General features: G+C 46.9%; 1 protein-coding gene and 1 long non-coding RNA gene across 13 annotated transcripts; both read right to left on the minus strand.

Moving 5' to 3' along the window:
* Positions 1–8,121: 8,121 nt before the first annotated feature.
* DLG1 (discs large MAGUK scaffold protein 1) lies at positions 8,122–368,473 on the minus strand. 12 transcript variants are annotated; one of them, XM_075938326.2, is made up of 25 exons: positions 368,041–368,472; positions 367,455–367,586; positions 334,485–334,651; positions 267,554–267,718; positions 242,176–242,274; positions 227,838–227,891; positions 202,509–202,559; positions 188,579–188,703; positions 176,068–176,237; positions 175,209–175,348; positions 162,457–162,601; positions 154,444–154,570; positions 144,198–144,354; positions 135,948–136,050; positions 104,649–104,763; positions 92,991–93,167; positions 90,650–90,719; positions 70,215–70,311; positions 62,576–62,617; positions 45,576–45,626; positions 39,140–39,241; positions 38,148–38,320; positions 35,666–35,775; positions 19,144–19,235; positions 8,122–9,960 (listed from the first exon to the last, which is right to left on the minus strand). In XM_075938326.2, the coding sequence occupies exons 1-25, from the start codon at positions 368,057–368,059 to the stop codon at positions 9,854–9,856; spliced, it is 2,790 nt and encodes a 929-aa protein (XP_075794441.1). In that variant the 5' UTR covers positions 368,060–368,472; the 3' UTR covers positions 8,122–9,853. The 12 variants fall into 12 exon arrangements, with proteins under 12 accessions (XP_075794441.1, XP_075794439.1, XP_075794443.1 ...); XM_075938324.2 differs by having other exon boundaries at positions 70,215–70,314; positions 368,041–368,471; XM_075938328.2 differs by lacking the exon at positions 70,215–70,311 and adding an exon at positions 69,416–69,449 and having other exon boundaries at positions 368,041–368,470.
* A 16,946-nt stretch (positions 368,474–385,419) lies between these two features.
* LOC149523837 (uncharacterized) lies at positions 385,420–391,441 on the minus strand. The gene is made up of 2 exons (XR_016350325.1): positions 391,308–391,441; positions 385,420–391,259 (listed from the first exon to the last, which is right to left on the minus strand). It is a non-coding gene; the product is annotated as an uncharacterized LOC149523837 (long non-coding RNA).
* Positions 391,442–483,189: the final 91,748 nt, after the last annotated feature.

Below are 483,189 nucleotides of genomic sequence, written 5' to 3' on the forward strand. Positions count from 1 at the left end.
CGTGGGCAGGTGGCTTGGCAGGCCCACTCTGGCCAGCAAATTGTATCTTGCCCACCCCTGGTCTAGTCTGTAGCTCACTGGTTAGTATATGCTCCAGAGACATGGCAAATCCTTATTCAACTCCTTTCTTCTCAGGTGGAAGGGAACTTGAACTGGGATTCTCCCACATCCAGGTGAGCACCCTAACCACTGGATTAAAATTATTCCTCCCCTAGGCTTCTTGCAAAAACAGCATAGGTGCCTAATTCTAAGAGCAGGGTTAACAACTGGGAAACCCAAGCAAATGGAGCAGCCCAGTTTTAGGTGCCAAACTGCCCAAGCAGTACAGGGTTTAGGACAACTCTTACCTTGGCATCTCTCATTGGCTGGGCTAGGCAGGGTGCCACTTAACATATTGGCTTGTGTGAATCCCACTCTCAGCCAATACCTCACCCCCTTCATTGCATAGAGTGCCCTGGTGCCTAACTCAAACCTCATGAATCAAGTTATTTTCTAGCTGCCTAAATATTTTTGTGAATATAATCCAGTGTTGCTACCATCTGATTAAGAATAAACACAACTAATAAACAAAATTTAGCACAAGTAAGACGTCTTTAAGCACCCTGTAGGTAGGTGGCACGTGATGTGCTGAAGAAACGTCCCATGTAATAGCAAATTGATTAAGAAAATTAGAAGAGAATTCTCTCTCCTTTCTGCAAGATGATTATAGAAAGAATCTAATTCACTATGAAATTGCATAGAATGTTATCCAGTTAATCAATATTGATATAACCCTTCAGAGTTGTGCTGTCAACAACAAGAGGAGCTGGGTTTGGAGGGTTCCTTGTGAATGCTTAAATACCATCTGCTCAACCTGCTACTCAGAAACCTGGGAACTAGCTGTACTACCTGTTGCTCCCTAGATAGCAATACTTCCCCACTTGCATACACTGATTCCACAGGACTTAAACTTTATGAAAGGGGGATGACACTGAACTTGAGAGGGCCGGCAGTCATTAATTTAAACACACTCCCTGCCCTTCCCCAGGAGTAGGTTACAACCTACATCTTTTTCTTGAAGTTGAGTGGGGCTGGTACATTCTAGTCACTTTCCTCTTCTCTTCCTCATAGTTTGTTATACTGGGTTGGTGGAGTCCAAGGATTCTAGCAAGTCAGTGCAGTCTGCAGCTTTACCATCGAAGGCGATTTCAGCTCTGTTGTGTAGGGAAGCCCACATAGGTAATTCAGTGTCACCCATTCCTTCAAAGCCACCTCTGCACCATCCAATGGCTTGTAAGGCACAAAATTTGTATCTGCATCTGTAAAAATGAGCTGTAGATAGCCACATCTGAGGATATAGTGGAGAGCTGCAAATTTGCAGAGTTGTATACTCATCACAGGCTACTTCATAGTTTTGGGGTAAAACCTGTTTTGGAGTGCTGGTCTCCCTTCTCAGGGGCAGACTCTTGGTTGCATAGGGAGATTGGGGGGAAGCCGGGCTCAGCCACTGCTCTGGGTTCCAGTCCAGGGACCCTACGGCAGTGGCAACAGGCAAGGTTATTGCCACTCCCAATCTGGCAGCTTTTCCTTGGGCTGCTTCCCCAAATGAGCCCTCCCAGCACCTTTCCTCTAGTTCCTGCGCCTCAGTCCTCAGCTCTTACACACACCACTCTGTCAGCCGACGGTCAGGGCAGAGAGAGAGAGAGAGAGAGAGAGAGAGAGAGAAGGTTTAATGTCTGTGTCTTTACCACTAGGACCGGGGTCCCGTTGCGGAGGGCAGCCAACAGGCTGACAGACGCCCCAGAGTTTACAAGGAGAGCTTACTACATCTCAGATTTCAGCTGCTAGGATACAGGATCCCTTCGCAGCGGGCACTCTAGGGAAGACTGAGAGATGCCCCAATGGATCTGTCCCCTGGGAGGGACACGAACCAAAACGCCCCAGCTCTTCCTATTCCTGTCCCTTATGACTGGCTGAAGTTCTTTTAAATTGTGCTTGGTTCTGTTACAGCAACTGAAGGAGTCAGGTTAAAGCTTAAACAGTTACAGGTTTATTAAAGAAGCCTATAAATCATATGGTTACAATGGCTACTGCTCTATTTCTTAACTGCTAGCAAATATAGATCTTAAAAACGGTTACAAAGAAAATATAGAAAATAGAAATAATGGTACCAAGTGACAGCTTAATCTTTAAAGAGCTCTAAATCTATGTGTACACTTAAGACAAAGGGCACATCCAAGTACAATTTTTACCCCCTTCTGTACCTCTCGACTCCAGTGGGTCAAGCCAGGGCCGGTCCCTCAATTCCTAGGAAAGACGAATACGAGGTGAGCATCCCAGTGGAACCTCGGGAGGTCAAACACCTAACCCAATGAACAGATAGATGGTAGATTGACACTCAGAGTAAGTGTGCTGCTGGACCCATCTTTATACCCATAGGGGCCCGTATCCTCTTTCTTATCTAAGATGCCAAATTGTACTGGTCTGTCTTTGTGGCGCCAGTTCTTACAAGGGAGTTGTGAACTTAATTTACACTTGTAAGAGAGAGAACTAAATTGGAAGTACTGGGCATTCTTTTCTCAGTGGGAGAGTCCTCTCCCAGGGACGACTGTGTGTGATCGTATCAACATAGGTGCTAGCCAGGGCAGTTCTCGCAGCCTCGAGGTCAGCTTATTGCCTTAATCGCTCTTTTCTCATATCTATGTTTTCAGCTTCTCAGGATCAGATGAGCCAGCATAGACTATGCTGATTTTATTGCTCCTTCTCTGTCCTGTATGCTTCAGGAACCTCAGAGAGGCAAATAACATGTGTGTGTGTGTCTGTCTACACACACTTCCTCCTTTCAGCCCTTCACTTTTTCCTTCCCCCTTCCTTGCCTGGGCAGAACCTTTTAAAGCAGCTCCATAGGGCTTAATTGGCTGCAGGGGTCTAATTTGCCTGTAGCTTCCAGCAGGCTCTAATTGTCCCCAGGTGCCTACATGATAATGCTGCACTAGGCTTGGCTCTGTTAACTCCAGAAAGAGAACGTTGGTCACCCAAGCCACAGCATGCCTTTCCTCCATTAGTGTGTGCCAGCCAGCTGGTCTGGGTCTGTCACAACTCTTATCCACAAAAACAGGCTATGAGCATCCACATCTGTGGAAGCAGATACTGGCGGATATAAAGCACAATCTGCGGATTTGCAAGGCTCTTCCTGTTCTTAGCATCACATTAGCCACATTATATTAACTTCAGGTGGAATAAATAGGCCAAAGGTGTTTACATAACCTGTTATGGTCCAACACTAATGTGTATTAAGTAGTTTTGGGGTTTGGTAAACCAAAACCTCAGCCTGCTAAGTACCAGGCAAATATACCATTAAATGTTTTTTAAAAAATTAATAATAAAAATTTAAGATATTACAGCACTAAAGATTACATGTCCCCCCCGTCCCCCCGGTTTCTTTTCTTTAGCTAGAGAGTTTTTAGAAGAAAAAAACCCTACCTTTGTTAACAGCCTCTTCCATGTAGTCAAACACGGCAATACGTATCTTTTGCATAAAAGATAAGAAGTTATTGGAGATAGGCTGGAGATGTTGTTACTTTTGTTGGTAAAGGCTGAGCTCATTTCATTTTAGATGGTGTTTGGGATTTAGATGGAGCCAGAAGAGGTACTCTGGCCTGGTCAGGATGACAAAGGCTTAGGGTCCCAGGAACTGGTGGTGGAGGTAGCCATTATGATGAAGCTCACATCAGTAGCCAATTTTTCTCCCCAAAGTATCTTTTTTCAAGGACTCAGAGAAAGTGGTGAGTGGACCCATCCCCTTGCTATTTTGTTCATCCGTTAGCCCTAGTTTCTGACACCAATTTTGACACACTGATTTCTGATTCCACATACTTTTCTTGTTTACCAGACAATCTTAAACACAGACCTTGCATTATGTAACAGGGGCTTTTTGTGAGGACTAATTCAGTCTGTCTCTCTTCATACTTTTTCCCATTAACATTTGTTAGCACATGTTATGACAGCTAATGAACTTTCACTTTTTGAACAGTTGAACTCACAATTAGGACACATTCATGAACCTAATTATCACACCAGCACTCTGAACCAGATGTGTTGGTGGGTAAATCAGAGTGAGCACTGATGCCATCCTCATCAGTCCTCTCCCTACTCCACCTGATACCTCACTCCAGGCATGTTTGATGTAGCTCCTGTGTCCATTTATCTCCTCCCCCAAAAAAACTTTCACAAGAACATAACGGAACTAGAAGAGGCCCCATACTTTCACAATGCACATAGAGCCTCTTCCACTCATAGTCTCTTGCTTGTCAACAGATGCTGGCAGAGCTCACTCTCAAATGGAGTTCTCAGGCAGCTCTCAGGCACTCTTCTCCCTGTTCACTTACAGGTGTCAACAGTGAAGTCCCTGCTCCAGGCCATTTGGCACCAGCACATTTTCAGTAGAATTGCTAGACATGGAAGTGTAGCTACGTGGGGCCTGATGAGTTTTTCCAATGGTTACTTACCTTTGCTCTTAATATTCTTTGGCTTCTTTCTAGTCTGGATTTATCTGGGCTCAACTTTCAGTCACTGGATCTTGTTAGCCATTTGTTGACTAGATTATTGTTCAGGAAATGAGTTCTAGGATGTGTTTGAGACCCCCTTCAACCTTCAGGAATAAGAAATAATGTGAATAGAAACTGCTCCCCATAAGCTCTGATATGTCTCCTTGATAGACCCTACCTGGAGGAGAGCTTGCATCTCTTGGGCCAATAAAACATGCTTGTGAGAAGAGGCTTGGGGAAAGAGGATGGGAGGGAGGGAAGGATGGAAATAAACTGGAATGTGTAACCTTCTACCACCACTCTCAGCACCCAGCAGCAGAGATGACTGGTCAGGCAGGATGCAGGAGCCACATGATCCACCCAGCCTGGGGAAGGGCTGGGATAACCCCCCTCCAACCCAGGCCCCACCTCTCCTTGCCCTGCTCTATTACTCTTTTCCCCCTTGCTTCTTCCCCCAAACAAGGCAGCCCAGGGGAGTAGTGGGGCTGGCGGGCTGATGCCAGCAGCAGGAGTCCATCCCCTCCCGGTACTCACTGACAGAGGCGGGAGAAGCAGAACAAGGAAGCCGCAAGCTTGCTTTGCTCCCACTGTCTGTGTCACTCTGTTTCTTGCCGGGGAAAAGTTTTTCCATTAAAAGCATTTGCGGAAAAGCGTCCGTGCCCATCTAGACGCGGTTTTGCACAAGAAAGCCCCGATCGCCATTTTTGCCATCGGGGTTTTTTTGTGCAAAACAGTTTTTAGCTGTCTACACTGGCCCTCTTGCGCAAAAACATTTCCGGAAAAGGGCTTTTGCCCGAACGGAAACATCAAAGCATTTGCGCAAGAAGCACTGATTTCGGACAGTAGAACGTCAGTGCTTTTGTGCAAAATCAAGCGGCCAGTGTAGACAGCTGGCAAGTTTTTGCGCAAAAGCAAGTGCTTTTGCGCAAAGACTTGCCAGTCTAGATGCAGTTCTGGAGTGTAGCATTGGAAGAGCAAAGCACGATGAGGTTGCCTTACTCCGCTTCCCCTGCTGCTGCTAGTATGTGTGGGGGCTGGACCCCTGCTGCAGGTGCCAGCATTCCCCACCCCTGCTTGTCCATTGTTGGCTGTTGGCCAGCTCCTACTGTGGATTGCATGTGAGGCACATGACTCCTCATGCCCCCACATGTGCCATCTCTGCCTAGCAGTCTGACGTGAGGAGGGACCACGTGGGCTGAAGTGGGACAGATGATTTAAAAACAAACGGGTGGATAGTTCTCCATCAATGGCTATTAGCCAGGATGGGTAGGAATGGTGCCCTCTGTTTCTCTGGAAGTGGGAGACAGGGGAGGGATCACATGAGGATTCCCTGTTGTGATCTCTCCCTCTGGGGCAACTGGTATTGGCTACTGTCGACAGACAGGATATGGGGCTAGATGGACCTTTAGTCTGACCCAGTATGGCCATTCTTATGGTTCAGTAAGTTGTATAATATCCTCAGACACCCCATCAAAAGTTCTAATTGGAGCCTCCTGCGTAACTGGCTGAAGTGGGTGTGGATGGATGTCTGCATTTATTACCCCAATTTCACTTAATCAACTCCTTCCACTGCAATAGAGTAGGGAATAGGACTGGTTGTCGAGGCCTGAAGTGTTTCCTTGAAGGCGCATGAGCATATAGACTTAGTGACTTGAGAATCAGAGGGGTAGCGTGTTAGTCTGGATCTGCAAAAGCGACAAGGAGTCCTGTGGCACTTTATAGACTAACAGATGTATTGGAGCATAAGCTTTCGTGGGCAAACATCCATTTCGTTAGATGCAAGAACAAGAAGCAATGGGCTTAAACTGCAGCAAGGGAGGTTTAGTTTCTAGCCTTTGCCCACGAAAGCTTATGCTCCAATACATCTGTTAGTCTATAAGGTGCCACAGGACTAGTTGTCGCTAGTGACTTGAGAGTGGCTCTGGAATCCTTTAGGCCATAAAGCTTTGCATCTGTTTGCTCAGAATGAAGTATCTTCAAACAGAATCTTGGATGGATTGCTGGACCTCTGTTGGTAGACCTGAAGACTGGAGCCATAAACACATGCGTTAGGGATGTTAAAATGCGTGTAATTAAGTAACTGTGTAAGCACCGCAAATTTTGTATGTAACCGTGAACATTAACCTATGAGTCCATGCTCATCATTTAACTGTGTACACATTTGCATTTTCACATCCCTAATCTGCACATGAACACTGTGGACAAAAATCTAACAGTGTGAGAAGTGCCAGCTAGCTATATACAAGTACGCTATAAACAGTCCAAACTGAGAAATTAAAGCACTGTGCTAGGGAACTGAGGGAAAAGAACTAAGCTAAGACCACAGAGTAAATCTTCGTCTGCCACTGGCACTTCCATTGCTAGAACTCCCATTGCTTCAGGGTGTAAAAAAAGCACCCCCAAATGACAAAAGGTTTAGAAGAGAAAAGTGCCATTATGGACAGTGCTTCCTAAGCAGGAGTCACACTCCTGGCTACAAAGATATTGATCCCAGTGACAAAGATAAACACAACATACCTTACAAGGTGCAACTGCCTACTGGATCAGGCCGTCTATGAAAGTGCACACAAAACATAGCCTAAGAGTTCGCAGTTGGTAAGAAGGAACTGAGATGGTGCCAGGCCCCTTATAAGCATATGGTAACAAAGGGTGCTCAAGCTGGCCCAATGGCTACTACTGAGGGAAAATTTCTCCAGCAACTGTGTACATGGTGCTCAGGCATCTAACATGGATGGATACGAGCAAGCACTCAAAGAGATGTGAACAAGTGAGAAGGAAAAGGATTGTATCCTGCCTGACAAACAAATGGGAGAAAAGATTCATGAAATTAAATCAAGTACCCCTATCCTTTCAAAACGCCTCAGCAAAAACAAGAGAACATATGCCACTCAGGATGAGTAAAGAAAAAGCAGATTAAAAAAAACACACACACAAAGGAAAAGTCAGTAAGAGACAAAAGCTATTTTCTTTTCTAAGAAAAACATATAATGTAAAAGCCCCACTAAGAGACACTTTAAAAGTGACTAGTGGTGGGGTTTTTTTTTTTTGAAGGAGGTTCTCAATAATTAAGATATGTAAACCAAGATACTTAAAATTACTGAGCATCTAAACGTCTCACCCTGCACCCAAAATTGCTTGTCATTTCTTAAAACGTAGGCAGTAGTGTTTTCAGAGCTTTAAACAGAAGGCTTTTTTACTTTTGGTTCTTGTTGGAATCTGATGACATTCTCAGAATATTTTATACTTCCAGCAAAAGGCAGAGAAACCCATAAAAACACACCAAAATCATTTTCTTTACTAATCCAGTACACAGCCAAGATGGATTTTTTCCACAATAGGCTGTACATGGACAGATTCCCAAATCTACCAGTATTCTGCAGTCCTTTGTTATTTCACACATGCTTATTGCTTGCCCCAACATTTAACCTGCATTTAACTACAGTGAACTTCATGGATCAAAATACTAGTTTTTCAATATCCCTCCATCACATCATTGCTCATTATTTACTGTCCCTGCCAATTTATCATTTGCAAACTTAATTTTCTTAATTCTACATAATTGTATTTTAGATGATTTAATTAAAGACTCACAAAATATGTTGTACAATAAACTTTATTAGCTGTTCTCCTCTTTCTGACAAATGGAATGGATAATATTTAGAGTTCTTTTTAAAACACAGGTAATGTGGCTGGGAAATGGCAAAGAGGCTGTCAGAAGCACTTTTTTTAATGAACAACTGATTCCAAATGAACCACGAGCAGGCACCAAGCAATGTTATTAATAACTGGAAAATGTTTTATTATTGATGCTAGTTCTGTATTGCAGACATGTATTTGTAATTGCTCACCTCAGAGGCCCGTGTCTCCAGTACCAAGATGCCATGGAAGAAATGACACAGGTGCAGTCTAAGATGTACATAAAAACTGACCATCGACTCTGAAATCTCCCATTCATTAAACTATGCACATCACATGGAAGTAAAAAAAGACAACCATCTGAAACTGTTTGTAGAAAAGAGAACTTGCCCATATTTATTCTCAGAGCTAATATCTCCCAGATGTGTTATTCAGCCACCACACCCCTTTTCATTTCATACGATTAAAGAAAATAAATTCCATTTTTTATTTATTCTCAAAAAACAAAAAAGAAAAGTTAGGAGTAGGTGGGAAAAGAAAAAATATTTTATATGTATGTGCAACTATGTAAAGAAAATAATTCCCATAGTTACAAAGTTTAAAGTTTTATAACAAAATAGGCAGTTATTATGGATAAAATATTAAAATTTGACACCCTAAAGAACACACACATTCAAACTACAAATCTGACATATCACCTTAATGATCATCCCTCACTGCAAATGTTTTGTTTTACTGCCAATGAAAATTTGCATATTCCTTTGTAAAATGCAAGCTTCTCTAGCACCGTAACTTTTTCTACTCAGAAAAGAGTGATGGCCATTATCTATAAACAACATTTGTAAGACACTGTAAATAGTGCTGCATGAGTAAGATTAAAAACATTAAATATTCTTTATTCCTAGTAATTGTATATGCAAAAATGAATAAAAATAGACTATAAGAATATCATTATGAAATTTTGAAAATGAATATCCCTTCTGAATTAATGAAAGTTAATTAATACATTAATTTGGAAAATAAAGTTACATTAACTGCCCGTAAAGAAAAATATTTGCTGTGACTATAGAAAGTCAACCTGCAAATTAAAACTTAAAATTAAATTCCTTGACCAACCCATGCTATTAAAATTAAGCGTGCAAAATTGCTCACAATTTACATAATTGGGTAAGATGATTTCTCTTTCATATGTTATGAAATTTTAAAAGAATGTATATAAAGCTTTTCCGAAAATCTCTGAAAGTTACATTCCCTTAAACATTAAGGAATTTTACCATATAATTCCTCACCTCTACCCTTAATAGCTGGTCAAGCCATTTGATCTTCATGTTGGAAAAGTGTATGTGCGCGCGCGCACACACACACACACACACACACACACACACACGGCTCGACAATCTATGTAATCTACTCGTCCATGGCGAGTAGATTACAACCCAGAAGAGCTGGGTTCGGGTGATCTGCGCATGCGCAGATTGCCAGATAGCGCGGCTGGAGAGGAGGGCTCGCTGCGGCTCGGCGAGCCGTGTGTCTGTGTGTGTGTTAATTATAGGAACTGCAAAATGAGATGTTTAGTGCATTTTCCCACATTGGAAAGAGCCAGAAGCAGGCTCCAATGAAAGGGGTTACAAGTTGTCACATGAGTAGATGATGTCAGCTAGAAAAATGAAAAACAAAAATCTCTTGATTTTTCATAATTTTTCCTTTGCTGGTATCCAGATATAAGGCCCAGACTGTTCTTCTATGATCTGTTTCACATGGTTGTATATCTCTTCCAGTGTGTCTCCTTGGACAATAGCTGCAAAACAAGTCAGAAGTGTTTTATTAGTAACTTTCATGCAAAAATTCTCAGCTCCCTTCCCAGGGTGAGGATTTAACCAGACTGGACAGGGAATGGACAACAGGATAAAACGGTTACTTACTTCTGTACCTGTTGCTCTTCAAGGTGTGTTGCTCATGTCCATTCCATGTAGGTGTGTGCGTGCGCAGTGTATGCACGCGGTGTCAGACTTTTTTCCCTTATCAGCACCCGTCGGGCCAGCAGGGGAGCCGCCTGGAGTAGAGCCAGTATATTGGCCAATATATACCCCTGCTGCTCCTCTACCCCCTTGGTTCCTTCTTGAAGAAAGGGAGGCGGGCAGGATTTGGACTGGACATGAGCAACACATCTCGAAGAACAATAGCTACCAGGTAAGTAACCGTTTTTCTTCTTCGAGTGCTTGCTCACATCCATTCTATGCAGGTGACTCTAAAGCAGAAACCCTAGGAGGCAGGGTTGGAATTCTAACCTTCAACTGAGCAGAGGACAGCCCTACCCAGGACTGCATCTTCCCTAGCCTGGTGAGCCAGTGCATAATGACTGGTAAAAGTGTGGATCAAAGACCATGTGGTGGCCCTGCAGATGTCCAGGATTGGGACTTGAGCCATGAAGGCTGTGGAGGAGGCTTGGACCGTAGGGGAGTAGGCCATGATGGGAGGAGCTGGTACTCCAGCCAGCCGATAGCACTCCGCTTCCATTTAGCCAGATAGGTGGCCCTGGTGGAAGGTTTCCTACTATGCAGCAAGACTTCCTGTAATTCACAAGGAGATCTTCTGTGCAGACTGGCTGCCCCTTTAGCTGTTCTGCAGTTCCTACAAATTGCTGTGGAGACCTATGGAAGGGCTTTGTTCTTTCTAAACAAAAGGCTAAGGCTCTCCTAATATCTAATGTGTGTAGTGCCTGTTCTTTGCCTGAAGTATGGGGCTTTGGGTAAAAAAATGGGAGAAAAATGTTCTGACACATATGAAAGTGACACCCCATTTTTGGAAGGCGTGGTGGGGGCGTAACTGGACCTTGTCCTTGAAGAATACTGAATATGGGGGGGGTCTGATGTGAGATCCCTCAGTTTGAACATGTACCTGGCTTATGTGATAGCCACCAAAAGGACACCTTCTAGGAGAGGTGCAGTAGTGAACACGTTGCCAGGGGCTCGAAAGGGAGCCCCATGAGCCTGAACAGCACTAAGTTTAGATCCTACAGGGGGATAGGCTGACACACATGCAGGTAAAGTCTGTCCAAACCCCGTAAAAATCTCTGGACCACGGGATGTGTGAAGAGCATCGTGTCCCTAGAGCCCGGGTGAAAGGCGGAAATAGCCGCCAGGTGAACCCTGATAGGACAGCCCCTGGGCCCTGAGGTCAAAGAGGCAGTCCAGAACCAGTGGGACCAAGGTGTCCATGAGGGAGGTACCCTTCTGAGCAGCCCAAATGGAGAAGCGCTTCCATTTAGCCAGATAGGTGGCCCTAGTGGAAGGTTTCCTACTATGCAGCAGGACTTCCTGCACCCACTCCAAGCACTGGAGCTCTGCTGCTGTCAGCCATGGAGCTTCCAGGCCATTAGGTGGAAGGACCGTAGGTTCGGGTGGCAAAGCCTGCCAAAGTCCTGAGTTACGAAATCTGAGTGCGGGAGGGTGGGAGGGGGAGAAGCAATCGACTTCTCGCATTACATGTTTAGCAGGGATGTGAACCAATGTTGTCTGGGACAAACTGGCACTATGAGAATGAGGGCGGCCCTGAATTCCCTCACTTTCAGAAGCACCTTGTGCACCAGAGGAAATGGGGGGAATGCGTAAAGCAAGCCCTTGGGCCAGGGGATAAGGAGCGTGTCTCCCAGAGACCCCCTGGCACATCCCCATGAGGGAGCAGAACCTGGAGCACTTCCTGTTCTGCCATGTTGCAAAAAGGACTAGGAAGGGAAACCCTGAGGGACCATTTGTGGCAGGCTCAGCTGGGCCGCCAGAGTGTCTGGGATTCAAGGGGGACAGGATGCAACTGGGTTAACATCCACCCCGGTGCAGAGTTCCTAGAGCCGGAGGACTTCCTGGCACAGGGAGGAGAACACGCCTCACCCTGCCTGTTGTGTTGTCAGACAGGATGAGGATTGTCCTGCCCGAGGCAGGGAAGGAAGGCCTGGCATGTGAGGCCAACAGCCCACTAGCACCTGGATGGAGGACAAGACCCGCGCAAGCCAGTCATCAAGGTAGGGGAATACTTGGACCTCTTGCTTCCTTAGAAAGGCTGCCACTATGGCCATTTCGTGGAAACTCAGGGAGCCGTAGAAAGCCCAAAGGGGAGGGCTGTAAATTGGTAACAGTCTGGGCCAACCGTAAAATGCAGAAATCTTCTGTGATGGGATGTGATCAAAATGTGGAAGTAAGCGTCCTTCAGACTGAGAGCAGCATACCAGTCTCCAAGGCTGAGGGAGGGAATGATTGATGCCAGTGTCACCATCTTGAACTTGGCTTTGGCGATGAAGGCTTTTAAGCCCCTGAGGTCTATGATGGGCCAGAACACCCCCCCCTTCTCTTTGGGCACAAGGAAGTACCACGAGTAGAACCTCTTGCCCCGAATTACTGAGGGACCACTTCGGCGGTTCCCAGTCTTAGGAGCTGTTGCACCTCCTCCCAGAGGAAATGCTAGTGAGAGGAATCCCTGAAGAGGGACGGGGTAAGAGGGAGGTGAGAGGAAGGAGATGGCATATCCCTATCCCAACTGTCTCTAGGACCCAACTGTAAGAGATGATGGATTCCCATGCCCAGTAAAAAGGGAATAGACCATCTAAAAACTAGGGAGGTGAGGCTAGTATGCTGTCCCCTGGCACACCCTCAAAACCCTTGACATGTGCCCTGGGACATGTTAGAGGGGCTCGCACTTGGTCTGATGAGAGGCGGGAGCGATGCCTACTATTTCTCCTGCTACCATTTCTGCCCTTATGGTAGGAGAAATCCTGATGGGCTCCCTGTTGGGGAGGCCTAGGGGCATTTTTGCCCAAGAGGGAGTGCCTCTGAGGGGCAGGCGTGTGGATCCCTAGGGTTTTTAGGGTGGCTCAGGTGTCCTTAAGGCCGTGCAGATGATGGTCAGAACAGGAAGATGCCTTCGAAAGGGAGGTCTTGGATAGTGGTTTGGAGCTCTGGAGGTACTCCAGACACCCACAGCCAAGAGTTACAGTGCATTACTAGGCTCATGGCCATGGTGCAAGCTGCCGTGTCCGCGGAATCCAGGGCCACCTGGAGGACCGCTAGGGATATTACTCTGCCCTCTTCTAAGAGGGACTTGAATTTGGGGGGGGGGGGTGTCTTGTGGGAGCAGCTCAATGAATTTGTCCATTGCAGCCAAGGTGTTGTAAGCATAGTGACTCAGCATCACCTGCTGATTTGCTATGTGGAGCTGAAGGCCCCTGGAGGATACGCCTTCCTGCCCAACAGATCAGCCTTCTTGGCATCCCTGTTCTTGGGTGTTGCGCCCGGCTGTTCCTGCCTTTCCCCTTGGTTAGCTGCCTGAACCACTAGGGATCCCGGAGGGGGATGAGATAAGAGATTCTCATTCCCTTCTTGCAGGTCAAAATAATGGCACTCAGCCTTTTTATCGGTAGGCAGAATGGAGGCCAGGGTCTGCCACAGTGTCTTTGTGATCTTTGTCATGGTTTTGTTCACTGGAAGGGTCACCCTGGCAGGCACATTGGCTTGTAGAATATCGACAGTTGGATCCGAGTCGTCTGACACCTTTTCAGCCTGTACCCCCAGATTCTGCATCAGGTGATGGAGAAGGTCCTGGTGCAACCTTGAGTCCAGGGAGGCCATAGATGGCAGCACGCATTCATGAGCCTTGTCAGGGTATGAAGAAGACGACCCCTTGAGGCCTGTCACCTCCATTGCGGGCCTGCGAGGGGGCCTGGGAGACCACAGAGGATGCCAGCATGTGGGGCAGTGATGAGGATGGCCTCCTTTGACCAAGAGTCTGGGCAAAGGCTGCCCCGGGGCAGGAACTGGCCCAATGTTGGGGAGCAGGTCAGTGAGGTTGCCGATGGAGGGGCCTGGGCCCAGAGACTTCAGACTCCTGGCTCTGGTGATATGCCCAGGGGGTCCTGACTAGAAGCCTTCCACTGGGGTGGCCAGAACTGCTGTGCCAGCTGCACCAGGGTCGGTTGTGAGTCTCAGAACTGTTGCTGGTGTCCAGAGTACCCCAGCATGCTATGGTGCTGGCATTAGGACCTGTGCCTTGACTTTGACCTAGAGCCGTGTGATAATGCGGTGGACTACACCTCCAAATTGGTTGAATATTTGGAGGTTGACCAGGGCGGTACCGTAGTTGTTGCAGTTGGTGACCTATGCCCAGGAGCGTGTCGAACCATAGACTCCAGCTTTCCTTGGTGCCAGGGAGGCGGCATCATCAAATGCAACAGTGCTGGCCTGCTTGCCACTGAGGATGGGGCACATACACCGCCAGTGCCACACGTGCGTCCTGGCTCAGTGCCAGAGTTGGTACCAGTGGTACTGCTGCAGCAGGTGCCGAAGTCGAGGTCAATAGCACTGGGGTGGAGTGATGGTGGACCCTCACGTCAGGTGCCAGAGCTGGTGGTGCCATGGATGTGGCCCTGTGCCCCTGAGCTTGATGCTCTTTTGGCAGGCCCGGGGATGAGTTTGGGGATGAGGTAAGCTCAATGAGGTCCCTCACAGCCTCAAAATTGTCTGGCGTCGAGGGCTCTGGAAGGTCCTCTACCAGGCTTGAGTCCTGACACAGGCTGGAAAAGTGCCAACCTGACCTCGATGGTCCAGGTGCCAATCATGCTGGTGAAACGTGACCCTCCACCCCCTCGAGGGCTCACTAACAGCACGTACCTCAACGGCGACCTGCCCCGGCTAGGTCTCCATATCTTCTATGCTACTAGAGCCGGCTGGTGCCAAGGCCTACGTGGCTCTGGAGAGGCTCGTGAATGGCTTGGTGCCTCCTGCACTGAAGCCGGTGCTCTGTGGGTTGTTGGTACTGGCTCCGGTGCCGGGTGGAAAGCCGCTTCCATGAATATGATCTTCTCATTCTTGCTTGGTCTGTGGCTTAAAAGCCTTACAGATCTTTCAGGCCTCCGACAGATGGGCTTCCCTGAGGCATTTAAGGCAGGCTTCTTTAGGGTCCTGGGGGTCTCTGCAGGGCATAGGCTTCTGGCACTTAATGCAGGGCTTGAAGCCTTTGGCCCAGGCATGCACGCCAGGGAGCTCTGCACATTAACAGCCACTTAAACTATTCACAACTGAGATACGAACTAACACTAACAAACAACAGAACTACCGACAGGTCAGAACTGCTGGGAGCACTTGCTAAGCAAGAACTGAGCAGATTCCAAAGACTGTCCGGAGCGGACAGGAGGAACTGAGGGTGGTGGAGGGCCAGCAGCAGCGTATATTGACCGATATAGCAGCTCCACTCTCCAGGGGGCTCCCCTGCTGGCCCAACAGGTACTGCTAAGGGAAAAAAAACCCTCCCAATGACAAATGTACGCAGTGCCCACACACCTACACAGAATGGACATGAGCAATCACTTGAAGAACCACCTGGTTTATTGTGAGTAAAAGGTGTTAAAGTCTGTTCAGAGGCATAGGGCTTCCCCAAGGCCTTGAATTGGTCAGTGTACACTGTATAGCGTTCTGGGATCAGGAAGGCATTCTTACACACCATAGACTGGCATGTGCAGCTTTGTTACCTATTTTGTTTTTGTTTTGTTGGGTTTTGTTTTGTTTGTTTGCCTTCCTCAGATACCTCTGAGGGTTAGTTTGGGTTGATCTGTTATTTTCTGGTTTTCTTTTTTTGTTTTCTTCTTGTCCCACCTTTTGTGTAATTATCCAGGACAGGAGCTTAAAACAGCAGGGCTAGTTAATAATCCTAATGCAGACAAATAAATCTTTGAGATCAGTTACAAGTGAAATGGTGGTGTGGGCTTCTATGTAATGTAGAATGAGGAACTACTCATCTAGATCATGAACAAGGAAAGGAAAAATAGGTCATCTGGTGGATTCTGGTTGCTAGCAGTGTCCATCATTTGGGATTGAAGGATGGGGCTAACCAATGCTATTTCTCTAATCCTCTACTTCTGATGCTTGCTTTAAAAACAGTTAATAAAGTTGCAATCTACACTAAAAAACAACGAGGAGTCCTACGGCACCTTAAAGACTAAGATTTACTTGACATAAGGTTTTGAGGTTTTGCGAGTAAAAAAAACCAAACACATTTTCAGTTGCATCTGTCGAAGTGGGTTTTACCCACGAAAGTTTATGCCCAAATAAATCTGTTAATCTTTAAGGTGCCAGAGGACACACCTCATTGGTTTCGCAGATACAGACTAACATGACTGCCCCTGTGAGATTAATCTACACTCAGACCTTATCTACTGTATATATTGTCACTAGGGATAGAGAAGCACTATAAATGAACTGAGGTGGGTGTGTTCTGACTCAAATTAGATTAAACTATGGTCTGATGTGACTCAGGACTAGATAGAGTTCTTAAAACACTTTGGATTGAAATGACAGGAATCTTGACTACAGCTTCATCTTAATTGTGGTCTTCACCTCCAGGGCTGAGAACCCACGTAGTAGAGTTCAACAGGAAAAAAAAAAGTATAGTGCTGCCATTTGTGGCAGGACACTGTATTCCAACATGTGTGTTAATACACACATTACTACCAGGACTATTACTGAACCATGATTACTTGCTAATTGCCTCTTATTCCACTTCCTAGCTCTTAAAACATTTTAAATCTATGACAGCATTTTACATTACATAGTAATGAAGCTTAATGGCTGCTCTAATTCAATATACCACTAAAGCTCAGATGGTTCTTATTAATTTTACATGGTCTAGCCTGACCTTTGGTCTGTTCCAGTATGGCCGCTCTTATGATTACAAAGTTATGCCTTCTTTGTAAGCACAAAGACAAATACCACTAGCAAAAAATATATTCATCCTTTTTTTTCTGTTACTTAGCAAAAATATTTGATGAACAGTCACTATTCAGAGCATCCCCTGTCAATATGGTGTCATAGGAACCATACTGGTTTAAAATTCCTTGTGATACTTGTACACAACTCATTGTACATGATAGGTAGTATTCCTGGATAATAGCTAAAAGTACCTATCAGGATCGAATGTTTTATGCAAGACAATATATAACCACATAGGCAGGGCTCGACAAATCTGTGTATCAACTCGCCATGGGCGAGTAGATTTCAGCCGGTTGCCCCGTTCACCGGCGGCGTGCGCATGCGCAATGCGGATCTGGCGCATACGCGGTGCAGGGCTGGCAAGTGGATTTCACTGTGGTTTGTCGAGCCCTGCACATAGGAATACATGGTCCTGCCCCAAAGAGTAGTATTGCACGTTCTTTCTGATTGTTTGTTTTATGAGTTTTCAGTTTAGGGGTTGAGTCATAGTACGCAGTTATGGAAAAAACACGCTATTGTGAATCCCTCCCTCGGATAGTATGGGATTCTGGATTCTATTTTTAGAACCACCTTCTATTATAAAAACATATTTTTGTTTTTTTTGTGGGGGAAGGGGGAGACATTCTAAAATCTCCATTGTTTGCAGCCAGGCTTTGATATCTGACAAGGGGAAAGTCCTTAGGCTAGAAAAACACTTTTTCCCCTTTGCTCCTTGAAATTCCATTCAGGTTGAGCTGAGTGACCAGCAAGGCAAACTAAACACTGAACTCACACACTCTAAAAAACCACTCACGCCACTGCCAAAGCAGCAGTCTCTCTCACTGGGATCTGGTGACACAACCGGGTAGAGTATATGACAGCAGGGAGACAGGAAAGACCCTCTCCCCATACTCCTGGATCCTGGCACATGGATCCTTACCTCCCAGGGCAGCATGTGGGGGGAAGAGTTCCCCTATATCTGAGATGGAGCGGGAAACATTCGGACTGGGTTTCCTCAAATCTCTTGGATCTAGCATCCTATCCACTGACCAGCAGCTATGAACTTAAACACTTCTAAATCTGCAAGACTGGATTACTTGCACCCATGAACATTAAAAGAATTGACAAGAAGAAATTTCTGAATGATTAAGCTTGATTTTAAGCAAATCGTGAAACAATGGAAAAAAGCTCCAATGTTCTGCAGCTCCTAGGTGTGAGCTGGATTGGGGGGCCTAGTCCCTCTGTGTGTGAGGTTCTGGATGGGTGCTACTCCTCTGCATAGTAGCCAGGATCGGTGGAAAGTGGGAACGGCACAATGGTCTCCCTCATCCCAGGCAAGGGTGCTAACCATTGGGCTAAACGTTATAAGGTGGATCAGCCACCACTTCCATATTCTCTTTCATTTTGAATGGGATCCAGTCCTGTAGGTGACCTTTGAGCATGGCTACGGAATTAGGCCAGTCGTGTAAGTGGCTGAATGCCCATCTTTCCCTGGTTTGTGAATCATTTGAGGGATGAGGTGGGAGGCAGTGGGGTGCATGCTCAAAGGCACAACCACTGTAGGGCAGCATCTAACACCTTCTCTTTACTGCTACACAACGTATGCCTTATATTTAGGTGAGCTGTCCTGAACAGATGCTACCTACTCTTGACTATTGCCCAGTGGTGGGCAATAATTTTTTTGCCAGGTGCCACTTTAAAATTTTTTTGCCCGGGCCACACTGGAAGGGACAGAGCCTCAAGCGGAAGGGGCAGGGCCAGGATATTTCCCTGCTTCTCCACCCACAGATCATGATTGGTCCGGGGCTGGGGAGCGCCTTTGCCCTCCCTGAAGGTTTCCCATGCACACCCATGCCCCTGGCGATGCGAGGAGACTTTGCGTGCTCCCCCTTCTACCTTAATTTCCTGGTTTTCAGAGCTTTAGCCACCCTTCACTTTCTGGAAAGGCATGAGATGCCAGTGAGTAACCTTTATGTTAAAATTCTCAGGCTTTCCAGTTTCAACAACTAGTAAAACAGGAAAAGTTCTCATGCTCTCACCAGCTGAAGTAAAGAAGAAATTGTCTCTCCGTTAAAAAATGAATTGATACAAATATTTTTTAAATAAGTACAGTGCAGTCTGATGATTTTTACATGTTCTAAAACATTCATCATAGGCCAGTTATGGAGACAAAGTACATAACTGAAGTATATGGGCAGAGTCAGGTACGACAATCCCACTCTTTGAAGAGAACCGTAATGAGGGATACAAACCTGTGAAATGTTCCGTAAATTCTTGCTCCAGTTTCATGGCTCTCTCAAAGGTCTTTCTGGCTTGCTCCTCTGTTAAACGTTTGTTCATTTCCCTGCGATGAAATATATTATGAAAAAATAAGTAGTTACCAAATACTGCTGAGTCTTTTGAAACAGGATTATTAAACTGCCTCCTGAATATTAATCTTAGGAAAAAAAGTAGTCTCCTCCTGTTCCTGAATCTATGATTTATAAAACTCTTGAAGGGAGCCTGAAGTCAAAGGCTACAATGGGAGTGCAGTAGATTGGCTTGCCATTTCTTGGCATCTGGCAAAGACACTGGGGTTAACAATGAAATCCACTAAGCAACCTCAATATAAAATTATAGGTTACATTCCATACCTGTAACTGGAAGTTCTTTGAGATGCATGGCCTTTGTCTACATTGCACATGTGAGCATGTATGTACACCATGCACCTTGAGTCCGCAAATTCTAACAAGCAATATCCATTTTGCATACGTGTAGGATCTCGCTTTGTGTTCCAGCCAGCACGTGTAATGCATGATGCCGAAGATTCACATGGTAGTCTGGTGGGCACTGACAGGATAAGATAGAGGTCCTGTTGAGGTATAAGCTTGGGGACCTACAAAGGTCCTTCATTAAATTAACCACTGTAGGGTAAGTAAGTGAAAATGGAGCACCTGTCTACTGGAGGAAGAAAGGCACCGACTGTTGCAAGACGGACCTTAGTGAGCTAATGAAGAAATCCATGTTATTTAAATAATAGTAGATAATCTAAAATGACTGGGATACCAGCAGAGTTTGAGGAACACTGATTATGTTGAGCCTAAAAAAATAGAAAAATGTTTCCTTTAGGTTGGTAGCAGTTCCTAGTTGAGTCTTTCTAACTGTGAATAAGAATGGCTTGGACAGCTGTTGAGCAAGAGAGTTCTAAATGCTCATCCAAACACAAGGTCATGAGGTAAAATGGGTCTGGATTGGGATGTCGGATTTAGCTCCCTTATCAAGTAAAGAGAGATGGATAATGATAGATTTTAGCAGTCTCAGAAGTTTATTTAGGCCAGTCCTGGGCAAAATACAGCCCATGGGCTGGATCCAGCCTGCCAAGCCACTGGATCTGGCCCGCAGAGGCAGTGGGGAGCCCCAGACAGGCTCTTCTGCTTGCCCCGCACTGCAGGGCTCCATTTCTGTTTGAAAATTAGAGGGGAGGGGGGAAGTTTCAGGAGCTGCCTCCTTCCCAGCACAATCCCATTGGCTGGTTTCTGGCCAGAAACCAGCCAATGTGAGCTGCTTGTTGGAATAACAGGCATTAAAAAAGAACCACGCCCCCTCACCTCCACTCAGTTATTCAACGAAGCACATGGCCAGGCAAGCAGACAGGCTGGCTGGGAAAGGTTTTAAGCACTGCAAGCCTTAGCTCTTCAGGCAGGCAGGCTAGTTTGGCAGCTGAGAGGTAAGTCTCTTGGCCACAGCCTGTTTCTGGCACCCTACCCCTTTATTTCCCCAACCCTCTGTCCCCCCCCAACATACCCCAACCATCTGTCCCCATCTTACTCCCATACTCCCTCCCAGATCTGGTATCCCCGTCTCCTGCCCCAGACCACACCACCCTCCTACCCTAGGTCACATCCCAAACCCCTGCAGTCCAGTGCCCTTCCCTATGTCACAACTGCCTCCTTCACCCAAACTCCCTCCCAGACTCCGCACCCCAATCCCTTACCCAAGCTCCCTTCTGCACTGAACCTCCATCCCAGACTCTGCATCTCCTCCATTAATATCATGGTAGAATGCATCCCTCAACCACTTTCCAAAATCTTGGATTGGCTCCCTGTCAAAAATTATTGCCCATACTTAATGTAGGCTGACTACTCACAAAACTATCTGTCCTTGATTCATTTATTGCAGGCTATGTTTATTTCATCCCCATTTTTATACTGGGATAGTGTTTGTGTGTCCCATTCTTTACTGTACCCATACTGTTTACATATATTAATCCTTTAGGATTTCCTGTCCATCTATCAACAGCAATTATAATTGGCACATATGCATTACTACAGAAAATCCTTGACATTTGCAGTATTCTGAATTCCTTTTTCCACTAATGTGATCCAGATAAATGTGCTTTTTAACAATTCTGATTACTCCCCCTGCTTTACCTTTTGTATTTACTGTATTATATATATGAGTTTGGTACCATATATGCTGCATTTCAATTGTGTTCCCACATCCATCGCAAATGGCTAAATTCGTGAATACTGAGAGCAGAGGCTTCTTGCCCGCTGTGGTGAGCTCTCTGCAGCTCCAAACTCACTGCAGCAATCTGTCTAGATAGGCCTGGGTTCAAGTTCCATGGTGGGACTAAGACTTGGACTTTTCAGTTAGAAAAGAGGAGACTAAGGGGGATATGATAGAGGTCTATAAAATCATGACTGGTAGGGAAAAAGTGAATAAGGAAAAGTTATTTACTTATTCCCACAATATAAGAACTAAGAGTCACCAAATGAAATTTATAGGCAGTGGTTTGAGCATTGGCCTGCTAAAGCCAGGGTTGTGAGTTCAATCCTTGAGGGGGCCATTTAGGGATCTGAGGAAATCTGTCAGGGATGGTACTTGGTCTTGCTGTGAAGGCAAGGGACTGGACTCGATGACCTTTCAGGTCCCTTCCAGTTCCATGAGATAGGTATACCTCCATTAAAAAAAAAAAAAGGTTTAAAACAGACAAAAGGAAGTTCTTCTTCACTCAGTGCACAGTCAACCTGTGGAACTCCTTGTCAGAAGATGCGGTAAAGACTAGGACTTTAACAGGATTAAAAAAAGAGCTGGGTACATTCAGGCAGATTAGGTCCATCAATGGCTATTAGCCAGGATGGGTAGGAATGGAATCCCTAGCCTCTGTTTGACTGGAAATGGGTGACAGAAGAGGGATCACGTGAGGATTACCTGTTGTGTTCACTCCCTCTGGGGCATCTGGCATTGACCACTGTTGGAAGACAGGATACTGGGTTAGATGGACCTTTGGTCTGACCCAGTACGGCCATTCTTATAGTCTTATGTTAAGGGACCCACCCGTCATGTCAAGGGAGAAGACTGTGGCCCTGCACTGGGGGACAGATGGTGGAAATGGCCACCAGATGCACCTTAAGAGAGGAGTGTGCCAAATCTGGGTTCTGCAAATAAAGCAGGTAAAGACCGACTGGATTAGGGCCTTTGTCAGGGAGATGCCACAGACCACTGCCCAACGTACCAATCTTGACCATTTGGCAGTGTAGCTTTGATTAGAAAAACGTTTCCTTCTCTCAAGGAGGAACTGGCAAACGCTCTCCAAGCAGGACTATTCTTTTGGATTCAGCCTTGCGGTATACACGTTGTGAGGTGCAGAGATGTGAGGTAGGGGTGGAAGGGACGACTGTGCTCTTGGGACAAGAGGTCTGGTTGGAACAGCAGCCGCCACAGGAGGAGCACTGCAAGGCTCAACAGGGTCCTGAACCAGTGTTGACAGAGCCATGCTGGAGCTATCATAATGACCATGGCCTTATCCTTTTTGATCTTCTATAGGACCTTGCTGATGAATGGAAATGGGGGAAATGAACAAAGCATATTCCCTGCCCAGGATCAGAGGATAGCCTCTGAGAGGGAGCATGCACCCAGGCCCTGACTGGAACAAAACAGGGAGCAGCAGCAGTTCTGCCTGATTGTGAACAGGTTCACTTGGGGAGTGCCCCACCTCCAGAAGACTGTGTGGGTGACCTCCGCATGCAGTAGCCACTCATGGTGAGAAGAGAAGTCTATGCTCAAAAGGTCTGCAAGAGAGTTCAGGGATCCTTGGAGGTGATAAGGCCCCGGATTGATATCACGCACAATACAGGTATTCCATAGTGCGATGGCCCTAGGCTCTTTCCTGTCTGTTGATATAAAGCATCAAGCTGCTTGTATGTGAGGACTCTATCTTCCCTCTTAGGTGGGGGTGGAAGGCCTTGCACATGAGACACGCTGTCTTGAGTTCTTTGACATTAATGTGCAGGCCCATCTCTTCTGGGGATCACCTGCCTTAGGACCTGGTGTCCTCTAGATGGGCTCTCCAGTTGAGGTCTGATGCATTCAGTATCAGCTGGACAGCAGGAGGGCAGCTCTGAAATGGGACTCTGTGCAGCACAATCCCCAGAACTGTCCACTGTTGATGGGAGGTAAGTATGAGATCGTTCAGTCTCTGGATTGTGAGAAGACCAATGCCAGCTACATTTTCAGGGGATGCATGTGGAATCTGGCATGACGGATGACCTAAGTGCATGCCACCATGTTCTGTCTGTCATAACTGGGATCTGGGAGACACTCACAGTGAATTCTGTCAGTGTCTTGAAACCGTCCCGGGGAGGGATGCTCTGGAGATCTCGGTGTCCAGTACTGCCCCACTGCACTCTATTCTCTGTGCTGGTACTAACATGGACATTTTGTTATTCACCAGCAGGCTTAGGGTGCTGCACATGGACAGGAGGAGTGCAATATGGCTCCATACCCGGGACCTGAAGCTGTCCTTGACCAACTCATCATTGAGGTATGGAAATATTTGGACACCTAAGGTAAGCTGCTACCACCAACATGCACTTGGTGAAAACCCTTGGAGTTGTTGAGTGGCCAAATAGGATAGCTACAAACTGTTAGTGCTCCTCACCTACCATGAAGTGGAGGAAGTGCCTGTAGCTCTTGAAAATGGAGATGTGGAAGTACATGTCCTGAAGGTCAAGGGCAGCATACCAGATTTAGAGATTCAAGGAGGGGATGCTCGAGGAAAGGGAAACCATACGGTAGTAGGTAAAGTACCGGGAGTAGAAACCCTTGTTCTTGAACTCCACTGGGACAACCTGCACTGCCCCCAAGCAAAGGAGTTGATGGGCTTCTGTTCAAGAACTTGTTCATGAGAAAGGACCCTGTAGAGGGATGGGAGTGGGCAAGTAGGAGTGGAATAAAGTAACTGGAGGGTGTAACTCCTGGAGATGATGTTGAGAATCCAGAGAGAGTGAACGCAACAGATAATGGATGCCCATACTGGGAAAAAATGAGGAAGTCAGTTGGAGAAGGGGAGGGAGACTGGATCGATCATGCAGACTGGTAGTAGTCCTTGAACGCTCCATCAAAATGAGCTCTAGATAGCCTACTTGCCCTTGAACTATTCTGGCTATGGGGCTGGTTCAGGTTGCCAGGAGTGCTTCTTTTAGGGTGTGAACGATTTATGAGAACACTCTTGGTGGTGTTGGTTCTCCTGTGTGGGGTCTGCTGTGGTTTACACTTGGTGCAGATGGGTCAGGACATACAGGCCAAACATCTTCAGTGTTGTTTGAGAATCCTTCAGACTGTAAAGTTTAACATCAAACTGCTCCGCAAAAAAGGCCTTGCCATAGAAGAGAAGATCCTGTAGTGAGTTCTGGGTCTTGGTTGACAGGCCAGACAGAAGACGACATGACACCGCACATGAACACTGCCAAGGCCATCGTCCAACCGGCTGTGTCCACAACACCTGAGATTGCTTAGAGAGCTGCTCTGGCTGCTGCCATATCTTTCTCTAGGAGCACTTCAAAGTCTTTCTATCTGTCACTGGAACAGAGGTTTTGAACCTGGACATATTCCGCCACAAGTTGAAGTTGTACCTCCCCACGAATGTTTGGTACTCTGCTACTCTCAGCTGACAACTGGAGAACAAATACATTTTTCAACCAGAGAGGTTCAATCTACAAAAGTCTTTATTTTGGGGGGGAGGAAGGAGGGGGAGTCACTGAAGAGTCCCTGTCATGTTCCTGTGGTTTGGAGCCTTCACCACCAAAGAGTTTTGGGCTGGGTGGGAGTATAGGTACCTGTGACCCTTGGCGGGGATGAAATACTTTCATTCTGTCTGTTAAGAGACAGAAGTCAGGGAGGATGGAGTTTGCCACAGTACTTGCGATATGCATGCCACTGCATCATGGAGTGGCAGTGCCACTTTGGCTGGCACTGTAGCTGATTCTTCATTGAACAGAGTATCAGAGGGCTTCACTAGCTCTTCTACCCTCAAGTTGGGATTGGAAGCCACTCACTTCAGCAGTACTTGGAGGGCCTTGGCGTTCTCCTGTGGGATGGAAGAGGCCATGATCACCTTGTGTGGGTATAAGAAGGAAGAAGGTTATGCATCCAATGCCCTGCCCAGCACCTCTTCCTGGACCTGGGAAAGACCAACCATGCTAACCCCTCAAGGACTATCGGACTGGATTTCAAGACACGGGCTCATGGCATAGCTCACTAATGTGGGAGTACAGACCCTTGGAGGTACATGCTCTGCTCACTGAATGACAGCATCAGCACTGAGGATCTGTAAGCCCTTTGCACTGTTGGGACGTCACCTCTTCTTGTAGGGCTGAAGCAGACCCTGCAACTGAGGGCTCTGCACAGGGTCGAGAGCTGAGTGTTTGACCAAAACCCTGGCTACCAACTTGGTCATGGGAGATGGGTAAGCAAGGCTCCAGGGAGGCCAGCGGTACCATGGCGCCAGCCATGACCCTGGTGCTACTACACTGGCTGTGGTGCCATTGGTGCTGGAGGTCTCAACAGGAGGAGTTGGTCTGGCACTGGTAGGAAGCCCTGGACTGAAGATGGGCTAAACTCCATGTGCCCACCACTTGGCCACCAGGAGATTGTAGAGGTGTGTCAGGAGCGGCACTGAGCCTGAGACTGCAAGTCTATTATCAAGGATCTGGATTCCCTCTGAGCCCAGCTGTTCCTGGAGCAACTGTGGATGGCAGATCTGTGGTGTCCTGTGGCCAGCAATCTATGCCTAGCACTTCTCCACTGGTGTTGAGATCATGACATGGAATGTGAAGTGAAATGCAACTGATGCCCATATCTGGCTGACAACTGGGAAGAGGGCTCCTTTGAAGGGGGCCGTGCCGCTCATATGAGCTGACGTCCCAACAGTGCCAAGGGCTTACGGATCCTCAGTGCTGATGTTGTCATTCAGTGAGCAGAGCATGTGCCTCCAAGTGTCTGTACTTGCGCATTAGTGAGCTATGCCATGAGCCCCTTTGTCTTGAAATGCAGTCCGATAGTCCTGGGGGTGGTGGTTAGCATGTTTGGTCTTTCCCAGGTCCAGCGATCGTGGGCCAGTGTGTGGAGCCTGGATCTTTCCCTCTGTGGAGTCTGGTGCCAATGCAAAGGAGAGCCTACCATGCCAAGTGCAGGTTTGCCACTGGAACATTGAGTTATGCAGGCCTGGGATGCTGGTACCAGCACACGCAGTATCTCATTTGCAGCCTGCAAGGCTTCCAGTGTGGAGGGCACCTGAATGAGACAGATTTCTGCTCATGTTTAGGGAGGTAGGGGTGGAGTGGGCGGGTGGGGGAAAGGGCTCTACTTGCCCCACAAGCTCGACAGAGACTGGATGCTGCCCAATCTGGTCTGTGCTCATCTGCTGACTTGACACCTTCTTTCCAAGATGGGGATGAGAAGCCCCTTGATGTCCTCCTTAACTTCTTCATTAGGGCAACAAAGTGGTGCTGATCGATGGATGGTGCTGCCAGGGCACTACGCACTGAGCTCTTGGTGGCTGACTCCAATTGGTGTGCTGGGGTTAGGGCTGACTACATTAGGAAGGCGCAAAAGCTGAATGTCCTGCTCCTCCTCAGACCTAGGCTTAAAGGACCTGCAAATCTTGCAGATGTTGCTGACGTGCTTCCTCAAGGCAACACAGGCAACTTGTATGCAGGTCGCTGAATGGTACAGTCCATTTGAAAGAATAACAAGGTTTAAACCCCAAGGACCAGGGCATGTCCCAATCTAACTCAAAGTCACAAAGGCAACCAGCTACTCTATTACTACAGGTAAATTAACTATGGAGAAAGACTAACAACGAGGAGAAGACAAAAGTCAAAGCTGGACCAGAGCTGTTCTAATGTGTTGTCATTGGTGACAAAAAGTAAGTGAGGGAAGGGGGGGTAGTATACAGCATCCCTTATACCATCCCAGGGAGAGACCACTCCAGGAGCTGCTGGAGGTGCTCTCCTATGAGTACTGCTAGACTGTGTCCACATTGACACCCTTTTCTGGAAAAGGGATGCTAATGAGACTAGTCGGAATTGCAAATGCTGCGGGGGATTTAAATATCCCCCGCGGCATTTGCATGAACATGGCTGCCGCTTTTTTCCGGTTCGGGGCTTTGCCGGAGAAAAGCGCCAGTCTAGATGGGATCTTTCGGAAAAGAAAGCCTTTTCCGGAAGATCCCTTATTCCTGATTTTAAGAGCAATTTGGGTTATGAATTCTTTAGCTCTTCAAGTGATATTTGGAGACAGCTGGCTACCCACTTTATAAAGGTCTTGAAATTGCCAGAAATAATCATCCATGGATGGTGGTGGAAGAATGACCACCTCATCTGGAGATGAAGCGATAAGAATCTGAGGGGTGCTTTCTTTATTTACTCTAGTCTCCTGTTTCTTGAATGTCTCCTTATGTTGTGGTCCTAGTTGGGAATGAGAAGACTGAACATCTCTTGCAACCCAATGGCTACGTCTAGACTGCATTCCTCTGCTGACAGAGGGATGCAAATCAAGCACTTCTGAAGTGCAAATGAGCCTGGGATTTAAATATCCCGGGCTTAATTTGCATACTCACATTCTGACGCTGTGCCGATCAGGCTCAGTGTCAAAAGTGAAAGTAAAGTTAGCTGTGGTTCTGCCAACAGCGGGGGCTTTTTTGGCAGATCCTGTACTCCTCAAAAAATGGGAGTTCAGTTTCAGGCCGTGGAAAGGAACACCCGATAACATATTTTTGGGGTTGCGCCACCACACTAATGAGTTCCTGACATGTTTGGGAAAAGAGACTGTCTTGTGTGTGCTCTGGATACCTGGCGCATATACAGTGAGTACCCAATGTTGACGGCACCGTAGGTAGAGTCTCGCGTGAGGCACAGCATAAACAGTGGCAACCACATGTCCCAGCAATTGTAGCCAGGTAAGTATAGGGGTTTTGGGAGTAGCCGATAAGGTGTGGGCTAGGTCTTGGATGGTATGAAACCTGCGTAGGGGTAGGTATGCTCTTGCAGTTATTGAATCCAGTCTCTCTGCAATGAATTCCAGAGACTGGCACGGTGTTAGGGAAGATTTTGCGAGATTGATAATAAGCCTTAGGTCTTCAAACCCTGCCCTGGTTGTGTTGACCGCCGACATAGCCTTCTCTAAGGTGGGAGCCTTCAGTAGACAATCGTCTAAACAGGGGAAGATTGTGATGCTGAGACGTCGAAGGTAGTCAATGATGACCGCTAGGGTCATGGAAAATACTCTCGGCACTGCCAAGAGCCCGAAAGGTAACCCTCTGTATTGGTAGTGTTCCATGCCCACTATAAATCGGAGGAACCTCCTGTGGGCTGGGTGTATCGTTACGTGAAAGTAGCGTCTTGCAAGTTGAGGGAGGCGAACCAATCCTCTTGGTCAAGAGCTGGAATGATTGAGGCTAACGTGACCATTTTAAATTTGTGTTTTCGAAGGTGGTGGTTGAGCCGGCGCAGGTCCAAGATAGGCCTCTAGCCCCCAGACTTCTGTACCGGGGGAAGTACTGGGAATAGAAACCTTTCTGCTGGAATTGATCTGGTACCTTCTCCGCTGCCATGATGGTAAGGAGGCGTGAGACCTCTTGGTGCAGAAGAGGCTTGTGAGAGGGGAACCTGAAGAGGAACGGGGAAGGTGGGGTGGGAGGAGGCAGTGTAGTGAAAGGGATGGTGTAGCCCGATGTGATAATTTCTCGGACCCAATGATCGGTGGTTATGGCGAACCAGCGCAGGTGATATGGCCTCAACCGGTGATGGAATAAACTCTCTACATCATGTGGAGCCTCTGTTAGGGGGATGGCGTTCAGTCCCTTGACTGACACGTCAAACCTGCTGCCGGGCGTGTTGTTGATTGGGGGCTTTGCTGGACTGCTGGTGATGTTTTTGTGGGCGTTTCCTGTCTCGACTGTTTGTATGGCCTACAGCAGGATGCGGCATAAGAGAATGGTTTGTTTATTGTAGGGCGTATATCTCCTTCGTCTATACGGCAGCGTGTACATTCCCAGAGTTCTCAATGTAGTGCGAGAATTCTTGCCCAAGTGGAAGACTTGATCCATATTTTGGGCGAAGAGCAACTGACGGTCAAAAGGTAAGTCCTCTACCTTTGATTGTAAGTCTTTTGAAACTGACGCTAGCTGAAGCCAGAATGCGCGGTGCATGACCACCAATGTGGCTGTGGTTCGCGCCACTGTTGGCAATGTCGAGGGCGATCTGAAACGCTGTACAGCCCTCCTGGACAACTGCTTTTAGGATATGTCTCTTGGTGTCAGGTAAGTGCTCCAATAGAGCAACTAGTTTGGTATAGTTGTCGAAGTTGTGGTTGACAAGGAGAGCTGCGTAATTAGCCATCCTCAGCGTAGCTGTGGCAGACGAATAAACTTTTCTGCACAAAATGTCCAGGCATTTGGTATCTTTGTCATTGCTGGCATTTTTGCCCTATGGAGTTTTCGATCTCTGTTGTGTGGCGTCCATGACAATGGAATTGGGCTGGGGGTGTGTAAATAAAAACTCTGTGCCCTTAAAAGAAACAAAGTATTTTTTATCTGGCCATTTGTTAGTTGGAAGTGTAGAGGCTGGGGTTTGCCAGATGTCATTAGGGATTTCCAGTATGGTCTCATCAAAGGAAAGTGCTAGTTTGGATTTTTGGGACGGCTGTAGGTTTTTCAGCAGGCGATGTTGTTTTTGTGCTACATCCGTGGTCTGGACCTCCTGAAACTGAGCAACTCTTTTTAAAAGCTCCTGGAATTGCTTGTAGTCATCTGCTGGGGAAGAAGCCCCCTGGAACACTGCGTCACCAGGTGAAGATGATGACTGGTCGATAGAAGAATCTAAGTGGTGTTGCTCATAGTCAGAAGGCAGGTTCTTATCCCGCTCTTGTTGGCTAGAGGTCGAGGGCGCCTCTTCTGTGGGTGTCAGTGGAGCCGTACGAGGAGGCGGGTTGTCCTGGGCGGGATGATGTGGGGACAGGGGGTGCCTGTATCTCAGTGATCTAGATCGAGAATAATCTGCACTATGCGAGCATGGATGCTTGTGATAAATAGTAATTGTAGTGTTGCTTGTGATGATATGTGTGAGGGAATACCTGCTTGTACTCCTGTAATGGTGGGAATACACCGAAGGTGTTGGGGACCTCAGCGAGGCTGACCTCACTGTTTAGTATGAGGGCGATCGGGAGTGGTGAGCACGATAATAGTGTTGAGGCGTCGGGGATCGCCATGGTGATCTGAGGTATTGTTTTCTGGATGAAATGTAATGCAGAACATGTTGTCGGCTTCCAGAGCGAGACTAAGTTGGTGAAGGAGGCTCCGGAGAAAAAACAGCTGGATCCGGGCTAGGGGAGGGCGTGCGGACATGTTTAGCTTTTCGCTGTGCCTTCGTAGGTATTGGTGAGATAAGCACAGGAGGTGGAGCTATGTGCTGTGGGCTGGTTGGTACGGAGACAACATAGCCTGGTTCCGATGTATTTGTTGGTTCGGACGGTGCCGTTGGCATCAGTAATGACGATGTCGATGCTGTGGATGTCTCCGGTGCCGGCTGCGCCGCCGGCAAGGTGTTGAGGCTGTCAGCACCGTTGGTGCCGAGGCCACCAGCCTTGTGTTAGCATGCCTCCTTGGTGCCGTTGCCGACTCTGGCCATGGTGCCGCCTGCACCATCGGTGCTGGGTCATTGACTGCGTCGGGGCTTGGAGTCTATGTGCTTCGGCCCTTGTTTGCCTTGCCGCCGTCATGCCTGGGCGGCTGTAGAGGGGTGGAATGGCCGCCCTCTGAGCCGGAAGCAGAAGAAACCCTCTGGGAGCCATTTTGGGGACAGCCTAGCTCTGTCCCCTCACCTGACCGGAAGTCAAAGGCCGGGGCTAGGACTATAAGAAGGCTGCCTGGGAGCTCAGTCAGAAGCCAGCCTCCGAGGGAGCCAGAGGCCTGGCTGGAGCTCCTGCCTGGGGAGGCTAAGACCCGGGGTAGGCCGCCCTCAGCCACCTTCCCAGAGGCCGGCCAGAGACTCCCTGCCCAGGCTACTAAGGCCTGGCCTGGCCTGCCAGCTGAACCACTCGCGGACCCAGAGGACGGGACCGCACCGCTGGACCAGCTGGACCCCCGGTGGGTACGGGAACGCCGGGCTGGACAAGCCCCATGGGACACTACAAAGCTCCGACCTCTTAACCCCTGGATTGGGCCGCCGGCCCCTGTGGAGACGACGTGGGCCTCAACTCCCCGACAGGCCGCTGAGGCTACAGGTACTGGGGAAGGGGGGGGAGACGAGGAGTGGCCCAGGGGGTAGCATGGGCTGAGGACAGCCCTAGGCCAGCAAGTTGCAGGCTGGAGCCCCTGCTGAGCCCGTAGCAGCTGAACGGCTGCATCCAGGGCCCCTGGGCCGGGGCGCAGTGGAGTGGGTGGGCCTGCGCCCCCTGCCACCTACTAACCGGGTGGCAGTCTCCCACCCCCCTTGCCACTGCGACAGCTGCACTGCTGGCCCCGCTCTTGAACTAGGAGCTCCTACAGACATGTGGGTTTGTTTGCGGCCCCGCCTTGCGTTGGGGCCTGGCCAGCAGTTGCTGCCCTGCCCTGCTCGAGGGCCTGGGCATCCGTATAAGGGTTTTGGCACCCGGCCAGCACCCGGATCGGACCTTTTAAAGGGCCAGGACTCAGACTACTCTAAGGCACGGTAGGGCCATAGGACGGACTAGCCATCCAGTGTACCAAGGCGGAGGATCCGCCTCCTAAAGGCCGGCTGGCCTACAACGAACCATCCCCCGGAAGGGGGAAAAAGCTCAGGCTATTGTGGACATTGCCGGAGGGCAGTGTCCCGAAGAGACCGCGCCACCTGCCGGCAGATATAATTCCCCGAGCAGACGGCAGGGGCGCTGTGGTGGAGCGGGAACCCCGCTACAGCGGCATACCCGAGGTGCCAGATCTATCTTCCGCACTTGTACTTCTGGTAGGTGCAGAGATCCTTTTAACAGACGAGATAGAGTGAGATTTGCACACCACAGGAGTCTTGTCAGCCGATGAGTCTGTGGTTGGTGGCTGTATTGCTCTATTAAAGAAAAGCATTTTGAGCCGCATTTCTCTGTCTCACCTGGCTCGGGTGGTTAACTTAGTGCAGTGAGTGCACTTTTGAGGGATTTGACCCTCTCCGAGGCACCTGATGCAGAGCGAGTGACCATCAAACGCAGGCATTGCGTCTCGGCATGTTGTGCACTTTTTAAACCTGGGGGACCCAGGCATGATGGCAATTGTCCTGTCTCTGTTTGAGAATATTTCACTTTCTTTCTTTAGGTACTTTTTCTCTCTCACTTCCTTCTTTCTTTTCTTCTTTCTTTCTTTGACCAAAACAGGAACAAACAGGAAAAAATATATATTTTTAAACTAGTACTGAACGGTAAGAACTATAACTAACGAGAAAGGCTACGCACAACAACTGGGCTAACGAATAAACTAGTTTTTTTCTGTTTTCCTTTTCTCCTCAGAATGGAGGAGGAGCTTGTCTGGACTCCGTCTGTGGCTATGGATGGTTAGGAGGAACTGGAGGGGCCGGACTGCACTCCGCAAAAGGGTGTCAACGGCGCGAGGCATCAAGCGCGCATGCGTGGTCCGGCAGAGCTACTGCTGATGAAAAATCTCCAACCTGCAGCGCTGGGACGAGCCCGACACCTTCAGCGGAGCACCCACGGGGACACTACTCGACAAAGGAAAACTAGATTCTTGATACAGAGATGTGTTTGATATACACACGCAGTGGAAATTCCAGTTCATTCACCATTGATAAGTCTTTTGAGTATCTAAATGACACTGAGTGGAGGACCAAGGACCAAGACGGCATGTGGTAGCAAATTAAGCAGACAGTACCATAATCTTAGAGCATACCAAAGTTATGTACCGATAGTGTTTGATGCTTTGATTGAAATGGTATAGAGGGTCCTAACTGGGGAGAGACCCATTAGAAGCAGCCTTAACTTCATTTTCAGGATCTTGCTTGCTTTGGATTTAAGGGCCAAACAAAATTTAAACTTGTGGAAGACAGACTATGAGGCAGCACTCACAGAAAGTGTCCATCACTACCTGACACAGCCTCCTGGAAAAAAAAAAAAAGAGGCAACATTAGAATCCTGGAAAGCCAGGCATATCCTGCCAGGAAAGTGAAATTCTCTAGTGGAGAAAGAGGAACAAAGTAAATCCTCTCACTACTTATCTACTTACTAGCTAGCTAACAACTCTCTCATATTAACTAATACTAAACTATAAAGATGTTAGCAAAGGCATGATCAAGGTAGGCACGCAAGGGCTTCATCTCAGGTGGAGATGGCTGAGAAGGAACAAAGGGCAGTTCACCTGTGCAGGCCTATGTAGCCTATAAAGTTTACAAAACTGAATTCATCAGTGGTGTGCAGCACAAGGATGTACAGGAGACATGTGTAGGCCAAATTGATTCTGTTAACAGAAAAATCTCCAAACAAGGGCTCAAGAAGTGCATGCACACCTTCAAATGACTGAGGTGGAGCACCCCTAGATACATTATTCAAAGAAAAGATGGTTCCTGTCTCACTGAATTAGTCTCATTCTTCTTTGTGGCAATGCTCCAGGAAGGATCAGGTCAGAAAAGGGAGGGCGACTGGGAGAAAGAAAGACCCTTCAGTGATGTGTAAAAAAATGCCCATATAGTGTGGTATTTGGGGTGTTTTGATAAAAGGGATCAACAATTCTGATGTATTCCAAGAGACTGCTGTTGTATGGTCTTTCAAGAGACAGACCTGTGCTGTCAGATGGAACCAGCAAATGTCAGTCTTCATGATTAGGAGTCAGCGCCCCCAATAGAACTGGTGGATCCTTTTTCTTTTGCATTTTACGCTCCTGCCTGGGGTTTTTCAATGTAGGTAAGCTTAAGGAGCTACATGCAAAGGCTCACCTGACCTGGTGAACAGACTTGGGTGGGGATCTGTTCTTGGGATTGTGAAAGTGCAGCTAGTTTCGACAGAAGCATTGTAGAAGTCATCCTCGGGCACAACAGCAGTAGTCCCTGCTTCCAAATTTGTACTTGCTGGGATGCTGTTTGTCTCTTGGGGCCAATGTAGAGTGCAAGTACCCTTGGTCCATATCAGAATGTGGTGTCAGCCTTTCCCACAGGGTGTTTTTTGAGTTTCAGCTCATGAACTCTGTGTGTTTGCTGAGGAAATAAATGACAGATGCTGAACTTGGCAAATATCCAAATGGCGGTGTAGGAGAAAGAAAGAGCTTGAAGAAATAGGCCGTGTCAAAGCCGATGTTTGCCTGAAAGTCAGTGTCTCGGCACTAGAACTGTTAGCATTGATAAAAGCCCATGAAATATGTAAATACATTCCATCAAGACAGTAGAGGGACACCCAGCTAAGTACATGATAAAATATTTTGAAACAAGCGTGAAAGCATAACAATGCGTAGTGACAGCTTTGGAGGAAAATACAAGGGTAGGTACCAAACATGTCATTAATGTGTAAGATGATTCATGTGGTATGTATACTTGATTGTTCATTTCTGTCTATAGATATTGCGGTATCTCAACTTAATTCTTTGACCGGCCTAGGGAGTGACAGTGAAATTCATATTGCATCCATTGTCTCGGGTACAAATATGTAGGCGCTCGGAGGCCATCTGGCTACCGACACTTATTAATGTACTTCATTTAACAATAAACCTGACTCAGGTACCTTCATATCTTATCTGAGTTTGTGGTCTTTGGGGGCTCTTGTGAAGTCTATTATGCTAGCTATCTGTACAGAGCTGGCATGATATACTGAGGGAGCATATGAAAATGCACACAGATGAACGTTTATCATCATTGATGGAGCAGGAGACATGTCAGGACGCCACACCAGTGAATCCTGAATTTACTGTATCGCTGTCCTGTACTACAGGTGGAATCAGTTTTTGTGTTTGATGCTCATGGTAAAGGAGCAAGGGCCAGAGAAATACTTCTTGAAACACAGGAAAGCAGGCATAGTCCCAGACCCTGAGGAGGGACTCCTTAGTACAGATAAAGAACAAATATATTAATCATATTATACTAAGTAAAACTATATATTATATCTATTTATAGGCTATAATGAGAAAATGAGAAATCTGCGGATGCAGGGATTCCAACTCAGGTCATGCAGCTGTATGAAGGAATTATGGGAGGATTTGTCTTGCATTGCCTCCTATTCCCTCAGTTTGAAGCATGATGAGAACTACTGTGCATGTTCGGGCCAATGGATGCTGCTTGTTAGAATTTCCAGTCTCTGGCGGATGGCAAGCGCAATGAGTACCAGAGACCAAGAATCAAAGATCCACTCTGCCTTACACACATAGAAAGTTACACACATAAAGCAATGACATGTTTCAAAAGTGAGTTTTATACCATCTTTCAAATCATTTATAGCTTCCCCCTCCCCCCCAAAAACCCTTCACGGTCTTTGAAACAATTGATCATAAGGTATACTGTTTCTACTCACATGATGTTTTCCTCTGATTTGGGTTTAATAAAAATGGAGATTGGGTACAGCTGGGCAATCTGCAACCTCTTGATCGCATTGCCAGACACATCAAGAATGCAGTGTTTTCCCTAAAGCAGAAAAGGGCGAGGGGAGAGGGAAAAGAGTGAAGTCCTCGAGTCACACATGTGCGCACTACATGCTATTTAGAAGTGAAAGCTGGGTCCCAAAGAAGTCAAGTGGGAGTTTTGCACACATATCAACTGTCAGGATTTCACCACCCTAAGTTTTCAGTTGCTCTCAACATATATATATATATATATTTCTAAGAATGTGTCATTATTTCAAACAAAACTCCAGCATTCAGAGTTGTGTTAGCCTTAACTAGACTTTAATTAAATATGGTTGATAATACTTCTATTCCTGGAAGTAATACTGGCCTAGCTTTTTTCACATACCTTTCACATATACTTGCAATGTTAGTAGTTCAAGAAATAATTATGCCTTTTAACTTTGGTTGGGGATTTTCTTCTCTCAGTTTTAAATGTACTAGAGAGCTGCACACTTTGTTCCATCAACGCACACTAGGCTTAGCGAATAGCACATACCAGGTACTCCTTGCATTTTTCCCCACAAACTCCATAGGTGTCACCTGCCCTTTCCCCAACACTCTTGTGATAACTGGTCCTAACATTTACCCAAATTGTATGTTCAACTATGAAAAGTGCACGGAACTTCATGAGATGTCACATAATAACTTGTAATAACAAATGTTGATGGGAAAGAGTACACAAGGGATGCAGAAACACTGAATTAGTTCAAACAAAAAGTCCTATCAATAAGGCAATACGGACTATGTTGAGTTCATTCCTGTTTAAAAAAAAAAGACAACAATGTAGGACTGGAAATTAATGAGTCTAAAGTAATGTAATTAGGCTTAATTGGTGGTCAAAAGGGTGGCCTATTCCATCTATAACTCCTTTTAGGAGTCCTTAAGGAAGGAGACTTTTGGGCAAAAAAAAAAAAAAAAAAAAAAATGGTTACTAAAGCAACTTTCATCATTATGTCTGCCACCCCCTTTCCTGGAGCCCAAATCTTCTTTATATAAATCCTGAGAGTAGTCTTGCCAGACCAGGCATAAGAGAGGTAGCCAGATGACTTCACCACCTCTCTAGGTAACCCATTCCAGATGTTGTGAAGACCAGGACTTTAACATGGCTCAAAAAGGAACTAGACAGATTCATGGAGGTGAGGTCCATCAATGGCTATGAGCCAGGATGGGTAGGAATGGTGTCCCTAGTCTCTGTTTGCCAGAGGCTGGAAATAGATAACAGGAGAGGGATCACTTGATGATTACTTGTTCTGTTCACTCCCTCTGGGGCATCTGACATTGGCCACTGCTGGAAGACATGATACTGGGCTATATGGACCTTTGGTCTGATCCAGAATGGCTGTTCTTATGTTTTACCAGCCGCCTAGTGAAATAATTAATTTTTAAGGCCAGAAAAGGCCATTCAATTACCTAGTTTGACCCATGTAACACAAGTGAGAGAGTGCTGTTTGGTATTTATTGCAGATGAATTATGAAGTGTTCAGAGTGTGTCACTGATAGTGCTGTAAGCACTTCCATTCACTGCCTCTCTATCAGAGGCAGCAACCCCCAGTACCAGCCAGTCCCCTTCCCCTAGCACTGTCTCTGCAGTGCAGGGGGTGGGGGGAAGAGACAGAGCTGTAGTGGTCCCAGATAACCCTGCTGCGGCTTTGCTCTTTAAATGTAGTATTTAAAATGCAGAGCTGCAGTAGAAAGTGCCCCCTCCCTATCGACTAATTGAAAACTCAATTAGCTAATTAACTGTTACTAGTTCCTAGTTCATAGTAGGACTATGGCAGAACTTATCTGTTTAAATTTGAAGGTGGAAAGGAAGTCAGGAGTCTTTCCCCTTAAAGATGGTGATGCACTAAATGGGTTACTTGGGGACGTGGTGGAATCTCCATACCTAGAGGTTTTTAAGTCCCATCTTGACAAAGCCATGGCTGGCATGATTTAGATGGGATTGGACTCAATCTTCTGAGGTCTCTTCCAACCCTATGATTCAATGAACCTCTTATTTCCATTCTTTTACCATTTTGGGTGGACGAGGTATATCCTGAGGTAACATTAACTATCATTAAATGCACTTTGTGTTTGTGAATAGATTACATCTTAGTAATATGAGATGTCACTATATCACTCTGATGTGTTAAATCCCTGCAAGAGAAAAATGTTTTTTTTCCTGTGAGAAGGAGCAAGACTCTTCTGTACATTATAGTAATAAAAAAGTGGACAGAACTGGTTGTGTATATAAATTACACTATTCTTATTCTCCGTTTATAATTCTACATATTTACTCTATTTATTAGGCATATTCAGAGGATCATGGAATATAAATGAGGCCCTATTAATATAGCTGTGGTACTTAAATCAATTCAGTAAATAGAAGTCAAACACAAGCTCAGGATTTACCTTTTCTGCTACTTCCCGTACTGACTGGACACTTGTTCCATAAAGGTGATTGTTATACTGGCCAGCCTCAATGAATCTGTGATCCTGAATATCCTTCTCCATCTGCTCTCGAGAGGTGACAAAGTGGTAATCCCGTCCATCGACCTCATAATCTCGTTTTGGTCTGGTAGTATCTTTAAAAAGTAAAGAGCTATTTAAGCAGAAAGTTACAACTTTCACCACAAATTAGATGTTGTCTACAATACTTAAGAGGCAAATGTTTCCATCTTTAGCGTAAAATTGTTAAATGAGCAATGGATTCACATTTAACACTTAAATAATCATAGGAGGTAAAGACATATAACAATCCAAAAATTACTGATTTTAACACAGAGTTCATAGTATTGGGGGACTAGTTGAGTAGTTGACTACCTGATAAGCATAGGCTTTTTGGGTAGTTGAGTGACTACTCAACTACTCTTCCCCGCCACTCACTGCCTCTCTATCAGAGGCAGCAACCCCCAGCACCAGCCAGTCGCCTCCCCCCAGCACTGTCTCTGCAGTGCAGGGAGTGGGGAGGAGATAGAGCTGTATTGGTCCCAGATAACCCCGCTGTGGCTTTGCACTTTAAATGTAGTATTTAAAATGCAGAGCTGCAGTAGCAAGTGCCCCCCTTATCGACTATTAGGTCCATAAAAGGCTATTAGCCAGGGGATAAAATGGTGTCCTTGGCCTCTGTTTTTCAGAGGCTGGAGAGAGATGGCAGGAGACAAATCGCTTGATCATTGTCTTTGGTCCACCCCCTCTGGGGCACCTGGTGCTGGCCACTGTCGGTAGACAGGATACTGGGCTAGAAGGACCTTTGGTCTGACCCAGTACGGCCGTTCTTATGTTCTTATGACTAATCGAGAACTCAATTAGCTAATTAACTGTTACTTAAGATTCCTAGTTCATAGTAGGACTATGGCAGAACTTCTCTGTTTAAATTTGCTCAAGTATTTGCTGGGACTTACGTGGAACACATGATCCAAATTTATCTGGAAATTCTGAGATTAAATCATCATTTATTCTGTCTTTCATGGGTCCCAAAACAATCACTGGCCGAGTATAACTGACTGTGAAAGATAGATAATATTTCTTCATTAGAGTATGATCATTAAAACACCTTCAACGTTTCACCAAACAAGAATTATTATTATTGACACGACATTAAGATACAGTTAAAACAGACAAAACGTATTCCAGGTGGGAGAAATTATTGAAGGTTGTAAGTCAATCTGTAATGAGCTGCTACGTGCTCCACGTCTTTGAAAAATTCATCATTTATTTACATGCTAAAGTCATCAAGATTTTCAAAAGATCTCATCATCCAACAATTCCAGTATTGAATTTCAATATAGTTACTATAGTTTGAGACTTGCTATTCTGAGAACAATGGTAGCTGCAGAATGCAGAGTCTAACAGACATTGCAACTGCATGCATTATCTTTGGGGACCAAATAGTATTGCATGTAGGAATGATTTATATATGCAACTCTGGAGTGGCAGGGAGAGTTGCTACAGCTTTACCTAGAATTATTGCCAGTGGTAGGTGATTAAAGTGAATCACTAAGGTCTTAAATACCTCCACAGAGGTACCATTTCCTGGAGAGGCTTGCATACACTGGTTCAAACTCTATTTTGCAGAGACCAAAAGATAAAGAAAGAGTTTTGGATATATATAAAACACAGATTTAAATTGAATCAGTGCCTTCTTTCTATCTAGCAACAGACAGGACCTTCCTGTCCAAAGGCCACATTGCCTGCAGAAGGCTTGAAAAGACTTTAGTGTACTAGGACCAATCAAGAGAGATGGGGAAACCTCTTGTAAGCTTTTAGCATATGTATCAGAACCTTTACAAAAAAAATCTAATAATTTTACCCCAAGGTACTTGCTTAGAAAGAGCCGTGTAGTAACTTGTAACTGCTGGCAGTGTTCTCACGGCCCTGCCAGAAAGAGAAATCAAGCACAGATGCTGGCCTATAGGCAAAGTGGCTTTCTGGGCATAGTGTGAGACAGGGAGGTGTGCAGCCTTAAAACCCACAGTTAGAGGGGAGAGAAGAGGTTACTCATCTATGCAGAAACTAACATTCTTTGAGATGAGTGTCCCTGTGGGTGTTCCACTCAGGTCAAGGTGCGTCCCAATGCCTTTGAGCAGCAGTGCATCCCCTGCTCCATGCACGCGCTTTGCCTGCCTGCCGAGCTGTCAGAGTATAAACAGCACGCGCACGGTCCAGGCTTCTCAGTTCCTTCTCTACAATGGACAAATGTCATAGCCGAAGTAGAGGGGAGGAGGGTGAGTAGTGGAGCACCCACAGGGACACTCATCTCAAAAAATGTCAGTTACTGCATAGGTGAGTAACCTCCTTTTCTCCTTCGAGAGATGTCCCTGTGGGTGCTCCACTTAGGTGACTATAAGCAGTGTCCCTTAGGACGGTAGGGACTTTGGATTAGGCTGGAAGGCTGCAGACAACACACCTCTGCCCAGTCTGCTGTCAGCTGCAGTGTCCTGTAAGAGGGCATAGTGTCGTGCGAATGTGAGATCCAATGCCCATGTGGCTGCTTTGCATATGTCAACAAGGGGAATGCTGCATAGGAAGGCTGTAGACGTGGAGATGGAATGTGTAGAATGCGCTCTTTTGGAGTCAGGAGTCTGGACTTGTTAGAACTGGTAGCACAAGCATATGCCGTCAGTTATCCATTTAGATAACCTCTGCTTGGAGATAGCATTTCCCTGAGATCATGACACGGTGGAGACAAAGAGCTTAGGAGTCTTTATGAATGGTTTAGTTCTATGTAGATAGAATGATAGCGCCCTGCCCACGTGTAGTGTGTGCAAGGCAGATTCAAACCATTGGCATGTGGTTTCGGGAAGAATGTTGGTAAGTGAATGGGTTTGTTTAGATGGAAGGAAGAAAGTACTTTGGGTAGAAATTTAGGGTGTGTGCGAAGCATGACTTTATCTCGAAGGAAGGTGGTAGATGGAGGGTCTGCCACAAGTGCTCTGAGTTCTCCCACCCTTCTGGCAAAGGCGATTGAGACCAGGAATGCTGTTTTCATGGAGAGGGGTAAGAAAGAGCATGTGGTCAAAGGCTGAAAGGGTTTATGCATGAGTGCATTAACGACAAGATGTAGATCCCAAGGATGTTTTGATGGTCTGATATAGGGGTATTATGCTTGGATGCCCTTCATAAATCTTTTGGTGATTGGATATACAAATACGGTGGCATTATCTACCTTTTTGTGGAATGCGATGATGGCAGCGAGATGGACCTTGATGGAGTTAGTAGAGAGGCCTGTGGATTTAAGTTCCAGTAAATAATCAAGGATTGAGTGGAGAGGCGCAGAGGTTGGGAAGGTAGGTTTTTGCGTGCACCAAGCAACATACCTTTTCCATTTTTGGAGGTCAGTGTCCTGCTGTGCAGGAGGACTGTGCATACTGGTTCTGAGCACACTAGCTCTTCATGTGAGAACCACTGAGTAGCCAGGCTCTGAGCTGGAGACAGTCTAGGTTGGGGTGAAGAATCTGGCCACTGTGTTGAGACAGGAGATAGGACTGAAGTGGGAGGATTGATTGACATGCCCATCAGGAAGGGATATCATGGTTGCCTGGGCCACGCTGGTGCTATTAAAATGACATGTGAATTATCTGTTCTGATCTTCTGTATTACCCTGTTGAGAATGGGTATAGGTGGGAAGGCGTAAAAACATCTGTTGGTCCAGGGGAGCAAAAAGGTATCCCCTCTGGAGTGGGATCCTAGGCCAGCTCTGGAACAGAACTCTGGGAATTTTTTGTTATGGGCTGTTGTGAATAGGTCGAGTTGGGGAAACGCCCAGCATTGGAAAATGGTGTGTAGGATGGAACTGTCCAACTCCCACTTGTGTTGTATAGGGAAGCAACGACTGAGTTTGTCCTCGGTGGCGTTTTGGATGCCATGTGGCGGATAGGGTGACGTGTTTTAGGAACCAATTCCAGAGTTTCATGGCCTCCATGCAGAGAGAGTGGGAACAAGCTCCACGCTGCCAGTTCACGTAGAACAAGCATGCTACATTGTGTGTCATGATCCTTATATTGCGGCCTCTCATGACAGGGAGGAAGTGGAGGCTGGTGTAGGGTATAGCTCTGAGCTCAAGGAGGTTGATATGCAGGGTTGTTTCGGAAGTGGACCATAGTTCCAGTGTTGTGATTTCTCCTATGTGTGCTCTCCATCCTGTGAGGGATGCATCTGTTGTGATGGTGATTGTGGGGGGTTCTTGTTGAAATGGAACCCCTTCGCATATGTGTAGTGGGATGGTTCACTACAGTAGTGAGTCTTTGACTGCAGAAGGCATTGTGAGGTACTTGAGGAGCCTGAGCCATTTTGGTTTGTATACCAAAGCTAGCCACGTTTGAAGGCATCTCATGGGTAGGCGGGCATTGGGGATGACAACGGTGGAGGCTGCTATGTGTCCCAGTAGCTGGAGGCTGATGCGAGTGATGTGTATGAGACTGCAGATTGCTCTGAATCTTTCCTGTGGCAGTGAGGCTCGGCCAGTAGTGGAGTCGAGACAGGTGCCTATGAAGTGGATTTTTTGGGTAGGTGTTAATGTTGACTTGTCTCTTGTTTATTTGAAGGTCCAACTTTTGGAAGCACGGCATCGTCATTGATGTTGCATGAAGAGCGTGAGAATGGGTTGGAGACTTCAGCAGACAATCGTCCAGATATGGGAAAATTATCAGGTCCTGCTTCCTTAAATATGCTGTTACCACTGCAAGTAGCACTGTGGATGATTAATATGCTGTACTCTGTAGTGTTCCCAGTTACTCCAGTATGGCAGGGAATGGTATAGGTGATGCCAGCCAGGGATGGGCATACCACGGGTATTGCAAGCAGCTGTATTTTGCCAGTGTGGGTCCCTATACTTAGGTAGGTAATAGGGTTGAGAAAGGTCGTTGTTCTCCAAGTCATCTTTCTTCCCACTAGAAAGGTGGAGAGGGGTCGCAGCAGACTGGCAGCATTGTGCTTGTGGCTCTGGTGAAATATCCCCCTCCAAAACAGGAGACCCTGGAGAGGGGAAGACAGTGAGATCAGCTGCACTGTCGAACTGGGGCTGAGAAAAACCAAACTTCAGTGTGTGTTCTGGTGCAGAGAGGGACTGCGGTGCCGTGCTGAGGTGAGCATGCAATGTGCCATGGAAGCGGAGGAGTGTGCCGGTGCCGGTGTGAGTCACAGCTGTTTGTTGCTGCCCTGCTGAATAGGCAGGCAGCCTCCACAGCTTCAAAGGCTCAAGCGGAGTAGCAGGTTCCAAAGGAAGTGCCGCTTCTGCTGCTTGAATAGATTGTTGCAAGCCTGAGGATGGCACCAAGGTCACTGAGGGGCCCCTGGGTGCACTCAAAGGGATGGGCAGCTGAAAGCCCTTTGCTTCAGCACCTTGTAAAGTGGCTGCCGACTTACGGTTGGTACCGGAGATGCCTGCAGAGTCAAAAGTGCTCAGCCGCGGAATGGCTGACATTGACGAGACTGAAAGTCTGTGCTTCTTTCCCTGCCTGGGGAAGCGCAGGAAGCAGGTCTTTTCCTGGACTTGATAGTTTTTTTGCTGAGAATCTGCAAAGTTTTGTCCAGGGTCCAATGCATGTCTGAGGGAGTCCTGGAGCAATGACAGCTTCAGACGCAGCTCTCTGTCCTTCTGAGCGCGCACTTTTAATTTTTGACAGTGAGAACATTTTTGGGGGACGAGGGACTCCCCCAAACATCTGACACACTGAGAATGGCCATCAGAGACAGGGATGGCTTCTTTACAAGAGGAAAACCTCTTGTAACCGGGAGAGCTTGTCATGTTGAAAGGGAGGGGTTTTGTTTGTTTTTTTAAATAAACAGGAAGAACAAAGATACTAATTAACTATCTATATGTTAACTGAAACTAAGTAGCTATATAACTATGTGTAACTAAGAAATTATGCCTGAGGTGGGCAGCGTGACTGCTGTACCCTGTCTCTGGCCCAGGACAATAGAGAAAGAACTGAGGAGCCCGGACCATGCGTGTGCTATTTACACTCTGATAGCTTGTCAGGCAGGCAAAGTGCGTGCACGGCCTGCGGGGGTGGGGGGAGGAGGAGAGTGCACTGCTGAGAAAATCTCCTATCAAAGGAGCTGGGACGCACCTTGACCTGAGCAGAGCTCCCACAGGGATGTATCCCGAAGGAGGTGTAATGGCTGAGAGTTAAAACCTTAAGCAGGTTTCCTTGAGGGACCATGGAGGGGGAATTCAGATACAGTTTACTTTGAAACTGTGACACGGAGCATGAGGTTGATCCAGAGAAATCTCAGTTCTCCAGAAGTCTCCCCGCCCCCATGGCCTCTCCCTAAAAACCTCTAAGGAGGAGGATAATTCTTTCAAATGCAAATGCTTTATCTTGCAAATGCTTTATAACTTTAAATGGACTCTTTATTTCTGATGTACTTTATAAATGCTATTGTAATTATCTGCCACACATTTAGACTATTCTGAACAGACATCCTTTTTACTTTCAAATTCCAAAAATGTGGTATAGATTCTAACCACTTTGTAACCACTCAGTGTCTTGAAAAATCAGTCAAAAAATCTAAAGCTATTGCACAAGGATCAGAAGGTTGGCAAAGAATGAAATGGTTGCATATAAAATAACTTAAAAATAATAAAAAGCTGAGCAGGAATTTTGGCCAATTCAAAACTAACTGTTATCCCATTAAGTTTTACAACATTTTGACCCCATTTTTTCCAGACACATTTTGGAAGCAAAGCTGCCTCATTTCCAAAAATTCAAATTGTTAATATTGAAAAAAAAAATCACTATGTGATTAAGCTAATGAAAGTGATCATGGAAAAATCCTGCAGTGAGGGTGGGGGATATTTAGAGTAGGAACAAATCAGCTTCTTCCCTAAAAATTTTCAGTCAAAATATTTCAAACCAAAAAGTTTAAAAATATTTAAATGTTTTGTGGAAAACTTTGAAAAATGGTCAAATTCAGTGAAAAATATTTTAGCAGCTCTAGCTGGCAATTCAAACAGATCAATAATTTAATAACATACTAAGTTTTTGTTGCTCTGGAATGGGGAAATGGAATTAGAACAGAAAGGAAGATACCGAGAGTATTAAAGAACACGTAATCAAGCTCTAAGATCTGACAGAATTCAAATTCAGATAAAATTCTTAAAAATAAATTTTCTCTGTATAAAATCAATGGTATACAGATATTACTAGGGACTTGTACTAATTAACAAACATTAGTATTGGTGCATTACAATATTATTGCAGTATATATATTATAACTCATAAACTATGTAACAGCTGTTTGGGATGCTAAGTGTAATGCTCGTGTCTAGGGAAACATGACACATTTTGATATCACAATACATGTATTTTTAAAAATGTAACAGGTTCCACAAACCTTCTTGTTGATTGACTGGTTCATAAGACAAGACATATTCTTCTTGGCCACCTAAAAATGTAAATGTTTGTAAGGAACTTTGATAACATGGTGAGTAATTATTGTTCTAAGAAACTGGCATACATGTAAAAAATGTAGTCCTTTAATTAAAAAAAATGCAATCAGACAGTCCTCAACAAAATATATACCATATATAATACTGACGAAGAAACTTCTCAATGTTCACAAAGGCAAGCCAAACAAAAATTTCATAAAAGAAAGGGCATATCTGTTTTATTAAAAACATAAAGTGTAAAAACCTTATTTACAGCATGAAGTTTTTTTTTTTTATGGAAAATGTTAGCATGTTTAATGTATTTCAAGCATGAGATAAAGAGTAATAAATGCTCATATATGTTTTACTGAAAACAATGTATGCATGCTGTCGTTCACTGCTTGGGGCAGATGCACTTGTATTGAGATCCTTTATATACTAGATAGAAAATCTATAGTCTACATGTTGGCTGATTTTATATTTAAATAAAAAAGACCCCAAACTTGTATATGACTGTCTTAATCTATTGCATAAGCTTTTCCATAAACTGATATTTAGCCAAAATATTTTATATAGTACAGTCTAAGGATGTTAAATTGCAGTTAATAGTCTAGTCGAGTAGTCGATGGAATTTCCCTCGATTACTCGATAGGCACTTCGGCATTTCTCCTTTGAAATGTACAAGATCCCACACTGGGGCTCTTGTACATTTCAACAGAGGAATGCGGAACTCTGCATGCAGCCTGGGGCCAGCAGGAAATCCCACTGACTCTGGGCTGCACGCGGTGTACCAGCTTTGAAACACGCAAAAGTCCCCAGCAGGGGCTCTTATGCAATTCAAACTGGCAGCACAGTATGGAGCCTGGGTTCAGCAGGGGACTCAAGAGACCCCGCTGACTCCAGGCTCCATGCTACACTGCCAATTTAAAATGCCATGTGGAGCCCAGCCAGTGCGGCATTTCTGCAAACCCAGGATCAGCTGGTGTCATAACCATGAGGGATGGGCAGCAGCCTGGGGACTAAGGGGTTAACTGTGCCTAGCTAGGTAGCAGTCAGCCAACAGAAATGCAGACAGGGATTTCAAACTGAGACAAAGGAATTTTTGGCTTCTCCCTCCTTTGTCTCTGGGGCAGTTGACTCTCCAGATACTGAGGGGGAAAGACAACATGCCCCTCTCCAAGAAAATACTTTTTACCATCTGTAAAGAGGGCAAAGTCTAGATAAATCCGTTACGTTTTATTGTTTTATGGTTTGGGAATGCGAATCTGATGTCTGTGCATTTAGAAATGGCGTTTCCTCTCTTTCGTAACTAAGTTCTGTTCCCATGGGAAAATTCCCCATGAGTTTATTTATTGGTAGCTTTTACCATCTAGCCAATCCAACTATGCCTGTAACAGGAGTATTGTTGTGATAGTATAAGTTCTTTCTTTTTTATTAACCTGGTATTGGTTAATTTTTGTGTCCTGGTTTTACTTTAGGGCTGAGATTTCCCAAGTGATATCTTCCCTGGTTTTCTTACTATTACTTGGGTGGTGGCAGCAGATTTCTTTATCCCCAAAATCTAGGTTTTTAGGGTTTTTGGGGGAAGTTTTATACCAAAGCCCGGTGAGATAAGATTTTGGGGGTTCATTTGCGGGCCACCACTCCTGCATTCATCGTGCTAGAGAGGGGAAATCAGCCTTGACAGGTGGGGAGTCCCCAGCTGATCCCGGATCCTGGGGAAATGCCGTGCAAAACCCGCAGTCAGCTGGGGACTCCCCAGCTGATCCTGGGTTCCGCTGAAATGCCGTGTGGCATTTCCCCAGAACCCAGGGTCAGCTGGAGACTCCCCAGCCGATCCCTGGATTGCAGAAATGTCGCACTGGAGTCCGAGATCAGTTGGGCAGTCCCCAGCTGATCCCTGGCTCCACGTGTGGCCCTGTTGCTTTAAAGTACTGCCTCTCCCTCTCCCCACTTTGCTGCTTCTATCTGATAGAGTAGCAAGGGGGGAGGGGAAGGAATTGACTAGTCAACTATCTGATAAGCATTTGCTTAACAATAGTCGACTAGTCCTTAACATCCCAAGTATAGTCCTTAAGACATTTTTACACTGTATGTACAAAATAATGCTTACATTTTATTTATGACAAAGGAATTTTATATGTAAACTTGGAAAAGACATAAATACTGAGACTGTTCTCAGCTCCAGAAAGCACATCAGCAGTGAATGATATTAAAACATCACTTAATATTCAGCTTCAATGGCTTGAAGTTTTTTAAATGTCAAATGTAAGTTTCTGAAATGTACTTCAGCTGCCATCAGTGCAGTCTTACAAAGTTTAGTATTCAATATGATGAAAATCTCTAACAATAAGATTTTATTAATGTCTATTTTTCACATCAACTAATTGACAAACTACAAAATTAAAAAGCTAACAATTCAGTTTATAAATTAATTATTCTTTAAACAAGATGGCCTTTTGAATATTCAACTAATACAACCAATAACTTGCTTGGCTAATTTTGGAAAAATTAATGGACGTTCACCATACTCATTCATGGGTGATAAGTTACCCTAATGCTGCTACAATGCAGCTGTATAGCAATGGATGGCATCTGAAGGTCTTTCTAAATTCATATATTGCTATAAATGCTCCTCACCCTTTTTATTTCAAAGCAAGGAACATGCCTTAAAAAGACAACAAAGTCTGTAATATCAGAGGAAATGGACATGACGTACTTCTCTCTGTAGGTTCTTCAAGATGTGTGGTCCCATCTCTGTTCCACACATGGGTATGTATGTGCAGTAGGCACCTGAGTCTGGAAATTCTAGCAAGCAGGGTCCATTGGTTCACACATGTGCAGCAGTAGCTGCCCTGCATTTTTCTAGTAAAGATATGTCTCAGAAAGATGCCGTGGAGTTTGCTTGTGCTCTGGTGCGATGAGCTCTCACTAAGGCACTACATAGGGTGTCAAGCAGATGGGGGCAAAGTCTAAAAAATTAACCCCACATTTTCTGAAATTTTACCAAATAGCATCAGAGCATCAGCTTTCAATGCCTACTAAAACAGCAATTCTTCTGCAGATGGAAGTTTCCTGTTCTGTGCAGTGGGAGTGAGAGTAGAATCTGCATTGGAATGGAAGCTGTGTCTGTGTGGGGGTAGAGCTTAGCGGCTGAGGGTGCAGAATAGGATGGTGGAAGATTCCTGTAGAGCAGTGGTTCCGAACTGGGGATCCGCAGACCCGTTGGGGTCCACGAGAGTATTGCAGGGGGTCCGTGAAAAAAAAAAGATAAATAAAAATGATCACAGAAAATAAATTTTAAATAAATTGCTAAGTTACAAATCAATTATTATTTTAAATTTTAAATTAAATATCTTCCAATAATGTTATTAACTGCAGTCCGAAAAACCATGATGTGGCACATTTCTATGATGAAACAATCACGACAGTTAGAAGCATGCAAATGTTAGCCATACATTCAACATGGATCTGTGGCTGAAATCAGACTCGCTGGAGAGAAAGGAGACTGATGAGCAGAGTGAAGCATCCCCAAGTGGAATGTCTAATCAAACAGACATAAGTCAATGAAAAGTGAGAAAATACTCTGCTGACTATTAGAATTGCAGCTAGAAATGGCTTTGATGGGGGTCCGCAAATGGTTTGGGGGGTTATTGGGGGTCCGCACTAGCGAAAAGGTTGGGAACCACTGCTATAGAGGGATGATGTTGGGATAGACAGCCTGGAGGTTGGGACATGGGTTTAGAGGCTGTAGTCAGATAGGTCAAGAGGAGTAGAGGACAGGCTTCAATAGATGTAATCTTGAGGCTCAAATTATTGGGAAGGATTGGCAGTTTTCTGCAGCATCCCCCTACTCCAGGGTAGCACCCTCTCATGGTCGGCCTGGTGCTGCTAACTCAGGCATTAACTAGGAGATGGCAAAAGACCCAGGCTATGTCTAGACTGCAGGCTTCTTTTGAAAGAGCCTCTTTCGAAAGATCGCGTCTAGACTGCAGGTGGATCTTTCGAAAGAAAAATCCGCTTTTTCGAAAGAGAGCACCCAGCGAGTCTGGATGCTCTCTTTCGAAGACGGCCTCTTTACATTGAAGAACGCCTTCTTTCGAAAGAGGAACTTTCGAAAGAAGGCGTTCTTCCTCGTAAATTGAGGTTTACCGCCATCGAAAGAAAAGCCGCGTTCTTTCGAAATAATTTTGAAAGAACGCGGCTTGAGTCTGGACGCAGGGGAAGTTTTTTCGGAAAAAGGCTACTTTTCCCGAAAAACCCCCTTGAGTCTGGACACGGCCCCAGGGTGGAGCCCGCACAGGCTGTGCAGTAAAAATGGCCTAGCAATGATAACACTTGTCCTTAGGCAATCACCACAGCACTCCTTTCCCAGAACCAGCACCTCTATAGCCAGCTCCAAGTCCTCACACTACCACTCCTCTTGGGACAGCATGCAAAAAACCCTAGAAAGCCAGCACCACCCTAGCTGCCCATCAGTAGTAGTAAACCCTCCACCACTGCTGTTCTGTGTGGACAGGGAAAGGAGACTTGCCCTTTCAGCACCACCTTGCCTCTGAAGTCGCAGCACTAGCAGCCTGGGGACATGAGTCATGAAGACTGAGAGAGGACATAATAGCAGTTTTCAGATATCCAAAAGGGAGTTACGAGGAGGAGGGGGAGAAATTGTTGTCCTTGGCCTCTGTGGATAGGACAAGAAACAATGGGATTAAACTGCAGCAAGGGAGGCTTAGGTTGGACATTAGGAAAAACTTCCTACCTGTCAGAGGGGTTTAAACACTGGAATAAATTGACTAGGGAGGTAGTGGAATCCCCATCACTGGAAATATTTAAGAGCAGGTTAGACAGGCATCTATCAGGAATGATATAGACCATGAGGGCAGGGGACTGGACTCAATGACCTCTCTCGGTCCCTTCCAGTTCTAGTGTTCTATGATTCTAAGTAGTAAATGGTGGGTCTGCCATGAGCAGGGCTCGACAAATTATGGAAAACCCTACTTGCCAGACAAAAAAAGGGACTCGCCACCCTCCCCCCCAAATAGTGTTTTTTAATGGCATACATTCCTAATAAGAGTAAGAACAGTAATTACTAACATGTTATTAATAAATATCACCCAAGTTATTAATAAATATCTTATAAACCTCTACCTTTTTCCTCTGCTGCCATGTTTCCTCCCCTTGCTCCATCAGCTCCCCTGGGGCCTGCTGCCCTCCAACCCCTCAACCTCCTCTGCTGTCCTGACTCCTGCCCTTCTCACTGCCCTCAGCCTTCCTGAGACCTGCCCCCCTCCACCCGCCCTTCTCTCCCCCCTGTGCTCACTCTTCCAGTAGCCCCACTCTGATCAAGTGATCTACCCCTCCTTATTCTCTCTCCTAACACCTCCCTCTACACTCCTGCCCTGCCTCTCTCCTCTGGTGCTGGTCCCTCCCCTGCAGGGTCTGCCCTTCTGCTTCACCCCCAGAATCCCCTGGCACCTGCACCCTCCTGGTGCCTCCCCCTCTGCCCCTGCCCCCTTTTTCCCTGATGCCCACCCCCTCACCACCCTCTGCCCCTGTTCCCCTCATGCCCCTGTGCCCTCACACATGCCTTGCTCCATCCCTGCCTTCCTCATGCCCACCCCTTCTTTCAAGCCTTCTCCCAGTACCTCCCCCTCTTCCCTCTAGCCCCCAGTACCCTTACCCTCTCCTCTCCCAGCATCACCCTGTCCCCCCCCCCGCCTTTTTCCATATTGTCTGCATTTGGCCCCTTGGGATTTGTGTCTCCTGCACCCCTGTCCCTTGGTGCCTTCCCCTTTCTTCTTCTTCTCCTGACCTCCTGCCCTCCCCTCTGCACTAGCCCCTTCCCCATATTTTTCCCCTCCCCTTCTCACAACCCAGCCGGGCCCCTTCCCCTTCCCCTCCCCCAGGGCCAGCTCTAGCTTTTTTGCTGCCCCAAGCAAAACATTTTATCCCCCCCCCCCTTTTTGTTGTCTTTTACATGTTTGCATTTTGCAATGGGTTTTGTTGTTTGTTTTGTTTTCATTTTTGTCCCGGCATTTTAGCCCTATAAATAGCAAATAGCATTTTCATTCATTTTTTTCAATAAAGGCAAAGGTGCTTCAAGTGAACTCCTCCTTTCACTGGCTGCTGGGTCACAGCAGCCTTTTCCCTGCCCTGTCCAGCCCCTCCCTATGGACAAGCACCCCTCACTCCAGACCCACAGGGGGTGCAGGGACAGCACAGAGCCAGAGGGGTGCAGGGAACAGTGGGGAGGGGGGTGTACAGGAGTGGCGCGGGGAACGGGAGGCATAGAGCCAGAGGGACGCAGGGACGGGGGGGGGGCAAGAGTGCGGGGTGTGGTAGAGGCACGGGGAATGGGACACGGGGAACGGGAGGGGCAGAGGGATCGGGGTCTAGGGGCAGTGCAGGGAACGGGCAGCACAGAGCTGGGGGGGCAGGGATCGGGGGAGCAGGGTGCGGGGTGCAAGAGTGGTGCAGAGCCAGAGAGTCGCAGGGAAGAGGGAGAGCAGGGGGTCCGGGGTGCAGGGGAGGCATGGGGAATGGGCGGCATGGAGACAAAGGGGCGCGGGTGGGCGCAGCGAGCCGGTCGGTCGACAGGGAGCGGTCTCTCGTGGATGAGTGGGCTGGGGCCGTGGCAGGACTGGAGCCGGTGGGGCAGGGCCTGGCTGCGCCATGTGCCGCAGCCAGCTTCTGGGGACACGCGGCCAGAGCTGAGCTGCTGCGGCCCTTTAAAATGGGGGGGCCACATCACGCCAGCATTCTGGCGTCTGCTGGCATCCTGCCCTCTGGCTTGCGCCGGAGCTTCACGCAGGCAGTCCGGTGGCAAGAATCGCCGCACTTCCCTCTTCTCGGCAGTACTCTGCTCCTCCACCGGCCGGCGGATCGGATGGGGCTGCGCCGCCCATAGTGAGGGCTTCGGCAAGCCCATCACAACGGCCCACCAGGGCAGTCTGCCCCTGCACTTGCCAGCTGGTAAAATCTACTCGCCGTGGGCGAGTGTATTTGTCGAGCTCTGGCCATGAGTGTTCCCAGATCATTTGCCCTTCAGGTTCACGTGATGGGAAATAGGAAGGCAACTTTCACCAAGTAAAAGGACATAGAACTGGCGGCTAATACTACAAAAAGAGTTAGATGAGAGAGGATGTTGAGAGACCACTGAAATTCTGGCCTTACCAATTGTAGAAAGGAGCTTGTAAATCCTAAAAGGAATCTAGCTACCGTGGGATAAGTGAAAACAGCATGATCCCCAATAGGAGGAGGAACAGCAATGATTGCTACCAGAATGGACCATAGCTAACTGACAAAACGACCTGACAGCTTAAACAAGTACATATCTAGGTCAGCAGAGATCCCAGCAGACTCTGGAGATAACTTGTGTTGTCAAGACCAAGAGGAGAAAAGTTTCCAATTGGATTAATAGCATGTTCTAGTCAAATCCTTCCTGCTGAGAATGGACTGAATCCCTATTGAGCACGAATGCTGTACATCTGATGTCCATTCAAACAACACTGTGTTGCACAAACAACTCAAACAACTTTGAGTTGCACTGGTATGGGGTTGAAATGCCTTAACGCAGGGATCATAGAATCCTAGGGTTGGAAGAGACCTCAGGAGGTCATTCAGTCCAGTTCCCTGAGCAAAGCAGGACCAACACTAATTAAATCATCCCAGGAAGGGCTTTGTAAAGCCGGGAATTAAAAACATCTAGGGATGGAGAACAAGAAGTCCGGTGGCACCTTATAGACTAACAAGATTTATTGGAGCATAAGCTTTTGTGGGCTTTACAAAGGACTTCACGTTGTTTATGCAGATTCAGACTAACACGGCTACCCCTCTGATAGGGATGGAGATCCCAACATCTCCCTAGGTAACTCATTCCAGTACTTTACCACCCTCCTAGTGAAATAGTTTTTCCTAATATCCAACCTGGACCTCTCCCACTGTAACATGAGACCATTGCTCCTTGTTCTGCCGTCACCAGTGAGAACATCCTTTCTGGAACCTCCCTTCAGGAAGTTGAAGACTTCTATCAAATCCCCCCTCACTCCTCTCTTCTGCCGACTAAATAAGCCCAAATCCCTCAGCCTCTCCTCGTAGGTCACGTGCTCCAGCCCCCTAGTCATTTTGGTTGCCCTCTACTGGACACTCTCCAATGTGTCCACATCATTTCTATAGTGGGGAAGGAGGGTCCAGAACAGGATGCAGTACTCCAGATGTAGCCTCACCAATGCCAAATACAGGGGAATAACAACTTATCTAGATCTGCTGGAAATGTTCCTCCTCATGCACCCTAATATGCCATTAGCCTTCTTGGCTACAAGGGCACACTGTTGACTCATATCTAGCTTCTCATCCACTGTAACCCCCAGGTCCTTTTCTGCTGAACTGCTACTTAGCCAGTCAGTCCCCAGCCTGTAACACTGCTTGGGATTCTTCCATCCCAAGTGCAGGACTCTGCACTTGTCCTTGTTGAACCTCCTCAGATTTCTTTTGGCCCAATCCTCCAATTTGTCTAAGTCACTGTGGACCCATCCCTATCCTCCAATTATCTACCTCTCCCCCTAGATTAGTGTCATCCGCAGACTTCCTGAGAGTGCAATCCATCCCTTCATCCAGGTCATTAATAAAGATTTTGAATAAAACCAGCCCTAGAACTGATCCTTGGGACACTTCGCTTGAAAACGACCACCAGCCAAACACTAAGCCATTGATCACTACCCACTGAGCCCGACATTCTAGCCAGCTTTCCAGCCACCTTACAGTCCATTTATACAATTCATACTTCCTTAACTTGCTGGCAAGAATATTGTGAAAAATAGTATCAAAAGCTTTGCTGAAGTCAAAGTATATCACATTCACCAACTTCCCCATGTTCACTGAGCCAGTTACCTCAACACAAAAGCTAATCAGATGGGTCAGGCATGACTTGCCCTTGGTGAATCCATGTTGACTATTCCTGATTACTTCCTCCTCTTCCAAGTGCTTTATAATCACATCTTTGATGATTCCCACCATGATTTTTCCAGGGACTGAGGTGAGGTAGAGTGGGCTACAGTTCCCTGGATTGTCCTTTTTTAAAGATGGGCACTACATTTGCCTTTTTCTAATCACCTGGGACTTTTCTAATCTCCATGAGTTTTCAAAGATAATGGCCAAAGGCTCTGAAATGACATCTGTCAACTCCCTCAGTACCTTAGGGTGCATTAAATCCAGACCCATGGATTTGTATACGTCTGGCTTCTCTAGCCAGGGTCCAGAGAAGAGCAGCAAGAATGATTAAAGGTCTAGAGAACATGAGCTATGAAGGAAGACTGAAAGAATTGGGTTTGTTTAGTTTAGAAAAGAGAAGACTGACGGGGGACATGATAGCCGTTTTCAGGTATCTAAAAGGGTGTCATAAGGAGGAGGAAGAAAACTTGTTCATCTTGGCTCCTGAGGATAGAACAAGAAGAAATGGGCTTACACTGCAGCAAGGGTTTAGGCTAGACATTAGGAAAAAGTTCCTAACTGTCAGGGTAGTCAAACACTGGAATAAATTGCCCAGGGAGGTTGTGGAATCCCCATCTCTGGAGATATTTAAGAGTAGGTTAGATAAATGTCTATCAGGGATGGTCTAGACAGTATTTGGTCCTGCCATGGGGGCAGGGGACTGGACTCGATGACCTCTCGAGGTCCCTTCCAGTCCTAGTATTCTATGATTCTAATCCTGTACTTTCTCCTAGGGCTGCCCACTTCCTTTCCACACTGTGTTGCCTAGTGCAGTAGTATGGGAGCTGACCTTGTCTGTGACGACAGAGGCAAAAAAAAAAAGCATTTAGTACTTCAGCTTTTCCCACATAATTTGTCTCTAGGTAACCTCCCTCATCCAGTAAAGGTCCCACACACTCCCTACTCAGTCTCTTATTGCTAACATGCCTGTAGAAACCTTTCTTGTTACCCTTCAGATCCCTTGCTACCAATTGCACTTTTACCTTCCTGATTACTCTCCTGCATTCTCAAGCAATATATTTATACTGCTCCCTGGTCGTCTGTCCAAGCTTCCACTTCTTGTAAGCGTCCTTTTTGTGTTTAAACTCACCAAGGATTTCAAGGTCACCAAGGACCTCGCTGCTAAGCTGGTCACCTACCACATTTACATTTCTTACTGTGCATCAGGATGGTTTGTTCCTGTGCTTTCAATAAGGCTTTTTAAAAATACTGCCAGTTCTCCTGGACTCCTTTCCCCCTCAGGTTAGCATGCGAGGGGATCCTGCCCATCAGTTTCCTGAGGGAGTCTAAGTCTGATTTTCTGAAGCTCAGGGTGTGTATTTTGCTGCTCTCCTTTCTTCCTTTTGTCAGGATCTTGAAATCTACCATCTCAATCACTGCTTCCCAAGTTGCCACCCACGTCTACTTCCCCTACCAGTTCTTCCCTGTATGTGAGCAGCAGGTCAAGCTGTGAATGACCTTTGGTTGGTTCCTCCAGCACTTGTACCAGGAAGTTATCCCCAACCTTCTCCAAAAACTTCCTGGGTTGTCTGTGTACAGCTGTGTATAGCAATCTACAGTATGGCACGTGAGATGATTTTCATTGGGATGTGGGCAGGAGCTCAGCCCTGCCCCACACTGTGCCATGCAGCATCGAGCCTGCATTGCTACTAGAGCCTCACAGCTGGCCAGCGCAGGCAGGTAGTTCAGCTGATTGTTGGGGGGCAGGGCACTGCCTTGCTGAGCAAGAAGCTGCTGAAGCAGTGGTCACTTTTGAAACACAAGATCACTTTTTGAATTTATGTGCAATCCAAATCTACCTCAAACCCAAATATCCTTTCCCCACCTCCTTTGTGCCCCTTCTCCGAGGCCCCGCCCCTGCTCACTCCATCCTCCCCCATGATTCTGGGATGCATTCACAGGAATGTTGTGAGCAAGACACTAGAAGTCATTCTTCTACTCTACTCTGTACTGATCAATGATGTAGATATTGGGATAGAGAGTACGCTTATTAAGTTTGCAGATGATACCCTAGATCCCTTTCCGCCATGCTCCTTCCTAGACAGTCGCTTCCCATCTTGTATGTATGGAACTGATTGTTCCTTCCTAAGTGGAGCACTTTGCATTTCTCTTTATTAAACCGCATCCTGTTTACCTCTGACCATTTCTCTAACTTGCTAAGGTCATTTTGAATTATGTCCCTATCCTCCAAAGAAGTTGCAACCCCACCCAGTTTGGTATCATCTGCAAACTTAATAAGCGTACTCTCTATCCCAATATCTACATCATTGATGAAGATATTGAACAGTACGGGTCCCAAAACAGACCCTTGAGGAACTCCACTTGTTAACCCTTTCCAGCAGGATTTAGAAACGTTAACAACAACTCTCTGACTACGGTTATCCAGCCAATTATGCACCCACCTTATCGTGGCCCTATCTAAGTTATATTTGCCTAGTTTATCAATAAGAATATCATGCGAGACCGTATCAAATGCCTTACTAAAGTCTAGGTATATGACATCCACCGCTTCTCCCTTATCCACAAGGCTCGTTATCTTATCAAAGAAAGCTATCAGATTAGTTTGGCATGACTTGTTCTTCACAAACCCATGCTGGCTATTCCTTATCACTTTATTACCTTCCAAGTGTTTGCATAGGATTTCCTTAATTACCTGCTCCATTATCTTCCCTGGGACAGACGTTAAACTGACCGGTCTATAGTTTCCTGGGTTGTTCTTATTCCCCTTTTTATAGATGGGCACAATATTTGCCCTTTTCCAGTCTTCTGGAATCTCCCCTGTCTGCCATGATTTTTCAAAGATCATAGCTAAAGGCTCAGATACCTCCTCTATCAGCTCCTTGAGTATCCTGGGTTGCATTTCATCAGGACCTGGTGACTTGCTGACATCTAACTTTCCTAAGTGACTTTTAACTTGTTCTTTGTGTATCCTATCTTCTAAACTTACCCTCTCTCTGCTTGTATTCACTACGTTAGGCACACCTCCAGACTTCTCGGTGAAGACCGAAACAAAGAAGTCATTGAGCATCTCCGCCATTTCCAAGTTTCCTGTTACTGCTTCTCCCTCCTCACTAAGCAGTGGGCCTACCCTGTCCTTGGTCTTCCTCTTGCTTTTAATGTATTTATAAAAAGTCTTCTTGTTTCCCTTTATGCCTGTAGCTAGTTTGATCTCATTTTGTGCCTTTGCCTTTCTAATCTTGCCCCTGCATTCCCGTGTTGCTTGCCTATATTCATCCTTTGTTAGTTGTCCTAGTTTCCATTTTTTATATGACTCCTTTTTTATTTTGAGATCGTGCAAGATCTCCTTGTTAAGCCAAGCTGGTCTTTTGCCATATTTTCTATCTTTCCTACACAGCGGAATTGTTTGCTTTTGGGCCCTTAACAACGTCCCTTTGAAATACTTCCAACTCTCCTCAGTTGTTTTTCCCTTCAGTCTTGCTTCCCATGGGACCTTACCTACAAGTTCTCTGAGCTTATCAAAATCTGCCTTCCTGAAATCCATTACCTCAATTGTGCTGGTCTCCCTTCTACCTTTCCTTAAGATCATGAACTCTATTATTTCGTGATCACTGTCCCCTATACTGTCTTCCACTTTCAAGTTCTCAACTAGTTCCTCCCTATTTGTTAATACCAAATCCAGAACAGCTTCTCCTCTGGTAGCTTTTTCAACCTTCTGAAACAGAAAGTTGTCTCCAATGCAGTCCAGAAACTTATTGGATAGCCTGTGCCTCGCTGTGTTAGTTTCCCAACATATGTCTGGATAGTTGAAGTCCCCCATCACCACCAAATCTTGGGCTTTGGATAGTTTTGTTAATTGTTTAAAAAAGGCCTCATCCACCTCTTCCACCTGGCTAGGTGGCCTGTAGTAGACTCCTAGCATGATATCACCCTCGTTTTTTACCCCTTTTAGCTTAACCCAGAGACTCTCTACACAGCTATCTCCTACATTCATCTCCACTTCAGTCCAAGTGTGTACATTTTTAATATACAAGGCAACCCCTCCTCCCTTTTTTCCCCTGTCTGTCCTTCCTGAGCAAGCTGTACCCTTCCATACCAACATTCCAATCATGCGTCCCATCCCACCAGGTTTCAAGAAGCAATGGGCTTAAATTGCAGAATGGGAGGTTTAGGTTGGACATTAGGAAAAATGTCCTACCTGTTAGGGTGGTACAGAATAAATTGCCTAGGGAGGTTATGGAATCTCCATCATTGGAGGTATTTGAGAGCATGTTAGACAGAAATCTAGCAGGGATGATCTAATTCAGGGCTACTCAACACAGCCCTCGGCCTGTTTGTGGCCCACAGTGCGATTTGGGTTTACGCGGGGCTCAACATGCAGCTCGCAGGTGGGATCCTTTGAACATGGCCTCCACTGGGAACACACTCCACAATGGTGAGTCAATATAATGCTCTTCTGTTGATATGTGTTTTAGAAGTTAAATTCCTAGACAGTCATTTCTCATTAAAAGTGTTATCATATGGGTAGAAACTTGGTAAATATTGCATTTTATTAATATCTGCAGAACTGACTTAAATGGGGCTTACATGTTATGTAGTCTTGCCTTAATCTTCGTATTCATGCCCATCAGGCTGAAATAAGGTATTTGCATATATTTGCGTGTACATGCAACCACACTTAAGTTGCGGCCCTCGGCATGTGCTGTGAGTATCACTGTGGCCCCCAGAGCTTCTAAAGTTGAGTAGCCCTGGTCTAGATGGTGCTTGGTCCTGTTGTGACAGCAGAGGACTGGACTTGATGACCTCTTAAGGTCCCTTCTAGTTCTAGTATTCTATGATTTTAGAGTGGGAGGAACCAATGTTATTGGGTACCAGCAGTCTCTTGGAAAAAAAATATTTGGAAGGAGATGGGAAATTCCAATTGCTTCTTGGATCTCTGATCAGGCTTGCTCCCCTTTTGGGTGTGGAGGGAAGCCTCATCAGGAGTGACAGGCACCCGTTTTACTGGCAACATCAGTGTCAGGGCATTCGTTATAGACATCTTGGGGCTAGAAGGATGGTTTTTTGGGGGTAGGGATGTCTCTTATGAAGAGCTGGACCTGACAGCAAGACAAACCGTGCACAGGGCAAAGCAAAGACACCGTCCCATGAGGTGACAGTTTTGGCCCTCCTTGGTATCTGTGTGTGTGTCCCCCCCGAGGAGGGTACCAGTGGATCAAAGTCATCCACAGATCTAGTGTTTGGGGGTTCCTGCATGGAGGATGTTGGAGCCACTGAATGGGAACCAAGCACTAAAATCACAAAAATATGCATTGTGTATACTGCTCTTTACGTTTGTAGGATGAAGCCAAGCCAGAATCAATAACAAATTTCTTCTTTCTTGCCTTTCCTCCTTGGGCAGAAGATTAATATGGGCCTAATTGCTTTGAACCCACATGTGAGGGCTCACTGACTTAGAGACAGAAAGGAAGCCTCTCAGAAGTTATATGGACAGAAATATGATTATGTTCACGTCCCCATCTCTTGTGAGAGGTGTTAGGAATTTTTGCCTCTATTCTGGAGCTTGTGCTGTGAGGGGCACTACTCATTGTCTGAGGCTGCTGTATAGGGTGGATGTGGGGTGTTTCCCCAGCTTGAATCTGAATGGGGTTTCATAGCTGCTCCATGAAGTGATTCTGCAGAGCTCTTATCCCTCCCAAGTTCAGGGGGCGGGAGAGAATGACAGATGCTGCACTTTGTGGCAATATCCCAAGGCAATAAAAGCAGTACCAGTGGTCATATTTGATGGAAAAGGTATGAGGACAAGGGAGACAATTCTTGAACCCTGGAACTATGGGCATAATCCCTTTTCAGAAAGAAAAGCATTTTAGAGTGTGGAGTAACTAAAACTAATGGTGTAAACTTAACTACTAAACTATTGTATTACAGTTTCACAAAAGAGGAAGATTGAATTGGACATGGAATTCCAATTCAGGTCATGTGGCACTAATGAGAAACAGAAGAGATGTTGATCTGCACTGCCCCTTTATGTCTTAGTTTAGAGCACAAGGAGATTTACTGCATATTTCTGGACCAATGGACACTGCTTGCTTGAACTTCTGGACTCAAGTGCATAGACACACACATATGGAATACACATAGGGACCATCACTTGAACTGTCTTATTTTAGACTATTTACTTTGTGGTCCAAGGATATTATAGCAATAGATGAATGCACATCAATTTATAGATGAAATTATGAAACGTTACAAATTAAGACAAGAACCATGCAACTTGGATAACTGAACATCTCAAAAAGTAACTCATGCAATGGATTTAGAGAAAGACAGTATATACTTTCAGAACCTCTTTTAGGCTAGAGAGAGAAACAAAGTCACTCAACTAGCTATTCAGCTACGAGGGACTCCATCTAATAAGCAATCAAATACTTTTTAAAAGAAGTCACTTTGCTATAAAGTCAAAATTAATTAAGCAAAACAATAAACAGACAGCAACAGCAATTATAAGCAACTTATTGGTTGAGAGCAAAAAGTATATATTGTCAATATTGTTGAACACTTTAGAAAAATAGATATTAATAAAATGGACCTTTTGAACAACCATACTCATCTGTTATCAAGATAACTTTCATTTTAGACAGCAGTAAGAAGAAATTAAAAAAGTAATTTTAATAAAATCATTGCTTAAAATTACACATTTTGTCAAGTCCACAAAACATTTATAATATGCATAGATAGTGTTTTTGCCAAAGAAGAATAAAACCCACACATAACGAACCATCTACCATAAGGACAAAATAGAAGCACTGATGAGTAACTAGAAAACTTAAGAAAACAGCAGCTTCCAAAGGATATTGTTAGGTTAAAATAACTCCAGTTTTTAAAGTATAAGCATGTGATTAACATTACCAATTACTAATGAGTTAATTTTTCTTCATCCTTGCTGTTTGTATTATGTGTTACTCTGTTTCTACAATACAAAGACTTGTGTCACTTTTTGTTAATAGTTTCTTTTCAAATTCATTCAAGGGTACAGCAATATCCCTTGACTTGGCAGCATCTATGAAAAGGATGCAAACCTTCCAAACTCATGTATCTGTTATTGACCCATTCCCTTATCTTTCTGTACAAACTCTGGCAATAATAGTTCCTAAAATACCTTTCCAGAATTTATAGTTGTCAGAGAACAGTTTCATCTATCAGTTCTACTGTACCCTGCAAACCACTGTTTGGGACGCTGTTGTGCCTGCTTGGAGTATTAGTAATTTTGTTGGGGGCATCTATCCACATGAAATAAACTGCAGGATTAAAGCCTGGAACAGCATTTACTTTGTACAGCACATAGAAGAATGGGGCCATAAATCCTATTATATAAATGCTATTATAATAAAAATAATAATACCTAAAAACTCAGTCTAGTCTTTAAAATGCATCATGCAATGAGAATGACACAGTGCAGGGACTTTATTCAACAACATTAATTCTGGTGCTAAGTCCTAGTCAGCTTTTGAGGACAACTCTAAATAAACAGCCATATTTGACAAAACTACTAAATAAAAACTGAAAACAAAACAAAACACTGACTCACTTTCCTTAAAGATATTTACCGATCACACTTGGAAAAAAAAAAAAAAAAAGAATATTTCACATATATCAGCTAACAGTGTGAGCACAAAACTTACTAAAGGTTTGTCTATTGGAGAAAGTTGTATCAGTTTAACCAAGGGTGAACATTTTAAACTGATATAGTTAAACGAGTGCATAAGATCAAGTGGACCCTCAGACTTCAATTTAACCATGTTGATTTTGATTCAATTTAAGTTTATTGTTAAGTCATAAGCATAATACAAACACAAAATCTCAGCAATTCATCTGAGCTGATAAATGCAGATTTCAATAGCAGCTGATTAGAAGTTCTTATTTTATTTATCAAATAAATATCTGGAAAAAATACTAAGACAAATCCAAACTTAAAGACAATAAGAAAGTTGAAAATAAAGAAGGAACTTATAACACTTACGGTAACTACTTTCACTATCGCTGGCATTAGAGGTTACATGTTCTGAAATTGCAACACAATGGAAAAATAAGGGAAAAAACACTAAATGACACGGGGTTCAAAAGAAAAACTGAAAAATAATCATGATGAAAGATAATGCTGACATTGATAAAGGATAAAATACCAATAAATATTGCATATACAAGTTTTAAGGAATTTATGGTAGCTCATCATTTAGCTCCACTTTACACAAAAAGAACTGTAATAAAAATTAAACATTTTTCACATAAAAATGAGACTATGAAAAAAAAATGAATCCATATTTCATGCACAGTACTGCAATCCTTGTGCTTTTACCTCATGGGGAAATTTTGTAGTGCAAGAGCTGGAGAACTTAATATTTAGAGACCTGCATACGTATACACAAAAATGAGCCACGGATCTCCGCATCATAAAAATGAGCTGTGGATATTTCTATCCATTCTGCGGATGTGAATACCCACAGATATCTGCAAATTTGCTGGGCTCTATGCATTTTTAAGATAGGTTATTGTCCAAGTTTGTTACTAATGCACGATGTACTCTAGAGACATATCACTCATCTGCATGGAGGCTAGCAACTGAAAATAATGAAATGTACACTTTTGAATGCATCTGATGCAGTAGGTTTTACCCACAGAAGCTTATATCCAAATCAATCTGTCAGTCTTAAAAATGCCACAGGACTCCACATTGTGTTTTCAAAAGATATGCTGAGTATAGTAATTAGTTCAGTAACAGAAATTTAATTTTTTATTATAAGTTAATTAATCATTTATAATTTCTCTGAGGTGCACTGCAGAATTAAGATCTACTTTGTTTTCTGGTTTGCTTTTCAAAACTGAACAGTCTTGTGCTGAGTATCAATATGGATCTCTTGCCTTTCACATTAATAACCAATCCATTTTATGGGTTACCTTAATTAAAAATGTGTTGCATTGTTCATGTTAATTAAAAATTACTGATTTACTAGATTTGAAAGTTTCTATGTTACATATTGTTTAAAAATGAATAGACTTTGCTTTCCATTTTTAGAGACTTATACACAGCAACAGTTTAGTAACACAGCTGAACTACTGAAGTATTTAACTGACGTTTAGATGAATATTTACTTTTATTTTGTTTACAACTTTTGCATTTACTTATTATTACAATATTAAAATGCTTGAAGGTTAGAGAACACAAAATATATGTAAATCAGCATTTGATTCACTTTCGGACTAAAGCAGCAGAAGAAAGTTTATAGGGGTAGGCTTTTTCTCTGTTCCCTTTGTTCTGTCTTAAAGATCACAATGCACACTTTAATAAGATTTTTTTCAGTCTCTTTGAAGCTCAACTTCTCATTTTGCTTGATCCTACAGTGAATTACTAAGCCTGGACTTCTGATACCAAAAGTTTGTTGTCTTTGGGTACGTCTACACAGCAGGGCTTAACTCAAAATAAGCTATGGAAATTGAGCTACGTCAATTGCATAGATTATTTTGAAACAGCTGATTTCAAAATTGGGAGCATCTACACATCCCTTATTTCAAAATAGAGTACTCTCCTTCTGACTTCCCTTACTCCTCATACATTGAGAATTACAAGAGTCAAAGTAAGAAGCCCTTAGTTTGACAATATGTTGACATTATTTTGAAATATCTGCCTGCTGAGTAGACGCGGACTAAATCATTTTGAAATAATGCTATTTATTTCAAAATAAAATTGCTGTGTAGACGTACTCTTAGAGAGTATTTCACTATTTTTGCATGATAGAAACAGAATATTAGAAAGAAAAGATGGGCAAGACAGTATTTTACAGAGAGACAGACAAACATTTGGTCCAACACAAGATACTACTTCCCTCAAATTGTGTGTCTAATATCCTGGGACAAACACAGGTACAACCACATTGCAGAAATAGAATATGAAATGTCCAAGTATTTGTGTATGCTTACATGGACATATTTCATGTTAGCAGTTAGTAGAAAGTGCCTATATTAGAGCACAAAGAGTGTGTGTGTGTGTGTGTGTGTGTGTGTGTGTGTGTGTGTGTGTGTGTAAGAGACTAAAGTGAGTGTGTGAGAGATGAATTTCTAACTATAGTGTGTGAAAGAACTGCATCCTGTGGAAGAGACAGCAAGCAGTATGCAACTTGGGATACACCATTTCACCAGTTTGTTAGACTAATCAGCAGTGTATGCAATGTAGTTGTAGTTATGTTGACCCCAGGATATTAGAGAGAAGATGGGTGAAGTAATATATTTTTTTGAACTAATTTATCGGTGAGAGAGACTAGTGCCTGAGCTTTCACAGGGCTCAAGAAGGGCTCTGTGCAGGGGTGAAAGTAAGTGAACAGACTTACTGGTACACTGAGGTCCTCCTGGGCAAGGTGTGAGAGTGGCCCAGTGCCCCCAGAATGGGCAGGGCAGGGGACCAGACTTACCCAGCCAGTCCTTGATGCTGGCTGTTTAGGTGGCAGGAGCCCCAGGGCTGCAACAGCAGCAGCCAGGAGCCCTGGGCTTTGGCTGGCAGTAGTGGTGGTCGAGAGCCCCAGCTCCATTTAAATCACCAGGCCTAGCAGCCCTGTCAATAGTGTCTGGCAGTGCTTCTGTGGTACTGCTGCTGGATTTTTCCAGGAGGCATACAGCTAGAGGGAGGAGCAAAGAGGAGCAAAAGGGGAAGCACTTTAACGCTGGCCATAAAGGGGCCAGTACCGGTACACCACCTCGGTGTAAGCTCAAGAACTTGTCTCTCTCACCAGAGAAGTTGGCCCAATAAAAGGCATTAACTTTATGTCCTTCGTCTCTCTAATAACCAGCAGTGTGATACTTTAGCAATGGGCATGAGTTGTAAAGGTATAGGAGAGCAGGGCTTACTATCAGCTATGAAAAGAGGAGATGCAAATAGCAGACTGCTGCCAAGAGCTTTTTGAAACTGTGAAAGCTTTCAAGAAATCCAGTGGGGCTGCTGTGACCCAAGAACCTTTTAATGTCAACTGACAATGGGGTGCAGAAGAGTACAAGTAACTCCTGATTCTGGTATGCCCTTTCTGGTTAACTGAATAATGTCATTTTAGCTCTTAAATGAAAGTTGGCGTCACACTGGTCATCAATATCACTGTGAAAAGTATGTATATGTACTATGTAAGGTGTTCTTTATATGTATTAGAAAATTATGCTCTTAAAGTTAAAAACAGTTCACCAGAAGGTGACAATAACATTCCTCCAGACATGAGGTAAGAAATCTCTCTCTCTCAATTGGGATGTAAATGAAGTCTTTTAAGCTAACACCTTGGATGCCTATTTACAAACAAATTCAAATGTAAACAGAGAAAGGAAATCACCATAAAGGAGCGCACAAAAAAAATAATCCATTGGGGTTTATTTTTTTGAGGAGTACAGGATCTTTCGAAAAAGGCTTTTCTTTTCGAACGAACCGCGTCTAGACCGAGGTTTCGCTTTCGAAATAGCTTTTATAAAAAAAACGCCGTGACATGATTATGCAAATGAAGCACAGGAAATTCAAATCCTGGCTTCATTTGCAATTTCGATATGTCTAATTTACATCCCTCTTTCAAAAGAGGGATGTAGTTTAGATGTACCCACAGATTTCCCCAGCTGCCAGTATACACATACACTCTCTGTCTCTCTCTCATGCACACACCCGTACACACAGGGTTTCTTTTCCACCCCTCACCTTCCCCCTGCCCGTCTACCCCATCTCTGCAGAACAGGACAGGGGGCACAGGGCTGGGAGCAGGCCAGCTGCTGGCAGCTACTGTAGTCTCAGCCTTATGGTGAGTGGCTTAAAGAGACAGAAGCAGTCTCTCAGAATTCTCCAGCAGCTAGCACAAACACCAATGTCTCTGGCGCACACACCTTCTAACGTATACTTGTGGTGGTAGTGCTGTTATTACTACTTCTGGGTACTTCCTGCTACATGTATATATTCTCTGCAATTTTATTCTTTCAAAAGTGCTGTTATTTTAGTTTGATTGGTCTATTCATTTCATATGTTTAAATTTAATTCTTTGAACAGTGAGTTCTAAAATACATGACCTTCCCTGCTGGAGTAATTATCCCTTTGGCAACTTTTAAAATACATATATCTAGGTTTTTCTGTTTCTATTACCACACATATGAATATATTAACACAATATTGATGCACATCATAAAATTCATTCTGCACATGGATGGAAAAAATTAATTGGTATGAGTTTGTTTTTTATTTAATTATTTTTTCCAATATCCTTATTCACTCTCATCTGAATAATAAAGTCTTTGACTTTTTTCTTGTTTTCATGGTAAGTGTATGTAAGTGCTGTGTGTTAAGCAAAAAGCTGGTCTTGAGAATATCTGGTCTAGTACATAAATGTTTAGTGCATAAAGGTGTGGACACAGGGAATGCTCCAAGTATTAAGGGAGAGTCAGGAGTACGGAGGCTTGGAAAATAGTGCTTGTGCTGCCAGAAGCTCTTCATTTCAGGAAGTGGTTCCAGAGCAAGCACAACCAAGACTTCTTCTGTTATGAGAAGGAGTAAGTAATACTTTGCTATTCACTTTCTCTACACCATGAATCATTTTACAGCCTTCTATTATATACCTCCGCACACCTTAGAGTCTCTTCTAAACTGAACAGTTCCAGCTCAACTAAACAGTTTTCTCCTCATATAGAGGCTTTTTCATATTCCAAAGTATTTTTGTTACTCTTCTCTGTAGTTTATCCAATTCTAATGTTCTCTTTTTGGAAATAGGGCAACCAGAACTGCAAACAGCATTCAGAGTGGGCATACCATGGATTTATATAGTGGTGTTAATATATTTTCTGCCTTATTATCTATCCCTTTCCTAATGGTTCTTAACATTCTGGTAGCTTTTTTGACTGCTGCTTAACATTGAGCAGATGTTTTCAAAGAACTACCCATAAGGACACCAAGATCCTTTTCTTGAGTGCTAATAGCTGTTTTAGACGCCATCAGTGGGGATTATGTTTTCCAGTGGGCATTACTTTGCATTTATTAACATTGAATTTAATCTGCCATTTTGTTGACTGGTCACCCAGTTCAGTGAGATCCTTTGTAACCTCACAATCAGTTTTGGACTTAACTAACTTGAGTCACAGTACCATCTGCAAACTTTACCACGTCACTATTTACCTCCTTTTTCAGATCATTTTTTAATATATTGAACAGCGCTGGTTACTGTACAGATTCATAGGGGACCCCACCATATACTAGGGATGTGAAAGTGTAACTGTGTACATGGTTAACTGATGATGAGCCTGGGCTTACTGTTACATGCAGGCTCCCGGTATGTGAAGGGAGCCGGCTTAAAAGCTGGCTCCCTTAATGCACCAGCTCCCGAGGAGCTGCCTGTCCCCTTCCCCAGCACTGGCACTTGTGTGTCAGAGCCAGCAGAGCAGGGGGCAGGTGGGAGCAGGTACAAGTGGGGAGCCACCTTTAACTTTTAAATTTTCAGTGATTACACGGTTACTTAAATGCATTTTAACACCCCTATTATGTACCTCCTCCAACTGTGAGAGTTCAACGTTACTGATCCATGAAAAGATCTTTCCTCTTTCCCGATGACCGCTTACTTTGCTTAAAGTCTACGTTATCATCTAATAAACCATCTTGTTAATCTTTAAAGTGCTACATAGTCCTATATTTTATATCCACTGGATCACCCTCATTCACATGTTTGTTGATCCCCTCAAAGAATAGGTTAATAGAATTTATTTGTAGCCTCAGAGCCTTTCCAACTCAGAAGTCTGAGATAATTTGTGTATCTTGATCACCAATATTTTAAAATTAAGCTAGTAAACTTTAATTTTATCCACAAATTCTATCCTTTGCTGGATCATCATGTTAGTGGTGCCTGAACACGTGAATCAGGGCTACTCAACGTGCGGCCTGTGGGACGGTTTGGGTTTACATGGGGCTCTACATGCAGCCCAGGCGGGGTGAACAGTTAAAGATGCAAGCGGATGGGCTGGCTGGAACAGATGTGTACAGGGTATGAGCATTTTTAACGCCCCGGGAGGAGATGCTGGGAGTGCTTTGTATTCATGCCCATCAGTGTGAAAGAAGCTATTTGCATATATATGCAACCACACTTAAGTTGTGGCCCTCAGCATGTGCTGAAAGTATCATTGTGGGCCCCAGGGCTTCTAAAGTTGAGTAGCCCTGACATAGACAACTATACATAGAGGTCAACTTTTTACTTGAGTAACTATTGGTAAGGTTTAAAACTTATTGGAATTTAAATTACAAAGCAAAATTATAACATGGGCATTACTTATCCAGAACTGCTTATCTAGCATCCCCAGTATTAATATTTTTCATGAAATAAAACAGATAAAGCTTTGTATGAACTGCTGCTAATTTTAAAATACATTTAGCAATAGCAGCCACTGAAACAGAATATCCTACACTAAAGATTAAAAGAAACAAAGCAAATAAACATTATTGCAATGGCGTGGATCATAGTTGTAGAACACTGTATTTTTTAAAAAAATGAAAGGTATAGGTAATATAAGAATGACACACTAGAAAACATGCACTAACTAGTTCAGAGACAGCAGCCATTATCTGTGGCATACAGAACAGGAGGCTAAGCTTCTCAACTAAAAATAAAATGTGACTGTCACCTGAATTAAATGAAGTAGAAAGATATTAAAAGATAAAACCCAAGAACATTACAAATTAATAAAATTCTATTCAAGTGTGAAATAATTAACCTCCTCATATCAGCAGAGCAATATCACCAGTCTCAAAATGGATTGATAAAAGTTAATTTTGCAGATGGAGGTTAAATATAACTTGGGAGTTTTTATCACTTACTCAGGCCTTTTGATCCCATGTCGTCAGGGATCTCCTGTAGAGTAGTCCCCAGAGGGCAAGCAATAAAAAGATAATCACAAAAGAAAAATAACTGTCAGTAATGTATAAAACTGGCGCTACGATAAGAGACAGTTTCAAGAACATTACAGGGAATGATAGTTCTACGGAAATTTCAGTCAGCTCCTAGCAGCTGAAGTATTATCAGTGGTGCAAAAGGCAGGGGGGCAGCTTATGGTATGCAAAGATTTGAACAATTGACTTTATTTTTATTATAAATATAAAATTTGTTTCAAAGATGCTTCCATCAGGGGAAAAAAGTAATAAATAATTAAAAGGAAACACCCTAAAAATGAAGACAGTGTTAAAATGAAAGGTTAGAACAGAAGAAATTTCAAAAAACCAGTCTAAAGTGCCTGGTATATAGTTAATGTATAATCCAAGTAACAGTTTTATAACTGTGCACTCTTTTTATGAAGTTACGGACACAGAATATTATGATGAGAGTAACAGAACTTAGTTATCACCTTCAATTGCACACACAGTTATTATCCCACAGTCCCATCCAGTTCATCATGAATAAGGCTGCTCTTGGAGTCCAAGAACAGTTAGGATGCACTGTAAAAGCACATGAATCAATATACTGATTTAAAAGATTGTTTTGTCATTCACATTGAGTTCTATTAACCTGTTGCAGCTCTTGAAACTGTCTCCAAGGTAACACCCTACTACAAGCTAGCAGGCCTTTTGGGGTGTGTGTGTGTGTGTGTGTGTGTTTCTCCATTGGATTCCACATACTTACGGTCAATATCACTGGTTTCTTGCTCACTCTGGTCCTTGTTCTTGTAGAAGGGAAATTTTCGGGAAAAGAGGTTCTTTTTACGCTTGTCATTGAATGACTGCTGAAGAAGAAAAGGAGGGGCAAAACAAAGGATGTCTAATGTGTGTGTGTACAGAAGCCCAGCCCCAGCAGCTTTGTGGAAGCTGACTCCTATAACCACATGATGCAGTTTGTATTTTCATTTAACATCATCACCCCAGCTCATCAGAAATAGAGTGGACTTTAGGTTTTGCTCAAACCCTCCATGTTTTGCATGTTAACTAGTGAGAGAATTGGAAAACTGGTGTCCATGATTTATCATCTGTGGCCTTATGCTTCATAAGTCAGAACCTTTGTGAAGAGAAAAATAAGAGCTAGTAGGCTAATAAACCATCAAAAGTAAATTGCATTTGATTAGCAGAATGGAGGAAGTCTCAGATATCAGATAATACAGGGGGAACAGGTACTACCAGCATTATCTGCTTCCAAAATCACAACTAACTACTTGAATGACATCTAATGTAAATGAAACCAACATAATTAAATGCTGATATTATACCTATTTCCCTGAAAAACAGTGATGAAAAGTAACAATTTTACAAAAAACAAAAGCTTTGCCTACTTAAAACATTCCATCCTCAGTTTAAAAAAAAACTCTGACATTTGCTTAGTTCTTCTGCATCAGCAAATCCTTATAAATTCATGGCAAGAAATGGACATTGCAGTGGGAAAGTTCACATCCCAGGGCCAAGGTCCATTATTAACACTTGCTTGTTTCGTTTAGCTTGTGAACAACATTGTGGGGAGGAGCCATAGAGGGGGACTGACATTTTAGAAATCAGACATTACAATGCACAGAATGGTATCCAGAAAGAATTAGGAATTCTGGTTGCTGAATAAAGTGTACAGATCAGATGCTTTAGTCTGATTCAGCGAGAGTATTTTTATAATTTATTTTCCCACTGGAGAGCAAGTTATTATTATAATCCTATGCTGCTTTACAAATAAGATGAATATACATCTTTATGTACACTATCTGTGAAAGATAGTACCACAAATTTAATTATAGTTGGTGATGTCCACTGCTGAAAATATTATAAAAGCTTCCCATTTTTAAAACATATTTTTATTCTAGAATGTGACTATACTAAAATGGAATTGTCCTAACTGTGCAAAACTGGTCTCTATCATTAAAAGACTTCTTTAATAAGCAGTCAGTCAGTTTCACCCTGACATCCCTAATGAAGGCTGTGGATTTGCGCAAGTCTCATTGTGTGCTTCATCTGGCCTGCAAAATTTCTGTTACTGGTGATGATGCAAAAAGAATGGCTGAGTTTTCAAAGTTTATTACTAAATTAAAAATACATGATATGGAAATTGTGCCAGAAGCATGGAGCAACACACTACCATTTCTAAAGAGCCATGTTTCAAAGTACATTCTTCAAAAGAAACTACTGGTTTTCAGTTCATGTATAAGGATTCCATTAACAGTTATTTCTAGAATCTACAGCATAACTGCAATATGCTGTCCATCATATTTTATCCAATTTGATCATACTCTTCCTTAATCACAACATGGGTCCTGATGCAGGTAAGCCTTATTGGAAGAAACACAAACTGCTTTCTCTTCCCTACTACTACTTCATGTGAAAGGAGATATTGTAGCAAATAAAGGATAAGGCAGCGCTGTGTTCCTTTGACTAGCTGTGCACTTTTTCAGGGCTAGTGAACAATCAGCACAATGATAAGCTTGTCATTTATTCAGTGAATGCCTGCAGTGTATCATGTAAATTGCTCACTCCTACAGTGGTCACAGCTTTTCCAGCCATCTGCTTTAACAGACTTATTCAACAATGTCAGATGCTGGAGGAATCACTGCTGTTAAAAATAATGAATTTGGTAATTTAAATATTATCAGGTGCAAAAAAAGGGCATATGGCACCAGCAGTGCCCAATAAGGCCTGTCACGGAAGGTAGAGTTCTGGGGAAAAAACAGCATGAAGAATAGTAAGCAGGAAGTTCACAAAATCTCTTAATGAGTTGGCATCAGCAGGTAGCAAACCTGGTATTCAACTGTGAGGATCATCTTGACATATGGGCACAAGAAAAGAGTTGCCTGTTCTCATAACTGGTGTTCTTCGAGATGTGTTGTTCATGCCCATTCCAATTCATGTGTATGCATGCTGCATGCATGAACATTAGAAACTTTTCCCTTAGGGTAAGCTGTGGAGCACCCTAGAGTGGTGCTGTTATATCAGCACGTATATATCACTACTGACCCTACCATTCCTCATTTCCTTCTTGCCAGCTACTCCGACAAAGGGGAAGGAGGGTGGGATTGGAATGGACATGAACACCACATATCCTGAAGAACACCAGTACGAGAACAGGTAACGGTCTTTTCTTCTTTGATTGTTCACATCGATTCTAATTCAGGTGTCTCCCAAGTTGCTACCCCACAGAGGTGGAGTCAGCATTTGGAATCACAGACTGCAGGACTGCTCTACCAACTGTTGCGTCCTCCCTGGAGGACTGATCAATTGCATAATGGGCTGTGAACATGTGACTCAAAGACTAAGTAGCTGCCCTGCAGATTTCCTGCAAGGGAACCTGTGCCACAAAGGCCACAGATGAAGGTTAGGCCCTGGATGAGTGGCCTGCGACTGGCGGGAGAGGAACCCCAGCTAGGTCATAGCAGGTGCTTATGCACCGCACTATCCAGGTAGAGATGCACTGTGTGGATACCAGGTTCCCCTTCATATGCTCCGCGGTTGCCACAAACAGCTGTGTGGGTCTCCTAAATGACCTAGTGCTGTCTATGGAGAAGGCTAAAGCAATCCTTACATCTAATGTATGCAATACCCCCTGTCTATCACTAGAATGAGGTTTAGGATAAAAAACTGGAAGGAAGACCAGTTGTGACAGGTGGAATTGGGAGACCATTTTTTGCAGGAAAGCTGGGTGTAGCCTAAGCTGTACTCTGTACTTGTGGAAAACTGTGCATGGTGGTTCTAAGGATAGGGTCCTTAACTCAGACACTCGTCTTGCTGGTGTGACAGCTACCAGGAAAGCTACCTTCATAGACAGATGTAGCAAAGAGCACAGCCATCTGTTTGTAGGGTGGACCAAAAAGTTTATTGAGTACCATGGTTCATGTCTCAAGCAGGTACAGGAGGATGACAATACTGGTACAACCTGTACAACCCCTTTCTGAACCACGCCAGCATGGGGTGGCTGAATAGGGAATGCTGGGAACAACCTGGGTGAAAGGTGGATAAAGCCACTAAATGAACTTTGACTGAGGAGGGCACCAGCCCCTGTGATCACAGATACAACAGGTACTCCAATACTACCAGGATAGGTACCTGCCCTGGGGACACATTCTACTCCTTGCACTAGCTGGAAAACCATTTCCATTTGGCCAAATATGCCACTCTGGTAGAGGGCTTTCTACTGCCCAATAGGACCTGCTATACCTGGGCCAAGCACTGAAGCTCTAACGAATCAAACCATCCAGCTTTCATGCTATCAGATGGAGTGAGCGCAGATCTGGTTGCTTGATGCATCCCTAATACTGCGTCAGGAGGTCTGGCAGGAGAGGAAACAGTATTGGCGTTTCCATCAACAAGTTGAGTAGGGTGGAGAACCAGTGTTGGCACAGACATGCTGGTGCCAACATGATTAGATGAGCCCTGTCCCTTTGGCTTTCACAAGGACCCGATGTACTAGGGGAATCGGGAGGAAATGCATATAAGAGGTGCCTCCCCCCAGTAGAGAGCTAATGTGTCTCCTATGGATACTAAAACAAAAGACAGGACTATGCAGCACTTTAAAGACTTACAAGATGGTTTATTAGCTGATGAGCTTTCGTAGGCCAGACCCACTATACTAGATAGGGATTCTGGACTGAACAAAGGCTAGGTCTTTTTTTGTTTTTGGGGAGACAAACAAGTCTAGGCAGGGAGTCCTCCACTTGCAGAAGATTGATTTCATCATGTCTTCCCTGACCAACCACTCATGGACCATAAAGGTCCTGCTGAGTGCATCTGCCAATGTGTTTTGCAGTCCTTGGAGATACCAGGCTTCAAGGTGAATTCTGTGTTTCACACAGTAGTGCCATAGCCTCTATGTCTTGTTGCATAGGTGAGATGACCTTGCACCCCCTTGTTTGCGGTCATATTGTCCATACACACCAATATGTACTGGCCCTGCATCCAGCATGCCAATCTGACCTCTCTCAGTTACTTCACATTGAGGTGAAGGCTCATGCCCATGGGTGACCAGAGTCCTTGCGTCCTGAGGTTATCCAGATGGGCTCCCCACCCCAGGTCCAATGTGTCTGTCACCAGTCAGAGTGAGGGTTGTAGTTCTTCAGGGAGGGCCAGTCAGGATTTAATGCCGAGGTGTCCTCACAGGTCTCTGGTCTGTGGAGAATAACCAGAAAGCTGCTTGCGTGTGCGCTCAGTGATGTGTCGCGTCGACTTGTGCACTTAGTCTCCACAGCTGACCACAAAAGAGCCCCAAAGACCACAAAGCAGATAAGGATCGAAGGTGCCAGGCCAGGTTTATTGTAGAGCGAAGTACAGTCATAGTTGCCAGTAGATTCTGTTGAACCACTTGCCACAATGGAATGACTCAATCAGTGGGAGGTCCCACTGCTCCCTAGGCCATTCAAAGGCTGTCCCCCAAGACACCACCTTATATACAGGTACAACAAGTCACACCTCACTGCTGATGTATCAGGGTGCCATTCTCTGATGCTACTTAGATACCACCCATCACCCTGTACCTCATGGTTTGATTAGATATCTCTAGCCATCATTCTGCCATTTTAGACCCTTTCTGGGACCTGAGTCTGTATCTGAGACGAGTGGGTACCAAGGTCTTTTTTAATGAGCTAGTGATATCATGTGCTTTCCACTTATGACCAGTACCAATTATTGTTCTGCAGTCAGTACCTAGCATCAATTAGTGTTTTGTGCTTTCAGCTCTGTTCGTGCCAAGTTCTGTGAGCTGGGGCCTGCCTCTTGCTCACAGCTTAGCTTTGCTTTATGTTAGCCCTCTTTTGTTCATTGTTAACTAGGCCTCAGACCAGGCCTGTGCTGCATGGGCTTATGTTTTAGGCCCTCATCTTACTACAAACTGCACTCCCTCTAATAGATTGCAAAAGTCCATCCACCACCTGAGAGACTCTAATGCCTTCTGGGGAATGGATATTACCATGCCCAAGTTGTGATGCACAGGTACATACACTAAAGCAAGCCACCGTGAAGGGGGTCTTAGATGTAGACGAGTGTACCCGATCATATAACAACATGATGTCATGTGGCCTATAAGCCTGAGGCACATCGCTGTGGCAGTGATAGGATACCACGTGAGGGAGTCTACAATGTCATGAATGCTGTAGGCCCTTGATTCTGGCAACAGTGTCTTTCCTCGTATTACCTCTAATATCATTAACTCACAGACACTTACCTTCCTTTCCCCCCCCCCCCCCGCATCCCCCTTCTGTTCTGAAATGTGATTCGTCCTTTTCATATGTGTTCATTTTTTTTAATTGTATCCCTGGGTATATATGGTTGTGACTATTTTCTTCCACTATTTGATCTGAGGAAGTGGGTCTGGCCCACGAAAGCTCATCACCTAATAAACCATCTTGTTAGTCTTTAAAGTGCTACATAGTCCTGCATTTTGCTTCAGCTACACCAGACTAACACGGCTACATTTCTATTACTTTCCTCGTATTGAGTCTAATGTTGCCCCTATGAATTCTATACTCTACACCGGGCTTAACATCAACTTCTTGAGGTTGAGGAGAATACCCAGTGTTACAAACAGCACTAGGGTGAGGTCTTTGTGGGTCAGGAGCTGAGACCTGGTGTGCGCTTTTATCAGCCAATTGTCCAGGTAAGGGAATACTTGCACTCCCCTATTTTGGAGGAAGGCCACTGCCATACATTTGGTAAACACTCGCGGGGCCAAGGAAAGGCCAAAGGGTAGCACTGCAAATTGGTAGTGCCCTCCCGCTATTGTAAATCCAGACAGGGACTTATAGTGGGTAAGGCTAGGGTGGCCAACCCATTAAAGGCAAAGAGCCACAATAGTTGGGGATATAGCACAAAGAGACAGCGGAAAAAAAGCTGTTGAGAAAACAAACAAACCAAAACATGCTGCTGCCCCTTTAAACACAACTCCGGTGGCTTTTTGGCCACATCAGGCACCATTTTGGTTTGCTGCACAAGGAAATGGGGACCATTTCCAAGGGTGCAGGGGTGACTTCGCGAGTCATGGGGGAGGCTTCATGAGCTGCATTTGAAGGGGGAAAGAGCCGCATGTGGCTCAGAAGCTGTGGTGACCATCCTGAACTTCATTTTCCACATATATCGATTGAGGTTCCTTAGCTCTAAGATAGGTCTTAGGCTGCCTTTTGCTTTTGGGACAAGGAAGTAGTGAGAATAAAAACCCTTGCCCCTGACATTCTGAGGGAGTTCATGAATCACACCTGCCTTGAGGAGCAATTCAACCTCTTGTTTTAGGAGATGCTCATGAGAGGGGTCCCGGAAGAGGAATGGGGAAGGGGGATTGTGAGGTGGTGGAAAAGCAAACTGCAGGGAGTATCCCATTCCAACCACGTGGAGGAACCAACAATCTAACGTAACATTGGCCCACGCACAGTAGTGGTGGGATAATCTGACTAAAAAGAGGGGAACAGATCCTATAGGTCTGGTGCTCTGCTCTTTGGCACACCTTCAAAAGGCCTGCTTGGGGCCTGGGGGAGGCTTGGAGCAGTTATTCCCCTGGTTATTCTGCTGTGAGGTGGTTCTCCTCCTGTTTTTGTTTCTATTGTGCCTGCACTGCTGCTCTTTGGCGCTGTCTGGGCACAAACCTTTGCTGGGAAGGTTGAGGGTGGAAGGAGCACCTTTGGGATGCTGGGGTATGCATCTCCCCAGGGATCTCATGGTTGCCTGAGAGTCCTTGAGGGAATTCAGCTTACTGTCAGTCTGCTCTGAGAATAGGCTATTGCCCTCAAATGGAAGATCCTGTAATGTAGACTGGACTTCTGGGGCAGACCCAAGGCCTGAAGCCATGCACAGCAGTGCAGCGATACCCCTGTCAAGAGAGTTTGTATCTCTGAGTCCGTGAAATCTAGGGCTGCCTGAAAGGAAGTTCAAGTTATTGTGAAGCCCTCTTCCAGCATGCCACCGAACTCCTGCCTATCATTGCGGGGCAACCTCTCCTTAAACTTTGTTAAAGTGTCCCACGACTTGAAGGCGTACCTGCTAAGGATCACCTGCTGATTCGCGATCCTTAGCTACAGACCCCCTGTCAAGTAACTATATTGCCAAACAGGTCAGTCTTTTTGGCCTCCTTTGATTTGGGGCCTGCGACCTTCTGGCCTTGTCTTTCCATCTCGTTGACTGTCAAGACCACAATCGATGAGGGGTGAGTGTGAGTATAAAAACTCATAACCTTTAGGTGGAATAAAGTACCTTCTCTCAACACCTTTAGCTGCCAGAGGGATAGTGGATGGGGGTCTACCATAGGGTCATGTAATTCGACTATTTTCTTTATGATTGGCAGAGCCACCCTGGATGACTCTTCATGTGCAAGGATGTCCACCATTGGGTCCTTGGGTTCCTGTATCTCCTCTACCAGAAGATTCATGTTCTGCGCCACCCCACGCAGCAACTCTTGATATGACCTGTGGTCCATGGGTGGAGTCCCAGACATAGAGATGCCTGCCATTGCTTCATCTGGGGAGAACAATAAATAGGCTTGGGTTTGGGCAGTGTCCTCGGGGCCCACCTGATGGCCTTTCCCCGGTGGCTTCTCCTTAGCTTCTGGGGGTGGACTGTGCCCTCTAGGTGGACAAGACTCCACTGCAGATGGTGTGCTCAAGCGGCACCTGTCCCGAAGAGAACAGGATCTGTGACTTGTGGACACTATCGACCAAGGAGTGCCCTGGGACTTGTGGTAAGCCCATGAGGTTCAGAAGGGCCGCTGTGCAGGCAGTGGCCAATGCAGTTGCCACTGTGCTGGCAGGTCCTTTGTACTGCATCGAGACAGGCTGCGTCGAGACCCGGTCGATACCAAGTCTGACTCTGATTCAGAATGGGACAGCCACAGTGGTGCTGACTATGTTGGTGCCAGGACCTTGTCTGGGACCCAGATCAGTGCCTCGGAGGCTTGGAAGGGGAGCGGCACCTCGGACTTCTAGACCGTGACCTCAATCTGGAGACTGATCTCTGTGTCGAGCATTGATCCCTCCGTGCCAGTCTAGCGCTTGGTGCTGGACTCTCTTGCCGTGCTGGCAGTGGAGGACATTGCGCCAGCTATAGGGGAAACTCCGAGGAGGAAAACCTGTCTCAGTTTCATTCCGTGGACTGTGGTCAACAGACCATGGCCAGCTTTCCCCTTGAGCAGTGTGGTCCTGACGGTTTGTTGTGCACCATGGATGCCTTGGCCTCTGAGATTTCTATCAGGTCTCTGGCCACTTCAAAGGTGTCCAGCAAAGGGGAGTTCAAGACCTGCACCAAGCTCATGTCTCTCAGTGTATGGTCATGTGCTGGACTCGATGGTGCCAGTTTCGGGGCCAGAGTTGACAGCATGTCCTGGACCTCCTGCACCGGGGATTTTCTCCGGTCATGGTCCAGTGTTTGACCACAGTTCGCAAGCTGTGCAAACTTTAAAGCCTGAGGCGTTAGGTATGCCCTGGCACCACAGGAGGCTGAATGCTTGGGCATTCGCCTACTGTCCTTTTATTTGCTTGAAGAGCTTTATCACGGGGAAAACATAGCAAAGACCAGGGAAAAACGAGAGCTACCACTAGGAACTAGGCACTTGCTAAGCAAGAGCTAGCTACAGTTCCAACGTCACCATGGATGGTAAGGGCAGGGGAAGGAGGGCAGAGTCAGCAGTAGTATATATGCACTGATATAGTGGTACCACTCTAGGGTTTACACCGCCGACTCTACAGGAATTGCTAGGGGAAAAGTTTCCAACATTTATGCATGTGGCACACGTACTCCTGAATTGGAATAGATGTGAACAAACACTCAAAGAAGAATTGGCATCTAACCAATCATATGCCTGCATCAACTACAGATAGTATAGGCAGGGTTCTGGGTTCTGGTCCTCCCGAACTTCTGCACCTAAGGTGATGGCACGAAGTCATGGCTACTTAAGTACAGAGCTCCATCAATCATTCTTAAATTGAAATTAACCCTGGATCTAACAACCACATACAATTTATTTTATCTAGTGAATCAGGATTACTATGCTGAAGGCTTTTGGAAGGCAGCTAAGAATTGCCTCTCAGGGATTATCACATTTTACAGAATAGATGGAAAATATGAGATGCCTTTACCACAGATTTCCATATATGAAGATCTCTCATGACAATTGCAACTACAGCATGAGGACAAAAGGTTACCATGAAGCATAAGTTAAATAAAATGTTTCAACTTCAAAAGAACACTATGGAAAGATGTGACAAAGAATGTTGCTGCAATCCACATGAAGCAAAAAGATTTAGCTCCTTTAGCTATTTTTGTTTATTAGAATAATGTAACAGTGCTTTTAACTAATTTTTTTATTTGATTACTTCTACAGAAAACTTTATTATATTAAAACCATTTCACAATAATTTCATATACTGCATGTATAATGGTCAGAGTCAGTTCCACTGCAAAATAAATAATAATAATGTACTGATTTAAACAAAACATTAGCCAAAAGATGATTTTTAATAAAAATATCATTTTAAAGGCTAGAAAGAATTGCTTATTAGTTGTAGACACTTTAATTTTATAAATATTTAATAGATCATTGCAAAATCTGGACAGATTACACAATAATTTGTTAAAAACAGAAGCAGCACAAGCAAAATGAGATAAATGTGTATATTAAAAGAATAAATAAGAAAAAATGATAATCATGCAAGCTCCAGTCTTTCAGTTTTCCTTACATAGAACCCTTTCAGTAAGAATTGTCAATACATGATATTTGAAAGTGCCAAAGTAGAAGAATATAATATATATGCGAAATACTGCAGGTAGGTATCTTCATATAGTTACTTCCAGGGAAAAACCTATATGACCAATTACTGAATGGTACTAAGGGTACTTGAAAGAGAAACTGAAACATTAAAATTTGCAGCTGAAGCAAAAGATTATGAACAGCTTAAGAATGATGAGTGCTTGGAACAGGAAAATGTTATTATAAAGAAAGAAATGCAGTTCTCTATCAATGGCAAGCGTAGTTTGTTTTTCCACTCAGTATTTCATGCATATTTTCGGTGCTTCCTTAGTACACAGTGACTGTGTACAAACTTTGTTGTAGTCAACATAAAAGATGATTTATTACACAGTTAATTCAGTTAACTGCTTAGAATTTTATGATAAATTACAAAACATGCATTTACCTTTCTCAAGGTATATACTGTATGGTAATATTTTACAAAATTATTTTCATTTAATGAAAACATTCTCTACAAATATTTAAATGTCTAAGAATGTTTCTTTTGTGACTTTCACTGGTTGAGGACTTCAGTTACAAGTAATATGTGAAAAACTTGAAGAGTAACGTAAGTAAGAGTAATCTTTATCATTGTAAAAAAATTGCTTAGTTATAAAATGTTAAAAGTCACAAAATTATAGTAAATTCAAATTAACTATAAAATTACTATATAATTTAAAATAAAAATTATAAAATTTACTATAAAATCATAGTAAATTCAATGCAGTTGGCATGGTATAATATTCAAATGGCAATATGAATATTTTTCAATTCAGTCCAATATGTAATTTTTCCTGTACAAACTAAAAAAACCACATAAACAATACTAACTTTGGCCATCAGAAAGTAACTAAAGGTATTTTTTCCTTCTAATACATGATGGTCAAAACTACACAAACATACTTTGCATTTTACCATTATTACAACTAATTAAAACTTTCAGTATGTACCATGGAGATAGCATACATTATTTGGTAAACAGGTACCCAAACAGGGTTTAAACTCCTGTGGTAAAAATCCTTATTAAACAAAGTTCTTTTGAGGTTGCTCAGTTGAAGAGATGCCTACCAGTACACCAAGCTATCTTAAGGGACACAGTACCTGTTAACAGGAACCATGTAATAAAAGAAAGCATACGTTGGTCCAACAAAAGATAAATGCTATTTTATCAGAACTATGTATGCATAATCTTATTACCTTGTCTTTTTAATTTGATTCTCAAAATTTATAAAATTCATACTAAGTAAACACAATTAAAAATAAATCTTTGGGATCTTTAGCAGTAGCCTACTCTGGATATATTGTATTAGCTCTCTTTGCTTTTAAAATGATTATAAATAAAACTATACTTATTTCCAAAGAATTTTGAAATATATTTTGGCTAACATGTCAACACGTTTGTAATTTAGATAAGGTCTTAAACGGAAAATGTATTTCATCTCTGCTTATTAAGTTACAGAAGATCTGGAAACACCTGCTACTATTCCTATGCTAAGGGGTTTGATCTGTCTGTAAAACTGAAGCAATTCAGGAAAGATGTAGACAAATTGGAGAAAGTCCAGAGAAGAGCAACAAAAATGATTAAAATTCTAGAAAATATGATCTATGAGGGAAGAATGAAAAGGTTGGGTTAATTTAGTCTTAAGAGGAGAAGACTGAATGGGGCCATAACAACACTTTTTATGTACATAAAAGTTGTTACAAGAGGAAGGGAGAAAAACTGGTTAACTACCTTTGGGTATGTCTACACTACAGCGCTAATTCGAACTAACTTAGTTCGAATTAATTAATTAATTCGAACTAACGCATCCAGACTAAAAAACTAGTCCGAATTAACGTTTTACTAATTCGAACTAGCATGTCCACACAGAGTGGACCCTGAACCGGGGTTAAGGATGGCCGGAAGCAGTGCCGGCAGGGCATCAGATGAGGACTTAGAGCGTGGAGCTGCTGTCTCAGGCTAGCCGAGGGCTGTACTTAAAAGGACCCGACCCCCACCCCAGACAGACAGTTTTCAGGGGTGTCCCGCTTGCAAAGCAGTCCTGGCTTGGATTGCCCGGAGTACCCACATGGGCACATCACAGCACTCGGTCATCAGACTGGCTGCACTTGCCGCAGGCTGCCATCTGGGGAGGGGGGCAATTCGGGGGCTGCAGGAGAGCTTCCACCCCCAGAAGCCCGCAGAGCCAGCCCAGTCCTCCCCATCGGGGGCTCATACCACATTCTTCCCTCACCTCCTTCCACTTACCCCTCCCTAGCTCCCCTTCCTGATGTACAAAATAAAGGACAATTGTGTTCAAAAATAGAATCTCTTTATTGAACAAAACTGGGGGAGACTGGGAAAAGGAGGTGGGAGAGGGGAAGAGAGAGGGTGGGAGAGGGGAGGGCAACTAAAATGATCAGGGGTTTGGAACAGGTCCCATATGAAGAGAGGCTAAAGAGACTGGGACTTTTCAGCTTAGAAAAGAGGAGACTGAGGGGGGGATATGATAGAGGTCTATAAAAGCATGAGTGGGGTGGAGAGGGTGCATACAGAAAAGTTCTTCATTAGTTCCCATAATAGAAGGACTAGAGGATACCAAAGGAAAGGAATGGGTAGCAGGCTTCAAACTAATAACAAAGTTGTTCTTCACAAAGCAAATAGTCAACCTGTGGAACTCCTTGCTGCAGGAGGCTGTGAAGGCTAGAACTAGAACAGAGTTTAAAGAGAAGTGAGAAATTCATGGAGGCTGGGTCCATGGAGTGCTGTTAGCCAGGGGGTAGAAATGGTGTCCCTGGCCTCTGTTTGTGGAAGGCTGGAGATGGATGGCACGAGACAAATGGCTTGGTCATTGTTTTGGTCCATCCCCTCCAGGGTCCCTAGCGTTGGCCGCTGTTGACAGAGAGGCTACTGGGCTAGATGGACCTTTGGTCTGACCCAGTACGGCCATTCTAAGCTCAGGGCTCAGGGTCGGGGGTCTCAGTGGACCACCTTGATTTTCATGCAAACCTGCTCCTGGGTGGCCAGGCTGGCAGCTCTCCTGCCCTAGACGGCCGCTTTCCTGTGCCTAGTGTGGAGGTCGTGGACAAGGTCCACGATGTCTGCACTGGACCAGGCGGGTGCCCGCCTCTTGCGGTCCTGGGCAAGCTCCCGGGAGCCGCCAGCCTGGTCCCGGGAAGAGGGGGAGGGCTGGGGGGCATCGGGTGGCTGGCTCGAGCCGTGCCAGGTGCAGGTTCTGCTGGCTGGGTGCTAGCAGGCTTGCACCTGGCACGGGCACTGTAGCCAGACCGTGGCCCTTTAAGAGGTCTGGGGCCGGGAGACGGGCAATAGAGTTTCCCTGGTGTTGGCCAGAGTGGCCACCAGGGAAACCTGGGGAGGGCTAGCCTTCCACTAGTTTGAATTAAGGGGCTACACACCCCTTAAATCGAACTAGTAAGTTCGAACTAGGCTTAGTCCTCGTAGAATGAGGTTTACCTAGTTCGAACTAAGCGCTCCGCTAGTTCGAATTAAGTTCGAACTAGTGGAGCGCTAGTGTAGCGCCTATCAAAGTTAATTCGAACTAACGTCCGTTAGTTCAAATTAACTTTGTAGTGTACACATACCCTTTTAATAGCTGTTGTTCTTTGAGATGTATTGTTCATGTTCCTTCCATTCTAGGTGTATGTGTACTCATGTGAACAGTTGGAGAATTTTGCCTTAGCAGTATCTGTAGGGTCAGACATGGCGCCGTCTTGAGTACCACACTCATGTATTGGTATATGTAATGGGGCCCTGCAATCCCGCACTAAAACCCCCTCAGCAAAAGCCCTATTCAGGCGGCGGGGAAGCGCGCACTGGCATTGTGCCGGGTGTATCCACGCTGCAGACCAGCTGACAGCCTCAGGCGCGGCGGCAGCGGCATGGACGCTGCAGGAGGGGCGGAGCCAGCTGGTGACGTCAAGATGACGTTCCCCTCTGGCGCCGGGCGCGGCGGGAGTTTTAAACACCGTCCTAGGCTGTGTGAGGGAGAAGGGGGTTTGGAGGAAGACAAACGGCAGGGGATTGGAGCCTTCGTCCCCGGAGGATGGGGAACATTGCAGACACCCGAGAAGCAACACAGTCCAGAAGGTCATCCGGAGTGATGAGTGGCTGGCCCACGGAGGGCCGGGTAAGCCAGCAGCAGGGAAAGGAAGACAGCACGGAGAGTAAGTAACCCAGGGCGGGGCCATGTAAAAACCTTGCAGATTGCCAGGTTTTGGCAGGACACCCCTGTCAGCTGGACCTGGACCGAAACCGGTCCGTGTCCTTTAGGGCCCTGGGCTGGGGCCCGGAAATGAGGGTGGGGCCAGGCCCCCTTCTCCCCCTCTCGGAGCAGCCAAGAAAGAAATGCCCAAGAAAGCAACCAAGGGGCGTTTTAGACTTGTGCCACCGCGAGCCAGCGGGAAAAGCACGTCATGGGGGCGACGATAAGGGCGCGGAACAAGGGGGCACCAGACTATCCCGCCCACGCTCGGACGCCCCGAACTATCCGTGGAAGGGGTAAAGCCTAGGCTGTGTGGGCACTGTCGGAGGACAGTGGCCCGAATCAAATAGCGCCGCCGCCGTCAGAGCCAATTCCCCAAAGTCGACGACGGGTGATGCTATAGGGAGAGTCGGAATCCCTACAGTATGTCAGGCATTGTCAGCCCTGCTCCCTCTCAGTTCCTTTTTGCTGGCAACTCTGACAGAGGGGCAGGAGGGGGGGTAATGAAATGGACATGAGCAACATCTCAAAGAACAAGTTATGAAAGATAGGTAGCCATTTTTTCTTCATTTGCTTGCTCGTGTTGATTCTATTCTAACTGGCTCATAAATGATGTCCCTGGAGGTGGGCTCAGAGTTCAAAGGTGTGTGACTTGTAACACCACCCTCCTGTGAATGTATGGATGGACAGCCGGGTGGGGGCCCTGCAGATATCAGAAATTGGGTCAGGAAGGTTGCTGATGAAGCTTGTGCTCTGATTGAGTGGATAGTTCTGATCACTGGCGCAGGCACCTTTTTCTGATCATAGAGATATCAGATGCAGACAGTGATCCAAGAATAAATGCTCTGGGTGGATCTTAGTTAATCTTTCATCCTCTTTGCCATTGTGTTGAATTGCCAAATAGCTTGGCCCTATCGATGTAGAAGACTAGCTCTCTCCTGACATCCAGGTAGAGCAAGCTGTGCACCTCCTCGGACTTAAGAGGCTTTGGGCAGAACACAGGCAAGAACTGATCCTGGCTTGTGTGAAACTGCAAAACCACCTTGGGCAGGAAAGACAGATGTGGTCACAACTGGACCTTGTTGGTGAAGAACACAGAGTGGCTTTGATGCAACTGCCCTAATCTCAGAGACCCTTTGAGCAGAGGTCATTGCCACTATGAATAACATCTTCCAGGAGAGCAGAAGAAAGGAACAGGGCATCATGGCCTCAAATGGAGTGTTCATGAGCTAGGTGAGCATCAGATTCAAGTCCCATGGAGGAACTGGGCCCTGGACTTGGAAACAGAGCCTCTCCAGAACTTTTAAGAACTGTACCATCATGCTATGAGTGAACACTGCCCTGCCCTGGAACAGAGGGCGAAAGGCTGGTATAGTGGCCAAGTGGACCTTAACTTACCAAAGGGTTGACCTTGGAGCTTGAGATTCATAAGGTAATCCAGAATCAGCTGCAGAGAGGCTTGCTCAGGCCTAACCTCTTGGACTGTGACTCAACATATGAATCATTTCCATGTGGCTACGTAGGTCATTCTAGTGGCAATCTGTAACGGTGAACTGGTGACCTGGGCAGATGTGGAGACTCAGGGCATGGCAACAAAAGGGTCTGCGCCTCAGCTTCAGAGGACAGTGCTACTTCTTGCCTTCTGGGCAATCTTCATGGTTGGATTGCTATAGTAGGGAACTTTAGAAAGATCCATCACTGCATGTGGTGCCAGCTGCAGTGGGAGAGTCTTTTGCTCTCTTGGCACTGAGAGCTGAGCCATCAGTCTGGGTCACCTACCACTCCTCGGAGACGGTGATGAATCCTTTAATACAGAAATCATCATCATCAACATCCATGGGCTCAACTCCCATTGGTGTCCGATGCCTCCCTCAGTATTTCCTTCCAGCTTCCCCTGTTCAGTGCAGGGTGGCTTAGTTTCTTTACATTAGCTCCACACCAATATATTATATCATTTACCCATTATCTGTGGGGTCTGCCTCTCCTATTCGGACCATCTATTACGCCAAATACCAACGGCTTAACTTTTCACTCATTGTTCATTCTGCAGATATGTCCGAATAGCTGTAACTTCCGTTGTATAACCTTCTGAAGTAGGTTCTCTTTCGGCTGTATCTTCCTATATATTTCCTCCTTGGTGACCTTCTGCATGCATCCTATTCTCAGGAGCTTCCTATAACAACTCCTCTCGAATGCCAATATCCTTCTCTTAGAATCTTTCGTTATTACCCAAGTCTCACATCTGCACAACATGCTGCTAAATACACACGTTTTCAAGTTGCTCAGCTTCATTCCTAAGCTAATCACTTTACTTTTCCAGATCTTATCCATTGCCTTCAAACTCACTCTTGCTTTCTCTATTCTAGTCGCTATTTCCTTCTTACAGTTTAGATCATACGTCATGTTGCTCCCCAAATACATTAAACTTCTCTACATTCTCTAGTTGGATCCCATCTACACTGATCTTCCTTCCTATTTCCTTATCTCCAAATACCATTGTCTTCGTTTCATCAATATTCATAATCAGTCCATACTGCTTCCCTTCCTCATTTAGCACCTGCACCATTCTCGCTAGCTTCTCTTCATCTTCCTCGATGATAACTATATCATCCGCAAACCTCAAGTTGTTAATTCTCATCCCGTGCACCGATATCCCTTCTACCTCTTCCTTGATCTTGTCCATCGCTCTCTCTAGGTGTGTGATGAAGATACACGTGATATCGGATCTCCTTGTCTCATTCTAAACCAACTTCCCAACTCTCCGCATGTTCACAACGCTGCCTCAGCATTATCGTTGATATCGTTCAACAACCATATCAGTCTGCTATCCACTCCATATGACTCCAACACCACCCAAGTCACTTTCTGATCTATACTGTCAAATGCAACGAGGTAAGGAAAGTGGCCAGAATGGATAAGGCGAATTGATTAGAGGAGAAGTGTGAAGATATAGAGAGGTATTACAATGAGTGTAAGATCAGGGAGGTGTATAAAATGATTAGGAATATTAATAGGAAGTGGCAGCTGAAGCAGATGGCAATCAAAGACGAGAATGATAAGGTGCTCATGGAGAAGGTTGTGCAGTGATGGACGAGATATTGTACTGATCTGTGCAAAGCACAGTTGGACCTGAGTGTCTCAGAGAGACTGATAGAAGAACTGAAAGAGATATCACCACCGAGCATAGAGAGAGAAACTGATATTTTGAAGGAGAAAGTAGAAAGAGCAGTGAAACGACTAAAGAACAACAAGAGCCCTGGAAATGATAAGAGCATGGGAGAGATGATCAAATATGGTGGAGAAAGTATGATTCAGGAAACACACCGACTATGTAATATAGAGTAGAAAGAAGGGAAGGCACCTAAGGAATGGACAAGATCTGTGCTAGTGACAATACACAAGAAAGGAAGCGCATTGGAGTGCAAAAACTACAGAACGATTGCCTGAACGAGTCATCTAGGCAAGGTGCTGATGATGATACTGACGGAGAGACTGAGATCACAGACAGAAGAACATCTGGCGAATGAGCAAGCGGGATTCAGGAAAGACAGAAGTACCATACAGCAGATATTGGCACTAAGATTGATAGCGGAGAAAGCTTGGCAAAAGAACAAGAACATCTACAATTGCTTCGTTGATTTTCAGAAGGCATTTGATAGTAATACAGGAGTGGGGAACCTTTTTTGGGTTGGGGGCTGCTGACCCACAGAAAAATCAGGAGGAGGCCACAAAAGTGAGAAGGAAAAAAAACCTCACTGAGGCAGCCACCGACTGAAAAGGAGACACACATTCTCTACGTTACCCTTGCAAACCAGAGCCTGGGAGGGGAGGCAGAGGGAGGAGGCTAGTAGATTGTGTGTGCTCCAGCCCGGTTAAGAATGGCAGGGGCTGGCAGCACCAGTGGGGACTCCCCAATGCAGGGTGTGTGTGTGTGGGGGGGGGGGGGAATCCCCAAACCTCAGGGGACAGATCCAGGCAAGCAAGGAGCTGCATCCACTCCCCAGGCCTTAGGTGTCCCATCCCTGCCTTATATGATCTCTTTGGGGGGCGGGAGGGGGCGTCCCCTTGCAGCTCCAGTGTGGCCAAGTGGTCTGATCAGGATCCTTTGCCCAGTGTCCCTTGATCTGACTTGTTCAGTGCTGAGTCTTGGGCACCAGTGATGAGTATTGGCACTGGGAAGAGCCCAGGAGTGTATTATATACCGCAGGGTGTGGTGTTTGGCTGGCCTGGCTCCAGAGTTGGGCAAAGAGTATCTTCCATGAGGAGGGCCCTCAATTGAATGTTGCATTCGTTCTGTGTCTTGGGATGAAAGTTCTGACAGGTGCAACACTTTTCTTTAATGTAAGTTTTCCTCAGGCACTTGAGCAGGGCATAAAACCAACAGATGGGGGCATACCCCACCTGGGGCAAAGTTCTCACCAGGACCCTGACTAACTACAGTAGTGAACAGCTACTTACTCTCTCATCTGCTAGAAAAACCAACTATTTATAGCTGGAGCATGAAGTTTGAAGAGTAAGAAAAAACCAAAGGTAACGACCATGGGCACTAAGAAGGAACTGCGGGCTGATGATGCCTGAGATACTGATGCATGAGCGTGGCACTCAAGGGGGCACCACAGCGAGCCTGATGGATAATGCAAAGGTAAAAGTCTCCAACAACTATTCAAGTGGGTGTGCACACGTCAGGATGGTCTAGATCAGAAAGGGACAAAATACACCCTGTAGTCCACATCGGGCCCGCCAGACCCTTCTGTCTGGCCCTGAGCTCCTACTCAGGGAGTCTATCCCTGGTGCCTCCAGCACCTGGGCAGGTCATTTGCTGCGGCACAGCTGGGAGCTCTGACTGGGCTGCATAGCTGTAGCACCACCTAATCTGGTGCTCTTGGTGGCGTGGCTACAGGTTTGGCTAGGCAGCATAGTCAGTGAGCTGGGGTGGTTCTGGGGGGGCAATTAGGAGTGAGGAGCAGGCAGGCTGGATAGGGGAGAGGTACTGGGGAGACTGGGAGCAAGTGACTGAGAGCAGGTGAGGTTGAATAGGGGGTTCGGGTCCCCAGGAGGCGCGAGGGGGGGGGGGAATCAGATAGGAAGTGGGGACTGGGTCACAGTTGGCTGTTTGGAGAGGCACAGCCTCCCCCAACCTTCCCTACTTCATACAATTTCAGAACCCCGATGAGGCTCTCAGGACAAAAAGTTTGCCCACCCCAGGTCTAGATAATACTTAGTACTGCCATGAGTGCAGAGGATTCAACTGGATGACATCTTGTGGTCCCTTCCAGTTTTAGAATTCTATGAATCACTCGGGGCTCAAAATGATCAAAATCATTGCAGAATATAGAATCATAGAATAATAGGACTGGAAGGGACCTCAAGAGGTCATCGAGTCCAGCCCCCCGCCCTCAAGGCAGGACCAATATAATTGTTCTAAATTTTGAAAAAAAAGGTTAGACTATGTTAAAAACAGTAATAATGGATTTTTCCTGAGATTATTTTGGAAGGCTATGTATTCCAATTCTTTTTCGGGTCATTTGTAATAATTTGGTGAAATATTACCTCTGTCTTAATATTTGCCATTTTCCCTCTAAAACAGCAGTTTTTGAAATGCACCAGCTACCCTTCAATTTCTGATGAACCAATAACAAAAGCTGTAGGTTAACACTTAACTGACAATGAGAATCTCTCTCACACATCCCTTAATTGACTTATGTAGGTTAATTATCATCAGACATACCTAATGACAAAAATGGTTTAAAGGTCTTAACTATTAAAAAAATACTGTAGAGAGTAGCCCCTTTTTAAGATAAAGGAACAAAGTCACTCTCTCTCCCCAAGAACATAATTATGATTGTGATCCACCTTAAAGACCCATAGCTTTCAAATACTACACTATTTTTGGCATCAATTTATCACCATATAGGACCATTTATGTTTATGGCGTTCTCTGTATATTATACTATTGACAGTAACATTCACTCCTAACCTAGTTTTTCAGACACATATGGGAACACTGTGGCAAAACTGTCTGAGTTGTTTATAAAATTACCATTTGTTAAATTGCAAATTTTAGAATAAACTTACTGTCTAATGGACATTTTCAATTTTTAGCATTAAATAAGGAAAGTTAAATCCACATACATAAGCTATTTAAACATGTTACTATCCATGTTAATGAACAATGTAATTAACATTTCATAAACTTACCACTTTATCTCCTCTCATTTTGGAATTAAATTTCACTGTCTTTAAGCGGGCTCTTTCTTTCTTCTCAACTCTGCAAGAAAAATGCAAAAGGGAAAAATGTTACTCTCTCAACAAGATCCTTATACTGCCATACTTAATGCTATAAAAACGACAGCTATCATTCTACAAATCTGTTGAAGATGTGCTGGCAGCATGATAGCATGAGGTGTGCACACATACATATTGTCAGTCTATACAGGACAATATACATTTTAATTCTCAAACAGCAGGGATCCAGTAAGGATGAATTAAAATGTTTCGGTATGAGGCCACAGCTTTGTCATTATTCCTTAGTTTAAACCAAAGCAAATCTTAAGGCACTCCATCCATTATCCTGTCCACTATACTGCCTCTAGCAGTACCCAGCACCAGATTGGTGCCAGAAACCTCACAACAGGATATGTAAAATAATCTGCCACTTGCATTAGATTTTCTAATCCTTTAATTTAATATGGTTTTAAAACCAGAAGGCTTAGATTTAATACCTCTTCCAAAATCTATGTTAGCATCTATTAAAACAACTTTGGATATTCTTTTTATTCACATAAAAGTCAAATGTATTTTGTACCTGTATTTTGCGTGGCAGTCATAATTTACAGATTATAATAATTGTTTAATTACAGATGTGTGCTACAGAATGTTCTCTCATTCTGTAAATAAACCAGAAAATAGAATGAAGAAACAAGTGTCATCTGCAGCCACAAAACATTGCACATGAATCATCAGTAAGCTTTGATCTGTGCACCCTGACATCTCCAGTCCAGGTCTCTAGCACTTCACCTACCGGAATAATTTCTAATTTAAATTTAATTCAGCTATCAGAGGAGGGAGGACTTGATACACAGCTTCCTAGCGGGTCACAAATGCCTGGGAGACAGCATAGCATATTACACAGCATAAATCTTGGTTTTAGCTTTGGCTCTGGGAGAAGCTAGTGCGTTAATGGTCAGATATAAAATAATCTAAAAACCAGTTTGTCTTAAGAGAGAAGATTTGAGTCTACTATGTCAGGCACCTCTTGTGAAATCTTGGCCATATGGGTGCCTATGGGAATTTTGCCACAGACCTCAATATGGACAGGATTTTCATCGTTGGGTTCTACTCCTGACTGCCCACAGCAAATCTATATAGTCTCTCTAAATGAGATGACACAATTGCTTTCTAGGGTTGTATTTCATGGTCTAGGGAAATAAGATGATGAATGAGGTGCATGAGGAAGGAAAAAAAAACAAAACAAAAAACCATCAACAGAGATTTTAAACCCATGGGCACCTGTTTCCCATCTCAATGAACTTTCCTGCAGACATCTCTTTCCTGTCTAAAGTGGAGATGTTATATCATCACTGCTAAATATAGAAAATTCAGCTTGATTTTTTTCCTGTTATTAAAAAAAATTCAAACTCATGTCACTGATAAATACCTTCAATATAAAGTATGTTATATTATTCAGCACACAACAGACAACATGTGGGGTGATTCATAGAGATCAAAGCAATAGATTTTTTGCAAAGGATATCTTCTCCTCCTCCCCAGCCCCCAAAAACAAATCCCATGAAAAACTCTGAAAAAGGGTCATTTTAGAATTACTATTTTTCTGTATCATCCCAATTTTCATCAAACCACCATGAAACATTAAAATAGTACACAAAGTTTACTATGTATGTTTTATTGTTTGGGTCATTTTATTGAGATTTTCACAAAATAAAGGATTAAAGCCTCTGTTAAATTGAAAACTTCGGACTCAGCTAACTCTGGAGTCATGACAAACAACTCCATAAGAAACAGTATTGTACCTTTTCTTCTTAATTTGTAGATGTGAAAGCAGATAAGGGAAACGAAGCATGATTAAACCCTTTTTTAATGGAGGCAAAGAGATTAAAATGACATTCCCTAAGTAAGAGCTGGGAATGGGATCCAGGTCTCCTTGTCTTCAGCCATGAGCTCTAACCCCTAGGGTGCAAATGCCTGTTGCTAATAAACAGGGCTCGCCGAACTGTGGCGAGGCTCGCTCGCCAGCCACGCTGTCCGGCAATCTGCGCATGCGCAGATCGCCTGAACCTGGCTCTTCCGAGTTGCAATCTACTCGCCACAGGTGAGTAGATTGTATTATTTGTCGAGCCCTGCTAATAAATAATAATCTAATAATCTAGTGCGGATTAGCATACTTTTCTAGTTTCTCATAAAAACACTTTGGTGGAATGGCTGACAATTAAATTGAGAGAACACAGTACTTGATTGGGCATGAATACAACCATATTTTAATGGCAAAGATCTCAAACTGAACAAAGATCATTAAATATACCTCCGTTTGCTTGGAATCACTCCAGTTTCATCACTTTCTCCTTCTGGTGTCACCTGCCGTGCTTGCCACCACTCATCATCAGAAGCATTGATGACATGGAGGATATCGCCAAATTTGAAGTTCAGTCCCTGACTAGGAAGGCCACTGTCTTTAGTCTTGTCGTAGTCAAAGAGAGCTCTAAATTTAGAAGAAAATAATTAAGTGTAGAGGACTAGAAGGAGCAAAACAAATCACTCAGAGTCAATTTTAAAATATTTTTTTGTGTTTTTTTTTTGTATTTTTAACAACAGAGAACTACTGAATAATTTTATTTTTTTTCCTAACTGCAAAATGATTGGTTGGTACTATACTGAGTCATAGTACTTGATCTCAAAGAAGTCAAAGTTGATAAAGACAGAAGCGCTAACAATATCCTGCACAGACTGAACAAGTTTTGTGTGACAATGAGTAGTCCTGTGTAGGGATGTTATAGTGTAACACACCATGTACTGATGAGTTAATGTTCTCGGTTACATGCAGGCTCCCAGTGTACGCAAAGGCAAAGTTGGCTACTGACACGCACCAGCTCATGGGGAGCTGACTACCACCTTGCATATAACTACTGAAATGTTCAGCAATTATATGGTTACTTAAATGCTTTTTAACAGCCCATGTCCTGTGACACCTTAGAGTCTAACAAAAATATATAGGATCGTGGGCTTTTATGGGTAAATCCCAATTCACTCATCTGAAGAAGTGGATTTTACCCACGAAAGTTCATGATCCTATATATTTTTGTCAGTCTCCAAGGATACGTCTACACAGCAGGGCAAAACTCAAATTAAGCTACACAACTTGAGCAACATCAATTGCGTAGCTGAAGTCAAAATAGCTTAATTCAGCTTTTGGCACTAAGCAGGAAGTCGAAGGAAGAACACTCTTTCTTCAACTTCCCTTACTCCTCCTGAAATGAGGGTTACAGGAGTTGGAGTAAGAAGTCCTCCAGCTCAAAATTATTTCAAAATAATGGCTTGTAGAAGCGCTCTTTGTTATTTCTGAATAACATTAGTTATTCCAAAGTAACGCTGCGTAGTCATAGCCTAAGGAGTTACAACTCATAACTCCGGTCATCTGAAGAAGTGGGCTGTGCCCACGAAAGCTCATGATCCCATCTACATGTTTTGTTCATCTATAAAGTGCTACCAGACCATTTGTTGTTTTTTCTCACATATTCTGTTCTTTGGAAGCAGCCAATTTGCAAGTACTATGAGTGGTCAATGGATCAGACACTACACTCCAAGGAGAAGCTCAGACAGTCTGAGGGTTGGAGTGTGTGTACTGCTACCCTGTAGAGACACAGCGGGGCTTGTGTGGCCTAGTGGGAGTGCTCATTTTGCCAATGGTGGGTGGAGTTGGGGAGCTGAACCCTAGCGGGCATTGACAAGGCTGAACACAGTAAGGGCAGACATTAAGAAGGTGCTTCACAACTGTAGGTACCCCAGGGAAACAATCATGTAAATTGGTGAGAATGTTCATTATTCCTGATTTCCACACTGAATTTTTCTAGCTTCAGCTTCCAACCACTGAATCACAGAATATCTTTTTCTGCTACATCAAAGAGTCATACTTACCACATTGCATTTTCCACTGGTTATCTACCGTGACTCAAGTCCTTTTCATAGTCACTGTTTATAAAGGTATGGTCCCATAAGTGTGACCTATATTCTTCAATCCTGGAGGTATAATTCTGCATTTGACTTTGTTAAAAGGCATGTTCTTCCAATAATCCCACCTCAGTAAGTGATCCAGGTTAGTCTGTATAATGATTTGGCCCCTTTATTATTTACCACTCTACCCATATTTTTATCTTCTATACATTTTACCAGCACTGATTTTGCATTTTCTTCTAGAATGCTGATAAAAATATTGAATATCATTGGGCCAAGAACAGATACCTCCAGGATCCTACCACAAACATTCTCACTGGATGACTCCATTTTTAATTATTTTATCAAGTATCAGAGGGGTAGCCGTGTTAGTCTGAATTTGCAAAAGCGGCAAGGAGTCCTGTGGCACCTTATAGACTAACTGAAGTATAGGAGCATAAGCTTTCGTGGGCAAAGACCCACATGCATCTAACGAAGTGGGTCTTTGCCCACGAAAGCTTATGCTCCTACACTTCAGTTAGTCTATAAGGTGTCACAGGACTCCTCACCGCTAATTACTTTATGAACTCAAACAAATTAAAAATCTATGTAATATGCCAACATTGATTTTGTTTGATGTTTGATGTTTGAATGTTTTATATATTTTAAATATGTATACAAATACAAATACAAAGCCAAATTCCTTACAGAAGTATATTATATCCAAGTGACCTTTAACAACCAAATCAGTGACATCAAACACTATAACATTTGAAGTGCACTTTCCATAAAACCATGCTGATTGGCAGTGGCATTAATAATACTATCTTTTAAATCTGTACTGACAGCATACCATAGCAGCCTTCCCATGATTTGGCCCAAGACTGAAGGCAGGTTATCTAGACCAAAAGTTTCTTGGATCATTTTCTGTTTCATAGTCTTAAAATTAAATTACCCCTATTCCATTATATACCTCCTAAAATGAATGATTCATTTTATTTGTACTTTGATGTGAATACTTTAATGCAAGATGAAAAAATAATGAATACATAAAAGTTCCAGTTAGAAAATTATGTTCAACACTACCAGCATTTCCTTTAACTTCTAAGCTTTAGCTTTATTATACAATTGTAGCAGCATTGAGCTGGTCTTACTCCACATGGTCATTGTCCAAGGAGATAACAGGATTAAAGAGGAGTAACATATCAAGGAGACAAAAGCAGAAAACAACAAAAACCTTTCAACTATAATTATGCACTGCTTTAACCTAATAAATGGTTAGGCCAATTATTCTGAATAATCAAAATACCATTGTTCTGTCAAGGATGGGGTAAGGGCGGAACAATTTTATTTAAATAAATACAAGGAAATAATGGAAAAAAACATATGCAAAATGTTCTAAGCATTCTAATAATTAACCTGACAACATAAGGACAACACAGCAAACATTAACAAATCCCACAGCAACAATAAACTATCAATGACGGATAAATCAGACAACTAGTACATAAGAACTAAGCAGCAGCATTTTTCTATCCATCCTTTGCATCTGAGAACATACCATCAATTTTACCCCAAATCCCTACAGAACAGACATCCTGGAAGATTATCAAGACTATTTCAGCCTAAGGACTAACAGTCTATTTACAAAAACAAACATAGAATGCATCTTTCTGTTTCACCACACATTATTCAAGAACTTAAGACAGCATCAGAAATGGCAACTGACATTCTTCCAATTCTAAGTTTATAGAAACTTTAGACCGACATACAAGCTTTCAATTGTAAAGTGTATATTGGATAAATGCAAGTGGATGGTGTTAGTTTTCTTAAATAACCATATCCTCTATCTAGTACAGGGGTGGGCAAACAACAGACCACAGGCCAGATCTGGTCTGTCAGGGTTAGTCCCTGACTGGCCCCCTCACTGCTGTATTTACTTACACCTCTGCAGGTACAAGGTATCACAGCTCCCAATGGCCATGGATCACCGTTCCCAGCCAATGGGAGCTGCGATCACCCTGACCTGCGTTGAGCAGGTAAACATAGCAGAAGTAGCCCACCAGGAGCTAACTCTGATGATCCAGCGGGGTTGTATTGCTCACCACAATCTAGTGCCATTCCTTTAAACTATTGCAAGTTACCTTTCCTTAAGGATTACTTCTTTTATGCTATTTTTGCTCAACAGAATAATGAGTGGAAGCCTATTTCTGAGCCCTGCCTTAGCCATGAGAAAGTGACTATAATGCCTTCTCTCATTAAATGGGAATCTAACCTATCCTTAGGGACTATATGGGTAGACCCAATTATGCGAGGACATGTGAGGTGCTCTGCTTTATTTTATTTTATTTTTTTCCAGGGCTTTTTGCTGTAGGCTGGCATGCTAAGCAGCAGGCAGCCAGGCATGTTAAAGGGGCCAGCTGGCAGTGCACTCCCTCACAAGTCTGGGACTACTCCAACTCTGAAGTCCCTCCTCCCCCAGGCACCATTTAGGGAGAGCAGGAAGGCTGAAGCCCCCGCTCCATAGGAAGGAATATAGGGCACATCCATGCATACCACTCAATCCTTTAATACCAGGATCTCCACCCCCAGATTTATTATTTCTCTTTACTATTTCAAAGTTGTAGCTTTTCTTACCTCTCTGAAATGTAACCACTGTCTAGTCTCATTCAAGTATGCTGTAGACGAGTGGTTTTCAACCTTTTTTCTTTTGCAGACCCCTAAAATTTTTTGAATGGAAGTGCAGATCCTTACTGAAATCTTAGCCATAGTTTATGGACTACCAGTGGTCCATGGACCACAGGTTGAAAACCACTGCTGTAAACAAACTTGCATTTTTAATGGTAACTAAGCTTTTCCTTTCCTAAGGCTGATGGATAAGTAGTGTAATACAAGCTAATGTGACTGTGGTAAAAACTTGTCTATTTGTATGGGAACCCATGTATCAACACTTATACAGTCAATCAGAAATACAAAACAACCTTAGTCGACTAGTCGTTCACAACCTTAGCAGCAGCCTTATCTGTCTCTATTCTCCAATAATCTCTTTTGTTAATCAAGCATTGATAAGACCCATCTGAATTTTAATGGTATTAAATAGACTATTAAAAATAATAATTCTGCAGTCAATATCAAGACATACTTAATTGGTAACTGATACAGTTACACCGGTCACAATCAAAAACACATACCATCAATCCACAATAACCCTTAGTAAGGATGCAGAAACATGGAATAATTGATGGAAATAAATTATTTTAAATAAAAATCACTAAAACAACTTCAAAAACAAATTAGTTCTGGCTTTTTTCTAAAGTGAAAAGTTTGACTTATGTAACTCCTTTTTTCCTCCCTGGGTTACTCGGGAGCAGGTCACACTCATGCGTACCTGGGCGCCTGATGTTTCTACCATAAAAGGAGATCCTGAGTACCTCAATGGTGATGATATTTAGCTGGCGATTCCTTATCCACCCCATTGCTGCAGTCCCTGGCACCTAAAGAATATGCAATGGCGGTGCCTCCACCTGGCTGGCCCAGTACACACTCAATGGTGCGCCTTGGGAGCCTCCAGGAATAAAATTATTCCAGCAATAATCTGGATCTAACTCCAGGACAACAATTATAAATAATATACATCTAATTGATTAAATTAGAATAACATATCTTTACTTAACAATTTAAAAAAAACAGGGTTTAACAGATTAAAAGTGAATAAAATCAATTAAAGTAACAGAAATAAATGGAACTTATCTATCTGGCATTTGCACTGCTACCATTTATCCCACCCCAAAGTGTGTACTCCTCTGGATTCAGAGTCCCAGACACTTGCTGTGTGGGTGCACTTGAAGATCTGTAGCTGGAGTAGAGAAAGCACTGTGCAGGTCCTGTGTGTGTTAGTCAAAGCTGTAAAGCCAGCTGCAAAATCCCGCAGTCACAAGCACAGCCAGAGTCTCTCCCCTCTAGGGCAATCAGCAGTCAATGAAGCAGCCTGCCAGATCCAAACCCCACAGGCTCCCAGTCCCAGGCTGTAGCTGCAACACAACAGCTCCTGGACTGGACAAAAGCTTGTCCACTGCAGCCTGGCTCCTCTCCCCCAGAACGGAGACCCTCTTACTATCCCAAAATGCTTGGACGAGCCCTGCTTCCTCCTTTTTCCTCAGGGGCTCATGGGAGTTCCAGTCTCTAGGGCTAGTCTGCAGCACAAAGAATCCTCCCAGAAGTCCAGAAAGAGGCCCCTTTAGTAAGGAGACTACAGTTAAATTAAAAAATCTGTTGCAATTGCCACTGGTTAAGACATACACAGAGGCCAATGGCAAGCCTTGAATGGTTCAACTTGAGAACTCGTTTTATCACATTTTTCTCAACATTTTTTGCAATTAGTTGAAACTCTAATGCACCTTCAGATCATGTCAGTTTTGGCTAAATTTTGCTGGAAGCCAGGTAGACTTTCATTGGAAATCTACCTGGCTTCTTTCTAGCTGATTTGCCCAGCTCCTTAGCTGTACGGAAGGTTAGGCTTCCAGACTTGTAACTCCTCGCAGCATTACTAGATTCTCCTGCTTGCAGCTGTCTAGGTTTTCAGGCTCCCCAATTCTGGGGTGCCCTGTTGGGTTAACAGAATTGGAGCTGGAGTTTCCAGGATCCCTGTCTCTTGGGTAGTCCAACCAGGCGGACTATTGTGGAGCTTGGGCACGCAGCAGAGCTGGGAGGAGAATGATAATTCTGATTCAGGAGAAGTCCAATTTTTTATTCTAAACTGGAACTAAACTACATTTTGAGAACTTGGGAAATTCTCAGTGAAATGGAATTACTGTCTCCAGACAGTTCTAGTCAGTATCATGGAGAAATGTATCTTCTAGAGCTCACAGCCAAAGCTAAAAGCTCAGCTTCAATCATTTATAAATAATTACTTGCATAAGTTAAATGTAAACTACATAAGTAAATAAACTTATGACAGATATTGAGGCACAACATAAGTGACAAAACCCATTTTGAAAAAGTGTGTGTATGAACATAAGCAGGTTTTATTCTATGTAGTGCTATAGGTAACCCAGCAAAAGAAAAATATTTAGAACTTATTGGGCTTAGCTGCACGATGAAGGCTGAATAATACATCTTGGAATTATGATAAGAAACATATTAGAAGGATAACCATGTTATTCAGTACAGACTTGTCCTTAGAATTTAGGACGTTAATATGAACAAAGAACAAGATTAATTTTGTATTTAGGGCAAGTCTAATTGCAAAAAAGTTAATCCTATACAACAAGAAGCTAGCTATACATATCAAAATAATAGACTGATATATAAGGCCAAAGTGATATAGCTACTCTGGAAAATAATACAATTTTAAATATGGGGGGGAAAGATACCCAAAAGTCCATATCTGGTCTTGTTTCTTGACAATGCAGGGTTAAATATATAATTACAAATAATAATTATCATTAGTGAAAAATATTCCATTATTATGGTAAGTCTATTCAATCTATATTCTATTTTGCTCATATACACATACTTCATCACTCCATTTTTTTTCTGTTTTATAGTTCAATTTTTTCATCTTCATCCTGTAATATTATCATCACCACACATTTATCATAATCATACATTTACAGTACTCAGTGGTTTACAAATTTACTAGTAACACAGTAATTAAAAATAGCAGTTGCTTGGATCCCTATTCCTTAAGTGTTGCTATCCTGCAATTTCCACTAATTCTTTTAATTATTTTTGTAAATATTATCACATTCTACCAAACTAAGGCCAGATCTACACTGTGTTATACCAGTATAAGGGCGAAGGTAGGAGTAGGGAGGTTACATTACTGTATACAGTTCCAGTGATCACAATTCAAAATTGATGTTGATAAATTGGAAAGCCACAAGAATGATTAAAGGATTTAAAAAAATGCTTTGCTATGAAAGAGAAGAGGAGCATAATCCATTTAGATTAAAGAAAAAGTTGGAGGGTGACTTGATCAGATATATAATCATCTTAGGGGGAAGAAATTTTATAATGAAGGGTTCCTCAGTCTATCAGACAAAGGTATTGTAGGATCGGATGTCTGGAAGTGGAATCTAGATAAATTCAGACTAGAAATAATTTGTCCTCTCTTAAAAATATGCAAGTTAACAACTTGAACAATTTACCAAGGGTAATAGTGGATTTTCCATAACTGTTAAGTCAAGATTGGATGCTTTTCTAATGGTATCCTTTAGTTCAAACTAGGGATGTAAGCAACTAGTCGGCCACCCTATTAGTTGGGTCAACTGGTTGCTTCTCCCCCATTTGCTGCTTCTGGCTTAAAAGCTGGTTCCCCCCAGCACCATCTCCGTAGTTGGAGGGAGGAGGTGAGGAAGGGGGGAGAGAGGAAGAGGCGCAGTGGGAAACAGCATGAAAAGAAACTGAAGCAGTCCCCACTCATGCCAGTCTGACTGCTGTGTGTCTCTGCCTTTTACATGTAAGCAATGCACTTCAAAGGCAGAGGCAGTGCAGCGGGAACCCGGGGCAAGCGGGAACTGAAGCAGGTCCCACTCGCCCCAGGTTCCCCACTGTGCCTCTGTCTTTTAAGTGTAGTAAGAGCTGCGGGCGACGCTTACTACACTTAAAAGGTAGAGGTGTAGTCAGGATAGCGAGAGCTCTGCCCCACACTTTATTGAGTAATCTATGAAAATTCCATCGATTACTGATTAGCTGATTAATTGATATTTAACATCCCTAGTTCAAATAGTAATTAATTTAGGAAAGTCATATATAAGCATGTGTTTTGCAGGTCAGGCTATATGATGAAAATGGCCTTAATATGTAGGAACCTATGAACATAGAGGGCTTTTGAACACATGGGAAAGTGTTGTTCTGCTGCAAGATGGTGGGGAAAAACAGACACGGATGATAGGAGTCCTTGCAGAAGGTCTGGAGATGTACTCTACAAAGGCTTCATCTGCAGCATTGCTGAAGCAGAGATATGCTGTCTGGGAGACTTGACAGGCCCAAGATTTCATGGAGTCATCAGAAACTTTTTCCCCATCCAAGAACAACAGAGCATACATGGCAATAATCTGTGAATGGGTTCTCCGAAGACGGAGAAAGAAGATTTATTTTCTCAAACATTTATTTTCTGAATCCACGCATCAAACCTCGGTGCCAACTCTGCCCACATATCTACACCACCGACACCATCACAGGAGCTAACCAGATCAGCCACACCATCACTAGTTCATTCACCTGCACATCTACCAATGTAATATATGCCATCATATGCCAGCAATGCCCCTCTGCTATGTACATTGGCCAAACTGGACAGTCCCTACGTAAAAGAATAGACGGACACAAATCAGATATTAGGAATAGAAATATAAAAAAACCTGTAGGAGAACACTTCAATCTCCCTGGACACAGAGTAGCAGATTTAAAAGTAGCCATCCTGCAGCAAAAAAACTTCAAGACCAGACTTCAAAGAGAAACTGCTGAGCTACAGTTCATCTGCAAATTTGACACCATCATTTTAGGATTAAACAAAGACTGTGAATGGCTAGCCAACTACAAAAGCAGTTTCTCCTCTCTTGGTATTCAGCTGCTAGAAGTGGGCCTCACCCTCCCTGACTGAATTAACCTCGTTATCTCTAGCCTTATTCTGGCCTGCATATTTATACCTGCCTCTGGAAATTTCCACTACATGAATCTGATGAAGTGGGTCTTTGCCCATGAAAGCTTATGCTCCAATACATGTGTTAGTCTATAAGGTGCCACAGGACTCCTTGTCGCTTTTGCAGATCCAAACTAACACAGCTACCCCTCTGATACTTTTCTGAGACAGTTCAGTGACACAGGTGTCCTGGAATGAAAAATTACTCTCTCATTTATCAAAATAAATGAATTGGAATATAAATATTCTACTTGTATTTCAGTGTATAGTATTCATAGCAGTATAAACAAATAATTGTCTGTATGAAATTTTAGTTTATACTGACTTCGCTAGTTCTCTTTACATAGCCTGGTGTAAAACTAAGCAAATATTTGCCTAGTAGATGAGTTGATGTACCCCCAGAAGACCTCTCCATACCCCCAGAAGTACACATACACCTGGTTGAGAATCACTGCTCTAAAAGGACTATCCTCTCATAAGAATATGATTGGATAAAGAGAGAAGCATTTAGTGAAGAACTGTGAAGGATGAACTAGACAGAAGGAAGGGCTGGGCTATGGTTCGTACCACAAAATAGAAAAGGAGCAGTTAGAATAAAACTAACATTTTCTAAGTTAGGCTTAATTATCTAATGTTGAACAGGTTGGATCTCCTTCGTCTTGCATCATTTGGACCTGACCAGTTCCAGATGAGGGATTTTGCTGGACCAGGGAAGGTCATTTCTGGGACCATCCCTGTCAGTGCCCCCTCAAGCCAGACTCTCTACCAGCCTCTCAGCTGGCTTTTCTCTGCTGCTGGCTCCTCTGTGTGCAGGGTTCTGGCTCCACCATGGCAGCCCTGCCGCTGGCATGTACAGCCCCACTGCAGGGCTCCATGCCTGTGGGGTATAGGGTCCAGTTGCACTGCTGGGTGACAAGCCCCGCTTGAGCTTCAGCCTTGCTGGGCAGGGCTGCTAGGCTTTTTGCTGAACTGCTGGGCAGTCCACTCCCAGGTTCTGGGTCCTGCTGCCAGGCAGCCCCAAGGTCAGGCTCCTGGCCCCATGATGCAGCCATGCTGCCTCCCAGTCCCACCAGGCAGCTGGGTCACTTGGCAGTATCGGGCCTGCTGCCTCCTGGTCTCTCTGGGCAGTTTCGCTGCTGGGCTCCAGCCCTGCTGCCTCCCACCCCCCTAGCCTCTGTAGTGTTGGCACCAGGCAGTGACCCTATGGCGGGGCTTCCGGTTTTGCTGTCAGAGGGCAGCCCCGCTACTGGGCATTAGCCCTGCTGCAGGCCTCCCAGCCAATAGCCCTCCACCGAGACTCTCTCCTCTCCTGGGTGGTCCTGCTTGACTAGGGATGTTGCTGGACCAGCAAGGCCCGGTTAAGAGAAGCTCAACCAGTAATAGTTCAGCCTTGCAAAAGAGTGAAGAAATTTTGCCAGTAAAAACATAAAATGTACTTGCCTCCCCTTTATAGTCATGATTGATGATAATGACAAACAATATATTTTTTCGCCTATTTAAAAGTAAATTGCCCTGAGCAACAAGAAATTTGCTGTACTAATCCAATATTGATTTATTACCCCTTACAAAATGAACAGGTCAAAAAAGTCTAATTTGTTTTTAGCACAAGCTTTTATATCTAAATTCTGCAATGTGCATGTCACAGTTTATCAAACTGCTATCAAAGTTTAGCTGCATATTAATAAACCTGCATTTCAGCACAATCCCCACACATTTAGTAATAATTTGAAACACTTTTTCATGGTTCCATTTTGTTTTTTGCATTTTTTTGTTTTTCCTATTCCAGATAGTTATCTTTATTGAAGATATTTGAGCTCACTACTTTCAGTGCACTGGCTTCTTATCCTTATGAATAATCATGGAGAATTAAACATTTCTCAGTACAAACAAGACATAATTGAATCAGGATTAAGGAACTATGTTACACGAAAAGTGATTTGGAATGAATTTGTATTCACATAGAATTACAAGGAAAACTGTATTTTCAAAATATTTTCAACTTCACTTATTCAAGATAAATTGTTTGCTTGATATCAGTGTAAGAGTCCACACATTTAAGCCAGCCTGGACTACCTGAATACAACTGCCAAAATATTTAAGATAAATAGTGAAATTATGCTTTTCCCCCTCCCCCCCGTCTCGGTAAACAGCTGAAAAGGTAAAGACTATTGTAGTTTTGCGAAGTAAAAAAATTTGCTTGATATATATGATTACTTTTTTAGCAAGTATATTTTATTTTCTGCAAATGAAATCTCACTGAAGCCATTGTAAATCTGCATTTTGTTCAATTTCATCACATCTAAATAGAACAGTATGCACACTTGAATTCAGAAGAAAAAGTATTTAAGCTTAAAGACATAAGAGAAATTTGGGGAGGAAGATGCTTACCTAACATATAGGGACCTCTTCTGGCTGGTCCGCAGAGATCCTGATCCTGAGCTAATGCTACTGTTCATCATCTGCTCCCGTAAGTCATGTATTTTAGCTTCAAAACGACTATATTCTGTAACAAGGGGAAAAATACAGAATCATTTATTTCCCCCAAATATCAGCAATCATTTGGTAAGACGTTGCAAGCTTGATAAAACAAAGATTCATTTTTGTTAAATTTTAAAATATAATTAAACTTCTGAATAAGTAACTAAAATGATACATTAACTACTAGCAGTTTTGTGCTATGAAACAGTTACACATTAGTTAAAATATGAAAAGAAATAACGAAAAACATCTTTTCAATAAGAAACATATTTATGCTTTTCTAATGTCTTGTGATTTCATCAGTTTAATAGAATTTGGATTCTAGAATTCAGAAAGAAAGCAAATGCAAATAGTTCACATAAAGATTACGTGGGTGATTTAAATGCATACTAGCTCACTGTAATGTATGTGGAATTTTTGCCATAAAGACAACTGTTTTTACTTAAAATAATTAACTATGTTAAATACAAAAATCACTTTTGCATTAACCAAAAAGAAATGTTTAATTAATCCAGATAAAGTTTATCCCATAAGCAAAAGAAAACCTCAAATTGTATTATCAAGACTACTGAATAAAAGATTCTCTTTTAACCTAATAAAAGATCTGTGTTATAAATATGAAATCACTATTTTAAAAAGGTAGGTCTGAAATGAAAACAACACTGGATAGGTATTATATGGACTTACTATATTCTGTATAAAGCATTCACCAGAAGTGAGCAATATAAAGAACACATTTCTTAAAGTAATGTTCAAGAAGGAAATAACAACTTAAAAGACAAGGAAAAAATTGTCTAGGAATTTTGCTACAAATTCTTGATCCACTTGTAATCTGTATTACAAACACAAACTCCATTTATATAATTATGCACAATGCTAATCCTACTATAAACGGATTGTGTTCTTAAGCAGCACTGTGTGTCAATATAACTGTGCTAAATGCACTTGATTTTACCTACAAATAGAGACAAAAACAACAGTCCTCTTCACTATTAACATCAGCTTTTGAAGTGCTGTACTTACACATTATCGGCATAACATGTCCAGACAAAACAAAGCAATTTTTCTTTCAGTTGACTAGTCTGAATTTCACTATCTGCAGATCACTTTGAAACCTTTTCTGATAAAAAGAAATGTTCCACAGCAACACTGTGTACCTTGCCTGAAACACCACGTGACTTAAGATTAAGGCAAGTCTACAGAGGGAGAGCAATTACATGTTGCTGGAACAGTCATTTAACTGATTTTTTTTTTAACTTCTCCCCTTCACTCTCCTCCCATATCACAATGGAAATCAAATTTGCCCTACGAAATAAGAATAATAAAGAACATTTCCCCAATGTGGACAGTGCAAACTTTTCTCCCCCCCCCCAAAACAGTGTTTCTTCAACACAAGTGGGCTGTGCCCACGAATGCTCATGATACCATCTACATATTTTGTTAGTCTTTAAAGTGCTACCAGACTATTTGTTGTTTTTTAAGTTTATTAAATGTTATGTGAATGATCTCATTAAAAGTCTACAGAATTTTTTTTTCAGAGCATTAATGTTTACAGAAATACAGTCATAAATAATCAAGGTATTTAGTGTAATTATAGACAGGAGAAAAATAATAATAACCAGGCAACTTGGAATATTTTGATGGAGAAAATTCACTGGCTTTTTCTTAGTAACACTAACCTGCCCAGGCACTCTCTGTGCAAATCTCTTCCTCCGCTGTACACCTTTTTCCTTTCCCTCTGTATGGCCTGTCTATTTAGAAGGCAAGTTCTTTGTGATACTCTCTTATATGCACAACAGGGCTCCAATCATTAGAGCATTTAGTCATAATTAATAAAAATAAATATTTCGATAAAATTATAGTCTCCTTTTACAAAATGAGAAAGATACATAATCCTCAGTTTCAAACTAAAATTCATTTGGTGTTAAATCATCATCTTAAACAGGATGAGTCAGACACAAAAGATCTTTACAATTAATGGTTTTAAATGCTTTTGATAGTTTGATTCTATCAATATGAATACTGTTCATAAAAAAATGCTCCCTATTGATTTTAAAGCATATAATCTCTCAATTTATAAATGTATTTTTTCCTTGAGTTGGTCTTTGCTAAATTGGATTTGTTTTATAGTTTATAAGAGAAACAGCAGCCAATAGAAATCAGTGAATTTTTCAGAGTAAGGATAATCCCAGGATTAGGGCATTAGTCTAGGACTTTGGAAATACGGTTTAACTTCCTCTTTTACCACGGACTTCCTGTATGACTGTGGGCCAGTCACATGGTCATTCTGTGCCCCACTCCCCATCCATAAAATGGGAATAATTCTATTTCATATAGACCTTTAAAATGCTCTCATGACTGTATAAACCTACAAAAATTCATAAGAGAAGTGTACTCTACTATAAAGTCAGATACTGAAATCCTGCCATATTAATAATGCATTAGGAAAAATAAAAATAATCTGATTTAGATAAATGACTTCAATAGAACCATATTACACATGACATCTGATATACATTTATTGTTTGACAAGTAGGGCTGTCAATTAATGGCAATTAATACCTGATACTTGCATAAACTCTGGCCAAGTACAGAGGCAACAACTGTGGGGGGTCCTGACAGTGTCCCATCAGGTGTAGTAACGAAACCCATCTCTAGAGGGCAGGGAGTGGATAGGATAGGAGAGGAGAAAGCAAGTGACTCCCATCCTGTTTCCAATGAAGAGGTAGGAATCCTGCCCTCATTGTGCCTCACTGTCCCCAGCCGGGCTTTCACTCTGGGAACTGCTCCCTCCCCTCTCTCCCACTGCCCCCAGCTGACCCCTTGCTCTGGCACGGTTTAACAATGCAATAAAAACTGCAATTAATAAACTAAGTAAAATGCTGACCCTTGGCAGTGACATTGTGTCTGCTAGCAAAAAGGAAATTATCAGGTAAGAAATCTTCCATTCTGCAGCCCAGAGTCTACAGCAATTCTGAAATGTATGGGACGGACCAGTTGTGAAAAACAGTAAGAAGGGACAGAAAAGTGACAATGAATAGGAAAGATTCCTTTTCTTCCTTCCCTTTTTAAACTACTCAAGTAGAAAGTTTGTGTCTGAACCATTGCCTAAAGGACATCTCTGCAGAGACTTAAAGTGTACTTTATAGTAACTGAAAGAGATATTAGTGACCATGTGACTGTTCTCTAGATCTTTGCAGTGGAAGTGCATATCCTTTTGGCTCATGTGATTACCATGACTACTGTAAAAATCAGCTTGATTCTTTCTGGTGCACTGGAGGTCTTGTATACCTCAAATGATGAATCATCTGACCCACCTAGTATGTGATAGCTGTGATACGCCAAGTCTTTGGCACTTCAGCATGAAAATGCTGTAGCTAGGAAGCTGACAGTTATCTATCTAGATGGTAACTTGTTCTTCAAGGTGTAAGGGTTTGCGATGGGGTGGACCAAGCCCAAAAGCACTGCTGGAGGATTGAGGTCTTGGCACACCCTGCTCCAGGAAGAGAGCAGTAGAGAAGACTTCCAAGCAACCTGAAATGGCAATGTGAGAGGCAGCCAATCAAGGCCTGGTAGGTCACTATAAAAAAAAGCAGCTGGGCCAGAGCCAGGCAGCTTGTCTTTGGAATCCAAATATGCATACTGGGTCTCTAGCTGACTGAGACAGTTGCAGCACCATGGACATTTTGTTGTGGAGAGTTTAGTGCAGACTGGACTGTAGACCATAGCGACTACTGAAGACCAGGACTTAGCTGACAGGAAGAGCTGCAGAACCCAGGATAATGTGCTGCTGGGACTTTTGAAACAAAGAGTGCAGGCACATGTACCTGGCCAGGTGAGTGTGACCTCGCTACAGGGTGGATATCTATTCCACCCTGGGAGACAGACCCATAGTCTCCTATAGACAACCACCTAACCTCAAGATGATTCTTACCAACAACCACAGGACATACCACACTAATACCAACCCTGGTACCTTCCCTTGCAACAAACCCCGTTGCCAGCTTTGTCCACATATTCATTCTGCTGATACCATTATTGGACCTAACCAAGTGAGTTATAAGATCAAGAACATATATTCCTGCGCATCCAGAAATATAATTTATGCAGTCATGTGCCGAAAGTGTCCGTCTGCTATGTACATTGGACAAACGTCTCAGACACTTTGCCAAAGGATCAATGCCCACAAAACAGATATCAGACAAGATCACAAAGAAAAAACAGTTTCTTGTCATTTTAACCAGAAAGGACACTCTCTCAATGACTTAACCACCTGCATTCTGCTACAAAGACCTTTTACATCTGCACTTGAAAGGGAATCCTCTGAACTGTCATTCATGTTAAAATTCGACACTCTCCGAGAAGGAATGAACAAACACTCAAACTATCTTACCCATTACCAAGATAGCTTCCCCAATTATCACCTCTAATACCGTTAACTCACAAACATCCCACTCTCCCCACCTCTAATATCAATTCACAGACCCCTACCTTCCTTCCTCCCCCCCCCCCCCGCATTCCCCTCCTGTTCTGAAATGTGATTTGTCCTTTTCATATGTGTTCATTTTTTTTAATTGTATCCTTTGGTATATATGGTTGTGACTATTTTCTTCCACTATTTGATCTGAGGAAGTGGGTCTGGCCCACGAAAGCTCATCATCTAAGAAACCATCTTGTTAGTCTTTAAAGTGCTACATTGTCCTGCTTTTTATTCCATTCAGGTATTTGCCTGCCCAATGCACTGAAGCTTCCTAGCAGTACCTGCAGGGATAGAACTAGCACATTCTGACCCTTAGCTCCCATCTTGGCTCCTGAGGGGCAGCACTGCCCTGGCCTCTCTCAATTCCTTAGCAACAACTGTTAAGAGTTAACGCTCTACTGTAAAAGGAACAGAGGGTCATTATGGAATACACATATTTGTCAAGTCTCAAAGAACAAGTGCAAGTAGGGATCCATCTTTTTTCTTCGAGTGGTTGCAAATGCATTTCTCTGAGCTGATTCATGAGCCATCTAAATATGAGTTGAGGCTGATTATTTACTTAAAAAACAACTGCAGAACTGCCTTCACAAAGTTTTCATCTGACCTACACATAGTAATAACCACATAGTGCTTGGTAATAGTACGTGCAGAAGACCATGTACATAGCCTGCAAATGTGCAATACTGAATCATCACTGAGAATGTTGTCAGTGTTATCTGCACCCTCATTAAATGTACATAAGCTGTAGGGACATATGATATAAGATACAACATATGACATTGCAATGCAGGAAATTATCCATCTGGAAATCATCTGTGCAAAAACTGCTCTGACTCTTGCATTCAATCCACATAAGCATCACCTCTACACCCCAATACAACCATATTGGTCGTGGGAAACCATCATTGGTGAGCAACCAAGCATTTGTCTCCATCCCTGAGGAATGTGTGCCAGTGATGAGAGTCACTGTGAAATCCATTCATGTTCACGCTTTTATGTAGCTAATCAATCTCTTCTTCTGTTTACCTCTTCTTCTCTTTCTTTATACTAGCCCTTGGAGGATGATCTTGGATAGACCAGATTATATTATTACATGGCCGTACCACTTCAGCTTGCGCTTCACAGACATCAGGAGGTCTTCATGTGACCCAGCACATTGAATGATGATGTTGTGGACCTCTTCATTCATGACGTGGTCAAAGGAGGAGATGCCCAGGATTTATGGAAGTATCTCATCTCTACGACCTGTATTTTCCATTCAATTTCGGCTGTAATTAAAAAAACAAACAAACAAAAAAAACCCCAGAGATGACCAGTGCATGCAACACTTTCAGTTTGTGGTCTAGAGAGATGTTCTTGTTCCTAAAGACTGGCTTTAGCTTTGCCATTCCTGCTGCAGCAGTTTTGCCAGAAAAATTTCTGCCTTGGATCCTTCATCAGTGAGGACTGTCCCCAAATACTTGAACTGTTTCACTGTTTCCAACAACCCTTTTCCACTGACAGTGATATGTAAGCTCATTCTGTTACATTTGTTCACCATTAGCTTGGGTTATTCTGCATTGATTTCTAGGTCATATTTTGTGGAGATTTGACCCAACCATTTCACAAGGTTGGCAATTTAATCTTCGCTACCTTCCAGGCCGTCAATGTTACCTGCGAACCAAAAAGAATTAAGATTGTTCACCCCTCAATGCTGACTGTGCATGTGTGATCTTTTAGGGCATTAGTCTCTATGTGCTCCAAACAGAGGTTGAACAATGTGAGCAAAAGAAGATGGCTTTGCCAGACTCCAACAGTGGTATGAAATGCCTCACCAATTGTGACACTGATGAGAACTACACTGTTGATCTTGGTATATAATTATTTAATAGTAAGAATAAGTTTACGGCCAACATGGTACTACTTAATGATTGCCAAGAGAGCTTAGAATCATATCCTAGAATACTAGAACTGGAAGGGACCTCGAGAGGTCATCAAGTCCAGTCCCCTGCCCTCATGGCAGGACCCAATACTGTCTAGACCATCCTTGATAGACATTTATCAATCCTGCTATTAAATATCTCCAGAGATGGAGTTTCCACAACCTCCCCATGCAATTTATTCTAGTGTTTAACCACCCTGACAGGCAGGAACTTGTTCCTAATGTCCAACCTAAACCTTCCCTTGCTGCAGTTTAAGCCCATTGCTTCTTGTTCTATCCTCAGAGGCCAGGAAGAACAATTTTTCTCCGCCTTGCTGTGACACCATTTTAGATACCTGAAAACCACTATCATGTCCCCTCTCAATCTTCTCTTTTCCAAGCTAAACAAGCCCAATTCTTTCAGTCTTCTTTCATAGGTCATGTTCTCTAGACTTTTAATCATTCCTGTTGCTCTTCTCTGGATCTTCTCCAATTTCTCCACATCTTTCTTGAAATGTGGTGTCCAGAACTGGACACAATATTCCAACTGAGGCCTAATCAGCGCAGAGTAGAGCGGAAGAATGACTTCTCGTGTTTTGCTCACAACACACCTGTTAATGCATCCTAGAACCCTGTTTGCTTTTTTTGCAACAGCGTCACACTGTTGGCTCATATTTAGCTCGTGGTCCACTATGACCCCTACATTCCTTTCTGCCATACTACTTCCTAGACCAGTGGTCTCCAACCTTTTTATACCCAAGATCACTTTTTAAATGACAGACCAAGCCAAGATCTACTGCCCCACCCCTTCCTTGAAGCCCTGCCCTCTCTATGCTCCTCCTCTCCATCACTTGCTATCCCCAATCCTTATACTGCTACTTAAAAAAAAACAAAATTCCCACCATTCCTCGCAGCTACTCACCTGTGCTGTTGCTCGGTGAGTAGCTGCTCCTCAAATGAGGAAATCTAATGTAAATGTACTGCGCAGGCACGCAGTTCAGAGAGGGCTCAAGAGCTACTCTTAGCGCCTCCGAGATCTACCAGTAGATCGCAATCTACTGGTTGATGACCACGGTCCTAGACAGTCGCTTCCCATTCTGTATGTGTGACATGGATTGTTCCTTCCTAAGTGGAGCCCTTTGCATTTGTCCTTATTAAACTTCATCCTGTTTGCCTCAGACCATTTCCCCAATTTGTCCAAATCATTTTGAATTATGACCCTATCCCCTCCAAAGCTGTTGCAACCCCTCCACAGCAAACTGCAAAGAGCTTCAAAAGGATCTCACAAAACTGGGTGAGGGGGGAAAAAAATGGGAAATGAATTTTAATGTAATAATGCCTATTGGAAAACAATCCCAACAATATGTAACAAAATGATGGGGTCTAAATTAGAAGAAACCACTGAAGACTGAGATCTGGGAGTCATTGTGAATAGTTTTCTGAATACATCCACTCAATGTACAGTGGCAGTAAAAAAAGCAAATAGAATGTTGGGAATCATTAAAAAGGAGATCGAGAATAAGAAAGAGAACATTATTGCCTCTATATAAATCCATGATATGCTCACATCTTGAATACTGTGTGCCAATGTGATAACCTTATCTCAAAAAAGGTATCTTGGTACTGGAACAAAAATCATTAGGTGTATGGAACGGCTGCCATATGTGAAGAGATTAATAAGACTGGGACTTTTCAGTTTGGAAAAGAGATGATTAAAGGGGAGGATATGATAGAAGTCTATAAAATCATGACTGGTATGGAGAAAGTAAATAAAGAAAAGTTATATACTCCTTTCCATAACATCAGAACTAGGGATCACCAAATGAAATTAATAGGCAGCAAGTCTGAAAGACACAAAAGGAAGTATTTCTTCATACAACACACAGTTAACCTGTGGAACTCCCTGCCAGAGGATGTTGTGAGGACCAAGACTTTTAACAGGGTTCAAAAAAGAACTAGATAAATTCATGAAGGATAAGTTCACCAATAGCTATTTTCCAAGACAGACAGGGCTGGTGTCCTTAGCCTTGGTTTGTTTGGGAATCACAGAATTATAGAATGCTAGAACTGGAAGGGACCTGAAGAGGTCATGATGTCCAGTCTCCTGCCCTTATAGCAGGACCAAGCACTTCTAGACAATCCCTGACAGAAGTCTATCTAACCTGCTATTAAATATCTCCACAGATGGAGATTCTATACCCTCCTTAGGCAATTTATTCCAGTGCTTAACCACCCTGACAGTTTGGAAATTTTCCCTCGTGTCCAACCTAAACCTCCCTTGCTGCAATTTTAGCCCATTGCTGCTTCTCCTATTATCAGAGGCCAAGGACAACAATTTTTCCTCCCTCCTCCTTGTGACACCCTTTTAAATACTTGAAAACTGCTATCATGTCCCCTATCAGTCTTCTCTTTTCTAAACTAAACAAGCCCAATTCTTTCAGTCTTCCCTCATAGCTCATGTTCTCCAGACCTTTAATCATTCTTGTTGCTCTTCTCTGGACCGTCTCAAATTTCTCCACATCTGACTGGTCTGTAGTTTTCTGGGTTGTTCTTATTTCTCTTTTTATAGATGGGCACTGTATTTGCCCTTTCCTAGTCTTCTGTAATCTCTTGTCTTCCATGATTTTTCAAAGATGATAGGTAAATGCTCAGATACCTCTTCTATCAGCCCCTTAAGTGTTCTAGGATGCATTTCATCAGGATCTAGTGACTGACAGACACAGGGTGATAGAGGATTGATTATTTGATGGTTGATGATCATTTGATAGCTGTAATTCTGGTGGAGGACAACCAAAGGAAACATGTGGAACACGTTGCTCTGAACCTCCCAATGCTGTAGGGTAGTGGTCTCCAAACTTTTTACATCAATATCACTTTCTGAATTAAAGGGAAATCCAGGTTCTACCTCACGCCTTCCCCAAATCCCTGCCACCCTCTCTCAGTCCTGCCTACTACTTGTTCTCTTCCACCCTCACTCTCTTTCACTGGGCTGGAGCAGAGGGTTGGGGTTTCGGAGGGGGTGCAGGCTCTGGACTGGGGCAGAGGGATTCGGGTGCAGGAGGGAGTGAGGGCTACCACCAAATTAATGTAAGAGATAACTATAAATGTCACACATAGATGAGACCAATTAGCACACATGAAAGCTGAAAAACACACTTACTGAGATTATAATGATGTTACGGCTATATTTTCACTATACAGCTTTTAATGACAAAGCAGTGTTGATCTAGCAACAGGGCTCTAAGTCCTGTAAATACTGTCTGTTGGCATTTTTGATGAAAAAAATATGTCTACTCCCCGTGAGCAGCTTTCAATTTGTTGGCAGGGGAGCGATCCTCCTGACAAAACAATTTACACTTGCACTTGCCATGGAAGTAGAGACGATAATTCAATGTGATTGTTAAGCATCCATGAACAACAAAAGTTCTCTCATTCAATTTCAAGTGTAGGCTAAGCTCATGTGCACAATACACAACTGTGTAAATAAAGCTGTGCTGCTAAAAGCTATGCAGAGAAGCTGTTGTTGGCCCCCAATGATCAGGGTTAGCTTTGTAAGCGCTGTTCATACCTGCACTCTCGTCGGCAAAACTTTTGTCTTTGGGGGATGTGTGTGTATTTTAACACGACTGAAAGCCAAAAATTGTGTCATTCCATTGCCAGTGTAGACAAATTCTCAGTCATTAGAAAGGCTGGGCCATTAGGTTCAAATCAGACAAGAATGGCATTTGCATATTCTAAGGAGTAGTTTCTATAGCACCTTCAGTTTGAAATGGAGATGAGAAATCTGTTCAATGCTAAAATGAACAATAACAGCTGTACACTTGTGTTTATTACACATTTTTATAATGGCATTTACACTTTGTTAAAGGCCAAAGCACATGCATAAATAAGGAGACTAACAAAAAAAGAAAATTTAGAAAATGAAGTTTGAAAAGGTTAAAAACAGTAATACTTTATATCTTTGTCTGACAGGACTATTTTTAACAGAACCCAGTCAAGTACCTTTCAAATCTGTCTCACCAATTGACTCATCTGGAACATGGATGTAATAGTGTAGTTGATTAACTGATAAGCAAAAGCATATAGGTTAATACTATAGACTACATGCATTTCACCTCCCTCCTCTCCCCCCCCCCCCCCAGTAATTTATTTTAGCAGGCTAGCCAGGAGTCTGGCTCAGTCCTTGCTTGCAATGGGTCCGGATCTACCCCTGCTGCGGCTCTGCATTTAATGTGTATTAGGAGCCAGGTGGACCGGCAGCCTGGCTCATTTTTGGCTCATGCCAGGTCCAGGAGCTCAGACCCTCCCTAGACAGGGGTTGCTGCCACTCCACTCTGCTGCCAATCTATCAGAGGCAGCAGCACAGGGTGTCAGGCAACTCACTGAGAAGAATTCATGAAGTTATTCGACTATTCAATTAATCAATATTTAACATCCCTAATCTGCAATACTCAAAAACGAACAGAACCACGTATAATAAACAGAACAATGGGAGACTGCATCATTTTAGAGACTGTTTCAGTTAATGAATGTCAGTCTTTCCATCTAGTTTTAAAAGTTAAAAATTAACAGTTTGTTGTGTGGTTCCAATTATTTTAGATTCAAGGGAAACCAGAACACTCCAGAGAGACTTAACCACTTTCTTACTTATTACACGCTTTAAGCAGTCAATATAGTTGTTTACGTTTTACAAGCCTTAAAAACTATGACTATACAATTTAAACCTTAAATACTATATATTCTAAAGCAATTAATACAGCACAAAGCATTGCAAAAGCAATTAATAGAAGATCTACCATAATACAATAATTAAGCCTACTTCACTTACATTTCACCTGTATGCTACCTACAGTACCAGGCAGGAGGTCATTTCTACCCATCGGAATACCATGCACTGATGTAGCCAGTATGAAAGGCCTATTTATTTCTAGTTACCACGAGCAGGACCCGTGGGTCAATCCTGCTCACTCCCTTCTATCGATTCTTCTTACTAAGCCCATTTTATAGTAAAGTGAGATTTGGTCGTTCTAATAATATTTACCAGTTGATTATGTATCATATAGGATACCTAAAATTCTCAATGCCCTATTTGGGGTATATCCTACTACTCAGGATGTTGCAAAAAATTACATGCATAGTTGACCTTTTTACGGCTGCATCTGAAATTTGTACTAATCACAAACAGAAGTACCAGTACAAGATTGCTTGTCAAGTGTTCTTGATGTGGTCTCACCGTACTGCTTAATCTGCATTGTTGTGCAAAACATTCCCTGCCTCTCAAAGGATCTCCCTTGGCCTTGCCTGCGTGCTTGTGTGCACCAGACTTGAGAAAGGCCTGGGTTTCCTTTTTAGAGACACGCACTGTGGTTAAGGTAGACATCCTCATTTACTGTCAAGGGAAGGCCATCCAGGCTCCCCTAATACTCTCCCTCTCGATCAAGTCAAATCTGCAGCGATAAAACATTTGGTCAGGAATATACCAACTTAACTGGTCTTTAATACGAGCCACACGAGAAACCATTTGCCGAGTACAGAGATCCAGAGCCAGCCATAAAAGCATCAACACTACTCTAAGTATACATATTAATACTACAGGGTGGGTTAAAACACTTTAAAGCGCATTAGCTGTGAGTAAATAACCTGAAGTCAGTGACATTAAATCATTCAATGTACAAATACTTGTATCTATTTAATTTTGCTAAAGCACCATTGCCTTTGTGCTGCTTTGATTAGAGTCTCAAGGAGTATATGTAAAATGTTTCAGAGCACCTGTACGTGAAGCAATCCTAGGAAATCCACACATGAATCAAATACTGATTTTCAGAGAACAAGATTCAGTTGTTTCTTTTAACTACAGGTTGAACCTCCCTGGCCCAGCACCCTCAGGAGCAGAATAGTTCCAAACAAGGGAATTTGCCAGACAAGGGGAGGTCAGCCTTTGGGTCTCTCCTGGGGCTTACCTCCTATCTGCTGCCCTAGGAGAACCCAGAGGCCTGACCTCCTCCAGCTCACATGCCTGGCTCTTCTGCTCCAAGGGCTCTGCTCTTGGGGTTCCTTAGCCCCATGTGCTGGTGTTGACAACAATGGCAGCTGCCCCCAGGGTTCCCTGGCCCCACACGACAGTGACAACACCGGCAGCTGCTCCCGGAGTTTCCCAGTTCTACGTGTCAGTGGTGACAACAGCGGCAGCTGCTCCAGGAGTTTGCAGGCCCCAGGTCACTGGACATGCAGGCTGGCACTGTCCAGACAGCTCCACTCCCAGCTGCCCTCAACCTCTGTGACTGGGGCTCTCAGGTCTAGCAACATCTGTGGTCCTACTAGACTACAGATGCTGCCAGAGCAGAGAGTCCCAGATGAGAGAGGTTCAACTTGTACATACATAGGACAACGCCTGGACCAAATTTCAAAGGCAATAGTATTTTTTTTAAAACGTGCATATGTGTACACACAGAAACTGTAAAACCCAACATAATAGAGCTACTGCCCAATAAAATATAATTCCCAATAATAATAAATCTTCCATTACATGAAGCATTTGACAAGGTAAGGTAGACATAAAACATACACAGTTAATTATTTTAAATGATCATGAAATATAGCACAGATTGTACTTCTCTCAAACACTGCTCACCAAAATACAGACATCAGAATTGAATGCCATGCCCTTCTGGATATTATGTGATAATTGTATCTAATACTGCAGGGGGAGGGGAGGGGAGGGGAGGGGAGTATCTGGATTCAGAGACACCTAAAAACCTAGAACTAGAAGGACCTGAAGAGGTCATTAAATCCAGTCCCCTGCCCTCATGGCAGGACTAAACACTGTCTACATCATCCCTCACAGGTGTCTGTCCAACCTGCTCTTCAATATCTCAACAGATGGAGATTCCACAACCTCCCTGGGCAATTTATTCCAGTGTTTAACCACCCTGACAGGTAGGAAGCTTTTCCTAATGTCCAACCTAAACCTCCCTAGCTGTAATTTAAGCCCATTGCTTCTCCTCAGAGGCCAAGGAAAACAATTCTTCTCCTTCCTCCTTGTAACACTTTTTTAGTATTACTAATAATATTTTACTAGTAATTACTAATACCTCCTTGTAATACTTTTTAGTATTTAGTATTCACTAGCAACATTGTTGATTGAATCTATCAGTGGTTTTGAGTACACATTTAAACTCAACTCTGAATATATTTTGCACCTAATACAGAGAGATGAAAAATCTGAGAGAGAAATGTTGTCCAGCTATGTGAATAAAACATTTTAAAATGCAGTTTTACAATACAACACCTTCTAGTCTCCTCTCCATCACTGCGATCCATCTTCTCTTAATCCCACTCTGATCCATCAAGCACCTAAGAACTTTCAAGTAATGAGATCACTTAATCTTATTTTCTCTTTTAGAAATGAGGTCGATGTGTTCAGCAGAACTGCAAACAGAAACACTTTAATATGAACATTCTTGCTATTGGGTAGTATAGGCAGAGAGTGAGAACTAGGAGTGACTGATTGGTATCATTGTTTTCAGATACCTGCAATGGCAGAGAAATGATTAAATGAGTTATACTTGGATAATCCTGACAAGTGACCCAAGCTAACAATTAAAATGAACTGATATGTTAGAAGTCTCATGCTGCCAAAATGAAAAGATGTTTGGAATTTCTAAATATTACAATTTCTGCATCAGAACAGAGGAGCATTCTCTATTAGACCTCATCCTGATAGATGAGGAGGAACTGGTCACAGAACTAAAAATTAATGGTTGCTTTGGTGCAGAAAATCAGGATTTTTATCACATTTATAATGTGTAACATAACGATGTCCAGACCAGTAAAATACACACACACATACACGCGCGATGTTCTGAAATGACAGATTTCACAAAACTTAAAACAAGGAGCAGGCAAATCAGCTGGAAGGAAGAATATAATCAGAAAAATATGAAAGATAATAGGGAATTGTTTAAGAACACTTTACTGGATGCCTGAGGAGCTCACTGGACCATTCACACTAATTTTCAATAAGTCTTAGAACAATATGGACGTTCTAGAAGACTTAAAGAATGCCAAATTTTTAAAACAGTAAATGGTCTAACTCAGGTAATTATAGGCCTGTCAGTACGATATGAATCCCAGAAATGAAAACAGAGTGACTGACATGAGACTCTGCTAATATAGATTTAAAGGAGGATAATATAATCATTCCCAATTAACATGGGAATATGGAAAATAGATCCTGTCAAACTAGTCTGATATATTTTTTCAGTAAGATTGCAATGTAGTTGATAAAGGTAATAGTGTTGATGTAATAAACTAATAAACTATAATGCATCTGACTGGATACACCATGACATTTTTAATTAAAAAATAAAACAGTATAAAATTAACATGTGTGACAAAGCTCTTCCTCTGCCTTCATGGTTCCTGCACTTTCAGGCAGATTACTTGCCTCAGAAGCTCTCAGCAGCCCTCAATTTAGACAACAGCTTTATTTTGCTGAGCTACTCTCATTACTGGCCAGCACAGGAAAACGAAGGATCCTCCAAGTGATAGAGGGTAGGACAAACCCTTGTACCAAAGCCAGTCTCTTTCTAATACAGGTTGGACCTCCCTGCTCCAGTACTCTCGGGACCTGACTGGTCCCGAGTGAGGCATTTTGTCAGATCAAGGGAGGTAATTTCTGGATCCCTGCCACCAGCCCCCTGTCCCAGCCCGCTGGTTTCCTGGGTGGCTCCCCACCTCCTGCTGGCCCCGCTGCCCTGCCAATCCTGCTGAGCAGCCGCATGTGCTGCGCTGGGGCTCCAGGACCCAAGGGCAACTGCATGTGCCAAGCTGGGGCTCCAGGACATGCTGGGCAGTTGCATGTCATGGTTCCCTGTCCCACCAAGCTACTGTGGATCCCAGCCCCACCGGGCAGCCCTGCTGCTATGGTCTGGGCAGCTCTGACATTAGCACACTGCGGCCAGCCCACTGCCCTGCTGGTTCCATGGATGTTGCCAGACCAGAGAATCACGGTTAAGAGAGTTTCAACCTGTACTGAAACAGGGAGTTGGTGAGGGAACCTGGGCCCACCTTCTACTCCGGGATCTAGCCCAGAAACCCTGTGATAGCAGTTGTCTGTGATGTCTGGTAACAGTTGTATGACAGCTACAAATCCCTGGGATACTTCTCTATAGCCCTCCCAGCACCTTCCTTACCACAGGTTCTTCCCTCCTAGCACCTGCTTGCACTTTCTCCTCCCAGACTCTTCTCAACACTTTCTCTCATCAGTTCCTTCTTCACAAACACTGAATAACTGAAGAGAAGCTCTTCTTAACCAGTCTCAACTGATTGTTAATTGATCCCAGGCATTCAGACTAGTCTGACTCACTTGACTCTGGAAACCACCTAATTGGTTCCAGGTGCTTAATTGCCCTAATTGATTCTGGCAAGATCCTGCTGGTGCTGGACTAGCCCTTGTTAGGTTATCCTGGAAACAGAGACTTACTCAACCTAGGACTAATACTCTTCCCTTTTACCACTCTTCTGTACCCCTCTATTCAGACCCTGTCACACATGGCACACATTAAATGAATTAAAAGCTGGACCTGATTAGTTTCAAAATGTAATTATAAGCAGGGAATCATCAAGTGTGTGTGTTTGTGGTGGGGTCTTGCACAGATCAATTCTTGGCCCGATACTATTTAAGATTTTTATCAATAACCATGAAGAAAACATAAAATAACCACTGTTAAAATTTGCAGAGGACATAACATTTGGGAAATAGTAAATAATAACAAAGACAGGTTGCTGACACTGATCCATCCGGGTTGCTTGGTAAGCTGAGCATAAGTAAACACCACCACACACACACTTCAGTATGGCTAAATATGTATGTTTAGGAACTAAGAACATAGGCCATACTCATACCCATTTTCAATCCCATGCTCTCCTGATGAACTTTGATGGAGGATAGCGCTAAACCCGAATGTTGTAGATGTAGGACATAATTGAGGATACGCTAGATGGGAAGAGAAAACCGATCGAGATTATTAGCTGAGCACCAGGAGTGGAAGTGACGCCATTTGTGAAGGTAGGTTGCTCATGTGGAGTCTCTTCTACTGTGCTGATGTTTGACCACCTGGGAACAGATAATTTCTGTTTGTTGGAACCAGATAGTAGTCAGGCCATAAGGTGCAGGCGGTCGATCTGTGGATGGGTCACACTCTCTAGCTACTGTATCAAGAGGTCATGTCATTCGGGTAAGTGGTATGGGGGGGCATATGGACATCTGGAAGAGGAACAGGAACCACGTCTGATGGGGCCAGAAGGGGGCTACAAGTATTACCATGGCATCGTCTCTGAATATTTTCTCCAAGATCATCAGAATCAGTGGAATTGGAGGAAAAGTGTACAGCAGGTGATGACTCCAATCTAATAGGAAGGCATCTGTGAGCTCTTGATCCAAGGCCTGCTCTGGAGCCGGCTGATGTATCAGACTGTTATGTTGTTGGTGAGAATTTGAATGATGCGACCTTCATCGTTATCTGAATGGAAGGCTGCAGTTGATGAAACGCAACTCCCGTCATTAGGTTTCGTGATTTCGTCCACCAGCGTAGGGACATTTGAATGTGAGACGGTGGAGTTACTATTTTGTGGATGCTGTGTTTTGCGGGCACAAATACAGTTGCCAGCCAGTGTTGTAGACTTCTGAAATGAAGCCGTGCATGAGGAACAATGAAGGTAGTAGCGGCCATGTGGCCTAGTAGCCGTAGACAGTTGTGTGCCAAGACAGCTGGAGCTTTGTCGAGTACGTTCGCTAGGTCTTGGATTGCCTGGAATCTTTCTAGTGGTAGGTACACCCTCGCCACAAGGGAATCGAGGATTGCTCCTATGAACTTTATGCTTTGTGTTGGATTTAATGTTGATTTTTGCTCATTCACTATGAGGCCGAGGGAGTCAAATGTTCCTCTGACCACAGATACCATCTGCGGTATTGGTGCATCGCAGCTTAGATCAAACAATCGTCCAGATAAGGAAATGACAACTCTCAGATGGTGGAGATGTGCTACAATGACAGCCAGAGTTTTTGAAAAAACTATGGGAGCTGAAGCGAGACCGAGGAGTAAAACCTGATAGTGGAAATGTTCGTTGTTTATTACGAAGCACAGAAATTGTCTGTGTGCCGGATGTACAGTGATGTGAAAATAAGCATCCTGTAGGTCGAGGGCAGCAAACAAATCATTGTTGTCTAGAGATGGAATTATTTTAGTAAGAATCACCATCTGGAAACGCTGTTTCCGAAGGTAATGATTCAACCAGCTTAGATCGAAGATGGGTCTCCAATCCCCCCATTTTTTTTTGTGTTAGGAAGTAGCACGAACAGAACCCTCTTCCTTTGAGCTCATCCGGGACCCTCTCTATTGCCCCAATGGCAAGAATGTGATAGGCTTCCCATTGTAAAAGGTCCTTGTGAGATGGGTCCCTGAAAAGGGACGGGGTTGGTGGAGCAGTGGGAGGAAGAGAAGTAAAGGGGATGGTGAATCCTGTCCTTATGAACTCCAATACCTATTTGATGGATGATATTCCGGCCCGGTGGTGGTAATAGGGCCGTAGATGATGGTGAAATATGGAATTGGTGCTTTCAGTGTTTATAACAGCGATTGGTGTATGCGTGCCCTCGACAAAGAAGTCAAACTTGCTATTTGGAGTTCGGTGGGTTGGTTGCCCGAGATGGTTGGGGGCGCCATTGTAGCGGATGCTGCTTGGGGCGCACTTGATCAAAGAGGAAGTTGAACCATCGTTACTACACCACGTGAGTAACTTCCTCTTCTTCTTCGAGTGGTCCCCGTGGGTGCTCCACTCTAGGTGACTGAATAGCAGTGGCCGGAAAGCGCTCCGGGTCAATTAACTTTTGCAGGCGATAAGACTGTTGAAGCTACCGCATAGTCCACAGCCCAGTGTTGCACTATAGCAGTGGTCCCCAACGTTTTGGGGCTGCGGGGGCCTGGGGGCGGGGCCGCTCACGCTCTGCACATACGGGGGCGGGGCCGCTCACAGGCCACGTGACTGGGGGCGGGGCCAAGCATGTGCCGCACGCCCGAGGTTGGCGCCGGCATGTGCCGTGATCCCGGGCAGGGGCTGCCCAGGTTCCACGCGGGGACGGGGCCGCGCCCCAGGGGACGGGGCCAGGGCCGGCGGGGGTCAGGGCCGGCACCTGCCGCATGCCCGGGGGCAGGGCCAGCCCAGATTGCCCCGCGGGCACACGTAAAGGGCCCGGCGGGCGCCATGGCGCCCACGGGCACCAGGTTGGGGACCACGGCACTATAGTGTACTGTCTCATGAATTAAGCACTGGAAGTCCATGTGGCTGCCCTACAAATATGTGCTAGTGGAACCCCCCTGGCGAAGGCCATGGTGGTTGCAACCACTCTAGCGGAGTGCGCTCGTGGTTGAGAAGACGGGTCTGTCTCAAATTGAGTGGCACGTGGTTATGCACAGAATAATAAGCTTGGCGATGCGTTGACTGGAAAGCACGGTACCTTTGGACTGCTGTGCCGTTGATACCAAGAGCCTGTCTGTTCGCCTCCATTGACAGGTTCTGTCTATGTAAAAGGAAAGAGCCCGGTGTACATCGAGCGTATGGAGGAAGGCATCCTTATTTGACGCATGCAGCTTAGGGTAAAACGACGGAAGGACAATAGGCTCGCTGATGTGAAACGACAAGCAGACCTTGGTGCTGGGTGTAGTCGCAATATCACAGAGTCTTTCGAGAAAGAAGTGAAAGAGGGGTTTGCCATTAGAGCCCCCAGCTCGCTGACTCTGCGTGCTGATGTAATTGCAAGTAAGAAAGCGGTCTTCATCGTTAACATCTGGAGGGGCACTGAAGCTAGAAGCTCAAAGGGAGGATACATAATGGTATCCAGCACTAAATCAAGGTTCCAGGACAGTGGAGGTAGTCTTCGAGGTAGACTTAGATTCATAAGGCCTTTGAGGAACCATTTAGTGGTCAGGTGAGAAAACACCAAGAAGCCCTTTATGGGGTAATGGAAAGCACTAATGGCTGCCAGATGTACCGTCAGGGACGACAGTGATTCGAATTCTGCAAATGAAGAATGTATTCGAGGATTTGGTGTAAAGGAGAAGACAAAGGTTGGACATTATTATGGAGGCACCAGAGAGAGTATCTGTGCCATTTAGCCAGGTAGGTATTGCATGTGAATGCCTTTCTGCTGTGTATCAGTACTGACTTGACCTGCTCTGAACCAAGGTTTTCATCTTGTCCAAGCCAGTCAGCAGCCATGCTGTTAGGTGTAATGCTTCTATCCTGGGGTGCATGAGAGAGCCTTGCTCTTGAGAAAGGAGATCTCGGCAAAGAGGTAGAGGCCAGGGTGGCCGTAGAGACATTCTGTGCAAAAACGGATACCATGCTTGCCTGGGCCAAGCTGGAGCTATTAAGATTACAGTTGCTGCTTCCGTTCTGATTTTCTCCAACATCCTAGGGATGAGGACTGTTGGGGGGAATGCGTACAGGAGTGACTTTCTCCAAGTAGTTAGCAATGCATCGCCGAGAGAGCCTTTGCCGATCCCTGCCCTGGAGCAAAAGAGGCGACACTTCTTGTTGCTGGTTGTTGCAAACAGATCCACTAGGGGTGTTCCCCATGTGCGGAAAATCGTTTGTAATACTTCCACTCTTACTTCCCACTCGTGGTCTATGGGAAAATGCCTGCTGAGAGAGTCGGCAGTTACATTGACTGCACCAGGTAAGTAGGATGCTGTTATGGTGATGTTATTCTGTATGCACCAATTCCAACACCATACCGCTTCGGTGCATAGGGAGTGTGATCTTGCTCCTCCCTGCTTGTTTATATACTACATGGCCGCTACGTTGTCTGTCAACACCCTGACTGTCCTGCCTTTTAAGTGCAGGAGGAAATGCTTGCATGCCAGAAAGATCGCTCGCAGCTCTAGTTGGTTGATGTGAAGACATCTCTTGTTGTGAAACCATTGGACCTGTATGCGTTCTTCGCCCATGTGAGCCCCCCAGCTGATGAGCGAGGCATCTGACGTTATCTGAACAGATGGGTTTGCTCGATGGAACGGTACTCCCATCATGATGTTCGATGCGTTCGTCCACCAGTGCAGGGACATATGCACATGAGATGGAGGAGATAATAGTTTGTGAATGTCGTGCTTTGCGGGAGCATATACAGTTGCCAGCCAGTGCTGTAGGTTTCTCAAATGGAGTTGTGCATGAGGGACGACGAAAGTAGCGGCAGCTATGTGGCCCAGCAGACGAAGGCAGGTATGGACCGAGACTGCTGGGGTCTTCAGTGAGCTGACTAGGTCTTTGATTGCCCAGAATCTGTCTATGGGTAGATATGCTTTTGATGTATGGGAATCCAGAATTGCCCCTATGAACTTTATGTTTTGTGTTGGAGTCAGCGTCGACTTTTGTTCGTTCAATATCAGTCCGAGGGAGTTGAACGTTTGTCTGACAATGGTAACCATGTGCATCGTTTCTTGTTGTGATGCATACTTTATTAAACAGTCGTCCAGGTAAGGAAATATGACCACTCGAAGACGGCGAAGGTGAGTGGCAACGACAGCGAGGATCTTCGAAAATACTATTGGAGCCAAAGCTAGCCCGAACGGAAGGACTCTATACTGGAAATGCTCGTTGTTTATGACAAAGCGCAGGAATCGTCTGTGCGCAGGGTGTATGGCTATGTGGAAATAGGCACCTTGTAGGTCAAGGGCAGCAAACCAATCGTTATTGTCCAGAACTAGAATGATTGTGAAGACAGTTACCATTTTGAATATCTGTTTTCGAAGGTGATGATTTAACTGGCGTAGATCGAGAATGGGTCTCCAACCCCGTTTTCTTCAGTGTTAGGAAGTAATGCGAATAAAACCCTCTTCCTTTGAACCAATCTGGGACCTTTTCAATCACTCCGATGGATAAAAGGCGACAGGCTTCTTGTCGCAGGAGGTCCTTGTGAGAAGGGTCCGTGACAAGGGATGGGGTTGGTGAGGTGGTAGGGGGAAGAGATGTGAAAGGAATGGTGAATCCTTACCTTATCACCTCCAATACCCATTTGTCTGAAGTTATTGCGACCCATTGGTGGTAATAGGGTCGCAGCCAGTGATGAAATATGGGATTGGTGCCTGCAACAGCAACTGAAATATTCATCATGCCCTTGACAGGCTTGCTGCTTACGTGTCACTGTTCCGTGTTCCGTGTTGCTCACCCCTAGGTGGCTGAGGACATCTGCGCTGTGGCCTCTGCTTGGGGCGATTTTGGTCAAATGGACGGTTTTGTTGCCTACGAAATTGGTAATCATAACGTCTTTAATATGGAAAGTAGCATCTACACTGCAAAGGTGGAACACGTAGGGTGGCATGTGTGTCTTTCCCGGTGTCAAGTATCAGAGGGGTAGCCGTGTTAGTCTGAATCTGCAAAAGCGACGAGGAGTCCTGTGGCACCTTATAGACTAACTGAAGTGTAGGAGCATAAGCTTTCGTGGGCATGCATCTGACGAAGTGGATCTTTGCCCACGAAAGCTTATGCTCCTACACTTCAGTTAGTCTATAAGGTGCCACAGGACTCCTCGTCGCTTTCCCGGTGTGGAGCACGTCTTTTCTGTGAACAGCTTAATCCTGTCGAATGGAAGAATCTTCAACTTTGGGTTGAAGTTCTTTGGGCACAGCCGCTGTGGTGAGTCATGAAGATCTTCTCATGGACACTGCTGTTGCCACTGCTCATGCTGCTGTGTCAGTGACATCTATAGTTATCTGCAGACCCGCCCTGGAACATGCATAACCTTCGTGTAATATTGCCCGCAGGAGCACCTTATAAGTTCCAGAAATTCTTTGTGCAATTTCCGTTAGCTTTGCGATATTATTGAAGCTATGGTTTAAAAGAACCGCCGCATAATTTGCAATACAGAGGAGCAGCGTGGTGGACGACTACACTTTTTGCCCAAATATGTCCAGTTTTTTTGCATCCTTGTCTGTCATCGTATTTTTTATCTGCGGGTTTTTCTCGGCTCGCTTTGATGTTGGGGTATAGGAGGCCAGTGTATGCCAGATTTCCGCAGCTGAGTCTAAAATCGCCTCATCTAGCGGATTGTTATCTAGGGTGCAAGTTCTTTAACAACTTATATTGCTTCGCTTTCACCTCCGCTAGCTGAACCTCCTGCGATTGTGCCACCCTCTTGAAGAGATCCTGAAATTCCCAGACATTATCCGGGGGTGAAGAATCTCCAGCAAAAACCACGTCATCAGGAGAAGACGATGTAATGTCCTCCGGGGAAACAGCATGTGGGTGATCGTCGGTGTCCAAGATCTGCCCCTTTTCCGATTCATAAAGAATTGGCACTGAGGGGGCGTCTGGAGGGGGTCTCGGGGATTGCATCCTCTGTTGGGTGGGAGCAGGTGGTGAGTGCTGTGAGTAATAAGATGAACGGCAGCAACACGAGTGGGAATGAGAGAGCAATCTGCCATTCACCTCAGAAGCGTGGTAACTCCCATGATAACGATAGGCATATTCAGGAGACGATCTCCTGGAGGAATATCTGCTCCCATGTCTACTATGATAGGATTTGGGAGGAGAATAACTCGGAGAACGAGATCTGCGTGTAGAGGCTCGTCTGTACCTATAGGAATGGCGAGACCTCAACCGTCACCACGGGGACTGTGGAGCATGTCCGTATGTAGACGAATAAACCCTTCTCTCTGAGGAGCGGTGTGGAGATGGGGAAGGTTCCGCAGAGAACACTGGCGAAGGAGATATTGAGTGGATCCTAGGGATCGACTTACAAGCTGCTTTTGTGGGAACTGATGCTGCAGAATGAGTGAGAGCAGATGGGAGATCTCCTGCTGTGCTGCTATGGTCCTCTTCCCCCGAGAAGAAATGTGAAGCCGGGGAAGGTGGAGAGACTCTTTGCTGCCCTGGTGCTGGTGCAGGAATGGGGTGGGAGTGAGCTCACGGTGCTGAGCACGACTGCTTGCTCGGCACCAGGTGTGATGTGGAACGGTTGCCTGCCAATGGTGCCGACAGCAACGTCAGTACCGCATCAGTGTCCCAAAGACAGCTGTCCTGCTAATGCTGCTGCCTTTTGTCTGGCACGGTTACTGAGGGCTCTGATGGTGCCGCTTGCGGTGCCAGAAAACTGGTCCCCCTCGGTACCATCTCCAGTGCCGATTCAGCCGCCTCCTGCAGTTCTGGGCGCGGCGCAGTCTCCAGCGGCTGCGGTGGTGGCAATCGTGGTGCCAAGCTCCTATGCGCTGAAGGCGTCACACTCTGCCTGTGCCCCATATGGGGAGGAGAGAATGGTGGCTGCTCTGATGCCGTACGCATTGGTGGCTCAGCTGTTCCTGGCACAGCGCGTGAAACTGACTTGGCTGTCTGCCGGCCAATCCCCGATGTACCCAGTTTGTCTCCTTGGCTTACGCAAGACAGGGGAACCGTGGGTAGGGAGCAGGCGGGGAGGCTCTTTTCTTCTTCACCACCAATGCCCCGGGGGATAATGCCTTCCTCTTTAGAGGCTCAACTGACTCCTGCTGAGAGGCTTGTAGTGGCTGAAGAGCCCTATCACACAAAAGAAGTTTGAGTCGCATGTCCCTATCCCTGCATGCTCTAGGAGTCAACTTGGAGCAATGAATACACTTTTGCGGGACATGCGACTCCCCGAGGCAACGAATGCAAGTGGCGTGACCATCGGATGCCGGCATTGCCTCCTTACACTGAGAATACCGCTTTAATCCCGGTAAACCAGGCATGCTGACTGAAACTGATACACAGAACTAACTACTGACGAAATAACCTAAGGAGAACGATCTTTTTTGTTTGTTTATTTAACAGAAACACTATCTACCTAATAACAAGAAACTAATTAACTCAGAGAGATTTAACTATTTACAATGTTTCTTCACAGAATGGCTAGGAAGCTGAGGAGAGATCGCAGAGCTCCGCCAGCAACCGAGGACGGTTGAGAGGAACTGGCGGGGGGGCCGGACCGCGCAAGTTAGAAAGGGCGCGAACGCCGCGTGCTGCTGCACGCATGTGCAGTCTGGCCGAACACGGCTGTGAAATCTTCCAACCAGCGGCGCTGGGATGGATCCGACACCTAGAGTGGAGCACCCACGGAGACCACTCGAAGAAGAATAGATGGTTCTGTTGTCTACGGAATTGATAGTCATACCATCTTTGATATGGGAAAGATCATCTACGCCGGAATGAAGAAACATACATCCCAAGTGTGCGTAAGGTGGTCCGTGAGTCTTTGCCTGTGTGGAGGACCTCGTCAGTTTTTTTCTGCGAATAATTTAAGCTTGTCGAAGGGAAGATCCTCCACATTAGCTTGCAAATCCCTGGGTGTACCCACTGACGCTAACCATGAAGCCCTTCTCACAGATACTGCAGTTGCTACATATTGTGCTGCCATGTCAGCCACGTCCATAGCAATCTGAAGGGCTGCCCTTGAACATGTGTGACCTTCTTGTTCTATCGCCCGTAATAGTACCTTATCGGACTCTGATATCCTCTGTGCCATATCTGTTAGTTTAGCGATGGTGTCAAAACTATGATTTGACAGCAGGGTGGCATAGTTCGCGATACGGAGGAGAAGCATGGAGGATGAATACACCTTCCGACCAAACATGTCAAGTTTCTTTGCATCCTTATCCGCTCCCATGCTTTTTACCTGCGGATTTTTGGTTCTTTGTAGGGCCATGTCCACCACCAGTGAATTCGGTTGGAGGTGGATGAAGAGGAATTCTAAGCCCTTTGATGGTATGAAGTATCTTTTCTCTGCTCACTTTGAGGTTGGTGTGGTCGATGCCGCAGTATGCCAGATTTCTGTAGCTGATTCCAAAATCGCCTCATCAATTGGGAGAGCAACTTTGGATTGCTGTCTTGGGTACAGATTCTTTAACAGCTTGTAGTGCTTAGTTTGTACCTCTGCCAGTTGTACGTCCTGTGATCCCGACACCCTTTTTAAAAGATCCTGAAATTCTCGCACATCATCTGGAGGTGTAGCATCCCCCACAAAGATGGCTTCATCAGGGGAGGATGAGGAGAGATCAGCCGGGGGAGCGTTGTGTGGCTGATCATCAGTGTCCAAAATCTGCCCTTCTTCTGGCTCAGATTATTGTGCTGGAAGTGAAGGGGCGCTCTGAGGAGGCCTTGGTGATAGGGCCTTCTGTTGGGTATGAACTGGTAGTGAATGCTGTCTGCTGGAGGATAAGTGACAGCAACATGACTGGGAGTGAGAGTGTGATCTGCCATGCCTATAGGAAGTATGATAACTTCCATAATAGCAATCGGAATATTCCGGGGACGATCTCCTGGAAAATTATCCCATGCCTGCTTTGATAGAATCTAGAGGGAGAACGGCTTGGAGAATGAGATCTGTGGGGTGAGACCCAATGTGAAGAATGCCTGTACACATAAGTGTAACGAGATCTCAACTACCTCAGTATCGAGAGTTGGCCTGGACTTGAGGTCTCCTGTCTGGCGAGTGGTGCGGCGGGGGTGATGGGGACGGTGCTGGTGAGAACACCAGTGATGGAGAAAGTGAAAGGATTCTTGGTACTGACTTTCTGGCCGATGCTTATCTTTTTCTTTGAGGATGTAAGGAGAAGAAGCTCACTCAGAGCGTGAACGGTTAGGAGGAACTGGTGGGTGCCAGACCACACACGCTCAGAGACGGCGTGAACAGCATGAGATGCCTGCCGCGCATGTGTGGTCTGGCTGGATTACTACTGACGAATCTCTGATCTGTGGTGCCGGGATGAGCCTGACACCTACAGTGGAGCACCCATGGGGACACTACTCGAAGAAGGAGCCGTCTACAAAGTGCTTTTTGTGCAAAAACCTCTTCCACAAAAGGGATCCGAGGAGGAAATACAAATGAGAGTGCAACATATGCAAAGGAGCGCTCCATTTGCATTTCCTCTTGTGGCAGAGGATTGTAGAATAGATGTAGCCATGGAAATGAATAGTCTGAAAGAAGAGCTTAATTAATCTCCCTAGCCATACTCATCTCCCGTCTTGGAGTAGGTAGAGAGGCCTCAGACCCTCTCAGAGAAGCAGGGACACATCTGTTCCTGCCTCATTCACACAGGCAGGAACAGGGAGAGTGGAAAGAGACTCCAACCCTGTCTCTCACATGCAGGCCTTCCCCTACCGAGGCCATTCTTACCTCCTTTCTCTTCTCCCCTTTCTTCTTTGTGTTTGATGGTCTTCCTGTGACCCCCAATCCTTACCCTGAGATATGGAGCTGTGGAGACATTTCCTGTCACCACACATTCTGGCCCAGACAAGAAGAGTGGAAGATGGAGCTTCAAATGAGAGGGGAAAATGTATGTCTGACAGCGGACTTAAACCTACATCTCCCCCCACTCTCTCTACCATCCATACCCATGTCCCTGGCTCCTTATCCCTCCCCTTCTACAACACTGCCACAGTCCTCCAGCTACTGAATCCTGTTCCTCTACCACCTATCCCTTTCCTGAAGCAACAAGTTTCTTTCCTTCTAGTCAATTTTTCCCCTACCCACATATCGTCTCACCACAGAATCTCTTCCCTCACTTATTCCCTAGCTGGCAACAAAATAATTATAAGTTATACAAATCAGGAAATGCAATGAACAGCACACGCCCAAAGGTACGTGTATGAGGCACCCACCCATAGGACGAAATGACTCAATGACTTGCTTTCCTTTCATCACACCCAACTGCATTGGTCAGGAAATGGTGAAGACACGATTCTACTCTCTCCTAGATTTTTTTCAGCTTCATGCTGTTTAAATAACACCAGTTTCTTCAACAAAACTTCTAAAGGACAACCAGTCCACATGTGGATTTTACAACACTTGAAACATCGCTCAAACCACAAATTTTGGCCTCAGGTTAAAACCTGCAGCTGGGTTGGGAATCAGGAGGGCACACCACAAAAAATTCCCCATCCCCAGGTCATTGATGCCAACACACACACTCCTATTTCTCCCACTTACTAGGGATGTAAAAAACTGTTTAATTAGTTAAACCAATTTAACATTACAGTTAGTGAATTAACCCAATAAATGGAAGATAGGCAGGGGGGCTGCAGCCCGCCCGCCATGGCCAGGCTGGAGCGGCCTCCCTGCCATGGAAAGAGGGGTGCTCTGTCTGGGCTGCTCCAGTCTCTGCTGCTTAACCTTAACCCAGCTACGGTACAGGAGATCATATATTCTTGGGGGTTTCCTGTACCAGCATGCAGGGGGTAGGGTGTGGTGGGGGCCGGGAGCCATGGGAAACTCACAACAGCTGCTGGGAGCTATGGTAAGTTCCCTGGCTCCGAGCAGCTGTGGGGAGTTTGCCACAGCTTCCATCCCCCTGCGTGAATTCAGGAGCTACTAGGATCTCACTGGGGGCGGAGTGGGAAGGGGGGAGCAAAAGCTCCCAGATTCGTGAATTTTGCCATTCACGGTGATGCCAAGAACGCATCCCAACATGAATGTCAATGGTTTCCTGTAATCAGGGTAGTCTCTCTCTCTCCTCTCCCAACCAGGAGAAGTGACACCCCAAATTCCCCTCCCCTCGTATCCCCACCAGCCACTCATTTCCTTTCTCCCTCCCTACTCTGACTGGCTCCTCTGTCCCCAACATAGAGCTGCTGTAACTGAAGGAGAGGTGTCTCTCCTGTAGCCAGGCAGCTCTGTGCTGGGCTTATGAAGCAGTTGCACTGCCACACAGCTTAGCAGGGACCTTGGTTGAAAAGGGATACTGGCAATGTCCAGTCAGCACAGTAATCAGCCTCCACTCCTAGGGGCGGGAAGAGCAGAGGCAGCTACTGTTGGAGTCTAGAGGTGTGGCTCTGCTTTGGAGCTGCAGCTTTTCCTGACCCTCAGCCTGACAAAGAGAACTAGCTCCCAGACATGGCTACAAAGTAGATACTGACACAGTGTGTGTGTGTGTGTGTGCGCGCGCGTGTGGTCTACGGGAAAGCGTCTGCTTAGGGAGTCGGCAATGACATTGGCTATGCCAGGTAAGTAGGATGCTGCTATGGTGATATTGTTCTTTATGCACCAGTTCCAGCACCATACCGCTTCTGTACATAGGGAACGTAACCTTGCTCTGCCTTGTCTGTTTAGATAATACATCGCCGCCACGTTGTCCGTGAGCACTCTGACGGTCTTGCCTCTCAGGTGAGAGAGGAAATGCTTGCATGCCAGGAATATGGCACGCAACTCCAGTCTGTTGATATGTAGACGCCTCCCGGCAGGAGACCAACAACCCTGTATGCTTTCGTCACCCATGTGCGCACCCCATCCAATGAGGGAGGCGTCCGATGTCAGCTGTACTGATGGAATCAGTCTGTGGAAAGGCATTTCTGTCAAAATGTTTGATGCCTTGGTCCACCAGCGCAGAGACATGTGAACGTGGAGCGGAGGAGAAACTTGCTTGTGAATGTCGTGTCTTCCCGGAACATACACAGTTGACAGCCAGTGTTGCAGGTTTCTGAGGTGGAGGCGTGCGTGGGGAACGACAAACATGGCTGCAGCCATGTGGCCCAGGAGACGCAGACAGGTATGAACTGAGACTACTGGGCCGTTGCTGAGTAGACTGACCTAGTCCTTTATTGCCTGGAATCTGTTCTTTGGTAGATAGGCTCTTGCCATCCTTGAGTCGAGAACTGCCCCTATGAACTGTACGCTTTGCATTGGAGTGAAGGTCGATTTCGACTCGTTTACAATCAATCCAAGAGAGTCAAACGCTCGTCTGACCGTTGTGACCATGAGGGACGTTTGTTCCTGAGACGCACCTTTTATCAAACAGTCGTCCAGATAAGGGAAAATGATGACTCGCAGTTGCCGGAGGTGTGCAGCAATGACAGCAAGGGTCTTTGAAAATACCCATGGAGCAGAAGCCAGTCCGAATGGGAGGACACAATATTGGAAATGCTCGTCCTTTATGACAAAATGTAGGAATCATCTGTGCGCAGGATGTATTGCTATATGAAAATAAGCGTCCTGTAGGTCGAGGGCCGTGAACCAATCGTTGTTGTCCAGAGCTGGGATGATCATAGTGAGCGTCACCATTCTGAATCGCTGTTTTCGAAGGTAGCGATTCAAATGATAATCACACTCAGGGGATGATCTCCTTGATGAGTATCTGCTCCCATGCCTGCTCCGATATGATCTGGGAGGAGAGTACATTGGAGAGCGAGATCTATGTGGAGATACACGACCATATCTATATGAATGACTGGAGCAGGAGTGCCTACGAGAATTGCCATATGCAGAGGTATAAGCCCCCCTGTCTGAATGGAAAGCAGCTGGGGAAGGTTCAGGCGAGAAACATGGTGAAGGCAACATGAAATGATTTCTAGGAGCTGATTTCCTTGCTGCCTTAGTAGGAACAGCTACCCGGGGCTCCGGTGCAGCTGTCAGGTCTCCTGCTGAGTTGCTATGGTTTCCCTCAGCACACGCCCGCTGAGTGTGTAGTGGAGGCAGAGAGGCTGTCTGTGATCTTGGTGCAGATGACTGGGAGGATTGAGCAGCTCTTGGCACCGAGCGAATGACCTCACGTGGCACCCGGAGTGCTCTGGGGGAATTGCCCTCTGGTGGTGCCGGCTGCCCTGCCTGCCCTGCCAGCACCGTTTCTGCGGCGCGGTGAGCCATGGTCTCCCGGTGCCGCTGCTCGCTCCTGTGGAGGGGTAGGGGGTGCACTCAGAGGTGCAGACTCCGGTGCCGCTCCTGACTCGTCCCGCTGCTGTGGGGATGGTTCCGTCTCAGGAGGCATCGTTGGTGGCATTAGTGTTTCGGCTAGCTTATCCCCTCCGAAGGAGTTCTGGCTCGCGTATGTTCCCTATAAGCAGGGGAAGCTGGTGAAGGAGCCGAAGCCATTCTTAGCTGATCCTGCCACTGACCGGGAAACTGATTTGAACACAGGTCGACTGCCTACTGCCGCTGTGCCCGGCTTGTCCTGACTCACCCGCGGCAGGGGGGGAGCGGGTGGGAGAAGCCTTTTTCTTTTTGTTTTAGGCACTCTCGGTGATACTACTCTTCTCTCTGGAGCAGGTAATTGCTCCTGGGGTGAAGACTGCATAGGCTAAAGAGCCTTATCGCACAGAAGTAACTTGAGATGGAGATCTCTGTCTCTACGCGCTTGAGGGGTTAATTTTCAAGCAATGAGCGCATTTTTGGAGTACATGAATTTCCTCCAAACAACGGGCACAGACTGCATGCCTGTCTGAGGCTGGCATAGCCTCTTTGCACTGGGAACACCGTTTTTTTAAAAACTAACTAATCAACAGGAAAAAACTAACTGGAGATTAACTTTTTTACAACTTCGACAGTATTGCTCTGCGTTTGAGGAGAGATCGCAAAGCTCCACCAGCAACTGAGGACGGTCGAGAAGAACTGGTGAGGGGGCCGGTTTGCACTCGTGATCAAAGGCACGGAAGCCGCACGCTGCAGGGGGCATGCACAGACCGGCCGAAGATGGCTCTGAAATCTTCCGACCAGCGGCACCGGGATGGACCTGAAACTTAGAGTGGCGCACCCACGGGGCCACTCGAAGAAAAATTTTGAAATGAATTACCAAAATAATTGAAATTGATATGATTATATTGTGTTATTTTGACAAATAACATATGCAGAATTTTAAAATACTATGCACATAATTTTTAACATTTTGATGCAGAATTCCTTCAGCAGTAATATATTAATTATAAGTACATTATTTTCTCTCCTTCCCCCAAAGCAGGTACAAGTTTTCTTGTAGAATCTTGACATCCATAGAAAGTTAATTTTTAAAACTGTCATACTATACAGGTGTAATATGAATAAGAACAATTCTCTTGCCTTCAGGACGGTATTGTGCAACAATAGTTACTGCTTGGCCTGCATTCTTCAAGGCTGCTGCTGCTTGTTCATGAGTCGCAGCTTTAAGGTCTATACCATTTACCTACAAACAAAATGTAAAAGTCTCTTATCAGAGTAAACAATCATGTTACTATACATTTATGACAAAACATAGTTTTAATATAAATGTAGATAAAAATTCATATGAAGTAACCTATTTTTTCACAGAAACAATTATTTGACTTATTCCAATTTTGTTTTTTTTACAAATCAGATATTAAATATTACTGAATAAGATATTGAAATCCAAGGTATATGTGCCCATTTTTCATACGTAACCATCCATTAAGTAATGTATAAATAATCACAAAATTTAAATGCATTTTTCAGACCTAAAAAAAATTATGAAAATGTACAGTATTTTTTCACTTTCTCTCCAGAATTACTTAAAAAAAAAGCCACGTCACCCAATTTTAATTACTGTAGTCCAAACACAGTATCAGCCTCCCCCAAATTTTTCCCAAGCAAAAAAGAATCATCCAAACCATCCAAAGTATTCTCTAATACTCTGTACTGAAACAGAGCAATTATTAAATATACCATCATATTGTGCGGCAACAGCAAAGGTGGGGAAGAGGAGGTTACTAACTACAGCAGTAACTGATGTTCTTTGAGATGAGTGCGCCACTGCCAAGCCACTGATCAGAGATTTTAAAGCAGTGTCCCTGGCGCTATGCATGCACATGTCTGCGGCTGCACACTCCCAGATGGCAGGCATCATGCATGTTCGAGCCCCTCCCATCCCCCAGTTCCTTCTCTACACCGGAATGATGCCAGTGAGGCCAGAATTCTGAAATAGAGAGGAGGAAAGGGAGGGTAGTGAAGCACCCATGGGGACACTCATCTCGAAGAATATAAGTTACTGCTAAGGTAAGCCATCTCCTTTTCTTTGAGAGAGATATCCCCATGGGTGCGCCACATTAGGTCACTACAAAGCTATTCCGGATTAAGGAGGTAAGGACTTCGAATGTGGCAGAAATGCGGAGGAACGGACTGCCTTAACAGATTTCAGGTTCGAGAGAGGTCCCTGCGTAAGCACATAGTGCTTTATAAATGTGTGGTCTAACAACCACGTAGCAACTGCACATGTCTCTTATGGGTACTTTGCGGAGGAATGCTATTGAGGTAGACATGGCGCTGGTGGAATGTGGCCTTAGGTTGTCTGGAGGGACCACTTCCAATTGGGAGTAACAGAGCTTAATAAAGTCAGAAATCCAGTGGGAGTCTTTGTGATGAGAGGGCCTGGCCCTTATTGTGGTTAACTATTGACATGAAGAGTCTCGGAGATGTTCAAATTGGTCTAGTTTGTTACAGGTAGAAATAGAGTACTCTGCACAGGTCAAGGGTGTGCATTTACATCTCAAATGAGTTGGCATGTGGTTTAGGAAAAATGGTAGGAAGGTTTGTCGTCTGATTGAGATGGAAGGGAAGGTTACTCACCCTGTGCCGTAACTGGAGTTCTTCCAGTTGTTTGTCCCCAGGGGTGCTCCACCTTTATGTGCACCAGTGCTGCTGCGCCCACCAGTTGGATATTCTTGGTAGCAGTGCCCCCTGGCTGGCTCTGGAGCAAGGTGCCTGGAGTGTGTAATGCGCATGTGCAGCCAGCTGGCTCCTCAGTTCTTCTCTGATACAGACCCCAAACAGAATCTGAAGCAGAGGGGAGGAGGGTGGGTGGTGGAGCACGTGCCCCATGGGCACTCCACCTTTAGGTGACTACAGAACAGTATCAGTGCTTGGAGGTGGGAACTTCGGAAGGCTTGTTTCTCCTACTGAAAGTACTGTATGGCTGAATCAAGTGTGAGTGTCTGCATATGACTGGATGGCATAGTGATGAGTAAAAGTGTGAGCAGAAGCCCATGTGACTGCTCTGCAGATCTCATCTGTGGGGATACTGCAGAGGAATGCTGTGGGGGTGGCCACTGCCCTCTTAGAATGGGCACACACAAACAAGGGAGGCTGTTTGTTGAATATGGCATAAGCCATCCTTATACAGTCTGAAATTCACTTGGAGAGTCTCTGGTTAGAGATCGGATGTCCCTAAGATCTTTATGTGGAGGAGATGGACAAGTAAGGTGTTTTGCGGAACGGGCGTGTTCATTGAAGATAGAAGGCCACTGCCCTACAGATATCAAGGGTATGGAGAGCCCGTTCCCTGTCATTGCTATGAGGCTTGAGGAAGAAGATAGTTAAGTAAATCGGTTCCTTACAGTGGAACGAGGTAAGTACTTTGGGAAGGAATTTAGGATGGGTCTGTAGGACCGCCTTGTCTTTGTGGAAGACCATATAAGGTGGGTCGGTCATAAGTGCTCCCAGCTCTCCCACTCTTCATGCTGAGGTAATAGCCACGAGGAAGGCCACTTTCATGGATAGATAGAGAAGGGAACATGTAGCTAGTGGTTCAAATGATTTGCCCATTAATGCCCTTAGCACGAGATTAAGGTCCCATGCAGGTACTGGTTCTTAAGTTGGTAGGAATGTATTGTGTAGGCCCTGAAAAAAACTCTTGATTGATGGATGAGTGAAAATGGAATGGTCCTGAATAGGCGGGTGGAATGCAGATATGGCTGCGAGATGGACCCTGATAGAGCTGAGGGATAGACCGGATTTGTGAAGGTATAGTAGATAGGTGAGTATGAGTGGGATTTCCGTCTGCGTAGGAGTGAAGCATCGAGACGAGCACCAGCTAGTGAACTGTTGCCATTTCTGGGTGTAGGTTTTCCTTGTTGAGTGTAGGTCTGCAGCTGTTCTAATTTTGCCCCTGTATAGTTTGAACTTCTGGAGGACACCGGATCGCTGTTGTGGTTAATCAGCAAGGAGCCATGCATGCTGATGAAGATACTCGATGGCAGGGTGCCAAATCTTCCTGTTCTCTTGCATGAGCAGTGACAGAACAGGAGGGAAGTGGTGAGGGGGATGCCTGGCCATGTGTAGAAGAGCTGGATACCAAGTCTGTCTGGGCCACCATGGTGCTAGCAGTATTACTTTGGCTCTGTCCTGTTTTATTTTGAGTATCACTCTCTGGATGAGAGGGATTGGTGGAAACGCGTATGCTAGAGGCGCGACCCATCTGATGCTGAAAGCATCCCCCAGAGATCCCGGGCCCAATCTTGCTCTGGAGCAATATTGAGTGCACTTTGAGTTTCTGAGTGTGGCAAAAAAGGTCTAGCATAGGAAACCCCCATCTGCGGAACAGATGATTGATGGCCGACCTGTTGATCTTCTGCTGGTGATTGAGAGAGAAGTTTCTGCTGAGGTCATCTGCTAACACATTGTCCCTGCCTGGGATATATGTGGCTATAATGTGGATATGACGAGGGATGCACCATTTCCATAACTGAATTGCCTCCCCACAGAGGTGCTAAGAATGGACACCCCTGCTTATGGATGGATTTCAGGAAGGCAGATTTTATTAAATTCAGAGAGCTGGTAGGTAAGGTTCCATGGGAAGTAAGATTAAGAGGAAAAACAACTGAAGAGAGTTGGCAGTTTTTCAAAGGAACTTTATTAAGGGCCCGAAGGCAAACTATTCCACTACGCAGGAAAGATAGAAAATATGGCAAAAGACCACTTTGGCAGGAGATCTTGCATGATCTCAAAATCAAAAAGGAGTCCATATAAAAAGTGGAAACTAGGGCAAATTACAAAGGATGACTATAAGCAAACAATACAGGAATGCAGGGGCAAGATTAGAAAGGCAAAGGCACAAAACGAGCTCCAACTATCTAGAGTCATAAAGGGTAATGAGAAGACATTCTATAAATATATTAGAAGCAAGACGAAGACAAGAACAGGTTAGGTCCATTGTCCAGTAATAGGGAACTTGTACATGGCAGAGGTGCTTAATGATTTCTTTGTTTCGGTCTTCACCAAGAACTCTGATGATGAAGAAATGCCTAACATAGCGAATGCTAGTGGGAATAGGGTAGGTTTAGAAGATAAAATAAAAAAAAAAGAACAAGTTAAAAATTACTTAGACAATGTAGATGTCTGAAAGGCATCCTAGAACACTCAAGAAGCTGATAGAGGAGGTATCTGAGTCTTTACCTATCATCTTTGAAAAATCATGGAAGACGGGAGAGATTCCAGAAGACTGGAAAAGGGAAAATATAGTGCCCATCTATAGAAAGGGAAATTACAACAACCCAGGAAACTACAGACCAGTCAGTTTAACTTCTGAGCCAGGAAAGATAATGGAGCAAGTAATTAAGGAATTGATCTGCAAATATCTGGAAGAAAATAAGGTGATAGGTAAAAGCCAGCATGGATTTGGAAAGAACAAATCATCTCCAAACAATCTGATAGCTTTCTTTGATAGGCTAACAAGTCTTGCGGATAAGGGAGAAGCGGTAGACTTGATATATCTAGACTTCATTAAGGCATTTGATACCATCTCACATGATCTTCTTATCAGTAAAATAGAGGAATACAACTTAGATGGGGCTACTATAAGGTGGGCGCATAACTGGTTGGATAAGGGTTCTCAGGGAGTAGTTATTAATGGTTCACAATCCTGCTGGAAGGGCATAACGTGGGCTTCTGCAGGGGTCTATTTTGGGACAGTTCTGTTCAATATTGTCATCAACAATTTAGATATTAGCATAGACAGTATGCTTATTAATTTTGCATATAATACTCAGCTGGGAGGGGTTGCAACTGCTTTGGAGGATAGGGTCATAATGCAAAATGTTCTGGACAAACTGGAGAAATGGTCTGAGGTAAACAGGATGAAATTTAATAAGGACAAATGTAAAGTACTCCACTTAAGAAGGAATAATCAGTTTCACACATACAGAATGGGAAGTGACTGTCTACGAAGGAGTCTTGCAGAAAGGGATCTAGGGGTCATAGTGTACCACAAGGTAAATGAGTCAATAGTGTAATGCAGTTGCAAAAAAGGCAAACATGATTGTGGGATGCATTAACAGGAGTCAAGTATCAGAGAGGTAGCCGTGTTAGTCTGAATCTGCAAAAGCGGCGAGGAGTCCTGTGGCACCTTATCGACTAACTGAAGTGTTGGAGCATAAGCTTTCATGTGCAAAGACCCACTTCGTCAGATGCATGTGACAAAGTGGGTCTTTGCCCACGAAAGCTTATGCTCCAACACTTCAGTTAGTCTATAAGGTGCCACAAGACTCCTTGCCACATTAACAGGAGTGTTGTGAGCAAGACATGAGAAGTCATTCTTCCGCTCTACTCTGTGTTGAGTAGGCCTCAACTAGTCCAGTTCTGGGTACCACATTTCAAGAAAGATGTGGAGAACTTGGAGAAGATCCAGAGAAGAGCAATGAGAATGATAGCTCATGTTCGCTAAACCTTCTATGAGGGATGACTGAAAAAATTGGGTTTGTTTAGTTTAGAAAAGAGAAGACTGAGAGGGGACATGATAGCGGTTTTCAGGTATCTAAAAGGGTGTCAACAAGTAAGAGGGAAGGAAATTGTTCTCCTTGGCCTCTGATGGGCTTAAACTGCAGCAAGGGGGGTTTAGGATGAACATTAGGGAAAAACTTCCTACCTGCCAGGGTGGTTAAACACTGAAATAAATTGCCTAGGGAAGCCACAGAATCTCCATCTCTGGAGATATTTAAGAGCAAGTTGGACAGACATCTATTAAGGATGGTCTAGACGGTGCTTGGTCCTGCCATGAGGGCAAGGGACTGGACTCGATGACCCTTCAAGGTCCCTTCCAGTTCTAGTCTTCTATGATTCTTATAATATGAAGGTGATGTGTCACAAATGGCATCCATATCGGTTCACATAACTCATTCTGCTCGGGGTGGGAAAAAATAAAGGGAACACTGTCCTGAACTCCAGAGGTATGCGAAAGTCCTGAGCCTCCATTTCTCTCCCTCCCCTCCAGTCCAGGGAAGTATAGCCCCGACTGATTTTTTCATGTGGGTCACTGTCCCATGACAGAAAAAGGTTCCCCATTGCTGAGCTCAGGGGGATCCTAAGAGGAGGAAATGTACTGCTTTTTAGTGAGCCATTTTATTGGGCATCTAGAGCATTTTGACTGACTTGGAGGTAGCTGTAGCCAGCTTTCTTCTGGCAGATGGAACATTATCAATGATTGAGTGGTAGGCTGTTTTACTAACATTTGTTAAGATCCATTTTGGGGAGCTGGTGCCTGAGATCTCCTCAAAGACTAGGTTCACACTGGCTTTGTCATGCTTTCTGGGGCGTCTCCTAAATCTCATGTTCATAACACGGCCATTTTTGGAGCACTACTGCTAGGCCTCTCCACCTTCAGAAATATCCGATTCTCCAGCAAGCAAGCATGGCTTGGTTATAGAGACCTGTGCTGAAGTTTGTCAAAAGTTTCAGTCTCTCTCTTCTTTCATATTTATATGACCCACAATGCTGGAGCCTTGCAATCTTTAATGGCTCATCCCGACATCTCCATAAGGCAGGGGAGAACCATTATTCCCAGGTTACAGATAGGGAATGAGGGCACTAAAGGTATGCCTCTTACACTCAACCTCAGTCTGGGGGACCCAGGCTTGTGGACTTGGTGTTTCCATTTCCATGCTTGAGCATTCCCATTGTGTCATAAATCTGGGTTTACAATTATTGGATCCTGATCTCACAGCTATGATCATGTGTCCATACTGTAGCATACATCTTGTGCTGGACCTGCCTCTATACTGCAAAACAACAGGGCTTTTACCTGAGTAAAAACAAGAATTGGGCTCTGATCCATCCCACCCAGAAAGGTCCTTGAACCAAAGTTAGGAATGCTTACTGACCCACAGACCTCTACACAGGGATAAAATGCTCATTGCACATCCATGACTGGCCCAGGAGCTTGGGGAGCTTCCACCCTCACAGAACTACAGAGCTCAGGCTATAGTCCCAATGTCTACACAGTGATTTTTCACGCCTGCAAACGCAAGTTGGCTGACTGAGCCAGCTGCAGATTTTCTATACCCATGTAGACATAGCCTAAGTGACTTGCTAACGGTCACTCAGGAAGTCTGCGGCAGAGCACAGAACAATTCATGACTCCAAAGTTCTAAACTACTGCCCTAACGGCTGCACAATCCTCCTTCTCTGCTTACCCACAGAGCAGGCCCACTTGTATGACCTATACACTCACCAATTTTAGTTTTATTAATAAAAATTGACTTCCTCCTAATTTTAAACATAGTATTCTCCAGCCCAAGTAAGATGATATTAGTGTAGGGTTAAATTCTCTGAGACGCCATGTTGGGCATGGGTGCCATGTTGTGAGTACAAACAACAACTAAGATTCAATTTTGGCTGCCCTTCTTCTCCCTCCTTTTCCCGCCCTTTTCTGTGTTTTGGTGGGAAACCTAATGTCAGGGAAGTAAGTTTGCCCAGTAACAGCAGACACGTGATCATAAACTGCTCTGTGACAGCAGGTTATTTAAGGGCTGCCTCAGGCGCTCCTTGGGGCTGCCCATCTGAGTTGAAGAGTCAGGAGTCATTCAGACAGGTATGCCAGTACCACACATTGTAGGTGGCAAAATACTCTTATGCAAGGAGTGAACATCCATCTGTCACTCCTCTCCAGTCAGGACTCACTCACACCCACAACAGCGCAGGGAAAAGGGGTTTAGCCAAAGGAGAATCCAGCTCTTCTGATCCTGCTGTTCCAGACATCTGAGACCGAGTCTGAAATCAAGGCACCGCTGTGAGGGTCCCACAGCTGTGAAAGATGGTACAGTCCCTGTGACATTCCTCCGGGTTACCTGGGTCCTTACCTATTACTTACCTTGAGTTGCAGTCAAGCTACTTTTGTTCTATTCCATGTACGGGGGTTCTGTTTTGTTCTACTTAAGAGTTATACTTCTCTTGTTTGAAACTATTTAATAAACCTTGTTAATTTACCTCAACTGTCTATCCTAGTCCTTGGGGAAGGCCTAATAGCTCCCAATGACAGAAGTGGGTTTGGGGACGGGCCTGAAAGTTAGTTCAGATTAAGATCAATAGTTTTCTGGCTAAGATCAGGGTTACTTCATCAATTGTGGGGTGCATTACACTACATGCCCCCAAAATGTCTGCCCTTTAAATTAGGTCTATACATCAGATAACATGAAACAGAATACTTACTCCTTTTCTCACATTCACGAAATTAGCCCAATCAGTTCACTAGGTTCCCTTGAAATGTGTTATATAAACCATCAAAGTAAAACAGACTGAGGAGGAGGAAATAATTAAATTGAATCCTACCGAAATTATACGGTCTCCTTTCCTGAGCTCACCACTCAGATCAGCAGGCCCTCCTGCAAGAATGAAAGAGATGAAAATTCCTTCTCCATCTTCGCCGCCCACGATGTTGAAGCCAAGCCCTGTTGATCCACGATGTAGAACAACTTTTCTAGGTTCTCTAAAAGACAGAAGGGAATGATAAGATTATAAACACTAATCATGAATAATATTGTTTATTAAAACAACCTTTCTAAGAAAAAAAATTGCTGAAGATTTTCAGAAAGCACACCTCTCATCATAAGAATCCATGCATTTCTTTTCTTGAATGCACAGGTAAAAATACCCATCTGTTATACTCATACACTCATATTAGTTTTTACCATGCAGTGTATATAATTGTTGACTTTTTAACAACTATTTATTAACATATTATATGAATTCCAAATTTCACATAATCCTACATTTCTATTTGCCACTACACTATCAATTATTACATTTATTTTTGTAGTGCCTAGGAGCTTAAGTCACGCATCAGGGTCCCACTGTGCTAAGCACTATACAAACACAACAGAAAGAGGATCTCTGCCTCAAGGAGCTTACAATTTGTAAGACAAGAGCTAACATGTAGATTAAAAAAGGGAATCAACAATTCATCTTGATAAGCAGAGGGCACTAATGTAGTAAGTGAAGCCAGACAGTCCTACTTCAAATATATGCTTAACTGTGGGAAACTGGATTAAAAAAATATGAAATGCTCCAATCACCTATAAGAAATGTCAATGGGAAAGGCACAGAAGAGATACAAAAGAATTATGCCCAACAAAAAGGCTTGTAGTTGTAACTCAGTGACTGTGTTAATATCATGTCTGGTAAATGAGAAGAGTGTGTGACCTGAGACTAAAGTATCAGAGTTGGTTAGAATTAGGGATAGTGGTAGACTATGAGGGGATGGACCATTCCCCCAATCATACCCTTTCAGGGTCTTTTAAAAAAGAAACATCAGGGGAAACAATAAACAAGCAGCTGTCTAGAAGACAGGTGAACTGGAAGATGCAATCTTTACCATCTATTGGGACCCCACAAGGGACCTGTCACTGTCACACCCTCACTTTCCTGATCTTGAGAAACGTGCTGACCAGAATAAGATAGAAAGAGGAATCCCTAACATCATCAACAGCTTAATTGGTTATGGCTCAGTCCCAACCACCACTTGGAATGTGAGACTTAGGTTACTGCTGTCACCTTCTATGTCCCACATAATTTTCCATCGTCTTATTTCTTCTCTTTCCGGTTGCTCTTTTCCCTTCTGTGTAATAAAAGTCTGGCTTAGCTGGCTAAAACTACATATTTTGTAACACTGTGACCTGCAAGGTAGCTAAAGGCAAATGCCTAAAAAGTCTGAAGTTGGTACAAATTTACCATGTCTCGGGGAGACTGGTAAGAGGATGTGCTGCGTCTGTGTTTTTCCAATAGCAAGGATGCAAGTAAATGTCACCACCAAAGCCAGAAGCTGGATTTTCTATTTTTTGCTGTTCTTTTCTGTCACCAATTGTGTATGTTTGCCTTATTTGTCTTTAAGAAAGCATGTCTGGATTTTAACAGCAGCTCTAACTGACCATCTCAACTAATCTCTCTCTCCACCAAAAGAACAGTTATTTCTGACCTTTAAAAGTCATATAAATGACTATCAAATGTGTGGGTGGAGGGGTCAGAATCCTTATGAAAACTTGGTACAGCTAAAGGGAAAGAAAAGAAGGAATGTTGTTAAAATGAAAGTTTTAGTTAATAATTTATATTTCAGATACCTTAACAGTTATTCCTTCTTTTTCTGTATCTTTGATAAAAGGTTAAAAATGTAATGGTGTGATTTTCAAAGACTTAAGCAGGCCAACGCCTCTGTACTTGAAGCCTTTCACTGTGTTCAACTTTTTAGGGTTATATTCTGAAAGGCCATGTTAACACTTTTGACCCTCTGTGCCCAGTTATTCCAAGAAAATTAATGCAACAGCACATCACTCTTCCCCATTCTTTATTTCACATCTACTCCTCTCTGTTGACTTTTTTAAAAGTAATAGAGAGGTAGCCATGTTAGTCTGATCTTGGTAAAACAAAAGGAAAAAAAATTATGTACCACTTTAAAGACTAACGAGATAGTTTATTAGATGATGAGCTTTCGTGCAGGCAGACCCACTTCTTCAGATCATATTCTGAATGTGAATTGAAAGTCCTTTTTAAATACTCCTTCTGTCTTTGGATTAGTGCTCTTCCTTTTCTAATACTCTAAATGTTCTCTCCCCCCACAAATCCACTTTCTGTTTAGCCTTTCCATCCTGGCTGATTCTGCTCCCGATCTTGTGCCCCTCCTTTGTTATCTACTTACTCTGACATCACCAAGAAGTAGCATAGCATAGCATAGGTACAGTACTGGAAAAAGACAATTCTCTGTTCCATAATTGATGTTCTTTGAGATGTGATGCTCATGTCCATTCAGCATAGCTGAGCGTGCCTGCCACATGTACTGGTACCAGCAACCACAGGACATACCACACTAATACCAACCCCGGTACCTTCCCTTGCAACAAACCCCGTTGCCAGCTTTGTCCACATATTCACTCTGCTGATACCATTATTGGACCTAACCAAGTGAGTTATAAGATCAAGAACACATATTCCTGCACATCCAGAAATATAAGTTATGCTATCATATGCCGAAAGTGTCCATCTGCTATGTACATTGGACAAACATCTCAGACACTTCGCCAAAGGATCAATGACCACAAAACATATATTAGACAGGATCACAAAGAAAAAACAGTTTCTTGCCATTTCAACCAGAAGGGACATTATCTCAACGACTTGATTACCTGCATCCTGCTTCAAAGGCCTTTTAAGACTACACTTGAAAGAGAATCCTCTGAACTGTCATTCATGCTTAAATTTGACACTTTACGCCTAAGTTTGAATAAAGACTCTAATTATCCTACCCATTACAAAGATAGCTTCTCCAATTATCACCTCTAATATCATTAGCTCACAGATATTTACCTCCCCCCCACCCCCTTCTGTTCTGAAATTTGATTTGTCCTTTTCATTTTTTTAAATTGTATCCTTTGGTATATATGATTGTGACAATTTTCTTCCACTATTTGATCTGAGGAAGTGGGTCTGGCCCACGAAAGCTCATCACCTAATAAACCATCTTGTTAGTCTTTAAAGTGCTACATAGTCCTGTTTTTTGTTTCCCTAAGCAGTACCTTTAGGGGCCAGGGTCCCAGCACCCCATGGAGTGGCGTATATATGCCATGATATACAGGTCACTCACTGGCCCCTCATCCTCAGTTCCTTCTTGCAGGAACTCTGACAAAGGAGAAGAGAATGGGAAGTTGAATGGACATGAGCAACACACCTTGAAGATCACCAGTTACAGAACAGATAACTTTCTTTTCTTATTCAGGTGCTTGCTCATGTCCATAGGTAACTGCAAGCAGTCTGCAGAGGTGGGTAGGATTAAGGACATGCAGACTGCAGCAAGGTCCCACCAAATGCAGCATCCTCCTTATCTTGCTGCGTGATGGCATAGCATGACATGAAAGTAGGGACTGATGGTCATGTCGCTGCTCAGCAGATATCCTGGATCAGGACATGGGTGAGAAAGGCTTGCGAAGAAGCTTGAGCTCTGATGGAGTGGGCCCTGATCAACGCTACCAGTGTGCATGTGACACTAGGCTCATGAGAGTGCCAAGCTAGTGCTGGTGGCCAGGTTGCCATGATGAGAATCAGTTGCCCAGTCCCTCTTTACTTTCTACAGGACTCTGCCAACGAGGGGAAACTGAGGGAAGGCGGAGAGGAGGCCCTGTGACCACTGAAACAGGAAGGCACATGGCAGGGAGCCCCTCTCAAGACCAAACCAGGAGCAAGATCGGATGCACTACATCACCTGGTTGCCCACGAGGAGCTGGGGGCAATCAGGAAGCATGAGATTCTCCAGCTACCAAATAAGTTGGGGTTGAACCGGAAATCCTCAGGATGGTCCATGAGCACCATTGAGCATGCCACTGTGACTGAGGTCGTGGTATTCCCTGCAATGGCATCTTAAAGTAGGAAGGGTGGGGAGGGGGGTTCTGGAGTGGCCTAGGGCCGTGGTCACCAACCAGTAGATCGCGATCTACCGGTAGATCTCAGGGGCTCTAAGAGTAGCTCTTGAGCCCTCTCTGAACTGAGCACCTGCGCAGTACATTTACATTAGATTTCCTCATGTAATGTAGGCGGGGCTTCAAGGAAGGGGCGGGGCAGTAGATCTTCACCTGTTCTGAGACTTAAAAAGTGATCTTGAGTGTAAAAAGGTTGGAGACCACTGGCCTAGGGGATAGGGCACTGGCCTAAGGAGCAGTGCCACAGAGAGCTGTGCAGAGGTCTGTGCCGGAGGGATGGAGGCCGAATCTGAAACACCACCTCAGGACCAAATGCTGCCCGACGCCCATGATGAGGATTGTGAGAGGCGGCTTCCTCAGAATCAGGACTCTACGACCAACACAGACCTCAGCGATCGGGAACATCGTATGTCCCTGTGAGGACTGTGGTGCTCAGAGGATCTACCGCTTATATGTGAGGACCAGTGTCATGGAAGTGAACACAGGTGCTATGAGGAGGATCGAGAGCAATTGGATGAGCCAAAACGGCTAGAGAAACATACCCAGGTTGACATTGCAAGTAAGGGGATTGATTCTCCCCTCAAAGCCACTAGTCTGGGAGCACATGATCTGTGGGTCTGCATACTGACTCCAGTGATGTGGGAGATATCACATCCTGCCCTGGTCTCTCCCTCCCAGACCTTTGTGGGCTTCGAGGCTCTCTCTTCTCAGACTGAGAAGGGGAGCAGGACCTCAGCAAACAAGAGCCAAATGGGAGCTTCCTTCTAGGGGGACCAGCATGGAAGGGACATGGACCTACAGAGCTGTGCATGGTGACCGGGCAGAGGAGCTTGCTGCCATGTGGGCCTTCTCCTGCTGCCTTCCCCACTTGTCTTCACGAGGGAACTTATCCTGCCCAGCTTCCTCAGGCATTTCACTGGAGCCAGTGGTGACGAATGGTGCTGAGCCATTGACACAGAGGACACTGCACACCAACACATTGGTCCTTGGTTCCGAGTCCAACTGCTGGTCTTGTGGCGCTAGTGTGGAATCCCTCAGTAACACCCACAGCCAAATTCCCCTTTCTTTAATAGTTCTAGGCCAGAAGGACCTTCAGAGGTGACACTTCTCCAATACGTGTCCTTCATCCAGACAACTACGGCTATCAGCATGTGGCTTGCATGTGGCACAGGCTTTGGAGCCAGGAGAGCGAGGCATGCCCCGTTCCCCAAGGTGAGGTCTCTAAGATGAATCCAAACACTAACAGAACGATTCAGAAGTTTCAGAGGGGAAGCCGTATTAATCTGTAACTGGAAAAGCTTAAAAACAATGAATAGTTCTGCAGCACTTTAGACACTAACAAAAAATGTAGATGGTACCATGAGCTTTTGTGGGCAAAACCCACTTCTTCAGATACTTAACTAATCTCAGAGGGTATGTCTACACTACAAAGTTAGTTCGAACTAACGGACGTTAGTTCGAACTAACTTTAATAGGTGCTACACTAGCGCTCCGCTAGTTCGAATTTGAATCGAACTAGCGGAGCGCTTAGTTCGAACTAGGTAAACCTCATTTTACGAGGACTAACGCCTAGTTCGAACTAGCTAGTTCGAACTAAGGGCTGTGTAGCCCTTTAGTTCGAACTAGTGGGAGGCTAGCCCTCCCCAGGTTTCCCTGGTGGCCACTCTGGCCAACACCAGGGAAACTCTATGCCCCCCTCCCGGCCCCGGACCCCTTAAAGGGGCACGGGCTGGCTACGGTGCCCGTGCCAGGTGCAAGCCTGCCAGCACCCAGCTAGCAGACCCTGCACCTGGCACGGCACAGAGCCACCCACCCGATGCCCCCCAGCCCACCCCCTCTTGCCGGGACCAGGCTGGCGGCTCCCGGGAGTTTGCCCTGGACCGCAAGAGGCGGGCACCTTCCTGGGCTAGTGCGGACATCGTGGACCTCGTCCACGATCTCCGCACTAGGCACAGGAAAGTGGCCGTCTAGGGCAGGAGAGCTGCCAGCCTGGCCACCCAGGACCAGGTGTGCATGAAAATCAAGGGGGTCCACTGAGACCCCCGACACTGAGCCCTGAGCTTACAATGGCCGTCCTGGGTCAGACCAAAGGTCCATCTAGCCCAGTAGCCTGTCTGCCAACAGCGGCCAACCCTAGGGACCCTGGAGGGGATGGACCGAAGACAATGACCAAGCCATTTGTCTCGTGCCATCCCTCTCCAGCCTTCCACAAACTTTGGGCAGGGACACCACTCCTACCCTCTGGCTAATAGGACTCCATGGACCCAACCTCCATCACTTTATCTCACTTCCCTTTAAACTCTGTTCTAGTTCTAGCCTTCACAGCCTCCTGCAGCAAGGAGTTCCACAGGTTAACTATTTGCTTTGTCAAGAAGAACAACTTTCTCTTACTAGTTTCAAGCCTGCTACCCATTCCTTTCCTTTGGTGTCCTCTAGTCCTTCTTTATGGGAACTCAGGAAGAACTTTTCTGAATGCACCCTCTCCACCCAACCCCTGCTTTTAGAGACCTCTATCCTGTCCCCCCTCCGTCTCCTCTTTTCTAAGCTGAACAGTCCCAGTCTCTGTAGCCTCTCTTCATCTGGGACCTGTTCCCAACCCCTGATCATGTTAGTTGCCCTCCCCTCTCCCAGCCTTTCTCTTCCCCTCTCCCACCTCCTTTTCCCAGTCTCCCCCAGTTTTTTTTCAATAAAGACAGAGTCAATGTTGGAAGAAACGTTATCTTTATTTTGTACATCAATAAGAAGGGGGGCTAAGGAAGGGTAAGTGGAAGGAGGTGAGGGAGGAATGGGGTACGAGCCCCCGATGGGGAGGACTGGGCTGGCTCTGCGGGCTTCTGGGGGTGGAAGTTCTCCTGCAGCCCCCCAATTACTCCCTCTCCCCAGATGGCAGCCTGCGGCAAGTGCAGCTGGGCTGATGGCCGAGTGGTGTGATGTGCCCAGTGTGGGCACTCAGGGCACTCCAAGCCAGAACTTCTTTGCAAGCGGGGCACCCCTTAGAACTGTGTGTCCGGGATGGGGGTCGGGACCCTTTAAGCGCAGCCCTCGGCTAGCCTGAGACAGCATCTCCATGCTCTAAGTCCTCCTTTTATGCCCTGCCGGCACTGCTTCCGGCCATCCTTAAGCCCTGTACAGAGTCCACTCAATGTGGACTTGCTAGTTCGAACTAGCAAAACGCTAGTTCGAACTAGTTTTTAGTTCTAGACGCGTTAGTTCGAGCTTAGTTCGAATTAACTAATTCGAACTAAGTTAGTTCGAACTAGCGCTGTAGTGTAGACGTACCCAGAGGGGTAGCCATATTAGTCTGAAAAGTAAAAAAACAAGTGGTCCTGTAACATCTTAGAGACCAACAAATATAAAGAGAGTATTGTTGGGGCGGTGCCTCCTGTTCATTATGCTCGCCAACCCCCGTCTCTGAGGGTAGGCAGCCCCAGCCTACCCCTTCCCCTCCCCCAGTCGCCAAGTCCAGGCCAGCCCTGGCTCTCCCCATCCCCACACTGCCCACCCCCTCCCCGCCTTTGCATTCCTACATCCTCGTCACCCACACCATCCCCCTCTTACTGCACTGCACATCCCCACATGCCCTCCTTCCTTCTTCCCTACCCCTCCCACGAATTTGCCGAGCTGCATGCCCCTTTCCCCCAAGGAGCACTAGTGGGCTGGGCAGCACAGTCCTGGCCACTGCAGCAAGACCACATCCCATCCTCACCCCAGCCTTTCCACACCGGCCTGTTGGGAAACCTTTGCTCTGTGGCGAGCCTAGGGGGCCCAGAGTGCAGAACAGCCACCACGGAGAGCTGGGAAAACGGCCGGGGTGCAAGACCTGCCCAGCTTGTGGCAGGCCCAAGAGAGCATGCCTGAGCCCGGACTTACAGAACAAAGATGTGCAGCAGGCGTGTGGGCTGGGCAGGTTTGGTGCAGGGCTCAGAGGCAGGTGGATGCTGAGGAAGCACATGGGGATGGAGCTCCTGAGAGAGTGTGCCTGAGCCCAGACCACACAGAGCAAAGCTACACGTGGGCTGGGCAAGCTGGTGGCAGGTCCAAGAGGCAGGCAGATACTGCTCCAGGGAGCACGCAAAGACTGAGCTCCTGGGAAAGCACGCCTGATCAAGGGGCCTGGCCTGGGTCACCAGCACATGCTAGAGCTGCTTGCTTGAGGGGAGACCTGCCGCATGACCCTCAAGTGCTGTGGCTGGGCAGGCTGGGGGTGGGGCACAGAGGCAGGAAGACACTGGGATGGAACCACCAACCCACAATTTCATGGAGTGGTCACATGGTCAGGGCTCCTGGGGACGCAAAATGACATGATGACATCACTCTGTCCTCCCGCAGGACAAGTTTTGTATATATAGAGAGATGAGCTTTTCTGGGAACAACCCACTTCTCATCTGAAGAGGTGGCTTGAGCCCAAGAAAGCTCATGACAATATATATATATATATATTTGTTCATTTCTGAAGCGCTACACGACCACTTGTTTTTTTTTATGGTATGTAACTACTGAAGATAACAATCTACAACAAAATAGGTAAGGGGAACACTAGCTACAGCTAAGGCTGGAGCATGCTGTTCCTAGCACTGTCACCGGCGGCAAGAAGGAACTGAGGAGGGCGGAGTTGGAAAGTGCCCTATATAGCATAGTTATGCATTCCACTCCAGGGAGCGTGGGGACCCTGGCCTCTCTGGGTACTACAGGAGGCCCCCGGTTCGCAACAGCCTGAGTTCCAAACCCCTGCACTTACAACCATTTTTGAAAGTGCAGAAGGGGCCGAAAACACCCGACTTACATCCTCAGCCCACATTTACAACAGCGCCTATCATAAATGAGGGTTCAAGTTACGATGCTCCCCCGAACCAATCACATCGCAAGTCAGGGGCCTCATGTACTTAGGAAAATCTTCCAGCGCCAATGCATGTGGCAGGCACACACATCCATGTTGAATGGACATGAGCAAGCACTCGAAGAAGAAAGAACTTGCAGAATTGTATTCTTCTGGCTATGTCACAATCCCTCTGCATGACCTAAGACAGTTTTTCTTCATCTACAAAATGTGGAGCTAATCCTTATTTGCAAGATACACAGAGATCCTGAGAGAGAAGATACTAAGAGGTAAATACTGATTATACACCTCTCCTGTTTTACTAAATGTTAAACAATATCCATTGCTTTCTACTGAAAATGACTCAGCTGATCTATTCAGTATCCATGAAGCAGCATGAAGAACAGCGGGATCAAATAATGGTGCATAAATGTGATGGAATGGACATTAAGGGACTATGGGGATTTGACCCTAATTACCACCACTTCTGTCAGGGAAATGTGGAATATCCCAGAAGGCAGTGTGCTAAACAGTGGAGCAGGCTACACTAATTTGCCTATATAATGCAGAGTGTCTTTTGCTGTGAGACTGCATTGCACTGGAAAGGCAACCACATGTGTGCACACTGTAGCAAAACTGAAACATTGGCGGCAGTATGCCAGCACAAATGCCATCAGCAAAACTTTCTAGTGTAGTCATGGTATTAGTTTTACTGCTGTCAATGGATTCAGTAGCAAAGCAATGGAGAATTTCAACTGAACACAAGAAATTTAACAACAGGTGAGAAACACCTGTCAAGGATGGTCTAGGAATACTTGGTCCAGCTTGAGTGCATGGCCTCTGGAAGTCCCTTCCAGTCCCATAGATCCATGACTGTATGGATTTTTTAAAATATTTAAGTGGAAAATCTGCAGTACATTCAAATGATCACTAGAGTGCACTAAATAACTACTCTTGGAACATTCATGTGTCTTTGAAGACTTCCATTTAAATCAGCAGCTGGTAATAATTGTCACAGGGGGTCACTTGATGAAATTTGGTACACGGTCAAGGGATGGCTCCACAGTATCTGATCCAGTTTTAGAGTAGGCAACCTTATATACCTTACGCTGAATGCAGTCTGTATGGCCTCAACCCTACCAGGATTAATGCAACTAGAATAAATCAACAAAACAGTTTTTAGGTCTTACAGAAATAATCACTAATATTAAAATATTTTTTAGATTTATATTGATTTATTGAAATAGCACACACTGACATCTTGATCATTTTACACACAATTGGATTATCCACACTTTACCTGGTAATCTCTTCATCTCCAATCATTTCCTTGGGAATTGGGGAATATCTTCCTGGTGATGATGGTGGCAAAGATTGTCCCAAGTAGCTAGCTGGACTCATATGGTTATCCACTGGCTGAGAATAAGCTTAAAATAAAAGACAAGTGTTTAAGTGATTTAAAAACATGAAAAAGTATCTGTGGAGCTGTAAAACATAAGAACAGCTATACTGGGTCAGACCAAAGGTCCATCTAGCCCAGTAGCCTGTCTTCCGATAGTTGCCAGTGCCCAGAGGGGTTGGACTGAAGACAATGATCAAGCAATTTGTCTCCCGCCATCCATCTCTAGCCTTTGACAAATAGACACCAGGGACACCATTCCTTATCCCCTGGCTAATATCCTTTTATGGACCTAACCTCCATGAATCGTATCTAGCTCTTTTTAAAACTCTGTTATAGTTCTAGCCTTCACAGTCTCCTCTGGCAAGGAGTTCCACAGGCTGACTGTGCGCTGTGTAAAGAAGAACTTTCTTTTTATTAGTTTTAAACCTGCTACCCCCTTAATTTCATTTGTGTCCTCTAGTTCTTGTATTATGGAACAAGTAAATAACTTTTCTTTATTCACCCTCTCCACACCACTCATGATTTTATATACCTTAATCGTATCCACCCTCAGTCTCCTCTTTTCTAAACTGAAAAGTCCCAGACTCTTTAGCCTCTCCTCATATGGGACCCGTTCCAAACCCCTCATCATTTTAGTTGCCCTTTTCTGAACCTTTTCTAATGCCAAAATATCTTTTTTGAGGTGAGGAGACCACATCTATATTCAAGATGTGGGAGTATCATAGTTTTATATAGGGGCAGTAAGATATTCTTCATCTTATTTTCTATTCCTTTTTAAATAATTCCTAACATCCTATTTGTTTTTTTTTACTGCCGCTGCACACTGCATGGATGTTTTCAGAGAACTATCCACGATAATTCCAAGATCTCTTTCTTGATTAGTTCTCTTTCCTGATTAATTGTGGCTAAATTAGTCCCCATCATATTGTATGTATAGTTGGAGTTATTTTTTCCAATGTGCATTACTTTACACTTATCCACATTACATTTCATTTGCCATTTTGTTGCCCAATCACTCAGTTTGGTGAGATCTTCACAGTCTGCTTTTGTCTTGACTATTTGCCACCTCACTGCTTACCCCTTTCTCTAGATCATTTAAGAATAAGTTGAATAGGATTGGTCCTAGGACTGACCCTTGGGGGACACCACTAGTTACCTCTCTCCATTCAGGAAAGTTTACCATTTATTCCTATAGTTTGTTTCCTGTCTTTTAACCAGTTCTCAATCCATGAAAGGACCTTCCCTCTTATCCCATGGCCATGTAATATACACAAGAGCCTTTGGTGAGAGACCTTGTCAAAGGCTTTCTAGAAAGCTAAGATCTACTGGATCCCACTTGTCCACGTTTGTTAACCCGTTCAAAGAACTCTAATACAGCAGTTCTCAAACTTTTTGGGCTCCGGAGTCCTTTACATGCGTAAAAATTTATGTAGAGCCCCAGCGGCCCACTGACTGTATGTGTTGTTCCTATCGATGTTTCCAGTTTGTCAACCTCACGGAGCCTCTAGAGATGTCTCGTGGAGCCCTGGCGTTCTGCGGAGCACAGTTTGAGAAACACTGCTCTAATGGATTAGTAAGACATGATTTCCCTTTACAGAAATCATGTTGACTTTTGCCCAACAAATTATGTTCTTCTACGTTTATTCTAACAATTTTATTCTTTACTATTGTTTCAACTATTGTATTACAGGGGGTTATTTTAAAAAGATTGTATGTTTCTCTTAAGTCTCATAAGTATTTAAAAAGGATCAAAATAAGATACTGTGCCAGCTAAGCAGATTAAGGCAAATTTCCCATCCTACCTCATCATATATGTAAATCAGTAAGTAATATGAGTGTTAATTTGCTTGACTATAACTGAAAATAAATCTTTATGTATTTATTTGTTAAAGAACCAAGAATTGGAAATAACAGGTGCCAGGGAGGACAGGAATTACCTTTTCTTGACTACCCAAACAATTTCATTGAATCTAAAATGGAAAGGAAACTTGTCCTGGTAGCAGTGTAAAGGTGTGGAGATTTAGGATCACTTGTGCTGCAGGCTATCGCCAGTTTCCCACTTGTTTAGTACACAGATTCAGAGCATCCTGGGCCCACCTGCCGAACCTGATTCCCAGAACTCAACAAAAGCATGGTATCCTGCACAGCCACTGCAGGAGGCAATTCCCAGCTGTTCTGCAAGTGCCACTGCATCTCTACAAACCCAGCTGCCTTCTCTGGTGAAGCTGTTGCCATCTTCACAAGAAAAGGAAAGGGAATTAGTTCAACTCCTGATCTCTGTGGGACTGGGAGTACCAATCCCATATTCATTTATGTCCATTGTGTGACAATCTCACCCATGCTGCCAGAACCTGCTGCCATATATTGATAGATTCATAGATTAAGGTGTGAAGAGACTATTATGATCATCTTAGGGTTTTTTGTTTGTTTTTATTTTTATCTATTCTGACTTCCAGCCTCGCACAGGCCAGAGACTCTCATGCTGCCATTCCTCTATCAATCACAAAAACCATAAAATCTCATTCTGCTAAGTAAGAGATGCAAGTTAAGGAACTCCATAGTAGCATTCTCTGAAATGCTTCCATCTCCATATCTATGGCCAGATAAAGAGAAGTGGGTGAGTCTCAATGCATAGATGAAATAATGGTGAAGTGAGGAGGGGTTTAGATTGATAAGGAATCGGGGAACCTTTTGGGAAAGAGGGAGTCTATACAGGAAGGATGGGCTTCACTTAAATCAAAATGGAACCAGATTGCTGGCACTCAAAATTAGAAAGTTTTTAAATTAAGGGCTGGGAGAACAATCAACATGTCTAAAGGAGCATGTGTTTTGACTAGAGGCATCCCCTGAGAGAGGAACTATTACTGGAGACTCTCTATGTCATAGGAAGGAAAAGAGGATGGAACATAAAATACGGGCAGGATCTGATGAGAAACAGTCGATTGAGAGTCCCATTCAACTACAGCATCTAATGGCAGACAGCTAAAAGGTACCTGTTTTTAAGTGTTATATACCAGTGTTCCTCAACATTTTTTCATAAAGTACCCACTTTAAAAAAAAAGTTTCCAATAATCCGGCACCTTTAGAACCCAGAGGGTGCCAGATTATCAGATATGCCGGACTGTCGGAAGGTGGGGCAGGGAAGACCGGGGGAGGGGGGCGGGGGGCAGCGCTGTGGGATCAACCTGGCAGCACCTCAGCTGCTCTGCCCCAGGCGTCCCCAAGTCAGCCGCTGCTGAAACTGACCAGTGGCTGACTCGGGGAAGCCCGGGGCAGAGCAGCTCCAATTGTCTAGCTGCCTGGAGCACTTCTGGGTTCCAGGTGGTGCCGGACTATCAGAGTGCCGGACCACTGGATGCTGGACAACTGGAGTTTTAGAGTGTGTGTGTGTGTGTGTGTGTGTGTGTGTGTGTGTGTGTGTGTGTGTAAGTAGCCCCATACCTACAGTTTTCAGAAACACAATTTTTTTGTACCATTGCAACACATTGGTTTAAACAACTGAATCACAGCCAGGCAGGCAATGAAATTTTTGGGTGTAAAAAGTACAAAAATAATAAGGCGCTGTAAAACTTAAAACAAAAATTCAGTTTTCTCCAAATTTCAGTTGTGTTGATGTACCCCCCAGACTTCTCTCAAGTACCCCTAAGGGTACTCATACCACTGGTTTAGAAATACTGTTATATACAAATGCTAGAAGTCTAAAGAATTAGATACGAGAACTGAAGTGCCTCAGATTCAGTGAGAATATTGATATTTAAAGCACCATAAACTTGGTGGAATGAGGATAATCAATAGAACACAGCAGAGTACAAAATATATTGGAAGAACAGAGTAGATCATGCTGGTAGGGGAGTTGCAGTATGTGAAAGAAAGATTAAAATCAAATGAAAAAAATCTTAAATGAAGCAAACTGTTCCACAGAATCTCTATGAATAGTAACTCTAGCTCATTAACTGAATAATACTGGGCCAAAACCAGATCTCAGAATGATTATAACAGAAACATGATGATTCCCCATTTACAATTACTTTTCTACATCTGTTAATTAACCAGTTTTTAGTCAATTTCATCATTATACAGCCTTTGTTTAATTCTTTACTGATGACACTGGGTATCAGCCTTCCCATGATTTTCCAGGGGACTGAGATCAAACTATCTGGTCTACACTAAGTAGATACTAGAAGTAGATATGTTGGAGGGCAGGGATAGGGTCCAGTGTGATCTAGACAAATTGGAGGATTGGACCAAAAGAAATCTGAGGAGGTTCAACAAGGACAAGTGCAGAGTCCTGCCCTTAGGATGGAAGAACATCAAGCATTGTCACAGGCTGGGGACCAACTGGCTAAGTAGCAGTTCAGCAGAAAAGGACCTGGGGGTTACAGTGGATGAAAAGCTGGATATGAGTCAACAGGGTGCCCTTGTAGCCAAGAAGGCGAATAGCATATTAGGATGCATTAGCAGGAGCATTGCCAGCAGATCTAGAACAGTTATTATTCCCTTATATTTTGCATTGGTGAGGCCACATCTGGAGTAGTGTGTCCAGTTCCAGGCCCCCCACCACAGAAAGGGGGGCTGGAGCACATGACCTACGAAGACAGGCTGAGGGATTTGGGCTTATTTCATCTGCAGAAGAGAGGAGTGAGGGGGGATTTAAAAGCAGACTTCAACTTCCTGAAGAGAGGTTTTCCTGGAAAAAATTTTGAAGGAGAAAGTAGTTAGAGACATTGAGGCTAATGGCAATTGGGACAAATTACAACATGGTTTTACAAAAGGTAGATCGTGCCAAACCAACCTGATCTCCTTTTTTGAGAAAGTAACAGATTTTTTAGATAAAGGAAATGCAGTGGATCTAATCTACCTCGACTTTAGTAAGGCATTTGATACAGTACCACATGGGGAATTATTGGTTAAATTGGAAAAGATAGGGATTAATATGAAAGTTGAGAGGTGGATAAGCAACTGGTTAAAGGGGAGACTACAGCGGGTCATACTGAAAGGTGAACTGTCAGGTTGGAGGAAGGTTACTAGCAGAGTTCCTCAGGGATCAGTTTTGGGGCCAATTTTATTTAATCTTTTTGTTGCTCATCTTGGCACCAAAAGTGGAAGTGTCCTAATAAAATTTGCAGATGACACAAAGTTGGGAGCTATTGCCAATTCAGAAAAGGATCAGGATATCATACAGGAAGATCTGGATGATCTTGTAAATTGGAGTGATAGCAATAGGATGAAATTTAATAGTGAGAAGTGTAAGGTTATGCATTTAGGGATTAATAACAAGAATTTTAGTTATAAGCTGGGGACACATCAGTTGGAAGTAACGGAGGAGGAGAAGGACCTTGGAGTCCTGGTTGATTATAGAATGACTATGAGCAGCCATTGTGACATGGCCGTGAAAAAGGCTAATACGATCTTGGGATGTATTAGGCGAGGTATTTCCAGTAGGGATAAGGAGGTGTTAGTGCCATTATACAAGGCATTGGTGAGACCCCATTTGGAATACTGTGGGCAGTTCTGGTCTCCCATGTTTAAGAAGGATGAATTCAAACTGGAACAGGTACAAAGAATGGCCACTAGGATGATCCGAGGAATGGAAAACCTGTCTTATGAAAGGAGACTCCAGGAGCTTGGCTTGTTTACTTTAACCAAAAGAAGGCTGAGGGGGGACATGATTGCACTTTTTAAATATATTAGAGGGATAAATACCAGGGAGGGAGAGGAATTATTTAAGTTTAATACCTATGTGGACACAAGAACAAATGGATATAAGCTGGCTAGTAGGAAGTTTAGACTTGAGATTAGATGAAGGTTTCTAACCATTAGAGGAGTGAGGTTCTGGAACGGCCTTCCAAGGGAAGTAGTGGGGGCAAAAGATCTATCTGGTTTCAAGATTAAACTAGATGGGTTTATGAAGGGGATGGTTTGATGAGATAACATGATCTTGGTAACTAATTGACCATTCATTATCAGTGGGAAATAGGTCAATGGAGGGACGATAGGAGTTACTATAGAGAACTTTCTGGGTGTCTGGCTGATGAGTCTTGCCCACATGCTCAGGGTTTAGCTGATTGCCATATTTGGGGTCGGGAAGGAATTTTCCTCCAGGGTAGATTGGCAGAGGCCCTGGAGGTTTTTCGCCTTCCTCTGTAGCATGGGGTATAGATCACAGCTAGAGGATTCTCTGCATCTTGGGGTCTTCAAAGTATTTGAAGGCTTCAATATCTGAGATATAGGTGAGAGGATTATTCTAGGAGGGGTGGGTGAGATTTTGTGGCCTGCACTGTGCAGGGGGTCAGACTAGATGATCATAATGGTCCCTTCTGACCTTAAAGTCTATGAGTCTATGAGTCTAGGTTCCAAAGAGGATGGAGAGGGGCTGTGACGGATGGCAGAACAAGGAGCAATAGTTTCAAGTTACAGTGAGGGAGGTCTAAGTGGTATATTAGGAAAAACTATTTCACTAGGAGGGTGGTGAAGCACTGGAATGAGTTACCTAAGGAGGTGGTGAAATCTCCATCCCTAGAGGATTTTAAGTCTCAGCTTGACAAAGCCTTGGCTGGATTGATTTAGTTGGGATTGGTCCTGCCTTGGGCAGGGGTTTGGACTTGATGACCTCCTGAGGTCTCTTCCATCTCTATGAGTCTATGATTCTATGAAGTGTATCTGTTCAGATCCTGTAAGAAAAAACTTTTATTGTTGCTGTTTATTTTGTTTAGTTTTAATCCTTACTATTCGAACAAAATAACCCCACAATCACAAAACTTTAGTTGAAAACATTCCGATTAAAGAGGGAAGAGAAAGATGCAATAAAACAAAGAGAAGAAAATAAATGAAAAACCAAAGGAAGTGAATAACAATAGCTACAAATATGAAATTATGAAATGAAGACAACTGATAAAGTCAAAGGTTTCAAGGAGAAATCCATGACAAACAAGGCTCAGGACACAAAGAAGGAATTTTAAAAATGTATTAAGAGAAAAAAAAACCTCTGGGGTTCCATGAGTTGAGACCTTTTGTTTACTGTTGCCCATGTGCAGGGTTGCCAGATTCTACTCATTTCCATCCACATAGATTTTTTTCCTATTGATATTAGTTAAGTGACACTTGCTTAAAGCAAGGGCACAAAGTGAGGTGTATTCTGATTGCACACAATATTGACCAGGAGAGCTGTGCACTCCCTATGTATCCAAAGAGCTGCTATGGCTCAATTGGTACAGCCTGCAAGTTCTAGATACACATGCGCAGTTAGCAAAACTACCTATGCCAGGAGAGGATCTTAGCTACAACAATCTTCAGCCCACCTTTCTTTGTACAGGATCTTTGTAGTTACTACGTGTACCTCACAGCAACTAGTAGCAGGTGTCTTTGTTTTAATATATTTTATTCCACACATATGGACTGCTTAAAACACACGTATATATGGGGGTGTGTGTGAGAATTTTCTTTAAAATAATTCAACCTGCCCAAAAGAAAATTCGATCCCCCTACTGCACCTCAATCCCCTGACCCAGGTCACAACTGCCTTCTTCATCCACATTCCCTCCCAGACATCACACGCCCACGTGCACCCCAATTCCTTACCCCAAGCTCCCTTCTGCACCCAACCTCCATCCCGACACCATACCTCTTCCATTAATATCACGGAAGAGGGCGGCCCTTGACCACTTACCAAAATCTTGGAGTGTACCCCCCATCAAAAATATTGCCCACCCATGTGCTAGACCATGATGCCTTTCTGCTTAATTGTTATAAGTCTTAGGAGAACATTTTCGTACTAATCTCATATTTCCCGTCAACGAAATTCTTAATTTTAAAATGTTAATGTTTTAAATATGTTATATAGTTTGTGTTAACCATAACTTTAAAGCCAGATATGTCTATAAAAAATAAGTAGTAAAGATAAGCTAAACTTACAGTTGTTGATGTCTGGAGGGGCATAACTATCATTCATGAACATGCTGGTAGGTTTTGCAACTTTCAGATAAACAAAATCAGATGTGTTTTTTAAGGCAGTCACTGCTTCTTCATGTGTAACTTCTTCTAAGCAAACACTGTTGACCTAAAGATAAAGAAAACATGAACTCATCCTTAAAAAAAAAAAACAAAAACAAAAAAAGGTAAGCTTCCATAAAGTTTCACACAAAAGTTCTCTCAAACTCCTTGGAGCATCCCAGGATCCGTAGTCCTTATTTTTGGTACATTATGCCACAGATCTATTAGATCCTATAGCACCATAGTTGATGTACGATGCTTTGTTCATAAACAGAAAAGGGAAGTGGTTGCCCAAACAGTAATAAAATCTATGTTGGATATAGCATAGCAAAAGGATAGCAAGCATGGTTTTGGGATACTGGATGGATGAAATACTATGAAGAGCTCCCCATAAACATTCAGAAATCTACTTAATTAGCCTCCTTCAAATCTGTCAAAACCCCTCTCCTTTGCTATGAAGCCCACAAAAAAAAAAAAAAAAAAAAAAAAATCTGACAAAGGTTAGGCCATTGGCGAGACAAAAGCACAGGCTTTCCGACTAACTGATATTGTCTCACCATTTTTCCTTGTATTACACCATCTAATTACAGCCATCTTGTCTTCTACTTACACTGTAAGCTCTTTGGAGCAGGCTGTCTTCATTCTGTGTTTGTGCAGCACCTAGAATAATGGGCTGCTGTTCTATGACTAGAACTCAAGACAGTATGGCGGTGGAAATAAACTATTATACTATTATAAAAGGAGAGACGCCCGACACACTGTCACAGAGAACATTTGAGAAGACTTGAGTGACCTAGTGTCACCCCCTCCAATGAGGCCCCACCCCCACCACGGGGAGGGGAGAAAAGGAGGAGCAGTATGCCGAGCACGCGCTACTCCCTCCCCATCTTTCCCCACACACCCACTACAGGGAGAAGAAGAGTGTGTGCTCGCCCTATCATCCCAGGAGCAACAGGGAGGGAAGGGGATGCAGGGCACCAAACTCTACCCCTCCACCTCTGAGAGCAGCAGGGAGGGAAAAGGCCACACGACTAGAATCTCCCCACCCCCAGATGCAGTGGGGAGGGAGGAAGCCCTGCGGCCCAAGCCTCCCCAGCCCTGGGAGCAGTGGGGAAGGAGGAAGCCATGTACACAGGTAGAAGAAGAGCGCGCATGCCCAAACATCCCTGGAGCAGAAGGGAGGGAAGAGGCCACATGATCTGAACCTACCCCACCCCAGGGAGCAGCAGGGATGGAGGAGGCCCTGTGGCCCGAATTGGCCCAAGCCTCCGTGGCCCGGGGAGGAAGGAAGCCACGTGGTTCCAGTCTCCCCAGTCCCGGAGCAGTGGGAAGGGAAGCAGCTGCATGTCCCAAGCCTCACTGCCCCTGGGAACAGCAGGGAGAGAGAAGGCCACGTGTACGTCTACCATCACAACAGGACATGTAATACTAGTAATAATAAATCTGAGATGTTATTTGTTTCTAATTTGTTTCTTATGCATACAGAATTATTATGTCAAGTGATTAAAATGTAATAAATTGCTGAATTAATCATGTTAAATAGAAAACAATTTATATATTTTGATGCTTTCTGCATCTCCAATTTTTTTTTTATTACAACACAGAATATGAAGTGTACAGTGCTCATTTCATACTTACTTTTTATTACAAAGCCTTACATTTTCAATAGTGATAGAAATGTAGCCGTGTTAGTCTGGGGTAGTTGAAGCAAAATGCAGGCCAATGTAGCACTTTAAAGACTAACAAGATGGTTTATTAGATGATGAGCTTTCGTGGGCCAGACCCACTTCCTCAGATCAAATAGTGGAAGAAAGTAGTCACAACCATATATACCAAAGGATACAATTAAAAAAATGAACAAATATGAAAAGGACAAATCACATTGCAGAACAGGAGGGGGATGCGGGGGAAGGGGCGGGGGAAGGAAGGTAAGTGTCTGTGAATTGATGATATTAGAGGTAGGGAGAGTGGGATGTTTGTGAGTTAATGGTATTACAGGTGATAATTGGGGAAACTGTCTTGGTAATGGGTGAGATAGTTCAAATTCTTGTTAAGTCCTTGATCCCGGTGACTTGTTACAGTTAAGTTTATCAATTTGTTCCAAAACCTCCTTTCATGACACCTTAATCTGGGACAATTCCTTAGATTTGTCACCTAAAAAGAATGGCTCAGGTTTGGGAATCTCCCCAATATCCTCAGCCATGAGGACTAAAGAAAAAAAGAATTAATTTAGCTTCTCTGCTATGACTATCATCTTTGAGTGATCCTTTAGGATCTCGATTGTCTAAGAGCCCCACTGGTTGTTTAGACTGCTTCCTGCTTCTGATGTACTTAAAAACACTTTACTCTTACTTTTTGAGTTTTTGGCTAGCTTTTCTAATTGTATTTTAACACTTAATATGACAAAGTTTATGGTCCTTTCTATTTTCCTCACTAAGATTTGACTTCCACTTTTTAAAAGATATCTTATCTGTCATGGATTTTTATCTGGTTAAGCCATGGTGGCACTTTTTTGGTTCTCTTACTATGTTTTTTAATTTGGGGGTATACATTTAAGTCAGGCCTTTATTATGGTGTCTTTGAAAAATTTCCATGCAGCCCGCAGAGATTTTACTTTTGTCACTGTATCTTTTTATTTCTGCTTCACTAACTTCCTCATGTTTGTGTAGTTCCCCTTTCTGAAATTAAATGCCAAAGTGTTGGGCTGCTGAGGGGTTTTCCCACCACAGAGATGTTAAATTTTATTACATTATGGTCACTATTTCTAAGCAGTCCAGTTATATTTACCTCTTGAACCAGATTCTGCATTCCACTTAAGACTAAATCAAGAATAACCTCTCCCCTTGTAGGTTCCAAAACCAGTTGCTCCAAGAAGCACTCATTTAAGGTATCAAGAAAATTTCTCTCTGTATCCCATCCTGAGGTGATGTGCACCCAGTCAATATAGGAATAGTTGAAATTTCCCACTATTAATTTGACAGCGTCTCTAAACTCCCTTAGCATTTCATAGTCACTATTACTGTCCTGATCAGGTGGTCAATAATATATCCCTACTGCTATATTCTTATTATCAGAGCATGGAATTACTATCGAACATTTTGGCTCATTTAAGAATTTTACTTCATTTGATTTTACATTTTCTTTCACATATAAATGTCACTCCTCCACCAGCATTACCTGTTCTGTCCTTCCAATATTTTGTACCCTGGTATGTACTGTACCATGTTGGTGGCCGACTGCCGCTGGGGCTACCTTGTGGGTTGGATGGCGTTTCAGGCCTAGAACATGTGGTGGCTGGGGTGGTTGCTGCCACCACATGTTGAAGACGTGGGTGGGCAAGCTGGAGACCAGAAAAGTGGGGTGTTGCAGCTGAGGTTGGGCTGGGGACTGGAGGGGGGTGTTGCATCCGCAGGCAGATTGGGGAGGGTTGCAGCCATGAGTGGGTTGGGGACTGAAGGGGGAATGCTGTAGGAGTAATAAAGTATCAGTGATCTAAGATGAATTGAGGTCAAAAGATGTTGAAGGTTTAATCTATGAGGAGAAAATTGCCTGAAGCGGCAGGAGGACTCTATCGGAGGGCAGTAGAAGAGGAATTGAGGGGAGGTGGTCGGGCTGTGCTCAATTGTCAACTGCCACCACCATGAGAGGTTCTCTGCACACGCATGGCCAAACTGCTAACTGCTATGAAAAAGTTTCCGATCTGTGGCTCTGGGAAAGACCAGTCTGTGACGGGGCAGGCGGACCACCCGCCCCACCCCGCACTGGGATGGCCTCCGAGGAGGAGGAGGACGAAGGCCCGGAGGGGGAATTAAGTGGCTGGGAGCGCGCCGCTAAAAGGCGGCGCCGAGTGACGGCACGGCCTATAGTCCGCAGCCCGGTCCGGCGCTTTTCGGTCATGTCAGCGGGGGCGCCGGCCGGGACACCAAGGAGGGCGGGGGTCCGGGCGCGGACATGACGTCAGTCCCAGGCGCCGACGGGCGGGAAATTCAAAAGGGCCGCAACCGCGGCCACAGAGGGGAGAGTGTTCGGTCCTGGGAGGAACCCCAGGACCTGCCAAGGAGCCCAGACCCTGAGAAGTACAGGTGGCCAGGAAGTCCCCGAGGCGGGGGACGGAGGGTAAGCTTATCCCCACGGTGGGGGAACCAGTAAAAAAAACCGACTGGGAAGAAGGGACCCAGTGGAGGGTTTGGGGGATCTTGACCCCCTCCACTGACAGGGGACGCATGTCCCCTTCTTAGGGCCCTGGGTCGGGGCTCGGAGAGAGGGAGGGCCCGAGCCCCCTTCCCGGTCCCCCTGGGATCCGCATAGGCTCGGACCGTGCTGAAGGTACGAGCGATACGCTAGGGCCAGGAGGCCAGCCGTGGAGTAAAGCTCCCACATAAGACGGTGGTCCACCCGAACTCGGGGTGGCCTTTAAGGGGACGGTTACACCGTCACCTACAGTGGAGCACCCATGGGGACATCACCCAAAGAAGAACTTCTGCTTTTTGCATATGCATAGTACTGACTTGCTTATCATAGAATCATAGAATAATAGGACTGGAAGGGACCTCAAGCGGTCATCGAGTCCAGCCCCCCGCCCTCAAGGCAGGACCAAGCTCCACCTACACCATCCCTGACAGATGTCTATCTAACCTGTTCTTAAATATCTCCAGAGAGGGAGATTCCACCACCTCCCTTGGCAATTTATTCCAATATTTGACCACCCTGACAGTTAGGAATTTTTTCCTAAAGTCCAATCTAAACCTCCCCTGCTGCACTTTAAGCCCATTACTCCTTGTCCTGTCCTCAGTAACCAAGAGGAACAAATTTTCTCCTTCCTCCTTGTGACACCCTTTTAGATATTTGAAAACCGCTATCATGTCCCCCCTTAATCTTCTTTTTTCCAAACTAAACAAGCCCAGTTCATGAAGCCTGGCTTCATAGGTCATGTTCTCTAAACCTTTAATCATTCTTGTCGCTCTTCTCTGGACCCTTTCCAATTTCTCCACATCTTTCTAGAATTGTGGCGCCCAGAACTGGACACAGTACTCCAGCTGAGGCCTAACTAGTGCAGAGTAGAGCGGCAGAATGACTTCACGAGTTTTGCTTACAACACACCTGTTGATACAACCTAGAATCATATTTGCTTTTTTTGCAACAGCATCACACTGTTGACTCATATTCAACTTGTGGTCCACTATGACCCCTAGATCCCTTTCAACCATGCTCCTTCCTAGACAGTCGCTTCTCATCTTGTATGTATGGAACTGATTGTTCCTTCCTAAGTGGAGCACTTTGCATTTCTCTTTATTAAACCGCATCCTGTTTACCTCTGACCATTTCTCTAACTTGCTAAGGTCATTTTGAATTATGTCCCTATCCTCCAAAGAAGTTGCAACCCCACCCAGTTTGGTATCATCTGCAAACTTAATAAGCGTACTCTCTATCCCAATATCTACATCATTGATGAAGATATTGAACAGTACGGGTCCCAAAACAGACCCTTGAGGAACTCCACTTGTTATCCCTTTCCAGCAGGATTTAGAACCGTTAACAACAACTCTCTGACTACGGTTATCCAGCCAATTATGCACCCACCTTATCGTGGCCCTATCTAAGTTTTATTTGCCTAGTTTATCAATAAGAATATCATGCGAGACCGTATCAAATGCCTTACTAAAGTCTAGGTATATGACATCCACCGCTTCTCCCTTATCCACAAGGCTCGTTATCCTATCAAAGAAAGCTATCAGATTAGTTTGGCATGACTTGTTCTTCACAAACCCATGCTGGCTATTCCCTATCACTTTATTACCTTCCAAGTGTTTGCATATGATTTCCTTAATTACCTGCTCCATTATCTTCCCTGGGACAGACGTTAAACTGACCGGTCTGTAGTTTCCTGGGTTGTTCTTATTCCCCTTTTTATAGATGGGCACAATATTTGCCCTTTTCCAGTCTTCTGGAATCTCCCCTGTCTTCCATATCTAAAGGGTCAGATCTATCAGCTCCTTGAGTATCCTGGGATGCATTTCATCAGGACCTGGTGACTTGCTGACATCTAACTTTCCTAAGTGATTTTTAACTTGTTCTTTGTGTATCCTATCTTCTAAACTTACCCTCTCTCTGCTTGTATTCACTACGTTAGGCACACCTCCACCTTATGTGCTGCTTAAAGTATCAAACTACAAGCCTGAGATCAAAGAACTTAGCAAGGCCAAGAATCACACTAACGGGCAAGATCTGCATCTTTCTTTATTAATGAAGTTGCTGTAAGTAGAAATAATATTGACTTTAAAAAGTATCATTGGCACTTAGATCCATACATAAAGGTGAATAGGTGAAAACTCGGCACTCCACCTCTGAAAGATTGGTGACCCCAGATCTGTACTCTAACTAAACTAACAAACTATAACTACATAAAACATCTGTGAAGTCCAAACCACTGGAGAAAGGAAGACTTGGAAGAGCAAGAAACCATTCTAGCAATCGTCATGGGCAGTCAGAAGGATGAGAGAGTGTACAAGGCCAATAGTGCCCCTTATACCAGCACATATGTGTGAGGCTGCAGAGCAGGGATGGGCAATAATTTTTTGCCAGGGGCCACTTAGGAAATTTTTGAAATGGTCATGGGCTGCACAGGAAGGAGGGTGGGGGGGCGGCACTGAGCGGAAGGGGAGGGGGTAAGATATTTCTGGGTTCTCCACCCCCAGACAATGATTGGTCTGAGAATCAGGGAGTGCCTTTGCCCCCACCCCACGTTCCCCCAGGGTGCCCATGCCCCTGGTGTAGGAGGGGACTTCCCTCACTCCCCTGCCCCTAGGCCAATTAAGACCTAGGGCAGGGGGAGCAAGCGAAGCCTCCTCCCACCCTGCCAGGAGCTTCAAGCGCTCACAGGGCGGCGGCAGAGTGGAGAAGGCTTCGCGCACTCCCCCGTCCCCCTCAACCCTAATTGCGTGGGGGCAGGGAAGCAGCAGGACCTCCATGGACCAGATCCACCCACCTGGCGGGCCGGATCTGGCCTCAGAAGGCACTTTTGCCCACCCCTGCTCCAGAGGGTGCTAGGGTTAGCCATATGGATACCACTAAAAGAAAAAAATCTCAAGCAAGTATGCACGCATCATCTTCATATCCTACAATGGAATTAATATGAGCAAATTGGGGGATGGGAGAGCCAGGCTGCTCCAGCCAAGCTGCACTGGGGGGACAGGGAGGTGTCCCCCTTAATTGGTTAACCGGTTGACCAATTAAACAGGATTTTACATCCCTACTTTCCAACTAGGAACATAAAAAATGTTCAAAAATAGTAACTGTGTAACCATTGAAAATTCATTAGCTACACGGTTAAACGTTTTATCCAGAGATGTAGGAGTAGGGAGGAAAGGGTGGTTGAAGGGATTCCCCCAAGCCACTGGTCTCAGTTGCTGGCCCCACAGCATGGACTCTGCTGCTGGCATAGTCCCAGCTGCTGGCCCAACACCATAAGCTCTCAGTCAGCAGCTCTGCTGCCAGCAGGGTCCCAGCTGCTGGCACTGCAATCATGTGGCAGGCTCTGTTGCCAGCAGTGGTGCGGCTGCTGGCCCCATGCTGTGGGCTCTGTCACTGGCACCGTACTGCGGCCTCTGTCACTGGAATCATCCTAGCTGCCATCCCGGAGCTACAGGTTATGCTTCTGGCAGCATCCTAATGTGCACAAGGTCCTGGCTGCCAACTCCTCAGGAACCTAGTGAAGTTTAACTGTTAATGGGTTCAACTCTTAAAAACTTAGTTCCAACATATGGATATTTTTCTGTTTTAAATCACTTGTTTTCATGTCTCTGAACATTTTCCATTTCTGTTGCATAATATTTAAAAATGGAATGACAAACTAAAGAGAATAACCAAGGTCTAACCCTAACAATCCAAATTCTGCTTACAATTATAACACCATAAATCCAGAGTAAGTGAAGTCAACAGAATTATTTTTAAGTTACAGTCATGTTTGGCACAGTGAGATTCTATAGCTGTAGATTAGGTCAGAATATGTCCATGCAACTAGAACTTAGTTAACAAGTGTGTTGATACACAAACCTGCATACAATCCACATCACATTCTTCAAGCGTTAACACTAGTAAAAACTGTAATAAAAGTGAGATGAAATTATTTGAATACACAAATGAGAAATGATAAACGAGCAAGTGCCATTTTCACACTTTCACTGATAAAATACAAACAGAAATACAACGAAGCTTGACTTCACCTCACAGTTTTAGTTTTGAATGCCACTTTTCCTCATTTGTATAACTAGGACTGAGAAAGAAGACTATACTGTATTCTGTGTAGCATCTTCACAATAATCCTTTAAAGTATTTTAAAAATGTAAATCTTTTAAAATATGTAAAGGTTTTACAAAACTATGCTTTAGTTGAAAGATATTTTTAATTAACCATTTTCAGGCCTTTGTGGCTTTACACTGCTCTATCCTGCACATTCACTCCAGACATCAGTCATCTTGATACATAAATAAAAGGGGAAAGGTTTTCCCAAAACTGAATTACAGTCCTATGGGGGATGTTAAAGTGCACTTAATTCTGTAAACATTATAAATGCTGAAATTTACTGGGGTTAAACATTTACATGCCGGGGGGAGGGGGGGGGAGGAGAGGAAGGAGGTGGAGAGACACACGCACCGGCTCCCACCTAGTCCCTCCCACCCCGAGCTACTGCCTCTGCATCAGAGGCAGCAATGCAAGGGACAGGGGGATGGCTTAAAAGCTGGCTCCCCAAGAGCACTGGCTTCTGCCTCTCTCCCCAACTCAAACAGAGACAAGTGAGAGTGAGGGCTGCACGTAGCCATTAGGATTAACCAATGAACCCAGGCTTGTCAGTTAATCATTGAAACAGGTACATGCTCACATCCTTAACTCCTATGTACAGGCAGTCCCCGAGTTAAGCGGATCCGACATAAGTTACGAACTTATGTCGGATCCGCAGTTACGAACAGGGTTTGCTGCCCGTCTCCCTGGTTTGCTGGAGACCAGCAGACCAGGGAGACAGGGAGCAAAGCCGGGGAGCATGCGAGCAGCGGACAGCCCAGACGCGCCATGTCTGTCCCGCTGCCGGCATGCTCCGCTGCTTTGCTCCCCATCTCCCTGGTCTGCTGGTCTCCAGCAGACCAGGGAGCCGCGGAGCAAAGCCGCGGAGGACCCGAGCTGTGGGACCGTGGTGTATCTCAGTCCCCCGCCCGCGTCTCCCTGGTCTGCGGGGGAGTGGGGCGGGGGGGCACAGCTAGTACGCCCCCCCTCCCCACCCCCCAGCAGTCCAGGCTTTTCTCCGGATGCCTGTGGTAGAGCAGCTGGGGCGCTGCCGGTTGGTCCCGCAGCGCCGCTCTGGGCGCTACTGGACCAACCCAGCAGCACTCCAGCTGCTCTTCCCCAGGCATCCTGATTCAGCCGCTGCTGGTCAGTTTCAGCAGCGGCTGAATCAGGATGCCTGGGGCAGAGCAGCTGGGGTGCTGCTGGGTTGCTCCAGTAGCGCCGCTCCACGGCACTACTGGACCAATCCACCAGCACCCTAGCTGCTCTGCCCCAGGCGTCCCCAAGTCAGCCGCTGCTGAAACTGACCAACACTGACTACAGGAAGCCCGAGGCAGAATTGCTCTGCTCCGGGCTTCCTGGAATCAGCCGCTGATCAGTTTCAGCAGCAGCTGACTTGGGGACGCCTGGGGTTCTTAAGTTGAATCTGTATGTAAGTCGGAACTGGCGTCCAGATTCAGCCTGTTGAAACTGATCAGAGGCTGATTCCAGGAAGCCCGGGGCAGAGTAACTACCGTTACTTGGGGATAGGAAGCCTAGTCCGAACTACCTAGTCCGTGCCACATGTAGCCGCGCGGCACGGAGTCCGCACTAGCGGACATTTAAAAATGGTACCGCCCGGCAAGATGTAAATGAAGCCCGGGAAATTCAAATCCCGGGCTTCATTTGCAACTCCGGTTGCCTACATTACCACCCTAGTTCGAACTAGGGTGGTAGTGTAGACATACCCAAATATACTCACTGCTTCCAATTAATTCCCTGGACCTGAAGAATGTACCTAAATTGGACATAGCTTAAATTTAAAGACTCATTTTTGAGAAACTTGACACAGACTTTTTTCTCTCCTCTCCCCCACCCAACTGGAATTAGAGATGAAAATGGAAACGATGTGCTATGTTTGGCTTTCCACCACTAATGTCAGAGAGAAACAGAACTTGTGCTGGGTAGAATTAGCATCTCGGTCCAATTTAGAAGCAGTGGCTAGTACAGAATATTCAATATAGCATCTTCCAAATGCTGAAGGCCAATTTAAAATTTTGCCTGTGCCTGCAGAGCCCAAATGACCGATGGAGATTTTATACACAGACAGCACCAAAACTAATTTTCAGGACTGACCCTTATACTGTCTCTATACAAATTCAAGCATAATGAGGTCCTGATGCTGGTTAGGGCACTACTGTAACACATTGAAATACTTATGTTGAAAATGTTTATTCAGTGCTTATATAATATCACATTTGGTACTCAAATGAAATTTGTTCCGTAAACTCAATTCAGAGGGGCTTGGGCACGAAACTCTGTGGTTGCACTGAAGTGAAGAGAAAGTATAGCTCTGCAAACTAGGAGTTTGGATCTCTGAGTTTCATAAATCCGCCATGAACTACTGGAGATACAGCTATCAACATGGATGCTTTCTCGCTGTCTTTAGATTTCTTTCTGTGCCATGCAATTGAATTGCAATAGAAGCATGCTGCTAGGTAAACCTGGGAACCTCCCTAGTGGAATAGTGATAGAAATGTAGCCGTGTTAGTCTGGGGTAGCTGAAGCAAAATGCAGGACAATGTAGCACTTTAAAGACTAACAAGATGGTTTATTAGATTATGAGCTTTCGTGGGCCAGACCCACTTCCTCAGATCAAATAGTGGAAGAAAATAGTCACAACCATATATACCAAAGGATACAATTAAAAAAAAAGTGAACACATATGAAAAGGACAAATCACATTTCAGAACAGGAGGGGAATGCGGGGGGGGGGGGGGGGAGGAAGGTAAGTGTCTGTGAATTGATATTAGAAGTGGGGAGAGTGGGATGTTTGTGAGTTAACGGTATTAGAGGTGATAATTGGGGAAGCTATCTTGGTAATGGGTAAGATAGTTTGAGTGTTTGTTCATTCCTTCCCGGAGAGTGTCGAATTTTAACATGAATGACAGTTCAGAGGATTCCCTTTCAAGTGCAGATGTAAAAGGTCTTTGTAGCAGAATGCAGGTGGTTAAGTCATTGAGAGAGTGTCCTTTCCGGTTAAAATGGCAAGAAACTGTTTTTTCTTTGTGATCTTGTCTGATATCTGTTTTGTGGGCATTAATCCTTTGGCGAAGTGTCTGAGATGTTTGTCCAATGTACATAGCAGACGGACACTTTCGGCACATGATAGAATGTCACTGTGGAAAATAGTTCTCTCTGCTGCCATACCATCTCCCTAATCCACAGATTACCCACCAACCCCAAAAAGGAAGGATCAGATTCTTACTCTTAGACCAAGGATCACTTTATTCTAAGGCTGTCAAATTATTTTAAAATTAATTGCAATTAATCAGTTTTTAATCATACTGCTAAACAATACAGAATACACATAAACAGTTAAATTTGTATTCTATGATTGTTAAACAGAGTGATTAACCACACAATTAATTATGATTTTAAATCACATGATTACTCAATTTTTAACTGCTTGACAACTCAAAAAATAATATACAAGTGAGCACTGTACCCTTTGTAATCTCTGTTGTAACTGAAATCAATACCTATGAAAATGTAGAAAAACACCCAAAGCCATTTATTATAAATGTAATAGGTATTGTATTACTGTTTAACAGTGTTATTAAAACGGCAATCACAGTTAACTGCTTGAGTTAATTGCTTGAGTTAAACTGCAATTAGTTGACAGTCATACTTTATTCTATGAATATTTTCTTTGCTTTTGCAGAGTAAAGTACTATTCAGTGTGACTGTACCTGGCTGGACTAGCTGGAATTAAAACCTGCCTCCTAGTTTCATGATGAGACCCCTGGAGTATGCTATGGACATTATAGGGTTACTGGTGAGAAGAGCATTATTTTTCTCTCTTACGCGCTCAAGTCAGCTTTCATGCGCTTGCTTTGAAAGACAGACAAAACCTAAATAAAACACTAATGAATAGCACTGAACTTTGTAAACCAATATAAGAAGATACATCTACTTCCAGGCGAGTCATCCTTACTTACAGGTATGCAGAAAAAAGTAACTGGATTCCTTACCCTTTACGGATTTTTAGGACAATAGATGATAGTGGTACCAAAGGCTATTTTAAAAGTTGGAATTGTCCCGCTTCTCTAGAGACTTAAGGGCAAACCCTGGAAACGAAGCATATTGATTGCTACAGGATTCAGGTCTGATTTTTAAATAGAATATTTAACCAAGTTATTTTCTGAATTGAGAAGCTATGAAGAAGGAGAATTTATTACAATATTTACATTTCTTTGCAAGAATCTGTTTGTACTAAGTTCTAGATACAATATGTATGATGGATCTGTCTTGCCTGGTCTATAGACAGCTCCCTTCATACTTCACTGAATTAGAGCATTGTTTTGTATGTACCAATAAGTAGTATGCCCAGAAGGGAAAGTACAGCCTTTACTTACAGCTAGAAGTTTGTCTCCAATCTGAAGTTTGCCATCTTTATGTGCTGCACCTCCTTCAATAATTTTGGTTACATAGATACTGTTGTCACCAGGAATATGCTGATTTCCAACACCACCAGCTATGCTGAACCCAAGTCCTGCTTGAAAATAAAGTTATTTTTCCACAGATCGTTTAAAACTCTTAATACTAATTTGATGATAATCACAATAGTGACCTGAGCCACTACAATGCTATAGAAATAATAATAATTTAACATGACAGGTTATTGAGCAGGCAAATTATACCTGTGAAAACAATAACTGATTTTTTTCAACATAGTAAAATGATCAGATCGCTCCCTTAAACAAAAAAAAGAGATTTAATTTTTGACGGAGATGCAACGTTTACAGAGAAATGTAGGTGAGGCAACCACACAGCTCAAGTTACTGTAACTGTAATGATTACCCAATTATATCACTTAGAAGAATAGCTTTGCGATGTTCCATAACGTATAAGTACAGAAACAAGCAGAAAAAGTCATTTTTTACATGAAAAGTTTATTCCAGTGCGATCACCAGAGTATTCCTCTTAAAAATGACTATTATCAAGGAAGTGATTTAACTCCTCACAAATTCCTTGCATTTAAAGACAAATATTATGCTTGCTAGGTGAAGTGTGCCAGAACAATTAATAACTTTATCTCTGCACTTAAAATTTATCTGTGTTATTTGCATTATTCTGTTACTGTCAATCCTCAAAAGTTCCATTAGTAATGTGGACTAATACAATTTCTGTGTATTCACCAAGAAATTGAGGCCTGCAATTTGATGGCAACTTTTTCTTTTTTTGTGTAACAGAAGCTTTATACTTGACACATACCTTTAGGCCCTTTAACAAGTTTTATCTCCATTATTTTTTCTGTGACTGGCTTTCTTCTTTTGACATACAACCGCACAATGGATCCTGCCTCCTTTAACGCTTCAACTGCTTTGCTGTGTGTCACATCACGAACATCCACTTCATTTACTCGTAATATACAATCGTTAACCCTGAGGACACCAATGCTTTCATTTAGTTGAGGTATTATAGTGCCCTGAACATATTAGGTGTCCAATAACATTTTAACAAGTTGATAATAATAATACAATAAAATGTATCATACATTATTTAAAATACATAGACTAAATATTCTTTAAAATAAAAACAGTACTGAAACTGCAATGTAAACAAGTCCAATTTCAAAGGAAATAATAAATGATTTATACAGAATATTTTGTCTAAAGATCAAAATGTCTTCCGTTAAGAGGCGGTTATCTATAACAGGAGGTTCTTATCTGTATACCACACATGGGTGCACGTGCCTACCATGTACCAAGGTCTGGAAATGTTTCTTACCAGTGTCCAATGACCGTCATGTGTGCATGCTCCCAAATGAGGATATAATAGGCAGCACAGAGGTTGACACCTCTCCAGTTTCCCTCTTGCCATCTTAAAGTTTGAAAGCAGAGGGAATGTAAGACAGGTAATGGAATACAGATAGGGACCACATATCTAGAAGACTCTCCAGTTATCGGTAAATAACATCTTCCTCTCTTCAAGCAAAGGTCCCTATGCATATTCCACACACATTTGACTCACAAGCAGTCATCAGTGCAGAGTTGACTATAGAGATAATGGAAGTGCAGTTCTCACTACAGGTTGGCCAATGGAGCACCAGGTGGATGCATGACATAAGCCTTCTCATGACACATCCGCTCAATGAGGCTGATGTGGCAGCTTGCACTCGTGTAGAGTGAACTCTGGTTCTATCAAGCTGGGTACACCTGACTAGTTGTAGTATTCCAGAACACACATTTGGAAATTCTTTAAAAGAAGAGAGCTGGACCCAAGGACCCTTCAGCAATAGCCTAAAAGAACCTCAGTGATGTGCAACTGGCTCAAGTACTAAGAAGGTGGAAAGCTAGCTTACAATGGACCTAGAGGTATTGTAGGGCTCTCTGCGGAGGTGAGCAGTCTGGGGCAGAGAACAGGTAAGTGCTGGGAATGGGAGCGGTACCCATTTTGGAATGATATCAATGATTCATCTGCTGAGTCTGAAGAGCATTCAGTACCACACCAGGGTGGGCACATATTGGGAAACGGTAGTGACATGAGGCAGAGTCCTACCTGTGAGGCATGCAGTGCCTGTGCCGAGCCCAACTCCATGCCTGGAGGCCAAGGGGCTTGCAACTGCCCTAGCTCTAAGGCAGCTAGCCACGGCAGAAAGTGAGCCATTGTGGCTATGAGGTCCCTGGCAGCCTCGAACATGTCAAAGTCTTCCTACTGGCTCAACGGCTGAGCAGGAGCTGACAGTGGCAGAAGCAGCAGTGCCACGTGTTGGTGTCCGTGTGCCAGAGTCCTTTGTGTAGCACTCTGGTGAGCAACCAGTATCATTCTAATGCTCTTATGCATTCCCCCTGTCGCTTCGATATCAAGAGTCAGCATAGGGGGCAGGGAGCGGGAACCAGCTTAAAAGCTGGTTTCCCTCAGCACTGATTGCACGGTACTGCCTGCCCCCCCACCCTGTTGCAGCCCATGGCACAGCCTCTGTCCACAGCAACCTTGGGCCCACAGCGGAGAGAGACTCATCCCTGACAGCAGCCTCTGTCTGCAGGGAGCTGAGACCTCCCACGGACAGAGGTTACTGCCAGCCCAGTCTCTCTCTGCAGCCAGCCCAGGCCACCACTGACAGAGGCTGCTTCATGGCAGCCTTTTTTCCCCCTCCCCCCCGCCCGCTTGCAAATACACAGCAGTCTCTGTCCACAGGGAGCTCGGACTCCTTGAAAAGGAGCTTCTGCCATCCCGCACTGCTTCTGTATCAGAGGCAGCAGCGCTGGGTGGCAAGCAGCTGGTCTGGACAGAGGCAGCAGCACAGGGTGGCAGGGGGTTCCCTGGGAGTCGAGCTGGATTGCACTGTCTGCCAGTTTCACACTCAGGGACAACAGAATAGTCGAGTAACCGGTAAGAATTTATGTGGTTACTCAACCATTCAATTACCAGATATCTAACATTCCTAGTTGGTGCCAGAAAACTGTGTGTCAGATGGTGGTGGGCCATTGTGCTCAGCTTACCCCAGTGCCAAACACGCTGTGGTGGGAGCATATGGGTTGAAGGTGGGCCCAGTTCAGGAGCCTGGGCTGGTGCCAGAAGATGATCTGGTGCTGGGAGGTGGAGAGGAGTGTCTATCAACACTGATGTTGATGGCGCTGCTACTGATACTAACTGCCTGTTCGATGATGCCAAATTGCAGGCCTCCTCATGGCAATCAGTCGGCAGTGCCGAGCTCAGAGAAGACATCAGCTCTATCAAACGACAAGCAGTGTCGAAGGTGTCTGGTGTGGAGGATTGGTGGACGTACTCCACAGGCATGTCCTGTAAGTCAAGGCTGACCACCCACTCCGAGCTCAACTTGCACCTATCAGGAGCACACAGGTGCAACAAGGTCGCTGGAGCTATAAAGTGTCCTGCCAGTGGATGTGCTCTGTCTTCATGCTGAGACGAAGACCTGCCCATGCGGGTCTCTTTTTCTTCTGCAGCACCAGAGATTGCGAACAGTGCTGAGAAGTGGTACCAGAGCTCAGTGCCACTGAAGGTCTTGGTGCCCCCGATGACTCCCACATCAATGCTGGTATACTTTGGATTACTGGTGTTGATTCTTGTAGCGGCCCATCGGGGTTCCCCCACCTCCTGCACCTCCGTAGTGGCACAAACAGACTCCACCAGCCAGTAGAATAGAGGGAGTTTATTGCTTCTCCAGGATACAGCACAGCACAGATGTAATCTGGTTACAGGAACTAGGGCTAGGAGGCCTCAGTGCCCCCCTCCCTTGAGATGGGGGGTGGCTGGGCCCTAAAATCCCAGCCCCCTCCCTAGCTCCTTCTCCCCTGCTTCCCAGACAGAAACTAAAGACGTCCCTTCCAGCCCTGCCCACCAGCGAGGGGGTGGCCTCCCCTCCTTCCTTTGTTTCTCTCCCTGGGAGGTAACCGGTGGAACAGGTTACCTCCCTGTCCCATCAGCTACTCTGCTGGGCCGTGGTACAGACAACAGCCAGTGGGGGTCTCCCACAGCCCCAGCCTAGCAACCAGCAAGGTACCAACACTATGTCACAGTTCTGGTTGAGGTTAGAGAGATGACTCTGAGCAAAAGTTTTAGTCTGGAGTCCCTCTCCCTTTTTTGTCCTGGGCTAAAAGGCTCTTCAAATTTTGCAGCTCCCGGACAATAGTTCCTCCCCCAGACACTTGAAGCAGGCATTGTGGGGTCTGCTGTAGGGCATAGGTTTCAAACAGTGCAAGCACGGTTTAAAGCTGTGTGGCCCAGGCATTCCACATCAAGGAGAAGCAGCCATCGGAAGATCTGCTACTACTATCTAAGTAACACTAACGGATTACATTTCTAAACTACTTATAGCTAAATTATGTACAGGTAGACCACTAAGGACACACTTGCAAGCACAAGCAAGGAGCATTCCAACAATCATCACAGGCAGTAAGAAGGAACTGAAGGGGGTAGGGCAAGCAGGGGTATATATCCGTTGATATACAGGAACCACTCAAGGGGGCCCTCAGCTGGCCCAACAGTACCACTGAGGAGGAAAAGCTTTTAATATTCGTACACACGGCATATGCACACCTACATGGAACGGACATGACCAAGCACTCGAAGAACTAAATTAGTTCTAGCTACAGAACTAACTGACAAAAGCCTTCATTAAAGCACTTCAGGTTGCCCAGAGTTATTTCACACCCTTCTAAAAGGTCAAGTTTAGCAAAATTCAAAGCACTGAAATTCAGGAAACACAGAATTAAAGTACATGCTAATGCTACCTTCACTCTTTATCTAGAGGTGGAAATAGTCACTGGAAAATATCTGAATGCACTCTAGGTGTATTCACTGTCAATAGTGGATGCAATACCTGGAGTAACTTGGTAGAAGTTTAATTGTGAGATGAGATATGCAAAGGTCTTCCTAACCTTAACTGTTGTTCTCTACACCCATCTGTTACATAGGAGAATCAGAGTCATGTGGAGAAGCCCTATAGTCTCAATGGGTACGTCTACACTACAACGTTAATTCGAACTAACTTAGTTCGAATTAGTTAATTCGAACTAAGCTAATTCGAACTAACGCGTCTAGAACTAAAAACTAGTCCGAATTAACGTTTTGCTAATTCGAACTAGCAAGTCCACATTAAGTGGACCCTGAACAGGGCTTAAGGATGGCCGGAAGCAGTGCCGGCAGGGCATCAGAGGAGGACTTAGAGCGTGGAGCTGCTGTCTCAGGCTAGCCAAGGGCTGCGCTTAAAGGGTCCCGACCCCCACCCCGGACAGACAGTTCTAAGGGGTGCCCCGCTTGCAAAGCAGTCCTGGCTTGGATTGCCCGGAGTACCCACACTGGGCACATCACACCACTCGGCCATCAGCCCGGCTGCACTTGCCGCAGGCTGCCATCTGGGGAGAGGGGGCAATCGGGGGGCTGCAGGAGAGCTTCCACCCCCAGAAGCCCGCAGAGCCAGCCCAGTCCTCCCCATCGGGGGCTCGTACCCCATTCCTCCCTCACCTCCTTCCACTTACCCTTCCCTAGCCCCCCTTCTTATTGATGTACAAAATAAAGATAACGTTTCTTCCAACACTGACTCTGTCTTTATTGAACAAAACTGGGGGAGACTGGGAAAAGGAGGTGGGAGAGGGGAAGAGAAAGGCTGGGAGAGGGGAGGGCAACTAACATGATCAGGGGTTGGGAACAGGTCCCAGATGAAGAGAGGCAAAAGAGACTGGGACTGTTCAGCTTAGAAAAGAGGAGATGGAGCGTGGACAGGATAGAGGTCTCTAAAAGCAGGGGTTGGGTGGAGAGGGTGCATTCAGAAAAGTTCTTCCTGAGTTCCCATAAAGAAGGACTAGAGGACACCAAAGGAAAGGAATGGGTAGCAGGCTTCAAATTAGTAAGAGAAAGTTGTTCTTCAGAAAGCAAATAGTTAACCTGTGGAACTCCTTGCTGCAGGAGGCTGTGAAGGCTACAACTAGAACAGAGTTTAAAGGGAAGTGAAATCAAGTCATGGAGGTTGGGTCCATGGAGTGGTCTTAGCCAGGGGGTAGGAGTGCTGTCCCTGCCCAAAGTTTGTGGAAGGCTGGAGAGGGATGGCACGAGACAAATGGCTTGGTCACTGTCTTCGGTCCATCCCCTCCAGGGTCCCTATGGTTGGCCGCTGTCAGCAGACAGGCTACTGGGCTAGATGGACCTTTGGTCTGACCCAGGACGGCCATTGTAAGCTCAGGGCTCAGGGTCAGGGGTCTCAGTGGACCCCCTTGATTTTCATGCACACCTGCTCCTGGGTGGCCAGGCTGGCAGCTCTCCTGCCCTAGACGGCCACTTTCCTGTGCCTAGTGCGGAGATCGTGGACGAGGTCCACGATGTCCGCACTAGCCCAGGAAGGTGCCCGCCTCTTGCGGTCCAGGGCAAGCTCCCGGGAGCCGCCAACCTGGTCCCGGGAAGAGGGGGAGGGCTGGGGGACATCGGGTGGGTGGCTCTGTGCCGTGCCAGGTGCAGGGTCTGCTGGCTGGGTGCTGGCAGGCTTACACCTGGCACGGGCACCGTAGCCAGCCCGTGCCCCTTTAAGCGGTCCGGGGCCGGGAGGGGGGCAGACGAGTTTCCCTGGTGTTGGCCAGAGTGGCCACCAGGGAAACCTGGGGAGGGCTAGACTCCCACTAGTTCGAATTAAGGGGCTACACACCCCTTAATTCGAACTAGTAAGTTCGAACTAGGCTTAGTCCTCGTAAAATGAGGTTTTCCTAGTTCGAACTAAGCGCTCCGCTAGTTCGATTCAAATTCGAACTAGCGGAGCGCTAGTGTAGTGGCTATGAATGTTAGTTCGAACTAACATCCGTTAGTTCGAACATTGTAGTGTAGACATACCCAATAAGATTGTCTCAACTGAATGGGTGTGTCTAGACTACACCTCTCTGTCGACAGAGAGATGTAGATTAGGTATGTCGAAATTGCTAATGAAGCCGGGATTTAAATATCCCACGCCTCATTAACATAAACATGGCTGCCGCTTTTTTTTCAAAACTGCGCTTTTATCGAAACAATGGCAGTCTAGATGCGGATCTGTCAAAAATAAAGCCTTTTTCAAGAGATCCTGTAAACCTCATTTTTTGAGGACGTACGTGTCAGCTAGATTCTTCCTAGCATACCCCCGGCCGCCAGCGTGTGCTGCGGTATTGTGCAATCGCACAGAATGATGGTTGCACACTTGCATGCGGCCATTCCTTCTCTACACCGGACTCTCTTATCCCTGAGCAAAGAGGAGGACAGTGGGTCTGGAGCACCCACAGGGACACATCTCGAAGAACTCCAGTTGCTGCACAAGGTGAGTAACCTTCCCTTCTTCTTCGAGGGTCCCTGTGGGTGCTCCACGTAGGTGACTATGCAGCAGTATTCCTGCTTGGCGGTGGCGTTCGATGTTGGACAGGACCATACACCCAAATCTAGTGTCTGAGTCCTCAAAGGTCTGAATTGCATAATGTTGCGCAAATATGTTGGCTGAAGCCCATGTTGCTGGAAAGCAGTCGTGATAGATCTTTTGGAATGCGCTCATATGGATGGAGACAGACTGTTCTCAGTAGTGACAGATGGCAGAATAAGGAGCAATGGTCTCAAGTTACAATGGGAGAGGTCCAGGTTGGATATTAGGAAAAACTATTACACTAGGAGTGTGGTGAAGTACTGGAATGGGTTACCTAGGGAGGTGGTGGAATTTTCATCCCTAAAGGTTTTTAAGTCTTGGCTTGACAAAGCCCTGACTGGGTTGATCTAGTTGGGACTGGTTCTGCTTTAGGCAGAGAGCTGGACATGATGATCTCCTGAGCCCTATGAATCTAGAAACCAGCCCTATGATTGTGTCCAACATGAGGTTCCAGTCCCATGATGGCACTGAATCTCTACATGGTGGACACAGGTTTTGTATCCCTTTCCAAAATCTCTTAACACACGGGTTGGAAAAAACAGAATATCCTTGTATGGGTGGGTGTATCACTGATATAGCTGACAAATGTAGTTTGATGGAACTAATTGGTAGTCCTGTGTCCTGCAGGTAGACGATGTATTCTAGAATGTCTGATATCATGGCCCTGTGTGGATCCCATGTGTGATCTGAATTCCAGGCTGCAAATCGGTCCCACTTCTGCAGGTAGAGTCCATCTTGTAGTGGGTCTCCTGGAGTTAATCAGAATGTCTCTGACCCCTTGGGACAAGGTTAGCTTGCTGTCTGAAAGTCAATAAGCATTCAGGCTCACAGGTTGAGTATGTGGAGTCCGGGGTGTGGTATGTGTCTTGTGTTTTGAATCAAAAGAGCTTATACCAGGGGAAACCTATACAAGTGACGTGTGTTCAGCTGCAATATGGTAGGATACCAAATCTGTCTCAGACAGTTGGGAGCTAACAGGATGACCCTGGCCGCATTCTGTTTGATCTTTAGTACCGTTTGTTGCAGGAGAAGTACAGGTGGAAATGTGTACACCCATGGGAAATCCCAGCAAACTACAAATGCACCCCTAGAGATTGTGGCCCAATGCCTGCCCTGGAACAGTATAGGGGGCACTTGGAGTTGATGTATGTTGCAAACAAGTCCACTACCGGGAACCTCCATCTCCTGCAACGATTGTTTAAGATGGATTTGTTGATATCCCATTCGTAGTTCTGTGGGAATTGTCTGCTGAGGGCATCCGCTAGGTCATTGTCCTTGCCCAGGAGATGCATTGTGGTAGAATTCACGTTGTGTACAATACACCATTGCCATACTCTCATTGCTTCTGCACATGGGCGCAAGATCTCGCGCCCCTGTCTATGTAATATATCCTTGCGACATTGCCTGACAATATCCTTACAGTTTCGTTGCATATACGAAAGAGTAGTTGCGAGCATGCCCTCCTCACTGCTCTGAGCTCCCATATATTGATGTGAAGCTAGGACTCTTTGCGTGTCCATTGTCACTGTAGCACCACACTCCCCATATGGGCTCCCCATCCCAGGAGGGACGCATCCTTCGTGATGGTAATGGATGGCATTGGTGTCTGAAATGTAAGTCTTATGCAGACGTCATTTCTGTCCGTCCACCAGTTTAGGGTGGCTTTGAATCAATTGGGTACATGGAGTTTCTTCTGAAGCAAATGGTGTCTGGGGGTGATACACGGAGCGTACACATGCCTGGAACATCCTCATACGTAGTCTGGTGTTTGGGACTACAAACGTGGACGCAGCCATGTATCCGAGTAGCTGCAGGTATGTGCGTGCCATTGTGTGTGGGCAGCTCCGTACTGACATGATCAGATCGTGTATTCGTGACCATCTGTGGGTGGGGGGTGGACAGTGAGCTATACCTTGGGTGCAGTCCAGCTGCGCTCCTATAAACTCCAGTGTCTGGATAGGAATGAGGGTGCATTTATCCAAGTTCAGTAGGAGTCGAAGCAGGTCAAATAGCACACTTGTTGTCTCCAATGATTACTCAGTGTCCCCATAGATGGATGCCATGATCAAGCAATCATCGAGATAAGGAAATATTTTTTTTTTCAAAGATGTACAGCTACCACGGAGAGGACTTTGGAGAAGACTCTCCTGTGCTGCGGAAATGCCGAACTGGACACCCAGTACTGATAGTGAGAGTCCTTGATGGTAAACCTGAGGCTTTGTCTGTGTGCCGGATGGATTGATATGTGAAAATATGTGTCCGTGAGGTCGAGGGTAGATAGCCATGTATAGGCTAGCTATCTCCTCTATAGCGCATAGTTTTAGGAGGTGCTGCGCTTCTTCCAGGAGAACCAACTTGTGAAGAGGGTCCCTGTAGAAGGATAGGGAAGGGGGGCGGGTTGGGGGAACTGCTGTGAATGGTATGCAGTATCCAGTTCATATTAGGTCTATGACCCATTGGTCCAAGGTGATGGTTTCCCATGCCACGTAAAATTCACAGAGTCTGTTTCTGAATATCTGCTTCCTTAGTTCTGCCTCCCCTGGAGGAATGGGGGCTGCTGTACCCTCGACCAACACTTCAAATTTGCTGACACGAGGTGGATGCTTGGGACGATGATGGATGCTCGTTTGGTTGTCTTCATCGGGTTTGTCTCGTAGGGCCTTTGCTGTTGTATATACACTAGTGTGCTGAACCTTTGATTATATTGTTTGTATTGTTTTCTCTTGGTTCCAGGAAGCTGAATTCCCAGTGTGTGTAGTGTCACCCTAGAGTCTTTGAGAGTGTGGAGAGAGAAGTTTGTTGCCTCCACAAAGGGTTTCTCTCCCTGGAACGGAAGGTCTTCAATGTTCGATTGAACCTCCCAGGGGAACCCTGACAGTTACAGCCATGACCCTCTCCTCATCACCCCTGTGGATGGCATGGACCTGGCTGCTGTATCCGCTGCATCCAATGCAGCTTGTAACACTGTGCAGGAAATCAATGAACCTTCCATCATGTTTGATTCTGTTTCTTTATATCTTCTGGTATGTACTGAATAAAGGAGTTGAAGGATTCAAACATCTGGTGTGAGTATTTTGCTAGCAGGGCTACGTATTAGCAATAATCAGTTGGAGGGAAGCTGATGAATAGAACTTCTTCCCCATAGCATCCATTCTTTTTCTCTCTCTCTCATGATTTGGTGTTCTGGGGTACTGGTGTTGCCTCCCCCTCTGACTGGCTACTTCGACTACCAGTGAATTTGGGGAAGGGTGGGAGAAGAGGAATTCCACCCCCATAAAGTGCTACGTAGTACTTCTTATCCACTTTCTTTGAAGTTGAGAGCACCGATGCCGGGATCTTCCAAATGGACTTGGCTAGATACATCAGTTTCATTCATCGGTACACCCAGTTTGGTACGTTGAGTATACTTGTGAGTTTTTGATTTGGTCACATCAGCGAGTTGTATGTTAAGAGCCAGATCTTTTCCAATCCCTGCTAGGCTCTTCCTACAGTTCAAAAGTGGAAGACATGTCGGGCCAGTGGGGGACTCGCCCTGAACTCCCAGCAGCGCCTGAATTTTTGAAATGTACAAGAGCCCGAGTAGAGCTCTATACATTTCAAAAGGAAGCCCAGCAGGTAGCGCAGGAGTCCTCCACTGGCCCCGCACTCCCTGCAATGCCTGAGCCTTTTAAATGTACATGCACCCCAGTGGGGTGCATATACATTTCAAAAGGAAGCCCTGCTGGCCCTGCACTCCCTGTAGGGCTTTTGCGTTTCTGCTGGGGCTCTTTTACATTTCAAAGCAGGATTGCAGCAGAAGTGGCACAAGCAGAGACTGATTAAGTCCCTGCTCATGCCATAGAATCATAGAACACTAGAACTGGAAGAGACCTCAAGAGTTCATCGAGTCTAGTCCTCTGCCCTCATGGCAGGATCCAGTACTGTCTAGAGCATCTCTGATAGACATTTATCTAACCTGCTCTTAAATGTCTCCTGAGATGGAGATTCCATAACCTCCCTAGGCAACTTATTCCAGTGTTTAACCACTCTGACAGTTAGGAAGCTTTTCCTAATGTCCAATCTAAAACTCCCTTGCTGCAGTTTTATCCTCAGAGGCCAAGAACAACAACTTTTCTCCCTCCTCCTTGTGACACCCTTTTAGATACCTGAAAACCACTATCATGTCCCCGCTCAGTCTTCTCTTTTTCAAACTAAACAAGCCCAATTCTTTCAGTCTTCCTTCATAGCTCATGTTCTCTAAACCTTTAATCATTCTTGTTGCTCTTCTCTGGACCTTCTCCAATTTCTCCACATCTTTCTTGAAATGTGGTACCCAGATCTGGGCACAATACTCCAACTGAGGCCTAATCGCACACAGCAGAGCGGAAGAATGACTTCTTAAGTCTTGCTCACAACAGTCCTATTAAAAGCATCCCACAATCATGTTTGTTTTTTTGCAACAGCGTCACACTGCTGACTCATATTTAGCTTGCAGTCCACTATGACCCCTAGATCCCTTTCTGCTGAACTCCTTCCTAGACAGTCGCTGCCCATTCTGTACGTGTAACACCGATTGTTCCTTCCTAAGTGGAGTACTTTGCATTTGTCCTTATTAAACTTCATCCTTTTTACCTCGGACCATTTTTCCAGTTTGTCCAGATCATTTTGAATTATGACCCTATCCTCCAAAGTAGTTGCAACCCCTCCCAGCTTGGTATCAGCTGCGAACTTAATCAGCGTACTCTCTTAAGCAGCGTACTCTCTGGAGGACATCTAGCATAGGCCCACTGTGTGTCTACCTCCCCTGCTCCCCGCAGAGAAGGTGCTGGGAGGAACCGGCTTTTAAGCCAGCACCCCCTAGGACTGGTTTCTGCTTCCCCCCTTGATGCATCTCTCTGATAGAGACAGCAAGGGAAGGAAGCGACTAGTCATATGACTAGTCGACTATCCAATAAGCTTATGCTTATTGGATACGTGATTAGTCGCTTATATCCTTAATACCACTAAAACTTTTGTGCTGGTCCATAATCAGAAGAGTGTTCTGCCTTTTCCTGCCATGCCTTTTTCTCTAGGGAAAACGTAGAGCAGATGCTAGAGATACCTCTACGTGACCTGTGGATTTCCTGTCAGGCTGGATAAAAGGTTGAGACTCTCTCCTGATGGCTTCTAGACAAGAAATGCTCTTAAATTAAAAACATACCTGTTTTTAACAGTCCTACTGAATTAAGGAAGACCAAGAAACAAGAAAAAGTTATTTACTGGTTTCCATAACATAAGAACTAGAGATCACCAAATTAAATTAATAGGCAGCAGGTTTAAAACAAACAAAATCAAGTACTTCTTCATACAACAATCAACCTGTGCAACTTCTTGCCACAGGATGTTATGAAGGCCAGGACTTTAACAGGGTACAAAAAAGAACTAGATAAATTTATGAAGGATAGGTCCACCAATGACTATTAGCCAGGATCGGTAGGAATGGTGTCCCTAGCTTCTTTTTGTCAGAGGCTGGGAATGGGTAATGGCGGGCAGGAGGGAGAATCGCTTGATGATTACCTGTTCATTCCTTCTGGGGGGCATGTAACATTGGCCACTGTCTGAAGACAAGGTACTGGGCTAGATCAACCTTTGGTCTGACCTAGTATGGCCATTCTAATGTTCTAAAAAACTGGTACAATATATTTATACCATATAACTGAGAAAACTGATTTCATTGGGTTAGAGATGTTGAATTAAATACAAAACAAATGAACACCTTTTAATTTATGTAAAAAATATTTGTTACTTAAATAATAAACTGCATAAATTGTTGTTTAAATTACACAACTTGAAGAAAAATCAAATAAACCATATCAAAATATTTTGTCCTTCCCTTTATGATAAAGGAACAAACACAGTTAGTTAACATACCGTAATCTTCCATCCTGAGCAGCTGCACCTCCTGTTATGATTTTTGTAATGAAAATACTTGAGTCGTCCCCAATATGTGGGTTGTCCGTACCACCTGCAATGCTAAAGCCAAGCCCTGAATTTCCCTGAAAAATAAACAGCATTGATGTGTAAAGTATTCTTTTAAAAATAAGTAGAATAAAAGCAAACCAGGAGAGAATATCTTATGCTTTCTTAAATAGATGTAAATTGCATTATTAGTAGAATGCTAAGAATATATTATGCACTACAGAATAACATTCATTTTTATTATTTCAGAAAAAAAATTATGAGACGCTGACGTGCCTTTCACAACCAACAGAGAACCAATTTATATTGTGGTGTAAACTCAAATTTATTTATCACTGAAAGAAAATATTGTGTTAATGTTCATTTTTGCAATAATTATTCAATTATAACAACTGTGATTTCCTGCTTTGAGACAGAAGAATCCATCAGCTGAAAAACTGCTCTAAACACTCTCACAGACTTCAGGAACTATAATGTCTGATTCTGTGAAGCACCTGATATTTTGTTGAAATGCTACAAATTAAAAACTCTGTTATCCAATAAACTCTTCAGAAATCAAATGTTTATTGTTTTCACCATTAATATACTTCTTTCCTTTTTTATAGTTTCAAAGGGGAAAAATGTGTACGTGAAAAGCATAAAATATTATGAATATTAGCTAAATCAAAGTAGATATAATTTACGTATGATCTAAATTTACTCTATTTGATTTAAAGTATCAACACACTGCTGAGATGCCTGTATTGTTGTACTAAACTTTCTGTGGTTTACACTGCAAAATACTGTGCTATAAAGCTACTCTATTAGAAGACTTTCCCCTCTTACTTCTGTCTAAGTCAGTGTTTCCCAATTGTATTTGGCCAAGGAACCCTTTTCAGCTTTTTAGAATTTCAAGGAATCCCTAGGTTTGTCAAGCAAAAAAAAAAAAAAAAAAATGTGTAGGGGGAAGGGACCCACCAATTCATGAAAATCCCAACAAATGCATTAAAATCACATTCCTTCCCCAAGACCCCCCACCCCCCTTCCTTGAGGCCTCATCCGCTCTGTTCCCCTCCTCTCCATCACTTGCTATCCCCAGCCCTTATACACTCTAAGTTGAGACAGGAGGTCTAGGGTGGGAATGAGGGATTTGGGTGTGGGAAGGGATGAGAAGTACAAGTTCTGGGAGGGAATTTGAATGCAAGAGAAGGGGATGTTAGCTCGGGGTGGGGGCTCCAGGCTCGGGAGTGTTGGGCTCAGGTGGAAGGTTGGGGTGCTGAGCACGCCATGGCCTTGTGGATGTGTGGGTGCTGGAGTTTGGGCTGGATATGTGAGGGACTCAGGGCAAGAAGGTTGTGAGTATGACGGGCTCAGGACACAGACTTGCCATGTGTGGATGGTCCAGGAGTGTGGTGGCAGAAGACTGAGGATGTGGGGATGCAGGAGTTTGGGGATGTAAGAGGCTGAGGACAGGGGGTTCCAGTGTATGATAGGCTCAGATTTGGGGTCAGGTAGTGCAGGAGTGTTATGATGCTGCAGTGAGATGGGGGTTTGGCCCCAATTGGCGGCTTGTTGGCCAGGCTTCATTTTTAAATAAAATATGTCAAACTCAAAACGTTTTAGCATTGTCTCTATTTATGAGAGGAAGTATCAGAGGGGTAGCCGTGTTAGTCTGAATCTGCAAAAGCGACGAGGAGTCCTGTGGCACCTTATAGACTAACTATAGACAGTTAGTCTATAAGGTGCCACAGGACTCCTCGTCGCTATTTATGAGAGGGGTGAGGAACCTGGTTTGAGTCAAGGGTCACTGACCCACAGAAAAGTTTGTTGGGGGCCACACAAGTGAGATGCAAAAAAACCCCGACAACCCTCCAAAGACCCCCAAGCCTCACTAATGTGGTCCCAAATGTGCTCGTGGGAGCAGGGGAGAGGGTGCTGCTGAGTGGAAGGATGCTGGCTCAGGTGGCGGGGTGCTGGGGTCAGGGACATGGTCCTGCTGGGCACTAGGGTGACTAGCAGGGTGCTGAGACAAGGAACAGGGTGCTGCTGGGTGCCAGCGTGGATAGCAGTGTGCTGGGGCCAGGGCCAGGGTGGTGCTGAGTCCTGGGGTGTGAGACAGGGTGTTGGGGCCAGGGACTGGGTGGTGCTAGGGTGGATGGCAGGGCTGCTAAGGAGTGGGATAGGGATGGGGTACAGGATCTGGGAGGGAGGTGGGAGGCGGAAGGGGGCAAGGTCTGGGTGGTAGGTAGGTTGCAGGGTGTCTGGCCAGTGGGAGGAAGCAGGAGCAGATTGGGGGTAGGGTGTCTGGCTACGAGGGAGGGTGCAAGGAGGGGACTTGGGTAGGAGTTGGACCTCTCTGAACTGGCACACTCTGGACCTGACTGGTCCCAGATGAGGGATTTTTGGACCAGGGGAGGTCATTTCAGGGCTCCTGGTCCCCCCCCCCCCCCTCCCGGCTCCTTGCACCTCTATCCCCTGCAACCCAACTGATCTTCCCAACCCTGCTGGTTCCCTGCACTTCCCCAAAACCATCCCCCACAATCCAAGCGAGTGCAGCACCAGTTCCCTGCAGCCCCTCACAGCCCAGCTGAGCTGCCCGTCTATTCCGTATGCCCTCCCCCATCCACCTCAGCCCAGCTGAGCCCTGCACTGGTTCCCTGCATGCCTCCCCCCACTGGACTGCTAAGCCCATTTCCCTGCACCTCCCCCAAGCCCCACAAAACTGCTGAGCCAAGCACCAATTCCCTGCCCCCCCCTTGAGTCTAGCCCCAGCACCTCCCTCTTCCTGCAGCCAAACTGAGCTCTGAGCTCCACACACACACACACACACACACGCACTCCCACCCCGCAGCCCAGCCCAGATCCCCAGACTTCCGCACTCTGCAACCCAGCTGAGCTCAATTTCCCTACACCTTCCCCCAAACCATGCAGACCTGGTGAGCCAGCACTGATTCCCTGTGATCTTGCGCCAAAGTGGCCGCTCTTGCGCAAAAACTTGCTTTTCCTGTCTACACTGGCCATGTGTTCTTGTGCAAGTACGCTGACATTCTCATGTATGAAATCAGGACATCTTGGGCAAGAAGAAGAAGTTACTCACCCTGTGAAGTAACGATTGTTCTTCGAGATGTGCCCCGTGGGTGCTCCACTCCAGGTGTCGGGTCCCATCCCGGCGCCGCGAATCGGAGAGCTATCAGAGCCGTGGTCCGCCGGACCGCGCATGCATGGCTGCCCGAGGCGGCGTTCGCGCCTTTGATGTGTTGTGCGCGGTCCGGCTTGCTCAATTCCTCTCAGCCGCTCCCTGAAACGAGAAAATGAAAAATACCGGAGCGGGGAGGAAGGGTGGGTCGTGGAGCACCCACGGGGCACATCTCGAAGAACAATCGTTACTTCATAGGGTGAGTAACTTCTTCTTCTTCTTCGAGTGGCCCCGTGGGTGCTCCACTCCAGGTGACTTCGGAGCAGTACTCAAACACTTGAGTGCTCTGGAATTAAAGTTTTTGGACATGCGAAAGAACTGCCGTAGCCACAGAGGAATCGGCAGCAAATTGGTTTACTACAGCGTAATGCCTCATAAAGGTAGAATGAGATGACCATGTTGCTGCTCGACAAATGTCTCGGAATGGAACACCTCTAAGAAAAGCTGTAGTCGTGGCTACTGCTCTCGTAGAATGGGCCTTAGGAACACACACAAGAGGTTTGTTATGTATGGAGTAGCAGGTTGTAATACACGACACTATTAACCTCGCAATCCATTGGGAAGTGATGGGTTGTCCCTTGGTTCGATCCGCTAATGACACTATTAGACGGTCCGATTTCCTAAAGTGTTGCATTCTTTCGATATAAAAGGCTAATGCTCTCCTCACATCGAGCGTGTGCAACAGTGCATCTTCCCTTGAAGCATGAGGCTTGGGATAGAAACAGGGGAGAACAACTGGCTCGTTGATGTGAAAATCCGAACAAATTTTTGGAACAAAAGCTGGATGAGATCTCAACGTTACCGACTCTTTAGTAAACACTGTGTAAGGAGGTGATGACATGAATGCAGCTATTTCACTCACTCTGCGAGCTGATGTAATGGCAAGCAGAAAAAGCAATTTTGTGGTTAGAAGTTGCAACGGTATCGTAGCCAAGGGTTCAAAGGGGGTGTGTGTCAGGGAATCCAGAACAAAGTCTAAATTCCAGGAAGGTGCTGGTGGTCGCCATGGTGGGTTGAGGTTTGTAAGTCCTTTTAGGAATCTCCTTGTGATGGGATGAGCAAATACAGAAAACCCATCCTGACCTTGATGAAAAGCACTAATTGCTGCTAGATGCACTCACAGCGAGGCTATTGCAAGGCCTGTGTCGTGGAGGCGTAAAATGTAATCAAGTATCTGGGATATCCCTGCGACGTAAGCATCCCTACCATCACTGCTACACCACGTTTCAAACCTGGCCCACTTGGCGAGGTAGGTCTTTCGAGTGGAGTCTTTTCTGCTGTGTACTAATACTTGCTTGACTCTCTGTGAGCATGAGTGTTCGACTGGATTGAACCAGCGAGCATCCACGCCGTGAGGTGTAATGTTTCGGGTTTCGGATGGGAAAGGGAGCCGTTGTCCTGAGTCAAGAGATCCGGAAGCAGAGGAAGGGTGTACGGTGTCCTGATGGACATCTGGTGGAGTATTGAATACCAAGGCTGCCGTGGCCAAGCTGGGGCTATGAGAATTACTCGAGCCCTTTCTACAGTGATCTTTTCCAGGATCCTGGGAACTAGGACGATCGGGGGAAAGGCGTATAGCAGTGATGTTCCCCAATTGTGGAGAAAAGCATCTCCCAAGGAGCGATGTCCGATCCCTGCCCTGGAACAATAATAGGGGCACTTGGCATTGGCAGCAGTAGCAAACAGATCTATTGAGGGAAACCCCCCATTGGGCGAAAATACCGTGTAGAATGTCCGTGCGAAGTTCCCACTCGTGGTTGTGGGGAAACAGCCTGCTGAGTGAGTCCGCAATAGTATTCTGGACACCCGGCAAATAGGTGGCTGTCAGGATGGTATTGATGCAGGTACACCAGTTCCACAAGTGCATCGCTTCTATACAGAGGGATCGGGATCGAGCCCCTCCCTGTCTGTTTACATAATACATGGTGGCAATATTGTCCGTAAGGATTCTGACGGTCGTGTTCCTTATATGGGACTGAAAATGCTGATATGCATGACGTACTGCTCTTAACTCGAGAATGTTGATATGTAAGAGCATCTCCTGCGGAGACCAGCGACCTTAAACCGTCATGTCGTCCATATGCACTCCCCAGCCAGTAAGGGACGCATCTGTTGTTATTTGCTTCGACGGTTGTGGACGGTGTAAAGGAATGCCCGCCATAACATTGAACGACTTGGTCCACCACTGTAGGGATTGTTGTACATGTGATGGTATCGCCACCACCTTGTGAATGCTGTCCTTCATCGGAGTGTATACTGTACTCAGCCAGTGTTGAAGGCAGCGAAAATGTAACCTTGCATTTTGAACAATAGTTGTTGAGGCAGCCATGTGTCCCAGTAGTTGTAACGGCACTCTGACTGGAATCGTTGGAGCATACGTCAGCGTGTGAACAAGATCTTGAATGGCGGCGAAACATTCGGCAGGTAAATAAGCGCGCGCTGTTCTCGAATCGAGCCTTGCCCCTATGAAGATCAGATCTTGTGTAGGTTCTGGCGAGGATTTCTGCATGTTTATGAGTAGACCCAGAGAGTGAAAAACCTGAGAGGCTGTTGTCACCATGTGTTTGGCCTCTGAATATGTTTGTCCTCTTAGGAGGCAATCGTCCAAGTATGGGAAAATTGTCACTCCCAGCCTGCGCAAGTGGGCAGCTACTACCGCTAAGGTTTTGGTGAAAACTCTGGGTGCACATGCCAAGCCGAAAGGTAGTACTCTGTACTGGAAATGTTCTTGACTTAGCTGGAAGCGGAGAAAACGCCTGTGTGCCACATGGATCGCTATGTGGAAGTAGGCGTCTTGCAGGTCGAGGACTGCAAACCAGTCTCCCTTGTTCAACGACGGAATGATGGCATTTAGGGTCACCATCTTGAAGCGATGTTTCCTGAGGTAGCGGTTTAGCTTGCGTAGGTCCTAAATGGGTCTCCACCCTCCTGTCTTCTTCGGGGTAAGGAAGTACCTGGAATAAAATCCTTTTCCCCGAAACTGACTTGGTACCCTCTCTATAGCACCGATATTCAGTAGGCGCTGAACTTCCTGTTTCAGCAAATGTTCGTGAGAGGGGTCCCTGAAAAGGGACGGGGTAGGAGGGGTGGTGGGGGGAATTGATAGAAAGGGGATGGAGAGACCAAATTGTACCACCTTCAGAACCCACTTGTCCGTGGCGATACTGTACCAGTGAAGAAGGTACTGTTTTAATCGATGGTGAAACATGTGTAAAGAGTCCTATGGTACGCTGAATGTGGTCCTCGACGGGGAAAGTCAAATTTGCTGCTTAGGTGCAGGTTGATTGGATGAACGGTTCGTTTGAGATCTCTTACGTTGAGGACGCTGCCGGAAGCGCTGATTGTCTTGGGGACGTGATTAATTCTTATTGAACGCATAATCGTCCCTCCGTTGGTAAGGATAGTAATGTTTACGTTTATAGGGAGGTGTGTACATTCCCAAGGTACGTAAAGTGGTACGGGAGTCTTTCCCAGAATGAATAACTTCGTTGGTGTTACTAGCGAAGAGCTTCTGTTTATCAAAGGGTAGATCTACTTTATTCTGAAGCTCCTGTGGAGTTCCGGCGGATGATAACCAGGAAGACCACCTCATTGCGACCCCGGTAGCCGTGGCCCGTGCCGCTGTGTCGGCCACATCCATGGCCATCTGCAAAGTAGTATTGCAGGCTATATATCCTTCTTGGACTATGGCTTTCAGTAAGGGTTTCTTGGCATCGGGTAGATATTGTAGTAGCTCTGTAAGCTTTGAATAGTTATCAAAATTGTGGTTAGAAAGGTGGGCCGTATAATTTGCGATTCGTAATAATAACGTAGCCGAAGAGTAAACCTTTCTTCCAAACACATCCAATTTTTTATTATCCTTTTCTTGGATTGTATTCTTATATTGAGGAGCCTTAGCCCTCCGCTGTACCGCATCAACTACAAGAGAGTTGGGTTGAGGGTGGTTGAAAAGGAAATCCAGTCCTTTAGCAGGTACGAAATACATTCTATCAACTCTCTTACTAGTTGGGGCAGCCGATGTAAGGGTTTGCCATATTTCGTCTGCCACTTCCATGATGGCCTCATCGACAGGGAGGGCGATTCTTGCCCATTGTTGCTGCCGCAAATTCTTCAAGAGATGATGTTTCTTCATGGGAACGTCTGTTAACTGTATTTCCTGTGTGTTTGCAACCCTTCTGAATAGGTCCTGGAACTGCTTCAGGTCATCCAAGGGAGAGGCGTCATCTGGAATCATTGCTTCATCCGGTGACGACGAGGAACAGTCAGCTGGAGAAATGTGTGGCTGAGGATCTTCTGTCTCGGACAGTTGGCCCTCTTCTGGTTCTGAGTGATCCTGATGGATGGGTAAGTTTTCTGATGGAGGAGATGAAAACAATCTTTGCGGACGCTCTGGTAAGTGCTGCACACTGGGTGATAGACGGGTACATGAAGAACCCCTATAAAATAGAGTAGCGTGACCAGGGTGGGGGCGATCATATTCAGCCCTATGGTAGCGCCCATCATAACAGTCAGACCGTGCTGGTGAGGAGTATCTGGAGGATCCTGAACTGCGGATGTAGTAGATCCGGCGTGGCGACCGCCTAGGTGATCTATGCCTTGATGACCCCCTTGGGGAGCGAGAACGTGATGGGGGGCATCTTGTTTCTATATAGACCGTGTCCCCATGGGAAGGTCCTCTAAGCACTTGATAAGATGGAGAAAGGCTATAGTCCCGGTGCCTTCGGTACCTGGGTGGAGAAGGAGACAGTCCTGGAGAGAAGGTAGGCGATGGGGAAAGCGCCATGTAAGTTTCTTTCTCTGCAGCTTTGCAAGGCAGTGAAGCCTTGTCAATTTCTTCTGCTGGTGGAGAGCTCGGTGCCGCACGCGGCTGTAGTGCCTCTGTATCGCCACATGGGGGCAGCGTTGATGGTGCCGAGGAAGAGCCTGGTGCCAGCAGATCAGCCCGCAGTGCCGCCTGAGAGACTTGGCGGGTCGGCACCGAGGGGTTTAAAATCGCCGCCGGTGCCACTTGGGTGGCAGTTGGCGGTGCTGGCTTTTGCACTCCTGCCGATGCCGGCTTCTGCGCGGTTTTTGGAGCCGGTGCCGGTCTCGTCTGTCCAGGAGCCAGTTTCTGCCCTGGGGCTGCTGACCCAGATGCCTCGTCAGGGCATCTCATTTTGGTGGTGTCTGGCAACGATCGAACTGGGGACACCTTAGTCTTTTTTGTAACGGCTGTCCCGGGAGACGTTGCCCGCCGTTTCTGGGCTGCTGTGCCCGAGGCGGGGATGGCATCAGACTCTAGCGCCTTTCCATAAAGGATCAGCTTCAGGCGCAGGTCCCGATCCTTTCGAGCCCTCGCCGTCAGTTTGCTGCAGTGGATGCATTTTTGGGGGACATGCGTCTCACCCAAGCACCCGACGCAGCAATCATGCCCGTAGGATGCCAGCATGGGTTCTCGGCAGACTGAGCATTTTTTAAAACCGGGGGACGCTGGCATACTGAAGTAGTGGGGAGAGAGAAACTGACACGTACAATCTCTCCTACGCGTGTCCCCCTCAGGCCGCCGCAGAAACTGTTCAAAGTCTGTAGAAAACTGTTTGGTGTTTTTTTTTTTTTTTTGTAGAACTGGTCAATTTAACGCAAAAGTAAGGAAGGAAGAGTTCTGAACTATTTACCAAATGTGAAGACTCTGGGAGAAAACCGTTGGAAATGAAACTGACAAGAAGGAGCTCTCGTCTGCGACCGAGGGCGGCTGAGAGGAACTGAGCAAGCCGGACCGCACACAACACATCAAAGGCGTGAATGCCGCCTCGGGCAGCCACGCATGCGCGATCCGGCGGACCACGGCTCTGATAGCTCTCCGATTCGCGGCGCCGGGACAGGACCCGACACCTGGAGTGGAGCACCCAACGGGCCACTCAAAGAAGAACTACGATGCTCCTGCTCAGGAATAAGCCCTTTGTGCAACTGTTCTTGCGCAAGAGGCCAGTTTAGACAGGCAACATGAATTTCGTGCACAAGAAAGCCCTATGGCTAAAATGGCCATCGGCACTTTCTCGGGCAAGAGAGCGTCCACACTGCCATAGATGCTCTTGTGCAAAAGCACAGCTCGCACATGGCAGTGTGGACGTGTTCTTGCACAAGAACTCTTGCACAAGATGTTCTTGCGCAAGAAACCGCCAGTGTAGACATAGCCTAAGAGTTTCCTCGCATGAGCAAAATGAATTTTGTGTTGTGCACCAGTACTGAGTTCATGTGGCTTGTTTGGATGTGCCACTGTGGCACCCAAGTTATTAATAAATATTTTTAAACCTTTATCTTTTCTCTCTGCTGCCATGTCTCCTCCCCTTGTTCCATCAGCTCCCCTGGTGCCTGCTGCCTCCCAACTCCTCATCCTCCTCTGCTGTCCTGACTCCTGCCCTACTCACTGCCCATAGCCCACCTGCGACCTGCCCCCCTCCACCAGCCCTTCTCTCCTCCAGTAGCCCCACTCTGATCACGTAAGCTACCACTCCTCATCCGCTCTTCTAACACCTCCTTCTGCACACCTGCCCTGCCTCTCTCCTCTGAGGCTGGTCCCTCTCCTGCAGGTGTCTATCCTTCTCCTTCACCATCAGAATCCCCTGGCACTTGCACCTTCTCTTACTCCTGCACCCTCCAGTTCCCTCCCCTTTCCCTCACTGCCCCTACCTCCTTTACCCTCTTTTTCCCTGATGCCCACCCCCTCACCACCCTCTGCCCCTGTTCTCCTCATGCCCTGTGCCCTCATATGACTTGCTCCATCCCGGCCTTCCTCGTGCCCACCCCTTCTTTCAAGCCTTCTCCCAGCACCTCCCCATCCCTCCTCGAGCCCCCAATGCCCTTACCCTCTCCCCTCCCAGCATCACCCTGTCCCCCTCCCACTGACACCTCCCCTCCTGCCTTTTTCCTCATTGTCTGCACTTGGCCCCCTGGCATTTGTCTCTCCTCTACCCTGTCCCTTTGGTGCCTTCCCAATCTCTTCCCCATCTTCACTCCCCCTTCACACAAGCCCCTTCCTCTCCCAGCCCTTGCCCTTCTCCTACCTTCTGCCTTCCACTTTGTGGGGCTGGAGTCTGTACTCCGTCCCCGGACTCCGAACCCACAACTCAGCCATATGGTGCAACGCAGCGCCCAGCAGTTTTAAAATCCCGGGCCGTGATGTTTTGTCACGCCTGGGCATCTCCCTGCCTACTGGTTTGAGCACGCCATGCAGGGCAGCAGCAGCCAGCAAGGGGGAGCTCAGAGAAGGTTGCGCATAGACGGGACGGGGACGAGGGAGAGACGCTCTGGGACCGGGGTGGGAGGACACATGGGTGGCCCGGGGCCCGCTCCAGTTCCAAATATTAGTGGAGCATGGGTACCATGAGCCCATACAACTCGCTGCCCATGCCTCTGCTGGCTAGCCGGCTCTCTCTTTTTCAGAGGGGGTGGGGGAGTGCCAGCTCCTTGCGGAACCCCTAGTTTTGCTTCGCGGAACCCCAGGGTTCCCCAGAACACCAATTGGGAAACACTGGTCTAAGTGTCTCACACAGAAGTTGTTTCTGTACCTGTCTTCCACCCAATGGAGTAATCATGGCCATACAGCTGGTGTTTTTAGAAAATGGATAAATAAGTGGGCCTGACCAAGACCATTTTTATTTCACCTCTGCTTTTAATCTAGAAGAAACATTACAATTATGTAGCTCAAATATTTAAAAAATTCTCAAATGGAAGTGCAGCTCATGCATATGCAATGAACTGATTGCTTCCCACCTGCACTGCACTTTAACCACCAGTATAGTATGACCTCTCAAAATCATTAAAAGCGACAAGGAGTCCTGTGTCACCTTATAGACTAACAGATGTATTGGAGCTTAAGTGGGCAAAGACCCACTTGGTCAGATGCATGCATCTGACCAAGTGGGTCTTTGCCCACGAAAGCTTATGCTCCAATACATCTGTTAGTCTATATGGTGCCACAGGACTCCTTGTCACTTTTGCGGATCCAGACTAACACACCTACCACTCCGATACTCAAAATAATTAATTTCCAAAGGGTACCATAACATATTATTTCCAGTCACCAATACAGTAATAATTCAGGTCATTTTAGACCCAATTTTAAGGTGAAGGAGAAAGTACACATGCTGTTTTACCCCCATGACATTGCTTGCCCCCTACTTCCCATATATCCTCCTGAAACAAAAGGGGAGTAAACAGTTTGCACCCTAGACAAAGCTGTGAATTTCCTCTATTTCTCTTGCTTTAAATCACCAGTCTCCACATCAAAGCATCATAACAGAAATAAAAGTTCTAATTTTGTCATGAAGATCTGAACTGGAATTCATGTGTTAGAATTTATCAACATTATTGCTTGAATCAGGAGGGGCTCTATTGGAACACTTCAATTTCTGCTGAGGGAGGATATAGAGGGTAAGTTCATTAACAAAATCTGTGTCTCCCACTCTGTTATTTTCTGAGTGCTACTACTCTGCTAGATTTACAGTCTGTTTATTTATCATTTAGAAACAAAAACCTGCAAGGCTTGTTTGATAATGCTATGGCTCTAAGAGGAAAACAAGCTCATGGAAGGACAATGGAAATAACAAATAAGTTTTATAGTTAAATGTTAGAATGCTCAGTTAACAAAAAAACCAGCCATCTTGAGCACAAAAATATGACTGTAGTTGCCATAAACACTACTTGGGTCTAACAGAACTTGAATGAATACAGATGGCAAAATCCTTATTCTAATGGCAACATAAGGGTCCATTAGAGCAATGTATATAATAACTGCAGTCCCATTTTCATGCTTAAGGTGCAGAAAATCTCAAAAAAACCCATAATTTATTTACATTAAAGACTGTGAGAGCACTACACCAATACACAGTCAAAATCATTTATTTTTATATGTTATTCTGTTAAAATATTTATTTAAATAGGTAGAAAAGGAAATCAAGTCATGACATGAAAGAACCTTGTATATACATAGATATCAAAATGTTTGGTTTAACTCGACATCTAAGAATTTTTGTCATACCCAAGGAAAAATACAAAAGCAGTTAGCAGACAGGCTTCAGTACTTCTGCAGTCTGTACCAGGGCTTAATTTGTAACTAAACATGTGATAAGGCTCAAGCAATCTTTTTACTTTCCTAACAGATGAGGCAAGCTCAGGATTGTCAGGACTATGAACTGCAAACCTAGAGGTCCTGGGGCTCAGACCTCGCAAGCCCTGGCATGAATTAAGCACTAGGATACACTACATTGCTATACAGGCAGTCCCCGGGTTACGTACAAGATAGGGACTGTAGGTTTGTTCTTAAGTTGAATCTGTATGTAAGTCGGAACTGGCGTCAGCCGCTGCTGAAACTGATCAGTTTCAACCGCGGCTGAATCTGGACGCCAGTTCTGACTTACATACAGATTCAACTTAAGAAACCCAGGCGTCCCCAAGTCAGCTGCTGCTGAAACTGATCAGCGGCTGATTCCAGGAAGCCTGGGGCAGAGCAACTCTGCCTCGGGCTTCCTGTAGTCAGCCGCTGGTCAGTTTCAGCAGCGGCTGACTTGGGGACGCCTAGGGCAGAGCAGCTGGGGTGCTGCTGGGTTGCTCCAGTAGCGCGGCTCCTCGGCGCTACTGGAGCAACCCAGCAGCACCCCAACTGCTCTGCCCCAGGCGTCCTGATTCAGCCGCTGCTGAAACTGACCAGCAGCGGCTGAATCAGGATGCCTGGGGCAGAGCAGCTGGGGTGCTGCCGGGTTGGTACAGAGCGGCGCTGCGGAACCAACCCGGCAGCCCCCAGCTGCTCTACCCCAGGGGTAGGCAAGAAAAGCCTGGTCTGCTGGGGGGGGGGGCACTAGCTGCACCACCACCTCCCCTCCCCCCTCCCGCAGACCAGGGGGACAGGAGCAAAGTCGCGGAGCATGCCCGCAGCGGGACAGCCCAAGCGCGCCCGGGCTGTCCCGCTGCGGGCATGCTCCAAGGCTTTGCTCCCTGTCTCCCAGCAGACCAGGGAGACGGGGAGCAAAGCCGCTGAGCACGCCCGCAGCGGGACAGCCCGGGCGCGCTTGGGCTGTCCCCCTGCGGGGGTGCTCCGCGGCTTTGCTCCTGTTCCCCTGGTCTGCTGGGAGGGTCCAGCAAAGCCGCTGGACCCCCCCAGCAGACCAGGGACACCAGAGCAAAGCCGCCGCTTGGGCGGCTTTGCTTGTTTGCCCGGGAGCAAAGCCGCCCAGGCGGCGGCTTTGCTCGGGTGTCCCATGTCTGCTGTGGGGGTCCAGCGGCTTTGCTGGACCCCCCCAGCAGACCAGGGAGACCGGGAGAAGCTTTTCCCGCCCCGGAGGACACGGGTGGCGATCCGCCGCCTGTGAGCTCCGGGGCGAGAAAAGCCCCGTTCGTAAGTGCGGATCCGACATAAGTCGGATCCGCGTAAGTCAGGGACTGCCTGTAATTGTAAAACTCACAAGACAGCAATTTTTGGAGAGGCTATGGAAGTTGTAGCTCAATTACAAAAACAGCATTTAGCATGTATTAAATTAAGAATATCAAGTATGTGTAAAAGCAATAAAGCTTGAGTGTCTTTCATACTCACTATTCAATATATTTCATATTTAGGTTAAATTAACAGATCTAAGAATAAATAGTGCTGTTTAACTGGAGGAAATCAAGAGGCCAATCACTCAATATACAATAGTATCAATTTCCTTCCAAATAACATTTATGGAATATTACCCTTTCAAGTGTAATTTCTTCATATTCATAATCTGCATCTGTGCCATTAACCTAAATGAAGGAAAAGAAAAGAAAGTTCTGTAGAATTTTACACTCCACACATCACAGAATATTTGCTCAGTACTCTGATTACCTTCTCCCATCTCGAACGGTTGATTCCGATTTGACTGAAAGCTTCTCTACTTCACCAGTGTCTCCGGCTCTAACCAGTAGACTACATACTATGCACTCTCTTGAAATTTGAGTTTCAGCAAGACTGATCTAGATTTAAGTTTTAAGACTCCTGTTGTTTCTGTATGGATTTTAAGGATATAAGATATTCTTTACTGACTTTGAACAAAATGAAAAAGTCTCTAGAGATTAAATGATTTAAATTTAATCTGAAGAGATGCTCACATGATTCTTTTTGCCACTATACCAATTCCTCCTAAATGCCAGCAGGGAAATGGCAATTCTGCACATTGTTTCTAATTGTAAACCAATAAAAATACTAGAACTCAAAGTTCACAGTAATATTTCTCATTTATTATAGTTTGTAACCCTCAATAAAAATAACAAAATAAAACAGAATATTTTGTAAGTTAATTTGAAACTCTCAAATATTCTTTCAAAGTTTTGTTCCATAATTTGATGCAGCAAAGTTCCATCTTTAGAAATTAGCTGCAGCTAAAAGGAAAGCTTCCTCACCCCAAGGTGAGAAAAAATGGTTACTTACTTCTTGTAATTGCTCTTTGAGATGTGTTACTTGTGTCCATTCCACATAGGTGTGTGCACACCATGTGCAAAAATCATCATAAGATTTTACCCTCAGTGGTACCCATTGGGCCAGCAGGGGAGACACCCCTCGAGTGGCACCACTATATCAGCACATATATACACCTGCTGGCCCTCCACACTCTCCCCCCCTTTTCCCTCCAGTTTCTTCTTACTGGAATCCTCTGACAAACGGGAGGCAGGTGGAATTTAGAATGGACATGAGCAACACATAGAATACTAGGACTGGAAGGGACCTCGAGAGGTCATCGAGTCCAGTCCCCTGCCCTCATGGCAGGACCAAATACTGTCTAGACCATCCCTGATAGACATGTATCTAATCTACTCTTAAATATCTCCAGAGCTGGGGATTCCACAACCTCCCTGGGCAATTTATTCCAGAGTTTGACTACCCGGACATTTAGGAACTTTTTCCTAATGTCCAACCTAAACCTCCCTTGCTGCAGTTTAAGCCCATTTCTTCTTGTTCTATCCCCAGAGGTCAAGATGAACAAGTTTTCTCCCTCCTCCTTATGACACCCTTTTAGATACCTGAAAACTGCTATCATGTCCGCCTTCAATCTTCTCTTTTCTAAACTAAACAAACCCAATTCTTTCAGTCTTCCCTCACAGATCATGTCCTCTAGACCGTTAATCATTCTTGTTGCTTCTTGTCCTGTCCCTAGAGGCCAAGAAGAACCATTTTTCCCCCTTCTGCCTGTGACACCCTTTTAGATACTTGAAACCCACTATCATGTCCCCGCTCAGTTTTCTCTTTTCTAAACTAAACAAGCCCAGTTCTTTCAGTCTTCCCTCTTAGCTCATGTTCTCTAGACCATTCATCATTCTTGTTGCTCTTTTCTGGACCCTCTCCAATTTCTCCACATCCTTCTTGAAATGCGGTGCCCAGAACTGAACACAATAGTCCAACTGAGGCCTAACCAGCGCAGAGTAGAGCGGAAGAATGACTTCTCATGCCTTGCTCACAACACACCTGTTAATGCATCCCAGAATCATGTTTGCTTTTTTTTGCAACAGCTTGTGACAGGGCGCTCGCCCTGCACTGGCCCTTTAAGGGCAGACCCCGGCCTGAACCAGGGCCGGGGAGATTAGCCCAGCTGAGGCTGTACTAGTCCATTAGTGCCCAGCTGGGCGCTATAATAGAGGATGGGCTGCTGCTGTGAGGGGGAAGCAGTGAGAACTTGGCTGCTGAGGGAGGAGGAGGCTCCCTGGAGCTAGGGCAGGGCTGGGGAGGCCAGGCAGGGCTAGGGGAGCTCTGGCCAGAAAATCCTCAGACTGCAGGGCTTGAAAGAAGGCCCGATGAAGGAACATCAACCCCCGGAAGGGGGGCTCAGAGACAGACTTGGGCACTGCCGGAGGGCAGTGTGGCGAAGACGCCGCCGCAGCCGGGAGTAAAGAGGGGAGACATCACCCCAGAGAAGGCACCCTACCCGCCGAGGGAGCCAATTCCTGAGGACAGACGGCAGGGGGTTACGGTGGTGAGTGCACCGCCTCACACAGCTTCACACTGTTGACTCAAATTCAACTTGTAGTCCACTATAACCCCTAGATCCCTTTCTGCCGTACTCTTTCCCAGACAGTCGCTTCCCAATCTGTATGTATGAAACTGATTGTTCCTTCCTAAGTGGAGCACTTTGCATTTGTCTTTATTAAACTTCATCCTATTTACCTCAGACCATTTCTCCAATTTGTCCAGGTCATTTTGAATTATGACCCCATCCTCCAGATTAGTCGCAACCCCCTCCCAGCTTGGTATCATCTGCAAACTTAATAAGCGTACTTTCTATGCCAATATCTAAATCGTTGATGAAGATATTGAACAGAGCCGGTCCCAAAACAGACCCCTGCAGAATCCTACTTGTCATGCCTTTCCAGCAGGATTGTGAACTATTATTAACTACTCTCTGAGTATGGTTATCCAGCCAGTTATGCACCCGCCTTCTAGTAGCCCCATCTAAGTTATATTTGCCTAGTTTATTGATAAGAATATCATGCGAGACCGTATCAAACGCCATACTAAAGTCTAGGTATACCACATCCACCGCTTCTCCCTTATCCACAAGACTTGTTATCCTATCAACGAAAGCTATCAGATTGGTTTGACACGATTTGTTCTTTACAAATCCATGCTGGCTGTTCCCTATCACCTTTCCACTTTCCAAGTGTTTACAGATGATTTCTTTAATTACTTGCTCCACTATCTTCCCTGGCACAGAAGTTAAACTAACTGGTCTGTAGTTTCCTGGGTTGTTCTTTTTTCCCTTTTTGTAGATGGGCACTACATCTCAAAGAACAACAGTTACAAGAGGTAAGTAACCATTTTTCATCTCTGAGTGGTTGCTCATGTCCATTCCATGTAGGTGATACAAAAGGAAAATCCAAGGAGGCAGGGCTGGAGTACTGCCCTACCAAGAGCTGCATCATTCCTGGTGTGGTGCGCCAAGGCATAATGATTAATGAAGGTGTGCACCAACGACCAGGTGGCTGCCCTTCAGATGTCGATGATAGGCACCTGAGCAACAAAAGCTGTAGAAGAGGCCTGGGCCCTAGTGGAATGAGCCATCAAAGGCGGGGCTGGTAACTCAGTCAGGTCATAACATGCCCTAATGCAGGAAGTGATCCACAACAAGATATGCTGGGCAGAGACCAGGAGGCCTTTGACACTCTCAGCTACTGTAAAAAAAAGTTGTGGGGACTTGCGGAAAGGCTTTGTCCTGCCTAAAAAAAAGGCTAAAGCTCTCAACATACAGTGTGTGTAAGACCTGTTCTTTACCAGAGGAATGAGATTTGAGGTAAATCACAGGGAGGAAATTGTCCTGAGAAACATTTAACTGAGATACCACGTTGGACAGGAAGACCGGGCGCAGGCATAGTCTGGCCTTTTCCCTAAAAGAGACCATGTACAAGGGTCTGAAGTTAGGGCCCTAAGCATGGACACCAGCCCAGCCAACATAATGGCCATGAGAAAGGATACCTTCCAGGAGAGGTGAAGTAATGAACATGCTGCCAGGGTTCAAATGGGGGTACCAGTGAACTTGGTGAGAACCAGGTCAGGGACAGGTTGGTGGACATGCAGATAAAGCCTGTCCAGACCTTTCAGGAAACAATGTATCATAGGGTTCGCAAAGAGCCATTTGCTCTGGGAGCCAGAATGAACGGCAGAGATAGCCGCTAGATGCACCCTGGCCAAGGAAGAGGATAACCCCTGAACTCTTACATCCAGGAGATAGTCCAGGACAGAGGGGACCAGGGAATCCATCAGTAAGAGGCTCCTCTGGGCAGCCCAGACAGAAAATCATTTCCATTTAGCCAAATACATGGCTCTAGTAGAAAGTTTCCTACTCCCCCACAAGACCACTTGGACCTGCTCCAAGCACTCACATCTCAGCACTGTCAACCATGGAGCTTCCAGGCCACGAGAGGTAGGGATTGCAGGTTCGGATGGCATAGTCTGCTGTGGTCCCGCATTATCAGATCCAGCTACAGTGGGAGGGCAATCAGCTGTTCCACCAAGAGACAAAACAGGGATGTGAACCAGTGCTGCCTTGCTCACGCTGCTGTTATAAGAATGAGGAAGGACCTGAATTCCTTGGCCCTTTGGATCACCTTGTGCACCAGGGGAAAGGGAGGAAACACATACAGCAGCCCCAGAAGCCAAGAGATAAGGAGAATGTCCCCCAGAGACCCCGAGCCGTGGCTCATGAAGGAGCAGAAACGAGGGGACTTCCTGTTTCCACAGGTCGAAACCCCACCTCAGGAAGATGCGATGGGCAATGTCCGCCCTGAGGGACCACTCGTGACCCAAACAGGATTTGCTAAGCCAATCCTCCACAGTGTTCTGAGTGCCCCAGAAGATACGAGGCTACTGGGTGAATATGCTGCTGAATGCAGAATTCCCAGAGCAGAAGAACTTTGTGACCTAGGGGAAGGGAACGAGCACCAATATAGAACACCAATGCCATATTGTCAGACTGAACTAGAACTTCCCTGTTCCTCAACTGGGGAAGAAAAGCCCGACAAGCGTGGGGAACCACTTTCATCTCCCTGACATTCATATGAAGGGACAGATCCTCAGGTCCCCAATATGAGCCCCCCATCCAGTGTCAGACGTATCTGTCATGAGCTGGAATGGCGGCGGGGGGGCGGAAGAACAGAACCCTGGCACAGACCACCTCCTCTTGGAGCCACCAGTCAAAGGAGGTTAGGGAACCCTCTGGAATAGTTACCACCATGTCCAACAGATGGAAGACTGGATCACACGCCGGAGCTAACCACAGCTGTAGAGGACAGAGACAGACCCTGGAGTGTTGCACCACATATGTGCATACTGCCATGAAAGCGAGGAGCCTCAGACAATTTCTGGCTGCAGGAGAGGCCTGCAGGCGCAGGATGGATTCCTTGACTGTTAGGAACAGAGCTCTGGGCACAAAGGCCATGGCTATTGTAGAGTTCAGCAGGGCACCCACAAACTCTATCATCTGGGTAGGGAACAGGGTGGACTTGGCCCAGGTCTAAAGAGACTGCTTGAAACCAGGATACAGTCTCTCCCCAAGTTACAAACGAGTTCCGGACCAAACACTTGGCCATAACTCAATCCATTCGTAACTTGGACCCCACTGAGTTACACGCGACTGCGCTGTTCATAAGCGCGGGTCGCGTTCGTAACTCGGGGACCACCTTTAAGACCATTCCATGGGAGCTTTGGTTGTAAGTGTGAACGGTCGTAACTCGACCGTTCACAATTCGAGGAGCAGCTGTACATGATTGAGAACATGGGTAAAAGAGGGTTCCTTCCCAGCCAGTCGTTCAGGCAGGGACAGACCTGAACCCTGCACTTTCAAAGGAAAGCAATTAGATTTGTAATAGATTTGTTGAAGACCCGGAGGGGTGAGGGGGGAGGAGGGGGCATAGATGTGTCAAAAGGGGGCACAATGAATTGGTAGTGGCCTTGGCCCACCATGAAACAGAGAAAGCATCAGTGACATGGGGCAATGAAAATATGAAAATAAGCATCTTTTACTTCAGGGGCAGCATACCAGTCTCTCAAACTGAAGGAGGGGATGATGGACGCCAACGTCATCATCTTGAACTTTGTTTTGAAAATGAAGGCGTTGAGGTCCCGGAGGTTAGGATGGGACGAAAGCCACCCTTGGCTTTGGGAATCAGGATGTAGCGGGAGTAGAATCCCTTGCCCCAAACTCCATGGGAACCACTTTCACCGCTCCTAGATCAAGGAACTATCACACCTCCTTGTGCAATAGATGCTCGTCAGAGGGATCCTTGAAGAGCGAAATGGAAGAATGATTGGAGGGGGACTGGGAAAGGAGCAGGATAGAGTATCCATTCTCCACTGTGTCCAGGAACAAGAGGTCTCATGTTACAGACATCCAGGCACAGTGGAAAGCGGATAAATGATCCCAAAAAAGGAGGGTCAAGGTGGTAACCAATACAATGTCCTTAGGTGCACCTTCAAAACCCCTTGTGCGGCCCTTGGGATTTATCAGATGGTCCCGCCTCCTGATCGGAAGACGAGCAGAAACAGAAGCTACTGGCTAAGCCAGTCCATGACTTCATCCCTGGAAAGTCTTGGGGGACATTTGTAGAGGGCCTGGGAACCGGCATATGTCACGGAGCAAGTCTATGGAGTCATCAATGGCGGAGCCCTAGAGCCTAAGTAAATGGAGTCCAGCCTAGAGGGACCTGGGTCCTAGGCCTGATGGTAAGCCCAGAGGGTCCAGCAGGGCCACTGAACCAGTGGCTGCCACTGGGGGAGCCATGGTGGCAGCGGCAGCTCTGCAAATACACTGGTGCCAGGTGTGGTGATACACCTGCTCCTGAGAACACCGACTCAGCCTCAGAGTCAGTAAAATAGTCCAAGGCCAACCATGGTGGTACCAATGTGTGCAGTGCCGGAGAATGGTGGGCCAGGAAATGCTTGACCATCGACCCTGGCTTCCCCCAGTGCCAAGGCAGAGGAGGCAGCATGGCAGCTGCAGCGGCCAGAGCCTGAGGCCTCTTTACCAGAGAGAGCCTGGAAAGCAGTGCCAAAGGCTGTGTTGCAGGTGGTGCCCTCTGGTGAGGCCTTTGTGCAGGTACCAAGGTCACAGGTGCCAGAAGATTGGTGCAGGGAGGACAAGTATCTTGAGCTCTTCTAGTGCCAGACAGAGAGGCCAGGGAGGACGTGAGGTCAATGAGCTTCCTTGAGGCCTCGAGTTTATCCAGAGGGTCCACTTTCACCAGCTCTGGATGTGGGTTGTGGCACGGGCTCGACTGGTGCCAACCAGGAGCTGGTGCCCTGGGCACTGTGGCCACAGACTGCAGGTGCACTTTCAGCACATACCTTGATGGAGTCCAGCCCCTGCTAGGTCTCTGCTTCTTCCGATGAACAGGAACTAAGAGCACAAATGTTCTAACGCAGTGTGCCACAGCGCCAGAGAGGTGCACAAATGTCCTAGTGCCTCCTGCATTGAAGCTGGTGCTGATTATGTGGCTAGTGCCTTGCAGAGAGCTGCTTCCACAAGGAGCATTTTCAGCCAGGAGTCTCTCTCTCTCACTTGATTCGGGGCTTGAAACTCCAGTAGATCTTCAACTCATCCATAAGATGGGCTTCTTCTAGGCAGTTGAGGCAATTTTGGGGCCCGGGCATGCCCCACACGGAGCATTAGGGGATGCAGACGTAAACCCCTATTTACACTAGAACTATCACTAACGACTACAACAACTACAAACTATTAACACTAAACCTGAACTGAAATTTGAACGAGAATGAGAGAACACAAGCTAAAACAACGAGAACTGCTAAGGCTCACTTGTGGAGCAAGCAAAGCACGTTCCAACAACCATCACGGGCAGTAAGAATGAACTGAGGGGATGGAGGAGTCAGCAGGAGTATATATGCACAGATACAGAGGGCTCCCCCACTGGTCCAACAGGTAACACTGAGGAGGAAAACCTTCTAACGACTTGTGCACACGACATGCACATACCTACGTGGAATGGACATAAGCAATCACTCAAAGAAATAACTCCTACGATCAAAGTTGCCTAAAACTCAATGAACGGGTTAACCTACAAGTAATAGACACTGGAAACATCATTCTAGATCAAATGTGAACAATAAAGACAATATACACAACCAATGAGTGATTTATTTTAAGGCAAGAAACTAAAACCCTAATGCAATTTATTGCTAAGAGATAAATGTTGAAAATGCAATTTTTTCCATCTAAATTTACATTGTAAATAATGGCAACAAAATATAGAAATATTTTGCTAACTTGATTTTTAGGGATTCTTATTAGGCTCCTGATTTTAAGAGGTTCACAATGAAAGACATTTACCAAATAAAAAATAGAGAATGTCTGAACTGATGCTCTCTATATAGCCTCAAACAATATCCTACAGTATTTTATATTTTACAAACTTTTGTATGCAAAAAGTGATTCCAGTCTTCTATACTGATGCACATTGGCTTCTAAGTAAACATACCTCTATACAGTGTGGAGAAAACAGAGCTATTTAAAAAACATGTACATCTGCAATTTTCTGGTATAGTACAATACTTTTAAGAAGTTGTTCGTACTCCTGTTTGCATCCTATTGGACATAATGGAGGTTTCATATTTATCCATGAAACTGAAAATCAATACAACATTTTTAACATACACTATTCCATAAAAAAAGGAAAGGGGCCCTGAGCTCTCACACGCACCAAAGAGGCCACTGCATTATGCAAAGATAGCTTTTATGTTTAATTTTTTCTTCTGGGAACGCCTACACAGTAAAGACAAACCCACAGAAATAAGATATGCGAATTCAAAGATACGAAGGCATGGGTGAGGACGTCAGCTGCCACTGCATCTAAGTAGGCTTCCTTTTCCATTGTCCTGTGCTCTTCAGCACATTTAGGATCACACAATTAATCTGACTGATCAGAAATGGATATTGTCATGGTCAGCTATTGCTTTCATATCTTTTTCTAATTACTGATGTGTTCAATTCAATTTACCATTTTTCACAGGATTATTAGATTCCACATACCACATTATCTGCGTAATTTATTCATGGGCATCATGATCATTGCAGTCTTTAATTTATCATCAGCTTCCTTTGCTTCCATTTTCTGGCTATTATGGACTTCCTCTTCTTCTTTGAAATGCTCCGCAAAAAGTCAACTGTTTTTAAATATTTTTGGATTGTTTAGATCTTTGTTGAGAGTGCTGAATATTAGGGATGTTAATAGCAACCCAGATAATCTATAAGTGATTGCTTATCAGTTAACAGTCCAGGTTAACCATGACTAAACCTTCCTGTATGCTCTGCATTTAAAACTCGGACTGACAGTACCAGCCCACTGGTCTGAGTTTTAAATGAAGAGCATGCAGGGGAGCGGCCTGCCACCCCGCACTGTTGCCACTGACACCGTGGGAACAGCATAGGGTGACAGGGCCTCCTCCTCCTTCCCTCCCCCTCCTCCCCGGAGTGGGGCCAGGAGTGCATGGGATCCCAGCACTCTCCCCAGAAGGGGAGCACTAAGTAATCATGTAACTGCTAAGAAATGTACACTATTATTAAAGTAATTAACTTCTAACATCCCTAATGAATAGATAATAAATTAGGAATGGTAGAAAACCAATAAAAGAAGCCAAGGGTCTCAAGTAAAAACCTATGGCTAGCAGACTTAAGGACAATACAGAGTTTTTTTCAAAATATACTAGGAACTAAAAGTATCTTGACAATGATCTTCATTAATTACTTGATGCAAATGATAGAATGATCTATAATAATGCATAAAGGGCAGAGACAGTCATTATATATTTCTCGTCCACATTTGAGGACAAAAAGATAATGCAGTCTCATAATGACAATAATGTTCTTTCCATTCCATTAATATCTCTACAGAATGGTCAAGAAAAGCTATCAAGGACATACATGTTTTATATTAGCTGGCCCAGATAACTCACTCAAGTCTTACCAAGTTTAAAAGAGTAGCTCATGAAGTTGCTGGATCATTAATGTTGATTTTCAAAAAGTCTTAGAGCACTGGGAAAGTTCCAGAAGCTAGGAAGAAAGCTAATGGAACCATACAGTTAGGCTATGTCTACACTGCCAGCTTTTGCCGGCAGAGAGTATGCTAATGAAACATTCAATTATAATTTCTTGCGCTTCATTTGCATCATCTCTGCCCAAGACTTTCTGCGCAAGAGGTTTTTGTGCAAAAACTAGCAGCATAGATGGATCCATTTTGGGCAAAAAAAACCTTTGGCACAAGAACCGTATACCTCCTTTTTGAGGAATACCGTAAAATCTCGAATATAATGCACACCAATGTATAATGCGTACCCTGACTTTTGAATCTTATAATGAAAAAATCTATACACCTATATAGAACACACACCCCGTATTGCTGTATTTCCTGCCTTTTTGTATTGCCAGTTGATTGCACATGAGCGTACGACTATATAATGCACAGCATTTCAATGCTCTCTTTGTGATACCATGAGTTGTCGACGATCTTACACTGCAGCTGAAAAACTTAAGGTAGTTAGCTAGGGTCAGGCTCATGGCAACAGAACTGCCAGCCGCAAAATTGATGGCATAGAAGAGTCGAACATTCGACTTTGGAGACGGCTGAAAGAGCGCCTGCAAGCGATGCCTCGGACAAAGATGGCTGAGTGAGGTCAAAGCACTGCATATCCTGAGATGGAGACCAAGCTGCATGATTGGATTACTAAGTGTCAACAGCAAGGTGGTGGCGTTAGCATTGCGGAGGTTCAAGTGAAGGCTCTGACCATTGCAAAAATGTGTGCTAACACAACCGGGTTTAAAGCGCCGTATGGCTGGGGCGATCGGTTCATGCATCGGCATGGCCTATCAGTCCAACAATGAATGACAATCACGCAGAAGCTACCCATGGACTCTAATGCCAAATTACTACAGTTCCAGAAGTTTATCATAAAACTACGCAAGAAACACAAGTATGACCTTTCATTAATCAGTAACGTGGACAAGACACCTTTAAATTTCAATAATCCTTATGATAGAACGCTTGAAGTGAAAGGTGCCAAGACCGTATCAATTGCTACCACAGAGCATGAAAAGTCAAAGTTTACCATTATACTTGTTTGCATGGCCAACGGAACGAAGCTGCCACCTTATATCATCTTTAAGCACAAGACAATGCCAAAAAATGTTATATTCCCTAAGACTGTTCACGAGTGTGTTCACCCTAAAGGCTGGATTGACAAAGCTTTAATGCTTGCTTGGCTACAAACGGTTAGGGCAAAGTGGCCAGGTGGACTTATGAGAAAGAGGTCTGTAATAGTTTTGGGTGCATTTCGTTGTCATCGTATGCCATCAATCAAGAAAATGCTTCAGCATGACAAAACAGACTTGGCAATTATTCCTGATGAAATGACCAAAATGTTGCAACCGCTTGACATGACAGTTAACAAGCCAATGAAAGATGCACTACGCAGGAAATGGAACACCTGGTTGTTGGAAGGTGAACATACATTTACTGCAGGTGGACGTATGGCGAACACCAATGCTGCAAGACGTGACCCGATGGATAGCGGATGTCTGGCTTCAACTTGATCCCGCTATCATAAGAAAGGGGTTTCTGAAATGCAGCATCTCTAATGCAATGGATAGCAGCGAGGATGATGTCCTGTAGATGGATGATGCACGTGATCCAAGTGACGATGTATTAGGTGAAGACGACAATGACTTGTATTACCTGGATGAAGATGTTGAGGGCTATACCCCAGAAGATATTGCTCGTCTGTTCGAGAAAGATTATAACAGTGAATTTGAGGGCTTCGAAGATGAGTAGAAGATCAATTTCGCTCAATGAAACTGACTATTAATATATTTGCATGTCTGAACCACGGTATTGATTTACTTACTCTTACTTAGTTTTTTCAAAGTCTATATGCTTGCTTGTCTATGGTAATAAAATTCAATTTCACATCTGGCATCCAGCAATTAATTAACTGATGTGGAACTGCCAAAATAAAACTTAAAAGATAACTCATATATAATACGCATCCCGACTTTGACGCTAAAAAACCCAGAAAAAAGTGCGCATTATACTCGCAATTTTACGGTAAGCATCTTGCGCAAAAAGCCTCGGGCAGACACTATGCAAATGAAGCGTGAGAGTTACTAATGAGCGCTTCATTAGCATACTCTCTGCAGGCAAAATCCAGCAGCATAGACATAGCCTTAGAAAGAACTCCACAGGCATCCAGTGTCTAAGCCCCTTGCCAAGATACAGGATTTGTTGTCTGTCGACCATCCAAGACAGCTAGATATTCAGCTTCTTTTTAAAAACCTCCAATGAAGGACTTTCTGTGACTTCTCTACATAGTTTTTGTTTCACTGTCCTGTTCTTATAGGTATAAAACATTTTCCTAGGGTTTAATTTAAAACTGCTATGCTGTAGTTTGTGTTCCTAGGCTCTTATTTGCCAGAAGCTGGGGATGATTGACGGGGAATGGATCACTTGTTCTTTTCATTCCCTCTGGGGTTGCTGCCACTGTCAAAAGACAAGTTACTGGGTTCGGTGGAGCTTTAGTCTAACCCAGTATGACCATTCTATTGTTCTTATTCTTCACTATGCTTTTACAGCAGCGTTTAAGCATTTGAAGACTGCTATCATGTCCCACCCCCACCACCTTTCCCCTCAATCTCTTCTTTCCAAACTAAAGTTATAGAATTCCTTCAGCCTTTGCTCACATGGCTCCCATTTCACCCCATTGATTATGTTTGTCACTCACCTTTGAATCCTTTCTAATTTCTCTACATTCCTTCTACACAGCAGTGTTCAAAACTGGACACAGTATACCAGCTGAGACAGCAATGTGCATCATCAAACAGAGCAGTACTATCACCTCCTCTGATTTGCATGTTATGCCACTGTTAATCCAGGGCAGGGAGTTTGTGAGTATGATGAGCTCAGGACACAGTTTTGTAGTGTGTGCAGGATGCAGAAGTGTTGTGGCAGAAAACTGAGGGTGGGTGCAGGAGTTCGGGGACGTGAGAGGATCAGGACAGAGGGTTCCAGTGTATGATAGGCTCAGATTTGGGGTCCAGGAGGAGAGAGGGGAGAGAGGTACAGTACTAGATGAAGGAGTGGCCTCAATTAGAGGTTTGTTGACAAGGCTTCATTTTTTAATAAAATATGTCAAACACAAGAAGTTTCAGCATTATCAGTTGGGGCCACACAAGTGAGATGCAAAAAAATAACTCCTCCAAATCCCACAAGCCTCGTTAATGTGGCCCCAACTGTGCTGGCGGGAGCGGGGGATGTGGTACTGGTGAAGGGTGTTAGTGAGTGCTAGGGCAAGGTCAGGGTGCCAGAAGGTGCTGCGGCAGGGGACATGGGACAGTGTGCTGGGGTGGGAATATGGTGCCAGTGGGGGCAGGGGACAGGGTGCCAGTGAGTGTAGGTGCAAGGGACAGGGAGTCCCCTGTATACAACTCCTTTCCCCTTCCCCCGAGGAAGGAAGCCCCGGCACACGTCTCCCCTGGGAATTCCTCCCGCCCCCGCCGCCCCCACGCAGGAAGCCCACAGCACATGCCACCTCTGGGAAACCCGCAGAGGAGGGAAGCCCTTGCACACGCCTCCTCTGGGGACTCTTACCCCTGCCCCCCACGAGGGAAGCCCCAGTGCACGCCTCCTCCGGGAACTCCTAACTCCCCCACCCCTTGGAAGTCCCCGGCACGCCGCAGACCTGGCCTTTCAGGTACCGCGCTGGCTGTCTGGGGGAGGGGAGCAGCCAGCGCACTTCCTAAAACCCCAGAAGTGACGTGCAGCTGTGGGACTTCCGTCCACCCAGCAGGAAACTGGCGCTACCTCTATTGTCGCTGAAGGTAAGTAGTGGGGCTTCCTGTGGGGTGGGGGAAATGAGGGGGGCCCCTGAACACCTAGCAATTAACTGGTCGAGCCCTCCCGATCAATGGGTTGGTGACCACAGGTATAGAGACTGTGTCGGCAGAAGAGTCGACGTAGGGATAAACTGAGGCAGCTCCATGGTATTCTGCTAAGAACTCTCATCTAAATCCTAAATAATGAGGCCAGGCCTGAGAACGCACAGAGCAGGCAGTTAACTTGACCCTGGTCGCCCTGGCAATCACGTTCCAAGAGGGCCTCACTCTGATAAGGCCCTGGCTGGTCCCTAAACAAACTGCGCGGAAGTTTCTCTCACTGTCTCCTTTAATTTTAGATAAATAAGCCTGAATCCCAAGGACCGCGCCAATGCAAGGCAGTATCACCCCCGCAGTAGACGTATCATAATTTCAGCAAAGTTGCCATCAACATGACTTTTTGTTTATGTTGGATATTTAGCTTGTTAAGACCTGTATTATTGATAAGATGTTTAATTGTGTAACTTTTGTAGTTATTGGCTTATGTGCTCATTATGTCTTGCCGCCAGAACCTATGGAATTGCTTCTATTCTGCCCACCTGCTGCCTATATAATTCAATGTAATGTTTTCATTAACTAGTGCTCTCCAGGTTAACTCCTGCTTGGTACTCCACCAGCGCTGGTGTACAATAAATCCTCAGCTTGTTTTCACTTGCATCCAGAGTGTCCAGAATTATTTCCTACAGTCGACTTTTGTACATTGAGTAGGAGGCCCAGGAGTTTGAATACTTGTCTTGTAGTTGATATCATCCATTGTGTCTCTCCCTCCAATGTGCCTCTCACCAAGCAACTGTCCAGGTAAGGAAATATAATGACCTACTGTCTGCGCAGGTACGCTGCTACCACAGCCAGAGACTTTCAAAATACTCTGGGCGCAGAAGAAAGGTTGAACAAAAGTACTCAGTGATCTGGTCCTACTATGAATTGTTTGCGTGCCAGATGAATAGTTATATGGAAATATGCATCTTGTAAGTCGAGGGCTGCAAGCCAGTCTCCCTTGTCTAGCGCTGGTATTATGGCCGCTAAGGTAACCATTTTGAATCACTGTTTTCGAAGATAGCGGTTCAGTCTGCAGAGGTCTAGAATCGGCCTCCATCCTCCCGTCCTTTTTGGGGTGAGTAAGTAATGTGAATAAAACCCTCTGCCTTGGAAGTCTCTGGGAACGATTTCTATTGCTCCCATATCGAGTAAACTCTGTACCTCTTGTCTGAGCAGACTCTTGTGAAAGGGTACCCTGAAAAGGGACAGCGAGGGTGGAGAAGTTAGAGGTAGTGTGGTGAGAAATGGATGGTGTACTCTGATGCTATGACTTTGAGTACCCAGTGGTCTGAAGTGATGGCATTCCTACAATGGCAGAAGGGCCTTAAACAGTGGTGGAAAACCGGACCAGAGTGTGATGGCTGGTGGGAGACAGGGAGATTTTGCAAGGCCTTGACCAAAATGTCAAACTTGCTGGTTGTTGGCTTGGTTATTGGCATTACGGTTGTTCTTGGACTGATCAAACCCCCGATGATTATACCTGGGGTACAGGAATTCCCGGTGTTTTTATATGGGGTATATTGTTTGCAACTGTAGGGTGGTGTGTATATCCCTAATGTGTGTAAAGTCGTCCTCAAGTCCTTGCTCGAATGTAGGACGTTGTCGGTCTTTTTTGCGAATAACTTTAAATTGTCTAAGGGGAGGTCGTCCACTTTTGACTAAGTCGCGAGGGACTCCAACGGAATGTAGCCAAGAAACCCTTCTCAAGACAATAGATGTCGCAGTTGCTCTGGACACTGTCGGCTACATCCAGCACTATTTGCAAGGTTGTTCTAGAGGAAGCATAGCCCTCCTGAACTGACTAAAGTATGGGCCACTTCCAATCAGGAAGGTGTTTCATCAGGGCAGATAGTTTTGAATAATTATCAAAATTATGATTGGACAACAGTGCCACATAGTTGACTGGTCTCAGAAACAGTGTAGAGGAGAAGTAAAGTTTCACGAGATCCATACACTTGTTGTCCATTTCCGCATTTGGTTTGTGCTGTGGAAATTTGGATCTGTGCTGAGCGATGTTGACAATTAGCGAATTGGTCTGCGGATGCATAAAAAGAAAGTCAGCCCCCTTCAGAGGAACAAAGTACCTTTTATCAGCTCATTTATTAGTTGGGTTTCTTCCGCTGAATCCATAATAGCTTCATCTATTGGTATTGCAACTATCCCCCATTGCCAGGGCTGCAGATTTTTAAGAAGTTTATGCTACTTTTCCTGTACCTTCGATAATTGAACATCCCGGGATGCAGCCACTCTCTTGAAGAATTCTTGAAATTGCCTTAGATTATCAGGTGAAGATTGATCCCCCGGTATAACAGCCTCATCGGGAGATGATGAGGATTGATCTGTTGGAGAAAGCTCAGGTGGTTGTTTCTCTACTTCTGAAAATTGGCCCTCTTCTGGTTCCGAATAGTGAGCCGTGGAAGGAATTCTGGGAGACGTGGTTGTAAGCTGTTGTGCATGCAAAGGTTGTGGAGAATTTGAGGGCATAACGGCAACAGCAAGGATAGTCATGCTCATGGTGATGCTGATGAGAGTAATGCCGGTGCTAGGTAGGCCAATGACATCTATATGAAGGAGTATTCCTAGAGGGGAATCTTGACCGGTAATATTCTCGATGCTGCCTAGGGGAGTATAGAGAATGAGGTGATCCTCATGATGAAGGGGGTGGAGAATGAGTTTTGTACCCTCTGTACAAATGATGGTGACATGTCATATCTAGACCCATAGCATCTAGTATGTTGGTACACTCTATCCCTATCTTCTCTTCTTAAGTAGGGCGAATCTGGAGAGCACAGCGGTGAAGATGGTACCAGAGAAAAGGTTAAAGACACTGATCCAGCCCCCAGCTTGCCTGGATCTGGCCCCCGAGACTCAGGACTCCCCACCCTTTCCCCAGAATTGGGAGCTTGTACTGGCACATACGTCCCCCGCTGCCCCCCTGTGGGGTAGGAGCAAACAAAAACTACTAGCCTGGTCCTCGCTAGACTCTGGTATGGAAGGGGAATGTGGGGAGTCTCTTTCTCCTTTTCAGATGGGGGCCACATCAGTGAAGGGTTTTTTTTGTTTGTTTGTTGTTTTGCTTCTCACTTGTGTGTGGCCCCTGACTGATTTCTCTGTGGGTCAGAGGCCCAGGATGCAAAAAATGTTCCCCACCCGTGTTTTAAGAGTTACTGAAAATCAACAGTCCAGCAGGCTCTTTTGTCAATGGGTAATGATGCAGGCTTTGCTGAGACAGTATAAGCACTGTTGGTACTCCCCATTCTCAGAAAAGGAGCGTGTGCATAAATGACAGTTTTGGAAGCTGAACTGCTGGAACACAATCCGCAGGATGGGCAGTCTCGCCAACAAGAAAACAAGTCTGAAAGCCAACTTAACTAAAACACTAATACTCTACAAAAGCAAGAAAAATTATTATATGCCACCATACACAAAAAGGAATAACAGACAACCCACTCTTTTAGCTAGACTAAGAACATGGAAGAACAGGGGTTCCAACTCTGGCCATGCGGGATTAAGATCGATGGGGGAGCGAGGAGGAGCAGCAGCACCTCAAACTGAACAGCCTCTTCTAACCTCAGCTGCAGACACGAGGACCATGCACAACTGCTACTGAATTATTCCAGCTGTGGCACACCGTGCACATGCACACTCTATGTTTGGAATCTACACAAGGACCATCATTCAATGAAGAACGTTTGGGTACATGTTATCTGAACTCTCTGATTTTAGAACGTCTAATAGTAAAAGCTGATTTTTAGCGTCTTCCTGACTCATCATCAGAAATGACAATATCATAGCTTTTCACCCTAATATTGAACAGAAATATTTATTGAACATTTCTGCCATTTGCTTTATAGCAATCTAACCAGAGATATTTAAATTTATAACTGCCTTCCTTTTCCTCAAGTTGTTTTTTTGAAGTAATACAACTCACTCACAACCTTATATATTTTTGCAGTAATTCAAAATTGTCTCCCCAGTGTGCATTACTTTGTGTTTATTTACTCTAAATTTTTATTTGACACTTTATAGGTCTCTGACTGCCCTCTCTATTCTTGACTAACAATGCTCTCTCATTAGGAAATTTTGACACAGCATTACTAAATGTCCTTTTCATAAAAACAATGAATAAATTTAAAGATACTGGGACTTGACACAGAACCTTTTGGCACCTTTCATTATCAACCATTTGTCATGGAGCAAGCGGACCTCTCATTGTATACTATTTTCTCCCTCCGCCATTTTTTATTCGTGACTTTACTTTTTCCTCTTACTCCGTGACTTCTTTAGTAGGTCCTTATAAGGTACCTTTCCAGAAGCCTTTTGACAGCACAAGTAAATTTAATCTACTAGTTCTCCTTTTACCCATTACCATACTGACATAGTCAATGAATTTTCAGAAAATAATGAAACCCAAATTTCCCTTGTAGAAACTATGCTACCGTATTTTAGCAAATATATCCTGCACCCAAATATAACCTGCCCCCGAATATACCCCGTGGTTTTTGCTATTTCAGTAAAAAAAATCTTGTATACGCCATGCACGAGTATAACCCGTGGGGTATACAAGGCTGTGCCGGGGGTATATTTACGATGCAGGGGGTTAGGCTCCCAGCCCGCGAGAGAACAACGCGGGGAAACTTACAAGGGGCACAGCAGCCAGGAACACTCCAGAGCCAGAGCAGAGGCATCCCCAGCAGAGGCGCAAGGCGGGAGGCTCCTAGCCCGGGCTGACAAAGGAAAGGAGTCCGGAGCAAGTTGCTCGGCGGCCAGCAGCAGCAGCGGCGGGAGTCTGCAGGCGGCCTTGGCTCACAGGAGCGGGGCCACGACATGGCGCTTGTTGCTCCTGCTCAATCCAGCTGGGCGCCCTTCCCTGCCTGCAGCCACCGACGCCGCACGCCAGACCCGCTGCACGCTCACTTGTTCCTCCCGGGCCGACACCTGCCCAGCTGCCCTGAACCATGCCCCACTTGTTGTTCCTGGGCCGGGGCATGGTTCGGAGCAGCGGGGCAGGCGTCGGCCCGGGAGCTGCAAGCAAGCGCGCAGCGGGTCCGGCGTGTGGCATCGGCGGCTGCAGGCAGGAAGGGTGCCCGGCTGGATCGAGCAGGAGCAACAAGCGCCACGTCCCGGCCCCGCTCCTGTGAGCCAAGGCCGCCTGCAGACTCCTGCCACTGCTGCTGCTGGCTGCCGAGCAACTTGCTCCGGACTCCTTCCCTTTGTCAGCCCGGGCTAGGAGCCTGCCACCTTGCACCTCTGCTGGGGATGCCTCTACCCCGGCTCCAGAACATTCCCGGCTGCTGCGCCCCTTGTATGTTTCCTCACGTTGTTCGGTCGTGGGATAGGAGCCTAACCCCAAGCCGGTAAAGGTAGTGAAAGGGTGGGAGGGAGGGGATCCTCTTCCACTGAGTAAAAAAACCCCTATATACCCCGCGCACAAGTATAGCCCGAGGGGGGGCGGTGGTGGCAGGGTTTGTAAAAACAAATATAACCCACGGGTTATATTCGCTAAAAGACAGTACACAGACTCTCTCACACCAAATCCTTTCTGTGTTTTATTATTCTTTTTAAAATCATCATTTCAACCAATTGGCCAATTAGAAATATACACCTTTTTGGTATGTAATTTCCTAGAACATCCCTAGAGCCTTTTTAAACAAAACTTGTTTCACCCTTCAAACCTTCAGAAGACTAGTGATTTCTCATGAATGTGCATATTACTGCTTGCAGCTCAGCCACTTGATTCTTAAACTCCTTCAGAATTCTAAGAGCATATCTATCTTTTTAAAAATCTACTTGACCCTCTTCCATTATTCAAATAATTAAGTTTAAATGGAGTGGAGCCATAGATGGTTGGACTCCCTTCTGAGTGCACTACTGTGTGAATTATTGCCATTTGTGCAGGTATTATCATGTGTAGTTTGTCTCCTGCTATGCAGTAGCACAGTTCTTATTTGTTGCAAGCACTGTCACTCCACTTCAGAGAACCAGATAGATAGCATGCTGTCAGGTGAAATATCATGCCTTTGCTCTAGGACAGGAGGTCCGGGCGGGACAGACATGGGCAGGGAGGTCACAGACAGTTGATAAAGACATGGAAACCATGTCTGCCGAGGCTATTAGAATTACATGGGCCCTGTTCTGTGTCTATCTTCTGGAGAGCTCTGGGGATTAGAGGGATAGGAAGGAAGGCATATAACAGGTGAGTATTCCATGGGAAGAACACTATGTCTCCCAAGAAGTTGTGCCCTATGCCCGCTCTGGAACAGTACTGGGGGCATTTGGAATTGTGACTTGCTGCAAAGAGGTCTATTTGCAGTCGACCCCAGCACTGGAATAGATTGTGGGTGACCTGACTGTGCAGTTCCCATGCATGCTCTGTGACAAAGTGATGGCTGGGGTATCTGCCATGGTATTCTTTTCCCCAGGAAGGTATTCCAGTGTGATGGTTATGTTGTGTTAGATACACCAATTCCAGAGCCAAATCGCCTCTGCACATAGGGAAGGGGATCTGACACCTCCTTAGCAGTTCATATAAAACATTGTGGTCATATTATCAGTGAGGATATGCACCAAAGATCCCTGAATGTATGGAAGGAAATAATTGCATGTACTGAACCGCTCGAAGCTCAAACAGATTGATGTGGCACCTAGATTCATTGTTGGACCACTTCCCTTGTATGTATTCTTGTTGGAAGTGGGCACCCCAACCTAGAAGTGAGCTGTCTGGAGTGAATTGCTTCGATAGTTGATCTCAGTGGAAGGGCAACCCAGAGCAGAAGTTCTGTGTCTGGGTCCACCATTGTAAGGAAGGACTTTCAGCGTAGAGGAAACATGCCTGTGGTCGTGGTGCTCAGTTGGCGTATACACTGAGGCAATCCATTGTTGGAAACATTGAATGTGCAGTCTGGCATGTGGGACAACATATGTAGTGGCTGCCATATGTCCCATGAGTTTGAGACAAGTTAGAATGGGAACACTTGAGATGCTGGCCATGATTGTGACCAGGCTTTTTATATTGTCGAAACGTTGATTGGGGAGATAGGTGTGTACTGTCCTAAAATCTATGCGAGTCCCTATGAACTCTAGGGCTTATGTGGGGTGCAGAGTAGAATTTTGGTTGTTGATAATAAACTCTAGAGATTGAAGGAAGGTCTTTATGAATCTGATCATGCCCCTTGTGATCTATTGGGAGAAACCTTGGATGAAGCCTTCGTCCAAACAAGGGAAGATTGTGATGCCTTTCTGACGGACGTGCACAACTGCAACTGCCAGTGTCTTGGTGAATACCCTAGGGCAGAGGAGAGTATGAACGGAAGGACTCTGTACTGAAAATGGTCTGATGCTACTATAAAGCATAGAAAACGTCTGTGTGCACGGTGTATCATGATATGGAAGTATGCATCTTGGGGGTCAACGGCTGCAAACCAGTCCCCCTGTCCAGTACGGGAATAATCGTAGCGAGTGTAACCATTTTGAAATGCTGCTTGTGAAGGATCTGTTTAGTTGACGGAGGTCTAAGATAGGTCTCCAACCCCCGTTCTCTTTTTGGTGAGAAAGTAGTTTGAGTAAAAACCTCTCCCTTGGTATTGCTTGGGGACCCTTTCTACAGCTCTTATGTTGAGAAGGTGTTGGACTTCTTGGCAGAGCAAGGTTTCATGAGAAGAGTCACTGAAGAGGGAACGAGAGGGTGAGGAGGTTGAGGGAAACTAACAGGAAAGGAATAGAGTACCCGCAGCTGATGATTTCTAAAACCCACCAATCTGCAGTGATTACTGCCCAACAGTGGTAAAAAGGGCGCAAGCAGTGGTGGAAGATATTGGGCTTGCCTGCCACTGGTGCGGAAGGGAGGTTGAGCAGATCTTCAACCAAATTCTCAAAACCTGCTCTCTAGAGACCTGAGTCATGGAAGAGAGTATGTTTGGGGCTCTTCTCCATTGGTTTTCTGGTCAGAAGCAGCTTTGGTCAAATGGTTGATGATGAAGCTTCCTGCCAAACGTTGTATCCCTACATCTTTGGTAGGGTGTGCATCACTTCCTTTGGTGTTGGGGGGGGGGGGGGGAAGGGATACATCCCCAGTGTGCACAAGGTGGTGCATGAGTGTTTGCTAAAATGCAAAGCTTCATCAATCTTTGCAGCAAACAATTTGTCCTGATTGAATGGTAGGTATTCTACCTTGGCCTGGAGTCCTCTTTGACTGGACCAGGGTTTCTAATTTTTCCCTGTTTGTTTCCCAAGCTTCTTGCATTTGTGTACAAACACCTTAGATAACCAGCTGATTGCCCGACCTCTCCATTTGAATCAGGGGTCCTTCTTTGTTGCCCGTTCCTCCTTGTACTTCTTCCCGGTATCCGACTTCCCCACTTACCTCAGGGCTTTGGTCACCGTCCCCCAACGAACCTACTTTAAAAGCCCTCCTCGTTAGGTTTGCAAGCCTGCCTGCGAACATGCTCTTTCCTCTTTTGGTTAGGTGGATCCCATCTCTTTCTAACAATCCTTGTGCCTGGAACAGAATCCCATGGCCAAAGAAACCAAAGCTCTCTCTCTGACGCCACCTGTGCAATCACGTATTTACTTCCTCAATTCGACAATCCCTACCTGGACTTTTTCCTTCAACAGGGAGGATGGACGAGAACACCACGTGCACTTCAAATTCTTTGATCCGTCTTCCCAGCGCTACATAATCTGCAGTGACCCGCTCAAGGTGATTCTTGGCCGTATTGTTAGTTCCTACATGGAGAAGCAGGAAGAGGTAGCAATCCGAAGGTTTGATCAGTTTTGGAAGAGTCTCAGTCACATCCTGAATTGAGGTCCTTGGTAAGCAGCACACTTCTCGAGATTCCAGGTCTGCATGGCAGATGGATGACTCAGTCCCCCAAACAGCGTATGCATTTGCTGTGGTCATCATAGGCTGGCATGGAGTCCTGGCATTTCTTGCATCTTCTGAAGCCGAGAGAGACTGGCATTTTGTCCGGTGGCAGACTATGCCACTTGCAGCTGCAAGTGTTATTTACGAGTAAAGCTGCCTTTCCCCCTTTTTTTGTGTGTGTGGCAGTTTATAGTTTCCGTGGCTTGCCACTGCACAGCAAAAAACTGTTGTTCTGACTAACTATATACAAGCTGAAGTGAAAAACTGGGTGGTTTTTTTGTTTTGTTTTTTGGGTAAGTATTAACTGTCTAACAGAAAAAGAATGAACCACAATGGGAAAGTCTATACTATCTATCTAAAAAGCCTTTTTCTCCTCCTAGAAGTGAGATGAGGAGAAAGGATGGAGCTCCTTCTGTAGCTGAGAAAGGTGAAGAAGGAACTAAGGGGAGTCTTGCTGCTTGCGCTAACTTCAAACACGAGACCACTGAGTGCCTCTTGTGCATGCGCAGCTCAACTGGAACAATGCTGTAAAAATCTCCCATCTATGGCGCCGGGACGAGCCTGACACCAACAGTGGAGCACCCACGGGGACATCACTCGAAGAAGTGAATATTAAAAAGAACCCCTCCAAAATGTTACTGTGGTATTTCTAATAATGTTAAGATGCATAGCAAGAACTTTACTTTTTTTTTATCATTTCATTTTAAGATCAGATTCATCAATACACTCTGGCTGCTTTGGCCTAGCCAGGAGCAGCAGTGAGATACCATCTTAGTGAGAGCACACCTTGCTTTTACTCTTTATCGTGAGCAATGAGTCAGTAGCCATTACAGAAAAGGGCACTTTTGTTAAGGGCCAGTATGGGTATATTCCTACTGAGAACAAAGGGAGATGACATCTATTCTGAAAGAGGGCAGTTCTTTGTGGAATGCTCTGTAGAATAAAAGTATTCATCAGCCTATATTAAAAGATAATATTTTAGCTATGAAAGACAATGGCACAAAAATACCATTTAATCCTTGAAACAAAATTTCTAAAGTATCTTGTACTCAAAATTTCAGTGAGTTAACTACATGGGAAGTTTAAAAAGTCATTTGGTATTAAGAACTTTTAGTACAAAAAAGATGCAGGTGCTAAATGTCTTCAAGGATGGACTCTTAAATGATTGCAATTTATGGATTTACTTGTACGTTCTCAGAAAACAGGACTATGTAGCACTTTAAAGACTAACAAGATGGTTTATTAGGTGATGAGCTTTCGTGGGCCAGACCCACTTCCTCAGATCAAATAGTGGAAGAAAATTGTCTGGATCAAATAGTGGAAGTGGGTCTGGCCCACGAAAGCTCATCACCTAATAAACCATCTTGTTAGTCTTTAAAGTGCTACATAGTCCTGTTTTTTGTTTCAGCTACACCAGACTAACACGGCTACATTTCTATCACTATTCTCAGAAAAGTCATTGTGTACTGTAATTTGAAAATATACTGTATTCTTCATACGTAACAAAATGGTTAGTTTTCTCTTCTGAATGTAAAACTCATGTAACTATGGAACTATGAACAGTACTCCTATAGCACGCTAAGATGCAGAGCAGTTAAGACTACTTTTTATTCCCACATAGCTACAGTTATTAATTTAGTAATTCAGGCAGTCCTAATACAATTTTACTGCATATCTGTAGAGAATTAGAAGTCTGATGAAACACACTGAAAAACAGTTTCCATCAAAGGTCTAAGGCAGAGGTTTTCAAACTTATAGCAGCAGTGCACCTTCTTGGAGTGTGTCGTTCCCTCCCCAACACCGCACTGCACCACGCCAGTGAATATACCACCACCCAGCTCGTAAGGCAGAGCATAAAACAGCAGCTGCTGGCTGGGCCCCTATCTCTGAAGGCAGGGCCACACAACCAGCAACACAGAAGAAAGGCAAAGTGGTATTTATCTGCATCAGTTTTCACAGCAGACTTATATGTAAGGGTGCAATCACACCAAAGGGAGGCAATATGAAAAATTGTATTTTCCAATATCACTTTTCACAGCAGATTTAATGCTCCACTGCCACGCTTACTTCTAGCACTGCTACTACATCTACAGTGCTGACTGCTGGAGTCCCATCACCTCCAGGTGAGAGGTGGGTGAGGCAGCCTGGGCTTGGGCTCTTGCTGAGAGACTGGGGGATGGGACTCTAGTTGTCAGTCCCAGGGTTCCAGCTGTCACCTTTACCCCCACCATGCAGGTGTGCATGGCCGTTCTACACAAACCCTAGCCACCTGGGGCTGACAGCCATAGTTCTTAAAACACAACACACACACCGCTCATGCCTCCCTTGATACATTCCCATGCCTCCTTCGGAAGGCCCACCCCATAATTTGAGAACCTCCAGTCAAAGGGAATCACATGACATAGCAGAGGTATAGCGGCAAAGAGGTCTATTTATTTCACCCTACGGAAGAATATGAAAAGAAATTCCCAGGCTGTAAATGTTATTTGAGACATATGGCCAGAACTCTATTATCTGTGAATAACCAGCATAAATTTGAGGTACATTAGCTGTACTCTGCAACATTTGGGATTCAGCAGGTTACAGAGCATACACTACCACAGAGTAGGTTATGACATATATATATATATATGATATATGCTTTATCTTTGTAATGACAGAACAAAAACTAAACATTGTATATTCATAAATATACAAAATAACTGAAAGAAAATATAAGCTTACATATGCTGGAGTCTCCAAAGCATCTGTATTTACCAGTATTGGAGGAGGATTTGCCTTTAAAGGAAAAAAAATTAAAAAACATAAAAACACAAGTCAGAGGAAACAATACTAAAAAAGGTTAACAGATATGTACACAGCAGGGAAACTCTATGATTTGTAAAGTACACCAACGTGTTGCAAAATAAACTGGTCCATGTAGACCTTGCTGGTATGCTTGAACATGGTACTATGAAAGGCGTACTATGGAACCTTTCGTGCACACCAGGAGGGTAAACTAGGACCAATAAGTGAGCAATGCAGTCTGCTCCTCTGACAACCCTAGTTTACTAATGGAAAGAAATAAAAGGACAGGTTAAAATTTGAACATTTAAAAATCTATTCTCCACTTAATCTACGTGACAAAAGTATGCATAAAACTACTTTACATTAATAAACTTAGATTGTCAGAGGAGTTTTAATTTCCAGTGATGAAAAGAAAAAAACAAATTATCCTTAAAGTTTAACCAAGCACTCACATTTTACACATTAACTGCAACTTTTTTTATTAAGACTAAATATACTGAAATATTAGTTAAAATAATTAGAACTTTTACCAATGAATGAGATTTCTACAGCACTGTAGATTAACATGGAGATGATTAAACATTTGCTGTGATTAAGCAAGTGACGAAACACCAATTGAAGCAAAAGGTGTAAAGGTTTTTTATAAATGCTGAAGTTGTTGCTCTCAATTGTAATTCCTCTTTTCTTATATAAAAGACTCACGGCTATGACTTCCATTTGCATGTCCCTTTAAAGTCAGGATGTTAAATTTGTTTATAGAGATGGAAGGGGCGATGTTATAGTTATACACTAGAAAAGTCATTATACTATATACTATTCTTGAACAAAGATCAAGGGTGGAAATTTGCATAAACATGGGAAATTCAAGTAAGAGTTCAGAAGTAAAATAAATAAACTTTTTAAAAAGACAATATTTCTAAAAGTGTACCAAAGGACTTAAAAATAAAGTTTTCAGCCAACAATTTAGAAGAAAGATTGGATGGCTAAGTACAATTCAAGGTAGTTGCTAACTGTTACCCATCCAATCTTTCTCCTAAATTGCTACCTGAAAACTTTATTTTTAGTCTTTTGGTGCGCTTTTAAAAAGATTGTATTTTAAAAAATTTTATAGACAGTGTGTCAGTCTGTTTCCTCTACTAAAAACTAAAAGGTTCTTGCCCGCCCAGAGCTCGGGGGCAGCGGGAAATAGCCGCCCATCCCAGCTCAGGTGAAGCTCTGCTTCCACCCCGGTGCTCAGTCCCCTCCGTCTTCTCTCCCAGTGCTCTGATGGCTCAGTCTCCTCCTTCCCTTTTCCCTCCCCTCTCCCTGTGCTCTGTGGACTCTTCTCCCACTGTCTCTACTCCTCTCTCCATGCAGCGCTGCACTGAGCTAGGCCATGTTGCCGGCGGAACCCGTACCACTACCTGCCCAGTGCTCGGAGGCAGCGGGAAAGAGCCTCCCATCCTGGCTATGGGGCAGCTGTGCTTCCACCCCAGTACTCTGGGGGCTCAGCTCCCTCCGTCTCCTCCCCCATCTTCTCTCCCTGTGCTCGTATGGCTCAGTCCCCTCCTTCTCCTTTCCCTCCCCTCTACCTGTGCGCTGCGGGCTCATCTCCCACGGTCTCTACTCCTCTCTCTGCGCTGGCAGGGGCAGAGTGGAGCTGCACAGCACAGAGCCAGGTGGCACATCATGCCTGCAGGAGCAAGCCAGGTGGCAGAGCACGCCTACAGGAGCTGGCAGGGTGGCCTGCCACATCGGCCACAGCAGCAGCGCCTCCCGGGAATGAAGCCACGCAGCGCAACTCTGGCGTGCTGGCGGGGGCAGAATGGAGCTGCGCCGCATGGCACGGAGCCAGACAGCAGAGCACACCTACAAGAGCTGGCAGCGGGGCCGTATTGGAATGTGAGCAGGAGTAGCAAGTTGAAAATCCCATAGCAGACAGACAAGAACAATGGCTGCTTAAGAGAAAGATTGTCTAATAACCTCTATTTGGCAGTGGTGCAACTACTATCATTTCTGGTGACCACAAATCAAGAAAGATGTTGACCAACTGGGTTCAGAGAAGAGGCATGAGAATAGTTCAATGATTAGAAAACATATCTTATAGTGACAGGCTCATGGAGCTCAATCTATTTAGCTTAATGAAGAGAAGGTAAGGGGAGTCTCATGATTACAGTCAGTAAGTCCTATCTAGTGAACAAATATTTAATAATGGGATCTTTAATTTAGCAGAGTTAACAGTCCACTGGCTGGAAGCGGAACCTAGACAGATTCAGATTAGAAATACAACATCCATTTGATTTTGTAGGTCCTTCTCGTGAAGGGCCATCGACTGTTCAGTAGAATATGTCCACCAGTTGAGAGATTGCAGTACTGGTGGAGGAAGCGTGAGGCGCTTCGCGAGGCTATATCAAGCTGGGATACAGGTGTTTGCAAGCGAATGCTGTAGGCAGTGCACATGTAGCCTCGCGAATAGGACCATGAAGGTTGTGGCCGCCATCTGCCCCCATAATTGGAGGCAGGTCTGGACCGTTGAAAAAGGAGTTTGCTTGACTCCCCAAATGAGGTCAAAAATTGCCTTGAATCTTTGTGGTGGCAAGTAGGTTCTTGCTGTCACCAAGTCTAGGAGTGCCCCGATAAATTCTATCTTGTGTGGGCTGTATGATGGACTTCTGCATATTGACAAGCAGGCCAAAACAGGAAAAATATTCACAGGTAGCGGTTGTCATAGTTAGTAGTTTGTTGATGAGTGGAGCCCTTGATAAGACAGTCGTCAAGGTAAGGGAAGATGATGATGTTCTGTCTTCTGAGGAAGGCTGTGACTACGGCTAGCATCTTGGACAACACTCGAAGGGCTGTAGAGAGACCAAAGGGGAGGATCCTGTATTGGTAATGGTCTTGACCTAGAACAAATCTGAGAAACCTCCTGTGGGCCGGGTGGATGGTTTCATGAAAATATGTGTCTTGAAGGTCGAGGACTGAGAACCAGTCCCCTTTGTCCACTGCAGGTATGATAGTTGCCAGGGTCACCATCCTGAATTTTGTGTTAAGGAGGAACTTGAGTTTCCTGAGATCCAAGATTGGTCTCCATCCCCCTGTCTTTTTGACTATTTGTAAATAGTTGGAGAAGAACCCTCTTCCTCGATATTCTGCAGGAACAGGTTCTATTGTCCCTATGGTGAGGAACTTTTGCACCTCTGCTTGTAATGCGGGCTCGTGAGATGGGTCCCTGAAAAGGGACAGGGTAGGGGGTTGGGTAGGAGGCATGGTTGTGAAGGGGATTGTATAACCCAATTTGATAATTTCCAGGACCCATTTGTCTGTAGTGATTTGGCCCCACTGTTGATAGAAAAGTTTCAGGGGTAAAGAAAGGTGGCATTGGAATGCACTGGCATTGTGGAGCTGTCAGTCAGATGTCCGACAAAGACTTCAAATTTGTTGCTTGTGTGAGGTCGACTGAGTAGAGGAAAACTGATTTTGCTGAGTCCTCCTTCTGTTGCTTAGGCCTGTTGCCATATGGTCTTTGGGTTTGCCTGTAATAGTTATAATTACAGTCCCTTGGCCTTTGGCATGGGGCGTACTTGCATTTCTTACTAGGTGAGATGTACATCCCCAAAGTGTGGTCTGAGTCTCCTTCATTGAGTATAGGAACTCCTTTGATAGCAATTCTTTTGGGACCCCTGATAACTGCAGCCACGAGGCCCTACATGCTATGATGGCTGGGGCTCTAGCTGCAGTGTCAGCGACATCCATTGCGTCCTGGAGGGCCGTTTTTGCTATAGATAAACCATCCTTTATGATGGACTGAAGGTGCAGTCTCAATGTCAGGAAGGTCCTGTAGCAGATCCTATAGTTTGGCATAGCTGGCATGATCATAGTTGACCAAGAGGGCTGTATAATTTGATATCCTGAACTGGAAGGTGGTAGAAGAGTATAATTTGTGGACAAAGGTATGTAGCTGCTTATGCTCTTTGTCACAAGGTGTAGACTTAAATAGTGGGTTCTTACCCCCTTATGGTTAACCAAGTCTACAACCAGTGAGTTTGGCTGGGGATGTGTGAAGAGGAACAAAATATTTTCTATTGGTCCGACGGTTTGTGGGGGGAGATAGAGGCCGGATTTTGCCACAGCACGTCCGATGGCTCCAGGATAGCTAAGTTGATGAGTAAGGCTATCTTTGAGGATGCAGTAGGTTGTAGTATCATCAGCAATTTGTATTGTTTGTCTTGTACCTCTTGAAGTGTATTGTCCTGTGACTGAGCTACCCATTTGAATAGTTCTTGAAATTGTTTTACATCATCTGCCAGTGGAGAGAGCAATATTGGAAAGACTGCTTCATCTAGTCTATAGGATCTGGGGTTCTGTGAGAAGCCCTCCGAGTCTAAATGGGGTAAGTTATCGTTATCATTGGAACCTGCTTGTGACATTACTGAGGATGGGTGAGACAGTGAGAATGCACGGATATGGATGGGGAGCGCACAGAAGTGTGCGGTTGTGTGCTTTAGGCGCTGTATCTCTTGACTGACAGGCATGGGAAGACGGTGACCGATACCCTTGCCATCGTTCCCAAGGGGCCCTGTGACGGAGTGAAGCAGCCCCGCACTGAAGGCAAAGGGCCTAGCAAGGGCTGCCTGGCTGCAGAGGCCCTTCCCCTGCAACCTTACTGGGCAAGCCCAGGCTGTAGCGCAGCTATAAAAGCCCAAGGAAGGGCTCAGTCGGGGCGGGCGGCTGGAGAAGAAGGACCTACGAGGGAAGCTCCTGACCTGCAGCAACCAGCAGCCCCAGAAGAAGCCCAAGGAGACCCTGAGGCTGGGGGGGCATCGCAGAGGCTGCCTGCCAAGGAGACATCACCCTGGGAAGGCTGAGAACCTGGCAAGTACAAGAGAAGTGATCCCCCTGGACCAAGTAGGAAGTGGCCCAGGGCAGGAGTGGGAGCAGCCTCTCCCACCCCGGAAACCTCGGCACGCTTCGGTAGAACTTTCCCGCCGAGGGAGTGGCACGCCTTCCTGCCACTCACAGGGCCCTGGGCTGGGACCCGGTGGAGTAGGGTGGTCCCAGGTCCCCCCTGCCAAGGGTACAGCCCTGCTGTATCTCTGATCTGCTGCTGCAGGCCTTGCCTTAAAGGGCCATTCTTAAATTGCATTTTTTAAGACTCTGCTTATGGACTCAGGCCAGGGGGCCTGGCCTTAAGGGGCCAGTCTAAAACTGTGTTTATTGGTTCAGGACTTATTCGCCCAGACTGGTGGGCCTGGTTCTGAAGGAATAGTCTGTGTGGGGATTTTTGGACTTGGGGGGTCTTTCCTCGCCCATCGGAGGGAGCCAGAGAGAGGGACCCACCACAGGCCCATTGAGGCTGGAACTGTAGTGAGGGATACATCCATGGCTGGTTGCTCCACATGGGGTATTGTTGTAGAGAATGATCCCGATATGAATGCCAAGAAGCCATTGATCCGGACGGAAATGAATGGCATGATGAAAATCTGCTCCTATGGTCGTTGCCATAATCAGTTCTTGATGAGAGCAGCATAGGAGAGTGGGGAGCCCGTTCTGGAATATGAGTATGCCCCTGGGTATGAGAGACCACTGAGAAGAGCAGTGACCAAGCTCCTGATCTCAGTGGTGTGCCTGGCTGAGGCAATTTTTGTAAGTGCTGAGTCTTGCACAGTGCTTTCTTATGCTGAGGTGCCAAAATGCGGTCAAGTTTGGTCTGAACCGTTTGTTCAGGCACCGTAGAGGCACTTTTATGAGCTGGTGGTAGCGGCACATATGTGGCTTCATGGGTGCCGCTGCCTAAGCGGCATCGACCAGCGCGGTGCGCTTAAGTTCTGACTCAGTTCTCCTGGCTGGTGCAGACTTGCGTTTCTCCACAGTGCCGGAGACTGATGGCACTGAAGAACGAGGGGTTCTGGGCACCGCTGGTAATAAGCATGACAGGGAAGCCCATGAGGCTTGTGAGCCTTTGCGAGGTGGTGAAGCAGCCCTGTCAGCGAGCTTCTGCTGTCCCCATGTGTCCTCGGGTTTGTCCCGTGTAGATTGTAGGTTTTTAAGCCGCATTTCGCGGTCTTATCTGGCTCTAGCTGTTATGCTCTGACAGTGAGGGCACTTGTGTGCTGCATGAGACTCTCCCAGGAATTTAATACAGGAGGCATGGCCATCAGAAATAGACAGAGTCTTGGCACAAGTTGCATCTTTTAAAGCCAAGGGAACCCAGCATGTTGAAGAAGAAAAGCTGCGGTGGCGGCACTTTTTTGGTTTTTTGTTTTTTTTAACACTGTATGATAAAGCTAACTATAACTGAATAAACTATGAGGAAAAGATTCTAAACTACTGCTAATAATCTTGTTTTTCTGTCAGGAAGAAGAGCATTGCTCTGACTCTGTCTTCAGCCAAGGACGGTAGAAAATGAACTGATGGGGCTCATGCTATGCACGCACTCAACGAACGGCAAGGGCATGAGATACTAGGTGCACAGGCGCAGCGAGAGGAGCACTGCTCACCAAAATCCTCCGATCAGCGGTGCAAGGATGCCTCAAATCTGAACGGAACACCCACAGGAAAACCAGTCACTGAAGAAGCTCAATTCCCGGTGTAAATAGTATGTTCCAGTTGCGTGGGAGTGTGATCAGTCATCAATGGCCATTTTGCTCAGGAGGAGAAACTACGGTTGACGGGGCCAGCAAGGTGCTATTAGGATAATCCTCACTTTATCTCTCCATACTTTGATGAGTACTCAGTTGAGGCTGGGAACGGAAGGGATTGCATAGAGAAAGGGGCGTTCCACTTGAGGATGAGAGCATCTCTAAGAAAATGCTTCCTCATGCCTGCCCTGGAGGAATAAAATGGGCATTTTTTGTTCACTTGGGTGGCAAACAGATATATGAGAGGGTATTCCCACTGTGCGAATATGTCCATCAGTACTGAACGGTTGATCTCCCACTCGTGATCTCGAGGTAGGGCTCTGCTTAGGGCATATGCTGTTGTGTTTAGGGTGCTGAGGAGGTGGCACGCACTTATGGAGATGCCACGAGTCAGGCACCAGTTCCAGAGTGCTATGGCTTCCTTGCATAGAGCGTGGAATACATACAGGCCATATCGTCCGTATATATTCTAACGTGGATTCCAGTGATGTGGGGAAGAAAATGCCGGCATGCAAGCTAAACAGCCATGAGCTCAAGGGTATTGATATGTAGTGTCCTTTCTGCTGGTGTCCATAGGCCCTGCGTTGTAAGGTCTCATGTGTTCTCTCCAGCCAATGAGAGAGTTGTCTGTGGTGGTGACCACTGTGGAGTCTGGAGTTTGAAAGAGTATGCCACTGCATTAATTGTATGGTTTCATCCACCATAGCAATGATCTTTTTAACTATGTTGGGGACTGACAATATTTTGGCCATTGAGTGCAGGTTAGGCTTGTCGGTCGATCAAAGTCTTTCCTGAAGATACCTAATGAACAGACAGGCATTGGGGACAACAGGGTTGCAAGACGCCTTATGTCCCAGGAGTTGTAGACCGTCATGGACTGTGACACATGGCATTACGCAAAGCAAATGAACTAGTTCGCTGAGCCTCAGGACATAGGGAGGCGATGGCTAAGGACAAGTTGAGGCGAGCCCCAATGAATTGTATGGACTGAGTGGGCACAAGGACTAACTTGCTCTCGTTTATCAGACGTCCCAGTGATTGGAAGCACTGTTGTACCAGATGGGTGCAGCGATAGGAATCATGTCTGGTTCTTGCCTTGATAAGGCAAGCGTTGAGGTATGGATAAATTATAATGCCCTGTTTTCTGAGGTGGGCTGTGACCATAGCTAGCACCTTGTAGAAAACCCTCAGCGCCATGGAAAGTCTGAAGGGCAGCACTGTATATTGGTAGTGTTGCAAACTTACGGTGAAACAAAGAACTGTCTATGAGTATGTTGAATGGACACGTGAAAGTATGTCTTACAGGTGAAGAGACGAAAAACCAGTCACCGAGCTCCAGAGCAGGGATAATGGTGGATAATGTAACCATTTTGAACATTTGCCTCTTTACAAATTTGTTCAGGGCCCACAAATCAAGAATTGGGTGCCAGCCTCCAGTTTTTTTCTGGATGAGCAAGTAATGGGAATAAAATCTGGTCCTCTGAAACTCTGGGGGAACGGGTTCTATACCATACAATTGTACAAAGTTATCTACCTCTTGCTGTAGTATAGTCTCATAAGAGGGATCCCTAAAGAGGAACGGGATGGGATAGGTAGGTGGGAGGGCGGAGTGGGGGTGATGAAGAAGAATGGGATGGTGTATCCAAAAGTAACTGTCTGTAGCACCCTCTTGTCAAATGTAATGTTACATCATTTGCTACAAAATGGTAGAAGATGGTAAGTGAAAGCTCTCCTAGTATATAAGATGGTTTTCAGTTTCTCGAGAGAGACCTCAAAATTGCTTATTAGGCTGATGCGAGTGGTTGGAAGTATTGGCCAGAGTACATCGATGCTGCTGTCTACCATGGCCACATTGTTGGTTTGGCGGGTGATCTTGGCCATTGATAATTATATGTGGATTGTGGTTATCTTAGCCTCTGGTATGGTTGGTATCTATATTGCCTTCTCCTTGTTGCAGGTGTCTGAATGCCAAGAGAGTGTAACGTAGCTCTGGAATTCTTCATGGAAAGGAGGACATTGTTGGTTTTTGATAGGAAGAACTTTACGTCCTCAAACAGCCGATCTTCCACAAACAGCTGGATTTCACGAGGGAAGGCGGAGGAATTAAACCATGAGGCACAACTCATGACAATTGCCATGGCTGTTGTTCTTGCAGCCATGTCAGCTGCGTCAGGGGCAGCCTGAAGGGATGTCCTCAATACTGCCTTGCCCTCTGCGATGATCGCTCTAAACTGCGTCTTTTCTGCATCTAGTATACCATAAAATCGCGAGTATAATGCGCACCTTCCTTTTCAATGTCAGAATTCTGGAAAAAAGTGAACTCCTATGTATAATGTGCACCCCCATTATATTCGCGATTTTACAGTATATATAGGAAGGAAGGGGCCGATCCCACCTGCAGGGTTGCCCAGGAAACGCACGCGCAGCGCCGGGGAGCCATCCCCTGCTCCGCCACCCAGATGCCTGTGCGCCGTGCTGAGCTCATGCCTGCCGCAGGGCCCTTTGCCCCCCCTCGCCCAACTGTCCGCGCTGAGACCAGGCAGGCAGCGAGCCAGGGCGCTCGTCGCCTTGTCCAGGAGCCTGGCTGAGCTCGCACCTGCTGCGGGGGCCCCCTACCCAGCTAAGCTTGTGCCTGTTGCAGGAGGCCCTTGTCCAGCTGAGCTCGTGCTGCGCTGGGCTCGCGCCTGCCGTGGGGAGCCCCTGCCCAGCTGAGCTCGTGCCTGTGGTGGGGGCCCCCTACCCAGCTGAGTTTGTGCCTGCCGTGGGGGCCCCCTGCCCAGCTGCCCGTACGCCGTGCCAAGACCGGGCAGGCAGCGAGCCAGGGAGCTGCAATCTGGCGGTGCCGCCAGCTCCTCACCTTGTCTGGGAGTCTGGTGGGGCACCGCGCTGAAGCTGGAAAGTTTCTGTGCAAAGGGGAGGGTGAGTTAACTAACAGAAAATCTCCTATGTATAATGCGCACCCCGGTTCTGACCCGAAAAAAAAACAGGAAAAAAAGTGTGCATTATACTCAAGATTTTACGGTATCATCAATAAAGGTGTTAAGCTTTGTGTACTTACTGAAGTCATATTTACTGAGAAGCTCTGCACAGTTGTCCTCTCTTATTTGCAATGTGTCTGAGGTGTACACTTTTTGACCAAGCGTATGAAGTCTTATTATCCTTGTCGGATGGTGTGGAACAGTTTTGTTGTTGCTTATTTCTTTGCTTAGCAGCGTTGACTACTACGGAGTTTGGTGGTGAATGAGTAAACAACTCCTCTGACCCCTTAGATGGGACTTAGTACTTGCAGTCTGCCTTTTAACAGGTGGGAGAGATTGAGGCAGGGGTTTGCCAAAGAACTTTGGCATGTTCCATTATGGCTGAGTTAATGGGCAAGGTGATTTTTGAAGAAGGCATTGCCTGAAGAATATTTGTGAGGTCATGTTGTGTATCCTGCACTTCCTCCATGTTGATATTTAGATCGGCTGCAACTCTCTTAAAAGGCTCCTGAAAGGAGGAGAAGAGCTCAGCAGTTGCCAAGGACAGTGGCATGATAGCCCCACCCGTCATGGACGGTAAGCTTGTGTCAAGCAATGCCTCTAGACCCAAACTGGTGGAGTGATGTTTGTTAATTTCACCCCATTCCCTCTCAATTCAAGGGGATTGGGCTAAGGGGAAAAAGTGCCTCTTTTTGTGATGTTGAGGCCATGGGCTCCAGTACTGCCATTGGTGTGGATAAGGCATGGGTGGTGGTATCCATGGATATGGGCCCACGGGCCCATGCCTACACGGTAGGATCAGGAAAGTAAGAATGACTCTAATATCCCAATGCTTCTGTGCGTGGGGATAGCTGGGGTGAGAAAACTCCTAGCTCCTCATCGTCATCAGCTGATAGCACAATAGGTGATAACATATATTTGGACCACGGTGAATAAGATGGTTTGTCAGTGCTTAAGAATGGTGAATTGAAGGATGAGGAGACCGCCAGGTCTCTCTAATGCTGGTAGGTAATGGTAGGAGTAAAAGGGGCTGAGGCTGATCATGTTTCAAGAGGTGCTAGCATCTGTGATATTCCAGAAGCAGAGCATGCAGCATGAGAAGTTGCTGGGTTAGCAAAGGCAGGGTGGCACTGATAGGCTGCCCTGTCAGCTGTTGCAGTGCCGTAGTAACCCCTTTTGCACCATGATCTCAGGAGCAGTGCTGCTCAGCGTTGTGCTCAGTAACGAGTTCTGTGAGGCAGGCACTGTGTAACCTGTAGCCTCCGAATGTGCATCATGTGAGTCATGTCTGTAGTGAGCTGTCAGCCAGCAGTACTGTCTGCCTCTCCATGAAGTGCTGTTTAGGCAAGAGTGGATCTGATGGGAGTAAGTTGGCCCATTTCTTTGGGGATTTGTGTGGTTGGTCTCCTTTATGCTTAGCAATCTGCTGACAGCCCATGTGTGAGAAAGGGTGTTTGCCCTTCTTTATCATAATCATTTTTAAGAGGAGGTCTCTGTGTCTCCACGCCCAGGCCTTAAGTTTAGCGCTGTGTGGGCAACCCCTTTGAACATGGGAATCACCGAGACCTTTTACAAATTTATCGTAGCCGTCTGAGGCCAGCATCGCATTGTTGCAGTCTGTGCAGCATTTAAACCCAGGGGGAGCCCATCTCTCCAGAAGCGACGAGGAGTCCCGTGGCACCTTATAGACTAACTGAAGTGTAGGAGCATAAGCTTTCGTGGGCAAAGACCCACTTCGTCAGATGCATGTAGTGGAAATTTCCAGAGGTAGGAAATTTCCAGAGGCATCTCTCCAGTTTATCTTAAAGCGGCAGGAAATGCCAATTGAAGTGAACAGTGGTTTGGTTTGGTTTTAAGAACCTCAGAAACAACTAGAGAGAAGAACTTGGAGTTAACTAATTTATCTGACTGTGTAAGAACTAATGAGGTTCATAGAGCACTGTGGAGGTCCGTATTGAGCCGGGGATGGTATGAAAGAAATGAAGAGAGGGTAGCTGCGCATGCACGATGGTGCCGGGGGGAGCTGTGCACCCCAAAGCACTCCTATTAAGAATCTGCTCTGCAGCACTGGGGTGCAGCTACACCTGCTGTGGAGCACCCTCAGGGACATGTCTCAAAGAAGAGGAGGATGGGAGGACAAGAGGCCAGGGAGAGAATGGAGGCCCAAGAAGCTGGGGGGAGGCCAGGACGGGAGATGGGGGGCTCAGAGGCCAGGGCTATGGCCTGGGGGATCCAGGGCTGGCACAGCTCCCAGCCCTCCCCTCCCCAGCGGCTGCATCTGGTGTGTCCCCTGACCCGACCCTCCCCAACAGCTGGGGGGGGGGGGGGTCCCCTAAGAGGCCAGGGCTAGCACGGCCCCCAGCCAGCAGGGTTGAGCCAGGCTTGCTTACCACCAAAGACAGGGGCATTCACAAGGCGTAGCAAGCAGGGGCACCACCCCATAGTAATATTTAATTATTATTTCTGTCAGGATCCAAAACTGAGTAGAAGACAAAGCTGCAGACAGTAAGAAATTTACAAAGTAGCGTGACCCAGTCTTGTATTTTACCTGCCATCTCATCTCATCTTTTATTAGAATAATATCACCTATCTAGTCTATGGTATTTCACAGTGACTTCTGAAAGCCACATACTTCGAAGCACAGAAACATTATTTGAAATATGGGTAGCTTACAATTTTTCTGGTTTTGTCAGTGTAGAAAGATCCCACTTATCTCTAATAGTGTAATTTCCATTAGATTTGAATATCACCTAATACAGTATATTGAGAACTTTTTAGAATTTATTGGCAGAGTATTTAATTCCAAGTGGAACTTGCACTGAGGCAATTGATTATGCAAACTCTGTAGAGTCATTCCCACACCCAACAATCTTCAAGCCATTACACACTTTAATGTGTTAAAATCATATGTAGCAATATAGATTGTGATACTAAATTTTATTTCCAAGATAAACTCCTTCAATAATACCTTTGAAATATTCCCATCTCCTTTTCTATTTTAGGATATAAAACCTAATTAATTCCTCAGGCAGAGAACACAAATTAAATAATCCCTGACAAACTCTCACTTTAGAATAGTGATTTCTGAAAACAGTAATGTCCTGATCTTACAAACACTTACACACAATATCAGCAACCTTTAATTGTCTTTTACAAATTCTATTACATTATAAAGCAGTGTTTCTTAAACTGTGTTCTGCGGTGCACCAGTGTACCATGAGGCAGTCGGAGGTGTGCCACAGAGAACAACAGAATTCAAAATGGCCACACTTAAAGGGGCAGGTAATCTTTTCCCCTCAATAACTTTCCCCTTCAACCTGTGCCTCCCCCTCACCCCCCAAACAAAAAATCCTTGGTGTTCCGCATGAAAAAAAATTGTTGTTTGGTGTTCCTCGGTCTTAAAAAGTTTAAGAAACACTGTTATAAAGGAAAGGATATTTCAGAAATAGCACTCCCATAGACTTACAGAGTAACCATTTTTTAAAAGATTGTTCTTACATTTACAACTTCAAGCTAGAGATGTTAAATATCAGTTATTGAATAATCAATTAACCTCATGAATTCTTATCAGTTAGTCGACTATTCTATAGTCCCCGGGCAGCCTCTGTCCGAGAGGAAAGGGTCTGAGCTCCCAGACCCAGTGCAAGCCGGAACTGAGCCAGGGTGAATGCCTGCCTGGCTCCTAAAACACTTTAAATGCGAAGCAGAAGCAGAGGTAGGTCCAGAACCCAGTGCAAGGCAGCACTGAGCTGGGCTGCTGGCCAGCCTGCTAAAAAATTTACTGGCAAGACATGGGGGGAAAATGCATGTAGTCTGTAGCATTAACCTATAAGCTTTTGCTTATTGGTTAATCAACTGATCGAAAAGGACCTGAGGATTACAGTGGATGAGAAGCTGGATATGAGTCAACAGCATACCCTTGTAGACAAGAGGACTAATGGCATATTAGGGTGCATTAGGAGGAGCATTGCCAGCAGATCCAGAGAAGTGATTATTCCCTTTTATTCGGCTCTGGTGAGGCCACATCTGGAGTATTGTGTCCAGTTCTGGGCCCTCCCCCCCCCATTATAAAAAGGATGTGGACGCATTGGAGAGGGTCCAGAAGAGGGCAACCAAAATGATTAGGGGGAAGGAGCGCATGACCTACGAGGAGAGACTGAGGTTTGTTTAGCCTGCAGAAGAGAAGAGTGAGGGGGGATTTGATAGCAGCCTTCAACTTCCTGAGGGGAGGTTCCAAAGAGGATGGAGAAAGGCTGTTCACAGAAGTGATGGATGGCAGAACAAGGAGCAATGGAAAAACTATTTCACTAGGAGGGTGGTGAAGCACTGGAATGGGTTACCTATGAAAGTGATGGAATCTCCATCCTTAGAGATTTTTAAGTCTCAGCTTGATAAAGCCCTGACTGGGTTGATTTACTTGGGTTTGGTCCTGCCTTGGGCACGGGACTGGACTTGATGACCTCCTGAGGTCTCTTCCAGCTCTATGATTCTGTGATTCTATGAACTATACTCTTACATCCCTACATCAAGCAAATGCTGTAGTACTTACTTTTGACTGTATATAAACTGATAAAGTATTCACTTTATAGTGCATACCTGCTTGCAACAGTGGGAAAGTGTTATTTAAAAAAACGGCAATAAAATAAATGAAAATGGGGGGGAAAAAAAGAGAATAAAAACCTGTGATGTAGAGGATGGGATGACAGTGGTCTCAGCAGGGACTGGCAGGACAGGGATCACAGGGACAATGGGAGAAGAGGGAGGAACAGCTTCTGTTGGCTAAAAATTATCAATAAATAAGGTCAAGAAAAAAATACAAATAGCAAAACACTCAAACACATGAGACATACAAATTGAGGAAATGTGTAACAAAAGGTAGAAATTTAAAAACATTTAAAGTTTAAAGGTGATATCTTTAAACAATAGATTTAACTACATAAAGATGTTCTCTCATAATACATAGTGCATACAGTACCTACAAACACAGGACACCAAACTGAGAGGTTATGAATGCCTATAATACCTACTGTCTTCAAATCACTACTCACTCAGGATCAGGAAGGGCTTGATCAAAAGCCTACTGGAGTCAATGGAAAGACTTCCACTGACTTCAGTTTGCATTAGACCCAGATCACAATAATACCATATGATATCTACAGAAGTGTTTCTCAACCAGTGGTACGAGTACCTTTAGCGGTACTCGAGAGAAGTCTAGGGGGTATGTCAACACGTGAAATTTGGAGAAAACTGAAGTTTTGTTTTAAGTTTTACAGTGTTTTATTAATTTTGTACTCTTTACATCCAAAATTTCATCACCCGCCCGGCTACGATTAAGTTGTTTAAACTAATGTATTGCAATGGTAGAAAAAAAATGTTGTGTCAGAAAACTGTAGGTACTGGGGGTACTTTTTTTTTTTTTTTTTTTTTTGAAAAAAGAGGTACTTAAAAAAAAGGTTGAGAAACACTGATCTACAGTGGAAAACTGTAGGGAAACTGAAGGGAAACAACTGGCAAAATAAATAACTAGCATAGTTTCTGGTTATTTGAGAAAGAAAAATAGAAAGGGCTGGACTCATATTTTGTATTGATTTCAACAAAATGAGTAGAAAAATTGATTTAGTTAAGTTGTTGCACTTCCCTAGTGTGGATTCAGTCCTACCAATATAAAGGTGTTTGTAATAAAACACAATATACAAATATAAAAACCTTTATGAACTTTTAGGTGGCTACTCAATTAATTATATCAGTTTAGGAATTAATTAACTCAAAAGAACAAAACATGTAGATAAGCATTAAACACAATATAGGACACCATTCTGTGCTAAAATTACATGGAGGTAAATAATTTTTAAAGGAACATAATTTAAAACACTGTTCCACCGCCAAGCACTAAACAACATGAACTACAAGCAACATCCATTAAAATACCTATCTGGAAAAAAGAAGAACATAAGTCTTTGAGAACTACATTGTATATAAAAATTTGATGTTCTAATTAAATTTAAAACAACATGATTTTAAGCATAATACAAGACAACAAATAGGGAAAATTTTAAAACAAAGATCAAATAGAAAGGATGAAAAGATTTCAAAATTATGCATAATATATTTTAAATTAATTTAAGCACTTTTACACTGCAAGAAAAGACATTTCAGAACACTTCCTATATGAAACTGTTTTAATATTAGAAAATAATAGATTAATATTTTAAGGGATTGCTACTAAATTGTTCTAAAAAAGTATCAGAATATCAGATACTTTGGAGCAGAAATTAGAGAGGCAGGCATAAATATACATAAATATAAGTATATTTATGCCTGCCTCTGTAATTTCGATTTCAATGCATCTGACAAAGTGGATCTTTGCCCATGAAAGCATATGCCCAGATAAATCTGTTAGCATTTAAGGTATCACAGGACTCCTTGTTGTCTTTGCATACTATTTTAAAATACATTTTCATATTATATTTTAAAATCGGATACAATATCTATATATACACATTTTATACAGAAATACATATTACCACATTTTTACTACTCGTATATTTCATCCAGTGTTAACTTTTATGCTGTCTGAGAAATTTGCATAAAAGAGAGTTGTGAAACATTAAGATGATAAACAACCTAATTGTCACATAAATGCATAGGGATTTTGCATTGAATTAGGCCTATCTATTTTTTGTAACCAAAATTGAATCATTTAAAAAACTTAAATATTACATGTGATTTGCTTTATAAACAGACTATTTAAAACAGAAATAATCAAGATATTAACTGGTGAGGCCAGTGTATGGAGCCCCAGAGTATTCCATAAAAGAGCAAAAATTTAGTAACACAATAACATCCTCCTTTCCCCATTCCCAACAAAACACAGAACAATCTTTCCAGTACAATGAAGTGGAAGTTAAAATGAAAGCAATAAAAAGTATTGTGCACACATTCCAAAAAAAATAATTGAAACAGGGCATTTTTTAGCACTGCTACAGCACAAATATGGGATGAACTCTACTATGAAAGGAATTCAGCTTTTCTCCACAATCATACAAAATGCACTGTAAACAGCAAAGTCCAATTAGGAGAACAACAACAGACTCCTTAGCGGACAAACAACAACCAGTACATGTATGTAAACTGAAATTTGAAGAAAATGTTAAAGATTAGACTACAGAAAAGAGGTATAATCAACATTTTCTACAGTTTGTACAGAATGCCCATTGTACACTATATAATTTTCTTTCCTGAAGGCATAAAATAATTTACTAAGACAAAAACAACCCTTTATCTAAAAACATCTGGTACTTGAAAATACATACCTTTTCTAAGGAACAGTTAGACCATGCTCCATCAGACCACCAGCCACTACTAGCTTTCACTTTGGCTGTGCTTTTTGTAGGACTCTTTTTTACACTATCACGTAGATTTGTGAACTTGCCTCTGTGTTTTGAGCACACCGGCAATGTTGCTGAACTAAAAGATGTATGAACATTCAGTGCCTGCTGATGATGCTGAAAAGGATGCTCTAACCATGTAAGATGGACACTCTGAGGCACTTCCATCCTGGGCTTCCTTGTAAAATCAGCAAGCCTGGCGGCTCCAATTTCACAGCCATCTGGAGCATCACAATTGTGGTCATGACGGTAATTGGCCATTAGACAGGTAAAATACACTACCCTTTTTGGAAAATTAATGTTGTATTTTAAAAAATGATGTATGCTGATTTTAGAAAGGTTTCAAAATAATTCTTTCATGTTGTGAGTTATCTGATAGGAAAACAAAGAGCAAAATGCTATTTTAGCCAGTACTGCGCATGTGTGCACTCTTACTTGCTCTATTTAAAGAATATCATTAAGCTCTACACACAATGCTCCCTTTGGAAAACAAATAATCAATGATGTTCATAGATTATTGAGTGGATGGCAAAGGTTTTCTAACATTTCAACTTGTTAATAAACAGCAAAAAATTAAAATTCTCAGACAAAATTTTTTCCTCCCCCAAAACTTCCTTATATTTTATCCCCAAAATCTCTCCAAAATTTGCAAACAACAAGGTACAGGCATACCAAAGTGTATTCAGTATTTACAGTATGTTTGTACACTTTTTTCATATCACTTGAAATTTTTACTGGCATTTTAACATCCTGCAATTAACCCAAGTTAAAGTAAAATACAATTTATTTCCACGTATATCTGATGCTTTCATCTAATTTGTTATAAGTTTAAAATCTAGCCAGTTTTTTAAAAAGTTAAATATAGTATCTTATCTGACCTGAATTCATCACATCAATGTTTATAATTTGACAATCACATTTTAATTTTTTTCCTGTTTCTGCAGCATGAAAAATCCACACAAATGACAGGAGAAATATGCTGTAGTTGGAGACATTGCACTTTATCAACTTAAAACATTAAAAAGGTGTGGTTGCATTTCATGCTATTAGGCATTTAACTAAAGAACTGTGAATATTTAAGGCACTTCTGACTTAGATTCAGCGTGAAATAGGCTCCATAGTTATCTGATGGTTTGGATATTAAGACACAAACAGGAACTGACAGCTATTCCACTAATAATCATGGAGTTGCCAAGTCTAATCTACTGAAAGTGGAAGTAATCAAGAGCTACACAACATATCACTGACGTAATACCGAATCACAGAATCAAAACAGGGATACTTCAATTTAAAATTCAACTGTAGACAAGCTCACACTTTATTTAAAAAAAAAAACTGTGTAGCGGCCCAACTCAGGTCAGAGTGCAGCAGGCAATCATGATCTTGGGACAACGGCAGGAGCATCGGAGTGCCGCACCCATGTTGGCACAGCCATGCCAGGGCAATGAGGATGACTCTAGCCTTGTTCTGGCTGAACTCCAACAGGACATTGCCGACAAGTGGAATTGGGGGAAAGGCACAGAACAGCCCCCACCTCACCCCCTGCCACAACAGGAAGAAGGCATCTCACAGGGACCCATTGCTTAACACTTGCCTGGAGCAAAAACTGCAGCATTTCCTGTTCTACCTGGTGGCAAACTGGTCCACTTGGAAGTGCTCAACTTCTGAAAGAGAACTGAAGCTGCCTCTGGGTGTAGAGCCCACTGTGGTGAAGAGAGAAATATCTGCTCAGCCATTTGGCCAATGAGTTCCTGAACCCTGGGAGGTGAGACACTTCCAGATGAATGTCATGGAGGATACAGACAGACCACTTCCTCGCAGAACACCAGGAGTTCAACAATTAAACTCCTCCCTGCCTGTAGAAGTAGAACATCATGACTGTCTTGAGCATGAGAACTCTGACAGGTGAGCTAGGAAGACTCCACAAGCCCTGTGCACTGCATTGGAGCTTCCTAACATTTGTGGGGAGTGACATTTCTTCCGGGGGAAGGCCGCGGAGGTGAGTGCCCCAGCCAAGGTGTGAGGCATCTGACACCTGCTCAGTCACGTGTGGTGTCCTGAAAATAAGTAACTGCTATAATATTTCTTCAGTCGGTTTACCATATGAGAGAGATGAAAACCACTGAGGGGAAGTCACTACCCATTCAAAGAGGTGCCTGGAGGGAAAATAGAGCAGAAGTTTCTGAGGTGGCCTCTGAATGCCTCTGCTCAAGATTGGGTCCCAAACCTATAGGACTGTTGCTTTCTTACTGGCCTCGAATATAAAAGCCCAGCACGTGGAAGGTAGTTCTAGAGCCTTATAGGCCATGAAATTTACTGTCTGAGTACAGTGCCAGGCCACTGAACGGGAGGTCCTGGATTTAATACTCAGCTTTCACTGACAAGGAAATGTACCTCATAGAAGGAGTCAAAGCCATGTTTGGGCTCCTGAATTTGCTGCATCTGAGGCCACTCAGAGGGTGGTTGCCCTGAACACAGCATTGTCATCATCAAGGATAGGCACCAATTCCATCCTGAGCAACTTGGAAATCTCAGGAATCTCATTTAAGCGAGATGGACTAGGACATGGAAATAAGCATTCTGGGGGTAGAGGGCTGAAAACCAGTCCCCTTATTGCAATGCTGGGATTATGGTGGAGACCATGTGAAAATGATGTGTTCTGACAAACTTGTTAAGTCTGTGCAGATCGAGGATGTCTCTCCAGCCTCCTGATTTCTTCTGAGTTTAAAAAATATATATATCAGGAGTAGAACCCTTTTCCCCTGTGTTGAAGTGGGACTGGTTCTTTGGCTCCCAGATCCAACAGGTGGAGCACCTCTTGTCGAAGTTGCATCTTCTGAGACAAGTCCCTGAAGAGGGACAAGGATGAAGGATGTGTGGGTGGTTTGGAAAGGAAAACGATAGTATACCCTGACAGAATAATATCAAACACCTATCTGTCTGAGGTGATAGCGGCCCACTGGTAATAATATGGGCAGAGGAGGTTTTCAAAGGTGTGTACACTCACGACTGGCATAGAATCTTCTGAGGAGGGAGGGGGGATTCTAGACCCTCAATCAAGGCCTCAATCTTCTTGCTCACAGATGATGGATGCAGTGCTGAGCCTGAAGGTTGCTTGTATTGAGGGCAGGTTCTATTCTTGGCTTGGTTATTGTTTGAATGCTGGTGAATGTAGAAGGAGTAGTGTAGCCCTTGGTAGAGTTGATATCACTATTGCCAGCATCTGTTGGTGGGGGGGTGGTGGTGGGGGTGGATGTGAAAGGTAGTGCATGAGTCCTTCATAGTACTGAGCACTTCATTGGTTTTGCTGGCAAAGAATTTATCGCCATCAAAAGGCACATCCCCCACTATACCCTGTATCTCATGCAGGTACATGGCTGGGGAAAACCAGGAGGCTCAACACAAAACTTATGCAGTTGTCATTGTTTTGATAGCTGCATCCACTGCATCTAGCACAGCTTGGAGGGCACTAGGAAATAATCCGTCCCTCTGCAACAATGGCCCTAAATGGTGGCTTGTTTGCCTCTGGGATATCATCCACATGGTCCATTAATCTGGAATAGTTCTTAAAAGCATATCTAGCAAGTAGAGCCAAGTAATTTGAAATACTGAACTGAAGCATAGAGGATGCGTATGCTTTGTAGCCAACGAAGTCAAGCCTCTTGCTGTCATTATTAGATGGTGTAGTGTGCAAGTATTGCTGCTTTGCAGGTTGACGTGCGGCTTTTACCACCTAGAAGTTCCATGTGGCGTGGGTAAACAGGAATTCTGAACGCTTAGTGGGTACATAGTACTTCTGGTCTGCCCTCTTGCAAGTTGGTGGTATAGAGAAGGGCATTTGCCTGATCATATTGTCAGGGTTCAAAATAGCTGGGTTGATTAGAAGAACTATTTTGGTTCATGGTGCTGCCTGGAGGATAATCATGAGGTCATGTTGAGGCTCCCAAAATTCCTCTGTAGTGACTATGTTCTGCAGCTATATACTTGAAGAGCTTGTGAAAATGCACAAAATCATTCACTGCAGAAGGTGCTGGAGGCATTACAACCTCATCTGGTGAAGATAAGGAATTGGTTGGAAGTGAGGCATCTGGAGATGATTCCTCTAGGACTTGTATGTCATGCTCCTCTGGGACCCGAGACTGGTACACAGATGAAGTTGTGAATATTGTGTAAAACCTGCCCTGCTTATAAGGGCTAGGTTGTGTGCTGTAATGCTCCCTGTAGGCGTGGCACATCAGTTCCCTGCGCCCCCACCCCCCACCCCAGCTGAGCAGCGTGTTGGTTCTCTGAGCCCACGCCCACCTAGTTGGTTCCGTGAGTCCCTCCCAACCCAGCTGAGCCGTGCCATTTCCCTGCGCCGTGCCCCCGCCCCGTAGCACTGCTGAGCTGCATGCCGGTTCCCTGTACCCCCACTCGCAGCCCAAGAGGACATTAAAAATTGGGGCTGTCCCAGAAAATCCAGGATGGATAGTCAGCATACCTAGGCCAGACCAAGAGTTAAACAGAGGTACCCCAACTTTCATACAGAGACAAACCATCTATGATACACATTTTACATATCGTCTTATGCATTAATGAAATGTTTGGTACCTCCCTTTCCTTCAAAACATTCCTATTCACCACCCATTGTTATGCTCTTACTCCTGTTTTAAACTATTTTATTACGTACTAAGTTGGGGTGTCCTTGTACTGTCCTGGTGGAATGTATTTACATATTTCATATGCTTTTAGCAGTGCTAGAAGTTTTAGTGCCGAGACACACTGACTTGCAGGCAAACATCTGTTTTTGACAAAGCACGTCTGTTAATCATGGTATAACTATTGCTTACTTTGCTTCAGGCACAAGGCCCATGCTTCAGATTCTTGCTTTTGCCTACACTGATGTGGTCACTGGTGACAGAGTCTTTGAAAGCACCAACTTCGCTTGCAGCCTGGACCCTTTAGGATTGGTACCTGAGCCCAAGGCAGACGGTGCCAGGGTGCCTGAATTACTAGAGGTATCATAGGTGCTGACACATGCACACCTCTATGCAGGGGGTCCCAAACTTTTTGACATGGGGACCAGTAAATCCAGTCTCAAACTTTTAGAGGATCAGTAATGTTAATTTGTATATTTGCATATTCATTAATCAAATGATGAATATTCAAATAAGTTGTTTCTGGTCCTACCAAAACCCCCAGTGACAGCTTTAGCAAAGCTTTTGATATGGTCACCCACAATATTCTTGCCAGCAAGTTAAGGACTATGGATTTGATAAATGGAGTGTAAGAGATAGAAAGCTGGTTAGACCAGGGTTTCCCAAACTTTTTACTTAAGTTGGAACCCTTTTTTTTCCCGTACTGTTTTTTGCAGTCCAAAAATATCAACACACAAAAAACAAACTGAGAAAATACCAGACATATAATATGTCTGGTATTTTCTCATTAGGTAATTTTTATTATTACTAGATGTATCAGTTTGTAGTTTCGAACTGCCTGGCTGGTAAATGTGCTCAGACTGCATGAGTGTGTCTACCAGTCAGACAGTATGCAACTACTCGGGGGGGAGGAGGGGACACAATAGAATCCCTGGGCCAGACACACTCGTGCTTTGCAGGGGGGGGGCACCTCGATATCTGCATATGGACGGGTCAATCCTGCTCCCCGCCGGCCGATTCATTCCCCCTGCTGTGCCTCCGGCCAGCCCCACTTCCCCCAACCCCCTCCCGGGCAGCCAGTTCTCCCCCCCTTCTCCTCCCAATCTCCCTTGGCCAGCCCCGCTGCCCGCGTCCAGCCCTGCTTCTGGCAGCCGCTTCTCCCCCTCCTCCCCCGCCATCTTCCCCAGGCAGCTCCCTACTCCCGACCTCACGCCCCCCGGCAGCCCTGCTTCCGCCGGCCCCCCAGTTTCACACATACAGAATGGGAAGTGACTGTCTAGGAAGGAGTACAGCAGAAAGGGATCTAGGGGTTATAGTGGACCACAAGCTGAATATGAGTCAGCAGTGTGATGCTGTTGCAAAAAAAGTAAACATGATTCTGGGATGCATTAACAGGTGTGTTGTGAGCAAGACAGGAGAAGTCATTCTTCCGCTCTACTCTGCGCTGGTTAGGCCTCAGTTGGGAGTACTGTGTTCAGTTCTGGGCACCGCATTTCAAAAAAGATGTGGAAAAATTGGAGAGGGTCCAGAGAAGAGCAACAAGAATGATGAAAGGTCTAGAGAACATGACCTATGAAGGAAGGCTGAAAGTATTGGGTTTGTTTAGTTTAGAAAAGAGAAGACTGAGGGGGGACATGATAGCTGTTTTCGGGTATCTAAAAGGGTGTCATAAGGAGGAGGGAGAAAACGTGTTCATCTTGGCCTCTGAGGATAAAACAAGAAGCAATGGGCTTAAACTGCAGCAAGGGAGAATTAGGCTGGACATTAGGAAAAAGTTCCTAACTGTCAGGGTAGTCAAACTCTGGAATAAATTGCCCAGGGAGGTTGTGGAATCCCCAGCTCTGGAGATATTTAACAGTAGGTTAGATAAATGTCTACATGGGATGGTCTAGGCAGTATTTGGTCCTGCCATGGGGGCAGGGGACTGGACTCGATGACCTCTCGAGGTCCCTTCCAGTCCTAGTATTCTATGATTAGTTCTAAATAAGTCCAAGTAAAAATATTAGTTAACAGCTAGGATAACATTTACACCTTACGGATTTGCTACAGAGGTAAATATGCCAAAAGCACATACTTGGAAATATATGTAAATAATTATATATCTACATGATTTCATAGTATCCCATGTTAAATGACAACCTTAAGAAGTTAGGTTTTTAGATAGCTAGAAATGAGTTGAAGTAAAAGATGAATCTAGCTCATCAATAAACAAAATGATGCTACACAATTATAATATAGAACTTCTAAAATCTCCATATTTCCTACATGCCCAACGTTGCATTACCAATTATCCACAGGCATATACACATTATAATATTACTCCTTTTCCCAAAAAATGGGCAAGTCTCATACTTTTCTGTTAGAGTTCCTTCCCTTCTGACCTTTCCAAAAAACCCTCACAATCCAAATGTATCATCCTACATCCTCTTTACCTGTTTCAATGTGGAATCTCTCTCCTACATAAACCTGGCACTGGGTATAGTTTAAAATAGTTGCATAGACGTTTATCTTTGTAACAAAGGGTATGCTCTTATATGTACAACCTAGACATGATAACATTAATGTATATTCCACACAAATAATATAATTTTAATCTCATTGGTAGATTGCTTGTGCATGATTAAACATGCAATTATAACCCAGTAGTTCTGATATATAACAAATATACTAGAACCTCCATACTCCAGGTGTCCCTAGTTCAGGAATACCTGTGGTAAAGACCCTGGCTGGCAGAGGTCAAAGTGGCTCTGCAAGCTTCTGCTTCCACTCCCCATCAGCTGGGGGAAAACCAGCACAAAGACATGCTCTGCTAGAGGTTATGGGATCCATGGGGAGGCGGGGCAGCACCTGGGAATGGCAGGAGATGCAGAGCACCAGACAAGCATCCTACCCCTATGCCCCTCATTCTCTCCATAGCCCAGCAAAATCTTTAATCCAGCAAACTCTGTTTCCCAGGGTTGCAGGATTACGTTTAACTAACAATATCCGTTCTGTTCATTTTAACAGTCATCTTGCAATGACATTTAGCTAAATTATTTTTTAATTGTCATTGAATTTAAAATTCTAGCTAGTATTCTAGTGTTTAATGTCCCTAATTCATATATAATTTTATTATTTTTATGGTTTCCATTTCAAGTGAGACTATTTAAAAATGAGAGCACATTTTTTATCAAATTAAATGATTTTAATTCCATTTTCATGCATTAATCCTAAAACATACTATGTCAAGCTTCATTTAAAAGATATAGAAATGAAATAAAGATATACAAACATAACTTGCAGATTCTGTGGGGTGTGCATATATTACAGCCTACTATTCCTGAATTATCAGTAATCATAAAATGCAGATACTAAATAATTTCAACAAGTGCTACATTACCTGATGGGAGCTCGCAGCTACAGAAATGCAGTCAATGAAGCTGTGTCCACCACTGAAAAATGCCAATATCTGCTGCCAGCGAGAAGGCTCAGGCTCATTTCGTAGTTCGTCTGCCGAGCCCTTTTTTGCCCACTGTTTCGGCTTTGGGCCTACAGAGCTATGGTTGGAAATAGTGTTGCTGCCTCGATTGGCACGAGAATACAGGAGTGTGTTGTTTCCAAAAATGTAATTCATCTCTGCAGCTCTGCAGGTGGTTGCCAGGCAGTCTCACTTGCCTACCAACTGCTCAGCGGTGAATGATCAGTAAAAACTGCAGCTAGAATTACAGCAGCATCATTTGCAAATTGTGGATACTATCTCTGTAACTGAGGCTCATTTTTTTTCCTCCAAGTTGTATCCATCTATCAGTATATTTATCTCCTATATCTATTACTCATCTGAAAGCATACTCATTACTGCAACCAAAAATGCAATCAAACCTGATTTTCTTTTGTACTATTATCCCTTCCAAGGTCTGCAGGGATCAAAGCTCTTGTCCTTTTGTTAGCCGATAACCAGGAAGTGAGTCGATTAGCAGGTACAGTAGGATGCTATAAGCAGTGGACTAGGAAGATCCTTTGACTGCATGAAAAAATGCACTGCGTGGTGAAAGGCAGGATCACTAAATAACCAAGTTTCAATCCCTGACTGTAGTAAAATCCAATACTACTTTGTCACTGCTTAAATTATAAATGTGAAATGAACAAAAACAGAGAACATGTATATAACTGTGCTTTTTCATTAACTGCACTAGTTAAATATTTTTAACTGAAAAATAAAAATAAGCTTATAGCATACTTATACAAGACAATATTCCAAGAGAAAGCTAACACTACCACTGATTTTCTAATACTTTGATTTTAGAAACAAGGACATAAAGAAGGTGGGGAAAAGGACAACGTCCATCTTCAATGCAGTACAACCAGTTTATTCTACGTGGTTATATTTAACCTATTTATGGTGCTTTTGGAAATCATGGTCAAAGGCAGGAAACCACTAATTAGCACTGCATTGCTTCTTTCAATTGGTAATACACTGAGGTTCTAATCCATGTCAAGCACATGTCATGGTTATGTTTATTTTTAAATTTGTTTCAAGGAGTACTAATTGTGTATCATTTTAGTAACTTAATATCTAACAAATGTATGCATTTAAAAGTTATTTTAATGTATTTGCTGTCCTAGATCTTTTCTTCAACACAGATGTTTTAAATAACTCTTCTTTGAATTCACTGGTAGGCTTAGTGGCTTCTTAATAAAATGAGATATAGATGCACTAGTGCTACTGGGATTTATGGTTTACTGCTCTACTACTTATCTTCATGGACAGAAAGTCTCACATAATAAACTTCTAAAAGGTCATTCAGAATCAAAATTAACTTTGAGCATTTAACACTTCATATTTTATAGAGATTGTATAGCTAGTCATTCATCAATGATGTAGTATACCTCTTCTAATAGTGAAACTGAAATAAGTAATAAGGAAATGGAACAAAAACATAAAAGTTTCATTTCAGTCTGGTTTGCTTGTTTGCCTATCCACTGATAGACATCAGCGTCCACTGATCTGCAGGGCTCCGCTCCCAGATGACTCTGTGTCCAAAGTAGAACACCATGATGCTGCTGCTCCCAGGAGCCAGTACCCTGCTCTGGCAGTTCCTCCCCAGCCATGTAGCAGTACCATCCCCAGTCTTGCCGCCAGACATGTCTCCTCTCTGGGGTCATACAGCCCCGGTGGTGACAAGGCTGGGGGTGGCACAGTTGAATGGCTGGGAGGGGCTGCTAGCTCAGGGCACTGGCTCCTGGAAGCAGGGACATTGCATTCTTCTCAGTTGGCCACAGAGTCTTTTTGGAGTACAGCCCTTCATATCAGTGGATACCAATGTCCATCCATAGACATTTGTATCTGTGCAGGGCTGGGGCCACAGTCGGAGCCTCACTGCACTGCTATCCTGGGGCCAGGGTCAGAATCCCCTCCTGCATATGTGAGCACCCTCCCAGAACCAGCAATCCCCCTTGTGTCCCTGCTCCCTTCCTAGAGCCAGCACCCCGCAACCACTCCTGCACCCCAGGTTTCTAGCCCAGCTTGATATCCCCTCCAAAAGCCAGCATCCTCCACTCCCTCCTGCACCCTAAGTCCTAGCCCTGAGTCCTGCTCCCCAAGTCAACACCCTGCACCCATGCCTTGACCCTTCTCTCAGACGCAGCAACCCACATCTCTCCTACAGCCTGAATCCCCTCCTGCACCTCAGCTCCCTGCACCAATCCTTGTTTCCTCTCAGAGCCAGGACCCCATGACTCAGCCCAGAAAAAGTGATTGAGGGTAGGGGAGAGTGAGCAACGGAGGGAGGGATGACATGGAGTGAGCAGGACGGGGCCTCGGGGAAGTGGCAGGGTAGATATTAGGTTGCACTGAAATTCCAAAAGTGATTTTGTGAATAAAATGATTGGAGACCACTGGTCTAAGGTATAACAAAGCTCTACACAGCTCCCCATGGAGTGAGAGATGGTAGATTGCCCTTTACATTTCTCCCCATAATGTAATAGAAAGTGTTTTTCTAATGGCTGTAGTCTTTTTAGGTAGAAATAAACAGTGCTGTATATATGAACTCTGTGTGTATATCTGTACAGGGGGTCTGGGAAAAAAATAAAGGAAATTTACTGAGACAGGTAAAAATTTGTCCATTTTGGGCACTAAGATGTACCTGAGGTTTCACTGTGAACTTATCTTTGAACTAATGTAAAGCACTAGGCTTAATCACCCTGCTATCCAGCATAGATATTTATCAGGATGACCATTTTAATGGAAGCTCTAGGGATGCCTAGCCAATAAGTTTATGGGATGAACCCATTAATTTTGTTAGGAAAAGATTAGGGTCCCAAAAGGCAGGTAAGTTCTCTAACAGCAGTGGAAAGTATTTGCTACCACTTGAAGGAAACCTCAGCCAGTGGGGTCAGAGAAGTTTAAGAACAAACTTGTAGCAAGCAGATACTGCTGCCAAGAGAACTTTCAGGGTGGCTGTGACAGGATCCCTGGGGTGTTACCTGGGATTGTTGGACTCTGTCTCCTCTTAACACTAGAGTCTGGGCTCCTCTCAGTGCTTTGAAAATGACCAGCAGCTAAACCCTCCAGCTGCTGTCACTTAGCACAACCACATGTGGAGCTCCACACCCTAGGGATATAAGTGACAAATGCTTATTGGATAGTCAAAGTAGGAACTTGTATATAATGGAGATTGCCTGTCTCCTAGAACTGGAAGGGACCTTGAAAGGTCATCGAGTCCAGTCCCCTGCCTTCACAACAGGACCAAGTTCCATCCCTGACAAATTTTTGCCCCAAGTCCCTAAATGGCCCCCCATGAGGATTGAACTCACAACCCTGGGTTTAGCAGGCCAATGCACAAACCACTGAGTTATTCTTGAGCACCCTCCCAGAGCCAACTGACTAGTCACTTCCCCCTATCCTTGCTGCTTCTATCAGAGAGAGGCAACGGGGGGGGGGGGGAGGAGGAGGTAGTGCTGGAGAAGCCAGCTTAAAAGTTAGTAACCCACCCCAGCACCATCTCCACGGGGGGGGGGGGGGGAGGCAGGGAAGGCAGGGGGCAGCAGGGCAACAGCGTGAGTAGGGACAGTCCCGCTCATGCCAGTCCCACTGCTGCTTCTCTCCCTTTGGAATGTACAAGAGCCACCTGCCGCTCTTGTACATTTCAAAGAAAGAGGCACAGAGGGGAACGCTTTGCTCCCCGCTGGCGCGGGTTCCCGCTGCCTCTACCCCTCTTAAATGCACAGGAGCTGCCATGTCTCTTGTACACTTCAAAGACAGAAAGCTCTTGTACATTTCAAAGGGAGAAACGCAGCGGGATAGCAAGCACTCCCCCATCGACTAATCGAGCTATAGATTACTCCAATAGCTGATTAAACGAAATTTAACATCCCTACCATACCCATCTAGATTGCATGACTGCTCCCAGAGCAACTCAGGAATCACAGAGAAAAGCACCAATCAAATTCTGCTAGCTTCCATCCTTGTACCTCAGAAATACACTGTATATTAACTAGTTCACCTCTTCATCAATGTAAAGTAGGTAAACACCAACCTTTGTAAACCTGAACAGATTTACCAAACACTTCAGGCAAACTCATCCTTTAAAATGTAGAAGTCCCATCCTACTAACTAGAAAGGAACAAGTTCTGTCAAATCAAGAATAAAAGTATAATTTGGAAATTCCCCCCAAAAAAGAATGTTTAAGGGCAACTAGCCAAAGTCTCAAAAATAATGTTGCTGTTACTTTTAACTACATCAGAAGCAGGAAGTCTACCAAACAATCAGTGGGGTCATTGACAATCAAATTGTTAAAGGAGCACTTAAGAAAGTTAAGGCCCTTGTATAGAAGCTAAATGAAATCTTTACATCAGTCTTCACTGCAAAAGATGGAAGGAAAGATGCCACATGTGGGCCATTATTTCTGGTGACAAATCTGAGTAACCATGCCAGATTGAGATAAAATTAAACACTAGATCACTAACAACAGAGAGCGACAAGGAGTCCTGTGGCACCTTATAAAGTAACAGATTTATTAGAACATATGCTTTCGTGGGCAAAGACCCACTTCGTCAGAGGCATGTAATGGAAATTCCAGAGGCAGGTATAAATATACAAGCATAAGAAAAGAGTTCCAATGAATAGTAAGGCTGGAGATAACGAGGTCAATTCAGTCAGGGAGGATGAGGCCCACTTCTAGCAGCTGATCTGGAGGTGTGAACACCAAGAGAGGAGAAACTGCTTTTGTATTTGGCTAGCCACTCACAGTCTGTTTAATCCTGAGATGGTGTCAAATTTCCAGATTAACTGTAGCTCAGCAGTTTCTCTTTGGAGTCTGTTCTTTACGTTTTTTTGTTGCGGGATGGCTACCTTTAAATCTGCTGCTGTGAGTCCAAGGAGACTGAAGTGTTCTCCTATAGGTTTTTGGATATTACCATTCCTGATAGCGGAATGGTGTGATATTGGCGAGCTTTACCCATCCAAATTTTACTAAACTCCTTCTTAGGCAACACATTCCCTCCATTCCTTCTCTATGCTAGACTGTGTTAGCCTGGAGTGGAGGGGAGGAGAGTATGTGTGGAGCACCCACGGGGACACATCTCCAGTTAGTGCACGAGGTGAATAACCTTCCCTTCTTCTTTGAGGGTACCCGTGGGTGCCCCACTTAGGTGATTACACAGCAGTATTCCTGTTTGGCAGTGGGCGCTCTGTGATGCAGTATTGGATGTTGGACAGTATGGTACATCTAAATTTAGTGTCTGAGTCCTGAAAGGACTGAATAGTGTAACGTTGTGCAAAAGTATTAACCAAAGCCCATGTTACTGCTCTGCAAATGATGTCCATGGGAAGACCCTTGAGAAAAGCAGTTGTGGTAAATACTGCTCTTATGGAGTTCACCCGCATAACTGCTGGTGGCTGTCTGTCTTTCTAGGAGTAAGCCAGGTATATACATGTAGAAATCCATTTGGATATTTGTTGTTTGGAAACAGGTTGACCTATAGACCTGTCTGTGGAAGACACAAATAGCCTAAGTGTGTTCTAAGGAAAAGCCTAATGTGTGTGCGGCGCTGCCTGTTTGCTGTCCTCGTGTGGTTTCGGGAAGAACGCAGGCTGATATATGAGTTCATTACAATGGAATGAGATAGGTATCTTGGGGAGGAATTTTGGGTGGGTTCTGAGGACAACCTTCCTGTACTGTGAAATACAGCATACTATGGGTCCGCCATGAGTGCTGCTATGTCTCCCACTCTCCTGGCTGATGTTATCACAACGAGGCTACCTTCATCGACAGGTGTAGTAGCGAACAGGTTGCATGTGGCTCAAAAGACCATCTCATGATTGAACTCAACACAAGGTTCAAGTCCCATGAAGGCACTGGATCTCTACACAGTGGATACAGGTTTCGTATCCCTTTGTGAAATCTCTTAACGCACTAGTAGGAAAAAACAGAATACCCTTGTATGGGTGGGTGAATCACTGACATAGCTGCTAAGTGTACTATGATGGAACTAACTGATAGTCTTGTATCATGCAGGTGAAGGATCTATTTTAGTACATCTGTTATCCCCGCCTTGTGGATCCCGTGCTCAAGCCAAATTCCAGGCTGCAAATCTGGCCCACTTCTCCAATTAAGTTAATCTTGTAATGGGTTTCCTAGAATTAATAAGGATGTCTCTGACCTTCGAGGCAGGGTTAACTCTTTGTGTGAGAGCCAACAAGCATCTACGCTCGCAAGTTTAGTGTAAGTAGCCTGGGTTGTGGTATACACCCCGTGTCCTGAGTCAAGAGAGCTCGCACCGGGGGAAATGTGTACAGCTGATGTGCTAGTTGGAGTATGGCAGGGTACCAAATTTGTCTTGGCCAACTGGGGGATAGGAGTATGACTCTTGCTGCCTCTTGTTTGACCTTCATTACCGTTTGATGTATGAGAGATATAGGTGAAAATGCATGCACCAATGGGAAGTCCCAGCATATTGCAAATGCATCTCCAAGAGATCGTAGTCCAATGCCTGCCCTGGAACAATACCAGGGGCACTTGGAATTGATGTGCATTGCAAACAAGTCTACAACTGGGTATCCCCACCACCTGAAAAGGTTGTTTATGATGGATTTATTGATCTCCCATTTGTGGTTCCGTGGCAGTTGTCTGTGAGGGAATCCGCTAGTACATTGTACTTGCCTGTCAAATGCATTGCAACAGGTGTGATGTTGTGTACAATACACCATCACCATAGTTTCACTGCTTCTGCACATGGGCTGTGAGACCTCGCGCCCCCCTCCCTTGCCTGACAATGCTTGCGACATTGTCCAACAACAGCCTCACGGTTTTCTTTCCTACGTGCGGAAGGGATTGGGAGCATGCTCTCCTCACTGCTCTGAGTTCAAACAAACTGATGTGAAGCCAGGACTGTGTCCGTTGTCCCTGTAATATCATGCTCCCCAACCCAGCAGGGACATGTCTGTCGTGATAGTAAAGGATGGCGTTGGCATCTGAAATGGAAGTCCTGTGCAGCCATTGTTTATGTCTGTCCACGAACTTAGGGTGGCTTTGACCCGGCTGGGCACATGGACTGTCTTGTAGAGTGGATTATGCCTGGAGAAGTACATGGAGTGTAGCCATGCCTGGAATGGCCCCATATGTAGACAGGCGTTTGGGACCACAAACATGGACGCTGCCATGTGTCCTAGTATTTGCAGGCATGTATTTGCCATGGCGTGTGCACAACTTTGTACGGATACAATCCAGTCGCTCATTCTCAACCATTTGTGGGTCGGCAGTGAGGCTATGCCCCAAGTGCAGTCCAACTTTGCCCCTATAAACTTCAGCATCTGGGTAGGAGTGAGGATGCACTTTCCCAAATTCAGTAGGAGCCTGAGCATGTCGAATAACGCTCTCGTTGATTCCAGTGATTGTTCCATGTCACCATAGGTGGGTGCCATGATCAAACAATCATCGAGATATGGAAATATGGTCATTTGTTATCGCAGGTTTACAGCTACCACGGACAGAACTTTGGAAAAGCCTCTGGATGCCATGGACAGCCCAAAGGGGAGCACCCTGTACTGATAGTGAAGTCTTTGATGGTGAACCTAAGGAATCATCTGTGAGCCAGGTGAATAGATACATGAAAATGTGTGTCCTTGATGTCAAGGGCAGCTAGCCATGCTCCTTTCTCCAAGGCAGGTATGATCTTTGCCAGCATGATCATCTTGACCCATTGATACTTGACGAACCAGTTGAGTCCACATAGGTCAAGATGGGCCTCCACCTCCCAATTTCTTAACAGTTAAAGTATTTGGAATAAAATACCCTTCCTATGTAGCAGCTGGGTACCTCCTCTATAGCACCTAGTTCTAGGAGGTGCTTCTTCCAAAAGGACCAACTCATGAGAGGGGTCCCTGAAAAGGGACAGGGAAGGGGGGTGGGTTGGTGGAACTGCTATGAATGGTAGGCAGTATCCAGTTCATATTATTTCTAGGACCCATTGGTCCGAGGTGATTGTTTTCCATGCTGGGTAGAAAGCAGCAAGTCTGTTTCCAAATAGTTGTTTGCTTGGTTGTACCTGCCCTAGAGAATCTGGGCTTTGTACCTTTGACCAAATCCTCAAATTTGCTGATGTGAGGTGGACACCTGGGTCGATGATTGCTCATTTGACTGTCTTTGTCAAGTTTGTCTTGTACACCTTTTGTTCTCATGGGGTTTTTGTATTGTGTATACCCTGATGTTCTGAACCTTCAGTTATATTGTTTACTCTTGGCTCCGGGCAGCTGTATTCCTAGTGTGCAGAGCGTTGACCTGGAGTCCTTCGATGTGTGGAGAGCTGAGTTTGCTGCCTCTGCGAAGAGCTTCTCACTCTCAAATGGGAGATCCTTGATGTTCAATTGAACCTCCCTGGGGAACCCCGACAGCTGCAGCAATGACATCCATCTGAGCCCTACCGCAGATGCAATCGACTTGTGTGCTGTGTCCGCTGCATCTAATGGTGCCTGTAGAGCTGTTCGAGAAATCAATGAGCCTTTTTGATATTTGATTCAAACTGCTCCCTCACATCCTCTGGTATATATTAAATAAAGGATTTAAATAATTCAACCATGTTGTACAAGTATTTTATTGGAGACCCACATAATTAACAATTCTCGGTTGGAGGGAGGCTGAGGAATAGGCTTTCTTCCTCATAGTGTCCAGCCTTTTTGTCTCTAACATGACTCGGTGTTCTAGGGTACGGTTGTTGTTGTTTATCCCTCTTGTTGGCTGCTTCAACTTCTAGTGAGTTCGGGGAAGGGTGAGAGAAGAGGAATTTGACCTCAGAATAGGAGACTTAGCATTTCTTATCTAGCTGTATTGACACTGGAGGCACCGATGCCGGAGTAATGCAAGTCTGTTGTGTTAAAGTAAACTGCGGATGCTCGTGAGTTCACGTTTGTTCTGCATTATGTTGGCAAGTTTTATGGCAAGCATGTCTGCCACCCTCCTAAACAAGTCTCAGACCCTTCTCAAGTCATCCCCTCTCATTGGTGATGTAGGGAGAGTATGCTACTCTGTCGCAGAGTAGAAGGTATTGGGCGGAATAGAGGAAGCCTGAGTTGACACCTCCATAGATGACTCACTGTCATAGTCAGTTTGATCCCAGTCAGCTCGCTTTTGGATGTTCACATCAGCTGACTGTGTCCCTGGGACCTGCATATTGTGTTGAAACTACTGGGTTTGAGAAGTTGCCCAAGGGTCCCAATAGGCCCACTGAGGTGGAATTGGTGGAGGAATCCACTGTGCTATCTGCCATCTGCATTTGCTGCTACTGCATTTCCACTTGTGGGGAGACTCTGTGCTGGCCCTTTGACTGTTCCTCCTTGTCCTCACTGAATCTGGCGGATGTTTGTGACGCTGGTGTTGAGGAAAACAGTGAACATTGGGAGCATGGTATGCCATTGGTAGTGAACAGTGGGAAGCATGGTACCGATGCCACTGAGAGTTCCACTTCTGTTATGAGGCTCAGTACTGGAGTATGGGGGAAGGGGGAGAAGTGCTGTGTACTTCCTTACAGCAGGCTGCGTCTGTACCATCAGCGCTTTAAAAAGCACCAGTACCAACGGTATCAAGAATTTGCTCAAAAACGGCATTCCACTGCTCTGCAGCTTGCTGCTCCACAGTACTGTGCTCTCCACTGGTGCTGCTTTCCTATGGGGAGAGAGTGAAACATGGCTAGCGACTGCTCCTTGCTCCATTTTAGAGTCATGGCTTTTCTTTAAGCCGGGTCCCTAGTCCTGCTTTTGAGAGTTCTACCTATTCATGGTCTTATCAGACTCCTTTACATTTCTGTCATTTAGAGGCTGAGGCTCAGGAGGGGACCGGGAGCATTTCATGCTCCACTCCTCTCTCTGGCACATCCCTGCAAGGGAGTGCTCCTCCTGCCCTCTTCCCCAAGAGGGTCATATCTGGGGGGTAGCAGGGTGAACGAGGTTGTGACTCAGCCATGTTGCTGCCCAAAAACAATAATCTTCCTTGTAGGTCTCTTGCCCTTTTAGAGCATGGGGTGAGCTTATGAGGTGTACCGGTAGTTCGGAATAGGAAGCCTAGTCCAAACTACCTAGTTCGAGCCCCGTGTAGCCGCGCTGCACGGGGTTCGAACCAGCGGGGTTTTAAAAATGGCGGCTCCCCGCTTATGCAAATGAAGCCCGGGAAATTCAAATCCTGGGCTTCATTTGCAAGTGCGGTATGCCTACATTACCCCGCTAGTTAGAACTAGCGGGGTAGAGTAGACATACCCTTTGTCTTTGTTCCTGTTGTATGTTGTATCTCTCTTTTGCTGCTATCGTGGTGTGTACATGCTGAGAGTGCAAAGAGTGGAGCGAGAGTTTTTACTGATATGCAGAATCTCATCCATGTTAGCAGCAACAGCTTTTGTTTATAAAAGGGAGATCCTCCACTTTTGCTTGAAGCTCGCTGGGCATACTTGGTGCTTGCAACCAGGAGGCTCTCCTCATCATCACTCTGTGAGCTACATGTATTGCTGATAGTAGTGCTGTGTGGGCGATGGTGTGCCCCTTGGGAATTACTGCGCTGAGGATGGTTCTCAGGGTCGGGCAGGTGCCTTATCAGCTCGGCAAGCTTGGAGTAATTATGAAAGTGGTGATTGGCTAGCAATGCAGAGACATTCGCAATTCTGAACTGCAGGGTGGCGTAGGAATTTTTTTCCCCAAATAGGTCTAGTTTTTTTATGTTTTTGTCATTGGTTGCTAACCTAAGTTGAGGAGCTTTCGAGCATTGATTCACTGCATCCACTACAAAAGAGTATGGCTAGGGGCGGGAGAACAGAACGGCCAACTCCTTGGGGAAATATTTCCTGTCAGACTTTCTGCAAGTTGGTGGGTGGAGGCAGCTGTCTGCCAAATGACATCTTATATCTGCATTATTGCTTCGTCAATTGATAACACAATCCTTCCCTGAGAAGGGGGATGGATGTAGTTTAGGAGACACTGCTCTTTCTCCTTTATCTCCTAGAACTGAACTTCCTGAGTAGTGGCCACTCTTTTAAAAAGTTCCTGAAATTGTTTCAGTTCATCAGTAGAAGGGGTATCCCTCAGGTATTACTGCCTCATCGGGAGATAAGATTGAACTGTCCCCTGAGGGAAGCTGCCGGGCTTGTGTACTAATGGGCTCGTCAAGAATTTAACCCTCCTCGTCATCTTCCAAAGTATTCAGAAGGGTGTAGGATGGAGAGGCTGCTGGAACCCTCTCTGGTGATGCAGATGGGCCCGTAGAATGGCATCTGCAGGGTCTCCAATACTCACATGGGGCCCACTGGGGTGGGTAACAGATCTGATAATAGGGAGGTCTGATAGCCAGTCAGGATACTACTGTGGGTGATATGGTCCATCTCAGTAATGGTGAAAATGACCAGATGTAATAGGAGAGGAGTGTTGTGAGGACAAAGTGCTCCTCTGATCATAATCAGCGACTCCAGCGTTTTCATGTAACAAAGGAAGCTTACTGTAGCCTGCAGTTGGATAGGAAAAGACTGCGCATTCTGAACATCAGCAGGCTAGGAACTATTTAGAAAAGCTAAACGTACACAAATCCATGGGTCCGGACTTAATGCATCCGAGGGTATGGAAGGAGTTGGCAAATGTCATTGAGGAGCCTTTGGCCATTATCTTTCAAAAGTCGTGGCGGATGGGAGAAATTCCGGATGATTGGAAAAAGGCAAATGTAGTGCTCATCTTCAAAAAAGGGAAGGACGACGATCCACGGAACAATAGACCGGTCAGTCTTACCTCGGTTCCTGGAAAAATTATGAAAGGGATCCCTAAGGAATCCATTTTGAGGCACTTGAAACAAAGGAAAGTGATTAGGAATAGTCAGCACGGATTCACAAAGGGAAAGTCATGCCTGACCAATCTGATTAGCTTCTATGATGAAGTAACTGGTTCTGCGGACATGGTAAAGTCAGTGGATGTGATATATCTTGACTTTAGCAAGGCTTTTGATATGGTCTCCCACAATATTCTTGCCAGCAAGTTAAGGCAATGTGGATTGGATAAATGGACAGTAAGATGGACAGAAAGATGGCTAGAAGGCCGGGCCCAGCACGTAGTGATCAATGGCTTGATGTCAGGATGGCGGTCGGTTTCTAGCAGAGTGCCCCAAGGTTCGGTTCTAGGACCGGCTTTGTTCAATATCTTTATTAATGACCTAGATGAGGGGATGGATTGCACCCTTAGTAAGTTTGCAGATGACACTAAGCTAGGGGGAGAGGTAGATACGCTTGAGGGCAGAGATACAGTCCAGAGTGACTTAGACAAATTGGAGGATTGGGCCACAAGAAATCTGATGAGGTTCAACAAGGACAAGTGCAGAGTCTTGCACTTGGGATGGAAGAATCCCAAGCACTGTTACAGGCTGGGGACCAACTAGCTATGTAGTAGTTCTGCAGAAAAGGACCTGGGGGTTACAGTGGATAAGAAGTTGGATATGAACCAACAGTGTGATCTTGTAGTCAAGACGGCTAATGGCATATTAGGTTGCATTAAGAGGAGCACTGCCAGCAGATCCAGAGATGTCATTATTCCCCTTTATTCGGCTCTGGTGAGGCCACATCTGGATTATTGTGTCCAGTTCTGGGGCCCCCACTACAAAAAGGATGTGGATACATTGGAGAGGGTCCAGAAGAAGGCAACCAAAATGATTAGGGGGCTGGAGCACATGACCTATGAGGAAAGGCTGAGGGAGTTGGGTCTATTTAGTCTGCAGAAGCGAAGAGTGAGGGGGGATTTGATAGCAGCCTTCAACTTCCTGAAGGGAGGTTCCAAAAAGGATGGAGAAAGGCTGTTCTCAGTAGTGGCAGATGGCAGAACAAGGAGCAATGGTCTCAAGTTGTGGTGGGAGAGGTCCAGGTTGGATATTAGGAAAAACTATTTCACTAGGAGGTTAGTGAAGCACTGGAATGGGTTACCTACAGAAGTAGTGGAGTCTCCACCCCTAGAGGTGTTTAAGTCTCGGCTTGACAAAGCCCTGGCCGGATTGATTTAGTTGGGATTGGGTCCTGCCTAGAGCAGGGGGCTGGACTTGATGACCTTCTGAGGTCTCTTCCAGCTATATGATTCTATGAAATAGGACCGGTGCTGAGACTGGGATCTGGATCCCCTAGATGACCATGTGGACTCTGCTTCCTAGTCAGTCGAGTACTCCAAGGCTGACCAGGGTGAAGCTGAGGCGGACACAGCCAGTGACCTTGCTGCTGGGGTGTGCTGGGCCATCGACTCCAGCTTGCCCCGGTGCCAAAGAGGGGGAGAAGGAGGCATGGCCAACCCCGGGCCTGATGAGCCCTGAGTGGGAGCAGTGCCCATGGAATCTGGTGCTGCACTCAGTGCTGCTCGGGGGCCCTGCCCTTGTGCCGGCTATGATGCCAAGTCACAGGCCAGGGTTGAAGTTGCCACCAGTGCCGGTACTGTGGGCACTGTCATGCCCGGTGCCAGGGCTGCATGTGAGGCAGAGTAGCGTTTCCTCGACTCCTGTGCCGGGGCGCTGTGCACCCTGACCACCGTTCGGTGCTGACCATGGTCCTGATCTTTGTCGGGGCCCGGTGCTGAAGTAGAAGGGGACAGCTCAATCAAGTCCCTGGATGCCTTGAAAGCCTCCAGGGTAGAAGACTCCAGGAAGTCCCACATTGGGCTGGGGTCCTCCTGCAAAGAAAGTCGTTTGTCTAACCAAGATGGTCTGGGCTCAGCACTAAATGGTCCGGCATGCCCCACTTGAGTGTGCAGACGCCATGGGGGTGACCTACCCCACTAGACCTCCTCTTCTTCTGAGGCACCGGAGATTGCGACCAGTGCCAAGGTCTGCATGGTGCCAGAGAGGAGTGTGAATGTCGCAATGCCTCCCGCACCGAGGCCAGAGTTGTCGGTGCCGGGTCAGATGCCAGTACCGGCCATAAAGCCGCCTCCATCACAATAATCTTGAAGCCCGACTCTCTCTCCCACTTTGTGTGTAGTTTAAATGCCTTACAGATTTTGCAGGCCTCGGACAAGTGGGCCTCGCCCACTTAAGACAGGCGAAGTGTGGATCGCAGCAGGGAACAGGCCTCTATCACTTCTTACAACGCTTGAAGCCTAGAGGCCTAGGCATGCCCCACCGCACATGCTGGTCGTGTGGAGCAAGAACCCTGGTGGGTCCTTAGCACCAGGTAACATCACTTAACAACTACATAAAAACTGATAAGGTAACTAGAACTAGAAGGGAGAACTGTAACACTAAGTAACTGATAAAGGGCGCTTGCTAAGCAAGAGCAAAAGCACGTTCCAACAACCATCGGGGTGGTAAGAAGGAACTGAGCGGGTGGAGGGCCAGCAGGGGTATATATTGGCCGGTATACTGGCACCACTCCAGGGAGCTCCCCTGTTGGCCCAAAAGGTATTGCTAAGGTGTGCTACATGTGCACACCTAATGTGGAATGGACATGAGCAATCACTCGACGCAGAAAAACAGGTTTTCCAAAATACCATAAGTCTGTTAAAGCTATCATTCATTCTTTCAAACGCCTATTATAAATAGTTCACATTTTTTTAAAAATCCCTACCTTTACTGGTGAAATGTGAGAATGGGAAACAAATCCATGTATAGTCTCAATCTGTGATAGGTTCTTCTCTGATACATGAACCAGCTCTGGACCAGTCACCTCACTGGTAAGGTGCGAAGAGCTATGCTCTTGTGGAGGTATACTGTCATCCTGATAGCGATATTTCTGTAGAATATACAAAAATAGCATTTTAAAGACTGACCCCATATTCATGTTTACACATAGTAAAGAATTTTTAGAAAAATTAATGGGGTATATAGAGTAGTCATGCTATAGTGCCAATTCCACTGTCCAGAGATCAAAGATTTAAAGGAATGCCATCAACTTAAGAATTATATCTAAATGTTTTATCTACTACTGTTACAAGCACTTTCTAAAATTCCTAGAACCAAAGACCAATTTATTTTGTGTGTAAGATAGCAATTTGCATGTAAGTTAATTTCACAGTCACCACTGCATGAAGTCAGTTTTACCCTTTTCATTTGTGAAATCTTCCATACAACAAAAAAGGATTGAAAAAGTATTTTTAAATTAGGAAAATGATCATAACACAAAAACAAACAGTGAGATTCAAAAACTGGAACGGTAGTAAGCTACTTTTTTTTCCCCTAACTTGGAAGATTTGAAATTCATGGTGTCCATTTAATGTTAAACATTTTCAGATTAAAATATACTGGAAGGATAACCATTCTAGCTATCATCTTCTCAATCTAAATTTTTTTCCCATGCAAACTACAAATTTTAGCCTTTCAAGCAGATAAATATCTTCTGCATGCATTCTAGAAGGTATTCTAAGCCTTCAGTAATATGTAAAAAACAAAATAAACATGTTATCTTCTTGACATTATCCTTATCCTCCCTTCCTCCCAAGTTTTAATCACTTACTTAGATGATAAACTTTTCTTGTCATGAAACCTGTCTTTCATTCACCTACTTACATCCACATTTACAGAAAAATAATTAAGCACTTCTCCACCTTCACCACTTGATCATTTAACCAACTCCCTATGCCCTTTAACCAGCGAATCCATTTGTTAGATACCACCATGCACTGAAGCAATAATAAAGTACATTTGTCTAATATGAATCAGTCATGTGTCCATAAGAAGCACTACAAACCAATCATTTTGAGTTTCCCAAACTTAACACTCTTACAATAGCATGTGTGTGTATATGTTTTACCTAATTACAATGAAAGCTTAGTAAGAACTAATGTTACTTCTCTCCATCATGACAAACATGCAAAATAAAACTACCTAAATTCCTTATGACAAAAGCTTCAGCAAGGTCTATTTCCAATGAAAATATGACAAAACACTTAAAAAAACTAGGAGGTGGTGCATCCTGTTTGCTGCGCTTCCCAACTGCCCTCTCCTGGGGAAAGCAGCCCCAGCTTACTGTCAGAGAGGCCCAGGTCTAGGCATAGCAGCCCTGGCTCTCCCTGTCTGCCGAGGGGAGAGGTGGCTGGGCCAGACCGAGGCTGGCCTGGCTCTCCCCTCTCCAGTTGCTAGGGGAAGGTGGGCTGGTCTAACTAGGGGAAGGGGAAGGGGCAGGCTGGCCCAGATCCCTCACTCTGGCCATGGAGGGGGAGGGTTCCTTGTGTTGGGTGGGACCGAGGCTGGCCCAACTCTCTCCTTCCACCGTAAAGGGGCAAGGCTACGCAGTTCCCATGTGCTCCCCTTTCCCCCAGTGATGCCGCACATGTCCCACACACCCCCCACACCCAATCCTCTGCAAGGCTCTGGGATCCCACATGCCCCCTCACCCAATCCTCACAAAGCCAACCCTGGCTACTCCCCAGCCTTGCCCCACCAGCAACCGGGAAGGGCCAGGCTATGGCTGCACCAGCCTGGGACCCTTCTCCCTACCCTTGTCCACCCACCAGTGCCACCTTGTTCTTTTTTTCCTCCTGCTGCTGCCAAGCAGGGCCCACTTGTCTCCTCCCCTCCCCGCCCCCCAAGCCTTGTCCATCCCCACTCTCCACTGTGGCCTAACTTACTCCAGCAGTCAGGTGGCATCGTGTGCCAGGCCCGGCTCTCCCCTGCTGTGCACCGGAAGGGCCTGCATCTGAGCTGCTCTGCCCAGCTTTCCCTCTGTTATTGGGAAGAGGAGGGCAGGGGCAGTAGGCAGCCCCAGCCTTCCATTTGGGAGCTAGGGGTGGGTAGGGCATGTTCCTGTGGAACATAGTGACGTGATCATAGAATCATAGAATACTAGGACTGGAAGGGAACTCGAGAGGTCATCAAGTCCAGTCCCCTGCCCTCACGGCAGGACCAAATACAGTCTGGATCATCCCTGATAAGACATTCTCTTAAATATCTCCAGAGATGGAGATTCCACAACCACCCTGGGCAATTTCTTCTAGTGTTTGACCACCCTGACAGTTAGGAACTTTTTCCTAATGTCCAACCTAAACCTCCCTTGCTGTAGGTTTAAGCCCATTGCTTCTTGTTCTATCCTCAGAGGCCAAGATGAACAAGTTTTCTCCCTCCTCCTTATGACACCCTTTTAGATACCTGAAAATAGCTAACATGTCCCCCCTCAATCTTCTCTTTTCTAATGATGATGATGTCACACTGTCTAGCCACAGAAAAAACTACAGTAAAACTCCGGTGGTCCGGCATCCAGTGGTCCGGTATGCCTGATGGTCCGGCACCAACTGCAACCCGGAAGTGCTCCGGCAGCTGCTTCAAGTTGTTAAAGTAATTGATTAACTGCGGCTGGATCCACAGCCGACACGCAGTTAATGTAACTTTCCTCTCTACTGCCGGGGGGGTGGGGGGCAGGGGAAGGTAGGGGTCGGTGGGAGAGGGGGAGGGGGGAGAGGAGGGGGCGAGGGTGTGCCAAAGCAGCCGCATTCAGGACGTCCTGGTCAGTTACAATCACTCGGGCTGGATCCACAGCCCACATGCAGGTAATGTACTTTAACTCAACCCCTCCCCCTCCTCTCCCCCTCCCCCTCTCCCACCGACCCCTACCTTCCCCTGCCTCCCCCCCCCCACCCCACCCCCCCGGCAGTAGAGAGGAAAATTACATTAACTGCGCGTCGGCTGTGGATCCAGCCGGAGTGACTGTAACTGACCAGAACATCCTGAATGCGGCTGCTTTGGCACACCCTCGCCCCCTTCTCCTCGCCCTCCCCCTCTCCCACTGACCCCTACCTTCCCCTGCCCCCCCTCCTCCCGGCAGTAGAGAGGAAAATTACATTAACTGCGTGTCGGCTGTGGATCCAGCCGGAGTGACTGTAACTGACCAGAACATCCTGAATGCGGCTGCTTTGGCACACCCTCGCCCCCTTCTCCTCCCCCTCCCCCTCTCCCACTGACCCCTACCTTCCCCTGCTCCCCCTCCTCCCGGCAGTAGAGAGGAAAATTACATTAACTGTGTGTCGGCTGTGGATCCAGCTGGAGTGACTGTAACTGACCAGAACATCCTGAATGCGGCTGCCTGCCTGTCACCGCCTCTCCTCTTCCACCGCTCGCAGGCTCTGCCTCCCTGCAGATGGAGGGAGGGTTTGGCACACACCCGCCCCCTCCCCTGCTTCCCCTCCGACGAGACCCGCCCCTGCCAGAGTACCTCCTGATAGTCTGGCATTTCTGATAATCCGGCACCACGTGGGTCCCAAGGGTGCCGGATTATCGGAAGTCTACTGTATTTTAAAGTATAGTAAGGAAGTGTCAAAATAGTAGATACTATAGTTGCTTAAAAATCTAAAAAAGTTGTATTAGGATTATCTTTTTGTAAAGCCAAAACACATGGTAATCCCATTACAGCTAAAAACCTGTGAGCACCTGAAGATACTATGCAGTATCAGACAGTTAATAGTCACTTGAGAGTATTGTTTCAGGCTACCCAGAAAGAAATTAAAACCACACAAGCAAGTTAACTAAATCATTCATTACAGCAGCCAGTGTTAAATTATCAATTTGAAAATTCATTTCCAAGAATTAGCAATAACACCATAAAACACAAAGTAATCATCAAGTGATCCATCTAGTGTCACCCATTCCCAGCTTCTGGCAAACAGAGACTAGGTCACCATCCCTAACCGCCCTGGCAAATAGCCATTGATGGATCTATCCTCCATGAATTCATGTAATTCTTTTTTGAACTCTATCTTTACTCTTCAGAACATCTTCTGGCAAACAGTTCAATTGGTTAACTGTGTGCTGTATGATGAAATATTGCTTTTTGTTTGTTCTAACTTGCTGCCTATAAGTTTCATTTGGTGACCAACTAGTTTTTGTGTTATGTGAAGGAGTAAACACCATTTCCTTATTTATCCTCTCCACACCAGTCATGATTTTATATACCTCTGGGTGTAGATCCCATTTATGCTGGGCAAAGTGCCTGCTGAGGGAATCTGCTGTGATATTGTCCTTCCCAGGGAGGTAGGCCACTGTGATTGTCACATTGTGTTGGTTGTACCAGTTCCACAAGCATATGGATTCCATGCATAGGAAGCGGGAAACGGGCTCCTCGCTGTCTGTTTATGAAATATGCTGTTGTCACATTGTCTATGAAGATACGCACCACCCAGACGCAGATAAGAGGGAGAAAGTGTGCGCAGGCTTTGGCAACAGCTCTTAACTAGAGAAAGTTTATGTGATAGAGAGATTCGTGGGCAGACCAATGACCTTGAACTTGTTTGTCTTGCATGTGGGCCCCACAGCCGAGTAGAGATGCATCGGTTATAATCGGCATGGTTGGTTGGGGCTGGTGGAAAGGCATACCTGCCAACATATAGTGGGAGATGGTCCGCCACGTCAAGGATTGTTTGACCATACCTGGTACCACTACCATTCTGGGCATGACATGTCTGTGAGGTGCATACATCATGGATATCCAGTGCTGAAGACATCAGAAATGTAATATTGCGTTGACTACGACATACGTTGTCACTGCCATATGTCCCAGAAGGTGTAGGCAGCTAAGTATGGAAACCCTGGGACTGGTACTAAGAATTTCTATGAGGTCTTGAATAGCGTGAAACCTGGAGGTGGGCAGAGAAGCACATACTGTAGTCAAATCGAGGCGGGCGCCTATAAATTCTATGGATTGCTGTAGTGTGAGGGGCGACTTCAGGATATTCATTATGAGAACCAAAGTGTTGAACAGAGTTCTCGTCATATTGATGGCACGTAATGCTTCATCAAAAAACGAAGCTTTGAGAAGACAATCATCCAGATAGGAAAAAATGATGATCCCTCGTTGATGCAGAAAGGCTGCTACCACTGCTAGTGTTTTGGAGAAAAACCCTGGAAGCTGACAAAAGTCCAAATGGCAGGACCTTGTATTGGTAGTGATCGGAACCTACCAGGAACCGGAGGAATCACCTGTGAGACGGGTGAATGGTCACATGGAAATAGGCATCTTGTAAATCCAAGGATGCAAACCAGTCACCCTTTTCGAGTGCCAGGATGATGGTTGCTAAGATCACCATCTTGAAATGCTGCTTGCAGAGGTATCAATACTGGTTTCGAGCCCCCAGATTTTTTCTGAGTTAGGAAATAGTGGGAGTAAAACCACTTCCCCTCGAAGGTCTCTGGGACCCTCTCTATTGCTCCAATATCGAGTAAATGAGCCACCATCTATTTGAGGGGGAACTCGTGAGATGGGTCCCTGAAGAGGGACGGGAGGAGAAGGGTAAGGAGGGGGACGAGACGTGAAAGGAATTACGTAGCCTGATGTTATTAGCTACATGACCCATCAATCTGTTGTTATTGCGGCCCAGGGATGTTGAAAGGGCCTTAAGCAATGATGGAAGAGCGCAGTGTTGGCATTTGGGGCAGTCGATATTTGAATGGTTTGCAATCCCTCAATGTACATGTCAAACTTGCTGCTTGCAGTCTGTTGGTTTGCTGATCTGGTATTTTGTGGTCTTCATCTCTGTAAGAGTTGTTTGGGTCGCTAGTGCTCATACTGGCATGCTTGTGGTGTCGCATATATAAAAGGGTCTTTGTCTTTGGTTAGGTGTATATTTTCAATGCCAATACAGGGGTGTATACGTCCCTAAGGTTCTTAGTGTCCTGCGCGAATCTTTGCCAGAGTGGAGCACTTGATTGGTTTTGTCAGCAAAAAGGGCTTGTCTATCAAAGGGCAAGTCCTCCACCTTGGATTGCAGGTCTTTCAGTACCGCTGCCATGTGGAGCCATGAGGCCCTACACATGACCATGGATGTAGCTGTGGTTCGGGCCGCTGCATCAAGCGTGACATGAAGTGCCGAACAGGAGGCCATGTATCCCTCCTGGATGATCGCCTTAAGAACCTGTCATTTACTCTCAGGAAGGTGTTGGATGAGAGGAACCAGTTTAGCATCATTATCGAAATTATGGTTGGTAACAGCGCGGCGTAATTAGCCATACGAAGTGTTAAAGTGGCCGACGAAAATACCTTTCTCCCTAGGAGATCCAAACGTTTACTGTCTTTATCCCCAGTGGCGTGCCTTGGCCTTTCGTTGTTGGGCTGTGAGGATCGTTAAATAAAAATTCTATCCCTTTCGCTGGCACAAAATAAATTGTCAGCTCTTTTATTCATCAGAGGCATTGAGGCGTGAGCTTGCCAGATATCGTTGGTTACCTGAAGTATTGTCTCGTCCAGTGGGAGAGCCACTTTGGATGAACTGGACAGGTGTAGATTTCTAAGCAGATGATGTTATTTCTGCTGGACCTCCGCTAATTGTACGTTTTGGCTGTCAGCAATCCTTCTGAACAGCTCCTGAAAGTACTTCAAGTCATCTGTGGGCAAAGTATCCCCTATAAAGATGGCATCATCAGCCAAAGAAGAAGTCATGTCCATTGGGGATTGGTGTTGTGATCCCTCTGCACCTGATAGATGCGTTTCCGCAACAATAGGCTGGTGCGCGTAGGTGGTCTACCTGTAGGTGGCAACAGAGATCTGCTTTTGTCATGAGTAGTATATGCACGAGCAGAAGAGGGTGAGATGCGCCTTGAATGGGATGGTGAGTGGGAATATTGTTCCCGGTGACTACCATGTCAGTGCCAGCAGTCGTCATAGTAAGGTGACTGCCAGTGACAGTATGCATTTCTATGGGCATCCCTGTAACTGGAGCTCCTGAAATATGAGGGACACCTGGGAGATCTTGATCTGCCTCATGAATTTGATGGAGAAAGTGACTGATGATGGTGACGGTTTCTCAGGGGAGGAGAAACACTAGGTGAAAATCGTCGAGCCCTGGATGTAAAATGAGCTGACTGAGTCAATAGTGCTGGAGATGGTGAAGGCAGTTCAGAGGAGAAAGTCTCCTGTTTCGGGTTTGGTGATGGTGTGGGTGCCGGGGAATGATGTATGGGAAATGTCTGGGGCGTCAACCTAGGTGTCAATATTGCATAAGAATATGCACGGGATGACAGTGCTGTGGCAGAATGACGTGCCAGTGCTGGGTATGACATCGCTGCCGGCGGAGTCGGTGCTGACTACACCAATGTGAGCTGTGGTGCCGATGTGGTCAGTGGGCTCGGTGCCTATACATGCGGGACTGATGCTGAAGTTGGTGATGCCGATGCCGGTTCAGGAGTAGGTGCCGGCATCGGTACTGATTTGGGCCACGGTGCAGTACGTACCGCAGGACTTGGTGCTGATGTACTGTGCACCTGTTTTTCCTTGTCCAGCCTGCAGGCCACCACCAATCTGGAGGTGCCCAGCTTGTCTCCCATACTCACTCGGGTTGATGGTAACAAGCAGGATGGGGAAAGCCTTTTCCTTGTGCGCGTTGCCTTCGGAGAAGGTCGACACACTGTTGTCGGGAGCAGCTAAGGTGAAGTTGAAGAATCTGTCTGCAGCTGAAGTGCTTTATCAAATAAAAGCATTTTGAGCCACATCTCCCGATCACATCTTGCCCAAGCCGTCTGCTTTGAGCTTGCAGCATGTTGCACACTTCTTAAATCCTAGTGATCCTGGCATGAGTGATCTAATTTTTTTTTGAACGCACGAACTAAGTTATGGATAACTAACTATGGATTAATAACTATAAATAGCTAACTATATACAATTTTCTCCTCTCTCAATTCCTGACAGGATTAACACGAGAGGGAGCTCTTTCCATCTTTGCCAGAAGACAGTTAGGAGGAACTGGCCGGAGCTGGACTGCAGAACCAAAAACTGCACAAAAAACAGTGAGATGGCCAACGCGCATGCATGGTCCAGCAAACGACTGCTAAAAGATCTCCAATCTGCGGTGCCGGAACAAGCCCGACACCCACAGTGGAACACCCACGGGAACACTACCCGAAGGAGTAGTTATTTACTTATTCCCACAATATAACAATTAGGGCTTGTCTAGACTATTTCCCTCTTTTGAAAAAGGGATGTAAATTAGACAGATCAAAATTGCAAATGAAGCTGGGATTTGAATTTCCCATGCTTCATTTGCATAATGGCAGCCACTGGTTCTTTCAAAAAAGGGCTTTTCGAAAGTGAAACCGCAGTCTAGATGTGGTTCTTTTGGGAGAAAAAAAAGTCTTTGAAAAATGACCGCAGACAGGAAAGGAGCCTCTGAAATACCTTCACAGATTCACCAGCAGTGGTCCAACTGGACCACGCATGTGTGCCAACGCTCATGCTGTTCACACCATTTCTGTTGCGTGGTCTGGCTCTTGCCAGCTCCTCCTAAAAGGAGAATATCTGAAAAAACATAAGGAGAGTGTGACGGCGGGTTGGGGGTCCCCCGTCTCCTGCACCCCAAAATGGCACAAACAGACTGCACCAGCCGGTGGAATAGAGGAAGTTTATTGCCTCTCCAGGATACAGCACAGCACAGATGGAATCTGGTCACAGAGCTGAGCTAGGATGCCTCAGGCCCCCTTGAGATGGGGGAGACTGGGCCCCTAAACTCCAGCCCCTTTCCCTAGGCTGTCTCCTCCATGCTCTCAGACAGCAACTAACTCTCTCTCTTCCAGCCCTGCCCCCCAGCCAGGGCAGCATTCCACCTTCCTTTGTTCCTCTCCATGGGGGGTGTCTGGCCATACTGGTTTGCATAGTGACTCATACTGTTTTGCTGGGTCCTGGTACCCACGGCAGCCAGTGGGGGTTACCCCAGAGCCAGCAGCATAGAAACCAGCCAGGTACCCCCACTACGTCACAGAGAGAGTCCGAAGAGGGGAGGAGGGTGGGCCGTGGAACACCCACAGGGACACATGTTTCCAAGAACCCTCGTTACTGCACAAGGTGAGTAACTTCCTCTTCTTCTTCGAGGCGTGTCCCCATGGGTGCGCCAGTGTAGGTGACTTCGTAGCAGTGGCCAGGATCTTGGTGGCAGGTTTTGGAGTTACAGATGTCCCACCGTAGACAGTACTACGGAGGCAACTGCAGAGTCACTTAGCATAGTGCCTTACGAAAGTGAAGTCGGGTAACCATGTAGCGGCTAGTTGACACCAGCAGACACTGGGACTTTTGAAAGCTCTGTGTTCTATCAATATAGAATGCTAGGGCACAACAGATTAGCGTATGCAGCTGAGCTTCCTTGGGTGACAAGTGTGGCTTATGGTAGAAGGTTGGGAGGACTACGGGTTCATTAATGTGAAACTCTGAGCTTACAGAGTGGCTAACCTAGTGAGGAGGGCTTTAAACTAGGTTCAATGGGGACAGGTGACCAAAGCCCACGGGTAAGTGAAGACCATGGAGACTTGGGAGATGGGTTGGAACTGGGAGGGAGTGTGGGCTATAATAGCAGAGAGAAAGGAGAAACAAGGCAGAACTGGGAGGCAAGATCAAATCAGTATCTTAGATGCCTATATACAAATGCAAGAAGTACGGGTAATAAACAGGAAGAATGGGAAGTGCTAATAAATAAATACAACTATGACATCGTTGGCATCACAGAGACTTGGTGGGATAATACACAATTGGAATATTGGTCGGATAGAGTCTTGTGGATAGGGGAGAGGCGGTGGACGTGTTATACCTAGACTTCAGTAAGGCATTTGATACGGTCTCGCATGATATCCTTATCAATAAACTAGGCAAATACAACTTAGATGGGGCTACTATAAGGTGGATGCATAACTGGCTAATCGTTCTCAGAGTAGTTATTAACGGTTCACAAAACTGCTGGAAAGGTATAACAAGTGGGGTTCTGCAGGGGTCTGTTTTGGGACCGGTTCTGTTCAATATCTTCATTAACGATTTAGATATCGGCATAGCAAGTGCACTTAGGCAATTAGGGATGGTGACAATCAATTATGACCCTGTTCTCCAAAGCACTTGCAACCCATCCCAGCTTGGTATCACATCTGCAAACTTAATAAGCTTGGTTGGTTCATTGGCCTTGGGCTCTGGCATGCTGCATGTGGGCCCCCCAACCCAACAGAGATGCGTCCGTCGGGATCTGCACGGTAGGCTGAGTGCTATGGAAGGGAATGCCCACAAGCATACTGGCAGGTGAGATCCACCATTGTAGCTAATCTTTTACCGGAACCGGAACGGGCACCATCCTGCAGACGTTGCAATTGCCTGGGCGATATATTGCAGCTATCCAATGCGAAAGGCATCTGAGGTGTAACCTTGTATGTGCCACGACGTATGTGGAGGCCGCCATGTGACCCATGAGCTGTAAAGAAGTAAGTATAGAAATCTTGGCACTCATGGAAAGGACTTGAACAAGGTCTTCAATGGTCTGAAATCTGTTCAGCAGAAGATAGGCCCTGGCCGTCATGAAATCCAGTCGAGTGCCAACAAACTCGAGGGATTATTGTGATGTCTTCATGGATTTGGAAAAATTGATCATCAGACTGAGGGCCTCAAACACTGACCTTCTCATATTGATAGCCTGTAATGCCTTGTCAAAAGAGGTGGCCTTGATCAAGCAATCATCCAAGTACGGGAATATGGTGATACTGTGTCGGCACAGAAATGCCTTGACTACCGCCAACGTCTTTGAAAATACCCTGGGTGCTGTGGAAAGACCGAAGGGTAGAACCCTGTATTGGAAGTGATCTCTGCCTAGTACAAAACTCAGAAATTGTCAGAGCCGGATAGATAGTCACATGAAAATAAGTGTTCTGGAGGTCGAGGGACGCAAACCAATCCCTGGTATCAAGAGCTGGAATAATGGACGCTAGTGTCACCATCTTGAATCTACTCTTGCGGAGGTAGCGATTAAGCCGGTGGATGTCCAAGACTGCTCTCCAAGCCCCTGATTTTTTCTGGGTTAGGAAGTAAAAGGAGTAAAACCCTCTGCCCCATAACTGATTGGGCACTCTCTCGATGGCCCCGATGGTCAAGAGATGTAGAACCTCCTGCTTTAGGAGAGCCTCGTGAGAGGGGTCCCTGAAGAGGGACGGGGAAGGGGGGGCACCACTGTTAAGAGGATCGCATATCCGGATGTCACTAGCTCTAAAACCCATCGATCGGTGGTAATTGAGGCCCACTGGTGTTGGTAAGACCTCCGTCGATGGTGAAACAGCCTCAATGATTTGCTTGGTTGATGTAGAAGAGGAATGGTTTGCAGGCCCTCGACCAATGTATCAAACCTGCTGAGGGTATTTTGTTGATTAGGCGCTCTGTGGTTTTGCTGGTCTAAGCATTTGCTATCCTTATCATTAGCTCTGTTTTTATACTGAGGGACTTTGGCCCTCTGCTGCGCTGCATCCACCACTAGCGAATTAGGCTGTGGATGGGTAAACAAGTCCATGCCTTTCAAGGGGACAAAGTACTTCTTATCCACTCTTTTGTTAGTAGCAAGCATGGATGCAGGTGTTTTCCAGATGTCATCAGCAACCTCAAGTATGGCCTCATTGAGCAGTAAAGCCACCCTAGCTTTTTGGGACCATTGCAAATTCTTCAGCAGGCGATGTTGCTTCTGCTGCACCTCAGTAAGCTGCACCTCCTAGCTCTCAGCCACATGTTTGAACAACTCCTAAAACTGCCAGACATTGTCCGTAGGCAAGGAACACCGCATCATCGGGGGAGAATGAGGACTGATCCATCGGGGAGATTCCCTGGGGCGGTTTGTCCTCTGGTAATTGATCGTCTCAGGCTTGCGCAATCTGGATAGGAGCTGATGCATCATCCATGGGGATAGGAGGCCTTGTACCGGAGGAGGTAGGCAAGGCAGTAGTGTCATGTACCGCCTGTGACTGGCAAGAGTGCAGTTAGCATGACTGAGCCTGTTCCGCAGACTAAGGACATTGAACCACATATCTGTGCTCATGTCGTCGAGAGTAGTGGTATCTCGTCGGGGAGTACCTTGGAGAGTACCTACTCCTGCTCCCATGGTGGTAATAAGAGCAAGTTGAAAGAGTTGGTGACCTGGGTGACCACAATCTGCCACGTGGATGCTGTCATGACCATGAGGGTTAGCCAGCAGCCTGCGGACTAAGGGGTTAACTATGTCCCTTACCTAACCAGGTAGCCAGCAGCCAACAGAAATGTAGGTAGGAATTTCAAACTGGGACTAAGGAATTTTGGATTTTTCCCTCCTTTGTCCCTAGGCAGTTTCTCTCCAGCTACTGAGGGGGATAGACATTTCTCTCTCCCCAAGGAAAGACTCTTCACTATCTGTAAGTAGGTAAAGTTTAGATAAATTGGTTAGGTTTTATTGTTTTATGATTTGGCAATGGATTTTCCTCTCCTTTGTAACTAAGCTCTTGGCCCGTTGGGGGTCCTCCCGTGAGTATATTAATTAGTGACTTTTCCATCAAGTCATTACACTTGTAACAGGAGTATTGTGATGATAATAAAAGTTCTCTCCCTTTTTTATTAACCTGATATTGGTTAATTTTTTTTTTTGTGGGTCCTGGTTTTACAGTAGGGCTGAGATTTCCCAAGTGACCTCTCCCCTGGCTTTCTTATCATTACTTGAGTGGTGGCAGTGGATTTTTATCCCCAAAATCTAGGTTTTTAAGATTCTGGGGGAAAGTTTTATACCAAAGCCTAGAAAAATAAGGTTTTGGGGTACTTTTTGGGCCTCCACTTCTGCATTTATCATGCCAGAGTGGGGGAAAAGCCTTGACAGATGCGTAGGCAAAAATGATGATCGGTGTCAATAGTAGTGTTGCGGGGAGGGGGAGTAGTGCGGTGAATGCTGATACCAACTGGTAAAGCAGTGCCACCGCACTTCACTGGAACGGATCGGCTCTGGGGATAAAGGAGCAGGCTCTGGGCTCAAAAGGAGGAGTAATAATTCTTGACTTGGGTCTCGCCTTTGTCAGCTCCGGGGATGGTTCCCGTGAAGATAATGCTGGGGATGGATTGTGCGGTGCCGGAGCTGTAGGTGCTGAAGTGCTCTCCAGAGCCATCAAAGATTATGGTGCCGGCATTGGAGGTGCCAGCAACATTCTCGGTGACAGTATTGACTCAGATCTAGGCACCGAAAAAGATTCTGTTGCCCGTTCCCTAACAAGGCTCTTTCTGCCTGTTGGGATGGCGGCTAAGAGTCATCCCCAATGTTCCCGGCCTGTCTGCCGTGCTCACTTGTGTTGGTGGCAGGGAGTGAGGCGACGAGGCTTTCTTTCTATGAGCATTTGTTCGCTCAGTTGTTGCTGTAGAATCTTTTCCAGCGGATTGTATGGCCTTGCTGAAGAGGAGCATTTTGAGCTGCATTTTCCTGTCCCACTTTGCCTGGGCCGCCAGCGTCGAGCAGTGCGGACATTTTTGAGGGATGTGACCCTCACCTAAACACTTTATACATCGGGAGTGACTGTCTGAGGTGGGCATAGCCTCCCAGCATGTAGATCACTTCTTGAATAATAAGGCTTATTATTATTAATTTTTTTAAAGTTACAAGCTATTCTAACTATAAACTTGAACCGCTAACTTAACAAAAACTACAACTATAACTAACAACTATGAATTATTTCTCTCTCTTCAGATTGTCTGAGGAGAAGCTGGTCACTCTGTCTGCCACTGAGGACGGTTAGGAGGAACTGGCGGGAGCCAGACCACACAACAGAAAGGGCGCGAATGCCACGAGGGTTGGCATGCATGCACGGTCCGGCTGGACCACTGCTGGCGAATCTCCAATCTGCAGCGCCGGGAGGAGCCCAACACCTACAGTGGAGCACCCTCGTGGACACTACTTGAAGAAGAAGATTTGTGTGCTCTCAGATGTGGTTGGTGTGCAGTTAGACTTTGAGCAACCCTTTGTTGGCACCAGTGGATTATTCTGGGTCCGCGGTGCAGACAGAAAGTAAGAATTGTCTGTCTCGCACGACTTCATCATTGCCAAGGTCACGGTCGGCACTGGTGCTGACTTCAATTTGGCAGATTTTGCACAAAAGCTGATTATGGTGCCAGACCTGGCACGATTATCGCTGGTCGTGACACGAGCCAACGAAGAGGCTGGCAAGGAGTGCATCAGTGAGACACTCTTCAGTTCTATCTTCAGTGCTAGAGAGCTCGCCCATCTTTTCTTGGCTCTGGGAGGCTCACAATGGGAAGAAGAATCCCCACCCTCAGGACCTTGTCAAAAAGGAGTATGCAGAGCCACATCTTTGAATCTCAGCAAGCCCATACAGTCAGCTTGCTGCAGTGAGGGCGTTTTTGAGGAATGTGTGCCTCTCCAGGACAACGAATACAGTTCAAGTGGCCATAGGAGGCGGGCAAAGGCTCACAACAGCTATCACACTTTTTAAAGCCTGGAGAACCAGGCATGACAGAAGTGGTGAGGTACCTTCTGCCTACACTTTGGATAAGGCTCTTTTGGTTTTCTTCTTGTTTTGTTTTATGCCAAGCCACAGACTGCTGAGCCCTGCGGCTCCATTTGCTTGTTTGTTAGTTTTTTAAACTGCAACTAATTAATTTTCTGTTAGATGAACACTATTAAGGCTAAACGAACAATACTAACAACTAACTAACTGAAGACTCCGAGGTAAAATCTGTGAGGAGAAACGCGAGCTCCATCTGCAACCGAGGGTGGCAATGAAGAAACTGAAAGGGGGTGGGAACGTACACGTGAAGCAGGAGGCATAAATGGCATGAGGTACTTCATACACATGCTCAGGCCAACCAGCAACTGCTACGGAAAACCCCGATCTGTGGCACTGAGGTGACCCAACACAGAGTGGAGCACCCACGGGGCCGTCACTCAAAGAAGAACATAAGAACAGCCGCACTGTGTCAAAGCAAAGGTCCACCTAGCCCAGTGTACTGTCTGCTCACAGTGGCCAGATGCCCCAGAGGAAGTACACACAACAGAGAATCAAGTGATCCCTCTCCTGTAATCCATTTCCAGACTCTGACAAACATAGGCTAGGGACCTATCCTCCATGGATGTATCTAGTTCTAGTATCCAGTTCTTTTTTGAGCCCTGTTAAACTCCTGGTCTTCACAACATCCTCTGGCAAGGAGTTCCACAGCCCAACCACACGCTGTGTGGAGAAAAACTTCCTTTTGTTTGTTTTAAACCTGCTATCTATTAATTTTATTTAGTGACCCCTGGGTTCTTATGTTATGGGAACAATAACATTTCCTTATTCACTTTCTCTGTACCTGTCTTGATTTTACAGACCTCTATCATATTCTCCTTCATCTCCTCTTTTCTAAGCTGAAACATCCTAGTCTTTTTAGTCTCTCTTCATACGACACTCATTCCAAACCCCTGTGTATTTTTGTTGCCCTTTTCTGACCCTTTTCCAATGCCAATATATCTTTTTTGAGATAATGTAACCACAGTATTCAAGATGTGGGCATACCATTGATTTACAGAGAAGCAATAAGATGTTCTCTGTCTTATTCTCTATCACTTTTTTAAATTATTCCTAACATTGTTTGCTTTTTTGACTGTCGATGCATGTTGAGTGGATGTTTTCAGGTAACTATCCACCCTGACTCCAAAATCTCTCTCTTGAATGGCTATAGGTAAATTTGTCCCCATTGTTTTGTATGTGTAGTTGGGATTATTTTTTCCAGTATGCATTACTGTGCATTCATCAACATTAAAATTCATTTGTAATTTTGTTGCAGTATCACCTAATTTTGTGAGATCCTTTTGAAACTCTTCACAGTCTGCTTTGTTCTTAACTATCTTCAGCAGTTTAGTATCATCTGCAAATTTTGCCACCTCACTGTTCACCCCTTTCTCCAGATCATTTCTAAGTAGGTTAAATAGGTCTGGTCCCAAGATGGACCCATGGGGGACATTAAGAGTTACCTCTCTTCATTCTGACCACTTATTCCTACCCTTTGTTTCCTGATTTTTAACCACTTATCAATCCATGAGCGGACCTTAGATGAGGGACTTTGTCAAAGGCTTTCTGGAAATCTAAGTACACTATATCCACTGGATCCCCCTTCTCTACATGCTTGTTGACCCCCCTCAAAGAATTCTTAGTAGATTAGTAAGGCATGATTTCCCTTTACAGAATAGGGATGTGAATGACTAGTCGAGTAGTCAACGATCCAATAAACAAATGTTTATTGGATAGTCAACACACTAGTTGACTAGCAGTTCCACCCGCCAGCCCTCCACTGTCTTTATCAGAAAGAGGCACCATGTTGGGGCGGGGGGGGGGGGGTGTTTCAATGCGGCAGCATTGCACGTAGCCCGGGGTCAGATCCTGGGCTCCATGCAGCACTGTCACTTTCAACTACCGCGTGCAGCCCAGGCCAGCTGGGGAGTACCCAGGCTGCATGCAGCGTTTCAAAGTGGCAGTGTTGCATGGAGCCCGGGGTCAGTGGATGAGTCCCCAGCTGACCCCGGGCCGCACACGACACTGCCACTTTGAAATGCCACACTGAGCACAGCAACATTGAGGGAATGCCCCACAAGCCCCGTGCTCTCTGCAGGTGGGGCTGTTGCTACACTTCAAAGGTGAAGGCGCCATTATCAACTAATCAAATAGTTGTATTCAATTAATCAAAATTTAACACCTCTATTACAAAGACCCACGTTGATTTGTCCCCAACAAATTATGTTCAACTAGGTGTCTGACAATTCTATTCTTTATTATAGTTTCAACTAATTTTGCCTGGTACTGACATTAGCCTTACTGGTCTGTAGTTGCCAGGATCACCGCTAGAGCCCTTTTTAAAGATTGGTGTAACATTAGCTATCTTCAAGTCATTAGGTACAGAAAATGATTTAAAGGATAGTTAAAACAAGAATTCACAGTTCTTACATATTTGAGTTCTTTCAGAACTCTTGGGGGAATGCCATCTGGTCCCGGTGACTTTTTACTGTTACGTTTATCATTCTGTTCCAAAATCTCCTCTAATTACATCTCAATCTGGGATAGTTTCTCAGATTTGTCACCTAAAAAGAATGGCTCAGGCACGGGAATCTCCCTAACATCCTCAGCTGTGAAGACTGAAGCAAATAATTCATTTATTTTCTCTGCCATGACCTTAGCATCTTTGAGTGCTCCTTAGCATCTCGATCATGCAGGGGCCCCATTGGCTGTTTAGCATGCTTCCTAATTCTGATGTACTGAAACATTTTATTACTTTTTGAGTTTTTGGTTAGCTTTTCTTCAAACTCCTTTTTGGCTATCCTTATAAAAGGAATGTAAAGCTCCTATTCTCCCTTACTGTACCATAGATGCAGCTGTTCAACATATAATCATTTAAACATTAATATTTCAGAATTTTGATAAGCTACACTGTTCAAAGTGGCTCATATCTGAAGATAATTTATACATTTATAAAAGAAATCACACCATTCATTAAAATTTTATATTTTTAACATTTCACAAAAATCACAAATTAAGATTACCAAATTATATTAGCTCCGAATTGGAATTGCAGGGTTAAAATACAAAGAACATAGGTGTTGCATTAGTAGTAGTAATAATCTGTACCTTTAAAAGGGAATCAGACCTTTTTAAAAAGCTTTCTAGCCATTCCTATTTCTGAATAGGTTCAAAAGATCAATATTGGCAGCAACATCACTACATGCTTGTAGGGAATAATTTCTTGGACACACTGGGTGCAGGTGAAAGCAAGCAGAGGATTTATTGGTTCATACAGCTGGTGGAGTACTCATCAGAGGTTAAGCTAGTGAGCACTAACTTAACCAAAACATACATTAGATTATATAGGTAGCAGATGGACGGAGGAGAAGTGATTTGATAGGTCTAGCAGCGGAAATGAGATGGGCACATAAGCCAATGGTCTACAACAGTTACACAGTATCTCCACCCATTGCCAATTAAATATATTATCACTAATACAGATAGTTATTTCTAGCAAGCTAAATGAGACATTTGGTTGTTTAGTACCAGCCTTATCAAAGTGAGGCCCTTTTGGAATGTGGTTGCCAGGGGAACCAGGGTCACAGTAACTGCTGTACTGTATGCTGTTGTGTGTGTCCTGTGTGCTGGGGGTGCTCTTGCTCGGCCACTGTCCTGCCTTCCCCCCTCCAGGGTGGCAGCATTCTGGTTTAGTGTGGCCAGTCTTTTTACAGTTGTTACAAAGTTTGGACTTCCTTTTGTGCCCACAGTCCCGTGTTATGTGCCCCGGCTTCCCACAGGTGTAGCAGAGAATGGCCTGAATTGGATAGATTATGGCCGCTGCCTTTATAGTGTTGATTGAAGCTACTTTCTTTCCCTTCCTGTTCTGTAAATCCATACTCCACTTCATTATGTCTGTGTATGCGTTTCCAACCAAAATGCCTAGGGCCAATACAGCTTGATGGTCGTAAGACATGCCTTTCTTCAGAATTTGAAGGAACACTTCCCCCTAATCTGGCAAGCTTATTCCAAGACTCGGTGTTTCAGTTTGGATCGGGCAGAGTTGTTATTAGAGCCCGTTCTTCCAGTGGGAAGATCTGATCCCTTTCAATTATCTTCTGTGCCTCCTCTTTATCTTCAGTGATGTGTGGTAAGGGCTCATATAGGGCTGGGCTTAGAGGGGTAAAGGGGGTGATGTTGTGCCAAATTCCCCCCGAAGCTTAGGAGAGGCAGTGCAGTTCGTAAAGCACCAGATGACAAAACTCTTCCTTTCACTCCTAGTGCATTCCTTTGGCATAGAGGCACTACAGATACTTCTCAGTTACATTTCTCACTGCAGGGCGGATTTTTGCTCTTCTGAGCTTCAATCTCATCCCTCAGGGCTTTAATTTCTTCCTCTTTTAATGAGAGAGTTTTTAACAATATTATTACTACCTTCTTGGTGTTGCCACTTTCCTTTTCAATTCCCCACTTGATCAAATCCTTCTCTGGTGCTTGTTTGTAGTCTAGATGTTCCTGTGGGCTAGCTCCCCCTTCTCCCTGCGATGTCATGGTTTCTATCTCACTGCTCCTGCCTGTATTACTTATGTGTTTCTTCCTTCACTTTTTTCCTTTTCTTTTCCAACCTTGATTCATGAGCACAAGCCCCCCCGGATCAAGCATTGGGGTTTTGGGTTTTATGGAGGCGACACGCACTTTCACTTTGCCTCCCTTTGGATGTCACAGACCCTGACACCCCCATACTCCTGGGAATCTCTGGAATCTTTCCCTCCCTTTTCTCTGTACACAGCTTTGCTGTTTTCCCCCCAGGGAATGAGTTTTCTTTCCCCTGCTGGGTCAGCCTTTCCCTCCTATGATTTTTCCGCATACCACTTATACTGCACAGTCTTTGTGCCTACAGGCACCCTCCCATTACTGCCGGCTGGGTCAGGGATCTGCACTATTCAAGGGTGTATACGTCATGTGCCTGTTCTTACAATGTTACGTGCAATGAGGGAGTGGACCACCAGTTCGTACTGCCTGCCGCCTTGCGCACCCAGTCAATTCTGAGCTAACGTACCGCTCAATAACTCCCTGGTGGTTTTATCCAGTCCCTCCATAACAGCCCCTTAGCTCAAACAGTACACTGACCTCTTGTGCTTGTCCCCTCAGGCCTGCCTCTATGCTTGGTTCACACACATTCAGGTGTCTCATACCTCAAACAGGAACAGATCCAGGATGTGTCTGAAGGGAATGAGAGACTTCAAACCCAGGCCTAATGAGGTGGTAAATAAACGTACTCACCTCTCTTTGGGTAACAGTCTCCAACTCCCAATCAGCTCACAACTCCGGATCCCACTTTTGACACCAAACTTTTCCTTTTCTGTAGGGAATAATTTCTTGGACACACTGGATGCAGGTGAAAACAAGCAGAGGATTTATTGGTTCACACAGCTGGTGGAGTACTCATCAGGGGTTAACCCAGTGAACACTCCACCAGCTGTGTGAACCAATAAATCCTCTGCTTGTTTTCACCTGCACCCAGTGTGTCCAAGAAATTATTCCATACAATGCTCCCCTCAGCAAGGTACCACTATGTTCTCTATAAAAGTGCTTAAATATACTTTTTCCTATTATCCCACCGGGGGCAACCATGACCTGCATTTAGTATGTAGAGACCTTTAAACTGTAAATGATCATAGCCTCCATTTCCACAACAGAACAGCAAGGCCAAGAATCAATTCGGAGTCCATAACACATATATTGGACCTCTTCTACCTAAAGACACCATACCAGATAAAACTTAAAGTTAAGGGTAATACCATTGCTCTACTGCCACACAACAAAAAACACACACCCAAAGACTTTTACTATATCTTTAGTCTCTCACACCAAGCCTGAGTAGAATGAGTTTTATAAGTTTGTAAGGAATTATCTGAATCTATACCACTATCAATGGTCATTAACAATATATTTAGGCAGATTTTAAAAAAATATGCATAAATTTGAGCATGTACAATGAAAACTATCACCACTCATATCTGACAGAAAATGACTTTCAAAAAAGGGACAGATTCCAGATATTAAAAAAAAACTTTTAAGAGCAAAATAAAATATCTACAATTTTTATGGGGAAGACTTTAAAAACATTAAATATTTTAAAAACATTTTAACTCCTATCTTGGGCAGCATTGTTCTTAAGTTACTACATATTACACAACCTGTTTCAATCAGAAATGACTTTTGTTTATTGTTTCATTTATTTAAAGGGACAAATAGAGATCTCATTAAGTAGTGTAATTTTCAGACTTCAAAAAGCATGCTGGAAAGGATTTATATAGGGAAAAAAATCTAGCTACATCATCGTCTAATGGGAATGAAGGATTCAGATTTAAAGATATTAAAACAAACAAAATCATAATCTGGATTCTCTAAAATTCTCTGTGAATATTCTAAATTATGTATTTTTTCTCATAAGTAACAAACACATTATATTTTCAATTCATTAACAGACTACATCAATGTTATTATATTATAGGTTCAAAACAAGAATGTCTAAAAAAAATTATCTAAAAATTTTATCACAAAGCTAAATGCAAAATACATGAAGAATCAGATTGCTGTATTTTTTATTATGTATTCTGTTCAATTATGAACTCTGGTTTCAAAAGTAACTTTTACCCACACACATTCAATCTTTTCAAGAGAAGTCTTTCAGTTTCTGGAGTGCTCTTAACACACGCACATGCACACGCACACCACAAACAATTCTGTATAATAAAATAACTATTTTGGAAATAACTGAATTAAAGACACTTCATTATTAAGGAAATCCTTAAAGTGTATACATTTTATTATTCTATAACCCAAACCCTTGATTTACTTCTAAAATGACTGACAGCCTGAGGGCACTGTTAAACTCAAACCTGCCACCAACATTTGCTTCCATCAGTATGATGTCAGGAGGCATTTCCTGTTTATTTAATTCTTTATAGCTGAAGAAAATCAAAGCCAAGTGCACTAAAATGATTACATGATGATTAATGGAGAATGACAACATTTTACATGTAGCATTCAGGAAATTCAAACGATCTTTTGCATAGCATTTAAACAGTATATGTATACAATTCTTTACTTTTGCCAGATTCACAAAGAGCACTGGTAATGGACTAATAAATGAAATAAAATCCATAATATTTAATTGAATCTTAATCAATAATCACATTACTTTAACATAATAATTTAATCACTAACATTTGCTTAAAAATTCCACTTATTTTCAGGAAAGCCCATTTTGACCCACCTTACATCCAAACATTAAGGACATTGTATTGTTGGTGCATGCTACTTTACAGTGGCATAGCATTGGAGCAAAACAATCCAAGTTTTTGATGCTAGGAGACATTTTTTCAGACCCTGGGCATTTCACTCCATCTGTAATCAAGATTCCAGAAAAATGTCTTTGTAAATGTTCCTTGCTGCCTCTCTGACATTTAATCTAAGTACATAATACTGAGAGAGAAGCTTTTATGTAGAAATAGACTGCAATCTTCAGGAATGTTTTCTCCCTTATTAGAAATCAGTTCAGCATTTTAGGACTGCAATTGAAAAATCCTTGTATCCATTTTCAAAACATTAGGATTCTGCTTTCTATTTTATTATCGTGATAATATTAACATAAAAGGAACAACTATACCAAGAGCCAAAGTCTTCCTGGTATCCACTTAGGCAGAACCGAAGCTCAAATCCATCACGGCAGCTCCACCTGCTGCAGCGCAAGGTCTGCTATCTCCACCATAAGAACACAGGCAACCCTAGCAATGCAAAGCCACTATGCTAGCTGCTTAAGGGGGAGGGGCCCAAGATATTGCAGCAAGGGGACTCATTACATGACCCAATAGAGATGAACCCAACACTCTTTGTGGAAAGTGCTCTCTCACAGTACCAGTGACCATATAAAAATCTTCGACACACACAAATGAATAACTATAAAAAGCAGAGAATCTGTATTTTTGCTGATGTATGAGTTATTTCTATTTGCTCTTTCAGAGAAAAGGAAAAGGCAACAAAGAAAAAATATCTTTATAAATGACTGAAGATTTTAATCTTGAACAATTACATCAAATAAAAATCCCAGTTGTAAAATTATTAATATTAATCCTTATTTTAAACTATTAAAATTGTTTAAAGAAAGCTTTGGTTAACTAAAAATGTCCTACCAAATTCAGTAATAGTTCTGTTTAAGTTAAAAAGACACAACAAAGTAAATAAATGTATTTTTCTGTAGAACACTATATACTCTTTTGTTTTTCTAGACCTAAGAAACCATGCATAATCTAGAACACAGGTTCTCAGGTTTTTTGGTCATGGCTCACCCCACATAACACACACCTTTCTGTGGACTACCAGCCAACAACCCATAATGACAAAATTCCTTCCTTCACTTATCTCTCAATACCGTAAATACTAAAATATTCCAATTAAGCTACTGGAGCATAAAAACTTAAATATGCAGCTATAACATAAGGGGCGGGGGTATATATAACTGCTACGAAAGGAAATATTATTAACCAAAATCAAAATAATTAAATGGATTAAGCGCCTTAACTTTCTCATGTTAGTTTACCAAACTTCATTTTAAATACAGTAATATACTAATTTATGTCCAAAACAAAAGGCTTCAATGCTGTCTTCATTTATGGCAGGGATGGGGAAACAGTGTCAGAAGATTCTGATCAACAGAAAAATCAGTCACGGGACACACAAAAGTGAAAAATGAAAAAACCCATAAAAACCACAAAAATCCAACCCTCTTTGATGTGGCCCCTAACTGAGACAATGGATGGAGGGGGGCAGGCAGCTTATCAGGAGCCTGCACATGAGGAGAGCCAGCCATATGCACCGGCACTGCCTCCTCGCCCTGCTGCTGCCTCTGATACTGAGGCAGTTGGGAGAGAGGTGGTGCATGTAACCAAAGAGGGTTAAACCCATGAGCCCAGGCTTCTCAACAACATGGTCACCTCGCTACTTAGCACCCCTGCTGCATCACTGATGAAGAGCAGCTCAAGGTAAACCCCTCCTGCTCCAACCCTGACTCTCTTTCCTGCATGACAAAGCTCCAAGCTGGAGCCCTTCCTATACAACGGCGCTCTCATCCTCAGATCCACTCGGGAGCCCACCCTCTAAGTCAAATTATGTGGGGTCATAGGCATCAATGATTTTCTTCAACTGGATCATGAAAACAAGTCTGAAAACCACTCATCTAGATTATTCAAGCCATTTGATTAATACTAGGTTTCACACAGATATTCTAGAAACACTTAAACAATGAATAGTCTACCAGCATCTTGGTTTAGAAAGTCTAATAATTATTGCACTGGCTATGTTTAAAATTGAAACGTATAATATAAAATATGGTGCTATACTTGTAGTTCTTCTTCGAATGCTTGCTTATGTCCATTCTGCTTAGGTGTGTGCATGCTGTGTGCACAATTCCTGGAAGCTTTTACTCTTAGCAGTACCCGTTGAGACAGCGAGGGAAGCCCCGAGAGTGGTGCCGGTATGGCCGCCCATATATACGCTTGCTTGCCCCCAACCCCTCAGTTCCTTCTTGCCGGACATTTTAACAAAGGGGAGATGGGTAGGATTGGAATGGACATAAGCAACATATCTCGAAAAACAAGAGTTACGAGGTTAGTAACCATCTATTCTTCTAAGAGTGCTTGCTTATGTCCATTCCTCTTAGGTGATTCCCAAGCAACCCTAAGGAGGCGGGCTCGGAAACTTAAAAGTGAAATAGACTGCAGCACTGCCCTACCAACCTCTACATCCTGTCTAGCCTGGTGCGTGATTGCATAGTGGCTAGTGAAAGTATGGACCGATGACCAAGAGGCTGCCCTGCTAGGATCAGCACTTCCACTAAGAACACCATGGAGGTGGCCAGGGCTCTGATGGACTGGGTCGTGAGAGGCGGAGCTGGTTTTCCTTTCAGGTCAAAGCAAGTCTTGATGCATGCTGTAATCCGCAAGGACAGGCATTGAGCTGACACTGGACAACTTTTCATCCTGTCTGCTATAGATACAAAGAGCTGAATGGATTTATAAAATTGTCTCGTCCTTTCCAAATAAAAGTCAAGAGCCCTCCTAACATCTAGCGTGCACAATGCTTGTTCTCTCCATCCACATGCAGTTTCAGGTAGAACACTGGCAGGAAAATTTCCTCGGACATATGAAACAGGGACACTACCCTGGGCAGAAAGGCGGGTGTATGGACGTAGGGTCACCTTGTCTTTCAAAAACACCATATAAGGCAGCTCTGAAGAGAGGGCTCGTAACTCCAACACCTTCCTAGCAGAAGTGATAGCCACCAAAAATGCAACCTTCCATGACAGATGAGAGCGCGAGCAGGTAGCTATCAGCTCAAACTGGGCCCCCATAAGGCCTCAGAGCACCAGGTTCAGGACCCATTCTGGGATAGGTTGCCTAACCTGGGGGTAGAGTCTACCTAGCCCCTTCAGAAAGCGGTTGACGATAGAGTGGGTGAATACCGAATGCCCTCCATCCCATTTGTGAAAAGCCGTAATGGCCACCAGATGCACTTTGACAGATGAGGAGGACAACCCCTGTTGTCAAAGGCTAAGGAGATAATCCAGAATCATCTGGATGGGCACTGACAATGGGTCCCCTCCTTCATTAGTGACCCAATTTGAAAACCTCCTCCACTTAGCCTGACAGGTTGCCCTAGTGGAGGGCTTCCTACTTTCCATCAGAACTCGCTTCACCAGGTCTGAGCAGAGGAGCTACTCTCCTCATAGCCATGGATCATCCAGGCCATGAGGACGAGGGACTGCAGGTTTGAATGACAAAAGCAGCCCTGACCGAGCTCCTGCGTCAACCAGTCCAGGACCAGGGGGAGGGCAATGGGGTCCTCCACTGATAGGTATCAGTGATGTCTGGGCCACGCCGGAGCAATAAAAGTAAGTGTCACTCTGTGCCTTTTCACTCATAAGAGTACCTCATGAATCAAGGGGGGGGGGGGGGAGCATGTAGAAAGTCCCTGGGCCACTGTATCGCTAAGGCATCCCCCACTGACTCCGGGTGCTGCCCCCAGTACAAGCAGAACCTGGGACACTTCTTGTTGCACCCTGAAGCAAAGAGGTCTAGGAGGGGAGTTTGCCACCTGTGAAAAGAGTGCTGACCACCTCCCCCTTTAGAGACCACTCGTGCACTGAGACTGCTCTGCTGAGCTGATCTGCCAAGATATTGTAGGCCCCGGGACAGCAGGTTGCCTAAAGGTGTATAACGTGCGCAATGCAGAGATCCCAGAGGGCTAGCATATCCTGGCAGAGAGGAGAAGAGCGAGCACCACCCTGTCGGTTGATATAATACATTGTTGCTATCTTGTCCTTCTGAACGCAAACACAATTGCCTCTCAAACAAGGGAGGAACGTCTGGCAAGCCAGCTGAACCACCCTCAACTCCCTGACGTTGATATGTAGCCGCTTCTCTGCCTTGGACCACATACCATGCGAGTCTTGTGGATAAGGGAGAAGTGGTGGATGTGGTATACCTAGACTTTAGTAAGGCGTTTGATACGGTCTCGCATGATATTCTTATCAATAAACTAGGCAAATACAACTTAGATGGGGCTACTATAAGGTGGGTGCGTAACTGGCTGGATAACTGTACTCAGAGAGTAGTTATTAATGGTTCACAATCCTGCTGGAAAGGTATAACTAGTGGAGTTCCACAGGGGCCTGTTTTGGGACAAGCTCTGTTTAATATCTTCATCAACGATTTAGATATTGGCATAGAATGTACGCTTATTAACTTTGCAGATGATAGCAAGCTGGGAGGGGCTGCGACTGCTCTAGAGGATAGGGTCATAATTCAAAATGATCTGGATGAATTGGAGACATGGTCTGAGGTAAACAGGATGAAGTTTAATAAAGACAAGTGCAAAGTGCTCCACTTAAGAAGGAACAATCAGTTTCACACATATAGAGGTAGATACGCTTGAGGGCAGAGATACAGTCCAGAGTGACTTAGACAAATTGGAGGATTGAGCCACAAGAAATCTGATGAGGTTCAATAAGGACAAGTGCAGAGTCCTGCACTTGGGATGGAAGAATCCTAAGCATCGTTACAGGCCGGGGACCAACCACCTATGTAGTAGTTCTGCAGAAAAGGACCTGAGGGTTACAGTGGATGAGAAGCTGGATATGAGTCAACAGTGTGCCCTTGTAGCCAAGAAGGCTAATGGCATATTAGGTTGCATTAAGAGGAGCATTGCCAGCAGATCCAGAGATGTCATTATTTCCCTTTATTCGGCTCTGGTGAGGCCACATCTGGAGTATTGTGTCCAGTTCTGGGGCCCCCACTATAAAAAGGATGTGGACGCATTGGAGAGGGTCCAGACGAGGGCAACCAAAATGATTAGGGGGCTGGAGCATATGACCTATGAGGAGAAGCTGTGGGAGTTGGGTCTGTTTAGTCTGCAGAAGTGAAGAGTGAGGGGGGATTTGATAGCAGCCTTCAACTTCCTGAAGGGAGGTTCCAAAGAGGATGGAGAGAGGCTGTTCTCAGTAGTGGCAGATGGCAGAACAAGGAGCAATGGTCTCAAGTTGTGGTGGGAAAGGTCCAGTTGGATATTAGGAAAAGCTATTTCACTAGGAGGGTAGTGAAGCACTGGAATGGGTTACCTAGGGAAGTAGTGGAGTCTCCATCCCTAGAGGTGTTTAAGTTTCAGCTTGACAAAGCCCTGGCCGGGTTGGTTTAGTTGGGATTGACCCTGCCTAGAGCAGGGGGCTGGACATGAAGACCTTCTGAGGTCTCTTCCAGCTCTATGGTTCTATGATTCTATGAGAAAGGGAAGTAACTGTCTAGGAAGGAGTAGTGCAGAAAAGGATCTGAATACGCATCAGCAGTGTGATGCTGTTGCAAAAAAAGCAAACATGATTCTGGGATGCATTAACAGGTGGGTTGTGAGCAAGACACGAGAAGTCATTCTTCTGCTCTACTCTGAACTGGTTAGGCCTCAGTTGGAATGCAGTGTCCAGTTCTGGGCACTGCATTTCAAGAAAGATGTGGAGAAATTAGAGAAGGTCCAGAGAAGAGCAACGAGAATGATTACAGGTCTAGAGAACATGATCTATGAAGGAAGGCTGAAACAATTGGGTTTGTTTAGTTTAGAAAAAGAAGATTGAGAGGAGACATGATAGCCGTTTTCAGTTATCTAAAAGGGTGTCACAAGGAGGAGGGTGAAAACTTGTTCATCTTGGCCTCTGAGGATAGAACAAGAAGCAATGGGCTTAAACTGCAGCAAGGGAGGTTTAGGTTGCACATTAGGAAAAAGTTCCTAACTGTCAGGGTAGTCAAACACTGGAATAAATTGCCCAGGGAGGTTGTGGAATCCCCATCTGTGGAGATATTTAAGAGTAGGTTAGATAAACGTCTATCACAGATGGTCTAGACAGTATTTAGTCCTGCCATGAGGGCAGGGGACTGGACTTGATGACCTCTCGAGGTCCCTTCCAGTCCTAGTATTCAATGATTCTATTGTTCCACCAGCTGGGCTCCCCAACCAGCATCGGAGGCATCCGTTCCCAGCTGCACTGTGGGGAGGGTCTGAGTGAATGGTACCCCACTGCACACTTCACTCTCCCTCAGCCACCAGTCCAGCATTGATAGGACTTCAGAGGGAATGGTTAGCACCGTGTCTATAGGGTTGCATATGGTCTGAAGACCTTTACTAACCAGGTCTGCAGGGTCCGAGGTGCGATCTGGCATACTGCACTACGTAAGTGCATGCCGCCATGTGACCCAGCAGTCTCAAGCACAGCCTCACTGTGGTCATAGGGGCGATCTGAAGGCGCTGGATAATTTCCTTCATGGATTCAAACCTGGAGCTCTGAAGGTATGCTCGCCCTGTTGTAGCATCTAACCTGGCACCCACAAAATCTATCACCTGGGTCGGTATGAGGGTTGACTCTGCCTCATTTAACAAGAGACCCAGTTGCAAAAAGGTCTGCTTGGCCATCACAATGAACCTCTGCACCTGATCCCTGGAACTGCCTCTGATGAGTCAATCGTCGAGGTAGAGATAGCTGTGAAGCCCCTTCTTCCTCAGAAAGGCTGCTACTACCACTAGGCACTTGAATACCTGAATGGTAGCAGTGCAAACTGGTAGTGGTCTCTCCGCACCACAAATCGTAGTAATCTCCTGTGGTGAGGGACAATGGAAATGTGAAAGTATGCATCCTTCAAATCAAGAACGGCATACCAATCCCCTAGATCGAGTGATGGGATGACGGAGGCTAACGTCACCACTCTGAACCTTGATTTCCTTATGTAGGCGTTTAGGCCTCTTAGGTCCAGGATGGGGTGCAGGACTCCTTTGGACTTCGGGATAACCAAGTATTGGGAATAAAAACCCTTCCCTCTGAGGCCCACAGGAACCTCTTCTACGGCCCCCACAGAGAGAAGGAGGCCTCCTGAAGAAGGAGGTGCTCATGAGAGGGGACCTTGAAGAGGGACAGGGAAGGGGGATAGGAAGAGGGGAGAGATAGGAATAGGATAGAGTATCCCCTTGCCACAGCATTGAGGACCCACCTGTCCAAAATTACAGCACTCCAGGCATTGTGGAAAGGGGACAGTCTGTCCTAGAAGGTCAAGTATCAGAGAGGTAGCCGTGTTAGTCTGAATCTGCAAAAGCGGCGAGGAGTCCTGTGGCACCTTATAGAATAACTGAAGATTTGGAGCATAAAGCTTTCGTGGGCAAAGACCCACTTCGTCAGATGCATGCATTTGACAAAGTGGGGGTCTGTCCACGAAAGCTTATGCTCCAAATCTTCAGTTATTCTATAAGATGCCACAGGACTCCTCGCTGCTTATCCTAAAAGGGACTATCTAGTACTGGGGCTGGGACAGCGTTCTCGGGTGTACCTTCAAAATCCCAACCTCGGGCCCTGGGACTGATATGGGAGCCCCTGGTTCTGGTCTGAGGCAGAGCGGGAGCATCTCCTGGGGTTCCTAGAGTTGTTCCCTCATTTCTACACCTATTGTCAAATCTGGCTCCCTGATGGTATCCCCTCTACCCCCTTGGATTCAGCAAGCGACGCTGTGGGGCAGGGGTGTAAATACCTAGGGATTTCAGTGTTGCCCTAGAATCCCTGTAGGCTGTGGAATCTACTGTCTGTCTGCTCCAAGAAGAGCCCCGACCAAAGGTTACATCCTGGAGCATCGTTAGCACTTCTGTAGGAATGCCCGAGACCTGAAGCCATGTGCTCCGGCACATAACTATGCCTCTGGCCATAGCTGGCGCCACTGAGTCTGCCACGTCAAGAGTGGCTTGAAGGGCCAATCTGGAAACCATCCTTCCTTCCTCCATGAGCACTGCGAATTCTTGTTGGGAATCCTGCAGAAGCCGGGCCTTGAACTTGTCAACAGCCACCCAGGAATTATAGGTGTACCTGCTGAGCATAACCTGCTGTGACAGATCGGGCCAGGTCTGGGCACCACTGAGGGCATCTGCCCAGAGTGAACTGCTCAAAACTAGGGCTGCTTACAGCCCCAGACTGGAGATCTTTCCCCAACAGGTCACAAACCAGTCACACAGAGCACTTTAGCTTCCAATCTGGCCAGCAGGAAGCCTCACAAGCAGAACCCCTCAGACACCTCAGCTCTCTCTGTGCCACAATCAGCCCCTAGCCTTACACACAGGTGAGGGGTTACAGAACCCAATCTCACCTACCCTGAATGGATTCTCCCAGTCCCAAAAGAACCAGCCACAGATTCCCACAAGATCACACTGGGCCAATCCTTTAGAATCTGTAATCTAAAGGTTTATTAATAAATGAAAGAAAAACCATGAGAGTAAGGTTGTTAACGAGAATACATTACATGCACCAATCACAAAGTTCTTGATGCAGGCTCTCAGCAGAGATGTTACAAACTGCTATCTAAAAAGTCTCTGGTATACATCCTATGTCAGGATGGGTTGACAATCCTTCCTGGCTCTCTGTTCCTCGCAAGGCTGCATCTAGGATCAGTAGCAGAATTGAAGACAAGATGGAGTCCGCCTCATGGCACTTCATATCCATTCCTGGTACCTTCCGAGCTGGAGTGTGTCACATGGTCAAGTGACCTGTCCCTGTGTCCCTTGCCAGCAGCCATTAGATACTGACTTGTTTGCAGGTTTTCAGATGCATTCCTCAGGTGTGTATGGGCCACCTTAAGAGCCACTGTCCTTGGGGCCCTGCTAATTCGCAGTCATTGACTGAATTGTTCTTTACAACAGGCAGCCCAGGCCCACTGCTCTGTCTCAGGCAGAGAACATTCACAGTACAAGCACAGAGTCGGTATTCATAACTACACATACAAACATCATACAAGTACATGAGTAGCATATACAGAATCAGTAGAACATAAGCTTTCATTTGATACCTCATATGGCCCACTTTGTACAGAATTTGGGGATAACACCTCCCGATGGGCGCAGCAGTGTTCTGTCAGCTCATTATACAATCCAATAATGAGACTCCTGCTGGTTCACTATTCTCAAATGGAGCCCAGCCATCACATAGGCCTTGCTCCCCAGGAGGCCAAGTTTTTTAGGCTCTTTGCTCTTCAGCATAGGACCCATTTGCCCTTGCCTCTCCCTTTGGCAGGCAGCTTGCATGCCTGTGGAGCCCAGTGGTAGACAGGCAAACAGGTGTTTGTGGCCTCTGCTGGGAGTGCTGGGCCATGGCAGATGGCTTGCCTCGGTGCCGAGTTGGCGGTGCTGGCGGGGGCATGGCCTTGGCACCAGTGGTCGCAGTGCTGGAGCCACCTGAAGGGTGGAGGATCTGATGCGTACCAGGTCTTATCCCACAGGGGTCGGTGCCAGGCCCACTTCTCCAGGGTAGTTGGTGCCGAAGGCAGTGCCGGGGTTGCTGCAGCTCCCTGCCTCTCACAGCAAGTGTAGACCTTTGCACCATGTGGTGCCAGTCCTGGCGACGCCATGAGCTCAATCAGTTCCTGGGCTGCCAGGAACATCTCCAGAGTCAGCGGCTGCAGGACCTCCTCCACAGACAGGTCCTGGATTTCCGGGCTACTCACTGTGAGCTCAGTCCATGTCAGTGCCGCTCCTGAGCTGGGGCGTTGGGGCACCTTTTTTTCGGGCGTGTTTCTTGGTCCCTTCTAGAGAGTGACCTCCCTCTCTGCGCCTTCTTATGCACGTGTGGTACCAGGAACTGGGATCAGTGCCACAGTGCCAACCAGTGCTCCCATGCCGTGGGGCATCTCTTGGAGTGCCCTGCTTCCCACACCAACCCTGGTGTGCTCCTCACCGACGTGCCTCTGGTGCCTGGGGTTGTAACGCTGATACCATCAAGAGACACTTGAGTCACGTTCTCTTTTGGTTCACGGCTTGAAGGACTTGCAAATTTTGCAGGAGTCTGTAAAGTGTTCTTCACCTAAGCATTTTAAGCACTCCTTATGCGGGTCCCACAGGGCACAGGCTTCGAGCAATGCCGACAAGGTTTGAAGCCCTGGGTCACCTGCATACCTCGCGTGGGGGAGGGGGGATTAAGACTATATATAGCAGTTAAGTGAACAGATAACTCAAAACAATGAATAACTATTTACACAAGCTAAGTCTACTAAGGGCAGGCTTGCTAAGCAAGACAAGCATTCTAGTCCACTGTCACAGGCGCCACTCTAGGGGGCTCCCTCGCTGGCCCAATTGGTACTGCTAAAGGTAAAAGCTTCTGGGAATCGTGCATGCAGCGTGCACACACCTAAGCAGAATGGACATAAGCAAGCACTTGAAGAAGAACTACAAGTATAGCACCATATTGTATATTATACATTTCAATGTAATCGTTTTAAACATAGCCAGTGCAATAATTGTTAGAATTTCTAAACCAATGCATTAATTCATTACAAATTATTTATTTTGTATTCCGTGGAGAAAGTGTCTCCGAAAAATTAAAATAGCATGAATTGCCTGTTTTCCCACAATATAATCTAATTAAGCTTTTTTAAAGACTTCCCCTTAATTACTAGTATTCCAGCCATAGTGCATTTATTTTTATACTAACAGATCACTGTTTGAGCTCCCCCAAGACACTCCCCAGAAATTCAGGTCAACTCAAGTCTTATCGCTCAGGTTCTTCAATTTGGCATACCACAAAGATACACTGATCTGAACAGATTCAATAACAGTCAATGTGTATAGGATATGCCATACATCCAAAGTTATACAGCAAACCTCTTCCTGTGGAACTCTTTGCCAGAGGATGTTGTGAAGACCACGACTATAACAGGGTTCAAAAAAGAACTAAATTCATGGAGGATAAGTCCATCAATGGCTATTGGCCAAGGTGAGCAGGGATGGTATCCCTAGCCTCTGTTTGCCAAAAGCTGGGAATGGGCACCAAGGGATGGATCACTAAAGGATTACCTGTTATATTTTACTCTTTGTGAAGCCTCCAACAATGGCCACTGTCAGGAAGACAGGATTCTGAACTAGATAGACCTTTGGTCTGACCCAATACAAACATTCTTATGTTCTCATATATAGTTATGTATTACAGTGTATTTACTACACATTATCACACATTTTGAGATTGGCTTGGTCATTTTGTAAAAACAAATCCCTGTATAGCCCACATTCTCCACGTCCTACTTACTCTTTACTAGGGATGTCAATAGGTAACAGATTACGTGGTAAGCATCACTCTTGGCGATGCTTACTGATAACCAATTAACATCCAATTGGAAAAGCCCCTGCCTACAGCATAGTACAGCAGGTCCTGCTCTTGCCAGCTGAAGCAGCCCTACCACCACAGAAGTTTGTTCCAGTCCAGCCATTTTAAAAATGATTTTACATCCCTATTTCCCTCATCTTACCCCATTGTTGTCCTACCTATTGTAATTGTTTCCCTGGATGTTCCACCTTCTCTTGGCTAGTATAGACATTCTGATTCCAAACCTGATCTAGCCTCCCAAAAAATGAGGGCTCACCTGTGTCCAATTAATCACATCAAGCTAGGCCTACAATCACAGAAAACGGCATTTAAAATAGAACACCCAAACTTAAAAACAATTTAAAAAATGGAGATTTGCACCTTTCAATGTTTTTTAAAGCTTCTTCCCATCCCCTCCAAACACACCTCTCTGGCTAACCTCAGACCAGTATCTTCACTGTCTGCTGTGACCTTTCACAATCTCCCTTTTAATTCATTCAATTATCTGGATAAACTACTTGACAGAGGGACTCTGTCACATATTGTTAAATGGCATGCACACTAAAAGTGAATAATAAATAAAGTGTCCTAAGATCATGAAGTTACCATGGATTAGGGATGTAAGCAACTAGTCGACTATCCGATACTTGACTAATCCCTCAACAAGTCACTTCCTCCCACTTGCTGCCGCAAGCAAAGGGACATGGGGGAGAACAGGAGCCAGTGCGGAGGTGGGGTGGAGTGGGGCAGGGCGGAGAGAACTGTCTTAATAGCTTAAGAGCTGGCAGGCACTTAATACATTTAAAACACTAAAGTGTAGCAGGAGGGACCCAATGCGAGCCAGGACAGCTGATACCCAGTTCACGCTAAGTCCCTCTTGCTGCACAATAGCCTTTTAAATGTATTAAGAGCCGACAGGGACCAATCCTATTCCACTTATTTATAAATGATCTAGAGAAAGGGGTAAACAGTAAGATGGCAAAACTTGCAAATAATACTAAACTGCTCAAGATAGGTAAGACCAAAGCAGATTGAAGAGCTTCAAAAACTTCTCACCAAACTAAGTGACTGGGCAACAAAATAGCAAATGAAATTTAATGTTCATAAATGTAAAGTAATACACATTATCCCAACTATACATACGCTATGAGAGGGACTAATTTAGCTACAACTACTCAAGAGAGAGATCTTGGAGTCATTGTGAATAGATCTTGGGAACTCAGTGTGCAGCAGCAAAAAGAATGTTAGGAATCATTTATTTCAGAGGGGTAGCCGAGTTAGTCTGTAACAGGAAATACCAAAACATGTAGATGGTATCATGAGCTTTTGTAAGTACAATTCATATGACTGTAGTATTACAAGTCCAGATCCAAGAATAAATAAAGGAAGGGGTGGGAGGGAGGAGGGGGGAGAAGAGATAGAGACAGACACAGACAGTAGTCTGTAGTCCCCGGGCAGCCCCTGTCTGAAAGGGAGGGGTCTGAGCTCCCGGACCCAGCACAAGCTGGAACTAAGACGGGCTGCCTGACTGGCTCCTAAATACACTTTAAATGCAGAGCCACAGCAGGTGTAGCCCGGCTTAAACAGCCCATGGTGTGGCTGGCCAGGCCAGGCAGAGATCCAAGTTAACTGGTCAACCATAGGGTACGTCTAAACTACATCCCTCTTTTGAAAGAGGGATGTAAATTACATACCGAAATTGCAAATGAAGCCGGGATTTGAATTTCCCATGCTTCATTTGCATAATCATCAGAAAATGATGTTTACGGGATCTTTCGGAAAACGCTTTTCTTTTCGAAAGAACCATGTCTCGACCATGGTTTCACTTTTGAAATAGTGGTTTTTGAAAAAATGCCATGATGCGATTATGCAAATGAACCGAAGGAAATTCAAATCCCAGCTTTATTTGCAATTTCTATATGTCTAATGTACATCCGTCTTTCGAAGAAGGGATGTAGTCTAGACATAGACATAGACTTTAACTGGTTAACTTTTAAACAGGATTTTACATTCCTAAATACAACCCCATTCCTTTTAACATAGCAGTATTAAACTTTAAAGACCTAAATACTTTTTCCAACCTAAAATGTGCTGTATTGGTTGAGTTTTTTGTGCACACCTCATCATGCATGTTATCAGCCCTCATTACAGACACTTTTAAGGCAGTGCTATCATCATCTAATTGCATGCAGAGATGAGAGATGTTATACGCACACCTTGACAAGCTGCGGCGAGCCCTGCTCGGCAGCCGTGCAGTTTGGCACGCTGTGCATGCGCAGACCGTGCTGCGCATGCGCTGATTGTGCTGCGGCGCCGTGCCGGGCAAAAATCTGCTCGCCATGGGCGAGTAGATTGCCCTAATTGTCGAGCCCTGGTTATATGCCCTCTAAATCCTAAACAAAACAAAAGGAATATGCTTTACAGTTCTAAAGTTGAGTATCCTTTTAATTAAAACTGCAGTATCATCACAACTAAAAATGAAATTTTTAAAACAGTAAAATATTAGACTGAGAAAAATAATTAAATATCATTATACCATTAATTGTTCAAGCTTTAACACTTCTTCAGTGTCAACAAAACCACTTGAGAAATGTCTAGTTTGCAAAGTTTCAATTACATTTTGAGACCCACGGCTCCCTTCAGACTGGAACAATTGCAATTTATACACAATGTTATACTTCCTGGTATCATACGGAAAATTCAGACAATGTTTTACAGTTATATTTATAATGTGCAAACTAACGTACTGGTGCTGTGGAGAGAAAGACATGAGACACACAATCAACACAATCTCCACCACTTTCAACCAGAGTCTAAACAACTGGCATTCTTTTATGATCCCAATTTTTGTAAGTGTCTTATTTATTTTTAATATTAAGTAGGTATCCGATAGGTCAGTGTTACAGCATTTTAAGGCATATAATTTCAACAATTCTGTTACCACTTAGAAATATGGATCCTGAAGGATGAGGGCTGAGAATGAATCCCTTTAGCGTAGTGATGGTATTACTGCTTCAAGGGTTACAGTCACAGGGTGGGTAGCCCACTCCCCACTATAGAAAGGATGAGTAGGCACTGGAGAGGGTCCAGTGGAGGGCAACCAAAATGATTAGGGGCCTATAACACATGAGGAGAGGCTGAGGGATATGGGCTTGCTTAGTCTGTAAAAGAGAAGAGTGAGTGGGGATTTGATAGCCTTCAACTTCCTGAAATGAGGTTCCCAAAAAGATGGAGTGAGGCTATCTCGGTGAGGGCAGAACAAGAAGCAATGGTCTCAAGTTACAGAGGGGAGGTCTAGGTTGGATATTAGGAAAAGCTATTTCACTAGGAGGATGGTGAAGTACTGGAATGGGCTACCTAGGGAGGTGGTGAAATCTCCATCCCTAGTGGTTTTTAAGACCCAGCTTGACAAAGCCCTGGCTGGGATGATTTAGTTGGGATTGGTACTGCTTTGGGCAGGGGGCTCGACTCGATGACCTCCTGAGGTCTGTTCCAGCGCTAGAATTCTATGATTCTATTACTTTTGCAAACAAAGTGCTCTTTTTAACTTTATGATTTGTCTACATAAAGCATCCATTTAAGAACTGGATTTAACAGTCATTCCAGGCATCTCAATCAGCAATTTGGAAACAAAAATAGCAGATTTAAAGGAGTCGGCAATCTGGGTGGAAAAATTTGTCAGACTGAATTCTGATTTAGAATGCCTTGTTTGACAATGTGCAGAGTTGGCAAAATTGCACAGACCTACATGAAGAAATTGGGGCACAATGGTTATCTGCTTCTGAAAACTGGAAAAAGCTTCCTGTCACACCACCAAGCAGAACGTCAGCATGGCTTTCCTTTCAATGTTTGGCTCCACCTAAATGTGTGAGCAGGATGTCTCTCATCTGAATCACGTCAAAGTTAATTTGTGTTGAAGATTGACAGAAGACAGTCTGAATGTGTGCATGAAGCTAAATTTGACCAGTTATGATGTAAACTTCAAAGTAATGTGTGAAAAGATGAAGCAACAGAAGTCCCATTGTACTCCAATGGGTCCCTTGAGTACATTTCATTTATGTTATTAATAATCATGTCAATTATTAGTAATATTAAGTTTTATATTGTCAGTCATGCAAACGGGCACTCTTATATTGGCTCTTTGTTGACCACTTGTTCTGAATTTTGATCTAGTTCAGCTCTTTGGTTTGAGAAGGTTGCCAACCCCTGGTGTACATTAATTATCTAGTTTCAGAGGGGTAGCCGAGTTAGTCTGTAACAGGAAAAACTTAAAAAACAACAAATAGTCTGGCAGCACTTTAAAGACTAACAAAACATGTAGATGGTATCATGAGCTTTCATGGGCACAGTCCACTTCTTCAGATGACCAGAGTGTTGGAAGTCCAGAACCAAGGATAAATAAGGGAAGGAAAAGGGGAGAAGGGAGGAAAAAACTGGAGGGGGTGGGAGGAGAGGACATTGGGTAGACAAGTTTCAAAGCAATAGCCAAGCCACTCTGTAACAAGAAAAACTTAAAAACAACAAACAGTCTATTAGCACCTTAAAGACGAAATAGTTAAGAGGCTGATAACCATTAGTTTGCACTAGGAAAGGACCAGTACTAACACCAGATTCTACACAAACATCAAGAACCACTGGCACCTTCATTGTTTGTTTGGTTGATAATGTGCAAGCCATCCGATATCGTGATTTAGACCATTTGCATGAGAGTTAAATTTGAGAATGAAGAGTAGTTCCAATCCTTCTCTGTATATTTGACTTGTGGAATTGGGCTGAAACAAAACAGCAACTTGTAGATCCCTTAATGAGTGTCCAGGGAAGTTAAAGTGTTCCCCAACAGGTTTTTGTGTGTTGCCTTTTCGGATATCTGATTGGTCCATTAATTCTCTCTCGTAGGGACTGTCCAGTTTATCCAATACATATCACAGTGAGGCATTGCTGAAATTTGATGGCATAGATCACATTACTAGATGTGCAGTTAAATGAGCCTCTGATTTGATGGCTGATGTGGTTGGGTCCAGTGATGAAATCGCTTTTATAGATCTGGGGGCAGAGCTGGCACTGGGGTTGATGGAGGGTTGGTTCCTGGATGCTTATGATGTAGTGTGGTTACCGGAAAAGATTTGTTTCAGATTACGGGGTTGTCTGTAAGCAAGAATAGACCTTTCCCCTAAGGCCTCAGAGTGAGGGGTCATTTTCCAGGATAGGTTGTAGATTGTGGATAATGAATCGGAGAGGTTTAAGTTGTAGACTATAGGTAATGACAAGTGCAATTCTATTGTTTTCTCTTTTAGGTCTGTCTTGAAGTAGTTCACGTCTGGGTACATTTTTGGCTCTGTCAATCTGTTTTTTCACTTCACCAGGTGGATATTTCAGTTTTAGGAATGCTCTATATAGATCCTGTAGGTGTTTGTCTCGGTTTGTGGGATTGGAGTAAATCAGGTTGTATCTTAAGGCTTGGCTGTATACAATAGATTGAGGAATGTGCTATCTACTGCTTTTGTTCTCTACCTTTTGGGGCTAGAAAGGAGCAACAACCACCCCTGGAGGACAACAAAAGATGTGCATAAATTGGTGAGAAAGGAGAGATAATGGGTGAGGCAAGGTAGGGGTGTTGAAGCAGCATATGGCTGGGAAAATGGGGAAGCTAAAGAACCCAACAAAAAAAAGCCAGAAGTACACTTTTGTCCTGTACCTATAAAGGATACAGAAATTAAAGTATGCTATTTATAATGTGGTTTGACAACAAAGACTGTATATATTTTCTTTTTTAATAAAATGCTAACTATATTTTTACAGGATTTCATCAGGCCAAATGCTCAACAACTAGCAAAATCCTCAGCAGTCTGCCCACTTTATCCATCCCAAAAAGACTCTCTTAGTTCCATATACTGCCGCTTTTCAACAATGAAATTGTCTCTTCCTCTCCCCCATCCTCAAAATGGGTCACCAAAAGTTTCAAAACCTGGAACATATAGAAGTCATGCATTATTGTAAGAATCCTGTGACTATGTAGATTTCTGTTTTCCTCATTTTGTTTACTGGAAGAGACATATGCTTAGTTAGCAGCAGAGGGCAGCATTTCTTCACCATTATTTCTGTTTACCATCCCCAAAAAAGTATTTTGCTCCTGAACAGTATTGGCGTGATCTGCTTACATCAAATGTGTAGCCTTTAAGATGACCATGATTCCCACGTTCACTTTTGTAGGCACTAATTTAACAACTATGCAAAATAATCCAGGTGCATACTTAATGAAAAAATATTTCTAGGACTACAGGCAGTCCCCAACTTACGCGGATCCGACTTATGTCGGATCCGCACTTACGAACGCGGCTTTTCTCGCCCCGGAGCTCACGGGAGGCGTGTCACCACCCGCGTCCTCCGGGGCAAGAAAAGCTTCTCCCGGTCTCCCTGGTCTGCTGGGGGGGTTCAGCAAAGCCGCTGGACCCCCCCCCAGCACTCCAGGGACACCCGAGCAAAGCCGCCCAGGTGGCGGGACTCCCGCCGCCTGGGCGGCATTGCTCCTGTCCCCCTGGTGTGCTGGGGGGTCCAGCAAAGCCACTGGACCCCCCCAGCAGACCAGGGACACCTGAGCAAAGCCGCCACCTTGGTGGCTTTGCTCCCGGGCAAACGAGCAAAGCCGCCCAAGTGGCGGCTCTGCTCTGGTGTCCCTGGTCTGCTGGGGGGGTCCAGCAGCTTTGCTGGACCCCCCCAGCAGACCAGGGGGACAGGAGCACGCCCGCAGCGGGACAGCCCAGGCGCGCTTGGGCTGTCCCGCTGCAGGCGTGCTCCAAGTCTTTGCTCCTGTCCCCCTGGTCTGCTGGGGGGGGGGGGGGTGCAGCTAGTGCCCCCCCCCAGAAGACCAGGCTTTTCTTGCCTACCCCTGGGGTAGAGCAGCTGGGGACTGCCGGGTTGGTCCCGCAGCGCTGCTCCGGACCAACCCAGCAGCACCCCAGCTGCTCTGCCCCAGGCATCCTGATTCAGCCGCTGCTGGTCAGTTTCAGCAGCGGCTGAATCAGGACGCCTGGGGCAGAGCAGCTGGGGTGCTGCTGGGTTGCTCCAGTAGCGCCGAGGAGCTGCACTACTGGAGCAACCCAGCAGCACCCCAGCTGCTCTGCCCCAGGCGTCCTGATTCAGCCACTGCTGAAACTGACCAGCGGCTGACTACAGGAAGCCCGAGGCAGAGTTGCTCTGCCCCAGGCTTCCTGGAATCAGCCGCTGACCAGTTTCAGCAACAGCTGACTTGGGGACGCCTGGGTTTCTTAAGTTGAATCTGTATGTAAGTCAGAACTGGCATCCAGATTCAGCCGCGGTTGAAACTGATCAGTTTCAGCAGCGGCTGACGCCAGTTCTGACTTACATACAGATTCAACTTAAGAACAAACCTACAGTCCCTATCTTGTACATAACCCGGGGACTGCCTGTACAATCTTAACACAAAATCAGGGAAAATACAATTTAAACATCTCTCCCATTTAGTTACAATATACTCAGATGCTACAATCCCAATGATTATGGGTCAACCTGGTTTCATAAATGTACCATAGTGAACAGATGGAAGTGATGTACAAATAGACATTTCGAAGAACACTCTGCTTGTATTAGCAGAATCAATGCTTTTGCTGAATGGAAAAAATCTATCACTTACATTTGGTGATCTTCTGATGGAGGATTTTGTATATTTTAGTACTTTGTTATATTCAGGTTGAAACATCCCTGGTTTGAAGTTTTGGGTTTATTTAACCTTACTGTTTAACTAGATTAAACACTTAGCATTAGTTTAGGAGCCTCCTAGTTAGTGTGGAAAAAAAACCTAGTTTTCCACAAAAAATGTGACTACCCAAAATCAATTCACTAGCCATTTTCAAAGAATGATTAAAAAATAAGCTAAAGAAAAACTTCTGCAATAAAGCATTTCCACTCTAGATGACCTCTGAATAAAAAGTTAATTATGAATTCAAAGAGACTACATCAAAATGCTAGGTTTGTTATTTATTTTAGCTACTACTTTACCAACATTTTATCATTGATTCCCCTGTAATATTTCATAAAGGACCTGCCCTTCAATTGTCCAATCTTGGGAAGAAAAGCACTGCTGTGCTGTCAAATATAGTAAGGCAACTATGATATGCTTACATTTTCAAACACATGATTGAATTTAAAAGAATTGAAACAGCTGCATTTTACCACTTATATAAAAGGCTATTCAAAGAACGAGGAAATAAAGCAGTAATAATCAATGGCTTACAGCAGTGGTCCCCAACCTTTTTGTGTGGCGGGTGCCACACCGATGGGTGACGTCATCCCGCTGCGTAGCCCAGCCAACCCCGTGCCAAGTGCACCTGAGCCAGACCCCCCCATCTCAGCCATTTCGCCACTCCGGACCAGCCACCCTGCTTCCTCAGCTTCCCCGCCATGCTCCCTGGCAGGTTCTCCCGCCACTGGCGCTTCCCCACGCCCCGTCATGACACGAGTTCAGCCCCACAGCGCATGCGGCCCATCGTCCCCCGGCCATCCCACGTTGTGATCCCAACTAGGCGGGAGCACATAAATGCCCCGGCGGGTGCCACGGCGCCCACGAGTACCACATTGGGGACCACTGGTTTACAGTCAAGCTGGAAGGACATATCAACTGAGGTTCTGCAGGGATCAGTTTGGGTCCTGTTCCATTCAATATCTTCATAAATGATTTATGATAATGTCATAAGGGAGTACACGTCTAAAGTTTGCAGATGATACCAAGCTGGAAGACATTCCAAATGATTTATAGAATAGGAATCATATTCAAAATGATCTAGATAAACTGGAGAAATGGTCTGAAATTCAATAAAGACAAATGCAAAAATATTCCTCTTAAGAAGGAACATCAGTTGCATACATACAAAATTGGAAATGACAGTCTAGCAAGGAGTACTACCAAAAAAAGGATCCTGAAGTCACAGTGGACCACAAGCTAAATATGAGTCAATAGTGTACCACTGTTACAGGGTGAGAGGAGAAAGCAACCATCATTCTGGGATGTATTAACAGAAGTGTTTTAAGCAAGACATGAGAAGTAATTCTTCTACTCCACATTGAATAGGCCTCAACTGGAGTAGTGTGTCCCAAATGGGGTTCCACATTTCAGGAAAGATGTGGACAAATTGGAGAAGGTCCAGAGAAGAGCAACATAAATTATTAAAAGTATAGAAAACATGACCTCTAAGGTAAGACTGAAAAAACTTGGATTTGTTTATTCTGGTGAAGAGAAGACAGAGGGGACATGATATCAGATTCAAGTACATAAAAGGTTTTCACAAGGAAGAGGGAGAAAAACTGTTCTCTTTAATCTTTGAGGCTAGGACAATTAGCGATAGGCTTAAATTGCAGCAAGAGCACTTTAGGCTGAACATTAGGAAAAACTTCCTAAATGTCAGAATAGTTAAGTACTGAAATAAACTGCCTAGGGAGATTGTGGAACCACAGTCAGAGATTTAAGAGCAGGTTAGACAAAACACCTGTCAAGGATTGTCTACATCACTTGTTCTCAACCTATTTACCATTGTTGGATGCATACATAATTCTCTGTGTATTATATGGGCTGCCTGTATGGCCCCATGAATGTCACAGTGGGCACAGCTATGTGCTAACTGACCCACAATCAGCTCACTAGTTAAGAACCACTGGTCTAATAATACTTAAATATGCCTGCAGGTTAGGGGACTGGACTAGAAGATCTCTTGAGACTTCCTGCAGCTCCAGAGTTCTATGATTCTGAAAACAGTGACTTGAAGATTTTAGAAAAAAGGTTTCATGATACTTCACTTCTGTGGTGCCGTCAGGCTTCTAGCTGGACAACAGTATCACTGCAAGAGGCAGCCCAGATTGGCAAATTCAGAGTGCTCAGCAATTCCACAGTCCAAGTTGCACCCCAGGGACCCTGTCACACATGCATGCACCTCAGACTACTGGGAAATAACAGCACTCTCAGTGAGGCTGAGGTCTTTCTTTGGGACTTATGGTGCCTCTTGTAGTTTGAAAAAGTTTGTGAACTCACTGGAAGTGCCCTCCTCAAGGTCAGTGCTGGACTGGGAGACATCAGAGAGATGCAGTAGAGGAGAGCAATAGAGGCACAAGTTGTGGTCGGAGAGGGGAAGTGCAGGAGGCCTCATGCAAATCCACTTCAGCAGCTCTTACAATTGACCCAACAGGCTTGGTAGCGTGGACGCATTACTTACAAAATCGACTGCATGTGGCTAAATTTGACAGAAAGTCCTTAGACCCAGACCTGGTCTGGGGGGAAGGAGGGGAGAGAGAAGCCAGACAGCGATCCCCAAGAGCCAGGAGCTGGTCATGATGCTGGAGCTGATACCCTCCTTCCAGAAGTCTCCCAGTCCAGCACTGTCCCCGAAGAGGGCACTTCCAGTGAGTTCACAAACTTTTTCAAACTACAAGCAGGTTATTCACGTGTCTGCAGATGGAGCAGGAGTCTTGCCTGCCCAGTGCCATGAAGCACTCAGATAGCAACTCTTTGACGCTTCTCTCAAGGTTTTTGGGTAGGCCAACCTTATTCCATCCTCCACAGAAAGGCCACCTTCCCATGCCAAGCCACCAGTAAGTGGTCTGGTGTCAATGAACCACAAAGCAGTGCAGCATAAGGCCCAAATTTATGGCCATATTCAGTCAGCCATTGGATCACTCTGATTCAGAGAAGACAGATATCTCGCCTGGCAACCTGGAGGAAGGAGTTGGGGAACCTACTAACACACTCTCCAGGAAGCTGAGTGCGTTGGACATAGCACCCCTCATGTACACCTCTTCCCCCACTCCCATAGGCAGAAAAAGCAGCAGTGTCCCTAGGAAGCCAAGTGTACCTGACCCAGTGGGAAGCAGCCATCTCTTGCCCCCACCTCCCGCCTGCAGGCTCCTGCCCTGGCTGGCCCCTTATTATGCCTGCCTGCCTTTGGACTGAGAGTATATCCCAATACTCCGCTGAGAAGTCTGTGCACCTGCTATGAAGTGCCCACTTTAAAGCAAACATTTGGCCTTGCACGGAACACATCTCTGTTGTCTTTACAGAGACCTTCAGTGTAGGCTCACAGATAAGGGTTAGGCTTAGTACAATATATCTCCTGCAATGTCTGCCCTTGTAACTTTGCAGTTGGGTCAGCGCTCTGACAGCATACTCCCGCTCTGACAGCATCTGCCCACTTGGCTTACATCCATAGGCGAAAATGCACATTCTGGGAGCAGATGGACTGCATGCATTCCCTTGTGGAGGAGATCCGGGGAGAGCACCTGGACAAGATAGTGGAGTACTGAGAGAGAAGACAACAGGGAGCAGAAGGCCAGACAGACTGAAATTATGTTTGCCTCCCTAACCACTATAATGGAGTGCCTGGCTTCACGTCTAGAAAGGGCCTCTTCCCAGAACCCCTGATGACACTCCCAGCTCCTTCTCCCCCAGCCCTGTTGCTTTCACTTCTTAGGTCCCCAGGAGCCATCAGTGCCCCAGGACACAGGGGATGGGGGAAGAACCTCAAGGGCAGCGTTACCTCTCAGGGCCTCAAGAAGCAGAAAGCTGTCCCACATGTGTTCCTGAGCCCCCTTCCCCACTTCTTGATCACCAGTTCTTTCCTTTCCCTTCTTTTCCCCGAATCAAAGCTCCTGTTCCTTGAACAATGGTCTCTATTGCAGGGGTGGGGTGGGGGATTATAGGCAACAGAGAGTGCAGGGGAAGCTTGTGGAGAGCCACAAAAACTAAAAACTGGCCTTGCATAAAACTGTCTTTTCAAGGCATTTCTGGATTTGCGCTGCCCCTTCCTGTGCTTTTATCGTGCTGGTGTTCAGCTGCTCAAACTCTTTAGCTAGGCACTGCTCTGCTTCAGCCTCCCACCCTGCCAGAGAAGTTTCCCCCTTTTTCTTGCACAGATTATGGAGCACACAATAGGCTGCCATCACAAAGGGAAGGATGTGTTTGCCGGAGTCCAACTGAGTCAAGAAATTCCTAAATCTACCCTTTAAATGCCCAAACACACATTCCACCACCACTCTGCACTTGCTCAGCCTGTTGTTAAACTCCTCCAGGATGCCCATGTATGGCTTTATGAGCCAGGGGAAACAAAGGATAGGCTGAGTCTATCTGGTCACAATGGGCATTTCCACCTCTCCGATTATGCTTTTCTTGTCTGGAGAAAAGAGGGGCCACCATGTATCTTTTGGAAGAAACAAGAGTTCCTAAAGATGCGCATGTCATGCACCTTTCCCAACCATTCCAAGTTTGATGTTGGTGAAACAGCCCTTGTAATCCACCAGCTCCTGCAGCACTATGGAGAAGTACCTCTTGAAGTTGATGTACTCCGAAGCAAAGTGGTCGGGGGCCAAGATGGGGATGTGTATTCTGTCTATGGCCTCACCACAGCAAAGCCATCCATGATGGTGTTCACATTTCCCAGACTAGCAACCCTCCAAAACAGAAAGTTATTGATCACATTGGCTACTTCTATGACAGTCTCCACCCTGAACTGATTCCCCCACTGACTAGTAGCTGTCTAGTACTGCAAGTTTCCATAGAGCTACTGCCACACGCTTCTCCACAGTCATAGCAAGTCTCACTTGCGTATTCGGGCACCTCAGCGCAGGAGAAAGCCATTCTCAAAGTTCCAAGAATGTGGTTTGCGCATTCATAAGTTCTGCAGCCACTACTAATCGTCCCATCTCTCCATCACAGTCTGAGCTTCTCTCACGACCCCAGAACCAGCACTGCACTGTGTCCACAGGATTGACTGTGTGCTGAGTGAAGAAAAATTTCCTTTTGTTTGTTTTAAACCTGCTGCCTATTAATTTCATTTGGTGACCCCTAGTTGTTATATTGTGGGAATAAGTAAATAACTTTTCCTTATTGACTTTTTCCATACCAGGCATGATTTTATAGACCTCTATTATATCTCCCCTTAGTCTCTTTTCTAAGATGAAAAGTCCAGTGGCAGCGCTGCGAGGAGCTAAGGGGCTGGCTGGAATAGACAGGTATAGAGTGTCTGCATTTCTAACCCCCAGGGAGAAGATGCCAGGAGCGCTGGGGTATCGTGGGAAGTGCTTTGTATTCATGCCAGTAAGTGTGAAAGAAGCTATTTCCATATATATTTCCATATATATGCAACCACACTTAAGTTGCGGCCCTCGGCATGTGCTATGAGTATCATTGTGGCCCTTAGGGCTTCCAAAGTTGAATAGCTCTGCTACAGAAAGTCCCAGCAGTGGAGCCATTCTCAACATTACTAAGTCAGTAGCCAGGCTCAATGCTCTATGTTGGAAGCTGAAGTACTATGTGAAACCAGGGAGCTTCTAGCCAGAACTAGTGCTTTAGTCTTGGTATCAGATTTCTCCTGTGTGACTCCATCAGAGATCAAGACCCCATGGATGAAGAGGGCTTTTTTGGCCCAAAAAATGGAGGGTATATGATCTCTGTCATTTGCACAATAGTGAAAATAGAGAATGACACCTACTCTCCATTTCCCCATGAGAAAGCAAGACAGCAATGTCTGAGACTGCTCTTCCAAAGAGTTGAGATTGAACCACTGCATACTGTTCATCTGGGTTTTCAAGGCGGGAGGGCAGTGCCACTTCTCTAAAGGTGATAATGGAATCTTAATGCTTTGGATTTCCTTAAGTCTGCTTTCAAGCCTCCTGTATATTGGGCACCTATCCATAATATAAGCCTCTCTCAGGCTTCTGGCACATAGCCTCAAAGAGGCTAAGCACACATCCAAATTTTTTTTAATTTAATGAATACTATTAACATTATATTAAACTATTTCCAAAAGAACTTAGGAAAACATTTTCACTTTGGATGGGAGAAAAAAAGGAATATGAGTGACAAGACACAGAGATCATAAGTAATCTGAGCTCCTGTACAATACAGGTCACAGATGCTCTCAGAATAATTCCTAAGCACAAGTGCTCCAACAACCACTTGCAGCTGGTGAGGAAAAACTGAAGAGGTAGTACACAGCTCCACCCTTCCTTTCATAGGCTAGCAGTATGAGTGTAAGGCACTGTTTCCTAAACTGTGTTCCGTGGCACACAGGTGTGCCACAGAGAACAGAGTTTAAAATGGACACCCTTAAAGGGGCAGGCAACCTTTTTTTCCCCCTCTCAATAACTTTCCCCGGACTCTTCTCCACCCCTCCCAAAAAAAATCCTTGATGTTCCTCATAAAAAAAGTTATTGTTTGGTGTTCCTTTGTCTTAAACATTTTAAGAAATACTAGTGTAAGGAGAGGGCAAGCATCACTCCAATGGATACCATTATGAGGGGGGAAAAATTTTCAGTTGAGATGCACAGACTCCTGAAATGGAACAGATATGTGCAGTCACTCATTTCAGCTGGCAATGTTTTGAGAAACGTCTTAATTTTTGATCTCACAATTAAGGCATTCCATTCTTTTTCTTCCGGAGACAGTTACATTCAGTGTCACATCTGATCTTGAAAAATCAAACTCATTTGCTACATTTAAGGTGTGCATGAGTCCGATTTTGATATTTAACTACTGACTCAAAAGAAAAAGTTTATGGGGAAGGTCACAAGGTTATGGTAGATTAAGCTACTACCCTTATTTCTGCACTGTTGCTGGGGTCAACATTCCCTTCTGAGAGGAGCAGCTAGAGTGTGACAGCTGCTGGTCAGGAACCCAGCTCTAAAAAGTCAGAAACACCGCAAACACCATAACAAAAGTAAGGCTGGTATGGTATGGTATTGCCACCATTTCTTCTATGCTGCTGCTGCCAGGGCACTGTCTTCAAAGCTAGGTGCCCAGTCAACAACCACTGCTCTTCCACTGCCCAGCTCTAAAACCAGAGCAGAACTAAGGGTGACAATACTGCAACCTCCTCCCCTCAACCCTATGATTCCCCCTGCAACTCTCTTTTGGGACTGGATTCCCAATTTGAGAAACACTGATCATCTTCCCATGAAATCTATACAGTAGAGGGTAAAAACACACAAAAGACCAGATTTCACGGTCTATGAAACGCTTTGCATGTCTGTCAATTTGGTAGGGTCATAGTTATCCAAAACACTGACCACCTTCCAGATGCTTCAAGACTGTTAGTCAAGCCCTAACAGTTCAAACTTCATCATGCCTCTTCTTCCAACATCAAATATCTGATCCTAAAAAAACTATGGTTTTTCAGAACCTTGATAGTGAGTATTCTTGGAGGAGTTTCTTTACAATAAAAACTCAAGACTGCAATCATTCAGGAAATGCAAGAAAATCTGTTTAAAATAGAGTGGTGCTTTGACAATAAAATAGCTTAATTTCTCAAACATGTGCCTGGAGGAAAAGACTACTGATGTTGCTGCAACAAATTACAAACGAATGTATGAGTTATCATTAAGCAAGTAGGATTGAACATCTGTTCAGTTTATAGTTAAGAATCATATCAAGATGCACCTACTGCTAACTGATTCTGTACTAAATGCCAAAATGTGTATTTTACTCATTTTAGAATTTATGCAAGATATCTATTATTCTGCACAGCAGTTTTATATTACTATTACAACAATATTTTGAACCCACACGTTTCACTTGAAACAGGCACTAAACTTGATCTTATCCTTTAATAGGCAGGGAAGCAATGGATAACTAAGATAAGTTGACTGCTCAAGAGTAAGTTTCTTACACAATAGAATTTGAAAAACCTAATTAAAGAGTCTGTGTTTTAAGGCATATGGTGTAATCATACAAACTGAAAGCTATTTAAATAACCATTATTGCTTTCACTCAACCCACATGGCTGCTCTTAAAGAGTATCCATGGTTGCAGTGATGCAAATATGCCTACCTACACTAGCGCACAGTATGCCCACATAAGAAGAAACAAATTCACTGATTAATCTTTTAGTGCCAGCATACAAACCTAAGGCAAAGCAAGTTGGCAAGCCTTAAACATTAAAAAGTATTATTGCAAAGAATAATGTGTCAGCCAAATGGATAGCTCTTCATTCTCAACTAACAGGGAGAGTTCATCTGTATGATCAAAGAATCAAATATCCACAGTATGGGTAAATTAATGTTCAGTTCCTCAGACAAATGTGAGCTCAGTAATGGAGTTTTTCTTCGTTTTGTGCTAAACTTGAAGAAAATGTAATTATTTCAAATACTGTTTCCTAGAAGCAGCTAGATGAGAAAAAGTTCTTTTTCTTCTTTCCAAATATGTTGATCTAAACCAGTTTCAAAGCTGTGCCAACCACTTTGACTATATTCATTTACTTTTACTTCTAGGTAAAAGAAGAAACAGATACATATATAACAGTTGACTCCAACCTTTTTAAGCACACAATCACTTTTTGAATTTAAGTGCAATCCAGGATCTACCTCAAACCCAAATACCCATGCACCTCCTCCTTGTCTGAGGCCCTGCCCCTTCTGCTCACTCCCTTCTCCATTTACTTTCACCAAGCTGGGGTAAGGTGTTGTGGAGCAGGGTCTGGTCTTGGGCTAAGCGGGATTAAGAGTGTTGGAGTAGCTGTGCAACGGGCAGGAGAATGAGGTGCAGGACGGGTTCAGGGTGCAAGCTCTGGGAGGCAGTTTGGTTGCAGGAGTGGCTAAGGGCTGGTGCAGGGATTAAGGACAGGACTCCAGCAAGGCAGTGGCAGCTGCTACTTGGGTGGCTCCAGGGAAGTAGTGCAATGGGACTAAGGCAAGCTCACCCCTGCCCTGGCCATGCACTACTCCCAAAAGTGGCTGGAATGTCCAGCACTAGGTTCTTGCGGGAGGGGGGGGGGGGGAGGTGGCTCTACGCACTGCCCCCCATCTGGAGACACCAGCCCCATACCTCCAATTGGCTGTGGTTCCTCATTCCCAGCCATAGGGAGCTGTGGGGAGGATTCCTGCAGGCCAGGACAGCATGTGGAAACCCCCTATCCCACCTCCCTGAGGGATGTGCCAGATGCTTACAGGAACAGTGCAGGGCCAGGACAGAGGGGAGTCTGCCTTAGGCCTGCTCCGCTGCCCAACTGTCAGTGGCAGCTCTCCTGATTTGGCTGCAGGAGTCTCCAGGAGACTGAGTCAGGTGTGCATGTTCTACACATGGATGGAAAAATTAGAGGGGATGAATTCTGTTACGTGTACCAATATTGAGGTAATGTGCAGATATGCACCACCACCAAACTGAAAACCCAGATATTTATATATTTTTTAATTACTATAGGCATAAGTACTCCAGCCATGACAGGTTAAGCATTTTAGAACTCACTACTCAATTAAATTTAAACTTAACGGAGAAATAAAAATTATGAAATGTCCAGACCAGTCAAAAACTTAAACACTTTGAAAGAAGTAAAAGAAATAACACCACAAGTATGTGTTGTGCTGGGAAATGAGTGCGAACGACAGAATGTGTTTGACAGAGACACATTGTGAGTGAGAGATTTGAATTTCTCCTTTATGTATGCTGAGCATGTTTTGAGATAGGAGCAACTGGGTCTATCCTGAGCCCTGTTGTGTCCCCTCTCTCTATGGAGATCGGATACAGGGTGAGTGGGAAGGGAGACACCCTTAGATCAGTGTCCCTCTTTCCTATCTCCACCACCCTGCACAGTAAGCAGCAGGCTCCCGGGGCAGCTCCAAGGCAAAGAACAGGAGATGTGCTGCAGTGAGGAGAAGGGCAGCTCAAGTGTTTGGCTTGGAGGCTATCAAGTCCCAACCAGGCAAGATCACCTGTCAGGATCACCATTTACTTGTTGGTGACCACTGATATACAACATTTAAAAACACAGACTGCATCAGTTCATACGCTCCCCCAATTTGTATGGAAGTAATGGGTCCCTCATACAGTTATCCTTAAGTCATCTTCCTTGAGAGGAAAGAGGGCAAACTGATGAATTATTTATTTAAATAAATGTTGCTCAATGAAAAAAGTGTAACACATGCAAATATTGTCTTGTACTGTCAAGCAGGTTCGGCAACTGTACAATACAGAATACCAGCAAAAAGACAAAAAGCAAAGACAGGAAATTCCTGTCACTATTAGACTGACTGCAGCTCTTTGGGGCATGGACTAGCTCTCTAGAATGCTTTTGTATGGTGCCTTGCACAATGAGGTTCTGGTCTATAAATGATGATTCTAAGTACTATAGCAAAATAAATATCACCACCACCACATTTACAACTTCACATTCACCAGGCAAGAGTGAAAATTTGATAAAGTATCATAGAGGTAGCCATGTTAGTCTGTTTCAGAAAAAACAAGGAGTCTTGTGGCACCTTAAAGATTAAACCAATTTATTACAGCATAAGTTTTTGTGGGGTTTGAGCTGCAGTCTATGAAAGTTTATGCCCTAATAAATTCGTGAGTTTAAAAAAGTAGTTTCTCCAAATGTGCCAGAAAGAACAAACTCCTAAATTCTTGAAAGCCACCTGGAACCATCAAAGAATCTCAAAAATCCAGCTAACTACTGAACAGTGTTTCAAGAGAAGGCCTTGGATGGCTCTTTGCTGCAGTGATATACAAACAAGTCTTTTCAACAAGGTCAGTGGAATTACTTGGAGTTTATAACCATGTATTCAGATGAAAATCTGCCCAGGATGACTGAGTGGGTAAATCAGTCCTAACTTCTCATTTCAAACACTGCTGTCTCTCTCTTCTGAGTGACTAGAGAAAGGAAAGTAAAACCTTGCCTTAGAGAACTAAAATTAAAAACAAATGATCTATGTGTCAAAAGAGCTAGTGCAGATGTCCAAATATACTGTTACTATGAAAATAAAGAATTTGATAAGAATATTTTAAGTACAGCAAAATAAAATAAAGATAAACATGGAAGCCAATACTCAAAGAAATGAAAAGCTTACATTTCTTATTATACTTTAATAACAATGACACTCTAAATGAAAGAACAATGGCAGAGATACCCCAACTGTGAATTTAATTAAACTTGAGACTTTAAATCAGTATGTGTTTTATTCTTGACAATACTGAGCTCAGACATCAAAAGAAAAGGCAACTGCTGAAAGATGAGACATCACCCACTCTTGTTGTCAAGGATGAATCCTTTGAACACAACTGTATAAAGAGAATTATCCTAAATCGTTAGAAGTTGCCCTATTTATTGCCTATCAAAAAGGCTTATAGGCATCCCTATTCATTGTCTTTAAAAAAAAAAAAAAAAGGGCAATAAGTGAATCAGAATATTTTCCTTAAAAAGATGTAAAATATTATTCCAGTTTCTCAGAGAGATTTTTCTGTACCACTTATCCTCCTTCTTCTGCATTAATTATTTAGGTTGGTTCAAATAATCACATGCTGCTATAAATAGCACTTGTTTAAAAAAATAAAAAACACTTCAAACAACATGGCATTTTAAAATATATTTTTATTTACAGGCAAAAGAGCAGAGCAATAGTTTACCATTCCCACAAAAGATTCACAAAAAAACTAGTTCCACTTTGTCTAACCACATGCACATAATGACTTTGAATTCAATTTATATGCCCAGACTATTTAGTTTGAGCTATTACAACTGGCTGTATTAGAAATGATTGCCAAGCACAGAGCGCTTCTCTAGTACCTCATAGATAAACTTAGTACCTCATAGATAAACTAACTATCGGGGGGAGGAGGGGGTTATTTCACAGAAGCTAGAATGGCAAAATTACAGGACTTTTTAGAAAAAAAATCAATAATACTACCAATACCTTCTCAGACTGACAGCTATTTCAATAGGAAAACATGTTCTTGGAAAGGTTACATAAACTGTAACATTTTTGATTTCCTCATAATAGAAGAAACTGCTGTTATTTTAATACCTAAAGAATTTCCACTTTTTTTAGAAAATCTTGTTGCTGAATGACAAGAAATGCATCAGTTAAAGTCAGTGCAAGGAAGTCCTGCCATAATTAGCCTTTACAAACATGATATTGACAAATACTATTAGATGCTCACCTTAACTTGCAGATTTAATCTAGGAAAATAATTCAAAATAAAAATCAGACTACAAAAAACTGTGTCAAGGTATTTCCATTATGATTAGACACAAAAAGACTATTTACCATACGAATAGAAGGGCCCATAAAAATCATCAACAACTAGTTCAAAGACTTCAACATCTTACCTTGGTTGTTACAATACATAAGCAGTCCATTTCCGCACAGAAGCTATTTTTCTACACAAACTACTTTCATTACCAATCTATTGAATCTAACCACTAACAAATGTTCATTAGAGGTCAAAGCAGAAGAACTTATGGCAGGTTCCCTCTTGGATCCACTCAGAGGCAGAAATACAAGCTACGATAAAATCATTTTAAGTGTCCTAAAGCAGTCAAAGTAATTTAGTTTATCTGTGTTTGAAGAGCTTGAATTTATCCCTGAACTAAAGCCACAGAAGATTTCAGAGTTTATTCCATACCAGTTAACTGTTTCCTCATATGCTGTTGTGTTAAGCAATCCTGGGAGAGGAGGGATTAACACATGAGGGTCACAGGGAGTCATTTGATGAAATGCAAAATGGTTTTTCAGTATACAAGATCTGCAACGAGCATCTCCAGCTCATCACAAAGTCTGTTTTAAAAAAATATCTTCTCTATTCCAACGCCGTCCCCCCCCCCCCCAAGAAAAAGAACAAATGTGATAAGCAAATACTTTTCCCATCAAACCAATTCAGCATCCACAGCTTGCAAAATAACTGACTTTCTTAAGCAGAAATGAATGGAATATTCCATGTAGAATTTTAGAAGAGGGGAGCAGGGAAACAAATTCATGCAAATTACAAAAGGAAAAGATTATCTTGACCAGAGAAGTATAATCTTAGAAAAAATGTCTTTTGGACATGTAATAACGCAGTGAAACACTAACTCAGAAATAGGACATTTCTGACAACTAAAAAGGAAATCAGGAGTTTGTTTTGACTCCTATGTAAGATTAAAAAAATAGATATTGGGAGCTTAAATCACAGTTAACTCACGTTTAAGTAAAAAATTGTACTTTTAATCTCACTGTTAAACAAAACAACACCTTTTGAAATATATTAAATATTTTGAATTTTCTTCTAGTTTCAGAAAAACAGATTTCAATTACACAGAATACGAAGCGTACAGTGCAGACTTTATATGAATTTGTTTACAAATATTTGAATTATAAAAATGCTAACAAAAGAAGTTACTCACCTTGTACAGTAACAATGGTTCTTACTCAAAACCTCGATCCCCCCATGGGAGCTCCACTCTAGGTGGAAGAGCATCATCGCACCAGCAATCAGAAGTTTTTGATAGCAGTTGCCTGGTGCCATTGACTGCACATGGAACAGAGCACCCCCAATTCTTTCTCTACAGTGGAATCATATATGAATGGATTCCAAAGTAGAAGGGAAAAGGGTGGGTAGTGGAGCACCCATAGGATGACATCTTGAAGAAACATCATTACTGCACAAGGTGAGTAACTACTACTTCTTCAAATGGTGTGTCTGAGTGCTCCACTGTAGATGGATATAAAGCAGTGCTCCCTTCTGGTGGTGGTGGGATATGGAGTTGAGACTGTGAAACAGAAGTTAACAGCAAGTCTCACAGTAGTGGTAGGGATAGGCCCATGCTGTTAAGTGTAGTGCTGGATTAAAGTGTGCTCAGAAGACCAGGTTGCCACCATGCTAACGTATACAAGAGGAATGTTCTTAGGAAATGCTGTTGAAACTACCATTGCCCAAGTAGAGTGTGTTGTTACCCCTTGTGGGGGACATCTATAATGGATTGTATAGCGTATTTGGATGCAAGAAGATATCCATTTTGACATACGTTGAGAAGAAACCTCTGAGTCCTTGGATCATTCAGCTGTAGACACAAATAGTTTCATCAAGTTACTGAAAACCTTAGTTCTGTCCAGATAAAAGGCCACCGCTTGCCTTACATCCAACGTGTGAGGCAAGTCTTCCATAGCATTGTTATGCAACTTAGGAAAAATTGTGGAAAGATAGCACTACAGCCACCCAAGAAGCACTATGTTCCCTCCACTCCAGAGCTTGTAGTTATTCACACATGCACGTGGCCCTGCAACCTATGCAGGGGCAGGGCAGACCCCCTGCCTGCCTGAGAAACATGCCTGGCCACAGGCAAGGAGTCATTAAGGTAAGTATCCTGGCCAGAGCCAGCCTCTCCCTTCCGCAACCCTCTGCCACCCCTCCTAAATCCATATATGCAAGAACTCTCAGTGATCAGAAACCAGTAGCCCATTATTTATCCACACAGCTCCTTCTCTGAATTTAAGTTACTTTAAATCATATAGGGTATGTCTACACTTGCACCCTAGTTCGAACGAGGGATGCAAATGCAGGCATTCGAAATAGTCAATGAAGCGTCGATTTAAATATGCCGCACTTCATTAGCATGATCTCGCCGACGCGTTACTCCTAATGCCAGCTGTTTCAAAAGTGAGTACTGGGACATGTTCGTTCAAACCAAACCCCTTGAACTACCGTTACTCCTAACCAAGGGGTTTGCTTTGAACAGTAAATATTCAAGTGTAGACATACCCATAATGAGTAGTTGGCCAGTCCAGTGCCCCAGGTCACAACAGCCTCCTTCACCCAAATTCCCTTCCAGACCCCACACTCCCTCCTGCAACCTACCTTCTGTACCCAACCTCCATCCCAGATCCCGAACTTCCAAGAATCATATGGCTGGAAGAGACCTCAGGAGGTCATCGAGTCCAGCCCCCTGCCCAAAGCAGAACCAGTCCCAACTAAATCATCCCAGCCAGGGCTTTGTCAGGCCGAGACTTAAAAACCTCTAGGGATGGAGATTCCACCACCTCCCTAGGTAATCCATCCCAGTACCTCACCATCCTCCTAGTGAAATAGATTTTCCTAATATCGAACCTAAACCTCTCGCACTGTAACCTGAGACCATTGCTCCTTGTTCTGCCATTACCATTGAGAACATCCTCTCTGGAGACAAGTATCAAAGGGGTAGCTGTGTTAGTCTGAATCTGCATAAACAAGAAGTCCTTCGGCACTTTACAGACAGATTTCTTGGAGCATTTTAGGATTAAACAAAGACTGTGAATGGCTAGCCAACTACAAAAGCAGTTTCTCCTCTCTTGGTGATCACACCTCCACATCAGCTGCTAGAAGGGGGCCTCATACTCCCTGATTCAATTGACCTCGTTATCTCTAGCCTCTCTGATTGGTACTCTTTGCATATGCTTGTATATTTATACCTACATCTGGAATTTCCACTACATGCATCGGACAAAGTGGGTCTTTGCCCACAAAAGCTTATGTTCCAATAAATCTGTTATAGACTAATAGTGGTCCCCAATTTTTTGGGGCTGCCAGGCGCCCGGGAGTGGGGTCGTGCACGCGTTGCGTGCCTGGGGCCGGCACCACCATGCACCGCACTCCCGGGGCCGGCGCCGCTCCTGTGCCACACACTCAGAAGCCGGCAGTGTCCATGCGCCACGTGCCTGGGGGTGGAGGCAGGGCCAGCTCCGATCACTCGGCAGGCACGAAGAAATGGCTCAGCTGGCGCTGCATTGGAGACCACTGGTCTATAAGGTGCCACAGGACTTCTCATTTGTCCTCTCGGGAACCTCCCTTCACGATGCTGAAGGCTGCTATCAAATCCCCCCCCTCACCTCTTCTCTTCTGCAGAATAAATAAGCCCAAATCCCTCAGCCTCACCTCCTAGGTCATATATTTCAGCCCCCTAATCGTTTTGGTTGTCCTTCGCTGAACCCTCTCCAACGCGTCCACAACCTTCCTGTAGTGGGGGGCCAGAACTGGACGCAATACTCCAGATGTGGCTTCCCCATAAAAGGGAATAATCACTTCTCAAGATCTGCTGGCAATGCTTCGCCTAATGCAACCTAATATTCCATTCACCTTCTTGGCTACAAGGGCACACTGTTGACTCATATCCAGCTTCTCATCCACTGTAATCCCCAGGTCCTTTTCTGCACAACTGCTACTTAGCCAGTCGGCCCCCAGCACGTAACAATGCTTGAGATTCTTGCGTCCCAAGTGCAGGACTCTGCACTTGTCCTTCATAGAATCATAGAATACTAGGACTGGAAGGGACCTCGAGAGGTCATCAAGTCCAGTCCCCTGCCCTCATGGCAGGACCAAATACTGTCTAGACCATCCCTGATAGACATTTATCTAACCTACTCTTAAATATCTCCACAGATGGAGATTCCACAACCTCCCTGAGCAATTTATTCCAGTGTTTGACTACCCTGACAGTTAGGAACTTTGCCTAATGTCCAACCTAAACTTCCCTTGCTGCAGTTTAAGCCCATTGCTTCTTGTTCTATCCTCAGAGGCCATGATGAACAAGTTTTCTCCCTCCTCCTTATGACATCCTTTTAGATATCTGAAAACTGCTATCATGGCCGCCCTCAATCTTCTCTTTTCTAAAATAAACAAACCTAATTCCTTCAGCCTTCCCTCATAGGTTATGTTCTCTAGACCCTTAATCATTCTCGGTGCTCTTCTCTGGACCCTCTCCAGTGTCCCCACATCTTTCTTGAAATGCGGTGCCCAGAACTGAACACAATACTCCAACTGAGGCCTAACCAGCGCAGAGTAGAGCGGAAGAATGACTTCTCATGTCTTGCTCACAGCACACCTGTTAATCCATCCCAGAACCACGTTTGCTTTCTTTGCAACCGCATCACACTGCTGACTCATATTCAACTTGTGGTCCACTACCCTGGATCCCTTTCTGCCGTACTCCTTCCCAGACAGTTGCTTCCCATTCTGTATGTGTGAAACTGATTGTTCCTTCCTAAGTGGAGCACTTTGCATTTGTCTTTATTAAACTTCATCCTGTTTACCTCAAACCATTTCTCCAATTTGTCCAGGTCATTGTGAATTATAACCCTACCCTCCAGATTACCCCTCCCAGCTTGGTATCATCGGCAAACTTAATAAGCGTACTTTCTATACCAATATCTAAATCGTTGATGAAGATATTGAACATAGCCGGTCCCAAAACAGACCCCTGCAGAACCCCACTTGTTATGCCTCTCCAGCAGGATTGTGAACCATTAATAACCACTCTGAGTACGGTTATCCAGCCGGTTACGCACCCACCTTATAGTAGCACCATCTAAGTTGTATTTACCTAGTTTATTGATAAGAATATCATGCGAGACTGTATCAAATGCCTTACTAAAGTCTAAGTATACCACATCCACCACTTCTCCCTTATCCACAAGACTCGTTATCCTATCAAAGAAAGCTATCAGATTGGTTTGACACGATTTGTTCTTTACAAATCCATGCTGGCTGTTCCCTATCACCTTGCCACTTTCCAAGTGTTTACAGACAATATCCTTAATTACTTGCTCCATTATCTTCCCTGGCACAGAAGTTAAACTAACTGGTCTGTAGTTTCCTGGGTTGTTCTTATTTCCCTTTTTATAGATGGGCACTATATTTGCCCTTTTCCAGTCTTCTGGAATCTCTCCTGTCTCCCATGATTTTCCAAAGATGCTCACTAGAGGCTCAGATACCTCCTCTATCAGCTCCTTGAGTATTCTAGGATGCATTTCATCAGGCCCTGGTGACTTGCAGGCATCTAACTTTTCTAAGTGATTTTTAACTTGTTCTTTTTCATTTTACCTTCTAAAACTACCCTCTTCCCACTAGCATTCATTATGTTAGGTGTTCCTTCTGACTTCTCGGTGAAGACCGAAACAATGAAGTCATTGAGCATCTCTGCCATTTCCAAGTTTCCTGTTACTGTTTCTCCCTCCTGACTGACCAGTGGGCCTACCCTCTCCTTGGTCTTCCTCTTGCTTCTAATGTATTTATAAAAAGTTCCTTGTTCAACCTCATCAGATTTCTTTTGGCCGAATCCTCCGATCTGTCTAGGTCATTCTGGACCCTATACCTGCCCTCCCCCTAGCATAGTCTCATCCTCAAACTTGCTGAGGTTGCAAGCCATTCCCTCATCCAGGTCATTAATAAAGATGTTGAATAAAACCAGCTCTAGAACTGATCCTTGGGACACTCCCTTTGAAACCAACGGCCAACCTCACATTGAGCCATTGGGACAAGGTCCCTCACCAAAGGCTTTTAAGTAAATAAGTTGTCATGGGATAAGAGGGAAGGCCCTCTAGTGGACTGATGACTGGTTAAAAGACAGGAAACAAAGGGTAGGAATAAATGGTAAGTTTTCCGAGTGGATACAGGTAATTAGTGGGATCCCCCAAGAGTCTTTCCTGGAACCCATCACATTCAACTTCTTTATAAATAATCTAGAGAAAGGGGCAAAAAGTGAGGTGGCAAAATTTGCAGATGATACCAAACTCCTCAGATACTTAGGACCAAAGCAGACTGTGAAGAGCTTCAAAAAGATCTCACCAAACTAAGTGATTGGGCAACAAAATGGCAAACGAAATATAATGTGGATAAATGTGAAGTAAAGCACATTGGAAAAAATAATCCCAACTATATATACACCGTATGATGGGGACTAATTTGGCTACAACTACTCGAGAGAGAGATCTTGGAGTCATTGTGGATAGTGCTCTGAAAACATCCACTCAGTGTGCGGCAGCAGTGAAAAAAAGCAAATAGAATGTTAGGATTCATTTAAAAAGGGATAGAGAAGACAATACAAAATATCTTATTGTCGCTATATAACCCACATCTTGAATACTGAGTACATATGTGGTTGCCTCATTTCAAAAAAGATATATTGGCATAGGAATAGGTTCAGAAAAGGGCAACAAAAATTATTAGGGGTTTGGAACGGGTCCCACAGGGAGAGATTAAAAAGATGTGAACTTTTCATCTTAGAAAAGAGGAGACTAAGGGGGATATGATAGAGGTCTATAAAATCATGACTGGTATGGAAAAAGTCAATAGGGAAAAGTTATTTACTTATTCCCACAATATAACAACTAGGGGGTCACCAAAGAAATTAATAGGCAGCAGGTTTAAAACCAACAAAAGGAAGTTTTTCTTCACTCAGTGCAGTGTCAACCTGTGGAACTCCTTACCAGAGGATGTGGTGAAGGCTAGAACTTTAATAGAGTTCAAAAGAGAGCTAGACAGATTCATGGAGGTTAGGTCCATCTATGGCTATTAGCCAGGATGGATGGGAATGGTATCCCTAGCCTCTGTTTCTCTGGAGATGGCTGACAGGGGAGGGATCGCATGAGGACTGCCAGTTGTGGTCCCTTCCTCTGAGGCATCTGGTATTGGCCAGTGCTGGCAGACAGGATGCTGGGCCAGATGGATCTTTGCTTCTGCCCCAGTATGGCATTTCCTAGGTGAGGAAATCCCCATCAACGAAACAGGGTGTGCGCAATGCATCTGTATGAAGTTCCCATTCATGGTCTGTAGTGAAATGATGGCTTGGAGCATCCGCAGTTGCATTGTTGACCCCAGGAAATATGATACTACAAAGTTGATATTACTGCAGATGCACCAATTCCACAGGCGCAGAAGAGGGAGAGGGAGAGGGAGGTTGGAGGAACTGATATAAGTGGAATGGAATATCTGCTTTTTATGATTGCTAGGTCCCAACAGTCCAAGGTTATTGCTTCCCATTTATCATAAAAAGGGCACAGGCGATGATGGAAAGTTGCTGGATTGTGAGGCACTAAAGAAATGGAGAGGTCATGCAAATCCTCAACCAAGACCTCAAACCTCCTGTCTGGTGGACTGCTGGTTGGGTGCTCGGTTATTAGGGGTGCATCAACGATGGTTCCTTGCCCTGGAGTGATCTTGGTCAAAGAGTCTCTGCTGTCGGTCAAAAGAGTCTCTGTTGGCATACGAGAAGTCTCTGTCTCTGGTAGGGTATAGCATCTCCTGCAATACAGTGGTGCGTATATTCCTAAAATACAGGAGTCCTTACTAGAGCGAAGGACTTCATCTGTCCTTGCGGCAAAGATCTTCTGTTTGTAAAACGGCAAGTTCTCAACTTTGGTTTGGGGGTCCTTTCAGATCCCTGCCACTTGTAACCAAGAGATGCATCTCATAACTACTGATGTAGTTGTCACTCTTACTGCTGTACCAGCAGCATCCAGTGCCCTCTGCAAGGTGGTACAAGATGTTGTATATCCTTCCTGGACTATGGACTTGAGGATAGGTCTCTTGCCATCAGGAAGATGTTGCATTAGTTCAGTCAGCTTGGCAAAATTATCAAAGTCATGATAGGCAAGTAATGAGGTGTAATTCGCTATCCAAAGTTGTAGTGTGGACAACGAATACATTTTCCTGCCAAATAAATCCAGACACTTGTGACTGGATGTCTTGTACTGCAGGTTCTTAGATATTTGATTTTGAGGTATTGACCACCAGAGAATTGGGTTATGGGTAGAAGAATAAGAAGTCCATGCCCTTTGATGGGACAAAATACTTTCTGTCTGCACACTCATTGGTGGAGGGAGCTGACGCTGGTGTTCGCAATACATCATCCACCACCTCCATAATGGCTTCATCAATTGGGGGTTTCATCAATCTTCGTTTTTGCAGATGGTTGTAAATTTTTCAAAAGCCTGTGCTGTTTTCCTTGCACTTCTGATAGGGTGACCTCTTAACTACTGGCCCTCTTGGCGAGCTGTTGGAATTGTTTTAAATCGTCAGTGGGAGATGTATTGTCTGGGATGACCACCTCATCTGGTGATGAAGATGACTTATTTGCCGGGGATGTTCTCAGTTGGTCAAGGTCAATGTCAATGAACTGCAAAAGAGATGAGGAGTCCTGTGGCACCTTATTTATTCCTGCCTCTGGAAATTTCCACTACATGCATCTGACGAAGTGGGTCTTTGCCCACGAAAGCTTATGCTCCTACACTTCAGTTAGTCTATAAGGTGCCACAGGACTCCTCGTCGCTTTTGCAGATTCAGACTAACACGGCTACCCCTCTGATAGTCTCTTATAGAGTAACTATTTACATGAGGAACAAGGGGTTTTTCGGTTGTTGGTTTTTTTTTTTTTTTAAGAAAAGAAATAGAAATAAGGAAGAACCGTAACTAGAACTTTAAACTGTGAATTAAATTTTTATGTACAGGTACTCCAAAAGGAGGAGAGAATCTGACTCCGTCTGCAACCGACCGTGGTACAAAGAAAACTGAAGGGAGTGAGGCCGTGTGCGAGATCTCCCAAGGCGCAAACAGTGCGCACCTTCATGCCACCTGACAAAATACTGCTTGAAAAAAATCTCCAATCTGTGGTGCCAGGATGAGCCCAACAGCAACAATGGAGCACCCACAGTGACATCACTAGAAGAAGTGGCAGCTCAGGATGTCTGCCAATGCTCTGGCTGCCTGATAAGTATGCTGCCATGGGAGCTGCATGGTTTCTGATAAATCAATTCCATAGTTTGACAGCCCCTATGCAAAGTGAGTGTGATTGGGCACCCCCTATTGATTGATATACAACATGCAGGCAACGTTGTTCCTGAGTATATGGACTATTTTGTTACCAATTATTGGAAGGAAATAATGGCATGCGTTGCGTATGGCACATAGTTCAAGTAGGCTGATGTGTAGATGAGTTTCCTGTGTGGACTAAGGATGTGGACTAAGTCCTGTGTGGACTTTTAGTTGTTTATACGATTAACCAATATGCCTAGTGACTATATGCAACCCTCCCCTTGCTGCCTCTGTATCAGAGCCTTTATCAAAGGTGGCAGAGGGTGGGGGGCAAGCGGGAGCCAGTGCTCACAGGGAGACAGTCTTTTAAGCAAGCATATAGGCTCCTGTGGAGCTGCCTCTCCCCTCCCCACTCCGTGCCCTGCTGCCTCTCTATCAGAGGCAGCGGAGGGGTGGGGCGCTGTAAGAGTCAGTGCTTAAAGCCAGCTCCCCATGAGTACTGGCGCCTGGCTGTTCCCGCTCCTACCGTGCGTAAATGTGTCACTGCTAAAAAAATTCAGCAGTTGAACATTTACACAAATACACATTTATTAACATCCCTAGTGGGAGCCATCTGCCCTGAATAGTGTGTTGCTACAAACGGGCACCCCAGCCTATGAGGGATGTGTCGGTGGTAATCACCCAAAATGGGGATTTGTGCTATAAACTGAATCCCTGTCAGAACCTTGGGAGGTTGTATCCACCAGCTAAGTGAGATCTAGCACGTCAGCATGGCTCCAAGTCAGAGATCTCCTGGTGCTTGGAGCAGGCATGGCCAACTGGAAAGATATGCTAAGGACACCATGTATGACTGAGCGAACAGGAAGGGGACTTTAAAATTTCAAAAATAACACAAGGGTGGGTCTTGGTCATCTGGCTGGTCATCTCAGCAGGGCAGTAAGCATTCAAACTGATAACCAGAAAGGCCAAATAGGCATTGTGGGAAGGGTGCCAGAGGCTAGTAAGGATGCAGTACTACATTATGGTGTCCACACTGGCACCCCAGCACACTACCTAGAGCACAGTAAACTCTAAGCTTCTCATGGAGGTGGTTTACCTAGAGCGCACTTACATTGAAGCTAGTGCATACTTGCCAGTGTGGACACAGTGAAAGTTACAATGATTTACTGTGCAATAACTTGCCAGTGTAGACTTGGCCATAGTACATGATACCTGAGAAGCTGACGTAATGTTATCTCTGTGTTGGAACACTGATGTTCCAAATAGGATGGTTTGGAGAAGGAGCTAGATGCCAGTCTGGTTGGTCTAGGAATTTGAGTTGACAATGGTGCTAGGTCCTTTAGACAGTCTTAAGAGTCCCTGGTTTTAGGTGCATCTTGGTGCCTAGAGGTGTCAGATAGTACTGAGGTAAGGGGCTTTTCAGTGCTATTTAGCTGACTGCCTCTCTTATCAGAGCTTCATTGGGTGTACCAGAGCTTCAGTACCACTGTCAGTTGGAGAATCAGTTGTTAAACAGGAATCTTCTGAGAATCAGCTCTATGTGGTGACATATCCTTCTTTCTAGAACATGGGTTCTCAAACTGGGGGGCGTGAAGAAATTCCAGTGGGGACACAAGGCAACCCAACCACACACACACCCCGTCAATCCCACCCCATGTTTTACTGCTATTTTTTTGGGGGGGGGGGGGCGTGAGGGTTTCTCAAAAATCAAAAAGGGGGGCGTGATGCCGAAAAGTTTGGGAATCACTGTTCTAGAACTTCAAATAGCAGACAGAGATGCTCTCTTGGTTTTTGAGAGTTTCACCTTTGGAACAACTTCTGTAACTCCAGAAGACACTCAATTGGCTTAAGAGGTTAAAGCCAACATACCCTATGGGAGTATTATATTAAATGAAGCTTCAGTTTAGCCTGTCTACCTTTGATCACCCAAGCAGTCTTTACATTTTGATGTTATAGGAGTTTCTCTGAGTTACTAAAATCAACTAGAGAGCCCATCACTATGAGGAAGAGACCTACAGCAGTTCTGATGAGGCTGGAATGCTAGGGTCTTAGGCACTATACAGAGAACTACCAGAAACCACAGGGGGCAAGAAGTTTGAGGGATAGCCCTCCACAGCACAAAATCTGCTACAATGAAAAAAAGTCTAGAAAATAAAAACTATGATAAGCAAAACAATATGGGAAGTAAACAATCAAGGCAGGAAGTAGGTGAAAGCAGTGAGAGAGACAATCACTGTCTCAAACCACAGGCTGTTGAAAAGAAATTGAAATGGTGGTAAGTCAATGCCTCCTCATACACCCTCAAATAGGAGCCCAAAGCACTGCTTGGAATATATCTGCAGACACTGATATTTACAATCTCCAGTGAAGAGTCCAAACACAAACACATCTCATAGTGGAGCACCCATAAGAATACACACCCAAAGAACATGGCATTGAAGTTAGTCTTTAAAACAAGACTGGGTGACTTATTTAAGCTGGTCTACACTTAAGCATTAAATTGACACAGTGTCCCATGTTGAATCCCTGGGCTTCTTGGGACCACAACCAACCCCATGTCTCCTGCAACACAACTGTAGTTATACACTGATGCCCCACTCACCAGGGCCGTGCAGCCTAACAGCCCGGAGTCACTAGCAAACATGCTGCTCAACAAGGAAGTGCAGCCTAACAGCCAGAGTCTCTAGCAAATGCCCTGCTCACCAGGACAGTGCTGCCTAACATACTTAAATTCACATACTTTGTAATATCTCCTCAGATGTTTTTCATTTGTGTCTCACCAAATTTTGCCACTCTATTTTTCACATTAAACACAGATTTTACTAAAGACCCTTGGAGCATTCTTTACTCTTTTGCCATGTTAAAAATTAACCTTTTAGTCCTTTTTTCTCTCTTTGCAAGTTTCTACTTCTCTTTCATTGCATGACTTAATTTCTACAATCTTTTAAAAGAGATTTGTCAAAGTCTTCTCCTTTAGTGTGTGTCCACATGCTCAAAATTTCCAGTAGATTAGAGACATGACAATGTGATGTGTAGGAAATCTAGCTGTTTAAAACTCTAATTTTGCCTTTCAATCACTTTTCTTAAAAATTAAGTAAAGTTCATTGCTCTAATTCCTAGAATCATATCTAGTGTATTTTAAAGGCATGTACATTTGCTACTTTGGATAAAAAATATAATCTCAAAATGAAGGTTTTCAACACTAACCACACCTTTTAAAAAAGTGAAAATTTTCACATGGGATGAATTCCAACTCTCCCATGAGTCACAATAACCTAGCGCTAACAATTTATATTGTGACAATGGAAAAAGCCATTCCAAGACAGATTTTCAAAACCGCCCAAGAAATTTGGCCCTCAAATTTCCATTAAATGTCATGTGAATTGGATATCCAAAGGTCCTGTATGGCATTGAAGATCTCTCTGAGAAAAGAGCTGGAATTAACATAGCAGCTACACAAACAGCTCCTGTACTAGGAGAAAATGAATTGTTCAGCTTGACTCAACCAGCTAGACCTTTCTTCATTCCTTGACATGGGTAGCAGCACATTCTTAATAGTAACAAAAGAAAGCCACCAACAATATTCCCACTAACCTTTTTCATCCATATACAGATTTTTTTTCCCCGGGGAGGGGGAGGAGGCAGGCAAGCCACCTCCCTGACCTTGCTACATCTGATACAGAGTCAGCAATGGAGAGAGATGCATGTAGCTGACAGGATTAACCAATAAGCCCAGGCTTATTGGTTAATCATGTAGTCATCTACACGTTGACATCACTAAAGTGACTCTCTCCTGAGTGTGCTTGCATGGCCACTGCTTATAGGGAACACTGACCATCAATACAAATAGTTGAAATATTCAAGCAAAACATTTCAACAGAAGAAAATAGTGATAAATAGGATCCAGTGATAACAACAAATTCTATGAATGGCTAGCTATGATCTCACATTGGCATGCTTATATGTGACAATTCTGAACCCATTATTTATTGCAAGCCTCTGGTTTCAAAAAAAGATCCATGTTCAAGGATACAATCAAGAATCTGGAATATGTACATCACTTTTTGTTCAGTAAATACTCTTATATCCAGTGTTTAAAAACATTATTTCTACAATAGTCCTTCTGTGACTAAGATTGTTGATGGAAAAAAGTAATACGGAAATTTTTCCCAGAAATGTAAATACTTATGACAAGAAAATGGGGAGAGGCATAAGAACAAAACTATAAGCCACCACTGCATTACATCTCATAATACAGGAAATGTATGATCAAGATAAATAGGAACATCGTCCACACTATACCTCTATACTTGGACTAAGGCTGCTTGGCAGTGTTTCTGATGTTACTGTTGTACTTGGAAGGCTGGAGAAGTCCCATGTATTCACAGGTTGCACTGGTTCAGATAGATTAGGGTGATCAATACATTTTGGATTGTCCAGTAAGGTCACTTCATAAAATTCTTGAATATCTAGAAATGTAAAACAGTTCAGAAATGAGATTCTATATAACAGTACAATTAAATTCAGAGGCTGTTTTTGTAATCTTTAAAAAAAAGTTACACGGAAATTATACGAAGTCTTAGAACCATAAGCAGAATGAAAAACAAGATGTAAACTCGCATTGCCTTGGTAAAAGCTATATACAGTAAACTTCCGATAATCCGGCACCTTTAGGACCCAGGGGGTGCTGAATTATCAGATATGCCGGACTATCAGAACGGGGGGCTATGAGAGGTCTGGGGTAGGGACCCCAGACCCCTCATAGCCCCCCCCTTCCGATAGTCCGGCTCTGCCCCGGGCGTCCCTGATTCAGCCGCTTCTGGTCAGTTTCAGCAGCAGCTGAATCGGGGACGCCTGCAGCAGAGCAGCTGGAGTGCTGCCTGGTTGGTCCGGTAGCACCGACCCTTGGTGTGGCGAGACCAACCCCGCAGCACCCCAGTTTCTCTGCCCAGGCATCCCCAAGTCAGCCGCTGCTGATACTGACCAGAGGCTGACTCCAGGAAGCCAGAGGCAGAGCTGCTCTCCCCGGGCTTCCTGAAGTCAGCCACTGGTCAGTTTCAGCAGCGGCTGAATCAGGACGCCTGGGGCAGAGCACCTAGGGGGCTGCCGGGTTGGTCCTACAGCGCCAAGGAGCGGCGCTACTGGACCACCCCGCAGCACCCCAGCTGCTCTGCCCCAGGCGTCCCCAAGTCAGCCGCTGCTGATACTGATCAGCGGCTGACTCCAGGAAACCCAGGGCAGAGCTGCTCTGCCTCTGGCTTCCTGGAGTCAGCCACTGGTCAGTTTCAGCAGCGGCTGAATCGGGGACAGCTGGGGTGCTGCCGGGTTGGTCCCGCAGCCCCTAAGGGCAGCGCTACAGGACCTACCCGGCGGCACTCCAGCTGCTCTGCCCCTGGCTTCCCCAATTCAGCTGCTGGTCAGTTCCAGCAGCGGCTGAATCGGGGAAGCTGGAGGCAGAGCAGCTCCAATAGTCCAGCTGCCCGGAGCACTTCCAGGTTCTTGATGGTGCCAGACCATCAGGAGTGCCAGACCATCGGAGTTTTACTGTATCACTGATCAACTAATTAATGCAGTACTAAGCTACCAAAAAACAAAGTTCCTTACCAGTTATAACATTTTTAATGTTAAGTTTCAATTATCTTATGCAAGAGAAAGGAATGTACTTTTTCACATAAATGATCTGGAGAAAGGGGTAAGCAGTGAGGTGATAAAGTTTGCGGATGATACCAAACTGTTTAGGATAGTCAAGACAGAAGCAGACTGTGAGGGACTCCAAGAAGATCTCACCAAACTGAGTGAGTGGGCAACAAAATGGCAAATGAAATTTAATGTGGATAAGTGTAAAGTAATGCACATCGGGAAAAATAACCCCAACTATACGACAAGTATGATGGGGGCTAATTTGGCTATGACCAATCAGGAAAGAAATCTTGGAGTTATCATGGATAGTTCTCTGAAAACTTCCACACAGTGTGCAACGGCGGTCAAAAAGGCAAATAGAATGCTAGGAATTATTAAGAAAGGGATAGAAAAAAAGACAAAGAATATCTTACTGCCCCTGTATAAAACTATGGTACGCCCACATCTTGAATACTGTGTACAGATGTGGTCTCCTCACCTCAAAAAAGATATTTTGGTCTTGGAAAGGGTTCAGAAAGACAACTAAAATGATTAGGGGTTTGGAACAGGTCCCACATGAGGAGAGGTTAAAGCGACTGGGACTTTTCAGTTTAGAAAAGAGGAGACTGAGGGGGGATATGATAGAAGTATATAAAATCATGAGTGGTGTGGAGAGGGCGGATAAAGAAAAGTTATTTATTAGTTCCCTAAATAGAAGAACTAGAGGACACCAAATGAAATTAATGGGTAGCAGATTTAAAACTAATAAAAGAAAGTTCTTCTTCACACAGCACGTAGTCAACCTGTGGAACTCCTTGCCAGAGGACGCTGTGAAGGCTAGGACTATAACAGAGTTTAAAGAGAAGCTAGATAATTTCATGGAGGTTAGGTCCATAAAAGGCTATTAGTCAGGGGATAAAATGGTGTCCTTGGCCTCTGTTTGTCAGAGGCTGGAAAGGGATGGCAGAGACAAATCGCTTGATCGCTATCTTCGGTCCATCCTCTCTGGGGCACCTGGTGCTGGCCACCGTCGGCAGACAGGATACTGGGGTAGATGGACCTCTATTATAGTCCTAGCCTTCACAGCCTCCTCTGGCAAGGAGTTCCACAGGTTGACTACATGCTGTGTAAAGAAGAACTTTCTTTTATTAGTTTTAAACCTGCTCCTTATTTTCTATCCCTTTCCTAATAATTCCTAGCATCCTATTTGCCTTTTTGACCGCCGCTGCACACTGTCTGGAAGTTTTCAGAACTGTCCACGATAACTCCAAGATCTCTTTCCTGATTTGTCGTAGCCAAATTAGCCCCCATCATACTGTACGTATAGTTGGGGTTATTTTTCCCGATGTGCATTACTTTACACTTATCCACATTAAATTTCATTTGCCATTTTGTTGCCCAATCACTCAGTTTGGTGAGATCTTCTTGGAGTCCCTCACAGTCTGCTTCTGTCTTGACTATCCTAAACAGTTTTGTATCCTCTGCAAACTTTACTACCTCACTGCTTACCCCTTTCTCCAGATAATTTATGAATAAGTTTAAAAGGACTGGTCCCAGAACTGACCCTTGGGGGACACCACTAGTTACCCCTCTCCAATCTGAAAATTTACCATTTATTCCTACCCTTTGTTTTCTGTCTTTTAACCAGTTCTCAATCCAAGAAAGGACCTTCCCTCTTATCCCATGGCCATGTAATTTACACAAGAGCCTTTGGTGAGGGATCTTGTCAAAGGCTTTCTGAAAATCCAAGTATACTATATCTACTGGATCCCCCTTGTCTGCATGTTTGTTAACCCCTTCAAAGAACTCTAATAGATTAGTAAAACAGGATTTCCCTTTACAGAAACCATGTTGACTTTTGTCCAACAAATTATGTTCTATATGCTTCACAATTTTATTCTTTACTATTGTTTCGACTAATTTGCCCAGTACTGAAGTTAGACTTACCGGTCTGTAATTGCCAGGATCGCCTCTACAGCCCTTTTTAAATATTGGTGTCACGTTGGCTACCTTCCAGTCATTAGGTACGGAAGCCGATTTAAAGGATAGATTACAAACCACAGATAATAGCTCCTTTTATGGACCTAACCTCCATGGAATTATCTAGCTTCTCTTTAAACTCTATTATAGTCCTAGCCTTCACAGCCTCCTCTGGCAAGGAGTTCCACAGGTTGACAACACGCTGTGTGAAGAAGAACTTTCTTTTATTAGTTTTAAACCTGCTACCCATTAATTTCATTTGGTGTCCTCTAGTTCTTCTATTTAGGGAACTAAATAGAAGAACCTTGCAGCTCTTTGACTCCCACCATGCCCTCCAGCCAAACCCAGCCTACGTTTTGTCTCCCCTCCACACACATCCCCATCCCGACCCCACCCCCCAACCCACTCACCGAACTCAGTTTCCACCTCCTCTCCCCTCCCAGGCAAACTCAACCCCCCACCTCCCAGTGACCAGATGCAGTCTTCCCCCCTTCTGTCCCTCACCTGATCCACCCTGCGCCCTCTCTTCCCTTCCCACCAGACCCAGTCCGCTCCCCTCTCCCACTTCCCCCCACTGACCGAACACCGTCTCCTTTCCCTCTGCACGCCAAACCCTCATGTCCCCTCCTCCCAGCACATGCGGAAATGTCGGAGCGCTCTGGGGGAGGGGTGAAAGTGCACGTGGACACAGTCGGGAAACAAAGGGCAAGGCCAGGGGCACCTCTCTTCCCTCCCCCTCCGCCTCCCAATCTCTGAGCCGGGGCCGGTGAGGCTTCCTCCAGCGGCTTCTCGCCACCAGACCAACCACCACCAGACCAACTAGATCGGGCTGCAAAGTAGCTCTCCCCTCCCCGCAGCCTAGGAACCTCTGTGTGAATCATCCTGGCCTCGGCAGGGCCTTCCTTATTCCCAGCCCCACCAAGGCTGCAGCTCTCCCCTCCCTCCACAACCAGCACTGAGGTAGAGAAAAGGGGAAGAGTTGCCCCCCATTTGTTAATGTGCGCTACCCCTCCACACACACTCCTGCAAACTCCTTGGCCAAGGGTACCTGCTCTGGTCGGAGGGGTCACTAGTAAGCACAAGGCAGGCGGAGATATGACCAAAGGCACCTGGCTTGCAGCATGGTCCCTTGCTGCAGTGACCCGGACTGACCCTTGCCCGGCCCCGGATCGCTCTGTGCAGCCTGCCCTGCACAGCCCAGGGAGAGCGGCTTGCCCACCAGGGACGTAGTGCTCCGGCGCCGCTGCTGTTCTCAAAGCCCATGGTGAGTCCCCTGTATGTCGGGCCGCACTGGCTGGTGCCAGTCAGAGGAGCATGAACTATCCCCAGGCGCCAGAGTCTGCTTCGTGAATGGGAGGCTCCCCTTGGGCATTTCCCACTCGGCGGGTGCTGGGCAGTCGCAGCAGCGCTGGGAAGGCGACTGGAGCGGCGTGTGGCCTGCACTCCTGCCAGGGTCGCCTGCTGTGACAGCCCCTCGCACTAACTAGAGAGCGCACTTTTCTCCCTGGCACCAAGGGAAAGCAGCGAGGCAGCCCCACAACCGTGATGTCATGACGCCTCAGCCAAACACGGCGGGGCTGCAAGCACGACTTGCCCCACACACCCCGCCTGCTGAGGGTGGCTCGCTGCTGGCCCATCACGTGCTCCGTCGCCCCTACCATTGCTTTGGGCGGCCACAGGGAGACCCGCATCGGGCGGTAAGGGTTAGGAGTTCTCAGGCCAGTGTCTCTCAGGGGCAGCCGGAATGCTGCCCCTGGCAATGTGCCGCCCCAAACACATGCTTGGTTTGCTGGTGCCTAGAGCCGGCACTCCGCAGGCGCACATAAGTGCCCTGGGCAGGCACCGCATTGGGGACCACTGACTTAGTTATTCACTACTTTAATCATTCTGATTTGCCTAAGTACAGCTGCATGTTCAAGCACCCAATCATCCACAAAAAATTACCAATCAACAAGCACAATGACCCTACCAACAAAGAAGCCTTTTAATAGCCGCATCAACACCTTTTCATTCAAAAACAGTATCTATGCAGGCACTGCCAGCCTGAGACCTAAGCAACCAGGGCAGCTGCCCAGGGCCATGTGCTGAGAGGGCACATTTGAATAGTCTCATGTGACCTTACCTGAGGCCAGCCAGCTAAATAGGGAAGAAACCCAGCAGCCACCTCACCCAAGGTCAGGGAAGACAGAGGCAACTCCTCTGCTTTCATGGGAGCAGCAGCAGGGTAGGTGCCCAAGGCAGTGGCTCCCCATTCTCCGAGACAGAGGGCCCTCTGCAGAAGCCCTGTGGCGAGCAGTTGGAGCAGGCTGTGCTGGAAGAGGCTCAGGGTGAGCAGCTGAATTTGGTGGGGACTGAAGAATTGTGTCTGTGTGCACAGCTTCCGTCTGTGTGCTGGCTGGTTGGGATTTGGAGCAACCCTGCTATCTGGGCTAGTGTGGAGCAGGTGTGGTTCCGCCACCACCTTTTTCCCCTTCCCCCCTAAGAGCCCCATAGGGAAACTGAGGAGTGCTGGGCTACTGGCTCAGGAGGGGGGGTATAACACTGAGTTGTTGGGGGGAGACCTTTCAATTCCTCCCCCCCCCCCCCACCAAAAGCAGTTGGTCTTGTCCTCCTGCTTCCCTTGCTGGCTCAGAAGTTGTGCTCACTTTTCTTTTGGGGGGGGGGAAGAGGAGGATGCGGACGGATGCTGCTGCTGCTTCCCCAATGTGAGGCAGGTGGGTGCAGAGGAGATGAATGTTACTGAAATCAGCTCTCCCATGTGCCCCCTAAGGAAATTAGTCACAGTAGGTGATGTCTGGCTGGATGACAAACACATTTACCTTCCATTCAATTCTTAATGACCTATCCACACCTTCAGGTTTTGTTTGTTTATGTTTTCACTACAAGTTGTATTTATCAGTATGCTGAAATTTCTTCAGATCAGGGGGCGTTGTTGAAGCTGCTTTAAAGCAGTGTTGTTCTTTCAGTAAGATTAACAAGAAGGAAATTTTCTTTGCTCCTATCTTAATCTGCAAATCTTCTTCATGCTCTGGAAGTCACTGGGGTTCCTAGTGTGAGAATCTGAAGATAAGGTGTGCTTGTTGTGACTTGCAGTTTCAATGAGGCACTTAAACTCAGAATAACTTAGTGGGAGTTTAGGCTCTTTCCCATCCCCCCCATGTCCTGTGCAATGCTTCACCCCTGCTCCTCTGGCTTATAAAAAAGGCTTGGTGTAATGCACTCTATGTTTTATAACTTTGTGTAGTGTTTTAAGCTTTTCATCTTTTTATAATTTTCACAGTTATTGGGAAATTATGGAAGGAGGTCTGATAATTTTTTAATGACAAAGTGGAGAGGCAAAGAGTTCAAACATTAAAGCTGTTAAAACCTAAACAGAGATACAAAGTGGGTGAAGTAATATCTTTTTAAAATTATTTTGAAAGTTTTTTTGGTTAGAGATTAGCCCTTTTGAGCTTCACAGACCTAGAAAAGAGCTCTGAGGAGTTCCAAAGGTTGTCTCTGTCACCAACCATATTTGGTCCAATTGAAGATACTACTTCACTCACCTTGTGACTCTCATACAGGCACCAACATGAGTACACCAAACAGCAAAAACCACCATATCACGTCAAGATACATGTCAAGATATACAAAATAATTATCCTAACACCAGAAATGATTTGTTGATTTCACTATTCATTCACTCATCCATTTGTGACAAGCCCAGTTTAGAAGTTTATATAATTGAATTTTAACTCTAATAAGTGCTCAGGAAGCGTTTTTCCTGCTTTCCCTATCAGTAAATAATTTATTTTTTACTGATAGAAATATTTCAGGATTTCTGTGTACTTTGAAATCAGCTAATTTCTAAGTTATTTGCAAAGAAAGAAACAAAACAAAAAACAACACAAAACCCCATATCGCTAGAGATTTCAGGTGCCTAAGTATCCTCTGGAATAGTTAAAAGTTGCCTTCCCCAACCCCACCACAATCTAAACTGGCCCCCCGGGCCAGTCAGGAGGGGTCAGAGGACTGCAAGAGGGCCACATGCACAAAATGCAGCTCCCATTTGACAGTAGGGAGTTCGCCCTGAGCTGCAGGCCAAACCCCAGGCATAAAGGGCAAGTGTGTGCAGCAAGGGAGCTGCCCAGTGCTTCTTTAGAGCAGCTCAAACTGTGGAGGAGGACTCATTGAAGGGCGAGTGACCCACTCAGGATTTTTGACTCCCTTTCTGTGTGTCATATCTGAGGGAAAATATTTAATACGAGGGCGCGGAACCTTTTTTGGGTCGGGGCCACTAACCCGCAGAAAAATCAGACAGGGGCCACACACAAGTGAGAAACAAAATTCATAAATACATACATAAGTAACAGAACCCTCACTGACATGGCCCCTAGTTGAAATAAAGACACTCCCCTCACACACCAGAGCCTTGGGGGGCCCAGGCTAGTAGATTTTGTGCGCTCCCGCCCCATGAAGGGATAGCAGGAGGTTGGAGCACCCGCACAGGCTCCCAATACTGAGGGGGGTGGGGGGGGGAAAGAAAGCCCCGAGCCTCAGGGGCCAGATCCAGGCAAGCCAGAAGCCACATCCAGACCCCAGGCCTTAGGCTTCCCATTCCTGATTTAAGCTAAAATCATCCATTTCCCATAGAGCTCTTAAAGGAAGGGCTTGGCCAAGAAGGACTATGATAACCTATAACAACTCCCTTTGCAAGAGACAGAGACAATAGCCCTGTACTAAGGGGAGCAAAGAACTAAGCAGCTTCCAAGGGAAATGTTGGGTGGGGGCCACCATACCCAGGGTAAGAAGGGCTGGGGCGCCAAAATGCAAGTTTGCCTTGTGTGCCATTTTCCCTAAGGCTAGCCCTGTGTGCAGTAGTGGGAAACCTCATGGATCCAGCGTGCTACTGCTCATCCTTCCCCCGCCTAGGGGAATGCGGTGCTGAAAACTGCTCATGAGAGAGTTTCCCCGCTGCTCCCATTGGCCAGATTTTGAGGCAATGTCAGTGAGGGGTTGGCTGGTTGTTTTTTGGGGGGTACTGACTCTCGCTTGTGTGAGCCCACTGATTTTTCCATAGGTCAATGGCTCCTGACCCAAAAAGGGTTCCCCACCCCTGATCTACAGTTTTCCAAAAGGAGCATCTTCTTCATCCATGGCTATTGTTGTTTCACACGCATACATATACATATACATATACATATATAAAAACGTACATTGTATGTATGAAAAATAATGGTGCTTTATGATAACTCAGGTGTTTAACCATAGATTTCCAAAGGATGGCTACTTTATACTTCTGGGTACTTAAGTACAATTAAGATGCCATACTTTTGTACTTTTACTCGAGTCGTTTTCCAGAAGGATACTTTGACTTTTACTTAGTTACATTTTTTTCAAAGTAGCAGTACTTTTACTGAAGTGAATTTTGGGGTACTTTTTCTACCACTGCAAAAATGATACATGTATATGAACAATATAAACAGAATCAGCGAATCATAAGCTTTTCATAGATATCTTATTTGGCGCAATTTGTGCAAGATTTCATGCACCCATAACAGTGGTTGCAACAATGTTCTATATGTTCATAATACAATCCAGTAATGTCACAGGAATGCCCATATTTGTGGCAATGCACCCGCGTGTTACAAATGCTAAGGATATGAGCAGCCTATAGGTGGATCACATGCTGGATACAAAAATCCCACATGCCAATGGCTTCTTGACAGAGGGCAAGAGTGTGTGATCCCCCTTTTCTGTTGACATAGAACAGCAAGTCCGGGTTGTCCATCAACACGTGCACTACTAAAATGGTCAAATGTGAAAGACATTGCATACTAGGCAGATATCCCTTAGCTCGCCGACATTTATGTTTACTGCCCGCTCCTCTGAAGACCATGCTTCCTGTGTTTGCAACGTACCAAGATGTAATCACTAGGTCCGAGATATCCAATATCAGAAAGATTGCGGGTTGTGAACACTCAAATGGCACTCCTTCCACCACCACCCTCAGGTCCACCACTTCAGAGATAAGTAGGTTCAATGAGACTGATGACCTTGACTAGGTGATCCATGGATGGGGTCTAGACTATGATGATCCATGAATGGGGACTAGACTACCACTAGCCACAGATAAAGAGGGCATAATCGGAGCATTACATGATGGACAATCTAAGTGTATATAGTCATGTGACCCAGAAGCCCGAGGCAGTTGGCAATGAAGTCTGACATCACACTGAACGTGCCCTGTGGCAGGAATGCCATTCCGATAAACTATTGTTTGGACCAGTGTTAATGCTGATATTGTTAGTTTATCAATACACCCAGAGCCTGATGTGTAGCTTGCAATGAAGCAACACTGCACTGGACCTTGAGTAGCCCTTGACAAACCAGTCATTGGAGGTATGGATAAATCTGAACACCCTATTATCTCAAGTCTTGGACTGAGCTGTCCATCAGCAGATCTCATCTCATTTTCTATGATGCTGTTGGTGAGCGACTAAACCAATCTCTGATTGGCAGAGCTGATTACAGATGTCACATAAAAAGCCACAGATGCTGTATGTTCTTTTCGGATCCTGTGCTTTTCTTGCAATGCCTGGATACACTGACTCTCAAAGCGATTAAGAGCCTGTACAATGGTTTGCCACCAGGACAAATCTGTCCTAAACTAGAGTTTCCAGATTATTGGGAGATTTGCTGCATGACTTCATATTGGCCTTCATAGAGCTTTATGACCACCGATAGAGTGCTTTCCATGAGCAAACTGGCCATAGAAGACCATGTTTGATATTTGTGTATCATCCATCTTCATAACATGACCAATCCAGCAAAACTGTTTGTTCATACGCATTGCTTCCATACCTGACACCACACAGCTTAAGAACCTCCATATTAGGAATTATCCCACCAAGTCACATAGGCAATCTTCCTCAGAGAATGCATATGGAACTGACTGAGCTTCAAAACATGGCAATGATATACTGTCCATGACTCCAAGCCATACAGCAGGACATTCAGGACAACTGCCTGATAAACCACTTTCTTGGTATGAAGTTTAATACCATGGTCATTCCATAGGCATTTGGTCAATTTTCCAAAGGCAGCGCTGGCTTCAGCTAGTCGAGCAGATACATCATGATCCACGTTTATGCTAGAGGACAGTATACTTCCCAGGTAGCAGAACATGTCAACAGCCTTAAGGACTGTACCAGCAGCAGTGATCACTGGAGTGCTGGGCTCTTTCCAGATAGGCTGAGACATAACTTCTGTCTTCTTGAGACTCACTGAGAGTCCAAAATGGTGAGCAAGAAATAAAGTGATCAAAAAGCTTGTACTGTCTGAATGAGCCAGCAATGCATAGTCATCAGCAAACAGAAGGCCACGAATACTTGGAGTAACCACTTTAGTGCAAGCCTGAAGTCTCCGGAGATAGAAAATACTGCCACCTGTTTGAAACTCAATAGGTATGCCCAACGTGCAGTCCTTAAAAGCAACTAACAGCATCATTGAAAAGTAGATGTTGAACAAGAGAGGAGCAAGGACACATCCTTGCTTTGTACCGTTTGATATTTCAAAAGGTGCTGATGTCTCTCCATTGTCAAGGACGTGACCAAGCATGCCATCATGGAGAGACTGAACAATGTTGATAAATTTTTCAGGACAGCCAATTCGCCCAAGTATTTTCCAGAGCCCATTTCTGTTGACTGTGTTGAACACCTTGGTCAAATCGATGAAAATCACAGAGGTCCTGATGTTGCTCTCTACATTTCTCTTGGATCTCTCTGGCTGTAAATATCATATCGGCAGTACCTTGACTGGCACGAAATCCACATTGGCTTTCAGGAATACCACCATTTTTAAACACGTTGTGAAAGCTGGTTGTAAAGGATGCAGGCCAGGATCTTACCAGATATAGAGAGCTATGAGATGCCCCGATATTCATCACAACATACATTTCTCTTTGTACACACACACACACACACACACACACACACACACACACACACACACACACACGTATATGTATGTCTGTACAATCAGAGCATCTCTGAAGTCCTAAGAGACTAGTTCCTTCTCCCAAATGATGTTAAATAAATGGGTGAGACAGTACATCAGCTGGCCATCAACAGCTTTATAAATTTCTGATGGAACTGTATCACTGCCAGGTGCCTTTCCAGATTTCATCTCTAACAGCTTTTTGTACCTCATCAAGAGTTGGTGGTATGTCCAGCTATAAATCAGCCCCGAGGAATCTCTTCAAGAACGCTGCTGTCAAAAGTTGAGGTCTGGTTCAATACTTTGTGGAAATGTTCAGCCCAGCGGTCAAGCATTTTAGCACCATCTGTGATCCAAGTGAGGCTATCAGCAGAGCACACTGGTGTACAGCCAGAAATGTATGGCCCATAGACTACCTTCAGCCCATCATAGAATGCTTTAAAGTCATGTCTATCAGCCGCATCTTGGAGTTTAACTGCTTGATGTTTCCACCAGTCCTCTTTCATTTGCAATAATTAGACTTGTGCCTCCTGCTTAGCTCATATATATATGCCAATTTCCTGGAGGCATTCTCTTTATCATTGATCCAAGCCACGTGTGTCACATGCATCTTAAGAAGAGCTTGGGCATCTCTGTCCTTGTCGTCAAACCAGTCCTTGTACCTGAGTTTTTGGGAACCGCGGATCTTGACAGCAGTTCCGTACATTGTTTCTTTGAAGTTTATCCAATCATCCTCAATAGTGAGTGACCATTCTAGACCTTCATTGCTGATGACTAAGGAAGCATCAAGACTCCATTGAAACAGCACTTGTCTCTCGGATATTTAAAGTTTACCTACATCCAACTTTTTTCAGCATACAGCAAAATGACAACTTTAGATGAACAAAGGTTCAAGGAGACAACACTGTGTACCATGTAGTGGTCAGACCAGGAGCCAGTGCCATGGAGAGGTAGATACGCTGGAGGGCGGAGATAGGGTCCAGAGTGACTTAGACAAATTGGAGGATTGGGCCGCAAGAAATCTGATGAGGTTCAACAAGGACAAATGTAGAGTCCTGCACTTGGGACGGAAGAATCCCAAGCGCTGTTACAAGCTGGGGACCAACCAGTTAAGTAGTAGGTCTGCAGAAAAGGACCTGGGGGTTACAGTGGATGAGAAGCTGGAGATGAGTCAACAGTGTGCCCTTGTAGCCAAGAAGGCTAATGGCATATTAGGTTGCATTAAGAGGAGCATTGCCAGCAGATCCAGAGATGTCATTATTCCCCTTTATTCGGCATTGGTAAGGCCACATCTGGAGTATAGCGTCCAGTTCTGGGCCCCCCACTACAAAAAAGATGCGGACGCATTGGAGAGAGTCCAGCGGAGGGCAACCAAAATGTTTAGGGGGCTGGAGCTTATGACTTATGAAGAGAGGCTGAGGGAGTTGGGTCTGTTTAGTCTGCAGAAGCGAAGAGTGAGGGGGGATTTGATAGCAGCCTTCAACTTCCTGAAGGGAGGTTCCAAAGAGGGTGGAGAAAGGCTGTTCTCAGTAGTGACAGATGGCAGAACAAGGAGCAATGGTGGTGGGAGAGGTCCAGGTTGGATATTAGGAAAAACTATTTCACTAGGAGGGTGGTGAAGCACTGGAATGGGTTACCTAGGGAAGTAGTGGAGTCTCCATCCCTAGAGGTGTTTAAGTCTCGGCTTGACAAAGCCCTGGCCAGGTTGATTTAGATGGGATTGGTCCTGCCCAGAGCAGGGGTCTGGACTTGATGACCTTCTGAGATCTCTTCCAGTTCTATGATTCTATGATAAGGGGATGGGTTGATGAGAGAATATGATCTTGGTAACTAATTGACCATTCATTTTCAGTGGGAAATATGTCAATGGAGGGATGATAGGAGTTACTATAGAGAATTTCTGGGTGTCTGGCTGGTGAGTCTTACCCACATGCTCAGGGTTTAGCTGATCGCCATATTTGGGGTCGGGAAGGAATTTTCCTCCAGGGTAGATTGGCAGAGACCCTGGAGGTTTTTTGCCTTCCTCTGTAGCATGGGGCGCAGATCACAGCTGGAGGACTCTCTGCATCTTGGGACCTTCAAAGTATTTGAAGGCTTCAATATCGGAGATATAGGTGAGAGGATTATTCTAAGAGGGGTGGGAGAGATTCTGTGGCCTGCACTGTGCAGGGGGTCAGACTAGATCAGTGGTCCCCAACCTTTCGAGGTTGTCGGGCGCCAGGGGGCGTGGCCGTTCGCCCACCGGGCACCAGGGGGCGGGGACACTTGCGCCCCCGGGGCCGGCGCTCCCCCCGCCAAGCGCCCGGTGCCAGGCCAGCCCCATCACATCTGGGCTGCTTATATGCAGGTTTCTGACTATATCAGTGGTCCCCAATACGGTGCCCGCGGGGGCCATGGTGCCCGCCGGAGCATTTATGCGCACCCACTGAGTGTTCAGGGCTCACCCAAGCCATTCCTGTGCATGCGCGAGCCTGCCCACGGGCACCCGGCAGCCCCAAAAGGTTGGGGACCATTGGACTAAATGCTTCCAGTGGTATCCTCCACCTGCATCCAGCGACACTTGCCCATCGCCATAGGACCTTCATCAAGAGGTAAATCTTTGGCATCAAGAGAGATACCTTCACATATGAATGGATTTAAGTGAGGCAGGCTTGTGAGTTCCATCCCCACTGACACCGACCATCATGCACAGGCACAGAACTGGAAGGAGAAAGCACAGGTTTGAGGTCAGAGTTGCCTTCTCCTAGAATGACAAGCCTAAAAGGCTTAGTGAACTCAGTCTGCCTTGGTTTGGAATCAGAATTTTCCTTCTCCTAAGTACTGTTGGTCCACAGCACCTTATTCCATATTATTCTGCGCAACCCCTCGGGATCACTCCACAGAGGGCTTCCTCAATCCACCTCAATGCTGTAAAACCCACTGAAATCAGAGAGGTGGGTGTGCTCTTTAGGGGATAGGTCATCAGCCTCAGGAGCACAGGGTGATGACTCATCTCAAGTAACCCACCAACATCATCATGCACTTGGTGAACACCCTTGGTGCTGTTGCTAGGCCAAAGGGGAGAACAGCAAACCGGTAATGATCGGTTGCCACTACAAAACATAGGAAATGTCTGTGATCATGCAATTTAGATATGAAAACATACATCCTTCAAGTCAAGGGCAGCATACCACTCCCTTCGTGGATCAGGGACGATTATGGAGGCCAAAGAGACTGTGCAATACTTCAATTTTTTGAGATGCCTGTTGAGGCCTCACAGGTCCAGAATGAGGCAGAGGATGCCCTGGGCCTTTGAAATGAGAAAAATATCAGAAATAAAATCACTTCCCTCTTTGATGTGTGGAAAATGCCTCAACGGCCCTGATTTAGAAGAGAGGGGTTGCAACAAGACACCCCATGCTTTATGAAAATTGATTTGTGAATATGAATAAATCAAAACACTTTAAGCAAAATGCATCATGTAATATTTTTAAAGTCATGATCTACTGAACATAATCCATTTCTGTGCATGTATCATTCTTGTACAAGATATTATAAATATGAAGTGTAAACTAGGGATGTAAACATTTCACTCTTAATGGGTAACCTCAATTAAGGGCTACAGCAGCTCACTGCCTGCTGTGGGCAGTGGGGGCTCGGCCGTTTACAGGGATTGCTCGGGCATGCTGGAACAGCCTCTGCCTGCAGCAAGGGAGGCTGCTTCAGCCAAGTACAGTAGACTTCCGATAATCCGGCACTCTTAGGACCCACGTGGTGCCGGATTATCAGAAATGCCGGACTATCAGGAGGTACTCTGGCAGGGGCGGGTCTCGTGGGAGGGGAAGCGGGGGAGGGGGCGGGTGTGTGCCAAACCCTCCCTCCTGCTGCAGGGAGGCAGAGCCTGCGAGCAGTGGAAGAGCAGAGGCGGTGACAGGCAGGCAGCCGCATTCAGGACGTTCTGGTCAGTTACAATCACGCCGGCTGGATCCACAGCTGACGCGGAGTTAATGTAATTTTCCTCTCTACTGCAGGGGGGTGGGGTGGGGTGGGGGGGTGGCAGGGGACGGTGGGAGAGGGGGAGGGGGTGAGTTAAAGTACATTAACTGCGAGTGGGCTGTGGATCCAGCCCGAGTGACTGTAACTGACCAGAACGTCCTGAATGCGGCTGCTTTGGCACACCCTAGCCCCCTCCTCCTCCCCCTCCCCCTCTCCCACCGACCCCTACCTTCCCCTGCCCCCCCCCCCCCTTCCAGGCAGTAGAGAGGAAAGTTACATTAACTGCGTGTCGGCTGTGGATCCAGCCGCAGTTAATCAATTACTCTAACAACTTGAAGCAGCTGCCAGAGCACTTCCGGGTTGCAGTTGGTGCCGGACCATCAGGTGTACCGGACCACTGGATGCCGGACCACCGGAGTTTTACTGTAGTGGGCCTCTCCAGCCAGACTCAGGCAAAAGCATTTTCAGAAAAGAGCGCCTAGATTGGCATGGACACTTTTCCGCAAAAGCACTTTTTGCGGAAAAGTGTCCGTGGCCAATCTAGACACGTTTTTCCGCAAAAAAGTCCCAATCGCCATTTTCGCGATCGGGGCTTTTTTGCGCAACACAAATCTCAGCTGTCTACACTGGCCCTTTTGCGCAAAACTCTTGCGCAAAAGGGACTTTTGCCCGAATGAGAGCAGCATAGTATTTCCTCAAGAAGCACTGATTTCTTACAGTAGGAAGTCAGTGCTTTTGCGGAAATTCAAGTGGCCAGTGTAGACAGCTGGCAAGTTTTTCCAGAAAAGCGGCTGATTTTCCAGAAAAACTGGCCAGTCTAGACACAGCCAGTATGTTTACATGATTAACCAATTAAACAGGATTTTATATCCCTACTGTAAACCTCTTTTATTAAGCTAAGTCTTCTAGTGAAAGCCATCAGTGGGACTCAATGGTCCAGTTGACAAAACAATGTTCAGTAAATTGTTTTTTCCTGTATGCCCAAAGTGTGTTTGGTCCTAGAAAGACATGTGACCATGCCACCTGGTATCAGAATCCATCTTGAATCTGGTATTTTTCCATGGGGATGTGAAGTGTAAAATAAAGGTTTCCCACCCTGGGAATAGTCTAAGGAACGGAATGCAATCAGTCTCTTGTCTTCAACTAGCTTTTGAAATGGCCTTCCCACCCTAAGAGGATACACATGAAGAAATCTGAAAACAAAGAGCTCTGGAGGACACAAGGAGCTGTAGACTCAGAACAGAGGAAAAAATTCAACTCGGTTTTTAGCCATTTTACCTGAAATAAGGACAAGTGGAGGAATACATGTTGAAACAACTTCTCTTAGTGTATTAGAATCAAAATATCTGCTTATTACTCTGGGAGTTACACATCCCAATTGGTGGCCCAGGTAGCGTTTGTATTCCTTGTCCTTCTTACGATAGGCCTTTGGGTCCTCCCTGGCACATCTAAAAGGTTGCTGCAACTTAAAACATTTCCTAGCAGGGGACAATGCAGAGAGGCCCAGAAACCAAAATGTAGCTCCAGAGTCCTAAAGCGCATGTAACTGAGTCTGTCTGATCATGTGACCCTATTCATGGAACAAAGAGGGGGTCCTGGAGTGACTGCTGGGCCTCCGCAGCCAACCCAAAGGACATTAGCTACAATGACCATCTCACTGACACCATGGATCTGTGGTGGCCTCCAGGAAGGCTCTTGCCACCATTTTCCCTACTCAACGATAGTCAGGAACTCAGGCTTGGATTCCTTGGGTAAAGTGTATTGGGGGTAGCCATGTTAGTCTGAATCCACATAAACAACGATAAGTCCTGTGGCACCTTATAGGCTAAGATTTATTGGAGCATAAGCTTTCATGGGCAAAGACCCACTTCGTCAGATGCATGTAGTGGCAATTGCAGAGCCAGGTATAAATATACAGGCACATGAAAAAAAAAAATGAGTACCAATCAAGAGAAAGGCCAGAAATAACAAAGTCAATTCAGTCAGGGAGGATGTGGCCCACTTCTAGCAGCTGATGTGGAGGTGTGAACACCAAGAAAGGAGAAACTGCTTTTGTAGTTGGCTAGCCATTCAGTCTGTTTAATCCTAAAAGACAAATGTCAAATTTGCAAATTAATTGAAGCTCTGCAGTTTCTCTTTGAAGTCTAAGTTTTTTTGTTGCAGGATGGCTATTCTTAAGTCTGCTACTGTGTGTACAGGGACACTGAAATGTCCTATAGGTTTTTGTATGTTACCATTCCTTATATCCGATGTGTGTCCGTTTATTCTTTTACGTAAGAACCATCCAGTTTGGCCAATGTATGTGGCAGAGGGGCATTGCTGGCATATGATGGCATTTATTACACTGGTAGATGAGCAAGTGAATGAGCCCATGATGGTGTAACTGATGTGGTTAGGTCCTGTGATGGTGTCGCTGGTGTAGATATGTTGGCAGAGTTGGCAACAAGATTTGTTGCAGGGAATGGCTCCTGAGTTAGAGTTACTGTGGTATGGTGTTTAGTTGCTGGTAAGAATTTGCTTCAAATTGGTGGGCTGTCTGTAGGAGAGGACTGGCCTGCCTCCCAAGGTCTGTGAGAGTGAGGGATCATTGTCCAGGACGGGTTGTAGATCACTGATGATGCACTGAAGAGGTATTAGCTGGGGATTGTAGGTGATGGCCAGTGGTATTCTGTTATTTTCTTTGTTGAGCCTGTCTTGTAGCAGCAGGCTTCTGGGTACACGTTTGGCTTGGTCAATCTGTTTTCTCACTTCCTTGGGTGGGTATCGTAGTTTTAAAAATGCTTGGTGAAGATCTTTTAAGTGTTTGTTTCTTCCTGAGGGGTTGGAGCACATGCAGTTGTACCTTAGTGCTTGGCTATAGACCAGTGGTGCCCAAACTTTCTGTGTGGCAGGCGCCGCACCGGTGGGTGACGTCACCCCACTGCATCGCCCAGCCAGCCGGCCTCATGCCAAGTGCACCTGCGCCAGATCCCCCCCCCCCCCCCCCCCCCCCCCCCCCCCCCCCCCCCCCGCCACAGCCATTTCGCCGGTCTGGACCAGCCGCCCTGCTCCCACGGCTTCCCCACCACGCTCCCCGGCAGGTTCTCCTGCTGCCGGTGCTTCCCCACGCCCCGTCACAGCACGAGTTCGGCCCTGCAGCGCGTGCAGCCCGTCCTCCCCCGGCCATCCCGCTGGTCCCGGGCTCTACACAGTGTTTCAAAATGTCAGTGCCACACAGAGCCTGGGGTCAGCGGGTGAATCCCCAGCTGATCCCAGGCTCCACGCAGCGCTACTGCTTTGAAACACCATGGGGAGCATAGGGCCAGTGAGGGACTGCCCTGCTGGCCTCATGCTCCCTGCAGCACTTTTGCCTTTGAAGTGTAGCAAAGCCCTGGGGCTCTTTCTACACTTCAAAGGTTAGGCTCCCTTATTGACTAATTGTATCAACTATTCGATTAGTCAATTAATCTAAATTTAACATCCCTACTTCACACCAATGCTGCCCTATTCGGTACCAAATCTGACTTGTGTGTCTCTGTGACTGGCACAAGAGCCAACTCCATGAGGAAGTGCTCTTAGTCTTATGTCCCACTCTTTTGTCCTGGGCTTGAAGCTCTTCCAAACGCGATTCTTATCACTGATATTGACCTTTCCCAAGAACTTCATATACCTTTAAATAAGGGTCGTAATTGGCATAGGCTTCTGACAGTGATCACAAGGTGTAAATCCTGGGGAGCAGGGCATGCCCTGTCCCTGGGCTAAGTCTCAGAGGGGACTTCCTAATCTAAGAGAACAAAAGGAATGACAAATTATTGATAACTAGAGATGTGAATGCGCATCCAAGTACAAGACAGGGAAGGACAGGAAAGGGCAGCAAGCAGGGTCCAGCACACACAGAGTCACTTCCCTCCCACTGCTGCCTCTCATAGAGCTGCGTGGAGCCGCCTGCCCCATGCGCTGCTGCTTCTCATACAGAGGCAGCAATGCATGGGGGAAGGGGGGAGAGGGAACAGGAGACAGTGTGTAAACATGTAACCACAGAACTTTTCAGAAGTTACATGTTTTCACAAATAAACACATCTTAACACCTGTATTTATAACTCCAATAGAAAAATCCACTGGGTCACTAGTATTTACCAAAGCAAGAAAGTCCAGCACAGTCATTGGCCATAAGAAGGAACTGAGTGAGGGGGAGGAGCCAACAGCACTCTTTGTACATGCCACTGCAGAGGGCTCCAGAGCCAGTACCCTTCGTACAGCATAAAGGGAAAACTTCGGACACCTATGCATGTGGCAAACACATGCACCCAGAATGGCATGAATATGAGCAAGCACTCAAAAGAACCAAAAGGAATCCATCATCCTGTTCCCCAACATGATTTGGTGGTACACAGCAAACACCAGCTAGTACCCCATCTTGAGCTTTTATTGTTCATATGAGAAAATAAAGTTAGCAAGCCATCCTCATAACATTTACACCATTTACTGTATCAGAATTTTAAGGGAGAAAAATAACTCTTCCCACAACTCCTGCATATTTTCAAAACTGTTCATGTAAGAAGGCCAAGTACTTTCCTGTGTCAATGAATGATTTTTCACTTTTTTATTGCATTCCTTACATAGCAATATGTTTTAAAAGGAATTCATTCCAAGTTAAATGTCTTGCTTTGTATATATGTCTTTTCATCGCACTAAAAAAAACAGAGAACAGACTGATCACTGCTTCAAAAAGACAAAAAAAGGTCAGCATATTATTTCAGAACAGGACAGGCAATACAAAAGATATATAGCATTTGGAAAGCTCTCAGGATAATTAGCTAATTAGTAGACAGAGTTTAAACAGAATCATATTGACTATCAGAATGCTAGTAAAACTCCCAAAACCTACAAAGTTATTCAATCCAAAGTTATGAAGAGATTTCAGCTCTCTCTGCTGGTACTACACTAATCTATCCCTTGTGCTTACGCTACCTCCTTCATGCAGCTTAAAATATCTATTCAATGAAGATAACTCAGGGCATGTTTTCAGCATGACCAATAGTTAACCTTATTGGATGAGACTTACTGGTTATCGGTAACCAGCAGGGGCTGAAGCATCCTCCCTGACAACACAGGCAAGGGCCTACTCCGGCACCATAGGGCCTGCCTTGGGCAGGGGGACTTCAGTCCAGCCAGAGCAGCCCTCACCCACCATGCACCCAGCCCAGGTGCACCAGGAGCAGACCCCACCTATAGCGCACCTGGGCCAGGACCACTGCAGATAAAGGCTGCTTCGGTTGGACTAGAGCAGCCCCCAGCGATGGTGGGGAAGGAGGGACCTCCAGCTTGGCTGTGGTGGGCGGGGGGGGTCACTTCAGCCCAGCCAGACCCCAAACCTGTTCCTGAACCCTACTTATTGCCCACATCCTGCACCCTACCTCCTGCCCAGACCCCACATCCCCACCCCAGCCTGTAGGCTTGCCAGATGCTTTCAACAAAAATCCCAAAACACTTGGGGGGAAAAAAAAACCCACCACACACACACACCCAGGAGACAAAACTTGTTAGGTTAAAAAAAAACGGGAAGGTGGGGCTCGAAGCACTCCATTGCATGTGCTCTTCCACAAGAGGCTTGCAGTATAGACATAGCCTAAGGGAGTGGCCAGCAAGACTGGGGCTCTGCCATCTTCCCTGCCAGCTCACAGCACAGCAGGTAAGGAGCCCCTCTGCCCCAAACTCTTTCCCCTCCTCCCATCCCTTAGGGCACATCTAGACTACCTTCCTCCCCCGAAAGGAGATATGCAAATTTGGCATCAATTGTCATATCTGCTTCCAATCGCATTTTCGAAAGCAAGTCTTGTGAAAGTGAAAGTAGTCTGGATGCAGTTTTTGGAAAAAAAAATTTCAAAAAAAACGCTCTTCCTAAAAAAAACAAGGATGTTCATGCAGTTTTTCAAAAAAAGGGTTTTTTCCCCCAGGGGAAAAAAAAGCAAACCACACGTCCAGACTACTTTCACTTTCAAAAGACCCTCTTTCAAAAATGAGATCGGATGGAGATATGCAAATTAGCACCAAATTTGCATATCTCCTTTCAAAAAAACCTAGTCTAGACATGCCCTTGGTCACAACACCAGGGAGATGGAGAGACAGAAAACAATGAGGAGGGAGGGGACTGGGGAAAGAGAGCCTAACGGGCAGGGAAGAGAGGGAGAGAAAGCTGGCGGGAGAGAGAGAGAATATACACCTCGGGACTTGTACCTAGTTACTAAGGACACCAGTGCAAAACTCCCTGATGCACCAGAACCAACTACCATGATTTTAAAAGATACTAGCTTGGTCACACTAGGTCAGAGGTGATCAAACTGAGCCTGAGAGGGAGCCAGAATTTACCGGCGTATATCAAAGCCACAGTAATATGCCACCAGCCCCTAACTCAGGGGCAGGCAATCATTTTTGATGGGGGGTGCACTCCAAGATTTTGGAAAGTGGTCAAGGGCCACACTCTTCCATAATATTAATGGAGGCGCTGCGAGGTCTGGAATGGAGGCTGGGTGCAGAATAGGGATATAAGCGACTAATCGACTCATCAACTATCTAATAAGCAAAAGCTTATCTGATAGTCAACATGCTAGTAGACTAGTCGCTTCTTCCCTCCCCTCCCCCCCCCCCCCCCCCCACTTGCTGCTTTTATCAGAAAGAGGCAGCAAGGGCCAGGGGGAACAGCGGATGCTAGGGGGTGGCGTTCTCTCCACTTCTGTGGGAAGGGTCAGGGTGCAGTGGCGGTGTTCCACCTTTGAAACATACAAGAGTCCCCGCTGGAGCTCTTGCTACATTTCAAAGCAGAAGCACACTTATCGACTAATTGAATAGTCGATGGAAATCCCATCAACTATTTGATTAGTTGATTAATCTAATTTTAACACCCCTAGTGCAGAAGGGAGCTTGGGGTAAGGAACTGAGGTACAGGAGGGTCTGTGAAGGAGTTTGGGTGAAGGCAGTTGAGACCTGGGGCAAATAATTGGGGTGCAGGATTTTGGGTTGTGACCTACAGCAGGGGATTACAATGCAGGAGGGGGCTGTGATTTGGGGCAGAGAATTGGGGTGTAGCATCTGGGAGGGGGTATGGGCTTCAGAGGGGGACTGAGGGTTTGGTTTATGTGGGGTAGGAGGGCAGGAGTGGGGAGGCAGAGGGCTGGAGGGGAGAGAGAGGCAGGTTCTGTCCAGGAGACTTACCTGTGAGACTCTCAGCCAGCAGCCCAGCATATTTCTCAGGCAGGAGCCTGGCTTGCCCCTGCACAAGCTACAGAGCCTATGGGGGATGGGGAAGGGGTACTTCATGCACTGCCCGTTCTTGAAATAGGCAGCTCCCATTGGCCAGAAGCTGGCCAACAGGATTGTGCTGGAGGCAGGAGCCACCATGAAGTACCATTCCCACTCCCCGCCCCCGCTCACAGTTTGTGAAACACAAACAGCCTGGCAGCTACTTTTCCGAGTGGCGCATTGGGGTGAGGCACACAGGGTAGTCTGCCTGAGGCTCCCTGTTGTGGTGTTTTACCCAGGCCTGCCCTAGAGCCTCCCATCTCCTGGCAGTTCTGCCAATTAAGAACCCCTCTCCCTCCTGCACACCAAAATCAGCTGTTTTGAGGAGCAAGGGCTAGGAATGTGAAAAGTTAACAAGCGATGCTTACTGGTTCTGGTTAACCAGTGGGGGCTGGAGCAGGCCCAGTCCACAGCAGCCTGTGCACATGGCAAGCAGGCCGCTCTAGCCCAGGCATGGCAGGTTGGGCTAGAGTGCCCCCCTCCCCTGTAACTGGTTAACCGGTTAAATTTCACATTTAACCAGTTAACCAATTAACATCCCTAGCAAGGGCATAGCAGCTCAGAGGAAGGGGTAGAATGGGGACAGAACTAGGAGATGAACAGTGAGCACTCCCTGGTCACATTGCAAAGTTAGCATCTACAGCTCCAGCCCCATAGTTGTCACCTATGCAAGGAGCTGCATATTAAACTTTTGGGTTCTGTCTACACTAGCGGGTTCTCTTGAGCAAGAACATGTCCACACAGCCATGTGCTTTTGCGCAAGAACATCCATGGCAGTGTGGACTCTCTCTTGCGCAAGAATGCTCTGATGACCATTTTAGCCATAGGGCATTCTTGCACAAGAAACCCCTGCTGTGCAGCCACATTGCCCTTTGTGCAAGAGCTCCTGCGCAAGAGAGCTTACACTGGTTAGGAAAGAGCATAGCTCTTGAGCAAGAAGCCCTCTTCTCCCATACTTTACTGTAAATCTTCTTGCGCAAGAACGGGCGGGTAGTGTGGACGCTCTGCGCAAGAACCCGCAAGTGTAGAGATAGCCTTGCAGAGATATATGAGGCTCCAGAACACCAGGTTAACTACCACTGCACTAGGTGCTAAGTAGTATTTTTAATCACATTAGCATTCCCAATTTAAAAAAAGTTTCCCCTCTCTTACGCAAGGCTTGAGAGTTTACACAAGCATACCTAACACCATGCAAAAGTCTCCAATATAGACATCCCCCAGTAGTTACATATCAGCTGTGAATACAAGCTGTTAGAACAATAGATGTAGCATGTCAGTAAGCAATAGTGTAGTAGCATGAATTATGACAAACTAGTATTGTATTGCCTGCTCTACAAGGTAAAAAATAAAGAAGCCACAACTCTATGGTCAGCTGGCAAACAATCTCAAGAACGGTTGGATGACTTTTGCTGTTGAATGGAATTTCTAGCAAAGAGTATCCCATCATCAATCCTTAAATCATTATTTAAAAAAAAAAAAAACTAACAAAAATATTTTATTCTTTGACCAAGCATACTAGAATATCAGAGTTTCAGAAAAATAAGAGAAATTGTCTCCATCTTCCAATCCTGACATCAAGAACTGTATGGTAATTATAATTTTAACACAAAAACAAAAAACACCTCAGAATTTAAAATTCCACTCTTCCATGAATGAGAAGCTCACACTGGGAGTATAAGACCATCTACTTTGAATTTCTGACAATTTTTTTTTAAATAAAAGCTTAAGTTTCCCACTCTTGCAGATGCAAATGAACTTTCAATGAAACAGAGCCCAGTTCCAGTACTTTGTGACTCTCAGCTTTAGCAAACAGCAGCTAAATAATATTAACGGGACTGGTTATTCTAACTGCTGGTAATTCACAACCCTAGATCTGATCATTAGTCACCTGGGCTATGTCTAAACTAGAGTTTTTTAAAAAAAAAGTGGCCTTTTCTCGAAAAAACTTCACCTGTGTCTAGACTGTCGTCGCATTCTTTCAAAGTTAAATCGAAAGAACAGCAGTTTTTTCGACAGCAGTGAACCTAATTTTACGAGGAAGAATACCTTTTTTCAAAAGAGCTCCTTCAAAAAAAGGCATTCTTCAATGCAAACAGGGCTTTTTCGAAAGACTGCGTCCTGATTGCCTGGGTGCTCTCTTTCAAAAAAGTGGATCTCTTTTTCAGAAGTGTTATGGGCTGTCTAGATGAGCTCGTCAAAAGAAGCTTTTTTGAAAGAGCTCTTTTGAAAAAGCCTCTTTCAAAAGGGGCTTGTAGTTTAGACGTACCCCTGCTGATGCAACAGAATTTTACGCACAGATTCCTACATCAAACCCAGTGATATCTAAGCTCAGGAGCTTCAGGGGGTAGCTGAGTTAGTCTGTTACAAAAACAAAAAACAAAAAACACACACACACCACACCAACAAATGGTCTGGTAGCACTTTATAGACTAACAAAACATGGAGATGGTATCATGAGCTTTCGTGGGCACAGCCCACTTGTTCAGGTGATCAGAGTTATGAGTTTGGGATATGAAAAGTTGAAATAAATAGGAGAGGGGAGGGAGAGAGAAAGAAAGAAAAAGGGAGGGGGTGGGGGAGAGAGCATCATTAAGTATCTGGAGAATGGGTACTTAAACCTAAGCAGATAAAAATCAAAGTCAATAGATAGATTCCCAGGACAGGAAGGATACCACTCTCAAAGCAGTAGCACCTTCAGTGGTTATTAAGTAGGTAGTGTCCCAACCAACCCATATCACAACTGAGTCCATTAGAATTTGAATAAAATTTGCAGATGAACTGTGATTCCAGGGCCTCCCTGTGTATCTGGCTTGTAGAGCTGGTTTGTGACAAGACTGCTACTTGAAGCAGTCTTTTGTAGAAAGGCATCGAATCACTAAAACACTTCAATTGATGGAGAATTTAGGACATCCTTTGGTAAATCCTGTTCCAATACTGAAATGATCCTTACTGTGAAAATGTGTATGCATTACTTCTAGTCTGAATTTATTTCACTTCAGATTATCTGTATTTTTATTATACTGTTTCTTGGTAAAGCTATGAACAGTTAAGTCAGACACTGGAATCATCCATAGTAGAAGAGGAAGGTAGAAAGGTAAATTGCTGTAGCTTCTTCTCCCAACTTTCAGGTATAGCAAATAGAGCAATGTTTACACGAGGATACAGAGACGTGTTAATAAAACATGTTAAAATTAAAATTTCTAACGTATTTCATTAATACATCTATTTGACCTAGTGTAGACAAGGTATAGGATCTTGGAAGAAGGGATTGGTATAGTTCAGATCCTCCCTCACCACATAAGATTCTGGTAAGGCTGTCCAGCAGCTAGAGAATGAGGAGGTTAATATGCACAGTATCAATTAGACAAGGGAACTTTTTATCATAATTTATAAACCCACCCAAAATAAACAACCACACCCACAATCGTGGCCCACTTACCCACCGGGGCAAGGGAGGGACAGAGATTTCAGGGTTCCCCAGTCATGGCGCCCATAGTTCCCACGATGGGGTGGGAAAGCTAGCAGGCACAACTGACGGGATTAAATTATGGGGTGAGATGGAAGGTTCCCTACCACTGCACTTGACAGAAGATGATACAGAAGAATGAGCTCGCAAATGGGGTACAGGACCAGAAAACTTGTGCAAACTTCAGCAGCTCAGGAGAAAATTTGAGCCCAGCTTCTCAGCTGACAGTTGTACCCATACAGCTAATTTATCTGACTGAAGCCAGCATTTTACAATAATTTCGTTTCTCTGATTATATTTCTCACGTAATGCAGAACATTGGATATACTTCTTTTAAGAAAGGAAGAGAATATTCAAAAATATTATAAAATCTAGCTTGATTTTTTGTTAAGATCATTTACAAGTCAAACTTTCAATGAAAATTTGAAAAATAAGTACAGGCAGTCCCCGGGTTACGTACAAGATAGGGACTATAGGTTTGTTCTTAAGTTGAATCTGTATGTAAGTCGGAACTGGCGTCCAGATTCAGCTGCTGCTGAAACTGATCAGTTTCAACAGCGGCTGAATCTGGATGCCAGTTCTGACTTACATACAGATTCAACTTAAGAACCCCAGGCATCCCCAAGTCAGCCGCTGCTGAAACTGATTGGCAGCGGATTCCAGGAAGCCCCAGGCAGGGGCTTCCTGTAGTCAGCCACTGGTCAGTTTCAGCAGCCGCTGACTTGGGGACACCTGGGGCAGAGCAGCTGGGGTGCTGCCGGGTTGGTCCCGTAGCGCCCAGAGCGGCGCTACGGGACCAACCGGCAGCGCCCCAGCTGCTGTACCGCAGGCGCCCGGAGCAAAGCCGCAGAGCACGGGGGCAGCGGGACAGCCCAGACGCGCCGTGGCTGTCCTGCTGCCCTCGGGCTCCGCGGCTTTGCTCTGCTTTGCTCCCCGTCCCCCTGGTTTGCAGACCAGGGGGACGGGGAGCAAAGCAGAGCAAAGCGGCGGAACACACAGGCGGCGGGCAGCCCAGACGCGTCTGGGCTGCCCGCCGCCCGCATGCTCCACAGCTGTGCTTCCCGTCCTCCTGGTCTGCAGACCAGGGGGACAGGGAGCAAAGCAGAGCAAAGCCCCGGAGCACGTGGGCAGCGGACAGCCCAGACGCGTCTGGGCTGCCCGCGTGTTCCGCCGCTTTGCTTCCTCTCCCTGGTCTGCTAATCCACTCCAACGAGCAGCCCTACCAGTGACTTAGCACTGTCCACACTGACAGTCAGGTCCATTTACCAAGTCCAAATGAGGTTAGCGGACTTCTGCCTGGGCATAAGGGCCCACCTATGTGGATTCCAGAAGCTGATGTAATAGGTAAACTTTCAACAACTAATATGTTCTCCCTGAAAGTTAATTTTTTTGGTAAAAGAGTATAACTCAGTCAACACATTTTTAGCTACAAAATTACTTAATGTCAGTATTTCCTTTATTGGAATAAGGGGGCAAAAATGATGCAAAATACAAGGCAACACATCCAGTCTCTACTGCGTTAATGTTTTTAAAAAAAAAAAAAAAAAAAAAAAAAAAAACTCTCTCTCCTTCCTCCCCTCCCTTCCGCCCCCCCCCCCCCCCCCCCCCCCGCTCAATGCAGGGCTTCCACTTTGAAATGCACAGGAACCCCAATGGGGACTCTTGTACATTTTAAAGGTGGAATGCCACCTGCCCCTTTCCACCAAGTTGGAGCCAAGGGAAACCAGCTTTAAAGTATCAGAGGGGTAGCCGTGTTAGTCTGAATCTGCAAAAGCGGCGAGGAGTCCTGTGGCACCTTAGAGACTAACTGCAGTGTAGGAGCATAAGCTTTTCATGCATCTGATGAAGTGGGTCTTTGCCCACGAAAGCTTATGCTCCTACACTTCAGTTAGTCTCTAAGGTGCCACAGGACTCCTCGCCGCTTTTGCAGCTTTAAAGCCAGCTCCCCCCAGCACCCTCTCCTCTTCCCCCCCAACTTGCTGCCTCTAATAGAGGCAGCAAGAGGGGGAATGGGGAGCAACTAGTTGACTAGTGTGTCAACTATCCGATAAGCTTTTGCTTCACAGTCAACTAGTTGATTAGTCGCTTATATCCGTACTCCTACCGTAATAAAAAGTAGCATTTTTTCTTTTCAGAACACTATTTCCATTAGGTAGTATTGCTAAAGCAAAAATACCATTAAACAAAAAATAGACAGGTTCTGATTATTAAAAAATGATTCTCAGTTTATAAGCAGAAATCATTCTCTCTTTCTTGGTAATATCAGACCGTTATTTAAATATACAAAAATACTTCCCTCCTGCTTGTTCTTAAATTTAAGCTCAAATGGACATCAAATTTTTATCAAACTAAGAGTAACAAATCCTATCCCTTCTCCCCCTATCATTTAATAAATGGAACTGTCATGGCTCCTTCCCCACTCTGGCATGATAAATGCAGAAGTGGGGGCCAGCAAGTGTACCCCAAAACCTTATCTACCAGGCTTTGGTATAAAACTTCCCCCCAAAAATCTTAAAACCCTGGATTTTGAGGATAGACTCTTCACTGCCACCACCCAAATTAATAAAGAAACCAGGGGAGAGACCATTTGGGAAATCTCACCCCTAAAGTACGAACCAGGACGCCCTATTACCAATACCAGGTTAATAAAAAGAAAAGATAAAATTTTTATTAGCACCACAATATTCCTGTTGAAAGCATAATGATTAGATTGAAAGGTAACAATGTATACACTCATGGAGAGACTCCATGGGCCTAGAACTTAGTTACAAAAAAAAGCCAAAACATTATTTAAAAGTGCAGACATCAGATCCCATACCCAACACATAAAATAATACAACCTAACAGATTTATCTAAACTTTATCCTACTTATAGAAAGTGAAGAATGGTGTCTCTCTCTCTCCCTCCAAGAGAGAAAGACATGTCTGTCTTCCTCAGAAGCTGGAAGGAACTGCCCCAGACACAAAGGAGGAAAAATCCAAAATTCCTTTGTCCCAGTTTCAAATTCCTACCTACATTCCTATTGGCCACTCCACCTGGCTAGGTAAGGGACATAGTTAACCCCTTAGTCCCCAGGATGCTGGCTAACCCTCATGATCATGACAGGAACCTTGACAACAAAACTACTCTTAAGGATGTGAATGTTTAACCAGTAAGCTTATCCTTAATAGGCAAGGCTTAACAGTTAAGGTTAACGTAGCTGAAGCAGCTTCCCGCCAGCCACGGGGCAGAGGACTTCTCCAACCCCGCAGGAGGCCTGCTGCAGACAGGGGGCTGCTCAGGCCAGGCTTGGCAACCCCTGCCTATAGCAGGGGCTGCTTTCACCCTATGCACAGCAGGCCAGAGCACCCTGCAAGCCAGGGCTTCTCCAGCCTGGCCGGTGCAGCCCCTGCCTGTGGCAGGGGGACACTCCAGCCCAGTGGTGGGCAGGAGGCACCCCACTCGAATCAGTTAACCAGTTAAACCAGGGGTGTCCAAACTTTTTTCAAAGAGGGCCAGATTTGAAGAAGTGAACATGCGTGAGGACCGTCCCCGCATTCTCAGTCCCAAGGCAGAGGGCCCGCAGGGTCGGAGGCGGGCGGAGAGCGCAGGGCACGCCGGCCTCACAGCGGCCCGGGGGCAGGGCGAACCCGCAGCCGAGCAGGGCTGCGGAAGTGCCCTACAGGGCAGGCTCTAGGACCGCGGAGGCCATGGGCGGCGGCGGTGGCGCGGCCGGAAGCAGCGCGCTGGGTGCGCCAGTTCAAAAGAGCGCCGGGGAGCCAGGAGAGGGGGAGGAAGCGGGGGCCATATTAAATCGGAACACGGGCCACAATTGGCCCGCGGGCCAGACTTTGGACATGCCTGAGTTAAACTATATGTTTAAATGATTAACCAATTAAACAGAATTTTACATCCCTACTCACTGTAGCTATAAAAGGCTATTTTAAATACAACTAAGAAAACACAAAATAAGAAGTTACTTATACTGGAGACAGTTCAATCCATTATGAACATGAGTTTGAAACTGAATGGTGTAGTTTAAATTCACATTAAGGTCCCTATATTTGTATTCACCTTATCAGCATCCACTGAAGAAAGATAGGTCTAACAGGGAAAAGTTTCTGAGAAAGGGCAATTAAAGTAAGTCTAAATAAAAGCATTTCAGAGAGCTCTTTAACCTAGAGGTAAACATTTGTTAAATGTGGAAGTCTTCAATAAAATACCCTCTCCTGGAAATAGTTTTCACCTGAGTCCATATGCAGTCTGACATTGGGAATCTTCACAAAGACTTATTCACAATGCTTATCTCTCTCCCCTATTGTGGAGCAGGCAGTTCCTGAACAACTGCATGTGCTACAATGCCTTCACACAATGGGATTAAGGGAGATCCTATTAACTCAATTACTTGTACAGTACAGGTGGAAGCTCTCTAAACCAGGACTCTCTGGTCTGGCAACATCTGTGGCTCAACAGGGGCCAATTGTAATGGGGCCAGGAGTCCAGCCCATAGCCCTAAACCAGTGGTCTCCAACCTTTTTAATCACAAGATCACTTTCTCAATTTAAGTACAATATAAGATCTACCTCAAACCCAAATACCCTTGCCCCACTTTCTTCCCACCCCTTCTTTGAGGCCCTGCCCCCACTCCACTCCTTCGCCAAGGCCTCACCCTGGTCACTCCATCCCTCTTCCTCTCCCATACTCACTTTCACCAGGCTGGAATAGGGGGTTGGGTGCAGGCTCTATTCAGGGACCAAGGGGTTTGGAGTGTGGGAGGGGCTCCGGGCTTAGCCCAGGGCAGGGGATTGGAGTCCAGAAGGGGTTTCAGGGTGAAAGCTCTGGGAAGAATTTGGGTGCAGAGGGACTCAAGTCTGGAGCAAGAGGTTGGGTGCAGGAGTGGCATCTGCAGGCAAGGAAAGTGGATGGAGACCCCCTGCTCTGCCCTTCTCAGGGGCTGCAGGGACATGCCAGCCACTTCCAGGAGCAGCAATTCCCACAGGGATAATTACTCTAGCCGTGAAAGATTAGGTACTTTAGAACTCACCACTCAAAGAATTAAATGTAAATGTATGAGAAATGAAAATGATGAAATGCACAGACCAGTCAAAATCCAAAACTAACCCACTTTGCAAGCAGTAAAAGAAGTAACAACCTCCCACATGTGTTAGGTCAGGAGAGGAGAGTGAAGGACAGTGTGTTTGTGAAAATGACAGACACACACACAGTGTGTGAGAGTTACAGCGATTTGCACTGCCAAGCTCCCTCCATTCCCTTCTCTCTGTGTGGAGATCGGGTACGGGGGGGGGGGAAGGAGGACACCCTGACATCAGCACCCCCCTTTACCCAACACCTTGCACAGCAAGCAGGAGGCTCCCAGGGGGCAGCTCCCAGGCAGAGGTCAGGAGCAGTATGACAGAGGGTGGAGGGGCAGGGCAGTTCAACTGCTGGCACGCGATAGCTTCCTGACCAAACCAGTCAGGATCACCTGTCAGAGGCGCTGTGGCGGGGAAACCGCTCCCCGCACTTATGTCCGCTGTCCGGCAGCTCCCAACCCTACAGGCGCCGCCGCCGCCTCTGCGAGCGGGGCACCAGCAGCACATGCGCAGCAGGGGGCAGGCCGCAAGCGGCAGACTCTAGAGCCCAGGGACGCCAGCACGCCAATGGGGCGGGACGCCGGGCCACACGCCCAAAAGGAGGAGGGCTGGGAGGAGCATGGGGGAGGAGAGCAGGGTCTGGCTGTGCTCTCACCTCCCACAGGTGGAGAGCTCGAGGGGCGGCGAGCGCCCGGGACGGCAGACACCAGAGAGGAGTGGGCCAGCGGCAAAGGAATGCCTCTGGGGGGGCCCAGGAGCAACGCAGCCCCCGGCAGATGGGCCGGCCGAGCCCAATTGTTGACAGCCCGAGGAACAGAGCGGGGAACGGACAAGCCAACGGGCCAGCTGAGACTGTAAAGCGGCCGCCATGCAGCAGCAGGGACACAGAGGGAGAGAGAGAGAGAGAGAGAGACTGAAGGCGGGGGTCAGCTGGGCTGGACTGGACAGAGCTTGACCCCGCTACAGGCTCCAAGATCTACTGGTAGATCCTGAGCTACTGGTTGGTGACCACTGCCCTAAACTCTTCTCCCCCTCCCCCCAGGCCTTGGCCACAGAGCCAGAGGATGGGGTGGGAGGGGAGACAAAGGGTCCCAGTAAGCGTGATGCTTAGCGAGTAATCGGTTACCCATTGACATCCTTATCCTGAAAGACCCACGCAACTCCTGGTAAGTCTTTTTGTATATCTATATAATCACCCCAAACCCAAAGCTTCCAAAAAGATGCTGAGGTGATAAATTTTTAAGTAGCTGATGCCATACAATATCTTCCTATCCAAGTACAAACAGATGAACAGAAGTATGGGCACTTTCAGCCCACTCAAATAGCACTGAGACTCCAGTCGACAGGTAATTTTTTTTCCCCTCCTTCTCCTATCTTATTCTGAATCCCCCCCCCCCATTTTTCTTCCACTCAATCTCATCTGAAGAAGTGGGTTTTGCCCACTAAAGCTCATTACCATATATATATATATTTTTGTTAGCCTCTAAAGTGCCACATGACTACTCGTATTTCAAGTTGCAGACTAACACGGCTCCCCCTCCGTGGATTTTAAACATGCAAGGCACTACATTCAGCTGTCTGAAGTGGAAATCCATCAACTGCATAAGACAATTCACAGGGATCCAAACAGACATCATCTTCCTAGCCAAGTGCAAACAGAAGAACTGAAGTATGTGACACTTCCAGCTGACTCAGTTAGCCTCATTTGCACTCTAAGGTGCCACAGGACTACTCATTGTTTTTAAAAATTACAGACTAACACGACTACCCCTCAGACTTTCAAGTATTTGGAGACCTCACTTGTTAATACCCTCAAGTGAAAAGCTGAGTGTTTTTACTTTAAAAAAAATTTTAGATGATTTTGCACAAAAAATTTTTTTTTTAAAAAAAATGTAGACATCTACCTATCAATGCCTGGAAAAGGTTGCTCTGGAAGATATTAATGACACGCTCTATGGAGTTTCTCAGCTGTCTGTCCTCATTTTGGCTCAATTTAGAGCGGTATTCCTCCAGGAGATACAGAGCCCGCTGGGTATCTGCAAATAAAAACAAAACAAAAAGTTAGAATTAAACATCACCATGAGGGGAGAGATAGCAGCTGCCCAATAGTGGTCAGTACAGTAGTTCTTGATATCACACGCTCGATACGCCACTTTCAAGAACTCTACCCAATTCATCACGAGTTCCTGACTCCCCGCTCCTACTGCAGGTTCTTCCCCAAGAGGCAGGTGTCTCCAAGGCGGTTTTACGCGCCCACGGACACACGACGCTGCAGCTCCAGAGCCACCCGCCCCCGAGCGGACTCGTCCGCCGAGCGAGCTCAGCAACAAGCAGCCCGCTGCGAACTCCGCAGACACTGGGGGAGGCGCCGAGTCCCCGCGGCTGACCCCGCTCTCGGCACAAGCCGGGCCGCGCCGCGCGCGCAGGGTGACGGTTTCTCCCACCGAGGCGGTTTAACCGCCGCTTCGGTCCGCGCGGCGCGGCTCTCACCTTGCTTCCGGACGGGCATGGTGCGCCGCGCGCCGCTGGACTCGGGCGGGACGCGCCCTGTCGCCGCCCTCCCGAACTTCGCGCGGGGCACGGGCCGGCAGCCGGAGCGGAGCGGCGGGGGGCGCGCTGCTCGCTCCTGCCGGGCTCGGAGGGGCCTTGCCCCGCGCTCGAGGGCAGGACGGACCCGGACCCCGGGGTCCGGAGCGGGGCCGGGACGGGGCGGGGCAGCCCCCTCGGAGCTCGGGCGGGCGTCGCCAGGCAGCTCCGCCCTGGGAGCCGGCCGGGGGCCCGGGGCTCGCGCGCCCGACACTGCCGCGCGGCGGGGGCTGCTCGCGCGCTCCCTCCCGCCGCCTCCGCTGGAAATTCCAAACTTTCCAGCCAAAATGGCGGCCCAGCGGCTGTGGAGAGAGCAGCCCCCACGTGACCGAGCCCAGCGGCGGCCCAATCAGGAGTCAGCTCGGCTCGGGGCTGGTACCTAGTGGGGCAGGCAAGGTGAGCACTCGGCCGCTTAAAGGCGCCGTGGCCTGGGGAGCCGGCAGGGCCAGGAGCACGTGGGAGGCCCCGAACCAATGGACACGCCTCTCGCCAGGGGGCGTGGCAGTAGCTATGGGGGGCAGGCCTGCTGGGGCAGCTGCCCCACCCTGGCACCCAGACCTGGCTCACTACTCTGCCCTGCAGGCTTGTTGCGCAAGAGAACGGCCGCACCGCGCCTACATCTGCATTGGCAAGACTTTGCGCAAATACCTTTAGCGCAAGAGTTTTTGCGTTAAAGTATTTGCACAGGAGAGCGTCTACACTGGCATGTGCCTTTGTGCAAGAGATGTGCTTTTGCCCAAAAGCATCCATGCCAGTGTAGATGCTCGCTTGCGCAAGAAAGCTCCAATGGCCATTTTAGCCAGCGGGCTTTCTTGTGCAAGCAATTCATGCCTGTCTACACTGGCCTCTTGCGCAAGAACACTTGTGCAAGAGGGCTTATTCCTGAGCGGGAGCGTCACGGTTCTTGCGCAAGAAGCGCTGATTTCTTACATTAGAACGTTAGTGTTCTTGCGGAAGAACTCACAGCCAGTGTAGACAGGCGGCAAGTTTTTGTGCAAAAGTGACTGCATCTTGCCAATGTAGACACAGCCTGCGTGTGCTTTTGCACAAGAGAAAAGATCCACACTGTGTGGACGGTCTTGTGCAAGAAAGGCTACCTGGAATCACTTCAGGCAGGGTAGAAGATCACCAGTTGCTTGGGAGTGTTTTCTGTAATGCTACTTCCTAGGCAATCACAACAACAGCCACACTGGGTCAGTCCAAAGGTCCATCTAGCACAGTATAATGTCTTCTGACAGTGGCCAATACCAGATGCTCCAGAGGGAATGAATACAACAGGTAATCAAGTGATCCATCCCCTGATACCCATTCTCAATTTCTGACAAACAGTGACTAGGGACACCATTCCTACCTATGCTGGCTAATAGCCATTAATGGACCTAACCTTCATCAATGTACTTAGCTTTTTTTTCAACCATGTTATAGTTTTGTACCTCACGACATCCTCTGGCAAGGAGCTCCACAGGTTGACTGTGCTGTGTTTTGTGAAGTACTTCCTTTTGTTTATTTTAAACCTACTTCCTATTGTAATTTCATTCGGTGATCCCTACTCTTTGTGTTATTTCAATATTGTTCATTTTAAATACTATAAATGACTATCTTAGAAAATAATTTTGTTAAAGATTTTACATGGGAATGTCACCTGCTTAATCACAGTCAAATTATAATCATGCTTTGTTAATTCTGAAGCAGCCCTGTAGATTAGCATGCCTGTGGCAATAATAGGCTATTTAAATTTTTTTATAGATTCCATCAGTTCTGCACATTATATTTTCAGATTGGCTCGAGACTTAGGACGTCTAGTGGTCAACATGCATGAAGAGATCAAAATTACACTGTAGCAGACTGACACTAGTGCCATATTTTGTAATTGACTTGTAAGATACAGCATTTTGTAAAATGAATGGGTCAAATTTCATACAGCTTTACAGCACTGTTTTTGGTATTCATGATGTGATAGTGTAAACAATTAAAAACATAAGAACAACCATACTGGGTCAGACCAAAGATCCAGCTAGCCCAGTATCTGCTCACAGTGGCCAATACCCCAGAGGGAAGGAACACAACAGGTAATCCTCACATGATCCATCTCCATTTCCAGACAGTTAACCGATGAGCTCCCTGCCAGCAGATGCTTCAGGTAAATAAAACATCCCAGCATGCCAGCAGCTTATCCTGATGGGCCAGGAACCAAAGTTTGCCAATCCCTGAAATACAGGATTGGCTTGTGAAAGGGTCATAGTATTTTGCCATTTTTACTTATCAATCTCAGGAGGTCAGCTTGTAAATGAACAGGCTGATGAAAGAGTTTATATAATAAGGTGCTTAAAACCAGCATTTTTCTTCTGCATACCAAACTTTCAAAGTTGTATTAAAAGTCAGTGTTCAGTTTTAAGCTTTTGAAAGTGCCATGTGTTATTCAGAGTCACAAACAACTTCCATTCTAAGGTGTTCACCCCTCTGAGTTTTTACTAATACATGGGGACTAGAAATGTAATAGAAGAGTTTTATTGTGCGAAAGCCAAACAAGTTGTACAAAATAAACATAAGCAATCCGCAGCGGAAGAGTGGGTTACAGCAGTAACAAGAACTGTAGGTGGCTTACAAGCAATCGACATAACCCACCTTGTCCCGGATACAAGTGAGGAAGTGATTAAACTATAGTCCATACACAACCCCAGGGGCACCCCACCCCTTCACTCGTGAAGCAGAATAGAATCTCTGTCTCTGAGTGTAGACTCTATATCAATGGGTGGAGTTTGCCCCACTGGGTGGATCACTCCTTACTACAGAGCTCTTCAATCCAGAAGGCAAAGATTTAACACAATCAATTCCTAAGTTAAAGCTAGATACATTCAGACTGCAAATAAGATGTCATCTTTTTAACAATGATGGTAATTCACTATTAGAACATCTTGGGTTTTCCATCACTGGCTATTTTTAAATCAAGATTGGATATTTTTCTGAACCATCTGCTCTAGGAATTTTTGGAGATGCTTTGTGACCTCTGTTATATAGGAAGTCAGATTAGATGATCACATTGGTCCCTTCTGGCCTTGAAATCTATGAATCTACAATACCAGGAGGAACATGCATGCAGGAAAAGGAAGAACAGATGCTGATGAATAGTGCTGGGGGGGGGAAATCAATGCTAAAGCCAACATGATGGATCAACAAACTAGGACGCAATTATTCAAACCACATTGCACCTGAGAAAGTATTGCTAAGTTCCCATCATTTCTATTTCTTCTGTAGGAATAGACTGATAGGGTAAAGTGATGCCAGTGTTTCTAGGAGTAACTAGAACATGAAGAGAAAATCTTCAAGAAAGGAAGAGTGAAATTTTATTAGCATGGTTCGAGTGGAATTCTATGCTGTGCCCTTTAGAGGTGCAGTGCAGAATTCAGTCAGAGGGAGAGAGAATGAGGTGGCTTTAACTAAGCCACACCTTTGCAGCCCCCTTCCACCAGTTCTGGGTTGTTTCTGGGGCTGAAGATACTGTAATTTAGATACCTCTGAGGACTTCTCTAAGTTAAGCCACCTCATAGGGCAAGAATCTCTGCAGTGCTATGACCCTATTTCTGACACACCGTCTCATCCCAGGCCTATACACTATGCCACGGCTTGCACGCAGTTCTTAAGGATGCTTTGTGGCTATCTTCCATAGATACTAAGTTACTTAACATGACACAGTCCACTATTTTATAGAAATGGTCAACATTCATTGCATCCAGACATATGATCTTACTTTTGCGTGTATTAAAACACATTTTGTTTCAATAAAAGCAGATTCCCACGCAATCCAAATTGCTTGGCATGACCACTTCATCACGCTTTGCGTCATCTGTAAATTTAATCAACAGTGATTTTAAATTTATGTGATGATCACTAACAAAAATAGTAAATAACATTGAGGTTAGTACCACTAAAAATATCCCCCATTTGACAATGGTTTTCTATGGATTTTTACTATTTGTTTATTGAGATTGTATAGTGCTGACTTCTTCGAGGAGTATCCCGGTGGGTGCTCCACCTTTATCTTGAGGTGCCACTGCGCGCCTACTTGGAGATTTACAGTAGCAGTGCCTTCTGGTGAGCCGCACAAACGGGACAGGCGGCACGCATGGTGTCGCTGCCACGCATGTGCGGCAACAGTCCCTTCAGTTCCTTCTCTACTGCCATCGGTGTCGGTCGGAACCGCAGTTGCTCTCCTCAAAGAAACAGCGCCCCAAACTGCTGATGCTATTCTTTGCTTTTGCACTCCTCTTACTGATTCTCTATCATAAACTTTCGATTCCAACACTTGCATACAAATAAGAATAAAACTATTTGGGGCTGAATTATGCTCCCAGTTACAGGATTGCAACTCCAACTGAACTTGCTGGAAATGGCAATTATATAACTAAGGCTAGAAATTAGCTCTTTGTCTGCAGTGAGAGCTATTGGACTTATGTACCACTAATATCCCTGATATAGAATCCTAGGGTTGGAAGAGTCATCAAGTCCAACCCCCTGCTCAAAGGAGAACCAACCCCAACTAAATCATCTCAGACAGGGATATGTCAAGCCAGTACTTAAAGCCCCTAGAGATGGAGATTCACCACCTCCCTGCGTAACTCATAGACTCATAGACTTTAAGGTCAGAAGGGACCATTATGATCATCTAGTCTGACCCCCTGCACAGTGCAGGCCACAGAATCTCACCCACCCCTCCCAGAATAATCCTCTCACCTATATCTCAGATATTGAAGCCTTCAAATACTTTGAAGACCCCAAGATGCAGAGAATCCTCTAGCTGTGATCTGTACCCCATGCTACAGAGGAAGGTGAAAAACCTCCAGGGCCTCTGCCAATCTATCCTGGAGGAAAATTCCTTCCCGACCCCAAATATGGCGATCAGCTAAACCCTGAGCATGTGGGCAAGACTCATCAGCCAGACACCCAGAAAGTTCTCTAGTAATTCCTATCATCCCTCCATTGACCTATTTCCCACTGATAATGAATGGTCAATTAGTTACCAAGATCATGTTATCTCATCAAACCATCCCCTTCATAAACCTGTGGGGGTTCACCCGTACCCCTCCTAGTTTGCTAGTCGCCGAGCACCCTTGAGGTACGCTCCTTGCTTGGTTCCCACAAAGAGATGAATGTGTCGCGGGTTTGCAGGGTGGGGGGTCTGGGCCCACCCTCACTCCCAGACCCCAGCCCAGGGCCCTAAGGACAGAGTCAGCCTGACCTGTCCCACCGGAGGGGCTATGCCCTAAACCACCGGTGCGCCGGCTCCGTGCCCTGCCCTGGGCTGCTTCCACCCTGCTGACCTAAGTTACCTATTTCCCTATCGCACCCCCCCACTCTTCACCCCCTTTCCAACTCACTCGCCCTTCTTTTCTCCACCTCCGTCGCTCTCTCTTTCTCTTCCTCGTTCGCACTCCCCCTCTCCCACTCGCTCGCCCTCTCCCCCTTGTATCCGCTCCCCCGTCTTTTATACTTGCGCGCCAGTTTCCCCTGGCGTCTGACGTCACTTCCCCCAGGTACCCTCCACCCCCCCCCCCCATCACTTTCGGCCGCCATCTTGTTTTGGGCCGCCGGATCGCGTTGCTTAGCAACGCGGGCTTCTGTGCGAGCCGCCATGCGCAGAGCAGCGCTGCACGGCTCGCAGACCGTCCGTGGCTGTCCGGCCCTCCCTAGCAGGGACAGCGCTATTGCCGGGTCAGTGCGGGGTGGGCCTGTTTCCAGGGAAAGGGGGGGCCCACCTCGTTACACACCTTCCCCCTTACGTTTGTTTCGTGTTTTATTTGATTTTCTTGCTCCTTCACCATATTCCGTGAGAAGAAGACTGCATTCCCGTTGGCTTTTCCCGCTCGATGGCTTACTTGAAACCGGTATGGCTGTAAGTTTAGGTACCATTGCATGATCCTGGCGTTGGAGTTTTTCATGGCTAATAGCCATCGCAACGGGGCATGGTCAGTTACCACCGTGAACGTGTTGCCTAGGAGGTAATACCGTAAAAGATTAACAGCCCACTTTACGGCTAAGGCTTTTTTCTTTATGGTTGAGTAATTCTGTTCTCTAGGCAGCAACTTACGACTCACGTATACGATGGGATGTTTCTCCCCTCCCTCCCCTTGTGATAGCACTGCCCCGAGGCCTACCTTCGACGCATCTGTTTGTAGGGTAAATGGTTTCAAGAAATCTGGCTGGGCCAACACCGGGGCTCGGGTTAGGTGTTGCTTCAGGCCTCTAAAGGCCTCTTCACACTTAGGTTCCCACCTTACCTTTTTTGGTGCGGCGTCCCTTGTTAGATCTGTTAATGGGGCGGCTAATGTTGCAAAATCAGGTACGAATCGGTGATAATAACTGGCTAGCCCCAAGAACTGCCGCACTTGTCGCTTTGTGCTCGGTGCCGGATAATCGTGCAGGGCTTTAATCTTACTTGTTTGGGGTCGAATACGTCCCTTGCCGACAGTATATCCTAGGTAGGACACTTCCTGTTGGACAAAATAACATTTACTGGGGTTTGCCGTTAGTCCAGCCTCCCGTAATGAGGAAAGCACCGCCTCTACTCGTTTTAGATGTTTCTGCCAGGTTTGACTGAAAATAATTATGTCGTCTATGTATGCAGCGGCATAAGTCTCATGGGGACGTAGGACCCGATCCATTAGGCGTTGAAACGTGGCGGCCGCCCCTTGTAGTCCGAAAGGCATTCTTATGAAATGGTATAGGCCAAAGGGTGTGGAGAAGGCGGTCTTTTCTCTGGATTCAGGGGTCAACGGTATCTGCCAATATCCTTTGGCTAAGTCAAGGGTGGACAGCTATTTAGCGGTGCCCAGCCGTTCCAACAACACATCAACCCGTGGCATGGGGTACGCATCGAACTGCGAGACGGCGTTGACTTTACGAAAATCAATACAGAAATGGACAGATCCATCAGGCTTAGGAACTAATACAATAGGGCTCCTCCAAGCGCTATGCGATTCCTCCACCACTCCCCACCGTATCATCCTATCCACCTTATCTCGGACGGTTGGCCACAGCTTCCGGGGCAGGGGACGAACCGGATCGCGAATGGTACACCCGGGCTCTGTCTGGATGTGATGCCAAGACAACTTTGTATATCCTGGTGCATCGGTTAGCACCTGGGGGAATCAGTCTAACACCTTCAGGATCTCTTCTTTCTGTTCTTTCGCTAGCTCCTTTCCCACCTGGAATCTGTCCTCTGCCTCCTCTCTTACTCCTACTAAGGCCTCTTGGGCCCGCCAGGCCTTTAGGAGATTTATATGATAAATGTTTGTGGTTTTTTTACGTCCGGGCATTTTTATCTTATAATTGACATCGCCTACCCTCCGGATAATTTCAAAGGGGCCTTGCCACCTGGCCAGTAGCTTGGAGGATTGCTCGGGAAGTAAAAGGAGAACCCTGTCGCCTGGCTGAAAGACCCTTAGCCTGGCCCTACGATTATAGTATTGGGCCTGGCGCTCCTGTGCCTCAAGAAGATTCTGTTTAGCAAACTCCCCTACCTTTTGTAGTCTTTGCCGCAATTTGATGATATAGGGCACTGTCCCCATGGCCTGCGTCTCCTGTTTTTCCCACGTCTCCCGGATTACATCTAAAATCCCGCGGGGTTGTCGGCCGTATAAGAGTTCGAAGGGGGAAAAGCCCGTAGAGGCTTGCGGTATCTCCCGTATCGCAAACATCAGGGCCGGCAGAGCCCTGTCCCATCCGCCGGGCTCCTCATGGGCGAACTTCCGCAACATACCTTTGAGGGTGCGGTTGAACCTCTCAACCAAGCCATCCGTCTGCGGGTGATAGACTGAGGTTCTTAAGGTTTTGACCTGGAATAGCCGGCATAACTCCTTCATAAGGTTAGATGTAAAGTTTGTTCCCTGGTCGGTGAGAATCTCCTTCGGCACTCCCACCCTGGCGAAGAGCTTAACAAGTTCTTCCGCGATAGTCGAGGCAGTGATATTCCGTAGTGGTACTGCTTCCGGATAGCGCGTGGTGTAATTTACTATTACTAAAATATACTGACAATGACTTTTTGTGGGTTCTAATGGCCCCACTAAATCCATGGCTATTCTTTGGAAGGGAACTTTTATTATAGGGAGGGGCACCAGCGGTGCGCGTGGTACTTGTCCCGTCCCGGCCTTCTGACACTCGGGGCACGAATCACAGAATTCCCTGGTCGCGCGATAAATACCCGGCCAGTAAAATCTCGGTAGAAGACGGTTTACGGTCTTTTTATAACCTAAATGCCCTGCCCAGGGGTTACTATGGGCCAGGCGTAATAGATATTGCACGTATTTAGCTGGGACCACAAGCTGTGTGACCGTCTCTCCCTTCTCTTTACCCTCCGTGACCCTATATAGCCGGTCCCCCTGTATTTTGAACCTTGGGAACGTTCTCGCTATCCTCTGTTTGTTTCCTTTCTTCGTATTTTTAGTGGCCTGTTTCCATGCCTGTTGTAAGCAGGGGTTCTCCCTTTGTTCCCTCATAAAATCCCCCGAGGTTAAAAGCTGCTCTTCATACCCCGGTGCCGTTTCCGTATCGTTAGTCAAGAATCCCTCCTCCTCTCCCTGCCCCGGCCATTCCCGTAGGGCTTGTGCGAAGCCCTTCCAGTCCCGTCCTAATAAGACCGGATAAATCAACCCAGGCACGAGGGCTACGTAAGCCCACCCCTCATGCCCTCCGTCTTTTAAATACACCCAGGTAGTAGGATAAGCCTCTATCCGCCCGTGAACACACTGCACATGCACAGGGGGGCCCTTGGGTTCTTCCGCCTTCACCAGCTCCGCCTGGACGGGGTTTGCCCACACCCTGAGTCCACCAGGGCGGTGACCCGCTGGTCATTTACTTCTACCATTCTTAAAATCCTTCCCCCTCTGTTTTCCTCCGCCGGAGCCGCGGTCATGGTTACCTGACTATAGGAACAGTCCATAAATGGACAGTCCTGCTTGAAGTGTCCCTCCTGTCCACATTGGTAACATCCACCTGTTGATCCTCGAGTTGGAGTGGGGTTCTCCGGCCGTGTCTCCTGCGGGTTGGGCCGAGGCACTGGTTCAGGGGCTATCGGTCGATTCCACACCGGGGCCAGTCGCCTTCCGACGTTCCTATTCGGGCTGGACGGGGGTCCACCCCCCCCTCTTTCCTCTAGTTGCGGCGTGACTTGACCACCCCCTCTCCCGCCCCCGACATGAGGATCCTTTCGCCCTTCCGTAGCTCCATCTTCCCCTTCTGCCGCCATATAGTCCTCCATTAAAGTGACCGCTTCCCCTAGGAGTACGGGATGGTGTCGGCGCACCCATCTCTGACTCTCCCCCGGTAAAATGTTAATAAATTGTTCTAGTACCACTTTTTCGGCTACGTGCGGCCCCGTCTGCTGGTCGGGTTCCAACCAGCGCCATCCAGCTTCCCGTAATTTTTGGGCTACTGCCCTGGGTCGGGCCCCCGGGGGGTACTTTCCTGTTTAAACCGCTGTCGGTAGGACTCGGGGGTCACTCCGAGTTGATTAAGTATTGCCTCTTTTACTTTAAAGTAATGTAGGGCTTCCCGGGGATCCAAGCTCCGATAGGCCAATTGTGCGGGGCCTTTAAGTACGGAGCTAAGATCGTAGCCCAATGTTGCTCTGGCCACCTAGCGGTGGTGGCCACCCTTTCGAAGGTGACCGGAAACGCCTCTGGGTCGTCTAGGGGCCCCATTTTTGCTAACCGTACGGATAACTGGGCGAGGGCTCCTCCCTCCATTGCGTCCCCCCCTTGTCCTACCGGTTGCCCCCGGCCCATCCCACCCCACTGTCTTACCCAGTGTTCCTGGTGGGTTTTATACTGTTCAGCTACTTCTTGGAGGAGTTGCCTCTGTTGGTTTTGATGCTGAGCTGCGAGCTGCTGGATGAGGGCCGTTTGTTGTTGATGTTGCTGTCTTTGATTCTTTGTCAACCATTTTAACATTTCTGCCGTTTCCATGCTCTGCGATGCCCTATGGGCCGTTAGTGTTTCTTCCCCTCCCTTCTCTGGCTCTGCCTTGCCCAGTCTTTTTTTTTTCCTATGTTCCAGGGTGGGGTATCCCCCCTCTTTTTTTTTTTTTTTTTTTAAATAGATTTTTCTTCCCCTCAACCCCTAGGATTCGATGCCCTCATTCTCCACCACGTGTGGGGGTTCACCCGTACCCCTCCTAGTTTGCTAGTCGCCGAGCACCCTTGAGGTATGCTCCTTGCTTGGTTCCCACAACGAGACGAATGTGTCGCGGGTTTGCAGGGTGGGGGGTCTGGGCCCACCCTCACTCCCAGACCCCAGCCCAGGGCCCTAAGGACAGAGTCAGCCTGACCTGTCCCACCGGAGGGGCTATGCCCTAAACCACCGGTGCGCCGGCTCCGTGCCCTGCCCTGGGCTGCTTCCACCCTGCTTACCTAAGTTACCTATTTCCCTATCCCACCCCCCCACTCTCCACCCCCTTTCCAACTCACTCGCCCTCCTCTTCTCCACCTCCGTCGCTCTCTCTCTCTCTCTTCCTCGTTCGCACTCCCCCTCTCCCACTCGCTCGCCTTCTCCCCCTTGTATCCGCTCCCCCGTCTTTTATACTTGCGCGCCAGTTTCCCCTGGCGTCTGACGTCACTTCCCCCAGGTACCCTCCACCCCCCCGTCACATCCGGCCGCCATCTTGTTTTGGGCCGCCGGATCGCGTTGCTTAGCAACGCGGGCTTCTGTGCGAGCCGCCATGCGCAGAGCAGCGCTGCACGGCTCGCAGACCGTCCATGGCTGTCCGGCCCTCCCTAGCAGGGACAGCGCTATTGCCGGGTCAGTGCGGGGTGGGCCTGTTTCCAGGGAAAGGGGGGGCCCACCTCGTCACAAAACCCATCTAGTTTAATCTTGAAACCAGATAGATCTTTTGCCCCCACTACTTCCCTTGGAAGGCCATTCCAGAACTTCACTCCTCTAATGGTTAGAAACCTTCGTCTAATCTCAAGTCTAAACTTCCTACTAGCCAGCTTATATCCATTTGTTCTTGTGTCCACATTGGTATTAAGCTTAAATAATTCCTCTCCCTCCCTGGTATTTATCCCTCTAATATATTTAAAAAGTGCAATCATGTCCCCCCTCAGCCTTCTTTTGGTTAAGGTAAACAAGCCAAGCTCCTGGAGTCTCCTTTCATAAGACAGGTTTTCCATTTCTCGGATCATCCTAGTGGCCATTCTTTGTACCTGTTCCAGTTTGAATTCATCCTTCTTAAACATGGGAGACCAGAACTGCCCACAGTATTCCAAATGGGGTCTCACCAATGCCTTGTATAATGGCACTAACACCTCCTTATCCATACTGGAAATACCTCGCCTAATACAACCCAAGATCGTATTAGCCTTTTTCACGGCCATGTCACAATGGCTGCTCATAGTCATTCTATAATCAACCAGGACTCCGAGGTCCTTCTCCTCCTCCGTTACTTCCAACTGATATGTCCCCAGCTTATAACTAAAATTCTTGTTATTAATCCCTAAATGCATAACCTTACACTTCTCACTATTAAATTTCATCCTATTGCTATCACTCCAATTTACAAGATCATCTAGATCTTCCTGTATGATATCCCGATCCTTTTCTGAATTGACAATAGCTCCCAACTTTGTGTCATCCACAAATTTTATTAGGACACTTCCACTTTTGGTGCCAAGATCAGCAACAAAAAGATTAAATAAAATTGGCCCCAAAACTGATCCCTGAGGAACTCCGCTAGTAACCTTCCTCCAACCTGACAGTTCACCTTTCAATATGACCCGCTGTAGTCTCCCCTTTAACCAGTTGCTTATCCACCTCTCAACTTTCATATTAATCCCTATCCTTTCCAATTTAACCAATAATTCCCCATGTGGTACTGTATCAAATGCCTTACTAAAGTCGAGGTAGATTAGATCCACTGCATTTCCTTTATCTAAAAAATCTGTTACTTTCTCAAAAAAGGAGATCAGGTTGGTTTGGCACGATCTACCTTTTGTAAAACCATGTTGTAATTTGTCCAAATTGCCATTAGCCTCAATGTCTCTAACTACTTTCTCCTTCAAAATTTTTTCCAGGATCTTATACTACAGATGTCAAACTAACAGGCCTATGAGTCGCTTTTTACCCGGGTCGCTTTTTTTCCCTTTCTTAAAAATCAGAACTATATTAGCAATTCTCCAGTCAAATGGTACAACCCCTGAGTTTAAAGATTTATTAAAAATTTTTGCTAATGGACTTGCAAGTTCATGTGCCAGTTCCTTTAATATTCTTGGATGAAGATTATCTGGGCTCCCCGATTTATTCCCATTAAGCTGTTCAAGTTTGGCTTTTACCTCAGATATGGTAATATCTACCTCTATATTTTTAGTCCCATTTGTTAAGTTACCATTATCCCTAAGATCTTCATTAGCCTCATTAAAAACTGAAGCAAAGTATTTGTTCAAATATTGGGCCATTCCTAGATTATCCTTAACCTCCACTCCATCCTTAGTAATTAGCGGTCCTAATTCTTCTTTTTTTGTTTTTTTCCTATTTATATGGCTATAAAACCTTTTACTATGGGTTTTAATTCCCTTTGCAAGGTCCAACTCTACCTGACTTTTAGCCTTTCTTACTTTGTCCTTACATGCTCTAACCTCTAAGGTAGCTTTCTTTACTGATCCCTCCCATTTTCCACTCCTTATATGCTTTCTGCTTTTTCTTAATCACCTCTCTGAGATGCTTGCTCATCCAGCTTGGTCTAACACACCTGCCTATTCATTTTTTCCCTTTTCTAGGGATATAGGCTTCTGACAGCTTCTGCAACTTTAACTTAAAATAAGTCCAGGCCTCCTTCACTTTAAGGTCCATAATTTCTTTAGTCCAATCAACTTCCCTAACTAATTTCCTTAATTTATTAAAGTTAGCCCTTTTGAAATCAAAAACCCTAGTCTCAGATTTAATTTTGTTTATCCTTCCATTTAATTTGAACTGAATTAGCTCATGATCACTCGAGCCAAGGTTGTCTCCTACAACCATTTCATCTATGAGGTCCTCGCTACTCACCAAAACCAAATCTAAAATAGCATCCCCCCTTGTTGGTTCAGCAACTACTTGATGAAGGAATTCATCAGCTATCACATCTAGGAAAATCTGAGCCCTATTATTATTACTAGCACTTGTCCTCCAGTCTATATCTGGAAAGTTGAAATCTCCCATGATTATGCCGTTTCCATGAGTATTTACTTCATTCAAAACATTAAAGAGGTCTCTATCCATATCCAAATTGGATCCTGGTGGTCTATAACACACCCCAAGCACTATCCCAGGGGAGGATCTGATAGTTTTCTTTCCCAATGTGATTTTTGCCCAAACAGACTCTGTCTTCTCCATTCCATCACTTTTTATTTCTTTACAATCTACCTCATCTTTGATATACAATGCGACTCCACCACCTTTACCCTTATTTCTGTCTTTCCTAAACAGCACATACCCTTCAATACCTGTACTCCAGTCATGCCTAGTATTCCAACATGTTTCTGTTATTCCTATAATATCTGGTTTCACTTCCTGGACCAATAGCTCTAGTTCCTCCTTTTTGTTACCTAGGCTCCTCGCATTGGTGTACAAACATCTTAATTTTTGCTGTTTGGCCTCATTCACATTCTTTACCCAATTTGGCACAGACGTTATACCTCCAATATGACCTATTAGACTAGTATCCACCCAACCCTTCCTCATGTTCATTCTCCTACCCCCAGCTATATCCTTTCTTACTCCGTTTTCCTCCCTCTCAGTGTCCTCCCTCTCATTCCAGCACTTCACCACCCTCCTAGTGAAATTGTTTTTTCTAATATCCAACTTGGACCTCCCCCACCACAACTTGAGCCCATTGCTCCTTGTTCTGCCATCAGTCACCACTGAGAACAGCCTCTCTCCATCCTCTTTGGAACCCCCCTTCAGGAAGTTGAAGGCTGCTCTCAAATTCCCCCTCACTCTTCTCTTCTGTAAACTAAACAAGCCCAAATCCCTCAGCCTCTCCTCATAAGTCATGTGCTCCAGCCCCCTAATCATTTTAGTAGCTCTCTTCTAGACTTTCTCCAATTTGTCCACATGTAATAGGGGGTCCAGATTTACACACAATACTCCAGATGTGGCCTCATCAGTGCCAAATAAAAAGGAATAATCACTTCTCTAGATCTCCTTCTAATGCAGCCCAATATGCCATTAGCCTTCTTGGCTACAAGGGAGCACTGTTGACTCCTATCCCGCTTCTCCTATCCAGCTACTGTAATCCCCAAGTCTTCTTCTGCCTAACTGCAGCGTAGCCAGTCTGTCTCCAGCCTATAGCAGTGCTTGGGATTCTTCTGCCCCAAGGGCAGGACTCTGCACTTGTCCTTGTTGAACCTCATCAATATTCTTTTGGTCTACTCCCCCAATTTATCTAGGTCACTCTTGATCCTATCCCTATACTCCAACATATCTATCTCTCCCCCTAGCTTAGTGTCATCTGCAATCTTGCTGAGGGTGCAATCCATCCCCTCATCCAGGCCACTAATAATAATGTTGAAGAAAACCAGCCCTAGAATCAACTCGTGGAGCACTCCACTTGATACCGATCACCAACCAGACATCGAGCCATTGATCACTACTTGTTGGGCCTGACAATCTAGCCAGCTTTCTATCCACCTCACAGTCCATTTATCCAATCCATACTATGTTAACCTGCAGTATACTGTGGGAGATCACATCAAAAGCTTTTTTAAAGTCAAGGTATATCACATCCACCAACTTCCTCGTGTCCACAGATCCAGTTACCTCATCATAGAAGGCAATCGGATTGGTCAGGTATGACTTGCCCTTGGTGAAGCCATGTTGACTCTTCCTGATCACTTTCTTCCAAGTGCTTCAAAATTGATCCTTGAGGATCTCCTCCATGATTGTTCCAGGGACAGAAGTGAGGCTGACTGGTCTGTAGTTACCTGGATTGTCCTTCTACCCTTTTAAAAGATGGGCACTACATTAGGAATTAAAAGGATTAGTGAACTAGTTGACTATCCGATAAGCTAATCGGATAGTCATCTAGTCACTCCCCCCCTTGCTGCCTCTATCAGATAAGGGCAGAAAGGTGGGGGGAGGAGAAGAAGGGATTACTTAAAAGTAGCAGCGCCGCACGGAGCCCAGAACCCAGGCTCCAAGTGGCACTGCCACTTTGAAATGCCATGTGGAGCCCATGGTCAGCTGGGGAGTCCCCAGCCAATCCCAGGTTTCACTCAGCATTTCAAAGTGGCAGCACAGCACGAAGCTCAGGGTTGGGCTCAGTGCAGTTCTGCCACTTTGAAATGTACAAGAGTCCCCAGCGGGGGCTCTTGTGCATTTCAAAGAGGAAGCCAGTATGGAGCCTGGGGCAAGTACAGGACTGGTTAGGTCTATACTGCAGAGTTTTTGCACAAAAACTCATGGAGCGTCCACACCTCAAGTGCATTTTTGCACAAGTAAAACAAAAGAACAGAGGGGTTTTCCGGTGTAGATAGTCCTCTTTCTACAAGGAATAACTCCTTTTGCCGCAAGAGCTCTTGTGCAAAAAGGTGTGTTGATGGGGGACAGGGATTTTTTGCGCAAAAAGAGGCAATTGAAAAAAGCCCACATGCCCAAGTAGCCATTCTGTAAATAGCAATCAGAGTTTCCTTTCAAGGGAGCATCCATGCAGTCTGGACGCTCTCTTTCACAAAGTGTATCGATTTCGATACACTTTTGCAGTGTGAATGCTCTCTTGCACAAGACGTTTTGGCGGAAGTTCTCTTCTGCAAAAAGCTTCTTGCGCAAGAAGCCTGTAGTATAGATATAGCATGAGTTCCCCGCTAACCCCCGGCTTCATGCAGGTGCTTCCACTTTGAAATGCACATTTTAAAGGCATCGCACAGAAGTGCTTATCGACTAGTTGAGTAGTCGATGGAAATTCCATCAACCAGTTAACTAGCTAATTAATTGCTAATTAACATCCCTATACTACATTTGCCTTTTTCTAATCATGTGGGTCTTCCCCCAATGGATCTGCAATCACATCAGCCAACTCCCTCAGCACCCTTGGAAGTATTAGAGCTGGTCCCATGGATTTGTGTATGTCCAATTTTCTAAATAGTTCTTAAGCTGTTCTTTCTCCACCAAGGGCTGCCCACCTCCTTCCCATACTGTGTTGCTTAGAGCAGTAGTCTGTGGGCTGACCTTGTCTGTGAATACAGAGGCAAAAAAAGCATTGAGTACTTCAGCATTTCCCACATCATCGGTCATTAAGTTATATATGCATGGCATTTTCACATGGAGCAAAAGGTACATTTAACTATAAATATTGTAATTTTATACATCAGAATATTCCTTCATCTAAAATGGCATTTCCAGGGTAATGCTAAATTATGTTGTGTTATCCATTTAGAAACAGAATTTTCCATTGACCATATGCTCCAGTTCTACAGTTGGAGACATGAGGCTCTATGCTGTGCAGAGGTCTACCTGCAAAGATCCACTTGCAGGACTGGAACGTTCTTATTATGTCTGTTTCGGGGAGGCACAGTCTTTTTCCATATCTCCTGTGAAGTTATCATATTAAAATTAGAATCAGATTGTGATCACCTTGGTTAGTCTGAATACCTTACACCATAGCTAGTCCTAGTGAACTCAGTGGGACAACTTATGGAGTAAGGTATTATTGAAGGAATTGATGAAGTTAGTTTATGTTTAGCTAGAAGCCATCTTGTATAACAGAAACCATTTCAGCTTTTTGTCTTTGCACGTAGGCCAGAGTGAACTTTCTATCACCCCATGCACCAGGCCAAGACAGATGTGCTATTGGAATGTGTTAATTGGGCTGGTTCAGAGAGGAGAGGTACTCCCTCGTACCTGTCCGCCATCATGTTGATAAGGCTTTGTTTTTCCTAGTCTAATTGATTATTTCTGTAATTGGATGCCCTGACGTCAGACTGTTTGGTTAAGGGTATAAAGATACTAGGATTGATTGTATTAGGTAGCCTTACTGGACCCAGCTTTGCTGAGACCACGTTTGGCTCACTTTGCTTTTATTGGCCAATAAAACTGTCTGTTTAGCCGCGTAAACTGAGTGAGGCGTTTGCTTCGACAATTTGGAGGTTCCACCGAGATTCCTAACGCGCCACTTGCCCATATGGACGGACCGGCACTCCACTTCCAAACCTCTCAGAGCGCTCAATAGAAGGTAAGGAGATACCTGTTACAAAATCTCCTAGTGAGGGCTTGGGATTTGGAGTGACGGCCAGCCATCGGGGTAAGGGGAGCTACGGAATTCAATTTTGTGGAGCGGCTAACATTTTTGTCTGTCTGTGTCTGTCTTTGTCTATTAGGCCTGTCTTATGTGTCACAGTTCCAAAAGGGCACACCGGTGTCTCTAGTGAGGCAGCCATGCGCTGGACCCTCTGTGTTCGGACGCTAAAAGCTGGTGTGGTGCCATTACTCTCTCTCGGCACACGGAACTGTGGGGAAGCTTTGTTGTCTCTCTCTGTTATTTGTGGGCGTAGTACTGACCTCTGAGGCTAACCCCAGGCCATAGTGCCCCATTCCGCCAGGCTGTCTCCAGGCGCCAGGACGTGGTGTTCTGCCGGGCTGGGGCAGGTGCCGGAAACCCCTGCGAGGCAGGTGGACCTTGAGTCCAGTGCTTCGCAACAAAAAGGGGGGGGACCAGTGCGAGCAGGTGAATTCTTGATTCGGTGACTCGCAGAGCGAGCAGGCGGATCCTGATTCAGTGACTCGCAGAGCAAGCAGGCGAATCCTGTTTCGGTGACTTGCAGAGCAAGCAGGCGAATTCTGATTCGGTGACTCGCAGAGCGAGCAGGCGGATCCTGATTCGGTGACTCGCAGAGCGAGCAGGCGGATTCTGATTCGGTGACTTGCAGAATATGGTGTAAGCAGGCGGACTTTGGTTCGGTGTCTTACAGAATTAAGCGCGCGCGCAGAAAATGGGGGTAGGTCAGTCTACAGGAATTCCAGTGCCTTCTAAGGACAGTCCGGCTTTCTTTATGTATACCCACTATGGGAAAAATACTTGCAAGTTTCTGGATAAGTGGAATTTGTATACTCAAAATGACCCAAAATTGCAATTCCCATTGAAAGGGACTTTTGATGTAACTAAAATTTTACATTTAAGGGAGGCTCTTGAGGGTCGTGGAGCGAAAACTCCCGATCTGCAATGGTCTGCCTATCTACCATGGTATGAAGAAACTTTTAAAAGGCAGAAAGAATCTCAATTAAGAAGCTTTAAAGATACTCAGGAAAAACTGCAAACACAGATTAAACTGCTGAAAGAGGCTAGCACTCAATCAAAAGCAGTGATAACTAAGCCCAGTGCACCACCTGTTGGGCAATTGTATCCTTGTCTCCCAAACCCCGATTCACAGGATGACATGAATGATGTCCTGTGCCCCGCGTGGAATCCCCCGCCAGTACCAGACCCACTTTCAGCTCCCGAGCCCCAAGTAGTTTCAGGAAGCCAGGCTGTGACTGAGAAGGAAAAACAAGGAACAGGGGTGTTCCCGATTACATATAAGATTTCTGGGGGAAGCACTATTCTCCTCCAGCCAGCAACTCCTAAGGGACAACGATCAGTGGCACGTATTGAGTCGGGGAATAATAGCCCCGTCGCCGCTTATCCTTTACGGGAAGTCCCAAACCCACAAGGAGGGCGTATGCGGGTTTACCAACCCTGGACCAAAACCGAATTACACGCCATGGCCAAAGATTTTCCCTCAGTAGAAGAGGACCCGGTAAAATTTAAAGCAGAACTGGCACTAGTAATACGGTCTTATGATCCTAACTGGCAAGACCTTGATCTGCTTTTGAGGGTGATTCTGCCTGATGATAAGCGTAAAAAGATTTTAAAGAAGGCAGGCTGGCCACCTGGACCTATTTCAGGAGACCCAGATTTAGCAGCTAATAAAGAGGCTCTCACCCGAGCTAGAAATGGACTGCTTGATAGTATCCTTCAAGTCTTTCCCAAACTTCCGAATTGGGCTAAAATTAGCACCTGCAAACAGGAAGAAAATGAATCACCAGGTGCCTATTTAGAAAGGCTTACTAAAGTGTTTGAAAGGCACTCTGGCATTGAAAACCCAGCTGATACTGCCAAGCAAGCGCTGGGTGCCGCTTTTGTTACTGGACTGGATCCAGCTATCCAGACCCTGTTAAAACAGATAACCATTGGCTGGGAAACTAAACCCTTAGAGGAGCTTCTGACAGTGGCAAACCACTGCAGACAGTGTATAAAGGCTAAGCAGGACAAAGAACCTAAGCTTATGGTTCTGCAATCACTGCCTACTAAAACAGGCAGGGGTCGGGGGCGTCCCATAGAACGACAGTCACGGGGCTCACCCTGGTCTGGAAATTCTGCCGGCCGTGGCAACCCCAGGATAAATGCAAACACTTGTCACTATTGCAAACAGCCAGGACACTGGAAAAGCCAGTGCCCAAACCGCCCCATGCAGCCAGAGCCTGTAGCTTTCAGACCCCCGCAGGGTCAGTTTACTTTAGCAACGGCTGAGAGTCAATAGGGGTGCCCAGAGGAGGATTGCAACTTCACCCTTTTATCTCCGCTTATTCCCCTGAACTCTGACGGCACCCTCACTTGCCAAGTTGCTGGACAAAACACCCAGGTTTTAGTGGACACAGGTGCTAGCAGGTCCACTCTCCAAGCGTCTTCTTTCTCTATTCCTATGTCTAACCAGGTTGTTAATGCAGTTGGTATTTCTAATCAAGTCGTGCCTCACCCTGTTTCTAAACCCGTGTCTCTTGTACTAGGACCTATTTCTGAGCATCATTCCTTTCTCCTAAGTCCTACTTCCCCTGTGAATTTATTAGGAAGAGATTTATTGTGCAGATTACGTTGCACTATTTTCTGTACTCCTGATGGGGTTTATCTTGAAGTGCCTGCACAGACCCGACAGGAGGTAGAGGACCTGCTGCAGGGTCCTGACACTGAACTATTTCCCTTAATTCCTGTTTCGGATGCTGATCTTTTGTCCCAGGTCCCCAACTGTTTGTGGGCCACCACCCCAAACGAAGTGGGCAGGATATCAGTAGATCCCGTTTACATTTCTGTTGACAAAACTAAGCGTCTGCCCCGTATTACCCAATACCCACTGAATCCTGCAGCTGAGGCAGGAATTCAGCCTGTTATTTCTGATCTCTTGGCACAAGGTGTTCTTGTTCGCTGTACAAGTGAGTGTAATACTCCTATACTGCCTATAAAGAAACCAGGAAGGGACACCTATCGTTTCGTCCAGGACCTTCGAGCTATTAACGCTATTGTCATCTCTCAATTTCCTGTTGTGCCTAACCCGACCACTATTCTCTCCTCTATCCCACCTGATTCCACCCATTTTACTGTCGTTGATCTCTCCTCCGCCTTTTTCAGTGTTCCCCTCCACCCTGATTGCCAATATCTTACTGCTTTTACTTATAAAGGACAGCAATACTGTTGGACCGTTCTGCCACAAGGGTTTAGAGATTCTCCCACCTACTTTTCACAAATTCTACGGCAGGATCTCTCTGACATTACATTCCCTTCTGGCTCTACTCTTATTCAATATGTAGACGATTTGCTTCTTTGTAGCGCTTCCCTTGAGGCCTGCAGATTAGATTCTGTTGTACTTCTCACTGCTTTAGCTAATAAGGGTCATAAAGTGTCTAAACAAAAACTTCAGCTCTGCAAGCCCACAGTTCGGTATTTGGGCCATGACCTCTCGGCAGGGAGCCGTCACCTCTCTGCTGATAGAATCCAGGCAATTCTTTCTGCCCCTAAACCCACTACCCCCTCCCAAGTCCGCTCTTTCCTCGGTATGGCTGGCTACTGCAGACAATGGATTCCTAACTTTTCTCAGCTAGCCAAACCGCTCCAAGAGCTCACCCGTAATGCAACCCCTTCCCCTATACCATGGGGATCTCAGCAAGACACTGCTTTCTCGTCTCTGAAACAAACACTAGCTTCTGCTCCAGCTCTGGGCTTGCCCGATTACTCCCGTCATTTCACTTTGTTCTGTCATGAAAAAGAAGGATGTGCTTTAGGTGTACTAGTGCAGAAACATGGTGATAAATACCGCCCTCTTGCTTATTACAGCACCTATCTTGACCCCGTTGCGGCCTCATTTCCACCGTGCCTCCGTGCAATTGCGGCGGCAGCACGGATTTTAGAGCAAGCAGAACCTTTGGTTTTACAATCTCCATTAACACTGGCTGTTCCTCATTCGGTGTCAGCATTACTTTTAAAAGGAAAAACCCAGCACCTTTCTAATGCCCGTCTTGTTAAATATGAACGGCTTCTCTTTGCTTCTCCCAATGTCTCTGTAATTCGTTGTGACTCTTTAAATCCCGCTACACTACTCCCTGCACCCCATGAAGGGGAGCCTCATGACTGTTTGCAAGTTGTGCAAGCCGTCACCTCTCCAAGACCAGACCTGTTCGAAATGCCTTTAGATAACCCTGATTTTATACTGTATACAGACGGTTCTTGCTTTTATAATTCTAGTGGAGTTTTAGTAGCAGGCTATGCAGTTTGTACTGTCTGGGATGTCATAGAATCTGCTCCTCTACCTGCTGTTTCTTCCGCACAGGTGGCAGAATTAATAGCTCTAACAAGGGCTTGTCACATTGCCGCAGGAGCATCTGCTACTAACTACACTGACTCCCGGTATGCTTTTGGCGTAGTTCATGATTTTGGTACGCTCTGGAAGCAGCGAGGTTTCCTTACTTCCTCTGGCCACTCTATAAAGAATGGGCCTTATGTAGCCGCTTTACTTGATGCAGTACTTTTACCTTCAGCTCTTGCTATTGTTAAGTGTGTAGCTCATTCCTCTTCCTCTAATGAAGTTGCATTAGGAAATGACATGGCCGATCGGGCTGCTAAGGCAGCCGCCCTATGTCCTCCTCGGGCTGAAGCATTGTACCCTTCTTTCCCACCACCGCCAGCTCCTTTGCCATCTCTGTCAGAACTGGCCCTCCTGCAGGACCAAGCCCCAGAATTAGAAAAGCAGGAGTGGAGACTGGCAGGGTGCACCTTGCACCCAGACCATTTGTGGCGCAGCTCTGACGGCCGCATTGTTGCCCCAGTGGTCTTGCTACCTCACCTTGCCTCCGTGCTCCATGGATTGTCGCACGTTGGCAAAGGGGGGATGGTGGCAATCCTAAAGCAAAATTGGTTTGCTCCCAAATTCTCCCAAGCAGCAAAAGATTACTGTCTGGCTTGCCCTGTCTGCCAAGCCCACAACGTGGGTAAACCTGTAAAGACAGTTCCGGCAACCAGACCTCCGCCTTTAGGACCATTTCTGAATTTACAAATGGACTTTATTCAATTGCCTAAATGTCAATCCTTTGAATATGTGCTGGTTATTGTTTGTTTGTTTTCGGGATGGGTAGAAGCTTATCCCTGCAGGAAAGCGGATGCCATCACAGTAGCTAAGAAACTTCTAAATCATTACATCCCATCATGGGGAATACCCCTGGTGATCTCCAGTGATAGAGGTACCCACTTTACTGGACAAATTGTTCAAAAGCTGACAAAGTACTACTCTATCAGACAAGCACTGCACTGCCCGCGACACCCGGAGAGCGCAGGAGCAGTAGAGAGACGTAACGGGATTTTAAAGAACAAACTTGCTAAGATATGTGAGGACTCTGGTTTAACATGGGTAGAAGCACTCCCGATTGCCCTAATGAGCATGAGAGCCACTCCTAATCGGAAAACTGGACTCAGTCCACATGAGATTGCATGTGGCCGACCTATGAGACTGTTAAGCAGCCCAGACATTAACTTGGCTGATGCCATACTCATTAAAGGAAGCATAGTCAAGTATTGTCAGGAACTTATGAGGTGTGTACAGTCCTATCATTCACAGGTTAAGGACGCCTTCCAAGAGGCCCCGACTGAGCCGTGCCATAAACTACAACCAGGAGACTGGGTTTGCGTGAAAGTTCACCAGCGAAAGACTGCCCTGGAACCCAGGTGGAAGGGTCCCTACCAAGTCCTTCTGACCACCCATACTGCTGTAAAGTGCGAAGGATTGCCCACCTGGATTCACGCATCCCACTGCAAACCCGTCCTGGCCCCTACAGAAGTCGGCCCCAACAAGGATCAGCACAGACCTGGTACCGGAGACCCAGGTCCAGAAGCAGACGAGGATCAGCGCAGACCTGGTACCGGAGACCCAGGTCCAGAAGCAGACGAGGATCAGCGCAGGCTTGGTACCGGCAATCCAAGCCCTGAAGCAGACGATCCTGAAAGACCGAGGCCAAGGTACCAGCTGCGGCCCAGAAGGACCTGCCAGCGATAGGTGAAGCAAACTACGAAGTCCTGAAGAACAGCCAGCATGAGGCTGGACAAACAATTCATGTTGAGCTTATGCTTAGTTTTGTTTTTAATACCTAGTAGTTATAACCTATATGGTTCAAATGTGTTTATGCTTTTAATGAACCAAGTTTCCCAAGAATTTAATTCCACAGGTTGCTGGATATGTGCTCACAGTCCTGTACATTCAGAAGGAGGCATCCCAATGATTCCAGTTCCACTGAACAACACTCAAATGAATGGCCCATTGTTTAATGAGCTAAAGCCAAATGATACCTGGCAGGATAAAGGGTTTACTAGCCCAGGGTACATCCGCCTAGCTCTGACACCAGTTGGAGAATACTGCTGGACATGTAATGGTACAGGAGCCCGAGTGGGGAAAAGCAGGTGTGAGGTAAACATTGTCCTGAATGGAGTATGGAACAGAAATAACACCTGGGAAAATAACAAAGGCCCTTATGACTTTGGAATCGATGGGTACTATTTGCAATGGATGATGAAGCCCCAATGCCAAAGGACCTTAACAGCAAAGGTTGGCCATTACTTTATATGTGGTCGCCGAGCATACAAAACACTGCCCAAGGGCTGGAGTGGAACCTGCTATATTGGAGCAGCCTTCCCAGCCATTCGAATCACTAACCATCTCCCTGGGAGTAGAATCCGAAATTACCGAGAGATAACAGAAACACAGCGGTTTTGGGGAATTGCGTTCCCAGGATTGGGTGTGGCCTATGCAGTAAGAGAAATTCGGAGGCTGGAAGTAGCTTTCGAGAAAGTAGCTAATGCCACAACTAAAGCTCTCCGTGCCATTAATATGGAACTAGGAGAAGTGAGACAAATGGTTCTCCAGAACCGGATGGCCCTAGACTATGTCCTAGCTAGTAAGGGTGGGGTTTGTGCCTTAGTAGGAAAGGAATGCTGCGTGTATATCACCGACACCAGCAAAGAAGTGGAGGAAGATGCCTCAGAGATTGAAAAAGCTGTGGAACGCTTAAGGCAGGGGGAAGACTGGACCCTCTGGGATTGGTTAAGAGGCTGGTTTGGACATGTGGGAACTTGGATTTTGCAAGGTGTAGTTTTAGTATTGGCTATATTCTTTTGTGCTTATTTTTGTTTCTTGTTAATCAAATGCTGTATTTCTTGTATTCGAGAAAACAAGGGACAGACCCTTACTAAAGAGAATGTGGAAGTAATGATGTTAAAATATGATGAGCAGAGAGAGGAACAAGAAATGTATATAAAGGCTTTGATGAAAATGGAGATGTAAAATGGTTTCATGGTTAGCCTTTAAAAGGCTAAAAGGGGGGAGTTGATGAAGTTAGTTTATGTTTAGCTAGAAGCCATCTTGTATAACAGAAACCATTTCAGCTTTTTGTCTTTGCACGTAGGCCAGAGTGAACTTTCTATCACCCCATGCACCAGGCCAAGACAGATGTGCTATTGGAATGTGTTAATTGGGCTGGTTCAGAGAGGAGAGGTACTCCCTCGTACCTGTCCGCCATCATGTTGATAAGGCTTTGTTTTTCCTAGTCTAATTGATTATTTCTGTAATTGGATGCCCTGACGTCAGACTGTTTGGTTAAGGGTATAAAGATACTAGGATTGATTGTATTAGGTAGCCTTACTGGACCCAGCTTTGCTGAGACCACGTTTGGCTCACTTTGCTTTTATTGGCCAATAAAACTGTCTGTTTAGCCGCGTAAACTGAGTGAGGCGTTTGCTTCGACAGAATCATCATCTATTTCTTATGGAGGAGTTCTGCTGAGATGGAAAGTATCTCCTCCTTGTAATACTGAAACTACAGGCATAGCCAATTTTCATGAGATTTGAAAAATGAGAAAACGATTCCCTTCATAAAATATACGATTATTGTGCAGGCCCACACATGGGGGGGGGGGGTCTGTGCGAAGGGTGTGAAAGCACCTCCCAGGGCCCCCCAAGTAAGCATGCACCAGTCGGTGAGGGGAAGGCAGGAGCAGTGCGCTGCCCGAGCCTCTCTCCCCCATGCTCTGACAAGCCAGGGGAAGGCTGGGCCTGATTTCTTCGCTTATTTGGGGAACCATGGGGGTGCAGTCACACCCCTGTGGTCCACATTTACAAAAAAAGCCCCCCCCCCACACACACACATAAGTTCCTGCATATGGGCCTGTTATGCTACATAACATTAAGTCATGCATGTGCCTGTCGTATATAAATCCCCCTTACTTGGTGTTTGACTGATAATTTTCCCATCTGTGTAATATTACATATTTGTTTAGTATCAATCAGAAGTGGCCACTTAGAATATGCAAAAAGATTAATGAATTTTAAGAATCAATACAATATGCTCTCAGCTCCTATAAATAACTTGAATGAACTCCTCTTAGTAAAATCACAGCTTTATTACCATCATAACTGAATCTTAAAAGACCATCTTAATCATCTCTCACACTTAATCTTTATTTAGGGACAACTGACAATGCCACTATACTGTAGGTTTTATTTCCCAATAGACTCAAAGAATTAAAAACGACAGTGAATTTGCAATACATACTTGGCTTGTAGTCAAGGTGAATAAAAATCAGTGCTTTTTAAAAAAAAATAAAATCTGTTTATATTTAAGTCCAATTTCATAGGTTTTCCCTTTAAAACTATCTTTAGATAAAATATTTGATTAAGATACATTGTATCCCATCATGTAACAGGGATTATAAATTCTATAGTATGGGACAATAGTATTCATGTAATGTTTAAGAAAAGTTTTGAAAATTAGTTCATGGGTTAGGAACCCAATCTTATGGACTTCCAGAGGCTTCGGTATAGATATTTAGGTTAATCTTTCCATCTACCCAGTGGGATTCAGTGCTCTGTCTAGAAGATACCAGCAGAGATGCTTAGTTTTGCAGTTCTCAAACTGTTTCCACAGATAACACGCTTGTTAACAGCTAAATATCTAGATGTGAGAAATAATAGACCTCAACTCTATCGTCCCTCTGCAAATGTGTGTACGCAGAGTCAATCCTTTACCTCTCTAAAAGTGCCAAGTTTCAAAAAGTCCAATGAATAGAAGATTATTAGGGGTGGACTAGATCTGGACAAGAAAGAAGAAGTCTGGAGATAACTGAGAAGGGAGGAACAGGCAGTAAAAACGAAAGTGGAACTGAGCCACATATTCCAGAAGTCTTGATGTCTGAGTGTAGCCTTCATTGATTTGAAATCTACCATACCATTCTCACTAGAATGTACTTTTGTGTACAAAACCATGATTAAATCAAGTCTTCCTGACTAGTGATTTAAATCAATTTAATGAAAATTAAATCCATCTTGCTTGTAGTTAATTTTCAAAGAGTTTATTTCATTTGTTATCATAGAATCATAGAATAATAGGACTGGAAGGGACCTCGAGAGGTCATCGAGTCCAGCCCCCCGCCCTTAAGGCAGGATCAAGCTCCGTCTACACCATCCCTGACAGATGTCTATCTAACCTGTTCTTAAATATCTCCAGAGAGGGAGATTCCACCACCTCCCTTGGCAATTTATTCCAATATTTGACCACCCTGACAGTTAGGAATTTTTTCCTAATGTCCAATCTAAACCTCCCCTGCTGCACTTTAAGCCCATTACTCCTTCTCCTGTCCTCAGAAACCAAGAGGAACAAATTTTCGCCTTCCTCCTTGTGACACCCTTTTAGATATTTGAAAACCGCTATCATGTCCCCCCTTAATCTTCTTTTTTCCAAACTAAACAAGCCCAGTTCATGAAGCCTGGCTTCATAGGTCATGTTCTCTAGACTTTTAATCATTCTTGTCGCTCTTCTCTGTACCCTTTCTAATTTCTCCACATCTTTCTTGAAATGTGGCACCCAGAACTGGACACAGTACTCCAGCTGAGGCCTAACGAGCGCAGAGTAGAGTGGCAGAATGACTTCACGAGTTATGATGTGCATTACAATATATAGGGATTTTTATTAACTTTTGAAGTTCGTTTGTTGGCTGGTAACACCCAATTGCTTTCTGCAAAGCTGTCAAATCTCAGACAAATGTCTATGAAGCAAGATATATACATTCATCTAACTGCCAACAATTAACCACCAAGATGATAAGCCTCAACTACTCCCTCATCTTCCTCCACATTTTCTATTGTCAGGACTGCATTATATAACTACCTCTTACTTGACTTCCTGATAAAAAGATAAACATCATTAAATAACCTGACTATTTTTAACTTTCCAAGTCAAATTAAGCAGGTATGTTGGCATTCCGTATAGTCTGTCGGTGTGAACTTAACCTAGGAGGCCAAGAGTGAATACATTTAGCTGATAGCTTTGTCCTATTGATACTTGCCTGATGTATAATAAATAGTTCCAGATATCTTTGAGAAATGAATTGCTGAAACTTACTTATATAATCAGGCACAATCCACTTAAAGATTCCCATTAAAAATAAACGTCAAACCTCACACACAGTATACTGGTTAAAAAATCCCAAACCAGGCTATAAAACCCACAAGAAAGCTATACACAAATGGTAGTGGCATATAGCCCAGGTGTGGGCAAATACTGGCCTGTGGGCCTCATCCGATCTGCCTGAGTTAGCCCCTTATGGGTCCCCACCACTAGATTTACCTGTGCCTACGCAGGTATGGGCGATCACGGCTCCATTGTGCCAGGCCAATGGGAGCTGCAAGAAGCAGTGTCCTGGTACTGGCAAACAGGAGCTGGGCTCACTGGTACCTGCAGAAGCACACGTACATATAGTGGCAGTGACCTGCCAGGGACTAACCCCCACCACTATTTTATTGTCCACCCCTGATGTGGCCAGTCTGTAGCGCTCCTCCCCAGACAGAGCTCTGGGGGCATTTCAGATGCAGAGGAGCAGATGGCTTCTTGGCTCACAGAAAGCAGTGCAGTCTGTGACACCCCTCCTCCTTCCAAATGTAACAACGGATTTTTGTTCAAATGGGAAAATTGATAACTGGACTTCCCCCTCCTCTCCTTCACTTCATGCCTTTTTGTCACACAGGCTTTACCATCGGCTAAGGAAGAACGTATTTATGGGAGCCCTCGTTCAGATGTTGGCAGCAACTTATTTGTCAGGCATTTCTACCCCAGAGGCTCTGAGGCCACTAGAGAGAGCCCCGCGCTACACCCTTAGCTAAGGGCCACTTGGCTATTAGCTTATGTAGTGGAGCCTCATGGCTTTAGCCACTAAGATCCTAGGTTCAATCTTGCCTGCTGAGGACCAGGGTCCATCAGCTTTACACATGCAAAAAAGACATTATGCTTCCCACCAGCTGCAGGTTACACGGTGGTATCACAGTTACAGGTGGATTAAATTTCTCAGCAGTATCTGAGAAAACTATAAAAAAAGGTGTTCTTCGAGGAGTGTCCCCGTGGGTGCTGCACCTTAGGTGCCGCTGCGCCCATAGTTGGCAGATTCTAATTATATAGCAGTGCCCCTCTGGTTGGCTGTGCATGTGGCGCGCTGACGCACGACGGTTGTAACTGTCATTCCACGCGCACAGCCAACCTCCTCCTCAGTTTCTCTGACCACGCCTGGCTTAGGTCACATAGAGCAGCTTCCTCATACCTATTAGATACAATGTAATTCTTTAGCTTAATCTGTAGTTGTTAGTGTTAGTTGATGTTAGCATCTACTTCTGTCAGTTGCAAAACAAACAAACAAACAAACAAAAACCCAACCCTGCAAGAACGAAGACTGAGAGCGGGGAAACGGCTTCCCTCCCTGCTCCACAGGAGCTGCAGTTTACATGCTGCCAGCTCGCATCAGGATCTGAAACAAAAGAGAGACTCCTTACTGGGACATGCCAGGATCTCCAGGCTTTAAGAAACACGAGTCCTATAGGGTATCTATTTCAATATGCGACAGACACTCACACTGCATTCGCTGTCTGGGGCGAGAGCATAACACACGGCAGTGCGCTCACTGCCTAAAGCTATCTAGCAGGACACGGAACGTGAGAGAGCACCAGATAAAAGTGATGCAGCTGGACAAGACCAACACAGCTGCTGACCAGTGGCAGAGACTCACCCCCATAAGGAAATCCCTGTGGCACTCGCACATAAAGGGGGCTAAGACCCTCCTGCGCCCCAGGGACCAGGCCAGGCAGAAACTGAAGAAATGGTCTCACCCCTCAGCCCCGCTGAGGAAGCACTCCAGAGGCAGCAATCCTATTCCTGCGCAGCCACAGCCAAAATGCAGGATAAACAGAAAGGGAAAGGAGCCAGCACTCAGAAGTGCCGGGACCCCTCAGAGAAGAGGCGAGCTTCCCCCCGAAGCTGGATGTAGGAGTGGAACATACAGGCTCTACACCAGCACAGCCACCAACAGCAGCACCGCACTAGGCGTTATCAGCTCTTAAACAGCTGACAGTGGCGCCTGCAAAAGCACTCTGCACCGGTACCGAGCAGTGCAGCGCAAGCATTTAAAGGACTGGTACCAGCTAGAAGTACAAACATGTACAAGAGGTACCCGGCACCAGCACAAGCTTCAGTGGTACCAAGTTGCTCCCCATTACACGTATCGGAGGAGCAGCACATGCAGTGTGCCTCAGAGGCTCACAGTGACCTCCCTCCTCTCCCCACCGCCTCTTGTGTCTCCTAGAGCAAGGGTCCCTGCTTAACAAGCCATTCTCATCACTGGCTTGGGGAAAAACCCTTCCATGGTCTTAGACTCCCCTTTCCCTCCAGGGGTGGCCTACAGGGCATGGGGAACCTAGTCATACCCACTTACTCCAGGTTTCAGCCAATGGCCCTTAGTAGCAGCCACTAGTGGGCATCTTGCTCTGCTCCCCACAAAGCAGCAGTAGCCCCTCCCTCAGCCACCTCCCCAGCCACACTTTGGAGAAACCTTGCCAACTTGCAACCTTCAGTGCTCTCCCACTCTACACGTCCTCCTCTCTGGCCTTCTCCTTCCCCTCCTTGGCTGAGAGGAAGCCTTTTATAGTGACCCTGCAGGCCCCAACTGGCTGCAGGTGTCCCACTAGCCTGCTGCTACAGGCCGGCTCGTAATGAGTCTCAGATCCCCACCTGTCTTAATTGGGGAACAGCAGGCTCAGGCAGCCTATGCAGGGAACAAGAACCCATTCACCCAAGTCCCAGGCTATGTCTACACTGGAAGCCTCTTGCGCAAGAAGAGTTTTGCGGAAGAGTTCTTGCACAAAAAGTCATCCACAAGAGAGCGTCTACACTGGCATGTGCTTTTGCACAAGAGCATCCGTGCCAGTGTAGACGCTCTCTTGCGCAAGAAAGCTCTGATGGCCATTTTAACCATAGGAGTTTCTTGTGCAAGAAATTCATTTTTGCCAGTCTACACTGCCCTCTTGCGCAAGAGGGCTTATTCCTTGTGGGGAAAGGAATAACTCTTCCGGAAGAAGCCCTGTTTTCCAATGCTGTACTGTAAATTTACTTGCGCAAGAACACGCATACAGTGTAGGCACCTGACAAGTTTTTGCACAAGAACAGCTGTTCTTGTGCAAGATGCCGCCAGTGTAGCCATAGCCCCGGTGTACCTGCCCTCTGCCAAACACCTGCAGCCTGTTGCCTTCGCTTTGCTACAGAATTTATTGTTATGGGTTTATATGGAGGCTCTTTTGGGCTAGGGGTGAAAGCAGGCCAAGGTGGGGGTGGCTCAAGTCAGGGGAATGACCTGCCTGTGAGACACAGGGCTTTCTGAAAGGGGGGCGTTATGTCAGGGTGGCTATCAGCTGTAATGGAAGTATGTCCTGTACCCCATTGGGCCACGAATTGTGCAGGGCAGCCCCTGGAGCTATGAGGGGACAGAGGGTGTTCTGGAGAGGGATGGGCTGGCGGGGAGGGACTGGCTGAGGGAGAGCGGGGCAGGAAAGGGCAGTTTGGGACAGCACTTGGGACGGCATAGGAAAGGGGTGGCAGTGAGCCCTATGAAAGCTGCTGCGAAGCCCTGCACTGCGATAGCTCCCATCCTGTTCTTTGGAAGGACAGTCCCATGTAGCCCTAGGCTCTCTCAGACAGAGCTCACCTTCAGTCCTATCTCCCTCGCCTGCCTGGCTCTCACCTCCTCCCCCAGCGCCATGTTCCTCTGTCACTGGCCACGTGCTGAGCTCCTTCCTCCGCCTCTGAAACCAGTGGGTTCTAAGGCACCCAGTCTTACGTTACTGAATCTGAGGGAAGCAGCCAGATTACTGCTGCACCCATAGGTGGGGGTGCTGGCCCCAAAAAATGGTATAAAAGGGGGGCCATGTGGGGTGCTGAATAGAAGCTTATTATCTGATAATCCGATGTAAGCTGTTCATGTGTTTGTATAATGTCTGTGTGTGTAGTTAGGAATCTATAATCTGTATGGATACTGAATATTTCCCTGTATGTGGTTGAGCATTGGGCAGGGCCTGGCCTATGGACATGCTCATTAGCGAGGCCCTGTGGGACAATGGCACTCAATGGGCTTAGGACACACCAAAAGAATGAGGGCTGACACCTGAGAGCTGCCAGCAGGGAACACAGAGATTGTCTGCTTGCCAGGTGACCTGCTGCAGCCAAGAAGAGACCAGGGAGGAGGTATAAAGAGGCTATGTGGTCGACGCCATCTTGGTCTTCAGCTCAGCACTTCATCCCAGAGGCAGCACTGCAGGGATCGAAGAGCCCGAAAGACCTGTGGACCCATCCTGATCCTAGGATGCGCAACAAGAACTTTTAAGCCAGCAGCTGTAACATCTCTGCTAGAGCCTGCATCGAGGACTGGGAGATTCGATGCATGTAACGTACTATTCTTTAACAACCTTACTCTCATGCTTTTCTTTATTGTAATAATAAACCTTTAGTTGTTAGATGCTAAAGGATTGGCCCAGCGTGATTTGTGGGTAAGGTCCAGAGGGTAAATTGACCAGGGATCTGTGGCTGGTTTCTTGGAACCGGACAGAACTTGTTCGGGGTAGGTGGGATTGGGTGCTAGGACCCCCCACCTGTGTATAGGCCCGGGGCCATCTGGGGCACGGATATTGCTGGGGTGTTGGAGGGGTTTTGCTCGTTAGGCTTCAGGCAGGCAGCTGAAGCGCTCTGTGGGACTGGTTTGTGGCCTGTTTGGAGAGGTCACCAGTCTGGGGACTGTAAGGAGCCCCGAATTTGAGCAATTAGCCCTGAGCGGATGCCCTCAGCTGTGCCCAGACACGGCCTGGTCCGTCACACCCAGACACTGGCTGCCCTACGTCTACGACAGGAGAAGTCATTCTGCTGCTCTACTCTGCGCTGGTTAGGCCTCAGCGGGAGTCTTTTGTCCAGTTCTAGGTACCACACTTCAAGAAGAATGTGGAAAAACTGGAGAGGGTCCAGAGAAGAGAAACAAGAATGATGAAAGGTCTAGAGAACAGGAACTAGGAGGGAAGACTGAAAGAATTGGGCTTGTTTAGTTTGGAAAAGAGACAGAGGGGACATGAGAGCCGTTTTGTGATGTTTGGGCCAAGCTGCGATGGGCCAAGACCACTATTCCACCACCTCTCCAAGATCTCTGGGGATTATGATAAAATAAAACCCTGATCTGAACTCCCTCCTCCAGCCCCAGGTTTGGGTTTTATTTTGACAACAGAAGCTCAACAGAGATTTTGTGAAACCAAAACCATGGCCTTCCCCCATTTTGCTCCTCTCTGGTGTTGGTTCCCCCCCCCCCCGTTCTGCTATGAGTGACACCCACAATTCACGTGGCATCTTTGCCCCCAAGAGACATGATTCTTCCTCCAACCACCTTCCCAAGGGCTGAGTCACTACCACGGATTTCACTTCTGGAGACACTTTCTCCCTGTGCAGGGAGAATCAGGCCCCTGCTGGCTTGTGGGAGGTGGGGTTTAGAGATGTTTGAGACCTATCAACAGCAACCCCTTCTGCGTTGCCCTGTGGTCTGGGTTCAGTGCGTGGCTGTGACGCTGATTAGAGAGGGCAGGAAGAGGCTGCTGGGGTCTGTGACAAACAGGCACCGGGAACTGAAGGTTAAACAGCAATGTGTAACTCAAGTAATATGTTGCTGGCTCGCCTCCTTTTCTCACCCCCTCCCGCTATCTGCTATGAACCGCCCCGTCCCTAGTCAAGCTGAGCCAGACGACCCCATGCAACAATTCCTCTCATCCAGCATCCCCAGAGCCTGCGCTGGGATGTGCAGACCCCACGCTGGGCAACGCGAGTGAACGCGCTCTTGTGGACGACCCAGCCCTGCCCTGGACAGGACCAGACTTGGCGAGAGGAGAAACCAGGCTGCAGAAGGGAGCTGGCTGAAGGCAAGAGTGTCTTGGATGCCCACTGGCTCCTTCTGGAGAAAGGGGCAGCTCGTGCTGAATTCAGTGCCAGTCTCTCAGCCCAGGCAGGGTGCTCAGGAAGCTGTGTCCCCACCATGCCAATGGAACAGTCGCTTTGGGTCGCTGACCTCCCCTTCCAGAGCTGCCAGTCTGTGGTGTGCCCAGAGGGCACTTACGACCACAGCCTTACGGCAGAGCGCTTGGATGTAGCAGACCAAAGGCCCTGCCCTGGTCCCGAGCAGCAGCCGGGTAGAAGACCATGGTAACAGAGCCGCTCTGCTTCCTGCTTTCCCTTAGACTAGGGCACTGGTCCATTTCCCCTCCATCTCTGGAGGTCCTGTGAGGGGGAGGCAGGCAAAACTAACTTGCTGCCTGGCTGGGAGCGTGGGCATGGCCGAGAGACACGGGACGAGTGTATAGAAAATGCAAAAGACAAAAGGAGACAAGTTCTCTTTGATGGATTTTATTCTCGCTAAATGGCCCAAAGGGCTGGTCCTTGCTCAATGCCCCAGGGGAAGGTGAAAAACCTCCAGAGTCTCTGGCCTATTTGCCCTGGAGAAAAATTCCTCCCTGCCCGCAAATATGGTGATCAGTTAGACCCTGTGCATGCGAGCAAGGACCCACTGGCCACTGTGATTACATACTAGGGATGTGAAAGGTTAACTGGTTAACCTAAACAGGTAATGCTTACTGGTTTGGGTTAACCAGTAATCAGAGGGGGCTGGAGCAACTCCTCATGGCTGCTCCAGCTCCACAGGGGGCCCGCTGAAGACAGAGGCTGCTCTGGCATCAGGAGCAGCCTCTGTCCTTGGGAAGCCCAGATGCCTCGCAGGCAAGGGCTGCCTGTGTCAGCAAGGAGCCTGGGCCTGCTGCGGACAGGGGCTGCTCCAGTAGGGGCTGGGAGCCAGTGGCAGCCCCAGTGCAAGACTGGGAGCCCGCAGTCCACCCCAAGGAGGGGTTGGGGATGGCAGCCCCAAATCTCCAGGGCTTTCCTCTTGTCGGACACAGTCCACTTCTGCTTGCATCCCAGCAGATGGAACCAGCTGTTCCTCTTAGGCCAATAGATGGTCCATGTAACTTTTGAAGATTGTTTCTTGAATGCTGTCCACACTCTCTGGGGGTCTGTCTACACTACCCTCCTAGTTCGAACTAGGAGGGTAATATAGGCATACCGCACTTGCAAATGAAGCCCGGGATTTGAATTTCCCGGGCTTCATTTGCATAAGCGGGGAGCCGCCATTTTTAAAACCCCGTTGGTTCGAACCCCGTGCAGCGCGGCTACACGGGGCTCAAACTAGGTAGTTCAGACTAGGATTCCTATTCCGAACTACCGGTTCACCTCGTGGAACATCCTAGTCCAAACTACCTAGTTCGAGCCCCATGTAGCCGCGCTGCACGGGGTTCGAACCAGCGGGGTTTTAAAAATGGCGGCTCCCCGCTTATGCAAATGAAGCCCGGGAAATTCAAATCCCGGGCTTCATTTGCAAGTGCGGTATGCCTACATTACCCTCCTAGTTCGAACTAGCGGGGTAGTGTAGACATACCCTGGGTTTCCTTCATCTGAAAGTACAACCACAGCCACTAAATTGCACTGGGAAGTGATAAGCAGATTCCTCACCTCCTGATAAAGATGAATCCCCTTGTGTCTGCCTTCACTCTTGGCTCATCTTAAAACCTGAGGGCTGTGTCTAGACTGGCCAGTTTTTCCGGAAAATCAGCCGCTTTTCCGGAAAAACTTGCCAGCTGTCTACGCTGGCTGTTTGAATTTCCGCAAAAGCACTGACTTCCTACTGTAAGAAATCAGTGCTTCTTGTGGAAATACTATGCTGCTCCCGTTCAGGCAAAAGTCTTTTTCCGAAAGACTTTTGTGCAAAAGGGCCAGTGTTGACAGCAGAGATTTGTTTTCTGCAAAAAAGCCCCGATTGCAAAAATTTCGATCGGGGCTTTTTTGCGGAAAAGCATGTCTAGATTGGCCATGGACGCTTTTCCACAAAAAGTGCTTTTGCGGAAAAGCATCCATGCCAATCTAGACGCTCTTTTCCAAAAATGCTTTTAACAGAAAACTTTTCCGTTAAAAGCATTTCCGGAAAATCACGCCAGTCTAGACATAGCCGAGATGTGTGATCACCTGTCACAGGCCTCTTGGCACAGCAGAAGTTAGCAAATGTGTGGAGCTGATTGCATGCTCATTTGCTCCACTTAGCGAATGCTTCTTACCTCTCCTCAGAGCCAGTTCTGTGACTGGAGTGTCTGTGGTTTCCTAACTTATGAGAGAGCCAATCACCCTTCCAGATGATAGGAATGGTCTTGAACAGATCCATTCATTGGTACAAGAAAATCCTGAGCATTTGTAACCCTGATCATCAGCTTCACAAAGTAGTTCTTGAAAAGCTTCAGCCATGGCTGTATGGATCTAAGTTAGACAAGTAATTTGGCTGCTCATCAGTTTTACAGGCCCATAAATGTTGCAAAAGAGAATAGATCAAGAAGGATCTTATACAACAGAACCTCAAACACTTCCTTGTCAATCTGCTGCATTGTTGTTTTGAAACTTGATGGTGATAAGTTACTGTCTTTGTCTTCCCACTCTAGTCATGGAAGGCAACTTTTCTTTCCTTTCTGCAGGTTTGGCCAGGTCTTCCTTTATTCTCAGTAATGTGACTGCTTATAAGCTTTCAATCCCTGTGAGGTCAGAGCAGTTGCATTTCTCTCATCTGAAAAGGAAACCAGATCTATTTATTCTTCTCCATTGTTAGGAGGTGAGTTCCTTACCTCTAGGCAGCAGGGAGAGATCTTTTAGGAACTCAAAGTTCAGATCAGCTGCATTTCCCCCATCTGAAAGTAGAAGATCCATTCATTTCCATGGGAATGTTAAAAAAATGTGTGGGGTTGTTGGTTTTTTTTGGGTATTTCTTACCAACTGATATGCCTGGTTCAGCTCATTGCAATTGCATTAATCCCCTCTAGAACACAATGGTCCTCTGATCTCCTTCCATTTGGAGATATGTGAACTGCTGTAACAATCAGGCTGTGTCTACACTGGCATGAATTTCCGGAAATGCTGAAAACGGAATAGTATTCCATTTTCAGTTTTTCTGGAAAAGGAGCGTCTATATTGGCAGGCTGCTTTTCCGGAAAAGCCCTTTTTCCAGAAAAGCGTCTGTGGCCAATGTAGACGCGCTTTTCTGGAAAAGAGCCCCAATCGCCATTTTCGCGATCGGGGCTTTTTTCTGGAAAAGACTACGGGGCTGTCTACACTGGCCCTTTTCCGGAACAGTGTTCCGGAATAAGGACATATGCCCGAGCGGGAGCAGAATAGTTTTTCCGGAATAGCGGCTGATTTTGTACAGTAGAGCATCGTTGCTTTTCCGGAAATTCAAGGGCCAGTGTAGACAGCTCGCAGCTTATTCCGGAAAAGCGGCTGATTTTCCGGAATAAGTGGCCCAGTGCAGACACAGCCACAGTGTGTGAGAGTGATAGCTTCGCATTGCCAAGCTCCCTCCATCCCCTTCTCACTGTCTGGAGATGGGGTACAGAAGTGGGGGGAGGAGGGACACCGTGACATCAGCACCTCTCCCCCTTCTCCCTCCCACACTCTGCACAGCAAGCAGGAGGCTCCCAGGGGGGCAGCTCCAAGGCAGAGGGCAGGAGCAGCATGACAGAGGGTGGAGGGGCAACTGAAGTGCCAGCACTTGAGAGCTTCCTGGCCAAACTAGTCAGGACGGAAGAATCCCAAGCGCTGTTACAAGCTGGGGACCAACCAGTTAAGTAGCAGTTCTGCAGAAAAGGACCTGGGGGTTACAGTGGATGAGAAGCTGGAGATGAGTCAACAGTGTGCCCTTGTAGCCAAGAAGGCTAGTGGCATATTGGGGTGCATTAAGAGGAGCATTGCCAGCAGATCCAGAGATGTCATCATTCCCCTTTATTCGGCTCTGGTGAGGCCACATCTGGAGTATTGTGTCCAGTTCTGGGCCCCCCACTACAAAAAAGATGCGGACGCATTGGAGAGGGTCCAGCGGAGGGCAACCAAAATGATTAGGGGGCTGGAGCTTATGACTTATGAGGAGAGGCTGAGGGAGTTGAGTCTGTTTAGTCTGTAGAAGCGAAGAGTGAGGGGGGATTTGATAGCAGCCTTCAACTTCCTGAAGGGAGGTTCCAGAGAGGATGGAGAAAAGCTGGTCTCAGTGGTGACAGATGGCAGAACAAGGAGCAATGGTCTCAAGTTGTGGTGGATGAGGTCCAGGTTGGATATTAGGAAAAACTATTTCACTAGGAGGGTGGTGAAGCACTGGAATGGGTTACCTAGGGAAGTAGTGGAGTCTCCATCCCTAGAGGTGTTTAAGTCTCGGCTTGACACAGCCCTGGCCGGGTTGATTTAGTTGGAAGTGGTCCTGCCTAGAGCAGGGGGCTGGACTTGATGACCTTCTGAGGTCTCTTCCAATTCTATGATTCTAGGATCACCTGGCAGAGGCTCCAAGACCTACCTGTAGATCTCGCTCTACTGGTTGGTGACCACTGCCTTACTTCTGGATAGGAACACTCCGTTTCTCTTCTTACTTCTTAAGTGGCACAATCTCAGCTTCTGACAGATAATGTTGCCAGGATCAAATCAGCAGAAATAGGTCACTTCAATGTCATCTCTTGAAAACAGATGCCCCTCTCACCTATGGCCCCTTGTGCCCTTTCTTGTTTGTATTGTACAAATGCCCCAGTCATTACAACTGCCTGCTTGCTTGCCTTTTGACAACGCAATCAGGATTCTACCTGCTCCTAAAGAAATCAGCCAAGGTTCTTGCTGCCTCCACTTCTTCAGTGCTTCTCCTCCTTTTTCTTCTCTTGCAGCCTCTTTGCCCACTCCTTTTTTCTTCTCTCCATCTTTCCTTCTCACTCATTTATTCAATTTCCCCCCCTCTCCTGGCTTATCGATACCTCACTCTACCACACCAGCCTTGTCCCTGCCTTTTCTTCCATCTTACAAGAATTCTTTCCTTCATCTTTCTGTGTCTCACCATTCCTTTTCTAGCAGTGCAACCAGGTGGGTCCTAGAAGACCCTACTCCTTTGCCCTGGTCACCATCCTGAGACCCACTGGCAGTACCCATGTGCTCTGGACATGTCCTGGTGCGAAATGCAGCTGCTCCTGGTGTCTGAGCCAACAACTGCTGCATCACAGCTGAGTCATGGGTCATTGTCACCCCCTTCTCATTTGGGCAAAGTGACAAAGTGACCACGCCCAAGTCACTCCCAAGGGAGCTGTAGGGGGAGGACTCTGTCTGGCTCTAACAACTATCGAATGAGTCCAAGTAACTTCACGTCCAGAGTCACCAGTTGGGCTCTGTTTCTTCCAGGGTCATGATCGGCACCTCGCCTGTGATTTGGGTGGGTGAGACTTGTGCAGTCCTCACCTGTAAAATCTGCGTGTCCCTCCTCCCCCAGCCCCCCGATCCCACTTGCCCAGGGCACTGCCCTTATGGCAGAACGTTCCGCTTCCATCACAGTGGACCAGTTCTGAGCAGTGCTCAGTTCCTGCATCTCCCTCAGAAAGTGACAGTTGCCTGTTCTCATAGAGAATCATAGAGCTGGAAGAGACCTCAGAAGGTCGTCAAGTCCAGCCCCCACCCAAGGCAGGACCAATCCCAACTAAATCAACCCAGCCAGGGCTTTGTCACACCAAGACTTAAAATCCTCTAGGCATGGAGATTCCATCACCTCCTTAGGTAACCCATTCCAGTGCTTCACCACCCTCCTAGTGAAATAGTTTTTCTTCTTCAGGTAGTGTCCCCGTGGGTGCTCCACTGTAGGTGTCGGGCTCGTCCTGGTGCCGCAGGTTGGAGATTCATCAGCGGTAGTTCAGCAGGACCGTGCATGTGCAGCGGGCATTGCATGCCTTTTGCACCATTTCTGAGTGTGCGCATGGTCCGGCTCCCGCCAGTTCCTCCTAACCGTCCACGGTCACAGGCGGAGCGAACTGCTTCTCCTCAAGCCTGAGGGGAAAAAGAGTAGAGTTAGTCAGAAAGTTAGTTATTTAGTCAGTAGTTCATAGTTATAGTTCTTCGTTGGTTTAAAAAAAAATCTCTCTAGTTGTTAATAATTCCAATTAGATTACTTGTTAGAAATGCTGTCATCTCCTGGTTTTAAAAAATGTGCTACATGCCACGACCCGATGCCCGCATCGGACCGCCACATGAGCTGCATCAAGTGTTTGGGCGAGGGTCACAGCCCTCAGAAATGCCCACACTGCTCTAAGTCAACGGCTCAGGCCAGCGAGGTCACAAAATGCAATTAAAAATGCTACTCTTCAACAAGGCCCTGCAGCCTATTGAGACAGAGTCTTCCAGATCCCCAGAGCAGACAAAATCCTGTACTGACCCGACCTCGGCAAAGAAAAAGTCATCCCCAGCCCTCCACCCATTGTCCAGGCAGATAAGTGTAGGCGATAAGCCGGGGACATTGGAAACGGCCCTCAGTTGTCATGCTGAGAAACATAAGAGGAGCCGCAGCACATTGGCGCTGAGTCTGGCCCTTTCAAGGGAACCAGCACTGGCGACCTCCATGATGCCTAGGGCGGATTCGGCACTGGCATCATCACCAAGAAAACAGACGCCAACAGTGGCAATCACCAAAGGTGGCACGGACGGAGTTGGCACCGCACACGACACCGGCACCGAGCCCGGCGGCACTGACCCTGACAGCACCACCCACAAGACCGGAACTGAGCCCGCCGTCACCAGCTAGTAGCTGGGCACCAAGTCCAACAGCACTGCCTACGACATCGGCGCCAAGTCCTACAGCACCGGGCTCACCCACCGCATCAGCGGTATCACCAACATTTGTACGGGCATGGGCACCGCCATGGGCACCGGTACAAGACATACCAACGACAACCCTCCCTGGCACCAGAGAAAGCTAGACACAAGTCTAGGAGATTGATCACCCCTTCTCCTAGCCCAGAACCAGCTTGTTTCTCCCCAGAGCCTCAGTCTCTGGCTTCTCCAGTCTCTGTGCCATCGGAGAACGAGAGACGCGAGATACCAGCTATGCAACATCACAGCCGCTCCCCGCACCACTCACCATCGCCGCAGCACTACCACACACACATTCACAGTCTCCAGCACACTCACGGGGCAGATCTTGTTCACCCAGATCACCCACATAGAATCATAGAATCATAGAATAATAGGACTGGAAGGGACCTCGAGAGGTCATCGAGTCCAGCCCCCCGCCCTTAAGGCAGGATCAAGCTCCGTCTACACCATCCCTGACAGATGTCTATCTAACCTGTTCTTAAATATCTCCAGAGAGGGAGATTCCACCACCTCCCTTGGCAATTTATTCCAATATTTGACCACCCTGACAGTTAGGAATTTTTTCCTAATGTCCAATCTAAACCTCCCCTGCTGCACTTTAAGCCCATTACTCCTTCTCCTGTCCTCAGAAACCAAGAGGAACAAATTTTCTCCTTCCTCCTTGTGACACCCTTTTAGATATTTGAAAACCGCTATCATGTCCCCCCTTAATCTTCTTTTTTCCAAACTAAACAAGCCCAGTTCATGAAGCCTGGCTTCATAGGTCATGTTCTCTAAACCTTTAATCATTCTTGTCGCTCTTCTCTGGACCCTTTCCAATTTCTCCACATCTTTCTTGAAATGTGGCGCCCAGAACTGGACACAGTACTCCAGCTGAGGCCTAACTAGTGCAGAGTAGAGCGGCAGAATGACTTCACGAGTTTTGCTTACAACACACCTGTTGATACAACCTAGAATCATATTTGCTTTTTTTGCAACAGCATCACACTGTTGGCTCATATTCAACTTGTGGTCCACTATGACCCCTAGATCCCTTTCCGCCATGCTCCTTCCTAGACAGTCGCTTCCCATCTTGTATGTATGGAACTGATTGTTCCTTCCTAAGTGGAGCACTTTGCATTTCTCTTTATTAAACTTCATCCTGTTTACCTCTGACCATTTCTCTAACTTGCTAAGGTCATTTTGAATTATGTCCCTATCCTCCAAAGAAGTTGCAACCCCACCCAGTTTGGTATCATCTGCAAACTTAATAAGCGTGCTCATCTGACTCCAGATATTACCACATGCTCATCTGACTCCAGATATTACCACACAACTGGGAGGAGGTACTCATCCGAGTATTCTCCAAGGAGGTATTATTACGATCGTCATCACAAACATCATTATTACCATCACCGACATCATTATTCGCTGGAACACTCTTGCTCATCTCCTCAATGACAATGTTCTCACAGCAGCACTAGATTACCAACACCTCCCGAAGCGGCCACAAGGCCTCCCACCCTCTCCGGAGACATACCATCAACAGCACATCAACCTAAGTCAGAGGAGATGCAAATATCAGAGTGAAGCCAGTTGTACGCAGAATCCACAACAGATCAGTCCTCCTCTTCCCCGGACGACATGACCTTCCCTGGCGACTCTTCGCTGACGTACAATATTCAACAGTTTCACGAGTTATTCAAAGAAGTGGCAGAGACACAAGAAGTGCAACTCGTCGAAGTACAGCAGAAGCAACACTGGCTTCTGAAATACCTCCAGCCGTCACAGAAATAGAGAATGGCTCTACCACTAGACAAGGCAATCCTTGAGATCTCTGATGAGATCTGGCAGACTCCGGCTTCCTCTCAAGCAACAAATAAAAGGATGGATAAAACATATTTTGTTCCCTCAAAAGGATTGGAATTTTTATTTACACATCCGCAACCTAATTCCTTAGTCATGAATGCAGCCCAACAGAGAGCTAAAACACCCTAATATAAGAACTCCTCTTCCAACAAAGAGAGCAAACGTTTAGACTTGTTTGGAAGGAAAGTTTATTTATCTGCCTGTGATGGACCGGGCCGGGTCTGAGCACAGCTGAGGGTGTTTGCTCAGGGCGAATTGCTCAAATTCAGGGCTCCTCACAGCCCCCAGACTGGAGACCTTTCCAAACAGGCCACAAACCAGTCCCACAGAGCGCTTCAGCAGCCTGCCTGAAGCCTCATGAGCAAAACCCCTCCGACGCCCCAGCAATATCCGTGACCCAGGTGGCTCCCGGCCTCATACACAGGTGAGGGGTTTTAGAACCCAATCTCACCTTCCCCGAACAAATTCTGTCCGGTTCCAAGAAACCAGCCACAGTTCCCAGGTCAATGTACACTCTGGATCTTACCCACAAATCATGCTGAGCCAATCCTTTAGAATCTACAATCTAAAGGTTTATTACTACAAGAAAGAAAAGCACGAGAGTAAGGTTGTTAAATTATCATACATTACATGCATTGCATCTCCCAGTTCTCGATGCAGGCTCTAGATGAGATGTTATAGCTGCTGGCTTAAAAGTCCTTGTTGCTCATCCTATGTCAGGATGGGTCCACAGTTCTTCCCAGCTCGTGATTCCCTGCGAGGCCACATCTGGGGTCAAAAGCAGATCTGAAGATCAAGATGGAGTCAGCCACATGGCATATTTATATTTCCTTCCTGGTCTCTTCGTGGCTGCAGCAGGTCACCTGGCCCATGGCCTATCCCTGTGTTCCCTGCTGGTAGCCCCTAGGTATGAGTCACCATTCTTGAGGTGTGTTCTTGGCCTATAGAAGGCTATTGTTCCAGAGCTTCGCTCATCAGCATGTCCATAGGCTGGGCTGCTTTGCCCATAGCTCAACCACACACAGAGAAACATTTGATATCCACACAAAGTACATGCTCACAACTTCACACACAGACATCACACAATTACACTAATAGCATATACGGAATCAGAAGAAAGTAAGCTTCTGACACCCCACAGGGCCCACTATGTACCACTTTTGGGGCCAACACCCGCCCCCCCATGGGTGCAGCAGTGATCTGGCTGCTTCCCTAAAATTCAGTAACGTGACACCGCCACGTTAACCTTGAGGATGGTGAATTATGCGGCCCTCCTGTCCAACCATAATTTTGATAATTATACAGAATTGGTGACACTTATACAACACCTACCTGATGATAAGCGTCAAATACTGAAGTCAATTGTACAAGAGGGCTATACTGCTTCTAGGGCAGCGTTACAGATAGCCCTGGATATCGCTGACACGGTGGCACAGACCACAGTGACTTCAGTGGTGATGCGCAGATCTTCCTGGCTCCAGATGGCTTCAGTTCCTAAATAACTACAATCAAAGGTTGAAGACTTACTATTCGACAAACAGAGCCTTTTTGCCGAGAAGATAGACCAAATACTGCATTCGGGTAAAGATTCAAGGACGACCCTGAGGATCCTCAGCATCTGTACACCACCTTACCGCTGCAAACATTATACTCCATATTACAGACAAAGGCAACACCAAGATACAGACAATATGATACACAACAGCGTCCAAAGCCACGACAACAAAAACGACATCCTCAGACTAACAGGGCTCCCAATTCACAGAACAACTGACAGCCAGTTTGACGGACTGGTTCAGGGACTGCAGACCATTCCTCTGAAATACCGTCCAGAGTCACAGAAGCTATTCCACTACCAATTACGACTGTACCAGCACAGATGGTTCGCCATCACCACCGACCATTGGGTCCGTGAGCTAGTAACATCTGGCTACATGATTCCTTTTCTTTCTCTCTCCCCTGCAATCTCTCCCCTTTCCTTTTCAATCTCTCCCCTTTCCTCTTCAGGGACCCCTCTGATGAGGCTCTCCTAATGCAAGAGGTCCTGCGCCTTATACATATTGGTGCCGTGGAGAGAGTGCCTGAACAATTTCAGGGCAAAGGATTTTATTCTCGTTACTTCCTCACCGAGAAAAAATCCAGGGGATGGAGACCTATTCTGGGCCTGCGATGACTCAAACGGTACCTCCGGAAGCACAGGTTCAAGATGGTGACATTAGCTTTTATCATTCTAACACTCAACACTAGGGATTGGTTTACGTCCCTCGACTTACAGGACGCTTACTTTCATGTGATGATACACCCGGCACACAGACGTTTCCTCAGATTCCTCATAGGCAGAGCTCGACAAACTATAGAATCTACTCGCCTGAGGCGAGTAGATTTCAGCCGCGTGCCCCGTTTACAGGTGGCGCGTGCATGCGCAAATGCGGCTCTTGCGCATGTGCAGTGCAGGGCTGGCGAGTGGCTTTCGCCACCATTTGTCAAGCCCTGCTCATAGGTACAGAACACTTCCAATACAGAGCCCTCCTGTTCGGCCTGTCATCAGTGCCCAGGGTTTTCTCAAAGACTCTATCAGTGGTGGCCGGGCATCTACACTGGCACGGCATTATGACAGTCCCATAGCTAGATGACTGCCTAATCAAGGTGCCTTTGTTCAGTGATGCCGTGCATGCTATCAACATTACAAGGAACCTGTTTGAGATTCTCGGTCTCGTAATCCATCTCCTGAAGTCATCTTTCACGCCCCAAAAGTCCCTCGAGTTCATTGGGGCATGGTTAGATTCTACAACAGCCAAGGCTTACCTTCCTCTAGCCAGATTTCACACAATACAGAACCCATTCTTTCCATCAGTCCCAAAGTTCCAACTGTGCCAAATACCTAAGGGTCAAATGTGACAGTAGCCCAAGCACAGTAGTAGTGGAACAAACAGGCCAAAAAGAGGGGGAATGGATCCAGCAGGTCTGGTGCTCTGCCCTTGGGCACACCTTCGAAAGGCCTGCTATGGCCTGGAGGGAGGGGAGCTTGGAGGAGTTATTCTGAGTGGGAGAGTTACTCTGCTTGTTCAAACACTTTAACTTTGCATTTGTGTTGTTTTCTTCCTTCCTCCACCCCAGCTCAGAAGACAAAAGAAGCTGCACATAGAATCAGACATGTAGCACTTCTAAAAACCAGACCCAGGAGGCCTCATGTTGGACTTTGAGAATTGGAGGCCATTTTTGAACATTCTGGGGCTTGTCATTTTGTTGCTTTTGGCAACTGCCTGCACTGACTAGGGTTACTAATCCAGTGGGCCCACTAGGGCATAGAGATCAAGATCTGGGTTCTTGAAAGGCTCCAAGCCTAGCCACACTAAGCAAGCTACTCTCCCGGAACTGAAGAGTTACATGATGCAGTGATATTTATTCCTCTGGTTATTTACCAATCCATATTACTCTCTTCCCTCGCCTATTTGTGATGTCTCCCCAAACCAAAAACAACAGCAGCCTTTTCTTGGCAGAAAATAAACACAACTTGTGAGCAAATGGCCATATGCAAGAGCCTCCTCTCTAAAATGCTTTTATTTATGAAGGGTATGTCTACACTGCAACACTATTTCAAAATAACTAGCGCTATTCCGAAATAACTGAGTCCGTGTCTACGCAGCAGGCAGTTTTTTCGATATAGTGTCAAAATACTGTCAAGCTGGAGGACTTCTTACTCCAACTCCTGAAACCCTCATTGTACGAGGAGTAAGGGGAATCAGAGGAAGAGTGCTCTAGTTCGAAATAAGTGCTATATAGATGCTCCCTATAAATAAAATTAATAATTTCCAGTTGTTTATTTTTATTTGTGGTTGCAGTTGGATGCCATTTAGACATCTAGCTATTTACTGTGGCTGCATTTATTTGCACCCACGAAATTGCAGACACTCAGGGTGTGTCTAGACTACAGAGTTTTGTCGACAAAACTATACCTGCGTCTACACTACCACTGAGTTCTGATGACATAACGTCGACAGAACTCAGCAGTTTTGTCGACGCTGGTAAACCTCATTTTACGAGGCATAACGCCTTCTGTCGACAGAGTTTCTGTCGACAGAAGGTGTTATTGCATGTAAACTGTCCTTTGCGTCTACAGTACCATGTCGACAAAGCAGCTTGCTTTGTCGACAGAACTGAATGTAGTGTAGACGCTCTTTGTCGACAGAAGTTTTGTCGACAGTATCTGTCGACAAAACTTCTGTCAACAAAAGCCTGTAGTCTAGACGTACCCAAAAGGAGAAGCTATATCTAAAAATCAGACCCTTAGCACTGCAATCAGGCAATTCTAGCTGTCTTTTTCTAGAATCCAAACAATGAGGCTATGTCTACACTGCCTCTTTTGCCAGCAGAGAGTATGCAAATGAAGCGTTAGAAGTTGCTAATGAGCACTTCATTTGCATACTTTCTGCCGGCAAAAGAGGCAGTGTAGATGTAGCCTGAGTGTTCAATTATCTTGCTTTCTCTGGCCTCAGGCTGTCCTTTATTTTCTGCTTTATCTGGAAAGATGATGAGGGGACCTTTCTCTCCAAATTCTGTTTACATTTGTGTTGGACACTCAGCTACATCATTTAAAATACAACTTTCTGAACAATGGTCAAAGCACTGAGGGAAGAGAAAGAGGGTGAGGAAAGCCAGGTTGGCTAATGTCATGAATGGATCCCTGCAGAGGATCCAGAAGAACAGGGGATTATGAGAGGCTATTGGGGGATGCATGGACGGCTCACGCACAGCGCCCTAACCAAACCATGGCCTGCAGATGTGGCATGGTAAAAGCCCACTTTCATGCTCCAAAGCGCAAGATATACATACCATTTCCCTCCTCCAAGGCAACAGCTATGATTCCCCCACATATACATTCACCCATCTTATAGTAGCCCCATTTAGGTTATATTTCCCTAGTTTATTGATAAGAAGGTCATGCAAGACGGTATCAAACGCCTTCCTAAAGTCTAGGGATGCCACGTCCAGAACTTCTTCCTTATCCACAAGGCTTGTTATCCTATAAAGGAGGAGGCAGCATTGCAGGGGCCAGTGCCAGGTCTGTGTGTGCCACAGCCAGGTGGTGCTGGCACTGGAACTACGGAGATGCTGGTGCCATTGGTATTGGTACTGGAGGCGCCCGATGAGACTCCCTCGGGGCCAGTGCCAATGCCAAAGATCCCAGGGCCTGGATTTCAGTACAGGAGAGTCTAGAGTCCTGCTCCCTCCTGGTGTCAAAGAGACAGGAGACAAAGTGAGCTCGATAAGCTCTCGTGTGGCCTCAAAAGTGTCCCACATTAAAGGATCTGCCTCAGCGAGATCTGCTTCTGGGCTGTGGTCGCAGCTGGTGCCAGCTAGATATGGAAGCACTCAACAAGGACTCCAACAGAAACATACCAAGTGGTGCTAGCACTGGTGGGCTTTCTGCTCCTAATAACCCCTCACATTAGAGCAGAGGTGGGGAACCTCCAGCCCGTGGGCTGCACACGGTTCATCAGGGTTAGCTACAGGCAGGCTGCTAGATGGTTTGTTTTCCTGAGTGCCACAGGAATGGGCAATAGGAGCTGCAGGAAGCAGTGGCTGGCCAATGGGAGCTGCGGGAATGCTTTATTGTTTTGAGTCGGCTGTCTGTCTGACAGCTGAACTCACTGTTCTGCAAGGGCTTAATCCAATTCCCATTGATGACTTTTAATTCACTTCAGTTAGAGTTGGATTGTTGTGATGTGTCATCCCTGACTGACCCCCTAAGCCTGCCTCAGAATGATGAGTCATCCCTGAAACTGGAAATGCAGCCATCAGAAGCCATGACCTGCCGGTCTTACGACAGGCCTGAGGCTATTGAACTACAGTTCAGCCATTCCACAGATGAGAACCTACCCTTATGATGATCCCAAAACAGGTGTACAGGTTTCTACAGGAAACAGTTTCTCCAGTTTGTTCAGCATTGCTATCTGGCCAGAAACACTTCCTTTGCCTAGTAGTTTTGTCAGACTGCCTTCATTTCTGCTTTGGCCCATGCCTTGTCCATGTCTGTTCCTGTCTCAGCCACCTGCCCAGTGATTCTGACACTTGGATCCTAAATGGAGAATGGGAAAATTCATTAACATTTGCAGCTTTATTTCATAATTGTCCAGTGTTTCATAAGACTTGTAATGCCTTTGAGATTGTATTAAAATAGACATGATATTTGCACAGATTTTCAGCAGTGATTGAGGAGCCACCTTGTACAGTATGTGTGATTCATGGATTATGTGGGAATGTACAGGTGCGTGGGCTGACATCTGGAAGCCAGGCAATTTCCTGCTGAAGCTGATCAGCATAAGGTGTGGGAACGTATTTCACTCCATAAAGAATTCACTTGAACACAGTGGGTTCGAGAATTAATACTGGAACAGCCTTGTGAGGACTGAACTCAGTTAGCCATGCAAAATAATATAGATCCTTTGAAAAAAATGGCAGACACAGCTTTACAGTAACGCTAAAGCACAGTGAGAATGAAGGGGCTGGGAGGTAACTATATTTCAAATTGATTAGTTTTGTGAAAATTGGCCTTTGCAGAACTCCTTCAAGACCACAAAGTGACAAAAATCAATTTCAAAAAATGGTGCCCGGCTGGAAAGATGCAAATCAAGCATGGGATATTTAAATCCCGGGCTTGCTTTGCAATTCCGAATGCCTACATTTGCAGCCCTATTCCGAAATAGGCTGCAAGTGTAGACCTACCCTCTCTGCTAACCCATGATAGCCTAAAAGCAGAGCTGTCCTGTCCATAGGTTGATTCGGGGTGGCTACTTCAGTCCCCATGCTTTGGGGGGCCCTAAGTTGGCTCTCTCATCCTTTCTATGGATAGGAGGAATTTAGGAGATTATAGGGGCTTGGATTATAGGAGTCAGTCCCCTCTCTAGTTGCTCCAAACTCATCATGATGGTGGGATCGAGAGCAGCTGGGCTGCCTGTTCCACTCTGCTGTGCCACCCTCTCCTGGCCAGCTGTGCTTCACTTCACCATGGCAGCTGGCAACAGAGCAACCCAGCCCTAGGGCACTCTGCCTCCTGCCACTGCGGAAAAGTATCAGTCAAAGTAGTGGCAAAGGGAATATTCCCTTCTCACAAGTGTCTGTCTACTCAGTGCTGTGGAATAGCGGGAGCCATACAAAGGGGCCTTATTTAGAACTATGGGACTGGCTGGCCAGCTGAGTCTTTGGGGACTGTGATACGCCACGTTATCAAACACTGAAACGCAACAGAGAGCTCTCGTTCTCACTCGGAGATGCAGAGACTCCTGCATCTCACCCACTCACTGCTGCATCGAATTTACTGGCTTGTGGTTGAGCCACAAGCTCGCTTTCCGACAAATAGCCAGCCCTGATTTAAAGACCTGAAGTAATGGCGTCTTTTAGCATCTCTCTTGGGAAGCTGGTCCACTGATTAACAACCCAGACTTAAATCGTGCTTTTTACTTCATCTGCACTTTTCCGGCTTCATCTGCTAGTGACTCCAGAGGGAGTAGCAGCAGGTCCACAGGGAATTCATGCTACACAAGAGAGAATAATAGACGGCTGCCTGGAGCTGATGCCAAACATAACTATTACTATCTGACAGGACACCCCTGGCCTTTCTGGCTCCATATAGAAGTCCCCACAGTCCTCCTACACCAGGGGCAGGCAAGATATGGCCCGTGGGCCAGATCCAACCTGCCAAGTCTTTCAATCCGAATCCGACCCACAGCCTGCCCTGCGGGACCCTCAGGCATGGAGCAGCCCCGTGCCACTCAAAGTGGCTGGTTGCTTCATGTGGCTCTCTGCACCGTGCGCTGAGGGATGAGGGAGGCTTCGCGCACTGCCCTTGCCTCCAATACAATCACTCAGCCGGCCAATGGTAACTGAGAGATTGTGTGGGGGCAAAGGCACCCCCAGTGCATGGTGCAGAGAGCCACATGGAACAGCCAGCTGTCTTGAGCCTGGGGCTGTGGCAGGCAGGGAGCCTGCCTGAGGGGCCTGCTGACCGGGCTAGGTAAGCACTTCCTGGCCAAAGCCTGCACCAGGCACCCCACCCCCACTCCCTGTTCCAGGTCACTACCCAACCGCTCTGCATCCTCCCACCGCCAAGTCACAACTCCCTTCCAGACCCTGCATCCCTCTTCCACTCCTCCCCCAGGCCAGAATCCTCTCCTGAGCCAATACCTCCTCCTGGACCCTGCATCCCAAGCCCCTGCCCCAGGTCACAACCCCCTCCCTTCACCCAAACTTCCTCTCGGACCCCATACCCACCTTCTGCACCCCAGTCCCCTACCCCAACTCCCATGCTGGACCCTGGATCCCCACCATAGAAAAGTGTGGCTCATGACCATTTACCAAAATCTTGGAGTGTCTCCTCCCAATAAAATTAGTACCCACCCCTGGCCTACTCCCTGCCCCAGAAAGCAATGATGTGGGAGGAATGGAGCAGAGAAAGTGGATCCTCCAGACCTGCCTAGAGAGGCCTCTTGGGAGCAGCCATTTTGGAATTTACAGACACCTGCTCCTCGTAGGGCTAGCGAGATTAGCAACGGCCAATCAGGACCGGGCGTGCCAGACCAAAGAAGCGACCTGAGGTTAGGTGCTCCTCTCTGGCTAAAGGAGCTCAGTAATCAGACAGCTATGGCTGGGTGACCTTGTATAGCTGGGAGTGCCAAGAATCTGAGGCGTTGGTCCTGAGTAAGGATGTTAAAATGCGGTTGATTGACTAGTCGATGGAATTTCCATCTGCATGCCTCCTTTGAAATGTACAAGAACCCCCGCTGGGCCCCCGCTGGGGCTCTTGTGCACTTCAAAGGAGGAATGTGGAACGCGTACAGCCCGGGGCCAGCGGCAAGTCCCACTGACTCCAGGCTGCAAGTGGATGCCTGCTTTGAAATGCACAAGAGTCCGCAGCGGGGGCTCTTGTGCATTTCAAAGCCATGGAGCCTGGTGTCAGCAGGGGACTCTGAGTCCCCTGCTGATCCTGGGCTCCATGCTATGCTGCATGCCAATAGGAGCCCGGGGTCAGCTGAGTACTTCCCAGCAGACCCCGGTCTCCACGCAGCATTTCCCTGGAACTGCCCCCAGGTTCTGGGGAAGTGCCACGCGGAGCCCAGGATCAGCTGGAGAGTACTCAGCTTACCCTAGGCTCCACTGCCCCTTTGAAATGCCACCTTTCAAAGGGGCAGTGGAGCCCGGGGTCAGCCAGGGACACCCAGCTGATCCTGGGCTCCCCGTGGCAGCGGAACCCGGGGTCAGCCGGGGACACCCAGCTGATCCTGGGCTCCCCGTGGCAGCGGAACCCGGGGTCAGCCGGGGACACCCAGCTGATCCTGGGCTCCCCGTGGCAGCGGAACCCGGGGTCAGCCGGGGACACCCAGCTGATCCTGGGCTCCCCGTGGCAGCGGAACCCGGGGTCAGCCGGGGACACCCAGCTGATCCTGGGCTCCCCGTGGCAGCGGAACCCGGGGTCAGCCGGGGACACCCAGCTGATCCTGGGCTCCCCGTGGCAGCGGAACCCGGGGTCAGCCGGGGACTCCCCAATTGACCCTGGGTTCTGGGGAAATGCCGCGCAGAGCCCAGGATCAGCTGGGAAGTCCCCAGCTGACCCCGGGCTTCTCTGCTGCACCTTTGAAATGCGCAGAGGCGGCGTTTTAAAGGGGCAGCTGCTGCACAGCTGTGCAATGGCTGCCCCTTTGAAATGAAGCCATAGGATTTCAGGTGTGCGGCGCTGCCACTTTGAAGAATCCCCTCCCCCCTCTCTCCTCCCCCTGCTGCCTCTATCTCATACACTTATCAGATAGTCTACCAATCGACTAGTCTGTAACATCCCTAGTCCTGAGAGAAGGCTGGAGACAGAAGGGCCCCTAAGAAAGGCCCAGGGAAGAGCAGCAATGGGTTGAAGTAGAGCACTATGTGGCTGCAGGGTACAGTCCCTGGCTTAGAACCTGGAACAGCGGGCAAGCCCAGTTCCTGCAGCCACCACAGGTAAAGTGGCATAAACCCCAAAAGGGGGCAGGATTTATTTGGGAGCCCAAACACAGGACTGATTTTAAAGGGACCAGACCCAGTCCTACTGACGGCACAGAGAATACGTGCAGACTCTTTAACACCCTGCAAGGGGGATCATTGGGACTTTGTGACTTGACCAACGGAGCCCAGGCCATTGAAAGCCTGCCAAGGCTGGCTAGCAGCCTGAAGGGCGCGCCAGGCGTGACAAAAAGACTGCGTACCTCATCCAGCTGCTCTGCTGCACTCCGGAGGTGCCTGTCCTTTCATCAGTGTCTGTTCCCAAACAAAGCCTGAGGAGCCAAGCCCACACCAGTTGTGGAATTTTGCTGGCTAACTGGTCACCACAGCCTTCCTTCAAAGTACAGTCTGAGGCATCTCTCTGCCTGGAAGCTCGCCCCGATATCCAGTCTACATTTTCTTTCTCTGCTCTCTCATAGCTCCTTTGGACTTCCCTAGAACAATTCCTTTCATTCTGAGAGTCCTAAAACACTCCATGTGAAGGAGGGAAGTAATGAGACTGTAGGCGCCAGCCGGAGGGGTTCCTCCGCCTCTGGGTGAGTGGGTGGCCACTCCACCCCACTGCAGCGGACACTCAAAGTAAATCTCAAAGTTACTAGTCCTGGCTTTGGGACGGGGCGAGAGGCAAACAGTACAGAGGCCCGGTCTTGCCCAGGGCGGACGGCAGCCCAGGAATTCCGGAGCCTGGCCTTACTTCAGGTCGGTGCCAGGAACACCCGGATATGAGTCAGGAGTTCTGGCTCTCAGTCCAAGCGGGCCAGCAAATAAACCTCATTAGGGGGTAGAGTCCCTGGCCCTAGTTCAGGCCAGGCAACAAGAGCGCTCCGATAGGAGTTCAAGTGCCCGAGCCGCGCCTCAGGCAGGGGCAACACCCCAGTCTAGTTGATATAAGCCAGGCCCTGGTTCAGGGTGTGGCGACAAACAAACAAAGTCAGTTTATAGGGAGGCCAGGCTGCGGTTCAGGGCTTAGCAGCAAACAGAGCAGGTTTGGGGTCTCCTTGTGCAGGCCAATCACCTGCAGTGGCAGAGAGGGGGAGACTCCCACCCAATAGGTGGGTAGCTGGGGGGTGCGCAGGCCCGCCCACCCCCTAGCCCAGGGCCCTAGAAGCAGCAGTGCAGGCTGCTGCTGGCACAGCAGGGGCTCCAGCCGAAACACACTGGTCTCGAGGCCGTTAACAGCCCCGACCAACCCCTGGGCCACTTCCCTTCTCCCCCTCAGCAGGCTCCTGGAATTCTGGCCGGTCACTCGGGGAATCAAGGGAGGTCTCGGCCAGCTGGGGTCCCGGCGGCCCAAGCCAGTCCTCGGGGGTCCCGGGGAGTCAGCCCGTCGCTGGGTGCAGGCCGGTGCATGGGCTCGTCCTAGGCCACGACTCTGGTGGTTGCAGCTCCGGCGCTTCCCGCTCCTCTATCGATACAGGGGTTCGGGCCACTCCTCCCGGTCCGCCTACATGGGCAGCCACGGCTCGGCCTCCCAGGCCAGGAGCGCTGAGCAGGCCTCTGGCTCCTCACTGAGCCAGCAAGCTGGGCTTTTATAGCCCCGGCCACGCCCCCTGACTTCCGGTCAGGTGGCAGGAAGGAGTCAGTCTCAGCCCAAAATGGGTCTCAGAGGGGTTCCTCCGCCTCTGGGTCAGTGGGCAGCCACTCCGGCCCACTACAAGTCAAACTGACAATTAATTGGTGGTCAAAGAAGATGAAAGCTGAAAAAGGCAGGATAATGAAGGGCTGTGCAGTGAACCTACAGTATTCCTTTTACCGCTGCTCATCGAATGGGAGGGGAAAACCAGAGGTGAAAGGTGGGGTACCAGCCATTAAAATTCATTTACATTTTAATTCAATTAACAGTCCCTGGCTGTCTTCCAATCACATCAGTCATCAAAGGCTGTCCTGGAGATTAAAAAGGGAAAGATGTATTAAGGAATCTACAGAGACTGCGCAATAGAAGTAGCCCAGAAGTGAGGAAGAGTCTGGGCAAGAGATGATATCTTTTATGAACGAGCTGGATACTGATTATACAAAAAGCAGGAAACTTGAGCCGGTATTACATGAGCCAAAAAACACAAGATATATGAAGCTATGCTAGTTTCTTTAAGTCTGGTATGTGGTCTGGAACCTATCAGAACAAAATACAGCAACTAATGCCATTAATATTACTCCTGCCGTACTAGAAACAGACCACTCTGACCATTGTCTACATTTGCCGAAGATTTTATTTGAGTAGCAAAACTGAGTCATCCCAGTACTACAACTCGACTCTCCAGATTTCCCCCCTCACCTGATTATGTGACAAATGAAGTTGTCAGGAAAAGTGGAATGGCTGGACAGTGATTTATATAAGGCAACTTCCCCCTTTGAGCGTGGGTTGCCCAGGTAGGCTTGCTTTTCTCTGGTTGAAAAGGAGCAGCAAGTCTAATTCTGGCTGGCAGGGGCAGATGAGAGTTTTGCGGGGCCCAGGGCAGCACAATATCACAGGGCCCCCCCTTTGGAGAAAAAAACAAAAAAAAGGGGTCCCCCCATGCCCACTCCTCCAGTAGCCCCACTCTGATCAGTGAGCTACCCTCTCCTCATCCCCTCTCCTAACACCTCCCTCTACACACCTGCCCTGCCTCTCCCCTCCTGGTGCTGGTCCCTCCCCTGCAGGGCCTAGTGCTGTAACTCAAGGACGCTGTTAAGATCATGCCTGGTAAGCAAGAGACGTGTAGGACCAGAAAACTGTGATCAAGAGGTATGGCGTAAATAAGGCTTAATTGGTGACTCAACTAATGCGTGCATGGGCTATTCCACCAGCACTCCCTTGTGGGGTCCTTGAGAGTCTCTATCGTGACACTGGATGCCTGAAAGGAGGAAGGAATGAGGTTCACCATTGTAACGGTGACCCCACCACCTTCTGGGTCTCTAGAGCTGCTGCTTCTATACCCTGAGGCTTTGTCTACACTGCAAGTTTTTGCAGCAGAAAATATGCTAATGAGGGACTCATTAGCACGAGTCGCAATGTCATTAGCATATTTTCTGCCAATTCTTTTTGCGCATGGGCTTTTTGCACAAAAAGAAGCAGTGTAGCCGCTTCCATTTTGCATAAAAAAACCTTTTGCGCAAGATCCTTATGCGCCTCTGGAAGAAGCATAAGGATCTTGCACAAAAGGGTTTTTTTGTGCAAAACAAGGGCATAAAACCCCCTTTTGCACAAAACGGAAGTGGCTACACTGCTACTTTTTGCACAAAAACCCCTTGCGCAAAAAGAAACAGCAGAAAATATGCTAATGAGATAGCATCTTATGCTAATGAGTCCCTCATTAGCATATTTCCTGCCAGAAGAACTGGCAGTGAAGACGTAGCCTGAGTGACAGGGTTTTGACTCTTTGACTCTGGTATTTAGATGCCTAAATCCTTTAGTGGCTCTAGGATTGGATCTCAGAAGTGGAGCTGTGGGTTCAGATGCTACCTAGAGCGAAGCATAAGCGAGCCCTCTGCATTCGTGCGCTGGGCCCAGAGACAGCAGAACAGGAGGCAGGGAGCCCAGGACCCTCCCGCTTTTTGAGACTAGACAGGCCTTGCCTGCCCCATCCCCTGGCCAGGCAGACATGGAGCCCAGCTGGGATCCCAGGCAGCTGTGGAAGCCTCACAGAACTTCCACCTGCCCGTGGTGCATGGGACCCATAGCCAAGAGCAGCCCCCAGTCCATGTCCACCTCCCCCGACTCCCCACCCGGTCTGGTGGAGATGGAAGTGAAGGGTCCATAACTCTGCACTGGCAACCCGCATGGTCCCCAGGGGGTGCAAGGCCCAAAGCAACCTCCCTTCCCCAGGGCCTGCCCCTGCCTCGCCGCCACGTCACCCCTTTGCTCAAGCCCCGCCCTAGCTCCACCCCTCCCACCTCTTTGTATTACTTCCACAAAACCCCTTCCCTGGAGCTACCCAGCCTGGGGCATTACCGGGGCCTGGTGCAGAGCAGCAGCAGGGGCCGGCCTTGCACCCACCGCGGCAGCAGGAGCCCGGGAAGCGGAGTGACTCCGCAGCCCGCACCACTTCACTGCCTTCTCTCGGCCGGGTCCCCCTCCTCCACCGTGGCGGCAGGAGCCCGGGAAGCGGAGCGACTCCGCAGCCCGCAGCACTTCACTGCCTTCTCTCGGCCGGGTCCCCCTGCTCCACCACGGCGGCAGGAGCCCGGGAAGTGGAGCGACTCCGCAGCCCGCACCGCTTCACTGCCTTCTCTCGGCCGGGTCCCCCTGCTCCACCACGGCGGCAGGAGCCCGGGAAGCGGAGCGACTCCGCAGCCTGCACCGCTTCACTGCCTTCTCTCGGCCGGGTCCCCCTGCTCCTCCGCGGCGGCAGGAGCCCGGGAAGTGGAGCGACTCCGCAGCCCGCAGCACTTCACTGCCTTCTCTCGGCCGGGTCCCCCTGCTCCTCCGCGGCGGCAGGAGCCCGGGAAGTGGAGCGTCTCCGCAGCCCGCACCGCTTCACTGCCTTCTCTCGGCCGGGTCCCCCTGCTCCACCACGGCGGCAGGAGCCCGGGAAGCGGAGCGTCTCCGCAGCCCGCACCGCTTCACTGCCTTCTCTCGGCCGGGTCCCCCTGCTCCACCACGGCGGCAGGAGCCCGGGAAGTGGAGCGACTCCGCAGCCCGCACCGCTTCACTGCCTTCTCTCGGCCGGGTCCCCCTGCTCCACCACGGCGGCAGGAGCCCGGGAAGTGGAGCGACTCCGCAGCCCGCACCGCTTCACGCCTTCTCTCAGCCGGGTCCCCCTGCTCCACCACGGCGGCAGGAGCCCGGGAAGTGGAGCGACTCCGCAGCCCGCACCGCTTCACTGCCTTCTCTCAGCCGGGTCCCCCTGCTCCACAGTGGCGGCAGGAGCCCGGGAAGCAGAGCGACTCCACAGCCCGCACCGCTTCACTGCCTTCTCTCGGCCGGGTCCCTCTGCTCCACCGTGGCGGCAGGAGCCCGGGAAGTGGAGCGTCTCCGCAGCCCGCACCGCTTCACTGCCTTCTCTCAGCCGGGTCCCCCTGCTCCACCACGGCGGCAGGAGCCCGGGAAGCGGAGCGTCTCAGCAGCCTGCACCGCTTCACGCCTTCTCTCGGCCGGGTCCCCCTGCTCCACAGTGGCAGCAGGAGCCCAGGAAGCAGAGCGACTCCGCAGCCCGCAGCACTTCACTGCCTTCTCTCGGCCGGGTCCCTCTGCTCCACCGTGGCGGCAGGAGCCCGGGAAGCGGAGCGTCTCCGCAGCCCGCAGCACTTCACTGCCTTCTCTCAGCCGGGTCCCCCTGCTCCACCACGGCGGCAGGAGCCCGGGAAGCGGAGCGTCTCAGCAGCCTGCACCGCTTCACGCCTTCTCTCGGCCGGGTCCCCCTGCTCCACAGTGGCAGCAGGAGCCCAGGAAGCAGAGCGACTCCGCAGCCCGCAGCACTTCACTGCCTTCTCTCGGCCGGGTCCCCCTGCTCCATCACGGCAGCAGGAGCCCAGGAAGCAGAGCGACTCCGCAGCCCGCACCGCTTCACTGCCTTCTCTCGGCCGGGTCCCCCTGCTCCATCACGGCGGCAGGAGCCCGGGAAGCAGAGCGACTCCACAGCCCGCACCGCTTCACTGCCTTCTCTCAGCCGGGTCCCCCTGCTCCACCGCGGCGGCAGGAGCCCGGGAAGCAGAGCGACTCCGCAGCCTGCACCGCTTCACTGCCTTCTCTCAGCCGGGTCCCCCTGCTCCACCGCGGCGGCAGGAGCCCGGGAAGCGGAGCGTCTCAGCAGCCTGCACCGCTTCACGCCTTCTCTCGGCCGGGTCCCCCTGCTCCATCACGGCAGCAGGAGCCCAGGAAGCAGAGCGACTCCGCAGCCCGAACCGCTTCACGCCTTCTCTCGGCCGGGTCCCCCTGCTCCATCACGGCAGCAGGAGCCCAGGAAGCAGAGCGACTCCGCAGCCCGAACCGCTTCACTGCCTTCTCTCGGCCGGGTCCCCCTGCTCCATCACGGCGGCAGGAGCCCAGGAAGCAGAGCGACTCCGCAGCCCGCACCGCTTCACTGCCTTCTCTCGGCCAGGTCCCCCTGCTCCACCGCGGCGGCAGGAGCCCGGGAAGCGGAGCGACTCCGCAGCCCGCAGCACTTCACGCCTTCTCTCGGCCGGGTCCCCCTGCTCCATCACGGCAGCAGGAGCCCAGGAAGCAGAGCGACTCCGCAGCCCGCAGCACTTCACTGCCTTCTCTCGGCCGGGTCCCCCTGCTCCATCACGGCAGCAGGAGCCCGGGAAGCGGAGCGACTCCGCAGCCCGCACCGCTTCACGCCTTCTCTCGGCCGGGTCCCCCTGCTCCTCCGCGGCAGCAGGAAGAGGAGCGTTCCAGCCCCAACCTGTGGCGCTCTGTGCCCCTGAACGCTGCATCACGCCGCGGAGTGGAGCGCAAAGGGCTGAGGCCGGGTTGCCCCGCTTCCTGTCTCAAGGTGAAGCAGAGAGCTCAGCTGGGAGAAGGCTGAGGCATCGCTCCACTTCCCAGACTCCCACTGCTGCGGTGAGCACGGGGGGGGCCCTGTTGTCAGCTCCCCCAGTAATTCCTCATGCTGCCCTGGGCCCCACAGGCTCTCATCAGTGTGGAGGACTGTCCCAGCCATAGGACTGTTCAGGTGGCTGCTATTGGGCCCCCCACAGTGTAGGGTCTCGGGTGGCCACCATGACCCATCCTATGGCTCTGCTGGCAACCCACGGCTCTCTTTGTTGCTCTGTCCTCAACCCGACTCCAGCTGGGGGGTAGGGGCATCTGAGCCATAGCCTGGCCATGGTAAGAGCACCACTGATGTTCTACCTGCCCTGAGCAGGGGACCTGCAAGGTGGGGCACCTGCCAGGAGCTGTTCTCCTGAGACTCCTGCATTGTGGGCAGGTGGAGGGTCCCTCATGGCTCCCTACAGCCGTCTGCATGGCTCTTCTATTGGCCTTGCTACAACAGAGAGGCCCTTCGCCTAGGCCACAGCTGGGTTGGCAACAGAGCTGCGTGGGCAGCTGCAGGGAGCCTGCGTCCCTCCACGTGCCCTGGACAGGCGGCTGCGTGGACGGAGACTGGAGCAGGGGCTGTTTTTGACCCCACCCCACTTAGGGTGGTCAGGCATTCAGTTTTCGCCCGGAACACCTAGTCGAAAAAGGATCCTGGTGGCTCCAGTCAGCGCCACTGACCAGGCCACTCAAAGTTCAGTGGGAGGTAAAGTGGGAATAAGGCAGGCGCCCTGCCTGCCCTGGCTCCACGTGGCTCCTGGAAGCATGCAGAGCAGTGGCAGCCATGGGGGCTCCATGCACTAACTCCCCTCCCCCGAGCACTGGCCCCACAGCTCCCTTTGGCCAGGAACTGCCTAGGAGCCCAATGGATGTGCTGGCTACTTCTGGGAGCTGCCTGAGGTGTGCGCTGCCCAGCCAGAGCTCACACACCAAAACCCCTCCTGCATCCCAACCCCTTGCCCCAGATCAGAACCCCCTCCTGCATCTTAACTCCCTTCCAGAGCCTGCCTCCTCCTGCACCCCATCCTCCTGCCCCAGCCTTAAGCCGCCTCTTGCACCCCGTCTCCTCCTCGCCAGCCCCCCAGACCCCCCCCGGCCCTCCCAAACACACCCTGTGCTCCGATGTCTTTAGATGCCAAGTTTATGTGGCTCTGTTTGGCTGCCCAGAGCGCATGGAAAGGGTATGGCCGTCATGCCCGCTCCCAGACATGACAGCCCACTGCCTGGCTGCCAGCCGGGTGCGTGAGTCCAAGCCCTCTCCTCTGGACTGCTGGCTGGCTTGCATGAGCTGCAACAGCCTCAGGCCAGGGACAATTGTAGGCCAGGGCTGAGCCTAACTTTGGGTGCTAGATTCTAGTCCAACAGTTCCCAAAAGCGTCATTCACACACAGGGGAGATCAGAGACTCTAACCCCGCCTCTGAGTCTAAAAGAGGCAGGGGAATGTAACGCCATGTCACACAAATAGCAGGGCAGGGAAACTGAATCTCATGCCCGAGGGTCTCAGCTGTCTGTGGAGGCCTATATGCCATGGGAAGGAATTCCTTTCCTTACATACAAAGCCCAACTGGCCAGGTTCACACTGAGGGTGTGTATGGGAGAGGGGGACTTTGCTTAGGCGGGAGCCACAGCTGTGGCAGGCTATTGGTCTGGTTGGATTATTGGCCCAGTCTCCAAGTTGTTCGAACAGGGTTTGGAGCCTGAAAGAGTTCTGTGCGATCCTCGTCCAAAGAGAGAGAACGGGAAGGGAACTGATTCATGGTTCTGTCACAAAAACCAGGACTATGTAGCACTTTAAAGACTAACAAGATGGTTTATTAGATGATGAACTCTCGTGGGCCAGACCCACTTTCTCAGATCAAATAGTGGAAGAAAATTGTCACAACCATATATACCAAAGGATACAATTTAAAAAATGAAGACATATGAAAAGGACAAATCAAATTTCAGAACAGAAGGGGGATGGGAGGGGGGGAAGGTAAATGTCTGTGAGCTAATGATATTAGAGGTGATAATTAGGGAAGCTATCTTTGTAATGGGTAAGATAATTAGAGTCTTTATTCAAACTTAGGCGTAAAGTGTCGAATTTAAGCATGAATAACAGTTCAGAGGATTCTCTTTGAAGTGCAGTCTTAAAAGGCCTTTGAAGCAGGATGCAGGTAATCAAGTCGTTGAGACAATGTCCTTTCTGGTTGAAATGGCAAGAAACTGTTTTTTCTTTGTGATCCTGTCTAATATCTGTTTTGTGGGCATTGATCCTTTGGCGAAGTGTCTGAGACGTTTGTCCAATGTACATAGCAGACGGACACTTTCGGCACATGATAGCATAACACACCATACGATCCATCATCTATAGCCAAGCCCTTCGATACAACCGCATCTGTTCTAATCCCACTGACAGAGACCAGAAACTTCAGGATCTCTACCAAGCATTTATAAACCTCAACTACCCACCCGGAGAAATAAAAAAGCAAATTGAAAGAGCCAGACGAATACCTAGAAACCATCTACTTCAAGACAGACCCAAGAAAACCAACAATGTAACACCACTTATCATCACTTACAGCCCCCAACTTAAACCTGTCCAACATATTATCAATAAACTACAGCCTATTCTGGCACAGGATACTAAACTCCAAGAGGCTCTGGGAGACAGACCCATAGTCTCCTATAGACAACCACCTAACCTCAAGATGATTCTTACCAACAACCACAGGACATACCACACTAATACCAACCCTGGTACCTTCTCTTGCAACAAACCCTGTTGCCAGCTTTGTCCACATATTCACTCTGCTGATGCCATTATTGGACCTAACCAAGTGAGTTATAAGATCAAGAACACATATTCCTGCGCATCCAGAAATATAATTTATGCTATCATGTTCCGAAAGTGTCCGTCTGCTATGGACACTGGACAAACGTCTCAGACACTTCGCCAAAGGATCAATGCCCACAAAACAGATATTAGACAGGATCACAAAGAAAAAACAGTTTCTTGCCATTTCAACCAGCAAGGACATTGTTTCAACGACTTGATTACCTGCATCCTGCTTCAAAGGCCTTTTAAGACTACACTTGAAAGAGAATCCTCTGAACTGTCATTCATGCTTAAATTCGACACTTTACGCCTAAGTTTGAATAAAGACTCTAATTATCTTACCCATTACAAAGATAGCTTCCCCAATTATCACCTCTAATATCATTAGCTCACAGACATTTACCTCCCCCCCCATCTCCCTTCTGTTCTGAAATTTGATTTGTCCTTTTCATATGTGTTCATTTTTTTTAATTGTATCCTTTGGTATATATGGTTGTGACTATTTTCTTCCACTATTTGATCTGAGGAAGTGGGTCTGGCCCACGAAAGCTCATCATCTAATAAACCATCTTGTTAGTCTTTAAAGTGCTACATAGTCCTGGTTTTTGTTTCAGCTACACCAGACTAACACGGCTACATTTCTATCATGGTTCTGTCACTGAGCTTACTGCCCTGGAGTGCTCCTTGAGTCTAATTATGTGCTGGTAGCTGTCCTCTCCACCTCCAGATGGGGTCAAATTCTTCCCACAGAAGAGAATATATATATATATATATATATATATATATATAGACACCAAGGCAGAGCTCGGCTCGCTGCGGTCCTCTTGTACAGGTGTAACCACAGTTGTGGTGAGATTAATTCTTACTAGAGAAATACCAGGCTGTAAAAACAGGGCAAATGGCCTGTCATTCTAAAGGCATGTGGAATATTTAGCAACGGCAGGCCTCCATCTCTAAACTAGCGACAAACTGTGAGCGCTTACAATAAAGAGGCTGTGTAAGAGCATAGAAGGAATGTTCCTTTCTTTGTCTAAAGCCAATATGCAGATTTCCATAGTGCAAATCAGAGCAGTCCAAGGCCTCTTTCGGGGCAAGCAAATTCTTCATCTGGAAAAAGGATCCGCCCGAAAAGGAATCTTTCTGTTCTGCTGCCCACTCTAACTTACTATTCAGGCTCGCTTCCCAGAAACAACATGAATCAGACTAGTCTGGCAGAGCCCCCTGCAAGCATCTAGGTTTCAGTAACTGACATTTTATCTATTACATTTCTTAAGAAAAAGCTTCCAAAGAGAGACTTCGTTTTATAACATTTTTCTTCACTTTTGCCTGTTATTTTCTTTATTGCAGCATCTCTATTTTCTGACTATTCTTCCTGTGCATTTCTTCCAGCAATGATTGACACATTGCAATACTGGCTGCATTAATGTCAAATTATTTATACAATGGCTGAATTATTATGTCTATTAGAGAATTGGAACAGATTCAAATGGGTGATTTAATAAGCAATGGCTTTACTAAGTGACCCATTGGGGGTGCTGAGCGGGTAAATATCAGTTGCTTTGGTTTGTTTTTGGTTTGTTTGGGGATTTTTTGAGAGAGCGAGAAAAGCTAAATTGGTGTGGATTGGAGCCAGCAAAATCTTTCCAATTTACCCTTTGCTAGCTGCAGCAAATATGAACAATGACAATCTCTTGCATTCTTACAGTGCTTTGCGCACCAAACAATTCTGAAGCGCTTTAAAAACCCAGCCAAATGGCGCACACACAACAGGTGAAGGAAAGGGGAAAGCCACATATGGGAGGGTCTTTGTCTAGCCTGTAATTTGTATTAAAGCCGTGGTGAGTGAGCTGGGCGTCCAGCACTAGCCCTGAGGTCAATAGGAGCAGCAAGGGCTTGCAGGCTACTCTCATTTAGATGCCAACATGTGGCTGTAGGGGCCCAATTTTAAGCAGCCAGGTTCAACAATTTGGGCCTAACAAGTTTACGACACAAAGGGTCCTATTTTAGCCTTGCTCTCTGTGCAGTCACCTCACTGCTATCCTTGGGAAGGCAGTAGCTCTTGCTTTGTAGACCAGGCCAATTAATCAGAATAAAAATGTAATTTGGCGTTCAAAAAATGGGTTTCCCACCCTGATCTAATCCCTCTTTTCATCGCTTTATGTAAATACATTGCACTTTCTTTCCTGGTGCATCAAAGGTGGCTACTTCTATGCAAGCAAACAGGTACAAAGTACAAAACACTGAATATTTTCTTTTGACTGCTGTTGTCTGTGATCTTCAGCCCCCACTTGACACATTCAAACTAGTATCGTGCTCAGCTCTCTGAACAAGAGCATCTAGCTCAGGGGTAAGCACGGTATGGCTGCAAGCCAGATTCGGCCCACCAAAGCCTTTTAATCCAGCCGCCTGCCCCGTAGCAGAGATCAATGCTGCTCAAAGTGGCTAGCTGCTCCCTGTGGCTCTCTGCGCTGTGGGAGGAGATGGGGAGACTTTGCGCACTGCCCTGGCCCCAGCAAAATCTCTCTGCTCCTATTGGCCAGAAACCAGCCTATGGGAGCTGAGACATTTTTCTCAGGGATGGGAGCAGTGTAGCACAATTTCTCAGCTTACATTGGCTGCTTTCTGACCAATAGGTACAGAGAGATTTTGCTGGGGGTCAGGGCAGCATGTGGAGCTTCCCTCCTTCCACTACCCACGCAGAGAGACACATGAAACAGCCATCAGGGGGCTGCTGGCCAGGAGCTGCTCAGGTAAGCGCCCCACACCCCAGCCCTTCCCACATCCAAACTGCTTCCCAGACCCTGCAACCTCTCCTATACCCCTCCCCAAGGCCCAAATCCTCTCCTATACCCATACCCTCTCCTGAATCCTGCACCTCAATCCCCTGCCACAGGTCACAACTCCCTCCCAACCCTGCACCCCTCCTACTCCCTTCCCCCAGGCCAGATTCCTCTCCTGTACCCATACCCCCTCCTGAACTCTGCACCCCAATTCCGTGCCCCAGGTCACAATCCCCTTCTTTACCCAAACTCCCTCTCAGACCCCATACCCTCTCCTACACCTCAGTCTCTGACTCCGAGCTTCTTTCTGCACCCAACCTCCGTCCCAGACCCTACACCCTCTCCATAGAAAAGTGCAGCCTTTGATCACCTATCAAAATCTTGGAATTGCCCCTCTTCAAAGATTATCACCCTCCCCCATCTAGCTAGTACTCCAGTGGTGGGCAACCTGTGGCCCATGGGCTGCATGCAGTCCATTAGGGTTCTATGTGTGGCCCACAGGACACTTGATCACTGTTGCCCACGTGTAGGGTTGCTAAATTCCGCTGGTTTCTGGCCATGTAGGTATTTTCCTACCTGTATTACTAAAGTGACACACACATCAAGCTAGGGCACGTGAAGTGAGGTGTGTGCTGACTGTGCCCAGCACTGACTGAGAGAGCCATGCACTCCCTCTGCAGCCAATCACAGCGCTGCCACAGTTCAATCAGCATAGCCCACAAATTCTAGGGATGCAAGCACAGTGAGCAAGCCTAGCCCAGGAAAGCATGTTGGTTGTGATGATGGTGCAGTGCACAGAGAAGAAGGAGACCACTCATGCGGCCTGCTTACTAGATGGGATTGCCCCTCGCTGTAGTGCTACCCAAGAAAAGCCTCATTTCCATGAATGAAACAACAGGCTCAGCTGTTTCACTGTCTCTCGTCCCCATTGCCTTTGTTTTGCACTTCGATTATCTGATCTGTTCTGAAAGGGCTTGTCCTTGATCTTTTGAACATTTTGTTTCCCAGGTGTGGCTGTTTTTGTAAATTGTGGTAGCTATTGCACAAAAACATGCTGGGCTCATCTCTTCTGCTTGCAGGAGGGGGGCTGAAGCCATCTGCTGATTATTCTTCTCACATGCCTTTGTACAGCGCACACAAGAAATGGAACAGGTTTGGGTTCACCTGGCAGATCAGCACAAGCCATTACCTGCAGTACTATTCCTCAGTTAAAATATAATACCAACAAACCTGCTGTAGGCAGGTATAACTGCTGTATATTGAAATTACTGTATGTGCATCCTAACGCTTCAGAAGTGTCACAGAAACATACCATGAAACAAAAAACAGGACAATGTAGCACTTTAAAGAGTAACAAAATGGTTTATTAGATGATGAGCTTTCGTGGGCCAGACCCACTTCCTCAGATCAACTAGTGGAAGAAAGCAGTCACAACCATATATACCAAAGGATACAATTGGCCCACGAAAGCTCATCGTCTAATAAACCATCTTGTTAGTCTTTAAAGTGCTACATTGTCCTGTTTTTTGTTTCAGCTACACCAAACTAACACGGCTACATTTCTATCAATAAACATACCATGACATTCAAAAGAAAATGAATTTAAAATATTTTTTTAAAAGGAAGATTATTGGCAATGCAGGAAATTTGACTAGGGAAGGAAAATAGGTTTGAACAAGCGGCGAGGAGTCCTGTGGCACCTTGCAGAATAACACAAGTGTTGGAGCATAAGCTTTCATGGGCAAAGACCCACTTCGTCAGATGCATGTAGTGGAAATTTCCAGAGGCAGGTATAAATATGCAGGCCAGAATCAGGCTAGAGATGACGAGGTGGATCCAATCAAGGAGGATGAGGCCCACTTCTAGTAGTTGATCTGGAGATGTGAATACCAAGAGAGGAGAAGCTGCTTTTGTAGTTAGCGAGCCATTCACAGTCTTTGTTTAATCCAGAGTTGATTGTGTCAAACTTAAAGATGAACTGTAGCTCAGCAGTTTCTCTTTGAAGTCTGGTCCTGAAGTTTTTTTGCTGCAGGATGGCTACTTTTAGATCTGCAATTGTGTGTCCAGGGAGATTGAAGTGTTCCCCTGCAGGTTTTTGTATGTTGCCATTCCTAATATCAGATGTGTGTCCATTGATTCTTTTACGTAGGGACTGTCCAGTTTGGCTGATGTATATAGCAGAGGGGCATTGTTGACACATGATGGCGTATATTACATTAGTAGATGTGCAGGAGAATGAACCAGTGACGGTATGGCTGATCTGGTTAGGTCATGTGATGGTGTTGCTGGTGTATATATGTGGGCAGAATTGGCACCGAGGTTTGTTGCATGGATTGGTTCCTGAGTTAGAGTTATTATGGTGCGGTGTGTAGTTGCTGGTGAGAATATGCTTCAGGTTGGCAGGTTGTCTGTGGGCAAGGACTGGGCTGCCTCCCAAGGCCTGTGAAAGTGAGGGATCATTGTCCAGGATGGGTTGTAGATCACTAATGATGCATTGGAGAGGTTTTAGCTGAGGATTGTAGGGGTATGTCTAGACTACATGGCTCCATCGACGGAGCCATGTAGATTTGTTTGTTCGGCAAAGGGAAATGAAGTCGCGATTTAAATAATTGCGTCTTCATTTAAATTTAAATGGCTGCCCTGCTCTGCCGATCAGCTGTTTGTCGGCAGATCGGGGCAGTCTGGACGCTCCCCTGTCGACATAAAAGCGCTTTATTGACCTCCCTGGTAAACCTCATCCTAAGAGTCATAACGGGGAGGTCGATAAAGGGCTTTCAGGTCGGCACGGGAGCGTCCAGACTAGCGTGCTGAGCCGACAAACAGCTGATCAGCTGTTTGTCGGCTCAGTGTGGCAGCCATTTAAATTTAAATGAAGCCGCGATTATTTAAATCACGGCTTCATTTCTCTCTGCCGATCAGCCTAATCTAGATGGCTCCATCGACGAAGCCATGTAGTTTAGAGACACCCTAGGTAATGGTCAGTGGTGTTCTGTTGGTTTCTTTCTTGGGCTTGTCCCATAACAGGAGGCTTCTGGGTACACGTCTGGCTCCATTAATTTGTCTCCTCACTTCCTCGTGTGGGTATCGTAATTTACAGAATGCTTGTTGAAGATCTTGTAGGTGTAGGTCTCTGTCTGAGGGGTTGCAGCATATGCGGTTGTACCTCAGTGCTTGGCTGTAAACAATGGATTGTGTGGTGTGTCCGGGATGGAAGCTGGAGGCATGCAGGTAAGCATAGCGGTCGGTAGGCTTTCGGTATAGGGTGATGTTTATGTGACTGTCATTTATTTGCACCGTGGTGTCCAGGAAATGGACCTCCTGTGTAGACTGGTCCATGCTAAGGTTGCTGGTAGGGTGGAAGCTGTTGAAATCGTGGTGAAATTCTTCCAGAGTTTCTTTCCCATGGGTCCAGATGATGAAGATGTCATCGATGTAGCGTAGGTAGAGAAGGGGTGTAAGTGGACGAGAGCTGAGGAAGCGTTGTTCCAGGTCAGCCATAAAAATGTTGGCGTATTATGGGGCCATGCGGGTGCCCATAGCAGTGCCACTGGTCTGGAGGTATATATTGTCACCAAATCTGAAATAGTTGTGTGTGAGGGTAAAGTCGCAGAGCTCAGCCACCAATTGTGCTGTGGCATCATCAGGGATACTGTTCCTGACAGCTCGTATTCCATCTATATGTGGGATGGGCTCTAAAGGTGTGTCGATTTGTTCCTGTGCTTGTGTGGGGAGTGTCCTGAGCAGATGGTGCAGTTTCTTAGTGTATTCCTTAGTGGGATCTGAGGAAAGAGGCCTGTAGAATGTGGTATTGGAGAGTTGTCTGGCAGCCTCCTTTAGGTAGTCAGGCCTGTCCATGATGACAACAGCACCTCCTTTGTCAGCCTCTTTGATTATAATGTCAGAGTTGTTCCGGAGGCTGTGGATGGCATTGCGTTCTGCACGACTGAGGTTACCAGGCAAGCGATGCTGTTTTTCCACAATTTCTGCCTGTGCACGTTGGTGGAAGCATTCTATGTAGAGGTCCAGACTGTCATTTCGACCCTCAGGAGGAGTCCATGTGGAGTTCTTCTTCTTGTGCTGTTGGTGGGAAGGTATCTGTGTGTCAGTGCACTGTTCAGTGTTGTGTTGGAAGTATTCCTTGAGACGGAGTGTCAGCCAACGGTCAGGGCAGTGTGTGTGTGTATGCTTCCAAGAAAAGGTTTAACGTCCGTGTCTTTACTGCTAGGACCGGGGTCCCGTTGCAGAGGGTGGCCAGCAGGCCAACAGACGCCCCTTTATAGGAAGAGCTTATTACACCTCAGATTTTAGCTGCTAGAACACAGGGGTTCCTTCGCAGCGGGCAGCCTAGGAAAGGCTGAAAAGGTGCCCCAACGGATCTTGTCACCTGGGAGTGACACAGATCCAAACACCCAAGATCTCCCTATGTCTGTCCCTTTATGACCGGCTGAAGTTCTTTTAAATTGTGCTTGGTTCTATTACAGCAACTGAAGGAGTCAGGTTAAAGCTTAAACAGTTACAGGTTTATTAAAGAAGCTTATAAATCATATGGTTACAATGGCTATTGCTCTATTTCTTAAATGCTAGCAAATATATATATATAGGTCTTAACAATGATTACAGGAAAAAGGTAAAGAAAATAGAAAATAGAAATAATGGTACCAAGTGACAGCTTAATCTTTAAAGAGCTCTAAGTCTATGTATATATATACTTAAGCAAAGGACCACATCCAGGTACAATTTTTACCCCTTTCTGTGCCTCTCGACTCCAGCATGTCAGGCCAGGGCCGGTCTCTCAATTCCTAGGAAAGACGAATACAAGGTGGGCGTCCCCTTGGAACCTCGGGAGATCAAACACCAAACCCGACCAGCAGATAGATGGTAAATTGACACTCAGAGAAAATGCGCTGCTGGACCCATCTATATACCCCTGGGGGCCCGTATCCTCTTTCTTATCTAAGATGCCAAATTGTACTGGTCCGTTTTGTGGCGCCAGTTCTTACAAGCAAGTTTCAAGTTAATTTACACTTGCAAGAGAGATAACTAAATTGTGAGTACTGGACATTCTTTACTGGGCGAGAGATTCCTCCCCCCGCGGATGGATGTGTGTTCGTATCAATATGGGTTTGAGTCAAGGCAGCCTCTTGGTCAGCAATTGGCGTATCTCTGTTTACAACCATTCACGGTCACACAGCCTGGGCCTTCTGCTCTGTGTGCCCTGGATGCTCCAGGCAAGCAAAAATGGATGTTACAAGGGGGGGGTTCCTGTCTGGCTACACGGAGATGGTGAAAGTAGGCTTCCAGATCACCGCAGAACTGTATCATGTGTGTGGGGGTGGTGGGGCAAAGAGAGTCCCCGAGATAGAACAGACTCTTCTGCCGGGCTGAGTGTGTAGTTGGAGAGATTGATGATATTGCTGGGTGAGTTAGGGGTACCACTGTTGTGGCCCCATGTGGTTTGAACAGTATCTATAGAACAGCACCTCTGTACAGGTCCTGCATTCAATGGACTTTCATTTTCGATGGGATGCTCCTCCAAGAAAATGTGGCTACCCTGGAAAAATGTTGCATTGGGCACCGCAAGCAACACTTGTGCAGGGGGTCTATTGCCATTGGGGCTGGAATGTAACAGCAGCATTTGCACTAACCTTGCACAGGGCCTTTCATCCAAATAGACCAAAGCAGCTACTGTAGGAAGTTGTTATCCACATATTACAGGAAGGGTTGCTCAAAGTGACCCAGTGCACCAGAAAACACAACAAATAGTCCTGTAGCACCTTCGAGACTAACAAAAAATGTAGATGGCATCATGAGCTTTCCTGGGCACAACCCACTTGAACGGTATCCTTATTCCAAGTCTATCTTCTCCTGGCACATGGCAAGGGCATGTAATACATGAAACACATGTTGTCAGTCAGCCACAAACACGGTGAACAGGCTGAGAGAACAGAAGGCAAAGACTTGTGACGTGTGACTGGGCTAATCATAAAGAGAATGCAGGTGTGTGAATGAGAATGAAAATTAGGGAGAGAGAGAAATTGGAATTGCAAAGAACCACATCTGCACCACATGTGAATTCACCAAATAATCAACTTGCTTATTTTCTAGAGCAGAAGTATTGGGGTGGAGAGACCAAATGCTATTAGAGCCCCCTTTTTTGTAGTTCTCACTTACTGTAAATCACTGCGACTATTATGCTCATGCCTGCTCGCTTGATTCTGTTGTTCTGTATCTCTGCGTGCAGCCCAAAGGGAACACTGCCGCTGCAGCAACAGCACACTGCCGTGCCTTTGGGCAGGGGCAACATTAGTGCTTTGGAATAGGGATGGAAGCGGCTAGCTGACTACCTGATAAGCAAATGCTTATTGGGTAGTCAAGTAGGAACTCCACTAGTTGCTTCCCCACCCCGACCCCCTCCTTGCTGCCTCTATCAGAGAGAGACAGCAAGGGGGGGAGCATGAGCCAGTGCTGGGGGGAGCTGGCTTAAAAGTCAGTTTCGCCCCCCAGCCCCATTTCTGCGGGGGCAGGGAAGGCAGGGGGCAGCGGGAAAACAGCGTAAGCGAGGATTGAAACAGTCCCGCTCGCGCCTTGCCGTGCCTCTCCCTTTGGAATGTACAAGAGCCGCCTGTGGCTCTTGTACATTTCAAAGGGAGAGGCACAGAGGGGAATGCCAGCAGAGACTGCTTTGCCCCGACACGGTTCCCGCTGCCTCTGAAATGTACAGGAACTGCCGCGGGCGCATCCTGTACATTTCAAAGGGAGAGGCAGAGGGAGCCACTGTCCATCGGTATCTCCTGTACATTTCAAAGGGACAGGCGCAGTGGGGTAGCGAACACCTCCCTTATCGACTAAGCGAGTAGTCAGTGGAAATTCCATCGACTACTCAGTTAGCTGATTAATCGAAATGTAACATCCCTACTTTGGAAGGGTTTGACCCAAGCTGCAGCAGCCTGAGTTCTGCCTGCCTCATGCCCTGCATGGCTTGTTGGCAGCCCCATGTAGGATCCTGGCCAGTGCCTCTCTGTCAGGCCCGCTGACTGCGGGGGAGGATCAAAGGGGGCAATCATCCCAGGGCCTGGCAATTCTAAAGGGCCTGGGACTCCCGGCCACCATGGCCCAGGCCCTATAGAGTCACCCAGGAGCCACACACGGCACGCTCCAGCTGGCTCTGAGGGGCAGCGGAGGCACCATGTTGTCCAGGTGGTGCTGGGGGCTGGCTGTACCAGCCTTGGGCGGAGCCAGCCTCCCCACATTGCCTAGGGGCCTGGCGATCCTGTCGCTCCCCTGCCCTCTGTCAGCAGGTGTGCTGCCCCTTGTCCCAGCCAGCCTCAGGCAAGGAGCTCTATTTCTGTCACTGAGGTGCTCTGACCGACAAAGAACAGGGCCCCCCCCCAGCGTTCTCTGGACACCAGCTCCTGGCACCTTCCTGCCTCCCTCCCTCAGCTCTGCTCCCTTAGATCAACAGCTGGAGGGCTGTTTCCATGAGTCCCCTGCTCCACCAGCCACCCCAGGAGATCGCTTCACCCCAGTGTGGCATTTCCTTCCCAGGGCAAAAGCTGTCTCAGCCCTTCTTCCTCCATCCGTCTGCTATCAGCCCTTTCTAGGCCCAGCCCTCTAACTGTCTGGCCTGGATTCACCTGCTCTCATCAGGGGAGCTGGACTTAGTCTGCCACAGGGAGCAGCTCCCCTAGGTCACCCCCTGCTGCAGAGCTACCCTCTCCCTGCACAGTGAGACCACACTCTGCTGAACTACTCTGTGCCCAGGAAATGGAGCCAACAGCCAGCAGCAGGGCTCCCTGTGGGACTAGACACCCAATAAATCTACAGTCGTCAGTTCCCTCTGGGACAAAGAGCAGAATTCGCTCTGTCAGGGAGCAGCAGGGTTTGCCTAGGGCCGCAGCGTCCAACATGCTAGGCACTAGCCCCCGGCTATTTGGCCAGTTGAGTACAGCTAGTTCGCTATAGTGGCTACTGCTTCAGAACTAGTTGGACACCGCGGGCCTAGGGTGAGCAGAAGCCATATCCACAAGCTTTCTGCTAGTTCAACCCCAGGTGCCTCTGGGTGGCTCTGAAACGGCTGCAAGAAAACGGAATTTGTCTACACAGGAAGCTGAGCAAGCACCGCCAGTTACTTCCTTTCAGGAGGGGGAATTCCTCGCCACACAGAAAATGATGACAAATGATAGAATCGCCTTCTCCTGGATGACACCACTAGTTTTGTACCATACAGCACAGCGAATGCAGTCTGCACCCAGACCCAGCTGGGAGAGACACAGGAGGGTGAGCCTCTGGACCGTGATACCACTTGGTACTGCTTATAGGGACAAATACTGGCTCCATTGAAGTCAAGAGGAATTTTGCTACTGGTTTCAATGGGGAAAGAGAACTTTCAGTACAGAAAGTAGTAGAATTTTCATTACCCTTATCTCTTTCCTGATTAATTCCCAAGTCTGAAATTGCATCTAAAGATATCACTTTTCCATAAGCAGCTTTATCCTCATCACCATCAACAACCACCATGGGCTCAACGCCCATTGGTGTCCGATACCTCCCTCACTATTTCCTTCCATCTTTCCTGTCCAATGCGGAGTGGCTTCGTTTCTGTAGACTAGCTCCGCACCAATCTACTATATCATCTCCCCAGTCTCTGTGGCATCTGCCTCTCCTATTCAGACCATCCATTATGCCGAATACCAGGTTCTTCACTTTTCACTCATTGTTCATTCTGCAGATATGCCCGAAAAGCTTTAACTTCTGTTGTATAACCTTCTGCAGTAGGTTCTCTTTCAGCTGTATCTTCCTATATAATTCCTCGTTGGTGAGCGTCTGCATCCATACTATTCTCAGGATCTTTCTATAACAACTCTTCTCAAACGCCAATATTCTTCTCTTAGAATCTTTCGTTATCACCCATGTCTCACATCCGTACAACATGCTGCTAAATACAAATGTTTTCAAGATGCTCAGCTTTGTTCCTATGCTAATCGCTTTACTTTTCCAGATCTTATCCATAGCGTTCAAATGCACCCTTGCTTTCACTATTCTAGTCGCTATTTCCTTCTTACAGTCTACTCTAGATCATACATCATGTTGCTCCCCAAATACGTGAACTTCTCTATGTGCTCTAGTTTGATTCCATCTACACTGTGTCGCCAAGAGGGCAGAACAGCAATATAGAGTGAAATACAACAAGGTAAGAAAAGCAGCCAGAATGGATAAGGCAAAATTGTTAGAGGAGCAGTGTGAAGATATAGAGAGCGAATGTAAGATCAGGGAGGTGTATAAAATGATTAGGAATATTAATAGGAAGTGGCAGACGAAGCACATGGTGATCAAAGACGAGAATTATAAGGTGCTCATGAACAAGGAGAAGGTTGTGCAGCAATGGACGAGATATTGTATTGATCTGTACAAAGCACAGTTGGACCCGAGTGTCTCAGAGAGACTGATCGAAGAATTGAAAGAGATATCACCACTGAGCAGCAAGAGTGAGACTGATATTTTGAAGGAGGAAGTACGAAGAGCAGTGAAACGACTAAAGAACAATAAGAGCCCTGGAAATGATAAAATCACAGGAGAGATGATCAAATATAGTGGAGAAAGTATGATTCTGGAAATACACTGACTACGTAATATAGCATGGAAAGAAGGGAAGGCACTTAAGGAACGGACAAGATCTGTGCTAGTGACAATACACAAGAAAGGAAGCGCATTAGAGTGCAAGAACTACAGAACGATTGCCTGAACGAGTCATCTGGGCAAGGTGCTGATGATGATACTGATGGAGAGACAGAGATTGCAGATAGAAGAACATCTAGCAGATGAGCAAGCGGGATTAAGGAAAGACAGAAGTACCATACAGCAGATATTGGCACTAAGATTGATAGCGGAGAAAGCTTGGCGAAAGAACAAGAACGTCTACAATTTTCAGAAGGCATTTGACAGTATAGATCAGAAAGTGACTTGGGTGGTGCTGGAGTTGTATGGAGTAGATAGCAGACTGATATGGTTGTTGAAGGATATCAATGATAATGTGGAGGCAGTGGTGAGAACGTGCGGAGAGTTGGGAAGTTGGTTTAGAACGAGTAGAGATACGAGACAAGGAGATCCGATATCGTCGAGTATCGTCATCATGCACCTAGAGAGAGCGATGGACAAGATCAAGGAAGAAGTAGAAGGGATATCAGTGCACGGGATGAGAATTAACAACTTGAGGTTCATGAATGATATAGTTATCATCGAGGAAGACGAAGAGAAGCTAGCGAGAACAGTGCAGGTGCTAAATGAGGAAAGGAAGCGGTATGGATTGATTATGAATATCGATAAAGCAGCTTTATGCACCACCATATTTCAGAGTTTTTGAGGAGCTGTTACATCAGGACATGAAATACGCGACACAGTGAACACAGCTGGATAGAGGTCAAAGCAAAACCATCCAAAAATCAGCTTGTCAGCAGGTGAACCTCTTTTTCCACATGTTTTGGTTTGGCAGACATGGATTTTTGCACTGGTACCTAGTCAAAAACCCCTTTTGGAATCAAATATAACTAACAGAATGTGCAGTTACATGCCCTGTATTTAACTTTAAAGACAATGAATAGTTCTGTAGCACCTTGTTGATTTTTAAGCTTTTTCAGTTACAGACTAACACGGCTACTCCTCTGAAACTTTTGTACATGCCTTGTATTATATATGGGAGAAACTCCTATTAGTATGCAGCCCTTACTTTTGCAATTGCTTTAATCAGATTTGAACCATCTTATGTCTAGGCCTATTTACTTTGCTGTGCACAGATGAATTTATTGCTAGCACATGTTGCAGTTATTGCTGTATTCAACCCCACAGAGGTCCAATAAGAAAGAAATAAGAATTTGCCCTTATGGAATACCTTCTGAGGATCTCAAAGCACTCTAAAAATTAATTTATTCTTTAAGCAACTCCTCTGCAGTTACCCAGTTATAAATCCAGGCAAAGCAAGATTAAGGGACCTGCACAGGACAGTGGCAAAGCTCAAACTAGCCTTGACTGAAGGAGCAAAGTCTCAGTAGGGAAAGGGAATATGACTGCCAATGCCAATGAGTCCAGAAGATGAAAGGGCCGAATGCATATTTTAAGTATCACAAAAAGAGTAGCATTAATGGCTCTTTTGATGGAGCCATTCAAAGACAATAGAAGTTTGCTGATTTAAGAAGGAAACACTTCTGCCTCCAAAAGACACACACAGCTATTATACTCTGAACAAGATTGTTTTAATGTCCCTATATCTGCAAACCACAATGTGACAATCCTCCCTGCCACATAACATGCCAGACCACAGCTGCATAAAACAGAAAAGTCCTGTTAGAAATTACCAGAGCCATCTGAAAACTGTGGAAAGTTTTGCCTCATACTGCAAAGGCTTTTCCTGTGGAAAAAATATTTTGCTACTTTCTACTAATATTGTTCTTTGCCTTCAGTTAATGCTGGGAACTTTAAATATTCTGGTTTCTGAGAGTTTTTCTTGTTCCTAAGAAAGAACTTTGAAATCAACTGTGTTTTGTAGCATTTCTTCTTTTCATTACGCTGACTCCTTTGTGTCTCCTTCATCATCTCTGCTAGATAAGTCAAATACTGAAGAGGATAGGAATATGGATGGTGAGGTAACAAGCATGAGGAATTGTATGGCACAGCTGCACAATTATGCATTATGTAAGTATGCATGCCAGGCACAAGAAATACAAGAACATGGTAGAAAAATTATTTCATTCTTTTTCTAGCTGTTAGCTCCAGCAGTGCTAATTATGGTAATGCTTCACATATGCAGCACCCATCTATCAAATATCTCAAATGTGATTGAGCTGAATATTCACAAATTCACTATAGGAATCAGAGAAAGGCCTGAATGGAAAATTCAAACCAGGATCCAGAGTTTAAGGGTTTGTCTACACAGGGAAGTTTAGATACGGGGTGAATTTAAAGCAGAATAGTTATTCCTGATTAACTCACTCATCTACCCAGCAGCGTTATTTCAGAATAACTGACAGTATTCCAAAATAACATAGTGTTTGTCTACACCACAAGCCTTTATTTCAAAATAATGTCGAGCTGGAGGATTTTCTACTCCGACTCCTGTAACCCTCATTGCACGAGGCGTAAGGGCAGTCGAAGGAAGGGTGTTCTTCCTTCAACTTCCTGCTGTGCTGACAGCTCCAAACTCCAAATTAAGCTATTTTGACTTCAGCTGCGCAATTGACCTGCTGCGTAGACGCACCCTATGTGGATGCACTTATTCCACATGGACTTTATTAGAAGTAGTTAATCAGAAATATCTATTCTGGATTAACTGTCAGTGTGGACAAGTCTAACTCTTCCTCCCTGCAGGTCAGGGCCAACCATGGGGGGAGGGGAAGGGTGCAAAGGGAGCAGCTGTCCTGGGACCCAGCAATTTAAATAGGCCTGAAGCTTCCCCTCTGGTACCATGGCAGCAGCAGCACTCCAGGGCCCAGCAGAATCTGTTGCCGGCCCTGCTCCAGGCTACTCAGACTCATCGCCAGAGAAAACGCCCTGCTTTGCTATCACCCTTTTGTAATAAGTTGCCCCTATTTGGGATTCTGCTCTGCCCTTTGTTATGTGGCCCCACATAAGCACATGTTGCCTGTCAAAGCTGGTTCAAGCAAGCACAGCAATGGGGAGTCTAAACAAAGGTGCAAGAAAGCTGGAGTTGTGGGGCAGGGCAGTGCTGTGGCTGTATTCCCAGCCCCAAGCTCCTCCCCATGCCCCCAACCCCTGCTGAGCCCCCAAACCCACTCTCCTGTCCTGACTCCCACACTCCCCACCCTCCGCCCTGATACCCCCATACACCCTCTTCCCTGAGCTCCTCCATCCATCCCACACTTCCATTTCTTATAGGTACTGTCCTATCTCAGCACCCCAGTCCTGTGCCCTGAGGCTGCCAGGGGGGTTACAATATGACAGTACTGCATGACAGTACGTAAAATCTCCAAGTCACTGTTTTGTTTCAAACCAATTCCACAAGCCAAATACACAGAGAAGGACTGGAGCTTAACTTCATTCACAAGTTTAATTCTCATGCCTATGGTTTGAATCAGATATCAGATGGCTCGCATTTTATCAACCAATCAAACAATGAAGGTGCTAATGGTTCTTGATGTCTAGAATCTCCTGTTGGTAATCTTCCTTTCCAGGTGCTAACTAATGGTTCTCATCAGCCTCTTATGAGACTCAGTCTTTAAGATGCTACCAGACTGTTGTTTTTTAAGTTTTTCCTGTTACAGACTCACTTGGCTATCCCTCTGAAGGGGTATGGCTACACTACCACCCTAGTTCGAACTAGGGTGGTAATGTAGGCAACCGGAGTTGCAAATGAAGCCCGGGATTTGAATTTCCCGGGCTTCATTTGCATAAAGCCGGGCGGCGCCATTTTTAAATGTCCGCTAGTACGGACTAGGTAGTTCGGACTAGGCTTCCTATTCCGAACTACTGTTACTCCTACTACTACCGTTAAGCCTAGTCCGAATTACCTAGTCCGTGCCGCGTGTAGCCGCGCGGCACGGAGTCCGCACTAGCAGACATTTTAAAATGGCGGCGCCCGGCTTAATGCAAATGAAGCCCAGGAAATTCAAATCCCGGGCTTCATTTGCAACTCCGGTTGCCTACATTACCATCCTAGTTCGAACTAGGGTGGTAGTGTAGACATACCCAAACTGATCTACTCACTGGCTTTTTTTCTTCCTCCCCCTGTCCCTTTTTTTCCTTCTCCCCTGTCCCTTAGGGTATGTCTACACTACCCTCATGGAACGAGGTGAACCGGTAGTTCGGAATAGGAATCCTAGTCTGAACTACCTAGTTCGAGCCCCGTGTAGCCGCGCTACACGGGGTTCGAACCAGCGGGGATTTAAAAATGGCGGCTCCCCGCTTATGTAAATGAAGCCCGGGAAATTCAAATCCCGGGCTTCATTTGCAAGTGCGCTATGCCTATATTACCCCGCTAGTTCGAACTAGCGGGGTAGTGTAGACATACCCTTATTTATCCTTGGATGTGGACTTCCAACACTCCAGTCATCTGAAGAAGTGGGCTGTGCCTACAAAAGCTCATGATACCATCTATATGTTTTGTTAGTCTTTAAAGTGCTACCATTTGTTGTTGTTTAAGTTTTTCCTGTTACAGACTAACTCGTCTTCCCCCCTGAAGCTGTAAAAAAAATGTTACTTTCATCCCTAATTCTAATTCTTCATTGATGCACATGCTGCTCTTGAAAGTCAACCCTTTACCCCTTTTCTCCTGCCCACCTCACCACATATGTAATTACAGGTGAGTCGCTCTTGGTAGAGACGGGAATGTTCAGATCCCGGGGTGGAGTCAGCCCATAATGGATGCAGTGGCCACCAAAATCTGGGCTTTCCCAAAAAGCAGAAGTTTTGGTTTGGGCCCATCCATAGCCTGTGGGCTAGTACCAAAGCCTAGCCCGTCTGTTTGCAAGAAGCAGCATAATGCTCTTCATACTATTTGCATTTCCATACTCAAGAGAATTATTCACCAGCTCCTGTTGCTTACAAATCTTTTCAGGAAAAAATTGATCTGAAAATATTCTTTGCTTTTCTTGTCAAAAGTGACTTATTAAGCATTGCCCTGGTGTCCGGCAGACATCTTTCTTCTCGGCCCCCAGAACAGACTGTGCTCTGGCAAAGGGATGGGAGGCAGAGGAGGGGGCAAACAAGAGGCTCTGTTTCTTCCAGGGTTACCCACAAGGAATGCAATGGAGACACACTGATGTACGTGATTTGTCCTGCCATAGATGGCCAAAGCACCAAGTCCAATAAATAGGCCGTTGTGATCAAAATCGGATACTTCAAAGCAACTCCAGCTTATGGGTTCTGTGGAGGTACAGAGAAGGAAAGCCTTTTCCAATCCCTGCAGCAATCAGCTGATGTCCTGAGCAGTTAAACATGGGAGTTTTTTATGTGAAGAACTTTCCCACAAAAATCTATGGGGCCTACCCCGCCTGTAATTTCAGCTCTACGTCATAAAAATTAGTAAGCAGCATAAAGAAAGAGAAAGATATGGTTTTCAGTGTTCTGCAGTGCTTTGAAGCCTGGCAGGCAGCAGACCACGGTATCAAATATAAAAAACTGTGGCCCAGACAAATAGATACCTTTGGGAGTGAGCAAAACCTCCTGCTAAATACAATATCCTCCCTTGTATGGAAACTGAACTGCACAGAGTTTAAAGGGGAAAACATTTCTTTCTCGGTGCATCCTGACTGTTGCTGAAGCCATGGGCCTCTCCACCTCAAATAAGAAGTCAATCGCCATGGTGCGCAGGATGAGTGAGAGCGGGAAAGGAGAAGTTTGGGACCACAGAGGTGGAGGGTGGGGAGCAGGAGGAAAGAACATAGTGAGTTGAGGAGTGTCCAGCACGTGGAAGTAATGGCACAGTGTCAGCAAACATCGAATTTGCTGCTGAGGACGTGTGAACAGAGCAAAAAGCTGCTCCAAGGACAGTCCCAGGCCATCTGCTCACGGCTCACAAGGCTCGCGGGCACTAGAGCCCGTACAATGGTCCTGGTGAAGCAAGTGAGAGCCTCCCCTGCTGCAGGCCTGGGGCCTAGAACCTGAGTGACACAGACGCACGAGGGGGGGGACAGAAGGGGAAAGAAGGCAGAGAACAGTCAGTCTCAACCGTTGTCAGTAGGTCCCCAGAAATGCCCTTTGGGGGAGCCCTTCGGGGCAGACCAAGGGCAAGGGTGTGTGTTGTGGTGGTGGTGGCTTTGTGTGATATAGTATACTTTTGGAGTGTGTGTTTGTGTGTGCTGGGGAGAGCAGCACACTTGTTGGTTGTGTGGTGGCCTATTCAGTCCCTGGTGAGAGCAGAGGAGGGTTCTTAGTGAGAGGAAGTTCCCCTACCTGCCCACACAGAAGGTCAAGGACGGGTTGTGTTTGTTCTCTCTGTGTTGTGGCACAGATGGGGTGGCTAAGGGGGAGGGTTCGGATAGCATTGTGGCAGTTGGGACAGACAATGGCAGGAAGGTCAGGACTGGTCAGCCAAGGGGAACGAGGTTTAGATAGTTATGTGCTATTCCCTGTTCTGGTCCTGTCCCCAGCCTCACTGACTCTGGGAACCTCAACGCCTGCCCATCAGCCCTGAGGGCACTGCTGCTGAATGCCAGGTCGGTGTCCTGCTAGACAGCTGTCATCCATGATTTAACCCTGGATAAAGGGGCCAACCTGGCTTGTATCATGGAGACCTGACCGGGAGTAGAGGGAGGCATCGACCTTTCCCAATTGTACCTGGCTGGGTTCTCGTTACAGCATTGGGGAGGCAGGATGGCAACTGTCTATCAGGATCACTGGCCAGGGCCTTGGTCCAACAAAGTGTTAGATTCAAGTGTTTGTACCTGATGTTGGGTGGCTGGGATAGGCTGGGTGTTCTGCTTGTGTACCGTCCACCCCGCTGCATGGCAGACGCTCTGCTCGAGCTGGCCGAGGTAGTCTCAACCGTGGCATTGAGGACCCCGAGGCTTATGGTCTTGGGATCCCTGTGAAAGTGAGGGATCATTGTCCAGGATGGGTCACTAATGATGCATTGAAGAGATTTTAGCTGAGGACTGTAGGTGATGGCCAGTGGTGCTCTGTTGGTTTCACAGGCCTTGGGAGGCAGGCCAGTCCTTGCCCGCAGACAACCCGCCAACCTGAAGCATATTCTCACCAGCAACTACACACCACACCATAATAACTCGAACTCAGGAACCAATCCATGCAACAAACCTCGGTGCCAACTCTGCCCACATATATACACCAGCAACACCATCACGGGACCTAACCAGATCAGCCATACTGTCACTGGTACATTCTCCTGCACATCTACCAACGTAATATATGCCATCATGTGCCAACAATGCCCCTCTGCTATATACATCGGCCAAACTGGACAGTCCCTACGTAAAAGAATCAATGGACACACATCAGATATTAGGAATGGCAACATACAAAAACCTGCAGGGGAACACTTCAATCTCCCTGGACACACAATTGCAGATCTAAAGGTAACCATCCTGCAGCAAAAAAACTTCAGGACCAGACTTCAAAGAGAAACTGCTGAGCTACAGTTCATCTTCAAGTTTGACACAATCAACTCTGGATTAAACAAAGACTGTGAATGGCTCGCTAACTACAAAAGCAGCTTCTCCTCTCTTGGAATTCACACCTCCAGATCAACTACTGGAAGTGGGCCTCATCCTCCCTGATTGGATCCACCTCATCATCTCCAGCCTGATCGTGGCCTGCATATTTATACCTGCCTCTGGAAATTTCCACTACATGCATCTGACGAAGTGGGTCTTTGCCCACGAAAGCTTATGCTCCTACACTTCAGTTAGTCTATAAGGTGCCACAGGACTCCTCGCCGCTTTTGAAGAATGATAGGAGTTTGGTTTTACTGACAGAGAAAGCTGCTAAGGACGGTCTTTTACATGATGGGCTCTGATTGTTGGCTTTATCGATGCAGACTTGGTCTGCTGCAGTGTATGTTTATAGCAGGGGTGAATTTTAACCACTGGACCAAATTTAGCCCTAGGATAAACATATTCATCTCTTTTGGTGTTAATGGAGTTGCACCTATTCCCCACAGGGATACATTTAGCCTGTTATGCAACAGTTTTATTGACCTTTTATTAAAAAAAAACATTATAACTATCCCCACATGCTGATTTTAATATATTTACCATATATATATATTCCATATAACATGGTAGTGCTGAGAGAATAATTATGCAGTGCAGTGCAATATGCAGTTTAGCTGGGCAAAACATCTGCAGTGCTCAGATTTTCTGAAGCATAAAACTGTCCTAGTTTGTATTATTATGGAACAATACTCTGCATCTGCGCATTATCTATCACTGGAATGTTCTGGGGCTTTTGTACACTGACTAATGGAGCCTTGCATCACCCCAGGGAGACGGAAGCACAAACAGAGGTTAGGAGACACACTCAATAGCATACAGCAAGTCAAAAGCAGCTAGGAAAAGAACCCAGGCAGAGCGGGCCTGTCCATAGGGATGGTTTAGAGCAGCCGCCCGGGACCTACAGCGGCCTCCCAATCATCTTATGGATGGGACGGTGCCCTATATTGATGGGAATCCATGAAGCCCAGGGCAGCCAGGGGATTACTTGCGGGTTGGGGGCGTGCGTGAGGGGAGCCAGTAGGGGTCAGGCCCTGCACTCACTGCAGCAGCGGGAGCCTTGGAAGCGGAGCGATGCGTGCAGCAGACTGTGCCACTCCGCTGCCATGTCCCAGCCTGGTGCGCTGCTTCCCTTGCGCCTTAATGTCTCACTGTCGGCCTAGGCGAGAGGTCCCGACCTGTGTGTATTCGCTTCCCTGCCCAGGTGAAAGGAATAAGAAATCTCTAAGCAAGCAGGCGAGCCCTGGCTACACTGCAGCGGTTTGACACTAGGGATGCAAAAGAGTTTAATATGGGAACTGTGTCCCCGCTAACAGTGTCAGCGGTTACACGCTGTGGGCTCAGCCACACACAGCTCAGCTTTATACTGCAGAGCTGCAGCGAAGCCTCCCAGGGAGCAGAGCCGCCAGCCCCTGCAAAGCCGCCTCCCTGGGAGCCAGCGGAGTTTAACCAATACCATTAACAAAGAAGCATCCGCTTGTCAGACTCTAGCCTCCCTAGCTGACAGCTACACAGGCATCGAATGGTTAATTTGACTTGCCCAACACCACAGGCCAAGTCCCAGTCATGTGCTGTCACGTGACTAAACCAAGCGAAAACTGTATTCCTCAACTTCAAAGCTGAATTTAGAAGGTCCTGGCAGGCCAGCCAGGGGCCGGGGGAAGGGCTGCATGTCACACTGCCGGCATCTAGCTAAAGGGGGAGCACGGCTATAAACCACACACCTGCTGCTCCTCATCCTGGCAACTGGGCACGTGAGAGACAGCAGCAATAGGGTAACCGGCAGATACAGGGGAAAGCCTGCATGTGTTTCCATCTGTGGAGCTCACTGATTAGGATCACACCTGGAATGGGACTGAAGAAGTTTCTGACTCCTCAAAGGAATTGGCACAAACCCTCAGGTTGTGTCTACATTAGTACCTTATGTTGGTCTGGGATGGTGGATTTCATATTCTTTATCAAAATATGCTTATGAATATGCCTAACTGGAAAATGCTTTATGCAAAATACTCCATGTAATATACAGGCAGTCTCTGAGTTACGCGGATCCGACTTATGTCAGATCCACAATTACGAACGGGGCTTTTCTCGCCCCGGAGGACGGGAGCGGCGGGACACCCAGATGTACCGCGGTCCCACCACCCGCGTCCTCCGGGGCGAGAAAAGCTGCTCCGCGTCTCCCTGGTCTGCTGGGGGGGAGTCCCCCCCAGCAGACCAGGGAGACGTGGAGCAAAGCCGCGGAGCACGCGGGCAGCGGGACAGCCCAGACGCGCCGCGGCTGTTCCCGGACAACCGCGGCGCATCTGGGCTGTCCCGCTGCCCGTGTACTCCGTGGCTTTGCTCCTCATCTCACTGGTCTGCTGGGGGGGGGGCAGCTAGTGCGCCCCCCACCCCCAGCAGACCAGGCTTTTCTCGCTGACGACGCCTGGGGTAGAGTAGCTGGGGTGCTGCCAGGTTGGACCCACAGCACCGCTCCTCGGCGCTACTGGACCAACCCGGCAGCACCCCAGCTGCTCTGCCCCAGGCGTCCCCAAGTCAGCCGCTGCTGAAACTGACCAGCGGCTGACTACAGGAAGCCTGAGGCAGAGTTGCTCATGACACCTGATGCTGGAATCCATCTTGAATTTTGTACTTTTCCACAAGGGGGTTGGGGAACCAAACAAAGGTTCCTGCCTTATTGAAAGTCCATGTAAAGTGAGGGGAGTAAACAATGATTGTCTGTAGCAGGCTTTACAGACTGCTTTCCCACACCCCAAGAGAACACCCTGCAAACAAAAGGGTTGTAATGGCAAGGCGGAGAACTGCTGGACCCAAGTCAGAAAGGACATCTCTGGCCCGAGAAGGACTTTTCCTGCAATAAGAACTAGGGTGAGAAATGATTTTTAACTAATTTTCTTAGCACATTAGCCTTAGCTGGCATGTTTTACACAAGCAGGTCTACACTAGCCCTGGAATGTTGGCCTAAGATAGAAAACGTAGCAGGAGTTGGCTTATCTTAAGGGGCACAGACTATCCAATAAGTTCTTGGACTGCACTGGAGACAACTTTTTATTTCAGAAGGTTGAAAAAGCTACAGGGGGGAAGCTGTTCTAGATTTGATTATAACAAATAGGGAGGAACTGGTTGAGAATTTGAAAGTAGAAGGCAGCTTGGGTGAAAGTGATCATGAAATCAGAGTTCACAATCCTAAGGAAGGGTAGAAGGGAGAACAGCAAAATAGAGACAATGGATTTCAGGAAGGCGGATTTTGGTAAGCTCAGAGAGCTGATAGGAAAGGTCCCATGGGAATCAAGACTGAGGGGGGAAAAACAGCTGAGAAGAGTTGGCGGTTCTTCAAAGGGACGTTGTTAAGGGCCCAAAAGCAAGCTATTCCTCTGTGTCGGAAAGATAAAAAAATATGGCAAAAGACCCCCTTGGCTTAACCACGAGATCTTGCATGTTCTAAACATAAAAAGGGAGTCCTATAAAAAATGGAAAGTAGGACACGTTACAAAGGATGAATGTAAGCAAACAGCACAGGAATGCAGGGGCAAGATTAGAAAGGCAAAGGCACAAAATGAGCTCAATCTAGCTACAGGCATAAAGGGAAACAAGACGACTTTTTATAAGCACACTAGCCAATTAGTCCGGCATAAGACGGGATTTTCAGGTCTTCTTTCCTGAGCTCTCTCGCTCTCTCTCCTCCTACTGCTTCCCCCCCCCCTCAGCTCTTCTCCCCCTCCTGCCTCTCACTCTCCCTTTCTCTTCTCCTCCTCCTCCTGCCTCTCTCTCCCCGCCCCCTTCCCCTGCCCTTCCCTCCTGCCGTGGCACTTGGCTGAGTGCTGCCTGCTCAGCTGGGCTGCCGCGGGGGGGGGGGGGTGACGAACACAGCCAGGGGGCGGGACCATTTACGTCACTGCCCTCCCTTCGCCTGCCACCCCGGGGGAGCTCAAGCAGCCCCTTGCGCTGCTGGCTCCTCTGGCGGCCCGGCTGAGTGCCACAGCGGAGGGGAAGGGGGCCTCGGCCGGGGAGCAAGCGGTGGCAAGCGGCCGTTTGGGGTCCGGCTGTGGCCAGTGACTGCACCCCGCCCCCCTCCTCCCATCCAGCCCCATGGCCCTCGACCCCCCCAGCTCTGCTTCCCGCCCCCCTTCTGGCCAGCTCCGCCCCCCTTCCCCTCCATTCGTGGTGCCCCGCCCCCCTTTCCCTCCCTCTGTGGCACGCTGCGCCGCTCGCGCCGGGCCCAGCTGAGCGGTGGCTGCTTTCCGCCCCGGGTCTAGCTGAGTGGCGCTCCCGCTGGGGGAGCAAACAGCGGCAAGCGGCCATTTGGGGTCCGCGCTGCATCCCCCCCTCTGCTTCCCACCTGCTCTTCCTGCCGGCCAGCCCCACGGCCCCCCCAGACACTCCCTGCCAGCGCTGCTTCCCTCCCCCCTCCTCCGGGCCCCCCATCTTTCCCTCCAGCCCCACAGCCCCTGATCCTCCCCCAGCTCTGCTTCCCACCCCCCTTCCAGCCAGCCCTGTCCCCTTCCCCTCCCTCCGTGGCGCGCAGTGCTGCTCAGCTGAGCGTCGCTCCCTCCGGGCCCCGGCAGGGGAGCAAGCGGCAGCAAGCAGCCCTTTGGGGTCCGTGATCCCCACGCATGGGGAGCGCGGACCCCAAAGGGCTGCTTGCTGCTGCTCGCTCCCCCGCACCGCTCAGCTGGGCCCGGCGGGAGCACCACAGCATGCCACGCAGGGAGGGGAAGGGGGCGGGGCTGGCCGGAAGGGGGGTGGAAAGCAGAGATGGTGGAGATTGGGGGCTGTGGGGCTGGAGGGGAAGATGGGGGGGTGGAGGAAAGGGGGAGGGAAGCAGCACTGGCAGGGAGAGGTCTGGGGGGGCCGTGGGGCTGGCCGAACCGCCACGGAGGGAGGGGAAGGGGGGCGGGGTGCTGACGTACACGGCCAGGGGCGTAGCCGTGTACATCAGCGTTACAGACTCACGGACAATGGGCTACTGTAAGTACATTGGAAGCAAGAGGAAGACCAAGCATAGGGTAGGCCCATTGCTCAGTGAGGAGAGAGAAACAGTAACAGGAAACTTGGAAATGGCAGAGATGCTCAATGACTTCTTTGTTTCGGTCTTCACCAAGAAATCTGATGAAGGAATGCCTGACAGTGAATGCTAGTGGGAAGGGGGGAGGGTTAGAAGATAAAATAAAAAAAGAACAAGTTAAAAATCGCCTAGAAAAGTTAGATGCCTGCAAGTCACCAGAGCCTGATGAAATGCATCCTAGAATACTCCAAAGCGACGAGGAGTCCTGTGGCACCTTATAGACTAACTGAAGTGTAGGAGCATAAGCTTTCGTGGGCAAAGACCCACTTCGTCAGATGCATGCCCTTCGTCAGATGCACGCCCTTCGTCAGATGCACGCTTTTGCAGATTCAGACTAACACGGCTACCCCTCTGATAGAATACTCAAGGAGCTGATAGAGGAGATATCTGCGCCTCTAGCGATCATCTTTGGAAAATCATGGGAGACTGGAGAGATTTAAGAGCAGGTTAGATAAATGTCTATCAGGGATGATCTAGACAGTATTTGGTCCTGCCATGAGGGCAGGGGACTGGACTCGATGACCTCTCGAGGTCCCTTCCAGTCCTAGTATTCTATGATTCTAAGTTTGGCACTGTCCCCACTGCGGGAGGCCGATGGGAGCAAACAAGTCACTCCTGTCAGCTTCCCTTACTCCTCGCAACTGCCAGTTGCCCTCAGCGTTCGATTTAGCTGGTCTTAACTAGACCTGCCAGATCGAATGCTAGAATGTTGATCTCCAGCATTTGTGATCTATCAGACAAGATCACAAAGAAAAAACAGTTTCTTGCCATTTTAACCAGAAAGGACACTCTCTCAATGACTTAACCACCTGCATTCTGCTACAAACACCTTTTACATCTGCACTTGAAAGGGAATCCTCTGAACTGTCATTCATGTTAAAATTCAACACTCTCCAAAAAGGAATGAACAAACACTCAAGCTATCTTACCCATTACCCATGATAGCAGTTTTCAAATATCTAAAAGGGTGTCACAAGGAGGAAGGAGAAAATTTGTTCCTCTTGGTTTCTGAGGACAGGACAAGGAGTAATGGGTTTAAAGTGCAGCAGGGGAGGTTTAGATTGGACATTAGGAAAAAATTCCTAACTGTCAGGGTGGTCAAATATTGGAATAAATTGCCAAGGGAGGTGGTGGAATCTCCCTCTCTGGAGATATTTAAGAACAGGTTAGATAGACATCTGTCAGGGATGGTGTAGACGGAGCTTGGTCCTGCCTTGAGGGCGGGGGGCTGGACTCGATGACCTCTTGAGGTCCCTTCCAGTCCTAGGATTCTATGATTACCAAGATAGCTTCCCCAATTATCACCTCTAATACCATTAACTCACAAACATCCCACTCTCCCCACCTCTAATATCATCAATTCACAGACACTTACCTTCCTTCCTCCCCCCTCCCCGCCCCCGCATCCACCTCCTGTTCTGAAATGTGATTTGTCCTTTTCATATTTGTTCATTTTTTTAATTGTATCCTTTGGTATATATGGTTGTGACTATTTTCTTCCACTATTTGATCTGAGGAAGTGGGTCTGGCCCACGAAAGCTCATCATCTAATAAACCATCTTGTTAGTCTTTAAAGTGCTACATTGTCCTGCATTTTGCTTCAGCTACCCCAGACTAACACGGTTACATTTCTATCACTGATCTCCAGCATGGCAGTGAAGACATGTCCTTATTTTGCTTAGTAACCTACATTGTTCTGCCTGCTATCTCTTATGACTACTTATATCCTGCCACCTTTTATACTTAATAAAATAATTTTTGTTTATTCATAAATCCAGTATAAATAATTGTCACTGGGCGGTAGCAGCTATGATATCTCTTTACATATAATGTGAGCTTGCTGTGTATAAAACTTTATACAGAGTAAGACAGATTTATTGGGGTTCAGGGCCCATTGAGGCTATGCACCTGGGTGCTATGGCAAGTCCCTTGGACTATGTCTTCCCAGAGCTGAGCTGTTCTCAGTGTCAGTGTTACACTGCGGAGGACTGTGACCCCATTTCTGTGGCAGGGCCGGGCTCACAGGCCAGGGAGGTGGGGAGCCCCACAGCGCAGCTATTTTCAGCACATCAAGGTGCAGTCACAAGGGATCTCTGTCACCAAACCCACCACAGGTATAACTAGATCACTCAGGGCTGTGGATTTTCCACACTGGGAGCAATAATGTAGACAGCCCTTTGTCAATGGGAGGTCTTTCCTCTTGACATAGCTCTTGGGGAGGTGGAGAAGCTCTCGCGTCAGTGTCCTCAGTATCTTCACTAAGTCCTGCAGTGGTGCAGTTGTGCTGGAAGAGTAAACAAGCTCTGACAGGCCTTTTACAGGCACCGGATACGCTTTATTAGTTGCTTGTACATGCACTTGGGTGGGAAAGATTCCCTTGTGTTCTGTTTAGGTTAGGGGAGGAGAACCTCAAGCCCAGGGGTCAGATGCGGCCCCCAGCTTGCCTGGATCTGGCCCTGGAGGCTTAGTCCCCCCCATGCTACTGTTTTGTGGTGTTTTGGGGGTGTTTTTGCTTCTCACTGTGCACGGCCCTCAACTGATCTTTCTGTGTGTCGGTGGCCCCTGACCCTGGTTTAGGTAAACAAAATCAGGAGGGAAATGGCTCAGACACCACCCATCTGCCTATTACAAATCCTACCATTCCCTCCTTTTCTTGCTTAAAAAGCCACAGCAGAGCACTGACCCAAGAGGCAGGAACCCTTCTGCAACCCAATGGGGGAGACTCAACCCCTCTGCTCACTGTGTCACTAGTGCTCAGAGAGGGGCTGGCTGAGTCACCCCCACGAGACCCATTATCCCACTGGCTCCAGCTGAGACTCGCTCCTCAGCATGACTCAGGCTGCAGCAGGGGCTGGGCTGAGAGGCAGACGTTCATAGCTCAGTGCAGGCGGGGATTCTGAAGCCAAACAGTCCCCAGTGAACACCAGCACCACAAGGTGGGGATTGATGAGCAGAGCCTCTCAGGAGAGGCCAGCTCACTGGTCCAGGGCCATGGTGTCCAGCACGCTAGCCACTAGCCACGTGTGGCTATTTGGCCAGGTGAGCATGGCTCGTTTCCATAGCAGTAGCCACTAGAGGGATAGTATTACTATAGTGGCTACTGCTTCAGAACTGGTTGACCACCACGGATCCAGGGGATTCATCCCCTTGCTTCCCCAAAACCGGGTTAATGGCACCAGGCCCAGGTACAGCAGGGGCCTTCCCAGACACACCAGCCCTCTCCGCTTCTGCTGCAGCCCAGCAGCTGTAGCACAGGCTCTCCTCTCCTAGGCCAGCTGGCCAGCTCCCCTTTCTGCACTCGAGAGCTGTGCCCGTGTGGATGCGGTTCACCTGACAGCTGGACGGTGCTGAACCTGCCCTGGCTGGTGCCCAGCAAGCGGCCGGCATAGTCAGGGCTCCCACCTGCCCTTCCAGCTGCCTTTGCTGCTTCCGGCACCTCTCCCACCCTGGAGTGTGGAAAGTGGGGGGGCTGCCTGGGTCCCACATTCAATAAAATCAGACAGAGGCGGGCAGGCAGGGCGAGGAGACTGACAGGGAGGCAAGGGGGTGAGGGGAGGGGCATGGTACTAAGCACTCCTCGGCAGCTCCCCAACCCCCACCCCAACCCCAGTGCCTCCTGCCTGCAGCAGGCCCTACCAGCCAGCATCTGTTGCAGATCAGACTCTGGCAGGAGGGGAGAGGAGCGAGGGGGCCGTGTGCTCTGGGGAAGGAGCAGAATTGGGCAGGAAGAGGCAGGGTGGGGGTGGGAAGAAGTGGAGTGTGGGGCCTTTGGGGAAGGGGCAGAGTGGGGGTGGGGTCTGGGTGGAGCCAGGGAAGCACCCCACCAGCAGATTAGAACCTCGGCACTTATGCCCCAGGCAAGGACCAAGCAGTAAGGAGTTCCAAAGATGAAGAATTACCGGAAGTAGCAATGTGCGCAGAGGTAAACCTGAGACATGTAAACTCAGTTGCAAGCTTTACCTGCCTGAGAAACAGCAAATCAATTCTGCCTTTTCTAAACACGCCCCTTGAAGTAAACAGAGAAGCTACGTAATTACTTTAGTAAGTTTCCCATAGTGCGCCAAGTGATACTATGGCACTTAAACAAGGCACGTGATACTTGTCAGAATATGCTCCTTGCATTTAAATGTACTTACATATGCCTGGTGACTCACGAACCCCCGGTGGAAAGTTTCGCTCACAATCATTGTACCCCACCGTGCGGGAGGGCCCACTAATTGCAGTGGCAACCTACTCCTGCTGGAATTTTACAGCCAGGCATGGAAAATGGGTATTGACATGCCTTCTGACCCCGTTCTGATTTGCATAAACCTTCTCTAGATGGGCAATTTTCTCTCATTAAAGAATGTTTGTTTAGTATTATTATACACAGACTAATAACCAATCAGGAATGACTAGGCTGCTGTTACACTAAGGGGTTCTGTTGGCATTTCAGACCTACAGCTGGATAGGGTTGTTTAGAAATCGTTAGAATCTCAAGCAGGTGTTAAATGGTTTTAATATCAAAATCATATTACACTGTCATATTTCATTTTTCTTCCAAATGCATTTCCTTAACTGCACCACGGCAGTTCTTTGAGTTCTCTTAGTAACAGTATAAAATTACAGTCGTTTGCCTAGGAGACCCTCCACACACTGCTTACATGTTCATAAGCCTCTGTGAATCCCACAGCCTTGGCTCCTTGCAGAGCGCTAATCCAAAGCACCGAGAAGGTGCATGTCACACAATGAGTGTACTCGGGAAAATCCATCGCTCAGCCCTTTGCCCCATCCACAGGACAATATGCCCTCTTGCTCATAGGGGAAAATTTTGGCTTCCTGAGATACTAACCTCCCTGAACTGACTGTCCAAAGCCAAAACAGAACAGAAAGGGCTCCCCCAGGGAATGACCAGTCCACATAATGGAGTAAGAAGCAAGATTTGGTCTCGTTCTCCTTGGCCTCACTATGGGTTGTTTAGGGGTCCAGGACGCAGAGGAGATCAGGCCAGATGATCCGGTGGTCCCTTCCAGCTTCTGAACTCTGCAAGAAGATAGTGACATTCCCCAGACTACACAGCGCAAGTCAGCTGAAGGCCAAGCTGTCTGGATTGCTGGATCTATGAGGAAACTAATTCTTTCAACTTGCTTAGTGCTTTTCACCAGAGGCTCTTGTGTTCTGAAGATTGGCAGATATCATCCTTATGACTCTGGTGGGCAAGCCAAGGCACGGGGAGAAATGGTTTGAATAATCCCAGGCTATGTCTACATTGTGCGTTCTTATGCAAGAAGATATGCAAATGAGACATGGTGATAAATATGAAGATATGCAAATGAGGCATGGTGATGAATATCACATCTCATTTGCATACCTAATGAGCCACCATTTTTGCACAAGGGGCATTTGCACAAGAGTCGTTCTGCATGAAAATAAGCGGCAGAATGGCTCTTGCACAAGAGGGGGTTTTTGCACAAGAAGGAGCAGTGTAGACACAGCCCCGAGTTGGGAACAGAGTCGGTGTCCTCACTCCAAAATCCCCCAGCTCTTAGATTCTTCTGATACTTAACCTCTGACTCTTTCATGTGCCAGTAGTCTGGTGGCTGGGGCGAGCCAGTGGTGCCGCGCACACTAGTGCCGAGGGAGTCTCTTGTATTGTGCTTTGCTAATGGTGAGCAACGGCTTCAATTTTCAGAAGTGTTCCCTAGTTTTGGATGCCCACCTTGAGATGCTTAAGATGCAGGCTGGGCCGCCAAAATTAATGGATGTGGGGGGTTGGCCCCGGGCCGGTTTTGTTCATTAATGACCGGGATGTGGGGATGGGTTGTACCCTCACTGAGCTTGCGGATGACACTAAGCTGAGGGGGCAGGCAGATATTTTGGAGGCTAGGGACAGGGGTCCAGAGTGACCTAGACAAATTCAATGATTGAGCCAAAAGAAATCTGCCGAGGTTCAACAAGGACAAGTGCAGAGTCCTGCCCTTGGGATGGAAGAACCCTAAGCATTGCTACAGGCTGGGGACTGACTGGGAAAAGGCTCCGGGGATTACAGTGGATGAGAAGCTGGATAGGAGTTACCAGTGTGCCCTTGTCGCCAAGAAGGATAATGGCATATTGGGGTGCGTTAGGAGGAACATTGCCAGCAGATCAAGGGAAGTTATTATTCCCCTCTATTAGGCACTGGTGAGGCCACATCTAGAGCACTGCATCCAGTTCTGGGCCCCCCACTACAGAAAGGATGTGGACGCATTGGAGAGGGGCCAGCAGAGAGCCAACAAAAATGATTAGGGGGCTGGAGCACATGACTTACGAGGAGAATCTAAGGGATTTGAGCTTATTTAGTCTACAGAAGAGAAGAGTGAGGGGGGATTGGATAGCAACTCCCTGCAGGGGGGTTCCAGAGAGGATGGAGAGAAGCTGATCTCAGGGGTGACAGATAACAGAACGAGGAGCAATGGGCTCAGGTTGCAGTGGGGGAGGTCTAGGCTGGATATTAGGGAAAACTATTTCACTAGGGGATGGTGAAGGCCCACAATCAGAATCGGGCTCAGTTGAGCTGTCTGGGCTCTTGACCTTCCAGCACTTGTGTCTAGAGTTTTGGTCCAGATCCTTCGAGAGCTGCACTGTCCTCTGCAGTTGACATGCTCTGATCCCGGCTCCAAACGCTAATTCCAAGCCAGGCCCCCAGACTCCAGGTGATTTTTTTTCACTGAGACAGTTAATACACACGAAGTTCTTTTGTCTGCTTTCTGGGTTGGGAACTTTTCGGGTACACTCAGGTGCGGTTTTCAATTTTTCCTTTACAACCACAAGGGCTGGAAACTTACTTTATTTTTAGAAAACACAATAATGCAACCAAGATTCTCCTGTAATCACCTGCCTCCAGACACTGGGTTTTAAGAAAATCCACCAAATCTTATAGTGACTCAAGAGTTGGCAACCAGTGGTCCCTGTAGGGTACGTGCCTGCACGGCCACACACAACCAATTCTGAGCCCACCCACCTCCTTTGCAGGGCCATGCAGCAACATTCATCTTTCTGCCCCCGGAAGGTGAGTGGAATGGCTGCTTCCACAGCTGGGGCCATGTGGTGGGTGGGAGTGAGGACGGAGACAGGGCCATGACCGTGATGGGAGGTGGCTGCTCTGGCTGCCACCAGGAATCGGGAACATGGGGCGGGTGGGCAGGCAGCTGCTGCTGCTGGGATTTGGGGCGGTTAGAACAGTGGGGAGTTAGGGTTGCCAGGTGTCCAGTTTTGAACTGGACAGTCCAGTATTTGAACTTTCTGCTCAGGAAACAAACTGAGAAAATAGAAATGTTTGGTATTTTCTAAATCAGATGGAATGTAGATTGTGATGTAACAACAAGTGTGTCCGGTATTTTTGTTGAAACCATCTGGCAACGCTATGGGGAGTGGAGGAGGAGATGGGTGCTAGCTGTGTAACAGGGCAGAAGATGGGCCAGGAGCTAATGCATCTGCACAGTAAGTGGGGCTTCCTTCCATAACAATTTTAAGTGAATAGTAACGGATGGTTGCCATGGCGGCACACATCCAAGCAAGCACACACGCCCATCGATGTTGGCGCACAAGACAAAACTCACACCGCTCACGGATGGAACATCTTAGAGGGAACACTCTTGGCAACACTGTACAATGACTGCTGGGACTAGAGCAGGACGCGCCAACGCACTCTGAGGAACCCGCTCTCCTGACGCGATCAGCAGTGGCCATCTGGGAACGCTGCAAGCGAGTGACAGCCATGCAAGTTCCACGCCCGACTGGCAGATCCCGTAGCCCGCTGGCAATGGCATAAGCCACAGAACTTTGGGAAACTTCTCTGAACTGAGTCAGCAATAAGGGACTGGGTCTAGTCCCCACAAAGCTATTGGCTTCAATAAGTACAGGAGCCATCTCCTAACAAATATTAAAGTGGGATTTTTTTTTCAAGTCAGGCACCCTTTTTGTGGGCTACAAGTGCATACGGCTGTATGTTGAATCTGCATGCAGTGTCCATGAATGGGCATCAGAAGACCACCTACATGTACACTATGCTTGGAGGTAGATAATGCACACACTGTGTCATAAGGCACCTCCAACCGGAGCCCTTCCTCTGGCAGCCCACAAGTATGACAGGCACACCTGCCTCAGTTTCCCTCCTTCAGAATCCAGAAATAGTTCAAATCATCTTCCCAAGTCTAAATATAGCCTTTGTAACAAGAAAGCCAGAGTGCACACAAGAAAGCCATAGCCCAGCTCCTAAAGCCATAGTCCAGATAATAAACTAAGGAGAGGTAGAGTCCCCACCCCAATCACCATGCCCCAGCTCTCTGGTACATCTCCAGCATCCCTTCCCTTCTCTCCCCGCCCCACTCTCTCTGGCCCCAGAGCCATCGGGCACTCTGCCGCCTTCTCTGTCCATGCTGTCTGGCTCAGAAGGGCAGCATGCTGGACCCTCCATTGGCTCTTAGCCCTTTTCAGCTGCCCAGCATGGCCCTCTGGCTCAGAGGGCTCAGCCCAGCACAGGCTTCGACTACTGGCATCAAGAAGTCAGCCCTTCAACGGCCTTCCTGGAGATTTCTTCCTCTTGGCAGGGGTTATCTGCAGAGATCTGTCTGTTTTCTGAAGACTAACTCCAGGCAGCTCACTCCTTGGTCAACCAGTCTATACCCCTCAGCTTCCCTCTGGCTCACCAGCTCTCTCTCTTTGTATGGCTTAAATCCCACTTGGGATGAGTTGATGGTTCACGGGTATCGTCATGGTTCCTTCCCCACTTTGGTACGATAAATGCAGGAGTGGGGGCCAGCAAAAGTACCCCAGAACCTTCTCTACCAGACTTTGGCAAACCAGGACACAAAAATTAACCAATACCAGGTTAATAAAAATAAAAGAGAAAGAACTTTTATTATCCCCACAATATTCCGTTGCAAGCATAATGACTAGATGGAACAGTAACAAAATAATATCCTCATGGAGGAGAAATCTACCATGAGCCAGGAACTTAATTACAAAGGAGAGCAAAACCCATTTTTAAATGCACAGACCAGATCCCATTTCCCAAACCATAAAACAATAAAACCTAACGGATTTATCTAAACTTTGCTCCCCAGAGTTAATCGTGATGCAAGTCCAGCCAGTAATCTGGCACCTTGCTGCTGTCAATTTAGTTTGCCAATTGGGCCACTGCCTCACGGAGACAGGGCCTAGATGAACTAGCCTGATAGACTTATGGATCTCAGGTATGCAGCCCTGTTCCCTCTTCCGCTCCCTCACCAAAGGCTCTTACGTAAGTTATCATGGGATAAGAGGGAGGGCCTCTCATGGATTGAGAACTGGATAAAAGACAGGAAACAAAGAGTAGGAATAAATGGTCAGTTTTCCGAGTGGAGAGAGGTAACTAGTGGGGTCCCCCAAGGGTCTGTCCTGGGAGCAATCCTATTCAACTTCTTTATAAATGATCTGGAGAAAGGGGTAAGCAGTGAGGTGGCAAAAATAGCAGATGATACCAAATTGCTCAAGATAGTTCAGACCAAAGCCGACTGTGAAGAGCTTCCAAAAGATCTCACCAAACTAAGTGATTGGGCAACAAAATGGCAAATGCTCTATCTAAACAGTCGTGCATCCCACTGAAAAGTACAACGTTATTGCTCAGGTTGGGGTTAGGACCAGGCTGTTTTGGTTTCTGGAACGTTCATTTTGGTCTGGGTTCAGGCCAGTGAAGAGCGAGGCCACACAGGTTGTATGAGGGCTTGGGAGTCTGATCTGTCATGGGCAATGGAAGTGTGCACACAGATATCTGGCCCCAGCAGACAAGGAGTTCTCCTGGCTGTGTTGTTGCTCGGTGAACAGAAAATTCATGGACAAATAGCTGGAGAAGTGGAACAGGGCAGCAAAGAACTGCAGCTCTCATTAGATGCTAATGGGCTCCACGAGACACGCGCCTACTTCCTCTTCCAGAGCCTGATTCTTGTCTCTCCCATGCCTGGGTAATCAATGGCGTCAGGCCCCTAGCAGCTCACGTGTGCAGCCCGACCAGCGACCGTCAGCTGGAGACTCTCCCAGTCCAGCAGCAGCACAGGCCTGTGTTCAGAACTGCAGGCTCTAGGCCAGGTGCACCATCCATTCAGGCAGATTAGCCCGAGAACGTCACACGTAAAGGGTATCGAACAGTTACTGCTGTACCTGCACAATGCCTGGGTCTCCCTCCCACCTCCATTTGCTGTCTGCTTTGGGCTTTCGTCACTCTGGCACTCCTCCATTCACTCTCTGCTCCACCACCCTCACGGCAGCAGCAAGGCAGGGCAGGAACCTAGAACAAGGGGAAAGCGAGTCCTTGCCACGAGTCTCTGCAGCTGCCACGCTGCTGTAGCTCAGCATGGCAGAGGGAACTGAGTCATGCACGGTAGCTGAGGAACTTGCAGCTGGCAAGGTGACTACTAGGTGGCTAAGCGTATGCAATTGCAAGGGATTTCTTGTTCACTAAAGCGCCACTGAAATAAAATCATCCACATTCAGATTCATGCCTAGTGCAATTCCCCTGAATCCAATGAAGTTACTCCAGAGTTTAATTGTCCCAGTATTTTACATCAGCTACTCGCAATCCTCATTGGCACTGACTCCAGGGCTAAAGACTGTTGCCGTGACTCACAGGTGCTGCATGTGCTGATGCAGGGGGGCACTGCAGCACCCCTGGCTAGAAGTGGTTTCCGTTCTAGGGTTTATAGTGCAGCTGCTGAGAGGCACTGACCCAAAAACCGTTTCAGCTGCCCTGCATAAGCATGTGGGACCTTCATGATCATGGGGTCCGACCTCCTGCACATTGCAGGCCACAGAGCCTCACCCATCCACTCCTGAAATAGACTCCTAGCCCCTGGCTGAGTTACTCAAGTCCTCAAATCCTGGTTTAAAGGCTTCCCAGTACAGAGAATCCACCGTTTACACAGTTTAAACCTGCAAGTGACCTGTGCCCCATGCTGCAAAGTAAGGTGAAAAACTCACAGCATCTCTGCCAATCTGACCTGCAGAAAATTAAGGTAGACCCTGGGCATGTAGGCGAGAAGCAAACTTGATGTCAGGGGGCAGAGGAAGCACTGAGTAGAGAGGACAGAAAGTTTAGGGTCTGAGGAGGAAGCAGCAAGGAGGGTATGTCTAGACGGCAGCCCTCTGTCGGCAGAGGGGTGCAGATTAGGCAGGTGGACACTGCAAACGAGGCAGAGATTTAAATAACCTGCGCCTAATGTGCATAAAAATGGTCACCACATTTTGCTGACTCAGCACTTTGTCGGCAAAAGCGGCAGTCAGGAGGGGGATCTGTCGAGAAAGAAAGCCTGTTTCGACAGGCCCTGTAACCCTCCTTGCAGGAGGCATTAGGGATCTGTCGAAACAGGCTTTCTTTCTCGACAGATCCCCCTCTAGACTGCCGCTTTTGCCGACAAAGTGCTGAGTTGGCAAAACGCAGCGGACATTTTTATGCAAATTAAGCACAGGATATTTAAATCCCTGCCTCATTTGCAATGTCGACCTGCCTAATCTGCACCCCTCTGCCGACAGAGGGCTGCCATCTAGACATACCCTTAGTCGCATCAAAACATCCACTTGGCAGTCCAGCTCAAAGCCCAGATCTGCCCTTGCCCCCACCCCTCACGAGAGCCAGTCCCACCCTGGGTACTGTGCACACTTGTGACAAGAAAAGGATCCAATGCAAAAGAATTTGCTTCCTGGACCAAAGCCTGAGCCTGCACAAGGAGTTTTCCCTCCCACTAGGTCACTGAGCAGCAGTGGAGCTGAGCCACGGTCACTACTGGGGCCCATGCATGGGTGGCGAGATTGGGACCTGCACGCAGGCTGTGGTAGACTCTGCACCTCTCGCGACAGTGGGTACGACTTCCAGGCCTCCCTCCCTATAAAACCAAACAACAAGCGATAATCCCGCACCCCATCTGGCAGCAGGGCCGGGCTGTGGCCACTCCCCAAGCATGAGGACCCGTGTTTATTGAGCACATCAGCAAGCTGCATCAGCCTGCCGGGGACAGGGAGTGAGAGCTGAGCCTGAGTAATGCCCATTGCAAACAAAGAGCCAAGTCACTGAGCCGCCTGGCCGGGCCGAGTGACTCTCCTGTCCCAGGCGCAGCGCGGTGCCAGTCTGTGCACAGCAGCTCAGCCCCAGGCCTTGGCTCTGGCGCCTGACCATTGTACGAGTAGCTGGCATGTCTCCGGCGGATACGCCTCCTGCTGTTCTCTGTCCTTCCCACACGTGACACCGTTCAGTGGCTCCCTCCCCACTGCAACAGTAACAGCACTCGGCACTTCTCGACGGGAAAGCCTGGCTTCCCAGCACCCCTGTGGCAGCAGTTTCTGTCCCATTGAAGGGTTAGTACAGGGGCAGGCAAAGCATGGCCCACAGGCTGGACCCACTCAGACCTGGCCCACAACACTCCTCTGTGATGCCAGCGTCCTGCTCCCTGCCAGCTGCACCCCACACACTGCTCCAAGTAGCCAGCTGCTGGGGCCAGCCCATGCATCTCTATGCAGCAAGCAGCAGTAGGGGGGAGGAAGGTCTCATGCACTGCCCCTCCCCCCAGCACAATTTCACAGCTCCCACTGGTCAGAAACTAGCCAATGGGAGCTGCCTGGGCAGTGCTTATAGCACAGGCAGCACACAAGCCCCCCCCCACCCCCTCCGCACATGGCACGTTGTGCAGACACACCTGGTCCCAGCCCCCTGGGCTTCTGGCCAGCAGCTGCCTAATTAAGCACCTCCCGGCCAGAGCCTGCACCTGGCACCCCAACTCCCTGCCCCAGGTCACAACCCAAACATTTGCACTCCCTCCTATGCCCCTCCCCAAATCAGTTGACCCAAACTCCCTACCAGACCCCCACCCCCTCCTGCACCCCAATCCTCTGCCCCAAACTCTTTTCTGCACCAACCTCCACTGTGGCCCTTGGTCATTTACCAAATTCTTGGAGTGGCCACCCCATCCAAAATGATTGCCCATCCCGGGCTAGTAGCTGCCCAAGGCCACACAGAGGAGGTGCTGGTAAGAGAATCTATTTAGGGTCTTGTCTAAAGGCCAGGCCTCCAGCTTCCCAGAGCCCTGCTCCCACTGTCTCAGACACAGTGCCTAGTGAGCTCTGCTGTGCGCCCGAGAGCGACACTGCAAAGCCTGTGGGGACAGCTGGCCACCTGGCTACTGACCTGTGTCCCAGCCACGGGGGTTCATTGCGCAGCGGGGCAGGAAAGGGGCTCAGCGATCGGCTCGCCAGGGCCAAGGTGGTTAAAAGGAACCGTGGAGGAAATGGCACATGTGGAGAACTGCAGGACAGTCCCCCTCCAGGAAGGGATACAAGCTGGGGGAGGAAGAAAGCGGCTGGGCCCAGCTCACAGGATGGGCAGCTGAACCTTCGCCAGCCTCTTGGTAGCACAGATCAGATCTCAACACAGGACCTGTCTCACGTGCAGGGCCGGATTAAGAGAGGGGGGTGAGCCGGGCAGCTGCCCGGGGTGCCAACCTATGGGGGGCGCCTGATGGCAGCTGTAAGGAGCCCACAGCACCCCTTCTAGCTGCCATCAAGCGCCACACACCCGGCTCCCGGATCGCGGGCTGCAGCAGCTCCCAGTGGTCATCCTGCAGTGGCCGCCTGGTGCAGGGGCCGCGTTAACCCCTGCAGCGCCGGCCAGCAGCGCCTTTCCCCGCGTGGCCCTGCACGGCCAGGCTCAGCCCTCCCCCAACCCGGGGCACAATTAAACTGTCTGCCTGGGGCGCCGGAATAGTTCAGTCCGACCCCCTCGTTCACAGTCACGTGGACCTTTAGGGGAGTGTCAGGGCTGTTCCTCACTCTGGCACTCCAAGTGCAGACATGGGGGCCACAAGAGACCTTAAATACCTTGCCTCTATAGGCTCTGCTTACAAAACTCCCCAGAGACGCAGGTTGGCCAACTTTGGTGGCGGAAGGGAGGGGGTAGCTGCCACCACCAAGTGAAACAAAAGGGGAAAAAACACCTTTCTTCTTGAACCCAGGAAGGAAGCACTTGGACGTCTTTCAGAGGGGAACCCCCAAGCTCCTTTGCCACAAAGAGAAATCAGCCTGTGGTTGCTGACCTTAGTCTGAGGCATGCAGACGCAGACGCAGACACAGACACAGACCTGCTGTTTCTTTCCAGGACACAAGAAGCAAATCATCACCTTAAAAAGGTGATTTTGTTAACAAAACAAAAAAGATAAACTTGATAAAGCATCTTGGATTGCTAGGGGTTACAGAGCAACTAAATCCAATGAATTAAAAGACAGAGACCATCTCCTAGACAGTGAGTGGGGGAGGGAAGGCATTGGTTAAACTTCTCTGTGCGAACCTAACCATCAAAACAACGAAAAATACCCGATTGCGACTGAATAGCCCTTTCCCTTTATTTACTCACGATTCCTTCCTGGTTCAGTCCACTTCCATGCCCAGTGTTCCTTGTAGACATGGTCATTCCAATTACTCCATGTTGCTCCCTCCAGCCCTTAATTTACAAGACAGGAGAGCAGGTGAGATCAGCCCTGTATCCCCATTGGTTCTTCTGGCCCCCTGCCAACACCCTTGCTAGCTGCCTGAGTTTAACCCCTTAATCCCTGGGTGGTTGCTAGCTCCCCTCCTACCCATCACAGAGGCACAGGGGCAAGAGTGTTTGGCGCTCTCACAAGGGAGCTTGAAGGCTGCTGGGAGGCAGCAAATCCTGTTCAGGTGGCAGCGGTTCACTATTTTAGGCACCAAGAGGGAGCTAAACCGCTGCTGACAGTTCTCCACTGGGAGGCTGCATCTCTCGCTCCCAGGGGCCTTGGCATGATTTAGTTTGCAGCACAGAGGCACTTCTAAGCCACCTTCCTTCTCCTGCCTGCAGAGCAGCACTAGCACCTGGGAGCGGGGCTTGAAAGGGCACTGCCTGCACAGAACGGCTTTGGGGATAGATACAAGCACAGCTGCTGATCTAGGGTCACTCTCTCTGCCCCCCAACCCTGCTCTGGCCCTCAGAAGCATGTTTGCCTTTTGCTTTCTGCTGAGCACCGCAGACAGAGTTACCCCTCTTCTCACCAAGTCCTTTAGCAACTAGGAAACCAGGCAGTTTCTCTGGCTTCTAAGTCTTACGCCTCTGAAGGTGGGTCAGTAAGCATGTCTGGCTCCTGATTAGCTAAATCCCTGAATGGCGATTGGATCCTAGGACACTAGCTGGAGGTTGCCCTCTGGAAGTCAGAAGTTTCATTTCTTGTGCGTTAGTTGCTGTGATTTCTGCTGTGTCTTGCTCTCTCTGTGTTCCCCACTTTTTGGAGCACCTGTCTTCCTGGACCAAAGGGGAAGCCACTGAATTGTAGCTTTTCAGTGTATGTATCAGGCTTTCAGTGCTTGAGTCTGGCTCATTCCACAAGGGAAAACCTGCAATCCCTCTTAGTAACAGGGTTCTTGGGCCACGAGGGAGGCTTTCCGGATTCAGAGGTCACTAGTTCCCACTGTTCTGCACATATTCCCTTGGCTCTCCGGCTAGCGTGGGGTCAGGGAGAAGCCCAGCTGGGAATTGCTCTTGACGCCCCTGGGACAGGCACTGTGCATCCAGATAACCGTTATCTGAGTTTGAAACCAACACGGGAGAGCGAAATCTCCACGAGAAAGCACTTGCCTGCTCCATCTCCAGTAGGGGCCTTCCACAACCGCCTGCACAAGGACCCGCGGAGAGCAGAGCCCTGCAGCAAACGAGCCCTGCTCTAGAACCAGTGGAAAGCTGCATTCTGACTGCTCTGTCCACAGAGAGGAGCTCCAGGCCCTGACAGGCGCCCTCCTGCTGTGTAAGCGGAAGATGGTCCCGCTGCTGTGGGGAACTTTCCTGGCTCCTACATGACCCCGGTGAAAGGACCTGAGTCCCCGCTCGCACTTCCTTTACCCAGAGGCCTCCCTGCCCTCGAGGGCTCCCCTTCCACTCTCCTGTGTGGCAGAGTCCCCGCAACCCCAACACCGCCGGGCCCAGGGCTCCTGAGGCTCCACCCCTCACAGCGCAGGGCCAGGGGGGTCCCCGCGGCAGGGGCTCGATCCCCGCTGGACGTTTCCCTGGCCCACTGAGGATTACAGACAGGACTCTCCCCAGACTCTTCACTCCTTCATTGGCCAACTCACGCTGTCAATCATGCTGATCAGGCGCACTCTTCTCATTGTTCCTGGGGCCTGTCAGTCTCCAGTTCCTGATTTCTCAGAGACCCACCCCCTTCCTTTTGGTGCTGGGAGCGATGGGCCAGCAGTCCCAGACATATTCTATCGAGCGTGCACTGTAAGTTAGTTACAGTTTGTGCAATAGGGAGCCTACTCTTGCTGAGAAATGACCGTCCCTAGACCCAGAGGCTGCTAGGACATCACAGACTTTGCTGATGTAGCTGTACCAGGCCCAGTAAATGCTGCCAGCGAATGTTTCAGGTGCAGAGCCCAGTCCTTTCTCAATCAGCTTTTTCCAAACACACTTTGTGGATTAATTGTAGGGCTCAGCTGAGAGCACATTGATCATGCTGATTAGTGGATTCAGGAGCCCTGAGGGATTTCTCAGCAGCACACAAACAGAAGGAGGATAAAGAAACACCAGGGCTACATCTACACTGCAGACTTCTTGCACAAGAACAGTTGTTCTTGCGCAAAAACTTGTGCAAGTAAATTTACAGTAAAGCGTCGGAACAGAGGGCTTCTTGCGCAAGAGCTATTCCTCTCCCCGTGAGGAATAAGCCCTCTTGCCCAAGAAGGCAGTGTGGCTGATAACAGGGGTTTCTTGCACAAAGGAAATGGCCATCAGAGCTTTCTTGTGCAAGAGAGCGTCCACACTGCCATGGATGCTCTTGTGCAAAAGCACATGGCAGTGTGGACGCGCTCTTACGCAAAACAGTCCTTGCGCAAGAAGCCTGCACTGTAGACATAGCCAGGCAGGGTAAAATGAGAGAGCACGAAGGAGACGTTCTTGGGGGAAAACTGGAGACAAATTTTATTTTATTTAATTTTTTAAATGTATTCAGAAAAATCACACCCTCATAGTCTCTGGCTGCAAATACATTCAAACTTACAAATACATTCGTCAATTAACAAAAACATTAACCTGTAACACATCCTGCTCACAAAGAAAATTGTGCCAAACTGGACAACCATTCTTGAGCAAAAGGCTCAACAAATAGCTAGATCTGGTGTGTCCTGGAAGTAAATAACTTGGATTTTGCCATAACTATGGGGAAAGTGAACTCCTGAGGAGGCCTGGGCCAGACACAACGCACAAGGAATGAAAGCAAGAGGGTCCAAGTGGATCTCACCAGGCTTTGAGATAGTGCGTAAGGAGACAGGCAAGTCTCAAAGGTAGCCTGGACATAGGCTACGTCTACACTGCAGGCTTTTTGCACAAAAACGGCCGTTCTTGTGCAAAAACTTGCAGAGCGTCTACACTGCATGCGTGTTCTAGCGCAAGTAAATTTACAGTAAAGCGTCAGAAAAGAGGGCTTCTTGCGCAAGAGTTATTCCTTTCCCCCCAAGGAATAAGCCCTCTTGCGCAAGAAGGCAGTGTCAACGGGCAACAGGGGTTTCTTGCACAAAGGAAATGGCCATCAGAGCTTTCTTGCACAAGACAGTGTCCACACGGCCATGGATGCTCTTGTGCAAAAGCACATGGCAGTGTGGACGCGCTCTTGCACAAGACCTCTTGCGCAAAACAGTTCTTCTGCAAAAAGCCTGCAGTATAGACGTAGCCCTCCAGTGTACAGCTTTCTTGATGAAAATCCGCACCTGGAAGGGCACTAAGAAATGAAGTGTAAAGAATCCGAAAAACTAAGATGTCCTTTTACTCTGGACTACTAACAAACTAAACTGTAGGGACTGGCAGTTGCCACAGGAAATGGCCCATTAGGCTGAATCTTCCCCCAGCCATACCTCTTATTGGTTTGTATTATATGCAAGTGACATCAAAACATTGTGAGCTGCCTTCAAACAAGGCAAAAATGCAACCCAACCCTGCCCATGACTTGTCTGCAAATCATAATCCACTGTATGAAGTGCACGCAAAGTACTGACAGAGAAAAACCCAGGCAAATAAGCACACAGGTGGAAACTTTTGGGAAGGGAGAAAGTCTCACAGTCCTTGGGCTTTCTGCTCACATAAAATTCATTATAAATAATCCCAAGCAGCCAGAAATCATGAACAAATTACCCAAAATCCTTAGTTTAGTTTCAAAATCATGAGATTAAAAAAAGTCAGTTGTGGGGAATGATTTACCTTTGTTTAAAGAGCCACTAAATCAAATTATGGTTTCAATATTTTCTGTGCAACTTTTCTGCGAAAGGTGCTTTTTTTAAAGAAAAAAACCAAAAGCTGAGATTCTCACCTAATTGCTTGCCTTGAGCTGGGGTTTTAAGCTAAACATCCAATATTGATTGGTTTGTGTTTGGAGCAGCAACAGCTCACCTTGCCCAGCCTGTCAGAGTGAAAACTCATGAAGTCAGACTCACCAGCAAGAATAAATCATGAACGGTAACTGGAAACGAGTTTTATTGTCAATTCTCTGAGAACCTGCCTCATTCAAAGAGCCATCGGCAGCTGCTCCATGCAGTCTCCTAGGGGCAACTGATGAAAGCTGCATTGTGCTCTCAAACTACTCCAAGCCCCAGGACCTGCAGCTGTGAAGTTAGATCCCTCCTATCATTACAACCAAAACAGATTGTAGGGGCAGGCAGTGATCGAATTTCCACCTCCCGAATCCTCTCCCCCCCTGCTTACTCCCCGACCCCTTTTTTTTGGGGGGGGGGTCAACAAATTTTCACGCCAGGCATTTGCCCAGGGCTACCAACGATTACAACAGCAACCACAGGGCCAGAAAGAGGCTCGCTTTTGCAGATGTGACCTTTCAGCCCGGTAAAGCCATCAGCAGCCAGGCCCAGGTTCGATATCCAGAGGTTTCTCTCTATCCATCCAACACAGAGCTGCCTCGAGCACCCACCCCGTAACCTGGAACGTCACACAACCCCTGGGGGCCTGGGGAGGCTGCTTCCCCACTCGCCAGCAGAGTCTGTGTGGGAAAGAGCCCTTTCATAAAAAGGGAGGGCGGTGACGTGGCATTGATTTGGGAAAACCCCACAGACAGGGTCAAGAAACGAAACCGTGAGTAAAAGCCCCCCCCGAAATAGCCTGGGCAGGGGCCTTTTCCTCTCAGAGACTTAAGTGCGGAAATGTGAATGTCCCCTCCGCACCCGCAACCCTTCTCTGCCATCTCCCCCTCGCCCCCTGCTCCCCCCTCACTGCACCTCCCCCTCGCCCCCCCGTCACTGCGCCTCCCCATCGCCGTCCTGCTACCCCCTCACTGCACCTCCCCCTCGCCGCCCTGCTACCCCGTCACTGCACCTCCCCCTCGCCCCCCTGCTACCCCGTCACTGCGCCTCCCCCTCGCCCCCCTGCTACCCCCTCACTGCGCCTCCCCCTCGCCCCCCCGTCACTGCGCCTCCCCATCGCCGCCCTGCTCCCCCCTCACTGCACCTCCCCCTCGCCCCCCCGTCACTGCGCCTCCCCCTCGCCCCCCTGCTACCCCGTCACTGCGCCTCCCCCTCGCCCCCCTGCTACCCCCTCACTGCGCCTCCCCCTCACCCCCCCGTCACTGCGCCTCCCCATCGCCCCCCCGTCACTGCGCCTCCCCATCGCCCCCCCCCCTCACTGCACCTCCCCCTCGCCCCCCCGTCACTGCGCCTCCCCATCGCCGCCCCGTCACTGCACCTCCCCCTCGCCCCCCTGCTACCTCCTCACTGCACCTCCCCCTCGCCCCCCTGCTACCCCCTCACTGCGCCTCCCCCTCGCCCCCCTGCTACCCCCTCACTGCGCCTCCCCATCGCCGCCCTGCTACCCCCTCACTGCGCCTCCCCCTCGCCCCCCTGCTACCCTGTCACTGCGCCTCCCCCTCGCTCCCCTGCTACCCCGTCACTGCGCCTCCCCCTCGCCCCCCTGCTACCCCGTCACTGCGCCTCCCCCTCGCCCCCCCGTCACTGCGCCTCCCCATCGCCGCCCTGCTACCCCCTCACTGCGCCTCCCCATCGCCGCCCTGCTACCCCGTCACTGCGCCTCCCCATCGCCGCCCTGCTACCCCCTCACTGCGCCTCCCCCTCGCCCCCCTGCTACCCCGTCACTGCGCCTCCCCATCGCCGCCCTGCTACCCCCTCACTGCGCCTCCCCCTCGCCCCCCTGCTACCCCCTCACTGCGCCTCCCCCTCGCCCCCCTGCTACCCCGTCACTGCACCTCCCCCTCGCCCCCCTGCTACCCCCTCACTGCGCCTCCCCCTCGCCCCCCTGCTACCCGGTCACTGCACCTCCCCCTCGCCCCCCTGCTACCCCGTCACTGCACCTCCCCCTCGCCCCCCTGCTACCCCCTCACTGCGCCTCCCCCTCGCCCCCCTGCTACCCCGTCACTGCGCCTCCCCATCGCCGCCCTGCTACCCCCTCACTGCGCCTCCCCCTCGCCCCCTGCTCCCCCCTCACTGCACCTCCCCCTCGCCCCCCCGTCACTGCGCCTCCCAAACGCCGCCCTGCTACCCCCTCACTGCGCCTCCCCCTCGCCCCCTGCTCCCCCCTCACTGCACCTCCCCCTCGCCCCCCCGTCACTGCGCCTCCCCATCGCCGCCCTGCTACCCCCTCACTGCACCTCCCCATCGCCGCACTGCTACCCCCTCACTGCACCTCCCCATCGCCGCCCTGCTACCCCCTCACTGCGCCTCCCCCTCGCCCCCCTGCTACCTCCTCACTGCACCTCCCCCTCGCCCCCCTGCTACCCCCTCACTGCGCCTCCCCATCGCCGCCCTGCTACCCCCTCACTGCGCCTCCCCCTCGCCCCCCTGCTACCTCCTCACTGCACCTCCCCCTCGCCCCCCTGCTCCCTCCTCACTGCGCCTCCCCCTCGCCCCCCTGCTACCTCCTCACTGCACCTCCCCCTCGCCCCCCTGCTACCCCCTCACTGCGCCTCCCCCTCGCCGCCCTGCTACCCCCTCACTGCGCCTCCCCCTCGCCCCCCTGCTACCCCCTCACTGCGCCTCCCCCTCGCCCCCCTGCTACCTCCTCACTGCGCCTCCCCCTCGCCCCCCTGCTACCCCCTCACTGCGCCTCCCCCTCGCCCCCCTGCTACCTCCTCACTGCGCCTCCCCCTCGCCCCCCTGCTACCTCCTCACTGCGCCTCCCCATCGCCGCCCTGCTACCCCCTCACTGCGCCTCCCCCTCGCCCCCCCGTCACTGCGCCTCCCCATCGCCGCCCTGCTACCCCCTCACTGCGCCTCCCCATCGCCGCCCTGCTACCCCCTCACTGCACCTCCCCATCGCCGCCCTGCTACCCCGTCACTGCGCCTCCCCATCGCCGCCCTGCTACCCCCTCACTGCGCCTCCCCCTCGCCCCCCTGCTACCCCGTCACTGCGCCTCCCCATCGCCGCCCTGCTACCCCCTCACTGCGCCTCCCCCTCGCCCCCCTGCTACCCCCTCACTGCGCCTCCCCCTCGCCCCCCTGCTACCCCGTCACTGCACCTCCCCCTCGCCCCCCTGCTACTCCCTCACTGCGCCTCCCCCTCGCCCCCCTGCTACCCCGTCACTGCACCTCCCCCTCGCCCCCCTGCTACCCCGTCACTGCACCTCCCCCTCGCCCCCCTGCTACCCCCTCACTGCGCCTCCCCCTCGCCCCCCTGCTACCCCGTCACTGCGCCTCCCCATCGCCCCCCTGCTACCCCCTCACTGCGCCTCCCCCTCGCCCCCTGCTCTCCCCTCACTGCACCTCCCCCTCGCCCCCCCGTCACTGCGCCTCCCCATGGCCGCCCTGCTACTCCCTCACTGCACCTCCCCATCGCCGCCCTGCGACCCCCTCACTGCACCTCCCCATCGCCGCCCTGCTACCCCCTCACTGCGCCTCCCCCTCGCCCCCCTGCTACCTCCTCACTGCACCTCCCCCTCGCCCCCCTGCTACCCCCTCACTGCGCCTCCCCATCGCCGCCCTGCTACCCCCTCACTGCGCCTCCCCCTCGCCCCCCTGCTACCTCCTCACTGCACCTCCCCCTCGCCCCCCTGCTACCTCCTCACTGCGCCTCCCCCTCGCCCCCCTGCTACCTCCTCACTGCACCTCCCCCTCGCCCCCCTGCTACCCCCTCACTGCACCTCCCCATCGCCGCCCTGCTACCCCCTCACTGCGCCTCCCCCTCGCCCCCCTGCTACCTCCTCACTGCACCTCCCCCTCGCCCCCCTGCTACCTCCTCACTGCGCCTCCCCCTCGCCCCCCTGCTACCTCCTCACTGCACCTCCCCCTCGCCCCCCTGCTACCCCCTCACTGCGCCTCACCATCGCCGCCCTGCTACCCCCTCACTGCACCTCCCCATCGCCGCCCTGCTACCCCCTCACTGCGCCTCCCCCTCGCCCCCCTGCTACCTCCTCACTGCACCTCCCCCTCGCCCCCCTGCTACCTCCTCACTGCGCCTCCCCCTCGCCCCCCTGCTACCTCCTCACTGCACCTCCCCCTCGCCCCCCTGCTACCCCCTCACTGCGCCTCCCCATCGCCGCCCTGCTACCCCATCACTGCACCTCCCCATCGCCGCCCTGCTACCCCCTCACTGCGCCTCCCCCTCGCCCCCCTGCTACCTCCTCACTGCACCTCCCCCTCGCCGCCCTGCTACCCCCTCACTGCGCCTCCCCATCGCCCCCCTGCTACCCCCTCACTGCGCCTCCCCCTCGCCCCCCTGCTACCCCGTCACTGCGCCTCCCCATCGCCCCCCTGCTACCCCCTCACTGCGCCTCCCCCTCGCCCCCCTGCTACCTCCTCACTGCGCCTCCCCCTCGCCGCCCTGCTACCCCGTCACTGCGCCTCCCCATCGCCCCCCTGCTACCCCCTCACTGCGCCTCCCCCTCGCCGCCCTGCTACCCCGTCACTGCGCCTCCCCATCGCCCCCCTGCTCCCGCCTCACTGCACCTCCCCCTCGCCCCCCCGTCACTGCGCCTCCCCATCGCCGCCCTGCTACCCCCTCACTGCACCTCCCCCTCGCCCCCCTGCTACCTCCTCACTGCGCCTCCCCCTCGCCGCCCTGCTACCCCGTCACTGCGCCTCCCCCTCGCCCCCCTGCTACCTCCTCACTGCACCTCCCCCTCGCCCCCCTGCTACCTCCTCACTGCACCTCCCCCTCGCCCCCCTGCTACCCCCTCACTGCGCCTCCCCGTCGCCCCCCTGCTACCTCCTCACTGCACCTCCCCCTCGCCCCCCTGCTACCTCCTCACTGCGCCTCCCCCTCGCCCCCCTGCTACCTCCTCACTGCACCTCCCCCTCGCCCCCCTGCTACCTCCTCACTGCGCCTCCCCATCGCCGCCCTGCTACCCCCTCACTGCGCCTCCCCCTCGCCGCCCTGCTACCCCGTCACTGCGCCTCCCCATCGCCGCCCTGCTACCCCCTCACTGCGCCTCCCCCTCGCCCCCCTGCTACCCTGTCACAGCGCCTCCCCCTCGCCCCCCTGCTACCCCCTCACTGCACCTCCCCATCGCCGCCCTCCTACCCCCTCACTGCGCCTCCCCCTCGCCCCCCTGCTACCTCCTCACTGCGCCTCCCCCTCGCCGCCCTGCTACCCCGTCACTGCGCCTCCCCATCGCCGCCCTGCTACCCCCTCACTGCGCCTCCCCCTCGCCTCCCTGCTACCTCCTCACTGCGCCTCCCCCTCGCCGCCCTGCTACCCCGTCACTGCGCCTCCCCATCGCCGCCCTGCTACCCCCTCACTGCACCTCCCCCTCGCCCCCCCGTCACTGCGCCTCCCCCTCGCCCCCCTGCTACCCCGTCACTGCGCCTCCCCATCGCCGCCCTGCTACCCCCTCACTGCACCTCCCCATCGCCGCCCTGCTACCCCCTCACTGCGCCTCCCCCTCGCCCCCCTGCTACCCTGTCACAGCGCCTCCCCATCGCCGCCCTGCTACCCCCTCACTGCACCTCACCATCGCCGCCCTGCTACCCCCTCACTGCGCCTCCCCCTCGCCCCCCTGCTACCCTGTCACTGCGCCTCCCCCTCGCCGCCCTGCTACCCCGTCACTGCGCCTCCCCCTCGACGCCCTGCTACCCCGTCACTGCGCCTCCCCCTCGCCCCCCTGCTATCCCCTCACTGCGCCTCCCCCTCGCCCCCTGCTACCCCGTCACTGCACCTCCCCATCGCCGCCCTGCTACCCCCTCACTGCGCCTCCCCCTCGCCCCCCTGCTACCTCCTCACTGCGCCTCCCCCTCGCCCCCCTGCTACCCCGTCACTGCGCCTCCCCCTCGCCTCCCGGCTACCCCCTCACTGCGCCTCCCCCTCGCCCCCCTGCTACCTCCTCATTGCGCCTCCCCCTCGCCGCCATGCTACCCCGTCACTGCGCCTCCCCATTGCCGCCCTGCTACCCCCTCACTGCGCCTCCCCCTCGCCCCCCTGCTACCCCCTCACTGCGCCTCCCCCTCGCCCCCTGCTACCCCGTCACTGCACCTCCCCCTCGCCCCCCTGCTACCCCCTCACTGCGCCTCCCCATCGCCGCCCTGCTACCCCCTCACTGCGCCTCCCCCTCGCCCCCCTGCTACCCTGTCACAGCGCCTCCCCATCGCCGCCCTGCTACCCCTTCACTGCACCTCCCCATCGCCGCCCTGCTACCCCCTCACTGCGCCTCCCCCTCGCCCCCCTGCTACCTCCTCACTGCGCCTCCCCCTCGCCCCCCTGCTACCCCGTCACTGCGCCTCCCCATCGCCGCCCTGCTACCCCCTCACTGCGCCTCCCCCTCGCCTCCCTCCTACCTCCTCACTGCGCCTCCCCCTCGCCGCCCTGCTACCCCCTCACTGCACCTCCCCCTCGCCCCCCCGTCACTGCGCCTCCCCCTCGCCCCCCTGCTACCCCGTCACTGCGCCTCCCCATCGCCGCCCTGCTACCCCCTCACTGCACCTCCCCATCGCCGCCCTGCTACCCCCTCACTGCGCCTCCCCCTCGCCCCCCTGCTACCCCGTCACTGCGCCTCCCCCTCGCCCCCCTGCTACCCCGTCACTGCGCCTCCCCCTCGCCCCCCTGCTACCTCCTCACTGCGCCTCCCCCTCGCCCCCCTGCTACCTCCTCACTGCGCCTCCCCCTCGCCCCCCTGCTACCCCATCACTGCGCCTCCCCCTCGCCGCCCTGCTACCCCCTCACTGCGCCTCCCCATCGCCGCCCTGCTACCCTGTCACTGCGCCTCCCCCTCGCCCCCCTGCTACCCCGTCACTGCGCCTCCCCCTCGCCCCCCTGCTACCCCGTCACTGCGCCTCCCCCTCGCCCCCCTGCTACCCCGTCACTGCGCCTCCCCCTCGCCGCCCTGCTACCCCGTCACTGCGCATCCCCCTCGCCGCCCTGCTACCCCGTCACTGCGCCTCCCCCTCGCCCCCCTGCTACTCCGTCACTGCGCCTCCCCCTCGCCCCCCTGCTACCCCGTCACTGCGCCTCCCCCTCGCCGCCCTGCTACCACTTCACTGCGCCTCCCCCTCGCCCCCCTGCTACCTCCTCACTGCGCCTCCCCCTCGCCCCCCTGCTACTCCCTCACTGCGCCTCCCCCTCGCCCCCTGCTACCCCCTCACTGCGCCTCCCCCTCGCCGCCCTGCTACCCCCTCACTGCGCCTCCCCCTCGCCCCTCTGCTACCCCCTCACTGCACCTCCCCATCGCCACCCTGCTACCCCCTCACTGCGCCTCCCCCTCGCCCCCCTGCTACCTCCTCACTGCGCCTCCCCCTCGCCGCCCTGCTACCCCCTCACTGCGCCTCCCCCTCGCCCCCCCCCCCCCCCCCCCCCCCCCTCACTGCGCCTCCCCATTGCCGCCCTGCTACCCTGTCACTGCGCCTCCCCCTCGCCCCCCTGCTACCGCCTCACTGCGCCTCCCCGTCGCCCCCCTGCTACCGTCACTGCGCCTCCCCCTCGCCGCCCTGCTACCCCCCTCACTGTGCCTCCCCCTCGCCCCCCCTCACTGCGCCTCCCCATCACCGCCTTGCTACCCCCTCACTGCGCCTCCCCCTCGCCCCCCTGCTACCTCCTCACTGCACCTCCCCCTCGCCGCCCTGCTACCCCCTCACTGCACCTCCCCCTCGCCCCCCTGCTACCCCCTCACTGCGCCTCCCCATCGCCGCCCTGCTACCCCCTCACTGCGCCTCCCCCTCGCTCCCCTGCTAACCCGTCACTGCGCCTCCCCCTCGCCCCCCTGCTACCCCGTCACTGCGCCTCCCCCTCGCCCCCCTGCTACCCCGTCACTGCGCCTCCCCCTCGCCCCCCTGCTACCCCGTCACTCTGCCTCCCACTCGCCGCCCTGCTACCCCGTCACTGCGCATCCCCCTCGCCGCCCTGCTACCCCGTCACTGCGCCTCCCCCTGGCCCCCCTGCTACCCCCTCACTGCGCCTCCCCCTCGCCGCCCTGCTACCCCCTCACTGCGCCTCCCCCTCGCCCCCCTGCTACCCCCTCACTGCGCCTCCCCCTCGCCCCCCTGCTACCCCGTCACTGCGCCTCCCCCTCGCCCCCCTGCTACCCCGTCACTGCGCCTCCCCCTCGCCCCCCTGCTACCCCGTCACTGCGCCTCCCTCTCGCCCCCTGCTACCCCGTCACTGCGCCTCCCACTCGCCGCCCTGCTACCCCGTCACTGCGCCTCCCCCTGGCCCCCCTGCTACCCCCTCACTGCGCCTCCCCCTCGCCCCCCTGCTACCTCCTCACTGCGCCTCCCCCTCGCCGCCCTGCTACCCCCTCACTGCGCCTCCCCCTCGCCTCTCTGCTACCCCCTCACTGCACCTCCCCTTCGCCGCCCTGCTACCCCCTCACTGCACCTCCCCCTCGCCCCCCTGCTACCGTCACAGCGCCTCCCCATCACCGCCCTGCTACCCTGTCACTGCGCCTCCCCCTCGCCGCCCTGCTACCCCCTCACTGCGCCTCCCCCTCGCCCCCCCCTCACTGCGCCTCCCCATCGCCGCCCTGCTACCCTGTCACTGCGCCTCCCCCTCACCCCCCTGCTACCGCCTCACTGCGCCTCCCCGTCGCCCCCCTGCTACCGTCACTGCGCCTCCCCCTCGCCGCCCTGCTACCCCCTCACTGTGCCTCCCCCTCGCCCCCCTCACTGCGCCTCCCCATCGCCGCCCTGCTACCCTGTCACTGCGCCTCCCCCTCGCCCCCCTGCTACCGACTCACTGCGCCTCCCCGTCGCCCCCCTGCTACCGTCACTGCGCCTCCCCCTCGCCGCCCTGCTACCCCCTCACTGCGCCTCCCCCTCGCCCCCCTGCTACTCTGTCACTGCGCCTCCCCCTCGCCGCCCTGCTACCCTGTCACTGCGCTTCCCCCTCGCCGCCCTGCTACCCCTTCACTGCACCTCCCCATCGCCGCCCTGCTACCCCGTCACTGCGCCTCCCCATCGCCGCCCTGCTACCCCCTCACTGCACCTCCCCCTCGCCCCCCCGTCACTGCGCCTCCCCCTCGCCCCCCTGCTACCCCGTCACTGCGCCTCCCCAACGCCGCCCTGCTACCCCCTCACTGCACCTCCCCATCGCCGCCCTGCTACCCCCTCACTGCGCCTCCCCCTCGCCCCCCTGCTACCCCGTCACTGCGCCTCCCCCTCGCCCCCCTGCTACCCCGTCACTGCGCCTCCCCCTCGCCCCCCTGCTACCCCATCACTGCGCCTCCCCCTCGCCCCCCTGCTACCTCCTCACTGCGCCTCCCCCTCGCCCCCCTGCTACCTCCTCACTGCGCCTCCCCCTCGCCCCCCTGCTACCCCGTCACTGCGCCTCCCCCTCGCCCCCCTGCTACCCCGTCACTGCGCCTCCCCCTCGCCCCCCTGCTACCCCGTCACTGCGCCTCCCCCTCGCCCCCTGCTACCTCCTCACTGCGCCTCCCCCTCGCCCCCCTGCTACCTCCTCACTGCGCCTCCCCCTCGCCCCCCTGCTACCCCGTCACTGCGCCTCCCCCTCGCCCCCCTGCTACCCCGTCACTGCGCCTCCCCCTCGCCGCCCTGCTACCACTTCACTGCGCCTCCCCCTCGCCCCCCTGCTACCTCCTCACTGCGCCTCCCCCTCGCCCCCCTGCTACTCCCTCACTGCGCCTCCCCCTCGCCCCCCTGCTACCCCCACACTGCGCCTCCCCCTCGCCGCCCTGCTACCCCCTCACTGCGCCTCCCCCTCGCCCCTCTGCTACCCCCTCACTGCACCTCCCCATCGCCACCCTGCTACCCCCTCACTGCGCCTCCCCCTCGCCCCCCTGCTACCCTGTCACTGCGCCTCCCCCTCGCCGCCCTGCTACCCCCTCACTGCGCCTCCCCCTCGCCCCCCCCTCACTGCGCCTCCCCATTGCCGCCCTGCTACCCTGTCACTGCGCCTCCCCCTCGCCCCCCTGCTACCGCCTCACTGCGCCTCCCCGTCACCCCCCTGCTACCGTCACTGCGCCTCCCCCTCGCCGCCCTGCTACCCCCCTCACTGTGCCTCCCCCTCGCCCCCCCTCACTGCGCCTCCCCATCACCGCCCTGCTACCCCCTCACTGCGCCTCC

Source organism: Pelodiscus sinensis, chromosome 10 (genome assembly GCF_052426305.1).
Source record: "Pelodiscus sinensis isolate ZL-2025 chromosome 10, ASM5242630v1, whole genome shotgun sequence".
NCBI classification, from domain to species: domain Eukaryota; kingdom Metazoa; phylum Chordata; order Testudines; family Trionychidae; genus Pelodiscus; species Pelodiscus sinensis.

What these genes read in the sequence shown, in the direction of transcription:
- DLG1 (XM_075938324.2), bottom strand. An exon ending in TCCCATCCTCTACATCACAG is followed by an intron (nt 227,892 to 242,175) that starts GTTTTTATTCTC and finishes TTTCCTTTAAAG; the next exon opens with GCAAATCCTCCTCCAATACT. An exon ending in ATTTACGGAACATTTCACAG is followed by an intron (nt 9,961 to 19,143) that starts GTTTGTATCCCT and finishes CTTGTTTTGCAG; the next exon opens with CTATTGTCCAAGGAGACACA.